Consider the following 512,500-nt stretch of genomic DNA (forward strand, 5'->3'; position numbering starts at 1 on the left):
CTTTGCACGTGCTGACCCCGCAGCTGAAGGGGCGGGGCCAGGGAGAAGCGAGACGCAAGCGTTTTTAGAACTGCACCGCGCACGTTTTTTGTATTTAACAAAAACAAATCCCATGTGTCCAGACAATCGTCAGCATAGGATTGTGTCAGATGCAATCTCTCTCTCTCAATTTTTTTATTTTTTTAATTCAGGAGAATATTTACCACGGAACAAACGGCACAGGTTTAGTTTTAAAACATGACTCTTCAGAACAAAAACAATTGGATTACAGGAACTTGGTTTATTACGAAAGAAAAAACATCTGTGTGTGTGTGTGTGTGTGTGTGTGTGTGTGCGCGCGCGCAATAGACAAGTCAATTTGATAGAATATTATGGAAAACTTGACATAAGGAAATGAAAACGAGTTGAAGTGTCAAATTAAAAGTACAAGTGTCGTGTTGCCACTGTAAAGTCTTTTATGGAGCCCAACAATTTTCCAAATAAACAGAGGATGTGTCCGCGGGAGCAGTGGCGTGTGGACCGGGCTTGCACTCTGAAAACCTTCAATGTTTGGCAGAGTTATGTGTGTGTAGATGGCCCACTTTAACTTAAATGTGTTAAATGATAAACTATTCTCCTACTGCTCATTTAATTAAGAAGAAATACGACATAATGTAAAATAAAAAAGGGAGGAAAATACGTAAAGAGAGGGAAAACTATAAAAATAAAACATTTTATTTTTAATTTGATGCATGACATTTACGGTAATGCTGTAATTATTGGATTATTTTCAGTTTAATTTATGCCAGATTTTTTGCTAAACAAATTATTGAATTGAAATAAATAAATACAAATTATTGAATTGAATTAAATAAATACAAATTATTGAATTGAATTAAATAAATACAAATTATTGAATTTAATTAAATAAATACAAATTATTGAATTGAATTTAATAAATAGCTTTGAATAAAATAGACTATCTCCAATTTTATATCTAAAATTGTTCGATCTTTAAATTACATCTTTATTTATAATGTAAAATAAGTTTGCTATAATTTTCTATTTATTACGGGTTTCATAGTGCGGGATGTTTTTAATTTATCCCATTTTATTCATGCCCCTACACTATAATTCTTATTCCTAACTATTAAATATATATTTGTTGTTGTTTTTGTATTTTGTTGATCTTTGGTTTCTTCCTTACAATTGATTTCTTTGTCAAATCGTCTGCGTCTCCTTGTGTATTTTTGTCAGGTTTACGCTTCTTTCTTTCTTTTTTAAATTGAAGAGTCCATTTACAATTAGAAAAGGAGGTTTTCAGAAGCCAAATCAAATGCAATAAAAAATATTATTCAATGAGAAAATTCATGAAATTGAATACAAAAGAACAAAACCGACACATTTTCCATACGGATGAATGTGTTTTTGCAAATTGCGTTTCTCGGAGACGTTTTGTTTCAACTCTTCTACCCCCTGTTACATCCCCATCTGTTTCTCTCTACTTCTTCTGTCTTGTTCATTTTATCTGTATATTAATGTGTTCTGTACGTGTTGTCCCCCCCTGTCTGTAAATACCCCCCCCCCCCCTTTTTTTTTTATTATGTTCAGCGTCTTTGGGTCACTGAAAAGCGCTATATAAATACAAGTTATTATTATTATTATTATTATTCAGGTTCGAAGGTCTTGCCGTTACTGCGCATTACTCACTGCGCATGCGTCACACGCGGTTGCGCTTCTCTTGACGTCACTGTTGTTTGCGCAGAGAAGGAGCGCAGCGCGGAGCTCCGGGCGGACGATGGCGGCGCGGACGACCCCAAAAAGAAGAAGCAGCGGCGGCAGAGGACGCACTTCACGAGCCAGCAGCTGCAGGAGCTCGAGGCCACGTTCCAGCGCAACCGTTACCCGGACATGAGCACGCGGGAGGAGATCGCGGTGTGGACCAACCTGACCGAGGCGCGAGTCCGGGTGAGACACAGAGAGAGACGCGTGTGGTCCTGGTTTGAGCCCAGTTTAGTTCTGATGTCGACTTGATTTGGTCACGTTTTAGACCTGGTTTTAGTCCTGGTTTTAGTCCTAGTTTAGTCCTAGTTTAGTCCTGGTTTAGTCCTGGTTTAGTCCTGGTTTAGTCCTGGTTTAGCCCTGGTTTAGTCCTGGTTTAGTCCTGGTTTTAGTCCTGGTTTAGCCCTGGTTTAGTCCTGGTTTAGTCCTGGTTTAGTCCTGGGTTAGTCCTGGTTTTACCCTGGTTTAGTCCTGGTTTAGTCCTGGTTTAGCCCTGGTTTAGTCCTGGTTTAATCCTGGTTTTACCCTGGTTTAGTCCTGGTTTAGTCCTGATTTTGCCCTGGTTTAGTCCTAGGTTTAGCCCTGGTTTTCTCTTGCTTTAGACCTGGTTTAGTCCTGTCTTGTTCTCGTTTTAAGTCCTGTTTAGTCCTGGTTTAGCCCTGTCTTGTTCTCACTTTTAGTCCTGGTTTAGTCCTGGTTTAGGCCTGGTTTAGTCCTGGTTTAGTCCTGGTTTAGCCCTGATTTAGTCCTGGTTTAGTCCTGGTTTAGTCCTGGGTTAGTCCTGGTTTAGTCCTGTTTTAGTCCTGTTTTAGTCCAGGTTTAATCCATTTTTAGTCCTGTTTTTGTCCAGGTTTAGTCCTGTTTTAGTCCAGGTTTAGTCCTGTTTTAGTCCAGGTTTAATCCATTTTTAGTCCTGTTTTAGTCCAGGTTTAGTCCTGTTTTAGTCCAGGTTTAGTCCTGTTTTAGTCCAGGTTTAGTCCTGGTTTAGTCCTGGTTTAGTCCTGTTTTAGTCCAGGTTTAGTCCTGGTTTAGTCCTGGTTTAATCCATTTTTAGTCCTGTTTTAGTCCTGGGTTAGTCCTGTTTTAGTCCTGGTTTAGTCCTGTTTTAGTCCTGTTTTAGTCCTGTTTTAGTAGTCCCGCTTGTATGTGCTTTAGTTTAAATCTTTGTTATTACAGCAGTGGCTCAATAGCTAAAAGTTATTCATGTCTTTTCACAGAATGGTGGGAAATTAGAACCGTCAATTTAAAACAAATATTATTTAATTTGAATGGAAACAAATCTTAAAAATGTCGCATAATATAGTAAGTATATAGTAAGTAAGTAAGCATCCCCAAAATAAAATACTGATTCAAGAAATACTTTTTGTCTAAATGCCTATTATTATTATTATTATTATTATAATTATTATTATTATTATTATTATTATTATTATTATTATTATTATTATTATTATTATTATTATTATTATTATTAATATTATTATTAATATTATTATTATTCATATTAATATATTTCAGAGTCAAAAGTTGTATTGCCATCGTCAGTGAAGAATAAAACGCGAAATAATAATATAAACTATAAGCCAAACGAAATGAAAGGCAAGTAAAAAACAAGGCGTTGCGATAAATAGACTTACAGACAAATGATATTCAGTTTAGAAAGAACAACAGACGTATAAAAAGAATAAGTAGCCCACTAAAAACGACGCGCAGTCACGGAAACGTCGCGCGAGAGCGATGCTGCAATTAAGTGCAATTTAACGAGTTAGAATCCGATCCGTCTCTCTTCCTAATTTTTTCTTTTTATAGCTCAATTACGCTATTTAAAACTTAATTTGCAATTTGTAGAATAAGGTAAACTTCTCCCACGTCTTGATGCAAAATAAACACGATTTTTAGGCCACGTTTCAGCGCGCGCGAGCGGAAAGGAAACATTGACACAACTTTGACGCGCGGTTTTATGAGCGCGGTACAAAAGGGATTTGACCCATCCCCGGTGTGTCTGGGGTCAAAATGAAACATGTGTCACAAATGTCATTATCCTCCTCTTTGCTGCTGCGACGGAGCGCGCGCCGACTGACGCACGAGACGCACTGGGAACGTGACGGAACCAAACATGTGACGTGACTGAGCAAGGACCGGGCCAGAACTGAACCAAAACCGAACCGGGTCAAAGATTTATACCAGAACTAATCCAGATTTGAGGACAAACCCAGGACTAAACCAGGACTAAACCAGGACCAAACCAGGACTAAACCAGGACCAAACCAGGACTAAACCAGGACTAAACCAGGACCAAACCAGGACTAAACCAGGACTAAACCAGGACTAAACTAGGATTTATGTTTATCGACAAATGGCTATAAGCCTTTTTCTAATTTTGATTCTGATTGGGGAACTAAACCAGGACTAAACCAGGACTAAACTAGGAATACACCAGGAATAAACCAATGGTGAAGAAAACATTAGGACAAAATGTTAACAGGACAAAACCCAAATTTAAACCAGGACAAATCTTAATCCCGATTTGAAGCCAAAATATAGCACCAAACCGTGAAAATGAACCAGGATTAATCACAATATTATGGTCTGAAACAGGACAAAAACAGCATCCAGGATTAATCAAGATTTTAGGAACACAAACTGGAACCAGGTCGAAACCAGGACTAAACTTGGATTAAACCAGGACTAAACTTGGACTAAACCAGGACTAAACTAGGACTAAACCAGGACCAAACCAGGACTGAACCAGGACCTTAACCCACATGTCGTTCTTGTGCACGGCCCTGCTCTGGTGGGGATGGTGGATTATTATAGATTTTAAGAATAAAACCGGACTAAGACAGGACTAGACCAGGACTAAACCAGGACTAAACCAGTACTAAACCAGGACTAGACCAGGACTAAACCAGGACTAGACCAGGACTAAACCAGGACTAAACCAGGACTAGACCAGGACTAAACCAGGACTAGACCAGAACTAAACCAGGACTAAACCAGGACTAGAGCAGGGTAAACCAGGACTAAACCAGGACTAGAGCAGGGTAAACCAGGACTAGACCAGGACTAAACCAGGACTAGACCAGGACTAAACCAGGACTAGACCAGGACTAAACCAGGACTAGACCAGAACTAAACCAGGACTAGACCAGGACTAAGCCAGGACTAAACCAGGACTAGACCAGGACTAAACCAGGACTAGAGCAGGCTAAACCAGGACTAGAGCAGGACTAAACCAGGACCATAGCCCACATGCGGCCCTGCTCTGGAGGGGACACCAGGGCTCGTGGATGTGTCGCGGGGTTCAGAGCAGACAATCGCGGCGGGTTTTGTCTTTCAGCAGCTGGCGCCTGCTCCGCTCCAGACGCGTCTCACGTTGCACGCGGCTCACGCGCGTTCAGAGCTCGGTAACTGAGCAGAGCAGTGTCTCTGTCGAAGAGGCTCAAACTAAATGTAAAGAAGATGTGTGTAGAATATCTCACTCGTCACACCGCGTGTTAGAACTACTGTTTTACTGGTCTCGTTTGTTCAATATTCCACAAAACAAATAAGCCTATTATGAATTAAAGTTTGTTTTTTCGCGGATAAATCCCTTTTTATTGTTCCCATTTTTTAAATAACAATCATAATAATTTAAAAAAACGAGGAGACTCTTAAGCAGTTTAGATTGTTGCCCAGATTCTGGGCCGAAGGCAATAATAACATGAAATGCTCCATGAGGCGTAATCTTGTCATTCACTCAAAAGGGTTTGGCAGCACTTTACTTTGGAACTAAAACATTTTTTTCTACATTAACATTACATCCACGTTCCTGATATGTTTAAATATGAAATGATTGCATTTGGGGTCCCGTGATGGTTCGTGTTTCGTGAGTTATTAAACAGCTATAAAGGCCCAAAAGGCGCGCGTAAAAGTGACGTATAAAACTATATGTAAACACTATGTCTCTGCTGCAGAGGTGTTATTTAGACATGTTTGAGCTCAAAGTTTCAGTAAATTAAGAGCCAGCACCAGTTTGTAATTAAAAGCTGTGTTTTAACTTGAAGTATATATGTGTTTGAATGTGACGTGCCTTTGCTAAGCGCGTGCGTGTGTCTCGTGCAGGTTTGGTTCAAGAACAGACGCGCCAAGTGGCGGAAGCGCGAGCGGAACCAGCAGATGGACCTGTGTAAGAACAGTTACCTGCCGCAGTTCGGGGGGCTCGTGCAGCCCTATGACGACATGTACCCCGCCTACACCTACAACAACTGGACCAACAAGGGCCTCGCGCCAGCGCCGCTCTCCACAAAGAACTTCCCCTTCTTCAACTCCATGAGCCCGCTGACGTCACAGTCCATGTTCTCCGCGTCGCCCAACACGATCTCCATGACAATGGCGTCCGGGATGGGACACTCTGGGGTGCCCTCCATGGCTGGGCCGGGACTCAACAACATCAGCAACCTGAACGGGATCGGCACCTCGGGCATCAACTCCGCCATGACGTCGTCCGCGTGCCCGTACGGGCCCCCGGGGTCTCCCTACAGCGTGTACCGGGACACGTGCAACTCGAGCCTGGCCACGCTCAGACTCAAGTCTAAACAGCACCCGCCGTTCAGCTACAGCGGCCTGCAGAGCCCGGGCACGAGCCTGGGCACGAGCCTCAACGCGTGCCAATACAACAGCTGACCGGGCGCGCGCTCCCACGCTCACACGGACACGCGCCACGCACACAAAACTGGATTAGTCACTTTCCAGCAAACAGAGACCGACGTGGAATATGCGGGTTTCACGCGTTTGCCGCCTGTGGATTTCTAACGAAGACGCGTCGTTCACAGCCACTGTGTGTCCATAGATCATGTAAATAAGGCAGAGGATTCTGACCAATCACAGACACGAGAGTCATGGTCACGTGGCAGTGGCGCGCGTCTCCTCTGTACATTTGTTTAGTGAGAGTGGGGGCTTTTGGGGGCTGCTGGAAAACTGATTCAAAAACGTTGCACATTCACCACAACCTCTTTAAATTAAACCGTCCAAGAGTCTCAATTAAAGTCACGTCACAGCTCTTTTTCCTCCTTTTCCCTTTTCAATAAAGATCAACACGCGCTCCTCCCCCGCAGCTCCGCGCGCGCGCACTGACATTGGGCCCGATGGGACGAGTGCTGTACATAAGCGCGCTTCTCCGTCGTTAGGGGGCGCTGTCTCTGTTTACCCCGCATGTTGAACCCTGTTTTGTACCTTGTTCATAGCTTTAACTGTATCCAGTCCATAAGGTGATTCTTGTGTGAATAGTAAATATGTTTGTTTGAATAAAGTCCCAGAAAGAAACCTTTATTTCACACGCGGTGCACCAGTGTTTTCTGTTCACCTCATTAAAGCCGCACTACGGAACTTTACAAAAGCCGCGCTACGGAACTTTACTAAAGCCGCGCTACGGAACTTTACAAAAGCCGCGCTACGGAACTTTACTAAAGCCGGACTACGGAACTTTACTAAAGCCGCACTACGGAACTTTACTAAAGCCGGACTACGGAACTTTACTAAAGCCGCGCTACGGAACTTTACAAAAGCCGCGCTACGGAACTTTACTAAAGCCGGACTACGGAACTTTACTAAAGCCGCACTACGGAACTTTACTAAAGCCGCACTACGGAACTTTACTAAAGCCGCACTACGGAACTTTACTAAAGCCGCGCTACGGAACCTTACTAAAGCCGCGCTACGGAACTTTACTAAAGCCGCACTACGGAACCTAACTAAAGCCGCGCTACGGAACTTTACTAAAGCCGCACTACGGAACCTTACTAAAGCCGCGCTACGGAACTTTACTAAAGCCGCACTACGGAACTTTACTAAAGCCGCACTACGGAACTTTACTAAAGCCGCACTACGGAACTTTACTAAAGCCGCGCTACGGAACTTTACTAAAGCCGCACTACGGAACTTTACTAAAGCCGCACTACGGAACTTTACTAAAGCCGTGACCTCTCTGGTGTATAATAACTAAACCATATTTATTTGTTTGTTTCATTAATATGTAATTTCCTCCCGACTGAGATAAGCCCTACATTACATTACATTACATCACCAAGTTACGGGTCAGGTCCGCGGAGAGCAGAGCTGGCGCGTAGTAAAGAACGAACGGCATGATTTTCCGAGACTGAATAAATCTTTTGGTCATTTAAATGCAGTGGAGTATTGTACTTTAGTTTAGTCGTACTTTAGTTGAGTATTTATGTCTACGTTCAATTTGAAATGTAATACTTATATTCCAGTACTTTTACAAAAAAATGTTTTAATTTGAATGAACGAGTCTTCACAGTTACACGACGAATGCAGGACAAGATGAAAATAAAGCAACAAAGTTATTGTTCATAACTGTTATTTAAAATGTAAAATACTCAATACTTCAATGCAGAGAATACTCCAGTACTTTCATTATAGTAATTGCCTGACTGAGCTGCTTTTACTGGTGTGGAGACGTATTAGAGCAGGTGCATCTCAAGTAAAAACAGAACTCTTAAACCACAATATGAATTATGATATTAACGGGGTGTTTCTATGCGGTCGAGGCTTTTTGTCATATTTAGAAGATTAAATGCAACATATTAAGCCCAGGAACTGGACTTCACGCTTGTAATTGTGATTAGATAGATAAAATAAAATAAAAGAATACAATATCAACCTAAAAACTAAGTTTTATTGATAACAAATCCCTGTCGTTAGAGACAGATTTAAATAATAAATGTACTGGTGATGCAGCTTTAAAGCGCCCCCTACAGGTCAAACAACTCTTTGAACTAAAATGGAGTTAAGACAAATATGTACATATTATTATATATACAAACATTTTGCAAAAAAACAAAAAAAAAATATCCCAGAATAGCTCATTGTTTAGGTGTATAATTGTACTTCCTGTTTGTAATTGATGACATCACACTAGGAAATTAGCTGGGCCAAAACATATCTATTGTCTTTTTTTTTGACAAATAAAAATATATACAAGCAACTTTATTTTGATGAATTAATGTTTAGAGTCAAAAAAGTTGTTTCTTTTGTGTAAATTCTGCATAAACTTTGACTGGAACGAGTGTCCCTGGTGTGATGTCACTTCCTGTCATTTTCTACAGATTTTTCCACGTCTTCTCCACAAACACCCGCTCGATTGTTGCGAAACTATAATTTACACGCACGACAAGCATAAACGTACCAAATAAAGTGAAAATCTGAAAATCGTAAAAACCTTTAAGTTACTCATAAATCTTCACATCGACTGCAGTGAAACTCTCGGTCGAAATCGTGACTCCCGAGACATAAAACGAGTCTAAAACGGGCCGTCCGCGTACCGCAGTTTGAGACGCACCGCTGCAGTGTACAAATATACGCTCCCGACCCATATTTAAATCTGTTCTAATAGTTACATCAATATTTATTCAAGCGTTTTCATCCTCCTCGATAAGCAATGGCTTTCACTCATCAGCATTCAACACACATTTACACACACAATTACACTCACACATATACATAACATACAGCATACTTTCATGTATTTATCCTCTATACTCGCTCCTCGCCTGCTCACTGCAGAAAGAGCGTCTTGTGAAGGGCGAAAACGCTGCAAAGTGACTTTTTTTCAGAAATGGTGATTATTTGTTTGATCCGCGCGTTCAAACGTCTCAAATCCAGGGCTCAGTCCAGACTCAATTCTGAGTTTAGGCCCATTTCTGTCTTTTTTTTGGACTCTTTTTGTGCCGTTTAGTCGTAGCCCAGGTTCATGGTTAAACTATGTACATTATTTTCATCTTAGGAAAGTCTTATGTAACGATCTCAAAGTCAGAGCCAGAAATAGTCCAAAAACCAACACCACACATTTAGACACATTTAGACACTTTAAGACACTTTTAGACATATTTAGACATATTTAGACACATTTAGACACATTTAGACACTTTAAGACACTTTTAGACATATTTAGACACATTTAGACACTTTTAGACACATTAAGACACTTTTAGACACTTTAAGACACATTTAGACACGTTTAGACAGAATAAAACCCAAAACTGAACCTGGACTTGACCAACAAGGACCAGAACTGAACCAAAGCAGGTCCACTTCAGGGCTGAAGTGAGTTAAATATAAGTGTGTGTGTTATTGGAGACTGACGTTATTAGCCATCGTTTTTGCAAGAGAATTACAGCAGAATAAACTAATACGATCAATTTGTGATTCATTTCGCCTCTAGCTTATTATTATTACTATTATAAGTAATTATTTTCATTTTATTTTTTTCAAACTGAAAGAAAAGAGTGAAGACATAAAAAAAAAACACAAGACAACAAAAGGAAAAAAAAGAAGTACCGGTATTTTGTTTTGTTTGTTTTCATCTCCCTCGATAAGTCAATTCTTTGATCAATAGTGTATTTTTTAACGTTTTGATTAAGATTCTAAGGGTTTAATTAGGGCACAGCAGAAAGGAGAAGTCAGTGAGTGAGACAGATTAATGGACAGTCATTTTTATGCTAATCATTTTGAGAGCCACGCCCCTTTTAGTGGACGAATCGGTGCACAGGGGGCGTGTCTTAAATCTACCAAGACTTTCTTTAAAGTTTTCTTTTCTTAAAACAGCCCTCCTGGAATCTTTGTCAGATATTTCACGCCCCCCCCCCCGACACCTCCCCCTCTCCTCCCCCTCTCCTCCCCCTCTCCTCCCCCGACTCCTCCCCCGACTCCTCCCCTTGCTCTTCCCCTCGCTCCTCAGACTCATATCTCGTCGAAGGCGTTGGCCGGAGATACGGGCTCTGGCAGGTGTCGCCGCGCAGATATTGCATCGATCTGGGCGTCGCCGTGATTAAAACGGCAGTAAAACCCGGTTATTGATTTGAATGCGTTTACCCGATGCTATTAGCACGTTCTCCAAATTAGCCAAACGACGGCCAGGTTAAAGGCAGCGTAAGCCACGTTTACAGCGCTCAGACGGTGAAACGTTCTCTGCGGAGGTTCCGATCGTCTCCATGGAGATAAGCTGAACAGATAGTGTGTGACATCTCGAGTATTCACAGCGATGAGATTCTTGAACACGTTTCACAACTTTGAAGGACTGAGCGGAGATTTGTTCAAGGATGCTGACCACAATTAGCATGCTAACAGTGCAAGGTAACAGTGCTAACAACAGAACTTAGCTTACAATACATATAATATACTATAGTTGTAAGAAAGCAACATTTATTTGACACTTTGCCAATGGGCCGCCAATATTTAGTGGTCGAGAGGCCTCATTGTAGTAAATAAAACGTTGGAGTACTGCACTTGAGGGTGACGTCTATATTTTGGAATTAATTCAATCGAAATCTTTCAACACAATAAAAAGAAAATGAGCAGTAAAAAAAAAAAAATCAACAAAAAAACAATTTGACAAACACGATTCCTTCTGCTTCGACTGAGCGTTCACGCCTCAACGTGATTGGGTCAAATCCACCCGTCGCTCAGAGTCCGACCAATAGGAGGCACGAGCGAGTCGGCGTTTGGCCAGCTCTGCGGACGGCGTTTTCGAAGTGTCGGCTCGCGCTCGGTTTCGTCGCGCCACTCGCCGTTCGTCGGAACGACTTAAAAGTGTGAAATCATCTGCAGTGTGAGAGTCTCGAGCGCAACGCCAAGAAGAACATTCCGGCGCTCGTTCAGCTTGTTTAAACGTCTCGGAAGAACCTCGCCTTTAAACAAATGTCCTCTTCAAACTTGGTCCTGGACAAGTCCCGACAGCAGCGCCGCGAGGAGCCAGATGCTTCGTCTGGGCGTGGACGACACACCGAGGAAAAGATCACACGAGGGTTAGACTGACAGAATACTGATGGTGTGAGAAATACTGTGAAAGTATCAGAGTATTCAGAGTATTCAGAGTACAGCCTGGACCGTGTACCGTAGCGCAGGTATTCGGCGTTCTGCGGGCGAGTGACTGTAGGTGGTGCAGATGAAGACTAAACAGATCTTCTCCTCACAGACACAGCAGCGGTGACGCAGTGAACGACACAGGTCAAAGTTCAGCCGTTTATCACACGTCAATATTTACACTGTCTTTTCTGTGGAACGTGAGGAGGATCGAGACCCGAGGGTCGATGATACTGTCAGTTATTCACAAGGTTAAAGAGGAGTTTGAGTTACTTATTGGTCTGTTTATTTAGTTTAAAGGTTGTGGATCAGGGACCGGCCTCCTGCTGGTGCCAGAGTCAGGACTAAACATGGACCGGCCTCCTGCTGGTGCCAGAGTCAGGACTAAACATGGACCGGCCTCCTGCTGGTGCCAGAGTCAGGACTAAACATGGACCGGCCTCCTGCTGGTGCCCAGAGCCTCTTTTCTTTGATTATGTTCAAATTTCGGCTTAAAACTGTTTAGCTCTGAAAATGTTTAATGTGAAGTTTTCTCTTTCAAAATAAAATGTATCATTCAAGTTGATAGTTGTTGGTGCTATGATTTGAATGCATTTCTTTTGTTCTGTAAAACACAAACTTCCCCTTGACCAAAGTAAAACTATTATATAAAAACACGAGAACCTGTCACTTGCACTTTAAAGGACAAATATAATGCATTATTTGTATTATTTTTGTCCTTTTAACATCCTCTCGAATCCCATGTCATTCAGTCTTTTCCCACGCTAAGAACTGACCTTGTGGCTCCACCTACTGGCTGCAGAGGGAATTACATAAGAGAGAGAGAACCAAATGCTAGCTTTCCCCATCGCTAGCTCTTACGGAGTTTGGCGAGGATTTATGGACTTAAAAACAGCGCAGAAGATCTCAGAGCCACGTCACAGGTGGGATATGACATCACACATCAGAGAAAGTCAGAACGGAGAGTTGTTGACGCTCGGAGGGAGAGGACTTTCAAACAAGAGTCATCAAACAAGCGTGAATGAAGCTAAACTCCTCTCCGGGTTTGTTTTCTATGAGTTAGAGCATGGATGAATGTGTCAAGGCACGGCGAAGACTAACCAGTTTCGTGATAGCTTATGTGCATAATAAAGTATAGCACACGGCTGATTAGCTCCGTAGCTTTGCACGAATCCTTCCGACTAGCAAATATTTCTCTCAAGTGCTTTTATTGCCTCTCCATAGATCTGACCTGCGCCTCGTCTCCACTGAACTAGCTCGCACACAAACTATAAAATTAAACATTAAACGGTACCGAAATCTCAAGTTCTTTTTATATTCCTATGAACCCTTTCCACGAGGGAGCGTCGCATCAGCAGAGAGTCATTTCGGTAATAACAAACCACAAACCACCCAAACAAAATGCCATATCTCCACACGTCGAAGATTCATATTCCTCATCGGAGACGGGCCACAAGCCGTGCGACCAATCCGAGGCCGGCCGCCGTCTGCCCAGCACAACCCGCCGGATTAGAGTGATTACATGTGTGCGTCCTATAATTACATGTGTGCGCGGCGTCGGCGTGACAGGCCCGGCACAGGGCGGTGATTTGGGGATTAAGTTTCCACACTTGGAGCGGGGACGCAGAAGTGAGCGGCGCACGGGCTAAACTTGACACAAAGGAGAGGAAGACGTGAACAGGCCGGAGAGTTTTTTTTTCTTTTTTTCGCCTCGCGGTATCACGAGCCGAGGCCTTGAAAAAGGGCAAAAAAATAACGTGCCATTCTCCGTTTCCGTCATGGTCAAAAACACCCGTGAACAGGCGCAAAGGCACAAAGCATCCTGGGAAGTCTATGTCAAGCCTTCAGGGGGCCCCAAGCACATCCACTTGTGCTTCTATTACCAACATCAAAACAGAAAGAGTAAGGTGAAAGAAACTAATTATAAGGTTTAAAATGGTGTAGACACAAGAACATCTGCATTTGGAGGTGGAATCCTCTCCCTAAACTTTTTGTTCTTGTTTTGAGATTAATTGTAATATTGGGGTGCAATGTGTAATGTAAGTGCAATGTAACGTGTCAGAACTTGTAATACAATTTTAGATCCTGTTGGGGGCCCTTGGTGGCTTTGGGGCCCTTTGCAGCTGCTTGGGCCGCACATAGGGCTGTGTTTACAAAGGAAGCTTAGTTCAGGAGCCAATTAAAGCTTTTGAAAAGTGATCGCATTTGCAGGGAAATGTGTGGCCTGTGTTGGACTTTAGACCAGTCAGAAGCAGAGAACCTAAAGATCTGAACCTAAAGAAGATCTGACCCTAAAGATCTGAACCTGCAGTTCTGAACCCGGATCCGGAGGATGTTCCCTGGTCGTGCTTTAGTTTGATTGAATTCAGTCAAACGCAGAGAGAAAACTCCATATTCAAACTGGATGATATTTGCCCTTTTTACCATATCATCGATGGGCGTCGAAATCCCCAATCTCGGCCGATATTCCGCTCGGGCCGAGTGCGTGAGGAGAAAATCGTGAAGCTTTAATTTTAACGCTTTTTAACACAAAATGTGATTACACTGCCCCCTCGTGGTTTAGCAGTGAAACAGGGCTGTGGATAAACGGGATCTTCTTACTATAATTACACACAACTTAAATGGCCACAAGCTGCTCTGGGTTCTCAAATATTGGTGCGCTTTGTTAGAAAAAAAGTCAATCTCAAATAAAAACACACGATCTGTGACTCAAACTTCGGCCCTTTTCGCTGCGAGTGCGTAAATAGCGCCCTAATGGACCTCGTCGCTAACATTAATGCTCCGGAAAACTGTTTGTGGCTTTTCATTTCGGAGATTTCTAATGAAAATACTATAGATAAATGCGTTATGCGACTAAATAATACACTACATAACTTTCCCGCGGTGACAATCACAAGTCAGATCTGGAGAGAAGACCCCGCTGAAGACTGAAAACCCCTGTAATTGAATAGACACAAGGTGATGTTCCAGAATGTTACATAGTGCACCTTTAAAATGAGAAAAGACATATCTGCAGACGTTCTTTGTGGATTCATATTTATTGCTGATCTCGAGCAGCTTCGTGGGAAAACTCTGAACATGATCAAATAACACACATTTATAAGACTCAGAGGATTGTCGGCGTAAACTTCGGGTTTTCTACCAAACCAGGACGATAAGTCAAATTTAAGAGCTGTTTTTTTTATTATTTTCCTCCAGAGACTTTGGACCTCTCTGAAGCTCTTTTGATGGTAAACTTCATCTGTTGGTCTCGCGTTGCAACTCCCGGTGTCCTCACGTCCTCCGTCGATGTCAAAAACGTCCCCGCAGAGCCAAACGATTACGCCGCCGCTGCTGCTGCTGGAACGCACTGATGTGAGGTCACTGCAATGCGGGTCGGGGTTCGGAGTCCGGCGACGAAAACCCAAAAAGAAGAGTGCGTGGCCCAGATTTGTTTGCTTCTCGGTTTCGATCACATTTACCATGTGCTGGCGCTGAAGTGTAGGTCCGGTGCGGGTTTCATCTTCTCCAGCGGCGGCAGGACACGGGGCGGTTGTACGGTACGAAGCGCCGTTCCAACGATCCGGATCCAACGATCCGATGAACACATTTGAATCTTGTTATCATGTTTAAACTGTCAAAAAAGTGCATCTGTTTAATTGTCGCGGCTCTTTTGACAGACTGATTCGGTTTTAAAACTCACACACTTTAGCACTTCACAAACTTCTATTTGACTAAAGTAAAACCACGATAAACATTCACTAAAGCTGCTATATTCCACCAAACTTACGTAAAAACATGAGAACTTGTCACCTGCATTTTAAAGGACAACAATTACGCATTATTTGTATCGTTATTGGTCTTTTAACGTGCTCTTGAGTGACTTTAGTTTAGCATCTTGTGTTTTACAACCACTTCCATGTCACTGAAGCTTTTCCCACGCTAGGAACTGACCCATTGGCACCATCTACTGGCTGCTGAGGGATTTACATGAGAGAGAAACACATGCTAGCTTTCCTCCGACATGCTAATGTAGCCGCACGGTTGTAACGACGGCAGAAATGTTCATAAGGAGTCTGGCGAGGACTTATGGACTTGAACACAGCGCAGACGGTCTCGGAGCTGCGTCACAGGTAGACTATGACATCACACATCGGGCAAATTCAGAACAACGTGTTATTGATGCTCAGACAGGATTGTGAATGAAGCTAAATGCGACTCCGGGTATGTTTTTGATGAGGGAACAATGCTAGAACGGGGTTAAATTTTGCATAGACTGAAACTGACCAGTTTTGTAAGAACTAATGTCCCCAAACCCAAAAATACTTTCCATGGGTGCAAAGTAGTCGACTAGACAAACGATTATTTATTTTCATCCTTTAAAAGCGTTCATCCATGTGGAGACGTCCATTAATTAAGTACATTCATGATGAAGTTGTTCCATTATTTTTTTAAATGTTAATTTAATAATGTGGCTTTCTTTGTAACAAATGGTCTGTTTATGTGTGTTTTAGAGTCTGTATGGTCCAGGGAACCGTCACGATAGTTTGATTTGTCAACATTGGTCTATATTTTACACTTGTCCTGATCTAGACTTGGTTAGGTCCTGTTCTAGTCCTTGTTTGGTCCCAATTTAATACCATATTGTGTGTGTGCAATTAGAACTGGGCACATTATGAAACACTGATAATGTTGTGAATTATATTATTGTTTGTAGGAAAGAAAAAATACTACAAAAAGCTGATTTTAATGAAAACTGAAACAAAATCTATGTTGTAAACTTCCAAATGAAAGAATAAAGCGGTAGTTTTGCACATTTGTATATCGTCTTTAAAGTAATTACAGTTGAATCTTATCAGGATCCTTCAAAATATTGATCTAATGTCAGCTAAATGCTGCAGAATCCAACCAATACAAGCACTCGTTACAGCCCTTCAAACTGCAAACAATGCCAGGTAATGGGAAATTCAGCTTTTTGGCGCCCCCTTAAGGCTGATGTTGCCGATGCATCCAAAACCGTGCAAACTAAAGCTGCGGCGCCACCGTCACGTGATTAAAAGCCACGCTGAGGTCTGACGGAGCGAAGAGGAGACGCTTCAGACGGACGGAAGCAAACGCCTTAATGGGAAAGTGTAATTTTGTCGATGAATTTGGCCATTTTGACGTCTCTCTTGGACAGGCCGCCGCAGTCGTGCGTCGTCAGCGTGATCTGCACCTGCGAAGCAAAAAGCACAGATTAGACTGAATGGGGGCCCGACTCTGCTGGGGACAAGATTCCAACTCCCGCCATGAGTCAGCGATATAAAACGTGGAGAGCTCCTGTAGTGGGCGGCAGTAGCTGAGATAATAGACAGTAATAGAGATATCGTTTTGAAATGATGGCGAAAAAACAGAATATTTGACTGAGCTTTGGTCCAATAGCACAATAAACAACTCTAAAGGTGTAAGATATATCAAAACAATGACTAATATTGCAATTTTTGTGGTGGAAAAATGTAAAATCTGTAGGATGGAGCACACCGTCTACAGTAAACGATTGAAAATGACGGCAAAATGAGCCGATTAACAATGAAAAGAGGAGAAATGTGTAGGGCGATCTTCCAAACGAGGGTGTAAAGCAGCATTTGTGTTATTTGTGGTTCATTTTATACACCTTTTGTGTGATGCTTGAACCTCAACGAGACATTTGGCGATTTTGATGTCCACACCTAAACTACTTGAATAAATACAATGAAAGCTGATTTTAAACGTTTTGTCACTCTAAATGTTTCTCTAACGGCCCGGGTCGACTGCACGGTCACTTTCCCGAACCGAAAACCTCTGAAAAGATCTGCACTTTTACGGCGACCAGAACCAGCCGGGAACCATCGCGAAAAGGGCCTGTTGTGTCATTTGTGCAGATTTTGGTTCTTGTTTACAGTATGGTTTCTCGGTAACAGCTGTAAAATGACCTCCAACTGTGTCCGCTGCTCATGTTCGACCAGGAAGTACAATAAACTTAACTCAAATGGTCAAACTGGGGGGAAAAAAGCTAAATTAAATCAGTCAAATATGATCACGTTCACTGTGTTTTGGCGAGATGTTCAGTTTAATCCATCTTTAAGTGAAAGAACTGATGCAGAAGCAAAAAAGCAAGAAAAATCTACTAATGTCACGATATTGAATCCAATTAAAAACGCACTTTCAGACTAAAATAATTACATTAGCACAGATTTTGAGAACGAAAAAGCTGTTAAATGTATTGATTGTGATAAAGAATTGTTGTCGATTTTGTTTTGTTTCATTTTTCTACCTATATATTGAGCTGGGGCTTGAACCTAGAACCTTGAGTCGGGATCGCAACACGAATGTGCAAAAACAAACCCCTCAAACCCTGTAGAAAGTACTTCATAGTCAAACAAGTGGCAAAGTAGAAAGCTCAGATACTCGCTCTTAAATGCAGTAAAGTTCAAAAGTACCCACGGTAAATACAGTGTTTTGATTTGTAGTACTTTGTTGCCCTCCACCGCTGCCGGTCCTCAGCTCTTCTCTCTCTCTCTTTTCCTCCAAAATCTCATCTCGAGTCGGTTCAAATCCCCGGCATTAGCACAAGTCCGCGGAGTTAGCGGGCGGCTAACGGTGGAATGTTGCCGCTAAATCCTTTTCTTATGAAGCCGGTGTTGGTCTGCGCCTCCTGGGCCGGCACCAAACGCTCGGCGCGGATCCCACACGGACACGGGCTGAACCGTAAGCCGCTGCTAATGTACAGATAATATTCCTCGGTGTATCGGGTTCATTTCTTGGCCGCGGCTTTAAAGCGCGGGGTTCAAAAGCCGGTTTCTACGCGAAGGAGATGGGGGAAAAAAACGACGACGAGATTCAAACGCAGGTCAGCGTGTATTCTCTCCGCAGATCTCACCTGTGACTTGGCCTTCTCGTCTCCATGGAGATAGGTGTGTGTTTAAAGTGTGTATGACAGGTTGCACCACTCATCTCATACGTCACACTAGTACGTTTTGTAGGTGAGGTGTGCCAAAATATAGAAATGTTGATATATCGCGATGCTAAATTTGGTGATACAGCATCCATATCGTGGGCTGCTGTATCGATATATCGCCATTAGTCAATTTTTGTATGATTTCCCGAATTATTTTGCGACGAATTATTTAACTTGTTTTTACACTTAACATTTGACATTTTGACTGTTTTGATGATTAAAATTGTCGTATTTCAGTTAGAGTTTGTGCAGGTCGCGGTTTAACAAAGAAAAACTTTGTTAAAATGTATTGGGTTCTTTAAAAAAACAGTGATATAACTTAAGAATATCATGGGCGATATATCGATTATTGTGAAGGACCCTGAGCCCCAGTTTTCGGTAGATTGATAATTCTACTTCCTGATTGGCCGGTCCTCAAGTCGTGTTGGGCATTCATTGTGTTTTTACGTTTGAATATGTGCGACACACTTAAATGTGCGTAAACAAAGCTCGATCCTCACAGTTTGCAATTGCTGCTCCGTCACTTCCTTGCTGCACACCCGGGTCAAAACTCCTCTAATGTCACACGCACGACTACATGGCGAGTAAAAACACACAAAAACACTGTTATTTAGTATTTATTTTGATGCTCTCGACATGTTTTAGATCTTTGCTCGACTTGCGGCCATTTACCCCGTGCATATTTTTCCATTTTTCCGCATAAACCGCAACTTGAATGGTGCAAAACGTCAACTTCATGTGGGGAAATGAGAAAATCGTAAAGAAAACTGTCACACGCACATTAAAACCCAGGCAAAAAGAAGCAAACCCGCCAGCAGAAAGTTACGCAGTGCATCTTTAACGGAGGCGGGAGCGACCGGGAGCGACTTGAGCACTTTTAGAGACACGTTTCGTTTACTCTCGGTGGAGCCGGGGCAGAGACGTCTGTTCCTAAAAGGCTTCCGTGCGATCGTCCCGCGCTGGCGTGGAACTCTCAGGAGCCGTTAGGATTGTTTGACTTACGGCTAATCTGACTCTATCCAGGGCTCGCGGAGGAGAGCGGATTACAAAGTGGCTCCCGGAGCGGAGAGCGCGCTGGCGACGCCGGGAGCTTTTACCTTGTTGTAAACATTGAACCACTCGGGGTGATGGTCCATCTTCTCGGCCTGGAGAGCCACGCGGGACATGAAGCCGAAAGCCTGAAACAGAGAAACGCCGGAGTTGAGACGGTGTGAGACGTTCAATCTTGTGTCAAGTGTTGTTTGGTTGAAAAGATTCCGCGGCACGCTTGCCTACTTACAGTGAATACCGTATTTTCCGGACTATAAGCCGCACCTTTTTTCATGGTTTTGGCCGGGGTGCGACTTATACCCCAGAGCAAAGTGATATTATTTGTTATTTTTACACTAGCAACCAGAAGAGGGCGCTCTAGTAATACTAACGGTAATACTAACGCTTTGGTAAACTTGTTAGCGTGTTCTTTATGCTATAGTTATCTGAATAACTCTTTAATATGTTACGTTAACATACCAGACACTTACCACAGTTCTGTCTTGTAGCTGAAGGTGTTAGTGTTAGCATACGTACACCTATTCACCATGTTCTCTAATCTGTTATTATTTTAAAATGCATTTCAAGATGAAATGTCTGTTCTTGGTCTTGGATTTTATCAAATACATTTCTCAAAAAATGCGACTTATACTCCAGTGCGACTTATATATGTTTTTTTCTTTTCTATTATGCATTTTCGGCTGGTGCAACTTAAAGTCCGGAAAATACGGAAATACCAAATCACACTTTATAGGGGAAAAAGTAGTATACAATGTGGCAGATATTTTTTGAATGATGATGGTTTTGTTTTGTGATTAGAATTTGACTCAGGAATCTACTACATACATTAAAATGAGGGAAATGTTGTTGTGACGGACGAGGAGTGGGAAAAGGTTTGTACGTCCCATGTTTGGAGGGAGTTCTCGTGCTCTGGGACTGTCTTGTTGCACGGAAATACTGGACTTGAAATACACAAATCACTGCAGATTGTTTTTGACATGGCCATGTATTTGGGCCTCAAAACTCCTGCCATGGACAATATAAATAGATACTTTTGGAACGTACTTCTAATGGCAGGGAAAAGGCCATCACAGAAAAAATGGATGACACAAACTGGTGTGTGGTATCGCTGCACATTTAGTTATTTTTTGTATTGCTGTGGTTGTTTTTTTTCTTGAACTTTTCATTTATTATTTTTACATTATATATTTTTTAAAAGTGAACACACAGAACAAGCCCATCGAGTGAAAACAAAAGTATAACAAAGTAAAAGTCCATTTTTAAATTTTGTGTCTAAAGTTAATTGAGCCCAGTACTTTTTGTTATTGACTTGCCGCTGCAGAAAGTGCACACTCAAAACAATCCATCAATTGTCACCGTTGTTGGAGTTTTACACCGGAGATACAAGGTTTTCAAGTTAAATATTGGTGTGAAGAACAACATCACAGTCACTAAACACGAGATCGTGATGAGACCGCCACAGCTTCAACCAGCATCTCCTTAAATAATGTGCACTTTGATATTTTAGCATAATTAAACATTTGTTAAGTTTCTTTACACATGATTCTGAGGAAGAAGCCATTCGGTTGCTCCTCCAAGTTCTGGGAGTAAAATTGCACGTTCTCCACTTTGCAGTGGTTTAATAGTGTAATTTACACGAGCACACAGCAGACGATTACGCAGACAACAGCTGTGTCATCATTCACAGCAGCTCGCGGTGTAAACGTGATACTACAACATTAGCATCAAGGCCAAAGCACAAGGATTCAGAGCGAGCACCAGTCTAACCACACAAGAAGCTCACTTTTTCATAAAGAATCAACTGTTCACTTAACAGGGCCGATTTGTGTCCTTTATCGGGCATTTTATATATTATATATTCATATAATATTTAAAAGACAATACAAATATTAGGCCTATATTTTTCAGAAGTATTTAAATCTAGATCGTTTGCTCGTATCAAACTGTCAAACCTGCTGGTCAGTGCCTGACCTCTGGAGCTAAGACCGGTCACTTCTGGGATGAGACAGTCTGCCCCAGATTATTATTTATTATTATAATTATGAATTATGAATGATTATTATTTATTATGAATAATAAGAAACTGTTCAATGGCAGAGTCAGGTCAACATTTATTTTTGAGGGTTTGTCAAATCCAGGATCAGAAGAATCTAATCCAGGACCAGGAGTTTCTCTAGGACTGATCCAGATCCAGGACTAGAAGTGAGTGAGGGCAACATCAGATCTTTTCAAGGAGAAAAATATGAACTTGAATATGTAAATAATTCCAAATGTTTCCAGACGGTGTAAGTGCTTCCACTACAGCCAAAAAGGGCATTACTCTGCACAGACACAGTTAAAGACACAAACACATTTATAGAGTTTTGCACAAGGCAACATTTTAGGAGCGGATATAAAGCATCTGTCCAATTATTAAATGTTTTATTGATCCAAAGACACAGTGTGCGGTCACCCAAAAGATGAACCTGAAATGCCACAACCAGGTCGACCTGAAGTGGACCAGATCTGAGCCAAGATGTTCAGGAGAACCTGAAGTTAGATGTTTTGTTGAAGAAGATGAAGAAAAGAAAAGAAAACAAGAAGAAGAAAAAGTTAAAATGATAGTTTTGAGAATTTGCAAAATTAGAAAATCTTATTCCCTTAAATAAGACAAGAATTTGCAGAGAAATCCTTCAAACAAAGTATAACGTGATATTTCTGCACGTGTGTGGTTCATTTCACACTTGAGCCTGAACCAGGACATTTACAGGCACATTCCTTATTGGGACAGTTAAAAAATGAATGTTGCTCGATAGATTACATAACAAAGACGTTTTATATTAACAGTTCTTTTGCAGCGTTTTGTGGGCCTGTAACAATGACCAAACATTACAAGCTCCGCGGCTTCAACGCATCGTTTTGTTGCAGCAGCTGATGAAAAGAAAACACATAATGAACTACATAGACCATGATCCTTTGCGCCATTTCAGTGCAGACAACATGAAGATATAACAGTTTTTAAGCACCTTCATATCTTGATTCTATGGACTATTCTAAGGTTTGTGCAATAACTCGTGCCATGGAGCGACTATCGTGATAATAACACCGTTCCACGACATCGATATCGTCTTACCTCGCGTCTCCTGTGTTTATTATCAACGTTGCACCTGATATTCTAGCGCATTCTCTTTCACTACATCTCCCGCGGCGACATGAGACCCTCGTTGCCGTCCGTCGGGGGGCCCGGCCTGGGGGGAGGGGGCAAACACCCGGCTCGACCGTCTCTCTCGCGCTGACGAAACGCAGACCTCGCACCGCGCTCTCAATTGGTGCCACACGGGTCAAGTTGCAGGAATCACCCAATTACTTGAACAGATCACGCGGCTGTTTTCCCCGATAACCAAATTGATCGCGGCGATGATCGGATTACGCGCCGCTCCCTCTCGGAAAGGGAAAAAAAAAAGAGAAAACGCGCAAAACTGGCGTCCTTTTTGTGCGTCGCCGCGGCGCAGAGGGTAAACAATGGCCCCCCAGTGGATGTAATGAGACGAGGGGGAAGCGTTTAGCGGCTTAATTGAGATTGCAGTGGGAAATTGCCTCTAAATAGTCCCACCTCGGTCTATGATTTGTCCCTTTTCCAGGTAATTTTGACAGGGCTGTGATTGGAGGCGATGGAATTTGAAGAGCGCGTGTTTATAAGTCATTTACAACTGAACCTTACGGAGCAGTTTCTGTTCAGTTTACTGACATAAATGTGAAGGGGGGAAAATGTGTCGCAGGTTTTTCATCATGTCATGTTTTCTTAATATGACTTAATATGACAAAATAAAGCGTGTTATTGTGTAAAAAATGCTAAAATTGCACATTTTTGGACGTATAAATTTGAAAAAGAAAAAAGCCAGATTTAACTTTCTTAATTTTGTTCAAATATTAGATCCAAGAAAATGTACAGGGAGACTTAGGCATTTGTATTTACCATTTATGAGTAAATTAACTGTAAATTGGCGTAAAAAAATTAAAAATAAAATTTCGTCTCATTTGTTTGTATTAAAACAAAATAAATTAAAATGATTAAAATAAAATCAGGCTTAAAATTAGACGGCAACAAATCCTCTCAATGCATTTCGAGAAAGCGAATGCAAGCGGATTAAAGGAAATTATAAAACACATTTAGGTGCAGACTGGACAACGTTGCCTTAAATCATATCAATGCAGAATATTGTTGACTAAAATGATTAAAATGTAAATGAAAGTTTTGAACCAGAAGTCAATGGAACCGTTTCTGTTATTCAGTTGTTTTCAAGCAATCAGTGACCTCACTTCCACAGTATATATACACGTTGTTTTTAGAATTGTTACTTTTATGTTGGCCAGCTTGATTTTAAAACTATACTCAATTACATACTATTAAAATTACAAAATGAATATTACATCCAGACTTATTCCAATGACTCATACTTAAAGAAGACATATTGTGCTTTTGTCTGTGATATACTTATTACTCTCGTGGACTTTGGACCACTGTGTATAAAGTGATATTTCTGCACGTTTGCGATTCATTCGACAGACATTTCACATTTGTCCAATAATTAAACCTCATTAAACCGTTTGAAGACACATTTCTGTTGGTTTGACATCATATCGTCTGGATATTGTCATCTGGAAACTTCCCCAAAAAAGTAATGCAATGATCATTTCTGTTAGTAACAGTTACACGCAAGTAACACAAAACTTGACGTAGAATGCGAGTAATCTCCCCATTCTTTGCGCGAGGGTTGGATATCGCAGATGTCCTAAAAACGTGCCGCTCTCTCACGTTCTGGTCCCCGAGGGGAGTAAGCGGAGTCCAACTGTCCCGGAGAAGTGCACTTGGCCGGGGCACGAAAACAAGAGCTGACCCCTGCCTTCAAACGGAGCCTGAAGTCAATGGGGTCAAGGGCAGCGGCGTCACTGCATTATGTAAAGAGACAAGTACAAGACGCGCTCCGACAGAAGGACATATTCTGCCTTTACTTAACCAGAATCATCCTCTTTTTCACTTTTTCATTTGTAATCCCTCATTCGTCAAGGAAAGGTTTAAAAAAGGTAGTCATCTAGTTCCTTCATAGAGCTGGGTTTCGATACAAATTTCAAGAATCAATTTGATTCCGATTTTTACGTTTCAAAATCGTTTTTTGCCGATTTTCTCAGATTCCATCCGATTCGATCCGATTTCGATCTGATTTCCGATTCGATCCGATTTCGATTCGGGGGTTAATGTTATTAAAAATTAAAAATGTATTTGAACCGTTTCCTTCACTTCGTGACTGTGTAGAGAAGCAACATATTAAAACTAGTATTATATCAATATTAAACAGCAAATCTTACAAGTATTGGTAGTTACTGATGGCTGGAAGACTGATGAAAAGGTTAAGGGTCAATCTACCTTCAAGAAAGATAATCCAGGAGTCCTGAATTATCTTTCTTGAAGGCAGATTGAAGTTCACTGAGGGAAATGTAGAAAATAATTTGAATTTAAAAATAAATAAATAAAAAAAATAAAAAAATCGATCTTTGGACGTACGAATCGATAATCGGTCATTAATATGCGAATGGATTAAAAATCTGAAAATCGATTTTTTCAACCCAGCGCTATTCCTTCAGACTGAAAACACCGTCCACGCGTTTTGGCAATACTTTATAAACGTGTTTGGGTCTGGAATCATAGCTACAGTTAGCATCTGAAGGAATGCGAACAGCGGACGCGTGCTAAATGCTACGACAATGCTAGCGCCTCCTGCTGTATTTTAATATCTACAGAACAATACTTTTAACACGTGTAAACTGCGACTGTATCCATATCCTGTCCCTCCAGTTTTAGATGGCCGTGATTGAGAGGCAGATTAACCAATCAGAGACACGCGTGGTCCGTTTGAGCGCGTCTAAACAAACATGGAGGCTTACGAGTAAAAAAGGGCAAAAAGTCACATATAGGACTGAGAAACTGTGTGGATTTTGTGCAGAAGTGATGCACGAAACACTTCTGTATCTGAGGTAAAAGAAGGAGACATTTTACGCGTTTGAGACACGTGTTATGGATTAGCCGCCAATGGATCATCACAAGTGAGGACGGTTGTTTGCTGCCCCCTAATGGTCTGGTTCCATACTCTTGTGTATTTGAACAGAAGGTGGGAGGGACTGGCCGGCCAGGCAATGTTTTTAGTCCCATGTGGTACCCAAACACAGGGAGAACACGCAAACTCCACACAGAGAAAGGCCTCACAACACCCGGAGTTGAACCCAGGACATTCTTGCTGTGAGGCTGAAGCTAATGCGCATGAAAGAAGAAATGATTATTGCAACTACATTTTCTATCCTTATTATTATTAGAGAAGTAACATTTTTTGCTTAAATTCAAAGGAGTTTATAGGTTGCTCAAAATAAATGTATTATTATAATTGTGGCTACTCGACTGCTAAAATAATAGTTGTTGTACTTTGATCCTTGTAATTGGTAACTGGACTATACAGACTCTAAAACACAGATGATACGGTAGCTCACTGGAATGGGCCGTCCAGTCTTTACAGTCTGCTTTCTCCTTAGTGCAGTCTCGATCAGACAAAACCATGGCCATGGTTCTCTCACATGGATGTGTGTGACCAGAGGACATTCCTCTGATCACTGCTTCTTAAGGTAACCCTAGAGTTTGTTTCTAATTTTAAGTACCATGGATTTGTACAAGACCAAGAGCTTTCTTTTTAAGGCTCACTTGCAAAAATTGCTTAGAAAATTGAAGATAAAACCTGAGTTTTTATTGTCATAACAAATCCCGCTTCACTTTTCAAGACCGCAAACATCTGGTATCTGCTAACTTTTTACCTTTGTTGGATTATGGTGATGTTCTCCATGTTAATGCAACAGTTAAACTTATTCAATCACTAAAGACTGTTCATAATTGTACATTAAGATTTGTACGGTCTGTATCAGGGCCGAGTGGCCGTCTTTGACTGCTCTGGTTTATGTCCTTGAGCAGAGGGTTGGAGGTCACTATCTGTGTCTTTGAGCAGAGGGCTGAAGGTCACTATCTGTGTCCTTGAGCAGAGAGCTGAAGGTCACTATCTGTGTCCTTGAGCAGAGAGCTGAAGGTCACTATCTGTGTCCTTGAGCAGAGGGCTGAAGGTCACTATCTGTGTCCTTGAGCAGAGGGCTGAAGGTCACTTATCTGTGTCCTTGTGCAGAGAGCTGAAGGTTACTATCTGTGTCCTTGTGCAGAGGGCTGAAGGTCACTATCTGTGTCCTTGAGCAGAGAGCTGAAGGTCACTATCTGTGTCCTCGTGCAGAGTGCTGAAGGTCACTATCTGTGTCCTTGTGCAGAGAGCTGAAGGTCGATATCTGTGTCCTTGAGCAGAGAGCTGAAGGTCACTATCTGTGTCCTTGTGTAGAGGGCTGAAGGTCACTATCTGTGTCCTTGAGCAGAGAGCTGAAGGTCACTATCTGTTTCCTTGAGCAGAGTGCTGAAGGTCACTATCTGTGTCCTTGTGCAGCGGGCTGAAGGTCACTATCTGTGTCCTTGGGCAGAGGGCTGAAGGTCACTATCTGTGTCCTTGTGCAGCGGGCTGAAGGTCACTATCTGTGTCCTTGTGCAGAGGGCTGAAGGTCACTATCTGTGTCCTTGAGCAGAGAGCTGAAGGTCACTATCTGTGTCCTTGAGCAGAGTGCTGAAGGTCACTATCTGTGTCCTTGTGCAGCGGGCTGAAGGTCACTATCTGTGTCCTTGGGCAGAGGGCTGAAGGTCACTATCTGTGTCCTTGTGCAGCGGGCTGAAGGTCACTATCTGTGTCCTTGGGCAGAAGGCTGAAGGTCACTATCTGTGTCCTTGTGCAGAGGGCTGAAGGTCACTATCTGTGTCCTCGTGCAGAGAGCTTAAGGTCACTATATGTGTCCTTGTGCAGAGAGCTGAAGGTCACTGTGTCCTCGTGCAGAGAGCTGAAGGTCACTATCTGAGTCCTTGAGCAGAGAGCTGAAGGTCACTATCTGTGTCTTCGTGCAGAGAGCTGAAGGTCACTATCTGTGTCCTCGTGCAGAGAGCTGAAGGTCACTGTGTCCTCGTGCAGAGAGCCGAAGGTATCTGTGTCCTCGTGCAGCGAGCTGAAGGTCACTATCTGTGTCCTTGTGCAGAGGGCTGACGGTCACTATCTGTGTCCTCGTGCAGAGAGCTGACGGTCACTATCTGTGTCCTCATGCAGAGAGCCGAAGGTCACTATCTGTGTCCTCATGCAGAGAGCTGAAGGTCACTATCTGTGTCCTTGTGCAGAGAATATAGCTACTGTTACTATTAAATGAAAACATGTTTTGGATGGTTTGTGTTTCGATGCAGATGTGAGACGCTACAGAAGTGATTAGAAGTGAAGAGCTGGTTAAAGAAATACACAGAGAAATACAGTAACGCTGAAATGACTATGACCACAACTCTATCTGGAACATCATTTCGATACAAGGAAAAGGGGAAAACCAGTAGAAAACATCTATGGTCCCACTTGAGCTGTCAGACTGGCTGTAATTGGAACTGATGTTACACAGATCTCCAATAATCAGAAACAGCCTCAGAGTCCCATACAGAACATGCGAGTGCATTTAGGGCGATTACTATGGAGCTAATCACTGGATACAGCCGTCTGTGTACAATGGATTTAAATTTAAGCCATAGTATCTTCGAAGAGTGGAAGGAAAGTACAGGAAAACTCTAGATACTTTTATTTCTTCTATCAGACCAGTGTTTGTCATACTGTGGCATGTTTTGACTAACTGTTTGCAGTCATCTTCAGAAGTGCCATGTGAAAACACTGGTCAGATGGGAAAAAAGCAACTAGAGATTTTTGTGATACAGGAAAACTCTAGGAAGAGGCAGGAAGACAAATGATTATTCATGCGTTTCGGCTTTAACAGTAGGTGATTTTTGAGGCTATAGCAGCAGTGTTAGAGTTTCATCACCCTGAAACTCATGGATTACCACTGACAGGTTTAACCCCAAAGATCATAAAGAATGCAGAGAACAAATTTGTCAGTCCTCACATTTGCCCTCCTGCACACATTCATAACTCACTTTGCAGTGTCCTTTTATGGTGAAATGGAGGTGTAAAGGGGGCGTGGCATGAGGTGGGAGGGTTTAATAAATCTGAATATTTTTTCACGTGCGTGAAATTTGGATTTTGTTGACACACTCTGTAATAAATAAGGCCCCTGACCTGTAATTTGACCAGGTGGCGTCACCCACTTGTTTCCATGGAGATGTGGAACATTCACACAAGAGGAAAACTAGAACATCTCCTAGGAAACCAGTTGGAGGACCCTTCATCTTTGAATGTGAAGCTGAAATGAAATTGTTGGTAAAAAAAACATTTAAATCGTGAGTCTCCTTTACTGTAGTCGTGTGTTATTAGGGACATTTTGAGCGTTTTAGCATCTAACGTTGTTCATGTTAATCAGAAACTGAACACAAATACATTGATTTATTATTTTCACACAAGACAGGATTCTTCAGGGAACAGAGTATTTACAGTGTTTTATTCTGAAATGTGGGGGCCCTACATCTTGATGCCGCAGTACTGAGTCATTACCGGCCCAATTCTAATCGGCCATTTTGGGGCAAAGTCCTTGAAAATGTTGTTTACCAACAGCTCATGGATTTCCTCTTGATAAACAACTCATTTGATGTTTTTCAGGGTTTTAGACCTCATCACAGCACTTTGGTGTTGTCATGGTGACAAATGACATCCGCCTGAACACTGACACGGGCAAAGCCTCAGTCTTAATTCTGTTAGAGTGCTGCTTTTGACACTGTCGATCATGGGGTCCTCTTACAGAGACTAGAGGACTGGGTGGGCAACACTGGCACTGCCCTAAACTGGTTAAGGTCCTATCTGGAAGACAGGAAGTACTTTGTGTCTCAGACCACATGTCCCCAACCTGTGGGGTGCCCCAAGGGTCAGTCCTGGGACCCCTTCTGTTCAACCTCTACATGCTGCCGTTAGGACACATTTTCACTGCGTATCAGCTGACCTATCACAATTATTAGATGGTGTGGAGGAGCCTGAAAACCATCTCGGGCTTCAAAATCCCCCCTGCCCAGACAGAGGGGGATCTACAGTGGGTGAATGATTTAAATGCTCACTTCTTGAGGTTTGATCGGTCACCCGCCCCTCCCCCTGCACAGCTGCATGCTCCCTCTTCCACAGCTGGACAATGCCCTGCATCTGTTCCTCTTCGCTTATCTGCCCCGGACCATCAGCTCCCCACTTCGCCTGGACTCACCCATCCCCCCAGCACACAGTCCCCCTGCCAACCACTGACTGTCACAGCAGCACAGGTGAGGAGTGAGCTGAAGAGGATTAAAGTGAGGAAGGCAGCAGGACCTGACGGCATCAGCCCCAGGCTCCTTAAGTCCTGCGCAGATGAACTGTGTGGAGTTGTGGAGCATGTCTTCAACATGAGCCTGAAGCTGAGGGTGGTACCACAGGTCTGGAAGATCTCCTGTCTGGTACCTGTGCCTAAGACACCGCGCCCCAAAGACCTCAACAGCTTCAGGCCAGTGGCTCTCACGTCCCACCTGATGAAGACACTGGAGCGGCTGGTCCTGGACCACCTCCGCTCCACCGTGAGCTCAGCCATGGACCCGCTGCAGTTTGCATATCGGTCTGGCATCGGAGTGGAGGACGCCGTCATCTCCCTGCTGCACCGCTCTCGCTCTCACCTGGAAAAGCCTGGCAGCTCTGTGAGGATTCTGTTCTTCGATCTTTCCAGCGCCTTCAACACCATCCAGCCGCTGCTCCTGAGGGACAAGCTGGAGACGGCTGGTGTGGAGTATGACCTGGCAGAGTGGATCCTGGACTACCTCACAGACCGACCCCAGTTTGTGAGAGCCCGGAACTGTGTGTCTGACACTCGGACCTGCAGTGTGGGGGCGCCCCAGGGCACTGTCCTCGCGCCCTTTCTCTTCACCCTTTACACTGCAGACTTCAGACATGACACGGACAGCTGTGTCCTGCAGAAGTTCTCTGACGACTCTGCCATCATCGGACTCATCACGGACGACGATGACGCGGAGTACAGAGGACTGGCGCAGGACTTTGTGGACTGGTGTCAGCGGAACCACCTCCTCATCAACGCGGGGAAGACCAAGGAGATGGTGGTGGATTTCCGCAGACACCACCCCACTGCCCCCTCACCAGTGAACATCCAGGGACGGGACATTGAGAGAGTGGACTCATACAAGTACCTGGGTGTTCATCTGAACCACAAACTGGACTGGACTCATAACACAGACGCACTGTACAGGAAGAGCCAGAGTCGGCTCTACCTCCTGAGGAGACTCAGGTCTTTTGGAGTGACAGGGCCACTCCTGAAGACCTTCTACGACTCTGTGGTGGCATCAGCCCTCCTGTACGGTGTGGCCTGCTGGAGCAGCAGCATCACAGAGAGGGAGAGGAAGAAGCTGGACAGAGTCATCAAGAAGTCCAGCTCCGTCCTGGGCTGTGCTCTGGACTCGGTGCAGGAGGTGGGGGACAGGAGGGTCCTGGCTAGATTCACATCTATGCTGGACCATGAGTGTCACCCCCTGCAGGACACTCTCTCCGCTCTGGAGAGCAGCTTCAGTGAGAGACTGATCCACCCTCGATGTGCGAAGGAAAGGTTCCGTAGGTCTTTCCTTCCTGCTGCTGTCAGACTTTATAACAAAAACTGTTAGTACTGAACACTCGCAATACTGACCTAACCATGTGCAATTCTGTCATATGTGCAATTGCTGTTGGAATTCATGTGCAATTCATGTGCAACCTATGTGCTATCGTGACACATATTCATGTGCAATTACTGTCGTGATCACATGCAATGGTATTTATGTATTTATTTATTTATTTGTCTATGGGAGTTTTTATTTATTTATAGGAGATCTTCTACTGAAAGTGTTTTTCAGACTTCCTATAAGTGATCTGTTCTTCTGTATCTATCTCTGTATCTACCTGCGTTGCACCAATGAAATTTCCCCATGTGGGACAATAAAGGAATATCTTATCTTATCTTATCTTATTATGCAGAGGAGTCAGATCTATATTTCACTCACGGCAGGTGAATATGGACCAGTGGATTCACTCTGTCACTGCATCCTCGGACATGTTAGTGCCATAAGAACCTTCTCAAACTCTAAGGACCTCAGAGACCGGCCTCCTGCTGGTGCCAGAGTCAGGACTAAACATGGACCGGCCTCCTGCTGGTGCCAGAGTCAGGACTAAACATGGACCGGCCTCCTGCTGGTGCCAGAGTCAGGACTAAACATGGACCGGCCTCCTGCTGGTGCCAGAGTCAGGACTAAACATGGACCGGTCTCCTGCTGGTGCCAGAGTCAGGACTAAACATGGACCGGCCACCTGCTGGTGCCCAGAGTCAGGACTAAACATGGACCGGCCTCCTGCTGGTGCCAGAGTCAGGACTAAACATGGACCGGTCTCCTGCTGGTGCCAGAGTCAGGACTAAACATGGACCGGCCTCCTGCTGGTGCCAGAGTCAGGACTAAACATGGACCGGCCTCCTGCTGGTGCCAGAGTCAGGACTAAACATGGACCGGCCTCCTGCTGGTGCCAGTCAGGACTAAACATGGACCGGCCTCCTGCTGGTGCCAGAGTCAGGACTAAACATGGACCGGCCTCCTGCTGGTGCCAGAGTCAGGACTAAACATGGACCGGCCACCTGCTGGTGCCAGAGTCAGGACTAAACATGGACCGGCCACCTGCTGGTGCCCAGAGTCAGGACAAAACATGGACCGGCCTCCTGCTGGTGCCAGAGTCAGGACTAAACATGGACCGGTCTCCTGCTGGTGCCAGAGTCAGGACTAAACATGGACCGGCCTCCTGCTGGTGCCAGAGTCAGGACTAAACATGGACCGGCCTCCTGCTGGTGCCAGAGTCAGGACTAAACATGGACCGGCCTCCTGCTGGTGCCAGTCAGGACTAAACATGGACCGGCCTCCTGCTGGTGCCAGAGTCAGGACTAAACATGGACCGGCCTCCTGCTGGTGCCAGAGTCAGGACTAAACATGGACCGGCCACCTGCTGGTGCCAGAGTCAGGACTAAACATGGACCGGCCTCCTGCTGGTGCCAGAGTCAGGACTAAACATGGGGAATCTGCTTTTCAGTTTTATGCAGCTAAAATCTGGAACAGTCTTCCTGAAGATGTGAGACAGGTTCTACTCTGACTATGACAGTTTTGTTTAGCTGTGCGTAGGATTTTATTTGCATTCTTCTCAGTTACATCTTTATCTGTAACTTTAATGGATTTCTTCCCTTGCCTCACCTACATGTGGAGAGTAAATGCGGTATAACACAAACGATCCAGTTTTGCCGTGCCATTTTTAGTTCATCCAGTGAATAAAAACCTTCTCCGTCACCGCCCGACCAACGTACGCGTCGGAAAAAACCAACAGGAAACCCAAGACGACTGAAGTGACTGGATGGCAGCTAAAATATGACGACCGCAGCATCTGAATACATCGGCCCCCGAAGATGTAACTCAAACCCAAAATCAAAACAAGTTGCCATATTTAAGCCCGTCTGTCGGCCTCCGTGCTCGTGGGACGGGAAACTAGACTCCAGACACATTTAAGGCTTGTATCAGTTTAAAGGGGACTTAGACGGGATGGCTTTGGATTGATGATTTGCGAAATACAGAAGATAGTTGTTAATGGGGCTCAGTTTAGACACGCAAATGAAAGAAAAAGAAGACCAGGGACAGCAAGTCTTGAAACCGGGGGGTGCTTTCGGGAGCGTGCAGTTTTTTCAGCTGGAGAAGTGAAGCTTGTTGGCCTTCTCTATTTGTAAAGCGTCATTGGCCACCTTGAACCGCCCTACAAGCGAAGGGAGCTCTCGTCGAGTTTGCAGTGGTACGATTGATGTCTCGCTCAAGCTTTTGCTGAATCGAGTTGAGGGGAAAAAAGAACAGCCATCTTTCCCAGGCACAGACGCCCAACGTTGCTCTTTAACGGTCGGTTTGGGCGCTTTGGCTTCGTCTCGTGCGCTGTAAATTGGCAGGTTTTTGTGCCAGATGCCCCGTCTGCAAACTCTACGTTCGTGCTGCAGGCTCAAGTGTGAGGCGTTACATTTTTTTCCTTTTCTTTTTTCAAATTCCCGCACCTGATTAGACCATTGGTCAAAGCTTAAAAGGTGTGAATGAGCAGCATTTACTGTCACCGTCCTTTGACTGTTTAAAACCCTTTAAGTCTCACCTTTAAGGCCTTTAAACCAGATCCAAGTCGACACGCTGCGAATTAGTTATATTGACTTGAATATTTGAGTATTGTCTATTCAATTATTATTTACATATTAGGCTTAGATTATTACACTCAAGTAGCATGTCTAATGTATGTACAATAATTAATGTGTATAATATATATATATATATATATATATATATATATATATATTTTTTTTTTTTTTACTTTTCTCCTTACCTAACGGAAAAATACTTGTTCAAACAATGTTAAAATTAATCCTTTTTTAATCATGATTGTATTTATTCTATATCTATGTATCTATATTTAATTAGCAGGAAAATTGTATGTATTTTTTCTTTTATATCAAAATTGAAGACATTGAACAACAAAAACAAAAAACAGGACAAGACCAGAGAGAAGAAATTAAAAGAAAAAAAAGAAAACATCTAAAGAAAAGAAGATTAAAGGTGCCATAACATGCTTTTTTTCACGTTTCGTAGTCTATCCTAAGTGTATAATTGATAATAATAAGGGTTGTGCAACACCCTTAACATAATAGTTAAGAAATATCACCCAGACCTTGGACCCCCTCACCAACCGGGAAATGCAAACGGCTTGGTTTGATATTCGCCCCCACCCTTGCGAAGAGCGATCTGGCTCCCCCGCCCAACCCGTGACGTAGTCTCAGAGCGCGTGTGTGCCCCGCCCACCCGTGACGTAGTGTGTTCCCCACAGCTGTGTGCTCCGCGATGCGCAGCTCCGCGCGACTGAGTGAGAAACGATAGAATATATATTTTTGATCTGAGATTATATATATAAAAAAAGTCTTATGTCCATCGCGCTCTTATTTCCTGGTTTTTCGGTATCGGATAGAACTTCTCTCCGTTTATTGTCCCGGTTGCTGCATCAACCTTCACCATTGTGAAAATAGTAATGAGTGCGATATCATTAATGAAGATTTGGGCCTCTTTGAGCCGTGTTTTGTCGTAAATCAAAGCAGAAAAACTCCGGGGCTTGTAGGGAGACAGCAGCGCGGAGCCGGGGGGAAGGGGGCGGGAGGTGGCAGGCGGGAGGGGGAGGCGGGTGGAGAGGGGGGATGATGACGCGTGCCTGTGGTTATGACGCGGTCTTGTAGACACCCCCCGTCAGTTTGGAGATTCGAGGAAAGGAGATAGTCTGTAATATAGCTAAACACTGCGGAAATCAATCAAAAAAACACTCTGGGTACATATATGAAGCACAAATAGCAATGTAAGAAGGTTAAAAGCTCTGAAAAGTTGATTTAGCATGTTATGGGACCTTTAAGGCGCAAAACATAAAAAATAAAACCTTCCCATTTCTTCCAAATTTGTCATTTTTTTCAAATTGAGTCCAAATTATGTACCATTATTATTACTTTGGTCAGAAACCAACCAATTAAGATGTTAAATTTAGTTTGTATGTTTTGATTAGATATTTCCAAATTGTATGCACAGATTTTATCCATGGATTTAGACTGAGACTTAAGTTTGGGATAAGATTCCATTTATCAAGGTCTTTCTTTATAGAGGAAAAAAGTGGTTATATATATAGTTTTTCTCTAAAATTGTTGATAAATCCTTATGGAGAACAAAACCTAAATAATTGAAGGATTCTGATTCTGCCATTTAACAAAACAAATCAAACAAGAGGGGGGACCAAGCAACGCCCTGCCTCACCCCTCTTTCCAGAGTCAATGGGGCTGTCAAGTCACGTCGTAAAGAGCCCCAATGTAAAGGAAATAATCTAAATAATTACTAAAAGGCTATATAAAATAATAGGATCATACAAAATGTAAATAAGTATGATATTAAACTTATCTCCATGGAGACAAGCTCTGTGCCATCAGGTCGTTACAGGTCAGATCTGTGGAGAGGCAAGTCTGCTCACACAGTAAGAATTCATGTTTTTGAGCTGCCACTTGTTAGTTTGACGTAAAGGAGCTAAAATAGTACAAACTAGACCTTTCCGGAACAGTTTTAGAATGATTGTGAGCATTATCAGAACTAGTAATAGACCACATGACATGAAGAAAGTAGGTCTACTATTATTATTTTATGATTTTTTTGCTAATTTGGCGCTTCACCTCCGTCTTGGCTCAGCGCTGTGGCGAGAGCAGCCATGTTGGAGGCGGGGCTTGTCTTTCCGCAGACGCACAGAAGGGGGATTAAGGCTCTTATGAAGCAGCTCCTTTTGGGTGCCACACCTCTGCACTTCCCTGCAGACACCGGGACAATGGGGAAATGGAGATCTGATGGGTTTAGTCTCACAAACGTCCCACTGGAGACACAGCAGGAGACACAGCAGGAGACACAGGACACCAGTGTGGATTAAACCCTGTCTGGCTCCAGTGAGGATGTCACAGTGTCAAATGTTGTGTCACCGTTATCTTTGTGAGCACAAACGTGACGAGCAATTGACTTTTCAATCATATTTTCTTTACCTCAAAGAGAATTTTGCAAGTAAATCAAAATTTGAATGGTCGCCATTAGCAACTGCGTGCTCTCCTCTGCAAACTACAAAACACAAAAGTGGCAACTAACAATTATTTTAGTAATATATGTATCAAGTAAGTTTGTAGACTGATTGATTGTTGTTGTTGTAAATAGTGAATATTTACAACAACAACAAAAAATTATTGATGACATTTTGAACTTGTTTATTATTTACATTTTGATCAAATAAAACTGTTGTATTTGTTATGATCTTTTGGCATGTGTTTTACAGTCTTTGGATTCCATTTCATGACAACAATTATCAAAATAATATCACTATTATGTTTATATACATACCTGAAAAATACCTTTTTTTAAAAAAAAATCAGCGTATATGCAGTGTTCAGCTAATCAAATTGAATGCTTTATAATGCATTTTTAATCCCTATTTAATGCTGCATTTCAAGATTTTTTATGACATTAACCAATCAAAACATTTAACGCTTTTAACACGTTAGAACAACGTTTTTTTTTTCATATTGGGCAAGAACTTGATCAACAACTTTACAAACTTCAAACCATGAAACTGTAAGTGTTTGAAGCTCTGATTGGCTCTAAGATATTATCTTATAATTTATATATATATATATATATATATATATATATATATATATATATATATATATATATATATATATATATATATATATATATATATATATATATATATATATATATATATATATATATATATATATATATATATATATATATATATATATATATATATATATATATATATATATATACACACACACACAACACACACACACATCAGGTTGTCGTGCATAACGATGCATCACTCTGTCCCAGGCAACGAGGCCTTCATCGGGCAAATGTGTGACTGAAGGTTAAACAGGAGAGGCTTTGGGACCATGATCAGAATACATCATAATAAGATTTCAAAGACCAAATTATGAAAAATCAGTAACACCAAATAATAATAATAATAAACGATACAGTGACATTCAATAATCACAGGTTGGAATAATCAATCAGTAATTGAGCGAATAATAATATTCGTCACTGATTTAAAGTCTACAGCTCCTCGTCAGGGCCTGGTCAGGACTTGAAGACAAGACCGCTGGAACCCCAGGTGCCACAAGGAGGCGCTAGAGGGAGTGTCGTTGTGTCCTTAGGCAAGACACTTCATCTACATTGAGAAGCGCTGTGAGTTGAAGGTGGAAAAGCGTCAGTCTGTACATTTTTATTCAAACTTATGTGCTATAGAGAACATTTCCCTGGAACAGATTTCTGAAATCCAGAGGAATGTCCACATTAAAAACAATCAGCAGGTCGTTATTAATCAGACCAATATTTATGAAGCGATGGACACGAGGACGATGCTGATGTAGCTGTGAATAACCAGCACATTCTTCACAATAATTGTAATCTTATAAAAAACCATGTCAGTCAACCATCACGATTATTCAGACTAATGGTGGCAACCTTATAAAAATACACTATAAAATCAGCCACGCTTATTGTTTGGACCTGTTCAGAAAGGTCTTGTTAGTTTCTTCTTTCCAAACTGAACCAAATGCTGACTGTAAAGTGCCATTTCCATTCTCTCGACTCAAACAGGCTTCAAAAAGAACGATGGAATAAAACATGAAACACAAAAACAGAGCTCGGGCATCAGATTTCAACGCACAAAGATCGCCGCCGCGGTCCACTGTAAGCCGCTCTTTAGCCTCGCTTTATCGAGTTTATCCCACAATTTGTCGCCGCGGCGCTCACGCATCTCCCTTTAGAATAACTGCGCCGTTGAGAGGTCGCAGCGAAGCGTCAACCAAATCTGAATTACATCTCGATATCCCCCCGGACGACGGCGGTCACTGTCGGAACATGCGTTGGGTTAAAGTGCGTTTCCAGGCCGCTTGCGTCACAGATTCCGCTCCGCGCAGCCGAACCGAAAACACATGTACATCCGTAAACAACATAAACTCGGCATGTAAACAATATCAAAGAGAGAACCAAAATGTAAAGGATTAAAAATATCCCGTACTTTCCATCTACTATATTTAAATAATAATAATAATACCAAGCACGCTCGCAGTAACGATGCATGTTTTTCCAAGATATATGTTGTAAAAAAGAATAAAAAGCACCTGTAAATGAATAAATGCCAACTAAAACGCTTCCTTGTTCAGTCTTGCCTGTTGTTGTACTGCCTCCTGCTGGTCAAAGTGACGTACTACGGGGATGTGTGACGAGATTAAAGTCAGAAAAAGACAGTCCACTTCAACCTCTGGAGAAAATACTTATAGTCTATCTTAGAAAATTTTGTTAAAAAGAAGCAGGATTGGGATTTAGGGCTGGGCAACTATCAATCAAACTATATTTTAGTGACGCATCAGAAATGTGCTAGACACGCGCGTTAATGTTTTGGTGGAGGTTCAAGTGTCGCTAAAAAGCTAATGAACTGTAAAATAACAAAATAACAAAAATAAGTAAAAACAAACAAACAAACAACAAAAAGTGCAAAAATCTGACTTTAATCCCATGTAACGCTGCAAGATTAAGTTCCTTACCGACACTTTTAAATACATAAACGCCTTTTCTCATCATCTTATCTTAAAATTGTTCCAACAGTGTTCAAGGCAAATCATTATTCAACCACTTCAAACCGTCCCAGCGAGAAGAACTCTCCGTCAAAAGCAGCAACGGTGAAACAGGTCGAGTTCGGCCGCCGCGAAGGGTCTCGTCCGCGGCTTCTCCTCCAGATGAAATATTTTAACCAATTTGATTTGTTTGCGAAAGGAATCGTTCTGATCGACCTCAATTACTGCCAACTGCGGGCCTGGCTCCGCTCAGGCAAAGTGGGCCCGACGTCTGGGACAAGGGGGCCCGACTTCAAAAGGGGGAGAAAAGAGAAGAAGGAGGGGGGGGGAAACGTGTAAAGAACGGACGAAAGCAGCGGCTAAAACGACTGGCGTTCAGATTAGAGGAAGTCCGTTAAGTGGGCCCCGAGATGCAGAGAACGTGCGCAAATCTGGCAACATTTACTTGTGCTACTTAACGCGTGGCCCCGCAGCTACATCTCTGACACAACGGAGCTTTTATCGTGGAACAATGCGACTATGAACACAAGTATGGAGAGGTAGCGCTCAACGGTCTCAATTAGCAAATCGCTAATTTGTTTCAGCGAATTTATTTAATCTGAAAACGACTAAATGTCTCGTCCTGGCTCAATAAAAGCTGTTAAACCCGTTATTTAGACCGCTACCAACACGTTCTGGGATTAGTTCACTTCATATTTGACAACATAATACTAGAACGCTGCTTGAGATATTACAATTATAAAATGTTATGAAAATTGTTAACACCTGAACATAATCTGACAATTATATATCATATTTAATATATTTGTTGGTACTTTACTCATAAAAAGGATCAGTTTTTCTAATTAGGTTTGGTGGGACAGACCCTGTGGTCAATATTTATCATAGTTTCAAGTAGCAAAAGTTCAATACAAGAAGAAGTAGTGAAGTAGTAGTGAAATACATTATAATCCCTCTGTGATGTCATCAATAAGCGACAGCCCTTCGAAAATAATGTCACACACATTTCATGCAGCATTCCACAAAACAAAAGGTGTTATCGGGTATTAACCTTTGTCGACTCATAACTGTTGTGTAAATCATATGAACTTTGGGCCTGGCTTACATTACGGTTGCTAGGTAACAGTGATGAAATGACCTCTAAGTGTACAGCCCCATTCACACAGAGTTCGCAGTAAATTGCCGTGTGCAGATCTCCAGAACCACAGAACTCTGACCCACATCCACACAGACCACAGGCCCAGAACATCTCCGTGACGTCACACACTTTGCTACTGCCATCTTGAGGATGAAAACTGCATGTTCACTGTGGGCTGCGGCAACAAAAAGTCTCAACACAACTTCAGTCACATCCCAAAAGACCCTGTTTGTCCAGAACTGTGTGACTGTGGTCAGGAGGGACCGGTGGACTCAGAGACCACTCCAAACTGAGGCTGAGCGGTTTCAAGTCGCTAACGCTAGTTACATATTATTGCGTGGCTATGCTAATAAACGCTAGCCTACTTGAAGACAGTTTTAACGAGCCTCATTTTCTAACTGTCCGGGTATTATATTTTAGGATCAAGTCCGTGCTCTTGAAAGCTTTTAGTGCGTGTCCGGTGCAGAGGGCGTGTCCAGTGCGGAGGGCGTGTCCGGTGCGGAGGGCGTGTCCAGTGCGGATAGCAGATGGAAATGTCCATAAAATGTTGTCTTTTAAGTATCAGCGACTCACCGCTGTAGAAGAGGATCAAATCCCTGAACTTGATTTTCAGTTTTTTGCTGTTTTTCATGACTCTCTGACAGCGAGAGGCCACAGTATGTGTGACGTCATCAACATGTGACCACAAATAAGTCACGTGCCGTTAACCCGTGGATAGAGTTTATGCAGGTGACGTCACATGATTAATAATTCTAGCATTCAGAGGCAGTTGACAAATGTCAGTGGTGAGTAATGACATTTTCTCCTGTAATGCAGAGTTCAGACCGGACGCTCTGGACGCTCTGGACACACCTCCACATAGACTTTGAACAAAAACTCAACACCTCAAAACACAACTAAAATGTGACAGAGCTGCTGCAAGCTGATAACAAATATAAAAGTCTACAACTCTGCTAAATATTTAATTTGTGCCTGACATGTAAAGGAAGAAAATCAAGTAAACAGTTGTAGAAAAGCAGATAAACAACGGAAACGTTGCAGCGACATCACATTCATCACCGACACGCACTTTGGGATCGAACGCAGTTGATCTGAACATGTTTGCAGGGGAAATCTATGTTTGTGGAGTAGATAAATGCGACCAAACATACAAGCTAGTCAGAGCAACAACAGAAAAAACCCGAAACAAGTGCTCGACAGACAAAAACGAGGCAACAAAAAAGCGCAACGAAACACATTTCATCAGTTGCGCTGCCCATAATTCTGCGGCTAATGTGTCTCGTACACGCAAAACGCCAGCGCACGGGTTCTTTTCTGACCTGGTTGAACGTCTTGAAGTGCAGTTCTTTGAAGATGGCGTCGCGGTCCTCCACTTGGACCCATCCCGCCGCTTGGAGCTCGGACAACAGCTGCTCGCGCTCCGAAGACGAGAGCCAGTGAGAGCCGGACGACTGCCAGGAAACAAACGGACACAACCGTCATTTCCTAATCCTTTATTTAAAGTCTACGTGACGGGTCGGACCGCACATTCCACTAAAACGCAGTGAACACGATTACATTTCAGATTTTAGTTAACATTTTTGCTTATTTGTCCTTAGTGTGACCATTTTTGTAAAGTTTATCATTGTACTTCCTGGTTGGACACGAGCAGCAGATATGAAATAGGCAGAGGTAATTCCGCAGCTGTTACCTAGCAACCAGACTGTAAACAAGAGCCGAAACCCATATAAATTCCAAAGTTATGATCTGACACACAATAATACCATACAACACCTTTATTTTGTTGAATGATGGTTTAAACTGTCAGAAAAGTGTGTCAGTGTAAACCGTCTGTTTTCAATGGCACGTCGCACATTGATGACATCACAGAGGGATTCAGCTCTACTTCCTGTCATTTTAAACTCTTGTTCTTCACACACAAACTGCGACTTAACAGAAGTAAAGCTATGTTAAATACAGGTTCTACACCACCAAACGAAGTCACAATTAGAAAAACAGGAGAACTTTCACGTGGACTTTAAACGGTTTAGTCGCACGGAGGTTCCAAAACGAGACCCAGATGCAGAGGGGAGCCAATTGTGAATGTTTTAATTTCCAAAAAACCTGCTGAATCGGCCCAAATGATCGTAAACACTTACTTTTGACTGAAAATTACAAAAGACATAACTCGACATCAGACATTTCAATGATTCAATTCATTTAAGTGTTCACTTTCTTGACCATCAGTCTGTGGTCGACCACTTTGTATCGATACGTGGACTAGGTGTGGGCTATATTGACAAAAATTAAAACGATATTCAGACTATATGATAATGATGAAAATAAATGCTTTATAACGTGTCTAAACCTCAACCGAGAGTGTTAGCTGAGGTTTGTTTGGCGGACAAATGTGACATGAATGACAAAAATGGAGAAATATCACCTTTTACCTTCATTTGAAACTTTATTGTTACTGCAGTGCAGTTACAGAAAAAAACAGACAAAATAATACCTAAATCTGATTATTCGTGTCTGTTTAAAAGCACAAAAGAAATCTGATCACCGAAAGTACAATGAATGTTTTTTTTGCCTATTTTTCATAATGACAACAATCAGAAAGAAATCAGATTACTCACGCCAGACGCAATTGTTTTCATCTCAACAATCTGATATATGTGAAAATGTTTGAACAGCAGCCAGACCAAATAACAAACTAATCTTCAATGCCATAAAAAAAACAACAACATACATTTAAATCAAAGATCTTTAGTTTTGGTGGAGACTATAAACGTATTCTTCTAGGTTGGCGTTTAAACATTACAGACAGGCTCACGCACATTAAAATAATAGGTTATTATCTAAAGTGCATGTCAGGTTTTCATGTTTTCGGCTTAAATGATGACTTAATGAGATGGCATAGTTCATCTGTTATATATTCATCGCCGTTTTACGTCATTTGAGTGGCAGTTTGTAGAGAAAAGTCCAAATGAGTTGGAAACGGCACCACTGTCTCATCAATTCACAAAAAAATCGCCCATCCAAACTGACAATTTACATTTAGCTAAATAAATCGACGTTATATTATTTATTTTCGTTTCGTGTGTCACACCACTTCCCACGTCCAAACAGGAAGTAGAACTATTAGGCTACAAAACGGGGCACGACTTTAGAAGTAAAATAATGTGCTTTAAATGCGTAGTTTGACCTGTCACGTGCACTTTAAGCTTCCTCGTTAAAGTTCCTATCGTTTAAACTGAAACGTGAATCATCTGTGGACATGACATTTTATCATTTTCCGTGTTATTTACGCTCAGTGTGTAGCATTTGCATTAGACGTGCGCGCGGAGCTACATGCTAACAGAGGCTAACGCTAGAGCCGTTCGGGGGTCTCTTACCATGGGCGCAGCAGCAGCAGAGTCACGCCGGGGAAGGAGCGCTGAGGCACGGCTGAGCGGCCACCAGCTGCCCGCCCGCAGGCTAAATATTAACCTCGACATAAACGAGGCTCTTTGCTCCGCGCCGACGCGACTCCTCCGGTGCTAAAGTCCCCGGTGGAGCCGCTTCTCCGGGCTGGGCAAAAGGGCGCACACGTGGGTCCCAGGGAGAAAACAGACCGAGGACAGGGGCGGTTCAAGCGGGAGTCTGGGGGTCCCACAGTGCAAGACAATTATGGAGCCCATAAAGAGCTTTAGTTTGAATTTGGTTTCATTTGAGTCAGGCATTTTAAGAGAACTCAGGCTTACTGAGAAGAGGTCAAAGGTGCACTACGTCAGGGCTTCCCAAACCTTTCAGGCCAGGACCCCAAAAATAACCATCCATCAGACTTGGGACCTCCACAGTAACATTAAATAGATTTCTGAAGTTGTGAACTATTTAAAATAAAAGTTAAATTAGGTTGATTTTGTAGTTTATTGTGATGTCTGAACTAATTTCACAAAAAATATACCATTTCAAATTTAAAACAGTTTAGCTGAGACCCCCCCGGCTCATGCTTCACGACCCCCTGGGGAAAACCACTGCACTGTGTAACCTGTCAGGTGCAGAGTGCGCCAACTGCTCGTAGGACTGGACATGGGTGAGATGATATAGAAAGTGTCGTATTTAAGAGGCAATAGAAAAATAGAAATCTGACTGTAGCCTGTAGATAAATCTAGTGAAACGCTGCCCAGTGTCGCTCGGTGGTCGAGTGGATGGCACATCGCGGCGCTGTGGGTTCGAGTCCGGTCCTCGGCGGTTTGCTGCAGTGTCCTTCCGCAGTCTCATCCCCAGTTCGTACTATACTGTACCGTCTAATCAAGTCTACGAGCCAAAACATCCTGAAAAGAGTGCAAAGTGATATTTTTGCACTTTAATTTTACAGCCCATTCGCTTTCTGTGCGACACTTGAACCTCGACCAAGACATTTAGACTCACGTTTTAGCCCATTTCCGACAATTGCAGCAGCATTAACGACATGGAGCTATTCATGTCGTCAGTATCGTCAGAGTGAACACTTAAAATGTGGAGGGAGTCCTCAAAATGTTGCATAAAACAGGAAGCTGAAACCCATGATTATAAATAAAAGGCCCACATCACGCAAAATCGACTTTTCAGAGCGTTTAACCTTCTTACAGAGCCATTGGTCCTTCCGTCTTTAGCTAAAGAACAGTCTCTCTCCTTCCCCTTGGATGAGCAGACAGACGTGGGGCTACTCACCGGGATGAGTCAGCCCGGTGAGCGCCAGCAAGAAGCACTCTGTACCTGTGACACGCCCCCCTTAGGGTAGACTACGAAACGGGGGGAAAAAAGCATCATATGGGATCTTTAAACTTGATCCTGCGTTTATTCAATCACAGCAAACATTGTCTGCCCATTCGTCTCTATGGAGATCGAGCAGGGCAACGACATTTTCAGGGAGACGAGCAGACGGCAGGGAAAAGGTTAGCGGTCACCATTAAAATAAATTATTTCAAAACGATTAAAAAAAACGTAAAGCGCTAAACGTAGAGCTCAGTCCTGGTGCTCGTGCTCTTGTCCCGGGATGATCCAGCGGATGCTGTCGGTCCTGAGCGCCGCGTACAGACCGAAGCCGGCGATGAAGAGGACGGAGAAGACCAGGAGCCAGTCCACTCCTCGCACGGGCACGCCGCTCAGGGGCCCCTGGAGGTCCACCTCGGTCACGTCTTTGTCCGGCCCCGCCTCGAAACCTGCCACGACACACGGTTACAGTCGTTCACTTGTATGGCATCGTCGTCTTTGTCAATTTTGTATTTTTGCTGATGAAAACAACATAAAAATTATGGACTTTTTTCCACGTTAACTAATAAAATCTAAAAATAGAAACTAGATTCAGTCTTTGGTAATAAATGATTGACATGATTGTGAAACATCAAATCAAAACAGTGCTGTATAGTTGAATAAATAAGTTTTTGGTTGAATTGGTGCATGCGCACTCCCCCGTGCGGACTGATACAACACACGCGTGCGTTTGTTTATGATCGCATCGCATCTCTCGTCTCCCGTAGATTTCCGTCTCTTCTGAGTCAGCTCGAACAGTCTTTCTCTGTCCTAATTTTGTCCCGTACACTCAGGGAACTATATTATGATAGATCAATGCGCTTAGACACAGGGAAACGTGCTGCTCATGGGGACGAGCTTCACGTGGCTGCAGGTGAGCGGTAGGTGCATTTTATGATTGATACGTGGCAGGACTAATCGGCAGTCCACGCCACGAGGAAATAAGACTCAGATTTGGGTCAAAAAAATCGTCCAAACTATTTTAAAGAATAAAGTCAAAAGTTTATTCAGATTTGGTGACAAAATTAACCAGATAAGAATATTATTAGCAGAATAGTTCATTATTCATATTTTGAGACCACACCGTGCGGAACAATTTAGGAAAAGTATTGAATTGCAACTTTTGTGTTTTAAATTGATCAGAGTTGAGATTTGGGATGTCACGATTATTAGTTCAATCGATAATCGTGATTTTTTAGGCCACAATATTATCATAACAACTAAAATATGACAAAAAGAAGCAAAATAAAGTATTTTTAATTTAATCTATGGTTAAAAAAAAGATCAGTCACAAACTTGAGGAACACGAGACAAGTTAGAATGAAAGCTTCCACTGTTGTTCAGTCACAGTCGCAATAATCATGAATAATAATAATAATTTTGCTCTAAAAAAATTCAAACATGTTCAGGGGCACAGACATTTAAGAGAAGATGGAAATATGAACTGCTTAAAGCGCCCCCTGCAGGTCGGACGACTCATTGGACTAAAATGCAGAAAAATGATTAAAATGTCATCACAGAATAGCACATTTGTTAGGTTTAAAATGTCACTTCCTGTTTGTAATTGATGACATCACACTAGGATTTTACCCAGTGCGCGCACGCGCGCAAACACGCACGCGCACAAACACGCACGCGCACACATGCACGCGCATGCGCACACGCACATGCACACACACACGGTGAACTGACCGGTCTGATTGGAGATGAAGGAGGCAAGCGTCTGCAGCGTTCTGTCCGTGTGGTTGAAGCGGGCCATGGGTTTGGCTCCTTGGAACAGGAGGATGTTTGGCACCGCCACCGTCCCGAACCTGGTGGAGAGGCTGAGGAGGAGGAAGAAGAAGAGAAGGAGGAAGGAGGAGGAAGAAGAGAAGGAGGAAGGAGGAGGAAGAAGAGGAAGAAGAAGGAAGGAGGAGGAAGAAGAGGAAGAAGAGGATGAGGAAGAAGGAGGAGAGCGGAGGAAGAAGAGGAGGAGGAAGTGGATGAAGAGAAAGAGGAGGAAGAAGAGGAAGAGGTGGAGAAAGAAGAGGAAGAAGAAGAAGAAAAAGGAACGTCAGGATTCATGAACTCGCTGCTTTTTACTCGTGTCAGTTCCGCTGGTAAATACCGTCTTTCGACCCTGTTTATTTGAATATTGCACCACTTTTAGAGTAAAATTCAATAATAATTCACATTTATTTAGGTTTGTGCAGAAGGAGAAGAAGCTTTTGTTTCATGTGCACAAGCTTTGTTCTTAAAGATGTTCAGCCTAAACCAGGGCAAACATCTGCATTTCTAAACTACGGGGCCGGGAACAATTAATCTGATCAGTTTTTCGAGCGTTGCCACGGCACCGACCTGCTGTGCTGAGAGGCGTCCAGCGCTAAGAAGTGCATGATGGGAAAGACCCTGGGCAGCGCGTTGAAGTGTGGTGCCAGCGAGGCGGAGAAGCGGCACCAGGCGGTGAAGAAGAGCACCACGGAGCACTCGGAGCCGTTAGCGTTCAGGAACTCCATCAGGTCCTGAGGGGGAGGGGCCAAAAAGAGGGTGTGAGAGGGCGGCGCACAAAACCACGACGAGGGTGTTCAGGTGTCGAGTAAAAACGGGTGCGGTTTTCAAAAACGTGTCCGAACCGCTGGACTCAAAGAGATATTCAATAAACAATGGACAAAATGCCATAGTGTGCACCAAAATAAATAAAATAAATAAAATAAATAAATAAAATAATTGAAATAATTGAAATGTAAGAAATAAATACAATAGAATAAATAAAATACAAAAAATACAAAATCAAATAATATAAAATATAAATAATGAAAATGTAATAAATTAATAAATACAATAAAAATACAAAATAATAATTAAACAAATAAAACATAAAAAATAATAATAATACAAATTAATAAATACAATAAAAATACTACATAATAATACATACAATAAATAAATAAAATTAAATCAATTAAAAACAGAGCTGGGCAGGACGATTGTCACTACTTTTAGTAATAGAATGATTGTTAACTGGTTTACACAAAGGTTCTAAAACATGAGCTGAGAAAAGAAGTTTTACGACTCAAATTGAGTCACAGAAACACTCTCTTGTTTTTCACCTAGTTGTGATAGTAGTTTAAGTATCAATTTATATCAGATTTTTGATCCTTTTGACAACCCTACTTCAGCTTCATCTGGTTCAAATGTAATGAAAATTATCACAACTAACCAATTCATTGAAAGAACAATCGCTAGACTAAACGATGATCAAAATGAGTTATTAAAGAGTTATAAAAAGTTATTTACAGCCATAATCGTAAACTTTATAATATTTAAACTATACAGTCCTAACAGCAGATGTGACCGACCTGGGAGCCGTTGAGGACGTGGACAGAGAACACGTCCAGCCCAGTGACGTTCCTTTTGTCACAGTTCACTTTAAACGTCTTCGCCGCCTCAGTCGTGTTGTTTTCTTCTGGAACGGCGGCGTCTGCCTGCACCAGCTCCAGAGAAATCTGCACGAATCCAATCAAAAAGGAAATATTAAAGAGAGTAGTTTAGACAATGACGTGGAAGAAGCTGTTGAGAGTTTCACATGACAATGAGGATTTTGAGGACCACGTAAATTATAGTAAAGGATTTACTAACGAAAATTTTAAATGATGTTGAATTAACAAGTGATTTACACGTACATTTATTCGATTTTAAATTTAATAAGAAAATGTTCAAATACTTTAAAAAAAGATTTGAACATTTTCTTATTAAATATTCAAATATTTAATAAGAAAATGTTCAAATATTTTAAAAAGAAAATTTGAAAATGTTCAGTTTTTTTTTTTTTTTAATCTTTGAACATTTTATAATTAAATATTCAAATATTGAATTATAAAATGTTCAAATATTTAATAAGAAAATCTTTTTATTCAATTGTGCATTAAAAAACAAATTTCACAATATATTAATTTATTCAGCAATTTGAAAAATGGTTTAATAAATACAAACAACTTCATTATCAATACTTAATGTATGGATGGGCAATACTGACAGGTTCAAGTCACACAAAACATAAATTAAATGTACTTTTCACCACACAAGTGCTTATTGAAAAGATTACACTGCAAATATCGGCACGGACCACTACAAATATATACAAATATACCTGTTGTGCTTCTTCAGCGTTGGCCTTCTCCGATGACTGTCCTCCTGAAACACATTGAGCCTCGTCGCACGGCGGAGAAAACCCCTGAGCTTGGGGATTCTGCCCATTCTTAGGAAACAGGGACAGGATTTCCGCCGGATCGATGGCCGCCTCCGATCCCATGACGGCGTCTGCGATCTCGGCCGTTTTGTACTGCATTTTGGGCAGAGAGTTCACGTCCTCCGACTCCACAAACTTTGGGACGTTCTCCAGGTCAGACTCCTCTGACAGGCCGAAGTCCAGGACGTCTTCATTCTCTGAAACGGTGGTCAGAACTGGTCAGCGTTCTTCTGACATCACGACCGTAAAAAACGCTTTATCACTGGAATATATTTGTAGTGTCTTCTCATATATGTGGCTCGTCTTCTCATATATTTGAATCGTCGTTAATAGTGACGAGGAAGCTTAGAGACATGTGTTTTTATTGTGCGGATTTTGTGATTTAGTTAAAAGATCCCGACATTAGACTTATGAATAATTACCTTAGTTTCAAAAAGGTTTAATTGTTCTGTGGCAAGTAAGACATTTTGTAATAAAATAGGACAAAGATTTTTCCCACACTGGAACATATGTTTGCATTAAACTGACCAATACTGATTAAAAGGTCTACAAACAAGTATTATAGTTGAAACCGCTGTACATTTTGTGTATTTGAAAACATTCTTATTAAAAGCTCACACAGCACCCAGTTTAGAAGGATATCAGTAAATAGAACACCTTCTGTATCAAGATAAACCATTCACGATGCATTCATTCAAAATGAAAAGTTAGAAAGATAATTGTCTGCTAAACTAAACTGCACTTCAATAATCAAAATAAGGTTTGTCACCAGAGAATTGTGTCTGTTGTGAGATGCTAACTTGTTAGCAGAGTTAGCTAACTTTATCAATTACCTTGAGCTGACGCCGATTTTAAAACTTCTGAATGATAAAGTAAAAATAATAAAGACGTCCAGACGTAGAGGATGTTTATAGGCGCCTTCATTTTCAGGTTAGAAGGGAAAAGACTAAATAACTCGCTCAATCACGGCATGTTGTTGTTGTGACTGACGGGAACCAAAGTTCGGGCGGAATGATTTCAGTGCAACACCAAAGTGACGTCTAAGCGGGGAAGTTCTTCTTCTTCTTGGTTTTGTTTTATGGCGAATGGCACTCAGCGTTTAGGTGCATTTCCGCTACCTACTGAATTGGAATATGAACCAATATGAACCTTTAATTCCCAACCCAAAAATAAATAAAACAACCAAAAAAATAAAAAAATAACAATAACTAAATTCTATTGATTAGGCTGATTCCTTCAAGAACCTAATTAATGTCCTGTGCTTGACCCATTTGAATATGTTTTGAATACTGACTTCCATTGGCCCCTGATTCCTCAACTCATTGATAATATTCTGCTTTTCTTCTGTACTTGTCACACTGAATGATGGCATGTGCTCGACTGACTCTTCTTCACCACAGTGATCACAACGCCCTGTGGGATGCTTGTTTATTAAATGTAGAGACTTGTTTAGCTGAGTGTGTCCTATTCTGATTCGAGTGATGGCCCTCTCTTCCTTGGTGCTCCCTCTAATTGTCCGCCCTGGTCCAACTGTTTTCTGAAGTGTGTACAGATGCCTCCCTTTGTTTGTCCTGTCCCAATGTGACAGCCACTCTGTCATAATAAAGGTTTTGACAATTGATTTGGCCTCTGACCTGCTCAGAGGCCATGAAAAGAATATCTGTTAAAAATGCCTGCTTTGCCAGTGTATCTGCTGTTTCATTTCCTTTAATACCCCTGAGCTGGGATCCACAAAAAAGAGACCCGGAAGCCTCTTCTATGAAGCCTGTGCCCGTTTTTGTAAATTTCTATGACTATATCTTGTCTACTCGAGGACCTGAAGATTGTATTGCCATTAATGAAGAACTTGAATCAGAACAAATTACCACCTCCATCACCTGAGAACTCTCCATCCACTGTAAGGATGCTAGAAGTGCCATCATCTCAACTGTGAAAACTGCCAGGTTATTTGTTGTTCTCCTCTGGACTGAAACATGTAAAGAAGCAACAACAAATACAAATGCTGTAGATCATATTATGGGGTCTTAAGAGTGGGGAAGTTTATCAGTGCACAGTTCATACATAAGACAATTCAAAGTGCTTCACACAACAGGGAAAAATGCATTAATATCACAAAGACATGACAGAAATCACAACAGTTTAAGACATGACAGAGAAGAGTGCAAAGAAGATCCTTTCAGTCATATGCACAGCTAAACAAAATTGTTTAGCTTAGATTTGAACATTGTTACAGTAGAACCGTCTCACATCTTCAGGAAGAACGTTCCAGATTTTAGCTGCATAAAACTGAAACACAGATTCCCCATGTTTAGTCCTGACTCTGGCACCAGCAGGAGGCCGGTCCATGTTTAGTCCTGACTCTGGCACCAGCAGGAGGCCGGTCCGTGTTTAGTCCTGACTCTGGCACCAGCAGGAGGCCGGTCCGTGTTTAGTCCTGACTCTGGCACCAGCAGGAGGCCGGTCCGTGTTTAGTCCTGACTCTGGCACCAGCAGGAGGCCGGTCCGTGTTTAGTCCTGACTCTGGCACCAGCAGGAGGCCGGTCCGTGTTTAGTCCTGACTCTGGCACCAGCAGGAAGCCGGTCCGTGTTTAGTCCTGACTCTGGCACCAGCAGGAGGCCGGTCCATGTTTAGTCCTGACTCTGGCATCAGCAGGAGGCCGGTCCGGGTTTAGTCCTGACTCTGGCACCAGCAGGAGGCCGGTCCCTGTTTAGTCCTGACTCTGGCACCAGCAGGAGGCCGGTCCGGGTTTAGTCCTGACTCTGGCACCAGCAGGAGGCCGGTCCGTGTTTAGTCCTGACTCTGGCACCAGCAGGAGGCCGGTCCATGTTTAGTCCTGACTCTGGCACCAGCAGGAGGCCGGTCCCTGTTTAGTCCTGACTCTGGCACCAGCAGGAGGCCGGTCCATGTTTAGTCCTGACTCTGGCACCAGCAGGAGGCCGGTCCATGTTTAGTCCTGACTCTGGCACCAGCAGGAGGCCGGTCCATGTTAAGTCCTGACTCTGGCACCAGCAGGAGGCCGGTCCATGTTTAGTCCAGACTATGGCACCAGCAGGAGGCCGGTCCATGTTTAGTCCTGACTCTGGCACCAGCAGGAGGCCGGTCCCTGTTTAGTCCTGACTCTGGCATCAGCAGGAGGCCGGTCCATGTTTAGTCTTGACTCTGGCACCAGCAGGAGGCCGGTCCCTGTTTAGTCCTGACTCTGGCATCAGCAAGATGCCGGTCCGGGTTTAGTCCTGACTCTGGCACCAGCAGGAGGCCGGTCCCTGTTTAGTCCTGACTCTGGCACCAGCAGGAGGCCGGTCCATGTTTAGTCCTGACTTTGGCACCAGCAGGATGCCGGTCCCTGTTTAGTCCTGACTCTGGCACCAACAGGAGGCCGGTTCATGTTTAGTCCTGACTCTGGCACCAGCAGGAGGCCGGTCCATGTTAAGTCCTGACTCTGGCACCAGCAGGAGGCCGGTCCATGTTTAGTCCAGACTCTGGCACCAGCAGGAGGCCGGTCCATGTTTAGTCCTGACTCTGGCACCAGCAGGAGGCCGGTCCCTGTTTAGTCCTGACTCTGGCATCAGCAGGAGGCCGGTCCGGGTTTAGTCCTGACTCTGGCACCAGCAGGAGGCCGGTCCCTGTTTAGTCCTGACTCTGGCATCAGCAGGAGGCCGGTCCGGGTTTAGTCCTGACTCTGGCACCAGCAGGAGGCCGGTCCGTGTTTAGTCCTGACTCTGGCACCAGCAGGAGGCCGGTCCATGTTTAGTCCTGACTCTGGCACCAGCAGGAGGCCGGTCCCTGTTTAGTCCAGACTCTGGCACCAGCAGGAGGCCGGTCCGGGTTTAGTCCTGACTCTGGCACCAGCAGGAGGCCGGTCCGTGTTTAGTCCTGACTCTGGCACCAGCAGGAGGCCGGTCCATGTTTAGTCCTGACTCTGGCACCAGCAGGAGGCCGGTCCCTGTTTAGTCCAGACTCTGGCACCAGCAGGAGGCCGGTCCATGTTTAGTCCAGACTCTGGCACCAGCAGGAGGCCGGTCCATGTTTAGTCCTGACTCTGGCAGCAGCAGGAGGCCGGTCCATGTTTAGTCCTGACTGGGCACCAGCAGGAGGCTGGTCCATGTTTAGTTCTGACTTTGGCACTAGCAGGAGGCCGTTACATGTTTAGTCCTGACTCTGGCACCAGCAGGAGGCCGGTCCATGTTAAGTCCTGACTCTGGTACCAGCAGGAGGCCGGTCCATGTTTAGTCCTGACTCTGGCACCAGCAGGAGGCCGGTCCATGTTTAGTCCTGACTCTGGCACCAGCAGGAGGCCGGTCCCTGTTTAGTCCTGACTCTGGCATCAGCAGGAGGCCGGTCCATGTTTAGTCTTGACTCTGGCACCAGCAGGAGGCCGGTCCCTGTTTAGTCCTGACTCTGGCATCAGCAAGATGCCGGTCCGGGTTTAGTCCTGACTCTGGCACCAGCAGGAGGCCGGTCCATGTTTAGTCCAGACTCTGGCACCAGCAGGAGGCCGGTCCATGTTTAGTCCTGACTCTGGCACCAGCAGGAGGCCGGTCCCTGTTTAGTCCTGACTCTGGCATCAGCAGGAGGCCGGTCCGGGTTTAGTCCTGACTCTGGCACCAGCAGGAGGCCGGTCCCTGTTTAGTCCTGACTCTGGCATCAGCAGGAGGCCGGTCCGGGTTTAGTCCTGACTCTGGCACCAGCAGGAGGCCGGTCCGTGTTTAGTCCTGACTCTGGCACCAGCAGGAGGCCGGTCCATGTTTAGTCCTGACTCTGGCACCAGCAGGAGGCCGGTCCTTGTTTAGTCCAGACTCTGGCACCAGCAGGAGGCCGGTCCGGGTTTAGTCCTGACTCTGGCACCAGCAGGAGGCCGGTCCGTGTTTAGTCCTGACTCTGGCACCAGCAGGAGGCCGGTCCATGTTTAGTCCTGACTCTGGCACCAGCAGGAGGCCGGTCCCTGTTTAGTCCAGACTCTGGCACCAGCAGGAGGCCGGTCCATGTTTAGTCCAGACTCTGGCACCAGCAGGAGGCCGGTCCATGTTTAGTCCTGACTCTGGCAGCAGCAGGAGGCCGGTCCATGTTTAGTCCTGACTGGGCACCAGCAGGAGGCTGGTCCATGTTTAGTCCAGACTATGGCACCAGCAGGAGGCCGGTCCCTGTTTAGTCCTGACTCTGGCACCAGCAGGAGGCCGGTCCCTGTTTAGTCCTGACTCTGGCATCAGCAAGATGCCGGTCCGGGTTTAGTCCTGACTCTGGCACCAGCAGGAGGCCGGTCCATGTTTAGTCCAGACTCTGGCACCAGCAGGAGGCCGGTCCATGTTTAGTCCTGACTCTGGCACCAGCAGGAGGCCGGTCCCTGTTTAGTCCTGACTCTGGCATCAGCAGGAGGCCGGTCCGGGTTTAGTCCTGACTCTGGCACCAGCAGGAGGCCGGTCCCTGTTTAGTCCTGACTCTGGCATCAGCAGGAGGCCGGTCCGGGTTTAGTCCTGACTCTGGCACCAGCAGGAGGCCGGTCCGTGTTTAGTCCTGACTCTGGCACCAGCAGGAGGCCGGTCCATGTTTAGTCCTGACTCTGGCACCAGCAGGAGGCCGGTCCCTGTTTAGTCCAGACTCTGGCACCAGCAGGAGGCCGGTCCGGGTTTAGTCCTGACTCTGGCACCAGCAGGAGGCCGGTCCGTGTTTAGTCCTGACTCTGGCACCAGCAGGAGGCCGGTCCATGTTTAGTCCTGACTCTGGCACCAGCAGGAGGCCGGTCCCTGTTTAGTCCAGACTCTGGCACCAGCAGGAGGCCGGTCCATGTTTAGTCCAGACTCTGGCACCAGCAGGAGGCCGGTCCATGTTTAGTCCTGACTGGGCACCAGCAGGAGGCTGGTCCATGTTTAGTTCTGACTTTGGCACTAGCAGGAGGCCGTTACATGTTTAGTCCTGACTCTGGCACCAGCAGGAGGCCGGTTTGTGTTTAGTCCTGACTCTGGCACCAGCAGGAGGCCGGTCCATGTTAAGTCCTGACTCTGGTACCAGCAGGAGGCCGGTCCATGTTTAGTCCTGACTCTGGCACCAGCAGGAGGCCGGTCCATGTTTAGTCCTGACTCTGGAACCAGCAAGAGGCCGGTCCATGTTTAGTCCTGACTCTGGTACCAGCAGGAGGCCTGTCCATGTTTAGTCCTGACTCTGGCACCAGCAGGAGGCCGGTCCATGTTTAGTCCTGACTCTGGCAGCAGCAGGAGGCCGGTCCATGCTTAGTCCTGACTGGGCACCAGCAGGAGGCTGGTCCATGTTCAGTTCTGACTTTGGCACTAGCAGGAGGCCGGTTCATGTTTAGTCCTGACTCTGGCACCAGCAGGAGGCCGGTTCATGTTTAGTCCTGACTCTGGCACCAGCAGGAGGCCGGTCCATGTTTAGTCCTGACTCTGGAACCAGCAAGAGGCCGGTCCATGTTTAGTCCTGACTCTGGTACCAGCAGGAGGCCTGTCCATGTTTAGTCCTGACTCTGGCAGCAGCAGGAGGCCGGTCCATGCTTAGTTCTGACTTTGGCATTAGCAGGAGGCCGTTACATGTTTAGTCCTGACTCTGGCACCAGCAGGAGGCCGGTTCATGTTTAGTCCTGACTCTGGCACCAGCAGGAGGCCGGTCCATGTTAAGTCCTGACTCTGGTACCAGCAGGAGGCCGGTCCATGTTTAGTCCTGACTCTGGCACCAGCAGGAGGCCGGTCCATGTTTAGTCCTGACTCTGGAACCAGCAAGAGGCCGGTCCATGTTTAGTCCTGACTCTGGTACCAGCAGGAGGCCTGTCCATGTTTAGTCCTGACTCTGGCAGCAGCAGGAGGCCGGTCCATGTTAAGTCCTGACTCTGGCACCAGCAGGAGGCCGGTTCATGTTTAGTCCTGACTCTGGCACCAGCAGGAGGCCGGTTCATGTTTAGTCCTGACTCTGGCACCAGCAGGAGGCCGGTCCATGTTAAGTCCTGACTCTGGTACCAGCAGGAGGCCGGTCCATGTTTAGTCCTGACTCTGGCACCAGCAGGAGACCGGTCCATGTTTCATATGGCACTAACATGTCTTTGGTGCTAGGCCATGGAGAGACTTGTCCACAAGCAGAGCTGCTTTAAAGTAATTTCTCTGAGAATAGAAACTTCCATCATTTAAAAAACGTTTATTCTGATGATTATTATTTACGATAATAACCCTAAAGTAAAATATAGTAATAATAAAGACTTGAGTATTTTATTCCAATCACTTTCATTCACAAATACAGACCAAATATCCAATATGGGTGCTGGGGCATGTAGTTCCTCACATGGCCTTGGGGTGTCACTGTGACGCCATTAGAAAACTCGGGTTTATATTATTACATTATATGTTTAGATTACATGGAAATAGCACGTTCTTATGACTAAGCTTTTATATTCAACCTGAATAAAGTCAAAATGAATGACGGGTCAAATACAGAGGACATATTTCCCAACTGGGACAAAAAACAAAAGGACTTCTTCAGAAACCCTGGGAAATGAATGAACCATCTCTGTGTCGGGTTCAAACAGAGCTAAAGAGAACAGACCGTTTTATCATTTTGTTGGATTAAATTAGGACAAAAAGACAATTAACAATTAACTTTATAATAATGGTGCCGTCTCCACTATCGAAGGATTTATCTTGTATAAATAGTACCGAAAAATGACATTTCACCTCGTCTCCATGGTGTTCTTCCTTTAACCGCAACATGACACAGTATGCATTAAAGTGAACCATGTTACACTTATTTATTCAGTTACAGTGAGTTTATTGCTCAAATACTTGCATCCTTAATGTGAGCCCGTCTCCATGGCGATAAACAAGTTGGATGCCAAGCTAGGAAAGAAAGTGAGGCGCTTTAGCACGGATGAGCTTCCTTCAGGTTTATTATGCAAATGTTTTGGTTGAATACAGAAGTTCAGAGCAGGTAAATACCATGTGGAGCTGTGTGAGAACACAAGGAACCATGTGTAAAACCAGAGATATGGGGCTTTTATTTTTAACCTTAAAAAAAAAAAAAAAGGGGAAAAAGAACATCCACAGTGTCATATTTTCTCTATTTTTGACATATTTTACATGTATTTTCATTTTACAAAAGTGCAAACAGTTCAGATCTAGTGCTTCGGGGGTCGACAGCAGCTTTTGGTGTCGAGTCCTTCTTTTCTGCGAGTTCGTTCATTTTCACGGACCTCGATATCGTTAAGAGCACATTTTCTCCATTATGAATCTGATGATTATGATCCACGACACGCGCACACACAAGGCTGTTTAATGCCCTCCATCCCAAAAGCCGCCGGGACAACTAAAGCTGACATTTAACTTTAAAATGCTGCTAAAGTTGTGCAAATTGTGACTGTTAAAAGTGCTGTCAGTGAAAAAAAAAACAAATACTCAAGGCATTTTTTCATAAAATAAGTTTGTGCCACACATTTTGGCAAAGTGTTTAGTTTAGAATAAATCATTAAGGCAATAATTAGGTTTTAAGTGAACTTTATGTGTTTTCAATCAGACTGAAGAAGGAAGAGCGTTTCAGTGGGTCCAGAGTGGTCCAGTCCCTGGTCCCCGGTCCAGGTCTCCGGTCCCCGGTCCAGGTCTCCGGTCCCCGGTCCAGGTCTCCGGTCCCCGGTCCAGGTCTCCGGTCCCCGGTCCAGGTCTCCGGTCCCCGGTCCAGGTCTCCGGTCCCAGTCCCAGTCCCAGGTCTCCAGTCCCAGTCCCAGGTCCCGGTCCCGGTCCCCGGTCCCCGGTCCCCGGTCCCAGGTCCCCGGTCCCCGGTCCCAGGTCCCAGGTCCCAGGTTCCCGGTTCCAGGTCCCAGTCCCGGTCCCCGGTCCCAGGTCCCAGGTCCCAGTCCCAGGTCAAGTCCCGTCCCCGGTCCAGTCCCAGTCCCCGGTCCAGTCCCAGTCCCAGTCCCCGGTCAAGTCCCAGTCCCCGGTCAAGTCCCAGTCCCCGGTCAAGTCCCCGGTCAAGTCCCAGTCCCCGGTCAAGTCCCAGACCCCGGTCAAGTCCCAGACCCCGGTCAAGCCCCCGGTTCAGCAGTATCAATGGAGGTCATTGTGAGTCTTCCATTCCTGGATTCATAAGCGGGAGAAATAGGCTGTGTTTACATTCTAAATATAATAAGGTTTGTTTCATGAGGATTGGTCAAGTAACAATAGATATTAACCATAAACACAGTAAAAAAAACCTGCATTTTGACAGTAAAAGACACGTTCTACCAGATGATCGGACCAGCCTGTTCAGCCTTTATATTGAGCCTTTGCAAGAGGAACTGGACACAGACACTTTGAGCTGAGCCCTTTCCGTCCCTCCTTCACTTCTTTGTGTTTTTAAGGAGTTTAGTTGGAGTTTTGTATGATAGCGGACGGGACTGTACAGGGATGGGTCACGCGTTACAGGAAGTAGTCGGGGGTCCGGCGCGTGACGTGCGGCTCTCCTCTGCGCGGCGCTGGGTCAAACTGTAAGCTATGGGAGAAAACAAACACAAAAAAGAATGAATATTCTACAGTTTTGTGGCGAGTGCAACTGTGAACGCAGCCTTCAAATGCAAGAAATCCTGGGAACTCGCTAAAAAGATAATTTCAAGGTGTTTTAAAGTTCAAATGTAACGAAGCAAAGGTGAGAAGAGACTTTTAGACGCGACAGTATCTTGAAATTACATTAAAAATGACCAGATAACCTGGTTCGGTCTTGGGGGTTCGGTCTTGGGGGTTCGGTCTTGGGGGTTCCGTCTTGGGGGTTCCGTCTTGGGGGTTCCGTCTTGGGGGTTCCGTCTTGGGGGTTCCGTCTTGGGGGTTCCGTCTTGGGGGTTCCGTCTTGGGGGTTCCGTCTTGGGGGTTCCGTCTTGGGGGTTCCGTCTTGGGGGTTCCGTCTTGGGGGTTCCGTCTTGGGGGTTCCGTCTTGGGGGTTCCGTCTTGGGGTTCCGTCTTGGGGTTCGGTCTTCGTTTGTTGCAATTTGAGCTGCATCGTGCATCTCAAAATTATCCCAAGAGATATCAGCTAATTTGGGTATTGCAAAAAACTCAAATCAACCATAATAACAGTGGTAAAGGCAAGACCTTAAGTTTAAATTATGATCAATATTGAAAACAGAACTTACATCTTTGTTTAAATCTTAACAGAATATAAACCGTGTGGAACTTACAAAGAGTATTTTAGAGTGTCGTCCAGCTCCATAATGGCCGCCTGGTTTCCGCAGCGATAGCAGTAATTTGGAGCACTAAATATGGTCACAACGTTTCTCTCATGGCACCAGTTGTAGCCCTGAGGAAGAGATGATTCACTGTAAATAAGCAGCGTCGTTATTCTCGTACAGATCACTGCGCTACCTGTGGGAAAAAGGTCAAACATCGGCATTTTGAGGGTTAAAACACAAATCCAGACATTGACAAACTATTCCAAACTATAAACCACAACACACAGATTTGCGATAACCCGTCTCCGTGGGCCGGCCTCACCTCCATGACGAGCTGATGGGCGCGGGACACCAGCGTGAGTCTGTTGGCGTGGTTAAACGTCTCGGAAATGTCCTGTCCGAAGGTGTAGCCCGCCCCTCGAGGTGAAATCCCCCAGCCCCCGCGATCGTCCGGGTCCGACCACAACAAGTCGCACATGGGGCCCTGAAGAGAGCGAGAGGGAGGGGCTTGAGCTTGTGACGCCGAAAGGGCCGGAGCGAGTGTTGTTTTTAAAAACGTTAAGAGTTACGTTTACCTCGTGCGGGACTTCCTGTAAACGGTCGAGAGCTCTGATGTGGTCTAAAGTGTCAATGGACGGGGACAGGCCTCCGTGGAGACAGAAAATCTACAGAAACACATGGGGAAAGTACACGTGAATATTCTGCCCAACATATCTAGAAGGTACTAGCCATGTGCCACAAACTCCAAAAACAGCAAATATAGAAGTGTATTTAAAACATATTCAAAGTAATTTTAAAAAGATGTACCAGATTTTTTTTATCTAGTGAAGTTTTGTTTTTTGCCTTGGGGCAGATGTATTGTAGACCAACTCTTGGGGTCAAAATGAGTAAGTAAACATTTATTCTCACGTAGCACTTTGTGAGCAGTTTGTTTGTTAGCTTTAGCGTGGAGGTAAACTCATTGCATTAGGAAAGTGTGGAATTAGTTTGTACACAGTCTAATCAAGTTCTTCAGGTTCTTTGCTTTAATGTGAACTCTGCGCCTAGTCCCCGGGAACTCTGCTGCGCCTAGTCCCCGGGAACTCTGCTGCGCCTAGTCCCCGGGAACTCTGCTGCGCCTAGTCCCCGGGAACTCTGCTGCGCCTAGCCCCCGGGAACTCTGCTGCGCCTAGTCCCCGGGAACTCTGCTGCGCCTAGCCCCCGGGAACTCTGCTGCGCCTAGTCCCCGGGAACTCTGCTGCGCCTAGCCCCCGGGAACTCTGCTGCGCCTAGTCCCCGGGAACTCTGCTGCGCCTAGCCCCCGGGAACTCTGCTGCGCCTAGTCCCCGGGAACTCTGCTGCGCCTAGTCTCCGGGAACTCTGCTGCGCCTAGTCTCCGGGAACTCTGCTGCGCCTAGCCCCCGGGAACTCTGCTGCGCCTAGTCCCCGGGAACTCCGCGTCTCCGGGAACTCGGTCCGGTCCTAATCCTGATTTAGTCCTGGTCAAATCCAGGTTTAGTTCAGGATTTAGTCCCGGTTTAAATCCCAATTTTGATGTGAAGTCCAAACCCAAGTACACTTTTTTTGGTCTAATTTGTTGCTATGGTAATGGGTGAATAGCGAGCCCCCCCTTTCCCGGCTCACCTGAGAGTCCACGAGGGCCGTGAGGGGCAGGTAGTCAAACAGGTCGGTGAAGTACTTCCACACATTAGCGTTTCCGTATTTCCTCAAACACTCGTCGTAAAAGCCGTAGACCTGCGTGATCTGCCGCGACTCGTGGTTCCCCCTGAGGATGGTGATGCGCTCGCGGTACCGGACCTGAACACGGCACAAACACATGAGACGCTCAAATACTCTGGTCTTCGTTGTGGTTACAGACATTTTCAGGTTAAATGTTGGGGAGAGGGAAATGGAAAACAAACATACGTAACTCTACTGTAATAATTAGAGCATCAGTGTAATCACTTATTTGTCCAGAAGGGGTCCAGAGTAGGAAAAACGCTTCAGAGGAAACTCTCTCTGTGGAAACCCCAAATGGGCGTTCAACAAAGCTAAAAGAGCCAAGAGCAGGACAAAGGGGAAACAGAACCAAGGAGGAATGAGGATTCTATCCCTTGTGTCTCTAGTATGAAAAACTACAGGATTTTCACACAGCATGGCACGTTTATCTTAAAGAAAAGACAAAACCTGGTTCATCCCAAGGACAAGATGCCAACACAGAAACAGAGCAATGTAAACTAGAACTATTCAATCCAATGCATTGAAGAAGGCTGGAAAGAGCATTACGGGTGAGAATAAAGAGCTACTGTACAAAAGACTGTATCAACACGAAGGCACTCAAACTCTGGACTGCAGTGGGTCGTGCAGCTTCATCTTAAAGCCACAAAGCACTAGTGTGAAGATGGTGACTGTGATGCCGAGCAGGAGAAAAGATGGTTTGAAAGGATGAGTTAAGGAGGCCATTTTGTGAAAAAAGAGGATTCTTCTTTCGACAGAAAAGGTGGATTAACATTTAAAGCAGTGAAACAAAACAACCAAATGCTAATCCAGGTTTAACAGGTGAATAAAAGGCAGTCAGAGTACAATAGGTTGGTGATGTCCCACAAAAGGTTTAACAGGTAAACAAAGGCAATGCAGTTTCAGGGTAAAACAAGCTCAAAGCGGTTGGTTAATGTGAGAAACATACTTTTTATTGAAATGGAACATACCTTTAGTGCTACGAGTAACGACACGGTCTCAACGGAGTAATAGCCCCGGTCCACGTAGTCGCCCATGAACAGGTAGTTTGTGTCTGGAGACTTGCCCCCGATTTTGAAGAGCTCCATGAGGTCGTGGAACTGTCCGTGCACGTCCCCACACACCGTGACCGGACACGACACATCCTGGACGTTAGACTCTTTGGTCAGGATCTCTTTAGCCTGAGAACACACAGAGGCAATCATCATCAGAAAGCAAAGTATTTCAAAACGACCACAGCGACGCAGTGTTGGCTACTTCTCTTCTTTACCCTTCAGGTTCTTCAGTGTAGAGGTATATCAAACATTTTGAAGATGTGCAACATTTGAATATAGAGTTCATTGTTTATAGTAAAAAAAATGCAACAAATAAGGGCATGAGGTGATATTTCTACTTTTCACAGTTGTCTGATGACTAAACCTCCACTAATACGAAACGTTTAAACATGTTTCTGTTGGACAGATACCAAATCGTTTAATGTGTCTAAAATATGATCTGGTTGAGTGAAAAGAGAACTGGAGCGCTGCAGTTTCCGTCAGAACTGAAATGAAAACCAAAGCAGCAGAGTTTTGTTTTGTTGTAATTTCTGGTGTAAAGAAAGATGGAAACGAGTCCCAGCGTCCTCAAGCGGGACTTATTTTAACGTGTCAATGAAACCACTTCAACTCTGTCTTTATAACGCCGTTAAAAACCTAAGAAGATAAAGAAGTTAGAATGTATGCGCTTGTACATAATACATTTTGGGCCAAAAGTTAATTGACTTGGATTTCAACATTATTGATATTGACAATGAATATGCTCATTTACCCCTATAGTTCATGGGCATTTTGAAAGTAAATAGTGGAAATAGATTCAATTAACATAGAAAAATGACTATGAATAAATTAAATGGATATTAAAAAGGGTCACGGTTATGTGTGCAATTCATGTGCAATTACTGTCGTGATGACATGCAATGGTATTTATTTATTTATCTTTATTATTTTTCCCCTCCATCCCTTGTTGGGTAATGGGAGGTTTTGTCTATGGGAGTTTTTGTTTATAGGAGATCTTCTACTGAGAGTGTTTTTCAAAATTCCTATAAGTGATCTGGTCTTTTCTTCTGTATCTACCTCTGTATCTTCCTGCGTTGCATCAATGAAATTTCCCCATGTGGGACAATAAAGGATTATCTTATCTTATTTTTCTTATTTTTCTGTTAACTGAATCTGTATTTCCACTAATTATTTTCAATCTGCCCATGAACTACAGAGGTATATGAGCATTTTAATTGCCAATATCATTATAAATAATGTTGAAATCCAAGTCATAGTATTATTTACGAATTAACTTTTGGCCCAAAATGTATTCATCTGTAAAATAGGCTGATATAAAGTTATTATTTGTTAACATAAAGCTGCCTCTTTAGCTTGTTTCTTCAATTTCCAGCGTAAGTTTTTAAAGTGCAGTGGCTGAAACATGTTGTCCACTTTTCCCCAGTTTGAAAGTTTTGGTGACCTCCATAATGTAAGGTGTTACCTAGCAACCATAACGCAAACAAGAGCAATTATCCATATAAATTGCACAATGGGTATGATTTCACAAATAACACAATTAATTTGTTGTAAATTACTGATCAAAAGTGTAAGCTGCTGTGAACTGTTGCTCCTCTTTTTTGATAGAAAGTCTCTTTTTGATGACATCACAGAGGGATTCTGTTTTAGAACTCTGCTCCGCTCTAGGGAATTTTCTACTTTTAAATTTTTCTCCACAAAACTACAACTTGACCGATGTGAAACCTTGAGCGACATTTACCACGGGGACAATGTCACCAAACTAAGTCCTAATGATAAAAACATGAAAGCCACGTGCACTTTAAGGACAAAGAGGGGGCGGTGCATGGGCGAGCGAGAGAGGACCATGGGCAAAAACCTTTAAAAAAGAAAGGAAAAAAGAAACGTTTTTATGTTTATTTTTAATCTGCTCTTTGACGCTAAACGATACACAGGATATTTAGCTGGTCAAAAGTCATGACACTTTTTTTACATCATAACTTACAAGTCTTATGATAACTGGCATAAGCTTTGTAAAGGTTTTTAAAGCAGTGGAGGTTCTGGAGTGAGCTCAGTGGTTCAGTAACACAAACGGTGACCCGCATCAGACCAAAGCATTTCACCCGCACACGCCACGCCCACTGAGCCAAAGCACGGAACTGTCCAGAACACTATGGAAACTGCTGTTTGAAAGGCTGCAATTATTTACAGTATTTATAGTATGTACAGTAACTACAGTATGTACAGTAAGTACATTAATCTCCTCCATAAAACTGCCACATGTCCCTTTGTTTACATATACTGCAAGTCATTGTATTTAATACAATAAATGGAATGCTGACATATTCACTCATTGATGATTATTATGATTATTGATGATTGTGTTGATTGATGATTGTGGTTATGATGTTATGATGATGGGAGTTATGATGAGTTGATTTAGAGTTGGCCAATTTTGTCTTTGGCCGTTGTGGTTATTATGGTTGATGTGGTCGCTGTGGTCATTGTGGTTGTCGCTGTGGTCATTGTGGTTGTTGCTGTGGTCATTGTGGTTGTCGCTGTGGTCATTGTGGTCGTCGACGACGACTGTCTATGCCCAGACAGTGGCTCCAGCTCCACTGTCTGTCTCATGTCCGCCTGTCAGTCTGAGGGAGTCGGATCTCTCCTTCACTGTGGAACTCCTCCAGGTTTATACTTTTTCCCAAAGAGGTTTTTGTAGTTTTTCCTGGCTGAGAAGGATGATCTAAGGGACATCGCCCTCGTCCATATGGACACTGTTTAATCAGTTTTTCACTGTCGCCCTCCGAGGCAACTGTTGTTGTAATCTTGGGCGTTAAAAAAATTAATTGAATTGTATGTGCTTTTTATCTCGGAAGGTCGGGATTTCGATGTCACCATGATAAAATCACTGAGTACGCTTTTTCCACAACTGTTACCTTGCAACCACACTGTAAACAAGGGCCAAAATACATACAAGATGATGATTTTACAAGTATCTGAGAACATTTTTAAATTATTAGTTTAAACCGTCAGACAATTCTTCTTATTCTTTGGTGTTTTATGGCGGTTGGTATCCAAGTGTTACATTACCGCCACCTACTGTAGTTGTACTTAGACTTTAGACTTTATTCTTTAGCAACGTCTTCTGTAGTTGTACGTCTTCTGCATTTGTACAACTTCAAAGTATGTGTCAGACAATCGTGTTGAGTTGTGCATAAACTGCTTCTGCACGTCTGATGGAATGTCGCTTATTGATGACATCACAGAGGGATCTGCTCCACTTCCTGTCAAGTTCAACTTTTATTTTCTTCAAATTTGCGTCTCAAACATCAACTTGACAGATGATGATCCACCATCAATGATCCATATTTATCGCAGGAACCATCATACCAAACGAAGTAATGATTAGAAAAACATGAGAACCTGTCGTATGCACTTTAAAATGTTTTTATTACAATATAAAAGTGCTGGGACAATATTAACATTTCAATCTTGATTTCGATACCCAGGAAAAGCCTTGATATTCTTTTTGCACAATAGGTTGTAATTTCAACAGAAAAGAAAACCAGCAAAAGACCACATGGAAACAAAGATTTAAAAAGTTTTAGTATCCGATTGTCAGCCGTCACCGTCATATGATCATTTGAATGCCATACTGTGGAACATTCCAGCTAGAACATTAATTAACAATCCCACGGAGATGGAGCAGGTGGCAGAAGAGTTACTTAGAGCACCTTTTAATTACGGCCAATCAAATTACAGTTATTCTGGCTCCGTTTGTGTCTCGTGTAGTCCAGCTCAAACTGAAACAGAAAGCTGACACAGAATGACTCCAGAGTTTTACATGTAACCAAATCCTGCGCCATAATATCCCAAAGCAGAGTCTCGTGGGAGTTCACCTCATGAAGAGCGTGCAGCCTCTGAGCTAAAATACACTCTAAAAACAACAGCGACGACGTTCTAAAAGCACTGTACTGGCTGTTTACGCATACGTGAAAACAGAACTGCTTCAATATAAAGCGCTTTTCATCAGTCCTTTCCGAACATGTTCACGACATCTTAAGGTTGAATGAACGATTTTTTGGGCCCAAATTTCCTCGTGGCTTGTCCCCATGAGAGCAGCACATTTCCACGTGTCTTAGCGCATTGATCTATCATAATATAGTTCCCTCAGTGTACGGGACAAATGAAGACGGAGAAAGACTGTTCGGGCTGACTCAGAAGAAGACGGAAATCTACGGGAGACGAGAGATGTGATGCGCTCCGTCGCGCTAATAAACAAACGCAGGTGTGTGTTGTATCAGTCCGCACGGGGGAGTGCGCATGCGCACTTAAGCCTGAGTTCTCAAATCGCCGAAAAATCGTCCATTCAACCTTTAAGTGTTTCCTGTGATGCGCAGGGTTGCCAGGCTTGAGCATCCAAACCTGCACAAGAACTGGAGCAGAAAAACTGCTCCCAAAATCAGCGTAACTTTCCGAATTAGCTGTATTTTCCACTGTCTTTGTGAAACTATCTCTGCTCTGGTGACGCAGAATAGAACAGAAGCCCCACAGAACAAGGATCGATTCGAATATGAAGACTTATCACTGAAATGCAGGACTTCCTTTACATTTTGACCCGCAGCAGCTCTTAAAAAGCCGCAGACCTGGCAACACCGGTGACGGGTTTATCACACAAAAGAAAACCAAAGGGTGAAAAAAAAAAAAAAGTGGCATGTCGTAAATGTACAAGTTGTCTAAAGAAAATGTGTTCAGAACAATCTTATGTTTTTTGTTGTATTTTCTTTTAAATTTCAATAAAGGAGCAGATATTTATGCGTTTTTTTTCTTCCCTCGGCCCATTATTGGTCATTTATGTTAGCGTAAATAACGCACAATTGAAACAGCACACTTCACCAGGTTACATGGGGACAATAAGGATATTCCAGAGAAGTTGGCGTCTATTGTTGGCCTTTTCTTACACTAAATAATTTAACACGACTAAATAACATAACATTAACATTTAAGTGCAGGGAGCAGACAAGCTTTTCTTTTAGTTTTTTTTTAGACGGATATGTGTGGATTTAAAAGGTAATCTCGCTCAGTAAAATGTGCTCCTACTGGTTTAAAAGCGTCATTACAATCACAACGGACCGTGCAATGCCATTATAGTCGGACTTATACTGAGGAGAGCCCTTTTGTGTTCATTATTAAGTGTTTTAACTCTGCTTTCTGATTAAACAATGTGAAAACAAAATGTAAACATAAAACAGCTGTTAATTGTTGTATTGTGAATAAATACACATTATTTTGACTTAGACAATTAAAAAAAAAATTGTATATTTAATTTTTTTTATAATAATAGAAATACAAGCTTTCAGTTGGCATACAGCAACATTTATTTGGTTGATAATGTATTTAATATTATAATATAATATTGAACAGAAATAATCATTTGACTAGTCGACTAATGAACCGACACCTTAACGTGGTGGAGGGGTTTGAGTGCCCGAATGATCCCGGGAGCTATGTTGTCGGGGGCTTCATGCCCCTGGTAGGGTCTCCCAAGGCAAACAGGTCCTAGGTGACGGGTCAGACAAAGATCGGTTCAGAAGCCCTCTATGATGACAACAAGAACAAGGCAGTTTACGTCGCCCGGATCGGCGTCACCGGGGCCCCATCCTGGAGCCAGGCCTGGGATGGGTGCTCCATGGCGAGCGCCTGGTGGCCGGGTCTTACCCCACGGGGCCCGGCCGGGCACAGCCCGAAAGAGCAACGTGGGGCCGCCCTCCCGTGGGCCCACTACCCGCAGGAGGATCCATAAGGGGCCGGTGCAGAGAGATCTGGGAGGCAGTCGACGGCAGGGGCCTCGGCGACCAGATCTCCAGACACAGAGACTAACTCTGTTAGTAACTCGGTTGAGCGATACCGACTAGATATAGTCGGCCTCACCTCCACGCACAGTTTGGGCTCTGGAACCCATCTCCTCGAGAGGGGCTGGACGCTCCACTTCTCTGGTGTTGCCCGCGGGGAGAGGCGGCGGGCTGGTGTGTGAGAGGGTCGCGTCCCTCCGCCTTTGGGTGGGGTGAGTTGGATCCGCTGGCGGAGGAGGAAGCCGGACAGACTTGGCAGACCCAAGCGCATTGTGAGGGTCTGTTGGGAACGTCTGGTGGAGCCCTCTGTCAGTAGGGTATTCAACTCGCACCTCCGGGAGAGCTTCTCCCATGTCCCGGGGGAGGCTGGGGACATTGAGTCCGAGTGGACCATGTTCTCCGCCTCCATTGTTGATGCGGCTGCTCGGAGCTGTGGTCGCAAGGTCTCCGGTGCCTGTCGTGGCGGCAACCCCCGAACCCGGTGGTGGACACCGGAAGTAAGGGATGCCGTCAGACTGAAGAAGGAGGCCTATCAGGCCACTCTGGCTTGTAGGTCTCCGGAGGTCATCGACGGGTATCGGCAGGCCAAGCGAGCCGCGGCTCGTGCTGTCGCAGAGGCAAAAACCCGGGCCTGGGAGGAGTTCGGGGAGGCCATGGAGGAGGACTATCGGTCGGCACCAAAGAAATTCTGGCAAACCGTCCGGCGCCTCAGGAGGGGGAAGCAGTGTCTCACCAACACCGTTTACGGTGCGGGTGGAGGCCTGCTGACCTCGACTGGGGATGTCGTCGGACGGTGGAAGGAATACTTTGAGGATCTCCTTAATCCCTCAGTCACGTCTTCCGAAGAGGAAGTAGAGACCGGGGACTCGGAGGCTGGCTCATCCATCACCCAAGCTGAAGTCACTGAGGTTGTTCGCAAACTCCTCGGTGGCAGGGCTCCGGGGGTGGATGAGATCCGCCCTGAGTACCTAAAGTATCTGGATGTTGTAGGACTGTCTTGGTTGACACGTCTCTGCAACATCGCGTGGCGTTCGGGGACCGTGCCTCTGGACTGGCAGACCGGGTGGTGGTCCCTCTGTTCAAGAAGGGGGACCGGAGGGTGTGTTCCAACTACAGAGGGATCAAACTCCTCAGCCTCCCGGGTAAGGTCTATTCCAAGGTACTGGAGAGGAGAATCCGACCGATAGTCGAACCTCGGATTCAGGAGGAGCAGAGTGGTTTTCGTCCCGGTCGTGGAACACTGGACCAGCTCTATACCCTCCATCGGGTGCTCGAGGCCTCATGGGAGTTTGCCCAACCAGTCCACATGTGCTTTGTGGATCTGGAGAAGGCTTTCGACCGTGTCCCTCGGGGTGTCCTTTGGGGGGTGCTCCGGGAGTACGGGGTCCGGGCCCTTTGCTCAGGGCTGTCCGGTCCCTGTATGACCGGAGCAGGAACTGTGTTCGCATTGCCGGCAGTAAGTCAGACCTGTTCCCAGTGCATGTTGGACTCCGCCAGGGCTGCCCTTTGTCACCGGTTCTTTTCATAATCTTTACGGACAGAATTTCTAGGCGCAGTCAGGGGTCGGAGGGTGTCCGGTTTGGGGACCTGGAGATCTCATCTCTGCTGTTTGCAGACGATGTTGTCCTGATGGCTCCATCAAACCCGGACCTGCAACATGCACTGGGACGGTTTGCAGCCGAGTGTGAAGCGGCTGGGATGAGAATCAGCACCTCCAAATCCGAGGCCATGGTTCTTGACCGGAAAAAGGTGGCTTGCCCTCTCCAGGTGGGTGGGGTGTCCTTGCCCCAAGTGGAGGAGTTCAAGTATCTCGGGGTCTTGTTCACGAGTGAGGGAAGGATGGAGCGTGAGATCGACAGGCGGATCGGTGCAGCGGCTGCAGTGATGCAGTCGCTGCATCGGACCGTTGTGGTAAAGAAGGAGCTGAGTCGAAAAGCAAAGCTCTCGATTTACCGGTCGGTCTACGTTCCTACCGTCACCTATGGTCATGAGCTTTGGGTAGTGACCGAAAGAACAAGATTGCGGATACAAGCGGTCGAAATGAGTTTCCTCCGCCGTGTGGCTGGGCGCTCCCTTAGAGATAAGGTGAGGAGCTCGGCCACACGAGGGGAGCTCGGAGTAGAGCCGCTGCTCCTCCACATCGAGAGGAGCCAGCCGAGGTGGCTCGGGCATCTGTTCCGGATGCCTCCTGGGCGCCTCCCTCGGGAGGTGTTTCAGGCATGTCCCACCGGGAAGAGGCCCCGGGGAAGACCCAGGACACGCTGGAGAGACTATGTCTCTCAGCTGGCCTGGGAACGCCTCGGGATCCCCCCGGAGGAGTTAGAGGAAGTGGCTGGGGAGAAGGAAGTCTGGGAGTCCCTGCTCAGACTGCTGCCCCCGCGACCCGGCCCCGGATAAAGCGGCAGAAGATGGATGGATGGATAGTAGACTAATAAAATAATCATAAGTTACGGCCCTAATCGTAGTATAATTTAATTTACTTATGATAAGTTAAGGTCTATATATTCTGCTGTTTTCTAACTATGACTTAAGTTTAGTGGTGTAGAACCTGTGGTACATATTTATCATGGTTTTACTTCCATTAAGTTGCAGTTTGTGAAGAGAATTTGAAAAATAACAGTTTAAAATGACAGGAAGTAGAGCTGAATCCCTCTGTGATGTCATCGATGTGCGACGTCACATTGAAAACAAAGAGACAGTTTAAACTGACACACCTTTCTGAGAGTTTAAATGATCATTCAACAAAATAAAGGTGTTTTATGGCATTTGACAAGGAAAAAGGGCAAACTGATGCGGCAAACGACACAAATGAAAGAGAAAATGTTAACGATTGAAAGAGTCATTTTAAAATCCATTGTACTTTGTCTCCCAAATACAACAGCTGCTCTACAACTCTCGTGCCAATAATCAGATCTAATGACTAGGTTATCGATTACTTTAATCATACGACGTTTACCGGCCGATTCGGCACATGCAGATTCCCTCGTCAAAACCCGTTGATTACTCACATTTCAATGATCGGAAAACTGTTCGAACATAAGTCACTCCACACAGGCTTCATCCACGTTCTACTCTTCATGTTTGAATGTCCTCCTCCTCCTCCTCCTCCTCCTCCTCCTCCTCCTCCTCCTCCTCCTCCTCCTCCTCCTCCTCCTCCTCCTCCTCCTCCTCCTCCTCCTCCTCCTCCTCCTCCTCCTCCTCCTCCTCCTCCTCCTCCTCCTCCTCCTCCTCCTCCTCCAATAAATATCTGTTTATGTATTGCACATTTGCTTTTTTGTAGACAAATTGGTTCTAAACAGAAAAAAATAATAAAAAACTATCACAAAAGGACTTAACACTAAACAGACACCAAAACAAGACTAAATTAGGATTAAAATTGTGCAGCTATAAAAGTACTTAAACTACGGTAAAAACATTTATTGTATTATTTTGTGTTGCATCGATCACCAAGACAAGTTCCTATTTTTGAATTTTGTTCACTGACAATGGCAATAAACCTATTCTGACTCTGACATTTGTTAGTTAATACCTTTAATTCGTATTATGCTCAAGATGAACATATTTCTGTTTGTTGAGGACAAACTGAAGTTGCATCTCAGGTCTCAGCAGCGCTCTTTAAAAACCCAGAGGAGCAGCGTGTTTGGGATCTGTAGAGGACGAGATGTGTCTGTGATGCAACTCAAAGGATTCAGGTCTATTTTTAACCAAAGGGGGCGCTGTGTGGGAGCAGAGGAACAACAACTGCAGTACACAACAGGGAAATACATTTAGTTACAGTTACATCATCAAATTGTTGATGTCTTGGAAAGCATATTTTGCCGTTTTTCCTCAAAAGTTGTCACTTAACTGTTCAATTTAAGTACGAGTATTATTTAAACTGCGAGATATTTCAAATAGTCAATAAACAGCTTCATTTGATTTAATTTTTAATAAGCCAAACCTCTGTCAGCAAAAGCATGAGTTCAGACTCGGATGTTTTGTGTTAAATGGTGATGATTAAAAGTCTGTATTGTTGATGTTCAAGAAATGAATGTGAAAAATCAAACATGCACAAAGCCTTATCATTTCAAGAGCAGCAGCTTACATTTTCAAATAACTTTATGCATTTGAGCAAAGATGCTTATAGCAGATTACAGCTAAAGCTCATTTCCATCTGCAGCGGAAGGGGAAAAGTGCATGATTTAGCCCTTCACCCAGAGTCCCCTTCCTGCAGCCCTTCACCCAGAGTCCCCTACCTGCAGCCCTTCACCCAGAGTCCCCTACCTGCAGCCCTTCACCCAGAGTCCCCTACCTGCAGCCCTTCACCCAGAGTCCCCTACCTGCAGCCCTTCACCCAGAGTCCCCTACCTGCAGCCCTTCACCCAGAGTCCCCTACCTGCAGCCCTTCACCCAGAGTCCCCTACCTGCAGCCCTTCAACCAGAGTCCCCTACCTGCAGCCCTTCACCCAGAGTCCCCTACCTGCAGCCCTTCACCCAGAGTCCCCTACCTGCAGCCCTTCACCCAGAGTCCCCTACCTGCAGCCCTTCACCCAGAGTCCCCTACCTGCAGCCCTTCACCCAGAGTCCCCTACCTGCAGCCCTTCACCCAGAGTCCCCTACCTGCAGCCCTTCACCCAGAGTCCCCTACCTGCAGCCCTTCACCCAGAGTCCCCTACCTGCAGCCCTTCACCCGGAGTCCCCTACACGCAGCTCTTCACCCGGAGTCCCCTACCTGCAGCCCTTCACCCGGAGTCCCCTACCTGCAGCCCTTCACCCGGAGTCCCCTACCTGCAGCCCTTCACCCAGAGTCCCCTACACGCAGCCCTTCACCCAGAGTCCCCTACCTGCAGCCCTTCACCCAGAGTCCCCTACACGCAGCCCTTCACCCAGAGTCCCCTACACGCAGCCCTTCACCCAGAGTCCCCTACCTGCAGCCCTTCACCCAGAGTCCCCTACACGCAGCCCTTCACCCAGAGTCCCCTACACGCAGCCCTTCACCCAGAGTCCCCTACCTGCAGCCCTTCACCCAGAGTCCCCTACCTGCAGCCCTTCACCCAGAGTCCCCTACCTGCAGCCCTTCACCCAGAGTCCCCTACCTGCAGCCCTTCACCCAGAGTCCCCTACACGCAGCCCTTCACCCAGAGTCCCCTACCTGCAGCCCTTCACCCAGAGTCCCCTACCTGCAGCCCTTCACCCAGAGTCCCCTACCTGCAGCCCTTCACCCAGAGTCCCCTACCTGCAGCCCTTCACCCAGAGTCCCCTACCTGCAGCCCTTCACCCAGAGTCCCCTACCTGCAGCCCTTCACCCAGAGTCCCCTACCTGCAGCCCTTCACCCAGAGTCCCCTACCTGCAGCCCTTCACCCAGAGTCCCCTACCTGCAGCCCTTCACCCAGAGTCCCCTACCTGCAGCCCTTCACCCAGAGTCCCCTACCTGCAGCCCTTCACCCAGAGTCCCCTACACGCAGCCCTTCACCCAGAGTCCCCTACACGCAGCCCTATAATATATATTTAATGCATCTAAAGCATTTTACTCTGGACTGCTGCAATGATTAATCAACTAATTGTGAGAAGATGACGTATAAAACAATCTGGACTAAACAGACTCTAAACACATACAAAAAGCCCTTTTAATAACAAATACCAAACAAGAATCAACTATTTCACAGGAAACTCCTAAAAGAATGATTACTGCTGACAACCTCTAAACCTGAACAAGAGGAAAACATCAACTATATTCTGTTAGTGACGGGGACTTTCCTGGTCAAAACAACTCAATTGAAATAAAACACACAGAAATGTATTTGAAATATTAACAACAAATGTGACTGAGCCCCAATAAATCCAGTTTTATAGCAATTTACAGCAATCTCTGCGGTTCAACGTTCAATCTTAATTCAGTTCTAATTCAACAACATTTCACAATAAAAGCGTATGTTTTTATTACTTTGAAAACCTCTACGCTTCATAAATAGATGAGTTAGGACAGAGTGGCAGGACTTTGGCGCGTGTTGATGTCTGTAAATTTACCACTTCTCTGCATCAAAATCATGATTATTGCAGATGTAAACGGGGAAAGGGAAAGCAACGTGCACCGTCTCAAATGAAATGAAATAAATAAGCAATGCACAGTGGAATCTACACTTAAGTCGCCATTTTAAGAGGGTCTGGGGAAGGGGGCGAGGAGGAATAATAATAATAATATAATATTTAATGAATAACCTACCTTTTCACAGAGTGTCTTGACTTGTCCCTCTGTCAGCTGTTTGCATTCGTTCAGCTGTTCAATCCACTGGTCTAATTCTTTACAGACCTTTTCGTCCATATTTCTGTCCTAACTGTGTGTTTTGTTGTCTTTTGAGACCTCCGTCTGCAGCGCTTTGAGGGTCGTGTCAGGTCTTCAGGCTGGTGCGTTAAAAAGACAAAAAAAGGGGAGAAGTAGTGGCTCGTTGCTTGTTGCTGTCCCCAGAGACACTTCTGTCTGTGTGGAACCGTCTCAAACCGGAGCGAGACAGGCGCGCGCGTGGAAGGCGCGCCCAAAGTGACACGTGCGTCGGGATGAAGTTAGACACATCCGCGCGGAACTTCAAAATAAAAGTCACACTCACACGTTTTCGCTGCCATATTAGTTACATCCGTGATTATATAGGCTTCTCTCCAAGGGGTAACAAAATACCATATTCATTAAATCATTGCTTAAAATTTTCAAACCAGAAACCGAAATTCATAGTATTTGAATCCCTTCTCTTATGTAAATTCCCTTAAAGGTGGTATGGACGATTTTTTTCAGCACATTTTGTATCATATTTCCTCGTGGATAAATCATTTGTCCTGCCACGTATCAATCATAAAACGCACCTATCGCTCACCTGCAGCCGCGTGCGGTTCGTACCCACGTTTCCGCGTGCCTAAGCGCATGGATCTATCATAATATAGTTCCCTCAGTGTACGGGGCAAAATGAAGACGGAGAAAGACAGTTCGAGCTGACGCAGAGTGGACAGAAATCTACGGGAGACGAGCGATGCGATGCGCTCCGTTGCGCTAATAAACAAACGCACGTGTGTGTTGTATCAGTCCGCACGGGAGAGTGCGCATGCGCACTTCCGCCTGCGTTCTCAAATCGCCGAAAAATCGTCCATACCGCCTTTAATTATTGCACTAAACTCAAAGCTGTGAAGACCAAAACTCTTTGTATTGAATTTGAACTGTCAACTGAAGAACATTTATTTTTGTATTTATTTTATACAATATATTTTGTAACTGCAATTGTATTATGCCTCTTGCAACGTTATTGTTTATATCATTGAACATTTTAATAAAAAAAATAAAAAAGACAAGCTAGTTCCGGTTGCCTTAAAACTGCGGAGCTCCACTTCCTGCTCCGTTCATTCCTTATGGGGAATCAGTCGAGTCGCGCTAAAACAAAACAATAATTAATCATTAAATTATTATTAAAGAGGAGAGTGAGTTCCAGATGATAATGACAGCAGCATGTTCAGACCTTTGCGTCGCATGTAAATACTTCACCTGGAGATGTCTCTATGTTTATAAAAGTAAGTGCTTTTGTCGCTAAGCTAATGCTAACATACAATACATGTAATCAATAATGTGAAAATAACAACTCAAACTAAACTAACCATTTTGCATTCTGTGTACTTTTATCAAGTTTGTCCGTTTTATATAAAAGTTAATGTATGTTAACCTACAAAAACATGTAGGTGACATATTTACATCGTTCATAAAAGTCTTGCTACCAGTGATTATCCATCTGGAACTCATTCTCTGCTGTCACATCTTTTTTGTTTTGATTGATTTGATCACGACTCGGCTAATTCCCACAGAGAATGAATGGAACGAGAAATTAAGACTTACACTTTTTACAGCAGCCGAAATGAGCCGGGCCAAACGTGGAAAGGTGCTTCAAATCAGTTGCCTGACCAGCCATTCCCAACATGTTTTGACGGACTACTTCGAACAGAATGTAGGCAGGGCAATCAAATCAGGGTAAAAGTATTGGTCACAAATATCCAAACAAGGTGCATACATCCTAATTGTCCACAGTATTGCACACAATTACTAACACGTGTACATTGTTAACAGTGCAGCAGAGCAGGAATAATGACAACAAAAATTAACTACGGCCAATGGAAAATAAGGATGCAAACTTGAGGTTTTCACACTAAAAATGTTCTATGAAAATCCTGAAGCACAACACACTTATGGACTGAAGCCACCACTAACCTCTATAGAGTCTATGACCACCACCAAACACACACACACACACACACACACAAACACACACACACACACACAAACACACACACACACACACACCCAGGGACACAAAGCTGGAATCAAACCAACAACCTTTGTGCTCGCTGGTCACACTCTAACCAATGAGCCACTGTATTTCAACATATGTAAACTATGTCACTTTTCTGGTCACTGTAGAGGTGATGTTATAGCTTTGCCTGGAAAGTTACACAGTATATCCAATCATCTATCTCCACAGAGACGAGCAGACCGAGTGACAGACCAGATCTGTGGAGAGGCGAGCACACTCACAGTAAGAATGGGTAATATATTTCTACACTGTAACTGAATGCACGATACTCCAGAGACGTAAAGACACCTTTAAATACCCTTTTACACTGAAGTGCGACTCCATTGCCGCTCACGTCCTGGCAGGCGCGTGTAGCTTAACCGCCACAGCTCCACAGACACAAATAACTGGAAACAGAAGACTGCGCCCTGCCATTGGTCCATCCCTGCGCGTTCGGCCGCTCCCATTGGCTCAGAAGACCTCAGGAAGCACGCTGTTAGTTTTATGGTTGGCAAACGATGTCACTGTTTTGACCTACATCCTGAACCGTGCTCCTCTGGTCTTTGCTGGGTGGAGGTTTTTATGGAGGAAGATAAAACCACACACTTGGTTCATTCACCTGCCGTTAAGGATAAGATCACTGCTGTGTTTGAGATGACGGTGAACGACCAGGACATCAAACAAAACACTAGACCTTTGTCTCAATTAATTTATCAAAGTGAACAAACAAGAACTCTTCAGGGGAATGTTCACAAAACGTTATAAATGCATTTATTATCTTAATTCAACTTGGTACATTGTGTTAATTCTGATGAAGAATTGGAACACACAAGCACATCCCAATGGAGGACCAGAAGATCTCATGTTTGGAAAGGATTCTGTTGGGAAAATGTGTCACTCACTGCATGTCAAAGTGTGCATTATTCGCAGGGAAACACACATTGTTGGTTGTGTAAGTGGCCCATCACTATCATATGTTCTGGGACTGTCCTGTTGTACATAAATACTCACAGGTACGCACTTTAGCAGCAGGTTTCTCATCTCTTATGTCTCCACAAAAGGAACATGGAAAACACGGTAAAACTAAAACTTGACAAAAGCTGTTTTGAGTTTTTGACACCTGAAATCAGAGTGAAATATTATTTTTCCTGATTATATGTGTATGGGTCTGAAGCAGGTAAACATCACATGCTCCTCATGATCCTCTGATGTAATGTCCCAACACTTCACCAGCCTTAAATAAACATAATTTTCACTGGCCCAGGTTCAACTGATCACATGTCTTTGTGTCCCTCAACAACAGGGTCACTTTGAAATGGAGGAAAATATTGCACTTTCACTGGTGTTGTCACTACGCTTAAGCTCTTAAATGCATTATTATATTCAAAGAATCAGACACATTAATTTGCTGAATCAGACACATTTATTGCTATTGTTAGTAATGTTAGTAACTGATGATGAGATCCTGGATAATTGATGAGGTGATCCTGGATAACTGATGATGAGATCCTGGATGACTGATGAGGTGATCCTGGATAACTGATAAGATGATCCTGGATAACTGATGATGAGATCATGGATAACTGATGATGAGATCCTAGATGACTGATGACGTGATCCTGGATGACTGATGATGTGATCCTGGATGACTGATGATGAGATCCTGGATAACTGATAAGGTGATCCTGGATAACTGATGACGTGATCCTGGATAACTGATAAGGTGATCCTAGATAACTGATGACGTGATCCTGGATAACTGATAAGGTGATCCTAGATAACTGATGACGTGATCCTGGATAACTGATGAATTGATCCTGGATAACTGATAAGGTGATCCTGGATAACTGATGACGTGATCCTGGATAACTGATGAAGTGATCCTGGATAACTGATGACGTGATCCTGGATAACTGATGACGTGATCCTGGATAACTGATGAAGTGATCCTGGATAACTGATAAGGTGATCCTGGATAACTGATGACGTGATCCTGGATAACTGATAAGGTGATCCTGGATAACTGATGACGTGATCCTGGATAACTGATGAAGTGATCCCGGATAACTGATGAGGTGATCCTGGATGACTGATGATGAGATCCTGGATGACTGATGATGAGATCCTGGATAACTGATGAAGTGATCCCGGATAACTGATGAGGTGATCCTGGATGACTGATGATGAGATCCTGGATGACTGATGATGAGATCCTGGATAACTGATGATGAGATCCTGGATAACTGATAAGGTGATCCTAGATAACTGATGAGGTGATCCTGGATAACTGATGATGAGATCCTGGATGACTGATGAGGTGATCCTGGATAACTGATGAAGTGATCCCGGATAACTGATGAGGTGATCCTGGATGACTGATGATGAGATCCTGGATAACTGATGAAGTGATCCCGGATAACTGATGAGGTGATCCTGGATGACTGATGATGAGATCCTGGATGACTGATGATGAGATCCTGGATGACTGATGATGAGATCCTGGATAACTGATAAGGTGATCCTAGATAACTGATGAGGTGATCCTGGATAACTGATGATGAGATCCTGGATGACTGATGAGGTGATCCTGGATAACTGATAAGGTGATCCTGGATGACTGATGAGGTGATCCCGGATAACTGATGATGAGATCCTGGATGACTGATGATGAGATCCTGGATAACTGATGAGGTGATCCTGGATGACTGATGATGAGATCCTGGATAACTGATGAAGTGATCCCGGATAACTGATGAGGTGATCCTGGATGACTGATGATGAGATCCTGGATGACTGATGATGAGATCCTGGATAACTGATAAGGTGATCCTAGATAACTGATGAGGTGATCCTGGATAACTGATGATGAGATCCTGGATGACTGATGAGGTGATCCTGGATAACTGATAAGGTGATCCTGGATGACTGATGAGGTGATCCCGGATAACTGATGATGAGATCCTGGATGACTGATGATGAGATCCTGGATAACTGATGATGAGATCCTGGATGACTGATGGGGTGATCCTGGATAAGTGATGAGGTGATCCGGATGACTGATGGGACTTTTTTGGGAGATGGTCATTTTCCTGCAGTCAGAAGAAGCACACTCCAAATGTATCCATTTACTGTTTCCATGGCCGGAGTTTTGAGGCCCTAATACGTCGTTCTGAAGTCCAGTGGGATGCCATAGCTTTTACAGACTGATTTCAGCTACATCTAGGTCATTCTGTCAACACTGGCTACGAGGCAAAGCTAAAGAGACAAATGCAGAACAACTGTCACCTGTTTCATGCTGTTCTGGGGCTTATGTTCTAAATGTTGTCATGAGTTGAGGCTGGACAATGGAGCTACGGCAGAGACACTGATGCTCGAGCTGTGAGCCAAGTTTAGATGTTCTTTTCTAACACTCTTCAAACTAATGAGGTTGTGTTCCTAGTGCTATTTTTAAAAGGGTTTACAACTTGCAACTCTCACTGTATCCATGCCTCAACTATTTCAACTATGGCGTTCAAAAACAAACTTTCTGTTTGACACTTAAGCACTTCATTTCAAAACTTTAAATAACATAATAAGTAGAAGTTAAAGTAGTGGTCCAAGAAATGACTCCACTAAGAGTAAATGAGAATTTTGGGAAACTATTACTCAAGTAAGAGTACGTGACATCTGATTTATTATTTGAAATTACTGTAATTTGCCACGGCCATAATTTTAAGTAAAAAACAACAAATGATGCACAATATTTGCTATTTTCAAAGGACAGAGACAAAATGGAGGAAAACAAAATCATATCTCAAGTAGTGGTGCAAGAAACACAAATGTTCACATCAAATATTCTGAAAAGTACAATTCCTTCCAGAAGTCACTGAAGTAACTGAGTAAATGTAACTGAGTACTACCCACCACTTGAACATAATAAGTCACGTGTTATTTTACCCCAAAGGTCTTACAAACTACATCCATGACAGTAAAAATCCACAGTGCTCTATAAACATGCATTATACATTATTCCATGCGTTCGCTGCCTCAGTTTGGACCAATCAGCAGCGTTCAGCAGAGTGTGGGGTATGGCACGCCCTCTGCTGGTGGGTAAGGGTCAGTTCAAAATGAGAAAATAAGAGTGCCAATTTTTGCAGTTATAGCTGAGATTTATATATTTTATAGTTCAGAGTCACAGTGCATATTTTAAACAGGTCCAGGGGCATTAATATTTGAGAGAAAACTGAAATAAATTTGAATAAAAGAATCCCATGTGTCCCCCCCACAGAAGGTAACAGATATGTTCATTAAATGGACATATGGGTGGTAAATATAGGCAGAAATAAATATCTCAGTGTGTTTAATAGTATTCAAATGATGATATCCAGGCAATATTATTGGCAATCCATCAGAAATGTGCTAAAGATTCTCACAGAGGTACTTTCACTCAAGTAAGTGAAATATGTTATTCAAGTAGGAGTAGGCTAAACACATATTACAGTGAATTTATAAAGCACTTCTTTCTAGATGCTCAAAGCACTTTACTGGATAATGTGGGTGAAGTGTCTCGCCTGTGTCCTTAGGCAAACTCTTTAAATAGCAATTGCCTCATTGTTAAAGCAACAAAACATATTCTACTGTGCACGATTTTGGAATTAAGTAACTCATCCTTATCAGTTATGTGGGATTTCATTCTCACGTTTATGAGTTATGCATATGCAGCAGTGGCTATTTTGTTTAGGCCAGATTTGTGTGAGATCGTGCACTGACATTCTTTTATTCCAAACATTCCCACTGAAAGGCAGAATCTTTATCTGCCGATGCCATTGTGGCTGGTTGGAGTGTTTACTTTATAGACAGTATTTGGCCATTTTATACATGAATAAATTGTTCACAAATGCTGCCTGAAAGGAGTCAGTTTGATTAACATCTCACGGAGCAGTTAACGCCGATATCAGAACTTTCCACAAACGTATAACTGACGTTCATCGGCGTAAGCACTAAAAGCTCAAAATCATTTACAAACCTAATTGATAAAGTGCAGCACTATTACCACACGGGAAGTTTCACACGCTCAGAAGCCACGTTTCCAAATATTATTTGGAGTCCATTATGTTTGACGTATGACGCTAATCATCAATTAGCATTTAAGCCTTTTAAACTCGCTGACATGAGGCCAAATGTGCATTTTAAAATGCAGCTCAAGTCATTAGACTATCTTACATTTTAGTTGTGTTTTGAGTTTTTACAGGAGAAAATGTCATTACAAATCAACAAATCTGAATGTCGAAGTGTTGAGATGCCCTCTGCATGACCTCTAGTGCACGGCAGGTTATGCTCTCATTACAATTAGATTATGCTGATCAGATTTATACGTTAATCCTCTTAATTTGTGTTTTTTTTTCCACTATCAGACGTCAAACCAAATTGCTTTTTGAAACTTTTTAAAGCACTTGTTTTCCCTTCAGTGCAGTGGAGAGTACAGTTTCCATGACAACAGAGATCTTTGGTCATTGTGCTGGGCCTATATTTAGAGCTGCTACCATATGGAGACGTATATTAAGATGTTTAGCAATGAGGCAGTACTCGACCTGACACGGCTGTCAAAAATCTTAAAGCCAACTTTCACTTATACTGGGCCCATGTGGGGGACAGTAACAAAGTACAAAAGTAAAAGTACTGCACTCATGTAACATTTTTAGGTGTATACTTTTTACACTACATTTGAGAGATGATACTTTCTATTCCACCACATGTTTTAACTGGACAGAACATTTTCTGGACAGGTTATTTTTAGCACATTTCTGTTGACATCTTGACTAAAGCGTTTAAGTTCTAGCCTCAGTTTTGAGCAAACAAAATATATCCATAACATTTTGTACAAAAATGAGGAAACTGAGTCTAATGGACCTTTGCAGCCCAAAGAGCACACGTCTTGATCAAAATCACCACATTTAACACTTTTAATAGTTTTCTAAATCTGTGTGAAATACTTAATTCTAATACATTCATTCTATTTTCCAGACTATAAATCGCACCTTTTTTCATAGTTTTGGCCGGGGTGCAACTTATACTCATATACTTATACTCTGCGACTTGTTGTGACATTATTTGTTATTTTCACACTTGCAACCGCATTTCATACTCCAGTGCGAGTCGACTTACATGTTTTTTTCTTCTCTATTATGCATTTTTTGGCTGGTGCGATTTATAGTCAGGAAAATACGGGTAGTACTTTTACTGTAATCCCTCATTCGTGAACCCTTATACTTATTTTTTGGGGATTGGCTCCACAAACTTGTCACAATAAAACGATGACACCACATCCTCAAGCTATTGGGACAAATTAAAACTTTTGCTTTTGTTTTTAACCAGTAATTACAGATGTTCGACCACCATAAACCAGGTCAACAAATCCAATCATTCTGAGCAGCTGAGATGTTGTGAACACAGTTTTACTCATGTTTCAAATGTTCTTGCCTCTGTCTTTCTGTGTTATATTGTATGTTTGTGTTGTGCTGTTGTGCAATACACTTGTACTGCAACTGGCAATGCACGTTTATGGCTAAATCTGGCATATCTACATGTGATTTTGTTAATTAATATGAACTGTCCCATTTCCATTTCTGTTGAAAATAACACAGAACATACAAACATGGAACACAGACTACGACAGAGAGAGTAAACAAGAAAGACAAAGGCAACAAAATAAATCCAGTTGCGTTAAGATACACATTGTCCAACAGAAATGTCGCATTTTTTGTTGTTGCATTTTTCTAATTTCAGTTTCTCCAGTCCTTGGTTGTGGGTTCAGTTTGTGTAATACATTTTTTCGTGATGGTTTTATTCCCTGCAGCCAGAAGTGTGTTCCCACGGTATCCATTTATTGTGACCATGACGGGAGTTTTGAGGCCCAAATATACATACTCCTGGAATCAAGTTGCACGCAGATGCTGAAAACTTTTTAAATCTCAGCCCAATTTTAGGAACAGCAGGACATGGTGTTACGCTCTGTCCAATTTCAAATAAATAAATAAATGTGCTGCTTGCATAATTCTCCTTTTTTGTGTGCATATTTTTCTGGCACGTTTCTCTGTACGACAGATTTAACTAAACATTTTGCCTATTTGTCCACAGTTTTTATGAAGTTAATAATTGTACTTCCTGGTTGGACATGAGAAGCAAATAATGACATAGGTAGAGGTAATTCCACAGCTGTTACCTAGCAACCAGACTGTGAACGAGAGCCAACATCCACATACATGACACAACAGTTGTTATTTGACAGACAATAATAGCATACAAAGCTTTTATTTTGCTGAATGATCGTTTAAAATGTCAGAAAAGTGTCAGTTAAGTGTAAACTGTCTCTGTGTTTTTAATGGTACGTCGCACGCTGATGACATCACAGAGGGATTCTGTTGTAGAACTCAGCACTACTTCCTGTAATGTTAAACTCTTATTTTTCTTCATAAACTGCGACTCAACAAAAATAAATCTATGATAAATATTTACCACAAGTTCTACACCACCAAACTAAGTCATAATTAGAAAAACAAGCTAACAGACTTAAATTTGAGGACTTCTCCCACAACTGTGCAGTCCAAATATCCACGTGAAAGAGTTAGAGCTCAGGATTAAACTAGTCGAAAAGTTTGGAACCTCAGAGCTCCTTAGTTTTGTTTGTTTGGGCTTTTGTTACCATAGCAACAAATCGCCAAGCCTCGAAATCCTGACCACGTCATGCTATATTTGTTTTTACTTCATTCTTTATTTTAGCTGCCTTTGTTTTGTGGTTCATTTGATTTACTTATATTGGATATGCTGTTGTTTTATGGCTATTGGATACGTTTATGCCTAAACAGAGACAGAATCTGCCACATTTACATTCTGCTTATTATTCCACAAAAATATCAAAGCTTTTAAACCACATTATTCCCTCAAAGCTCTGTAGAAAGCGGCGCGAGTGTCATAAAAGGGGTTGTACGTCCACTGCACCGACGTCACCACGAGCAGCTAAGCCCAGGTTGGCGAGGTGTTTCGGGGGAGAAGAGAAGCGCTGTGCCGCGGCGGTGGCGGAAGGGAAGGGAAGAACGGATCGAAAAACGCCAACAAAAACAGCGATTTGTGGGCGCTTCGGACACGCCTAAGTCCCTCTTTAGTTTCTTTAAATACAGCGCGCACCATGTCGACCCCGGCCAGACGTCGACTTATGCGGGATTTTAAAAGGTAAAACCGACGCATTTTGACATTCCTTCCGCGGATCTGTTTGTGTTTGTTAGCAGCGGTTAGCTTAGCATTAGCCTAGCACTAGCCTAGCCGCCGCTGCAGATGCCGCCCGCAAAACGCCTCGAATCCACCGCCGAACGCGCTTCAAATGTGAAATCACGCGTTTGTGTCGCACGCACGCCGCTTTGGCTCGTCTGCGGTGCGGATGTCACGGGGATTTGTGCGCGTTTTGTGTAGTGTTTGCGCTCGGGTTTGTGACAAAGGCTCGTCTCTGCGGCGCACTCCTGTTTTAAAGTGCACTTATCAGCCGCGTCCTTACAAACATGTTACGTTTCATGTGCATTCGAGGTGAAATTGCGGGACGGATTCCGTGTAATGTGCGGGTTTTTTGTTGCTATAAAACCCACCCTTGGGATACAGTGGATTCCATGACCTAAGCAGAAATGGCAGGCACACAAAAGATAACTGTGTGAAATCGTCACTCCTGCTCCTAATCTTCCATATTTAACTCGACACTGTTTGTTTCTATTGACATTCCACTGCATGCACACAGTTAGTTTGTTATTATTCCTTTTTAAACATGCTTTAACTGTGACTTGTTTATGTTGCTGTGATGTTTGGGCACACATGGTGACAGATGTTGCACAATCTTGTGAGTGTCTTGGGACTTGAGCCTCCTCATGTTTTGGTCCAGATTGTGTATGTTTTTCCCCTTCAAAGATGTCTGCTATGTCTCAAGAATCATGTGTTGTGTTCTCTTCATTTATTGTTGGAAAAAAAGAGTCCGTTGTCATCATCTCTACTGTGTTTTTAGAAAAGCAAAATGTTTCTAAAAAAAACAGTCTGGATGTCGACAACGGAATCTTTTTCTACATTGCAACAGTCCTGGACGAATGAGGGATGACGCCGACATGTGTCTTCATTTAGTTAATTTACTTTAGTTTGGCTGCTAACTGTTAAAACTGCCCCCATTTTGCTCTTGGACTGTGAAAGTTAATTGTATAATCTTACATACGCAGTCGAAAATGAAAGTATGTGAAAATTGACAATGTTCCGGACAGAGGTGAAGAATTTGGACAAACTTCCCATGGACCTGTGTCAGACACGAGAGGAAATGAGGAAGAGGGGTGGTTAACATGGCGAGCGGTCATTTATGTTTGATCCTGCTTTGGTTTTAAGTGTAAAAGTAGTTTGTGTCTGCATTTCTTCACATTATACTTTTGGTGTTTAGGCAGAAGTATGACCATGTGCCTCGCCGTTGCCATTTTTTGTGCAGCTCTCGCTCCTAAAAATGGAACGTTTTAGCCCAGACGCTCTTTCCACTCATTTTCATTTGCCGCTGGGCTCGGCTTTAGTGCATTTCCAAGCATAAAGCACACAGGAGGGGGGACCAAGCACAGCCCTGCCTCGCCCCTCTCCGTCAGGTGACCGTTGAGTTCAGTTCTTGACGTCTTGAATGTCTAGTCGTGGCTTTCCGCAAGATCGAAGCAGCCGCAACAGTCGAGCCTTTCAGAGTGATGAGAAATGAAGTCAAAAGGCTAAAGTCCGTAAAATGTAATGACTGGAAGCTGAAATCCATGAACCGACTTAAGCCATGGTAGAAGCAATTTGTGCACAGCAAAGAAGGTAAAAGTTATTCAGATCACAGAAGCTAAAGAGGATGAGTTTGGATTTGCACGTTAACAAAAACAAACGAATGCAAACGATTCTAGATGATTTGGACTGACCAGGCACAACTGAAAAACAGGAAAGTCGAGCTACAAATGAGTCCTCAGCTCTAGACGAGAGGAACTTTACTTAACATCTTGTGCTTGGTGGCAAAAAGCGGTGATGTCATTGTTCTACTTGATTTCATAATTTTGCAGACAGTCTACATAGCTCCAGGACAACAGTTGCCATGTCATCGGTTCGTTTAAGCTGGATACGGTGTCGGTAACTCTACTCGCCAGGCGCCAAGCGAGAACACAAATAATGCTGCTTTACTGGATCAGCAAATTTAGTTCATTTAAAACCTCAAAACTTACTAACTCAGTACAGTGTGGGATATTTAATTGCTTTCAAACAACTGTCAGAGCTAAATGTTCCATCTCCACGGAGTCTTATTCTGCATGTAACGGGCAAATCCTGTAGTTTAGACCTCAACAATCATGTTCAGTCATATTTCGGTCATAATTCGGTCTTCGGCAAATGTCATTGCCCCTGGAAATGTTTAAAATGTGAACTGAGTCTTGATTTTAAACAAAGAAAAAACACCAGATACAAACCAGGTCAAAAGTTGGACTAATACCAGGTCTGAACTAGGATTGAACCAGGTCTAAACTAGGGTTGAACCAGGTCTAAACTAGGGTTGAACCAGGTCTAAACTAGGGTTGAACCAGGTCTAAACTAGGGTTGAACCAGGTCTAAACTAGGGTTGAACCAGGTCTAAACTAGGGTTGAACCAGGTCTAAACTAGGGTTGAAACCAGGTCTAAACTAGGGTTGAACCAGGTCTAAACTAGGGTTGAACCAGGTCTAAACTAGGGTTGAACCAGGTCTAAACTAGGGTTGAACCAGGTCTAAACTAGGGTTGAAACCAGGTCTAAACTAGGGTTGAACCAGGTCTAAACTAGGATTGAACAAGGTCTAAACTAGGAAACATGATTTATGATTCACTCTAAATGAATGTACGACATGCTGTTACAATTGCACTGTGTTGTTGCTTTTGTTATTGTCAAACTATTTATTACACAATTTTGCTTGTGACGCACGTCCACGTGATAGTGTGACTTTGTTTTGGTTTTACTTGACTAATCAAAACTCAACTCTGAGCTTACACAATACATGTTTATTATGAGAATTGGACATGACTAAAACATCATAATAAAGCCCTATGTTCTAAACCAATGTCTATGTGAGATTTTAACGATGTTCCTTCATTATAAAGATATGAGTTTTTTTTTGTTGCACTTGTGAAATGTAAAGTGCCTCTTTCCTTTTTATAAAGAGAACTATAGTATTATCAGATGTTTTAAGATTTAGCACAGTAAGATTAATCTCAAATGAAACAAAATGACAACAAAATAAGTCCAGCCAATAAACTATTTTTGGACATTAAAAGATTTTATTTTTTGTCAATTTTTACAGTAAATTTTCATCCACGGAACACAAATTCTGGAGACATGCTTGAGAGGATCTCTTCAGAAGGCACAATAAAACTAAATACACTAATAATATACTGCGTTGTTGTAGATGTGTTTATCTCCTTCGATGGTGACAATGAGTCGAGAAGAATAGGCCGTAGCGAATATCGGTCCCGCGGCGCTTCATCATACTCTGCGCAATATTCGTAAAGATAAACTATAAAGTGCATGAAGTCATTAACTGCACAACGGAAACCGACGGGACGTTACAAAACTCTACAGTCGTTCACTAAGTCCGTGCGTAAGCGCGCACTGCCCTGTCTAGTCCGCACATCTCTGACGGGATGATCTACTTGCATCTAAAATCACAGACGCCCCTCCTTGGCGAAGAACTGCTCCTGGGCCACGGACTCCTCTTCCTTACTGGCGGCGTACTCCCGGGAGGTGGCGTTCTTGTTGTTGCTCATCTTGGTGACTATCCAGCGGACGAGCCCGTTGATTCCACCGGGCTGAGCGCCGCTATTTCCGGACTGTGCTGCCGTTGCGGACTCGCTGTCCTGACGAGCTACAGGGTTGGGCTGGTCGCGGCTTGCTTGAGCACGAAGTTTGGGTTGTTCTTTGTTGAGCAGTTTGTGGACACTGTCCCTACAGTAACGCGCTGCCTGCTCACACATCCTTTTGCTGCGGAGCGCTCATGCTGTATGTTGTTCATGCAAATTATTCAAATGTGCTAATTTCTTCCCTTTTTAAAAGTCTGCTTCTTCTTTATGACATCAACTAGAGGGAGATGTCTGATTCTCGAGCCTCTTTTGTGGGTTGAGAGGCGCTTTTGTAAACGAGGTTAATTGCACTGGGTCGGTCGGTCGGTCTGCTGTTCTGGGCTTAAGGAGGAATCCAAGTTCACGCCGTCTCCTGCACCTGGATCCACGTCAGGAGTGCGCTAAGCTCCATCTAAATCTGCTCCAACCTGCTCCACAAACTGGCTACTGATGCAAGATGAATGTCCAGATGATTCAGTTAATCAATAATTGTGTTTATGCAGGTCACAATTGAATCCCAATGACTAACAGCCACGACTATTTTAGAGGCTAAAATAAGTTTCATCTTTCAGAAGGTTCGATTCCCAAATACTGCTCACATAATAGAGGAATTGGTCATTGGTCATGGTGTCAATTTTGTGATGTTTAGGGCTGATTATTGAAATTCTTGGTTGGCCAAAGAAAGGCCTCGTGCAGTATTAGTGGGCCGTAATTAACTAAAAACGTGCCCTGCCGATTGATTAAGACAAAAAGTGAGTCGGAATATGACCCAAACTGCACTCTCAAGACCACGACTGCATGAGAGTTCATTCAAGAACAACTATTTACCCATAAATGAACGTAGAGCTGTTTGTATCAGGGCTGGGACGAGACTCAATTTCCATGAGACGCAACTCAAGAGTATGACATTTGTAGTAAATACATTTTTGCAAAGAGTTCCCAATTTTGGCCCTTTTTAATTTTTTTTTAAATATTTCTGCTGTAATTGTAGCACTGTTTTGTTTTTTTAAACTACAGCTTCCGCCAGTTTTATCTAATGGAGAAAAATAATTCTCACTGTTATTTCTTATGTAAATGGCAGAGTTAAACCCATGATCCACTTCCAAATCTTCAACTACAGTAACTCCACGTGTTCTCCTTTTTTGCTGTTAAATTTCATCAAAATGAAATAATTAACCAACTAAAAGAAATTGGTGGACTATCAAAGACACAAAGAACCTACCGTGGTTTGTGCGTTTTTGTTTAAAATCAAGCTTTCTAAACCGTGCACATTTCAAATACGCCCTGGCCTGAAGCATTGTTACAAGTCTAAGTGGAATTTGAACTTTTAAACGAACACAAGACTCCATGTGTTTCAGAACATGTTCATAAGTGTCTTGACCACAGGGTTTGTTTGATAAAGAATGGAGAGACATTTAGTTGTCCGCCTGGGCGCATCCATACAACCTAATCCTTCTTCCAGTTGTGAACTCCAGACAAAATAAGTGCTAAATGTTCTGTTGTCCTCAACTGGGACGTACGCATATTCCCATTCTTTGTCCGTCAAAATAAAATGACCCTCTCTTTATTTTTTATGTGATTTGGTATTGTGGCCCAAATTGTTAAAACATGTATATAATTTAGATATTATCCCCCTTGAATGTCTGGTTTATAAGCTTTAATACATATTTTAGTCAAAGGGCTATGGTGGTTGTTGCTTAGTTTAATTTCTTTGTTGCAATAGTTATTAAAGTCCTGTTTTTCCAAGTCAAAGGATTCTTTCAACATATCAAAGCTTTACATGTGATTTTCTTTTACAATCTGGTAGAAAACCTTTTTTTTTTGGTCTGTGCTGTCATGTGCAATACTTTGATCAAATGCCAATTTAAGATTTCAACATCTTTGTCTAGGTTAAATGTTTTTGATTAGTTCTTTCCGGGTCGTAAGCAAATGACAACCGTTTGTCATCTGCCAGTAAAGCCTGCACAGGAACCACCGGCACAACATTACTCTCAATATGTTTCCATTGAGCTTTGTATTCAGCAGTAGAGCAACGATCTGATTTGATCTGAAATGGTCATTTTTTTTAGACGAGACAAACCCTAACCTCCTTTTTTCTTTTCATAATTATAGCGTTTTGAATTGGATGCGAGTTTTTTTTGCCTTGCCACACAAGATTGAGGTTGATTTATTCCACTCTTCAAACTGCCGGTCAGGGATGGAAATTGGAAGAGTGAAAATGAATGTTTTGCCCAGATTTCTATCGCTTTTAAACTCATTTTGATTTGCTCCAAAGCTCAATTCATTAAAAACACAGGTTTGAAACTCACCCAGTAGCGTTATTATTTTAGAAAAGGCTGACACGTGAAATGATATAGAGCTGCTTTGTTGTGAAGGCAAATGGAGACACTAGAATCGATCATTTTTGCACCGTTTTTACCGTATTTCCCAGAATTCTGAGATTTTCGGTCGTCAGTTGGTGGGAGTATGAACGTGGCGGCGCTCCATCTCTACTCTGGCCGTGGCTCTAAACGATGCACTCGTGATGTCATTGTGTGAGCAAAGATCTGCTTTAAATAGAGTCCATTGTCTGAGTCACTGGGATCACTCTCGGGATGTTAATCTTGGCCTGTTTGCGTCTCGGATAAAGCTCCTGAAATAAACAGACTGAGCGCTGCAGGATAAAACTGTTTGGTATTAATTGCCATTTTCTGGGGTTGTCCTCCTCTTTCCTGTGTCTCCGTGGATATGTTATTGCTTAGAATGTCCCACAGTGTGACATTGGCCGAATCTATCCCCACGAGGTGTGTGTGTGTGTGTGTGTGTGTGTGTGTGTGTGTGTGTGTGTGTGTGTGTGTGTGTGTGTGTGTGTGTGTGTGTGTGTGTGTGTGTGTGTGTGTGTGTGTGTGTGTGTGTGTGTGTGTGTGTGTGTGTGTGTGTGTGTGTGTGTGTGTGTGTGTGTGTGTGTGTGTGTGTGTGTGTGTGTGTGTGTGTGTGTGTGTGTGTGTGTGTGTGTGTGTGTGTGTGTGTGTGTGTGTGTGTGTGTGTGTGTGTGTGTGTGTGTGTGTGTGTGTGTGTGTGTGTGTGTGTGTGTGTGTGTGTGTGTGTGTGTGTGTGTGTGTGTGTGTGTGTGTGTGTGTGTGTGTGTGTGTGTGTGTGTGTGTGTGTGTGTGTGTGTGTGTGTGTGTGTGTGTGTGTGTGTGTGTGTGTGTGTGTGTGTGTGTGTGTGTGTGTGTGTGTGTGTGTGTGTGTGTGTGTGTGTGTGTGTGTGTGTGTGTGTGTGTGTGTGTGTGTGTGTGTGTGTGTGTGTGTGTGTGTGTGTGTGTGTGTGTGTGTGTGTGTGTGTGTGTGTGTGTGTGTGTGTGTGTGTGTGTGTGTGTGTGTGTGTGTGTGTGTGTGTGTGTGTGTGTGTGTGTGTGTGTGTGTGTGTGTGTGTGTGTGTGTGTGTGTGTGTGTGTGTGTGTGTGTGTGTGTGTGTGTGTGTGTGTGTGTGTGTGTGTGTGTGTGTGTGTGTGTGTGTGTGTGTGTGTGTGTGTGTGTGTGTGTGTGTGTGTGTGTGTGTGTGTGTGTGTGTGTGTGTGTGTGTGTGTGTGTGTGTGTGTGTGTGTGTGTGTGTGTGTGTGTGTGTGTGTGTGTGTGTGTGTGTGTGTGTGTGTGTGTGTGTGTGTGTGTGTGTGTGTGTGTGTGTGTGTGTGTGTGTGTGTGTGTGTGTGTGTGTGTGTGTGTGTGTGTGAAAATAATTAGTGTCGCACCAGCAAAAAAAACCCATGAAATGCGGTTGCAAGTGTGAAAATAACAAATAATATCACTTAAGCCGCTCCAGAGTATAAGTTGCACCCTGACCAAAACTATGAAAAAAGGTGCGACTTATAGTCCAAGAAATGCATCTAAATGTAATGTTTTTATCTGGCTGTTTTTGACGATTATATAATCGTTAATTAACGGTATACAACACACTAAGAAAGACCGCTTTGCAATGACAGAAGTGAAATGTCCTTTTCACTAGTCTCAGGAGAAACGATGTAATAATAGTCAGATTCCTCTTGTGAAATTTACACGGAACAAAACATGAAACTTGTGCCTGAGCCGAGAGCACGAGAGAAATGTGCAGATATTTGTGTGGCAAAGAAACCGTTCACTTTCAGTTCCCTATTGTGTATTATTGTAGCATATTTGTGTAATCTTAGCCAAGGTAATTAAGAGGTTTCTCTGTAATATTTGCAGCAAGTTGATTGTAAAAGTATTCGTTTAGTGCGTCACACTGCCCTTTTTAACAGACCAGCACAGCCGGTAGTTTTGAGACGTTACTTTAGTTTTACAATGTCGTATTGGTTAAATTCACCAAAACATGTACATCGAGCCCAGCCGTCTCCGGTCCCTCCATGGGTCCCTCCATGGGTCCCCTCCATGGGTCTCTCCATGGGTCTCTCCATGGGTTCCTCCATGGGTTCCTCCATGAGTCCCTCTAGCTACAACCCTCTCCTGGAATATAAAATTGGGTTCATTCCAGGTGAGGGTTGTGTGTGTACATTGTTCATTCCAGGTTAGGGTTGTGTGTGTACATTGTTCATTCCAGGTTAGGGTTGTGTGTGTACATTGTTCATTCCAGGTGAGGGTTGTGTGTGTACATTGTTCATTCCAGGTTAGGGTTGTGTGTGTACATTGTTCATTCCAGGTGAGGGTTGTGTGTGTACATTGTTCATTCCAGGTGAGGGTTGTGTGTGTACATTGTTCATTCCAGGTTAGGGTTGTGTGTGTACATTGTTCATTCCAGGTGAGGGTTGTGTGTGCTGTGCTCCCAGCTCAAATGCAGGGGGTCTTAAGTCTGTCTAAACGGCTGTAGATCAGGTTCCTGTTGAGCCGTGTGTGTGACTGTGTGTTGCTGCGTGTTTGGACTCATAATCGTGCTGCAGACAGGAGTTTAATTCAGATCACTGCCTCCTGCTCCGTCCGTCACAGCTATCTACCCCGTCTTCATTTGTATGCACCATAGCTTCCTACCTCACTGTTTCTAAGCAGTGCGATGTAAAATGAGCCCATACGTGCTGGTGATATATTGTGATTATACAGGGGATGATATGAAATTTGTAATATCGTGATATATTTGCATGTCTGGGGGACTGAAAAACATGTTTGATTTTTGTTCTAAATAATAGATCAATTGGCTCCTGTTATGTATGCATCACTGAAATAAACCAACTTGATTTGACAGTTCTGTTGGAGTTTGGCTCGAGGTACAGGGGGCGGTGTGGTGACCAGACTCGCTCTTCGTAAAAAAATGTGTATTAGAAGTGTGTATTAGCTGCATTAGCTGCATTAGAAAACTGTATTGTGATACTAAATTGGTGATAAAGTCATCGACATCATTTAGTGTTTTGATGATTAAAAACGATCTTGTCAGCTCTCAAAAGCGAAGCAGGTCAAGGCCTGGTCAATGATTGGATCTGAGACCGCTCGAACACCTGTGTCTGTCGTCCTCCACGCCTGGCTCTGCTCATACGCTTGTACTTATACCTGTACTTGTACATCCTGCTAGAGCGCCCCTAGTGGCTGTTAGCCTCTAAAAATCTATAAATTAGCCGTATTGTTGTTTAGGGTAAGGGCCTTAGAGCTCAAAGCATGTTTTTTTTGCACTGTGATAATCAAAATAATACATTTTTAAATGCTGTTAAAATAGTGTCCATGTTGCAGAACATTGTAATATTATCGCCCCATGAGTCCTGCGTCATGTATCGTATCGTATCGTGAAGGACCAATCCTTTTCCACACTAAAACCTTTTCTCTCTCTCCTCAGACTTCAAGAAGACCCTCCGACCGGCGTGAGTGGAGCGCCGTCGGAGAACAACATCATGCTGTGGAATGCTGTTATTTTTGGGTGAGTCGCACGTCCCTCTCCCCGACATCGTGAGGCTGATCCTGCTTTACTAGTGCTGGAAAGTAATTCAAGGAACATCTTTAGGTATCTGTACTGTGCTGAGGTGGCTTTACGGCGGATACTTTTTACTTCTACTTCACTGCGCTTTTCAATTGGTTTATTTTTCCAGCCGAAAGGTTAAGAGTTCAAGCCCCAGCTTTGAGGGAACATGAATATGTAAACACTAAGTAATGATAAATAATAATATATTATTAGTATTATTATCATTATTATTAATACTAATAAATGTAGTGATTTTGATCATAATAATTAATGCTTTAACAGTTCTCAAAAGCTGTGTGAAATACATTTTACTCTTAAAGTACATTTTTAAACCTGTACTTCAAAACATATCTGAACTTGAATACTACATTGTATCCACTGATAAAGATAAATAACTCTTGTATTATAGAGGATTTAACCCAAAAAGTGAGATTCAAAGAGCAGTTTAATAGATTTAGGATTGAAAAGTTTTATAATTGAAGCATGATATTGGGGCTGCAGTACTGCATAACTCCACTAAGAAGATTCTCAGTCGACTAAAGACCTGCTCTGTGCAAAAGCTCTCAACTATTCTGTATCTAGTATCGCTCTGATTTGACCATGTATCTGGAACTCAAAGACCTCGAGGCCACAGGAGGGCACGCAATTACTAATATTAGTACAGAAAACGCCAGGAAAACACTGTATTTCTCTGTAAAAATGCAGGTTAAACTCCCGAATCTCAAGGTGACTCACTAAATGCCTCCTCCCCTCTGCTGTTTTTGAATACAAACGCTTTAAAATCCCCCCAGAATTATTCGCCGACATGAAAACGTTGGGCGCCATCGGCAGATTAATCGACTAAAGGTCTAAAACTAAAATATAAGTATAGTCCTATTCATAGGTTTTAACTTCCTGGTTTATGCAACATTTTGAAGACTTTTTTTCCCATTTGAAAGCTATAATAGTTAGTTTAAAATAGTTAATCTCGTGGATGGACAGATTCAGATGTGGATTGTCACTGTAGGACAAACACGATTTACAGGTTTAACTTAAATAAATGTGCTCTTCTTCTTCAGGCCTGTGGGGACACCGTTTGAAGACGGTAAGGAGTTCATTTTGTTAAACATTTGCTTTTTCTTTCCTCCACTTGCTCGTCTCCGCTTGGAATGTTCCACACTACGGCATTAAACTTCTCTATTGTGGTGGTTTAACTGCTGAAAAATCCCTTGCACTCTCCTCCATAGTGTGATAAATCCACATTGACATCATAAAATCACACTTTGTGGCCCTTTTGTATAATGACACTGGGCAAAGAGGACTGCTTAAAGATTAAATATAGGCAATAAGTGTAATTTATACTATACAAATGATAGATTGTGCCACCGTCTTCTCCCCGGAATATATGGAAAAACTCAATAAGTCGTAAAGATATGTGAATTATAGTGTTGTAAACATCTACTTCAGTATCATCCAGAATATCGACGTTAAAAGAAAAGTCTTTTGTTTGAGTCAAACCTGCGGCAAAGGCTATTTTTAATCTCTCTCTCGCTCTCGCTCTCGCTCTCTCTCTCGCTCTCGCTCTCGCTCTCGCTCTCGCTCTCGCTCTCGCTCTCTCCTCGTTGTGTTTTGTCTGTAGGAACATTTAAGCTGCTGATAGAGTTTTCAGAGGAGTATCCAAACAAGCCCCCCACGGTGCGGTTTGTGTCCCGAATGTTTCACCCAAACGGTAAGAGCAGGAGTCGAACCGGTCACCTCCCAGTTACAAGAGGTTTAACCCAACGAATATGAACCAATCTTTGAAACTGATAAACAAAAAAATTCGGTCTGGATTAATTTGGATTTAAAGGCAGCATAAACAGTTTGAATTAGAATAAATATTTGAAAGATGAAATAAGAGCCTACAGAACAGTGTAATTACATATTTATGGTGTCCTCAGTTTACGCAGACGGCAGTATATGTTTAGACATCCTTCAGAACCGCTGGAGCCCCACGTACGACGTCTCCTCCATACTCACCTCTATCCAGGTAGGACTCACTTCCATGTAGGACTTCCTTTCATGTAGGACTCACTCCTTGTTCAAGTCCAAGTCTTTGTCCATTTGGTCCATTCTAACTCTAGTGTCGCTCAGGACATTCAGGCTGACGCCCCAGAGTCTTAACGTTTTCCATTGTGACGTCCTTAGATCTTTAGAGACATGTTTAATCCTGTGAAGTCCACAAAGCCCGAGGACGTTCTTCTTGACAGTCTTTCTTGTCCCTCAGTCTCTTCTGGACGAGCCGAACCCCAACAGCCCGGCGAACAGCCAGGCGGCACAGCTGTACCAGGAGAACAAGCGCGAGTACGAGAAGCGGGTGACGGCCATCGTGGAGCAGAGCTGGGTCGACGTCTAAGACCCCCGACGACACCCACCCACCCCATGTTCTCATTTTTACCCCGACCAAACGCAAAGACGACCACTCCCATGACAACAGCTCCCATGACGACCACGCGCCGCAGAAAGGAACATCTCCACCGTTTAGACTCTCCATTCAAAACGCGGATCTCGATTTGAGTCGTGAGTTTGTTTTCAGACCAATATCGACGTAGTCGTTCTTGTTTTTGAAGGTTACGCTTCCGGAGCGTTCCTTTCTCGTCTCCGTGGAGATGTTACAGCTTTGCCCGGAACGTTCCGCAGCACGCCATGACGCGAGTGTCTCCGCGAGCTGCATGTTCCTGCTGCAGATGCTAGAGTCGATGCCAAACCGCGGGACGTTCCAGGCAAAGCGATGACATCACCCGGGAGACGATTGGGTGGCGGACCAGAAAAGTTCCACAGTGCACCTTTTATTACGCGTCTGCTCAGTAAGATTTTAACTTGTTTCGTTGATGTGAAATAATTCTGAATACAAAACCACCCAAATCAAGTTAATTTGATTGAATTTTAGGTTGTTTTTTTTCACGGTGAAAAATCAAGTGCCACCGAATCCACCAAACGTTAAAAGATAAATTAAAACAACTGGTCGTCGTTGAGGAAAGCTAGGGAGGGACCCCCCGAACCCCTACGTGTGATATTATTTGTCATTTAGATTACTTTTTTTTATTGCATGATGTGAATAAGTTATTGCTAACAAATTTGTAATATACCTTTTTAAGTTGTTTGGCTGGACTGAGGCTGGCGAGTTTTCCAATTTTAGTTTTTTTGTTTGTTTTTTTCCTTTTACGGTGTCAAAGCAACTGGGGACGTTTGAAAAGTGTAGAAGATAGAAAAAGCGCGTGTCCGTGAGCTCGTTAAAAGTTTCAAAAGGTGCAATGTCCAAATGAGAAATCAAAAATACGTGTCTCTGTTGCACATTCTTGAGGTCTAAACGAGGACTAAACAGCGAGAACCTAAACCTTAAACAGACTATTGATCTAAACTTGTATAACTTACACAGGTCATGGGGTCTAAACCAAGCCCAAAACTGGTCTGAACGAGAACCAGGTTTCACAAGGGCCCGAACGAGAACCAGGTTTCACAAGGGCCCGGACCAAGGCCATTGTTCACTGACCAGAGAATAAGTCAGGAAAAAGTTGGGACTAAACCAGGTTAAACGCTAAACAAGAACTAAAAAGGTCCAAACTGGGACTTAATGTTGATTAAATACATTATGTCTAAATTGGGTCTAAACTCTGGACTGAATCGGGACCTAAACCAGAAATGGTCTGAACCTGGACTCAATGGGACTAAACTATGAACAGGTTTGGTAAAGTGGACTTGGGCTAAACAAGGCTTTAGTCCTGGTTTATTTGGTGTGAAAGGTTCGGTCTCCACACAGACCTATAATATAACCTTTTGAGCTTCTCTAAAAAGCGCAGAGGGGAAAAAAGGCTATTTGTTCATTTAAAGCTCAAACGTCTTGATTGTGTTTTAAAGGATCGCTGCCATTGCTTCATGGAGCAAAAAAACATAACTTAAAACACATTTTGACCTCACAATTTTGCTTTCCGGTGAATAAATCTGGCAGAATAAATGATTGAGGCAAATTTTTTAGACGCAGAAATCTATCTAAAGTTGTCAATTTACCTGAGCGACACTTTTTTTTGTTTTTCTTCCAACCCCCGTTGCATGCGCACCTGTCTTTCCACCCCCCCTTTTTCTTTTAAAACTACAGATTTAAGCTACTAAAACGCAGACATATTAATCATGTCTTCATCTTGCCCTTTCTACAGATGAACACTCCCCATAAAGTCGTAAACGTTATATCTAAAAGAATAAACTCAGTGATTTCCAGAGCCATGTTGTGGTTTGTGACACTTCACCAGATCCAATAAGCAGAAGGGATGCGTTATAAACTTTTGTGAATGAGATGTATACTTATACCAATATGCTGTATAAACATAATAAACACATTTTTCAGACTTTGAACTGTCGACGCGTCCTGAATTATGACTTTCAAATGGACCAATGTGGGATTATCGGACATTTGACAAACAGTGGAAATATTTCAAATGCATGAAAAGTGGGCGAATGTTTACAACTGATCTTAGCCGTATAAACCCTTTAATTTTAACCGCTGTAGAGATTGTTGTGCAATGATAAAAAACGAGACGAATCAGACACAGAAGTAGACGTTGCATTTTAAATCAAAGGAATTCTGATTTAATCATGTAAAAATGGAAAAAAAATACAGGTCAATGTGTTTCTATTAAACATGCAAAGATAAGTGTTGTAGTAAAACAGTTTAGTTAAAAATGTAAAATGCACATTTAAGACTAATTGTCCGGACAAAATGTAAAACTCTGAGGCAGGAATAAAATCCGGTTCATTTTCATAACACGGTCCATATAAAACTGTTTCGCCATCATCACCGCCCCTGCAACGCAAAACAAAGAATAAAACATACAACAATTCAGAGTCAAAGCTGTATTTGCTGTAATATACATTTAGATTTAGTTCACATCTGGATAAAAGCCGCTTTCGGTCTAATGTAACAGCCAGCCAAAAAGCACTTTACAGAATATATTGAACTGAAATTAATCTTAAATAATAATTATCTTTTCGCCTCCAAAAAGTATATATTTTTTTGTTTTTAGCGATTAGATGAAAAACAACACCAAGATGAGTCATCGATGTGGAATATTTAAGCCTCTCCAGCTAAAATAATTACGCATTACAAAGAAAAAGAGACGATAAACATGGTTCATCTCCCGTACGACTTGTATGTCAATAAAATAACGTATAACCCGGACATAACGCGACGCAGCTCGAGATGAAAAAGCGACTCGCACCTGCTTCATGATCTCGTCTCTGGTCTTGAAGACGGGCGCGTCCTCCACCTCCACGCCCTCTGCCATTTCCTTCACTTGCTGCAGGAGCTCCTCGCTGTACCTGCCACACCCAAAAACACCTGATATTTCACATCGGGGTGCCATGTCACAACGGGTTCAGACGTTTTTTAGGTCCAAGTTTGGTATTTGGCTTTGCATTTTTAGTCTGGAAAAGATTTGAATTAAAAGGAGCCAAATGCAAGTCAATGCCATGAACTACTGTCGACTTATTCTTACAATTACATTTTGGTTCTCGGATCAGAAAGAGTCATGTGCATGTGTTTAAACCTGTGCTTCGTCTCCTCTGCAGCATAGTTACCGGTTTACTGTTACAAATATGTGCATCTCAAAGTAACGATTGTTGTGAGAAAAAACATCACAATTTACTGAAACTGTGACGAAACAACAGTGAAATCATTAATCTGTCGTTCCCGTGATTTAATGTTACTGTTCCTCAGGTTTGTGAGCGGCTTGATCAAACTGAACCTTCTGAAAGTTAAATATGACACAAACGGTCAGATTAAATAGGTTTTTACATTTAAGTCTATTTTTTGGGCGATAGATCGAGCTAAAAATACTTTATTTTGCTTCTACACTTGCTGAGCGAATAATCCTGACACCACCAGTCACTAGTTTAAGGGTTTACTTTATTAAAGTACTCATCTTGGAACCAGAGCAACTTGTTTTGGGGTTTGTTAGTTTATCCGAATGCTTGTTACCCCTGGCAACCCTCAGTGAGCCGGGACTACAGCTCCTTTAAGAAAGCCCAGCCCCTCCAGTTAGTTCTAATTTTACAATGATAGGGTCTATAACATTTTACCACAAATTATACTTTTTGTGAAGCTCATAGACAATTTTACGACAAATTAACCTGACATTTCTAACCTTGCAAAGTCAACGTTGCTACTTATTATTAGCATTAGCATTTGGATCGGAAGTACGCTACTTTATGAACGTGTGTTTTTGTCCAACTGGTTTCAAAACAAACCGACACTGATGCTAGTTTGCCAGTCTGTGTTTGTGAAAGTGTGGGAAGTGTGTGAAAGAGAAAAGGCTCCTGACCGACAGCCCATGAACACGTTGTTGGCCCAGACCATGGAGAGCGCCAGCAGGTGGTCGTGCTGCTCCGGTCCGAAGTCGCCCTTGTTCCGCAGGATGAACTCCCTCCGCGCCGTCCAGTGCTTGTCGCTCTCCCAGTAGCCGCGGAACGCCTCCACCTCCTCCGCCACGGCCCGGTTCTGCTGGATGAAGTCCTCCACGTCCCCCGCAGACATGTTCGCGGCGCCTCCGACTGAGCAGCGGAGCCAAAACAAAAGAGCTTCCGGTGTGGGGCGGAAGTGCGGGGGAAGGGGTTTATTACAGCGAAGTGCAGCGGCGGATGGGAGAACTACAGCCTGTGGGTGTTTCAAACCATCAGAGGCTTTAAAATAATATTACTCACTATGGTATATTGCACTAGAGAATTGTATGTGTATTCTGCTCCTCTTAATGTGAATGTGTTATTGTGTGCAATAGAGTGTCATTATTAGTGCTCCCCAATAGAGGGCGCACTTGCCTTGAGTATGTATGTTGTTACCAGTTCGCGAGCAAGTGATGCTCCGCATGTACCTGTGATAAAGTTGAGATTAAAACACACGACGGAAATTGAGATGTTGTTCTACTTTATTTCGGCCAAGATACAACATCTTTTTGGCGACGAGGATAAAGAACTTTGAACGGGTAAAGATTTTGTTTTTTGGTGAAAAAAAAGAAAGGGGAGAGAGAAACGCGAAAGAAAAAAAAAAGATGGAAGATGGCGACCATTGGCACTCTAGCAGCGTTTGATGCTAAAAATCAAAGCTGGGAAGAATACTGTGAAATAATGGAGCAGTTTTTTGAGGCCAACGAAATTGATAACGGAGACAAGCAGAGAGCAATTCTCCTCAGTGTGGTCGGCGCATCTACGTACAGTTTAATGCGGAATCTACTCAGCCCGGAGAAACCAAAAGATAAAACTTATCGGCAACTGGTGTTGTTGATGAAGAACCATTTCAACCCGAAACCAAGTGAAATCGTCCAAAGGTACAAGTTTGATTCCCGCAGTCGTAAGCCAAACGAGTCAGTGTTGGATTACGTTGGCGAGCTGCGGAGGCTGGCACAGGACTGTAATTACCGCGGTGAAGTTAGTTTCACGTTGGACGTTGGATATTCGCCTCCGCAACTAGAGCGGGAGCTTCCTCTGAGTGTGCCCCGCCTGCAGTAGCTCGACACAGGGAGCTGCGCGCTGAAGTGCCGCTTGGTGCGCCAGTTAGGGACAAACTCTAAAGTACCGTTTGTTTAAAAATGTGTTATTAAAAAATATCAAACGTATTTATATTTAAAAAAAAAAAAATATATATATATATAGAGCATGAATCCAAGTTGCTAATATTAGATGCAATAGTCCTTTTGGGCTGAAAAATTAACCCTTTGTTGATTTTTAAGGAATATTTTTCATCAAAAAACAAGGATTCTTTTCAATAGCTCCTAAGTCAGCAAACCTAGAAAGTCAAACCCAAGTGATTATAGTAGTTGTGGTCTCCAGGTATCACGCACACCTTTTACTTTTTCAAATTAACCCTTTGTAGATTTTTAAGGAATATTTTTTGTCAAAAAACAAGGATTCTTTTCAATAGCTCCTAAGTCAGCTGACCTAGAAAGTCAAACCCAAGTGATTAAAGTAGTTGTGGTCTCCAGGTATCACGCACACCTTTTACTTTTTCAAATTAACCCTTTGTAGATTTTTAAGGAATATTTTTCGTCAAAAATCAAGGATTCTCTTCAATAGCTCCTAAGTCAGCTGACCTAGAAAGTCAAACCCAAGTGATTATAGTAGTTGTGGTCTCCAGGTATCACGCACACCTTTTACTTTTTCAAATTAACCCTTTGTAGATTTTTAAGGAATATTTTTCGTCAAAAAACAAGGATTCTTTTCAATAGCTCCTAAGTTAGCAAACCTAGATAGTAAAAGCTAAGTGATTATAGTAGTTGTGGTCTCCAGGTATCACGCACACCTTTTACTTTTTCAAATTAACCCTTTGTAGATTTTTAAGGAATATTTTTCGTCAAAAAACAAGGATTCTTTTCAATAGCTCCTAAGTTAGCAAACCTAGATAGTAAAAGCTAAGTGATTATAGTAGTTGTGGTCTCCAGGTATCACGCACACCTTTTACTTTTTCAAATTAACCCTTTGTAGATTTTTAAGGAATATTTTTCGTCAAAAAACAAGGATTCTTTTCAATAGCTCCTAAGTTAGCAAACCTAGATAGTAAAAGCTAAGTGATTATAGTAGTTGTGGTCTCCAGGTATCACGCACACCTTTTACTTTTTCAAATTAACCCTTTGTAGATTTTTAAGGAATATTTTTCGTCAAAAAACAAGGATTATTTTCAATAGCTCCTAAGTTAGCAAACCTAGATAGTAAAAGCTAAGTGATTATAGTAGTTGTGGTCTCCAGGTATCACGCACACCTTTTACTTTTTCAAATTAACCCTTTGTAGATTTTTAAGGAATATTTTTCGTCAAAAAACAAGGATTCTTTTCAATAGCTCCAAAGTCAGCAAACCTAGAAAGTCAACCCCAAGTTATTATAGTAGTTTGAGTCTCCAGGTATCACGCACACCTTTTACTTTTTCAAATTAACCCTTTGTAGATTTTGAAGGAATATTTTTCGTCAAAAATCAAGGATTCGCTTCAATAGCTCCTAAGTTAGCTGACCTAGAAAGTCAAACCCAAGTGATTATAGTAGTTGTGGTCTCCAGGTATCACGCACACCTTTTACTTTTTCAATTTAACCCTTTATAGATTTTTAAGGATTATTTTTCGTCATAAATCAAGGATTCTCTTCAATAGCTCCTAAGTCAGCTGACCTAGAAAGTCAAACCCAAGTGATTATAGTAGTTGTGGTCTCCAGGTATCACGCACACCTTTTACTTTTTCAATTTAACCCTTTGTTGATTTTTAAGGAATATTTTTCGTCATAAAACAAGGATTCTTTTCAATAGCACCTAAGTTAGCAAACCTAGATAGTAAAAGCTAAGTGATTATAGTAGTTGTGGTCTCCAGGTATCACGCACACCTTTTACTTTTTCAATTTAACCCTTTGTTAATTTTAAAGGAATATTTTTAGTCAAAAAACAAGGATTCTTTTCAATAGCTCCTAAGTTAGCAAACCTAGATAGTAAAAGCTAAGTGATTATAGTAGTTGTGGTCTCCAGGTATCACGCACACCTTTTACTTTTTCAATTTAACCCTTTGTTAATTTTAAAGGAATATTTTTAGTCAAAAAACAAGGATTCTTTTCAATAGCTCCTAAGTTAGCAAACCTAGATAGTAAAAGCTAAGTGATTATAGTAGTTGTGGTCTCCAGGTATCACGCACACCTTTTACTTTTTCAAATTAACCCTTTGTAGATTTTTAAGGAATATTTTTCGTCAAAAAACAAGGATTCTTTTCAATAGCTCCAAAGTCAGCAAACCTAGAAAGTCAACCCCAAGTTATTATAGTAGTTTGAGTCTCCAGGTATCACGCACACCTTTTACTTTTTCAAATTAACCCTTTGTAGATTTTTAAGGAATATTTTTCGTCAAAAATCAAGGATTCTTTTCAATAGCTCCTAAGTCAGCTGACCTAGAAAGTCAAATCCAAGTGATTATAGTAGTTGTGGTCTCCAGGTATCACACACAGTTTACTTTTTCAATTCCAATCTGGGCGATATAACAGGCCTTTCATTGTTATTCAGCATAAAGGGCTTCTTGAGCCGCTCTTGGTCTGACCCGTCACCCAGGACCTCTTTGCCTTGGGTGACCTTACCGGGGGCCTCAAGCCCCTGACAATGTAGCTTCTCCATAGGTTCATTTGGGCTCAACCTCTCATAACCCTCTTTACTTTCTCCACTGCTCTTCTCCCTGTACACAAACTGCTGCTCCTTCTGCCGCTGCCATCTCTGCAAGACTTGTACGTCTTCAGGGCTCTTGGACGAGCAGGTCGGATCACCACCGACCCTTCTCACCCTGGACTATTTGAGTAGTCCTTAAGCAGGAGACCACTCCCCTCAGGCAGGAGGCTACGGTCCATCCGGACCAGAACCTCCCACCACAAGAAGTTTCTTTCCCTCTGTTGTTGGACTCATGGAACACTTCTTAAACACTGTCATTTTAACCATGATTTAATCAATCACTGCACTTGTAAAGTAAAGTCAACTTTAAATCTTGTGTACATAGTAAGTCTTTTTTTTTTTTTTATCTTATATTAAATTTAAATTGTTTTTCTTTCATGCATGGCCTATTTAATTTTATACATCCTGTTTGTATTATTGTTCTTGGTTGTATGTTGCATCAAAATCACCAAAAGAAGTTCCTGGCCTTTTAATTTGTCCATTTACAATGGCAATAAACCTTTTCTTATTCTGATTTCTGATTCTGATAATCCCTGAAAGTACATTAGAATAAAATTGCACTGGATGAAATATACATATTTATTAATGTGTTTGCAACAGGTAAGAAATAAATAAATAGAAAATATGTGTCCAGCAGAATAACAACATTCTGAAACAAAATGAGAAAGCCAAGTTTGTTGGTGTTGTGTGGTTGTCTCAGTTGCAGACAAGGCATTTCCATGCTTTTTCGTCTGCGTTGTTGATGTCAACTTCTGACATTCCAACGCATTCCCCGTGAAACCAACGGTCACAATCATCACATTGAATCTGTCATAATAAAATTAAATAAGAAACATTATTATGTGGTATTTTAGGAATGCAGTATGTTAATACATAATTACAACTAAATTAAATCACTCTTACCCAGCCTGCTGGTGGCTGACCAGGAAGTTTAGGTGTTTTTTTGTGTGCACACATCACACAATTAGATTCTGTTTGAAATACTACCAAAAAAGTAGTTTTAGTCTTATTAGTTTATTTACTGTACAAAAAATGTTTTTAACTTGCATACTACTGACCTGAACCCTGCAAGAGGTCAACAGCCATTGCCTTTCTCTCTTTGTACATACTACCTCTCGTAGTAGAGAACTCGATGTTGGGGATCGCCGGGAAAGCCTGCATTATCTGCTTTGCCATCTAAAAATACACATTTACAAACAAAGAAAATTACAATATGCGATGCAATAATAGTGAATCCTGTTAATTGATAATGTCAATAAGCCTCTTTCTTATTCTAATTCTGAAAGAGAAAATTCTGGACCCTAATATAAACCATATTTTTTAACCTCTATTTTTAACCATAGGGCCCAAAGTAGAGGCGTGAGCACCTTATTGAGGACAGCATGATCAGTTAAATACAATACAGATATGGGCACAGTCTGGTTACTTTGCAGACAACATCTCTGTTTCACTGTCAGCAGGTGAATGTGGGCCAGTGGATTCACTCTGTCACTGCATCCAACAGATCAGTGTGTGGACTGGCCTCCTGCTGGTGCAACAGATCAGTGTGTGGATGCAAAACAACTTTCTCTTGCTGAACTCAGACAAGACCTAAATCATCGTCTTTGGCCCAAAGAAACAAAGAGAAAGTGTTCACCTCCAGAGTCTCACTCTAAAACCTACAAACCTGGGGGCAATAATGGACTCAGACTTGAATTTTCAAAGCCATGTCAATTCAATCAGTAGCTTTTTAAAAAACATTGCCAAAATCAAAAGTATAGTGTCTAAACTTGGACAGACTTATCTGTGCGTTTGTCTCCAGTAGATTAGACTACTGTAACGGCCGCTCACTGGCCTCTCCAAACGAGCTGTAAAACAGCTGCAGTACATCCAGAACGCTGCTGCTCGGGTCCTGACTAGAACCAGGAAGTATGATCACATTAGTCCTGTTCTCAGGTCTCTGCACTGGCTCCTGTGGCTCAGAGAATAGACTTTAAAGCAGCTCTGCTTGTGTACAAGTCTCTCCATGGCCTAGCACCAAAGTACATCTCTGACATGTTAGTGCCATATGAACCATCTCGGACTCTGAGGACCTCAGGGACCGGCCTCCTGCTGGTTCCCAGAGTCAGGACAAAACATGGACCGGCCTCCTGCTGGTGCCAGAGTCAGGACTAAACATGGGGAATCTGCGTTTCCGTTTTATGCAGCTAAAATCTGGAACAGTCTTCCTGAAGATGTGAGACAGATTCTGCTCTGACAATGTTGAAAACCTAAGCTAAAAACAGTTTTATTTAGCTGTGTTTGACTGAAAGGATTTTTTCTTTGCACTCTTCTCTTTTATTTCTTAAACTGTCTTGTGTTTTCTGTCATTTCTTTGTGATTTTAATTCATTTTTCCTGTTGTGTGAACCACTTTGAATGGCATTGTGAATGAAATGTGCTCTACAAATAAACTTGCCTTCACTTACCGAAAAAGTAGGGGTTTGAGGTAATAAATGTTAAGAAACACTGCTCTATGATAAATGCACATTACAGAATTTTTTAGGTCTTTTTTAGATCTCTTTCTCACAGTCGACCCTGTCAAAACAAGTGCCCTTTATATCTCCCATGCCCCATATAATACATGATACCTTAGCCACTATTACACCACAGCTGAATCCATCCTTCTGCAAAGGGTGTTGTAGTGTCCCACCCTTCCAGTTAATGTTTCTCCACTCCCGTTTCTGGTGATGAAGGTGTCTCAGATTGAGATATACCCTGTGCACACATATTTTATTTAAAGTTTTACATTTCCCATGTAATATCAATCAACTTATGTACATACTTCAATTTCTCGGCTGCCTGACTTGAAGACTCCATCTCCAAAGCACTTTTGGCGGGGTCAATCAAATATACTGTCCCGTTTCCAGCATGAATGAACTGAAAGAACAAGGCATTATTCTGTTGTTGTATTGTAGTGCAGTATTGGGTGAACATTACACTTTTTGTCAAAAACAAACCAGTAGGTTCCAATGGTTGTCATTAACAAGCACAGGTGAAAGGATGGCATCATACTTGGTCAGTTTTACCTGCCAATAAAAAACACATTTATTTAGTCAAATTCTTCTCTCGCTCACTTCCTCCCTCTCGCTCTTTCTTCATAGCCGCGTTCTCTTCCCCTTTCCTCTCTTTCTTTCTCTCCATCTCTCCCTTCTGTTTCTCTCTCCCACCCCCCCTCTCTCTTCCTCCCTCCTCTCTTTTGAGGGTTTTCCTGGGCAGTGACAGTCTCAAAAACAACTGGGCTCAGTACATCTTGGACATGTTAGTGCCATGTGAACCATCTCGGACTCTGAGGATCTCAGACCGTCAAGGCTCAGGCAGTCAAAGATGTTCAGGGCCTTTCGAACAGGTGTTCACTGTTAAGGTACACTTCGGTCTCCCCGTAGTGATATCTGGGCATTTGACCCATCCTCTTGAGCTCGGCTTAGTCAGGACTACCTTCACTTGAAAAAATGTACATATTGTACATATTTTCTGTTGATTTGGGAAGATGGAGCATGAGAAGGAAACCCATCCATATACGGGCAGACACATGCAAACGGAAGGTGTAGTAACTCTGACAGGACTAGGAAAAAGGGGTGAGCTTCAGGTTGGGACAGGCCAAGATAGCGGTGGATCGGAACAAGGGGTGGAGGGTTCAGACAGAGCTAGATCAGTGTGAGGACCCTGTTTCTGAGGATGATCCAGGCTTAGCTCAGGGTTAAGTTTGGCTTTACTCAATGAACGGGGATGAGTCGATTTTTGGGAACCGCAGGGGTTTTGCTTCACTGTGGGAGGAGCAGTTGATTTTTTGACCTTTTTTTTTCAAAATAAAGGTGTGTCAAATATTGGTCACAATAATGGTCTTTTAAAAATCTCACTTAATATCTCTCTCTCTTTGCTGTTCCTCACTCTCGGTTACCGTCTCTCTGTATCTACAGGAGCTATGTGTAACATAAGAAAAACACACTTACAGTCGATAATAGATGTCTTTCCACCTGGCTTTGCTCCTTATACAGAATGACCATAGCTGTATAGTGGTCCATCAAAAAAAATTTTGTTCAGGACTTTTTCATGGTTGGCAGCATGATGTATGATACCTTCAATCACCTGAGAGGAAAAGGTTATTATTCATTAAACAAAGGCCTTTATTATTTTTTGGACTGCTTTCCTCAAATGTTGCGTCATAGCAAATGCAGTTCAATTTTATCCATGGCAGAGAATTTATCTCTGCTAAAATTATGCAGTGTATACAACCTGTAACATACAGTAGCACGTATAAAATGTAGGTATATTCCTGAAATAAATTGGTAAATTTCCACCAATTCAAAGGAAATCAGTAAACTTATGTTAAAATTGTGAATACTCACCTGTATGTGATTTGTGCATTGGAAATAATGTTGATTGCAAGATGATATTATATTATGATTCATGGAGACAGAACCTGATTTAAGTAAAAGGCAACTTAAGACTCAAACTACTATAATCACTTAGCATTTACTTTCTAGGTCAGCTGACTTAGGTGCTATTGAAAAGAATCCTTGTTTTTTGACGAAAAATATTCCTTAAAAATCTACAAAGAGTTAATTTGAAAAAGTAAAAGGTGTGCGTGATACCTGGAGACCACAACTACTATAATCACTTGGGTTTGACTTTCTAGGTTTGCTGACTTAGGAGCTATTGAAAAGAATCCTTGTTTTTTGACGAAAAATATTCCTTTAAAATCAACAAAGGGTTAAATTGAAAAAGTAAAAGGTGTGCGTGATACCTGGAGACCACATCTACTATAATCACTTAGCTTTTACTATCTAGGTTTGCTAACTTAGGAGCTATTGAAGCGAATCCTTGATTTTTGACGAAAAATATTCCTTAAAAATCTACAAAGGGTTAATTTGAAAAAGTAAAAGGTGTGCGTGATACCTGGAGACCACAACTACTATAATCACTTAGCTTTTACTATCTAGGTTTGCTAACTTAGGAGCTATTGAAAAGAATCCTTGTTTTATGACGAAAAATATTCCTTAAAAATCTACAAAGGGTTAATTTGAAAAAGTAAAAGGTGTGCGTGATACCTGGAGACTCAAACTACTATAATAACTTGGGGTTGACTTTCTAGGTTTGCTAACTTAGGAGCTATTGAAAAGAATCCTTGTTTTTTGACTAAAAATATTCCTTTAAAATTAACAAAGGGTTAAATTGAAAAAGTAAAAGGTGTGCGTGATACCTGGAGACCACAACTACTATAATCACTTAGCTTTTACTATCTAGGTTTGCTAACTTAGGAGCTATTGAAAAGAATCCTTGTTTTATGACGAAAAATATTCCTTAAAAATCAACAAAGGGTTAAATTGAAAAAGTAAAAGGTGTGCGTGATACCTGGAGACCACAACTACTATAATCACTTGGGTTTGACTTTCTAGGTCAGCTGACTTAGGAGCTATTGAAGCGAATCCTTGATTTTTGACGAAAAATATTCCTTAAAGATCTACAAAGGGTTAATTTGAAAAAGTAAAAGGTGTGCGTGATACCTGGAGACCACAACTACTATAATCACTTGGGTTTGAATTTCTAGGTTTGCTGACTTAGGAGCTATTGAAAAGAATCCTTGTTTTTTGACGAAAAATATTCCTTTAAAATCAACAAAGGGTTAATTTGAAAAAGTAAAAGGTGTGCATGATACCTGGAGACCACAACTACTATAATCACTAGCTTTTACTATGTAGGTTTGCTAACTTAGGAGCTATTGAAAAGAATCCTTGATTTTTGACGAAAAATATTCCTTAAAAATCTATAAAGGGTTAATTTGAAAAAGTAAAAGGTGTGCGTGATACCTGGAGACTCAAACTACTATAATAACTTGGGGTTGACTTTCTAGGTTTGCTGACTTTGGAGCTATTGAAAAGAATCCTTGTTTTTTGACGAAAAATATTCCTTAAAAATCTACAAAGGGTTAATTTGAAAAAGTAAAAGGTGTGCGTGATACCTGGAGACCACAACTACTATAATCACTTAGCTTTTACTATCTAGGTTTGCTAACTTAGGAGCTATTGAAAAGAATCCTTGTTTTTTGACGAAAAATATTCCTTAAAAATCTACAAAGGGTTAATTTGAAAAAGTAAAAGGTGTGCGTGATACCTGGAGACCACAACTACTATAATCACTTAGCTTTTACTATGTAGGTTTGCTAACTTAGGAGCTATTGAAAAGAATCCTTGATTTTTGACAAAAAATATTCCTTAAAAATCTATAAAGGGTTAATTTGAAAAAGTAAAAGGTGTGCGTGATACCTGGAGACCACAACTACTATAATCACTTAGCTTTTACTATGTAGGTTTGCTAACTTAGGAGCTATTGAAAAGAATACTTGATTTTTGACAAAAAATATTCCTTAAAAATCTACAAAGGGTTAATTTGAAAAAGTAAAAGGTGTGCGTGATACCTGGAGACTCAAACTACTATAATAACTTGGGGTTGACTTTCTAGGTTTGCTGACTTTGGAGCTATTGAAAAGAATCCTTGTTTTTTGACGAAAAATATTCCTTTAAAATCTACAAAGGGTTAATTTGAAAAAGTAAAAGGTGTGCGTGATACCTGGAGACCACAACTACTATAATCACTTGGGTTTGACTTTCTAGGTCAGCTGACTTAGGAGCTATTGAAGAGAATCCTTGATTTTTGACGAAAAATATTCCTTAAAAATCTATAAAGGGTTAAATTGAAAAAGTAAAAGGTGTGCGTGATACCTGGAGACCACATCTACTATAATCACTTAGCTTTTACTATCTAGGTTTGCTAACTTAGGAGCTATTGAAAAGAATCCTTGTTTTTTGACGAAAAATATTCCTTAAAAATCTACAAAGGGTTAATTTGAAAAAGTAAAAGGTGTGCGTGATACCTGGAGACCACAACTACTATAATCACTTAGCTTTTACTATGTAGGTTTGCTAACTTAGGAGCTATTGAAAAGAATCCTTGTTTTTTGACGAAAAATATTCCTTTAAAATTAACAAAGGGTTAAATTGAAAAAGTAAAAGGTGTGCGTGATACCCGGAGACTCAAACTACTATAATCATTTAACGTTTACTATCTAGGTTCGCTCATTTAGGAGCTATTGAAAAGAATCCTTGTTTTTTGACAAAAAATATTCTTTAAAAATCTACAAAGGGTTAATTTTTTAGCCCAAAAGGACTATGACATCTAGGATTAGCAACTTGGATTCATGCTCAATGTTTTTTTTTTTTTTTATAAATATGTTTATATTTTTTAAGATAACAAACGGTACTTTAGAGATTGTCCCTAACTGGCGCACCAAGCGGCACTTCAGCGCGCAGCTCCCTGTGTCGAGCTACTGCAGGCGGGGCACACTCAGAGGAAGCTCCCGCTCTAGTTGCGGAGGCGAATATCCAACGTCCAACGTGAAACTAACTTCACCGCGGTACTGTAATTACGGCGACACATTACAGCAAAAGTTGAGAGACAGGATCGTGTGTGGAATCAATGATGATCGCATTCAACGACGACTCCTGGCAGAAACGGACTTAACTTGTGAAAAAGCGTATTCTATTGCAGTTGCTTCGGAAACAGCAAATAAAAACGCATTGGACCTCCAGAATCCAAACGCAGTGACAAGGTGCTTCAAACTAAACAAGGGTTCGTACAGCAGTGGAGCGTTCAGGAGTGCTATCGTTGCAAAGGACAACACAACCCAGGTGAATGTAAGTTCAAACAAGAAAAATGTCATGCATGTGGAAAAGTGGGACATATTGCAAGAGCTTGTCGAACAAAAAGTAAACAACAGAAGGGACATGCTAAATTTAATGCTGGAAAAAAGGATCAGAGAAATTCAAGCTACCACTCACATAATGTTCAAGAGCAACCAGAGGATAGCAACACTGACAGCTCAGAAGACAGTCCTTTTGCATTACAGTGTATGAAGTTCAAACTGGGACGTATAAGTGAAATACATTTGAGGAAAGTTGAGCCGTACATTGTGAGCATGAAACTAAATGAAAAAAGAATTGGTTTTGAAATAGATACAGGCTGCAGTCTCACAGTTATGAATGAGAAGACATTTCAAACAACATGGGAAGATGGAGAAACTCCTCGCATCAAGCCAGTGCAAATAAAGTTGTAGACTTACACCGGAGACCCAGTGAAAGTGGTGGGAGCTGCTTATGTGAAAGTCAAATATAATCAGCAAAGAGCTAAACTACCGTTGGTTGTTGTTAAAGGAGATGGCCCCACACTGCTGGGCAGAGGCTGGCTTGAGGAAATTCAGTTGGACTGGAAAGAGGTGAAAGCGAAAAATAAGGCTCGTCAGGTACAGCACTTACACTTGGAGAAACAGATAACGCTACAAGGAATACTGTGTAAGAACGAAGAAGTGTTCAAAGAGGAACTTGGCACTTTAAAGGGCACTAAAGCCACAATTCATGTGAAAGAAAATGCTGTTCCGCGTTTCTTTCGTCCAAGATCGATTCCTTATGCAATGAGAGCAAAAGTGGATGAGGAAATTGACAGATTGTTAAGAGAGGAAATTATCACGCCTGTGAAATATGCTGAATGGGCCGTGCCTGTTGTACCCATCCTGAAACCAGAGGGAACTGTTAGGTTATGTGGAGACTACAAATTAACTGTAAACACTGTTTCCTCATTGGAGCAGTATCCAATACCCAGAGTGGATGATTTGTTCAATACACTAGCTAAAGGCACACAATTCACCAAACTAGATATGAGTCATGCTTATCAACAGATATTGATGGATGATGAGGCAAAGAAATACCTCACGGTGAACACACACAGAGGACTGTTCACTTATAACAGACTACCGTTTGGTGTGGCGTCAGCTCCAGCCATATTCCAAAGGACCATGGAGAGTCTCTTAAGTGGGATTCCTCTGGTCGTGGTTTATCTGGATGATATTTTGGTCAGTGGGGTGGACAAGGCTGATCACTTAAAGAATCTGGATATTGTGCTGACAAAGCTAAAAGAAGCTGGATTGCGCCTCAGAAGAAATAAGTGCACCTTTCTTCAGGATGAAGTGGAGTATTTGGGATACAGAGTGGATTCACAAGGATTACATCCAGTGTGTAAAAAAGTCAAAGCAATCCAAGATGCTCCAGCTCCTACAAATGTCACAGAGCTGAAATCGTTCCTGGGACTGTTAAATTACTACAACAAGTTCCTTCCCAACTTAGCAACAAGATTGGCTCTGTTACACGAACTGTTGAGACATGATGTTCGTTGGAAATGGAACAAAGAACAGGAACAAGCTTTTCGAAACTCTAAAGACTTGCTGAACACGTCGGATGTTCTGGTACACTACTCAGCTGATCGAGAGCTGATACTGTCGTGTGATGCTTCACCGTATGGAGTAGGAGCAGTGCTATCACACGTCATGGAAGATGGAAGTGAGAGACCGATTGGATTTGTCTCGCGCACTTTGCAACCTGCCGAGACAAGATACTCACAACTGGACAAAGAAGGACTGGCCGTGATATTTGGTGTGGAAAAATTTCATAAATACATATATGGACGGAACTTCACCATTTATACCGATCACAAGCCGCTGATTTATCTGTTCAGTGAAAAGAAGCCGATTCCCCAAATGGGATCTCCAAGAGTTCAAAGGTGGGCAGTTAAACTCAGTGCGTACATGTATAATATTGTGTACAAACCAGGAAAAACCATGCTAATGCCGACGCCCTGAGCAGATTGCCAGTTCCGGTCAAACTAAAGGAAGAGGAGAGGACTGAGCAAGTTCTGATGATGGACTTGTTAGATGAGACATTGGTCGATGCAAACCAAATAAAAAAGTGGACTTCCAAGGACGAAATACTAACTCACGTCCATGATTACATCCTAAAGGGTTGGCCTGCAGAAACAGAACCGGGTCTTAAACCTTTCCACCAGAGAAGAATGGAGCTCAGCGTAAAAGACGGCTGTGTTCTCTGGGGATCTCGAGTTGTTATTCCAACGAAAGGGAGAGAGTATATGCTCAAACTTCTACATCAAACTCACAGCGGAATGACAAAAATGAAAGGTCTGGCAAGATCATACATGTGGTGGCCAGGAATGGACCAGGATGTAGAAAAAACTGTTCAGGCATGTCATGAGTGTCAATCTCACCAAAAAGCACCAGCTCAAGCACCATTGCACCCGTGGGAATGGCCTGAGTCGCCATGGTCAAGGATTCATGTGGACTACGCGGGACCTTTCCTTGGAGAAATGTTTCTTGTGATTGTGGATGCTCATTCCAAGTGGTTGGACAATCATCCAACAAAGACTAGCACTTCACAAGTGACAATTGAGAAACTTAGACAAAGTTTTAGTGTTTTTGGTCTACCAAAAATGCTTGTGTCCGACAACGGGACCTGCTTCACAAGTGCGGAGTTTGAGACATTCATGAACCAAAATGGCATACGTCACGTGAGGTCTGCTCCCTTTCACCCGTCCTCAAATGGGCTCGCTGAGAGAGCGGTTCAAACCTTCAAAGTGGGGATGAAAAAGATGAATGAAGGAACAATACAAACCAGGCTTTCGAGATTCTTGTTTGGTTACAGAATTACACCTCACGCCACAACAGGTTTGTCACCTGCAGAGTTGATGATGTCACGCAGACTGAGATCCGCCCTGGATTTGGTTATGCCGGACATGAAAACAAAAGTTCAACAAAAACAACTGAAACAAAAAGAAACTCACGACAGCCACAGCAAATCGAGATGCTATTCATCTGGAGATGACGTTCTCATCAGGAATTATTCCTATGGACCAAAATGGATTCCTGGTGTGGTACAAGACTGTTCGGGACCTCTTTCTTATACCGTCAGTGTTGGAAGTGGTCAAGTGATGAAAAGGCATGTAGATCAGGTTAGATCTAGATTGTCCGATCCGGAGCTAACTGTTGAAAAAGAGCCTACCTTGCCGTTGTTTCCAAGTGTTACCCAAACTACTCTCGAGTCAGTGCAGACACAAAACAAATCCATGTTAGAACTGACTACTTCTAATCAAGAGAGTGTTGCAGAATTACCTCTTGCTCCAGACAGTCAGGTTGAGGCAGAAGTGAGACGCTCGACTAGAGAAAAACGTACACCTGTTCATCTTAAAGATTCTGTTCGCTAAAGTAAAAGAAAGTACAAATGTTGAGTTGTTTACAAATGTGTTTGCAGTGTTATGTTGTGACCGTTAATTATTTGAAATTACAGTTACGTGTTGTTCGCTTAAAGGTGGGGGAGATGTGGTATATTGCACTAGAGAATTGTATGTGTATTCTGCTCCTCTTAATGTGAATGTGTTATTGTGTGCAATAGAGTGTCATTATTAGTGCTCCCCAATAGAGGGCGCACTTGCCTTGAGTATGTATGTTGTTACCAGTTCGCGAGCAAGTGATGCTCTGCATGTACCTGTGATAAAGTTGAGATTAAAACACACGACGGAAATTGAGATGTTGTTCTACTTTATTTCGGCCAAGATACAACACTCACGTAAGAGTAAAGTTAAAGTACATTTCCATCGTCGGTATCCCTTTTTTCCCCCTGTCCTTATTATACAAATTGAGTCATATTTGCTCAACATTTCCAAAAGTTTAAACCAAAAAGCCATTTCTACTTATGAAAACTGTGTCTTTAAACATTTTTGATGTATAAAGTGTAACATGCACCTCCCCCCACCCCCGGCATTCCTTTAACTGTTTATTATTTGTTATAAATGGTTTGTCATAAACAATTTTGACAATTAAAAAAAAAAAAAACAACATAAATACTAAAAAAACTTTAAACTTACTTTAAAATAATATTACTCAAGTAAAAGTACAAAAGTATTTGGGGGAACTATTACTCAAGTAAGAGTAACTGTCTAGACGTAACATCGAATTCATTATTTAAAGTTAATGTAAGAATAATACTTTAAAAAGTAATGCAGATGTTTGTGATGTGTTTGTGATACCAAACCTCTTTATGGAAACACTGGCACAGCTGTATTTATAATGCTGTTGTTGTTGTCGTTGTTGTTGGTGGTGGTGGTGGTGGTGGTGGTGTTGTGTGTTTTATGGACTCCAAGTCTAGAAATAAATAAACGATGACGGTACAGCTAATCAGAGTTTTTACAGGCTCCCTGACAAATAAAGAATACATTAAACTACATTTTACATCATGATCTTAATTATTGCTCAAACCAATAGCTAAATTGTGCCATAGAAAAAAGTACAATTACTTCAATCTTTTATTTAATCAATTAAAGGTGTTTTATCGCTCAAAAACACTTTGAAAAACAAACACTCTTACTGTGAATGTACTTGCCTCTCCACAGATCTGACCTGTAACTCACCTGTCTGTAAAACCCTAAACAAAATTATAACAGTTGAGTGATATTAAAAAAACAACTTACATTTAGGAAGGAACAGTGCTCATCATAACCGCTGTGGCATTTCCAAGCCAGTTGGCGAGGGGCCCTTTTTAAGCCTGGGGCCCCCCACGTTACATAGTGCACCTTTAAAACACACCCAAATAATGATCAAGATTCAATCCGATTGCAGCCACTTTTCCATGGGTTTTGTTTTGTCTCGTGTTCTCTTCCTCCGAGGGCTCTAAAGCTCGCCTGGAGACCGGGTCATGATGTGGTCAATTCAGAGCTCCGTTTACCTGAGAACCACTGCATCCCGTTTGGCTTCGGCTCCAGAGGCACGAGGGGGATTTGAGGTTTAAATGTGATCAATGTTTTATAGACGGACACATTAAGCAGCATCGAGTGAAATATAGAAACTGGACTGTCTTCTTTATGTCACTGCGACAGGCTGAGGAGGCTGGTGCTTCTGCTGCTGCCCTGGAGATGAGGCAGAGGAGCGAGAGAGTCTAATCCAGCTTCATTTGTATGTATTCCACATTTTATAAACAAGACCATTTCCAAAGTGCTGCACATAATATAAAGCTCTAAAAGTCAGTGAAATTAAGTAAAAAATAATAATTTATTCAGGGTCAACATTTCCTCTTTTGTGAAGGATGTATCTGAAAACGGAGCTCACTCATTTAATTATTTAGGTTTTGTTTAGGACAGTGTAGCATTGGGGATGAGAATGGTGAAGGACATGCAGCAAACTGTTGCTGGAGTCAACATGACAATACCAAGTGGGCCGCTACAATCATGTTTAAAAGGTAAATTCTTAGTTTTCCTCCTAAAGTCTTATGTCCTGCTTAAGGCTCATTGGCTGTGAGTTTGTGCTACTTTCCCCAGACACAGCATCAACAATGACTCATGGAATAACTTACTGCCAACGACGCTCTGTGTGGAGGAAGAGAGGGAGAGGGAGAGAGAGAGGGAGAGAGAGAGGGAGAGGGGAAGGGAGAGAGAGAGGGGGAGAGGGAGAGAGAGAGAGAGGGGGAGAGGGAGAGAGGGAGAGGGAGAGAGAGAGGGAGAGAGAAAGAAAGAGAGGGAGAGAGAGAGGGAGAGGGGAAGGGAGAGAGAGAGAGAGAGAGAGGGAGAGAGAGAGGGAGAGGGAGAGACGGAGAGGGAGAGACGGAGAGGGAGAGAGAGAGGGGGAGAGAGGGAGAGAGAGAGGGAGAGAGAGAGAGGGAGAGAGAGAGGGAGAGGGGAAGGGAGAGAGAGAGGGGGAGAGGGAGAGAGAGAGAGAGGGGGAGAGGGAGAGACGGAGAGGGAGAGACGGAGAGGGAGAGAGAGAGGGGGAGAGAGGGAGAGAGAGAGGGAGAGAGAGAGAGGGAGAGAGAGAGGGAGAGGGGAAGGGAGAGAGAGAGGGGGAGAGGGAGAGAGAGAGAGAGGGGGAGAGGGAGAGGGAGAGAGGGAGAGAGAGAGGGAGAGAGAAAGAAAGAGAGGGAGAGAGAGAGGGAGAGGGGAAGGGAGAGAGAGAGAGAGAGAGGGAGAGAGAGAGGGAGAGGGGAAGGGAGAGAGAGAGGGGGAGAGGGAGAGAGAGGGGGAGAGGGAGAGAGAGAGAGGGGGAGAGGGAGAGGGAGAGAGGAAGAGAGGGAGAAAGAGGGGAGAGAGAGAGGGAGAGAGAGAGGGGGAGGGGGAGAGAGGGAGGAAGAGAGGGAGAGAGAGAGGGAGGGAGAGGGGAAGGGAGAGAGAGAGAGGGGGAGAGGGAGAGGGGGAGAGAGAGGGGGAAAGGGAGAGAGAGGGAGAGAGAGGGAGAGGGGGAGAGGGAGAGAGAGAGCGAGAGGGAGAGAGGGAGGAAGAGAGGGAGAAAGAGGGGCGAGAGAGAGGAGAGAGGGAGAGAGAGAGGGAGAGGGGGAGAGAGGGAGAGAGGGGGAGAGGGAGGGGGAGAGGGAGAGAGAGAGGGGGAGAGAGAGAGAGAGGGGGGAGGAGAGAGAGAGGAGAGAGAGGAGAGAGAGAAAGGAAGAGAGAGGGAGGAGAGAGAGGGGAGAGGGAGAGAGAGAGGAGAGAGAGGGAGGAGAAAGAGAGAGAGGAGAGAGAGGGAGAAAGAGGGAGGAAGAGAGAGAGGGAGAGAGAGGGCGGGAGAAGACAAAGGCTATAAAGTTAACTGCTGAGTCCATAAAGAGGTTTGTGTGAGCGTTGGACAGGAGCCAAAGCTCAGCCCAGTGAAGGAGAAGAGTGTCACATTCAGACTGAGAGAGGCAGGTCCTCACACTGTCCACCAGGGGGAGCAGCATCTCCATGGAGATAAGCAGGTAACGCCACCAGGGCAAGTTACAGGCCAGATCAATCTGGACACACTCAAAACTAACAGACATAATGCAGTGAAGCGTATGAATGTGTTGAAGACAGTAACGTGCTTTGGCGCTTAGACCCCGGCAGGAATGGCCAGCGAGGCATTAGAGGTGCGAATCCGGATATGAGACTCTTCCCCCCGGAGTCCAGAGACATCCCACTGCACTTCAGAACCATGTGTCTGGGCCTCTAAACTCCTGCCATGGCCACAATGAATGGATACCTTTGAGGACACGTTTGTTGCACCAAACAATCAAGGACTAGACCGAAAACAAAATAGAAACGCAAGAAACAGAAATCAAATTAATTTACAGTCCACCAAGTCCATGAAACATTCGTCTTATTTTCTGATGGAGTCGGTGCTTCAATCGGCGTCGGAACTTCGATCGCCGTCGGGGCTTCAATCGACGGCGTTGGAGCTTCGATTGGTGTCATTGGAGCTTCAATCGGCGTCGTTGGGGCTTCGATTGTCGTCGTTGGGGCTTTCGACTGTCGTCATTGGAGCTTTGATTGTCGTCATTGGAGCTTCGATTGTCGTCGGAGCTTCGATTGTCGTCGGAGCTTCGATCGGCGTCGAAGCTTCAATCGGCGTTGGGGCTTCGATCAATGTTGGAGTTTCAATAAGAAATCCAACTTTCCTGAAGTTAATTTTTTGCAACTCGTATGACAACAAAATTAAGCCAGAAAATTCAACTTGGCTCGGTCCATTTTTCTCATTTAAATATCCCGAATATGCAATGAATGAAAAATTGAATGAATGATGAAAGATGAAAGATGAAAAAGATTGTTCCTTTTAACGAAAGGTGATAGACATTTTGAACTCTTAGTTTAGTTTGTATGTTTCCATCAGCTCCTTCCAGGTCGTGAGCACAGATTTGACTGAATCACAATTTCCTCCATTTGTCATCTGCCAGTGAACAGGAACCACAGCCTGAAGTTTCAACGATTTGACTTAAGAATGGAATAGTGTGAGAAAAAGTCTGTGTTTTGTTTCATCAGCACCAGAACGCTGATGTTGGAAGTGCGTCTCGAGGGTCAGAGTGTCTCCCAAACCTTCTGTTGGTGTAAAAAGCACCTTGTGGCGTGAGAGACGGAGGACGGCAGTGGATTAGACCTCCATCACCACCTGCTCCGCTCCAAATCTTTAAATATAGATTTTAGTGACAGTGCAAAGGAGGTAATTTACTTTCCAACACATCAGCGTCAGCCAATCAATCAAGGAGCAGATATTATCAGAGCGGTGGAAAGAGAGAAGGGGGGAGAGAGGGAGGAGGAGAGCGAGAGGGGAGGGAGAGGAGAGAGAGGGGAGGGAGAGGAGAGAGAGGGGAGAGAGAGAGAGAGGGGAGAGAGAGAGAGAGGGAGGAGGAGAGAGAGGGGAGAGAGAAAGAAGGGAGGAGAGAGGGAGGAGGAGAGAGAGAGGGAGGAGGAGAGAGAGGGGAGAGGAGAGGGGAGAGGAGAGAGAGGGGAGGGAGAGGAGAGAGAGGGAGGAGGAGAGAGGGGAGAGGAGAGAGAGAGGGAGGAGGAGAGAGAGGAGAGGGGAGAGGAGAGAGAGGGGAGAGAGAGAGAAGGGAGGAGAGAGGAAGGAGGAGAGAGAGAGGGAGGAGGAGAGAGAGGAGAGGGGAGAGGAGAGAGAGGGGAGAGAGAGAGAAGGGAGGAGAGAGGGAGGAGGAGAGAGAGAGGGAGGAGGAGAGAGAGGAGAGGGGAGAGAGAGAGAGAAGGGAGGAGAGAGGGAGGAGGAGAGAGAGAGGGAGGAGGAGAGAGAGTGAGAGAGAGAAAGAGAGAAGGGGGGAGAGAGGGAGGAGGAGAGAGAGAGAGGGGAGAGGAGAGAGAGGGGAGAGGGGAGAGAGGGAGGAGGAGAGAGAGAGGGGAGAGGAGAGAGAGAGAGGGAGAGGAGAGAGAGAGGGAGGAGGAGAGAGAGAGGGAGGAGGAGAGAGAGAGGGAGAGGAGAGAGGGAGGAGGAGAGAGAGGGAGAGGAGAGAGGGAGGAGGAGAGAGGGAGAGGAGAGAGAGAGGGAGGAGGAGAGAGAGAGAGGGAGGAGGAGAGAGGAGGTTGTATTAGTTTAAGCAGCTGCAGTTTATGAATGAAACTGTCAAATCAAACAATAATGAGCAGCGTTTGTCTCAAAACTGAACTTTTCTGTGTTCGAAGTCCCATAATTCTTTTATTTATGTGTTCGACCCCTTCGGCCCAGACGTGACCCTTCAAGTTCAAGAATGCACCAGTTTTCTACCACTTAAGTGAGACTGATGCCTCAGAATACGAGAACACAGGACCACAGCTTGGCACCTCTGGTGCTCCACACAAGACCCTCTGGTGCCCCACACGAGACCCTCTGGTGCTCCACACGAGACACTCTGGTGCCCCACACAAGACCCTCTAGTGCCCCACACGAGACCCTCTGGTGCCCCACACGAGACCCTCTGGTACTCTGGTGCTCCACACGAGACACTCTGGTGCCCCACACGAGACCCTCTGGTGCCCCACACGAGACCCTCTGGTGCCCCACACGAGACCCTCTGGTGCTCCACACGAGACCCTCTGGTGCCCCACACGAGACCCTCTGGTGCCCCACACGAGACCCTCTGGTGCTCCACACGAGACCCTCTGGTGCCCCACACGAGACCCTCTGGTGCCCCACACGAGACCCTCTGATGCTCTGGTGCTCCTCACGAAACCCTCTGGTGCCCCACACGAGACCCTCTGGTGCTCCACAAGAGACCCTCTGGTGCTCCACACGAGTCACTCTGGTGCTCCACACGAGACCCTCTAGTGCCCCACACGAGACCCTCTGGTGCCCCACACGAGACTCTCTGGTGCTCCACACGAGACCCTCTGGTGCTCCACACGAGACCCTCTGGTGCCCCACACGAGACCCTCTAGTGCCCCACAAGAGACCCTCTGGTGCCCCACACGAGACCCTCTAGTGCCCCACACGAGACCCTCTGGTGCTCCTCACGAAACCCTCTGGTGCTCCACACGAGACCCTCTGGTGCCCCATACGAGACACTCTTGTGCTCCTCGCGAGACCCCTGGTGCTCCACATGAGACCCTCTGGTGCTCGTCACAAGATCCTCTGGTGCTCCTCGCGAGACCCTCTGGTGCCCCACACAAGACCCTCTGGTGCCCCACACGAGACCCTCAGGTGCTCCACACGAGACCCTCACGAGACCCTCTGGTGGTCCACACGAGACCCTCTGGTGCCCCACACGAGACCCTCTGGTGCCCCACACGAGACCCTCTGGTGCTCCTCACGAAACCCTCTTGTGCTTCTCACGAGACCCTCTTGTGCTCCTCGCGAGACCCCTGGTGCTCCACATGAGACCCTCTGGTGCTCGTCACAAGATCCTCTGGTGCTCCTCGCGAGACCCTCTGGTGCCCCACACGAGACCCTCACAAGACCCTCTGGTGCCCCACACGAGACCCTCAGGTGCTCCACACAAGACCCTCACGAGACCCTCTGGTGGTCCACACGAGACCCTCTGGTGCTCCACACGAGACCCTCTGGTGCTCCACACGAGACCCTCTGGTGCCCCACACGAGACCCTCTGGTGCTCCTCACGAAACCCTCTGGTGCTCCACACGAGACCCTCTGGTGCCCCATACGAGACACTCTTGTGCTCCTCGCGAGACCCCTGGTGCTCCCCATGAGACCCTCTGGTGCTCGTCACAAGATCCTTTGGTGCTCCTCGCGAGACCCTCTGGTGCCCCACACAAGACCCTCACAAGACCCTCTGGTGCCCCACACGAGACCCTCAGGTGCTCCACACGAGACCCTCACGAGATCCTCTGGTGCCCCACATGAGACCCTCTGGTGCTCCACACGAGACCCTCTGGTGCCCCATACGAGACACTCTGGTGCTCCTCACGAGACCCTCACGAGACCCTCTGGTGCCCCATACGAGACACTCTGGTGCTCCTCACGAGACCCTCACGAGACCCTCTGGTGCCCCATACGAGACACTCTGGTGCTCCTCACGAGACCCTCACGAGACCCTCTGGTGCCCCACATGAGACCCTCTGGTGCCCCACATGAGACCTTCTGGTGCTCCACACGAGACCCTCACGAGACCCTCTGCTGCTCCTCCGTTTGACACAGGTGACTTTAGGACATTCAGACTTAAGTTTTAGAGTAAAGACTTAAAGTGTTGTATCCAAACAGTAAAATCTGTTTGTTTGACGTGAGCTTTGAAATGTCCCGTCATCGTGTGAAAGCCGCTTTAAGCATGACACAGCTGCAGTTCCCTCCGCGGCCTCTGCGCGGCGCAGTGTCCCCGCTGTGCCTGAGTAGGAAGTGCAGCCTGCGGTACAGTGAGTGAATTGAAAGTACGCCATAGATATGGCGCCAAAAGAGTTTTCAAGCTGATGTCGAGCTCGTCTTTAGTGTGCACCGTGTAGTTTCCCCGCGGAGGCGAGAGTCCCGGAGCAGAGCCGGGCCCGGTGCGTCCTGAGCGGCGTGCGCGGAGCGAGGAGGCGCGAGGACCAGAGCAGCAGGACCAATGTTTGATTTCAGAAGGAGGGACGTTGCAAAACTCGCTCACGTTCTTTTCTGACTCATCTTTTGGGAATAAAGCATCCTTTTCTTTGCACTTTGGAGCCGCGTTGATGCGCTGCACCCGGGGCCCGGGAGAGCGCTCCGTTAGGGTATTTTCTAAATGCGACATGCTTTCCTCCGTGCGCGGGGTTGTGGGCTCCACGGCACCGTGAGGACCGCGGCGTGAGCGCCTGGTCCTGGACTTCTCTACCCGCGGACACTGCGGCTCAAACTCATTTGACGTGGATCTTATTCTCTTGGATTTGTTTTGAAGGTGACGCTGTCAGAGGCGCGCGAGGCGGTGCTGTCCTGTCACTGCGGGGACGCGCGCAACTACCGCTCACCTCAAAACTACATGTCCCCGGCCGCCAATGCGCTCCTAGTCCCCGGAGCACGTCTCTGCGCTCGGAACTGACCCACAACAAGGTAAAAACACAGAACCCACACCACACACACTCTACACCGGGGCTCTGAGCCGCGTGTCCGGGCAATGGGCGCGCGGCTCCGGGGGATACAGCGGTGCGTGTGCGGAGCTGCAGCGGGGCCACGGAGGACGCCAGGCGGGCAGCAGGAGCAGGAGCCCGGCTGAACTTGACCATGGCTGTGTTTACTGGGAATAAGAGGGCCACAACATGACCAAAAACAAGACCAGATCAGGGTCTAAACCAGGACTAAACCAGGTCTAAACCAGGACTAAAGCAGGACTAAAGCAGGACTAAAGCAGGTCTAAGGCCGGTCTAAAGCAGGTCTAAAGCAGGTCTAAAGCAGGACTAAAGCAGGTCTAAAGCAGGACTGAAGCAGGACTAAAACAGGACTAAAGCAGGTCTAAAGCAGGTCTAAAGCAGGACTAAAGCAGGTCTAAAGCAGGTCTAAAGCAGGACTAAAGCAGGACTAAAGTAGGACTAAAGCAGGACTAAAGCAGGTCTAAAGCAGGACTAAAGCAGGACTAAAGCAGGACTAAAGCAGGTCTAAAGCAGGACTAAAGCAGGTCTAAGGCAGGTCTAAAGCAGGTCTAAAACAGGACTAAAGCAGGACTAAAGCAGGACTAAAGCAGTTCTAAAGCAGGTCTAAAGCAGGTCTAAAGCAGGACTAAAGCTGGTCTAAAGCAGGACTAAAGCAGGTCTAAGGCAGGTCTAAAGCAGGTCTAAAGCAGGACTAAAGCAGGACTAAAGCAGGACTAAAGCAGGTCTAAGGCAGGTCTAAAGCAGGTCTAAAGCAGGACTAAAGCAGGACTAAAGCAGGTCTAAAGCAGGTCTAAAGCAGGTCTAAAGCAGGTCTAAAACAGGTCTAAAGCAGGACTAAAGCAGGACTAAACCAGGTCTAAACCAGGTCTAAACTCCAACACAGACCATGAACCAACACAAACAAATCTAGGGGCAGGGTAATCTGGACTAAACTATGTTTAAACTAAGACTAAATCAGAGGTAAACTAAAAAAGGTCAGCTAAAGAAGTTAGAACCCAAATAAACAGCAGAAGTGGGACTGATCAGGACTTGAGCAGAATCCGACTAAACCTGTGCCTGGTGCTGTGATGTGAGGTTCTGGTCCAGGGGGGCGTGTGCAGGAGCTGGAGCCAGGTCTGATTTTGTGCATGAAATGTTGAAATGTGTTTGAGAAAAAGAGAAGAAGGGATTGATATGAGGAAAAGAGGGAAAGGAAGGGAGAGAAAGAGAGTAGAGAGAAACTGGGGAAAAGAGAGGTAGAGAGAGAGGAAAAAAGAGAAAGATGGAGAGGGAGGAGAGAGAAAGGAAGAGGTTCAATGCATCATTCATTTATTTATTCAGTTTAAATGGATAAATATATCCATAAAAAATATAAATACATCCATATTTAAAATGTATAAATATATCCATATATAGAATATGTAAATATATCCATCAAATATATATATGAAATATGTAGATACATTCATACAAAAAATACAAATCCATCCATAGAATATAAATATAGCCATATACAATATAAAAATATAATATAATAATGCATATTAAAAATCCATCCACTGCCTGTCCAAAAAATTGACACAGGTCTTCTCCTGCTACAGTCTTTCAGTTGTGACATAGTATTTAAGCCCAACTGATGCAGTGAGTGGCCTCTCATTTCTGAAACAACCAAGTGGAAAGACAAATCCCGTGGTCATGGATTAGATGCCAGTCTGTATGAGAAGGGTCAAATCACTGTCATCGAGCAGAGAAAACATCTGAGGAGAAACAGAAAGATCTGAACCCCAGTGAGAAGCTCACGGCGTGTGACTTGTTTCTGTGGCATTTTATGTGTGGTATGTATAACTTGGCAAACTACATAATAATCTTTAATCTTACCAAGCTTGGGCTTCCTTTGAAACACGAGCGGGGGATTAGAGCACCATGGTGAAAAAGACCACATTGGTGCGCTGCAAACTCTGTAAGATACTTAATAGATAACACGTGGCTGTATAGTTTATGTTCGCCTAATGATCGTTTTTCAAAGTGCAACGACAACGTGGCTACTGTCCCTATCGTCTAATCTGATGGTTAATGCACATTTAGTCATATTATTTATTATTGCTTTGGTATAGTGTTGTTCTTCTCGCCCTTTAAAAGATCCCTGGGCCTGGAGGAATATGGCCTGCATTGGGGGACTTGAGGGTTTTATATTTCGCCGTCTACAAAATCTCCGGAATTATCGGGCCAGTAATTTTTTTCTTCGAATTGTCTCACTAATGGAAATGGAATAGCAATAAAGAGGATGCTTTATGTTCACGCGATCATCATAAACAGACTATATTATATACAAGACAAAACATGATGTGAAATGCTTAAGTGTGCTGTTTATTCCAGTAATCACATCCACAAAGTAAAGTCAAATAAAATGCAGTAAAGTGAAACAACAGGCCAGAGGTTGTGTCTGGTTCATTGGAGCTTTAGCCACGTCTCACAGAGCCACAGACGAGGAGTTACTAAACATCTTTTTGTGAATCAATCAGATCAACCTTATGAAGAAAGAGGATATTTCTACCATTCAGATTTTATTTACAGAGAAAACTTTTGTTATGTTGGAGTGACGAGCCGGGCCTTTGCATGGAAATTAACAGCAGCTGCAAATGAACCTGTCTGAGTCTGTGGGACTTATACAAAAATGAATAAAGAAGCAGTGGCTATATTTCGTTCTACTTCTGCTACAACACACAAACTATTATTTGTGTCCTCGCTGTTGTCTTTGCTGTAGTATTTACACGCTCGAGACCCCATGACGTCATGAGTCCATTACCGTGTTTAATCTGTACCCGGCGCATCTGAAGCTGTTAAAACTGAAGTCACCAGGGACTGAATAAAGGCTTTCAGTCATGACATCACCTTTTTATTCTGCTCAAAATGGACTTGTACTGCTACTATGCGACTACTATTACTGTTTTATTGTTACTACTAATACCATAATACTTCTACTGTGGCTGGGTGATATGGTGATACATAGAAAATACACTTTTTTGGGGCCAAAATCGCAATCTCATGACTCACTATTTGCTCTTGATTGCCGCTCTCCACACTTTTTCTCGCTCACACCTCCTGTTGGTCGCCCTTAGCAATGTTCTAAGGCCGACTCAACGAACTGCAACAAAGCGTGAACTCACAGAAAAATCACAATAACGATCTTTATTGACCCGGGCCTTGTTCTTGCAGCGCTTCACAACAGAAACAGAAAGACAACAATGCACAAGAAAGACAAAGGCAACATAAAGATGCTCACTGTACAAAAACTTCTACTGATTTATGGAGCCAGGCAGATTTAAACAACACGAATAACCTGCGATTCTAATATACTAATGAAATTAATTACTACCACTAGGGCTGCAGTGATTGATCGACCAATTGTGACTGGTCGACTGTAAAAGATAATCGCAGTTGCGTTTTGACAATCGTAACCGCTGTCGAGACTATACAGACCATAAAAGCATTACAGAGGAAGCGACATAATCAAAACCAAGTCACAATATATATAAAATAGAAATAAGTAACATACTTCATTGGCAAATATTCTCTAGAAGACTTCAGTCACCACATTTCACCTTTTACGCTCTTTGATTAAATGCTGTATTTCAAAAGCTTTAATGTACGAAAGAAATAAGTGTTTTACTAGTCCACTAATCGAAAAACAATACTACTACTACTACTACTACTACTATTATTATTCCTACTACCACTACTACCACTACCACTATATTACCATTACCATTACTATTACTATTACTATTACTACTATTACTACTATTACTACTATTACTATTACTACTATTACTACTATTACTACTATTACTACTATTACTACTACTACTACTATTACTACTACTACTACTACTACTACTATTATTACTATTATTACTATTACTACTATTACTACTATTACTACTATTACTACTATTACTACTATTACTACTATTACTATTACTACTATTACTACTATTACTACTATTACTACTATTACTACTATTACTACTATTACTATTACTACTATTACTACTATTACTACTATTACTACTATTACTACTATTACTACTATTACTACTATTACTACTACTACTACTACTAATTTATTTTTATTCCGATTCAGAGAGAGACTGATATATCTGTTAAATCTGTGGTGCTTTCCAGAAAGTGTGAACACTGTGAAAAGACGAGACCTGCACACGCCGTCTTATTCTAAATATTAAACATTTTTATCATCGCTTCACTTTGGGCTTTAGTTTTGGGTCTGAAAAAGATGTGACCTCCTTAAGCTGTGCCCGTGCCAGAGGGTTTGTGAGCGCGAGGAAAGGGTTTGGAAGGGTTTAAATGCCTATTCTCCTTCGACTGAAGACAAAGACCGATTAATCGACTAAATGGGGGCGTGGCGTGTCTCCACCCATCTGATCCAAACGTGACTGCAAAGGCCACGACTGCACAAGAGTTAGTGCAGAAAACTATTGACAGAGAAGAAAACTTGTGTGAGTTATAGAAACCCTTTTAATCAAAATAAAATAATTTGTCGACTAAAAATGAGGTACCCCAACTTTAAAGAAGATAAAAAGTGATTACTGCTCTTATAATTCCACAATGTCACATAGTCGGCACATACACAGTTACTTACATGCACATATATAATCACACATATATATATATATATATATATATATATATATACGCACATACTGGCTGCATAACAGTCATACACACCTATACACATGCACACACCTGACACTGTGAAAAACCTTAGACTACCATTCACATTCCATGCAGTAATCTACTTGTTTATTTGTGTTTTAATTAATTTATCTTTATTTAATTAATACATTTATTTTGTAGTCAATGAATTAGCTTAATTGATTTATTTGTTAATTCATTGATTTATGTTTAATTTGTTTTCTTGATCTTGATCTATTTATTGACATTAGTGTTTGTTAATTGCATCTTTAATTTACGTTACTTCAATTGTACCTGTTTTAACTTTGTTTTTACACTATTTAGATGTATTTTATCCGTATCTCTACAAAGGCTCTGGTCGTGTAAAATCATCGCTGTTGAAATGTTTTTTACTTTATTATTATGTAGAGCTGTGCCCTGTAGTGAATGTGAGTTAATAGTTATTATATTCACCTTATTGAGTTTATAGTTATTATTTTCACCTTATTGAGTTTATAGTCATTATATTCACCTTAAGGCGCCGCCGTGTATTGCATTAGTCAACATGGAGCTGCTGGTCTCCACAGACATTTTTTACAAAAATCAATCTACTTCACATAATATTTTGACGGCGAGACTTTCCCCTCATTCTCCACTCAAGTGAACGTAATTCCTGCTCAACCGGAAACCAGTAAAAATCAGGAAATCTGTTGCAGAAAGAGGCAGAAAATATCGACACAAATGAACGTATCGATATTTCTTTGGATCATCTTGATTGCAATATTTCGACATTTTCCACAAACTCTGACCTCTTTTTTTCCTCATTTTCCCTGCATTTTCCAAGTCCAGATAACAGATAAATTACTGCCGGGACGTGTGTTAACCCTGATATATCGACTCCATAATAAAATTGCGCATATCTTCAAAACGACATTCGCGAAATAGTACCTAAATTTCAATATGCATGAAAAAACCTGATACTGATCGATCTCTACTATTGCTACAGCACTATTATTACCCCGTCGCCTCCTGCTGCTCTGTAACCGGAGATGAGTCACTGTGTAAACCCCCCCACGGGTTCATGTCGATCATATCTGCTCCCGTAGCTCTATTAATCTGAACTGTACTCGCTCTTCCCTTCTCATCTGTCTCTTCCCCCATTCTCCTTGTTGGCTCAATCTCCTTCCCTCTCGCTCTCCCTCTCTTTCCTCCGTCTCTCCTCCAGCGTTGTTTTTTTTTTTTTTGCCCGGAGACAGCAGTTGTTTACAAAAGCTGAAATGGAGTGTGTCATCGGAAGGCGCTCTCTCAGACTCCTGATATCTCTGGGTCTGGACCAGGGCCAGTCCGAGCCTCGTAGGCCTCCGAAAACCTGGCGAGACGCGTCCGAAATCCAGACGCCGTCAAGATATTTTGGGTGGAATTCAGTTTTTATGGCTGCAAGAATCACGAGAATCAATATTGCAATTTACTGCATCTGCAAAGTTTTGTTTGTAATTTCCTGCTCACCCTGTAGTTTAAAGCCTCTACAAACGTGTTCTGAAGTACGTGGGATTCTTGTATTAATTCAGTTGCCTTTTCTCAGACGTTGATGAGTTTGAATGTGAAAAGAATCCTATGAAAGCATAAATCGCAATTCTGATCCAGCGCTATCGTGTCACACTTGTTATGTTCATATTTACCGAGCGGATCTTGAAGGAATGTGTTTACAAAGTGTTCCAGTACATGGCAGATTTGGCGCATCAGCTGCAAACGTGTCACATTGGTTTGAGCGGTTGTAGTTGTCGTGTTGAGTTATTCTCGATTATAAAAATGTTCTTTTGTGTTTTTATGCAGAAGAAGAATGAGCTCCTCACGTTGGGCTGCTAGATTCTCAGGCCGATATTTAGCTTGGGCTGAAAAAAACAGACTGAAGGAAATGCATGGAGCGTTTGTTCTTGAAGACTTTAGTGCAGCGTTAAAAGTGTTTAATGTACTGTATCAAATGTGGCCACTGCAGTGACACAGGGCTGTGGATGTAATCATTGCCGTGTGTAGAAATGTGTGTCTATATTCTTGTTCTTTTCTTATGTAGCGTGCCCTGTATTATAACTGAGCTCTAAATATTGGCCTCAAATTATGATCTGATTCAGAAACACCGCTATCGGCCATGAAAAAACCCGTCTCCTTCTTTTTGACATGCTTGGGTTCTTTAAGAGTTCTACAGACGATCAGTACATTCTACATGTGTGGGCCAGAGTTTGGACTCCGCCTTTGCACTATTTAAAAGTCATGCTTAAATATCTGCAGGAAATCAATACCGAAAGCCATTTTTATTTTGTTTTTGAAACCCTTCAAAAACATTTTAAATAATTGAAATTCCTTTTTTTTTTCAATATTCCCAAGCCATAATTTCATTAAAACAAATGTGCTCTTCAAGTTTTAGTCCAACTCTGTCAAAATGAAACAAACTGTCAAAACCAAGACAAAATCATGGCTAATTTAGACTGAAAAAACTGAAAATCATTAAACACACATACATATATGTGTATACTTGTACACTTCGCAACCCTAGCAGTGACTTTTCCATGGAGACCAGCAGAACCTGAAACGTTACATAGCACCTTTAAGACATCTCCACGCTTCGTGCGCCACACGTGTTTGTTTTGACAGTGAAGTCCCGTGTTTCTCTCCCATGTGCAGCCTGCGTGTGGCTCTGTGTGTGCCCACGCCGGCTCCCGATTGGTTGAAAAGGGGGGTAAGGACGACCATGTGACCATGCGATTAGCATTAGCGGCTACGTAGCAAGTGGAAGGGGGGGGAGTGGTGATGTCACACGCTCACAGTGGAACATTGTGTTTTTACTGAGGAAGTGCAGGGAAAACATGGGCACGAATCTGTGGGTTTCAGAATGATGAGAGGTTAGGACAGTTGCCATAGCGATTAACAACTTCAAACTAAATATTACATCTTTGGGGAATGGGGAAAGCTTTTGACATTTATAGACTCTTTTACGCCCTGGAGTTGCGTCTAATCAAACGCTTCTTCACGTTCAGAATGATGAAGCAAAGCCTCATGTTAAAGTAGATACTGGGACACGCCCGGGTCGGGATGGGGGTAATATCACACTTCTTTCACCACTCAGTATGCAATCTGAGACTTCTATCAATGGAACTCAGTGTATTTTTTGTCTTCTGGTTATGCTTAAGCCAGATTTTCTCTATTTTGTCCAAAGAAACAACAGTATATTCCCCTCTTTACTGTTGGCAGGGATCAAAGTGGTCACACTGGGACAACTGGGACATGTCTTGTGTAAAACTGGGACAAATCAATGGTTTTGGATACATCTGCTGGGACATGAGACACAGGGCTCAAAATTGGGTCTGTCCTGGGTAAATAGAATATAATTTACATTTGTCATGTCACTGCTTTTCTCACCAGTGACATGTACGAGCATGAGTTATGAGATATTATCTATTATCTAACTAAGATAAAACCCCAAAAGGTTTACACAGCTTTGACCTAGCCTGACACTTTCTTGATTATTCATAACTTGCATATTTTGCGGGCTAATGCTAACGGCTATCGGGAAAATACATGAGACTGGCTCATGAGCATCGAACGCTGCGTTTACTAATTCATGTCTATGGGAAAAAGTAGAGAAACCCTGTAGTTTTAGTATTACAGGTGTTATTACAGGTGCTATATTACTAGTGCTTTTACTGCTGCTATTACTAGTGCTATTACTGCTGCTATTACTGCTGCTATTACTAGTGCTATTACTGCTGCTATTACTAGTGCTATTACTGCTGCTATTACTAGTGCTATTACAGCTGCTATATTACTAGCGCTATTACTGCTGCTATTACTGCTGCTATTACTGGTGCTACTACAGGTGCTATTAAAGGTGTTATTACAGGTGCTATTAAAGGTGCTATTACAGGTGCTATTACAGGTGCTATTAAAGGTGTTATTACAGGTGTTATTACTGGTGCTACTACATGTGCTATTACAGGTGCTATTAAAGGTGTTATTACAGGTGCTACTACAGTTGTTATTACAGGTGTTATTACAGGTGCTATTGAAGGTGTTATTACAGGTGCTATTACAGGTGCTATTACAGGTGCTACTACAGGTGTTACTACAGGTGCTACTACAGGTGTTACTACAGGTGTTACTACAGGTGCTACTACAGGTGCTACTACAGGTGCTACTACAGGTGTTACTACAGGTGTTATTACAGGTGTTACTACAGGTGCTACTACAGGTGTTATTACAGGTGCTACTACAGGCGCTACTACAGGTGCTATTACAGGTGATATTAGTGTTACTACAGGTGTTACTACAGGTGCTACTGCAGGTGCTACTACAGGTGCTACTACAGGTGCTACTACAGGTGCTACTACAGGTGCTATTACAGGTGCTATTACAGGTGCTATTACTGGTGCTACTACAGGTGCTATTACTAGTGCTATTAATGCTACTGCTGCTACTACTACTACTACTGCTGCTATTAGTACTTCTGCTGTTACTGTTGCTAATACTGTTGCTGCTGCTGCTATTACATACATTAAACATACATTAGAATCACTGTAGAAGTGCATCAAATCCCTACATAATATAAAACCACAAGCAAATAAATGCCTAAATAGTTTAATTATTTCAAAATGATTTAATGAAAAAGTACACACAAATCCTACTTCTCAGCGCCTCGGTCCGGCCCTTTCGGAGTTGATGGGTTTGGATTTTCTGCTCTCCCAGCGTTCACTAGACTCTGTTGCTACTGTCAAACACCAACTTTAATTGGTCAAGCGTTTCGGGGACCGATTTTCACCTCCGTATCGCAAGTTGCGTTATTTCTTTGTCGTTTAACGTTAGTGGTGAAGCTCTGTGTGGCTTCCTTGTCGGCGAAAGGTGCTTTGCGGGCTCGCGTCGTAGCTTCCCGTGAGTTTACCGCAGTTGGGTTTGGCGCGCTTCCAGAAACGCCTCGGAGGCCGTTTCGGATCCGTCTGTCATCCGTCCATCACCGCTCCACCGCCGGGACCAGAAGCCACCGACACCCGAGAGGAACCGCGGCGTGTAGTGTGGAGCTTTTTAAGTGGTTGTTTTTTATAGTTGGGAAGATGGCAAAGCTTTCCCCTTCAAGGACAAATGTGAACGGATTTTAAAGCTGATTTCATGAACACAAACCAAACCGCCTCAACTCGGTGTCATTTACCACAAAAATGACCAGTTTCCTCCCTCAAAAGTCTGAACTCAAACCACACGTTTTACTGACTTCTCCATTTAAAAAAAGACCCAAACTTACCAGTCTGACTATTTTAAATGATTAAAATACAATCCATGCGCTTAGACACAGGAAACATGCTGCTCTCACGCGGCTGCAGGTGCGTTCTATGATTGACATGTGGCAGGACTAATGGACAGTCCACGCCACGAGCAAATGAGACTCAGATTTGGGCCAAAAAATCGTCCATTCCACCTTTAAGTACCTGGACACTGTAGTTCCAAAACTTACACTAAATAGTACCACAATTGTTGTTTTATTTTTATGTTGTTGTATGTTTTACTGTAAATGTCATTGTTTGTTTGAACTTTGTGTATCAGTTGTTTGTGAAAAGAGAGAAATACTTTTGTTTTCCTAATTCACCTCATTAAGTATTGAAATGTTCCAAAGTGCACACTGTTGCCGTGTGAACGCAAGCAAAGGGGACTGAGTGGTTCCTCTGTCTGAATGGGGACTGAGTGGTTCCTCTGTCTGAATGGGGACTGAGTGGTTTTTCTGCCTGAATGGGGACTGAGTGGTTCTGCCTGAATGGGGACTGAGTGGTTCTTCTGCCTGAATGGGGACTGAGTGGTTCTTCTGCCTGAATGGGGACTGAGTTGTTCCTCTAGCTAAATGGGGACTCAGTGGTTCTTCTGCCTGAATGGGGACTGAGTGGTTCTTCTGCCTGAATGGGGACTGAGTGGTTCCTCTAGCTGAATGGGGACTCAGTGGTTCCTCTAGCTGAATGGGGACTCAGTGGTTCTTCTGCCTGAATGGGGACTGAGTGGTTCTTCTGCCTGAATGGGGACTGAGTGGTTCTTCTGCCTGAATGGGGACTCAGTGGTTCTCTGCCTGAATGGGGACTGAGTTGTTCCTCTAGTTGAATGGGGACTCAGTGGTTCTTCTGCCTGAATGGGGACTGAGTGGTTCTTCTGCCTGAATGGGGACTCAGTGGTTCCTCTGAGGTCTTATAGTCAGTATCACCATGGTTACCTGTTGTTTAGACCTCTACACACTAGTGTTGCCACGATACTAAGGAAAATACTTGAATTTCGTTACAACAATGAGAGTGATTAAAATGCTCTTATTTAGTTTAAATAATGTAGTACTTTGTGTACTTTGTGTACTTGTTACTGCTGAAGATCACTATCACTCTCAAACTGTTCTGAAACTGCAAAATGTTTTTTATATTTACACTTTTTTCCCCCATACCAATTCGTTTCAAATGAGTTTCTACTTTCGATTTGTGTCTGATTTTCAAAAACCTTCCACAAACACGAGGTTCTTGTGTTCTGGTTTTACACTTTCTAAATACGTTCAGATGAATCACGACCACTCAAACTCTCGAGGAGCAGTGGCTTCTGGGAAATCGAGTTCAGTGATGTCAGGTTGACTCACTCTGTGTTTCCAGTCAAAGCGAAACGGAGAAGGAAGACTTCCACTAAACCCCTTAAGACACGCCCACCTCCACTAAATCCCTTTAAGACACGCCCACCTCCACCAAACTCCTTTAAGACACGCCCACCTCCACCATACCTCTTCAAGACACGCCCACCTCCACCAAACTCCTTTAAGACACGCCCACCTCCACCATACCTCTTCAAGACACGCCCACCTCCACCAAACTCCTTTAAGACACGCTCACCTCCACCATACCCCTTCAAAACACGCCCACCTCCACCAAACCCCCTTAGAACACAGCCATCGACAACCCTTTAAGACACGCCCACTGACAACCCCTTAAGACACGCCCACCTCCACTAAATCCCTTTAAGACACGCCCACCTCCACCAAACTCCTTTAAGACACGCCCACCTCCACCATACCTCTTCAAGACACGCCCACCTCCACCAAACTCCTTTAAGACACGCCCACCTCCACCATACCTCTTCAAGACACGCCCACCTCCACCAAACTCCTTTAAGACACGCTCACCTCCACCATACCCCTTCAAAACACGCCCACCTCCACCAAACCCCCTTAGAACACAGCCATCGACAACCCTTTAAGACACGCCCACTGACAACCCCTTAAGACACGCCCACTTCCACCTCGTCATGTTTTATCTGTTGATCGTCATGTTTTATCTGTTATTCGTCATGTTTTATCTGTTATTCGTCATGTTTTATCTGTTATTCGTCATGTTTTATCTGTTAATCGTTATGTTTTATCTGTTGATCGTCACGTTTTATCTGTTAATCGTCATGTTTTATCTGTTGATCTTCATGTTTTATCGGTTGATCGTCACGTTTTATCTGTTGATCGTCACGTTTTATCTGCGGCTGTCGGATCCTTTTTTCTTTCTTTCAATTTCACTGTTAACGTCTTCTTTCGGCACCTGTTCGCTCGAGCCGCCGCCCCGCCCTTCACAGTGTTTACCCATTCATCGGCGGGTTACCCTTTGAAGAGCAGGTAAATAGTTTATGCCCGACATCACAGGAACCTTCGCTCAAACGTGAATCCCCCCCTCACCTCTCTCTCCTCCTTTCTCCCCCATCACGCCCTCTTTCACAGCTTCCACTTGTCAGACGTCTCCTCACTAATTTCTGTTTTTTTTGCCTAGTTCCTCTACAGTGACACTGTCCAAAAATAGCGTTTGCGGTTTTGTGTGGGAGAAGAGAGAGAGAGAGGGAGAGAGAGGGAAGGGAGAGAGAGAGAGGGACAGACGGAGAGAGAGAGAGGGAAGGGAGAGAGAGAGGGAAGGGAGAGAGAGAGAGGGACAGACGGAGAGAGAGAGAGGGAAGGGAGAGAGAGAGGGAAGGGAGAGAGAGAGAGGGACAGACGGAGAGAGAGAGAGGGAAGGGAGAGAGAGAGGGAAGGGAGAGAGAGAGAGGGACAGACGGAGAGAGAGAGGGAAGGGAGAGAGAGAGGGAAGGGAGAGAGAGAGAGGGACAGACGGAGAGAGAGAGAGGGAAGGGAGAGAGAGAGGGACAGACGGAGAGAGAGAGGGACAGACGGAGAGAGAGAGGGAGAGAGAGGGAAGGGAGAGAGAGAGGGACAGACGGAGAGAGAGAGAGGGAAGGGAGAGAGAGAGGGACAGACGGAGAGAGAGAGGGAGAGAGGGAAGGGAGAGAGAGAGAGGGAAGGGAGAGGGAGAGAGGGAAGGGAGAGAGAGAGGGACAGACGGAGAGAGAGAGGGACAGACGGAGAGAGAGAGAGGGAAGGGAGAGAGAGAGGGACAGACGGAGAGAGAGAGGGAAGAGAGAGGGAAGGGAGAGAGAGAGAGGGACAGACGGAGAGAGAGAGGGACAGACGGAGAGAGAGAGGGAGAGAGAGGGAAGGGAGAGAGAGAGGGACAGACGGAGAGAGAGAGAGGGAAGGGAGAGAGAGAGGGACAGACGGAGAGAGAGAGGGAGAGAGGGAAGGGAGAGAGAGAGAGGGAAGGGAGAGAGAGAGAGGGAAGGGAGAGAGAGAGGGACAGACGGAGAGAGAGAGGGACAGACGGAGAGAGAGAGAGGGAAGGGAGAGAGAGAGGGACAGACGGAGAGAGAGAGGGACAGACGGAGAGAGAGAGGGAGAGAGAGGGAAGGGAGAGAGAGAGGGACAGACGGAGAGAGAGAGAGGGAAGGGAGAGAGAGAGGGACAGACGGAGAGAGAGAGGGAGAGAGGGAAGGGAGAGAGAGAGAGGGAAGGGAGAGAGAGAGAGGGAAGGGAGAGAGAGAGGGACAGACGGAGAGAGAGAGGGAAGAGAGAGAGAGAGGGACAGACAGAGAGAGAGAGAGGGAGAGAGGGAAGGGAGAGAGAGAGGGACAGACGGAGAGAGAGAGAGGGAAGGGAGAGAGAGAGGGACAGACGGAGAGAGAGAGGGAAGAGAGAGGGAAGGGAGAGAGAGAGAGGGACAGACGGAGAGAGAGAGGGAGAGAGAGAGAGGGACAGACAGAGAGAGAGAGAGAGAGAAAGAAGGAGCGAGAAAGAGAGAGTGACTTGTAGGTTTTCCTTTTCCGTTCTTAAAGGTGCGATGCTTTTTAACCTATAAAACGATGAACTGAAGACAAAGCAAAGCGCCTGGTTACGCCCGTGTAAACCTGTTCAATGCATAAAGTCTTCTTTAATGTTTGAGCCGTGGATGGTGAGTGAGGTTGATTTGGTCTTCTGATGGTTTATTTAATTATATCATGTGATGCGGGGGCCCCTGACGCACATGTTCACTCACTACATCACCATTCACAAGGGCCGGACCCAGGGCCGGACCCAGGGTCCAATACCCGGGCCAGGCCGACAACCGTGGGCTCCTCCCACCGTCCAAACACATGCGTGAGGGAAAATTGTCTTCTCTAAATTGGCCCTAGTGAATGATTGTGAGAGTGAATGTTTGTTAACCCTACGACGAGCGGGCCCCTGTCCAGGGCGACCCCCGCCTAAGGCCCAAAGTCACAGTCACATGAGCTGTAGAAAATGAATGAACACAGGTTAAGAAAAGACAGAAACGCTGTCAGAAACCGTCTGCAGCGCCGTGTTAATCTCAGGACGTCCCAGAACACGTGGTCGGCCTCCGGGAGCCACAGTTTCTCCAAATACCAGTATTTCCCTGTGAAAAGTCAGCACTTTGTCGTTGATAAATCCTGATACATTTTCCACCAGAATTCTCTCCAAACATGTGATTTTGAAGTGCTCCACAGAGACGTTCTCATTCTTCATCAGTTACAACCTTCATCCGACACTGTCCGTTCTAAACGATGAATGAGACCTCAAATATTCAGTCCAGTTTTCACATTTTCAACATGTCCAGGAGCATGGACATTTAAGAGAAGACCGTTGGTTTTATACAGACTAAGACAGTATAGTAAGCTTTTGCAGGGGAAATGATGTCATTTAAATAATTGCAGTATTTATAGTGGCCCAAAAACGTCCTCCAAAAGCAGTGTGTTTCAGAGTATTTTTGGAGCTGCGGCAGCTGCAGTTTCACCTGGAGTAAACAGAACCTGGTAAAGTGCTGAGGAGTGCACACCACCCGCTCCATTCATCAAATACACACTGTTGTAGCGCGTGCCTTTAATGCTAATGACTTTTACAGAATCATGATGTAAGTTTCAGTTTATTGTATCACAGCGTTTGTCCGGAATGTTCAAACAAGTCATTTTGTCTGAGTTTGTTTGTTTTATTCAGAACATTTAACGATTATGTAACGTGTAACGATTATTTGGTTGATCGTAAGAACTTTACAATAATCACAGCGAGAATCGGACTGTTTACGGCTATTTATGTCACAATATCACTCCTTATTCATTCAGAAAGTTTAACTGGACAATGTGAATGAGAGGATTTCTCTCTTTCACTTCTCAACCCTCCCGATTTAGTCGGGAGTCTCCCGAATTGGGGCTTGTCTCAGAGACTAAATCTCCCGATTTTAAGACATTTCAATCAAAAAATCAAAAATGTACCTTTTTCTACGCCGTTATCCATCATTTTGGTAGCGAATGCGAGCGGAGTGAACAGCTGACATGGGCGCCGCCATGTTTGTTGTGATTACACTAAGTGTTGGGCGTGTTTCCGTCCCAGAATCCAAATTGTGAAGTTAAAGTGCGCAGGTCGAATTTAATATGAAATCAACATCATGATGATGAACGACGTGAAACTAGTGGCGTCGACAATGACAAACCAACGAAAACACTGCATGGACTGTTCAGTACAGAAACATATTGAGGAGCGAAAAGAGGGACAGAAAGGCGTTCTGCAAGTCATGTGACTCGCATTTTAGTGTTTTCATTTGTTTTTATTAGTTTTTATCTCTTAATTCTGATGAAATTTGAAATCTCCCTCTTAGAGGTGCAATCTCTTGCTTTTTTATGTGTTATATCCCCCCTGGGATGATGGATAAGTTGCGAAGTATGCTCTTGTTTTGTCATGGCGTGAGAAACTGTGTGTGATTGTAATAAATTGTGTATAATCGTAACACAACACGATAATAATTGGGACACTTTTAGAAGCAAAATAACATAAAATATTTCACCCTGGAGAGACGCAGAGACGACGAAGAATGGACTGTTTAGCAATGAAGGAGAGATCTGAACTCTCACAGACGGACAGGCCGGACTGGGTGCATTGGATGAGCTGGGGAGCAGGTGGCCTTGATGTAGGTGGGTGGAGTTAGATCTTCCACGCTGAATTTACACAGGCTTCATTTGGGGAAGAGTCTGGAGGATCTGGATCTTCTCTCACTCTTGATAAATATATGATTGTATCTAGTCAAATACAAGAGTTCAAAGTTAGAGGAAGTGGAGCTGAGATCCAAAAACGTAATCCCGCTGTGATGTCATCAATAAGCAACTTTCCATCGAAAATACAGGGATAATTTGATAATTTTTTTAAAATGAAGGGTCATTATTTGCCAAATCATAACTATTGTGTAACTGATTGATTGATTTTACAGTCTGGTTGCTAGGTAACAGTTGTGGAATTACATCTACCTATGTCACATCTGCTGCTCATGTCCAACCAGGAAGTAACATTAAAATGGTAAAAATGTATAAAGAATAGGCATTTTTAACAGAAAAATCTTAAATACAAATACTTCATTTATTTATTAGTTTTGTATTGTATCATCCATGTTTCAATACTTTCAGTGTTTTGTAACTTATTGTTTGTTCACGTGGTTGTTTCTGATGTTTTGCAGTGCACTCCAATATTGGTTTTTAACCGCAAATGGCAAATAAACTTAACTTGGTGTAAACTCTGTGTGGTTGGACGGCACATTTGTTTCAGTTAAACGTTCAGTCCGACCATTTTAATTTGCACAATGTGTGACTCCAACGGAAGTGCCTGAACGCCATCGTGCCGCGCCGCCGTTCAGACCGACATTTGGAGAGGAAGGAGGCTGTGAGGATCCGTAGTAACGTTCATAGTAACACGTCCGCTGCCGACGCCAGTGAAAAGTCCAAATGAAAAAAGAATGTTTCTTTGTCGCGGCTTCACACGCGGTTTACACTTTCGGCGACTCAGTCACGCTTTCGACAAATGGAAACTAAATGTCAGCAGCACTTTCATATTGTAAAGTGTTTTATTATTGCAGTGTTTACCAACCGGCGGTACTGAGGGAGGTATGCGGGTACTTATTTTTAAAAGAAGAAATTTAGTAATCTAATTTTTAAAAGTTATTTGCTGTAAATGTGTCATCTTTAAAAATCTTTTGGAAGATTTTGGAATCACATTTATTACAAAAAATACTTTATGGTGACAATATCATAATAGTAATAGTAAACAGATTTATTTGCCTAGTACCTCCTAACTCGGGTAATTTCCGCCACAAACAACAACACATCCTGTTTTATTCTCTTTAAAAGCTATTACTGTATTTTGCGCACGAAAAAGCGCACCGGATTATTAAGCGCACCATCAGCTATCTGTGTACCATGTTTACTGGTCCATACATAAACCGCACCGGACGATAAAGCGCATAAGATGAACAAAACAGACGGATAAGTCAGAGTCAGTTGAGCTTTATGAAACGCGTTCAACTCATTCAGATCAACATTGTTCAACATCAAAACACACTCTGCTATCGCTAACAGACACGTTAGCATATCCAAATCAATTCTCAGTCAAGATCACTTGTAAACACGTAAAATACAAACACAGAACACACTCTGCTACCTCTAAAAGACACGTTAGCGTATTCACAACAACTCCCAGCCTTGTTCAGTTGCAACATGTAAAATACATCACAATACACTTTTTCAGTTCATTCCTCGTCATCAAATCCTTCAAATGCGCCGAAGTACATCCCGCACAGCTATGACCAGACGTCCCGATTTACCTGGGACAGCCCCGATTGTTTACGTCCCGTGTCCCGGTTTAATGTCTGCTGGGGCGCATAATGGTAAAAGCAGCCAAAACGCCGATAGTGCTCCGTGCTAAAATCTCTTTGGTCATGTGATCCCGCATCTCGGATCCACGCGGCAGTTCAGTGATGATTCCGGCCTTTTGATTCCCACAGTTGACTGATAGTTTAGCCCGTTAGCGCATTTCTAATAATATAAGAGTTCCAATGGTCTCTAGGCAGCAGCCATCTTGGGCCATCACCGGTAGGTGTCTGCGTTGTGCCTGACTGAAAATGTTGTTTACGTTTTGACAAAGTGTCACGTGTGCCGCGTGCAGGTAGACTACTATTCCCAGAATGCTTTGCAAATATGTTGTTGGGACTTCCGGTTCCGGAGTACTGTAACTCTAGTCGCGCATCGCGTCTCGTGTCCCAAATCTTCTTTATACACCATGTACCACACAAAATATCTTCACGGTCAGTAAGCACAACCAGAAATAAACCATATATTATGCGCATCGGACTATTAAGCGCACGGACGGCTTTTGAGGACGTTAAAGACTTTTACGTGCGCTTTAAAGTGCGGAAAATACGGTAGTTTAGCTGTTGGCGTTTCACTCATCTCTCTAATGTTAAAGGGGACGAATTACGCAAAATCCAAATTTTCGCGATTTTAGCCTCATTACGGCGGTGTTTCCTCGTCATTATCTTACTCGAACTGTGTATTTGCTCTGATTCATACATGTTTGAGTAATCCTGTGTTGTCCTGTAACAGAGTGCTCAGAAAACATCTGGTTTCGTCTTCCCCCTGTACCCGCCCACTCCCCCTGCATTAACTTGCGTTTATTGAAAAAATTATCAATCATGCAGACGCCGTGTCAGACGTGTGAAGTTCAGGGACGTTGTGTAGCCATTTTTCAACAATAAAATCAAGTTCATGAAAATCTACTGATTTCTACATTGAAATGAAACAATGAAGAGGCGGGTCTTATCAACCCATTTCTTAACAGGAAATCAACGGTCCCACTTTTATTTTCAAGCCTTTCTAGATACATTTTACGGTTTACAATGTGCAAAATGGAAAAAAAAAGTATGATGTACTTTATTACTAAGTACTATAAAATGAGCATAATACGTCTCCTTTAATACTCCTGGATGGGTTTAACACATGTATTCAAAAATCAGCGTAATTATCGATCAGAAACTCCATTTTCAAACACACATCCACCCATAAAAAGCACATGATCAGATACATAATAAATGGAAATAAGAATCCACAAAACAGGCACTGCCTCAGCGCAAACCCGACTCAAGCAGACTACGTAGTGTCTTTTTAACTGGTCACTTTGAGGTTTAGCTTAAAACCATGTCTACATTTTTAAAACACGCCTCATAAATCACTCCAAGTTTCCAATAATGTATTTCGGCACCCTCTGCTGTTGTGGGGATGAGCAATAAAAAAAAAGAATAAATTAAGCCCTTGGGGAACGTGAATGCTCTGTGGATAGAATTAAACAAAATACAATTTCGCATAATCATAAAACTCCACAGATCTGGCCTGTAACTTTACCTGCTTGTCTCCATGGAGATAGATAAGTGTAATGAAGCCTGCGTAAATTCAGCCTGGAAGACCTAACTCCACCCATCTACGTCAAGGCCACCATGGAAGGACCCCTCTCCCCAGCGCCATCATCGCACTCAAGCGGGCGTCCGCCTGTCCGTCTGTGAGAGTCAGATCCCTCACTTCACCATGGACTCTCCCAGGTTTCTGCGCTTATCCCAAAGAGGTTATGCAATTTTTCCCGGCCAAGAAGGAGGGTGAAAGGTCAGGGTGGCGTCTGTACCATGGCCCCCGCACCTGCTCCTCATCCCCAATCAACGCTCTCAAGTCACTCCATCAGCACCCAGGCGGTCGCATTTAAGCCCTCAGACAGATGGCTCAGCCGCTCAAACCGTACCGCGACCCACCACCTCCCCAGCTCCTCCTCTGCATTCCCCTCATCCTCTACCTTCTCTTCACATCTACCACCACCAGTCTCCAGGCTCCGGGGGGAGACATCTAATACAAATAGATCATGGAGTGCCCATGATTGCAACGTCTTCCGCCGGGGTCTGAGCGCCAAATAACTCACGAATAAAGCTTGCTAAACAGTCCATTCTCGTGGTCTCTTTGTCTCTCCTGAGTGAAATTCCATACTGTCGAACTTCACCAGAATCTTTAATGAAACTGCCACATATACTTCTGAAATGGAAGTAATTGCTTCTTTTTTCTACCTCTGTTTGACCCTCCCAGGCTCCCCTAGTTTCTGTACGAAATGTTGCGTTCGAATGTAATTGTTGGCGTTGAAGAGCCGACGCTTTCATGTTCATTCAGTGCGACTGTGTGCCTCTGTAAACAGTCGCCAAGCGAGGACGAGAGGTGAACGCGGCGTAACCACTGGAAACGCAAAGCTGAAAAGAAATCGAGTCACGCCGCTCGCTTCAAGGCAAATTTACACCAGAATAAACACGGCTTGAGTGACCATTTATTGTTATTTTCTCCCATTATCTCTGCTCCAACGACGTAAGAAGGTTATACAGGGCGTTGATTCAGTTCATCATAATAGCATCGAACTGGAACACTGTGTAACTTTTCCCTTGGAGCATTCAGGTCGCTCACGATAAAAACCAGGGCTGCAATGATTAATCGTCTAATCGTGACTAAGAAACGTAATCGTAGCCGTATTTTCATAATCGCAATCAATATCTGGGCTGAACAGATTCTAGAGCACAAACAAAAAGTGCTTTTTATAACAAAGACTGTGGCGTTATTAAATCAAAATGCCTGAATAGAATGAACAATTGGCTGTAATGCACTTTATTCATAAATGTGCTCTGAGTTCCATTCATCCTAATCCAAAGTCCTGTTGGACATTTGGAGAGGGTTTGTTGGTGGCGCTTTAGCATCTGACGTGAGGACGCAGTGTAAAAGTCTGGAGGCTGAGAGTTCTCACACTGTCAAGTTTCAGAAACGCTCCAGCCAATCAGACAGCAGAGCCAATAGTAACACTTAATCTAGTATTAGGGACAATTATTAGGGCCCGTCTAATGCTGCGTTTGACCGTCAGGGTCACTACGTCTCAGACCTTCTTGAGGCCAGATTTAGTCATGGTCAGTGGTCCAGATTTGATTGGATACAAATCTTTGTCTTATTTTGAAATATCAATACTGCACTTGCAGCAAGATAGTTGTGGTACTCAAAGAAACAAGATATTTTTGAACTGCTCCAGTTTGTGTGTTTGAACTCGATCCAATGAATGAACGCACATGACATTTGAGCAGAAATATTTTCCTCGAGAAGGAGCCAAGAGAAGAACTTTGTGTATTTGTGGAACAATATCTGTGCTTTTGTCTAAACTGGAGTCAACTCACTCCACCGTCGTGATGCTTCGCCCGCTTTTTTTGGATGTGTGATTAGTTGCAGCTTGAATAAAACGTGATATTCATAAAGGTGCTGTAGTCCTTAAACCCATGAAGTCAGATGATCCAATATGATGGATCATTCTGAAGTAGTCAAACATATTCTCGTGCGTTAGCTTTGACTTGTTGATCGTCTGCAGTGGCGCCCTCTGTCAGTCCGACGTCTTAGATCTGATCCTTTGTGATAAATGCTTCTCATGAGCCTGTTTTAAAGCGGCGTCTGATTTTCTCCTGGTTAATTTGATCCGTCCAAATTTCATGTTGATGGATGTAGCTCCAAACTTATGCTAATGATGAAAAATGTGCTGTGCTGCCGTTTGCCAAAGCCTCAGACGCACCCGAGTAAATACTGCACAGAAAAGCTTTGAACCATCAAAACTTAGGCCCAAAATGTGGCTTTGGACCGTGTCAAACTCACCACAAATAAACAAGTGCTTTTCATGTTTATTATTCTCCAGTTCTACCATTAAAACAAATTATTCCTGTGCATTGCTCAAAAATATGTCTTGTTATGTGTGTTTTTTGTTTTTAACTGCAAATTTGAAATGTGTATATATTTGTATACACAATGTGAAATGTGTATATATTTGTATATACAGTATATATTTGTACAATGTACACCCTTTGGAATTTAAATGGTATGTATTTATTTGGCTATATTTATGCCTGACATGATAACCCTAAAGCCACAGCATCCCAATCAACCGTTTTCTTTGATCCATTTATTTATAACTGAATTAAATGAAACAAATGATAGTATAATTTGTCATCATAGTTACTTTTAGTCTTTCTAAAGCTCAAATCTTATTGTACTACTACTACATAAAAATGACAACAAATTTCCCATGCCTATAAAGAAGATGTACAGACGATAAATACTGAGCCCCAAAATTATTGTTCTAATAATAACAGGGGTGCAAGACGGGGTTCAGACAGGGTTCAGACGGGTCCTAGATGGGGTCCTAAATGGGATCCGAGATGGGGTCGTAGACGGGGTCCTAGACGGGGTCCTAGATGGGGTTCAGACGGGTTCCTAGACGGGGTCCTAGATAGGGTCCTAGACGGGGTCCTAGATAGGGTCCCAGAGGGGGTCCTAGACAGGGTTCAGATGGGGTCCTAGATGGGGTTCAGATGGGGTCATAGATGGGGTCCTAGATCGGGTTCTAGATAGGGTTCGGACGGATTCCTAGACGTGGTCCTAGATAGGGTCTTAGAGGGGGTCCTAGATCGGGTTCAGATGGGGTCCTAGATGGGGTCCTTGATTGGGTTCTAGATAGGGTTCTAGATAGGGTTCAGATAGGGTTCTAGATAGGGTTTAGATTGGGTTCTAGACAGGGTTTAGACAGGGTTCAGATGAGGTTCGGATGGGGTTCGGATGAGGTTCGGATGAGGTTCAGATGGGGTTCGGATGAGGTTCGGATAAGGTTTGGATGAGGTTCGGATGGGGTTCGGATGGGGTTCGGATGGGGTTGAGATGGGGTTGAGATGGGGTTGAGATGGGGTTGAGATGGGGTTGAGATGGGGTTCAGATGAGGTTCAGATGAGGTTCAGATGGGGTTCAAATGAGGTTCGGATGAGGTTCGGATGGGGTTCGGATGGGGTTCGGATGGGGTTCGGATGGGGTTCAAATGAGGTTCGGATGAGGTTCGGATGGGGTTCGGATGTGGTTCGGATGGGATAATTTAACTCCTGGCTTGTGTCCTACCGAAGCTCATAGATTGAGATCAGCAGCTTTTCGGTAGTTTAAGGCGCACTATAGATTCTCTGGCGGTGGTGGCTTGTCTCCATGGAGATAGATTTGTGATCATATGCTGGATGTCATACTGTGGAAAAAGAATTGTCCAACATGGATTTTTAGAGCTGATTCCGATATTTGTCCTGCTGCTGTAAAACACCTATTGTTTTAATCCGAGCTGGAGCAAGTAAGAATTCTATGTAAGAATTCGGCCACCTACTTGTCTCCATGGAGATGGAAATGTAATACCAAACATTGGAACATTCTTCATGGAGGTTGATCAGTTTCACTCAGTTTTTATTTAATTTTTTTACGTTCGAGGCAAATAAAATAAAAACTAATTCAAGAAGAATAGCAAATGGCAAGACACGTCAACAGAAAAGTGACAAGTCAGATCACAGCAAGGGTGCATGTTCTTGGTTTATGGTTCATATCTCTGTAGTTAGTTTCTGTCACAATACATAAACACGACCATTAACCAAACCCCAAAGATGTAATTGTTGTCAGTTGAAAGCACTTTCAGACACAAGAATGATGTAAAATAAATATCATATTGGAGCAATGTAGTGTTTTCTTAAACCAAACGTTGTGTTCCTTTAGCCCGTAGCATTCCACAAGTTAGCGCCAAAGCCTTTTTAATGGGGAGAATTAGCCTCCAAACGTCAAAAACTATGAGAAAACGGGTTTTGGAGACTGAAAACCAGAAACCAAACGTTGGAGAAATAAAAAATGACAAATGAATATTCATAGTGAGTGCTTGGTTCGCAAATATAACAAACATATAAGCAACAGCAATGTATCTGCGCTGTCAACAAACCACACAATATCAGGTTTTGTTTGCTGCCTGATTAAAACAAATGGGCGTGAGTGTTTGCATAAGTACTACGTTATAAACACATCATTCTCTGAAGACTCTATTGCCCGTTCTTACGGCGGAACACTCCAGAAAAGCTGCATTGTGCCGCTTTTAACAGTGTATTGTCAAACGAGCACATTCTAACTTGCTGTTTTCCTCCCTCTCTCTCCCGTTTCCCTCCCCCGGCTCCTGTTTTTCCGTGACAGATGGAGAGCGAGAGGAAGAGGAGGAAATACTCGACGAGCAGTATAGACTCCGACACCACTGACAGTAAGTTTCTCTTCGCTGAGGGAAAGTGTCAAACGGCGCTGCACTCTCCGCTGCAGCGAGAGCTCATTAGCCCCGGTGTGAACCTAAAAAAACACACACACAAAAACTCACACACTTAGCGTTAGCGTTAGCGCCGGATACGTTTCAGGTGGAACTGTGAAGCCGGTTCGACACTGCAGAGGAACCCGGGGGGAGAGCGATAACTAGCGCTGCGCAATTCATTAATTCAAATCATCAACGATCAACTGGTGGCACTAAATAAAAGTCTGTCTTGTTTATGCTCAGCGATTACATCAAAATGAGATGATATTGGGAATGTCGTTTTGAGGATCAATTATAGTAAAGAAATCTGCAAAAAGAGCTTATTAAGCCTTCGGGGTCGACGCCCACGCCAACGCGTGTGAAAACATGGTCGGTAGCCTGTAGCATGAAAACCAAGCAACGTAGACGGCTGCCGTTGACGTCATACGGAAGTGGAGACCGGTAGCTTCGTCTGAGTGATTGTTTTATTTGAATCCACCCGATAAAACAAGTTATCATCATTTCAATTCCATTAAAAATGTGCGGAAAAATATGTGCTCTTTTCAATGCGCGTTACATTTCTTATAATAACTCTGTCGTCTTTTGTGATAAAACGAAACGGAAAAACTAACCCAGATGTTCAGAATGGAGGAACGTAAACATTAGTCACATGACAAATAGTCAAAGAGGAAGAACAAACGAGAGGAATCATGCTGTTTTTGAGTAGTTTTGGAGAGTTTTAGTATTTCAAGTATTTCATTGTCAGTAATATAGTTGTTGTGAAGCAAAATGAGGGGCACACTTCATGTTGATCAAGTTTAGACTTGGTTTAGACCTGGTTTAGTCCTGGTTTAGTCCTGGTTTAGTCCTGGTTTAGACCTGGTTTAGACCTGGTTTTGTCCTGGTTTAGTTCTGGTTTAATCCTGGTTTAGTCCTGCTTTAGTCCTGGTTTAGACCTGGTTTAGTTCTGGTTTAGTTCTGGTTTAGACCTGGTTTTGTCCTGGTTTAGTCCTGGTTTAGTCCTGGTTTAGACCTGGTTTAGACCTGCGTTAGTACTGGTTTAGTCCTGGTTTAGTCCTGGTTTAGACCTGGTTTAGACCTGCTTTAGTCCTGGTTTAGTCCTGGGTTAGTCCTGGTTTAGACCTGCTTTAGTCCTGGTTTAGTCCTGGTTTAGACCTGGTTTAGACCTGCTTTAGTCCTGGTTTAGTCCTGGTTTAGTCCTGGTTTACTTCTGGTTTAGACCTGGTTTTGTCCTGGTTTAGTCCTGGTTTAGTCCTGGTTTAGACCTGGTTTAGACCTGCGTTAGTACTGGTTTAGTCCTGGTTTAGTCCTGGTTTAGACCTGGTTTAGACCTGCTTTAGTCCTGGTTTAGACCTGGTTAAGACCTGCTTTAGTCCTGGTTTAGTCCTGGTTTAGTCCTGGTTTAGACCTGCTTTAATCCTGGTTTAATCCTGGGTTAGTCCTGGTTTAGACCTGGTTTAGTTCTGGTTTAGTCCTGGTTTAGACCTGGTTTAGTCCTGGTTTAGACCTGGTTTAGACCTGCTTTAGTCCTGGTTTAGTCCTGGTTTAGTCCTGGTTTACTTCTGGTTTAGACCTGGTTTTGTCCTGGTTTAGTCCTGGTTTAGTCCTGGTTTAGACCTGGTTTAGACCTGCGTTAGTACTGGTTTAGTCCTGGTTTAGTCCTGGTTTAGACCTGGTTTAGACCTGCTTTAGTCCTGGTTTAGTCCTGGGTTAGTCCTGGTTTAGACCTGCTTTAGTCCTGGTTTAGTCCTGGTTTAGTCCTGGTTTACTTCTGGTTTAGACCTGGTTTTGTCCTGGTTTAGTCCTGGTTTAGTCCTGGTTTAGACCTGGTTAAGACCTGCTTTAGTCCTGGTTTAGTCCTGGTTTAGTCCTGGTTTAGACCTGCTTTAATCCTGGTTTAATCCTGGGTTAGTCCTGGTTTAGACCTGGTTTAGTTCTGGTTTAGTCCTGGTTTAGACCTGGTTTAGACCTGGTTTAGACCTGATTCAGACCTGGTTTAGACCTGGTTTAGACCTAGTTTAGACCTAGTTTAGTCCTGGTTTAGACCTGGTTTAGACCTGGTTTAGACCTGGTTTAGACCTGGTTTAGTCCTGGTTTAGTCCTGGTTTAGATCTGGTTTAGACCTGTTTTAGACCTGGTTTAGACCTGGTTTAGACCTGGTTTAGACCTGGTTTAGTCCTGGTTTAGACCTGGTTTAGACCTGGTTTAGTCCTGGTTTAGTCCTGGTTTAGTCCTGGTTTAGATCTGGTTTAGACCTGTTTTAGACCTTGTTTAGACCTGGTTTAGACCAGGTCTAAAACAGGTCTAAAACAGGTCTAAACCAGGTCTAAACCAGACCAGTTGTTTATTGCTTGTACATATCACAAGAATACTTTTATATGTTCATATTTGCACCTTGTTGTTCAGTTTGAACCTTTTTAAATGCTTGGTTGAGCATGTTTGAAGGTTTTACAATGAAAAAAACATAATTTTTCTAGACGGACTTTGTGTTTTCTGTGTGTGTTTAGGTCCAGTATGTTGAAATAGTATGTCAAAGTGAAAAACTAACTAACTGATCATATAGGTGAGGTTGTGCTGAAAAAAAAGATACCCAACATTGGTCTGGTAAACATTTCTTAATGTAGTATATCAGGGCAAAATTGAAGGTACCCAAAAACGGCCAAAAAAGCTCCGGACCCCGAAGGGTTAAGAAGAATGCAAGAGAATATAAGAAATAAGAGTGTTGAACGCATTTTGAATTAGAATAGCAATCGTCTACATTATATCTCAAATGATTGAATGTCTTCATTTAAACTTACAATAGTCCTGTTTTAGACCAGGTTTAGACCTGGTTTGGACTTAGTTTGGACCTAGTTTAGACCTAATTTAGTCCTGTTTTAGTCCTGGTTTAGACCTGTTTTAGTCCTGTTTTAGACTTGTTTTAGACCTGCCTTAGACCTGCTTTAGTCCTGCTTTAGACCTGGTTTAGACCTAATTTAAACCTAGAATAGCCCTGTTTTAGACCTGTTTTAGTCCTGGTTTAGTCCTGGTTTAGTCCTGGTTTAGACCTAATTTAAACCTAGAATAGCCATGTTTTAGTCCTGTTTTAGACCTGTTTTAGACCTGCCTTAGACCTGCTTTAGTCCTGCTTTAGACCTGGTTTAGACCTAATTTAAACCTAGAATAGCCATGTTTTAGACCTGGTTTAGACCTGTTTTAGACTTGGTTTGGACCTAATGTAAACCTAGAATAGACCTGTTTTAGACCTGTTTTAGACCTGGTTTAGACCTGTTTGAGACTTTGTTGTACTCGTATGTCAGATATTCCTGTAGATGGTAATTGATGTGAAAAGTTTGTGCACCACTGGTTAAGAAAACTGATGGTCACTTTATCAACTAAATCCCACTTGTGTTTGTGCCTTTATTATTTGACAGTCAGTGGCATCTCAAGCTGAAGCTGTTATCTGGACTTTTTGTAAACTCTAACAAAGACAGTGGCATTATTAAATCTAAATGTCCAAAAAGAATGAACTATTTCTGTCAATCAATCAATAACACACTTAATTAGTAAATATTCTCTATCTAGAAGCCTTCAGTCACCATTTTCCATATTTATTTGATTATTTAATAAAAGTCTCAATGTACAACAGAAATAATCGTTTGACTTCTCAACTACTAAAATAATGGTTATTTGCAGCCAAAATGTGTGTTCAAATTTCATCTTGTAGGTGGCAAAAGGGTGTATTTGCATGGAATTTGGTGGGTAACTTCGGGCTATAAAATGACCTGTCAACAAACATTTTTGAATTAAGTTTTGAAATAGCTGTAATATTTTCTGATCCCTCGGGTGTTGAGTGCGGTGAGTAAAGTTATAAACCTGAGTTAAAGCGGATTAAATCAAGTCACGAGGTTAGAGAAGAAGCGTTGATGTCGGGAAAGTCATTTAGACTTTAGCCTGGAGCGCTAGTCTCTAGTTTAGCATCAGATTAGCATCAGATTAGCATAGCAGCTAATGGAAAATGGGTTTATTGTATATTACCTGGTATTGGTGCTTATTTTGTTTTCTGGTGCTGTAAACAAATTGACAATGATTCAATTAAATATATATATATATTTATGACATTAAGACAGGAGCCGGGTCTAATAATAATGCGTTGGCTTAATCACTTTTTTTCTGATGCTGACAGTTGGTTTATAATGTCACGCTTTATTCATGAACCAAAATGTGGATCCGATGAAGTCAATTCGATAACCTGGACGGTGTTGTTATGTCATTTTTAAGTTTGAGAGTGATTTTTTGCTTTGTTATTAGCTCGTTGTAGATGTTAGCGACGTTAGCATCACAGCACATTTATAACTGCAGAGGCTCAAAGGCAAAGCTGGAGCAGGTCCACAGACAGCAGAGAGCGACTAAATGTAAAATAACACAAGGACTATCGATATTTTGACTGATGTTAGATTTTTACAGGGCGTGGCCATGTTGGGTTGTCTAACTCGAATAAGCTTTCTGAAATGTTTTCAAGTAGGAACTGCGAGATGTGAGGCGGTTTCAGTGCGAGTTTATGATCAATCCGACCTCTGAGAACAACTGGAACACTGCAAAATAAAACAATAAAGGCAAATATAACCGCAAAAAATATAATAAAACATTTTTCTAATATTTTTCAGCCCAAATGTCCAAGTCTTCGACATGACTTTTACCTTCTTGTCTATGTTAATGTCATAACGTTGTTTCATCATCACAAACATGGAGTTGTATTCGGCTTCATCACTGTTGTCTTTAATCTTGTTTATGAGGTCGTATTCTCGGCTTCTTCTCTGAGCCTCACAAAAACGCTCGGCTTCAAATGTCTGGAGGTCTCATGTGCTGTTGAGTCCATAAATCTTCACTCGTTCTGAGCGTTTCTGCCTCAAATCACGTCAGGGCATCTATTGTTTATTTGTTTATGGTAATTCCCTCTCCTGCCAGTAGATGCTAACGACATTACCGATGCGGAAATGACTTAATGGTAATAATAATAATAATAATAATAATAACTTTTATTTATATAGCGCTTTTCAGTGACCCAAAGACGCTGACGCTAATGGTTGAAAGTTGTGTGGTTTTCAGTACAATACAAATATTGTTAGACAAACAAGAGTGTGTTTAAAGTCAAATGCAATACAAATAATGGATAATATGTGTATATATCACTCACAGGGCCGTGGGAAGGGGGGGTGCATTGGGTGCTGCAGAACCCTCTAGTGGTGACTGGCGTGAACTGCACAATCATACAATATTTTAAAAGTTGCCTAAATAATATAACTAAAGGTTTTAATCTTTAAAATATAATACTACCAATTCAATTTAAGTTACCTTTATCTTGTTTGTTTGGAAATTCTGTTTTGTTTCATCCTTTTGGTGTGATCAGCGCCGCAAGTGAGTAGGAACTAATGTGTGGCCTATGTGCGCAATTTTACCAACATTTCTTTGCGATTAAATCGCTTGGAGGGCGCCGCGTGCTTTGGTCCTTGGGCCTTTTATGTTTAACTTATCTTCTGTGAGTGTTAACAAAGTCAACAAAGCTTGTAAGTGTCTCCCGTCTGACTTAACTAGGGATGTCCCGATCCGATCACGTGAATCGGGCCTGATCACGTGGTTTCAGACTCGATCGAAATCGGACGTCACATCGCGCCACTGATCGGATATGAATTTTACTTTTATTAATTTGATCAGTGCTGTACATTTCAAGCTTATTATTAGTCTCTCACCTCCGTATGAGGTGATCGCGCCTCGGCGCATGAATGGATCGCAATTACGGCAGTAAACTTTAGTTTTGTTATGCGCCGTGCGATCCTGCCACAGCAGAGCGTATCACACAGATTAAGGAAAAATGCACAATAACTGTGGCATCAACAAGCAATGGATTGATGGAATTTTGCACAACAAATGCTGCTAATATGAAGAAAGCCATGGGTGAGACGACGTGTTTGGGCGAGGGCGTCATCACCATTCCGGAGCACAGACACGGGGAGCGGAGTGCAGAGTGCGGGCTGATAGTGCGGCGTGATAGACGGCGTGATAGACATCGTGGCGACCGCGAGGATCAGAGCACTCGCCCCTGGCTTACTCTCGACTCGAAGACATTCAGACGGATTTCATCAAGAAATGTTGGATTTGTGCAGTTTTAAAAATGTGTTATGAAAGTATCGGATCGGGACTCGGTATCGGCAGATACTCAAAATCAGATGACTCGGAATCGGATCGAGGCCAATAAAACCTGATCGGGACATCCCTAGACTTAACGCTTATAACATGTGTTAAGAGGAGAAGGCAGGAAATGCTTCTGTGCACCCAATGAACGATCGGGTGGATTTTTTCAAAACACACTCAGCTTTGCTCTGCCAGTCCTGATAAAGATAGACTATTGTGTCCAGGAGTTATTGAATCAAGCCTACTTCAACCAAGGTCGGCCCACATTGTACACGTGGGCCTATAATACCTCGTTCTAGGTCTTTATTCTCAGCAATCCCCAAACTTTGTTCCCACGCTTTGATCTCTCGCACGTATGACCTGTAATGATATTACGCAGCCGGAACATAGAGTCCATATGAGCGATGGGAGACATACTGGTTCCAGTTAATTACCATTAAATTGTGCATTAACGAGCGCGTAAAGGAGCAAAGTGACCACGCTGCTTAAGATGATATGTATGCTGCTGTTTCTCACACAGATACCTTGAGAAAAGTGCATTCTCTCTTTGATCGGGCGACGTTCACGCTGGAGCTCTCGAGGCTCGATTCAGATTTTATTTTCACCCCCAAATCCGCGAAGTTGGGATTTTGCACGCTGCCAATCAAACGTGACTCAAATCAGTTTCCATGTGTGAACGCAGCAGGACCGGAATTGTGCAACGTGGAGAGGAAACGGCACAGAACCCGGAGTCGTGCTCACGAGACGGACCGTAAAGAGGACGCGCCATTTGTCAATAAAGTCTTTATCGTCGGGCACATTTTACGATCGCAATTCAGTTCAAAACGTCACTTATTTTGCACTTGCTGTTATTGTCTGGCAGGTGTTTTTGTTGGTTTAATCCGTTTAATTACCGTATTTTTGGCGAGTTCAGACTGCAGTCGCTTTGCCAAAGATCAGATTCAAATCGGACTCGGCGCCACATGTAAAAGTGTCTTGGGAAAAACATCTGATCCACGTTCGGGCAAATAAAATAAATCCGATTCGACCTGCAGCGTGAACAAAGCTGGTGGTCTATTCTAAATACAAAAAAACGTTCAAAACCGACGGCAAAAAGAGCTCACGGAAAATGAACTGAAGAGGGCAGAACGTGATATTTCTGCACTTTTCTTTGCTTATTTTTTCTCGTGTCAGTCAGACAATTTGAGATCATTTGTTCCACAACAGAATACATCGGAATAAACAAGTGACGTCACGCTACGGCACAGTATTTTGCACGACGACGACGCGTACGGATTTATACATCATCGCCGTTCTGTTCTGTTCACTGATCCGCCCCTGTTTTTCCTTCAGGTCCGGTGACGTCGTGGCCCTGCTCCAAGACCACCGGCACCAGCAGCACATGGGTCCTACGGCCGCACAAGAAGCCCTCCGAGGTGAGTGTCCTTGACCAGCCGCAGGCGCAGATACGTAGACTTCTGCCGTCGGTTTGATGGTTTCGGTGCGTTTCCATCCGGTCCTCGTAGACGCAGTGTTTCTTTAAAAGTGTGATATCCTGTTTGGCCTTGAAAGCGTGATGAAGTCCAAGATGGTTGAGATTGTCGTAAGAAGGAACGTCCCGATGTCGAATGTTACTGTGACGATTATTGTGGGGAAAAAAACGACTCAATTATTGAGGCCAAACAACGGTGGAATCTTCCATTTTCTTTCATTCTCGAGGTCTGATGTGTGACTGTTCCTCAAGTTTGTGACCGGCATAATGACATTTAACTCTCTGAAAGACAAAATATAGTTAAATGTGACCAAAAACTGCCAGATAAAAAGCGTATTTACCTTAAGGGCTATTTTTTGGACGCGAGATTGAATTAGAAATACTTAATTTTGCTTCTAAAATGGTAACGATTATTCATTCTTGGTTCTCACGATTATATTCTGGTCTGAATATTCACGGTTATTGATAAACGTAATAATCGTGACATTCCTAATTGTAATTTCCTCACAGATGTCGAGATTCTTTAGATTCAAATCAAATCAAATCAAATCAATTTATTTTTGTAAGGCCCAAAATCACAACAACAGTTGCCTCTGAGGGCCACAGGGAGAAATGAATCAACAATGTCTGTGGTGGCGATGAAGTCAGACAATGTCTGTGGTGGCGAGGGACGATGTCCCAGGGTCCTCTGTCCTTAGACTCTCCTTCTCGGCCAGGAAAAACTACAAAAAAAAACCTCTTTGGGAAAAAAGCGTAGAAACCCGGAGGAGTTCCAGTGAAGGAGAGATCTGACTCTCACAGACGGACAGACGGACACGAGGAGACTGGAGCTGGACCCACTCTTCAGGCAGATGAGGGACCGACTGAGGCGAACTGGACCCACTCTTCAGGCAGATGAGGGACCGACTGAGGCGAACTGGACCCACTCCTCAGGCAGATGAGGGACCGACTGAGTCGAGCTGGACCCACTCTTCAGGCAGATGAGGGACCGACTGAGGCGAACTGGACCCACTCTTCAGGCAGATGAGGGACCGACTGAGGCGAACTGGACCCACTCTTCAGGCAGATGAGGGACCGTCTGAGTCGAGCTGGACCCACTCTTCAGGCAGATGAGGGACCGTCCACACAGGGCAGGGACCACTTCACCAGGAGAGGGACATCTGGGTCCACAGGTCCTTAGGAGTGAGAGAAAGAAAAAGAAGGCGGTGAACAGTTTGCAAGTGGAATTAAAAAATAAATATTGTTTGATAGCATAAGTAGTCAGAAGAAGAGGATAGTGCTCAAGCTGTCATACTTCCCCCAGCACAGTTACTCCTAGGGCAGCGCAGATTCATCAATAATTTACGAATATTTTGGTCAGGGCTGAAGCAAGTGAACTGATTATTTAGAAACGTAATCGTCAACTAATTTGGTGATGGAAAATAATAATTATCCTGATTATGCGCACACTTCAGGCCTTGCCATGTGCCATGAAAATAAGTCTTATTGCGCAAACAAAGCAAGAATAGCACCGGGATGACATTGGAAACATTTGTATTTTGTGTTTCTGTAATTATACTCCATCAAGATGTCTTATAGCAGCATTAATTAAACTCGATGTAATGGGTTTGACGCACATTTGACTAAAACGCAGTGAACACCATTATACTTCAGATTTGACTTAACATTTTGCCTGTTTGTCCCCAGTTTATAAAGTTTATCATTGTACTTCCTGGTTGGACATGAACAGAAAATATGACATAGGGCAGATATAATTCCACAGCTGTTACCTAGCAACCAGACCAAAACCCACACAAAACTCACATAAATGACACAACAGTTCTGATCTGACACACAATAATACCATATGACGCCTTTATTTTGCTGAATGATGGTTTAAACTGTCAGAAAAGTGTGTCATTGAAGTGTAAACTCTGTGCGACTGTGCGACACAGTGTCTCTGTGTCGCACACTGATGACATCACAGAGGGATTCAGCTCGACTTCCTGTCATTTTTAACTTTTATTTTTCAAATTCCCCTCACAAACTGAATCTGAACAGAAGTAAAACTATGATAAATATTTACCACAGGTGCCCTCCCACCAGACAAAGTAGAAAAAAAACGGAGAACATGTCATACGAACTTTAAGATTTATCTGAGTCAAATTTAGCAAAAAAAAATCGATTCATTGAATTGATCACTAGACTGAAAAAATAATATTCAGTTGAAGCCCTAATTCAGGCCACAATATAATCAAAAAGACTAAAACAAAATCATAATTGCGAGAATCTTCCTGGCATGATTACGTCATTTAAATTCACGTAATTTAAATTCAATCTATAGACCATAAGATGTGACGTGCTTTTTTATCCGGGCGTTCGTCTCATAAACTTTACTTTGTCATTCATGAAGTTCAATGTCCTAAAGCCGGTCACAAACCAGAAGAACGATGATCTAACAGAAGGATTAAGGATTTCACAGTTATAGTCACAGTTATTGTAGCGGCGAATCGTGAAAACGTTTCTTCTCACAATAATCTTATTCATATCGTGACATATTTCAGTCGCTATTGGTTGTATGCACTAACCTGCCCCCTGGTGGTTGCTAGGAACATTACACCCATAACGTCAGCACAGACTTGACTTTATTGAGAGTGTGTGTAGAATATATTCCACACACGCTCTCTAATGATATTTCTGCAGCGCACCCTATCTGTCATCAGGTGTAGTGTTCTGTGTCTAGTGTTCTAATCTTCTAGTGTTCTTGTGTTCGAGTGTTCGAGTGTTCTAGTGTTCTAATGTTCTAGTGTTCTTGTGTTCTTGTGTTCTTGTGTTCTTGTGTTCTTGTGTTCTAGTGTTCTAGTGTTCTAGTGTTCAAGTGTTCTAGTGTTCTAGTGTTCTAGTGTTCTTGTGTTCTTGTGTTCTTGTGTTCTTGTGTTCTTGTGTTCTTGTGTTCGAGTGTTCTAGTGTTCTAGTGTTCTAGTGTTCTTGTGTTCTTGTGTTCTTGTGTTCTTGTGTTCTTGTGTTCTAGTGCTCTTGAGTTCTTGTGTTCTCGAGTGTACGAGTGTACGAGTGTACGAGTGTTCTTGTGTTCTCGAGTGTTCGAGTGTTCGAGTGTTCTTGTGTTCTTGTGTTCTTGTGTTCTTGTGTTCTTGTGTTCTTGTGTTCTAGTGTTCTAGTGTTCTAGTGTTCTAGTGTTCTTGTGTTCTCGAGTGCTCGAGTGCTCGAGTGCTCGAGTGCTCGAGTGCTCGAGTGCTCGAGTGTTCTTGTGTTCTAGTGTTCTAGTGTTCTAGTGTTCTAGTGTTCTAGTGTTCTAGTGTTCTTGTGTTCTTGTGTTCTTGTGTTCTAGTGTTCTAGTGTTCTTGTGTTCTAGTGTTCTTGTGTTCTTGTGTTCTTGTGTTCTAGTGTTCTAGTGTTCTTGTGTTCTTGTGTTCTTGTGTTCTTGTGTTCTAGTGTTCTAGTGTTCTAGTGTTCTAGTGTTCTAGTGTTCTTGTGTTCTTGTGTTCTAGTGTTCTAGTGTTCTAGTGTTCTAGTGTTCTAGTGTTCTTGTGTTCTTGTGTTCTAGTGTTCTAGTGTTCTAGTGTTCTAGTGTTCTTGTGTTCTTGTGTTCTTGAGTGTTCTTGTGTTCTTGAGTGTTCTTGTGTTCTTGAGTGTTCTTGTGTTCTTGTGTTCTTGTGTTCTTGTGTTCTTGAGTGCTCTTGTGTTCTTGTGTTCTCGAGTGTACGAGTGTACGAGTGTACGAGTGTTCTTGTGTTCTCGAGTGTTCGAGTGTTCTTGTGTTCTTGTGTTCTTGTGTTCTTGTGTTCTAGTGTTCTAGTGTTCTAGTGTTCTAGTGTTCTTGTGTTCTTGTGTTCTTGTGTTCTTGAGTGCTCTTGTGTTCTTGTGTTCTCGAGTGTACGAGTGTACGAGTGTACGAGTGTACGAGTGTTCTTGTGTTCTCGAGTGTTCGAGTGTTCGAGTGTTCTAGTGTTCTTGTGTTCTTGTGTTCTTGTGTTCTTGTGTTCTCGAGTGCTCGAGTGCTCGAGTGCTCGAGTGCTCGAGTGTTCGAGTGTTCGAGTGTTCTTGTGTTCTAGTGTTCTAGTGTTCTAGTGTTCTAGTGTTCTTGTGTTCTTGTGTTCTTGTGTTCTAGTGTTCTAGTGTTCTAGTGTTCTAGTGTTCTAGTGTTCTTGTGTTCTTGTGTTCTTGTGTTCTAGTGTTCTAGTGTTCTAGTGTTCTAGTGTTCTAGTGTTCTTGTGTTCTTGTGTTCTAGTGTTCTAGTGTTCTAGTGTTCTAGTGTTCTTGTGTTCTTGTGTTCTTGTGTTCTTGTGTTCTTGTGTTCTAGTGTTCTAGTGTTCTTGTGTTCTTGTGTTCTTGTGTTCTTGTGTTCTAGTGTTCTTGTGTTCTTGTGTTCTTGTGTTCTTGTGTTCTAGTGTTCTAGTGTTCTAGTGTTCTTGTGTTCTTGTGTTCTTGTGTTCTAGTGTTCTAGTGTTCTAGTGTTCTTGTGTTCTAGTGTTCTAGTGTTCTAGTGTTCTAGTGTTCTAGTGTTCTAGTGTTCTTGTGTTCTTGTGTTCTTGTGTGTTCTTGAGTGTTCTTGAGTGTTCTTGAGTGTTCTTGTGTTCTTGAGTGTTCTTGTGTTCTTGAGTGTTCTTGAGTGTTCTTGTGTTCTTGTGTTCTTGAGTGCTCTTGTGTTCTTGTGTTCTCGAGTGTACGAGTGTACGAGTGTACGAGTGTTCTTGTGTTCTCGAGTGTTCGAGTGTTCTTGTGTTCTTGTGTTCTTGTGTTCTTGTGTTCTAGTGTTCTAGTGTTCTAGTGTTCTAGTGTTCTAGTGTTCTTGTGTTCTTGTGTTCTTGTGTTCTTGTGTTCTTGTGTTCTTGTGTTCTTGAGTGCTCTTGTGTTCTTGTGTTCTCGAGTGTACGAGTGTACGAGTGTACGAGTGTACGAGTGTACGAGTGTTCTTGTGTTCTCGAGTGTTCGAGTGTTCGAGTGTTCTAGTGTTCTTGTGTTCTTGTGTTCTTGTGTTCTTGTGTTCTAGTGTTCTAGTGTTCTAGTGTTCTAGTGTTCTAGTGTTCTAGTGTTCTTGTGTTCTTGTGTTCTTGTGTTCTCGAGTGCTCGAGTGCTCGAGTGCTCGAGTGCTCGAGTGTTCGAGTGTTCGAGTGTTCTAGTGTTCTAGTGTTCTAGTGTTCTAGTGTTCTAGTGTTCTTGTGTTCTTGTGTTCTTGTGTTCTTGTGTTCTAGTGTTCTAGTGTTCTAGTGTTCTAGTGTTCTAGTGTTCTTGTGTTCTTGTGTTCTAGTGTTCTAGTGTTCTAGTGTTCTAGTGTTCTTGTGTTCTAGTGTTCTAGTGTTCTAGTGTTCTAGTGTTCTTGTGTTCTAGTGTTCTAGTGTTCTAGTGTTCTTGTGTTCTTGTGTTCTTGTGTTCTTGTGTTCTTGTGTTCTTGTGTTCTAGTGTTCTAGTGTTCTAGTGTTCTTGTGTTCTTGTGTTCTTGTGTTCTAGTGTTCTAGTGTTCTAGTGTTCTAGTGTTCTAGTGTTCTAGTGTTCTTGTGTTCTAGTGTTCTAGTGTTCTAGTGTTCTAGTGTTCTAGTGTTCTAGTGTTCTTGTGTTCTTGTGTTCTTGTGTTCTTGTGTTCTTGTGTTCTTGTGTTCTTGTGTTCTTGAGTGTTCTTGAGTGTTCTTGAGTGTTCTTGTGTTCTTGAGTGTTCTTGTGTTCTTGAGTGTTCTTGTGTTCTTGAGTGTTCTTGAGTGTTCTTGTGTTCTTGTGTTCGAGTGTTCGAGTGTTCTTGAGTGTTCTTGTGTTCTTGAGTGTTCTTGAGTGTTCTTGTGTTCTTGAGTGTTCTTGTGTTCTTGAGTGTTCTTGTGTTCTTGAGTGTTCTTGTGTTCTTGAGTGTTCTTGTGTTCTTGAGTGTTCTTGAGTGTTCTTGTGTTCTTGAGTGTTCTTGTGTTCTTGAGTGTTCTTGAGTGTTCGAGTGGACTTGTAAGTTGTTGATTGACCGACTAATCATGACTACTTGATTATAAAAAATAGCAGTAGTTGTATTTTGATCGTTGTACTAGTTATTTGGACTCAACAGACTCTAAAACACACACGAAAAGACCTTTTATAACATGACTAAATCAGTTCATAAATAGTCTTTGTTTGGAAGCCTTCAGTCGTCATATTACCATATTTTATTTGGTTGAAAATGTACTTAAATGTGTCAATGTGCAACAGAAATAATCGGTCTGCGTTGTCCCAGTCAACCAACATTTTCATTATTCGATTAATGACACTTTTTATGGACGGCAGAGGAAACGAGAAGACACAAAGTGAGTTAGCTGGATTTGGACTTTTTTTGAGCAGGTTTTTTTTTATACTTTAATGGTGTTAGTGTTCGAACACTCTTCTTCACTTTTGTGTGTATTTTTGGTCAGATACATGGTCAGATTATAGCAGCTCTTGTTGCACTGAAACACAGAAACGTTGATGCGTTTCAGTCCAATATTATGGATTTATAAAGTTGGTCAATAAAACCAGGAACTTCTTATTTATAGCGCAGAAGAAGAGGAACTGAAATGATCCAAAAGGAAATTGCATAACATTTCAGTGGCTATTTTAAACCTTGGACAAACGTAACTATTAAAGTAGGCATTTAACTTTCGCTGTTGAGTTTCACGCTTTAACTTCCCTTTCCAAACTAAACGCTGCCGTCTGCGTCACCTCACAGCTGTGTCCAAGGCCCACTCGAAACGGGAAGGTACCAATTTAGATCCCACTTTAGTCCCGGTCCTCGGTCCCCAAGGCTCAACCACAAGGTCCAGAGGAGGACTGGAATCTGGCCTAATCCAGTTTGAAAACACGGCTCTAAATCCACAGAGGTCGGTGATCCTGCCCTGTCATCTCTGTTTTTAAACTACTTATACCAAAATAACTGAATTAACAAAGATGCCAGGGCTGAATTATGTAGGAAAAATATAGTATTAGAAATGTATTTGGAATTATTATTGGCCTCTGTTCAAAGTTCACTTTTAAACGTGTCTGTGAGAACTGACAAAAAGGCTGAAATAGGTCCGACAAAACTATGAAAATAATGATGTCCAGTTTAGCTATTGTTTTACACTGCCAAGTTTCAACTGAATCTACTGTAATCATCTTTGTTACCCTGACATCCCTGTACTGGGCCATAGAAATCGTCTTGTCACTGATGAGTATCTGATGAGCATCTGCCTGTACCGTTTCCTGACCATGGCCTCAGAATACTGGTAAATCCTGTTTAAAGAGGGATTCTCCTTAACTCCTCCTCCAAACTGTCTCATCTCCTGCTCATGTGCGTGTCTTCTGTGCAGTGGCCGTTTAGTCTCACCCAATGTGTGCGTCGCTCTTTACCACTTTCCTCACCGTGTCGGACTGAACACACAACATTGCTCTGTTCTCGCGTGGACACCTCGTCCTTAGACCCGCTCTGATTGGCTGCGCCCGGGTGGTCCGCCCCAGTTTCCCTTTCGCCGTCTGGGAAAAGCTCTTCTAAAGCTGCGCCTGAAAATGCACGCACTGTAGATGTTATCGACGCACCAAAGCGTCTGCAATGGTTAGATTATAACACCGACTTCCTCTTTTTGCATTGTGAAAATCGGGTACCGCAGCTTTGATAACGGTTATGAGATTGTTGCCACCGATGCAGATGATTATGTGTTTATTTATTTGATTACGTGTTGATGGACGGGCCTTGGATACAGCGATAAAATAAGAACAAGAACCCAATCGAGAGAATCATTTTTGTTCACCCCCGTCATAAGTTCGAGGCAGGAAAAGTACCAAACACGATATATTGAGGCTGTGGAGCTTTCGAAACTGAGATGACGGCGCGTTCGATGGCGTTTGGTGATTTCCAGCTCTTCGACTTGACACCTGCTGCTCTCAGAATGAGCTGGCGACCTCCAGGAACTCACAGATCTGAGAGTGACAGTTGGAGCGTGGGCCTGACGCTGTGGACGCAGTTTCGGGCTCAGTTTGTCTCTTTTTGATCACGAGTAATTCGCCTGATGATGATATTTCACTTCTTGAACGTTGTGAAAGCTCTGCTCGATGTCGGCGGGATCAAAGGTTCGAAAGGTTGTCGTAAGAAAGTCGGTCGATCCGCTGAAACGTCTGGAGTTTAGACACGTCATGCGTTATGATTAACTGGCTGTTAAATCATCCAAACAAAGGTGTAAAGTAATATTTCGGCGCTTTGCTGGTCAATTTGACAGTTCTTTATGTGACGTTTGAACCTCCACAAAGACGCGCACAGGCACATTTTTGCTCATTTCTGATGGATTGTAAAGATTGGGACTGCACGATATCGGAAAACGTTACAATATGCAATACGACCACGAGAAAATACAATGATTCTGTTCTTACTGAAATGAAAATCGACAGTCAAACGCTTGTCAAACTAAAAAAAACTAACTAAAACCCAGACTAATTCAAGGCTATTAAAAAAAAAAAAAACTTAAATAAAATCCGATGGAGGTTCTTGATTTTACTGCGATATATTTAGTTTGTTATAGTTTGTATCAACGCTTTTGAAATTATCCAAACATACAGAGATGGAAGGACTCGTTATTCTTGATGAGCAGCACAAATTTAATATTTTTTTAAATGATCAAAACGTGTACAATGCCATTCAAGGCATTTCAAGTTTAAAAGAAAATGGCACAAGCTCGGCAATATCCATCCATCCATCCATTTTCTGCCACTTTATCCGGGGCCGGGTCGCGGGGGCAGCAGTCTGAGCAAGGACTCCCATACTTCCCTCTCCCCAGACACTTCCTCTAACTCCTCCGGGGGGATCCCGAGGCGTTCCCAGGCCAGCCCAGCCTTCCCGGTGGGACATGCCTGAAACACCTCCCCAGGGAGGCGCCCAGGAGGCATCGGGAACAGATACCCAAGCCACCTCAGCTGGCTCCTCTCGACGTGGAGGAGCAGCGGCTCTACTCCGAGCTCCCCCCGTGTGGCCGAGCTCCTCACCTTATCTCTAAGGGAGCGCCCAGCCACACGGCGGAGGAAACTCATTTCGACCGCTTGTATCCGCGATCTTGTTCTTTGGGTCACTACCCAAAGCTCATGACCATAGGTGAGGGTAGGAACGGTAAATCGAGAGCTTTGCTTTTCGACTCAGCTCCTCCTTCACCACAACAGTCCGATGCAGCGACTGCATCACTGCAGCCGCTGCACCGATCCGCCTGTCCATCTCACGCTCCATCCTTCCCTCACTCGTGAACAAGACCCCGAGATACTTGAACTCCTCCACTTGGGGCAAGGACACCCCACCCACCTGGAGAGGGCAAGCCACCTTTTTCCGGCAATATTAAAAATCTAAAAGTGTTGGTTTTATTATAAGTGATTAAATCATTCCTGTTTCTGCTAAAGACAAACTTCAATGATTTAAAGCATTCGACTAAATATTTGAGCAAAAACGTGTGTAGTTTCTTTATGGAATTTCCCCATCACAATAATAAGATCGACTATTTCAGAAACGTTGCAGTCGACATTGTCCATGAAGTAAATAATATCTTTTGATGTGAAACTGCATATTTGAACGTTCGATATCCAGTTGTGGATTGATTGAAGTGCAAAGTTCTGGATCAAATTAAAGCGTCTGTTCACATTCTCCTTCAGGATAAATACCAGATATAATCTTTTACTTTGGGTGCAAAAGGATGTGATGAATATAAACATTCGGCTTCTTTCTGAAAGGCGTTTCAAGGTCCTGTGCTGGTGTTGAAGTTGGTAAGCGGCGCTATACTTCACTTGTTTGTGTTCTCGCTAATTGCTTTGACCTCTAAGTTCAATGTTGTTCCAGGTCCTGACCTTTGACCTTTGACTTGTTAAACATGCCTCAGCAGTTTGAAGGCTCAGTCTGAAATGAGAGCTGTTGTTTTAACTGAGCCCCGTAAAATGATCGTTTGTCAAGCCTCCGTGCGGCTGTCGGCATTTTGTTTAGTCGACTAAGGCCAAGAAGAAAAAGTTGTGTGTTTCCGGTCACCCAACCGACCTGAATTTCAAAATAATGAAAACCCGACCTTAAACATTTTATCGCATAAATTATTTACTGGCCGTACGTTTCGAGAATGTCAAATTGGGAGAGCGAATCCAAAAGCTGCAGGAAAAAAATCATCCGTGGGGATCGTAAGATATGAAAATCGCCGCACTTTTGATATGTTTCGTTTTACCTACGGGCGCTTCCATGTTTGCAGAAGCAACCTGCGCAGATGCTCATATTTGGCCGCCATGGCGGGGGCGATATTCACGCCCGGTGTTTCAGCGGTGAAGTTATTGTCCCGCTTTACTTGTGGGATATAATTATATAATCGTTTTATGAGCAAACATCTTTCACAAACGTGGTGTGAGTACAGCGCCAGATCAACTCGGGGAACTTGCAGCTGTTCAGAGCAGCGACCAAAAAGTGTGGTTTGTCGCCGTGAGCAAACCAGTAAGAACTCGTCACAGAGCGGGGTTAGCGTTGCCAGTGATAGCACGTGTGAACGCAGTGATTGGAAACATTTGTGGAAACTACAAAACCAAACAATCCCGTGTTCGCTCATTTCCTCATCGCAGCCAGATAGAAGCCCCGCCCCCGTCTCCCGCATCCGGCGAGTTAATCCAACCAGTGAGATAAACGTGGACACACCGCAACAGAGCGGTGATTACTAGATCACTATTTTATTCAATAACTGCATACCAATAAGGCCACTTCAATATGAAGCGCTCACTTCTGATAAAAGAAAACTGTCTGCAAAACTTGTGCAAGGATTTTAAAATATACAATTTTTTTTTTTTAAATATCCGACCTACCGGCCTGGATTTCCCCCCCCAATATAATCGGAAACAAAAATTTTTTTTATTTTTTTGGCCTAATTGTTTTATATTATAAGAGAAGTGGGAAGTGACGTAGAGTGAGTTATCTGAGATTTGAAGTGGATCATGAGTTTAAAGGGGCTGTACTTGATTTTCACTGGTTTGAAACGAGAAAACAAAACTGATAAAAAACATTTTTGCACGTAATAAAGCAAAATCTGTTTTGCTCCAGTGCATATATTGTAAAATAATCTATTTGGGTGAAAATGTGACCACAGCGCTTTCATTGAATCTATTATAGAGCGTTTTATTCGACAAGAATCAGGAAGTGCACCGTTAGCGTGCTAATGTTTTTTAGCTTTTAGGGCTGCAACGATTACTCGAGTAAAACGAATAATTAAATTACAAAAAAACCTTTGATTATTATTTTATTGCCTCGATGATACGTTTTATTTGCATATTTTTTTTAAAACCATGTAAATCTGTGGCGCACGGAACGACTTGTAACGCTTTCGTTTCACACGGAGCTTGTTCAGCTCAGACTAAAGCACAAAAGAGAAGAGAGCGGCGTGTTTTAACTTCACGAGCGTGACTGTGAAGCAGAGTTACAGAGTCCTATACTTTTATAAATAAATAGTTTGCATGTCCCATGTAGTCATGGTCTTGAGAGTGCAGTTTGGGTTAGATATTGCCCCTCTTTCGACCAACTTATCGATCATGTCATGTATTTAGTCGACTACAGCTCTAACCCAGAGACATTCAGAGACACCATCGACTGTAGCTCTGTCCGTCGCTCAAAGACGATCACTTTATGCTACTGCGACTTACGTCAAATCAACTGTTCCTCCACATACAAATATACAAATAGAATCTTTTTAGTGTTTAGTGTTACTAGATTCTTACAGAAGCACAACATTAGAAATCTCAGTTTAGTTTTGATCTAGTTGGTAGTTTTACGCGCTAATTATCATCAACCATAAATCGCCAAAAGCTTTAAACACTCAATGACTTTAAGTAGCTTTGGCCGATGAGTTGATTCTAGCACAAACGGCTAATGCTGTCAGCTAATGCTATCAGCTAATGCTGCCGACTAATGCTGCCGGCTAATGCTGTCGGCTAATGCTGTCGGCTAATGCTAATGAATAATGCTAACGGCTAATGCTAACAGCTACTGCTATAGGAAAAACAACATGGGACTGGCTCCAGAGTCCATTGATCATACCAGACTAAGTAATCTATAGCATGCGTTTCAAAACGCTGCATCTATGTGTTTATATGGCTCTATTGCCACAACTATAGTGTTAAAGCCGTGTCACCTGATTTTCAAACTGTGACCAGAGGAAGTAAGCATTAAAATCTACTGTATCTTAACCTAACAGTTCTAGTTTTCAGGCCCATCACAGCTTTAGAACGGCTTCTTCAGACTGAGAAGTGAGGCAGCTTGGATCACGCTCACAGCACAAAACATAACATAACATTGATCAAATTAAATGACACAATGAGAGTCGTAAGTCGTAGGTAATCGTGAATCATTGCGATATATCTTCTCACAGTATTCGTAAAACGTTTCTGGAGCAGTGCAGTTGACAGTGTCTCCGTCTTTGGGGCGGGTCTGGGGCGTGGTCCTAATGACACTGTGAGACTGGTCTGGGCTAAAACTGGACTCGAGACTCGGCACTCGCAGCCGCTTTTCTCTGAAGTGGTCAGGACGGGAGGACGGACTCGTTAAATATGGCCCTTTTTCGGCATTACGTCCTCTGTAGATGAACTGACGCTTTGTAGAAAAGGCATTTGGTAACGAAGACGACGGTTATTAAAAGGGAAACGGGGGTATGCCGTGCGTCTTCATATCCAAACCACAAACCGCTCAAAGGTGAAGATTTTAAGTAGAGGGAAGAAGAGATGGTTCGAAAAAGAGGAGCGAAGGAGGCTGTTTACGTGAAAAAAGAGAATTGCTGTTCTGTTTTTGACGCCGCCGCACCAGGCAATTTCAGAACTCCTGCCGTCGACACAGTAGATGGATACTTTTGAAACATTCTTCTGGCGGCAGAGAAGGGTCACATTTGGACTCAACCTGAACATTTGGCTAAATATGGACTCTCTGTGCCTTAACTTTCTTTTCTTTGGATGCCTCACCTGGTGGTTGCTGCCGTATAATCTGGCAACAACCTACATTTATGGTAAATTGCTTACTATATATATATATATATATATATATATATATATATATATATATATATATGTATATATATATACTCCGGAGCAACTTATATGTGATATTATTTATTATTTTCACACTTGCAACCTTATTTCATACTCCAGTGCAACTTATACATGTTTTTTTCTTCTCTATTATGAATTTTTTGGCTGGTGCGATTTAAACTCCGGTGCAACTTATACTCCGGAAAATACGGTAACTTTATTTTGTCTTTCAGAAAGTTCAATTATTTCTCAATATTTTTTCTCACAATAATCACAAACATTTTATTTTGTGACTTTCCCAGTCATAATAAGTCTCCTTTAAAGATGCTCTATGTTACACGACACATATTGCCCAAAATGTTCGTAGCGTGACATTAAACTTAAACTACCTTGCATATTCAAATACAGGTGTAATATATTCTAATTTTGCCAATGTTAACGTGTTACTGCCAATTTTCATAACACGTGTTGCTTATGTTTATCCCATTTGGCGGTTTATCTCCACTTTACGGAGCCTTGAGGTAAATCCCAGCATTAACTCCGGACCAGCTGTTTACCCCCGTTGCCGTGGAGACGCACAGTTGGCCCGACAGACCGCAATAAGCCTCTCCAGATGCGCGCAAATGTTTTAACACAAACATGCACATGTTCAGGTGATTCTCGAGACACTTTTAATGTGTTTGAACAAGGTGTGCGTTTGCCTTTTTCAGACGCGCGTTAATGACGCACTGTGGAACTTTCATACAGCGCGAGCGTACGGATGTAAATATATCACACCGAGGTCCTCCGTCTGACAGAAATGCACTGTTTTTAAAATGAAAACGGTGACAAAGCTTGATTTTATTCATGATTTTTATTTTCAGCCTAAATCAGCCTTAATTTTGTCTTTGTTTATGTCACAATGTTAAGTTTTTGTCACAATATTTATATCACAATAAAATTGATATAGCAAGGGGTAGACAATATATAAAAGTGTAGGTATTAAAAAGAAAATGCAACAAAATGAACTGATTGAGACTTAAAATTTAAAAAGTGATGTCGTAAACTTGAGGTGAGGTGATATTAAACTTGAGGTGATTTTCTATTCTCTGTGAGAGTTTGTTGTTTGAGTCATTTGGGGGAAATAGCTCCTTCCAAATGAGTTCCTTTAGTTCGCTCAGGCTCAGCATCGCACCACTTTGATGACTCCGGACACGGCGTTAGCGTGAACAGAACATCCCGGTTTCTCATAACCAGGACACAGTGTTTACACGCAAAAAGACAAAGCCAGGACGCTTAAAGCCGCCGTATCCGAGTTTTACGTGTAAATGGAATGAAAAAAACGAACTTTTTCATTTTAAACTCATCACAGCTCATTGTGTGTCGCTCACGTCCCTGATGCACATTCCCAGCATCCGAAATATCCACCGCAATATCCACCGTTCATGAGCGTTTTTCACCACTTTAGTTTAAAGCTAGCAAACATTAGGCACCTCGTACGATTCTGCTCCCAGGTGACGTGGTAGCGTGGTGAATACGAATCAAGCACTGGCATCGGGCAATTGCGGCCCGCGCCGAACAATCACAGGTTAAAAAGTGGGTCAGTGATGAGATCGAGAGGCGAAACCAGGAGCGATGTTTGTTCTCCCCCTCCCTCCATCCTCCGTCCCTCCATCCCTCCCTCCATCCATCCCTCCATCCTCCATCCCTCCATCCTCCATCCCTCCATCCATCCTTCCATCCCTCCCTCCATCCCTCCCTCCCTCCATCCTCCATCCATCCCTCCATCCCTCCCTCCCTCCATCCATCCCTCCATCCTCCATCCCTCCATCCTCCATCCCTCCATCCATCCTTCCATCCCTCCCTCCATCCCTCCCTCCCTCCATCCTCCATCCATCCCTCCATCCCTCCATCCATCCCTTCCTCCCTCCCTCCATCCCTCCATTCCTCCCTCCCTCCATCCCTCCATTCCTCCCTCCCTCCATCCATCCCTCCATTCCTCCCTCCCTCCATCCCTCCCTCCTACCCTCCCGCTGAGTCCACAGCGCTAAAGTCGTGCGTCTGCGGCGGAGTCGCGTGGCACAAACGGCAGACGGATCTGGTGGTGGTGGTGAGAAGGTGGGACGGGGGGTGACCTAGATTTGGGGAAAACGCATGAAGACGGAACCAAAACAAGTGCATGATTAATGCTGCTTCACACTTGAGCGTCTGCGGCGGAGCAGATTTCACCAAGAGGATTTGGCGACGCCCCCCAAATACAGAAATAACCTAAATGTGCACACACACCTGCCCACAACAGCGAGGTCAACCGTCCGGACTACACCAGGTACAAACCATGTGAGGTCAAGCGGAATTATAAAGGACGAGTGTAATTTTAGGGCTGGTGTGGAAAACGGTTTTGAAATCAGCGCGAAAAACGTCAGGTGAATAAGAAAAAAAATAATAATTTATCCTTTTAAAACTTCTTGTGTTGTTTACTAACATGAATGTAAGACAAAAATGTATTGTACGTTTTTTATAGTGCAATGTTTAAAGCTATAAATAAGGCGTTTTATGTGTAAAAACTGCCAAAATTGTAAAATCTTTATCCCGTGGAATCAATTATTAAACGGTACAAATGATGCATAACCTTTAGATGTCAACATATTTTTCTTCTTTTCCCGGCCACAAACGGCTGTTTGTTTGGCGTAAACCTATATGTTTTGTTTACAACAGTTATTAAACTACAAATTAAGTCAAAATTAGAAAACAATGAAATACTAAAAACCTGTGATACACTTTTTTAATCACAATCACATCAAAATCAATTTTGTAATTGAACAATTGTTAGCTGGGCTCTTCACTTCACTTTAGCTGCTTTTGATGTTAAAACGTGTTAAGATTATCGTCGGTTGCATTTAGAATTCAAACCTTTTAGAACTTGAATTAATCCGGATTAGAATGAGATCAAGTAAATCCTCTGCACGAGCCGTCGAGATCTTGTTCAGTCCAAGATTTAAAGTTTGGCGTTTTTAGGAAGCGTCTCATCTTCATGTCTCTGTAGCGGCGCATGTGCTAACGTTAGCTGACCAGCATCTTCTGTCATGGTGCATTAATCTGTCAGTAAATGGGATGAAATGTTTGTGTTCTCAAGAGTCCAAGCTTTAAAACGAGGTACAACATGCCCAGAGTTTGGTCGATAGCCAACATTGTGTTTTTGTGATCTTCTTTTTGGAGCTCGTGTTTTAAGATTAGCTCTCGCATTGCTTTTTTGTGAGATTTATTAGTCTCCTCGTGATCTGTGTGTTGTTAATTCGAAGGTTAGACGACTCCAGGACATTTTTAGATAATAATAATTTAACAGCTCTTAATAGATTAGCCTTGAACCCGCTGGTATAGCTTAGATGGCTCCAGGCTTCTCACTGATTCACGACCTTCTCAGATCAAATTTGACCTTAATCATGAACCGTTCCTTTTGTCTCGTGCAGATTTCTGAGTTTTTCTTTTGCCGACTGCAGGCCAAAAATCACATCTGCTGAAGCCATTTATTGGGATTCGTATTGAGAGGGGAACAAAGCTTAATTGCTCGACCTTTTGGAGTGGATTTCTGGCAATCATTGGCGCCCTTGGCTTCGAGTCCGGCTCGACGACGCGTCAAAAGGAACGGTTCTGTGTCTGGCTAATGAGGGGAAAAAAAGTATTCTCTGCTAATCGCTGCGGATGCGACGTTTGAACACGCCAACAGGAAGTCATTTTTAAATGCCGGTCGAGTGGGGTTCGTGTGGCATGTAACGCGCCACGATTGATTGATTCGATTAATGCTCAGTTTGATCTTCGCGCATTCGGCTTTGGCGAGCTTCAACTGCCGTCAATTGAATCGGTCTTAATTATGACATTTTTGCAGTATAATCACGACGACAGGTTAGCGCCATTGCAGCGTTTTAGCTGCTGCATTCCGATGACAAATATAAATAGTTAAACGGTTGTAGAAAACCAGATGAACAGGAACGACATCGCATTTAACACTGAATTTGGTTAATCCGAACATCTTTCTCTCCTTGATTAAGACTTCTGAATCCGCCGCGTGGTGAGGAAATGAACTGTTAGCCGTTAGCAAACAAGTTAGCTCATCTCTGCACAGCAACGATGGAGGAACTGCTTTCAGTTTCCATTTCGCCGCATAGAGTTCATAAGTCAATCAATACCGCTTCTGCTGCTCGTCTCCGTGGAGATGGACACGTTTAAAGCTACACTGAGGAACGTTCCAGGCAAACGCAACGGAAACGAGGCGAAACGACTAGCTAACCGTCCTTTAGGTACGCCGCAAACAAACAACACGCCCCGTCTTATTTGGTCCAAAACCTGTCGCCCAAACCTCCACAAACGTGTTCAGAAACGCACAGGATTCTTTGCACGGTTCACAGCAGTTTCGCTCAAACGTCGACGCTCCCGGACGAGTTTAAAGCGTCGCCCGTTGTGAACCGAATCCTTCTATTAAAGACGTAAAACGCAAATCTCAAAATTGCAATCAGATGAAAAAGAAAAACGCATTGAGCCCGGTTTTGTACAGTTCTCATTCTTTTTACACAAAGTGCCTCTTCTCGCGCTCGCCGCTAAACTCAGCCGCAAACGTTCGACGCTTTAATGAAAAAACGGTTCACGAGCGCCGCACATCCACCGATCAATGGGACTTAATTGTAAAGGGTCTAGACAACGTATCATTTCGTTAACAATACGCCATTAGACGCTCGAACGGTTTGCCTTTCGCAGACGTTCGAAAACGGTCGAAAAGGATGTGCATTTTCACCGCCGCGACTGGGACGGTTTGGCGCCGCGTTCGTGTGTGCGGCGGCGCGAGCCCATTGACTCCGGGGGTTTAAAAGGGTTTTTTCGGGGTCTGGGGGAGTCGCGACGCGGCGAGGGGAAGATTCTGCCAAATGTGCCATCCGAGAGGCAACAAAGGGGAGCCTTGCCTTAAGGGATGATTTAAATTACTCAGGTCACAATATTATCGTAACACAAAAAAACTATTGTGGGAATTTTCTACGCGACGATGACACGAGCGACTGCAGGTGAAAAGCGGGAAAAAAATTTAGATTACAATTTAAAACTTAAAGGCGGTATGGACGATTTTTCGGCGATTTGAGAACGCAGGCGGAAGTGCGCATGCGCACTCTCCCGTGCGGACCGATACAACACACACGTGCGTTTGTTTATTAGCGCAACAGAGCGCATCGCATCTCTCGTCTCCCGTAGATTTCTGTCCACTTCTGCGTCAGCTCGAACTGTCTTTCTCCGTCTTCATTTTGCCCCGTACACTGAGGGAACTATATTATGATAGATCCATGCGCTTAGGCACGCGGAAACGTGGGGACGAGCCTGACGCGGCTGCAGGTGAGCGATAGGTGCGTTTAATGATTGATACGTGGCAGGACAAATGATTTATCAACGCCACGAGGAAATATGATAAAAAAATTGCTGAAAAAAATTGTCCATACCACCTTCAAATTTTCTGAAGTTTACACACATAAATGCAAGAACACATTTTTAACATGTTTTTTTATCAATTTATCATTTTTTTGTTTAATTTATTATTATAAATTATTATTATTTTAACATTTACACATTTGCACTAAACAAGAGACATAGTGCAAAAAATAAAAACTACATTTAGACAGACTGACAATTTTCATAAGATTTACGCTCTTTGTTTTTTTAAAAATAGAGCAAAAACAAAAATGTGAAATAAAAAAATATTTTGGACCTCCAAATAAAAAAAAACAGGTAGAGCCAAGTTGGAAAGTCTTGCCTCATGCTGTTGCTTTATTACATATAAAAGGAGGATTTTGAATAGAGATCTTTTTTTTTGGCAGTGTGTTTATCTGGCTGTCTTTTGCTGCCTTTGTCTGTCATAAAATGAAAATTCACGTTAAAAAAATCAAAAATTTTTGGCATTAAGATTCAAATTTAAACTAGTCGACTATAAAAAAATTAACTAAAACCATTATCTGGACTAGACAGACTTCTAAAACACACACTTTTTCTACAGTTACTTTTAAACATAAAAATCCCCAAAAATAATAAACGATTTCTGATTTTTATACATTTATTTGCGAATACTCTCCATTTAGAAGAGCCGTGATTGGAGCCTGGCCCTTCAGCTCAGCCAATCGCAGACCATGGCCCACGCTACATGCGCTCGCGCTTAAATTAGCTCCCCTCCACTCCACATCTGCCATGACGCACGAGCGCTGACAGTTAGCCATGACACCAACGCCGCTCACCGCCAAGTGCCCTTCTCATCGCCAAGTGCAGTCGCCTTCTTTACCTCTCGTCACCAAGTGCAGTCGCCTTCTTTACCTCTCATCGCCAAGTGCTGTCGCCTTCTTTACCTCTCGTCGCCTTGTGCAGTCGCCTTCTTTACCTCTCGTTGCCTTGTGCAGTCGCCTTCTTTACCTCTCGTCGCCTAGTGCAGTCGCCTTCTTTACCTCTCGTCACCAAGTGCAGTCGCCTTCTTTACCTCTCATCGCCAAGTGCTGTCGCCTTCTTTACCTCTCGTCGCCCTGTGCAGTTGCGTTCTTTACCTCTCATTGCCAAGTGCAGTCGCCTTCTTTACCTCTCGTCGCCAAGTGCAGTCGCCTTCTTTACCTCTCATCGCCTTGTGCAGTCGCCTTCTTTACCTCTCGTCGCCAAGTGCTGTCGCCTTCTTTACCTCTCGTCACCAAGTGCAGTCGCCTTCTTTACCTCTCATCGCCAAGTGCTGTCGCCTTCTTTACCTCTCGTCGCCTTGTGCAGTCGCCTTCTTTACCTCTCGTCGCCTTGTGCAGTCGCCTTCTTTACCTCTCGTCGCCAAGTGCTGTCGCCTTCTTTACCTCTCGTCACCAAGTGCAGTCGCCTTCTTTACCTCTCTCGCCAAGTGCTGTCGCCTTCTTTACCTCTCGTTGCCTTGTGCAGTCGCCTTCTTTACCTCTCGTCGCCTTGTGCAGTCGCCTTCTTTACCTCTCGTCGCCAAGTGCTGTCGCCTTCTTTACCTGTCGTCTCCTTGTGCAGTCGCCTTCTTTACCTCTCGTCGCCTTGTGCAGTCGCCTTCTTTACCTCTCGTCGCCAAGTGCTGTCGCCTTCTTTACCTCTCGTCGCCTTGTGCAGTAGCCTTCTTTACCTCTCGTCTCCTAGTGCAGTCGCGTTCTTTACCTCTCGTCGCCAAGTGCTGTCGCCTTCTTTACCTCTCGTCACCAAGTGCAGTCGCCTTCTTTACCTCTCATCGCCAAGTGCTGTCGCCTTCTTTACCTCTCGTCGCCTTGTGCAGTCGCCTTGTTTACCTTTCGTCGCCTTGTGCAGTCGCCTTCTTTACCTCTCGTCGCCAAGTGCTGTCGCCTTCTTTACCTCTCGTCACCAAGTGCAGTCGCCTTCTTTACCTCTCGTCACCAAGTGCAGTCGCCTTCTTTACCTCTCGTCACCAAGTGCAGTCGCCTTCTTTACCTCTCGTCGCCTTCTTTACCTCTCGTCTCCTTGTGCAGTCGCCTTCTTTACCTCTCGTCGCCTTGTGCAGTCGCCTTCTTTACCTCTCGTCGCCTTGTGCAGTCGCCTTCTTTACCTCTCGTTTCCTAGTGCAGTCGCCTTCTTTACCTCTCGTCTCCTAGTGCAGTCGCCTTCTTTACCTCGTCTCCTAGTGCAGTCGCCTTCTTTACCTCTCGTCGCCTTGTGCAGTCGCCTTCTTTACCTCTCGTCGCCAAGTGCTGTCGCCTTCTTTACCTCTCGTCGCCAAGTGCAGTCGCCTTCTTTACCTCTCATCGCCAAGTGCTGTCGCCTTCTTTACCTCTCATCGCCAAGTGCAGTCGCCTTCTTTACCTCTCGTCGCCTTGTGCAGTCGCCTTCTTTATCTCTCGTCGCCTTGTGCAGTCGCCTTCTTTACCTCTCGTCGCCAAGTGCTGTCGCCTTCTTTACCTCTCATCGCCAAGTGCAGTCGCATTCTTTACCTCTCGTCGCCTTGTGCAGTCGCCTTCTTTACCTCTCGTCGCCAAGTGCTGTCGCCTTCTTTACCTCTCATCGCCAAGTGCAGTCGCCTTCTTTACCTCTCGTCGCCTTGTGCAGTCACCCTCTTCACCTCTCATCGCCAAGTGCAGTCGCCTTCTTTACCTCTCGTCGCCTTGTGCAGTCGCCTTCTTTACCTCTCGTCGCCAAGTGCTGTCGCCTTCTTTACCTCTCGTCGCCAAGTGCAGTCGCCTTCTTTACCTCTCGTCACCAAGTGCAGTCGCCTTCTTTACCTCTCATCGCCAAGTGCAGTCGCCTTCTTTACCTCTCGTCGCCAAGTGCTGTCGCCTTCTTTACCTCTTGTCACCAAGTGCAGTCGCCTTCTTTACCTCTCGTCGCCTTGTGCAGTCGCCTTCTTTACCTCTCGTCGCCTTGTGCAGTCGCCTTCTTTACCTCTCGTCGCCTTGTGCAGTCGCCTTCTTTACCTCTCGTCGCCAAGTGCTGTCGCCTTCTTTACCTCTCGTCTCCTTGTGCAGTCGCCTTCTTTACCTCTCGTCGCCTTGTGCAGTCGCCTTCTTTACCTCTCGTCGCCTTGTGCCGTCGCCTTCTTTACCTCTCGTTTCCTAGTGCAGTCGCCTTCTTTACCTCTCGTCTCCTAGTGCAGTCGCCTTCTTTACCTCGTCTCCTAGTGCAGTCGCCTTCTTTACCTCTCGTCGCCTAGTGCAGTCGCCTTCTTTACCTCTCGTCGCCAAGTGCAGTCGCCTTCTTTACCTCTCATCGCCAAGTGCAGTCGCCTTCTTTACCTCTCGTCGCCTTGTGCAGTCGCCTTCTTTACCTCTCGTCGCCAAGTGCTGTCGCCTTCTTTACCTCTCGTCACCAAGTGCAGTCGCATTCTTTACCTCTCGTCGCCTTGTGCAGTCGCCTTCTTTACCTCTCGTCGCCAAGTGCCGTCGCCTTCTTTACCTCTCATCGCCAAGTGCAGTCGCCTTCTTTACCTCTCGTCGCCTTGTGCAGTCACCCTCTTCACCTCTCATCGCCAAGTGCAGTCGCCTTCTTTACCTCTCGTCGCCTTGTGCAGTCGCCTTCTTTACCTCTCGTCGCCAAGTGCTGTCGCCTTCTTTACCTCTCGTCGCCTTGTGCAGTCGCCTTCTTTACCTCTCGTCGCCAAGTGCTGTCGCCTTCTTTACCTCTCATCGCCAAGTGCAGTCGCCTTCTTTACCTCTCGTCGCCTTGTGCAGTCACCCTCTTCACCTCTCATCGCCAAGTGCAGTCGCCTTCTTTACCTCTCGTCGCCTTGTGCAGTCGCCTTCTTTACCTCTCGTCGCCAAGTGCTGTCGCCTTCTTTACCTCTCGTCGCCTTGTGCAGTCGCCTTCTTTACCTCTCGTCGCCTTGTGCAGTCGCCTTCTTTACCTCTCGTTTCCTAGTGCAGTCGCCTTCTTTACCTCTCGTCTCCTAGTGCAGTCGCCTTATTTACCTCGTCTCCTAGTGCAGTCGCCTTCTTTACCTCTCGTCGCCTTGTGCAGTCGCCTTCTTTACCTCTCGTCGCCAAGTGCTGTCGCCTTCTTTACCTCTCGTCGCCTTGTGCAGTCGCCTTCTTTACCTCTCGTCGCCAAGTGCTGTCGCCTTCTTTACCTCTCGTCTCCTTGTGCAGTCGCCTTCTTTACCTCTCGTCGCCTTGTGCAGTCGCCTTCTTTACCTCTCGTCTCCTAGTTCTTTACCTCTCATCGCCAAGTGCAGTCGCCTTCTTTACCTCTCGTCGCCTTGTGCAGTCGCCTTCTTTACCTCTCGTCGCCAAGTGCTGTCGCCTTCTTTACCTCTCGTCACCAAGTGCAGTCGCCTTCTTTACCTCTCGTCGCCTTCTTTACCTCTCGTCTCCTTGTGCAGTCGCCTTCTTTACCTCTCGTCGCCTTGTGCAGTCGCCTTCTTTACCTCTCGTCGCCTTGTGCAGTCGCCTTCTTTACCTCTTGTTTCCTAGTGCAGTCGCCTTCTTTACCTCTCGTCTCCTAGTGCAGTCGCCTTCTTTACCTCGTCTCCTAGTGCAGTCGCCTTCTTTACCTCTCGTCGCCTTGTGCAGTCGCCTTCTTTACCTCTCGTCGCCTTGTGCAGTCGCCTTCTTTACCTCTCGTCGCCTTGTGCAGTCGCCTTCTTTACCTCTCGTCGCCAAGTGCTGTCGCCTTCTTTACCTCTCGTCGCCTTGTGCAGTCGCCTTCTTTACCTCTCGTCGCCAAGTGCTGTCGCCTTCTTTACCTCTCGTCTCCTTGTGCAGTCGCCTTCTTTACCTCTCGTCGCCTTGTGCAGTCGCCTTCTTTACCTCTCGTCTCCTAGTTCTTTACCTCTCATCGCCAAGTGCAGTCGCCTTCTTTACCTCTCGTCGCCTTGTGCAGTCGCCTTCTTTACCTCTCATCGCCAAGTGCTGTCGCCTTCTTTACCTCTCGTCACCAAGTGCAGTCGCCTTCTTTACCTCTCGTCGCCTTGTGCAGTCGCCTTCTTTATCTCTCGTCGCCTTGTGCAGTCGCCTTCTTTACCTCTCGTCGCCAAGTGCTGTCGCCTTCTTTACCTCTCATCGCCAAGTGCAGTCGCATTCTTTACCTCTCGTCGCCTTGTGCAGTCGCCTTCTTTACCTCTCGTCGCCAAGTGCTGTCGCCTTCTTTACCTCTCATCGCCAAGTGCAGTCGCCTTCTTTACCTCTCGTCACCAAGTGCAGTCGCCTTCTTTACCTCTCATCGCCAAGTGCAGTCGCCTTCTTTACCTCTCGTCGCCAAGTGCTGTCGCCTTCTTTACCTCTTGTCACCAAGTGCAGTCGCCTTCTTTACCTCTCGTCGCCTTGTGCAGTCGCCTTCTTTACCTCTCGTCGCCTTGTGCAGTCGCCTTCTTTACCTCTCGTCGCCTTGTGCAGTCGCCTTCTTTACCTCTCGTCGCCAAGTGCTGTCGCCTTCTTTACCTCTCGTCTCCTTGTGCAGTCGCCTTCTTTACCTCTCGTCGCCTTGTGCAGTCGCCTTCTTTACCTCTCGTCGCCTTGTGCAGTCGCCTTCTTCACCTCTCGTTTCCTAGTGCAGTCGCCTTCTTTACCTCTCGTCTCCTAGTGCAGTCGCCTTCTTTACCTCGTCTCCTAGTGCAGTCGCCTTCTTTACCTCTCGTCTCCTAGTGCAGTCGCCTTATTTACCTCGTCTCCTAGTGCAGTCGCCTTCTTTACCTCTCGTCGCCTTGTGCAGTCGCCTTCTTTACCTCTCGTCGCCAAGTGCTGTCGCCTTCTTTACCTCTCGTCGCCAAGTGCTGTCGCCTTCTTTACCTCTCATCGCCAAGTGCAGTCGCATTCTTTACCTCTCGTCGCCTTGTGCAGTCGCCTTCTTTACCTCTCGTCGCCAAGTGCTGTCGCCTTCTTTACCTCTCATCGCCAAGTGCAGTCGCCTTCTTTACCTCTCGTCACCAAGTGCAGTCGCCTTCTTTACCTCTCATCGCCAAGTGCAGTCGCCTTCTTTACCTCTCGTCGCCAAGTGCTGTCGCCTTCTTTACCTCTTGTCACCAAGTGCAGTCGCCTTCTTTACCTCTCGTCGCCTTGTGCAGTCGCCTTCTTTACCTCTCGTCGCCTTGTGCAGTCGCCTTCTTTACCTCTCGTCGCCTTGTGCAGTCGCCTTCTTTACCTCTCGTCGCCAAGTGCTGTCGCCTTCTTTACCTCTCGTCTCCTTGTGCAGTCGCCTTCTTTACCTCTCGTCGCCTTGTGCAGTCGCCTTCTTTACCTCTCGTCGCCTTGTGCAGTCGCCTTCTTCACCTCTCGTTTCCTAGTGCAGTCGCCTTCTTTACCTCTCGTCTCCTAGTGCAGTCGCCTTCTTTACCTCGTCTCCTAGTGCAGTCGCCTTCTTTACCTCTCGTCTCCTAGTGCAGTCGCCTTCTTTACCTCGTCTCCTAGTGCAGTCGCCTTCTTTACCTCTCGTCGCCTTGTGCAGTCGCCTTCTTTACCTCTCGTCGCCTTGTGCAGTCGCCTTCTTTACCTCTCGTCGCCAAGTGCTGTCGCCTTCTTTACCTCTCGTCTCCTTGTGCAGTCGCCTTCTTTACCTCTCGTCGCCTTGTGCAGTCGCCTTCTTTACCTCTCGTCGCCTTGTGCAGTCGCCTTCTTTACCTCTCGTTTCCTAGTGCAGTCGCCTTCTTTACCTCTCGTCTCCTAGTGCAGTCGCCTTCTTTACCTCGTCTCCTAGTGCAGTCGCCTTCTTTACCTCTCGTCGCCTAGTGCAGTCGCCTTCTTTACCTCTCGTCGCCAAGTGCAGTCGCCTTCTTTACCTCTCATCGCCAAGTGCAGTCGCCTTCTTTACCTCTCGTCGCCTTGTGCAGTCGCCTTCTTTACCTCTCGTCGCCAAGTGCTGTCGCCTTCTTTACCTCTCGTCACCAAGTGCAGTCGCCTTCTTTACCTCTCGTCGCCTTGTGCAGTCGCCTTCTTTATCTCTCGTCGCCTTGTGCAGTCGCCTTCTTTACCTCTCGTCGCCAAGTGCTGTCGCCTTCTTTACCTCTCATCGCCAAGTGCAGTCGCATTCTTTACCTCTCGTCGCCTTGTGCAGTCGCCTTCTTTACCTCTCGTCGCCAAGTGCTGTCGCCTTCTTTACCTCTCGTCGCCTTGTGCAGTCGCCTTCTTTACCTCTCGTCGCCTTGTGCAGTCGCCTTCTTTACCTCTCGTTTCCTAGTGCAGTCGCCTTCTTTACCTCTCGTCTCCTAGTGCAGTCGCCTTCTTTACCTCGTCTCCTAGTGCAGTCGCCTTCTTTACCTCTCGTCGCCTTGTGCAGTCGCCTTCTTTACCTCTCGTCGCCTTGTGCAGTCGCCTTCTTTACCTCTCGTCGCCTTGTGCAGTCGCCTTCTTTACCTCTCGTCGCCAAGTGCTGTCGCCTTCTTTACCTCTCGTCGCCTTGTGCAGTCGCCTTCTTTACCTCTCGTCGCCAAGTGCTGTCGCCTTCTTTACCTCTCGTCTCCTTGTGCAGTCTCCTTCTTTACCTCTCGTCGCCTTGTGCAGTCGCCTTCTTTACCTCTCGTCTCCTAGTTCTTTACCTCTCATCGCCAAGTGCAGTCGCCTTCTTTACCTCTCGTCGCCTTGTGCAGTCGCCTTCTTTACCTCTCGTCGCCAAGTGCTGTCGCCTTCTTTACCTCTCGTCACCAAGTGCAGTCGCCTTCTTTACCTCTCGTCGCCTTCTTTACCTCTCGTCTCCTTGTGCAGTCGCCTTCTTTACCTCTCGTCGCCTTGTGCAGTCGCCTTCTTTACCTCTCGTCGCCTTGTGCAGTCGCCTTCTTTACCTCTCGTTTCCTAGTGCAGTCGCCTTCTTTACCTCTCGTCTCCTAGTGCAGTCGCCTTCTTTACCTCGTCTCCTAGTGCAGTCGCCTTCTTTACCTCTCGTCGCCTTGTGCAGTCGCCTTCTTTACCTCTCGTCGCCTTGTGCAGTCGCCTTCTTTACCTCTCGTCGCCTTGTGCAGTCGCCTTCTTTACCTCTCGTCGCCAAGTGCTGTCGCCTTCTTTACCTCTCGTCGCCTTGTGCAGTCGCCTTCTTTACCTCTCGTCGCCAAGTGCTGTCGCCTTCTTTACCTCTCGTCTCCTTGTGCAGTCGCCTTCTTTACCTCTCGTCGCCTTGTGCAGTCGCCTTCTTTACCTCTCGTCTCCTAGTTCTTTACCTCTCATCGCCAAGTGCAGTCGCCTTCTTTACCTCTCGTCGCCTTGTGCAGTCGCCTTCTTTACCTCTCGTCGCCAAGTGCTGTCGCCTTCTTTACCTCTCGTCACCAAGTGCAGTCGCCTTCTTTACCTCTCGTCGCCTTGTGCAGTCGCCTTCTTTATCTCTCGTCGCCTTGTGCAGTCGCCTTCTTTACCTCTCGTCGCCAAGTGCTGTCGCCTTCTTTACCTCTCATCGCCAAGTGCAGTCGCATTCTTTACCTCTCGTCGCCTTGTGCAGTCGCCTTCTTTACCTCTCGTCGCCAAGTGCTGTCGCCTTCTTTACCTCTCATCGCCAAGTGCAGTCGCCTTCTTTACCTCTCGTCGCCTTGTGCAGTCACCCTCTTCACCTCTCATCGCCAAGTGCAGTCGCCTTCTTTACCTCTCGTCGCCTTGTGCAGTCGCCTTCTTTACCTCTCGTCGCCAAGTGCTGTCGCCTTCTTTACCTCTCGTCGCCAAGTGCAGTCGCCTTCTTTACCTCTCGTCGCCAAGTGCAGTCGCCTTCTTTACCTCTCATCGCCAAGTGCAGTCGCCTTCTTTACCTCTCGTCGCCAAGTGCTGTCGCCTTCTTTACCTCTTGTCACCAAGTGCAGTCGCCTTCTTTACCTCTCGTCGCCTTGTGCAGTCGCCTTCTTTACCTCTCGTCGCCTTGTGCAGTCGCCTTCTTTACCTCTCGTCGCCTTGTGCAGTCGCCTTCTTTACCTCTCGTCGCCAAGTGCTGTCGCCTTCTTTACCTCTCGTCTCCTTGTGCAGTCGCCTTCTTTACCTCTCGTCGCCTTGTGCAGTCGCCTTCTTTACCTCTCGTCGCCTTGTGCAGTCGCCTTCTTTACCTCTCGTTTCCTAGTGCAGTCGCCTTCTTTACCTCTCGTCTCCTAGTGCAGTCGCCTTCTTTACCTCGTCTCCTAGTGCAGTCGCCTTCTTTACCTCTCGTTGCCTAGTGCAGTCGCCTTCTTTACCTCGCGCAGAAATCACGTCATTATCCTGCAGAACCAACTTTCACCAGTTAAAATGTCGTTTCCTTATCAAAAAACTGATTTTGTTTCATTAGTGCGTTCATATTTACAGTCCGTCCCCCTTGTGGAAACGGTCAGTTCCTCCTTGTGACATCATCAGGTGGTGAGGCAGAAAGGGAGTCGCCTGGTTCTAGTTCTAGTTCTGAGTTGGCACCCAGTCAGTGCTGATTTAGTCCTGGTTAAGTCCATGTTGAGTCCTGGTTTAGTCCTGATTTATTCCTGAATCAGACCTAGTTTGGTTCTAGTTCAGTCTTGTTTTTAGTTAGTTATAGTTACTTAGTCAATAGGAAAAGGGAAAACATGCACGACATGTTTTTTCATGTTTAAGACAGTAAAAATCAGGTTAATCGCCTTTACTCTACTGCACCGTCCCACTTACCCAGACGGTCCGGGAAACGCTTACTTTTCTGCCAGTTTGATCGTAATTTAAATGCATGTGTTGTCAAGTATGACACTTGGTAATACAGGCACCGGTCCTTGCGCCCTCTGCTGTAAATGGTGGCATTGCATTGGCTGTGGAATTTGTATTGACTTTTTTTTTGTCCGTTTTAATTGTACGTGCATCATTCGACGTTATACAAAGTGAATTGTCGGGTCCAGTGTGTCAAAAGTAGATTACGAGCCTGAATAAACTCCTGAAGCTCATTAGATCATTATAAAAGCGCTAATCCCGTTTCCGCAGAGGGTTTTAATCCGCTCGCATCATCTCGACCTGAACCGCACACTTGTGTTTGTCTAAACTGCTGATTCAAATGAAGTGGCCTGATAAACATCTACAACCACATCAGCAGAATGCATCATGGGAAAGCACCGACGCATCAAAGACGCACGCAAAGTACAGGCCGCTGATGGAGGCGGAGTTTAGTGTTCCGCTCACCTCGGAAAGACCTGGTTTAAACCTGGTTTAGACCTGGTTTAAACCTGGTTTAGTCCTGGTTTAGTCCTCCTTTAGACCTGCTTTAAACCTGGTTTGGACCTGGTTTGGACCTGGTTTAGTCCTCCTTTAGACCTGCTTTAAACCTGGTTTGGACCTGGTTGAGTCTTGGTTTGACCTGGTTTAGACCAGTGAACTGTGGTGGAAAAGGCGGGTCTGGGTGCGATTGAACCAAACCAGGAAGTGGCCCACACTGAGGCCCCGCCCACTCCGAGCAGAGCTGCATCTTTGATCTGAAGCGTGTCTCGTCCACACGGAGCAGGTCCCAGAATGCACCACTGTCTTAAGATGACGACATCACAGCCCCAGCGTTGCATCAAATCTGCATAAAACACTGACATTTAACGGATGTTTGCTGCAGAATCCTGGCTCTTCCTCTGCACCACGAGGAATAAATAAATGAATACATAAATCCACCACATGAAGCTTTGTCGTGTGACGTTTGTCTCTTCTGTAGAGTTTACTTCCAGGCCTCACGTTCAGAATCTGCCACGTTTCTGTTCACATTTTTGCAACTTCTCTGCGTCGGCTCCACTTCATCTGGTATTCCAGTTTTGTCACAGCGCCACACACAGGCCGGTTAGATGTACTACACGCACATTTGATGTAGAGCTGGGTTGAAATAAGCGATTTTCCGATTTTTAATCGATTCGCATATTAATGACCGATTATCGATTCGTACGTCCAAAGATCGTTGTTTTTTTTGTTTTGTTTTTAAATTAAAATTCTTTTCTACATTTCCCTCAGTGAACTTCAATCTGCCTTCAAGAAAGATAATTCAGGACTCCTGGATTATCTTTCTTGAAGGTAGATTGACCCTTAACCTTTTCATCAGTCTTCCAGCCATCAGTAACTACCAATACTTGTAAGATTTGCGGTTTAATATTGATATAATACTAGTTTTAATATGTTGCTTCTCTACACAGTCATGAAGTGAAGGAAACGGTTCAAATACATTTTTCATTTTTAATAACATTAACCCCCGAATCGAATCGAAATCGGATGGGATCTGAGAAATCGGAAAAAAAAAACTATTTTGAAACGTAAAAATCGGAATTGAATCGATTCTTGAAATTTGAATTGAAACCCAGCTCTAATTTGATGAAAGTCTTCCGTGTTTAGGTGAGTCTTTTTTTGCCTCTGTGTGGATATGGCCTCATCAACACGCCCTGTGGAGACCGACAATATGACAAATGTGACAAACGGGAAAGAAAGCTTGAGCTGACTCAATTATGAGCGACAGATACGGGGAAAGTTACGCAGTGGACCTTTAAACTACACGTGAACTAAACTGAAATCAGTTCTTGTGATGAGGACTTTTTTCTTTTATTTATTCCATTTTGTCCACCATCTGATAAAGGTTGTAGTTAAAAATAAAACTGTAACCCACTTATTTCCAGTCAAATCAAACATTCTGGAAAAAAATAGGGTCAGTTTGTTCTTCAAAACCACAAATAATAATAAATACCAAAGAAATACAATAATAGGACTTTTGAATGGATTAAGTCCCTAAATACATTTGTGTGTGAAATCACCTTCAGATTAAAAAAAAAGAATGGTAAAAACCCAACAAAAGCTCAAACTAGTGTCTGTCCTCCCACACCAGCTTGACTCATTCATATAAGAAAACCTTGGCGTAATTTAAAATCTAGCGTTCTTCCGTGAAGAGCCGAGAGTTCACCAGCGACTTCAATTTGAAATGGGGCACGTTTTAGTCGGGCAACAATAGTCCATCTGCGAAAGTTGTGCAAATCTTTCAGCGCTGATTCGAGGTCAGTAAATGAATTTGTCGTCATTGAAATGTCAGCTCTACCGAATGTGTTGTTGTGTCCCGTTGCCGGGGACTTGCCGTTTCAATTTGCAAATCCAGATTCATCAAATTTGGAGATTTATCAAATTTAGACGAAGTTACTATTTCAGCTGATTCATGTTCAAACTGTTTCTGCCGTAAGAAAAACACCCGACAATCGATTCTGGAATAAAAGCAGAGTTTAGATACCAAATAAATGTGTTTTTGAATGTTTTTGAATGACAGCTCAAATCCCTTTTTCGTCCTTTGTTTTGTTTTTGCACATGAAATGCAGCTGTTTCCGCCCGTCGCTGATGGCGCCACTCTAACTTTATTATCTCCTTAAGGATCGCGTCGCTGCCGTGTTTGATTTGTCGCCGTCTTAACTTAAAAAACGAGGAAGCGCTCGCAACTAAATTGGGACTTACAGTTCATATTTCATCGTCGAACAGATTGATAATGATTTTCAAATTCCTGTTTATTCCTCGCAATAAAAAAAGGCTTGTTGTTTTTTGCAAAAGTACAATCAAAGTTATAATAAGCAGTAAAAAGCTTGCCCTTTAAAAAATGTGCAGTGTGATGGGATGAATTTGTGTTTGGACCAAAAAACCTGCTTTTGATGCGACTGAAACCCGTTTTCCCCCAAAACTGTACATAATGAATCTTAGATATAGTAATTAATTCAACTTATTTGACTCTCTACACGAAAAACTGACATAGTACGAATCACACAAATATGACATGGGAAATGTGTACGTTTTGTGTTTTTGATTAAAATACCTTTTCATCATTTAGGACGAATTCAGAAGGTTTCACTTCGGATTCATCTGTGTAAAATGATGTACAAAGCTCATATTCACAGGCATTTCACATTCTAAACATCAAGTCACTGTGTCCTTGTGCAGAGGGCTGAAGGTCACTATCTGTGTCCTTGGGCAGAGAGCTGAAGGTCACTATCTGTGTCCTTGTGCAGAGGGCTGAAGGTCACTATCTGTGTCCTTGTGCAGAGGGCTGAAGGTCACTATCTGTGTCCTTGGGCAGAGGGCTGAAGGTCACTATCTGTGTCCTTGTGCAGAGGGCTGAAGGTCACTATCTGTGTCCTTGTGCAGAGGGCTGAAGGTCACTATCTGTGTCCTTGTGCAGAGGGCTGAAGGTCACTATCTGTGTCCTTGTGCAGAGGGCTGAAGGTCACTATCTGTGTCCTTGTGCAGAGGGCTGAAGATCACTATCTGTGTCCTTGGGCAGAGAGCTGAAGGTCACTATCTGTGTCCTTGTGCAGAGGGCTGAAGGTCGCTATCTGTGTCCTTGGGCAGAGGGCTGAAGGTCACTATCTGTGTCCTTGTGCAGAGGGCTGAAGGTCACTAGCTGTGTCCTTGGGCAGAGGGCTGAAGGTCACTATCTGTGTCCTTGTGCAGAGGGCTGAAGGTCACTATTTGTGTCCTTGGGCAGAGAGCTGAAGGTCACTATCTGTGTCCTTGTGCAGAGGGCTGAAGGTCACTATCTGTGTCCTTGGGCAGAGAGCTGAAGGTCACTATCTGTGTCTTTGTGCAGAGGGCTGAAGGTCACTATCTGTGTCCTTGTGCAGAGGGCTGAAGGTCACTATCTGTGTCCTTGTGCAGAGGGCTGAAGGTCACTATCTGTGTCCTTGTGCAGAGGGCTGAAGGTCACTATCTGTGTCCTTGTGCAGAGAGCTGAAGGTCACTATCTGTGTCCTTGTGCAGAGGGCTGAAGGTCACTATCTGTGTCCTTGTGCAGAGGGCTGAAGGTCACTATCTGTGTCCTTGTGCAGAGGGCTGAAGGTCACTATCTGTGTCCTTGTGCAGAGAGCTGAAGGTCACTATCTGTGTCCTTGGGCAGAGAGCTGAAGGTCACTATCTGTGTCCTTGTGCAGAGGGCTGAAGGTCACTATCTGTGTCCTTGTGCAGAGGGCTGAAGGTCACTATCTGTGTCCTTGTGCAGAGGGCTGAAGGTCACTATCTGTGTCCTTGTGCAGAGAGCTGAAGGTCACTATCTGTGTCCTTGGGCAGAGAGCTGAAGGTCACTATCTGTGTCCTTGTGCAGAGGGCTGAAGGTCACTATCTGTGTCCTTGTGCAGAGGGCTGAAGGTCACTATCTGTGTCCTTGTGCAGAGGGCTGAAGGTCACTATCTGTGTCCTTGTGCAGAGAGCTGAAGGTCACTATCTGTGTCCTTGTGCAGAGGGCTGAAGGTCACTATCTGTGTCCTTGTGCAGAGGGCTGAAGGTCACTATCTGTGTCCTTGGGCAGAGGGCTGAAGGTCACTATCTGTGTCCTTGTGCAGAGAGCTGAAGGTCACTATCTGTGTCCTTGGGCAGAGAGCTGAAGGTCAGTATCTGTGTCCTTGTGCAGAGGGCTGAAGGTCACTATCTGTGTCCTTGTGCAGAGGGCTGAAGGTCACTATCTGTGTCCTTGTGCAGAGGGCTGAAGGTCACTATCTGTGTCCTTGTGCAGAGAGCTGAAGGTCACTATCTGTGTCCTTGGGCAGAGAGCTGAAGGTCACTATCTGTGTCCTTGTGCAGAGGGCTGAAGGTCACTATCTGTGTCCTTGTGCAGAGGGCTGAAGGTCACTATCTGTGTCCTTGTGCAGAGGGCTGAAGGTCACTATCTGTGTCCTTGTGCAGAGAGCTGAAGGTCACTATCTGTGTCCTTGTGCAGAGGGCTGAAGGTCACTATCTGTGTCCTTGTGCAGAGGGCTGAAGGTCACTATCTGTGTCCTTGGGCAGAGGGCTGAAGGTCACTATCTGTGTCCTTGTGCAGAGAGCTGAAGGTCACTATCTGTGTCCTTGTGCAGAGGGCTGAAGGTCACTATCTGTGTCCTTCTGCAGAGGGCTGAAGGTCACTATCTGTGTCCTCGTGCAGAGGGCTGAAGGTCACTATCTGTGTCCTTGTGCAGAGAGCTGAAGGTCACTATCTGTGTCCTCGTGCAGAGCCTAAGGTCACGAGCGTGTAAACCTTTATGCAAATTAAGGGTTCAAAATGCTTGAATATTTGGTGTTTCTTCGTCCTGTGACCTATGCAATACTTCAAAATTTGCATTCAAAAAGCATGAATCTTATGAACATTGTCAATGCTTCTAAATGCAGTTGTGCTTTGTATATTTTGTACTTGAACTCTGGTTTATTGTAGATGCGTCAATGGTTTTATTCTATATGCTGCCAATTTCTTTCTTTCTTTCTTGGAAAAGATCTCAGTGTGTTCATTTTATAATACATAAATAAACCATGATTAACCACCTGTGGTTATACACAATATGATACTTTCAATTGTATACAGTAATTGAAACATAATTATGACGGTAATTTGTTTCTTCTTGTCATATTCAATGTATTTATATCTACATTAAGATGATCCCTGCTCCATTGCTCGAAATAAATAAGTCATCTTCATTTTTAAAAATGTGCATAAAGAACAGAATGATCAAACCTTTTGTGAAAAACAGAATCTCATGAGATGCTTTTCCCTGAAGAAAATACATGTTTTTGTGATCTGATATTTGGTGATATTACCCACCTCTTGTACTGTGTGTACTGTGTGTACTGTGTGTACTGTGTGTACTGTGTGTACTGCGTGTACTGCGTGTACTGCGTGTACTGCGTGTACTGCGTGTACTGTGTGTACTGTGTGTACTGCGTGTACTGCGTGTACTGTGTGTACTGTGTAGTGTGTAGTGCCATGTGGAGGTGTGCGCAGACAGAGTGGATTAGAGAGCAGTGCGTCACCTTTGGCCCTTGTGTCCACCTTTCGCATCACCCGGAGGGACGCTGCATCCATCAGGGCTTTGACTTCTGTTAAAAAACTCCACCTCTTTCTCCATTTCTGTCTTTTCTCTTCTCATTTCTCCACTCTCTCCTTTTTTTCCTCACAACAGAACACACAACACAACAGAACACTCAACACAACACTCAACACAACAGAACACACCAAAGAACGCACAACACAACAGAACACACAACACAACAGAACACTCAACACAACAGAACACACCAAAGAACGCACAACACAACAGAACACACAACACAACAGAACACACCAAAGAACACACAACAGAACACACAACACAACAGAACACACAACACAACACTCAACACAACAGAACACACCAAAGAACGCACAACACAACAGAACACACCAAAGAACACACAACATAACACACAACACAACAGAACACACAACACAACACTCAACACAACAGAACACACCAAAGAACGCACAACACAACAGAACACACAACACAACAGAACACTCAACACAACAGAACACACCAAAGAACGCACAACACAACAGAACACACAACAGAACACATCAAAGAACACACAACAGAACACACAACACAACAGAACACACAACACAACAGAACACACCAAAGAACACACAACAGAACACACAACACAACAGAACACACAACTCAACAGAACACAACACAACAGAACACACAACAGAACACACAACTCAACAGAACACAACACAACAGAACACACAACACAAATTCTTCTGGTAATGAAAATGGTCTGAACTAGGTTTTGATTCGGCTAAAAAGTAGATTAATTTTATTCACATAAGTGTCACATGGGTGCGGCGGGTGCAGCGGGTGCAGCGGGTGCAGCGGGCGCGGCGGGTGTGGCGGTTGCAGCGGGTGCAGCGGTTGCGGCGGATGCGGCGGGTGTGGCGGTTGCAGCGGGTGCAGCGAATGTGGCGGTTGCGCCGGGTGCAGCGGATGTGGCGGTTGCGGCGGGTGCGGAGGATGTGGCGGTTGCGGCGGGTGCGGAGGATGTGGCGGTTGCAGCGGATGTGGCGGTTGCAGCGAGTGCAGTGGGTGCAGCGAGTGCGGCGGGTGTGGTGGTTGCAGCGGTTGCAGCGAGTGCGGCGGGTGCAGTGTACATATGATGGGGACAGTCGTTATTCCTGGTGCATCAGTGGAACTCAAAACATTCATAAGTGGACCTCTTCCAAACATCGACAGGAAGATGTCGCCTGCTTCAGCTGAACACATGGCTGTCCAAAGAGTGTGCACCTAGAGGACTGCACTCCTTGTCATCACCCCTGTCATCACCCCTGTCATCACCCCTGTCATCACCCCTGCCCCCAGTGCAGCCCTGGGTCCCCCCTACTACATCTACTCCCACTACAGAATCCTCACTCTCCATTTCATCTACACTTTCAGGCTCAACCATCATGAAAGTCTGATCAGGCATTAAGATGGTTCCACTCACTGGCAAGATGGAGTTCTGATGTCAACACTAAGGAAACTCTTCCAAAACTGACACACGCGTGTCAAGTCTCCTACTACACCAACGCAAAGTTCAATTCTTCTAACATTGGGAACTGTTGTGAACACTGAAGGGAAAAGTTTAGCAAACTGTGTTTTAGTTTTGCCAAGATTTTGGCACAGTTTGTTCCTGAATTCTCTCCTTCCATCTTCTCAAACCTTCAGGCCTTTCCACTGACTCCTGTGTGCGGCGCTCTGACACGGCCATGACTCAAAAGGCACATTAACCCGACAAGAGGAGCAGCATCTCCACGGCTCGCCCGCTAAACGCTGACCTCAGCAGACTCGCACACACGCCGACAGCCACGAGAAACATGGAACCAAATGAAAAGAGGCTGAATCCTCCTCTTCCTCCTCCTCCACTTCCTTGTCCTCCGCCTCCTCCTCGTCATCCTCTTCCTCCTCGTCCTCCCCCCCTCCTCGTCCTCCCCCTCATCCTCCTCGTCCTCCTCCTACTCTTCCTCCCCCTCGTCCTCTTCTTCCTCCTCCTCCTCCTCCAGCGCCGCAGCAGAAGGAGCAGTGGGAAGGGGACGAGGCAAGTTAATGGGGAAATGCTGGAGGAGGATCGACCGCTACAGCTCATAAAACACAAGTTAAAGAGGCACTATGTAACTTTTATGACGACCTGCTTGTCTGCGTGGGAATGGTGCCGCTTTACCTGATCTGTTTTCATAGTATGGCACGTAAAGGACACATAATCCACTTTTTCTGAAGCTTTTGACCCTGTTCTAACATTGTTCGCTCATCAAAAACATGCCTGGAGCTGTGTTTAGTCCATTCACACCTGTTTGAGGAGTCCTGTTTAGTCCTCGCATTAGTCCCCTTGCATCAAAAATTGAGCTCTGAGAATCTTGGTTGCCGTTTTCAAGTCCTGAAATCTTCTCCAGACTCGTTCTGAGCCGTCAAATCATGTTCATTACAACTGCAAGTTTACATTAGCACGTCGAGGGCAAGCTAGGTTTGCCTCTCTCCCCTTGGTCATTCCCTCTGCAGCCACTAGATGGCAGGCTTTCTCAATTGCTGCTGTGTGAAACTGATGATTTTTTCCAACAGGCTTGGATGAGTTGACAGTTTAGAGCTACATAAAAGTCTGCAATAGATGTTAAAGTGTTTCCTGGCCTTTAAAATCATGTCTTACGTGTGTGTTTATTACAAGACAAGACACTGCAGTTGATGGTTTGGCTGCTGCAGATGGGCAGCCTGTGATTGGCTGATGGTTTGGCTGCTGCAGATGGGCAGGCTGTGATTGGCTGATGGTTTGGCTGCTGCAGATGGGCAGGCTGTGATTGGCTGATGGTTTGGCTGCTGCAGATGGGCAGGCTGTGATGGGCTGATGGTTTGGCTGCTGCAGATGGGCAGGCTGTGATTGGCTGATGGTTTGGCTGCTGCAGATGGGCAGGCTGTGATTGGCTGATGGTTTGGCTGCTGCAGATGGGCAGGCTGTGATTGGCTGATGGTTTGGCTGCTGCAGATGGGCAGGCTGTGATTGACTGACAGAGACTGTCATGAAATACAGTTCATGGTTGAGTTTATGTTACAAAAATCAAAATATTTATTTTTGTCATTATGGCCCACTGTCTACGCAGATGGTCACAATCTGACATAAATTCATAATGTCTACTCTTTTCTAAATAAATAAAATATTCTGTGTGTGTGATTCAATTACACGAGATACTGTGACAAACTGAGACGCATTTATATATTCAGTGTTGGGAAGTAAGTAAACAAAAACACATATTCAGAATAGTAATTTTGAGTATTATTATATATTACTCTTTTATTTGGTGGTATTCAGGATAAAGTTTATTTCCTAAAATCTAATTAATACACTGTGTCACACAATTCAGCTTCAACTGCATGACATTTGAACAGAAAATAGAAAACACGGCTCTTTTGTTTGTCATATCCTTCTCTAATCATTGATGAATCATTTTAGGCTATAATACAATGAAAGTCATTGTGAAAGTATTCAGAAGTATTCAAAAGTTTCATACATTTTCAAAGTTCCTCCCAGCACTGGCTCTAGTCCAGTCGGGTTAAATGCAGTGGAAAATTGGGTGAAACACAAACTAAAGCGTCCGTTCTGTCGTCTGCAGGTTTTCCGTACGGACCTGATCACAGCCATGAAGCTCCCGGACTCGGCTCCTCTGGGTCTGGACGACTTCTATGTTCTGTCTGACCCCTGGAGGCAGGAGTGGGAGAAGGGCGTCCAAGTGCCGGCCAACGAGGAGGCCATCCCGTACTGCCAGCGCTGATACAAGTACTGCCAATACTCGTACTGCCAGCGCTGATACAAGTACTGCCAATACTCGTACTGCCAGCGCTGATACAAGTACTGCCAATACTCGTACTGCCAGCGCTGATACAAGTACTGCCAATACTCGTACTGCCAGCGCTGATACAAGTACTGCCAATACTCGTACTGCCAGCGCTGATACAAGTACTGCGAGAACTTGTACTGCCAGTGCTGATACACCTACTGCCAATACTCGTACTGCCAGCGCTGATACAACTACTGCAAATACTCGTACTGCCTGCGCTGATACAACTACTGCAAATACTCGTACTGCCAGCGCTGATACAACTACTGCAAATACTCGTACTGCCAGCGCTGATACAACTACTGCGAATACTTGTACTGCCAGCGCTGATACAACTACTGCAAATACTTGTACTGCCAGCGCTGATATAACTACTGCAAATACTTGTACTGCCAGCGCTGATATAACTACTGCAAATACTTGTACTGCCAGCGCTGATACACATACTGCAAATACTTGTACTGCCAGCGCTGATACACATACTGCAAATACTTGTACTGCCAGCGCTGATACGCCTACTGCAAATACTTGTACTGCCAGCGCTGATACAACTACTGCAAATACTTGTACTGCCAGCGCTGATACACATACTGCAAATACTTGTACTGCCAGCGCTGATACGCCTACTGCAAATACTCGTACTGCCAGGGCTGATACAACTACTGCAAATACTTGTACTGCCAGCGCTGATACAACTACTGCAAATACTTGTACTGCCAGCGCTGATAGTTGATATCCGCTCCAAATGTGTCTCTTTCCGTGTTTTTTTCTGCTGCTGTGTGACTAATTTACTGAACTGTGTTTTTTTCTGGTAATAATGGTTTTAAAAAAATGATTGTAATATTGTATTGCTCTTGTAAAAGGTGGTGTGAGGTAGAATAGAAAGCTGTCGTGTGGAGGAGAATTCTGCTTTTGCACCGAACATTATCTGAAAAAACAAAACAAAAATAAACTATGGTCAGGCCACATAATCTGACCACAAAACAAGAATGAATTAAATCTCCAGCTTGTTCACTCCATCCATGCCCTGTCCTTTCTGCAGCGGTTCACACATACCGCTCTTCGCTCTTCGCTCTTTGCTCTTTGCTCTTCGCTCTCCCTCGCGTCACGTTTCACCTCCTCTGACGCTGCGTTTGTGGAGTTTGTGTTGACAGCCTCAGACTTCCTCTCTCTCTGTGCCTGCCGTGGTCAGACACGAAGGAACTCTAGACCCGGGTGTGAACTGGAAAACATGTGCCCGCCTCGACCTTCTGTCCGGTGTTTAGGCCCGAGCTGCGTCAGGTTCATGCAAAGTGCAGCTCCAGCACGTTTCCCTTACAACTCTGTCCGCCGCGGAGGATCAGATGAGATTGACAAAGGATAACGTCTCATTTTTGGATTCTCCCGACCACAATAATCAGATAAGAGCTTTGCAGTCCACCAGAACCCTGCGAAAATGTGCCCGTAAATGTCTTGGTGATGTCCAGGCATCGCACAGAAAGTCATGGAATTATCAAGTTGACCTCAAAAGTGCAGGAACATCTCTTCAATCTCTTCTTTTAGTTTTTAGTCGTCTATTTTTGCGTCTAATCGTCTTATTTTAGACGATATATTATGTCATAAGAAGCTCAAGATTATGTCTTTGGGGCAGGTTTGCTACTGGGGTCTTGGCAGAACTGCACTGAGGGGAAAAGGAAAGTTTCCCCCTTTAACATTTCGAGAACTTCAAGAACTCGGCCTTTATTCTACTTTTTCTACTACGGCCTTTATTGCAAAAACGGTTAGAACTATTATGGCGCGTGGCAATGTGCCGCGGTCAACTCTTTTAAAATACAAATATGCTAATCAACATTTATACAAATATATAATACAAATTAAAAAATGGGCTATTCTGTGATAACATTTTTAATATTTTTTTGCAAAATTTCTAAACACTTTTATCTTAACTGCATTTTAATCCAGTGAGTCATCCGACCTGTAGGGGGCGCTTTAACACGGATCTCACGTTAAACGACAAACGGACCGGATTATTGCACGTTTCGCCGGTCGCGGTGCAGCTCCAGGTCACGTAACGGTTTATTTCAGAGCGGTATCGCCGCCGCGTCGCAGATCTGGCTCTACCGGCGTTTCCCTTCCACCGTCTGGCCTGCGATCGCTTTGACCGGCCCGAATGGAACTAATTAGCGGTTGCGTAACTTTGTGCTGCGTTTCAGGCAGTAAAAAAAAAAAAAAACTCTCTGACTCTGCTGCTCGGTGATGAAATCCAGCTTGGAAATAATGATAAACATTCACGGAACGCGAGCGGGGATCGGAGAGAAGATACGTTATTTATCGCCTCCTTTTGCCCCGTTGAAATCACAGGGACGTGCACGCATTTGAACCTGTTGTTTGGCTGAAAATACGGGCTATTAAAGTTGTCTTAAACTTGCAGAGACAAACGCTTTGACTCTGGCGTACGTGACTTTTGTGTGACTTACGGTTCACACTCCAAACGTGGTACTTTAAAGCGAATATCAGATTTATTTTTGAGCAGATTTGTCCGTCAGTCACACTTGTTGAACCCGCCCAGGAGCTTTTACTTTTGAGAGAAGAACTGCTGAACTAACGCCAGACTGACGTGTTCCAGAGCATGTTTGTAGAAGTCTAAACTACAGGGTTAAAGTGAGTCCTTTTCACACATGGAGACTCCCCCGTCTCCATGGTGCTTGACATGATCCTTCACTGTAGATCCTGATGCTTATTCTGCAGAGTTCTGCTCTTTTGACCCTCCAGACGGCCGAGTCTGAGGAGCTGAACATCATTCATCAGAGGACGCTTCTGACATGTGTGAACATGAAGTTATGATGCATGAATCAGGACGTGTCTCTTATTCTGTATAAACCTGTGACGCTTTGGCCCCTGGACCCGCCTACGGCCCAAAGTCACTGGGATAGGCCCCAGTCGCCCGAGATCTCAAACAAGTGGTAGAAGATTTATTAATTTAAATATAATATTTTTTTCAGCAGACACAAACTAATTCTGACTAATTCGGCTCGATTTTGCTCGTTTTGGTCTGAAAATGACATTTCCATGTCATTTTTTCTAATGAGGTAAATATGAAATGAGTTTTACACACGAGCCATAACAAATGCATGAATGCTGTAAAGTCTGTCTGTGATGAGTCAGCAGTGTTTTTGTGCAATGATTTTCAGCTCTGACTTTTTAATAACTGACAATAAGAATTGTGCCTCCTAAAGACGACATTTCTCCGTTTCTTGATTTGCTTTAATTATTTCAGACACTTTATTTCCAGGTGAACACGTGTTGAATTATGACACCAATATCGAAATAATCAATATTATATTGAATATTGTTAAATAAAAAACTTTATGTGAGAAGCAGTGCATTATGGGGGTTTGGTCACATAACACTGAAAGTGATGATGTCATTTCCAATCGTTTTAAAGGTGCATTATGTAATGTTCCACAGTATAGCATTAGATGTATAAACATCTTGCATTTTCTCAATTACAGCACATTTTTTATTGCTAGAAAATAGTTGGCCCTGCATCTGCTTGTCTCCATGGAGATCTGTTTAATGCCGCACTGTGGAACACTGTGGAACCTGTTTACAAGTCTGGACTCGGCTAAACTCTTGTAATGTGACGTTTGAGCGTCTGTTCTTCATCTTTGTCTTTTAAACGTTCTGGACGAGACTTCAAAACACGCTTTAACGTCACATCCATTGTTTGAGCGACGCAGCGCTCGCCGTCTGCGTCACGCCGACAAAGGCGCTCGCTTCTTCAACCTGGCGTTTCAATAGGCCCGCATCAAACCTCCTCGAAGTGTTGCAGTTTTCCCCCAGCTCCTGAATAAACATGACACTTAATGCTTTCTCCAGCTCTCAGACGCTATTCAAGCCTCAGTGACGGAGGGAAACCAGACGAGTTGGAGGTAAAACTGATTTGACAAAAGAACTGGGAGGAATTTAGATTTGCTTCAGCTGTTTTCTGATCCCAAAAGAGTCGTTTATAAGTACTTTTAGTCACACCATGTGCACAGTTTTATGGAAGGAAATATACAGTCAAGCAAAATTGATGTTGTGACGATGTGCAAGGTTAAGTATGAGTTTGTGCGTGTTTAAAAAGCAACAACCGCCAAAGAGCTGATTATGTCTGGATGAAAAACAAAAACGTCTATACCAAGATTATAGTTTTCAGTCATTTCTTTACTCATTCATTCAAGGAGCAATTTCTCTGCTTTTAAGTGTGAATACAGATAATAATAATAGTCTATATAAGAGATGACACTTTATTATTGCTTCCCATCTGGTGCACGCAGTTGAACGATGTCTTATTTTACAGCTAAGCAACAAAGTAGAACATGTATAAAGTAATAAAGTTTACGGGTGTCTGAACTTTCTGCTCAGAAGCAGCAGGAGCTGGACTTTTCCCTCTTTATCACGGTATGATTTAACAATGATTTGACACGCTGCTCATCCTAAATGGTCTGAGCCCTGTCAAACTGTGGGAAAACATGCCCTGCTGTTTATTTTATTTATTCTATTTTATTTATTTTCAATTTAATTTTATTTATTTTCAATTTAATTTTATTTATTTTCAATTTTATTTTATTTATTTTCAATTTTATTTTATTTTAAATTAATTGTGTTTGATTTGATTTAATTTTGTTGAATTTAATTTAATTTTGTTGAATTTAATTTAATTTTGTTTGTTGTTTTAAATGGTATCGTATTGTATTGTATTGTATATATATATATTTATTTTGTATTTATTTTTAGCTGCTCGTTCTGCTCCTGACCCCCGTGGGTTCTGCTCCTGACCCTTGATTGCCCCACGGGTGCTGCTCCTGACCCCCCATTGGCCCGTGGGTGCTGCTCCTGACCCTTGATTGCCCCACGGGTGCTGCTCCTGACCCCTGATTGCCCCACGGGTGCTGCCCCTGACCCCTGATTGCCCCACGGGTGCTGCCCCTGACCCCCGATTGGCCCCGTGACATTGAAAATCCATAAATGAAGTGATATTAATCAAGGTAACGAGCCGTTAAGTGACTGGTCTTAACGTTCTGGGGTTAAACTGACGCAGCGTTGAACTATGGACCGGCTCCTCGCAAATCCAGCACCACAAATCTCTCCTCTTATTAGCCGGAGTCAAAGGGGGCATCCAAACCGCCAGCGCGCTTTGAGAAATTGAGAGGCAATTTTCTTTTCCCCCTTAAGTATAGGCTTCGCGTCCAACCTGGAACATGAACCGCGATCACGCCGCGCGGGTCGTCAAATGTAATGCCGTGTTTGCGAGCGGATCATCTCTCGTCTGTCGAGCGGCCGCTTGACGTGAGCCGCGGTGAACCGTGTTATCCCTGTGGGCGCGGCCAAGTCACGAGTGCTTCTTGCGTTGTTAGCGTATTAGCATCTCGTCGAAAACATGCCTAAAGTCGTTAAAGCCAGTCTTGTCTTAGAAGTATAGACCGAGGTGATCTTTTCATTGCAGCTTAGGCTAATTTAAAGGGGATGTTGTTTTGTTTGTTTTTTCTGTAATAAAGTGAAATATGTTAGCGCTGTTAGCATGCTAGTTGTTGTTAGCTTTACCGTACTCATTGTGGTGAATTATTAGGTTGATTATCTGGACGCTGAAAACTGTTAAAAATGAACAAAACTTTCACATTTGAAGACGTTACAAATCTTGTCGAGCGCCTTTAAACTTTTCTATTTTACCGTTATTCAATTTTAGGCGTTTACAAGATTATATTGCTCCAAAAACGGGATTGTTCTCTCCACGGAGCTGACCTGTAACTTGGCCTGGTTGCGTCACCTGCTCGTCTCTGACTGCACTCCACAGACAGCTCTAAACACAGACAGCTCTAAACACAGACAGCTCTAAACACAGACAGCTCTAAACGGCTCTAAACACAGACAGCTCTAAACACAGACAGCTCTAAACACAGACGGCTCTAAACACAGACAGCTCTAAACGGCTCTAAACACGGACAGCTCTAAACACAGACAGCTCTAAACGGCTCTAAACACAGACAGCTCTAAACGGCTCTAAACACGGACAGCTCTAAACACAGACGGCTCTAAACACAGACAGCTCTAAACACAGACAGCTCTAAACGGCTCTAAACACAGACAGCTCTAAACACAGACGGCTCTAAACACAGACAGCTCTAAACACAGACGGCTCTAAACACAGACGGCTCTAAACACAGACAGCTCTAAACGGCTCTAAACACAGACAGCTCTAAACACAGACGGCTCTAAACACAGACAGCTCTAAACGGCTCTAAACACAGACAGCTCTAAACACAGACGGCTCTAAACACAGACAGCTCTAAACGGCTCTAAACACAGACAGCTCTAAACACAGACAGCTCTAAACACAGACGGCTCTAAACACAGACAGCTCTAAACGGCTCTAAACACGGACAGCTCTAAACACAGACAGCTCTAAACGGCTCTAAACACAGACAGCTCTAAACGGCTCTAAACACGGACAGCTCTAAACACAGACGGCTCTAAACACAGACAGCTCTAAACACAGACAGCTCTAAACGGCTCTAAACACAGACAGCTCTAAACACAGACGGCTCTAAACACAGACAGCTCTAAACGGCTCTAAACACGGACAGCTCTAAACACAGACAGCTCTAAACACAGACGGCTCTAAACACAGACGGCTCTAAACACAGACAGCTCTAAACGGCTCTAAACACAGACAGCTCTAAACACAGACGGCTCTAAACACAGACAGCTCTAAACGGCTCTAAACACAGACAGCTCTAAACACAGACGGCTCTAAACACAGACAGCTCTAAACGGCTCTAAACACAGACAGCTCTAAACACAGACGGCTCTAAACACAGACAGCTCTAAACAGCTCTAAACACGGACAGCTCTAAACACAGACAGCTCTAAACACAGACGGCTCTAAACACAGACAGCTCTAAACGGCTCTAAACACGGACAGCTCTAAACACGGACGGCTCTAAACACACTGCTCCTCGTGGACCTGCGTGATCGATCGGAGCGACACATTATCAATACGTTTAAGTGTCTTCTCTGTGTTCAAAGAGAGACTAAATACTTTATCGCCCTTTTAAAGTGACACACAAATCCACTACTGCCACTGCTACTTTGGATACTGCTACTTAGGGCTGTACACGGTCGGGAAGTTTCTAAGTTGAAGCATTTCCACGGGAATGATCAGGAGTTTATTCATCGACCTCTCAGGTGTTCAGGTGGTCTCAAACGCCCCCAAACCAATGAAGAAGATCACATCGGGAATCAGAGTCAGAACAGTTTATTGCCATTATCATTGAACACGGTTCGGCGTTAAGGTGCAACATAAAGCAATTAATAATAAAATAATTATAATATTAACAGACTCTTAAAACAAATCATAGTTTGTCAGAAGTCTAAACATGTTTTTGTATAGTTCACGTAATTAATGGAACCTCATTAATTGAGTGGGTTGTTGTGGTTATATTTCTCATTGAAACGTGTCACCATCAAATCACCTATAAAAGGTCAGTGACTGTCATTTTGCGGCAGAAAATAAGCAATTTATTATGACAGAACCTTTCAATAATGACCACTATGACCATTAATGAATATGGATGTCACTAAAGCTGCTTCTACTATAACCACTACTACTGTGTGTTTACACATGCGAGCTGGGTCAAGGCGAGTTCTGGCGTTGGTTCAAGGCGACTTAGCTCAAGACGACTTGGGTCAAGGCGACAAAACTATTGTGCCATAGCAATAGAAAATGTTATTTGTTTTAAGATTGAAGACATTTTGCCGCTCATCCAAGCAGCTTCTGCAGTTCACCTGACACTCAGAACAGTATTGGAGGTCTAAGGTACAATTTATCACCAATTTACGGCGCCATCCTCAGGCCTAAACCAAAACAATGACCCGGGCGTGACTAATTATGTAAAATATGACTCAAGTAACGTAGAGTAGATTCATAGACTTAACTAACGACAGATACTCCTGACCGTGTACTCGTTAGCTTCAGACAGATATAAAGCAGAGATTTACTAGAACCCAGTCAGAAGAACGGAAGAAGATACACTAACCATTACTTCTACTGTTATTACTAGTACTTTTATCTCTGCTGCTTCTGCTGCTACTATTTCTAAACACACTTCCACTAAAACTAATACTGATACTAATAAAATTCTACTACTTCTAAAGCTACTGCTACTAAATCTACTACTACTTCGACTACTTCTAAAGCTACTGCTACTAAATCTACCACTACTTCGACTACTTCTAAAGCTACTGCTACTAAATCTACCACTACTTCGACTACTTCTGAAGCTACTGCTACTAAATCTACTACTACTTCGACTACTTCTAAAGCTACTGCTACTAAATCTACTACTACTTCGACTACTTCTAAAGCTACTGCTACTAAATCTACTACTACTTCGACTACTTCTAAAGCTACTTCTATAACTATACGTTCACAGGTTAGTTTGGTAAATGTGTGGCTCAGGTGCCTCCCTTTTACAGAAACACTCACTCAGAAAACTATTACTACAACTGTTGGCTGACCAGTATCTTTGTGCCCCTGCCTGTGCCCCTGCCTGTGCCCCTGCCTGTGCCCTTGCCTGTGCCCCTGCCTGTGCCCTTGCCTGTGCCCCTGCCTGTGCCCCTGCCTGTGCCCCTGCCTGTGCCCTTGCCTGTGCCCCTGCCTGTGCCCTTGCCTGTGCCCCTGCCTGTGCCCCTGCCTGTGCCCCTGCCTGTGCCCTTGCCTGTGCCCCTTCCTGTGCCCTTGCCTGTGCCCCTGCCTGTGCCCCTGCCTGTGCCCCTGCCTGTGCCCGTGCCCCTGCCTGTGCCCGTGCCCCTGCCTGTGCCCGTGTCTGCCTGTGCCCCTGCCTGTGCCCTTGCCTGTGCCCCTGCCTGTGCCTGTGCCCCTGCCTGTGCCCGTGCCCCTGCCTGTGCCCGTGCCCCTGCCTGTGCCCGTGCCCCTGCCTGTGCCCGTGTCTGCCTGTGCCCCTGCCTGTGCGCCTGCCTGTGCCCCTGCCTGTGCCCTTGCCTGTGCCCATGCCCCTGCCTGTGCCCCTGCCTGTGCCTCTGCCTGTGCGCCTGCCTGTGCCTGTGCCTGTGCCCGTGCCCCTGCCTGTGCCTGTGCCCGTGCCCCTGCCTGTGCCTCTGCCTGTGCGCCTGCCTGTGCCCCTGCCTGTGCCCTTGCCTGTGCCCCTGCCTGTGCGCCTGCCTGTGCCTGTGCCTGTGCCCGTGCCCCTGCCTGTGCCTGTGCCTGTGCCCGTGCCCCTGCCTGTGCCTGTGCCTGTGCCTGTGCCCGTGCCCCTGCCTGTGCCTGTGTCTGCCTGGGTGGTTGACCTGTGGCCGTCTGGCAAAACAACCAGACGTCCTCAATTACACAATGGTCTAAAGTGGTTGAACAAAAATAAGAAAGTTAACATATTTTCTTCCCAAATCTGCAGAAATGTGGTCGGCTGCACTGAGCTACTGTTGACTTAAATAAGGTTAACAAGTTTAGACAAGCTTGCCACAAGTTCAGCCTGTAATGTATTCTGCTGTGGTCTGAATACACTAAACGTGTAATCTTGCACAGTATGAGTTCTATGCACATTTATCATCACTAATTTGATGTTTTGTGTTAGTATTTATTTCTTAACGCTCTGGTGCATGAACAGAAATCTGTTGTTATACGGACACTGCCGTAAACCCATAAAAAGAGTTACATTTAGACAGATTCTGAACGTATCCTGTGCTCTGCTGTTAAAGACATTTAACACAATTACATCTGGAGCAGTTACAGAGCCTTAAGCTGCAGACGGAGACACATCCAAGTGTTTGTCCTGTTTGTGTTCAGGCCATGACTCAGGTTCAGCTCCTTCTCCTTAAAATCCCAGTCTCAATGAGCTGCAGAGGCCGCACTAGCTCTGACTCATGATTGGTGCAGGAGCCGGGCTTTAGGTGACCTTAGCTCAGAGAGAGGACAAAGCACAGGTTTAAACACACTGAATTTCAGCTTTGAAACTGGCAACGCAAATGACTCACGTGAGGCTCACTCTGCTTTCTGATCGGGAAAACCAAACAAAAGTCCCTCATGTCCAATGTTTGTTTAACTAAGAATCAATTAGAACTACAATTACTATTAAGTTAAAGCTATATTTGATTTGAACATGTTGATCTTGTATCTGTATAAATATAAATTGTACATAGAGTTTTTTTAAATAAGTGGTAAAAAAGCAAAAGTAAAAGTAAAAGAAAAAGTTAAGTTATAAAGATATGTACAAGTAGACAAGAAAAAAGCTAAATGAATTGAATATATCTAAATCTATCAAGACTATTATACAAGAGGTGAGATACGGAGATGCAGTGGTGACTTTTCCATGACACAAGGTTATCGCCTACATAAAGGTGAGTTGTTGTATGAATCAAGTGCTGTATCATTCTGTAAAGCATCCTTGCCGTGAGGCGAGCCACCGTGCTGCCAAATTAACCACTCTGATGTAGATTCATGACTCTGCGAGCGCTCCCTCCTTGACCCCGAACACTCCGCTCAGCTGCCAGGCGATATAGGCTTACTCGGACTTGGACTCGGCAGGCGGATGACTCACTGGCTCGACCACAATGATGCCGGGGACCGCGCGCTCGGGGTTTGGCCCGGTTTGTTTGGCCGCTGGGGGAAAACGCAGCCGCCGCCAAGTCCACCATGTTTCAGCTTCACTGAGCGTTTCACAGTTTTGATCAAATTGACCTTTATCCACACAATCATGACGTTAATTAGTAAAACATGCACTTTGTGAACTCACAATAAAACGAATAGTAGCAATAATACAGTGACACTATTATGGTTGGCGTAAAAGTAGTGGCAGTAGAGATGTGTGACTCAGAATCAGAAAAAAGGTTTAGTCTTGGAATAGGCTCAAAATCAGAACTAGTGCAACCACCTAATAATTGTATCGAAAGTACTCCTATTTTTGGAAGAAAATTACATTCTATTGTCAAAATCTGCATTGGATATTAAGTTTTAGAATCAAAGTAGCTAATAGTGGTTGCATCCAACACTCTGGAAGTGACTGGACATTTTTGGATTTGTTTCCTGCTCTCTCTGGTCACATTAATAAATTATAATAAATAACTATATATTTATTATTTATAGAAATAATTGTTATTTTAATGAACTACAAATAGATAAATGATGCCCAATTGTAACGCGTTTCCCAATCAATATTACGGTGCCCCTAGTGCTTCACAAGCACATTACAATTACAAAGCCTATATCTATTTTTAAGTGGCACACAATGCAGCCAAAAAATGAAACCCATTTATCTGAATAGTGCATGATGAGTACTATATTGATTACTGGTATTGGAAACGTTTACTGTATTCGAAAGCAAAGAAATATACTTGGCAATGGCTTAAGAAGAGACGCAATTGGTAAATAAAACATATAAAAACATGAGACGCAATTGGTAAATAAAACAGAGACGCAATTGGAAAATAAAACATATAAAAATAAAACATATAAAAACATGCTTTTGTTGGTTTTAGTCAATCAGTAATGGCCAGAACAGTATCATTAAACCTTTACTTGGCTGGCGTCAAAAAACTGGAGGGTGAAACTCATGACTAGACCTTGATGCCGTAGAAGGTGCCCAAAAACGTCTTTAGGCCCCGGAGGGTTTAAGCTCTGTACTATTGCCCTGATATTGGACAAATCCTTTTACCTCGATTTTGGTCGGTAAAAACTCTACCTGTAACTGTACATTTGTGTCCGTTCCTCTGTCGTTCTCTCTCCTTCAGCCTGGAGCCTTGTGCTGACAGGTCCCATTGACTTTAACAACGTCGCGAGGGAATCTCCGCTGCTCTGTGCCCGTGGACGAGCCTCTGTTTTGGGTTTCTCGGTCCCCTCTGCTGCCCTCTGGTCCTGGACGCTCGGGGCATTATACAGGCCGAAAAAACACTTTACAAGGTTTTTTGTCTGCCTCGCTTTACTGCTAAAAAACAACTGCTGTTTCTAAATACACTCACAATCGCCCGACTTATTATTGTTCTCAAATTCTCGTCATTACGCCACTAGCTAAAGGCAAAAACATACTACAGGATAATTTGTCGTTTTTACTCGATGTCTCATTTTACCACCCAGTCGCAGTGAATCCAGGTTAAAGTGTTTAAAACGTGAGGAAAAACAACATAAGAAATGTAAAATAAAGCAGCAGTAGCCTCAGTTAAAAATAAATCTGTTCATTTCATGTGTTCCAACTCCTGCTGTGTTTATGATGTCCACAGCACAGGAGGCAAAATATTTTTTTTAAAAACACACTTCAGAATCAGCATCAGAAAAACTTTTATTGTCAGTGAAAAAAAAATTGCAAATCAGAAACTTGCCAAGATAAAAAATATACATCGGTCCAAAGTGACATCACACACTCATCCTGAGAACGAAAGCCGCGTTGACACTGTGGTGAGTTTAATCAAAAAGTATCAGAACAAATCATTTTGTCTCTTCTGTGACATCCCCAAAGACGTTTGTCCAGAACTGTGACTGTGTCAGGAGGGACCAGTGGACTTACAGAGATCACTCCAGACTGATGCTGAGCTGTTTGTTTCAGCTCGTTAGCAGCTAAAGCTAATGCTTGTTTACACATTATTGGGTGGTTATGCAAATAAACGTTAGCCTACTTGCAGACAGTTTTAATGAGACTAATTTCCAACTGTCCAGGTGTTATATTTTAGCATCAGACACAAAGTTAGCACACTCATTTGTACACAAATTCTATCATTTGTGAACTGACCCGAATACTTCTGCGCTTTAGGAGGTACAGTCCTGGAGATTGAGCACATTTCTTGGATCGGTGAAGCTGCTGCTTGTGTTAGCTACAGTAAACACAACACTATTTCCTGTGTTAGCTACAGTAAACACAGCACTATTTCCTGTGTTAGCTATAGTAAACACAACACTATTTGCTGTGTTAGCTACAGTAAACACAGCACTATTCCCTGTGTTAGCTATAGTAAACACAACACTATTTGCTGTGTTAGCTACAGTAAACACAGCACTATTCCCTGTGTTAGCTACAGTAAACACAGCACTATTTCCTGTGTTAGCTACAGTAAACACAGCACTATTCCCTGTGTTAGCTACAGTAAACACAACACTATTTGCTGTGTTAGCTACAGTAAACACAGCACTATTCCCTGTGTTAGCTACAGTAAACACAACACTATTTCCTGTGTTAGCTACAGTAAACACAACACTATTTCCTGTGTTAGCTACAGTAAACACAGCACTATTTCCTGTGTTAGCTATAGTAAACACAACACTATTTGCTGTGTTAGCTACAGTAAACACAGCACTATTCCCTGTGTTAGCTACAGTAAACACAGCACTATTTCCTGTGTTAGCTACAGTAAACACAACACTATTTCCTGTGTTAGCTACAGTAAACACAGCACTATTTCCTGTGTTAGCTACAGTAAACTCAACACTATTTCCTGTGTTAGCTACAGTAAACACAGCACTATTTCCTGTGTTAGCTACAGTAAACACAACACTATTTCCTGTGTTAGCTACAGTAAACACAGCACTATTCCCTGTGTTAGCTACAGTAAACACAGCACTATTCCCTGTGTTAGCTACAGTAAACACAACACTATTTCCTGTGTTAGCTACAGTAAACACAGCACTATTTCCTGTGTTAGCTACAGTAAACACAACACTATTTCCTGTGTTAGCTACAGTAAACACAACACTATTTCCTGTGTTAGCTACAGTAAACGCAGCACTATTCCCTGTGTTAGCTACAGTAAACGCAGCACTATTTCCTGTGTTAGCTACAGTAAACGCAACACTATTTCCTGTGTTAGCTACAGTAAACACAGCACTATTTCCTGTGTTAGCTACAGTAAACACAACACTATTTCCTGTGTTAGCGACAGTAAACACCACAATATTCCCTGTGTTAGCTACAATAAACCTGACACTTTTTCCTGTGTTAGCGACAGTAAACACCACAATATTCCCTGTGTTAGCTACAGTAAACCTGACACTTTTTCCTGTGTTAGCTACAGTAAACACGACACTATTTCCCGTGTTAGCTACAGTAAACCCATCATTTTTTTCTGTGTTATCTACAGTAAACACAACACTATTCCCTGTGTTAGCTACAGTAAACACAACACTATTCCCTGTGTTAGCTACAGTAAACACAACACTATTTCCTATGTTAGCTACAGTAAACACAGCACTATTCCCTGTGTTAGCTACAGTAAACCCAACACTTTTTCCTGTGTTAGCAACAGTAAACCTGACACTTTTTCCTGTGTTAGCTACAGTAAACATAACACTAGAGCTGGGTTTCGATTCAAATTTCAAGAATCGATTCGATTCCGATTTTTACGTTTCAAAATCGATTTTTTCCAATTTTCTTAGATTCCATCCGATTTTATCCGATTTCGATCTCATTTCCGATACGATCCGATTTCGATTCAATCCGGGGGTTAATGTTATTAAAAATGAAAAATGTATTTGAACCGTTTCCTTCACTTCATGACTGTGTAGAGAAGCAACATATTAAAACTAGTATTATATCAATATTAAACAGCAAATCTTACAAGTTACTGATGACTGGAAGACTGATGAAAAGGTTAAGGGTCAATCTACCTTCAAGAAAGATAATCCAGGAGTCCTGAATTATCTTTCTTGAAGGTAGATTGAAGTTCACTGAGGGAAATGTAGAAAATAATTTTAATTTAAAAAATAAATAAACAAATCGATCTTTGGACGTACGAATCGATAATCGGTCGATTAAAAATCGGAAAATCGATTTTTTCAACCCAGCTCTACACAACACTATTCCCTGTGTTAGCTACAGTAAACATGACACTATTTCCTGTGTTAGTTATAGTAAACACAACACTATTGCCTGTCATCTACCACCAGCTTTCTATGCAAAATATTTTTCTCATCCATCTTTTACGAAGAGACAATAGCATGGTTTTGACTTGTATCTGAACTAAGAGTGCAGTGAGAACACATCAGCATCTCAAACGGGAAACAGCTGATGCTAGGTGTGCTAGCTTTGTTTGTTTTAGTGCGCGGTCTCTTCTCTGTCGTTCCAAGTTTAAAGGGGATGTACCCAATTTTTTACTCGTATAAAGTTGAATGTTTTTAGTCCCAGCAAATTGGGAGAAAATGGGACCGCTCTGTTCTGTCTGCATCTAATTATAGAGCATGTAATTCTCCACAAAGCAGGGAGTGCGCTGTTAGCATGCTAATGGTGATTAGCTTTACCGTGACAGCAAAACTCGCACTAGTTTTTCAAATTTGTGAATCATCTGGATAATAGGAATGTGTTAAGTGAGCAATCATGTTAACTGCGGCATCGCTTTTAAATAATCAAGTCGTTTTTTAAGTTTTAAGACAGTACAGACTCTTTAAGGCTGAAAAATCCTGTAGCGTGTTCAGCGCCTTTCCTCTGTTTCACATTGCGCCCTCGGCTGGCAAAACAAATCTGGAGTGGCTTTTTAATTGTTTTTGTGTGTAATACTTTGACGAATTTGTCCGGTAAATAGCTTCAAAAAGGCTGAAAATGAGAATAATAGGACTCTTGGCAAATATGGTAGACTTTCTGTTTTGTGTAGCCTTTGTGCCCCGTGCCTTTGTCTGCAGAGGAGGAAATTTTTCATGCAAACGCTGCCAGACTTTTCCATCACCAAAAGCAGCATTATTTATGGTTAAAGTCGGGCTCGGGTTCCTCTCCAGGTTTGACTGATGGACTGTGCTCTCAAATCCGCTGACGTCTAGGTTTTCTTCTGTTTGGCTTTTTAAAGTTCTTAAGAAAACTTGGCTATTCGACTTAAATGTTAGAGGTTTGCACTTTCAGCAGACGACACTTTAAAACGTTGTTGTTTGTTGGGACTATGCAACGAACCTTAGCAGTGATAAACAATGTAGCGCAGTACAATTACGTTTATAACGCAGTGGAATGGAAGGAAAATGCCTTGGACTCGAGTGTTGACACTGTTACTCAATCCTTTTAAAACAGGTCAAATTGAAAAAAAGTATACCGTTAAGAAGATTTTAGGGCAATACTGACGAAATGAATAGTTTATATTGTTATGGATTCTTAATTCAGATTGCTGTCCATCAGGCGTGTGCTGAAATGTTACTGTCTTGATTTAGGTTCGTTGAAAAAGTGTTTGTAACTGAATACGTGCAAAAAATATATCCTTATTCTTTGGAATCTTTTACAGCTTAATGACAGTTTTGATATCATTAATTGCTAAAGCAAAATACTACATAATAATAAGATAAACCTCCCCACTACTTCAAAGAAAATACTTTTAGGTTTCATACCGTGAACATTAAGTCTTATTTTAAAGGTGCATTTTTCTGACATGATTTTCTATTTTCGGACCGGATAATTTGTTGTTTGCAAATGAAATGATGTCAGCTGAATATTTGCAGTTTGAGCGATTTACTAGTTGCGACGATTCAGATTTTGATATAAGATAGGATAAGATAAGATAAGATATTCCTTTATTGTCCCACATGGGGAAATTTCATTGGTGCAACGCAGGAAGATACAGAGGTAGATACAGAAGAAAAGAACAGATCATTTATAGGAAGTTTGAAAAACACTTTCAGTAGAAGATCTCCTATAAACAAAAACTCCCATAGACAAATAAATACATAAATACCATTGCATGTGATCACGACAGTAATTGCACATGAATATGTGTCACGACAGCACATAGATTGCACATGAATTTCACAGTAATTGCACATATGACGGAATTGCACACCAGTATTAGGTTAAGTCAGTATTGCGAGTGTTCAGGACTAACAGTGTTTGTTATAAAGTCTGACAGCAGCAGGAAGGAAAGACCTGCGAAACGTCTCCTTCACACAGCGAGGGTGGATCAGTCTCTCACTGAAGCTGCTCTCCAGAGCGGACAGAGTGTCCTGCAGGGGGTGAGATATATCGTGCTGTCTGGATCAAAACTGAATAAATCCATGATAAGTGATTAACTGCTGTCTTTAAAGGGCCTATGACAGGTTTTTCTTTTTACAAATGTTTCTTTTTGACTTTATTTGGTGTCTTTATACCTGTTTTACATATGAATTATAGTTTTACCCCGATTGAGCAGGTATTTGTGGAGAAAATCTGTAGAAAATGACAGGAAATGACATCAAACCAGGGACACTCGTTCCAGTCAAAGTTTATGCAGAATTTACAGTAAGAAACTACTTTTTTGACCCTCTAAACATTAATTGAACAAAATAAAGTTGCTTCATTTATTTTTATTTGTCAAATTAAAAAATGTGACAATAGATGAGTTTTGGTCCGGCTAATTTCCTAGTGTGATGTCATTAATTGCAAACAGTAAGTGACATTATAAACCTAAAAAAAAATGCTATTCTGTGATAACATTTGAATAATGTTTAGCCAAATTCAAAATATATTTATCTTAACTGCATTTTAGTTCAACGTGTCATCCAACTTGTAGGCGGCGCTTTAAGCTTCTTGTGGTTTAAATCCCTCATATTCCTAGATACACATATGACTTTGGTAGAATAATGTGCAAGTCGCCCAGAGACTCGGAGACTGCGGATGCCGAGGATCTTTGGGAGTAAACAAATGATGGATCCTGTGCGTGGATGAGTAGAGCTGCTCGTCTTGGGACGCGGCTACAAAACACACACACAAAAAGTGCTGCACAACTGTAAATATCTCTCTTTCCGCGCAGCCCTCGGTGGATGAGAGGTTTAATCAAGGCTCAGGTTCTAAAACGAGTGGGATTGTACCTCCAAGGATGTACAAATGCCTCTGTTAATGCGGAGGGGAATGTGAAACAAAGCAATTTTATCCACAGAAGTAAAAAAAGGATGAGGCTGTCCACAAAGAAAATGGAAACTTAAATAAATGTCTTGTCTGGAGAATATGTGCTATGCTAGAACTATGCTACCTCAATGGTACTGTACCTTTTCCCAAATCCACACATTTTGGTGATGTGAACTAGAGTCAAGGGGGTAACCTGAACTTGACTTGTTATTATCTGTTAGCATGTTAGCATTGGGTATTGCTGTTGGTAGTGTGTTATTTTGGACTTGTTTTTATTTGTTAGCATGTCAGTGTTGGGTGTTGCTGGTGGTAGTGGGTTGTTTTGGACTTGTTTTTATCTGTTAGCATGTTAGCGTTGCATATTGCTGTTGGTAGTGGCTTGTTTTGGACTTGTTTTTATCTGTTAGCATGTAAGCGTTGCGTATGGAGCAGGTGGTAGTGGGTTGTTTTGGACTTGTTTTTATCTGTTAGCAAGTTAGCATTGGGTATTGCTGTTGGTAGTGGGTTGTTTGGGACTTGTCTCTATCTGTTAGAGTGGGGTGTTGCTGGGTTGTTTTGGACTTGTTTTTATCTGTTAGCATGTTAGCGTTAGGGTATTGCTGTTGGTAGAGGGTTGTTTTGGACTTGTTTTTATCTGTTAGCATGTTAGTGTTGGGTATTGCTGTTGGTAGTGGCTTGTTTGGGACTTGTTTTTTTCTGTTAGAGTGGGGTGTTGCTGGTGGTAGTGGGTTATTTTGGACTTGTTTTTATCTGTTAGCATGTTAGCGTTGCGTATGGAGCAGGTGGTAGTGGGTTGTTTTGGACTTGTTTTTACCTGTAAGCAAGTTAGGATTGGGTATTGCTGTTGGTAGTGGCTTGTTTGGGACTTGTTTTTTTCTGTTAGAGTGGGGTGTTGCTGGTGGTAGTGGGTTATTTTGGACTTGTTTTTATCTGTTAGCAAGTTAGCATTGGGTATTGCTGTTGGTAGTGGCTTGTTTGGGACTTGTTTTTTTCTGTTAGAGTGGGGTGTTGCTGGTGGTAGTGGGTTGTTTGGGACTTGTCTCTCTCTGTGAGAGTGGGGTGTTGCTGGTGGTAGTGGGTTGTTTTGGAAGCGCGGTGGGCTTACTGGAAGTGCCTCAGACTGGGGTGGAATGCAGGAAGAGGGTGGGGGCATGGAGGGCTGCGGTTTGGGGGGAATGTGCGAGCATGGCTCCAGCTCCAAGCTTAGCACCACACACATGTGGAGTGTTGGCAAGTCTTGTTTCTGAAGTTATATTCTCTTTAATTTTCCCTATACATTTCGAAACATGTCTCAGATTAAAATATGTTCTTATCTGAATTGTGAGAAATGTAGGGCTGGGCAATATATCAATGTTTAAAATGTATTTATATAATTTTACGTAAGCTATAATATTTGACCACGTTGTGTTTGCATTTTAGCACGGTGCTGCTGCTTTAAAATAAACCGGCACAAGTAATACATAAATACAACTTTGAAAACATGACATTTAGATTTAGTTGTAATCAGGAACAAGCTACACATTATGGCGCCACCTGCTTGTCTTCATGGTGATAGATGAGTTTAATGCCATAACGGTCAGAAAAGTTACATAATGGACCTTTAATAAATGCATCCTAGTTAAACGGTTAAAGGAATGGGCTCGGTAGTCTTTACTGATTTCCAGATCACGATAATAAAATAGACAATATTCACTTTCAACACAAAATGTATTTATTTATTTATTTGATATGGACATAGCAAGTACATTGGCCAAACCAGATGAATTGTCAATACAAAATACATTATAAATTACCGTGTTTTCCAGACTATAAGTTGCACCTTTTTTCATAGTTTTAGCCAGGGTGGGACTTATACTTATATTTATACCCATATACTTATACTTATACTCCGGAGCAACTTATATGTGATATTATTTGTTATTTTCACACTTGCAACCGCATTTCATACGCCAGTGCAACTTATATATGTGTTTTTCTTCTCGATTATGAATTTTTTGGCTGGTGCGACTTATAGTCCGGAAATACGGTAGTAAAAGTACTACAATAATAACAACAACATTATTTTCACTCACAATTATCATGAGTCCAATGTGTGTATAACGGCATTTTCTCTGTTCCCATGTGGTCTTATGGCCCCGGATAACGCTCAACTCAAGATCATTCTAAAACTGTTCAGGAAAGATACACATTTTGTCAGTTTAATTATTTTCTGCTCAAATTAATATCTAGTTTTAATATCTTTTAGTATCGGTTAGTATCTGCTTTTCCATACTCTTCAAGCACTATGTGTCATGTCCTACAGCATAACCCACCCATAAGTATCTCATATAATTTAACAGCTAGAATATGGTCAAAGTTCATGTAGTTGGCGAGACGTTTACGGGCGGCTGGAAAACGCCTGTGTTTTTATTGGCACGTCTACTGTAGAAATAAACAATATCATTTATCAGAAGAAACATCAAGAATATAGAAGCAATCCCACCAGGGTGATTGGAAATCTCAAGAGGATCTTTTCCCCCCCCCGACATAAACTCTCCCCGCAGATTGAAATATGCCGTTTTAAACTAATGTGAGCTCAAATTCCCTGGAGGCACCCACTCAGCGCAGCGCCTTTTAAAATCCACAAACAGAAAGAAGAAACACCAGAGTTTACAAAGAAAATGCTGTGTTATCCTTTATTCCTCGTGGGAGTACACTAAGAGTCTCTAGTTAAGGCAGATTAATGCACTATTTTATGTAGTTCAGGCCATAAATCGCATTAAAGCAGCACAGAGAAGAGGTCATTAAGTGTCGTGTCATGGTTCACCTTGCTCTGCCCCCTGCTGGATTATTGTGTGTAGAAACATCACGATTTAACGATTATTCGCCATTATCGAGATCAAGCAGTCGCGATCGAGCTCTGACATGTCACTGTTCCTCGGGTTTGTGAGCTGCTTTACGAAAATGGAACTTTCTGAATGACAAAATAAAGGTAACTGTGACCAAAACAGATACATTTCTTCACACATACGGCTATTTTTGGGCTGTATATTTATCAAAAAATCCTTGCTTCTAAAATGGTCACGGTTATAATTTCTTGGTTCTCACGATCATATTGTGACCTGTATAATCACGACTATGGATTAACCAGATAACCTTGACATCCCTAATCACAAATTGTACCTTTGATACCTTGATTTGTGTAAGTTAATGCAGTGATTCATTAACATCTGGTACCAAGTTTTCCCTTTAGAAACGCAGTGGATCTATTGGTTCTAAGTGAAGGCTGTAAAGGACTAAACCAGGTTAAATCAGTTAAGAAAAAGGACAATTAGCATGCAAAACCGGCTTGTGTTAGATTATGGTTGGAGCACCAACACGTGTGGAGTGAATGAAAAATTATCATGAATAATTGAGAGGCCTGTTGTAAAAATAAAAAAGAAAGCTTCTCGATTTAGTTTTAATTGTTCTTTTTTGAGGCAAACCAAAAAGCAAATACGCAGATCGTCGCAAATGAGCGCATAATCGTGCGCCGGTATCCACTAACGTTGCAACAGTCGCCTCGGAGATAAACCATCTTCAGCCTCCGGTGCAAAACCTTGGCAAGGACTTTTTCTGTGTTTATGCTAATTGGAACTAATCCCCACGAATCGCTTTATGCTAACGATTTGCCAAAAGCGCTACACCTTCCCTGACTGCAATCGGCCGCTGGCATCTCAGCGTTACCTCGAGAAACGTTGATTTAGCACAAAAAATTAAATGAAAATGTAGAGGAAAAAGTGTGTGCTGGCAAAACGTCAAATTTTTCTTCTTCTTTTTCTTCATTTTTCATCATTTTCTTCTCCTTTTTCTTCCTCTTTTTTTTTCCTTTTTCCTCATTCTTTTTCTTTTCCTTCTTATTTCTTTTTTCTTCTTATTTCCCTTATATTTCTTTTTTCCTTCTTTTTCTTCTCCTTTTTCTTCTTCTTTTTGTTCTTTTTATGTTCATTCTTTTTCTTCTTATTTCTTCTTATATCACTTATTTTTCTTTCTTTTTTATTTTCTTCTTATTTCTTTCTTCTTCTTATTTCTCTTCTTTTTCTTTTTTCCTTCTTTTTTCTTCTTATTTTCCTTTTCGCCTTCTCTCCTTCTCCTTCTTTTTCCATTGCTTTGTCTGCAACGTTCCGCAGTATAACATTAAACATATCTATCACCATGGAGACGAGCCCACGTGACAGGTCAGATGTTTCACAAGGTTTTGTTGAGTAATAAAACCACCTGTGGCTGAAGGACGGTTTGCTGGATTAATGCCATGCTGTGGTGTATCTCCATGGAGACGAGCGGAAAAGTTACACAGTGCTGCATGAAATGTTGGGGAAGCCTGCTTTTTGTGTGTTTATGCTAACTGGAGCTAATCCCCACGAATCGCTTTATGCTAACGATTTGCCAAAAACGCTACACCTTCCCTGCAATCGGCCGCTGGCATCTCGGCGCCGCGTTACCTCGAGAAACGTTGATTTAGCACAAAAAATGAAATGAAAATGTAGAGGAAAAAGTGTGCGCTGGCAAAACATCACATTGCCGTCGGGGAGCTGGAGGGCGAAGCAGGAGGCGGAGGACTGGGGAGCGCCGCAGGAAGTAGGCCCGTTAAGAGCAGGCCCGCGGCGCGCTTTAGCAAACAAGGATCCGGCGCTGCGCGTGTCCGACTCGCTCGCTCAAGCTGTCCGGGCCGCGCGTTTCAACGGACCACAACTGGGAGCGCCCGGAAACGTGTTGACCTGGACGCCCCCTTGTGTTTGTTCGTCATACCGCGAGTGTCTGTGATGCACGGAGATGCTGCGGTCCAGACCAGGGTCAAGGGTCAAAGTGTCATTTAAGCAAAACCTTCTGCTTTAGCGCAAAAAAATGACAATATTCTATTAAAATGTATAAACTTGTATAAAACGTGGTGAGGAAAAATAAGAATTAACCGCCATTTATGACAACTGAGTATTTTGAAAATAAAATACTGCCCATTGTCGACAACTCTCCCCATTCTCCTCCCTCTCTCCCCATTCTCCCCCACTCCTCCCACTCCTCCCTCTCTCCCCATTCTCCTCCCTCTCTCCCCATTCTCCTCCCTCTCCCCATTCTCCTCTCTCTCCACTCTCCTCCCTCTCCTCTCTCTCTCCCCACTCTCTCTCCCCATTCTCCTCCCTCTCTCCCCATTCTCCTCCCACTCCTCCTTCTCCTCCCACTCCTACCTCTCCTCTCTGCTCTCTCCTCACCCGCCCCTCTCTCTCTCTCTCTCTCTCTCTCTCTCTCTCTCTCTCTCTCTCTCTCTCCATCTAATACATTTTATCTACTGCACGCCCAAAGTCATTTTAAATCTAAAGGTGAGTTTGACTTAAACTGCTCTATGTTTACCTGCGAGCCTGCTTATTGGTCATATTTTTCTTTATTGTGGTCACTCCCGGACACTGGACGTTGCTTCTCCGTCACGTTTACTCGGACGTAGGTGGTTCAGGTCGGGTTTTCCACAGACACGGTTGGTCCTCTGCTCTGGTTTTGGCAGGTTTTCTCTCGGATCCCGCCGTTTTTCCCGATACAAAGATGACACCTGTTTGCAAATATCTGCGGCTCTCCACATGTCGAAGGCTGAACCGTCGTCGTGTGGCTGTAATCTCTGAATGTTTGTTTAATCTGACGCCGTTCTCTGTCGGGGTGCGGCGTGGGAACGAAGGCGCCCGGCCAAAACAAACAACGAGCCTGCGGCCGGCGCCAACTTCTCTGCGTGTTCATATCTCTAATGCGCACAAATATCTCATAGAAGCAGGTTCATTCTCAAACAAAGAACGCTCCAAACTACACAACATTTTCCTGCCGCGTTTTACTCCGTTTGAAGTAACACAGATAAAAATGTAATTACCTCCGCTCTTCGTTCAGGGCTAACTTAAGGTGTTCTTCTATTTTTTTTTCTTCTTCTTCTTCTTTTTTTTTTTTTTCCTTCTTTCCCCCTTTTTCTTCTTAGTTTTCTTATTTTTTATTTCTTCTTCTTTTTTTCCTTATTTTTTGTTATCCCTCTTTTTCTTATTTTTTCTCTTTATTGTTATTCCTCTTCTTTTTTCTTTTTCTTGTTTTTCAAATTTTTCTTCAAATTTTTTCTTTATTTTTTATTTTTTTTCCTTGTCTTTCTTCCTCTTCTTTTTTTAATTTTCATTCTCTTTTTTTCTTATTTTTCTTCTCATTTTTTCCTTCTCATTTTTCTCATTAATCCTCTTTTTCTTTTTCCCTTCTTCTTTACCTTCTTCTCCTTATTTTTCCATTGCTTTGTCAGCAACGTTCCACAGTATAACATTAAACATATCCATCACCATGGAAACGAGCCCACGTGACAGGTCAGATGTTTCGCAAGGTTTTGTTGAGCAATAAAACCACCTGTGGCTGAAGGACAGTTCGCTGGATTAATGCCATGCTGTGGTGTATCTCCATGGAGACGAGCGGAAAAGTTACACAGTGCTGCATGAAATGTTGGGCACGCCTGCTCAAGACACTGCTCTGAAATAGAGATATGAGGGTAGGGTCACATTTTATGAGTCCTTTTGTAACATTGAGCAGGAGCAGGTCAGAATTCAACGGCACAATTCACTGTTTATTGCGCATTTGTTGACCTGGTTCATGGTTCATTTCTCCAGCGTCTTCTCCGTCAGCAGAAATAAACAAACGGAAAATAAGTCTTTCACAACAGCCTCAGAAAGCGGGGTCATCGCTCTACTCCAAATACGTGATTGTTGTCAGTTGAAAGGATCTTTAAGACGGGAGATTAGTCTCGCCGGTTTGTGTTGTCAATCGCTAACAAATAATTATGAGATTTCTTTTGTGGATTTCCATTTTCTTCTTCTTCTTCTTTGGTGTTTTGTGGCTGGATATTCCTTTCAAAAGCAATAATCGTCTGAGATTATGACATGATCAAATTCTAGAACGTGAACGCAAACTATTCGCGCGTCTGAAGTGACGTCACACACTCGTCGCTACTGCCATCTTGAGGATGAAAGACGCATGTTCACTGTGGGCTGTGACAACAAAAACTCTCAAAACAAAGGATTCTTTCTCTTCTGTCACGTCCCCAAAGACACGTTTGTCCAGAACTGTGTGACTGTGGTCTGGAGGGACCAGTGGACTCACAGACATCACTCCAGATTGTTTGTTTCAGGTCGTTAGCAGTTAATGCTAATGCTAGTCTACATATTATTGCGTGGCTATGCTAATACACGTTAGCCTACTTGCAGACATCTGTCCTTATTGGAACTATGCCACCGCAAATGTGTGCTGTGACCAAAGCTTTTTTGTCTGTGGCGACTTCTTCTTTTATTTTGAACAGTCGGTGTACAAATATTTTTGTTTGCTCAAAGCCAAGACTTGAACTCAAAAGCTTTTGGCAGAATGTTGCCATAAACTTGCCAAAACATTAAACCCCTCAAACCAAACAGACACATTACTTTTGACTTTACAGTGTTTTGTAGAAAGCGCAGAACATGGATCTCAAATGTTGTGAAGTCAAAGTAAAAAGTATCCAGATACCTTTCAAATGTATCATAAGTACACGCTTTTACCTGGGTACTTTGTTACTTTCCACCACTGGTTAAATGGCACTTAATAAGTCTGTATTATTTATGTTCTCGGGTTGAAAGAAAATAAATAATTCAAAATCAGACTTTTTCAGAATTGCGCAGAACCACATGGTAATATTGAAAAACACACTCATGTTTTGTGTTGACTTTTTAATGTCGAACGAACAGTGTTTTTTTTCATCAATGTGGCATCAAATTCACTATCAAAATCAAGGTTCAAGACTCCGGGCGACTCTCATGGGGCTCAGAAATGTTGTATAACCATTTTCAACAATAAATACTGTAAATATCTTCTTCATGTTACAGTGAAATGCTATAAGGAAGAGTGTAAAATAATCATCCGCATCTGTTTAGTACAAGAATGAGTCCTGTTTAAGTTGGATTCAAGCATCTCACTGGAGTAATTGGTTCATTGGACAGCGCAGGATGAGGCGTGTGCAAACTGAAGTAAAGAAATGTACAAATACAAGGTCTCGGAGCTTAAAGAAGAGCAGATTGTGGGATTAAACTGTGAGTTCACACACAGATGGAAACGTGTCGAGATTGAGCTTCATCCGAAGACTTTACTTCTTCTGCCGCATTCAAACCCAACATAACGCTTGTCCTCTTAATGTATGGAAAGTTTGTATTCCTCTCGACCTCCGCTTTAAGCTCCTGGATTTGAAGAGTCCGGCTTTAGGTTTGATTTCAGTCCAGCATGTGATTTAAATGTAAGAACTATGCATTGATTTAAAGGCAAAAATGTCAGAAATGTCAAAGAAAAGTCCTGTGATATGATAAACTAGACTTGAAGATGCACTTTTATTTGATTTATGCCAGGTTGTTGTGCACCGCTGCCCCAGATATAAGTTTATGGTGTTCCGCGCACGCTGTAGAATTAACATCAGTTTTACTTAGACGCGTAGACCATTACAAATGCCATGTCATAATGGTCAAAAATCGTACTTGTTGTGAACCATCTTTCTGCTAATACGACGTCCTCTGCATCGTAAACATCGCTTTGACTAATCCAGAATAGTCTTCTACTTGATGCTGTTTATGCTTCGCTCCTGGGACGTCATCTTCCACCAATTTGATCGAGATTAGCTGTCGTACTCGCTGTTGTTCTGCCATTTACCCATGTTATATGCCTGACGGCCTGAGAGTGTTTGGCTGACATACGGGACATTTGCTCATTCATATTCTGACGTCACGCCCGCAGAGCCCTATTGTAATGACCTTTCTGAACCAGCAGGGGCACATCACGCAGCGATTAACCTCAGCGGTATTCAACATGTGTTCAAAATGTTCTCGCTTTTCCTCACACATCCATCGTTTCCGTGGACGCGCGCTTGACCGTCACGATCTGGCGTCCAGCTGCAGTGAAGAACTAAAACGATGGACGTCTTCCCTCTCTCCCTCCTCTCTCTCCCCCTCTCTCCCCCTCTCTCCCCTCTGTTTCTGATGTTTCTCCTCACTCTCCCTCTCCCTCCCCTCTCTCTCTCCCCTCTCTCTCCCCTCTGTTTCTGATGTTTCTCCTCACTCTCCCTCTCTCTCCCTCTCTCTTCCCCCTCTTTCTCCCCTCTCCTCTCTCCCCCCTCTCAATCTTCTCTCTCTCCCCCTCTCTCTCCTTTCTCCCCTCTCTCCCTCCTCTCTTCCCTCTGTTTCTGATGTTTCTCCTCACTCTCCCTCTCTCTCCCCCCTATTTTTCCCCTCTTCTCTCTCCCCCCTCTCAGTCTTCTTTCTCTCCCCTCTCTCTCTCCTCTCTCCCCCCTCTTTCTCCTCTCTCCCCTCTCTCCCCCTCTCAGTCTTCACTCTCTCCCACCTCTTTCTCCACTCTCCTCTCTCCCCCCTCTCAGTCTTCTCTCTCTCCCCCTCTCTCCCCTCTCTCCCTCCTCTCTCCCCTCTGTTTCTGATGTTTCTCCTCACTCTCCCTCTCTCTCCCCCTCTCTCCCTCCTCTCTCCCTTCTTTCTCCCCTCTTCTCTCTCCCCCTCTCAGTCTTCTCTCTCTCCCCCTCTCTCCCCTCTCTTCCTCCTTTCTCCCCTCTGTCTCTGATGTTTCTCCTCACTTTCCCTCTCTCTCCCCCCTCTCTCTCCCCTCTCTCTCCCCTCTCTCCCCACTCTCCCCTCTCTCCCCTCTGTTTCTGATGTTCCTCCTCACTCTCCCTCTTCCTCTCCTCTCTCCCCCTCTCAGTATTCTCTCTCTCCCCCTCTCTCCCCTCTCTCCCTCCTCTCTCCCCTGTTTCTGATGTTTCTCCTCACTCCCTCTCTCTCTCCCCGTCTCCCTCTCTCGCCCCTCTCTCCCTCCTCTCTCCCCTCTGTTTCTGATGTTCCTCCTCACTCTCCTTCTTCCTCTCCTCTCTCCCCCTCTCAGTCTTCTCTCTCTCCCCCTCTCTCCCCTCTCTCTCCTCTCTCCATTCTCTCCCTCCTCTCTCCCCTCTGTTTCTGATGTTCCTCCTCACTCTCCCTCTTCCTCTCCTCTCTCCCCCCTCTCAGTCTTCTCTCTCTCCCCCTCTCTCCCCTCTCTCCCTCCTCTCTCCCCTCTGTTTCGGATGTTCCTCCTCACTCTCCCTCTTCCTCTCCTCTCTCCCCCCTCTCAGTCTTCTCTCTCTCCCCCCTCTCAGCACTCGTTGTGTAATCCTTATATAAAGGCGCATTAGTGCTTCCTGCTAAAAGAACATGAGGTTTTGGGTGATTCGCCTCGGTGACTTTTCCCTCACACAAACAAAACACCAAACGGCCTGTTTTTCCCTCAGGGCTCCATCGTTTTTGAAAAATCATGTTTTACTTTATGACAAATAATGGGGCTGAAATCTGAACTGTTCAGCTAATACTTTCAGAACATGTTTGTAATAGTCTAAACTGCAGTGCACTGAAATGAACGTTCTATCAAAGTAAGTAAGTAGTAAGTTGAGTAGTAAGTAAGTAGTGAGTTGAGTAGTTAGTAAGTAGTGAGTTGAGTAGTGAGTTGAGTAGTAAGTAGTGAGTTGAGTAGTAAGTAGTGAGTTGAGTAGTAAGTAGTGAGTTGAGTAGTAAGTAAGTAGTGAGTTGAGTCGTAAGTAAGTAGTGAGTTGAGTAGTAAGTAAGTAGTGAGTTGAGTAGTGAGTTGAGTAGTGAGTAAGTAGTGAGTTGAGTAGTTAGTAAGTAGTGAGTTGAGTAGTAAGTAGTGAGTTGAGTAGTAAGTAGTGAGTTGAGTAGTAAGTAGTGAGTTGAGTAGTAAGTAGTGAGTTGAGTAGTAAGTAGTGAGTTGAGTAGTAAGTAAGTAATGAGTTGAGTAGTAAGTAAGTAGTGAGTTGAGTAGTGAGTTGAGTAGTAAGTAGTGAGTTGAGTAGTAAGTAGTGAGTTGAGTAGTGAGTTGAGTAGTAAGTAGTGAGTTGAGTAGTAAGTAAGTAGTGAGTTGAGTAGTAAGTAAGTAGTGAGTTGAGTAGTAAGTAAGTAGTGAGTTGAGTAGTAAGTTTAGAGCATGTGATGAATCAAATTTAAATTATTGAGCGTCATAGTGGCCCCATCCAGTGGTTGTAAATAAAACGCTGCCGTCCATTAGCCTGTAGCATTCCTGGAGCTAGCTAGCGCTGATGCCTTTTCGACGGTGGCTGCCCACAAGTCCGAAGGTTTACTAGTCCAAAACTGTGAGCCCTCCTCACTGCTCGTGCGGCAGTTAGGGACCGTCTCTAAAGTACGTAAAGTGTTTATTTAAAAATGTATTATCAAGAAAAAAAAATCTTTAAAAATCTACAAAGGGTTACATTTATTAACCCAAAAGGACTATGGCACCTAAGATTAGCTACTTGGATTCATGCTCAATGTCGTTGTTTTTTTTAATATAAATATGTTTGATATTTTTTAGGATAAAATAAACACTTGTGGAATCGTAATTTAGAGACGATCCCTAACTGGTGCACCAAGTGGCCTTTCACCGCACCGTGCTAGCGAACCTTTGGACTAGCGAACCTTCAGACTAGCGAACCTTCGGACCAGCGAACCTTCGGACCAGCGAACCTTTGGACTAGCGAACCTTCGGACCAGCGAACCTTCGGACCAGCGAACCTTCGGACTAGCGAACCTTCGGACTCGAGGGGGTAACCCTTTTCAACAGGAGAGTTAGCATTAGCATCACAAACACCCCTGGACCGCAAATTTAGTAAACAGCAGAAGTGTAGAAGTGTTTTTTGTGTTACTGTTAGTGATACACGCCGAAATGAGCCTACACGCTAACGGCTGCATAATAAATGTATTACGGACACTAATGCGCTTACAACTAAGCGAAAACTGTTGTATGTTTTATTTCACCAAGCGCCACAAATCCCACAGTAATTAGTCGACTTCAGAAACTAGAGGAAGTGATGAACGTATAAACGGCAATCACGTGTCTTCTTTGCTGGCCCGTGAATGTGGTCGAATGTTCAGGTAGGTAAGAGGCTGCGTGCGCTGCCGTTCTACTTCTATGAATTCCGGCATAACTTTAGATTTAAAAACAGTTTATTACGTGGTCTTTAACTTTAACTGATGATTAATCTACCGAACCCTTCTACTCGTGATAATGTTTTTTAACTCTGCTCTGGTGTTTCTCTCGTGTGTTCCAGCCGGCGTCAGTCGCCAAAACAGCCCGGGCTTTTCCTTGTTTGTGAGGTTTGAATGCTAATGCTAATGCTAATGCTAATGCTAACGCTAACTCTCTTATCTTGTCTCTTATCTTGTGGATGAACTTTCCTTCTCAATTAAAAATTGACAATATGTAAAATAAAATAATTAAACATATATATTTACTTTGTATTGTAATCATAAAACCTCAGCGCTGATTTTGCTGAGGTTTGTTGAGTTTGTTGAGTTTGTATAATTTTTTTCAATTCATGAGCTTCAGCTTCCTGTTATATGCGATGTTTTGAGTTCGATTCTCCTTTAAAATTGTTAATCGCATTGGCAACAATCCTTATTTTTCTTTACTACTACTATTATTATTATTATTAATTATTCGGATGCTAATCAGGTCCTCGGGGAAGAGAAAGAGAGTGAGCCAGGGACAAAAGGGAGACTAATAGCCCATCAGAGGACTGATAGTAAACAAGAGGCTAGTTTGATAGAAAACAAAGAGGTGTAGTTTCGGTTGAAACAAACAACTTTTTCATCAGGAGGGCAAGCCCCGTGGGATAGGAAAAATATCTGAGTTCCCGGTCTAAATTCACAGATTGAGAATTACTTTTGGAGCCAAAACGAGTCCTGATGACTACAGCTGAATCTTTTTCTACTATTATTATTATTAATATTTATAGATATATTATAGATTTAGAACTTAGAAATAACAAAAACAACCAAACTAAAAACTTGCATGATAATAATAATAATAATGATAATAATAAACACACAAAAAACTGAATCAAAAAAGCAGGACCAGGAAGAACATAAGGTAAGGATATAAATCAAATTGAAATAAATCAGATTAAAATTTGTAAATAAGAGAGGAGAGGTATAAAAAACAGAAATAAATAAAAGAAGAAACATTAGAGTGTATAAAGTCCAAAATGATTGTCCCATCTTGTCCATTGGTATTGTTAAGAAGTTATGATATTAGTTAAGTCCTTAATCGTCGGAGCATTTTGACTCGTCCAGTTTGTGACGACAGTCCTCATTTTTCATCATTCTGAATCGAACGAATGTTACGACTTTAATTTTACTGATTTGGATATGGATACACTCTCAAACGCCCTGCACTTTGTCCACGTGTTGCCGTCCTTCCTCAGTTCCACGTCCGATTCCTGCTGCAAACCGAGCGCGGTGAGTCATTCTTATTACAGTGACGGGGAAATGACGCACCCTCGTCGCTCTTTTGTGCCTCGTCATTGAGTTCATTTATGATCGGACGCGTGAGTCACTTCCGCCATTGTGTTGGTTTTTAATGTAAGTTGAATGACAGGTTCACCGAGCGCTCTCCGGGCGACCAGAGAAACTGTTGTCCCGGAGTTAACACTGAGCTGGAGGACGGGACGTGATGTTTTGACCTGGTTTATCGTAAATGATTTGCTCCGGATTTTAAAGGGCAGAACAAACGGCACAAGCCGTCCAGAACAGAGCGTGAATATTGTTTGAAATTGTGGTTAAAAGTCTACTTGCACGGCGCTGATGACGGTTTGGTGTCAGGAAAGTCTCAGAACCTTATGCTGCTCTGTTAGAGACAAAGGGAAGATGTTTCTATTGGTAACGGGGCGGGATCAAGATAAGCCTTGAAAAGAACATGACCAGCGAGAGTAAATACAAACTTAACAGAGAATAAATAAAGAGGATGTCCAAATAAAATAAAATACATTCATTCATTGTATTTATTCATACAGGTAAAACCCCAATGAGAAGTTTTCTTTTTCACCCTTTTTCACCCTTGTTTATTTTGTGTTGTGTTAACACACAAAATAAACCCGGTTCCCGGTCTTGATTCGCAGATTGAGAATGACTCTTGGATGAGAGTCGAAACGTTTTGTTTTTGCAATGAGTCCAGATGAACTAAATCTTTTTCTACAACACAAAATAAAAAAACAAACAAACACAGGATACTAAAACACATATAAAATATTTAATCAAATTAACCTATACATAAAAACACATTTTCACATACACTGTGAGGTAAAATGTCATCCTTGACCAGTTCTTTAAAATCCTTAAAATGCATAAATTGATTTAATCTAAAAAGTCAGTCTTGTTGTTGTTGTTCCACAGGAGCAAAGTTGTTCCTGTCTCGGTGTTGACACAATGGGATTGTAAATGTCCTGAGACTTTAAGCGCTGAATACGTGAACTGATGTGCAATAAACATGATAAATAATCAGGCAAAATGCCAACTAGAGCTGACCTTTAGAGCTGGACCTTAGAGCTGACCCTTAGAGCTGACCCTTAGAGCTGGACCTTAGAGCTGACCCTTAGAGCTGACCCTTAGAGCTGGACCTTAGAGCTGACCCTTAGAGCTGACCCTTAGAGCTGGACCTTAGAGCTGACCCTTAGAGCTGACCCTTAGAGCTGGACCCTTAGAGCTGGACCTTAGAGCTGGACCTTAGAGCTGACCCTTAGAGCTGACCCTTAGAGCTGACCCTTAGAGCTGACCCTTAGAGCTGAACCTTAGAGCTGACCCTTAGAGCTGGACCTTAGAGCTGGACCTTAGAGCTGACCTTTAGAGCTGGACCTTAGAGCTGACCCTTAGAGCTGACCCTTAGAGCTGGACCTTAGAGCTGGACCTTAGAGCTGACCTTTAGAGCTGGACCTTAGAGCTGACCCTTAGAGCTGACCCTTAGAGCTGGACCTTAGAGCTGAACCTTAGAGCTGGACCTTAGAGCTGACCCTTAGAGCTGACCCTTAGAGCTGACCCTTAGAGCTGACCCTTAGAGCTGGACCTTAGAGCTGACCCTTAGAGCTGACCCTTAGAGCTGACCCTTAGAGCTGAACCTTAGAGCTGGACCTACACGTTTTATTTCTAAAGAAGTTTTTCATCGATCTAGATGCCCAAGTATTTGTAATAGAGTACTTGTAATAGAGTATTATAATAAATCTTATTACCATCAAGCGTACGAATAGATATATTTGAGTCTTTTGGAGAACAGCAGACATTTTGTTTTATTTGAATTCATTAATCATTTTAGATTAACACAGTTTTGACGGAGTGAAAATCCTCTTGAATATTCTGAATGACTTGTGCAGCAGGAGGCGCTCTAGCATACGAGTGGATGCTACTGTGTTTTAGATTAAGCCCAATTGAGTTTATATAAATTATAAATAACAGGGGTCCAAGGACAGAGCCTTGAGGAAAACCCTTATTAAGGTAAATACAATTCAGATTGAAAGCCATCTGCAAAAACTTAAGGCAAACAAACGTCAAATTGTCAAATTTGTCCATTTTCCGTACGTCAGTTATAATGTCGGTCCAGTTCTTGATCGTTGGAGCAGTTTGTGTCGTCCATTTCTTTTGTGACGGCCTTTTTGCCTCCTGCCCTAAGCTCCAGAGGTATCCATTCACTGTGTCCGTGGCAGGAGTTTTGACGTCAGGCCGATGGATGGACCTTAGAGCTGAACCTTAGACGCTGCAGATGGAAGTGGCTCAGCTGGACCGTTGAAGTGTGGCTCCATAGTTACTCCAATTGGGACTGGAGAAAAAAAAAAAACACATTGTGCACCTTTTTTACAAACAACGTCCGCCTCTGTTCCTCTGGCGCGTTTGTGTGTGCGAGTGAATCTTTCTTGTGCGTTTGTGTGCGCCAGCGAACGGGAGAGGAGGAAAAAAAGAGGGGATCACGGCGTTCAAAAGGACTGGAGGGTTTCTCAGCCTCAGTGACAGCGCGGTATGTGAAGAATGAGACTCGGACACGACGCACGCGGTGGCTCACTCCACCGTCGGAATGTCGGGGGGGAAATGTCTGGAATCCCCATCTCAAAGCGCTGGGGGCGGAGCAGATGTGTCGCTGCTGCTTCTGGAGCGCTTTTAGTCAAGTTTTTATCCCCGAAACTGAGATGGTACGACTTGTTTTTTTCTTCTTCAGAGGGACGTGGTTCGAATCCCGCTCGGACCAGGGCCAATATTTATATGCGTGGCACATTTTCACCAACACAAGCGCGCCAAACATCATGAATACTGTATTTTGTGAGAAGAAAAAAACAAGTGTGAAAATAACAAATAATATCACATATAAGTCGCTCCGGAGTATAAGTATATAAGTATAAATATAGCCGCAAGCGGCAATGATCGGCCCTCGCCACGCCGCCGCCACGCCGCAAGAGGAGGGGGCGCTAACGCGCCCCAATTGTCCTTTTATTACGCCTACTGCTGAATCTGTGACGCTGTCACATCTTCTCCCCTTTGTTTTACCATCAAAAAGCAATTTTATTTTGAATTCTTGGCAAAATGTGCGGCTTCGCCGCACAGACACCGTGACTCTTTGAATAAAAATGTGGATAACTTTTGATGGTCCACCCCTGAAGATGAGTCTCACCAAATTTCAGGTTAATAGGGCTGACGCCCTAAGAGGAGTTTGTGAAAGTCTAAAGTGTAAACATGTTCTGGCGATTTCCCCATTGGAATAACATGGGAGGTTTTGGTCATCGTTACGGCAAAGCCATAACAATTATGACATGGGTCTCATTGACTTTTTTGATGGGGATGCCAAAATTGAGTTGTGTGTCAAATTTCATATAATTTCGCAAAACTAAATATTTAACCTCCATATAAAATCTGTAGGGGGCGCTGTGGTGCCAAATTAATTTATTTCACTTCAAGTAGGTTTAGGGCAAAGAGTTTAACAACTTATTCTAATTTGACGCAATTCGGACTTTATCTGCGCAAACGGCAGAAATTTTAAATATGGGAGATTTCTGAAATTTTAGTTACAGTTTGCGGCTTCGCCGCACAGAGACCGTGAGAGGTATCAATGTAATTTGGATAACTTTTGATGTCCCACTCCTCAGTAGCATTTTCACCAAATTTCAGCTTTTTAGGGCCAACGCCCTGGGAGGAGTTCGTAAAAGTACGACGTTTGGAAAAACTCCGAAGTCATGTTTAGCCATTTTTGAAGCAATATGGCCGACATTTGGTTCGGGGGACGGCGTTGCCGTAATAATATTTTTTACTTCTCTTGTCACCATCTACCTCTGCGCCAAATTTGACGACCGCTTCGCGGTCGTCATCCCAATGTAAAGTGCTCGTTTAGTGCGAACTTTTGCACGGGCTTCGCCCGTTTACAACGGTAATGTTCCATTTTCCTACAACTAATTAGTATGCACGGGGCGTGCATGAGTGGAGGAGTGCGTTAGTGAGTGTTTGGAAGTGGGCGAGCGCTTCGCGCTCGATTTCGTGCGCACTACGTGCGCACTTTCGCAGCCGTGCTTCGCACGGCCTTACGAGATTAATAGGCCTCTCGCCAGCTTGTGGCGCTCGGGCCTAAATATAAGTATAAGTCGCACCCCGGGCAAAACTATGAAAAAAGGTGCGACTTATAGTTTGGAAAATACGGTAACCAAAAGTACGTAAGATGGCAGAAAATGGCATGCAATATAAAAATAAAATCCATAAAGGGTTTTTAATATAAAAATGAGTAAAAGTTAGTCTAAAATGAGACTAGCAATAATATTGTGAAAGTTGTTTTGCAATAGTAAGTTTATAGCTTATTGTGATAAACGCTACAAAACGAGCTGATCAAAAATGACAGATGAATAAAAAGTTTTGCTGTAAACTGAGGTTATTATTAAGTGATTTTCTTGCTCTTCTGCGATGACTTGTTTGTCTGACAATTAAACCGCAATTAATACGTTAGAGCTGGGCGATGGTGACAAAAACGAAAAGCTCAGTCTCAACCTTTTGGGGTGTGAGAATGTTGGAAATAAAGCGTCTAATATTTTCTCACGTAAACAAGACCTAAACCGCAAAATCTTTGCTACTACTCAAAAAGTTGCTGTGGGAGCTCGACAGTGCGTGAAAACGCCACGGCTGGAGGAACTCTGAAGGTTTCAAGTCGAGGATTTAAATAAAGAAATGACTTGATGCGGCTTAAGCAAGAAAAGGAAACTGTTGTTCAGCACCTGCTCTTAAAGGGTCCGTCCTCTGAACAGCTCCGGCGGCTCACGGACGAGGAGCGAAGACAACATTAAAGTGCCTATGACAGCTTTTTGCACATCCCCGTGCTCCGGGAGTACGGTGTCCGGGGCCCTTTGCTCAGGGCTGTCCGGTCCCTGTATGACCGGAGCAGGAGCTGTGTTCGCATTGCCGGCAGTAAGTCAGACCTGTTCCCAGTGCATGTTGGACTCCGTCTGGGCTGCCCTTTGTCACCGGTTCTGTTCATAATTTTTATGGACAGAATTTCTAGGCGCAGTCAGGGGTCGGAGGGTGTCCGGTTTGGGGACCACAGGATTCCATCTCGGACGATGTTGTCCTGATGGCTCCATCAAACCCGGACCTGCAACATGCACTGGGACGGTTTGCAGCCGAGTGTGAAGCGGCTGGGATGAGAATCAGCACCTCCAAATCCGAGGCCATGGTTCTCGACCGGAAAAAGGTGGCTTGCCCTCTCCAGGTGGGTGGGGTGTCCTTGCCCCAAGTGGAGGAGTTCAAGTATCTCGGGGTCTTGTTCACGAGTGAGGGAAGGATGGAGCGTGAGATCGACAGGCGGATCGGTGCAGCGGCTGCAGTGATGCAGTCGCTGCATCGGACTGTTGTGGTGAAGGAGGAGCTGAGTCGAAAAGCAAAGCTCTCGATTTACCGTTCCTACCCTCACCTATGGTCATGAGCTTTGGGTAGTGACCCAAAGAACAAGATCGCGGATACAAGCGGTCGAAATGAGTTTCCTCCGCCGTGTGGCTGGGCGCTCCCTTAGAGATAAGGTGAGGAGCTCGGCCACACGGGGGGAGCTCGGAGTAGAGCCGCTGCTCCTCCACGTCGAGAGGAGCAGCTGAGGTGGCTCGGGCATCTGTTCCGGATGCCTCCTGGGCGCCTCGCTGGGGAGGTGTTTCAGGCATGTCCCACCGGGAAGAGGCCCCTGGGAAGACCCAGGACACGCTGGAGGGACTATGTCTCTCGGCTGGCCTGGGAACGCCTCGGGATCCCCCCGGAGGAGTTGGAGGAAGTGTCTGGGGAGAAGGAAGTCTGGGAGTCCCTGCTCAGACTGCTGCCCCCGCGACCCGGCCCCGGATAAAGCGGCAGAAAATGGATGGATGGATGACAGCTTTTTAGGATTTTCTAATTTTAACTTTATTTATACCTGTCATTCGTATAAATAATAGTTTTACATCGATCGAGCAGGTATTTGTGGAGAGAATTCGAAAAATCTGTAGAAAAATGTGACATCACACTAGGGAGCTCATTCCATTCAAATCTTATGCAGAATTTGCACAAAATAAACTACTTTTTTGACCCTCTAAACATGAATTCAACAAAATACAATCGTTATATATATTTTTATATGTCAAATGAAAAAAAAAAAATCATTAGATGAGTTTTGTCCCGGTGTTTGCTGGGTATTTCCTAGTGTGATGTCATCAATTACAAACAGGAAGTGAAATTATACACCTAAAAAGTATAACATTTGTAAAAAAAAAATTGAACTAAAATGCAGTTAAGATAAATATATTTTTGAATTTTGCACAAAGAGTCGCTCGACCTGTAGGGGGCAGTTTAAGACGCTGTGGTGCAAAGTGTTAGTTGCTAATGAAGTCTTATAGTTCGGGTTCTGCACCTGAACGTTTTGTTTTATTCCGGCTAAGAATAAATCAAAAGGAGAAATAGATAAAAGCAAATATCTATAAAAGTCCCATTTCTTCCAGTCAAATGATTCTTTCAACATATCAACACTTTTAATTTGATTTTCTTTTACAATCTGGTGAACTAATGGATAGCACTTCGGTCCAATTACCGCTGTTGCAAAGCGCTGTTCACATAAAGTTTGGTCTGATTTGAATTTTTGAGATGTGCCTGGATAAAAGGTGCAATAACTTTATTACTTTATTTTCCCTATTTTCATCCTTCAGCTCAGACTTGTTTTAATCGTGAGTAAACGGCATGCCGCCGCGTACATCATTAGACACAAGGCTTCACTCATCGCGCTTCGTCTGCAGGTGGAGCCGCGCGCTTAATTAGCTGCAAGTCGTTAGCATTATCCCGCGACAGCTTTTGGGGCAATTAGCGAGTTACTAAATGACAAAAATGGAACAGAATCCTCGTTAAAGGTGGAAAAGATGCAAAATAAAACTGGCGTCAGAGCACACTTTTCAGACGTTCATCACGACACGTTGCATTTTCTCTCTCTCTCTGCGTTGCCTGACATGAGCCGGAGTCGTTTTGAAAAGACGTGGGCCGATTCAGACACTGGAGCTGTCAGTCCGGCCCACTTACGCAAACACTCACTTATTGCTTTGCCTGGAATGTTCCGCAGTGGCATTAAACGCATCCATCTTGCCTTAATTCAACTACAGCTGTTTTTATTTGCGAAACAACAACAACTCCAAGCGTTCTTGTTCTGAGCTAGATTTGGAATTTGTCCCGGTTGGGTCAATGCTGTCTCCATGGTGATAACACGATTAAGGCTGTACTGTGGAACATTTCAGGCAAAGCAATTACTGACTTCATTCCAACTTAATATGTCTAATACCTTTTTTATGCAGGCTCTTTGTTTGGAGGTTTTTTGTTTTTTACTTTTTACTATTATGAACAGTTTTTATGTTCACTGGCAACAAAGCTTTTTCTGATTCAGTTCTCGAATGAGTGCAATAAAGACAAACCCTGGCAGTGTTTGTGAAAGCCTGCGTGCTATTGGCTGGTGCTGTTCCATACGTTAGCTCAGTAGCGTGCGGTGACTTTTATGGACGGGCAAGAAGACTTGGGGTGTTTGTCTATATTTGTGGATAACATTTGAAAGTGGAAAAAAAGAGAAAAAAAATTAAATAGTCGGTGCTAGAACCTTGGTCTTTAGCGTCAAGGTCAAACGCCTCTCCGACTGAGCTAAACTACATTACCTGCTCAAACTGCTGGACGGGTTGAATTCATTACACAAACCAGCACCATACGTTTTAAAATAATGCCTGTATTTCTAACTAACGTCTAATCTTTACAAATGTGAGCTACGAACAAAGACTTGTCTCTAAAAGATAGGTTTTCCAGTCTGTTTGTTGAGACTTGGCGCAGCAGAAGTGAGGGGAAAATGGGCTCGTTTGGATATATTTCAGAACACTTTAGATATCGTTGCGACGCACTGTAATTGTAGATTTGACTGGTCAATCACTGCTTGCATTGACTGCCCTGACCGCGCGCCGCTGCGTTAGCTTAATGCATTATCAACGGGAGAGTTAGCGTTAGCCTCAAAACGTCACAAAACGCCACCAACTATGAAAAACCAGGACTGTACGGATAATCCCAAGACTAGTAATCGTTAGTTGAAACCCTAGGAGCTTTTTATTTTATTATTTTTATTGGTAGATCCAGGGATGGAACAACATTAACATTGATTATCGCGATGAAAAATGTAGACAATAATATATTTTGTTTAATTGTGATAATCCAGCAAAGGTAATATTGCCATTTTATCACCAGAATGTGCAGAAAAAAGATACTGCTGTTTTGACGTACTCTACAATAGTTAAAGTTACCAAATGTGATTTCAAATTCCCTGCGCACACATTTATTTCGCCGTCACCGTCCTCGTCCCTATTTCTCGCCGCGCTGGAATAATTGCTGCAAAGTTTCGTCCTAAAAATAGCCTTGGGTGTTTTCATCCGTTCCTCCGTCCCTTGCTCCTCGACAGACGGCGGCTTTGATCCAAGACACTCCATGAAATATTTATCGGACACGAAAGGCATACAGGGCAGCGCTGTTAAAACAACCCGGCGCACACACGGCCTCGGGCCCCGGGGAAACGTGCGCGTGCTCGGGCGTAGTGCGCGGGACGAGCCTCCGGGGGGAGCGTCTGGCCGGGTGGAGACTGTAACCTACACGTGCCGCTCGGTGTGACCGCGATGGTCATGTGAGAACGCACGGGGCGGCGAGTGAAAGGACAGCACTCGGTTGACAAAGCTGCTGCACTGTAAACAGGATTATAAATAACTTAGACGTGCACAATGCCACTTCGATGGTGGGGGGGCTGCCGCCTGCTCGTCTCCATGGAGATGTCAGTGCGTTCCAGGCGTCCTAGGGAGGTCGGGTTTTCGAAGTTGCGACTAGCGAATTCACACTGGAACCGCCTCACGTCTCGGAAACATGGAGCCACATTTCAGACGCAGAGTTAAGAGTTTACGGGAGTTTGAAAATCCAACATGGCTGCGACCTGCGTTTGGAGAAAGTTTGACTATTAAAATATTGGTAGCACTGTCCAAATGTCAAAGGTCTAACACAGACCTTAACCAGATCTAAACCAGGTTAAAACCAGAAATAGACCAGGACCAAACTAGATCTAAACTAGGACTTGACCAGGGTTGAATCACAACTAAACAGGGACTAAACCAGCACCAAACAGTACCAAACCAGAATTAAACTAAATCTAAACTAGGACTGAACCAGGACTTGATCAGTGCTAAAACTGGACTAAACAGGGACTAAACCAGGACTAAACTAGGTCTAAACTGCACTATATCTAAACTAAGATAAAAACCAGGTTCAAACCAGGACTAAACAGGACTAAACCTGGACTAAAATTTGACTGAATCTAGACTAAATCTAGACTAAACCTGGACTAAACCTGGACTAAATCTAGACTAAATCTAGACTAAACCTAGACTAAACCTAGACTAAACCTAGACTAAACTTAGACTAAACCTAAACTAAACCTAGACTAAACCTAGACTAAATCTAGACAAACAGGACTAAACCTGGACTAAGCTTTATTTATCCCTTCTTCACAGCCCTGTCATCACTGTACGTTTCTCTCTATGTTTCGTGAATATTCCGGTTTGCTTTGCCGTGATTGCGTGCTCTCGTCCGTGTGCTCTCTTGAATCCGGCGCCAGAGTCTCTCAAAGGCCACTGGACACTCGCTTTGGTCAATAATTATTTAGCTCCGTGTGTTTGTGCCGAGCGTCTGTCAATAAACGCAGAATGCCTTCTTCGAATATCAATTAAGAACAGATGGGTTTAAAAATCGAGGACTTCAGACGTTGCTTCATGGGTTTTTACACTGCAAATACCTTGTACTTTTAAAGTCTGTGGAACTGCAAGAACCCTGTGACTAAACCTGAAGTAAACCCGAAGTGAACCTGAAGTAAACCTGAAGTGATCCTTAAGTAAACCTGAAGTGAACCTGAAGTAAACCTGAAGTGAACCTTAAGTAAACCTGAAGTAAATCTGAAGTGAACCCGAAGTGAACCTGAAGTAAACCTGAAGTAAACCTGAAGTGAACCCGAAGTGAACCCGAAGTGAACCCGAAGTGAACCTGAAGTGAACACGAAGTAAACCCGAAGTAAACCTGAAGTGAACCCGAAGTGAACCCGAAGTGAACCCGAAGTGAACCCGAAGTGAACACGAAGTAAACACGAAGTGAACCTGAAGTGAACACGAAGTAAACACGAAGTGAACCTGAAGTAAACATGAAGTAAACCTGAAGTAAACCTGAAGTGAACCCGAAGTGAACCCGAAGTGAACCCGAAGTGAACCTGAAGTGAACACGAAGTAAACACGAAGTAAACCCGAAGTGAATCCGAAGTGAACCCGAAGTGAACCCGAAGTGAACCCGAAGTGAACCCGAAGTAAGTGAACCCGAAGTGAACCCGAAGTGAACCTGAAGTGAACCCGAAGTGAACCCGAAGTGAACCCGAAGTAAGTGAACCCGAAGTGAACCCGAAGTGAACCTGAAGTGAACACGAAGTGAACCCGAAGTGAACCCGAAGTGAACCTGAAGTAAACGGTTAATTTAGTAAACAGTAAAAATTGACAAAGAGAGGTTTTCTGTCTTTAAATGTTGTTCGGTGACAAAGAAATCCAAAAGTGTTCCGCGCCGCACTGCGTTTTGTTTCTTTGATTACTTTAAACACTTGATAAAGATTACCCACAATGCCAGAGCATGATTTTATTCCATCGTGTTTGTCTCAGTGTTTATGAATGTGTTAATGTATTTAATGTTTTATTTAATGCTTTATTGACATTTTAGCTTGATATTCTGTGTTTGTTCTCATAAAGAGTTTCTCCCATTTATGGGTTTCAGCTTCAATTATATTTGGTTTTAAATTGTTAATCGCTATAGCAACGGTCCTAATGTCTCATCATTCTGAAAACCATTGATAGAAGAATAAATAAATACAAATGAAGTCAGAATAAAGCTGAGGAAACAGGATTGCTGATGAGATGCTCCCCCTGCTGGTGATTATGTGTTGGTGCTTGCGTGTTTTTCTTATTTTCGTATTTTAAAATGTTTTAAATTGTGATTGTCTGCGTTCACTTTGCCCAGGGACTACGGATGAAAATTAGATTGTAGTTATCGCTAGTATATACTAAATAAATAAATAAATCTGATGAATTTGTCACATTTACGTCATATCTCTCTAAGTGTAATAACATGGTAATAACATTAAACTGAAGTAATCGGATACAGGCCTTTTTAAAATGTCTTCTGTGACACGTAACTGTAAATATTCGTCTTTGTCTCTCCGCAGGTTAATCACGGATCAAATCTCCTGCGGACTCTCCAGACCGGATCCAAACCCGGACCAGGACCAGGACCCAGACCATGACCTGGACCAGGACCCCAGGGGCACGAGCCCGCCTCCTCGGCCCAGACTCTACAGCTGTTATGACCTGGATGATCTGGACGTGGCCTGGTTGACCCTCGCCAACCATGAGTTCAAACAAATGGGTGAGTGGCATCAGAACGCGCCTCCGTCGACTTTAAAGGCGCACTGCGGAACTTTTCTGGTGACGGGTTGGCCAAATACTCCCTGAAATCTTACCTAAAGCCTCGGCACAGACTCGACGTGACTGCTCGATTGAGCCGCTTCAGCCGAGAAAGTTACACGTGCATCTTTGGAGCAGAACTTTAACTCTCGAAATATGTTTGTGCGACAGTTTTGAACCGTATATGAAGCACATGTGGTCTGTAAATAGGTAGAGACGTGTGGGGTGGAGATGGGGGGTAGGTGAAAACAGACATTTTATGAGCACTCGAGCCTCAGACAGAGTGAACAATAGAAGATCACTCAAACCGCCCTGAATCCCTCAAAACAGAACGCAGAGTGAGCTGATGATGAGGGCAAACCAGCGCCACACGTTTGCATCTCCTTAAAGATAAGATAAGATAAGATAAGATATTCCTTTATTGTCCCACATGGGGAAATTTCATTGGTGCAACGCAGGTAGATACAGAGATAGATACAGAAGAACAGATCACTTATAGGAAGTCTGAAAAACACTTTCAGTAGAAGATCTCCTATAAATAAATAAAAACTCCCATAGACAAATAAATAAATAAATACATAAATACCATTGCATGTGATCACGACAGTAATTGCACATGAATATGTGTCATGACAGCACATAGATTGCACATGAATTTCACATGAATTGCACATGAATTCCAACAGCAATTGCACATATGACAGAGTTGCACATCAGTATTAGGTTAGGTCAGTATTGCGAGTGTTCAGTACTAACAGTTTTTGTTATAAAGTCTGACAGCAGCAGGAAGGAAAGACCTACGGAACCTTTCCTTCGCACATCGAGGGTGGATCAGTCTCTCACTGAAGCTGCTCTCCAGAGCAGAGAGAGTGTCCTGCAGGGGGTGACACTCATGGTCCAGCATAGATGTGAATCTAGCCAGGACCCTCCTGTCCCCCACCTCCTGCACCGAGTCCAGAGCACAGCCCAGGACGGAGCTGGACTTCTTGATGACTCTGTCCAGCCTCTTCCTCTCCCTCTCTGAGATGCTGCTGCTCCAGCAGGCCACACCGTACAGGAGGGCTGATGCCACCACAGAGTCATAGAAGGTCTTCAGGAGTGGCCCTGTTACTCCAAAAGACCTGAGTCTCCTCAGGAGGTAGAGCCGACTCTGGCTCTTCCTGTACAGTGCGTCTGTGTTATGAGTCCAGTCCAGTTTGTGGTTCAGATGAACACCCAGGTACTTGTATGAGGCCACTCTCTCAATGTCCCGTCCCTGGATGTTCACTGGTGAGGGGGCAGTGGGGTGGCGTCTGCGGAAATCCACCACCATCTCCTTGGTCTTCCCCGCGTTGATGAGGAGGTGGTTCCGCTGACACCAGTCCACAAAGTTCTGCGCCAGTCCTCTGTACTCCGCGTCATCGTCGTCCGTGATGAGTCCGATGATGGCAGAGTCGTCAGAGAACTTCTGCAGGACACAGCTGTCCGTGTCATGTCTGAAGTCTGCAGTGTAAAGGGTGAAGAGAAAGGGCGCGAGGACAGTGCCCTGGGGCGCCCCCACACTGCAGGTCCGAGTTTCAGACACACAGTTCCGGGCTCTCACAAACTGGGGTCGGTCTGTGAGGTAGTCCAGGATCCACTCTGCCAGGTCATACTCCACACCAGCCGTCTCCAGCTTGTCCCTCAGGAGCAGCGGCTGGATGGTGTTGAAGGCACTGGAGAGATCGAAGAACAGGATCCTCACAGAGCTGCCAGACTTTTCCAGGTGAGAGAGAGAGCGGTGCAGCAGGGAGATGACGGCGTCCTCCACTCCGATGCCAGACCGATATGCAAACTGCAGCGGGTCCATGGCTGAGCTCACGGTGGAGCGGAGGTGGTCCAGGACTAGCCGCTCCAGTGTCTTCATCAGGTGGGACGTGAGAGCCACTGGCCTGAAGCCACAGTGCGTAACTTTTTGAGCAAAGCTGGACGGACGCTTCGAGTTTCAAAACGGTGTCCGGACCTTTGAACCCTTTTCTACGATGGGATTACGCCGACCAGCTGATGGCTTTATCGATGGCTCTATTGCGTTCAAATGCATAAACGACTGCGTCCTCACTGTTGGCGTGCATCTCCGCAAACCTGACTCATACTTGGTACATAAAACCTATCTATCTCTTGTTCCAAAGTATGGTTTTAACTTGATATTTCTGCGGACTTCCTCCCTGGAGTTCGCTGTTGTCAAAGTAAACGGTGAAGGGGATTAAGTGGAATATGAGGATGCATAGCGTTTCTTCCACACTTGAGATCTCGCTGAATAATAAACATGATTTTCTCTGTTTACCTAAAGCGGTGTGTTTGTTTCGTTTGCAAATCAACGCATTTTCCCGGCGGTCTATCTCTCTCTCGCTCTCGCTGAAGTCATTAGCAGGTGTTGTAGTCTGACCGTTACATAACCAAAGTATTACCTTCCCTAGCAAGATTAGACGCAATCATGTTGAAATAGCTTTTTGCTCAGCTTCAACGCTCTCCTTAAGTGCAATTTTAGCCGTTTAGTCGCTGCATTGTTCTCTGCAAATTACGAAAAAGTTTGCAACTTGTATTCAACTAGAAATATACAGCCGGTCCTCTCCCCCTGCTGGAGAACTGCTGCAGGTACAGTCGGTCCTCTCCCCCTGCTGGAGAACTGCTGCAGATGACGAACTTTCAGATGCGACACGGCGCTATTTAAACCCGACTGATGCAGAGAGCGGCCTCTCATCTCTGAAACGACTGTGTGGAAACACGAATGTCGTGGACATGGTTGAGATGTCAGTGTGATTGAGAATCATTGGCATCGAGCTGAGGAAACATCCAAAGAAGAAGCAGAAACTGATCTACTACAGATCTGAACCCGAGTGTTTGGGACGATCTGGAGAAGGCTTTGTGCAGTGGTCACTCTCCATCATCCATATAAGATCTGGATGAGGAATAATGACACACTGAAGATCTGTGTGAGGAACAATGACACGCTGAAGATCTGTGTGAGGAATAATGACACTGAAGATCTGTGTGAGGAATACTGACACTGAAGATCTGTGTGAGGAATAATGACACACTGAAGATCTGTGTGAGGAACAATGACACACTGAAGATCTGTGTGAGGAATAATGACACTGAAGATCTGTGTGAGGAACAATCATCAAATCAAATCAAATCAAATCAAATCAATTTATTTTTGTAAGGCCCAAAATCACAACAACAGTTGCCTCTGAGGGCCACAGGGAGAAATGAATCAACAATGTCTGTGGTGGCGATGGAGTCAGACAATGTCTGTGGTGGCGATGAAGTCAGACAATGTCTGTGGTGGCGAGGGACGATGTCCCAGGGTCCTCTGTCCTTAGACTCTCCTTCTCGGCCAGGAAAAACTACAAAAAAAAACTCTTTGGGAAAAAAGCGTAGAAACCTGGAGGAGTTCCAGTGAAGGAGAGATCCGACTCTCACAGACGGACAGACGGACACAAGGAGACTGGAGCTGGACCCACTCTTCAGGCAGATGAGGGACCGTCTGAGTCGAGCTGGACCCACTCTTCAGGCAGAAGAGGGACCGTCGGAGGCGAGCTGGACCCACTCTTCAGGCAGATGAGGGACCGTCCACACAGGGCAGGGACCACTTCACCAGGGGAGGGGCATCTGGGTCCACAGGTCCTCAGGAGTGAGAGAAAGAAAAGAAGGCGGTGAACAGTTTGCAAGTGGAATCAAAAAATAAATATTGTTTGATAGCATAAGTAGTCAGAAGAAGAAGAGGATAGTGCTCAAGCTGTCATACTTCCCCCAGCACAGTTACTCCTAGGGCAGCGTAGCTGAAGCTGTGGGTTTATCTTTCTGTTCCTAACTACTCTGACCATAAGCGATTTCGAAGAGGAACGTTTTAAGCCTGGACTTAAATGAAGAGACTGTGTCAGCATATTTAACATGGGTCGGGAGCTGATTCCATAACACAGGGGCTTGGTAGCTAAACCCTCTACCTCCTACAGTACTTTTAGAGACTCTTGGCACCACCAGAAGGCCAGCATTCTGAGAGCGAAGAGCTCTGTTTGGATGATATGATTCTATAGCATCTTTGAGGTAGGATGGGGCCATGTCATTTATGGCTTTGTAGGTCAAGAGTAGAATTTTGAATTTGATTCTGGGCTCGACGGGGAGCCAGTGAAGAGACTTCAGCACTGGCGTAATGTGCTCTCTTCTTTTTGTTCCTGTTAGTAATCTTGCTGCTGCATTTTGAACCAGTTGAAAGCTTTTTATGGAGCTTTTAGGACACGCTGCAAGCAGGGAGTTACAGTAGTCTAATCTAGTCGTTACAAATGCATGGATAAGTTTTTCGGCATCACTTTTAGGCAGGATTCTTCTGATTTTGGCGATGTTGCGCAAATGGAAATAGGCTGTTTTACAAGCTTGATTTATATGAGCTTTAAATGAGAGCTCCTGGTCAAATAAGACTCCAAGGTTTCTTACAGTAGAACTGGAGGCTACACTGACATTGTCCAGTGTGACTATCTGCTCAGATAGAGCGTCTCGTAGATGCTTAGGGCCAAGCACAATGACCTCGGTTTTTTCAGGGTTAAGAAGCAGGTAGTTTAGTGTCATCCAGGTTTTTATCTCCTTCACACAAGCACTAAGTCTGTCTACTTGATCGCTCTGATCAGGTTTCATTGATAAATACAGCTGAGTGTCGTCTGCATAGCAGTGGAAGTTAATGTCATGCTTTCTGATAATGTTGCCTAATGGCAGCATATAAAGAGTAAACAGAATTGGACCGAGTACCGAACCCTGTGGCACACCGTAAATTACTTTAGAGCTTGGTGAGGAGCTCTGGTTTACATTAACAAATTGGAACCTATCAGATAGATAGGATTTAAACCAGCTGAGGGCTGTTCCTCCAACACCTACATCACATTCTAACCTCTGCAGTAGAATGTTGTGGTCGATGGTGTCAAACGCTGCGCTGAGGTCCAACAGAACCAGGATTGAGACCAGTCCATCGTCAGCGGCTAATAACAAATCATTTGTGACTTTAACTAGTGCAGTTTCAGTGCTGTGGTGGGCTCTGAACCCTGACTGGAAAACTTCAAATAAGTTATTGTCCTGCAGGTGGCGACAAAGCTGTTTTACTACAACTTTTTCAAGGATTTTAGAGACGAAGGGAAGATTTGAAATAGGTCTGTAGTTTACCAATAGGTCGGGATCTAGATTAGGCTTTTTCAGAAGAGGTTTAATGACTGCATGTTTGAAGGACTGTGGAACATAGCCACTTTCGAGTGAAGTATTTATTATATTAAGAATAGAGTTTATAATTAGGGGAAGAATGTCTTTGAGGAGTCTGCTTGGAATGTCTAGGACACAAGTTGAGCTTTTAGAGGACATAATGGCTGAAGTTATCTCTGCTTGATCAACAGCTGTGAACCTTTCTAGGTTTACAGGTGGATTTATATGGGACGTTAGATTTACAGCTTGGGCTAGTTCAGGGCTAATAGCGGGGGTAATTTCATCTAATTTATCTCTGATTGTTTTTATTTTATTATTAAAAAATAGGAGGAAATCATCAGAGCTAAGTGTAGCTGGGATTGAGGGCTCTACTGCACTGTGACAGTTTGTTAGCCTAGCTACAGTGCTGAAAAGGAATTTAGTGTTACTTTTGTTGACTTCTATTAGATTTGAATAATATCTGGTTTGGTCCTTACGCAGAGCCTGCTTATAGGACAGCAGGCAACTTTTCCATGCTTTTAGGGATTCTTCGGTGTGAGAGCGACGAAATAATCCCTCTAACTTTCTAACTCTTTGTTTATGTGAACGCAGTTCTTGGTTGTACCATGGGGAGGCGCGCTTTGGCCTAATGACCTTCTGTTTTAACGGCGCGACAACGTCAAGAGCAGACTTCAGAGAATTCATGGTCAAGTCGACACATTGATCACTTAAACTGGGACTAAAACTGTTCTCAGCAGGATCACATGACATGTCACTGAATATTGGCTCTATTATTTCTTTGAATTTTGAGATAGATTTTTCAGATATTGTCCTTTTCATTATAACTTTATTTTGTGGGACTGGATGATCTTTAAGAATAAACTGAAAGGTAATTAGGAAATGATCTGACAATATAGGGTTTTGAGGGAGGACACTGAGGTCACTAATCTCTGTTCCATACGTTAGGACAAGATCCAGAGTGTTCTTGTGAGTGTGAGTCGGTTTATTTACATTCTGAGTGAAACCAATGCTGTCTAACAAGGCGCTGAAGGCATTACTGAGAGCGTCATCACTCATGTTCACGTGGATATTAAAGTCTCCAGCTATAACTATTTTATCCCAGGCTAACACTAAGTTTGATATAAAGTCAGAAAACTCTGTTAAAAACTCTGAATAGGGACCAGGAGGTCGGTAGATAACTATGAACAAAACTCCTTTTTGGTTTTTCATATTTGAACATGTGATTGACAGCATAAGGCTTTCAAATGAGTGAAATGCATTGTTAGTTTTAGGGCTCATGAGTAGGCTTGAGTGGGAGATCACTGCCACACCACCACCTCGGCCTGTGCTCCAGGCAGTCTGAAAGTTAACATGGCTGGGTGGGGTGGACTCATTTAGTCTGACGTAGTCGTCTTGTTGAAGCCACGTTTCAGTTAGAGCTAGAAGATCTATGTTATAGTCACTAATTAATTCATTAACTAAGAGCGATTTGGAGGAAATTGCTCTAATGTTTAGCAGTCCACATTTTACGTGTTTATTCATTTGTGTATTTGTGATTGTTATTTTCCTTAAATTATTTGGTCTGACGCCTGAAATATTTTTTCTGAGATGTGACTTTTTGGCATTATTTGTACGAGGGACACGAGGGACACGAGGGACACGAGGGACACACACAGTCTCTATCTGTCTTGAATCTGAACACTTCACATGTAACAGAACGGGCGAGAGTTCAGCGACAGAGGAGCGTCTTGAACTGCTGCTCTGCACCTGGGGCTCATCCCTAGATGGTCACTTAACACGACTAAGACTATCGGTCAAATTCCGAACTAATAGGGATGTACCCTCCGAAGTCGGATGGATGCCATCCCTGCGTATGAGCCCGGGCTTTCCCCAAAACGCACTCCAGTTATCAATAAAGACAACGTTGTTTTGAGGGCACCATCTGGATAACCAGTTGTTGAATGCTGAGAGACGGCTGTACAATTCAGCATTGATCCAATTGGGCAGGGGACCAGAAAATATTACAGTGTCCGACATCGACTTCGCTAGGTCACACACCGCGGCTACTTGAACTTTGAGCACCTCTGATTGTCTCCGCCGGGCGTCGTTACCGCCTGCGTGAACCACGACTCGCCGGAAACGGGTCCTACTCCGCTTTAAGATCCTAAGGTTTCCTTCGATGTCACCCATTCTGGCCCCCGGGTAACACCTAACGCTAGCAGCTGGCAGCTTCACGTCTCTAACAATAGAACTCCCGATTACAAGAGTTTCTCTCGTGTGTTCAGCGGGCGTGTGATCGCTGAGGGGAGAAAACCTATTATAGACGTGAAGCTCACGGCGCTCTGAGGTTCGGCGCTTAGCGCCTTGTCCCCTCCGAACTGTCACAAAATGGTCCCTATTCTGTTCCTGGTCTAGTCCCGGCTGCACGGGAGACGCTGAGGGGCTGAGCTCGGCCTTACTGCTAATGCTAATGCTACGCCCTGCAGCGCGGTCCGGTAGCCCTCGCGCTAAAACCGAACTATAACTGGACTTAAGCTCCTCTAAACAGCGGATCCGCGCTTCTAACTCCGTAACCCTGGCCTCCAAAACTACCACTACACTGCACTTCACGCACCTATCATCAGAGAAGGAGCCAGGGTTCTGACTCGACATATGACAGCTCAAACAGGTAAAGGTAGATCCAGCCATGACGCTAGCGGCTAGGCTACGCTAGGCTAGTTCAGGCTGGAGCTAGAGAGTGAGGAGGGCTTTTTAATCCACGAAATACTGAAAAGCGAGCGGCTTGAGGCTCCGGATTGTTTGCGGAGAAATCAAACGTTCACTTTCGTGTATATGATGCGTAAATAGTGTGTATAATTCGTGGATTAATCGGTAAAAGGCTCTAAGAACGAACAGCTCTGAAAACGCGACACACTCACCGGAAATGACGTCACCAAAGATGCTCAATGAAGATCTGTGTGAGGAATAATGACACACTGAAGATCTGTGTGAGGAATAATGACACTGAAGATCTGTGTGAGGAATAATGACACTGAAGATCTGTGTGAGGAATAATGACACACTGAAGATCTGTGTGAGGAATAATGACACACTGAATATCTGTGTGAGGAATAATGACACATTGAAGATCTGTGTGAGGAATAATAAGATAAGATAATCCATGACAGAATGAAGATCTGTGTGAGGAACAACGACACACTGAAGATCTGTGTGAGGAATAATGACACATTGAAGTTCTGTGTGAGGAATAATGATGCACTGTGTGATTCATGCTCTGACTTTCTCTGTTTTCACCGAACCCTCGATACACACCACTGTATTTTCTTAATCCGAGACACTCGTAGGATTCGGCAGTGCGATTTAAAATGTCCAAATGATAAAGTCACGATCCTCGGGTGTCGCAGATAATAATTATATGGCAGACAAAGGCAATATATATATTTTTTCGTCTGTTTGTAAAGTGGAATGGTTGTGAATGAAATTCACAGTTAAACACATTTCTAAAGTCGATCCTCTCTGCTGCGTTTGGAGAGGACAAGGTTTGTTTTCTCCCGTCTCATAAAGATGTGTTTTAGTGCCGAATGTGCCAGTGACATTTCCAGGCCAGGTGTAGCGCTGGAAAAACAGAAGAGATAAGCACACAGTCAATATTGTGCCTGTGTTTGGTTCTAAATGTCACCGCGGGTTAATAAGTAGCAACATTCTCCTCTGCTTCCTCCTTGGGCCGCGGCCAGCTCCGGCACAATGGATATTTAAAGGTCGTTGTCATGACCCGACTCCGACGCCTCAACAGCGAACTAACGAACGATCCAAAAGTAGCGCAAACTTACCGCGGAGTTCTCGGCGGTGCAGCGGTGCAGCGACGGCATCCCAGCCGCTTCACACTCGGCTGCAAACCGTCCCAGTGCATGTTGCAGGTCCGGGTTTGATGGAGCCATCAGGACAACATCGTCTGCAAACAGCAGAGATGAGATCCTGTGGTCCCCAAACCGGACACCCTCCGACCCCTGACTGCGCCTAGAAATTCTGTCCATAAAAATTATGAACAGAACCGGTGACAAAGGGCAGCCCTGGCGGAGTCCAACATGCACTGGGAACAGGTCTGACTTACTGCCGGCAATGCGAACACAGTTCCTGCTCCGGTCATACAGGGACCGGACAGCCCTGAGCAAAGGGCCCCGGACCCCGTACTCCCGGAGCACCCCCCAAAGGACACCCCGAGGGACACGGTCGAAAGCCTTCTCCAGATCCACAAAGCACATGTGGACTGGTTGGGCAAACTCCCATGAGCCCTCGAGCACCCGATGGAGGGTATAGAGCTGGTCCAGTGTTCCACGACCGGGACGAAAACCACTCTGCTCCTCCTGAATCCGAGGTTCGACTATCGGTCGGATTCTCCTCTCCAGTACCTTGGAATAGACCTTACCCGGGAGGCTGAGGAGTTTGATCCCTCTGTAGTTGGAACACACCCTCCGGTCCCCCTTCTTGAACAGAGGGACCACCATCCCGGTCTGCCAGTCCAGAGGCACGGTCCCCGACCGCCACGCGATGTTGCAGAGACGTGTCAACCAAGACAGTCCTACAACATCCAGATACTTTAGGTACTCAGGGCGGATCTCATCCACCCCCGGAGCCCTGCCACCGAGGAGTTTGCGAACAACCTCAGTGACTTCAGCTTGGGTGATGGATGAGCCAGCCTCCGAGTCCCCGGGTCCTCTTCGGAAGACGTGACTGAGGGATTAAGGAGATCCTCAAAGTATTCCTTCCACCGTTCGACGACATCCCCAGTCGAGGTCAGCAGGCCTCCACCCGCACCGTAAACAGTGTTGGTGAGACACTGCTTCCCCCTCCTGAGGCGCCGGACGGTTTGCCAGAATTTCTTTGGTGCCGACCGATAGTCCTCCTCCATGGCCTCCCCGAACTCCTCCCAGGCCTGGGTTTTTGCCTCTGCGACAGCACGAGCCGCGGCTCGCTTGGCCTGCCGATACCCGTCGATGACCTCCGGAGACCTACAAGCCAGAGTGGCCTGATAGGCCTCCTTCTTCAGTCTGACGGCATCCCTTACTTCCGGTGTCCACCACCGGGTTCGAGGGTTACCGCCACGACAGGCACCGGAGACCTTGCGACCACAACTCCGAGCAGCCGCATCAACAATGGAGGCGGAGAACATGGTCCACTCGGACTCAATGTCCCCAACCTCCCCCGGAACATGGGAGAAGCTCTCCCGGAGGTGCGAGTTGAATACCCTACTGACAGAGGGCTCCACTAGACGTTCCCAACAGACCCTCACAATGCGCTTGGGTCTGCCAAGTCTGTCCGGCTTCCTCCTCCGCCAGCGGATCCAACTCACCACCAGGTGGTGATCGGTTGACAACTCTGCCCCTCTCTTCACCCGAGTGTCCAAGACACGCGGCCGGAGGTCTGATGACACAACAACAAAGTCGATCATTGACCTCCGGCCTAGGGTGTCCTGGTGCCATGTGCACTGATGGACACCCTTGTGCTTGAACATGGTGTTTGTTATGGACAATCCGTGGCTAGCACAGAAGTCCAATAACTGAACACCGCTCGGGTTCAGATCGGGGAAGCCGTTCTTCCCGATCACCCCTCTCCAGGTGTCACTGTCATTGCCCACGTGGGCGTTGAAGTCCCCCAGTAGAACAACGGAGTCCCCGGTCGGTGCACTGTCCAGTACCCCTCCCAAGGACTCCAAGAAGGCCGGGTACTCTGCACTGCTGTTCGGCCCGTAGGCCGCCACAACAGTGAGAGACCTGTCCCCCACCCGAAGGCGGAGGGACGCGACCCTCTCGTTCACCGGGGTAAACTCCAACACGTGGCGGCTGAGCTGAGGGGCTATCAGCAAGCCCACACCAGCCCGCCGCCTCTCCCCGCGGGCAACACCAGAGAAGTGGAGCGTCCAGCCCCTCTCGAGGAGATGGGTTCCAGAGCCCAAACTGTGCGTGGAGGTGAGGCCGACTATATCTAGTCGGTATCGCTCAACCTCCCGCACAAGCTCAGGCTCTTTCCCCCCAGCGAGGTGACATTCCATGTCCCCAGAGTTAGTCTCTGTGTCTGGAGATCTGGTCGCCAAGGCCCCTGCCGTCGACTGCCGCCCAGATCTCTCTGCACCGGCCCCTTATGGATCCTCCTGCGGGTAGTGGGCCCACGGGAGGGCGGCCCCACGTCGCTCTTTCGGGCTGTGCCCGGCCGGGCCCCGTGGGGTAAGACCCGGCCACCAGGCGCTCGCCAAGGAGCACCCATCCCAGGCCTGGCTCCAGGATGGGGCCCCGGTGACGCCGATCCGGGCGACGTAAACTGCCTTGTTCGTGTTGTCATCATAGAGGGCTTCTGAACCGATCTTTGTCTGACCCGTCACCTAGGACCTGTTTGCCTTGGGAGACCCTACCAGGGGCATGAAGCCCCCGACAACATAGCTCCCGGGATCATTCGGGCACTTAAACCCCTCCACCACGTTAAGGTGTCGGTTCAAGGAGAGGTATTCTTACACTTGATGGTAATAAGGCGTCAGCGTCATAAGGCGCTGGTACAGCTGGCAGCCCGGTGTAAACGCTCTCTCTTCTTTCTCACACTTATTGTGCTTTATCTCCTATATTTTGTAAATATAGTTAGTATATTTTTTCTATTTTACTGTACGATAGGGACACGCGCTGGAATAGTTTTTTAATTCAACTGTTTTTGACTTTTTTCGGCTGGATTTGAGCGTTTTTCGTTGCGTTCGTTGTGTTGTTGTGACGTGAGCTAGCTCCGAGCGAGCCCACAAGCCCCCCCCGCGCCCTCCGGCCGCGCTAAAGTACGGCGTGTCGTCGGTACACGTTTATGTACACGTTTATATGAAAGAGGAACTTCACGAACGATCGGGACACGCACTGGAATCGCTTTAAATTAACTTGTTTTGACTTTATTCGGCTGGATTGAGTGTTTTCGTCGTGTCGTTGCGATGAGTCCCCCGGCTCCGGCCCCGCCCCCCGCCCGGCGCCGTACCGCGTTTACACAAAGGAGGAACTCATGAAACTGCGGAGAACAGTCGTCTTACCCGGAGATCGCCACGTTATCCCGGCGGACATGCTAAGGAAAACGCAACGAGGCAGACGGGCTGGACGTAAACTCGGAGAGAAGAGAGGGACAAACAGGAAGTCGGTTCCCGCCGTAGTCATGGGTAACGTGAGGTCCCTTCAAAATAAAATGACGGAAATAGTGAGCCTCATGCTGTCCCAGAGGATTTATAGGGACAGCAGCGTCTTGATTTTCACAGAGACCTGGTTAACAGCAGAAATGCCAGACTCTATTGTAGGTTTGGACAATTTTCATCTGCTGCGGGCGGACAGAACGAGAGAATGCTTGAAGAAAAGAGGTGGAGGTCTGGCGGTGTATGTGAACACGAGCTGGTCCAAACCCGAACACTGCACAGTGAGGGAGCAGCTATGTAACAAGGATATTGAACTATTGGCTATTGGCATGAGGCCATATTATCTGCCCCGGGAGTTCTCACATGTGATTTTGATCGCAGTCTATGTGGCCCCGTCTGCCAATGCTGAAGATGCTTGTGAAGCACTGCTCTCCTGCACTTGTAGGCTGCAAACACAGCATCCACAGGCTCTCTTCCTCATCTCTGGTGACTTTAACCACGCTTCTCCCTCTTCTGTTCTACCAACATACACCCAGTATGTTACCTGCCCCACCAGAAACAATAGAACATTGGACTTGTTTTTTGCCAACACCAAGGAGGCTTATTCTTCTTCCCCCCTCCCTCCCCTGGGCAGCTCGGACCACAACCTTGTACATCTGAGGCCTGTGTATGAACCCATCGTGCGCAGGCAGCCTGTGGTGTCCCGTGAGGTGAGGATGTGGTCTGCTGAGAGCGAGGAGGCTCTGAGGGACTGCTTCAGCACCACTGTCTGGACTGAGCTTTATGACCCACATGGGGAGGACATCAACACCATCACAGAGTGCATCACGGACTACATCAACTTCTGTTTTGAGAACATTGTTCCCTCCCGGACGGTGCGGTGTTTTCCAAACAACAAGCCATGGATTAACCGTGAACTGAAGGCTCTGTTGAAGGAGAAGAAGAGAGCCTTCAGGTCAGGGAACAAGGAGGAGCTGAGGACTGTGCAGAAGGAGCTGAGGAGGAAGATCAGGCAGGCTGAGGCCGGCTACAAGAGGAGGATGGAGGAGCAGCTGCAGCAAAAGAACATTCAGGGAGTGTGGAGGAGCCTGAAAACCATCTCGGGCTTCAAAATCCCCCCTGCCCAGACAGAGGGGGATCTACAGTGGGTGAATGATTTAAATGCTCACTTCTTGAGGTTTGATCGGTCACCCGCCCCTCCCCCTGCACAGCTGCATGCGCCCTCTTCCACAGCTGGACAATGCCCTGCATCTGCCCCGGACCATCAGCCCGGGTGGGACAATAAAGGAACATCTTATCTTATCTTATCTTATCTTATCTTATAAGTACTCTATTACAAGTATTCTATTACAAGTACTCTGTTACAAGTACTCTATTACAAATACTTGGACATCTGGATTGATGATAAACTCTTCTTCAACAAACACATACAAGAGCTGACAAATAATCTTAAAGCAGGATTGTCATTTTTCTTTAGAAATAAAATGTGTATATAACGTTAATCAAGGCTTTCTCTCAGTTCTGGATTATGGTGATATTATATATATATATATATATGCATTCAGCTCTAAGGTTCACCTCTAAGGTTTAGCTCTATGGTTCACCTCTATGGTTTACCTCTATGGTTCAGCTCTATGGTTCAGCTCTAAGGTTCAGCTCTAAGGTTCATTACAGGAGAAGGGCACAGAACTAATCACTGTCAATTACACTCTAAAGTAGGACGCAATCATTAAATGTGTGAAGAGAACAGCTCTGCATGTTTATTTATACGGCTCTCATTGGCATTTTACCTGATTATTTAACATATTTGCCGAACATCAGATCAAGTATTCATCGATTAAGATCACAGGACATTCTTATTTCAGAGTCACATTGAAATCAATACGAGGCGAATTTATAGAACAAAATCATTTTATGGCTTTTAACGATTTCAAAGCACTTATAAAAGACTATCCACTCTACCACTGCTCTTGTTTTTAATGTTTTTATTCCACGTTGTGTGCATTTTTATAAATGAGTTTTATTTAGTTTTGATTGTGTTATTGCCATTTTATCTAGAGATTATTTTCTCTTTGTTTAATGTGTTTTTATGTGTTTTGTATTCAACAGGGCACTCATAACCGTGTGTATTAAACCCATATTTGCTGCTCATATCCAACCAAGAAGTACAATTATAAACTTGACAAAAATGCTCAAACAAATGGGGACGAACGGGCAAAATGTTTTGTAAAATCTGAAATATAACTGTGTTCACTGCATTTTAGTGAAATGTGCAGTCATCAACCAGAAAAGTGATAAAAGGCACCGTTAAGAGCTCTGTAGATGGAGGAAAATATCAAACACGTGAATGAAACTATGATGCTGAGAAGAAAACGACAAAACAAAGTGAATTTTACATAACAGGCTCATTAATATTGGCTCTATAAAAACCAACCAATTGTCAACTCGGTGCTGCTAGTTTTATCCTCAAACATTTGGTCTAATCTCTGAAATCAGATTGTTCTTAATGAGAAAATAATGAGCCGTGTGTGTGTTTGGGTTCGTTCTGAAAATATTAGCGCTTCTGACCGTCGTCCAAAAGCTTTATTCAGATCGGGATAAAAGAACGCGTTTGAGCTAATCCTGTTTTTTATCAGCCGATACAAAGCCCCCGAGCAAGGACAAGCAAAAGATGAAGTCAGTTTAGTTGCCTTCTTTTTCTGGAAACAGTGAACTGAGATTTTGGCTTTTAAAAAATGCACTTATTTTGAGTTTGATAAAAATAAATGGCAGGAACAAATGGAAAGTGGACAAATTAAGTTCTACTTTATGAGATTTGTAACACGTCCAAAGATCTGACATTTTGCTTTTGTAATTTAAGTGACAAACAGCCAATATAAATAAAATGTAAATGTATGGATCGTTAAGATTTTAGGCCCATATTTTGTAGTTCATGATAAAACTTGTTGGTTGCAGGTTGGTGTCATTTAAGTTCAGGTTAATGTTATGGGTGAAAACAGGACTTTTCTGAGCACTTGTTGCCGGACAATACAGGATTAACTCAAACATACAGGAATCAATCGAAATACAACTTTGAGCAAGTTCATGTTGAGTGATCACTTTTGTTGCAAGGTTAAAAGAAATCAGAATTAATTTTCCATAATGTGTCCTCTTTACTAATGAAAACCAAAGCGTCTTTTTGTATGAATAAGCGTTGTGCCTTGCCCCTCTCAGCCTTACCCGCGCTGGACGAGCTGACCCTGGAGTGCGCGCTGCTGGAGCTGGAGTCCGTGTGTGAGCAGAAGATGCAGCAGGCCATCGAGGCGGAGGAGGGTCTGGGCATCGAGTACGACGAGGACGTGGTCTGTGACGTGTGCCGCTCTCCAGAGGGCGAGGACGGGAACGAGATGGTGTTCTGCGACAAGTGCAACGTCTGCGTGCACCAGGTAACAGCAGCGCCCCCTATACTGGCACAGAAGGCTTGTGATGACGTGCTTGTGTGTGCCCCTCTCTTAGGCGTGTTACAGTATACTGTTATTATATTTGTGTGTGAACCTCTCTTAGGCGTGTTACGGTATACTGTTATTATATTTGTGTGTGAACCTCTCTTAGGCGTGTTACGGTATACTGTTATTATATTTGTGTGTGAACCTCTCTTAGGCGTGTTACGGTATACTGTTATTATATTTGTGTGTGAACCTCTCTTAGGCATGTTACGGTATACTGTTGTTATATTTGTGTGTGCACCTCTCTTAGGCGTGTTACGGTATACTGATGTTATTTTTGTTTGTGCACTTCTCTTAGGCGCGTTACGGTATACTGTTGTTATTTTTGCGTGTGCACCTCTCTTAGGCGCGTTACGGTATACTGATGTTATTTTTGCGTGTGCACCTCTCTTAGGCGTGTTACGGTATACTGATGTTATATTTGCGTGTGCACCTCTCTTAGGCGTGTTACGGTATACTGTTGTTATATTTGTGTGTGCACCTCTCTTAGGCGTGTTACGGTATACTGATGTTATTTTTGTGTGTGCACTTCTCTTAGGCGCGTTACGGTATACTGTTGTTATTTTTGCGTGTGCACCTCTCTTAGGCGCGTTACGGTATACTGATGTTATTTTTGCGTGTGCACCTCTTAGGCGCGTTACGGTATACTGATGTTATTTTTGCGTGTGCACCTCTCTTAGGCGTGTTACGGTATACTGATGTTATATTTGCGTGTGCACCTCTCTTAGGCGTGTTACGGTATACTGATGTTATATTTGTGTGTGCACCTCTCTTAGGCATGTTACGGCATCCTGAAGGTTCCCCAGGGGAACTGGTTGTGTCGGACCTGTGCCTTGGGGGTTCAGCCCAAGTGTCTGCTCTGTCCCAAAAGGGGAGGAGCCCTGAAGCCCACGCGCAGTGGAACCAAGTGGGTCCACGTCAGCTGTGCCTTATGGATCCCCGAGGTCAGAGCACACATGTACACACAGTCACACACATGTACACACAGTCACACACGTGTACACACACACAGTCACACACATGTACACACACAGTCACACACATGTACACACACAGTCACACACATGTACACACACAGTCACACACATGTACACACAGTCACACACATGTACACACAGTCACACACGTGTACACACACACAGTCACACACATGTACACACACAGTCACACACATGTACACACACAGTCACACACATGTACACACACAGTCACACACATGTACACACAGTCACACACATGTACACACAGTCACACACTTGTACACACAGTCACACACGTGTACACACACACAGTCACACACATGTACACACACAGTCACACACATGTACACACACAGTCACACACATGTACACACACAGTCACCAGGCTGAGAAATAGATTTTCAAAGTTAGGGGCCCCCAAGCAATTTCAGGGGCCCACAAGTGTGCGCGGCATCGTGGCGTCATAAGAACAAGATAAATGTGTTGTTTTAAACCTGGTTGTTAGCATGTAAAACAATTTAAAGTACTTTTATCAGTTATTTGATATGAAGAGCACAAATACTGAATCATATAAATCAGAGATCATGATCTTTAAAACTGTTTAATTCAATATAATAATATTTCTTAGATACAAAATAAATACTGTTTACAGCATTTGACACAAGGAGATCTTGTGGAATATATGAACTCTCGTCCTACAAAATAAACTACAAACATATACATTGCACGGCCGGCCCCCTTCTATTTCAAACCGCGGGCTCGCCGGAGATTCAACTGCTTGCGGGCCCCGGGCCCCCGTCTATTTCGCAGCCTGGTCACACACATGTACACACAGTCACACACATGCACACACAGTGGCACACACAATGGCATACACGTGTACACACAGTGGCACACGTGTACACACAGTGGCACACACAGTGGCACACACAGTGGCATACACGTGTACACACAGTCACACACGTACACACAGTGGCACACACAGTGGCATAGACGTGTACACACAGTGGCACACGTGTACACACAGTGGCATACACGTGTACACACAGTGGCATACACGTGTACACACAGTGGCACACGCAGTGGCACACGTGTACACACAGTGGCACACAGTGGCACACAGTGGCACACGTGTACACACAGTGGCACACAGTGGCACACGTTTACACACAGTGGCATACACGTGTACACACAATGGCACACATGTACACACAGTGGCACACAGTGGCACACGTGTACACACAGTGGCACACGTGTACACACAGTGGCATACACGTGTACACACAATGGCACACACAGTGGCACACACAGTGGCACACGTGTACACACAGTGGCACACACAGTGGCACACGTGTACACACAGTGGCATACACGTGTACACACAGTGGCATACACGTGTACACACAGTGGCACACGTGTACACACAGTGGCACACACGTGTACACACAGTGGCACACACGTGTACACACAGTGGCACACGTGTACACACAGTGGCACACGTGTACACACAGTGGCACACGTGTACACACAGTGGCACACACGTGTACACACAGTGGCACACACGTGTACACACAGTGGCACACGTGTACACACAGTGGCACACACGTGTACACACAGTGGCACACGTGTACACACAGTGGCACACACGTGTACACACAGTGGCACACACGTGTACACACAGTGGCACACGTGTACACACAGTGGCACACACGTGTACACACAGTGGCACACACGTGTACACACAGTGGCACACACGTGTACACACAGTGGCACACACGTGTACACACAGTGGCACACGTGTACACACAGTGGCACACACGTGTACACACAGTGGCACACACGTGTACACACAGTGGCACACGTGTACACACAGTGGCACACACGTGTACACACAGTGGCACACGTGTACACACAGTGGCACACACGTGTACACACAGTGGCACACACGTGTACACACAGTGGCACACACGTGTACACACAGTGGCACACGTGTACACCACACAGTGTGGTGTATTAAAAGTGTGTTTAAAGTATTAAATGCAGTCGTGATCCAGATGTGAAATGGAGTTGTTCCTCTCGGGTTTTGGATGGATGTTTTGCTGCTGACCCCACGCTCGCTTCACCCCCAGGACACGTAAACCTGTTTGAAACCGCCACATGAACTGTTCCAAAGTGTCTAAATGACCCTTCATGTTCGTCTGAGAAGTGTCTCAATACCAATACCAAAACCTGAAGACAAAATGACCTTGAAGAACTCTCCTCTACACAACGCCTCGCAAACACTTCCAGAACTGAAGGTCGCGGCGACGAGCGGCCGGTAACGGACAATGGACCGACTGAACTACGATGATCCGAAAAGCTGTTAACCGAGACGACCGGCGATGGCATCCGACCCCACGCCCACACCCACGCCCACACCCACACCCCCGCCCACACCCCCGCCCACACCCACGCCCACACCCACACCCCCGCCCACACCCACGCCCACACCCCCGCCCACACCCCCGCCCACACCCCCGCCCACACCCACGCCCACACCCCCACCCACGCCCCCGCCCACACCCACGCCCACACCCCCGCCCACGCCCCCGCCCACGCCCACACCCACGCCCACACCCCCGCCCACACCCACGCCCACACCCTCGCCCACACCCACGCCCCCACCCACGTCCATCTCTCCTGCTTTTAGTCGAGTTCCGCTCCAATTATCCCTGTTAGCTTAAGAAAAAAACATCCATTTATACTAATATTTTCCTTTAGCATCGCACACCTGTCACTTTTTTTTACAGCTACTTTACCTGATTCCCCTTTAAAACGCTTGTGTCCTCGCTCCCTCGACTTGGAACGGTAAATTGGCTGCTATTTGTCAAGTGATTGGATATTTTCTGAAGACTCTGAATAGACTCAAAGCGAGCTCGCGTTTAGGTGAGGCGCGTAGTAAACTCCACTCATATCTGGTAGTCACAGATTTGTCGGTAATGGGAGATTTTGGCTTTCATTTCTAATTGCCTTCTGTCACCCTTGATTGGTCTGATTGTTTGGCTTTTGTTCGCTCTTGGCTCCGAGCGGCGGGAGAAAAGGATCGTTTGCATGTCTCTGGTTGAAAGCGGTGTTTTTCTGTGCCGGCTTATGTACAAATAAGAACGTGTATTAGCGTCGCGGTTTGGGGGATGGGGGAACGCCGCCTCAATCGTTTTGAACGTACGATATGCTTTCTGTTTCACTCAAAAGGTTTTCTGATTAAATGTGATGGGAAAAATGTCTAGTTTGTAAAATATCTGGTTTATCAGCGTGCTATTGCTTGGTTGGGCATTCTATAGGCCTGTCATTATTATTATTATTAGGCCCAACCGCCACAAGCTGGCGAGAGGCCTATTAATTCCGTAAGGCCGTGCAAGGCACGGCTGCGAAAGTGTGCACGAAATCGAGTGCGAAGCACTCGCCCACTTCCAAACACGCACTAACGCACTCCTTCACTCATGCACGCCCCGTGCATACTAATTAGTAGTAGGAAAATGGAACATTACCGTTGTAAACGGGCGAAGCCCGTGCAAAAGTGCGCACTAAACGATCACTTTACATGGGGATGACGACCATGTAAAGTGCTTGTTTGTGCTAAGTAGCTCACAAATATGTTCCCCATCTCTTGCATGTTCCGTGCATATAAGCATGTAAGGCAAAAATTGAACATTATTACTGTATAGAGGACCAAAAACACAAAGTGGGCGGAGCCCACTTAAAATTAACCCGTCAGTACCCACGACCCACACCATGAGGTAGGAAATTGCGAGCTTTCGCGATGCCAAAATGGAATTTTGTGCCAAATTTCATAAAATTTCGAAAAATTAAACATTTTGTAGGGGGCGCTGTCACTCCAAATAAATTTATTTCACTTAAAATTCAAATTTGACGCAATTCAGACTTTATCTGCGCAAACGGCAGCAAATTTTAAATTTGGGAAATTTCCTAAATTGTACCTACAGTTTGCAGCACAGAGACCGTGACAGGTATCAAAGTAATTTGGAAAACTTTTGATGTCCCACTCCCCAACACCATTTTTACCAAATTTCAGCTGTTTCGGGCAGTTCTTCCATATGACATATGGAAAAACTCCCGAGTCATGCTTAGCAAATTTTGATCCAATACGGCCAATATTTGTTTGGGCGGACGGCGTTGCTGTAATAATATTTTTACTTCTCTTGTCACCATCTATCTCTGCACCAAATGTCATGATTCTACAATCAGATTTTTTTTGGGCCATCTCTCAATTCATTTTTGGGACATTTGGGGGCGCTGTCGCGCCAATTTTTTAAATGATTGAAAAGGAAGATAGCCAGAATGTAGAGAGGCACGATTTTTAGAGGTGTGCACATTTTTTTGACTTTTCGTCAATGTTCACTGGGTGAAAAATAGGGGGGTTGGTCCTGAGTTGGTCATGGTGTGGGTCCCTGTTCACTGACGGGTACTTTCGTTAATTTTGTTAACGTTGTGTTTTTGGCCCTCTACACAGTAATAATGTAAAATGTTTGCATTACATGTTTATATGCACGGAACATGCAAGAGATGGGGAACGTATTTGTGAGCTACTTAGCGCAAACAAGCGCTTTATATGGGGATGACGACCACAAAGTGCACACTTTTGCACGGGCTTTGCCCGTTTACAACGGTAATGTTCCATTTTCCTACTACTTTAGAATGCACAGGGCGTGCATGAGTGGAGGAGTGCGTTAGTGATTAGATTTCGTGCGCACTTTCGCAGCCGTGCTTCGCACGGCCTTACAGAACTGATAGCCTAACTAGTTCTGTTTTTCTAATTTTAAGACAAAAAAAATCAGGTAAAAAATCCCCCAAATTCTTCCTCTAAGGACCAAACTCTGCTCCGACTATGGACATCTCGAATTAAGTCAACATTTGTGGATTTTCTTTTTGATATTTCTTCTATCCGAAAAACACCAAGTGATCGATGGGGAAAGCTGGTTCTTGTGAGGAAAAAATGAATAGTTTTTGGTTTTCATGAAGAGGAAGGAAGCCGGATATATCGCTTTGGTTGTGTGCGCACTGAGGGTCCATTCTGCCCGGCTGTTTGGCACCGATCAATGAGCCCGGGTTGGATTTGGTGACAAAACTGTCAATAGGCCGAGCACAATCGTATGTTATTACCAAAGGCTGCACATGTTCCTGCTTTGAAGATGAGAGTCTTACAAGCGCAGCTCTTGGCGTCGACAAGTGGAAAAGAAACAACAACAATAAACCCATTTTATCATTCAGTATCTGTGTAAAATTGGGAAGACTGAATGGAAAATCTGACATTTTTTAACATGCAAAGACCAAAGTTAATCCAGAGTTTTAGTGCTAAATAAAACAATCAGGGAATAATGGCCTCCAGATGTTGGCAGTTAAAAATACCGACGCTCGTGTGGTCCAAACAACAGTTTGCAAGCCGCAAATATTTTGTTTACAGCTAAATTAAACAGACAAAAGTGAAAACAATTGTGAAGACAAGTGGTTCAAGTTCTAGAGCAAGTCTTGAGCTACTTGTCCTTTTCAACACGGCTGCGCTAAACGCAACTGAATCAACGTTGCATTTATACTCTCAAACAGCAAATTACATGTATTTAGGTATTTGCATGATAGTGATTCTTGTATTAGCTCCGAACCTTAAGGTTTTTTTTAGAATGTGTGCTGATCTACTTCCTGTGTAGATTTAAGCTTTTAACACTGTTCTGACATTGTTCCTTCATCAAAAACATACCTGGAGTTTAGCTTCTCTCTCCGTGAGTCAAAAAACACTCCAAATATTCCAGTTTTGTGACATGTGCTGTTTTAAGTCCATAAATCATATGAAACACATTCTTTTAAGTTCTAAAACATGAGATGCCAAAGCTGAGGTGCTTCTAAGCGTGTTTAAAGGACAATATCAATACAAATACTGCATAATATTGGTTCTTTCAGTGCCCTTTGTGTATCGTACATGTGTTTTGTGTTTTGTGCAGGTGAGTATCGGGTGTCCAGAGAAAATGGAGCCGATCACAAAAGTGTCCCACATCCCGTCGAGTCGCTGGGCCCTGAGCTGCACCCTGTGCCGGGAGCACACGGGCACCTGCATTCAGGTAAATCCACGCCACGTGTGGGCAGAACATGCACATGTAAATCCAGAACACTTAGGCAGCAGTAGCTCAGTGGTAGAGTGCTCGTCTTCTGATTCAAAGGTCGGCGGTTCGACTTCCCGCTCGGTCAGAGCGGTCAGATCCACTGGCCCGCAGGTTGGTGGTGTGATCGCAGCTGTGAATCTCATGTGAATACTGCCGTTGTGTCCTTGGGCAAGACACTTAACCCACACATCTGGGGTGTGAATGGGTGACTGGTTCCTTGATGTAAAGCGGTAGAAAAGCGCTATATATATATATATATATATATATATATATATATATATATATATATATGTTTGAAGTCATATATGTGTAAATGTGACCATTTAACACATGTGCGAATACATCTAGAACATGTGCAGGTAAATCTAGATCATGTACAAGTAAATATAGAACATTTGTAGGTAAAGGTGAATCAAAATCTGGTTAAAACTACTGTGGCAATGCTGTGGTCCTACTGACCTGGTTTAGCCCTATGATAGACCGTAGTCTGAAAGCCAAAGCTTTTCTTTTGGTGGTACTTGGTGTAAAAATATAATGATGGTAGTTTTTTATTGTGACCGACACTAACTGAGCTCATCAGTAAAATTTACATAATGACTTTCACTTTGAGCCAAACCCAGCGTCTTTAGCCTCCTGCTGTTAAGTCATAAGGCGCTGGTACAGCTGGCAGCCCGGTGTAAACGCTCTCTCTTCTTTCTCACACTTATTGTGCTTTATCTCCTATATTTTGTAAATATAGTTAGTATATTTTTTCTATTTTACTGTACGATAGGGACACGCGCTGGAATAGTTTTTTAATTCAACTGTTTTTGACTTTTTTCGGCTGGATTTGAGCGTTTTTCGTTGCGTTCGTTGTGTTGTTGTGACGTGAGCTAGCTCCGAGCGAGCCCACCAGCCCCCCCCCCCCGCGCCCTCCGGCCGCGCTAAAGTACGGCGTGTCGTCGGTACACGTTTATATACACGTTTATATGAAAGAGGAACTTCACGAACGATCGGGACACGCACTGGAATCGCTTTAAATTAACTTGTTTTGACTTTATTCGGCTGGATTGAGTGTTTTCGTCGTGTCGTTGCGATGTGTCTTGGCTCTGAGTCCCCCGGCTCCGGCCCCGCCCCCCGCCCGGCGCCGTACCGCGTTTACACAAAGGAGAAACTCATGAAACTGCGGAGAACAGTCGTCTTACCCTGAGATCGTCACGTTATCCCGGCGGACAAGGAAAACGCAACGAGGCAGACGGGCTGGACGTAAACTCCGAGAGAAGAGAGGGACAAACAGGAAGTCGGTTCCCGCCGTAGTCATGGGTAACGTGAGGTCCCTTCAAAATAAAATGACGGAAATAGCGAGCCTCATGCGGTCCCAGAGGATTTATAGGGACAGCAGCGTCTTGATTTTCACAGAGACCTGGTTAACAGCAGAAATGCCAGACTCTATTGTAGGTTTGGACAATTTTCATCTGCTGCGGGCGGACAGAACGAGAGAATGCTTGAAGAAAAGAGGTGGAGGTCTGGCGGTGTATGTGAACACGAGCTGGTCCAAACCCGAACACTGCACAGTGAGGGAGCAGCTATGTAACAAGGATATTGAACTATTGGCTATTGGCATGAGGCCATATTATCTGCCCCGGGAGTTCTCACATGTGATTTTGATCGCAGTCTATGTGGCCCCGTCTGCCAATGCTGAAGATGCTTGTGAAGCACTGCTCTCCTGCACTTGTAGGCTGCAAACACAGCATCCACAGGCTCTCTTCCTCATCTCTGGTGACTTTAACCACGCTTCTCCCTCTTCTGTTCTACCAACATACACCCAGTATGTTACCTGCCCCACCAGAAACAATAGAACATTGGACTTGTTTTTTGCCAACACCAAGGAGGCTTATTCTTCTTCCCCCCTCCCTCCCCTGGGCAGCTCGGACCACAACCTTGTACATCTGAGGCCTGTGTATGAACCCATCGTGCGCAGGCAGCCTGTGGTGTCCCGTGAGGTGAGGATGTGGTCTGCTGAGAGCGAGGAGGCTCTGAGGGACTGCTTCAGCACCACTGTCTGGACTGAGCTTTATGACCCACATGGGGAGGACATCAACACCATCACAGAGTGCATCACGGACTACATCAACTTCTGTTTTGAGAACATTGTTCCCTCCCGGACGGTGCGGTGTTTTCCAAACAACAAGCCATGGATTAACCGTGAACTGAAGGCTCTGTTGAAGGAGAAGAAGAGAGCCTTCAGGTCAGGGAACAAGGAGGAGCTGAGGACTGTGCAGAAGGAGCTGAGGAGGAAGATCAGGCAGGCTGAGGCCGGCTACAAGAGGAGGATGGAGGAGCAGCTGCAGCAAAAGAACATTCAGGGAGTGTGGAGGAGCCTGAAAACCATCTCGGGCTTCAAAATCCCCCCTGCCCAGACAGAGGGGGATCTACAGTGGGTGAATGATTTAAATGCTCACTTCTTGAGGTTTGATCGGTCACCCGCCCCTCCCCCTGCACAGCTGCATGCTCCCTCTTCCACAGCTGGACAATGCCCTGCATCTGTTCCTCTTCGCTTATCTGCCCCGGACCATCAGCTCCCCACTTTGCCTGGACTCACCCATCTCTCCAGCACACGGTCCCCCTGCCAACCACTGACTGTCACAGCAGCACAGGTGAGGAGTGAGCTGAAGAGGATTAAAGTGAGGAAGGCAGCAGGACCTGATGGCATCAGCCCCAGGCTCCTTAAGTCCTGCGCAGATGAACTGTGTGGAGTTATGGAGCATGTCTTCAACATGAGCCTGAAGCTGAGGGTGGTACCACAGGTCTGGAAGACCTCCTGTCTGGTACCTGTGCCTAAGACACCGCGCGCCAAAGACCTCAACAGCTTCAGGCCAGTGGCTCTCACGTCCCACCTGATGAAGACACTGGAGCGGCTAGTCCTGGACCACCTCCGCTCCACCGTGAGCTCAGCCATGGACCCGCTGCAGTTTACATATCGGTCTGGCATCGGAGTGGAGGACGCCGTCATCTCCCTGCAGCACCGCTCTCTCTCTCACCTGGAAAAGCCTGGCAGCTCTGTGAGGATTCTGTTCTTCGATCTTTCCAGCGCCTTCAACACCATCCAGCCGCTGCTCCTGAGGGACAAGCTGGAGACGTCTGGTGTGGAGTATGACCTGGCAGAGTGGATCCTGGACTACCTCACAGACCGACCCCAGTTTGTGAGAGCCCGGAACTGTGTGTCTGACACTCGGACCTGCAGTGTGGGGGCGCCCCAGGGCACTGTCCTCGCGCCCTTTCTCCTCACCCTTTACACTGCAGACTTCAGACATGACACGGACAGCTGTGTCCTGCAGAAGTTCTCTGACGACTCTGCCATCATCGGACTCATCACGGACGACGATGACGCGGAGTACAGGGGACTGGACCAGGACTTTGTGGACTGGTGTCAGCGGAACCACCTCCTCATCAACGCGGGGAAGACCAAGGAGATGGTGGTGGATTTCCGCAGACGCCACCCCACTGCCCCCTCACCAGTGAACATCCAGGAACGGGACATTGAGAGAGTGGACTCATACAAGTACCTGGGTGTTCATCTGAACCACAAACTGGACTGGACTCATAACACAGACTGTACAGGAAGAGCCAGAGTCGGCTCTACCTCCTGAGGAGACTCAGGTCTTTTGGAGTGACAGGGCCACTCCTGAAGACCTTCTACGACTCTGTGGTGGCATCGGCCCTCCTGTACGGTGTGGCCTGCTGGAGCAGCAGCATCACAGAGAGGGAGAGGAGGAAGCTGGACAGAGTCATCAAGAAGTCCAGCTCCGTCCTGGGCTGTGCTCTGGACTCGGTGCAGGAGGTGGGGGACAGGAGGGTCCTGGCTAGATTCACATCTATGCTGGACCATGAGTGTCACCCCCTGCAGGACACTCTGTCCTCTCTGGAGAGCAGCTTCAGTGAGAGACTGATCCACCCTCGATGTGTGAAGGAAAGGTTCCGTAGGTCTTTCCTTCCTGCTGCTGTCAGACTTTATAACAAAAACTGTTAGTACTGAACACTCGCAATACTGAGCTAACCATGTGCAATTCTGTCATATGTGCAATTGCTGTTGGAATTCATGTGCAATTCATGTGCAATTACTATGAAATTCATGTGCAACCTATGTGCTGTCGTGACACATATTCATGTGCAATTACTGTCGTGATCACATGCAATGGTATTTATTTATTCATTTGTCTATGGGAGTTTTTATTTATTTATAGGAGATCTTCTACTGAAAGTGTTTTTCAGACTTCCTATAAGTGATCTGTTCTTCTGTATCTACCTCTGTATCTACCTGCGTTGCACCAATGAAATTTCACCATGTGGGACAATAAAGGAATATCTTATCTTATCTTATCTTATCTAAACCTCTGATCACATTTCTCCATAAACAAACACAGCGCTAACGTCGCTAACGCTAACACATTCCACTGCCGTTCTCACCACACCGTTGTTCCATTATAACCCTCCATCTGTTGGCTTTGAGCTGTAGATGTTCCGGTGCTGTTGATTCTGTAGATTAAGCTATGAAGGGCTTGGAGCGCCTCTGTAATGTGTTTTTCTCAGTGTAAACATTTCTTTAAGGGAAAAGCTGATATGGAGATCTTAAGATCTTTCTCTGCAGGAGGCCTGTCTGTGCGGCGCAGGCAGAGCCATCTTAACCTCCACTGACTACATAAAAGCCCTTCTATACATATTTTAGAATAATGAATATGAAATTATCAATAAAAGACTTGGTGAAATTTGTTATGGAATTTCAGAAGTACTATACACTATACATCTGATTAATCGTTTAATATTATTATGTCAGTTTTTTAAATGTAATTAAATATGCGTTTACATATACATTCTGGCAATAAATGTGAATCATTGAGTCATAGACTCAAACTAAAACTAAAAACTGTACATACCAATAAACAATTCATAGGCGACATTCAAATTCATGCATCACAAAAAAGTAAAAATCAAGTTTTAAAAAAACAATTATATTTTCCATGTAAAATGTTCACTTAGAGTTGTTTTTTATGTAAACAGTGCAATGATTACTAATAATACATTCAGTTCAGTAATATAGTGCACGGTGGTTAGCGCTCTTGCTTCTCAAGAAGGAGATCATGGGTTCGATTCCCGGACCAGACCAACATCACATGATCTCTCTGGGTGGAGTCTGCATGTTCTCCCCGTGTTACCGTGGGTTCTCTCCGGGTTCTCCGGCTCCTCCCACCTTCCAAAGACATTCATGTGTTAGGCAGAAATTGGTGACTCTAAATTGGCCCTAGTGAATAAATGTGAGCGTGAACTGTCTGTAATGTCTATGTCCCCGAAGTCACTTGGATAGGCTCCAGTCACCCACGACCCCGAAAGGGAACAAGCGGTTGAAAATGGATGGATGGATGGATGGATGATTTGGCAATCCAATTTTTAATCAATCATAAAAAACTAATTGGGCCATAATATTACAATATTTTTACTGTGGTGGCTTTATATGGCAGTATTAGATAGATAATAGATAATACACTGTAGTTTCATAGGGTTTGTGTTTGGTTTGTGTCGTAGCACACGCCTCCTTCCTCCACAAACCCCAGACATTGCTCTCGTTGGTCTGTCAAATATTGCACACTTGTCCCATTTCTCTCCTCCCCATTTTGATGTCTATGATGGTTTTCCTCCTTGTTGTCTTCTGACCTCCTCTGCACTGTCCCTGACTTTCCCACGACTCAAACTGTCTCATGGCCCCGTTTTGCCCCCTTTTCCCTCCTTTCAACATGATGCCTTATCACATTACCCTCAACAACAATGAACGGAAGGTGCATTGTTGTATTTTTCCAGAATAGGTGGCGAGGCACAGACTTACTAACTTGAAGCCCATCAGTGTTCTTTGATTTGTAGAATGTGTAGACCTACCATATTAACCATTTAAAAGCACACAGTCTCAGCTTTCCATTGCTGTTTACAACTTCCAAACATGACATACTGTGGCAGAGTTACATAAAAAACACAGTGAATATGCACATCGCTCCCTGGCCCCCAAGCCGGCCCTGAACCAGTGTCCAAGACCTATTCTACTGAAGTTCCACAACAGCGAGTCATAGCTACATCCAGACTTCTCGCCCTGGACCCGACACAACCAATCGAGCGCCACGTCTCTTTCTTCAACGACTACTCTGCGAGAGTGGTCAAGAAACTTTTGAGGAAGAGAGTGAAATCTCGCCTGAGAGAGAAGACGGTGGATTATGCTCTGCAACGATGAGGCTCAACGTGGATGGAAAAATGAAAATATTTACTACACCAGAAGAGGCTTCGGCATTTGCAGATACACTGCCTTACCCCTGAGAAATTTCACATTCCCCTCTTTTTCTCTTTGTTTCAATAAAAGGGTCCTGGACTTTACTGGGGACGTGAGTATTTGCCCAATGTGGGCCAGTTTGTTCCAACTTTAGTTTGTAAATGCCCAGGCGAAAATATTATATCAACCGTACCCGAGGGCCTTTTCTTTTTTTACCTACAAAATGATTTTCCCTCCACTCTCTAATCCCTTTTTGGATTGGTCTGTGGGCTCTTTACCTGGAGAAACGGTCTCTATGCCAGATGAACGGTTCTTCATCTGCCTGGAAGAACTGGTTCTCCTCCTGAAGAACTGGTTCTCTTTCTGAGTGGCTCCAGCTCCACTGTCCACGTCTGTCCTTCTGAGGGAGTCAGATCCTTCACTGTGGAACTCCTCCAGGTTTATACTTTTTCCTAAGGAGGTTTGGTAGGTTTTCCTGGTCAGGGGAGCTTGGGACATTTGTCTAAGGACACGGGATGCTGGGACATTGCCAAGTCCCTATGAACATTGTTTAATCTGTCCTCACTCGTGTCCTCCTGTCTCGTGGAAAATGCTGTTGTGATTTTGGGCGTCACAAAAATAAATTGAATTGAAGTAAATCTTTGTATATTTCTGGCATGTTCTATTGGTTCTTGTGTTTGTGTGTGATGTTCGACCAGAGATCTGTGTAACAAAAGCAAATTTACCAGAATGACTTCAACATGGTTAATACAATGGCATCTGAGGGAAAAAAACAAGAACAAAAGTTGCGCTGTGAACTAAACTGTGATTTAAAAAGAAAAAAAAAGAAAATGCTAATCCAATCACAAAGGCATAATTTCATACATTTCGTCCTCACAAAAGCGTCATGTGGCTGTACTTGGTCGGCTGTTCTTGCTCAGTTCAGAAGTGGGTTACATAAGTGTGATAACACCATGTACATTGAGTCCTCCTACACGGCTCTAAATAAAGGAGAGGGTTTCATCATAGTTTGCACACATGAGTCATTTTTCTTTCCATTATGTTTACTGTGGCACAACTTGAAGTGCATACGGCGGTTGAACTATACATTTCACTAAAGCACAGTGAACATGATTACATTTAAGATTTTACCAAAAATGTTACCTATTTGGCCTCAGTTTGACCATGTTTGTCAAGTTTATTGTTGTACTTCCTGGTTGGACATGGGCAGCAAATATGACAGTTACCTAGCAACCAGACTGTAAACAAGAGCCAAAATCCACATTCATTGCACAACAGTTATGATTTGACAAACAAAAATAGCGTATAACACCTTTATTTTGCTGAATGATGGTTTAAACTGTGACAAAAGTGTGTCAGTGTAAACTGTCTCTGTGTTTTGGCACGTCACACACTGATGACATCGCAGAGGGATTCAGCTCTACTTCCTGTCATTTTAAAGTCTTTATTTTCAAAATGTCTTCACAAACTGCAACTTAACAGATGTAAAATTATTATAGATATTTAGCACAGGTGCCCTCCCACCAAACTAAGTCATAATTTAAGCCGCTAGCGATGATGATGATAGCTCTCGCCTCCCACGCGACCGCCTTCCAGCGCGTCCGTGTTTTAATCGCAATCGCCCCGACACTGCATTCTCTCCGTCCGACCACAATCCAGGCTCCGAGTTCCTCCGCCTCCCTCCTATGGACACAGCACCAAATACAGCACGCCCAAAAACCTAGCACAAGTCTTACAGCGATGCTGCCTGTGTGTGTTTCACTCGTCACAGGGAGCTCCATCACTTTTCAAATTTCTTGTGGCTAGGCCGAAGTGGACGCATCTCATTTCTTATCTTTTTTGCCATAGGCGGCGCTATTGAGTCAAGTCGCAACGGACGTTTTTGCAAGCTAATAAGAAAGTGCTTGTGGAGCGATATCTGTAATGCACTTTTTTCATGGCGTCTTGAGGAGAATATAATCCATGAGTTTGAAACAAATCATACAATGTTGAGTTTTTCACACAATAGGTAGGCGGCGCTATAGAGTAAATTTCTTACATGGGTATTAATTATTTCCAATCAGATCATAAAAACTTATTAGTGAGTGAAATATGAGCTCCGTAGATCAATTCCATTAGGCGTGACTTGTCCTCGAAAAAACAGGAAACATAACCTTAAATATTCAAATATTGTTATTATTATGTATCAATGTCAGTACATTTACAACATTTCACACTAAATAAATCCATAAATTCTGCACCATAAATTATACAATGAATGTGCACATTCAGCAATCAACAGAACAACTAAATTAGCTTCATGAAAGTTTCTATAATTTGGCCAAATTCACAAATCCAAGTGGAAATCCAGTACAATTATATTATCGTTAAAGTACTAAATACACAAGTTAAAAAGTACATTTGTGCGCATATACATGAGCTCATTCCACCGGAGGCTAGCGCTAGTAGCATCTAGCTCCGGCAACAAATAAATAAATTAACTTACAGAGTCCCTCTTGTTTTGCAAGCTCACCGTTGTAAATTCACAATATTTCATCGGATGGTAGAGGAGCCTAAAGGTTGAGAGCATGTCAATAAAGATGACCGTAGTTTTAAGGGCAAAGATTAGATGTTAAACTGTTAAAAACGCATACCTGAGTAGCTGCTCCGAATTTGCCTAACTCACACACACACACACACACACACACACACACGGCTGGGGAGAGCTCCGAGAATCCTGCGCGAACTCTCGCAGAGTTCTATCAAATATCGCAATATTTCACGCTGAGGAAGTAACAGGAAGACAGATAGAGAAGAGAAACTACAAAAATGGAGGGGAACTACAAAAAAAACAAACACTCGGCCGCACGTGTGGTGGCAACAGATGAAAGAGGGTTTTGTTAGGACGGGCGTTCTCGCAACATTTTATTCGATGTCCCCATGTGGGACCTATGTCCCCATGTGTGACCTATGTCCCCATGTGGGACCTATGTCCCCATGTGGGACCTATGTCCCCATGTGGGACCTATGTCCCCATGTGGGACCTATGTCCCCATGTGTGACCTATGTCCCCATGTGGGACCTATGTCCCCATGTGGGACCTATATGTCCCCATGTGGGACCTATGTCCCCATGTGTGACCTATGTCCCCATGTGTGACCTATGTCCCCATGTGTGACCTATGTCCCCATGTGTGACCTATGTCCCCATGTGTGACCTATGTCCCCATGTGTGACTTATGTCCCCATGTGTGACCTATGTCCCCATGTGTGACCTATGTCCCCATGTGGGACCTATGTCCCCATGTGGGACCTATGTCTCCATGTGTGACCTATGTCCCCATGTGGGACCTATGTCCCCATGTGGGACCTATGTCCCCATGTGGGACCTATGTCCCCATGTGGGACTTTTCATCGATGTTCAGGGGGTCAAAAATGCCCGAGTTGTGGAAGAATGACCGAGAATAATAATAATAATGAAAAAACTGGTGAAAATAAGAGCTCTTGCTATTTCAGGGCTCGAGCTATTTAGAAAAACAGGAAAAAAAATGCACTTTAACACTCAACCCTAATTCCTAACCCTAACTTTAACTAGTTACTATGCTTGAATTACACTTAATAAACTATGTGTTCATCATGAAGTAAGTCTTTGTTCATGCTTTGTTAAAATGTAAAGTGCGCTTGTCCCAACAAGCTGCCGTCGGCCGGTGTTAAATGATTCAAAGAAGTAACGGTGATAACTCGTTTCCACCGCTCACTCACTCACAGTACAAGTACAAGCAAAGTACAACTCTCCTGTAGCGTCTCAAGGGGAGGTCACCTGTAACACACACGCCCATATCATCCTGCGCTACACTCTCTCTCTCTCTCTCTCGCTCTTCCTCTCGCTTGCTCTCCTCTCTCTCTCTCTCACCCTCCCTCCTCTCTCTCTCTTCCTCTCTCTCTCTCTCACCCTCCCTCTCTCTCTCTCTCTATCTTCCTCTCGCTTGCTCTCCTCTCCCTTCTCTCTCTCTTTCTCTCTCACCCTCCCTCTCTCTCTCTCTCTCTCTCTCTATCTTTCTCTCGCTTGCTCTCCTCTCCCTCCTTTCTTTCTCCCTCACCTCCCTCTCTCCTCTCTCTCTCTCTCTCTCTCTCTCTCTCTCTCCTCTCCCTCCTCTCTTCCTCTCTCACCTCCCTCTCTCTCTCTTCCTCTCGCTTGCTCTCCTCTCTCTCCTCTCTCTCTCCTCTCTTCCTCTCTCACCTCCCTCTCTCTCTCTCTCTCTCTCTCTCTCTCTTCCTCTCGCTTGCTCTCCTCTCTCTCCTCTCTCTCTCCTCTCTTCCTCTCTCACCTCCCTCTCTCTCTCTCTCTCTCTCTCTCTCTCTCTTCGTCTCGCTTGCTCTCCTCTCTCTCTCTTTCTCTCTCTCTCCTCTCTTCCTCTCTCACCTCCCTCTCTCTCTCTCTCTCTCTCTCTCTTCCTCTCGCTCTCTCCCCTCTCTCTCTCTGAATCTGGTGACAGTGTTTGTTGTGACTGCTCTGTCTGCTCGCTCCTCCGCTCGTCCATCTGAAACCCAATGGAGCAGAAACGACCCGTGTTTGGAACAAAATGTGTCTGAAGCTTGGAGTCTGTGGGTTTGTGCCGTGGATGTATTGGTTTGTGCTTCTCAGAGTAGTTTTCAGACCTCATACTTTTACTCCTAGTTAAGTAATACATTGTACAGTGTAGCAGTCGCTTACTAAAAGTGTTCCTCTAAGTAAATCTAAATACCTTTATGTTGACAATTATAATATTTGTGTTTCTTGCATTGCTCCTTCAAATATGTTTTAGTGAAACTAATGTTTTCATTATTTTCCTTCCAATCACATTAACCAAATACAAAAACAACAAAACAAAGCTGTAATAAAAAGTCTGGACGCTGAGAAGGCTTTTTATTCTGTTAGTTTGCCATATTTATTTAAAGTGCTAAACAAATTTCAAATCAACGATTAAATTATTTAAAATATTGGGGCTCTTAACGATGGTCTAACATCAAGAATTAAATAATATGGTCATCGGACAGGTCCACTGACAGGAAAGGGGGCTCAGGCAGGGCTGTGTCCCGGACGTTTTCTTTGGATTTCGTGTGCCTTGATTTTCTCTTCTTTCTTTTTTTTGCTTCATTATTTGCTGGATGTCTACTCTCTCGTCTTGTTTTCTTATTGGATTGTGTTTTTATATGTTGTTGGATAAAAAAGATGTCTAATTCAATTTATATTAGGTTAGCATTAGCACTGACGTATTCTGAAGCAGTTACATCATGAGTACTTTAAATAATTAAACTATCCACTTGTGACCGTTGCCTAATATTTAAATATTGATTATTTTTTCACGGCTCTGGACAAGCCTCCATAAGGCTTGAATTAAGGTGGAAGCAGTTTCCAGGGACATTTGAGTCAACCTGAAGCAGCGGTGTAGGGTTTTGCACAGAGCCTATACAATTTGAAAACTAAAATGTGTAGTAAATGTAATGATTGCTTCCTCTTATGTCTCGTCAGTGCTCCATGCCGTCCTGCATTGTGGCCTTCCATGTGACCTGCGCTTTCGACAACGGCCTGGAGATGAGGACCATCTTAGCCGAAAACGATGAAGTTCGCTTCAAGTCCTTCTGCCTAGGGCACAGCAGCACCCACGGGTCCGGGTTGGGACAGTCCAGCACCCATGTGTCTGTCATGGGACAAGCCAGCATCCATCAGTCTGTCATGGGAGACTCTAGCACCCAGGAGTCAAAACTAGGACAGTCCAGCACCCACAGGTTGCCTTTGGGACAGTCCAGCACCCATGGGTCGCCTTTGGGACAGTCCAGCACCCACGGGTCGTCATTGGGACAGTCCAGCACCCACGGGTCGCCTTTGGGACAGTCCACCAGCACCCACGGGTCGTCATTGGGACAATCCAGCACCCACGGGTCGCCTTTGGGACAGTCCAGCACCCACGGGTCACCTTTGGGACAGTCCACCAGCACCCACGGGTCGTCATTGGGACAGTCAAGCACCCAAGGGTCCCCTTCGGGACAGTCCACCATGATCCACGGGTCACCTTTGGGACAGTCCAGCACTCATGGGTCACCTTTGGGACAGTCTAGCACCAACGGGTCACCTTTGGGACAGTTCAGCACCCAAGGGTTGTCTTTAGGACAGTCCAGCCCCCACGGGTCGTCTTTGGGACAGCTCAGCACCCACGAGTCGTCTTTGGGACAGCTCAGCACCCACGGGTCATCTTTGGGACCGCTCAGCACCAACGGGTCGTCTTTGGGACAGTCCAGCACCAACACGCCCCCTGCTGTCAACAGGAAACATACCGTAAGACTTCTAATTACTGCCATGGCGTTATGACCTTATGACCACATGACTGGTCAACAATAAATAATTATTGAAAAAGTATTTGAACAAACGTAATCGTTATCTGGACTAAACAGACATTTAAAACACACGAAAAGGCGTTTTACAACAAAGGGTTATTAAAGTTATTACATTTTTAAAGTTATTTAAAAAAAACTGTTGACAAATAATAACTATTTCTGATTTCCTTTAATAAGACTTCATGAATATTCTCTATATCCACTTTATTCCTGAAGCCGCCTGAGCGCCGCCATCCAACGTAATCCGCCTTTTGTCGTTTTCAGGCCCAAGGAATCGCTGCGTTGTTGACTTGTTGGTCTCGTAAACATTGGACATTTTTTACAAATCAATCTCCTGAAAAAGAGATTCTGAATCCCACTGGTTAAAGAAAGGTCAATAGTCGCCACATTTCCTCCGTTATTTGGTTAATAGTGTTTTTAAAAAGCCTCACTGTGCAATATAAATAATCGTTTGACTAATGACTAATCGAAAAGGAATCGCTTCAATCAATAATCGCTTGTGACGGCCTACTCATGAGTCGCTCACAATTATTAGGTTAATCAATCATCGTGATAATTCAGGTCGCAATATAATCGTAAGGACCACAAAATATGAATCGTGACAATTTTAGAACCAAAATGAAGTATTTTTTGTTCCATCTAAAACAGACCTAAAATGCGAATAACTTTTTAATCTTGTTGTTTTCGTCACGTAAACTATATTTGTCGTGCATATTTCATAAAGCCGGTCACAAACTTGAGGAACAGTAACATGTCAGACCCTGGAAATTAAAGAAAGGTAAATATTTCACTGTTTGGTCCCAGTCTCGACAATCGTGAAATTGTGATGTTTATTCTCTCACAATAATCGAACCGCTAAAGTGCGATTATAATATAAATATAACATCTGCCCTTTTTTATCTCTATTTATTTAATGTAGATGGACGGACAGTTAGTCATACATCCAGTCATACAAATGTTTGTATAATAAGTGAATAAACTACATAAAATAAGTTTGAACGGGAATAGGACGACGTGAATCTGATTTGATCCTACCCCGTCTCTCCGTTAAAAGTAAAACTAATGCAATAATAATGATCCTGGGTCATAGTCCATCCACCCCTCAGGTATCTCATCGTTTCTTCTTCCCTCACAGACCTTTGCGTCGAACAGACTGAGCCCCCAGAGCAGCGCGCCGCCCCTCCACACCAGCGGGGGCAGCGGTGAGCCGGAGCAGAGGCTGATGGAGCGGGTGGACCGGGACCAGCTGGAGAGGGAGAAGGTGAGCCAGAGGAAGCAGAAGCTACAGGAGCTGGAGGACGAGTTCTACCGCCTGGTCGACCCCAAAGACGTGTCCCAAACCCTGGGCCTGCCCCTCACTCAGGTACGGCCCTGGTCTCTTAAAGGTGCAGTACGTAGCTTTTCTGACGGAGGACACGCCAACTCTTCGAGATCGTAAAGAGTTTGATAAGTTTAAAATAAAGGAAAATTAAACACATTGATATCATAATAAAGAGACAACTTCTGTTCATGTACTTTATTTTTTTGGGACTCAAACACAAAAATGGTTGTTACAAAGAAAATGTAGGCGTAAAATGTAATTCTCAGTCAGAGATTTTGTCTGTACGTATTTTGTCTGTACGTGTTTTAGGGACCAAACTGGACTAACCGTCGATGACGATGTAATACTCATTATGGCAAAACGTTACATATATAAATATAACTGTTTTAAGTCCCCGTCAAAGCTTAACGTTTTTTTACAACAAATGTTTTAAAATCTCTAAAACATTAAAAAATGCAACTGTGCTACCGACACTAAGTGAACATTACAAATCAAATGACGAGGATCCTTAAATATTCACTGATTTTCTTCTGATTATTATTTATTGCCTTCTATTATACGATTGTAATAATTGTTATTGTTATTATGAACAATCACACCCTAAAGGGCTTCGTCGTCTTTAGCTTCATGTCATTTTCGCACATTTAGGCTGCTATTTTGGGATAATTTGATTAGTACAGCGACGTTACCCATCACTTTCCATGGAATCCGGCGTTGCCCATCAAAAATGTCACATGACCCGCCCCAGAATGTCACGTTGACCGTCGGAAATAGATAAGATAATCCTTTATTGTTTCCCACACTTTAACACATAAACATCACCAACAACACAAGTGCGTTCAAATCAACAAAGTAAAGTCATTTCATAAACATTCATAGACCCTCAGTAAATGGTCCGGTATCGAACCCTCGCCTCCGCCCTTGATGAATCCACCCGCGAGATCTGTTTCTGTCTTGACGTTTCCGCTCGTTGTCCTCAGGTGGATTTTATCTACGAGTTCTGGAAGATGAAGAGAAAGACGAACTTCAACCGTCCGCTCGTGGCTTTGAAGCGGGACGAGGTGGATAATCTGGCCCAGCAGGAGCAGGACGTGTTGTACAGGCGACTGAAGCTGTTCACGCACCTGAGGCAGGACCTGGAGAGGGTGAGCGCCGCCTCCACTCGGCTGTTTGTGCTTTCTCGCCCTGTTGGTAACTGGAGTTCCTGTTTGCTGCTGTTTTATTGTTTCATGTCGTGAGGGAAGTGTTACTCGAGACACTTGAGACGGTCTGACGTCCTGGTTTAGTTCAGATTTAGCCCTTATTTAGTCCTTGTTAAGTTCTCAACCTCTTAGACCTCGTTTAGTCTTGGGTTCTTCTTAGACCTTTAGTTCTGGCTCAGTCCTGGTTTGGTTCTTTCTTAGACTAGATTTAGTCCTGACTCAGTCCTGGTTTACTTCTTTCTTAGACGTTGTTTAGTCCTGACTCAGTCCTGGTTTAGTTCTTTCTTAGACCATATTTAGTCCTGACTCAGTCCTGGTTTAGTTCTTTCTTAGACATTGTTTAGTCCTGACTCAGTCCTGGTTTACTTCTTTCTTAGACGTTGTTTAGTCCTGACTCAGTCCTGGTTTAGTTCTTTCTTAGACGTTGTTTAGTCCTGACTCAGTCCTGGTTTAGTTCTTTCTTAGACGTTGTTTAGTCCTGACTCAGTCCTGGTTTAGTTCTTTCTTAGACGTTGTTTAGTCCTGACTCAGTCCTGGTTTAGTTCTTTCTTCTACCATATTTAGTCCTGACTCAGTCCTGGTTTAGTTATTTCTTAGACCATATTTAGTCCTGGTTTAGAGTTGCTCTTTTTTTAGTGTCCTGCTTTTGTCCTGGTCTAGACCTAGTTCAGTTCTGTTTTGGACTTTATTGCCTCTGTCCTGCTTTAATCCTGGTTTTAGCCGCTGAATGCTAACTCTATGCAGATTTCTCCTTGCTGGCTGCAGTTAGCTTTCCCCGTGCCTTTAACCCGACTCGCGGCTCAAACAGGATTAAGCATCTCCTCAGCTCTGCTCCCAAAATCTCGCTCTGAACCCCACAGTCCGGTGCCATCCAAATAAGTTCCCTTTGCTTTTCCAAGGACAGAACTCACGGATGGTTCAAGAGCCAGACTTTAAAGGCGCACTGCGTAACTTTTCTGCTTGAGTGCTCGCTACAGAATTGTCATCAGAGAAATGCTGATTTTAGTGACAACCATTCCAAAGCTAATTTATTCAGAGCTTTACATGGTGAAAATGTGCACATTTACGTTTCGTGTTTTAGCTAGAAATCAGAATGAGCTCCACACTTTGAGTTGCCAGTTCTTACAACTAAAACCAGTTTGTAATAAAGATCAAAAGGGCTCTACGTGATAGAACGTGCTCTCTTGACAGATATGGAGCTTGTGCTATAGATATTACCTTTAAAGAGGAACTATGTAACTTTTCTAGTGCAGTATTTCCACCTGTATTTTTATTTAATTTATTATTTGTTATTATTATTATTTTTATTTTTTAATTGTATTTAATTTATTCTATTTTGTTTATTCTATTTATTTTATTTCAATAACTTTTCACTCATTGGTATAAACTACAACAACATTTTCATTGTGTTTGTTTTATGCTTATATTACGCACTTGCCTTATTTGTATTGAACTGATATGAGTCATTACTGATATTATTATTGATTTACTTTATTTAATCACGTAGAATGTTTTATGTAATTATTAGACATTACAAGGGGGACAGAGGCTCACTGAGAGGTACAAATCCTGCGTACATTATACTTATATTACCATGAAGCTGTCGCATATAGAATCCTTTGTTAAAGTCGGCCCGGGTCGATTCATTTGGCCGCATTTCTTCACGTTTAGCATAACATTTAGCATAACATTTAGCATTATATTTAGCATTACATTCAGCATTACATTTAGCATAACCTTTAGCATAACGTGTAGCATAGAGTGTAGCATAAAGTTTAGCTACATTTAACGCTGCATAAACAAACTGTTTCTCAATATCAGTGCCGCGGGCCGCTTCTGTTGATGTCGGCCGGTGTTTCCACGGTGACGTCCCGGCCATTCACAAAAAGACGTTTAGTAATTCCTTTTTATTTTATTCATTTTTGACATAAAACAACACAAACAACACAAAAATAACAACAGCAAAAATAATAGTACTTAAAGGCGCAATGAACGATTTTTCGGCGATTTGAGAACGCAGGCGGAAGTGCGCATGCGCACTCCCCCGTGCGGACTGATACAACACACACCTGCGTTTGTTTATTAGCACGATGGTCTCCTGTAGATTTCTGTCCACTTCTCCGTCTTCATTTTGCCCCGTACACTGAGGGAACTATATTATGATAGATCCATGCGCTTAGGCACGCGGAAACGTGGGGACGAACTGCACGCGGCTGCAGGTGAGCGGTAGGTGCGTTTTATGATTGATACGTGGCAGGACAAATGATTTATCCACACCACGAGGAAATATGATAAAAAAAATTTGCTGAAAAAAATCGTCCATTCCACCTTTAAATAATAAATAATATAATACGAATAAATAATAAAATAATAATACAAATAAATTAATTAATTAAAAAACGCTTGGGACCAGAGAGAACACAAGGTAAGATAAGATAAGATAAGATAATCCTTTATTGTCCCACATGGGGAAATTTCATTGGTGCAACGCAGGTAGATCCAGAGGTAGATACAGAAGAACAGATCACTTATAGGAAGTCTGAAAAACACTTTCAGTAGAAGATCTCCTATAAATAAATAAAAACTCCCATAGACAAATAAATAAATAAATACCATTGTATGTGATCCCGACAGTAATTGCACATGAATATGTGTCACGACAGCACATAGATTGCACATGAATTTCACAGTAATTGCACATACGACAGAATTGCACATCAGTATTAGGTTAGGTCAGTATTGCGACGGGATAACGTGACGCTCTCCGGGTAAGACGACTGTTCTCCGCAGTTTCATTAGTTCCTCCTTTGTGGAAACGCGGTACGGCGCCGGCCGGGGGGCGGGGCCGGAGCCGGGGGGCGGGGCCGGAGCCGGGGGGCGGGGCCGGAGCCGGGGGGCGGGGCCAGAGCCGGGGGACTCAGAGCCAAGACACATCGCAACGACACGACGAAAACACTCAATCCAGCCGAATAAAGTCAAAACAAGTTAATTTAAAGCGATTCCAGTGCGTGTCCCGATCGCTCGTGAAGTTCCTCTTTCATATAAACGTGTATATAAACGTGTACCGACGACACGCCGTACTTTAGCGCGGCCGGAGGGCGCGGGGGGGGCTGGTGGGCTCGCTCGGAGCTAGCTCACGTCACAACAACACAACGAACGCAACGAAAAAACGCAACGAAAAACGCTCAAATCCAGCCGAAAAAAGTAAAAAACAGTTGAATTAAAAAACGTGAAGGAATAAAATAATTCCAAGTTCTAATGAGACGTAGCTAAAGCTGGAGTGCCAGACAAATATTACAATAATAATAAAATGTAGAAAAAAGTCTCGCTCGTCTCCAGATCGGAGCAGGAGAACTTAGCTTAGAGGATCCCGGGACTCGAAGCTGGAACCTTCTCGCTGTGGGGCCTGCGTGCCAACTACGTCACGGCGGGCGATGTCGATTTCACAAGAATCAAGCGTGTCGTTATCGAGCTGTTCTGAAGGCGGATGGAGGATCATCGATTAGACGTCCACATTGATCTACTACTGGCTCTCGTTATCCGAGCGTTCACAGCTCTGACACGGACCCAGAGCACGGCAATGCTTGTGCGTGTTTTGTGGTGTCGCTATTTGAGAGCGGCGATTCAGAATAAACGTGGGCAGACGATGGCATGGAAATGGTCGAGGATTTTGCCAAACATCTACAAACGCGGAAGGGTCTGGAATCGTACCATGAACGTCAAAAAAAAGCTCTCCTGACTCGCGGCGGTTCCAACGCAACCGCTAATTTGTAACACGTATCACGAAAGCCTTCTCTCGGATATCTTTGTAACGTTCAGAACAAAATATATTTCAGACTATAAGTTGCACCAGCCAAAAAATGCATAATAGAGAAGAAAAAAACACATAAGGAGTATAAGTCGTTACAGACATTTCATCTTGAAATGCATTTTAAAATAATAACAGATGAGAGAACATGGTGAATAGGTGTACGTATGCTAACGCTAACACCTTCAGCTACATGAGGCACAGACAGAACTGTGGTAAGTGTCTGGTATGTTAACGTAACATATTAAGAGTTATTCAGATAACTATAGCATAAAGAACATGCTAACAAGTTTACCAAAGCATCAGTTTTACCACAAATCACTAAATCCATTGAATTCTTCTTCCTCTGTGTCACTTCTAAACAACTCCACAAACTCCAGAGGTAGAGGAAGTGCAGATTCTTCTTCTGCGTCACTTAGAGCGCCCTCTTGTGGTTGCCAGTGTGAAAATAACAACCATAAGTTGCATCCCGGCCAAACTATGAAGAAAGGTGCGACTTATAGTCCGGAAAATACGGTAGCTCAAATTACCTCAGAATTACTGCTTAGTGCGTTGCTTATTGACTGTTTTTTTTTTTTTTTTTCATTTTCGTTTGCTTTTTCGCTCGCAACCCGCCGTGTTTGATTGGACACGAACAGGATCGCGCCTTTCTCCGACTGGTTTACTCGCCTGTTAATCACGCCCCTTCAAAAATCGGTGGGACAAGGAAAGGATTCCAGACCAAACCGTCTTTGTAAAGTGTGGTCTTGGTTTTGTCTGGTAAGAAACATAGAAATATAAAATGTTCTAGTGGCTGGATTATACGAGCATTAGTGTTTTTTGCGCCGCTCTCTCTGATTTCATTCGCCCATTCTGGTGGTCTATCCTTTGAAAATACCAGATTTGGAGAGTTGTTTAGTCTTACAAATACTTTTTTTAATCGTACTTGAGTCATTTCTTGGACTAGATTCTACTTCTACTCAAGTAATATCATTTTGAAGTAGCAGCGCTCTTTCTTCAGACAATTTCTTGGCCTGAAATGAAACTCATTGAAATTCACCTGCGTTGCATCTTCACTCGCTCTTCCTTTTAATGCCAATTTAAAACCGCTTCATGTTTCCAATCTTAGCCTTGGTCCGAGCACAAACCCAGCGCACGTGTGTGAATGCATGTGCGCGTTAGCTTAGCGCGCTGCCTCTTCGGGCTAGCGCTGACGCGGATCCTGCGGCGCCCTCGTCCCTCTTTGAAGTCTTGCCAATGGAACCAGTTTTGCTCTGTGAAGGTCTCCTTTGCATCTTCTGCTCCGTCCGACCTTCTCCTCTGCATCTTTGGCTCTGTTTGACCTTCTCCTCTGCATCTTCTGCTCCGTCTGACCTTCTCCTCTGCTTCTTCTTTTCCATCTGACCTTTTCCTCTGCATCTTCTGCTCCGTCTGACCCTCTCCTCTGCTTCTTTGGCTCTGTTTGACCTTCTCCTCTGCTTCTTCTTTTCCATCTGACCTTCTCCTCTGCATCTTCTGCTCCGTCCGACCTTCTCCTCTGCATCTTCGGCTCTGTTTGACCTTCTCCTCTGCATCTTCTGCTCCGTCTGACCTTCTCCTCTGCTTCTTCTTTTCCATCTGACCTTCTCCTCTACATCTTCTGCTCCGTCTGACCTTCTCCGCTACATCTTCTGCTCCATCTGACCTTCTCCTCTACATCTTCTGCTCCGTCTGACCTTCTCCGCTACATCTTCTGCTCCATCTGACCTTCTCCTCTACATCTTCTGCTCCGTCTGACCTTCTCCTCTACATCTTCTGCTCCATCTGACCTTCTCCTCTACATCTTCTGCTCCGTCTGACCTTCTCCTCTACATCTTCTGCTCCGTCTGACCTTCTCCGCTACATCTTCTGCTCCGTTCCGACCCTCTCCTCTGCATACTCTAGACTCTCAACTTGTACGCAATATATTACATGTGCTGCCGCTCTTAAATTGTGGACTTGTTTTGTTCCAAAATGTTCAGACTGTTTCATAACTGTACAAAGGGATTATGGGTGTGGAGCTCTGACCTGCTGATCCCAATGTGCTGCCAAGTTTTATATGTACAAGGAAGAGAAAGGAGAGAAGAGCGAGAGGAGCGAGAGGAGGGAGAGGAGGAGGGAGAAGAGGGAGAAGATTGAGAAGATTGAGAGGAGGAGCGAGAGGAGCGAGAGGAGGAGGGAGAAGAGGAGCGAGAGGAGGGAGAGGAGGAGGGAGAAGAGGGAGAGGAGGAGGGAGAAGAGGGAGAAGAGGAGGGAGAAGAGGGAGAAGAGGAGGGAGAAGAGGGAGAAGAGGAGGGAGAAGAGGAGGGAGAAGAGGGAGAAGAGGAGGGAGAAGAGGAGGGAGAAGAGGGAGAAGAGGAGGGAGAAGAGGGAGAAGAGGGAGAAGAGGAGGGAGAAGAGGGAGAAGAGGGAGAAGAGGAGGGAGAAGAGGAGGGAGAAGAGGAGGGAGAAGAGGGAGAAGAAGAGGGAGAAGAGGGAGAAGAGGAGGGAGAAGAGGAGGGAGAAGAGGAAGGAGAAGAGGGAGAGAAGAGGGAGAGGAGGGAGAAGAGGGAGAGGAGGGAGGGAGAGGAGGGAGAAAAGTGAGAGGAGGGAGAGAAGGAGGGAGAAAAGTGAGAGGAGGGAGAGAAGGAGGGAGAAGAGGGAGAGGAGGGAGGGAGAGGAGGGAGAAGAGGCGACAGAGGTAGGAGAAGTAGACGGAGAGTGGAGAGAGAGATTTGGGACATGGAGAGAAGAAGGGAGGGATCAGGATTAAGGTGAGAACAGAACAGAACAGACCGTGCGATGGTTCAGTCTCTGACACAAGAAATCAACAGGAAGTGGTCATTCACACCTGGCTCTGGACTTCCTGCTTCAGACTAACCTCTAGAAAAACATGACTTTTAACTGTCAAAATGCAGCTGTTGGTCCTGGTTCGTGGTTAACATCTCTTGCCAAATTGTGGTTCTTGTGGCTCCACGTTCTTTCAACTTGGGGATTGAAAAAACGCCTTGAAAGTAAAATAATGGCCGTGAACTTTGTGCCAGTTTTCGTTCCATGCGGATGGGTTCAGTAATCGCAGAGAGATATTTACCACGAACCAGCTCAGACGTCTGCATTTTGATAGTTTGAAGGTAAATTCGACCATAGGAAACTGGCCTGACCTCCAGTTCGGTGTTAAATTATGGGCAGTTTGGCTGTGACCAAGCATTGAGTTCGGGCAACGACTTCTTTCGGTTTGACTTGACCTTGAGTTCCTTCCTTCTCTGCTTGGATGTACCGGGTCAGAAGGCGTCGGTGGAAAAAACGCCCTCGGGCGAAGCAGAGATTCTGACGAGATTCCCCCCCGATGCGCAGACACGAGCGCAGACGTCGTGCTCCTACAAATTGCTATTGTACTTATGTTAAGCCCAGCGGAGCCTTCACATCCGCGCTCGCTTTGCTCATGAATTTCTGAGGGATTCTTGGCAAAAGAAACAGTTTCCCTTTCGTGAGCGATGCTGGGAGTTTGCGTCTTTATTACCGCTGTCTGGTTTCTGATTCTCTGGGGGCTTGTGTGTCTTGGATCCAAAATTCCTAAACTGCGTGAGGAAAGGGGGGGGGGAAAACTTGACTAAATAAAAATTCTCCAGCCCGGCTCGTTTCATTCAGCTTTGAAGACGGTGAAACCAAAAAACGATAATGTCATGACAGTAACTTCTGCAGATTGCATTTTTTGAGATATCCAGTCTTACGATCCTCGAATGTTGAAGCCCATCGTTGTTTGTTAGCGATTGGCAACGCAAACCTTTCAACTGACTTGAATAATGGCGCCACTTTTTAACGCCGCGGCGTCTTAGCGTCTGTTCAGTCCAGAGAACGATCAAGACAGCAGTTAGTTTTCATTAACGACAAGTCACGATTATTCCATAAATCGTTACAGCCCTGTTGCTGTGGGCGTGCTAAAGTATTGAAATATTCTAATGCTAAGTGCTGCCGGGTGGTGGAGTGGTTAAGGCGCAGCACACGTGCCGGACTCCATGAGCAGCCGGCCGCAGTGAGTTCGACTCCCGGCTCTGACAATGTACTGCATGTCCTCCCCTGTCTCTCACCCCCATTTCACGCTAAAAGCTGTCCTATCTATTAAAGCATACGGGGCAAAAATCCTTTAAAAAAAGAAAAAGAAAAAAAACATTGTAATACTAAGTATTAATATTCCAAAATTAGGTTTGTCAGCGCCCACCAATGTACAAAAAATGTATTACGAGATGATTATGATGATGATATAAATACTATTGCAGCAACGCCCTCGACCCAACCAGATGTCAGCCATATTGGATAATATTGAGGCGCGTTAGCATTAGCGAGTCATTGTCCGCGCGCTGCTATATTTCGTAGTATGTTTGTGCAAATAACTGTTTAACAGAGAAATGCAGCTCTTTCTGACAGAGAAGAAACTGAACTTTCTGCCAGTTTTTGTTTCATGTGGATCGTTCCAGTGACAGTTAAATCGTGAACTCAGACCTATTTATTTTGCTCATTTTGCTCGGCTTAAATTCATTCCGCAGTTTGAATCACTGAAGAGAGACTTCGGGGGGAAACTAGGCCGGTCTTTTGAACGCTTTGACAGCTCCAGTCTCCAGGCGCTCGTGTTCATAATGTCAACTGTAACTCGGATTTTTGGTGGAATTGTTCTTCTTTTTTTCATACAGATAAAAAACGTCGGCTCACAATGACATGTTTTTAATAGGTTTTTGTTTTTAGCAATGAAATGACTTTAAAAGTGCCATAACATGCTTTTTTTCACGTTTCGTAGTCTATCCTAAGTGTATAATTGATAATAATAAGGGTTGTGCAACACCCTTAACATAATAGTTAAGAAATATCACCCAGACCTTGGACCCCCTCACCAACCCGGAAATGCAGACGGCTTGGTTTGATATTCGCCCCCACCCTTGCGAAGAGTGGTCTGGCTCCCCCGCCCAACCCGTGACGTAGTCTCAGAGCGCGTGTGTTCCCCGCCCACCCGTGACGTAGTGTTTGCCCCACAGCTGTGTGCTCCGCGATGCGCAGCTCCGCCCGACTGAGAAAGAGTCTACTTTGAGACTAAATAAATCTGGTGTTAATTCTACAGCGTGCACAGAACAGATATATACAGATATATATATATATATATATATATATATATATATATATATATATATATATATATATATATATATATATATATATATATATATATATATATATATATAATATAAGTCTTATGTCCATCGCGCTCTTATTTCCTGGTTTTTCGGTATCGGATAGAACTTCTCTCCGTTTATTGTCCCGGTTGCTGCATCAACCTTCACCATTGTGAAAATAGTAATGAGTGCGATATCATTAATGAAGATTTAGGCCTCTTTGAGCCGTGTTTCGTCGTAAATCGAAGCAGAAAAACTCCGGGGCTTGTATGGTGAGACACGGGTTAGCCTGGAGCAGCGCGGGGAAGGGGGCGGGAGGCGGCAGGCGGGAGGGGGAGGCGGGTGGAGAGGGGGGAGGGGGGATGATGACGCGTGCCTGTGGTTATGACGCGGTCTTGTAGACACCCCCCGTCAGTTTGGAGATTCGAGGAAAGGAGATAGACTGTAATATAGCTAAACACTGCGGGAATCAATCAAAAAACACTCTGGGTACATATATGAAGCACAAATAGCAATGTAAGAAGGTTAAAAGCTCTGAAAAGTCGATTTTGCATGTTATGGGCCCTTTAATTGAGTAAATGTAAGATAGATTTACACCGTAGACGTAACTTTGCTCGAGGCAGTTTTAATTTTTCAAAGTGTTTTTGCTGTCTTCTGTCCGCGACATGATTTTCAGATGTTGTAATTGTTTTGTTTTTTTAATTGTTATTAAGTTAAATTATTTCTATTGGACACTGAGACTTAAATAATAAATAATGTAAATTATTCCAAGTCTCACAAAACAACACTTATGACGGGATCAATTATACAAGTAATTAATTCATAAGAAACTGGCATAAGAAACTTTCTTTTGTAAACAAAATAGGGAATTTTTAAGAAACTTGTTAATTAGTTTATTTCTATAACCACAAGTATTTTTGTTTTTTTTAACACATTTTTAAACTTCACATTAGATTTAGAAAGTATTTTATATCTATAAAGCTCTATCTCTCTCTCTCTCTCCCCCTTCTCTCTTTCTCGCTCTCTTTCCCCCTCCCCCTCTCCCCCTCTCCTCCCTCGGCTCGGCTTGGCTTCAAACCCTCTCCTCCTCTCTCACTTTCTCTTCCCCCTATCTGTCTCTCTCTCCCTCCCTCTCTCCCTGTCTATCTTCCCCTCTCCCCCCTCTACCCTCGGCTCGGCTCCAAACCACCCTCTCCTCTCTCTCTCTCTCCTCCGCCCCTTCTCTCTCTCCCTCTCTCTCTTCCTCTCTCTCTCCTCTCTCGCTCTCTCCTCCCCCCTCTCCTCGGCTCAGCTCCAAACCCTCTCCTCCTCTCTCTCTCTCCTCCCCCCTCTCCCCCCCCCTCTCTCTCTCTCTCTCTCTCCTCCCTCTCTCTCTCTCCTCCCCCCTCTCCCCCTCTCTCTCTTTCTCCTCCTCCCTCTCCTCGGCTCAGCTCCAAACCCTCTCCTCCTCTCTCTCTCTCTCTCCCTCCTCCCCCCCTCTCTCTCTCTCTCTCTCTCTCTCTCTCTCTCCTCTCCCCCTGCCCTCTCTCTCTCTCCTCCCCCTGTCCTCTCTCTCTCTCTCTCCTCCCCCTCTCTCTCTCTCTCTCTCTCCTCCCCCTGTCCTCTCTCTCTCTCTCTCCTCCCCCTCTCTCTCTCGCTCTCTCCTCCCCCTCTCTCTCTCTCTCTCTCCTCCCCCTGTCCTCTCTCTCTCCTCCCCCCTCGCTCTCTCTCTCTCTCTCTCCTCCCCCTGTCCTCTCTCTCTCTCCTCCCCCTCTCCCCCTCTCCTCAACACAACGCTCCATTCATTTTCCGACTCACCGCGAGCTTCAGGCCAAGAAAAAGTCTGTATTTGCAGAAGTGAGCCAGAGTTCAGCAGCTTCTCAGAACGTGTCCTCGTCTGTTCATCCACCTGAACGTTCTAGTCTGTCCAAATGTCAAATACAGCGCGCGGTTTTAACAAATTATAAACCTACAAACAGTAAATATGCTGAATTAGCTCTGAATTGATATAATAAAGTTTGAAGATTTATCGTCTGTAAAAAAAATCTTTTGCTTAGTCTTTTATTGACCAACGTCTGTTTCATTGTTTGATTTTCTTACATTCTGTTGGTAAAATCAACACTTTTGTAAAACCCTGCTGTTAAGATAATTTGAAGTTGAATCGAAAAGAAAACTGTCAAAAAGCTGTTAAAAAGAGACAATTAAAACTGAAAAGAGCTGAAACTTTCGGAATGAAATGTGAAGAAAACATGTTATTTAAGTCTTAAAAACAGCCCAGAAAACCACAACTATTTGATAAACGTTATCGACGGAACGGCAATGGCAGAAAAGAATGTTTAAATGTAAAGTTCTTGATGCGCTAAAGTGACAGGTGACAAACGGCTTTAGGGTGATACATATGAGCAAAACCTCTTTCAGCGTGACAAAATGAAGCCAAATAAAGAACATTTTTATGCATTCTGTGGAAAACCGACTGAATTAAAAAGGCTTTTCATTATGTTTAGCTTTTACAGTTATATTGCGACCTAAATGATCACAATTATCTCTTATTATTTCTCCAAAATCCCATGAAAAACTCTTGAATGTAAGTTATGTTTATGTGATAAAACACCCGTAATTGAAATGCCATCGTTTAACACTGTGGTTCCAGACAAAGCGGTGACATGTCCGTGAACACAAGGGGGCGAACTCTCCTCCAGAGCAGCTCCAAGTCATAAAAAGCTGCATGTGTCCAAAAGAGCTCAAAAGAAACGTACAACTTCTTCTGTTTGTGTCGAGTTACTTGCGGTTTTCAGCCAAACGCCGATGATTCATGGCCAAAACGATCTCACTTTCGCTCATAAAAAGCCCCGGCCTCTGCAGCGGTCAGACTCACGAGAGCCTCTGGAGAACCCATCAGCGAGAGCTGAGCCAGGTCCAAGACCAGGTCCAAGTCCAGGTCCAGGGCCGCATCCCAGACCAGGTCCAGGGCCTCGTCCAAGACCAGGTCCAGGTCCGAGTCTAGGTCCAGGTCCATGTACGGGCCATGTGCAAGACCAGTTCTGGGCCACGTCCAAGACTAGGTCCGAGTCCAGGTCCATGTTCAGGTCCGAGTCCAGGTCCAAGTTCAGGTCCAGGTCCAGGTCCAAGTCCAGGTCCAAGTCCAGGTCCGACTTTTGGAAGTGCGCGTAGCTCTCTCGTGCTGTAAACAGAAGGTAAAACACGTTCACGTTGCTTAAAACACAGAATTGAATCACGACGCCATGTTTGTGATGAAACGTTTGTGATTCTGTTCAAGATGACGTTTATCTGGGCCTAATTGAGTAAAGACGCTCATATTCAGAGGCTTTCACAAAACGACATATCTGCTTGATATGATCTGAATAATTGCTTGATTGATCAATTAGCAAAGTAAAGCCCAGAAGCGTTTGTTTAGGGATTATTAGTGCAGTGAATTAAAGTGTTTTTGTTTTATACTTTTTCGCCCCGATTGAACTCAAAACTGTTTGTGTTTTTGTTTCTTCTCTAAAGTGAAATCAAATCTTTGTTCCTTTTGAACCAGATCGAGTAGCAAAACATCTCCTAGAACATCCGTGGATTGAGGATTATTCGGTTAATTGATCCTTGCAATTATCCCGGTCACTTTATATATTGTAAGTGCTAAAAACTAATAATCAAGACTATTTTCAACTCCAAAAAGTACTCCCAAATGTTTGTATCACAATGTAATGGATTTGAATTAAAGACGATTAAGGACGATTGATCTGCGGAATGGGACTTCTGGCAGCAGCAAAAGAGGCAGAAAAATAAATGAAAATTAATCAATGACAGAGACTGAGCCGACTGTCAGGTGCTGCACTCCATTCACTCAAAACAGACTTAAACACGGACAAACATTTCCTGGATTTTTCTTTGTGCTGCTCTTTTTCCTTTTTGAGTTAGAAAATCAGAATCAGAATAGGGTTTATTGCCATTTGTCATGAACAAAATTCACAGACAAAGGAACTTGTCTTGGTGATTCGGTGCAGCACAGACAACAAAACATTGAACACTGAATATTAAACGGCATGATATGTACATAATACAATATAAAGTTATGTAGTGCAATAGGAAGCTACAGTGTAGTGAGTGCAAGGTGCTTAGGCAGTGTTCATGAGTTCAATAGCAGAGGGAAAGAAACTGTTGTGACGTGAGGTTCTGGTCCGGATGGGCCTTAGCCTCCTGCCTGAGGGGAGTGGCCTCCTGCCTGAGGGGAGTGGCCTCCTGCCTTAGGGGAGTGGCCTCCTGCCTGAGGGGAGTGGCCTCCTGCCTGAGGGGAGTGGCTCAAATAGTCCCTGTCCAGGGTGAGAAGGGTCGGCTGTGATCTGACCTGCTCGTCCCAGAGCCCTGGAGTCGTACAGGTCCTGCAGAGATGGCCGATCACCTTCTCAACAGAGCGCACAATGCGCTGTAGTCTCTGTTTGTCCCTGGCTGTGGCTCCAGCGTACCACACAGTGATGGAGGAGGTGAGGATGGACTTGATGATGGCCGTGTAGAACTGCACCATCATCTCTGCTGTCAGCTTGGCTTTCCTCAGCTGCCGCAGGAGTACATCCTCTGCTGGACCTTCCCGGTGAGAGAGCTGATGGTGAGCTCCCATTTGAGGTCCCGGGTGATGGTGGTGCCAAGAAAGCGCAGGGAGTCCACAGTGGAGAATGGGGAGTCTGAGATGGTGAGGGGGGCTGGGGGGCTTTGACTTTCCTGAAGTCCACGATCATCTCCACTGTCTTCTGGGCATTGAACTCCAGGTTGTTACTGCTGCACCAGGACAACAGCATGTCCACCTCCTGTAGACAGACTCATCCCCGTCTGAGATGAGCCTGATGAGGGTGGTGTCGTCCGCAAACTTAATTAGTTTTACGGAGTCGTGGCTGGAGGTGCAGCAGTTTGTGTACAGGGAGAAGAGCAAGGGAGAAAGTACACAGCCCTGTGGAGTTCCTGTGCTGATGGTCCGAGTGTCTGAGACATTCTTCCCCACCGCCTCCGATCAATCAGGAAGTCAGTGATCCACCTGCAGGTGGAGTCAGACACGCTGAGCTGGTAGAGCTTGTCCTGGAGCAGAGCAGAGAAGATGGTGTTGAATGCAGAGCTGAAGTCCACAAACAGGATCCTGGCATAGGTTCCCGGGGAGTCCAGATGCTGCAAGAGGAAGTGGAGTGCCAGGTTGATAGCGACAGATGGGGGGGCTCTGGGCTTATAGTTTGTGAGAAGCCGGAGCCCACTCCACACAGAGGTTGTTGTTTGAGAACTGTTGCTTCAGATGCGTATTGTACGTATTGTAGCGCTCTCTATCACCGGCCCTGTGCGCTGCCTCCTTCTGCCGCCCCAACTGCCTCAGTTTGGGTGTGAACCAGGGTTTGTCATTGTTGAAAGTGACTTTGATGTGTGATGGTATAATGCTGTCCTCACAGAATCGAATGTATGACGTCACAGTGTCCGTGTACTCATCCAAGCTATCTGTGGCAGCTCTGAAAACCTCCCGGTCTGTAATGTCCAAGCACGCACGTAGATCCTCCACTGCCTCGTTGGTCCACCTCTTAGAAGTCCTCACTACACTAAAATGAAGGATTTCAAACCAATCAATGAATATCAATGAATGTCTCTGACCTTTTCCCATCGCCCGTTTCCCCCGTCCGTCCTCCTGACACTTAAGCCGCCAATAAAGTAAAAGCCGCGAGTATTAACGTCCGCGCTTCACTGTGTCGTTTGTTTGGAATGAAAAATACCATGGCCCCCTCGTGTTTCACAATCTCAATCAGTTTTCGAAACTGGTTCAATCGAATTTTAATTAATATATTTGAAATGTTAAAATGTATTTCTTCTCGTCTATCGTTGAAATAAAAAGGTGTCGTTGAACGCTTGCTCTCACTATTAAAGGTGGAGTTTCTGACCACGTAAAAAATAGTACTAATAATAATATAGAAATAAATAATAATAGTAAAAATGTGGTTTCTTTAGATTTATAGCCAAGGATTTCCCCCCCTCTTTTGTTTTTTTAATTTCTGTCCGGAAAAGATTGGACTAAAGACATCTCTGCTCAAGTTTTCCTTTTCTTTCGTTTTCTATTCTTTAAGTATTTCAATAGAAAATCGACAACACGTGTTTACGAACGGGCGGTGCGTGGGCCTCGACGTCACGGTAAGTAATTCAGGTTTAAGTGTTTCAGATGAAATTCACACAGCTTTTGAGGCGCTTCAACGTTCAACTCAACACGTGTCAGTAGAAGGATTGACTTTGTACGTTATAGTCGCTCATTACTTCTCCCCAAAAATGGCAATTGCGTTATTGAATGGTCAAAGTAACTATTTACCAGGTGAAATGACAAATAAATTAACAAATCTGTCTAAAAATACACTGCTTATTTCAGTAAAACATTTGCTCTTTTCTAACTTATTCAGCCTGCAAATCACCAGAAAGCACCACAACTAGGGATGCGTACCGCTACGACGGACCGGATCCGGACTTGTAAAAACGTTTCGGTTCAGGTCCAAAAAAAACGAAACTCCGGTGATTCGGTTCTGGACTCATTAAAAATCTACCACTCACATTCTATATCCTTTTACGTTCTAGAATATAAACCATCTTAAACCTTCCATAGATCGCGAAATTCGCGCTAGAAAAGACGTAAACACTGACATCGCTGTCAATGGCCCGGAGCATCAGCGACGCACGCGTCTTCCCCGCGGCAGAAGTTGAAGCCGGCGCAATGAGTTTAAAGACGCGAGAGACAGAACCTTCGGGAAGATCGCTGGCTTAATTGAATCGTTTGAAGCCGCCGCGTGCGTCGCCGCTTGTGCCGCTCCGTGAGTTAGTTTAAGACGCTTGTTAAAGGAGCCGGTTGTGCTTTGGTTTGGGTGTAAATATTGTAACTTCTCGCTCAGGTCAGTAATGCTGGTTTAGTGCTCACAAGTTGTCACTTTATTTCTTGAACAGAGTTGGTTACTGTTGGCCGTAACCATGGCGATGGAACAGGAACATCAAAAACCACCTCGTCTCCTGAGTCCGCTCTTAGCTCTGCCCCAGAGACCGCGCACGCGCACTAGAGACGAGGGTCGCTACAATATGAATAAAATAACTGTTATGTTGTGGTGTGATGTAGCATTTATTTAAGTGGTTTAATGTATAATGTACATATTTATACATCTAAGTAAATACTAAGTCAAAGTAATATTGTTTAAATGCCGGATTCATTAATTGGAGCTTATATTTTGTAATAGTATTTGTATTCTACAGTTGTTAAATATGGTCTTGTGTTTAATGCTGTTAATATGATGTATTGTGTGTAGTGTAAAATATTTTAATATTCTATTTTTGATACTGCTAAGTTGATTGATTTACAGTGGTTCTAGTTGACTGTTATGCTAGTTTTTGAAGGTTTTTACATGACTTTGATGCCAATGGATCTGCAAAATTAAAGAGTGGAAATGTATCTAAAGGCATTAAACTTCAAGTGTGGGGAACAGCCCAGTCAAACCAGTAATACACTTGACAAACATAGAATCAGCTGCTCCAATACCAATACTCAACTTGCTCTTGTTCGGGAGTTGTTCCTCTAGTAAAACACATGAATGTGTGTTAGCTAGCTAGCAGCTTGTGATTTGTAAGTTGTAACTTCTGTTAAAAAACAGTGAATAAACCAGACAAGTTGAGTTTATTTCAGTCTGCAGTTAAGCCTTGTGTTTGATAGTCGTCCTTGTTCAAGTGCCTTCAACTTAATTTAGCGTAGTAGCTTGTGTTATGCTGTTATAACATTATGCAAAAATGGCATGAGTTCAGCCGGACTCATTAGGTCCGGACCTGAACCTAAACCTCTGGATTCGAATCCGGACTTGAACCTGAACGTGGGTTTAGGTATGCATCCCTAACCACAACCAGCGTGAACCAGCGCATTTACGTTTTCACTCCCAATAACAATAAATAATACACAAAATCCACGTGTTTGTGGCGTATTTTCTCGCGTTTTGGCATTGCACAAAGCTGCTTGTAATGACGCCGCCTGACGCTGCTTCTGATTGGTCACATTTACCCTCAGGCTCTTTTTGTTTCTTTTTTTTATTTTGCCAATCACAGGCTCCAATTCCTCACAAACAATAAATAATAATAAAACTTAGCAGCTCACCCTAAAATAACAAGCTGTCTTACATTATACAGCATTTACATTTACAGTACAATTACTTAAAATAATGAATCACTACTGATGAAAATACTTCAGCACCGTTATTCCGTATGGCAGTTTTGAGTTGCATGAAATGAATAAAATTAGGAATTTATTTATTGGTATTTTTATAACTTCAATAGGAAGACGAAAACGACCCTGATGTGTACTTGCTTACGACAAATACACAAAATAGACCAAAATGAACAACATTTATTAGTAGAACTTCAGGATGGAACAATAAACAATAATAATGTTTATTGCTATAAAAAAGCTGTACAATAATCATTTGTGTGCAAAGATAATCGCCACTATAGCTCCAGATGGTGCTGAAAAAGCAAATTATCCGTGATGATCCTTATAAAATACTTATATTAGCACCATAACTGTCAGCAATGTTATTATATTGTGATATTATTGTTAATCGCAAGTACTTTGGACATGATCATTGTGACATTTCCTTGTTAGTGTAGTAGTTCCTTGTTTGTGTTTTTTGCCCATCGACCTGAGGGTCATTGGTTCGTGTCCCAGCTCTGACCAGTGTTGTATCCTTGGGCAGTAGTAGTAGTAGTAGTAGTAGTAGTAGTAGTCATGGCCGTTACCTTTTCCATGTACTTATGTTATGTTTATGTTATGTTTATGTTATGTTGATCCAAACCAAATTATTTAGATGTTAAGTTAAAGGCACAGTACTAGGCAAAAACGTTTGGATGGTTTTATTGCACTGAAAATCAGAAGTGTGCGGTGACGGCGTGTAACATAAAATCATCTTCTTTGCACTCTTCTCTTTTATGTCTTAAACTGTTTTGTGATTTCTGCCATGTCTTTGTGATTTTATTGCATTTTTGTTCTGTTGTGTGAAGCACTTTGAATTGCCTTGTGTATGAATTGTGCTTTACAAATAAAATTTGCCTGGCTTGCCTTGCCATAGACCCATAGCTTTGATGTTAGCATGTAGCATAGACCCATAGCTTTGATGTTAGCATGTAGCATAGACCAATAGCTTTGATATTAGCGTGTAGCATAGACCCATAGCTTTGATATTAGCGTGTAGCATAGACCCATAGCTTTGATGTTAGCGTGTAGCATAGACCCATAGCTGTGATGTTAGCATGTAGCATAGACCAATAGCTTTGATATTAGCGTATAGCATAGACCCATAGCTTTGATATTAGCGTGTAGCATAGACCCATAGCTTTGATGTTAGCGTGTAGCATAGACCCATAGCTGTGATGTTCGCGTGTAGCATAAACCCATAGCTTTGATGTTAGCGTGTAGCATAGACCCATAGCTTTGATGTTCGCATGTAGCATAGACCCATAGCTTTGATGTTAGCGTGTAGCATAGACCCATAGCTGTGATGTTCGCATGTAGCATAAACCCATAGCTTTGATGTTAGCGTGTAGCATAGACCCATAGCTTTGATGTTCGCATGTAGCATAGACCCATAGCTTTGATGTTAGCGTGTAGCATAAGATAAGATAAGATAAGATATTCCTTTATTGTCCCACATGGGGAAATTTCATTGGTGCAACGCAGGTAGATACAGAGGTAGATACAGAAGAACAGATCACTTATAGGAAGTCTGAAAAACACTTTCAGTAGAAGATCTCCTATAAATAAATAAAAAACTCCCATAGACAAATAAATACATAAATACCATTGCATGTGATCACGACAGTAATTGCACATGAATATGTGTCACGACAGCACATAGATTGCACATGAATTGCACATGAATTCCAACAGCAATTGCACATATGACAGAATTGCACATGGTTAGGTCAGTATTGCGAGTGTTCAGTACTAACAGTTTTTGTTATAAAGTCTGACAGCAGCAGGAAGGAAAGACCTACGGAACCTTTCCTTCGCACATCGAGGGTGGATCAGTCTCTCACTGAAGCTGCTCTCCAGAGCGGAGAGAGTGTCCTGCAGGGGGTGACACTCATGGTCCAGCATAGATGTGAATCTAGCCAGGACCCTCCTGTCCCCCACCTCCTGCACCGAGTCCAGAGCACAGCCCAGGACGGAGCTTTGTCCAGCTTCTTCCTCTCCCTCTCTGTGATGCTGCTGCTCCAGCAGGCCACATAGCTTTGATGTTAGCGTGTAGCATAGACCCATAGCTTTGATGTTAGCGTGTAGCATAGACCCATAGCTTTGATGTTAGCGTGTAGCATAGACCCATAGCTTTGATGTTAGCGTGTAGCATAGACCTATAGCTTTGATGTTATGCATGAAATTGAGTGCATACTGCATCGATATGGGCTCATGTGGTTTCCTGCCCGGAGGTGTGGCGGTGTGAAAGGTTTTGATGCACAGCAGGATGTATTTAAGCTGTACAATTTAAGTACATCTTTATTCTTCATGTAGCTGTACAAGCCGGAGCAAAGCTGGAGAAATGATCATGTTTGATGCTTCTACAAATAGATGGATATCAATGGAAGGTTATAATGAGTCATTTTTCCTCCAATTATCTATATGATCTATTTGTGCTCTTAGCATTTTGTAGAAGAAGAAACAGAGATGGGTTGAGTGTTTATCACCACTAACATGTCTTATTCATTAAACCATTTGACATTTCGACCAGAAGTGCGCGACAACCCGATTATTATCACCAATCAGAAAGCGGATAGATACTGTGCAAAAGTAAACCGTACCGGCCCTTTTGGGGGGTTTGAAGGGGGCCGTGAGAGGCACTAGCTCCCAAAGAGACAGAGAGAGCAAAAGAGAACGCAGAGAACAACAAAATGAATACAAAACAGAAAATAATCATTCCTCACCAAACCGCCGTATTGATATCTCTACGATATCTTTATTCGTTGAGCCGACAGACTTGGCAAAACAAAGCATGTTGGCATCAGTTGTTTCCTGTTTAAGGCACGACACTCGCGCAGTAGGTTCAAGACGGTGCAAATCCAACACGTTACGCGAAGAGACATGAAAACGTAGTGTAGAGACGTGAACTGAATGCAAAAAAGGTGCCAAGAAACCGGAAGTTGTTTCTTTCTAAATGTCTTTATGAGAATATTCAAGTATGATTTATATTTTATTTATAAAGAAAACATGTGTTATGTTTGGGTCCGCCATTAACAAAAGCCCAGAGGGTTTGTGGGACCAGAACCAGTGGAAACAAGGCTTTGCAGATCATCAAAAAGTACAAAACTGCATTTCTTTTTCTATGCTATTATACACTTACTGTCCTGCTTTAGGGTTGTCCTGCCTTAGGCTTTTTGGTTGATTGTAGTAATATATAATGCTTCAGAATGTGTTAATGTGACGGGCCTAAGAATGAGCTCCTCACTTTGGGTTGCCAGATCCAACGGCTAAAAAACAGTTTTTATGCTCTCCATGAAACAAAACGTCCTGATGCGTTTATGACAGATGACGGCTGTGTTTGCCTTTTAAAAGCTGTAATCGCGCACGTTACAGCCACATATAAATCGTTCCCGTCTAAATACCCGCCACAGTTTTATCCCGGCGTGACCTGCTCGCTCGTCGCGCGTAAACAGATGCACAGACGGATGCGCTGGAACGAGGCGCGTGCGACATCAGGCAGTCGCCCTCCAGCTCCTCAATCAGATGAAAAGCACTGTTTATGTGACGTTATCGAGCAGAAAATGAACTTTTATGAAGCGTTTTCCACTAGCCGAGCTCCAGATGGTCTGCTCATTCAGGTCGGTAATTTTTTTTATAGTGTAGAGATTCACCTTGTGTTTTCACAACGTTTTGCTCTGTAAAAAAATTATAATAATAATTTAGATAACATTGTGAATGTTGTTTTGAAGGTATGCAAGTTGAGGGATGATTAAAAATTAAAAAGTTACGTTGTAAACTTTTAATTAATGGTATAATAATGATGATGATGATTTGTAAAGCGCTTTTCTGAACAAGACACATTGTGGGATTGGATTAGTTGGCCAAGTGGAGTCATATAAATACAGAATAAAAGTGGTCATGAAACTGTGCCTTGGGGTGCCTTTAACAAGGGCAGTCTCTGAACCCAGACTGAAAGCAATTGAAAACACAATCAACATTCATAGAATCTACAAGTTGTGAAGCAATATCTTTTCCAGCTCCTTTGATATAAAACACAGTTCAGAAATTGGCCTTTAATTGTCAAAAACAAGTGGAACCAAGTTATGCTTTTTAAGGAGGGGCCAAGTTAAAGCAGTCAGGAAAATGTCCAGATGAGCATAAAAATATCTAATAGGCAGCTTCAAACTGTGGGAAATAATTCAAGCTCACATGAGGAGGTGCCGCTTTTAGAAATACATTCTTTAAGGTCTAGGAAAGAAAGGGGCTGAAAGTGCTTTTTTAACATATGAAGCTACTTGGTCCAGGATATGTTGACAACGGGTAAAGAATAAGTTTAAGCTTACGGCTGGGTCTCCATTATGTAAATCATTAAAGGTTTGTCAGATTAAGATTTTAATGTAATTTATTCCTACATGGACAATAATTATGTCTGCAGTGGGATACAGATCAACAATGGACGGGATGAAGATGATTAGATCTTGAATTTTAGCACCGGAGAAGGAGTTTGTTATGCAGTCGGGGAGGGCCGTCACCCAGAAAAATGTATTTGGCGGGGTCATTACATAGAGTACTCTTTAGGCCGGCTTTGTAGTCACCAGATGGCTGTGTTTGTTGACGTTGTTGTCCCTTTAATCTTACACGTTGTAATGGTTGTCACGCTGTCCATACGGTTGTTTGCACAGTAACTGTACGGCTCAGCGGGCTCCCCCTCGCCGAGCCCTTGAAGGGGCCCGTAACTGTTCAATAAACGGACACAATCATCATCCAGAGGGTCAAAAAAAGCAGGCAGAGGTTCTTTGTGGGTTTTGCTGACGACGGAAGCCCAGTGGTCGCGGGCGCCGTGTTCTGTGGCCAGAAGTTGTTGTAATCTGGCGTATCCAGGTTAACGCCAGCTTCTTGGAGACGAGAGACAATCTGGGTTTGTCGTTCCGAAAGGTCCCGTATTAGTGTTTGGTGCGATGAATATTCTGTAAGCAGGAAAGCTCGTCCGGAGTACCCATGTTGCTAGTGCACAACATCAGCGTCTCAATATTGGCGCCTCAAACTGGGGAACGCTTCACCCAGATCCTGCTCGGCCTGTCGGTGCTGCTGTCCCAGGAAACATGCGCTTTGTCTTCCAAGCATTTCACATTTGTCTGATAATTAAACCTCAACTAATTTACACTTAAGCGTTTAAAGACATGTTTTAGCACATTTCTGTTGGATTTACATATATCATTTGAATAATTGTCCTGAAACAAACTTAAATATGTGTAACGTTTCCCAACTCTAACGTTTGTTACAGTCAGACCTGTTTTTTGGTATTGTACCTTGACAGTTAAGGCTGCACTTTGCCTTCCTACTGGCAGCACCAGACTGTTAATCGGGACGAGGGGGGTACACGACCTCTCTCACACCTGGGAAACGGTTCTGAAGAAGTCGGACTTTTGTGTGTGAAGACTGCGCCAAAATCTGCCGTTTGTGTCTGAATTTCTCGTCATGCTACCATTGTATCGGCGAAAGCGCTTCTGCCTCGTGTTCTTTGAGAACCAAAGTCTCTGATGAAAATGCGGAGGATTGCGTGTCTTGCTTAATCCCGTGTTAGCGGCGCGAGCTTCACTCAAGACCGCTGAACCGCGCGCCTCATTCAAGAGTCTGAGACGGGTTAATCCTGTTTCTGGATCTGCGTTTCAAATGTGACCCAGGGAAATCTCCATCCAGACCTGCCTTTGAATGAACACTGTCCGTCGCAATGTGCTGCGTTTTTTAATGTCTGCTTCGATGTAAAACAGGTATAGCGTATAGAGGATGAGCCAATGGATGACGGAAGAAAATGAAGGCACTGGGAGAACATGCAAACTCTAACCACTCTGCCGCTGTGCTAATATGAAGCATAAACTACACTACGTCATATTCAAATACTTTAAAAGGATCGCCTAATACCATGTTACTCCCATTTCTGGCATTTCTCTGTTGAGGGACAAATAAACAATATTTACTGTTTATTTGGGCCTACACAGAGAGGGCCTATTGCAAAGCAGCCTTTCCAAAGTCTTTTTCTATCAATAACTATAACTATTCACTTAAGCATTTGTATCTAGTTTTGTTGCTGTTGATCTCATCATGAGCACGCACACTACAAACACATGATTCTCAATGTGTCACAAACATAAACGTATTATGCAAAACTCAGATACTAATCCATACTAAAACTTAGCACTCTTCTCTTTTCTGTCTTGAAACTGTTTTGTGATTTCTGTCATGTCTGTGTGATGTTAATGCGTCTTTTTTTCCTGTTTTGTGAAGCACTTTGAATTGCCTTGTGTACAAATTGTGCTCTACAAATAAACTTGCCTTGGCTAAAATAAGTATCAAAACTAGATACTCATTCAAGTAGACCTAAAACTCATAAACATAAGTAAAATATTTGGCCTTTCCAGAACAGTTTTAGAGCGATCTGGAGCTTTAGCCGGACCAGAACTCAAAGTACAGTGTAAACCTGGACCTAAATAAGAGCTTTTTTGAAAGGTTGTCGTCAGCGGTATCGGTATCAAGAGTCAAGTATTTTCCCGACAAAACACGACAAAGCCGCGACATTGTCCATCAGAAAAGCTACGCAGTGAAGCTTTGAATCATGAGGTCAAGAATCTCGTTATTGGAGAACCGTTCTGACGTTTAAAGCTCACGGTAGTATTTCTACAGTCACAATTATGGAGATGAGTCGTCCGCGTCGGAGCCGTCTTTCAACGCCTCCGTCACAAACCCGTCGAGAGCAGGTCCGGGCTCGGTCGTAAGGGTAATTTACAATCGGTCAATTTAATCAGCGGTTGATGCAAGTGTGAGTCTCGCGGCTGCTACTGGAAGTAAACCCCCCTCTGCAGACTTTATGTGTCCAGTCGTTCTTTTGGCTGATAAATGTTGCTGTTGTGACAGGAGACGATGAAGAGGAGAGAAAGAGGGGAAGGAGGAGGCAGAGGGATGAAGAAAGAGGGGAAGGAGGAGGCAGAGGGATGAAGAAAGAGGGGAAGGAGGACACAGAGGGATGAAGAAAGGGGGGAAGGAGGAGGCAGAGGGATGAAGGAAGAGGCAGAGGGATGAAGAAAGAGGGGAAGGAGGAGGCAGAGGGATGAAGAAAGAGGGGAAGGAGGAGGCAGAGGGATGAAGAAAGGGGGGAAGGAGGAGGCAGAGGGATGAAGGAAGAGGGGAAGGAGGAGGCAGAGGGATGAAGAAAGGGGTGGAAGGAGGAGGCAGAGGGATGAAGGAAGAGGGGAAGGAGAAAGCAGAGGGATGAAGAAAGAGGGGATTGAAGAGGCAGAGGGATGAAGAAAGAGGGGAAGGAGGAGGCAGAGGGATGAAGAAAGAGGGGATTGAAGAGGCAGAGGGATGAAGAAAGAGGGGAAGGAGGAGGCAGAGGGATGAAGAAAGAGGGGAAGGAGAAAGCAGAGGGATGAAGAAAGAGGGGATTGAAGAGGCAGAGGGATGAAGAAAGGGGGGAAGGAGGAGGCAGAGGGATGAAGGAAGAGGGGAAGGAGGAGGCAGAGGGATGAAGAAAGGGGGGAAGGAGGAGGCAGAGGGATGAAGGAAGAGGGGAAGGAGAAAGCAGAGGGATGAGGAAAGAGGGGATTGAAGAGGCAGAGGGATGAAGAAAGAGGGGAAGGAGGAGGCAGAGGGATGAAGAAAGAGGGGATTGAAGAGGCAGAGGGATGAAGAAAGAGGGGAAGGAGGAGGCAGAGGGATGAAGAAAGAGGGGAAGGAGAAAGCAGAGGGATGAAGAAAGAGGGGAAGGAGGAGGCAGAGGGATGAAGAAAGAGGGGAAGGAAGAGGCAGAGGGATGAAAGAGGGGAAGGAGGAGGCAGAGGGAGGAAGAAAGAGGGGAAGGAGGAAGCAGAGGGATGAAGGAAGAGGGTGAAGAAAGAGGGGAAGGAGGAGGCAGAGGGATGAAGGAAGAGGCAGAGGGATGAAGAAGGAGGAGGCAGAGGGATGAAGGAAGAGGGGAAAGAGGAGGCAGAGGGATGAAAGAGAGGAAGGAGGAGGCAGAGGGATGAAAGAGGGGAAGGGGGAGGCAGAGGGATGAAAGAGGGGAAGGAGGAGGCAGAGGGATGAAAGAGGGGAAGGAGGAGGCAGAGGGATGAAAGAGGGGAAGGAGGAGGCAGAGGGATGAAGAAGGAGGAGGCAGTCCAACTGCATGAATCCTCCCAAAAGAGTTTGACTGAATTACAGTCACAAAACAAGGCGATATTGACAAACAATAATATCTCAATATATATTTGGCGTATTAGTATAACAATGTTCAGATTATATTTTTTCAATCCAGCATAAATGTGTTAAAATATGTCTTTAAAATGAATCACTTGAGTGTAAAATATCACTGTATACCTTTATTTGAAAGTGTACAACTTGATCTAATTTCTATTTTGAATCATCTTTTTTCCTCTTCTTTTTTTATGTCGGTGTAATCCCTCATTCGTCCAGGCGTGTTCCATAGTAGAAAAAGCTTCAGTTGTAGTCATCTGGACTCAGTTTGAAAAAATAGACGTTTCGACTCTCATCCAAGAGTCATTGTCAATAACAGAATTTAGGTCGAGAACTCCGATATTAATACTGTTCTGTGGTAAGACCCACCCATTGGGAGGAGCCTTCCTGAAGTAGAAAGAGTTGTTTGTTTCAACAGAAACTCCCCCTTGTATCTACCAAGCTAGCCTATTCAGAATCTTAATGGGCTATTAGAAACCTCTTTGTCTTTGTGAGACCCTGGCTCAACCACCCTGAGTACCTGATTAGCATCTGAATGTCCTCTACCTTTCCAGGGGTTCAATAACCCATTATAAATAACAGGAAGATTAAACCTTAGCCCTCCATTTCTGTTTAAAGAAGGTCTTTCTTTTTTAACAAAAATAGCTTCCTTGACTCCTCTTTCAAACCATCTTTTCTCCCTGCTTAAAACCTTCACATCACCGTCTTCAAACGAGTGATTAGAGGCTTCAAGATGGAGATGCACGGCACTCTGAGGTCCTGAACTAGTATTTCTTCTGTGCTGATAAAGCCTCTTGTGTAGAGGCTGTTTCGTCTCACCTATGTAACGTTCTTTACAACTTTCTTCACTGCATTGGATCGAATAAACTACATTGCTCTGTTTTTGAGTCGGCAACTTGTCCTTTGGGTGAACCAGTTTTTGTCTTAAAGTGTTTCCTGGTTTAAAATAAACAGGGACTTCGTGTTGTCTAAAAATTCTCTGCAGTTTTTCCGACAGTCCAGACACATAAGGGATAGAGACACCCTTCCTTCTCTGTTCAGTTTCCCTTTTGTCCTGCTTCTTGGTTCTCTTCACTCTGTTGAGAGCCCAAGCGGGGTAACCACAGGCTGAGAGGGCATTTCGGACATGTTTTTCCTCTTTCTTCTTGCCCTCTGAGCTGGTGGGCACACCTTGAGCTCTGTGTTGTAAGGTTCTGATCACTCCCAGCTTGTGCTGTAGTGGGTGGTTGGAACCAAAGAGCAGATACTGGTCCGTGTGTGTAGGTTTCCTATATACTTCTATTTGGAGTTTCCCGTCCTCTCCTCTGATCGTGGAACAATCAAGAAAGGCCAAGCGATTCTCCTTAGCGTCTTCTCTTGTAAACCTAATATGTGGGTCCACAGCATTGATGTGATCAGAGAAGGTTTCCAGCTCTTGTTTCTTGATTGTTACAAAAGTATCATCGACATAGCGGAGCCACAGTTTTGGGGCTTTGCCTGAGAATGAGGACAGTGCCTTCTTCTCAAAGTGCTCCATGTACAGGTTGGCCACTATGGGAGAGACGGGCGAGCCCATGGCACAGCCATGAATCTGTCTGTAAAATTGTCCCCGGAATTGAAAGTAAGTGGTGTTCAGACAGATGTCCAACAGTTTACATATGTGTTCAGGTGTCAGTTTGGTCCTTTCCTGTAGGGTGGTGTCTTCCTGCAGTCTGATCCTCACTGCTGCTACTGCATCAGAGGTCGGGATGCAGGTGAACAGGGACACAACATCATATGAAACCATGAGGTCATCTGGGTCCAGTTGGAGATGTTTCACTTTATCCACAAAGTTGTGCGTGTTTTCCACATGATGTTCCGAATTCCCCACAAGCGGAGCCAATATAGTTGTTAAATGCTTGGCCACATTGTAAGTGATGGAATCTGTGCTGCACACTATGGGTCTGAGTGGAACCTCCTTTACTTTTGTAACAATCAAGAAACAAGAGCTGGAAACCTTCTCTGATCACATCAATGCTGTGGACCCACATATTAGGTTTACAAGAGAAGACGCTAAGGAGAACCGCTTGGCCTTTCTTGATTGTTCCACGATCAGAGGAGAGGACGGGAAACTCCAAATAGAAGTATATAGGAAACCTACACACACGGACCAGTATCTGCTCTTTGGTTCCAACCACCCACTACAGCACAAGCTGGGGGTGATCAGAACCTTACAACACAGAGCTCAAGGTGTGCCCACCAGCTCAGAGGGCAAGAAGAAAGAGGAAAAACATGTCCGAAATGCCCTCTCAGCCTGTGGTTACCCCGCTTGGGCTCTAAACAGAGTGAAGAGAACCAAGAAGCAGGACAAAAGGGAAACTGAACAGAGAAGGAAGGGTGTCTCTATCCCTTATGTGTCTGGACTGTCGGAAAAACTGCAGAGAATTTTTAGACAACACGAAGTCCCTGTTTATTTTAAACCAGGAAACACTTTAAGACAAAAACTGGTTCACCCAAAGGACAAGTTGCCGACTCAAAAACAGAGCAATGTAGTTTATTCGATCCAATGCAGTGAAGAAAGTTGTAAAGAACGTTACATAGGTGAGACGAAACAGCCTCTACACAAGAGGCTTTATCAGCACAGAAGAAATACTAGTTCAGGACCACAGAGCGCCGTGCATCTCCACCTTGAAGCCTCTAATCACTCGTTTGAAGACGGTGATGTGAAGGTTTTAAGCAGGGAGAAAAGATGGTTTGAAAGAGGAGTCAAGGAAGCTATTTTTGTTAAAAAAGAAAGACCTTCTTTAAACAGAAATGGAGGGCTAAGGTTTAATCTTCCTGTTATTTATAATGGGTTATTGAACCCCTGGAAAGGTAGAGGACATTCAGATGCTAATCAGGTACTCAGGGTGGTTGAGCCAGGGTCTCACAAAGACAAAGAGGTTTCTAATAGCCCATTAAGATTCTGAATAGGCTAGCTCGGTAGATACAAGGGGGGAGTTTCTGTTGAAACAAACAACTCTTTCTACTTCAGGAAGGCTCCTCCCAATGGGCGGGTCTTACCACAGAACAGCATTAATATCGGAGTTCTCGACCTAAATTCTGTTATTGACAATGACTCTTGGATGAGAGTCGAAACGTCTATTTTTTCAAACTGAGTCCAGATGACTACAACTGAAGCTTTTTCTACTCTTCTTTTTTTACAATACAATAAACCCAATATTACATGCTAACAACCCACTAGCATGCTAAACACCCATTAGCATGCTAACAACCCACTAGCATGCTAACAACGCACTAGCGCTACTTCCTATCTTTTTTACGATACAATAAACCCAATATTACATGCTAACAACCCACTATCATGCTAACAACCCACTAGCATGCTAACAACGCATTAGCATGCTAACAACGCACTAGCGCTACTTCCTATCTTTTTTACGATACAAAAAACCAAATATTACATGCTAACAACCCACTAGCATGCTAAACACCCATTAGCATGCTAACGACCCACTAGCATGCTAACAACGCACTAGCGCTACTTCCTATCTTTTTTACGATACAATAAACCCAATATTACATGCTAACAACCCACTATCATGCTAACAACCCACTAGCATGCTAACAACGCATTAGCATGCTAACAACGCACTAGCGCTACTTCCTATCTTTTTTACGATACAAAAAACCAAATATTACATGCTAACAACCCACTATCATGCTAACAACCCACTAGCAGGCTAACAACGCACTAGCATGCTAACAACGCACTAGCGCTACATCCTAAGACACAGCGGTCTTAACTTAACAGATGGTTTTACAGTGTATCTGTACTGGGGCAAAACTTCTATTTTACTTTACTACATGAAAAAAAGTTGTCAGTGAATTTGCAAACTATTAGGAACCAAACTTTGAGCTCAGAGAGTTGTGAAAACTCATCACTGTGAATATTTATGATGCTCAGAAGGCGTAAATGAGACACACGTGGGGCTGCTGTAAAAGTTTAAAATGAATATAAAAATCAGGTTCGGCGCCTTTAGGTTATACTTCAGGACAGACGTGGTAAAGTAGCCGTTGTACTAGGAGGTTGTACTCATGTAAGGGTAATGTCACTTTAATAATATTGAGTAAAAGTACAAAAGTAGTCGACAGAGAAGAAAATACTACTGAACTAAAAGTAACTTTCAGAGCATAACGTCTGATTTATAGCCTGCTTTAAAGTTAAAAAGTAAATATTGTATAATCCATTAAATCTGGCAACACAAATGTTCAAATCTGTCACTTGTAGATTTAGACACAGCGGGAAGCGAAACGTTGACTCAAATACGAATACTGTAACTTCAAAACTAAATATGACTCAAGTAGGGGTAAAAGGAGTATGCAGATGAAGTACAATGTCTTTAGAAGTAACTGAGTACTCCCCACCTCTGCTACTGGACAAACCAAGGCTAATATGTCCATAGTAAGTGAAATAATGCATTGTTTGTGTTCTGAATCTGTTGGTCGCTTTTATCCTTCAGACGTCTGTGTTTGTCCTCGCCGTCTGTTTGTCCATTTCAAGTAGAATCACAAGCTTCTAATCAGCCTCTGCACATTTTGTCCTGTCTATTTATAAACCTGCTCCAGCGCAGGGGACAAACGGCACGGGGCACAAACGAGGGACATACGGCACAGGGACAAACGGCACAGGGACAAACGAGGGACAAATGACACGGGGGACATACGGCATGGGGACAAACGAGGGACAAACGGCATGGGGGACATAGGGCACGGGGGACAAACGAGGGACAAACGGCAAGGGGGACAAACGAGGGACAAACGGCAAGGGGGACATATGGCATGGGGGACATATTGGCACGGGGGACATATGGCACGGGGGACAAACAGCACGGGGACAAACGAGGGACAAACGACACGGGGGACATACGGCACAGGGACAAACGAGGGACAAGCGGCACGGGGGACAAACGAGGGACAAACGGCACGGGGGACAAACGAGGGACAAACGGCAAGGGGGACATACGGCACGGGGGACATACGGCACAGGGGACATAATGGCACGGGGGACATAATGGCACGGGGGACATGGCACGGGGGACAAACGTACTGGATCACTGCAACTCTTGAGTATTTTTATTATTTTCAAGTGTATGAGTTTTTGTTTTGTGATAAAATGTGAATATATGATTATATTTCTGTGATGTATTTCATCTGCATAATAGTGATATTTTATCTGCATCATTAGTCTAAGAGAAGAACGGGTGGTGTGTGACAAACTGCATTTGTTTGTGAAGGTATCATAAAGATGGGCCAAAGAATGTTGCCCCAGGGGGGGTGCACCCCCCCTTGCAGGCTTTATCTCTACGGAAAAATACCAAGTGCCTTGATGTGAGGCTGACCAATGAGAAATGTGACCCGCCTATTCCAGAATATCTAATAAAGCCAACCAGCATGGGAAAAAACGGGGTGAGACGCAGGAGGATCACGCAGGCTGCGTACCACAGCTTGCGTGATCAGTCCCGGCGTTTTCTCCCAAGCTTGCCATACAAATGTCTGATATTTCTGTGTCGTTTCATATTCTAGGTTGAATTGTGTTCTCGATGTGTTACGGAATAGCATCGGTGTATGTCTGATTCCATGACATGTCTACACACAAGGCACGTTTATTTGTAGAGCACGATTCGCACACAATTCAAAGTGCTTCAAACGACAGGGAAAAAGTCACAAAGACTTTTGAAATCACAAAACGTTTTATTCATCCAATTTAACACTTTTTCTGACATGAATCATACATTTTGTCCGTGCTTATGATGCGCCAGATGAAAAAAACAGATCTATTGGCCCACACTGGCCCACACTGGCTCACACACTGGACCACACTGGCCCACACTGGACCATACTGGCCCACACTGGCCCACACTGGCTCACACACTGGACCACACTGGCCCACACTGGACCATACTGGCCCACACTGGCCCACACTCTAGACACTCTGTCCCATATTTATTTGACGTTGCCAGGGTGACAGGCGTCTCCGGGACGGGCACATCGCTTTTAGAGTGATTCTTTCCCATGTTTGACCGTCCCTAGACGTCAACGCGCTATCTGTATTTTAGTTTATGGATCCAGATTTGAAAAAAAAAAGAAAAGAAAAAATATATATATATATATATATATATATATATATATATATATATATATATATATATATATATATATATATATATATTTTCAAATATAAATAACTATTTGAATAATTTGCAGACTTGTGACCTTATAAGATGACTTAGTAAGTGACATTTTGTTTTTTCTGATTCTTAGTATTGAACTGTAACATAAGCAAATCAAACACACAATTGATCTAAAAAGGCTTAATTATAGAAACATGATACACTGATAAGCCCCACCTCTTTATAGTGAGGTGGGGGATAGGGGGTAGGTGAAAACAGGAATTTTCTGAGCACTACAGCCTCAAACATGAAGGAATCAAATACATTTGATTAAACAAATGATGTAGAAACACATTGGAAGAATATTTTTCACAATATTTATTAGCAGATATTTTGGACAGGAATTGGTGTAGGATTAGGTTTATGATTAGGAATGGTTTATTTGGTTAAGATTGGTCTTTGGAACATGGAATATTAGAATTATTTTCACTATTTAATTTCCTCAGCTGCAAACTGCAGGCTTATCGCTCACGATGTATTCCTCATAATTCATCCCTAAAACATATCCTCTTTAAATAAGGTAAAGAAGATGATTATTTCATGTAAAGCCAGACCGTTTCACTGTAGCTTCAGGACAGTTGGACTCATCACATGTGAACGCACACAGGCTGCAGGAAAGAGCCCAAAGCCACGGTGGGCACAGGCTGAATGAACTCTGACAGTGTTACTCCAGAAGCAGCTGTCAATCACCTCCTCCCTGAGCTGCTCACTCTGCTGCAGGAGCAAGATCGAGTTATGCTGCATCACTGAGCGCAGCTGGACATTGTGTTTGGCTTCTCGTGCCACTCAAAAGTCCTTCACGGGCCCATCGGGGCATGCGTGCCTCGCTTTGCAGACTTCTGAGCCACCTCCTCGCTCAAATGACCAGGGCCAGTTGGTAAAAGGAAATATCCATAACTTGTTCCATGATATTTATACCCTTTTTTCCAGACTATAAGTCGCACCTTTTTTCATAGTTTGGCCGGCGTGCGACTTTTACTCCAGAGTGACTTACATGTGATAATAATTATTCATTATTTTCACACTGGCAACCACAAGAGGGCGCTCTAGGCTCTAAGCGACGCAGAAGAAGAATCTGCACTTCCTCTTCCTCTGGAGTTTGTGGAGTTGTTTAGAAGTGACACAGAGGAAGAAGAATTCAATGGATTTAGTGATTTGGGGTAATACTGATGCTTTGGTAAACTTGTTAGCATGTTCTTTATGCTATAGTTATCTGAATAACTGTTAATATGTTACGTTAACATACCAGACACTTACCACAGTTCTGTCTGTGCCTCATGTAGCGTAAGGTGTTAGCGTTAGCATACGTACACCTATTCACCATGTTCTCTAATCTGTTATTATTCAAATAAATTTCCCCCAAAAAGGTGACTTATACTCCAGTGCGACTTATATATGTTTTTTTCTTCCCTATTATGCATTTTTAGCTTGTGCTACTTATAGTCCTGAAAATACGGTACCTCATTTCAAACTCAAATATCTAACAATGCAGTAAAATCATCTTCCACTCCTGGTATTGTGTTCATCTTTTGGTCTAACTTCCTGGTGACTTTTCCACATCTCTTGTCACTCCCACTTTGCTGTGTCTTTCTTCTGTCATTAACAGTCCGTGTCGTCCACATGCTAAAACACAAATATGTGTTTGCATTTCTGTAAGAGAACTCCCCTCGGCACGACGTGTCTGCCATGGGCCCAATTAATGTGTCGTCCTGCCGCTTCTGTTTGTCGTGTCGCTGAAACCGCCACGTTTTCTGCGTAAAAAACAAATGCAGCCGCACCTCATTTTAATATTTATTTTTCTCGCTGAAATATCCTTGGGATGTTTTCCATTGAATCCACGGACAACGGGACGAGGCAGAAAAACAAGCTTAAACGTGTTATTCAGTTGCTACTGCTTGTAGTGCCGCTAATCAGTTGCAAAAGGGGACAATTAAAGGTGCACTATGGAACTTTTCCGCCACCGTCTTGACAGGACAAGACTCTATGACGACGACAAGAGAAATCTGATCACCCAAAACACATTTATGTGTTTTTAGAGTATGCGTTGTACTTGGATGGTACTAAAATGGACAAAGTACATCGCATTTTTTATCAATTTCGCTTCAATTTGAGTCTTCTCCACATCATAGTTTGTGCAGGTTATTTTGCATAATGTTCCTTGTCGTCTCCAGAAATCAGATAATGCAAATAATGTAAACGTGGTCAGTGATGTCATGCACTTTACCTCGTATCAAATGTGCGTGTGAGAGTTCGTTGGCTGTGAGCCTGAAAACCCAGGGCGAGGAACAAATTCATTCATATGTTTCTCGTACGCAATTATCTCGAATTCTTAGAATAATCTTTTCGCGAGTTGTGCGTTTTGTCCTCGTTCTTTTTCTGAATCAAATGAACCTGTTCAACATTTTACATCATGATAAAAAGGTCACCCGTGGTAGAAAAAGAGTCATGTTTAAAGTGTTCTGTGTAAATAAATGCTCCTTTAGTTGCTTTAGTGCTGGTGCTTTAGTTGGTGTGTTGCCAGGTTCAAACAGGTTTTGAGCGCAGAAGATCAGACGAGGCCACAGCGCCACCAAAGGGTCGTTCAAGGGTGGAAAGTATTAAAGTGCAAAAGCAAACGATTTTTTCAGAATTAGAAAAAGAATTATTGCCATTTTTGGTGAACCTGAAACAACAAATATAATAGCAAACTATACACCAAATAATAATAAGCATGAATTTAAAAAGTGTGATGTTGTTGAAGATGATGTTGTTCTTGCTGTTGTTGTTGTTGATGAGGATGTTGTTGTTGTTGTTGTTGTTGTTGTTGATGAGGATGTTTTTCTTGCTGTTGTTGATTATGTTGTTCATGCTGTTGTTGATGATGATGTTGTTCTTGCTGTTGTTGTTGATGAGGATGTTGTTTTTGTTGTTGTTGATGTTGATGAAGATGTTTTTCTTGCTGTTGTTGATTATGTTGTTCATGCTGTTGTTGATGATGATGTTGTTCTTGCTGTTGTTGTTGATGAGGATGTTGTTGTTGTTGTTGTTGTTGATTAGGATGTTTTTCTTGCTGTTGTTGATTATGTTGTTCATGCTGCTGTTGTTGATGATGATTATGTTGGTCTTGCTGTTGTTGGTAATGAGGATGTTGTTGTTATTGAAGATGATGTTGTTTATGAGGGTGTTGTTCTTGCTGTTGTTGTTGATTATGTTGTTCTTGCTGTTGTTGTTGTTGTTGATGATGTTGCTCTTGCTGCTGCTGCTGCTGTTGTTGTTGTTGTTGTTGTTGTTGTTGATGATGATGTTGTTCTTGCTGTTGTTGTTGATTATGTTGTTCTTGCTGCTGCTGTTGTTGTTGATGATGAGGATGATGTTGTTCTTGCTGTTGTTGTTGATTATGTTGTTCTTGCTGCTGTTGTTGTTGTTGTTGTTGTTGTTGTTGATGATGAGGATGATGTTGTTCTTGCTGTTGTTGTTGATTATGTTGTTCTTGCTGCTGTTGTTGTTGTTGTTGATGATGAGGATTATGTTGTTCTTGCTGTTGTTGGTAATGAGGACGTTGTTGTTGTTGTTGTTGTTGTTGTTGTTGTTGTTGTTGTTGTTGTTGTTGTTGTTGAAGATTATGATGATGTTGTTGATGAGGATGTTGTTCTTGCTGTTGTTGTTGATTATGTTGTTCTTGCTGCTGCTGTTGTTGTTGATGATGAGGATGATGTTGTTCTTTGCTGTTGTTGTTGATTATGTTGTTCTTGCTGCTGTTGTTGTTGTTGATGATGAGGATGATGTTGTTCTTGCTGTTGTTGGTAATGAGGACGTTGTTGTTATTGTTGTTGTTGTTGTTTTGTTGTTGAAGATTATGATGATGTTGTTGATGAGGATGTTGGTCTAGCTGTTGTTGTTGATGATTTTCTTGTTGCTGTTGAATATGTTGTTGATTATGATGGTGTTGAAGATGATAGTATTGATGATTTTGTTGTAGCTGTTGAAGATGTTGTCGTTGATGTTGTTCTTGATGATTATGTAGTTGAAGATGGTGGTGGTGGTGTTGTTGATGATGAGGATGTTGTTGTTGTTGTTGTTTTGTTGCTGTTGATGTTGTTATTGTTGCTGGATCCAAACAATTGTAATGTATTTCATTGTGCCAGGCTCAAGGTTCCGGTGGATTTCAGGCTTTCCCTTTTGGACAGTTTTCTTGTAAACACCAGTTTGTTGAGACCTCAGCACATTATTGGAAACTCATGTTCAGTGTTTTGTGCACACACATTTTTGGTGAGCCACTGAAAATATGGAATAAACGGCCCCGTACACGGTCTGTATGTGATTATCAACTGTGATCAAGGAGTTGCTGTTCTAAGCATCTTAAAGGACATATATTATAAACAAACTGACTTTTTTGAGCCTTTAAACATGTTCTAAGGTTCACAGGTCAATCATTGTTTCACTCAGCAATTTATCTTGAATTTGTGTTGTTTGAAAGTATCACGACACACATCACCCGCAGGATACATCGCAATATTGATCTTTTGAGTGCTTTTGAACTAATTACAACTGTGTGTTTTATATTATCATGCCGCGGGAAGGATAGCTTTTGTTTTCTACCCTTTGCAATCGCTGAAACCAAATTTTGACGGGGTAACACCGGATTTATAGAAAGTAATGAGTACTTTTCAATACATTTTCAAGTTCTAAAACATGAAATGCCAAAGCAAATGTATTTGATCTTGTTTAAAGGTCGCTAACATTACAAATAATGCATAATGTGTGTCCTTTAAATCAAATCTGCCGTGCACATTATTATTATTTCTGTGACTCTACTTAATTTTATTTTATTTTTATTTTATTCTATTATCATAATTTCATTATTATCTGATTTTTTATTTTATTATCTATTTTATTTAATTTTATTCCCCCCCTCCATTCCCTATTAAGATAGGAGAGGAGTTTTGTTAATAAGAGTTTTTTTTTTTTTTTGTTCACAAGAGTTCTACTAAGAGTGTGTTTTTTGAAACTTCCTATAATCTGTCCTTTCCTCCTGTTCTACTGCGTTGTAACAACGAAATTTCCCCTTGTGTGGATATTAAAGGATTATCTTATTTTATCTTATCTCTTACTCTTTTCTGCCTGACTGTTTTGTCCACCTGATTTGCCTTCCTAACACATTTTCCCTCCCTCTGTTTTCCAGGTGCGTAACCTGTGCTACATGGTGACCCGGAGGGAGCGGATGAAGCACTCTCTGTGTGACCTTCAGGAGAAGATATTTGACCTTCAGATCCAGCTGCTGGAGGAGGAGCTGGCCTCAGGTAACGCTCGGCCTGTGCACGACCCAAACCCTGCTTTATGGTCGATATCTCTGAATGGACTCAAACATGTACAATAGTAAATCCCATGCATAATAAGAGCTAGTCCTTCCTTTTACTACAGACATTCACCAACTTCTGGCCGATCCTATCACAGCCGCTGACACATGTGGAAGGAGGATATTCAGAGGAAAGTACTTCTCCTCTGATTGTTCTCCTGACATCCAGAAACACATGTAGAACTTATGTCGCCTCAGATCTGCAGTTTAGCTCAATAAAGTGTTAAAGTCGAAGAGGCCGAAGCGCGCGCAGAGCGTTCACTTGCACGTAGACCAAACCTCATCAATTTGGATTAAACTGGGACAAAATCGTGGACTTGACCAGGACAAAACGAGGACTAAAACTGGACCAAACCAGGACTAAAACAGGACCAAACCAAATCCCACGTCTGCTCTAAACCGGACTCAAACCAGGACCCAGCAAAGGCGAGTGAGAACAGTCTTTTAGTGAATCAGCGTTGCCTTTGACGTTTGATTGAGGCGCCATTAACGTGAGCTCTGTATCGCATTAAAGTGTTTGTTATTTAGATTGCAACATATTTCAGAATGCGCAGTTAAAAGTACTTCTTTTGGTTCAATTCAGAGGAGGAAGGGCCAACAAAAATGTGTCCGAGTGCCACATTTTGGCAGAAACCCACGCTTTTTCTCAGTCCTCTGTTATTTCTTTTTTTTTTTGTAATCCGCCGTTCACCGCGAGTTCATATGACGGTGACAGTAAATTTGATGTGTTCACTTGTTTAAAGATGTTTCTGCCGTGTTTCAGTACATTTCGTCTTGTTTCGTGGCGAGGGAATGTTTATTTTCTCATTTAGACCTAAATTATTTGAACCTGTCAGATATTTTGCCTCAGCAATTCAATCTAACCTAAACTGTTCAAATTAAGATAAATATTCTGAATTCAGGTCCTTTTAGGCAAGACTAGATATTGAATTGTTGTTGTGCGTCTTTCTGATTGGTTAATCTGCCTGTCAATCACGCCCACCGCCATTTGGATCGGGTTCCGGGCGCTTTATGTCTTCACTGTAAAGTAAAAAACGTGTGGTCTCTGCTGGCCAGGCAAGAGTAAAACGGAATATTTAGTTTTAAGAGGAGATGTTGTTAGAATAATTGCGGGGTTTACGATCGACACATTGCATCTGTTTAAATTTGGATCGTGACGTAAAGCGCTACATCTGCCGCTCCTGATACTTTTCTACTGCAGTTTAGAGCGAGCGAGCGAGCCTGGGAGGGATTTGGACGGTGAAATGCGCTGGTCAAACGGTCGCCAACATCTTTTTGCGGCAGGTTTGCGTCTCTTGGTAAATAAATCACGGATTATCGTCTCGGGATGGGATCGGCTGCGTCGGGTTGTAATCCCGAGTGCTTTCACTGCACCAGCCTAAACACACCGAGAAAAGGTGCATTAAGAAACCATTTTAAAACTACAACTTCCCAATGTCCATGTAACTTCAAATAAAACATGAAAACTTCAGGAGTGAAACAAGGTAATCGATTACCGTATTTTCCGGACTATAAGTCGCACCTTTTTCCATAGTTTTGGCCAGGGTGCGACTTATACTTTACTATACTATTTATACTTATACTCCAGAGCAACTTACATGTGATATTTGTTATTTTCACACTTTTAACCGCATTTCATACTCCAGTGCAACTTATATATGTTTTTTTCTTTTCATGCATTTTTTTGGCTGGTGCGACTTATACTCCAGTGCGACTTATAGTCTGAAAAATATGGTAATTGCAACTAATTGTCAACTACTAACTAACCAGTTTTTCATGCCGTGTGCCAAAACGAGGACACGCATCAAACGTTAGTCTTTCTGAAGAAAAACTTATATTCTGAGTAAATATGCTCCATCTGGATGTCCTCACCGCGGCTTTATCGAGGGCAAATATGGAAAAGATCTCATGTTTACGAGCCGTTCACAATCTACATGACTAAAGTGATTGTTCGAAAGAAAAATCACCAGCGCGATCAGCAAAATAAAATGTTTAGGTGCGGCTCTAAAAAACGCGTTAGAGTTACATAGTTACAATATGTGGGTCCAGAAGTATAGCATTTTCTCTCTCGCTACGTTTACAGCAGGCCAGGAAAACCGGACATCTGGAAAATAGATGAAAATGCAAGAAAATAGATGAAAATGCAAGAAAATAGATGAAAATGCAAGAAAATAGATGAAAATGCAAGAAAACAGATGAAAATGCAAGAAAATAGATGAAAATGCAAGAAAATAGATGAAAATGCAAGAAAACAGATGAAAATGCAAGAAAATAGATGAAAATGCAAGGGGGGGGGGCAATAGAATGTTCCTGAATATGTTTCCGTAGTTGTTTGTTATTCGCGCTCTGGAGGCTGATCGTATCCCGGTTCCAGCTCTCCGTCAGTGCAGTTGAAGTGAAAGATGGTCCTGTCTTTTTAACGATGTGTTGAGTCCATAACCTCCTATCCATCTCCTCCTCCTCCTCCTCCTCCTCCTCCTCCTCCTCCTCCTCCTCCTCCTCCTCCTCCTCCTCCTCTTTTTTCTCTCGCTCTCCTCTCTCCAACTCTGCTCTGCCAAAACCACTCACGAAACCAACTCAAACTTTGCCTTTTGTGCTATTTTTATGTTATGTTTTTTATGTTATGTTTTCCCACGCGCGTTTTATCAAGTTTCTAAGAGTTTGGATTATTCCTCTGCAGTTTTTTTACACTATTTATTCAATATTTTTTGCACATTCCCATCTATTTTGGGTTTGTTCTCGTTCACAGCGACGGTGTAACATCCTTTCGATGCGCTGTAAGTCTGGCCGACCCGAAGTTCACTGACCAAGGCCACGAGATTACAGGAGATCACGTAATTCCACATATTTAAATGGGAAAAACTACCACCAAACCATGTATTCATCAGTGAAAAAGATGGATTAAACTCACAACTTGCTCCTTAGTCTGTGCATAACTCATTTGGTTCTGCTGTCGTGAATGTTAATCCTTTAAAATTCACCCAAATAGTTTGATCGACCAATAAAAATGCTTGGTCGAACTACAGCTCGGTGCAACGCTGTGCGTCGTTCTTCCTGCTTAGTCTTAGTTTAGACCTGTAATAATCCTTTTCTAGACCTGGTTTGGATCTGGTTAGACTCAGAAGGTCGCAGTTCATCCTCTGAAACATTCTGAATTCAAGTACACATCAGAATATTCCCTTTTTCCCGCGGTGATTCGTCTGTGGGGCTTCGGTCTCGCCCCGTCCCTAAACTGCACCCCCCCGTCTCCCTCCCCCGTCAGTCTGTCTGTCAAAACGCAGTCCCGGTCACGGTTTACCGCCTCCGCTGTGCGTCTTCCCCGCCGTTCAGCCAAAGCACTCGACCGCCGCCCCCTTTTCCCCCACGCGCCCAAAACCCAGAACGTGACCAGAAATTACATCAAGGCCCGACTCCGCCAGTGTCACGGAATATGGGTCTGTTTGAGAGGAAGAGTAGGGCACGATCGAGGGGAACCTGGCATAAGTGTCAAGTTATATTTCTGTACACGTGGCCTTCAGCTTAATGGTAATGGTATGATGGGTTTGTACGATTTTCAAATTTTGACTTTATTTGGTGTGTTTATACATAGTTCATTCATCGTATATAGTTTTACACCAATCGAGCATGTATTTGTGGAGAAATTGTTGAAAAATCTGTAGAAAATGACAGGAAGTAGCAGTTCCAGTCAAAATTTATGCAGAATTTACACAAAGAAACAACTTTTTTGATGCTCTAAATGTTAATTCTACAAAATAAAGTCCCTGTCATATATTTTTATTGTCAAATAAATTAAATGGTGAAATTAGATGAGTTTTCCTTGTGTGATGTCATCAATTACAAACAGGAAGTGAAATTATAAACCTGAACAGTATGCTATTCTGTGATGACATATTCATATTTTTTTGCAAAATTCTAAATATATTTATCTTAACTGCATTTTAGTTCATTTAGTCTTCCGACCTTTAGCGGGCGCTTTAAATCAATGCCTCGTCAGAGCGTCGTCTGACCTCTGAAGTAGGTTGGGGCTGCTTAGTGCTTGGATGGGTGCTGCTTAGTGCTTGGATGGGTGCTGCTTAGTGCTTGGATGGGTGCTGCTTAGTGCTTGGATGGGTGCTGCTTAGTGCTTGGATGGGTGCTGCTTAGTGCTTGGATGGGTGCTGCTGGGAAAACCTGGTGCCACGTGGGCATCGGTGGGTTTAAAGTCTGACTTCTAAAACCAGATGCAAGTAAAAACTAGTCACACAAACATCTTAATATTAAAATAACGTCCTGACATTTGAAGCTTTTTCTACCACCGTATTTTACAGACTATAATTCGCACTTTTTTCATAGTTTGGATTTATACTCCTGAGCGACTTATATGTGATATTATTAACACATTATTATATCATTTTGTTTGTTATTTTCACACTGGCAACCACAAGAGGGCGCTCTAGGCTCTAAGTGACGCAGAAGAAGAATCTGCACTTCCTCTGGAGTTTGTGGAGTTGTTTAGAAGTGACACAGAGGAAGAAGAATTCAATGGATTTAGTGATTTGGGGTAATACTGATGCTTTGGTAAACTTGTTAGCATGTTCTTTATGCTATAGTTATCTGAATAACTCTTAATATGTTACGTTAACATACCAGACACTTACCACAGTTCTGTCTGTGCGTCATGTAGCTGAAGGTGTTAGCGTTAGCATACGTACACCTATTCACCATGTTCGACTTATAGTCCGGAAAATATGGTATTTCTACTATTCTCCTGGACCAATGACTTGTTTCTAATAAATAAAGGACCAATTATTTCTAAACCTCCAGCTAACGCAGCCATACCTGCTCCTTTTGTGCTTGTCCTTCTAAACATAATTAATACATTTTTGGTTGTCTAATCCTTCATCGGCCGCTGAAATCGACTAAACATCCACATCTACAGTAGCTAAATAATGTCACACTGAGGCTCATTCTAAGATCTTTAAGCATCTTTAAATGAGCGATGTTGCCCTCCATGAGCGTGTTCCAAGTCCTGGCCCTGCACACGTGGCACAGCCCGGTCCCTCGGTGCCGCTGGACGATATTAAGCACAGCTCCTCTCCTTGGTGCGTGGTTTGCAAATGGATTAGCTGAAGTCTGCCTGGCAACAGTGGATTGGGCGCCTCACTCTCCCACTCGCAAAACACCAGCCAATTTGACCTGATTTCAGCGACGACGGCTGCGTGCACTTGTCCTGCTCCAGTCCTGATCTAGGCTGGGTTTGGTTTAACTCCAGGTTTAACTCCAGGTTTAACTCCAGGTTTAACTCCAGGTTTAGCTCCAGGTTTAACTCCAGGTTTAACTCCAGGTTTAACTCTAGGTTTAACTCTGGGTTTAGCTCCAGGTTTAACTCTAGGTTTAACTCTGGGTTTAGCTCCAGGTTTAACTCCAGGTTTAGCTCCAGGTTTAACTCCAGGTTTAACTCCAGGTTTAACTCTAGGTTTAACTCTGGGTTTAGCTCCAGGTTTAACTCTAGGTTTAACTCTAGGTTTAACTCTAGGTTTAACTCTGGGTTTAACTCTAGGTTTAGCTCCAGGTTTAACTCTAGGTTTAACTCTAGGTTTAACTCCAGGTTTAACTCCAGGTTTAGCTCCAGGTTTAGCTCCAGGTTTAACTCCGCGTTTAGCTCCGGGTTTAGCTCCGGGTTTAGCTCCAGGTTTAGCTCCAGGTTTAACTCTAGGTTTAACTCTAGGTTTAACTCCAGGTTTAACTCCAGGTTTAACTCTAGGTTTAACTCCAGGTTTAACTCTAGGTTTAACTCTAGGTTTAGCTCCAGGTTTAAGTCCGCGTTTAGCTCCGGGTTTAGCTCCGGGTTTAGCTCCAGGTTTAGCTCCAGGTTTAACTCTAGGTTTAGCTCCAGGTTCAGCTCCAGGTTTAACTCCAGGTTTAACTCTAGGTTTAGCTCCAGGTTTAACTCCAGGTTTAGCTCCAGGTTTAACTCCAGGTTTAGCTCCAGGTTTAACTCCAGGTTTAGCTCCGCGTTTAGCTCTGGGTTTAACTCCGGGTTTAGCTCCGGGTTTAACTCCAGGTTTAGCTCCGGGTTTAGCTCCGGGTTTAACTCCGGGTTTAGCTCCGGGTTTAACTCCGGGTTTAGCTCCGGGTTTAGCTCTGGGTTTAGCTCCGGGTTTAGCTCCGGGTTTAGCTCCGGGTTTAGCTCCGGGTTTAGCTCCGGGTTTAGCTCCAGGTTTAGCTCCAGATTTAGTTCCAGTTTTAGTCAAAAATGCACTTTAGATTATGTATACATCAATAATATCAACATTCTGAGGGTAGATTATTTTATTATAAATAATAAATACAAGTATTGTGTTTTTTTATTTCATGCATTTGTTCTGATTCATGACCGTCCCAGGAACATGACCCTTTAGAATTCATCTTTCTGTGAAGTAGTTTTACAACTGTCGAATTGCAGTGTGTGAGGCAGTTCAAAATAAAGCATAGAGCTGAGTTCTAAAAAGAAATCCTGCTATTATAGATCTCACCAAAATGGTCAAACTGGAGAAAAATAGGCAACAAAAAAATTGGTAAAATCTTAAATATTGTCGTGTTTACTGCGTTTTGGTGAAATGTGTCGTCTGAGCTGTCATTTGCAACTTCTGAGTTCTGACTGCTCTGGGTTTGTGATTTGCTTTATTATGTTATCGTTGTTGTTGTTGTTGTTGTTGTTGTTGTTGTTGTTGTTGGCACCAAAAGAAAGCTTATGTGCTAACTACAGCCAAAACATAATGGCATTAAAGCGCCATCACAAAATGTATCTGGCTATTCATTCAACTCAAGTGACGTCACACTCTCGTTGCTACTGCCATCTTCAGATCAAAAGTAGCATGTTCACTGTGGGCATTGCCAACAAAAAGTCTCAAAAAAGTCTCAAAACAAAGTATTCTTTCTCTTCTGTCACGTCCCCAAAGACACCGTTTGTCCTGAAATGTGTGACTGTGGTCACCAGTGGACTCACAGAGATCACTCCAGACTGAGCTGTTTGTGCCAGGGTGTTAGCAGACCTGTTACCACCCACCTGTCCGCCGGCGAGCATTTTCTATATCTCAAATATTCTCTTACATCATCACTTTTATTTCCGTTGTCAATACCAGCAAGCCATACATCATTTTAAAGCTTATTTTCTCAACAAAACGAATATGTCATTGATTTACATTGAATAATATGCCCCAAGAAGCAATTGCCAATAGTTTGTGAGAAAGTCTCAACTTTTACAAACGCATGTCCTACCTGTTTGCTGTTTATGACGGACGAAAAGGCTTTAATTCTGTACATCCTTGTACTCAGTCTGTCCGTAAGGAATCATTGAAAAACAATATCCACTTGTATTTTTCCTGAAGTTATCCGATTTCGAGATATTGTTAAGTAAACAAACTTTTCTTCGTTTCTCGCCGGACGAGAATGCGCTTGTCCGGCGCATTTCTCCGTCCATAACAAATGACCTGTTTGACCTATAAAATAATGTTGGATATCCTTCTTTTCTTCAGACTGTTACCTACAGAATGATACCATCCACGAATTTTTCTGTCCACGGGTTTGTTTGCTACAGCCTCCGCAAAAAAAAATGCGACGCACATGGATTAGTCTGTTTACATCTAAATAGCGCCGCGTGCGAATGACGTAGCTGAATTTGATTGACAGATTATTCTAGCCAATGAGAATAGCTTTAGAAAGAGGGGCGGGACAAAGGCCTTATTGACACAGAATCTTCTGTATTCTCGTGCGTAAGGCTCCGGGAAGGCTGTAAAGAGCCAGATTTCTCGGGAGGATTTTGCGCATAACGTTTTCTGATTTTATTAGCCTTTTGGACGTGCATTTTGTTAGATATATGTATTATTATACCAATACAAAAATAAAATAAAAATATTATAATTTATTTTATTTTTTTCAACCTCTATATGGGAAATTCATGGGTAAACTCATATTTACACATTTTCACATACATTGTTTTTAGCAGTTATAATAGGTATCAGTGGCCTACAAAACATCAAAATGTATGTTTTATGATCATAGAGGAGCTACATATGCACATATTTGGATCACTTGTTCCGAATATACTTTTTGATACAAAAAGGTCAACAGCACCAAAATGCCTGTTCCTAGAGATCTGAAACTTTACACAGTTGTTGTCAACAAGATAAACATTATGTACAGTGAACAGCATATGCACACAATGAAGTATGTCATGCTCAGGACCATTACAAATTGACAATATTCAGGCGAGACTAAAAAAGGATGTTTTGTTTATGTTTGGGCCTCTGTAGTGTAAGTTCTGAAGCCCTGGCAGTGTTCATGTGCACATCTGCAGAAACTAGAAGGCCTAAGCTTTCTAACGATGCATCACACTTGCATGTGGAACATAAGATCATCTTTTAATAAGCAATGCCATTTGGGTATGTCCAACCATTGTGCACAGGGCGAAAATAGGTGGATGGTAACAGGTTAATGCTAATGCTAGTTTACATATTATTGCATGCCTATGCTAATAAACACTAGCCTACTCGCAGACAGTTTTTTGTTATATTTTAGGATTGGATAGACACAAAGTCTGTGCTCTTGAAAGCTTTGAGGGCGTGTCAGGTGGTTAGGGCGTGTCTGATGCTTAGGGCGTGTCTGGTGCAGAGGGAGTGTCCGTGCGGAAGGGGGCATGTCCTGTGCAGAGGGCACAAGGACACTCAAGGTCTGGACAACAAAGTTGGCCTCTTTTTTTAACCCAGTAAATATAAAAGACTTGATAACATCTCATTTGTTTTGGCGACATGCAAAATTAGAGTAACTTGTCTGTGACTATAACCCATACAAAGAGTACATCAACATGAAAATAACTGCAAAATCATTTCATTGAAAGCATAACATTTTGCACTTAGTTTGACAGTCCATTCAGCTCTTGTTCTAGCGCATTTCTGTCGGCGCCGTCATCCAAAATCCAAAGAATATCCACTGAATCTTAATTTTGGTCAATATTGTCCAACACTACTCTTATTTATGTACCTTTAGCTCCCAGTTACAAATGAATGATTTTGAAACAAATGGTAAAAACACAGGGAAAACCTTCTTCCAAATCACTTTTCCGATTGTACATCACACGACAGTCGGAGATCAGAGGAGCACTTTTGTTAAATGGTGAAACCGTCGACTCTGTGTGTGTGTGTGCGTGTGCGTGAGCGTGTCTGTGTGTGTGTGTGTGTGTGTGTGTGTGCGCGCGTGTCTGTGTGTGTATGCGCGCGTGTGTGTGTGTGTGTGTGTGCGTGCGTGCGTGTGCGCGTGTGCGTGCATCTGTGTGCGCGTGCGTTGGAGATCAGAAGATAAAATGTTGCACACAAAAGAAAAGGCAACATTTGAGCAGCGTTTCCTCTGGGATTCCCTCTCAGATCCCCGGGGGGCGCTAAAGGCCTCCATAATCTCTTCTTCTGCCATAAAACAAATTAGAAAAACACAACAAGCCAACGTGTTAAGTTCTGGTGTTCATTCAGTTTCAGCTGTTTATTTCAGTACTGTTGTTATTTATTGGTTTCTTTTTCTAATATTTGGTTTGAATTTTGTTTTGTTTTTTTCTTACTGTGGCGTTTTATATTTTGTAAAAAATATATAATAATAAAACATAATGGACTTGAATGTCACTTTTTAAAGACGTTTTTCCTGCTTTTTCTATTGTGAAAAAAAATTAAATGATAAAAATACAACACTGCAAGAACCATAAAGCTACAAAACTATTATGTACAGTACAATACGTGGTTATTTATAGGAGATCTTCTACTGAAAGTGTTTTTCAGACTTCCTATAAGTGATCTGTTCTTCTGTATCTACCTCTGTATCTACCTGCGTTGCACCAATGAAATTTCCCCATGTGGGACAATAAAGGAATATCTTATCTTATCTTAAGAAGTACTCTATTTTGTTACTTAGGTAAAAGTAAATATATTATCACCTGTTTTCTTTCTTTATTTCCGTTATGTATCAATGTTGTTTAGTTCGTTTAAGTTTTTGAATGTGCTTTTGTGTGTGAATGTGAGGTGAAGGGTGGGGTATATTTTTATTTTTGTTTGCGACTGTGTTGTCATTTTTTGTAATATTTTCATTTGTCATGAATGAAAAAAAAAGCCTTTGAAATGTGTGTGTTAGCCTTTGAAATGTGTGCGTTAGCTTTTCAAACGTGTGCCTTAGCCTTTGAAATGTGTGCGTTAGCCTTTGAAACATGTGCGTTAGCCTATGAAATGTGTGCGTTAGCCTTTGAAATGCGTGCGTTAGCCTTTGAAATGCGTGCGTTAGCTTTTCAAACGTGTGCGTTAGCCTTTGAAATGCATGCGTTAGCCTTTGAAATGCATGCGTTAGCCTTTGAAATGCGTGCGTTAGCTTTTCAAACGTGTGCGTTAGCCTTTGAAATGCATGCGTTAGCCTTTGAAATGCGTGCGTTAGCTTTTCAAACGTGTGCGTTAGCCTTTGAAATCCGTGCGTTAGCCTTTGAAATGCATGCGGTAGCCTTTGAAACGTGTGCGTTAGCCTTTGAAACGTGTGCGTTAGCCTTTGAAACGTGTGCGTTAGCCTTTGAAAGTTGTGCGTTTAGCCTTTGAAATGTGTGCGTTAGCCTTTGAAATGCGTGCGCTAGCCTTTGAAATGTGTGCGTTAGCCTTTGAAACGTGTGCGTTAGCCTTTGAAATGTGTGCGTTAGCCTTTGAAATGCGCGCGTTAGCCTTTGAAATGTGTGCTTTAGCCTTTGAAACGTGTGCCTTTGAAATGTGTGCGTTAGCCTTTGAAATGCGTGCGTTAGCCTTTGAAATGTGTGCGTTAGCCTTTGAAACGTGTGCGTTAGCCTTTGAAATGCGTGCGTTAGCCTTTGAAATGCGTGCGTTAGCCTTTGAAATGTGTGCGTTAGCCTTTGAAACGTGTGCGTTAGCCTTTGAAACGTGCTGTTGCGCCGGTGTGGAGCGTCTGACTGGAGCTTTTGTTGTTGTGTGTCCGCAGAGAAAAGCCAGAAAGGAGAAAAGAAGAAGCCAAACAGGGCGAAGGAGAAGAGGAAGGAGCGTAAGAAGGAGAGGAGGAAGGAGCGAGGGAAGAGCAGTCCGGACAAGAAGAAGGAGCGATGGAAGAGCAGTCCGGACAAGAAGGAGCGGTGGAAGTCGGAGAACGGGCCGCTGCTCAAAGACATAGGTACACACTATGTACTATACTATACTATACTATACTATAAACACTGCAGTGATCACAGTGACACGCTTATGGAATCAAACTTTCTGAATGATCAATTTAGTTTTTTGAGTAAAAGCTGAGCAGAAAGGACTTAACTTATTTTAATTGAACTAAAAAAATACCTAATTTAGTTTTTTTTTAGTTTTTGAAAATTGGCACTTTTTTAAATACATTTTTTTGGTTTCTAATATATTTGATGTGCCAGTATTCATTCACGGTGGAATAAAAGATGCTTGTTCCATTACAGGCTTGTTGTGTCGATGCAGCCCACAGCTTGGCGTTCGCCCATTAAAAACTATATTCAAAGTAAACATTGAATTGAGATAAATAGTGATTTTGCCGGCGTTCCTTTCCTTCTCCCACCTGCTGCCCCATTTTAACAGACGATACACAACAATCTAAAGAAAGGTGTTAGCTAGCGCCCACGCAGCACAGCCGAGCGGGACGCGGCTCAAAGGCTCGTTAGTATTAAAGTTTATGTTCATTATGTGCACAGAGTAGAAGGCTTTCTACCGGCGACAGGCAAATGAGCCTGTGCTCGGGAAAGAAAGAGGAAACTCGTAATAATGATGGAGCCTTTGAGCCTGAATTACTCCAAAAGTGAATAAGCAACCTAATAAGTAATCTATAATATATGATGATGATGATAATAATAATAACTAGATAATGTGCAATGGCTGAAACCATTGCGAGTGTCTGCATTCTTGCGTAAAAGTACTACATGTGCGTAGTAAAGACTTTATTCTTGTTAGGCTTGAGCCATGGAATGGAATGTTCATTCCAAGGAATGCTCGAGTCTGTTCTAAGGTGCTTTGAACTCATGGGCTTTGAAACACAGAATAAAGTCTGAAGAATAAAGTCTAGCGCCAATGTAACACTTGGATACCAGCCGCCATAAAACTACAACAACAACATGTAGTTTAGTTGTGTAAAGAAGTGTAATGTGCAAAATTTGTGGAAAAGGTACTGCATTTGTGTGAAAGTACTGCATGTGTATAACACATGTGTGTCAGAGTACTACATGTGTTGTTGAAAATTTTCAATATTTGTTGAAAAATATTCAGCCTTCCCACGCGGCCACCTTCCTGCACGGCCATGTTTTCTGCTGCGTTTTGCGGCATACCAATGACGCTCAGTAATTTCCAGTCGATGATTGCGTAGTTTGCGACTCAAATAGTTGTCTGTCCTGATTTATTGCAAGATTGTGCTGAACGCAGACCTGAGCAGGGAGAAAGAGAGAGAGCCTCGATGACCCGGCTGCACCCCCTCCTCCCTGTACAGAGGGAGCTAATGCTTTAGCGTTAGTGTTAGCATTAGCGTTAGCATTAGCAATTTACTTTTGCAAATACTGAAAAATATTCTGGTAGGTAAAAATGTCAAAAGCAATAGCCCCCCCTAAGACGGTGAAAGTGATCGTAAAGAGGTATAACTTGTTGAAATCTGTGAAAGTGTTAAGGAGTGGAAACTGCTTTATGACATCATAAGCAGACACTCAATAATAATAATAATAGTAATAATAGAAATAAATAGATTATTAATTAGGCTGAGCAAAATAATGTTATAATAATATGTCTGCTTGCCGTAACCCGACCGACCCGGTATAAAACTAGCCGACTGAAAATATATCAGCATTTTGTAAAAAAAAACACCAAATTCTTTTATTTTCAAATATTTCGTGACTCACCGACCGTTCTTTCCTAAAGCGCTGTGTAGAATAATTTTACAGCGCTGGTTTACCTATCTTTCATCCCAAAGGACAAATAATGCATTGCGCATTGCATATGCCACTTCATTTTCGGTCCGACATATGCTTCTGTATCAAACAGACCATGCAGGAGGGAACCTATATTGTCTTTTACATGATTATTCGGCTCTGTCAGCGCCACTGGGCTGGCCACCGCTCATACCGTCACATGTCATGGTGTGGCTTCATTTAAATTTGACTTGCAATGCGCAAGTCAATTTGGGAGATGAACACACTCAGCAGCGTTATCACAACAAACATGGCGGCGCCCGTGTCCCCCGCATGTTCCCCCCGCTCGCCTTTGCTACTAAAATAAAGGATAACGGCGTACAAAAGGTCAATTGAAATATCTTAAAGTCAGGAGATTTAGTCTCGGGTTGATTGAGACGTTTTCCGTCATTGACTGTTGAAGCCTGACCCCTGGACTGTTGAAGCCTGACCCCTGGATTGTTGAAGCCTGACCCCTGGACTTTTGAAGCCTGACCCCTGGACTTTTGAAGCCTGACCCCTGGACTGTTGAAGCCTGACCCCTGAACTGTTGAAGCCTGACCCCTGGCGGTCACTCCGAGTCAAATAATGGCAAAATTTTGATATTTTTTTTTTCCTTCAAAGTTAAAAAAAATAAGAATTTGCCTACCGTCCGACCCACTTGAAAAATGTTGGGTCAGGTTACAGCAAACAGACAATTTATTTGTGGTAGCCTTATAATAATGATAAAAATAAAACATATAATGATAATAATGATATAATAGTAATAATAATAATAAATAAAATAATAATAATGGTAGTAATTATTAAAATAATGATAATAACAATGATGATGATGATGATGATGATGATGATGATGATGATGATGATAATAATAATAGATATAATTATAAATATGAATTCATTCATTTTCTACCGCTTGTTCCAGTTAGGGGTTCCGGGTGTTTTAATTATATTATTAGTATTATTATTATTATAAATTTTAAGACATTATTAATAATTATGATAACAGTAATAATAATATAATAATAATAATAATAATGATAATAGTAAATATAATCATATTAATACTGTGGAACGTTCCGTGGCTCACCCTTACATAGACACCTTTAACAAGTTGAAATAATCAAATGACAATGAGCATGAACTGAAATAACTCCACCGCATTTACATTTTTTGCAGTGTGCAGCCGGCGTAAACCATAATTACCGAGTCCTATTTTTGGACACAATTTGAAATCTTCACCAGGTCTCATTAAAATCAGCAGAACACTGCGCAGTGCTGCTAACGCTAACTTTTGCTCTGAATAATTCATACTAGTTACTCTCCTCATTTTAACAAGGAACTGAGATGTGCAAGGAACTTTCCATGTGCATTTTGGCTCTTTTACTTTGTCACTTGTGCCAGATTATTTTTTTTATTTCATTATTTGTGTGTTTTGGTTTTAATGGTGGTAAATACACCAATAGATAAACCTACACATCTTAAAGGTTAAAGGTGGACTATGTAACTTTTCTATTGAGCGCCAATGGAAGACTGGCTTGAATTCTGCATGAATCACTGATCCTGCTTTAGTTCTAGATTTGTCCTGCTTTAGTCCTGGTTTAGTCCTGGTTTAAACCTGCTTTAGTTCTAGATTTGTCCTGGTTTAGTCCTGGTTTAGTCCTGGTTTAGTCCTTGTTTAGTCCTGGTTTAGTCTTGGTTTAGTCCTGGTTTAGTCTTGTTTAATCTTGGTTTAGTCCTGCTTTAGTTCTAGATTTGTTCTGGTTTAGTCCTGGTTTAGTCCTGGTTTAGTCTTGGTTTAGTCCTGGTTTAGTCTTGGTTTAGTCCTGGTTTAGTCTTGGTTTATTCATGCTTTAGTCCTGCTTTAGTTCTAGATTTGTCCTTGTTTAGTCCTTGTTTAGTCCTTGTTTAGTCCTGGTTTAGTCTTGGTTTAGTCCTGGTTTAGTCTTGGTTTAGTCCTGCTTTAGTCCTGGTTTAGTCCTACTTTAGTCCTGCTTTAGTCCTGCTTTAGTCCTGGTTTAGTCTTAGTTTAGTCTTAGTTTAGCCCTGGTTTAGCCCTGGTTTAGCCCTGGTTTAGCCCTGCTTTAGTCCTGCTTTAGTCCTGGTCTTGACCCATTGCTCTGTATTCACAGTATTTCTCTATTGTAAAACTGCAGTTATTACAGCTGTAATCTCCACATTCGTCTGCGCCGCTGCTTCGTGTACTTTTCTTGTTTGTGTGTTTGTTTGTCTCGAGTGGTTGTTGACTTGCAGTGGCCACTTCTCCGTCCCTCCCTCTTTTCTTTTTTCTGCTGTTTCCAGGGAGACATTTTGGCTCTGTTTAACAATCCTGCCACTGTTTAGAACCAATACACCTACTCTCTCTCTCTCTCTCTCTCTCTCTCTCTCTCTCTCTCTCTCTCTCTCTCTCTCTCTCTCTCTCTCTCCCTCTCTCTCCCCCTCACTCTCTCGCTCTATCTCTCTCTCTTTCGCTCTCTCTCTCTCCCCCTCTCTCTCTTTCCCTCCCCCTTCTCTCTCTTTCCACACTCGCTCCTTCTCTCCCCCTGTCTCTCACTCTCCTTCTCTCCCCCCTCTCTCTCTCTCTCTCCCTCTCGCTCTCTCTCGCGCTCCTTCTCTCCCCCTCTCTCTCTCCCTCTCCCTCTCTCTCCCCATCTCTCTCTTTCCACACTCGCTCCTTCTCTCCCCCCTCTCTCTTTCTCCCTCCCTCTCTCTCTCTCTCTCTCTCCCTCCCCCCCTCACTCTCTCTCCCCCTCTCTCTCTTTCCCTCCCCCTTCTCTCTCTTTCCACACTCGCTCCTTCTCTCCCTCCTCTCTTTCGTGCTCTTTCTATCCCCCTCTCCACATCACTCCCCTCATCCATTCTCTCTTTTATGTTCTCACAATCTTTCTCTTTCCTCTTTCTGTCTCCATCCTTTTGTTTTACAGCCCTCCCTCTTTTTTCTTTCTTTCTTTCTTTACTCTCTCTCTCTCTCCCTGTCCACTTTCTTTCTTTCTCACCCCTTTCCTCTGTCTGTTTCTCTCCTCTCACACAGAGTCTCTCACAGTGAGAAGAGGAACTCATTCATTTATTTGATTTATTTATACAGGGAAAACACAATGAGAAAAGTTCTCTTTTTCACCTGTTAAAACACAACATAAAATAAACCACAAACAAACACAGGACACGAAAACAAAAATAAATATTCAAGAAAATTAATCTATACATAAAAACACATTTACACATAAAATATGAGATCAAAGGTCGTTCTTGATTAGTTCTTTAAAATCATTAAAAGGCATAAAATGATTTAATTTCAAAAGTCTCTGTGTTTTGTTCCACAGTCTTTGTGTCCTGAGACTTCACATGCTGAATACTTAAACTGATGTGCAATACACTTGATAAATAATCAGATAAAAGGCAAACTAGAGCCTGAAACACAAACAAGAACTCAAGTTGGAGTAAAAGTAACTACCCTCTTAGAAAAGTTACTCAAATAAAAGTAGTTGAGTAAAAGTAACAACCCTCCGAGACTACTTTGATGCCGTTTTCAGTTATAGGTTATCACGACCCTGTTTGGCCACGCCCCTTTTTAATTACAGGTGCACTTTGACCCAAGCTACACTCAAAAAACTAAAACAGTGCTTTTTCTACCAAAAAGTACTTAAACTGTGAGATTTATATGTAAGTTAGAATACTACAGTTTGATATTGCTTTCATGTTGTCATCATAACCATTTCATGATATGGCATTACAGGTCAGATCTGTGTAGAAGCGCTCACAGTTAGATTGAATATACATAAAGCACCTTCTTCACCCTCTGTGAAGTTTATCATTATACTTCCTGGTTAGACATGAGCAGCAAATGTGACATAGGGAGAAGTAATTCCACAACTGTTACCTAGTAACCAGACTGTAAACAAGAGTCAAAATCCACATAAATGACACAACCGTTCTGATCTGACACACAATAATACCATATGACACCTTTATTTTGTTTAAACTGTCTGAAAAGTGTGTCAGTTAAGTATAAACTGTCTCTGTGTTTTCAACGGCACGTCGCATAGTGATGACATCACAGATGGATTCAGTTTTAGAACGCGGCTCTACTTCCTGTCGTTTTATTTTTTCAAAATGTCTTCACAAAGTGCAACTGAACAGGTGTAAATCTATGATAAGTATTTACATGCATAATATTAGCATTCTTGGGTGCAGAGTAACACATTTTAAACAATCATATTGAACTAATTCAAGCAACACAACAACAATAACCCCCCTTTTATAAAGCAAAAAAATGGTTCAATTCAGAATTCAGAATCAGAGCTTTTATTTATTAAAATTAGCTCAAATAAGTACGAGTTTTACGGTTGAACTGAAATGTTTATGATGGGAGGAGTTTACAGCAGGACGAGAAAACATGAGCTGCTGCCAAAATAAAGTAAAAAAACTGACTGACTGTTCTACACTGTACACACAGTAAATATGTTTTAGTATTTGAACACTAAGTTGATATGATTGTTCTGACGAACAGAGTTTGACTAGAAAATTACCCACGTGACAGGTTTTTACGAGTTCCTAATTTTGACTTGATTTGGTGTATTTATCCATTTTTTTTCCATCCATCCATCCATAAATTACTTAAAATTAGCTTAAAATTACAGGTTTTGACAGGAAACATTAGTTTCTCACTCTCTCGTCCTCTTGAGACTATCTCAATGTGGTCAACAAACATGAGTGACAGGTGACATTATTTGGAGAGTTCATAACTTCTACTGATAAACAATGTCAAAGGATGTTCAGGGACTAGAGGTGAGCAGGGTCTATCAAGCTACTATCGTTTTATCAACGCGTAAAATTTTATGTGAAGCCAAAGATTTTTTTTTGTCTTTTGGGGGGGAGGGGGTCCAGAGAGAGACGAAAAATATTTCCTCTTTTAAGCTTCAACCTATTTTGAGATATTAACAAAATAAAGGTGCCCTCATGTACTTTTTGCCTGCCACATAAAAACAATTGTGTTTTGTGTCAGATGAGTTTTTTCCCCAGTGTGATGTCATCGATAACAAACAGGAAGTACAATTATAAACCTGAAAAAATTTGCTATACTTTAGTAAAATGTGTATAATTTTTGCAAAATTCAAAATACATTTATCTTTACTACAAGTTAGTTCAGTGAGTTGTCCGACGTGTCAGGGGCACTTTAAGTTTTTCTGCTTTAGCTCCGCCTCTTCCTTTTCGCCTTGTCAAACCGGTCGTGATGTAGCAGTTTTCATGCCTGCGTATTTCTCTCCATCTTTGCAGAAGCTCGACTCATTTGTTTCCTCCTCCTCTCTCACCTCATGCGCTTTCCCTTTTATCTCACCTCTCTCTCTCTCTCTCTTTCCCGTCTTTTTCGCTCCTCTCTTTCCATCCTCCCATCTGTCCGTTCCACCCCTCTTATCATTCTCTCCCTCCACTCCTTCTCGCTTCAACAGTTTTCCCTTCGTCACCTGCCCCCTCCTCTCTCTCTCTCTCTCTCTCTCTCTCTCTCTCTCTCTCTCTCTCTCTCTCTCTCTCTCACACCTCCGTCTTCCCTCCCTCTCCTCTGTTTGTTCCTGCTGCGTCATGAAAACGATGTGAGCGTGTGCGTATCTCTTGTACATCCGTGTGTGTGTGTTGTGTGTGTTTGTGTGTGTGATTGTTAAATGCTTCCAAACAGCACCTCCTGCCGTTCCCCTCTGAAAATCGTTACAGAAATATTTTCATTGCTGCAAATGCTACGATAGAAATTGGCAAAAATAAAAATATGAAATCAACAAAAGGTTTTCAACAATTGAGATGTGACGAAATGCAGAACATTTTTAACTTAATTGTTGGTCAGTGATTTGCAATTACAGTTGTTTTATAGCAACAACAATTCATTGTCATTATTATTCTTTATTTGTATTTGTATTTTTTTAGATAATTTTTATTCTGTTTTTATTTTGTTTTTATATTTTTACTGTTTTTATTTTATTTTGTTTATATTTCATTTTTATTGAAATAGCAATAATGAGAAGACATTTAAGAGTTTGGAAGTTGTGTCATTTTTTTTTTTTAATTAAATTTTATTTTTAAAACGACAACAACAAAACAATTAACATAACTATACAGTTGCAAAAACTAAAACACACAAAATGACAAAAAAAATTAAGTAACATTGATACATCATATATAAAAATAAAATAAACCGAAAACAACACCAGTATTTCAATGCGTTTTAGTAGGCCATATATTTCTTTCCAAAGTTATTTTATTTATTTATGATAAGGCTGCCCCAAATAAATTGTCTGTTTGCTGTAACCCGACCCACCATTTTTCAAGTGGGCAGGTAGGTAGGTAAATTATTATTTTGTTTTAACTTTGAAGGCAAAAAAAAGATCAAAAAATTAATTGTATGTTTGGTGTAACCCTAACAAAATGTTTCAAGTGGGTAGATAGGAAGGTAAATTATTTTTTTTTACTTTAAAGCATAAAAAAATCCAAATTTGTATATAGAATTTAATGATAATTTGCCTATGAAATTAAGTTAATATTATCATTTATCAAAAGAGATGCTACCGTAAATGTACAAAACAAAACTTACCACAGAACAGTATAAATATTGGAGTTCTCGACCTAAATTCTTTTATTGACAATGACTCTTGGATGAGAGTCGAAACGTCTATTTTTTCTAACTAAGTCCAGATGACTACAACTGAAGCTTTTTCTACTATAAAACAAAAAAATGAATAAGTCCAGCCAATAAACTATTTTTGTACAGGACAAATGATTTTATTTTTTGGCCATTTTCATGTCGTAGAATCGTCGACGTCTTGGTCATCATATATGACAAATTCTGCATATTTCAGCCACTGTCAAATTCCGTTTTTTCTATTCTGCCAGTGACACGCAGTGACCGCCAAGGGTCAGGCTTCAACAGACAATGACTTGAACGTTCTCCGCTCGTGTTAAGTTTCATTTTCATTTCTTTTTCGGCTTCGTAATATTTTTAGTGAGTTCCAGTCATACAAAATTATTCAACACGGCGCTTTTTTGAAAAAACGATCGGTGAGTCGGCGAACTATAAGAAAAATAAAAGAATTTGGCATCATTTTGACAAAATGCTGATATATTTTTTTCAGTCGGCTATAATTTTGACGGCTCGGTCGGGTTACGGCAAACAGACATATTATTTTGCTCTGCCTAACATGTATTATTATTTATTATTATTATTTATTCATTTTTTTAATTTATTATTTAGAAATGACGTTTTTACAAATAAATTTATTTTTTTATATATTTTATATACAATGTTATCCATTGTTTTATACAATACAATCGTATTTTGTCCATCACAATTGTTTTTATTTTAATTTGATTTAGTTTATGGTATTGTTGTTTATTATAACATTTCAATTTTAATTATTGCCATAATTATTTATAATAGTGTATTTATATATTGCTACCCTTTTACTTATTTCATAGCAGATGCCTGCATTCCATGTACAATGTTAATTTTGTTCCAACCGTTTTAGAATGTCCCATCTCTTTTTATGCTTTTTCAACCATAACACGCTTCCAAAGTTAAATATCTACTAATATATTTTTTTATAAATAAACAGTCTCATTGGGTAACAATGAGATGATTAAATTATCCAAGTCTTTACCATTTTTAAACTCTCCCAACAGAATAAATGCAAAATCTAAATTAAGTACCAAACCAATCTCAAAACACATTTTCTCAACTTGCAACCAAAATAAAGCCACAATATGGCAGTGCCAGAACAAATGTGTAGTGGACTCTATTTCCAAACAACAAAAACAGCATTCATCGGCCTCTGACATATTCCATCATTTTAACATTTTCCGTGTAGGAAGGAAAGTATATAATATATAAGTTTGATCTGTTTTTATACATTTTGCCGCGCCCTCTTTCTAGTCGACCAATCAATTGTCAGAAATTTAGATAATATTGTGAATGTGTTTTTTAAAGTATATTGTTTATATTGAAAAATCTTACAAAAAGCTGATTGAAAACAAAAATGATAAAAGTTATGTTTCAAATAAAAGTATGTAGTGTTTGTATTTGTCGGATACTTAAAAATTCCGTTGGACTGACATAACGGCAGGCAACGAGCGGCAAACGTGACGAGCGAAACTACGCCGGCTCGATGGAGGGATGGGGATTGGCCGCACCAGAGTCACATGACCGCCGAGCCCAGTTTGAAGCCTTTTTTGTCCCGCTGTGTTCCAGGCCTGCCGCGCTCGTTCCCGCTGCAGAGTTCCCTCTTCGACAGCTGGTTGGCTCAGTCCGTCCAGATCACCGCCGACCACATGCTCGGGCACTGGGCTCTGGGACAGCGGCGGGACAAGAGCGCCGCCCTGCTGTCGGACCAGGTAAAAAAAGAAACGGACCGCCTACGCGACACGTCGGGCGCGCCGCAGGAGGCTCCGTCGTCGCCCGGTTTGGGACACTTTTCATTCCTTTATCTCTTTAAACAGTCTTCATCGCGCGCTCCGTCGCCGCGGGCCAGTCGCGCTCAGCTTAAATATAAACACAGACTTTATTCGTAGAGAAAATGTTTTTTTTTAGCTTGTTTTTAAACCTTTATTTAACCGGTTGAGAACCCACTGAGATCGAGACCTCTTTTTCAAGGGCAAAGAGAAAAATATGACACCGCACTTCCACATCTCCTACATCTTTTATGAACTTTGAGCATTTGCCAGTTAGCAACTCCAGCGCTAATGCTAACAAAAAACGGTGCCAAATCAGGCAATGACGGGCTTCAATCAAAGAGTCTTTTTTATCCACGGGTTTCAGAACGATGACAAATTAGGACCGTTGTCGTCGCGATTAGCAATTTAACACATTTTGTTTCTTTTGAATGGGGGAAAAGTCCTCAAAATGTTGCATAAAACAGGAAGCTGAACCCCATGAAAAGAAGTTATGATTCTGCAGTTCCTCCCCCCACAGTATTAGCAAAGTACGAGTCTTTCAAGATACCCAAAGTACTCAATTCATTCAGTCACACTTCTGTAGCCGCAGCTGCCCTGGGTTTCCTGACACGAACATGGCTGACAATCTGCGGCAGCGGATTCCTCTGTTCCCAGTCTGTAAAGCCAAGTGTCCACTGCACGAATATGAAAAATTACTTATCGTCATCTAAATCCACTTTATTTTATCGTAAGTGCTCAATTTGATTTTACTTGCTCTAAAACAATAAAACCTGTCAAATCTAAATCATAAAACAGCAAAACACGTTTAGATAAATTTAAAAATAGATGTGTTGTGGCTCAAGAACGTGGGTCGGGGACAAATAATTAAACCTAGAACCGCCGTACGACCAAAGATAAGCTGTAACCGATAACAAGCTTGTCTGACTCTTCGACGCAGAGTAAGCCCCGCCCCTCGCTGCGTCCATTGCTGTCAAACGTGGGGCCGACAGTAAACACATAGTGACAGAAGAAGAGCTCAGCCATAGCTATTCCAAGTGCAAAAACACCACTAGCATGTAGCGCTAGCCTCAAGTAGCCAATGACAATGATGGGAATCAGTGGCGTAAAAACAAATTGACAGAAACAACGTGGACACCAGGCTTAATATGACAAGTTGGACGACTTATTTGACTAAAACAACAGTTAAAGCAGAACTAAGTAACATTTTGACCTTGTTAAAGTCTTTGTAAGTCGTGGGATGGTAAGATATGTATTTTTGGGGCGTTTGCAGAGTCTGTCATCGCCCCCTGCTGGCTCTGAGTGGAAAACCAGCTTGACAAACCCTGGCACCTTATTTAATATTTGGCAATGTTTTATGATTTATTTGAGATTATACCGTCTTATTTCAATTCTTATTTCAACAGCTTTTGCGTCCGAGAGCTGCAGGCGGCGCTGTATGGCCAAAGTTACTTAGTTCTGCTTTTAAGATAATTACGTAGAAGATTTTGCAGGGGGGAAACTGTTGTTTTTTGTAAATAATGACATCAAACTAGGAAATCCTGTTACTGTTACCTAGCAACCATGTTGTAGACTGGACCAAAACTCTTCTAATGTCCCAGAAATGATTACTTGACAAATTAAAAATTTTGTTGTCAAGTCTCACAGATCTTTACATGCACAAAACTATGATATATATTTATAACAGGTATTATCCCACCAAATAAAGACAAAATTACAAACTCATAGATGGCGAGTTTTCCTTCCTGGACTCCATTTATTATACGTTTTTTAAATACATAAGCTTGGATCATTCCAGTGGCCCAAAAATCTCTGTGACCCTTGGTTCATTTAATAATAATAATAATAATAATAATAATGGGTTTTATTTTTATTGCACTCTTAATATGTTACTGGCAATTAAAATCACACACAAACTCAACATTGGAATAAAATTCTCAGCATTTCTGGTTCAGTAGTGTTGTTAGTTTAGTTTTACTCATTGGTTTATTCGGTTGTTTAGACCTGATTTTAGTACAAATCGTGCACTTCTCGTTTTGATTTTGAACAAAAACTGAAGCGTATTTGACAGGAACGTGCCGCAGTTGTGTTGATTGACAACGTGTCTCAGCGGGACTCAGAAGCTCATTGTTGTCATGGGAACAAAACAGGAAGCAGGAAACTTTCCACTCGAGCGTTTGTAAAGTAAGCGGATGCGAGAAAGGAACGGGTTCTGTCGAAAAATGCGATAATTACACGAAACGACCTGAGAGTTTGTTGAGTTTTCAGTCGAGATGCTGCTGTACTGATATCGCAGAGAATATATATATTTACCTTTTGCAAAGTTTTTTAGTGACTACGATACAATTTTGTTGCTTGTTTAGACAAAAGGAAACTTGTTTGTGCTGATACTTTGATTCAGTGGTGGAAGAAGTACTCAGTTTTGTTAAGTACAGATACAGAAGCAAAAAAATACTCAAGTAAAAGTACAAGTTGTGCTTACAAAAAACGACTTCATTAAAATGTACCGCATTAAATGTGACTATTTCATTCCATTTATTTTTTACAGGTCTTTGGTCAACGTTCATTCAAATCAATTCCTTAATTTTCTTAATCTTTTATTTGCTCAAAGTCGAGACTTGAACTCAAAACCTTGCAGATTGTCTCCATGAATGTGCTAAAAATAACTCCTCCAACCAAATACTTTTTACTGTTCAGATCAGTTTTAAAACATGTAGCGCAGTCGAAAGTACAGACATGTGTTCTTAAATGCACTTAAGTAAAGTGATCTAAAAATGCTATGTAAGTACTGCATCTGTACTTCTACTTAAGTAACTTCAAATCAAATCAAATCAATTTATTTTTGTAAGGCCCAAAATCACAACAACAGTTGCCTCTGAGGGCCACAGGGAGAAATGAATCAACAATGTCTGTGGTGGCGAGGGACGATGTCCCAGGGTCCTCTGTCCTTAGACTCTCCTTCTCGGCCAGGAAAAACTACAAAAAAAAACCTCTTTGGGAAAAAAAACTTAGAAACCTGGAGGAGTTCCAGTGAAGGAGAGATCCGACTCTCACAGACGGACAGACGGACACAAGGAGACTGGAGCTGGACCCACTCTTCAGGCAGAAGAGGGACCGTCTGAGTCGAGCTGGACCCACTCTTCAGGCAGATGAGGGACCGTCTGAGTCGAGCTGGACCCACTCTTCAGGCAGATGAGGGACCGTCTGAGTCGAGCTGGACCCACTCTTCAGGCAGAAGAGGGACCGTCGGAGGCGAGCTGGACCCACTCTTCAGGCAGACGAGGGACCGTCAGAGGCGAGCTGGACCCACTCTTCAGGCAGATGAGGGACCGACTGAGGCGAACTGGAGCCACTCTTCAGGCAGATGAGGGACCGTCCACACAGGGCAGGGACCACTTCACCAGGGGAGGGGCATCTGGGTCCACAGGTCCTCAGGAGTGAGAGAAAGAAAAGAAGGCGGTGAACAGTTTGCAAGTGGAATCAAAAAATAAATATTGTTTGATAGCATAAGTAGTCAGAAGAAGAAGAGGATAGTGCTCAAGCTGTCATACTTCCCCCAGCATAGTTACTCCTAGGGCAGCGTAGCTGAAGCTGTGGGTTTATATTTCTGTTCCTAACTACTCTGACCATAAGCGATTTCGAAGAGGAACGTTTTAAGCCTGGACTTAAATGAAGAGACTGTGTCAGCATATTTAACATGGGTCGGGAGCTGATTCCATAACACAGGAGCTTGGTAGCTAAACGCTCTCCCTCCTACAGTACTTTTAGAGACTCTTGGCACCACCAGAAGGCCAGCATTCTGAGAGCGAAGAGCTCTGTTTGGATGATATGGTTCTATAGCATCTTTGAGGTAGGATGGGGCCATGTCATTTATGGCTTTGTAGGTCAAGAGTAGAATTTTGAATTTGATTCTAGACTCGACGGGGAGCCAGTGAAGAGACTTCAGCACTGGTGTAATGTGCTCTCTTCTTTTTGTTCCTGTTAGTAATCTTGCTGCTGCATTTTGAACCAGTTGAAAGCTTTTTATGGAGCTTTTAGGACACGCTGCAAGCAGGGAGTTACAGTAGTCTAATCTAGTCGTTACAAATGCATGGATAAGTTTTTCAGCATCACTTTTAGGCAGGATTCTTCTGATTTTGGCTCTTGTTGCGCAAATGGAAATAGGCTGTTTTACAAGCTTGATTTATATGAGCTTTAAATGAGAGCTCCTGGTCAAATAAGACTCCAAGGTTTCTTACAGTAGAACTGGAGGCTACACTGACATTGTCCAGTGTGACTATCTGCTCAGATAGAGCGTCTCGTAGATGCTTAGGGCCAAGCACAATGACCTCGGTTTTTTCAGGGTTAAGAAGCAGGTAGTTTAGTGTCATCCAGGTTTTTATCTCCTTCACACAAGCACTAAGTCTGTCTACTTGATCGCTCTGATCAGGTTTCATTGATAAATACAGCTGAGTGTCATCTGCATAGCAGTGGAAGTTAATGCCATGCTTTCTAATAATGTTGCCTAATGGTAGCATATAAAGAGTAAACAGAATTGGACCGAGTACCGAACCCTGTGGCACACCGTAAATTACTTTAGAGCTTGGTGAGGAGCTCTGGTTTACATTAACAAATTGGAACCTATCAGATAGATAGGATTTAAACCAGCTGAGGGCTGTTCCTCCAACACCTACATCACATTCTAACCTCTGCAGTAGAATGTTGTGGTCGATGGTGTCAAACGCTGCGCTCAGGTCCAACAGAACCAGGACTGAGACCAGTCCATCGTCAGCGGCTAATAACAAATCATTTGTGACTTTAACTAGTGCAGTTTCAGTGCTGTGGTGGGCTCTGAACCCTGACTGGAAAACTTCAAATAAGTTATTGTCCTGCAGGTGGCGACAGAGCTGTTTTACTACAACTTTTTCAAGGATTTTAGAGACGAAGGGAAGATTTGAAATAGGTCTGTAGTTTACCAATAGGTCGGGGTCTAGATTAGGCTTTTTCAGAAGAGGTTTAATGACTGCATGTTTGAAGGACTGTGGAACATAGCCACTTTCGAGTGAAGTATTTATTATATTAAGAATAGGGTCTATAATTAGGGGAAGAATGTCTTTGAGGAGTCTGCTTGGAATGGGGTCTAGGACACAAGTTGAGCTTTTAGAGGACATAATGGCTGAAGTTATCTCTGCTTGATCAACAGCTGTGAACCTTTCTAGGTTTACAGGTGGATTTATATGGGACGTTAGATTTACAGCTTGGGCTAGTTCAGGGCTAATAGCGGGGGTAATTTCATCTAATTTATCTCTGATTGTTTTTATTTTATTATTAAAAAATAGGAGGAAATCATCAGAGCTAAGTGTAGCTGGGATTGAGGGCTCTACTGCGCTGTGACAGTTTGTTAGCCTAGCTACAGTGCTGAAAAGGAATTTAGTGTTACTTTTGTTGACTTCTATTAGATTTGAATAATATCTGGTTTGGGCCTTACGCAGAGCCTGCTTATAGGACAGCAGGCAACTTTTCCATGCTTTTAGGGATTCTTCGGTGTGAGAGCGACGAAATAATCCCTCTAACTTTCTAACTTTTTGTTTATGTGAACGCAGTTCTTGGTTGTACCATGGGGAGGCGCGCTTTGGCCTAATGACCTTCTGTTTTAACGGCGCGACAACGTCAAGAGCAGACTTCAGAGAATTCATGGTCAAGTCGACACATTGATCACTTAAACTGGGACTAAAGCTGTTCTCAGCAGGATCACATGACATGTCACTGAATATTGGCTCTATTATTTCTTTGAATTTTGAGATAGATTTTTCAGATATTGTCCTTTTCATTATAACTTTATTTTGTGGGACTGGATGATCTTTAAGAATAAACTGAAAGGTAATTAGGAAATGATCTGACAATATAGGGTTTTGAGGGAGGACACTGAGGTCACTAATCTCTGTTCCATACGTTAGGACAAGATCCAGAGTGTTCTTGTGAGTGTGAGTCGGTTTATTTACATTCTGAGTGAAACCAATGCTGTCTAACAAGGCGCTGAAGGCATTACTGAGAGCGTCATCACTCATGTTCACGTGGATATTAAAGTCTCCAACTATAACTATTTTATCCCAGGCTAACACTAAGTTTGATATAAAGTCAGAAAACTCTGTTAAAAACTCTGAATAGGGACCAGGAGGTCGGTAGATAACTATGAACAAAACTCCTTTTTGGTTTTTCATATTTGGACATGTGATTGACAGCATAAGGCTTTCAAATGAGTGAAATGCATTGTTAGTTTTAGGGCTCATGAGTAGGCTTGAGTGGGAGATCACTGCCACACCACCACCTCGGCCTGTGCTCCTGGCAGTCTGAAAGTTAACATGGGTGGGTGGGGTGGACTCATTTAGTCTGACGTAGTCGTCTTGTTGAAGCCACGTTTCAGTTAGAGCTAGAAGATCTATGTTATAGTCACTAATTAATTCATTAACTAAGAGCGATTTGGAGGAAATTGCTCTAATGTTTAGCAGTCCACATTTTACGTGTTTATTCATTTGTGTATTTGTGTCATTTGTGATTGTTATTTTCCTTAAGTTATTTGGTCTGACGCCTGAAATATTTTTTCTGAGATGTGACTTTTTGGCATTATTTGTACGAGGGACACGAGGGACACACACAGTCTCTATCTGTCTTGAATCTGAACACTTCACATGTAACAGAACGGGCGAGAGTTCGGCGACAGAGGAGCGTCTTGAACTGCTGCTCTGCACCTGGGGCTCATCCCTAGATGGTCACTTAACACGACTAAGACTATCGGTCAAATTCCGAACTAATAGGGATGTACCCTCCGAAGTCGGATGGATGCCATCCCTGCGTATGAGCCCGGGCTTTCCCCAAAACACACTCCAGTTATCAATAAAGACAACGTTGTTTTGAGGGCACCATCTGGATAACCAGTTGTTGAATGCTGAGAGACGGCTGTACAATTCAGCATTGATCCGATTGGGCAGGGGACCAGAAAATATTACAGTGTCCGACATCGACTTCGCTAGGTCACACACCGCGGCTACTTGAACTTTGAGCACCTCTGATTGTCTCCGCCGGGCGTCGTTACCGCCTGCGTGAACCACGACTCGCCGGAAACGGGTCCTACTCCGCTTTAAGATCCTAAGGTTTCCTTCGATGTCACCCATTCTGGCCCCCGGGTAACACCTAACGCTAGCAGCTGGCAGCTTCACGTCTCTAACAATAGAACTCCCGATTACAAGAGTTTCTCTCGTGTGTTCAGCGGGCGTGTGATCGCTGAGGGGAGAAAACCTATTATAGACGTGAAGCTCACGGCGCTCTGAGGTTCGGCGTTTAGCGCCTTGTCCCCTCCGAACTGTCACAAAATGGTCCCTATTCTGTTCCTGGTCTAGTCCCGGCTGCACGGGAGACGCTGAGGGGCTGAGCTCGGCCTTACTGCTAATGCTAATGCTACGCCCTGCAGCGCGGTCCGGTAGCCCTCGCGCTAAAACCGAACTATAACTGGACTTAAGCTCCTCTAAACAGCGGATCCGCGCTTCTAACTCCGTAACCCTGGCCTCCAAAACTACCACTACACTGCACTTCACGCACCTATCATCAGAGAAGGAGCCAGGGTTCTGACTCGACATATGACAGCTCAAACAGGTAAAGGTAGATCCAGCCATGACGCTAGCGGCTAGGCTACGCTAGGCTAGTTCAGGCTGGAGCTAGAAAGTGAGGAGGGCTTTTTAATCCACGAAATACTGAAAAGCGAGCGGCTTGAGGCTCCGGATTGTTTGCGGAGAAATCAAACGTTCACTTTCGTGTATATGATGCGTAAATAGTGTGTATAATTCGTGGATTAATCGGTAAAAGGCTCTAAGAACGAACAGCTCTGAAAACGCGACACACTCACCGGAAATGACGTCACTTCTCTCCTGTCACCAGTGGAAACCTGTGGCTGAGTTCTGCTCTTGTGTCTGCAGCTGCTGTCGGGCGAGGAGAGCCTTCTGAACCTCATGATGGAGAGTTCCGCCTGGAAAACGCCCCAGATCGGACGAAAACACAGAGGTTCCCATCACCACCACCACAAACTCGGCCCCCGATCGCTCTCCTCGCCGTCCCACGCGCCGCTTTCCTCCACCGGGACGGGCCCCTCCGCGGCGCCGCCTTCCTCGCTCTGGTCCAAGTCCAAGCCCAAGTCCTCCTCTAGGTCCTTCGCCCATCATCCCCACAAGTCGCGCAGTCTGGACCCTTCCCCGCAGCCTCCCGTCTCCAAAATGGATTCCTGCCACATTTCCGAAGACTGCGACGCGCCGTGGGACAGCGTCCACTCGGGTTTCTCGTCCTCGTCCAGTCCGATCCGGATGCGTCTGTCCCGTCAGGGGAGATCCAAACCGCGGAACCACCACGACAGCAACAACAACAACCCGAGCACGGACTCCGCCAAGTTGGCCAAAGACTCTCCGGTTCTGGACGACGCCGACGGATACTACCTGGAGGAAGAGCAGAGCGACGCAGAGGCGCGGCCCGGAGCTCGCAAACTCCGCCTTCTGCATTTGACGAGCGAGGAGATGCTGCGGCGAAGTGTGCTTGCCTCGTAACGAAACGCGCGCAAGAAAACCTACGGAAATAATCCTCGGGAGCTGAGCTGTCACTGGTTTGGTTGTCTGCTCCTCATGACGCTTTCCTCAACCAAAACCTTTGCAGAAATACAACAACAACGACAACAACAACAACAACCACCACAAAAAGCTTTGTTTTGGGGGAATATTTTGAATGTAGCCCATCAACAGCTACTGCAATGTAGTTCAGTTCAAGTCATAGGAAACAGACATTACATTTAGTTTAGTTGTTTACCAATCTTTATATGTCAAAATAATACTTTTGGGGCATTATTCTTCTAGTTATAATCACTCAAACTGGTTTCAGGGCATCAAATCTTGGTCTTTTTATCCAAATTGTGTTCCTTTTTTTGAGACGCCATCTTGGAAAGCACAACACGCTGCAGGTTTCAAAGCTTGAAGCCTTTGTGTGCGTGTATATATATATATATATATATATATATATATATATATATATATATATATATATATATATATATATATATATATATATGTGAGTATTGAGTACACACATTATGTGTGTACTCAATTAAGGTTGGGTCCAATGCTCGGTTGATTTACTTAGCAGAATAATTGCAAGTTTAAATGTAAAGAAAACTCATGTGGAGGGGTCCCATGTCGAGACCCCGACACTTATGCCACAAAACCAAGACGTTTTGACACCGTGTAACATAAATAATCCTTCAAATATACAACTACTGCTTCTGCTGGTTCCATCTGTATCATTGTAAAACCGAATTCTCATAGAAACTGTGCCTTCTTGTTCGCCCCGTGCCCCATTCCTCCCAAAACAAAGTGAAAACCTTCAATCAAACCAAACCAACAATCAATCGATCGATCAATCATTTCGTAAAAAGTCAATCAGTCGTCGTTCAATCGGACCGGACACAATCGCCTCTGGACTGGCCCTGGTCACCTTAAAGAACTGTTTTTAGTGCCTGAAATATCTGAAATGAGGAAGTTCCTGCAGTTTCCCTTGGACGTGGTCAAGCGTCGTCTTTGGGTTCTGCTGCTACGAACTGATTGCTGAAGAGTTCAGTGCGACGGACGCACCAGAGTTTAAGATCGACGGCCATTTTGGAGCATTTTAACCGCTAACAATTCAAACTAAAAGTCGGTAGCACAGATAAATTGGCCGTGCACACTGCGAAAACGCCTTAGTAAAGTTAAAATTGCTTGAATTAAGTTGTATTTATCTTGACGTCGTGTGCCATTTGAAGGTGTGCTTGTACTTAAAGGTCCCATATTGTGCTGTATATTTGGTTTTGTTGCTTTTGGCTCCTCTCTAGCGCCCCCCTCTGTTCTGGGTGCAGTCCGACTCCACCCGCCGTGCTTAAAGTGCCTATGACAGGATTATCATTTCAGATTTTACGAAACGTTTTGCCCGTTTGTCCCCAGTTTCAGCATTTTTGCAATAGTTGTACTTCCTGGTTGGACATGAGCAGCAAATGTGACACGGGTAAAGGTAATTCCACAGCTGTTACCAAGCAACCAGACTGTAAACATGAGCCAAAACCATTTAAATGACACACAACTTATAATTTGACAAACAATAATACCATATAACACCTTTATTTTGCTGAATGATGATTTAAACTGTCAGAAAAGTGTGTCAGTGTAAACTGGCTCTGTGTTTTCAATGGCACGTCGCACACTGATGACATCACAGAGGGATTCAGCTCTACTTCCTGTCATTTCTTCACAAACTAACTTAACAGATGTAAAACTATGTCATAATGAGAAAACCTGAGAACCTGCCATGTAGACTTTAAATATAAGACTTGTAAATCTTGCGTAATCCGCCTGGGCGGACACTTCCTGGAGGGGGTGGAGCTTCTCTTTGGGTGCGGTCGTTGTTTCGCTGAAAAACCCCGCCCTCGTTTCGAATGATTAAATCCACTAAATGCACAGATGAACGGAAAAAAACTACTGTGTTGGAGTGTTGTGAGGTACTTTAACACTAATAGAAAGCTCACAATAGTCAATTTTGCATTATGGGACATTTAAGAATAAGAAAAACTCGTCAAAATGGACTCAAATCAAGATAAAAGTCATAATTCTACCAATTTTAATGTTTTATACTAGAGTTGAGCCTGATTTAGCTGACTAGACTTTTATTTGACTCATCGTCGGTAATTAACGTTGCAGGGTTTTTACTTTATTTAGAGTTCTCCTGACTCTATTTTGTTTTTACGTCAAAATTTTACACCAGTATTTTATGAACCAGATATTCTTTTGTATGAACATTATCGTGAAGTCCGATTTGTTTGTTTAGAGAGCGGTTAAATTAATCCCACACCGACCTGGCCGCCCGCCGTAGTCTAGACTCTGGTGCGTCTTGTCTGCTTCACTGTCACGGCAAACAAGCAAAATCTACTTCAGTTACTCTCACTTCAAAATGAGCAGTTGTAGTTACTTATTTATTGTTTCATGGTTTTGCTGACTTGTTTGAGTATATTTAAACAAAAAACTACTGGAATCGGAATCGAAAAACACGCGATTGCCGTTGTCTACGCCCTGAAAACGTAGTCGAAATTGAAACAAAATGAAAGGATTTGTCAGAAATTCTTGAACGTGTCGCACTCTTCGCACCATTTTATTGGGCCAAGCGTGTTTAAAGTTCCACAATGTGATGAGTTTTTTCACATTTCAACCAAAATGTCTAAATTATCTTTTTCTTCTGACAAAGCTTTTCGTTGGAATTGTTTAATCGAGTTTTAAAAGCAAATGCAGCATAAACTAAAGTCAAAACTTCGCTTCAGATCGATATTTTGAGTTATTTTAACTCCTGCAGATATTGTTCGTTTGCCGTGTTTTTCCTCCCATGAACGACGTAATAACAATGTAATAATCCACTCGAGAGGCCTGCGCTTTCCGTTGTTTGTACTTTGTTTCTGTTTTTTTTAATGATTTTGTGTCGATGTATTTTGTACTTAAAGCAGTCCATGGAGAAACTCAGGGCAAACTTTTAACGAGAGAGGAAAAAGGAACAAATACATTTAAAAAAAATTAAAATTTAATTTAAAAAGCTTAATAAATGTTTCAAAGTGAGAGACATGAGGGTCAGAAGCCTTTACGAGAAAAAACAATCTTAATTTCAGAGTCTACTACTGGGTCAGTCACGTGACCGTCAGCACTGGGGTCAAAGGTCATAGTTGAATATTTATTTAAGTTCAAATTGGCCTTTTTTTTTTTTTTTTTTTTAAGTTGGATAATGTTGTTGAAATGAGTCTGGAAAAATAGACAGAAGTCAAACCAAATGGACTTGAAGCCTGTGTTTGCTGTAAATGAGTTTGAATAAATGGAATATTAAGTTCACTTTTTATAGTCATTGAATTCTTAAATAATCTCTGGACTTTTGAACATTTAATTCAGTATTATTAAGTAAAATACATTAAAGCAAATTTATCTGTCGCCACCAAATTCCATCAGGTTCCACCACAGAAAACTGATCCGTCCAGCTCAATGTCAAACTAAAGGGACGAGCAACAACGAGAATTCACCATCAAAGACACGTTATAATTACACACAGACAGAGCACGTGATTAGATCCTAATGCCGGGTTTCCACTGTGAGAGATTTCTGATTGCGGGGAAAATCTTGAGTCCCGGTTCAAAATCGGGGCTTGAGACGAAACTTGGGACCGACGTACGATCAAAGACGAGCTGCGATTTATATCTTACATGTCTAGAGTGACCAGAGTTTCAGAAATAAAAACTGGGACACACCCAAAGAATCAACACTATATCCCCTTCTTTACTGATGGCGGGGATCAAAGTGGTCCAAAAACATGCCCTGCGTAAAACTGGGACATGACCTGTGTAATAAACTGGGACATGACCTGTGTAAAACTGGGACATGACCTGTGTAATAAACTGGGACATGACCTGTGTAAAACTGGGACATGACCTGTGTAAAACTGGGACATGACCTGTGTAAAACTGGGACATGACCTGTGTAATAAACTGGGACATGACCTGTGTAAAACTGGGACATGACCTGTGTAATAAACTGGGACATGACCTGTGTAAAACTGGGACATGACCTGTGTAATAAACTGGGACATGACCTGTGTAAAACTGGGACATGACCTGTGTAAAACTGGGACATGACCTGTGTAAAACTGGGACAAGACCTGTGTAAAACTGGGACATGACCTGTGTAAAACTGGGACATGACCTGTGTAATAAACTGGGACATGACCTGTGTAAAACTGGGACATGACCTGTGTAATAAACTGGGACATGACCTGTGTAAAACTGGGACATGACCTGTGTAATAAACTGGGACATGACCTGTGTAAAACTGGGACATGACCTGTGTAAAACTGGGACATGACCTGTGTAATAAACTGGGACATGACCTGTGTAAAACTGGGACATGACCTGTGTAATAAACTGGGACATGACCTGTGTAAAACTGGGACATGACCTGTGTAAAACTGGGACATGACCTGTGTAAAACTGGGACAAGACCTGTGTAAAACTGGGACATGACCTGTGTAAAACTGGGACATGACCTGTGTAATAAACTGGGACATGACCTGTGTAAAACTGGGACATGACCTGTGTAATAAACTGGGACATGACCTGTGTAAAACTGGGACATGACCTGTGTAATAAACTGGGACATGACCTGTGTAAAACTGGGACATGACCTGTGTAATAAACTGGGACATGACCTGTGTAAAACTGGGACATGACCTGTGTAAAACTGGGACATGACCTGTGTAAAACTGGGACAAGACCTGTGTAAAACTGGGACATGACCTGTGTAAAACTGGGACATGACCTGTGTAATAAACTGGGACATGACCTGTGTAAAACTGGGACATGACCTGTGTAAAACTGGGACATGACCTGTGTAAAACTGGGACAAGACCTGTGTAAAACTGGGACATGACCTGTGTAAAACTGGGACATGACCTGTGTAATAAACTGGGACATGACCTGTGTAAAACTGGGACATGACCTGTGTAATAAACTGGGACATGACCTGTGTAAAACTGGGACATGACCTGTGTAATAAACTGGGACATGACCTGTGTAAAACTGGGACATGACCTGTGTAAAACTGGGACATGACCTGTGTAATAAACTGGGACATGACCTGTGTAAAACTGGGACATGACCTGTGTAAAACTGGGACATGACCTGTGTAAAACTGGGACATGACCTGTGTAAAACTGGGACATGACCTGTGTAAAACTGGGACATGACCTGTGTAAAACTGGGACATGACCTGTGTAAAACTGGGACAAGACCTGTGTAAAACTGGGACATGACCTGTGTAAAACTGGGACAAGACCTGTGTAAAACTGGGACATGACCTGTGTAAAACTGGGACATGACCTGTGTAAAACTGGGACATGACCTGTGTAAAACTGGGACAAGACCTGTGTAAAACTGGGACATGACCTGTGTAAAACTGGGACATGACCTGTGTAATAAACTGGGACATGACCTGTGTAAAACTGGGACAAGACCTGTGTAAAACTGGGACATGACCTGTGTAAAACTGGGACAAGACCTGTGTAATAAACTGGGACATGACCTGTGTAAAACTGGGACATGACCTGTGTAATAAACTGGGACATGACCTGTGTAAAACTGGGACATGACCTGTGTAATAAACTGGGACATGACCTGTGTAAAACTGGGACATGACCTGTGTAAAACTGGGACATGACCTGTGTAATAAACTGGGACATGACCTGTGTAAAACTGGGACATGACCTGTGTAATAAACTGGGACATGACCTGTGTAAAACTGGGACATGACCTGTGTAAAACTGGGACATGACCTGTGTAAAACTGGGACAAGACCTGTGTAAAACTGGGACATGACCTGTGTAAAACTGGGACATGACCTGTGTAATAAACTGGGACATGACCTGTGTAAAACTGGGACATGACCTGTGTAATAAACTGGGACATGACCTGTGTAAAACTGGGACATGACCTGTGTAATAAACTGGGACATGACCTGTGTAAAACTGGGACATGACCTGTGTAATAAACTGGGACATGACCTGTGTAAAACTGGGACATGACCTGTGTAAAACTGGGACATGACCTGTGTAAAACTGGGACAAGACCTGTGTAAAACTGGGACATGACCTGTGTAAAACTGGGACATGACCTGTGTAATAAACTGGGACATGACCTGTGTAAAACTGGGACATGACCTGTGTAAAACTGGGACATGACCTGTGTAAAACTGGGACAAGACCTGTGTAAAACTGGGACATGACCTGTGTAAAACTGGGACATGACCTGTGTAATAAACTGGGACATGACCTGTGTAAAACTGGGACATGACCTGTGTAATAAACTGGGACATGACCTGTGTAAAACTGGGACATGACCTGTGTAATAAACTGGGACATGACCTGTGTAAAACTGGGACATGACCTGTGTAAAACTGGGACATGACCTGTGTAATAAACTGGGACATGACCTGTGTAAAACTGGGACATGACCTGTGTAAAACTGGGACATGACCTGTGTAAAACTGGGACATGACCTGTGTAAAACTGGGACATGACCTGTGTAAAACTGGGACATGACCTGTGTAAAACTGGGACATGACCTGTGTAAAACTGGGACAAGACCTGTGTAAAACTGGGACATGACCTGTGTAAAACTGGGACAAGACCTGTGTAAAACTGGGACATGACCTGTGTAAAACTGGGACATGACCTGTGTAAAACTGGGACATGACCTGTGTAAAACTGGGACAAGACCTGTGTAAAACTGGGACATGACCTGTGTAAAACTGGGACAAGACCTGTGTAAAACTGGGACATGACCTGTGTAAAACTGGGACAAGACCTGTGTAAAACTGGGACATGACCTGTGTAAAACTGGGACAAGACCTGTGTAATAAACTGGGACATGACCTGTGTAAAACTGGGACATGACCTGTGTAATAAACTGGGACATGACCTGTGTAAAACTGGGACATGTCTGGGACATGGCAAATCAGTGGTTTTGGATACATCTCCTGGGACACAGGGCTCAAAACGGGGACCGTCCCAGGTAAATGGGGACGTCTGGTCGCCATAGAACTTTCTGATCTTGTCTAGTCGCAGAGTAAGCCCTCTTCTCACCGCGTCCACGATCGATCTCTGTCACCAACAGTGAACGCGAGCAGACCCCAAAGTAAAAGGACTTTATCACCCCAAAAACGCAGCTAATCGGCTAAACTCTGGTGCGAATGTGTACGACTTAAAATCCCTCCCGTCTTGTGGTGGACATCCGTCCGAATCTTATTAAGAGAAAATAAAAAATACAATTGTGCAGTGGAAACCAGGCTCAAGAGCTGCTTTGTGACTTTACTGCAGTGATGAGGCCAAAAGGTCAGCTACAGCGTCAACGAAAAATAAAAACAATCCGTTACTGTAAGTTTTGAGGTCCGATTATTCCACCACAAAACTCCTAAAATGGCTTTAAATCGTGTTCTTTTAGTCCTGTCTGTTTCTCTAAACTCACTTTTTAGCCGTGTGTAAGTGAAACCTAAAATGGCATGTATCCTCAGTACTTTTGACCCTGATGCCTGACGGCGCACGCTACTCTCTTCATTTTCTGGATAAAATGGCGGAGACTCTCGACCACCAAAGAACAGAAATGCAGCATTTATTCACTGTTCAAACACACTTCATCTGACGAACAAAGTGAGGAACAAACAGCCTTTTGATATCGTCACTTCAACAAAGAATATCCGCTTGAATTGAGCTCATTTTAGAATTTACATCTACGCTTTAGATGTTTTCGCGCTTGAGTTTAATACCAACAAGCTTGAAATAAGAAATAATGTACAAAATGAGTCTCCACTGGTAGATAATTTAGCTGGAAAAACAAAGGTACACTGGAAAAACATCTAAAATAACATAATAAGTTAAAAAGTGCTTGAAATAAGTAGTATTTATCTTAGATTAGATTTTCTTTCTGGGTTAAATTCTACTGCACTAGAAAAAAGAACAAACCGTCCTTTGTTGATATTGACAAATCTTATTTTTAAAAAGTCAAAATACACTAAAATCAAGATAAATACAACTTAATTTGATCATTTTTTAACATTTAAGCTATAGATTTTTCCAGTATATCTAGACCTATAAGAATTGAAGACGGTTGCTATAGCGATTAACAATTTAAAACAAAAATATTACATATTTTGAATTAAATTGCTTGTTCTGTGGACAATCTTAGTTTAAAGTAGTGAAAATATATTCAAAAATAAATACTACGGTACTTATTCCAAGCACTTATTTCCTGATTATTGTATTTTAGATTTTTACAGTGCGGTTTAAATGCCTCAATTTGAAGTACAATTGGCAGATGATTTGGCCTGAAATCCGAGGCAATATTTTAAGTTTGTTGTTGTTTTTATATAAAACAAGACACAGAGAAGCAATAAAACAAAAGTCTTATGACATAATTTGTCTGGTAAATATAACTTTTTCAGGTTTTGATGCAGAAAATGTTTAAAGAATCCGAAATATAAAATCATTTAGAGAGTAAAATCACTATAATGTAAATCCAATATGTTCATAAATCTGTGTAGATAAAGGTAGATGCTTTGATTTATGCTTTTTTTGCTGTGATGTCTTGAAAAGGCTGTTGTTTGTACATTAAATAGTCTCTAGAAACAAAGTTCAATCCAAATGCTGCTCTCTCTCTCCACACACTGAGGTCGAATACAGGGTTGTACATGAAACAAGAGAAATAGTTTTGTATAAAAGTGACGGGCTCGGTCGAGGTTCCAGAAAATGCAGGAAAAGTTTTCAAAAACCAGCAACGTCTCCACAACTCAAACAACGTCCAGAAAAACTGTGGTCGCCAAAGGAACAAACCCCCGTTTTGAGAAGGTCGAGAGGATTGAAATGTGGAAATGGTGTTTAAAATCCCGTGGATTTTTGTCCGTTCAGTGTGTTGAATCTGACATCAAAACTGTCCAATCTGCTCCAAATTTGTCTCCTAATCCCACAGACCTAAAGATTGGAGCGTAAATCAGAAGACAGAGCTCCCCCTGCAGCTCTGTCGTGAAAATACACTGTCAGAGAACAGACTCATCAGTGTTTTTCCTTCTTTCTTCATGGAATAAGTCTTATTACAAAAAGACAAGGGTTTCTCAGGAGAGTTGTCTTCATTTAGATGTCAGCAAACGGCAGGGGGCGACAATGTACTCTTCAAATGCCCCAAAAAGACATATTTAAAGTAGCACTTTCACAAACCAAACGTTCTAATCTTGTACTGACAAATATTTTGATGGAACAAACAGAAAGATTTGTTGATATCTCATTCTAAGGCTGATTTATTGAAATTTAAAATCTTAAGAAATGAGGCAAAAGTAGAATTAGTTTAAACTCAAACCTGTGCATCTATCTATATCTTAATATCTATTAATGGAAATAAAATAATACAACACACAAAAATAATCTGTACCCTGAATTAAGTAGTTTTTTTTGTCTTGCAGCAACAGTGGCATAATCTGTAAAGCATTAACCCAATGACCTGAAGGTTGGCGGTTTGATTCCCTCTTCCACCAGCGCTTACTGCAGTTGTGTCACTGGGCAAGAACGTACAGCCTTAATGTAAAGAGAAATGCTATAGATTAGAACCATTTACCACCAATGTCGACCTGGCCAACTTTAGTCCGGATTTGGACCTTTTCTAATTTAAAAAGGTTTAACTTTTTCATTCATTTTCATTTAAATTTTTTATTCATTTTCCGTCCTCTTGACCTCCCCAATATGGCGCCTGATCTGCATCGTAATCGCGGTATAATCCTCCTTGACAACCACAGTTTCTCGCTCTCCTCTTGAGAACGGACCAACACGCGACAAAACAAAATCAACCGTTCGCGAGAATTTGGCGCCATCCAAATTCTCGTCGTCGTTTCTTTTCCGGAGGATTGACTTCTAAAAGGCTCAGGTAGAGAAATGTACTTATATCTTTGTGCGGAGATAGCGTTTGAATGAGTTTAGGTGTCATAGACCAGGGCCGCACATGCCTGGCCTTCACTCGAAAATGAAAAGTTGACGATATTTTAACACGTAAAGTCACTTCCAGTCATTTCCAACTTCAAATTATGAACATAATTAGATGGAAAAAAGGTGACATAATTCATTTAAATACGGTCGACATTTCATTTTTGTGTGTTCATAGTAGCAACACTCTGCTGTACGTGTTCAAATGCAGCTTCAGTGAATAAACTGGTTATTCTTTATACTCTTATATATCAACAGTGTGGCTTCAACGCCCTTTCCTCTTCTTCCACTTCGTAAACGATGTAGAGATTGGTTTCTTTTGTCAATAATCGATAAAATATGTGTTTTTGAAGGAGCTGGATTGAGGGAGCTGGTGGTGCAGAGGGTTGGAAACGGGAAATGACGCTTACAGTACGTTTCATCGTGAATTTGGGCTCCCACGTTTGCCTCAACCATGCTAACCGTTAGCCTGGCTTTATTTTCATTATTTAAACAGCCAGAAACGGTTCCAACTGTAATTTGTCCGTTGTAGCCTCAGTTTGTCACTCATTTCAAGTTAATTAGAGGTTGCAAATAAAGTTTTGTGACATTTATATTTAGATAAAGACAGGTAAAATCTAGTTCCTAGTCGTCGTCGCCGAGAATTTTGCAGTTGAGCTTGATGTTTCTCTGCATTGATCTGTTTGCTCAGGTTTAACAGCCGTTCAGTACTTCTTCACAAACTTAAGGCTGATTTTTAACTCAAAATAAACATGTTTGAAGAGTCAAATAAATCGCGTGGACGTAGTAAGAAACCAGCGTTTGTTTGATCGAGTGTTGACGCAAATTCAGCACTGACTCAAACTACAAATATACCAAATTTACCCTGTTTTAAGATTGAAAAACACAATTTCCCCGATTTGCGACGTCATATTCTTCCTGTTTGGTGATTCCGAGATCTTCTGCGCTGTTTTCAAGTCTATAGATTGTCACCAGACTCGTCCTGAGCATTTCTCCCTCCAAATTCGGACCATTAAAACTGCGCGGCTACATTAGCATGTTGGAGGCAAGCTAGCGTTCCTTTATCTCACGCATGTAATTCTCTCTGCAGCCAATAGATGGAGCCTTAAGTCATTTCCTAGAGTGGGAAAGGCCAGAATCACATGAAATCTGTCAAGGTTTTTTTGTTCTAAAAATGACATGCCAAAGTAAAGTCACTCAAGAGCATGTTCAAAGGCGAATAACAATACAAATAATGCAGAATATTTGTCATTTAATTGATTGTTAATGGCATATCGTTCATAAATTTACAAGCAATACTGTTCCGTAGACTCGCTGTAGTATTTGGAAGCCCCCCGTCGACGCTCTGTGCTTCCACTCTCAAGTATCGGTCGTTATTTTTGACCTGCAGTTCCTCGGATCGCCACCAGTCTCTCTCCGAGTCCAGCTCCTCCTTCTCGTCCACAGTAACTCTGTACAGAACGCTCGGCTCCTGCTCAGTTTCCGCTCGACCGGTTCATTTGCGCCTTTGGGACGAACCTTTGCAGACGTTTTATTTTGCTTCCGTCGCGAATCGCAAACCAAAAAAAAAACAATACAAAAACAATACAAAAACACATTTTAGCACCGCTCTGTGTGAACTGGAGTTTTAGTTGGTCAAACGCTGCAGTTACGGGATATCGATGCGGTCGGAATGAAATGTATGGGCTTACAGTGTTTGTTTTTGTTAAGAAAATTAAATAAAGTTGTTTGAAAAAAAAATCGCTACCACTTATTTTTTGGTGATTTTGAGTGATTTTATTCAAACTTTGGCCCATATTCATGAGAGTAAAAGATGAACTGTGCAGATTAAGGAAAAGAGAGAGATAGAAAGAGGGGACGAAAGAGGAGAGAGAGAAAAGGGCCAGAGAGACAGAGGAAGGTAAGGAGAGAGGGAGGAGATTGATGTATCTACAGTATATGGAGAGAGAGAGCGGAAGGACATTCACACATTATTGTTTTTGTTGTTCTAAAATGACAATAACAACAAAGTGCTTGTGATGATAAAGTGTTTTTTGTTTGTTCAAGACATTTAAGTTCAGTTTAACGTTCAGAGTTGAGTTTAACTGACGTTGGGACGAAAGAAGAGCTAAAGAGAGAATTCTGTGCGGACACTGCCTCCTGGTGGTCACACAGTGCACTGCGGACAGTCTTTAGCTATTTATTTACATATTTTAACCATTGTCAAACGTTTGCCCTCGCGTGCATTTCCCTGGAAACACGTGTGAAACGCCTGAGTCAAAGTTTGTCTTTTTGAACAGAACAAACCCGCTCTGATTAAATATCGGACAGGCATATTTTATACATATATAAGGTGAATATTGATATAAGAGTAAATAATTCATGCAGAGGCCCACAATAAAAGTCGCGTTGTTTATTTATGAGTCTTGAACTTGACGCTCGAAGGTCTTTCTGACTTCACGCTTTTGTCTTTGTGACGGAGACGACGTTGGACTTTGTGCCCGTTTCTGTTTCATGAGAGACGCTCCGGCAATTTGAGATTTTAACCACGAAACCGAATCCACAAATCTGAGCGTGCTTCAGCGCTCTCGCATTAGCCAGATGCCCTACCTCATTCTGCAAGACTGTCAATCAAACGCTCCGTATTAAGAGAAGGGGATGAGGGAAGGGGACGAGGGAAGGGGACGAGGGAAGGAGACGAGGGAAGGAGACGAAGGAAGGGGACGAGGAAAGGAGACGAGGGAAGGGGATAAGGGAAGGAGACGAGGGAAGGGAACTAGCGAAGGAGACGACAGAGGAATGGTGAGTGAATATTTAGGAGGCAGACATAAGATGAAATAATAATGGAGATGCAGGAGGAAGATATTCTCACTTTAAATAAACAAACAAATAAAAAAGAAAGACGTTAATGTGAAACGTTCTAAAAATCTTCAGATTGTTTTCTTCCACTCCTTAATAGTTAATGTTGTAGTAGTAGTAGTAGTAGTAGTAGTAGTAGTAGTAGTAGTAGCAGTGGTAAATGTTGCAGTTGTAGTAGTAGTAGTAAATGTTGCAGTAGTAGTACACATACGTCCCTTTCTATATTCAATCCCTTTACCACATCCTTTCATCTTTGACTCCTCAGATGTATATTTGATCGTGTATAAATATTCATCTTCATGAATTATAAATGCTCCTGTAGTTTTATATTCATACATATTTACACATGTAGTAACTGTTACTACAGATGCATGTCCCGCAGTGTTTAAAGACTCCTGAAGGACACGGCTTCTGCAACCGTCTAAAAATAACCCTCACCCAAGTGTGCAGTGATGTGTGTACTTTTGTGTAGTAGTGGTACTGATTCACTTTATGGTTACAGAACATGAGAGGCAGTGAGGCTAAAGTACAGGGAAAATACTAATATAAAGTCATGTAAAATGGCCTAATTTTAATGCTGTTTTCCGTGTTAATATTTGTTTAATTTTGTTTAAAGGTGCACTATGTAACCTTTTGAAGGGTCTTTATGGAGAGTTCAGGAGGTGAAGGCGGCTGAAAGCGGCTGAAGCTGAAGGCGGCTGAAGGCGGCTGAAGGCGGCTGAAGGCGGCTGAAGGCGGCTGAAGGCGGCTGAAGGCGGCTGTTAAAAGTCCCCCGGGAAAGAACTACACATCCCACAATGCAAAAGGGTTCATTGTAGTTCCTTAAGGCCTGTATGCCGTGTGCTTTTCCATTACTGTTTTTGCCATCACTGTGTGAGGAGCAGAGCCCAGGTTCGCTGTCTTTTATCCTGCCCTTTTTCCTGCCTTTTTATCTTGCCCTTTTATCCAACCTTATCCTGTGTGTATAGGTACCGTGTGCGTCCATATGATGTGAGTATTGTTTGTAACCATGCATGCATATTAAAGTTCTATAAGTTAGAGCGCAGATGCTTGTTTGCGTGCCTGTTAAAGTGATAGCGCGCAGCTCTGCTCCACCTGTTACTACCTACAAATAGTTCTTCAATTCTACACATGCATGTCCATAATCCAATCCTCTGCCCTGTATGTTTCCTGGTAAATAGTCCCTTATGTATATTTGTGCAGTTTACTTTGTATAAAGTTAAGCTTCACCTGTAACCACTTATAAGCTATGGCTCCCTCTGGTGGTCATTTACTGTAACTACACTATGGCTCCCTCTGGTGGTCATTTAGTGCAATTACACTATGGCTCCCTCTGGTGGTCGCCGAGTGTAACTGCATCAGGGCTCCCTCTGGTGGTCGCCGAGTGTAACTATATGCCTTTATCCATATTCAATGCTGTTTGTGACTGTTCCTGACACTGTTTTTATTGTTTTTCTTTCAGATAACCACACACACACACACCCACACCCACGCACCTTTCCTCTCAACCCATCTGTATATAGACCTCCTCCTCCCAATGTTTGATCCCCTCAATAAATGTTCAAAGTGTGAACTGGAGTTGTCTGTTCCTTCTGACCGAGGAAGACTCAGCTGAAGATTTATCAATAATCAGTGCATACCGGACGCACATAGTATCGCACAAGTGGTCCTTCGAGCCGGATAATCTTTGGCTGAGTCAACGAGATGACAACTCCACAGAATCCAGATGAGGCGCCTCAGGAGAAGAGTCCAGAGCGTAGTCACCGTCCACGCAGGAGCAGGAAGCTTCCAGGACATCTGGCAGACTACAAACATGGCTTATCTGATCCAGAGGACTTGTCTGACAGCATTTCAGTAGAATCAGACAAGGAGGAGAGGTCTAGATGGGAGAAGATGGAGAATGCTTGGGACAAAGTGCTGACAACCATGAAAGAGATGCAAGTTACCATGACGGAAACCAGCAGTGCATTAACCAAGCGCGTGGAAAACCTAGAGCGTGACTGTACGTCAAGTAGCCCTTTTCCTCAGCGCAGTGATGTGCCTGCACCAGTCAGAGTTTCTTCTCTTCCGCCTACAGCTGAACCAGCATCAACCTCAAGGCAGGACACCGAAACACATGTGAACCTGTTGCTTAGGCCAGTGCAACCTGCTGCAGTAAATACAAGCTTTATTGTCCAGCTTGCTCCGCACCCGAGAGTTATTCCAATGGTTCGGCCTGCTCCACTACCTGCTCCCCCATCTAGAGCCAATCATGCTATTCATCCTGAGCAACAACCTGCCGTTCGAGTAGCCCAATCAATGCAGCTCGAAAGAATGGAGCCAAGTCGGGACCAACTCCTGTACAGCCCGAGTTTGCAACATCTGCCTCCTCTACACAACTCTAACCAGGTTAACTCTGCACAGCCTCATGCGCCTACAGATGTCAGTAGGCACTACTCTACACCCTTGTATCAGCCGTCACGGGTGGCAGGAGTACAGCAGCCTATTGCCCTTAACCAACAATATGTTGCTCCACCCACTGATATAGCCAATGCCTATCATCCTCCTACCGCAGATGTAACCCCGCCAAACTTGATGGAAATGATAGTAGCTTCATCATATGGCATCCCTAAACCTAAGCTGGCGACTTTCAGGTCAGGCAGAGAGAGTGACTTTGCATTGCTGAAGAAGGGGCTAGACAGTCTACTTGGCCCACATACTCATCTCACAGAGGAGTATAAATTCCACATCCTGCTAGACCATTTAGAGCATCCGTGTGCTGCACAGGTGGCCCGGCGCTACATTCATGACCGCACTCCCTACACTAGTGCTATGAGGGCGCTGGAACAGAGGTACGGACAACCAAGGCAGTTAGTCCAGAGTGAGTTGAGTGCCATACTTAATTGCCCTCCTATTAGGGCCGGTGACACTCAGGCCTTCGAAGATGTCTCACTAGCAGTATCCTGCTTGGTCGGTCTCCTCAGCTCTATAGATGATGTTGCAGCCAGTGAGCTTCAGTGTGGTTCACATGTCGACAGACTACTCACCAAGCTCCCTCCAAGCTACAGGGACAGTTTCATCGAGTACTGCATCACACGTGGTATCATCCGCACTGGTAGCAGCCGCACATACAACATGTATGACATCTCGGAATGGCTGGAACGGAAATCACAGGTTTTGCAGCTGTCAAGACCCACCTCTCAACCTCAGCTGGCAGACAAGCCACGCCAAGAGAGAAGCAACCCAAGAGGCACTACAGGGCCCAAGTCACAGAGTAAGTCTACCTCCATTTATTATGGCTCAGACCCTGTTCAAACACAACCAAAGCCAGAGCCCAGGGCACAAGCTTCTCCTTCCGTCCCTTCTAAGCAGAGGCAGAAGTTTAAGCCATATTGCCCTTACTGTGAAGGCACAGAGCACTACCTTAACGGCTGTGAAGACTTCAGGAAGCTAGACCTTAAAGCTGTAGCCTCTTGGGTAAAAGAGAAATCCAAATGTTGGCGCTGTGGCCGTAAACACTCTCCTGATCAGTGTACCCTGAAGAAACCGTGCAGCAGTTGCGGAGATCAGCACTTGTCAGTGCTACATGACCTAGTTGAAGCTAAGAAACGCGACCCTAACATTCTAACTGTGAGCACCAGCAGGATCTTCATGGGTCCTCTCGGACACTCAGGGCGTGTTATGCTCAAGGTCGTTCCCGTTCAGCTACACCATGACAGCAAGTCCCTGGACACATTTGCTCTTCTGGACGACGACTCAGAGAAAACTATCATACTTCCAGCGGCAGTCAAATTCCTAGGTTTAGAACAGGCAGAGGAGACCCTTTCATTGAGGGCTATCCGTCATGATGTGATCCAGGTACAGGGAGCCTATGTCTCATTTCAGCTCTCACCAAAGTTCAAGCCGAAAACCCGCTACAAGATAACGCAGGCCTTCACCGATACACAATTGAGTCTAGCTGAACAGTCATGCCAAGTAGAGCTCTTAAAGGAGAAGTACCACCACCTACAGCGGGTACAGCTTGAGGGTTTCACACAGGTGCAGCCTTTGGTGTTAATTGGCTCTGACAATGCTCACCTCATCACTCCTGTCCGTCCAGTCCTGCGTGGGCCAGCCTATGGGCCCGTGGCCATCTGCACCAAGCTCGGGTGGACCATCCAGGGTCCAAGCAGCAGTCTGCCTACACAGCAGGGGGAGGTGCACTGCCTGAACATATCGTGCCTTTCTCCTGCAGAAGCCCTACAGCAAAATGTACAGCGTCTGTGGCAACTAGACGCTCCCCTCTACAGACCAGAGAAGGAGGTTACACGCTCTAAAGAGGATGTAGAAGCCATAGATATGTTAGAGGCCAAGACCATCAGAGTTCCTGAAGAAGGGATAGAGAGATATGCCACTCCCCTGCTTAGGAGGAAAGATTTCCCACAGCTCAAAGTCTCTCCGGAAGTAGTCAAAGGCCTCCTGAGATCCACAGAACGTAAGCTAGCTAGGAACCCTGATCTAGCGCTCACTTACAACAAGGAGATCAAAAGGTTAGTAGACACAGGCTATGTTGTAAAGCTGACTCCAGACCAGATAGATAACTCTACTGAATCTTGGTATGTACCACACCACATAGTAAATCACAACAACAAGTCTAGGGTTGTCTTTAACTGTTCCTTTGAGTTCCAGGGGACCGTCCTCAACCACTACCTCCTGCCAGGACCTCCACTGGGCCCCACGCTGCTCGGCGTGCTCCTCCGCTTCCGACAGTTTCCTGTGGCTGTTAGCGGAGACATAAAAGCCATGTTTTACCAGGTCCGGTTGCTGCCAGAGGACCGCCCCCTCCTGCGGTTCCTGTGGAGAGATGGTGAAACAGAGCGGCCCCCAGACGTTTATGAGTGGAGAGTCCTGCCATTCGGGACTACGTGTAGCCCCTGCTGTGCTATCTTTGCACTACAGCGCCATGTGAGGGCGCACAAAGACACCCACCAGGACATCTATGACGCAGTGCACAAAGCCTTTTATGTAGACAACTGTTTGCGGTCCCTTTCCAATCCACAAGAAGCCAAGGCTCTCATAGACAAAATGAGAGATCTTCTCCTCCAAGGTGGATTTGAAATACGCCAATGGGCCAGTAACATCCCCGAAGTGGTTGCTCATCTACCCAGCACAGCCAGGTCAGACAGCTGTGAGTTGTGGCTAAACTTCAAATGTCTTGATCCTCAGGAATCAACATTGGGCCTCAGCTGGCATTGCCCAACCGACGTCCTGGGATACAAGTACCGCCCAGTGACCTACAAAACCTCCACACTGCGTAATGTGTACAAAGTCCTGGCCAGTCAGTATGACCCACTGGGTTATATCTGCCCATACACCACAAGAGCAAAGTTATTGTGCAGGCCCTTTGGAGCACAGAGAGAGGATGGGATGAGCCCATAGAAGGCACGCTGCTCCAGTCCTGGCTGGAATGGGAGGGAGAGCTTTCACACCTTCAGCACATTGCCATTCCTCGCTGTTATGCTCCTCCTCAACAAAGCAACGGTGTGACATATGAGGCCCACATCTTCTGTGATGCCTCTGAGAGGGCTTATGGGGCTGTAGCCTATCTCAGAGTGAAGAACGAGCAAGTGCACATCTCCACCTCATTTGTCATGGCCCGGTCCAGAGTCGCGCCCCGCAAGCAAGTGTCAATGCCCTGACTGGAGCTGTGTGCTGCGCTCACCGGAGCCCAACTCGCAAAGGTGCTCCAAACCGAAATCACAATCCCACTGCTGTCTGTCTACCTGTGGACAGATTCCACCACAGTGCTGCAATGGATCCAGTCCAGCTCCTGCCGCTACAAGGTATTCGTCGGGGCTCGAATCTGCGAGAACCACGAGCTGACCTCCCCAAAGCAGTGGCATTATGTGAACTCTGGAAATAACCCTGCTGATGACCTCACAAGAGACTGTCTCCAGCCGCTGGTCGGACGGGCCACACTTTCTGACTCGAACACCGGACCTGTGGCCACAGACCCCGACAGAGCTCACAGACTGTGGCAGTGAGGAGCTCAAGAAAGCAGCATTTTGTGGCCATACCGCTGCACTTCCAAGTCTCCCAGATCCAGCACAGTATGCAACGCTGGACAACCTGGTCCTGGCCACTCACCAGTCCTGGCATGGGGCGGCCACACCCTGCACTGCAGCCGAGCGTCTCGAGGCACAGACACAGCTGCTTCGCTCTGCACAAACAGACAAGGCTAAAGCCGGCTGAAGCTGGTTGAAGGCGGCTGAAGGTGGCCGAAGCTGGTTGAAGGCGGCCGAAGCTGGTTGAAGGCGGCCGAAGGCGGCTGAAGCTGGTTGAAGGCGGCTGAAGCTGGTTTAAGGCGGCTGAAGGTGGCTGAAGGCGGCTGAAGGCAGCTGAAGCTGGTTGAAGGCGGCTGAAGCTGGTTGAAGGCGGCCGAAGCTGGTTGAAGGCGGCCGAAGGCGGCTGAAGCTGGTTGAAGGCGGCTGAAGCTGGTTGAAGGCGGCTGAAGCTGGTTGAAGGCGGCTGAAGCTGGTTGAAGGCGGCTGAAGCTGAAGGCGGCTGAAGCTGAAGGCGGCTGAAGCTGAAGGCGGCTGAAGCTGGTTGAAGGCGGCCGAAGCTGGTTGAAGGCGGCTGAAGCTGGTTGAAGGCGGCTGAAGGCGGCTGAAGCTGGTTGAAGGCGGCTGAAGCTGGTTTAAGGCGGCTGAAGGGGGCTGAAGGCGGCTGAAGGCAGCTGAAGCTGTTTGAAGGCGGCTGAAGCTGGTTGAAGGCGGCCGAAGCTGGTTGAAGGCGGCTGAAGGCGGCTGAAGCTGGTTGAAGGCGGCTGAAGCTGAAGGCGGCTGAAGCTGGTTGAAGGCGGCTGAAGCTGAAGGCGGCTGAAGCTGAAGGCGGCTGAAGCTGAAGGCGGCTGAAGCTGGTTGAAGGTGGCCGAAGCTGGTTGAAGGCGGCTGAAGCTGGTTGAAGGCGGCTGAAGGCGGCTGAAGCTGGTTGAAGGCGGCTGAAGCTGGTTTAAGACGGCTGAAGGATGCTGAAGGCGGCTGAAGGCAGCTGAAGCTGTTTGAAGGCGGCTGAAGCTGGTTGAAGGCGGCCGAAGCTGGTTGAAGGCGGCTGAAGGCGGCTGAAGCTGGTTGAAGGCGGCTGAAGCTGAAGGCGGCTGAAGCTGGTTGAAGGCGGCCGAAGCTGGTTGAAGGCGGCTGAAAGCGGCTGAAGCTGGTTGAAGGCGGCTGAAGCTGGTTGAAGGCGGCTGAAGGCGGCTGAGGGCGGCTGAAGGCGGCTGAAGCTGAAGGCGGCTGAAGGCGGCTGAAGGCGGCTGAAGGCGGCTGAAGGCGGCTGAAGGCGGCTGAAGCTGAAGGCGGCTGAAGGTGGCTGAAGCTGAAGGCGGCTGAAGGCGGCTGAAGGCGGCTGAAGGTGGCTGAAGCTGAAGGCGGCTGAAGGCGGCTGAAGGCGGCTGAAGGTGGCTGAAGGCGGCTGAAGCTGAAGGCGGCTGAAGCTGGTTGAAGGCGGCTGAAGCTGGTTGAAGGCGGCTGAAGCTGGCTGAAGGCTGCTGAAGCTGGCTGAAGCTGAAGGCGGCTGAAGCTGGCTGAAGGCGGCTGAAGCTGGCTGAAGCTGAAGGCGGCTGAAGGCGGCTGAAGCTGGCTGAAGCTGAAGGCGGCTGAAGGCGGCTGAAGGCGGCTGAAGGCGGCTGAAGGCGGCTGACGCTGGCTGAAGGTGGCTGACGCTGGCTGAAGGCGGCTGAAGGCGGCTGACGCTGGCTGAAGGTGGCTGACGCTGGCTGAAGGCGGCTGAAGCTGGCTGAAGCTGGCTGAAGCTGAAGGCGGCTGAAGGCGGCTGAAGGCGGCTGAAGGCGGCTGACGCTGGCTGAAGGCGGCTGAAGCTGGTTGAAGGCGGCTGAAGGCGGCTGAAGCTGAAGGCGGCTGAAGCTGGTTGAAGGCGGCTGAAGCTGGTTGAAGGCGGCTGAAGGCGTCAGAAGGCTGCTGAAGGCGACTGAAGCTGGTTGAAGGCGGCTGAAGCTGGTTGAAGGCGGCTGAAGCTGGTTGAAGGCGGCTGAAGGCGGCTGAAGGCGGCTGAAGCTGAAGGCGGCTGAAGGCGGCTGAAGGCGGCTGAAGCTGAAGGCGGCTGAAGGCGGCTGAAGCTGAAGGCGGCTGAAGGCGGCTGAAGGTGGCTGAAGCTGAAGGCGGCTGAAGGCGGCTGAAGCAACAATGCAGAGAGTCGTGAGGGCGGAGGTTTAAATGTCGTTATCTGATTTCTGGAGTTCTCAAATTATAATCGGAATTCCACGGTAAAAGACGCAAAAAAAAATAAAAACTCCAAGAAAGACAAAATGTTACAGATCGACAGAGGTACTTTCAAAACTCATTGTACTCATTGTTCATTGTTCCAAATCCAACAGTTATTCTGAAAAGGACAGTCGGGTTATCTGATTGTTCTGGTAATCTGATTTATTCTGCCACCGATTTACACCAAAATTCCAAACGTTTAATCTTGTCGTATTGGGATCGACTTCACAAACGTTGCGACAATTTTTCTGTTTACTTTTCAATATTTTAACACGAAGAATAAACAGAATGTAAGAAGTAGCACAGGACATTTACAGAAACAACTGAAAAACAAACTGTGGTTTAAAGTTAAATCCGTCCAGTTCCATCTGTGATTTCCATTTTCCGTACGTCCATTAAAACGTCCCGTCCAGTTTGTGCCTTTGCGATGGCTCCAAATGTATCCATTTACTGTGTCCGCGGCAGGAGTTCTACGGTAAAAGGTTCTTTCAACAGACAACAATTGCTTCTGAATCAATGACACGAACGATGTAGTCAAATAAATAGTACACGTTTCATTTCCTTTGCCTGCGAAAAGGACCAAGCCCCTCCCCCCAAAGATAACCAACATCAACTCAGGAAGTGAAAGCTCATGTCAAAAGGCCAGAGGTTTTTATAATATTTAAATCGCTCTAGTGTCTAATGTAGGAGAGACGGACCATTTGGACACTGAAAAAAACGCGTTTTAAATTGGACGTTTTGAGCCAAATAACTCCACATGTCGCTCAGACGAGGAGCCGTGTCGACGTGCCTGGAAAGTGTCACGATTGTTCCTGCAACAGCCGAATCCAGAATGACTTTAGGACTGCGGCCCGGACAGCAAACGCCAAGAGCGGCCGGTTTCGAGACACATTAAAGTTGGACCCTTTTTCCATTTGCATCAAACTTACGCCCGAGTCCTCTTCATCGACTTCAGCTCGGCCCTCAGCACAGTCCTTGGTGGAAAAGTCCTCCTAACGCACAAATAAGTCTGCTGATGGTGCGACGCTGCTTGGTCTCATCTCAAACGGCGATGAGTCTTTTTTTTACAGGAAGGAGGAAGTGGACCGGCTCGAAAAGGTGACGCAGAATGACCACGCCCTCGTCATCGGCGTGGATGGAAACAAAAGGAATGGCGTTCGAGTTCAGAAAGGCTGGGGAAGATCACCGCACGGACATCTGCGCACAGTGGACGGGTCAACGGCGCTACGTTCCTGAGAGTTCAGCAGACGACCACAAACACCGAAAGGGTCCTGGGCCGCTCCGGAGGCTCAAGAAGGCTGGACTCCTCTCGCCTCGCCGCAAAAACGAAAGCAGGGTTTTGTCAAATGTTTTGGCGGCTGCAAGCTCAAGAGGTTTGCCAAAACTGAAGGTAAGATTGTAGGATCGAGTCGCACTGCCCGGTCTGTTGTCGCCTGAATCGGACATTAGAATTTGACCAGGCGTAAGTGTGAATCAGTGGGTCACAATCGACCAGATAAATAAAGGTTAAATACATTTTGAACATTTTATCCACATATTTATTGTTGCGTTTCCTCTGCTTGCACAGCTTTTCCTTCCTAAATACAACGTGAAATGAAGTGATTTCATCCGAGCTCATTTACCTTTGTGCCCTTGAGATATGATCCGTAAGCCAGGACAGAACATCCAAGACAAATTGTACCATGTTGTGAGTAGAAATATGTTCACTAATATTCCAAAACATGTCTGCAAAACAGTTTTTCTGCCGACTAATCTTGGTAGCTGCTGAGTGTTTTTGTCCCTAACATAGAAATGGTGCATTTACCAAACAGAGGAGGCAATAGATGAAAAAAACTCTTTAGTGAACAGGAAAAAATGTAAACCTCTTCTGCAGTTCACTAAATGCATTAAAAGTATGTTTTAAGTTTACATAGGAGGCATTTTGTGTGTAAAAAATTAGCATTAAATTCTCAAAAATGGTATAGTCAGATTTAAATGTCCTGCTTCATTATATTGACATTCAATTCAATAAATTTACTGATGGGATTTTGGAAGTCTTTGAGTAGCTCTGCCTGAAAATGTGTGTAAAATAACAAATTTCAGGTATTTTCTTTATCTAAAACCTACATAAATCAGGCTTACAAGTAGATACATATCATTTTAAAAACGTCTGTATGATCTGTCTAAAACTTAATGTGCAAGATTTAAGGGCTGATATTTATGCCTGTGTGAATACATCTTTAGGGGCAGATGGGACCGTTTTGTTGTCGTGTCATTAGAAACTTAAACGGACAGATGAGTGAGTGTGCAGTTTCTCACCTCAGGACTCCGGGAAAAGGAGGGAGGAGTTGCTTGGAAGTCCCGCCTTTGAGTTTGAATCGCCGAGAGGAAAGAAACGACACCAGTTACATCCACGGAGAGTCACGGCTCTGCACGGCTCAGGTGAGAACCAAAACACACACAAAGACAGGGAAAACAAACAGGAGAATGTGCTGTTTTACATGTACAAGTGGGTTTATGCGTGAGATCTGTGGAAAGTGCAGGTAAAAGAGCACTATGTCACTTTTCAGATGTTTTTGCTTTGCCTGTCGAGCGTTTGTTTCATTCAGAAAAACATTCTTACTTACTTAAATTATACCTCCTTTGAGTAGTTTTTCTTTTTTGTGTCTAAAACTATCACAATTTCAGCATTATTACATTTTTTGTCCTTCAAATTAAATTCAAATTAATAATTAATTAATTCAAATCAATTAATTAATTCAAATCAAAAGAAAAAGGGGCGGCAGATATGATTAGTTTTAAACTTACTTTCTGCTCTTTTTCAAACTCAACATCATTTTATATTCATCTTAAAGTTTTTTTTTTTTTTTTTTAAGTTGTTACATCCAAACCCCTTACTTAAGTTGTACTATCCCCAAATACTTTTACATTTACTTGAGTAATTTCTTAGACCACAACTTTGTACTTCTACTTCAGTTATTTTTGACTTCAAGTTCCAGAGGGTGAATTTAAAGTAAGTTAGTGCAGTGAAGACGGCACAATCGAGACCAAGACTGAGACTAGACCGAGATCGAGACAAGATTGAGATCGAGACAAGATTGAGACAAGATCGAGACAAGACCGAGATTGAGACAAGACCGAGATTGAGACAAGACCGAGATCGAGACAAGACCGAGATCGAAACAAGACCGAGATCGAAACAAGACCGAGATCGAAACAAGACCGAGATCGAAACAAGGCCGAGATCGAGACAAGATCAGGACAAGACCGAGATTGAAACAAGATCGAGACAGAACCGAGATCGAGACAAGACCGAGATCGAGACAAGATCAGGACAAGATCGAGACAAGACCGAGATCGAGACAAGACCGAGATTGAGACAAGACCGAGATCGAAACAAGATCAGGACAAGATTGAGACAAGACCGAGATCGAGACAAGACCGAGATCGAGACAAGATCAGGACAAGATCGAGACAAGACCGAGATCGAGACAAGACCGAGATCGAGACAAGACCGAGATCGAGACAAGACCGAGATCGAGACAAGACCGAGATCGAGACAAGATCAGGACAAGACCGAGATTGAAACAAGATCGAGACAGGAGCGAGATCGAGACAAGATCGAGACAAGACCGAGATCGAGACAAGACCGAGATCGAGACAAGACCGAGATCGAGACAAGATCAGGACAAGACCGAGACAAGACCGAGATCGAGACAAGACCGAGATCGAGATAAGATCAGGACAAGACCGAGATCGAGACAAGACTGTTTTTAGTGTTTACACCTTTTTAGCGCCGGTGCTCAAAATGATAAGATGCAAATATTTCTCAGTCAAAGGCCTCAAAAAAGAGCAGATTCAAGCTTTAAATGCAGTGTAACCTCTTAAATGGCAACGCAAAGTGACGTTTCTGCAGTTCATTTTACAGTCCGTTCACTTTAATGCGATGCTTCTACCTCAACAGACACAGTTTAGCACATGTTTTTATGCATTACCTTGATATAATATGGACATTGTTATTTGCTACACCTTTAGTCGTTGAGCATTTGCAAACCTGATCCCTTTCGACACGTTTTAATGACGTAAAACTGCATTGAGACTTTGTTATTTCGCTCTAAACTAGTACGTCCCGTCTCTATTGTTCACTAGTGTCAGCTCCATTCATAAAAACACCGCCAGTTCGGGTTTTGTTTGCTCCGAGCCATTTGTACATCTACACAAGACACAGCAAACACCTCAGCATTGAAACTGTACCGAACGGATCCAATGTCTGTCCACAGAAACCAGTAAGTAAATACAAAAAGTACAATTGAGGGAAAATGTGATTGCCAATGTTCTAAAGCTCGATTGTCGTTATTCAGATGGAGAGCAGGGTCTAGTGTATCTATTATAAGTCTATGGGAGATCGAATGTTTTTTGGAAGAAATATCCAAACTTCTGACGCACTTAACTTGAACCTTATCGTTATCTGTTGAGTATTGGAACCACAAACCTGCGACAGAACTCTTCACGGCTCGAAGCGCGTTCAACTGCCAACCATCACGACTTTGCGCCACTTTCTGAGGCTGTTGTGACGAAAGTATTTCTGTTTTGTTCATTTGTGCCGACAGAGAAAACGTGCCAGTTTCTGTTTCATGAGGACGGGCCCGGTAATTACACAGATATGAACCATAAATCAGGTCAAACTAAGTACAATCTGTCTCCAGCACAACATGAAACTAGGGATGATCGAATATTGCATCTTGTTCATACTCGTTCAGGGCAAAGGTTTTGAGACATTTTGAATCGATTCCGTGACATGTTTAAAATTATTTGTCTTATCTTGAAATCCAACACTTTACGAGACCAGTCGGACAAAACAAGATGTTCACAGAGTTTTGCAAAGTAATCTTGTGTTTTTGCTGAAGCATTTTGAACTGCTCAAAGCGACAGAACGTTCGGTTCATGTTCAGAAACTGTCGAGTGTTTGGCTTCGTTCACTCTTTGTGAGCTCTTTTTTAATATGTGGTGATTCTTTTATGGGAATGGGCAATGTGTTACAATGTTTTTGTTCAAATGGATCATGTTCATGGAATATGCCCAAATACCGTAAGCAGAACTGTAGACTGCACGTTTTAGAAAATCATGAGGTCTTGATGTGAGATCGACCTTATATTAAAGTGCAAATGACTCATGTTTTTCTAATTATGACTTAGTTTGGTGGGATAGAATCCGTGGAAAATATTTATTATAGTTTTACATCAGTCAAGTGACAGTTTGTGAAGAAAAGAATGACAAACAAAAGTTGAAAATCCCTTTGTGATGTCATCAATGAGCGACCTTCCATCCAAATTACAGGGAAAATTTACGCACAAGACACAATTTTCTAACAGTTCAAACAATCAATGACATGTGTTTCATATTTTTCATATGAAAAGTTTTGTATCTCAATGTAAATTATTCAATGAAATGTGTTTATCGATTTATTTTCTTTCCAGTTCATATCCCCAAAACCATGATGGGTCCGTTTCCCCCTGAAGTCGTGTCCGGAGACCTCGCCTCCTCCGCTTGGACCTGTCCCAGCTGCGCTCACACAAACTCAGCCAAATCCAACCCCCAACCCGACCCCGGTCCCGGTCCACACCCGGTCCAATCGCAGCCCACAGTGGGAGCACCGGACCGGGCTTCAGGTGGAGCAGAGCAGGGGGGCAAAGGCAGTGCACAGACCCAGGCGGAGCAGTTCTCGCGCGGGGAAAAGGCGCAGCGCTGCGGGGTGTGCGGTCACCTGCTTCTGGCGCTGGTTCTGGTGGTCCTGTCGCCCATCATCGCGTTGGGGGTTTGCGTGGCAGACGTAGTGACCGGAGAATGCTGCAGAGGCCACGACGATAAATCTGAAGAGGACTCGGAGATAGACTACTAGACTTTATGAAGTGAACTTTGCTGATTTTACGCATCGGTTCATGCCAGACAAGTGACCTGGTTGCCGCCGGCAGCCATCTTGGTTCTGGTCACTAATGTCAACAAATGTAAATGCCAGTTAATGGCTCAAATATCTGAACAGTTTCAATCTTTTCTGACATTTATACAACAAATCACATTGGAGAAAAGTGCATTAAAACTCAAACGTTGGCTTCACTGCGGAGAGTTAGGTAGAAATACTTATCATTGGTAATTAGCTCAAAATGCTAATAGCGCCACTCTAAATATTAATGAAAGGTTCTCCCGTTTTGCCAATTAGGACGACTTAGTTTGGTGGTCTAACATGCAGTAAATATTTATTTATTATAGTTTTGTATCCGTGAAGTTGCAGGTTGTGAAGAAAAATAAATGTGATGTGATGTCATCAATGTGCGACGCGCCATTGAAACCACAGACAGTTTAGCACATTCAGCAAAATAAAGGCGTTGTATGGTATTATCGTGTGCCAAATCGTAACTGTTGTGTAATTGATATGGGGTTTGGCTCTTGTTTACAGTCTGGTTGCTAGGTTACAGCTGTGGGAATTACCTCTACCTATGTCATATCTGCTGCTCGTGTCCAACCAGGAAGTACAATTATAACTGGGGACAAAAAGGCAAAATGTTTTTTTTGTATGTATTTATTTTCACGCCGGATGTCTCTCCCGTCCACATGATCGTAACTGGACGGGAAATGTTGGTGAAGTGTTTTGCTCAAGGATGACAGCAGGACATGTTTTTACACTCCGGAAAGATGAAGAGATTCAGGGCATTTCACAGTAAACACATCGGTTTGGCTCAAACACTAAATAAAAACGGCAAAATAAAAAGAGAATAATACGTTTGTCTTTAGTGTGCATTTATTCATTTAGTGGTTTCATTCATATAATTTGGTAGTTTAATTTAAACAGAAAATACACATTCAAAAAAGGTCAAGGTTTGTCATCGAGAGCACGATATTATTTTGACTGAATTTTTTATTGATTTTTAACACGGTGGAGCTTTAAATGTGACACTAAACTTACCTTTGTGGCCGCGGCGTTGTGATTGTACTCGGACCAAAGATCATTAATAAAACAAGAACAAATACAACATTCAAATGTATTTTTTTCTTTTTTACAGTACTTATTGTATAACCTTTCAGCAAATTAAGAACGCGCCCTCTAGTGGCAGATACACCACTACTACGCCTCATCTATTTTAAGTCCATTTTATTTGCGCTGCTTCAGTGTTTGAGAAGTAAATAAACGCAGCGAAACTCAGAATACACATTTTGAGTGTTTTGTACCCTTTCATTAGTGATATTCAGTATAATCAAACTGACATTGATGCGTTTGATCGTGTGATTTAGGCTTCACAGCACACAGTACAAGTGAGGACAGAAAACACACTCTTAGGTCTCGTTTTATACACTGTAACGTAATGCAACTCGATATATTCAGTATGCTCTGACGGGGCCGTGATACAGTGAAATACATTTTAATGCACATTTCACACTTGATCACCTTCTGATCGTATATTTACCATTACACTTCATTGTTTTATGTAGACATTTCTGTGTTATTTCGTCGTGTAAATATCTAATGTACTTTCCGTACATTAGATATTTACTCCTTATTCCGTACTTCAATTGCAGGAAACCGCTTACGTTTTCTAATTATGACTTTGTTTGGTGGGACAGAAGCTAGTAAATAAGTGAGTAATAATGACATTTTCTCCTGTAAGTACTATGTGAAAGTAGAATCTAATTACACACTTGGAAGTCTACAACTCGTTTAAAAGAGGAAAATCAGGTAAACTGTTTTTTTGTTTTTAGAAAACCAGATAAACAACAGGAATGCCACAGCGACATCACATTAATACAATAAGTCTTGTGTCGGTGTTAAATTTGATGACCAACACACGACTTATCGGGTATTACCATTAGTCAAATCTCAACTATTGTGTCGTTTCTATAGATTTGGCCATTGCTTACGCTGTGGTTGCTAGGTAACAGTTGTGGACATAGTAGAAACATCACCAAAATTGTCCCACTGGGGAAAAATAGACAACGTTTTTGGTATAATCTTAAAAATAATTATGTATCAGTGAAATGTGTACTCTCCAACTATTTAAAAACATTACTTACCGTATTTTCCGGACTATACGTTTTTCATAGTTTTGGCCAGGGTGCGACTTATACTTATATTTATACTAATATACTGATACTCCAGAGCGACTTAAATGTGTTATTTGTTATTTTCCCACTTGCAACCGCATTTCATACTCCAGTGCGACATGTTTTTTTCTTCTCTATTATGCTCTACCATTTTTTTGCTGGTGCGACTTATAGTCCGGAAAATACGGTAAACAGAAAACATGGTCAATATCTGAACCTTTTTTTTACTAGTTAAATGTATATATTATGTTATTATATAGTATGTTTCTGTGTGTCTGTGTCTGTGTGTGTCAGAGTTTAATCCCAAGTGACTGGAGGAGAAAATCGAAAACTCGTATTTTTCTGAAAATGTTTAAAAGCCTTTATTCAAATATAGTGGATGTTTAAACACGATTAAACTTTATGTGCGCCAAAATACATCTTTACACTGCGGGGAAACAAAACGGCATCTGAATGAAGGCTTTTGTCACCGCTTCACTGCAAAGGAAAACGAGTCGTGACAACTCAAAATACCTCTCGTTTTGAGCTTTTTTTTTTTAACGTCACGGTTTGTACAATTTTGACTTCCGTTTTTCTAAATTCGGGAGCAAAAGCGGAAAATTCTCACCCGAAGGACAGAATCTACCGTAAAGGTCACACGCGATGCAGCTTTAAAAACGGACAAAACGCTTCGCCAGCTCATTAAAACGACCCGAAACACAAAATGAGACTTCAGATCACTTTAACTGATATGGATTCCATTTCTTTTCCGCAGTGTTCAACCCGGGCAACACTCGTAATAGACTTTTAAACGCACTAATAATAATAATCATATTTTTGTTGTTTTATTATTATTCTACTCCAAATTAACTCTCAAAGCCTGTTATTCATTCCAAACATTTATTACATTTGTTTATGATTCAAAAGAACAGCATAGTCCCGCGGCCTTTCTGTCGCTCTAATAACACATGATGGGAATGAACTCCATGTCGTTTTTCGGGACGAGAAATCCGTTGCGAATCATCCGCTTTTTCCAAAAAACGGCGATTAATTTTGGCATGTCTTTCTCGCTCCGTTTAACTGGAAAGAGTGTAAAAAATAAGAAGGCATGCATATAGTTTGTGTAGTAATGCACGTATAGATTCGAAAAAGGAAAACCGTTTTGGAAATGCAAAAATCCGTGTACGATGTCGGGTACACTTCATGAATGTACGGCGCCCCCTTTAGGAGGACTCAATATTTTGGCCCGTTTTTTTCTATTTTTAATACAGGGCCTGCAAAATATGTCCAGAAAGCAATATTAATATAGACATTGACTCATTGAACACACGTATTTTTGTTGTAATTTTGCCGTTTCGATAAATATGTGATACTTAAATGTGCGCAAAAAAACAATTTAAAACATCACTTTTTGGACACATTTCGAAGCTCGTTCATACTTGGTCACTAAATCCACCCTGTTTGAACTACTCCCTCCTTCATTGTACTGCATCGAGTCGTTTTTCCGGGTTAAATATCCACTTTCCCGTCGCTTAAACTACGGCAAATTAATCCTACTATTGAAATCCCCCGCTCGGATTATCACCCATCCGCCCCACAAAAAAAAAAAAAAAACATACTTTCTGCCCTTTTCGGACGCCACAAACAAAAAAGGAAAAACAAAACCCCACAGATGATTAAAATGAAGTTCCAACACGTCGTACGAGTGTCGTTTTACGTGGCTGTGTTGAGTTTTTTATTGAAATATTGGAAAAAAATAAAGAAAGTGTATGAATGCATGTGCTGGTTACAACTATATTTCGTAGGTGGGGAGATAAGATTGTTGTGAATTAAACCCATAATTTTATACATAAATTTACAGCGATATATAGCGTAATCTACACTGGACAAATGGCAGAAGAGGCGGAAAGACAGACACTAGAAAGATTAGAAAAGTCGGACTTGTTTTTTTTTTTGTCGTCGTTTTGCGGTTTTGCGGCGTCGCCCTCTTGGAGAAAAAAGAAAAAACCAAGAGAGAAGATTTACATGAAGTGCAAAATGTCCAACCGTTTGAAGTCTATGGGGGGGGGGGGAGAGAACGGCAGATGCTTATGGCTGTAGTGGCGGCGTTTTGGTGAATGTGTAGCGCTCGGGTGCGGCTCCCCCTGGTGGTTGGGTGGGGGAGGTGGGTCGGTCTCGGCGGTGGTCCTGGACGTCGCTGTTGTTGGTGGTTTGTTTAGTCGATGTATTGGGAGAGCCAGCGGAAGCCCTCGCCGTAGCCCTGCCGCTTCAGCACACTGCACATGAACACCTCCAGGGGGCGCGTGTTCAGGTCCTTCAGAGGAATGGTCCCCTGGAGAAAGAAGAGGGACGTAAGTAAACGCCAGGCGGAGCTTGACGTACGGTAAAGGCGCATATAGAGTTAAAACATGTTTCAGCTTTAAACTTTAAACACAAAAACCCTCAAACACGTGATCAATCTTCTACTGACACAACTTAAAGTGCACTATGTAACTTTTCTGGTGGAGGGGCCATTACCTGTTCGTCTCCCTGGGAATGCATCTTGTATTTATTCAATTACAGGCATTTTGAAGGCTAAACTACATCTAAAATATTTACTGCGAGGTGCTCCTGTAATTTCAGCTGAATGCACCTGCGATTTTATTTCTATAGCGATGGATGATTAATGCCCTACTGAGGAACATCCACGTTTCCACGGAGACCCTCCACAAAAAAAGTTACATAATTAATCTCCAAGTCTGTCAGTTTTGCAGTTCTGTTACAGTTTTCAGTCACGTTAGAATGAGGAAGAACATTATAACACATACATATAACAGTACAACACACAAGCAGTATAACACATAAACATTACCGTATTTTCTGGATTATAAATGGCACCTTTTTTCATAATTTTGGCCGGGGTGCGATTTATATTCTGGAGCGACTTATATGTGATATTATTTGTTATTTTCACACCGGCAACCGCAAGAGGGCGCTCTAGGTTCTAAGCAACGCAGAAGAAGAATCTGCACTTCCTCTGGAGTTTGTGGAGTTGTTTAGAAGTGACACAGAGGAAGAAGAATTCAATGGATTTAGTGATTTGGGGTAATACTGATGCTTTGGTAAACTTGTTAGCATGTTCTTTATGCTATAGTTATTTGAATAACTCTTAATATGTTACGTTAACATACCAGACACTTACCACAGTTCTGTCTGTGCGTCATGTCTGTGTTAGCGTTAGCATACGTACACCTATTCACCATGTTCTCTCATCTGTTATTATTTTAAATTGCATTTCAAGATGAAATGTCTGTTCTTGGTCTTGAACTTTATCAAATAAATTTCCCCAAAAGATGTGACTTATACTCACTTATACAGTGCGACTTGTATATGTTTTTTCTTCTCTATTATGCATTTTTTGGCTGGTGTGATTTATACCGTATTTTCTGGACTATAAATTGCACTGGATTATAACACATAAAGCCCTGTGTGGACTTCAGTGTGGCGTGCCGGTCAGTACCTTTCCCGTGGTCTGTCCGTAAAGGCCAAAACTCTCCCTCAGCCGCTCCTCGCTGATGGCGTCCGACCGGTCGATCTTATTCCCCAGGATCAGGATAGGCACGTTTCCAATGGTCTCGTCTGTCATCAACGCCTGGAACAAAACACATTCACCATTAGAGAGGAAACTAAATATTAACTCTGATGATGAATTCACGCTGAGGAACAATGACGTGATGTAGTTTTGAGAGGCTACATTAAACTGCAATGTGGAAATAATCAGGATTTGACATAAAATAATATAAACATTTGATCAGAGCCACAAGCTCTCCACACAAAAGATATTAAAAATGTCATGTTGCACTAAAGTGCAACAATAATCTGCTTTTAAAGTTCTTACATAATAAACAATATATAATAACATAACATTTTCACCAATTGTGAGTCGTTTTGGTATGAAACTATTACATTTAACACTAAAATCCAGCTAAAATGTTGCGTTTCCACAGAACATGCAGTCATCATTTTAGAGGTAGAACTTAAACCAAGTGCATTTTTGATCAGGTATAGAAAACATTTCTTTTAGATTTCCAACTGTTCCAGGAGCTTTTGAAAAGTCTAAACTGCTAAACCTAATAATAAATAGATATTGAGCCCGATGAGGGTGGTGTCGTCCGCAAACTTGATCAGTTTTATGGCGTCGTGGCTGGAGGTGCAGCAGTTTGTGTACAGGGAGAAGAGCAGGGGAGAAAGTACACAGCCCTGTGGAGTTCCTGTGCCGATAGTTCGCTCGTCTGAGACATTCTTCCCCAGCCGCACGCACTGCCTCCGATCCATCAGGAAGTCAGTGATCCACCTGCAGGTGGAGTCAGGCACAAACAGGATCCTGGCATAGGTTCCCAGGGAATCCAGATGCTGCAAGATGAAGTGGAGTGCCAGGTTGATTGCGTCGTCCACAAACTTGTTAGTCCTGTAGGCGAACTGCAGGGCGTCCAGCAAGTGGGAGATGATGGACTTGAGGTGGGGGAGGACCAGGCATTCAAATGACTTAATGACTACAGACCTGTGGCGCTGACGTCTGTAGTCATGAAGTCCACTGATCCGGGGCTTCTTGGCGACAGGGACGATGATGGACGACTTGAAGCAGGCTGGGAGGGACATGGTATGACTCTAGGGAGGTGTTAAAAATGTCAGTGAAGACATGGGCCAGCTCGCCTGCACTGTGCCTTAAGGTGGCCGGGCCGGGCCATCTGGTCCAGCAACTTTTCGGGGGTTGGATTTCTGAAATAGTCTGCTCACATCCTGTTCCTGGACTGTGAGAGTGGTGGGGGGACCGGGGTTGGGTTGGGTTGGGTTGTCGTCTGCGGAAAGGGGGGCTCTGGGCTTGTAATTGGTGAGAAGCCGGAGCCCACTCCACACAGAGGCGGGGTTGTTGTTGGGGAACTGCTGCTTCAGACGCGTATTGTACGGAGATCTAAACTACAGGACTAAGCAGCTGAGTAGCAAGAATCGGTTTCTGGCACAGTAGTTTTATCTGAAACCGTTATAGTTACAGCAGTTCTCCCAAGCTTAAAGGTGCAATGGACGATTTTTCGGCGATTTGAGAACGCAGGCGGTAGTGCACATGCACACTCCCCCGTGCGGACTGATACAACACACACGTGTGTTTGTTTATTAGCGCGATGGATCGCATCGCATCTCTCGTCTCCCGTAGATTTCAGTCCACTTCTGAGTCAGCTCGAACAGTCTTTCTCCGTCTTCATTTTGCCCCGTACACTGAGGGAACTATATTATGATAGATCAATGCGCTTAGACACGCGGAAATGTGGGACGATCCGCATGCGGCTGCAGGTGAGCGGTAGGTGCGTTTTATGATTGATACGTGGCAGGAATAATCGGCAGTCCACGCCACGAGGAAATGAGACTCAAATTTATGCCCAAAAAATCGTCCATTCAACCTTTAAAAGGACAAACATTAGGATTCTCAGAGCCACGTCACAAATCGAGAAAACGTCACAGTTCGAGGAAATTCAGAGTGTTTTTGATGCTCAAACGACCGTATTTTCCGGACTACAAGTTGCACCGGAGTATATGTCGCACCAGTCAAAAAAATGCATAATAGAGAAGAAAAAAACATATAAGTTGCACTGGAGTATGAAATGCAGTTGCAAGTGTGAAAATAACAAATAAATATAGCCGCAAGCGGCAATGATTGGCCCTCGCCACGACGCCGCAAGAGGAGGGGGCGCTAACGCGCCCCAATTGTCCTTTTATTACATCTACTGCTGAATCTGTGACGCTGTCACATCTTCTCCCCTTTGTTTTACCATCAAAAAGCAATTTTATTTTGAATTCTTGGCAAAAGAATCTTTGGGTCACTGAAAAGCGCTAAATAAATAAAGGTTATTATTATTATTAAAATGTGCGGCTTTGCCGCACAGACACCGTGACTCTTAGAATAAAAATGTGGATAACTTTTGATGGTCCACCCCTGAAGATGAGTCTCACCAGATTTCAGGTTAATATGTCTAACGCCCTAAGAGGAGTTCATGAAAGTCTAAAGTGTAAACATGTTCAGGCGATTTCTCCATTGGAATAACATGGAAGGTTTCGGTCATCGTTACGGCAAAGCCATAACAATTATGACATGGGTCTCATTGACTTTTTTGATGGGGATGCCAAAATTGAGTTGTGTCAAATTTCATATAATTTCGCAAAACTAAATATTTAACCTCCATATAAAATCTGTAGGGGGCGCTGTGGCTCCAAATTAATTTATTTCACTTTAAGCAGGTTTAGGGCAAAGAGTTTAACAACTGATTCTAATTTGACGCAATTCGGACTTTATCTGCGCAAACGGCAGAAATGTTAAATTTGGGAGATTTCTGAAATTCTTGCTACAGTTTGCGGCTTCGCCGCACAGAGACCGTGAGAGGTATCAATGTAATTTGGATAACTTTTGATGTCCCACTCCTCAGTAGCATTTTCACCAAATTTCAGCTTTTTAGGGCCACCGCCCTGGGAGGAGTTCGTAAAAGTACGACGTTTGGAAAAACTCCGAAGTCATGTTTAGCCATTTTTGAAGCAATATGGCCGACATTTGGTTGGGCGGACGGCGTTGCCGTAATAATATTTTTTACTTCTCTTGTCACCATCTACCTCTGCGCCAAATTTCATGATTCTACGATCAGATTTTTTTTGGGTCATTTCCCATCTCTCAATGCATTTTTGGTACATTTGGGGGCGCTGACGCGCCAATTTTTTATTTTTAGAAAAAGGAAATAGCCAGAATGTAGAGAGGCACGATTTTTAGAGGTGTGCTAATTTTTGTGACTTTTCGTCAATGTTCACTGGGTGAAAAATAGGGGGGTTGGTCCCGAGAAGAAGAAGAAGAAAGAAAGAATAATATTCCGATGCGAAAACAATGTTTCCCATTTTTCAAATATCATGAACTATACATTTTCGGAAAGCGCTCGCGCTTTCCTACCTCATGGTGTGGGTCCCTGGTCACTGACGGGTACTTTCGTTAATTTTGAGTGGGCGCCGCCCACTTTGTGTTTTTGGCCCTCTATACAGTAATAATGTTCAATTTTTGCATTACATGCTTATATGCACGGAACATGCAAGATATGGGGAATGTATTCGTGAGCTACTTAGCGCAAATGAGTGCTTTATAAAGCACGCCAATTTAAAGCGCTCGTTTAGTGCGTACTTTTGCACGGCCTTACGAGAGTAATAGGCCTCTCGCCAGCTTGTGGCGCTCGGGCCTAATAATCACATATAAGTCACTCCGGAGTATAAGTATATAAGTATAAATATAAGGCTACCCTAAATAAATTGTCTGTTTGCTGTAACGCGAGTCAACATTTTTCAAGTGGGTCGGACGGTAGGCAAATTCTTATTTTTTTTTACTTTGAAGGCAAAAAAAAAGATAAAAATTTTGCCATTTTTTGAGTCGGAGTGACCACCAGGGGTCAGGCTTCAACAGTCAATGACGGAAAACGTCTCTCTCAACCTGATCGGGAGACTAAATCACGATTTTAAGACATTTCAATCGACCTTTTGTACGCCGCTATCCTTTATTTTGGTAGCGAAGGCGAGCAGGGGGAACATGCGGGGTACACGGGCGCCGCCATGTTTGTTGTGATGACGCTACTGGGCGTGTGTCAATCCCAGAATGCATTGTGTAAAACACCCTGACAGAGCCTGGCATGTCCTATGGACACTAGAGTGGCGCCGACAGAGACAAACCAACTTGTTTAAGGCAATTTGTCGTCATTAACTCGCGGTCTGTTTCGTTACAGATGCATGTGGGGGAGTGACTATGCAGACGCAGATGCGTTGCGCAGTGCGTTATCTTTTCTATAAGGATGAAAAATAGGATAACAAGCGTGATAAAAAATATTCAACACGGCAGTTTAGGGAAGTCCAGTCGGTGAGACGGCGAAATAATTGAAAAATAAAAGAATGACGTTTTTTCAACAAAATGCTGATAAAAACATTTCAGTCGGCTAGTTTCACACTGGGTCGGTCGGGTTACGGCAAACAGACATATTATTTTGCTCAGCCTAAGTATAAGTCGCACCCTGGCCAAAACTATGAAAAACAGTGCGACTTATAGTCCGGAAAATACGGTAGTGTGAATGAAGCTAAATTCTAGTCTAGCTGTTCTTTTATGAAGGAACAATATTTGAACAGGGTTAAGATCTCAACAAAGTCAATTTTACAAAATATGTGTCCTTTTTAATTTTTTTAAATTTTGTTTCTTAATTTTCCTGGTGCAGGAACCGTCTTAAGAAACATAAACACAAAATCAATATACTTATTTCTAGGGATGTTCCGATCCGATCACGTGATCGGAAATTGGGGCCCGATCACGTCGTTTCAGACTTGATTGAAATCAGATGTTGCGTCCCCGTTCAGTGATCGGATATACATTTTACTCTTATTAGTGTTACCAGCCTGACTGGCCCTTTAAGAGAGAGGGGGGCATTGTGGGTAGCCCGGAAGCGTGTTGGTGTTTTACGTTGTGTTTTCGGAGCGCTCGTGTGACGGTCCATAGGCTCTCTGTCTAGATCATGTAACTTAAAAGGTGGTATGGACGATTTTTTTCAGCAATTTTTTTATCATATTTCCTTGTGGAGTGGATAAATCATTTGTCCTGCCACGTATCAATCATAAAACGCACCTACCGCTCACCTGCAGCCGCGTCAGGCTCGTCCCCACGTTTTCCGTTGCCGTTGCCTAAGCGCATGGATCTATCATAATATAGTTCCCTCAGTGTACGGGGCAAAATGAAGACGGAGAAAGACAGTTCGAGCTGACGCAGAAGTGGACAGAAATCTACGGGAGACGAGCAATGCGCTCCGTTGCGCTAATAAACAAAACGCACGTGTGTGTTGTATCGGTCCGCAGGCATGCGCACTTCCGCCTGCGTTCTCAAATCGCCGAAAAATCGTCCATACCGCCTTTAATAAAATTGTGTTGCAAACGAGTCATATGCCTGTTCAGCCTCTGCCTGATTACTGCGTAGAGGAAGAATGTAACAATAGTTTGATCAGCGCGATACATTTCAAGCTTATTATTAGACATGAAAACCGAAGTCTCTCACCTCCGTATAATGCATGAATGGATCACAACATTTTACACTTTGCTTATTTGTTTACATGCCTGCTGGGTATTTTAAGTTGATCTGGTATTTTAAGTTGATCTGGTATTTTTATTTAATTCAAATTTTGCATTATTATTTCTTATTCAAGCTACCTCAAAGAAAAGTGTTAAAAAATAAAGTAAAAATTGGGGGCAACCTGTTTATGTTGCATTTGTGCACTTTTTTATTGTGTTACGAAAGTATCGGATCGGGACTTTGTATCGGCAGATACTCAAAATCAGATGACTCGGAATCGGATCGAGGCCAAAAAAACCTGATCGTAACATCCCTACTTATTTCCCACCGTCTCTCTCGTAGCCTTTAACCGCGACTGTTCAGCCCCTTAACCTTTTTTTTTTTTATAAAAATGCTTTTCCTTTCTTTTTCCTTTTGGTCGGCACTATATTCACATAATCTTTTTATCTTATATTTTGATCTTAATTTATTGCAAAATTTAGCTTACCTACACTGATAAAGGGTCTGGGTTTACAGGTTAATAATTTGGGTGCGTGTGTGCATGTGCGAGTGTGTGTGCATGTGTGAGTGTGTGTGCATGTGCGAGTGTGAGTGTGTGTGCATGTGCGAGTGTGTGCGTGTGCATGTGCGAGTGTATGTGCGAGTGTGTGTGTGCATGTGCGAGTGTGTGTGTGTGCGCATGTGCGAGTGTGTGTGCGAGTGTATGTGTGTGTATGTGCGAGTGTATGTGCGAGTGTGTGTGTGTGCGCATGTGCGAGTGTGAGTGTATGTGTGTGTATGTGCGAGTGTATGTGTGTGTGCCAGTGTGTGCGAGTGTGTGTGTGTGTGTGTGTGTGCATGTGCAAGTGCGTGTGCAAGTGCGTGTGCAAGTGCGTGTGCAAGTGCGTGTGCAAGTGCGTGCATGCGTGTGTGTGCATGTGTCGTGTGTTGCATGTTCCTTACGTCGAGTTCTGCTTTGGACTCCTCCAGCCGTGGGAGGTCCGCACAGTCCACGAGGAACACGATGCCGTTGATGGCCGGGAGGTAGTTTTTCCACACTCTGCGAGCTGCACATGTACAAACAAGACGTTATTGCTCTGCCTTTGACCAGTAAAACATATGAAGTATAAATGGAAATGGAGTTGATATGGTGAAGGCAGTTTTGATCTAATATATAATTTATAGTAAGAAAATAAAACTTTCAAACAACTGCATTTTTTAGATACATTTTACAGACATTTTACATTTGTCTGATAATTAAACCTCAACTACTACGTTTAAAGACATCGTTTTATCGACATCGTCCAGCTCTAACACCTAATAACATTATAAACTCTCAATCATTCAATCTAAAGATCCTCTGACTCACTGAACTAAAATGCATTTAAGATCAACATATTTAGAATTTTTCTAAAAAATAAGATAAAATTAGATTTGAAAAAAAAATAAATAAATAAATAAATCACAGAATTTTTAGGTTTATAATTTCACTTCCTGGTTGTAGTTGATGACATCACACTAGGAAATTATCCAACCAACACTGGGGGAAAAAATGATTTAACATTATTGTTCAGAGTCAGAAAAGTTGTTTCTTTGTGTAAATTCTGCATAAACTTTGACTGAAACGAGTGTCCCTGGTGTGATGTCACTTCCTGTCATTTTCAACAGATTTTTCAAAGTGTTCTCCACAAATACCTGCTCGATTGGTGTAAAAAAAAATATTTATATGCACAACAGGTAAAAATGCACCAAATAGAGTCAACATTACAACATCATAGGCACTATAATAAACAAATCATCGATGCAACATTCTTTTTTGTTGGCATCTGACCTTGTGCGTGTCCTCCAAGGTCGAATGTGGTGAAGGTCATGCCAGCGATCGTCAGCTCTTCAGAGGCTGAGGAGACACAGGTTTCACATTTTACAACGCGTCACTTAAGGACAAATACTGTGCATAGTTTGTATAGATATTGGCCTTTAAACATGCTCTAGTGCCTTTACTTTGGGGAAATTAAAAAAAAGTCACTAAGGCGTTTCCCACTCCAAGAACTGACCCTTCGGCTCCACCTACTAGCTACTCGCGGCACTTTTGAGTTGCTTCTGCAGTTCCAAGTTTTCTTTATAATATAGCAAGTGTATTTTCCGATCATCACAGCACCGTATTTGATAAAACCGTTAAAACCGTGTTTCATCTGATTAAGGCCATTTAGGTTTAAAACAAGCAGTAAATATGCGTAAAACCTTTATACTAATACTCCCCCTTTTGGACCCGCACCCACAGTTTGAGAACCACTGCTGTAATCAAGTCTTTCCCTTGTACTTCACTGATATTTTAGTGCCCAAACACTTTATTATACATTAATAAAACTGGAGTTGCACAGAAGGCCGCACACTTACAGTGCATCGTTTTTACTACTTCTTGCCTGATTTTCAAACTGTGAAAGGACGACGCATTTAAATCTGTCCGAACTGTTTCTAGAGCTCACGAATCCTTTGACACATCATTCATATTTACATGCATGACTTTTTAGGCATGTGCACATCTTTAAAACGGCTTTTTAGACGTTCGTTTGGATAAAGAGTAAACAAAGACAAACCACCCAAAAACAGCTGCCAAAACAAAAGCGCTACAAATATATGACAAAAATAATGTAAAATCACTGCTATGAGGTGAGTGTAGATTAAAAGGAATATATATTATCAGTTCAGCCGTTTTGAACAGGAAGGCATTGGATTTGTTTGCATTATTAAGCCGTTTAGGTCAATGTTGCAGTTAACAATGAACAAAAAGTAAAATAATGATCCATTTATGTTATAGTTTAATAATAAGTTTCTGAAAAAAAAAGTCTAATACGTCTCTTTTAAAGTCTAATACTACCCACCGCTTTAATACATTTTGTTTCCCCCCATTAAGTATTGTGCAAAAGCAGCACGTGGCGACAAATCAGACTGCCGCGCGCTGTCTGCATCTGATGATAAATCGTTCAACCGTGTCCGCCCCAGATTCACTTCTCCATCTGAAGAATCCATTTGTAAAAACAGATACAAAGTGTTAAAAAGTCATCAAAGGCTTGCACTCACTGGGATGTAAGGTGGGCACGTGCTGTCCCAGTCTGTCGTCTTTGAGCATGTGCAATAGTGTCGTTTTACCGGCATTGTCCAGGCCCAGAAATACTAACTTCCCCGACTTCTTATACAGTCCTGGAACGGAGAATAGGGATTGAAAAAGAAAAGAAAGAAAGAAAGAAAGAAAGAGGGAAACATCGTTATTTTTCATTGTCAGTTACGTAAAGAAAAGGATTGGTCAGACTTTCATTGAATTAATTAGAACTTTTGTGCGGACACAGTTCAATTAAAAAAAAAGCTTGTCATCAGTTTAAATAATGAATTAATTATGTGTTTTCACATACAAATACAATACGATACAAAACAACACCAATAACCTTAACGTCTTGTCGTCTTTACTTGATTACAGTCCTAATAATATGGAGTATGATTGCAATCTATCAAAAATGTGCCAAAACCTCCCTAAATGTGCCTAGATGCCTTTTGAATGGTTGAAGAATGGCATAAAACATGATAGAATAGTAAAATGAACCTAAAAAAGTACAGAAAAATCACATTATTCTCATTATTTTAAATAATACATGGCAAGTTGTTATATTTTTCATATGTAACTGCTCATTTTGCAGGTTTTAAATAGTTATATTATTGTTATTATTGTGATAGTTTATTTTTCTGACAAATATCCCACTGTTAAAGTGCCCCCTACAGGTCGGACGACTCATTGAACTAAATTGCAGTTAAGATTAATATGTAAACATGTTATCCAAGAATAGCAATTTTTTTTAGGTTTAAGATTTCACTTCCTGTTTGTAATCGATGACATCACACTAGGAAATTACCCAGCAAACATTGGGCCAAAACTTATCCAATGTCACAATTTTTCTTATTTGACAAATATAAAAATATGTGAGAGTGACTTTATTTTGTTGACCCTAACCCTTAAAAAAAAGTTGTTTCTTTATGTAAATTCTGCATAAACTTTGACTGGAATGAGTGTGATGTCACTTCCTGTCATTTTCTACAGCTTTAAAACAAAATTCTTCACAAATACCTGCTTGATTGATACAACAGGTATAAACAAACTAAATAAAGCAAACATTAGAACGTTGTAAAAACCTGTCATAGGCCCTTTAATCATAATAGTTGTGATATTTAACGTGTTCATCAATGCAGGTGAAGCCTCGTCTTGCACACATGTAGTTAAGTATATAACTTTATTCAACCACTGTTACTTAATCATTTTAGTTTAGCGGTTCATATTTCAAACGCTCTTGAACTTCTGACCCTTTTGGCCAAACGTGTTGACGATTCCTGGATCGTAAACGCCCCACGTGGACAAACAAGCTTCAGGCGACGCCCGTTTCCCTCTCTTTCAACCCAGCGCTCGTCTCCGTTAGCAACACATGTTTATGCACTATACAGCGGCCCGAAAGTGTGACTCGCCTGGACCTGTTGGGAGACACCGGTCTGACGGGAGGAACAGGAGCGGCCGCTTCACCGGGGCAAGAACTAACTGTTCAAACTGTGCTCTGAACTCTGAACTCACACTGGCAACGGCACGTGAGGATGCCCTGCGCGGCACCGGCACGCGAGGATGCCCTGCGCGGCACCGGCATGCCCTGCGCGGCACCGGCACGCGAGGATGCCCTGCGCGGCACCGGCACGCGAGGATGGCGAGGATGCCCTGCGTGGGTGGCACGGCACGCCCTGCGTGGGTGGCACGGCATGCCCTGCGTGGGTGGCACGGCACGCGAGGATGCCCTGCGTGGGTGGCACGGCACGCGAGGATGTCCTGCACGGCACCGGCACGTGAGGATGCCCTGCGTGGGTGGCACGGCACGTGAGGATGTCCTGCGCGGCACCGGCACGTGAGGGTGTCATGGGCCCTGGTACATCGGCACGTGAGGATGTCATGGGTCCTGGTCCATCGGCACGTGAGGATGTCATGGGCCCTGGTCCATCGGCACGTGAGGATGTCATGGGCCCTGGTCCATTGGCACGTGAGGATGTCATGGGCCCTGGTCCATTGGCACGTGAGGATGTCATGGGCCCTGGTCCATCGGCATGTGAGGATGTTATGGGCCCTGGTCCATCGGCATGTGAGGATGTTATGGGCCCTGGTCCATCGGCACGTGAGGATGTCATGGGCCCTGGTCCATCGGCACGTGAGGATGTTATGGGCCCTGGTCCATCGGCACGTGAGGATGTTATGGGCCCTGGTCCATCGGCACGTGAGGATGTCATGGGCCCTGGTCCATCAGCACGTGAGGATGTTATGGGCCCTGGTCCATCGGCATGTGAGGATGTTATGGGCCCTGGTCCATCGGCATGTGAGGATGTTATGGGCCCTGGTCCATCGGCATGTGAGGATGTTATGGGCCCTGGTCCATCGGCATGTGAGGATGTTATGGGCCCTGGTCCATCGGCATGTGAGGATGTTATGGGCCCTGGTCCATCGGCATGTGAGGATGTCATGGGCCCTGGTCCATCAGCACGTGAGGATGTTATGGGCCCTGGTCCATCGGCATGTGAGGATGTTATGGGCCCTGGTCCATCGACATGTGAGGATGTTATGGGCCCTGGTCCATCGGCATGTGAGGATGTTATGGGCCCTGGTCCATCGGCATGTGAGGATGTTATGGGCCCTGGTCCATCGGCATGTGAGGATGTTATGGGCCCTGGTCCATATACAATAAGCTGGAACAATATTATGTATCGATTTGCGTACGTTTTCTTTGCAATAGTGGGACAATTTTAGATTTTTTTGTAGCATAACATTTGAGCTGCAGAGGGTCAAATAAGAAACTTTTGTGACTAATTATAGATTACAGGACTATATTATAGGACTTTTAATCCTTTTTTGAATTAATATTTGGTTTATTGCTGTGCTAATACTACCAATAACGATGTATTCTTATTCCTCTGCTCTGGGCCCCACCAAACACTCACTGCACAATTGTAGAAAGCACAGAGAGCACACTTGTTTTTGTCTGTTAAGCGTTAAAAGACTTAAAGGAATATTATTTTGAGTCTCATTTTACCTGCGTTGCACCAATGAAATTTCCCCATGTGGGACAATAAAGGAATATCTTATCTTATCTTATTTCCTTGTGGCGTGGACAGCAGAGTAAGTTCTCCCACATGTCAATCATTCCCAGCGTGCTACTGCACACCTGCAGCCTTGTTCCCAGGATAGCAGCGCGTTGTGCATTCTAATGTTTTGCATTTACAATTACATTTACATTCTCTTCACATTATAAATCAGATCCAGGTCCAGACAGACACTTTGTACTTCCACCTGAGTACTAATATTTTGAAGTGAGTTTACCCCACCTCTGGTCCTTTCAGGGGGGCTGTAGGGGTCTGAGGTACTCGCAAGCTGTTATTTTACTCACCTAAAAACTGTAGTACACTATTGAAACCGCTATAAATCCAGTCGAAGATGAAGGACATATCCGGAGCTGGTGAGTCCTGCGGGAAACAGACAGAGTTAGCAACACTACGACGACGACGACAAAGAAGACGAAAAAGGAGAAGGAGAACAACAACAACAAAAAAGCAAAGGTAAAACTCTAGTGCACCACCTGCTCGTCTCCACGGAGATCTTATTGCTTTGCCTAGAATGTTCCACAGTACTCAATATAAAAATGTTGCCCCTCTTCTTAAAAAAAATATAATAATAATTTAAAAGGAATGATAATAAGAACAAAAAACAAGAAAAGTGTTGCTCATCATTTAAAAAAATAATAATAATATTAATAAAAAATAAGAAAATAAATATATATATATATATATTAAAAATGCTGCCCTTCTATCAAAAAAATAATGAAAATAATAATAATAGTAATTAAAAAGTAATAATAATAATAATAATAATAATAATAATCTTCAAGACAGCAGTTTCGTTAAACTGGATTCCTGCTTTCCTTAGTTTCCACCTCTGGCCCACATGACGTAACCGTGACGCAACAGCGGCCAAAGAGCAGTGAGCCAAAGAGCGCTCATGTCCCGAGCCGTGGCAGAGTGGTTAGCCTGTGCAGGTCAAATCCCAGCCTGTGTGGGGACCTTTTTTGGGGTCTGCAGCCGATGTCACCCAAACATAACAAATGATTTCTTAAATAACCCTTAATCATACGTGAGGTATTACGTCACTTTTTGCACATCATATCATAATATAACAAGCTATCGTCAGTGGATATATGGCGGTTTATCACTGGATCACGTCTCTATCACGCTCATGTCTGCTTTTCTTCTATCTCCATTTTTTTCTGTGTTAGTTATTAAAGTTATTAAATAAAGTAAATAAACCCGAGTGTGCCTTCTTTCTTGTTCTAGACCCCGGTGGGAGGTCGACCCCAGTGTTTCCCATAGAACTATATGGCAGAACAAGCGATTTTAAACTAACTTAGGCTTGTAAACATCTTATTGCCTAGATTTAATTAAATACATTTTGAGGCAGTACAATTGTATACAAACGTACATTTCTGTCATACTACATTATTGTACAGGATGTTTTTGGTGGAAACATGGAGCACATGGAGCGAAACACCATAGTCTCCTCTATCCATGGGGAAAAGGAGCGTTTAGGACCCTCCAACAGCTCGGCCCCCTTCACTTACACTTACTGAACACTCACTTACACTTACCGAACACTCACTTACACTTACCGAACACTCACTTACACTTACCGAACACTCACTTACACTTACCGAACACTCACTTACACTTACCGAACACTCACTTACACTTACCGAACACTCACTTACACTTACCGAACACTCACTTACACTTACCGAACACTCACTTACACTTACCGAACACTCACTTACACTTACCGAACACTCACTTACACTTACCGAACACTCACTTACACTTACCGAACACTCACTTACACTTACCGAACACTCACTTACACTTACCGAACACTCACTTACACTTACCGAACACTCACTTACACTTACCGAACACTCACTTATACTTACCGAACACTCACTTACACTTACCGAACACTCACTCACACTTACTGAAAACTCACTTACTGAACACTCACTTCTGAACACTCACTTACACTTAGTAACCGTGCTGCGTAACCTTCAGAGTAAAGTGCATAATTTTACATTTGCTTACATTGTGCAAGAGATTTACAGCAGGCTGAGAAATAGATTTTCAAAGGGGGCCAGGGAGGCCCCCCAGCAATTTCAGGGGCCCACAAGCGCGCGCGGCATCGCGGCGTCATAAGAACAAGATAAATGTGTTGTTTTAAACCTCGTTATTAGCACGTAAAACAATTTAAAGTACTTTTATCTTTTATTTGATATGAAGGAAGAGCACAAATGCTGAATTCCTATAAACCAGAGATCATGATCTTTCAATACTGTTTAATTCAATATAATAATGTTTCTTAGATACAAAATAAATACTGTATAGAGCATTTGACACAAGGAAATCTTGTGGAATATATAAAATCACAGCCTACAAAATAAACTACCAACATATATACATTGCCCCGATGCCAACAAGTCCAAAGGGGGATTGCGGACTGAGTAGAGATTGACGCCCGCCAACCTAGGGGCAAAATTAGAGCGGGCATTTCCGAGTACAACCGAACGCAGCGGCCAATCAGATGCCCGCTTTCATCGAAATTAGATCACGGACACCGCTCGGCCAATGAGAAGCGAGAAGACTGCGAAGTGGGCATGTCTGTCAAAACGAAACTTAAGCGAAGAAAATGCCCCAAATATGGCCAAATTACTAGTTAACTCTTGATTTTTTTCGAGGAATTTAGATACAGGGCACGGCGGGCCCCCTCCTAATTCAAAATGTGCCACGGACAAAAACACAAAACACATGGACTAAACCAGGACTAAACGACAACTGAATCTGGTCTAATCACAGGACTGAACTTGGACTAAACGAGGACTAAGTTCAATTTATCTCCCGTGCATTTGTTTAATTGCCGGTGTTTTTATTGCAACAGCTTTTTACAGCGGGTGGGTTCGCCTCTTCACGGATCTGACCTGTGACAGTGGTGTCCACGTTAGAAATGTCCCGATTATTGTGAGAAAACGCGTCACGATTTAATGATTGTTCACGATTATTGTCATTCCCGTGGTCCGACTTGTTATATTTCCTCATGTTTTGTGAGTGGTTTTACAAGATTAAACTTTCTGAAAGACAAAATACAGTTAAATGTGACAAAAACAGCCAGAGAAACTCAAGTTCTTTACATTTAGGTCTATTTTTTTGGGCTGTACATTGAACAGCAAATACTTTTTCTTCAGAAATTGTCAAAAGTATTATTATTTGATAGTTACGATTACCTTGGCATCCCTAGTCCCCTGCTTGTATCCATGGAAACAAATAAGTTTGACGTGGAATCACAAAAAATCCCTGGCAAGTCATAACATCTCCATGGAGACAAGCAGGTGGCTCCGTCATCAGTGTGCCTTTTACAGCAAAACATATACACAGATGGAAATATTCATACAATACAAATATTTAATTAAAATTATGAAAGGTTGTTGCCATTTGGTTTCAGTTAAAGTGTGAAGCATGCGTTTGAGTCTGTATTGTCGAGGCAACAAAACAATTGAGTTAGTTATCAATTATTTCAATAAACTAGGAGTCATAAGTCCTAGCTAAAATTAATCGAATTAGAACAAATTGACAAGTTCTTGTTTTACTTCTCAAACTTACAAGATTATATCTTGAACAGGGCTAGAAAAGTGATGAAACAAGCATTTAAACGATGAATTCATGTTTAATTATCAGATAAATGTAAAGGGCAAAGGGAATCACAAAAGTGCAGAAACTTTATTCTTAGTTTTACTAAAAACGATTAACTCAATATTCAAATTTCTTCAAAACAACATTCAGGATATTATCTACATTTCCACACATCGCCAACCTCTAAACTCACTTTTTCCACATTGCATTACATTACAGCCATATTCCTATTTTTAAAGTATTTTTAAAAAAATGATATGTACAATAAAAACAGGAAACAAAAATAAATAATACAATTCTAAATAAAGAAATAAAAATAAAGCAAAGTAAGTCCCACAGTCAAGTCCCATATAGTCCAAAGTTTATCGAATTTGTCCATTTCCAAATTTAATCCAAATGTCATTTTCCCCCTCATTACATTTACCATATTTTCCGGAGTATAAGTCGCACCAGCCAAAAAATGCATAATAGAGAAGAAAAAAACATACAAGTTGCACTGGAGAATGAAATGCAGTTGCAAGTGTGAAAATAACAAATAATCTCACATATAAGTCGCTACAGAGTATAAGTATATAAGTATAAATATAAGTATAAGTCGCACCTCGGCCAAAACTATGAAAAAAGATATTTAAAAAAAATACGATACCTTTTCCCTGCCTTATTACAACACGGATTCAAATGATCACACGCCTCTAAATCCTACAAATAAAACCCTGTGCATTGAAAGAAGGCCGCCCGAGTTCTTTGCAAATGTAAAGTTTATACATTTATCGCAGCGCGCTCCTGGCACGGCGTTTGCCCGAGAGCGTTCGTCACCGTTCAACACGACTCCAGAGAGACTCGAAAGACAAAACGTCGCTCATGGCCGACAAAAGCTTTTTCACCCAGACGTCACGGAGGATTTACGTTTGAACGGATCTTTTGTCGAATCGGACACCAACGTACGACAAAAGAAAATACAAAAAAATAAGCTTTACTTTATCAAAACTGACCAATGAAGGAAAACTGGGCAAAATTTGTGGCTGAACTGTAACGATGATGTCAACTACATTTTAAGTGGTCTCACCTGTCGTTTATGCATTTCAAGTCTTTTTTTTTTTGTCCCGTCAACCAGTTTGATCTGAGTTTAGTCTTGATCTACTGCTAGTGTGGTACTTAAATCTTTATTTTCAATCAGTTTAGTCCTGATTACGTCCTTGCATGTGTAGAAAAGCCCAACCAGGGACAGGGGTTGAAAACTAGCGCTGGCTATAAACTCTTGTGTAACTATGTACGACTGCATTGTCCCTACCAAATAAATCAATAAATAAAAAAAACTTACTAAAATATGACCTGCTAAACTAAAAGACTGTTGTTTGGTCAGATATTTGCGAGTAATTTGTTATATTGCAGCCCTGACTAAAAGAAAAAGGTTCAAACTACATTCTAAACACAAACATTTGTTTTGGATGGCTGAAAAGAACAAATAACTGAACATTAATTAAATGAAAGCTTGTTTGTATAAAAAAAAAACATAATCTAATATGTACCTCTAATACAAAACAATTACGCTATGATTTTAAATAATTAGTCGGTGTAACATTAGCCTAAGTTCAATACGTTTTAGTAAAGGTAATACAACAATGAACTGGTAAAGGACAATAAAATCCAGTTTTTCATGATCACTTGGTGCAAATTGAGTCTCAAATGACTAAACTGAAAGGCAGTTTATAGTTTTTTCTAAATGATAAACACAGTATAACAGAGAGGCAGCACAATATACCACAATCTAATCAAAATTTTAGTTGCTGCAATTACCAAATCACAAAGGCTGCAATTACTGTACTTTTCAGGCGATACAGCCACACCTGTCAATAAGCCGCAAGGGCCCATATTCTACACATAAACGTGGTAGTGATGCGCCTTTATGAACCGGGGTTCTCGCGGTGCGCCCGCGGTCTGAGGGACTAATTAGACAAATAGTTCAGTGAATACGAGTCTGATTGTAATAAAACACAGCATTTTGAAGCTTAACAAACAGAAAACACATCACAGCTGTCACAACTGTCCTCTGCTGTCCCCCTCTGTCCACTCTGTCCCTACTGTCGGCTCTGTCCTTGATTACTCTGTGTGAGCTGATTTATCCATGTCTGTGTCTTCACATCTGGTTCATCTGCTCCTGAGCTTGTGCTTATTGACTAAGTGTTAAGTTGTAACATGAGACATTTACACAAATATATGGTCCATGGTAGTGATGCAGGGGTCTCAGAAAGTCTCATTTCAATGTGGCTCTAAACTGCAGATTGCCGTATATCGTAGGTCCGCGCTCCATGTGTGTCTTTGCATTTTGCCGAGTCTAGATTCACTTCCTCATTAGACTAATTTCTCTGTGAAGATGAGTCTGATTGTAATAAAACACACAGCATTTTGAAGCTTAAAATACAGTGACCACTGTCCATTGATGTATTCTTCTACAGTGTGTCAAATGCTTAAGCTTACTGCTAGAGTGCCCCCCCCCGTTAGCCAGTAAAATGATATAATTTTATACTTTTAACTTAACCGCACCATTGTATGGGCCGCAGGGTTCAAAGCAGGGGGGAAAGTAGCGGCTTAAAGTCTGAAAAGTACAGTATTTAGATAACAAAATGTCCTCCACAAAGAACAAATGATCTTGTCATTTTTTTTAGAAACAGTCTTGTTGAATCTGTAGTTTATTTCTCGACAAACATGTTCTGAAAAGACCAAAATGCATGTGAACCTTTTATTTGTTTATCAGCTCAAATGTCTGCCTTTTCTCAAATGTGAATGTTCAGAGTTGAGCAGTGAAGTCGAGTCTGAACAGAATCCTACTTTTTCAAATCTACTACTAAATTGCATTAGATTAAATTCCTAGGTGTTTCAGAAATTTGACATTTCCATCTGAAGAAGTCTTTCCTGAGATGGACCACTATTTTTAATCAACCAGAGAGTCATTATTAGATACAGTTCAGACTTTAGATTTGCTGTAGTGGGAAGTAAAAAACAACAACTATCAACTAACGCTTATTTTTGTAGTCAACTAGTCACTGATTTCTGCATTTTAACCAAATAAAAGGTTGAAATATTGCCACCGAAGGGGCCTAGACAGAGAAATGGTTTATTCTCTTTGACATTTTCATTATGCAATTATCTTTGTCATAAAATGTTTTTGGCATGTGTTTTAGAGTTTAGAACCATTATTAAAATACAACTACTTTAACAATGAGTAATAATATTCCAAAAAACATATTTAGAAAGAGGAAGAGTTTACACTTCTGTTCTATGAGTTTTAAAACGTAAAATGGCTGTGCTGACTTATTGACCTATTAAATTGTATTGTCAAGTGTATTACAATACAATTTATAAGAACTACTTGTGATGGTCAGTTCTTCTGTACTGTAATGTCATGAACTCTCAAGAGCAGTGTCAAAACGCTATATTTGCGTTAGCCGTATCGCAATCTTAATGTCACCGGTTTCTTAAATATTGTCAGGATATCACGGGACGACATAGTTTAGCTTAACTGTAGAATCTGGATGGAGTGAACGCGATCGCGGTGTAGTTTTCTGTAATAATTAAGTGAAGATGGCTAACAGGTTGCTCAGAAGAAGCCTCGGCTACGTGTCATATTCTCCAGCAGCGGCGTAGCACCGAGCGGCTAACGTTAGCAAGAAACCAAATATTAGCCGACAAAACCTCCAAAAAGCTCCGGCAAACGACACAGCAAGTCGTGTCCGGTGTGTATACCACATGATCAATAAGACGCACACAATCGGCCCTTAAAACAACTTTGTGGCGTGAAATGAGATCAGATGTCATCGTTGTGTTAGCATTAGCAGCCGGGCTAATATGCTAACCGACGTGCCCGATCCGTCACCCATCCCGTTCTCTCGCTGGTTTTTCAAGCTGTATTCAGTAACTTACCCGTTTTTCAGACGTAGATCGGTGGTGTGAGAGTGCTAGCTCGTATATTCATGTAAAGACAGGCTCCTCGAGTGATGCCAGGTCCCCTTTTCGTGGATTTTGCGTGTTATGTTACAGAGCCACGATACTGCAATGGCTGAAGACTAACAACTCTGCCCCAAAAAAACTCCAGCCCTGCGGCTTCCTGTTTGTTTCACACTCATTAGTCCGACTGAGAACGCTTCTGACACACACCAACTTTTAATGACAATGTCCAGATTGTCTTTTTTCATTCAACCACTGCATATTGTAACACGCAACCACCAAACAGACTTTTTTTTTTACCAGAGAGCATTATAGTTATTGACTTTTTTTTTTCAAACGACGAAAAAAAAAAATCTCGTAATAACGGAAAGGTATCTCGTAATTATGAGTAAAGTATCTCGTAATTATGAGATTTATTTATTTTTGGCTATCCACTAATTCTTTTCCGCTAACGTTATGTGCTAATGTCCATTTTTTAAGGAAAGCCTTGACATGCTAGACTTGTTTGTTTACATCCATGTGCTTTAGTCCAATAAGATGGTAATAATGGGGTAATCGGGTAACAGGTCATATTTTTTCCTCATAATTACGAGATTTTATTTTGTAATTACAAGATAATTTAAACAAAATTGTGAATTCAATGGCAATGAATAGTAAAAGGTAAAAAACTACGGATTTGAGCTTCTGAAAATCAATGTGGTAGTGGCAATAATCAGTTGTCTTTATGTTGTGTTTGTGTTTTCTTTAATGTGCATACAAATACAATAGGGATCAACTGTAACTTGAAAATCTATGTGTGGGATGAATAATAATTCTTATTGAATTCCTTTTGTCATCTTCTTATAAGATATAAACAAACATGGTATAATTCATGGTATTATTCATTGTTGAATGTTGCGCCTTAATGACAAAGCAAGTTTCTAGTTTTTTATCTTGTTCATTGGCAATGGCAATAAACCGCTTTCTGATTCTGGGTATAAGCATGCACCTTATGCACTTTGGAGTTCATAACCTGCATGTGCATGGGTACCAGTCTGATTTCCTCTACATTTGTTCATTGAATTGTGGCAGAGGCAGAGAATTCACACAATAAGTGCATTATGAAAGATAAATTGTATCATCTGAAATGTTTTACATGTTATCCTTACCATAAGAAAAATATCACATGTAAATTAAATGAACATCATGGCTAATGTGTAGTGTAATGTGTGTAAAGGTATTCTAAATACATAAAATGCAAAAACACTATTCAGCTTACCCTTTAGATATCAAAGTAAAACATACATGTTCCTAATCAAAGCTCTTCTTATTCTTGTTTTACATGTTTTCCTTACCAATAGATTATATTTAGATGTGAATGAAGTGAAACATCAAAGCTCATGTGTAGAAAAGTTGTTGTTCAAGCATTATTTAACTACGTAAGATTTAAATTCCGAAATAAACCCTATATAATCCTCATCAAACTGTCTTGTTTCCCGTACAGTGCAATATGTGGAGTACTGGAGGAAATGCCACGTGTACAGACTGCGCATGCCCGGCTGTTTTACGCTGATTCTGGGTGATCCCGACTTCCGCCGCTAATTCCGGTGAAAGAGGCGAATCTTCTCACTCACCCGAGCCCCCGAACAGGCCCGAGAACCCCCCCCGGACACGGCTCTACGGGCTCCACGGCCTTTCAGGAGCGGCCATGGCCCAGTGATCCGCTCTTTACCCACGTTTCCACTGTGAACCGCACCGCGTTGACGGCGAAAATCAGCGCGCCGCGGCTACAGTTTTGACGTAGGGGGCTAAGTGCTATTAGCATCGGAGGGCTAGCTGAAGACGCGGCTAGCTTTACCTCTTCCACTACATCTTGGGGTTTCTATTTAAAGATGTCAACGGCGGGCTTCAACTCTCAGAATGGGACAGGAGCGGGGCAGCCCTACGCCAACGGTGAGTAGAAACGCGCATAAAGCCAACACGACACAACAATAATGTATCGGTGAAGCTGTAAACTTGGCTAGCATTAGCAGCAACACTTCATGTATGTCGTTGCTAATTGTGGGCTAACTGGCTCTCGAGCTCACTTGACGCTGCGAGTTTAGCCGGCTGTCAACTGTGGCCGGGTTAATTACAGCTAATCTGTGCGGGAAAGTTATTGACTTAAATTGTCAGGAGCAGTGAAAGGGCAGTAAAAGTATCGATGCTACGCAAATTAAAGCTAAAGTTCACCAATTTGGTAAGCCAACAGGTTGAGCGTCCGGTGGATTAAGAGGATAAACATGATCACTTTCAGGTGAGGCCCACAACTTTTGAGTTAGCTTTTCATTGGGCATTTAATTTAGTAAAATTAGACTAGATTCACACTTGTTTAAGTTTCATAACATTGAATCAAAGTACAAACTTGTGAGGTAAACTTTAGTTCATGTATTCAGTGTTTCTCATCCATTCTGGGGAGATTTTGATGGCACAATTCACAATAATTTTACCTCATAGAGTATAAATGTCAAATTTTGCCTTTTTAGTTTTATTTAATCTTCAAGCAATCCTTTTAAAACTTTTTTTTTAAACGGGCAACTAAGTGTAATATTCTGATGCCAATATATTGTGTCAAGGTTGTTTTTCAGCTTAAAGAGATAGTTTTAATGGTTCATGTGCAATTACTGTGAAATTCATGTGCAATCTATGTGCTGTCGTGACACATATTCATGTGCAATTACTGTTGTGACCACATGCAATGGTATTTATGTATTTATTTATTTATTTGTCTATGGGGTTTTTTATTTATAGGAGATCTTCTACTGAAAGTGTTTTTCAGACTTCCTATAAGTGATCTGTTCTTCTGTATCTACCTCTGTATCTTCCTGCATTGCACCAATGAAATTTCCCCATGTGGGACAATAAAGGAATATCTTATCTTATCTTTCAATGGTTTTATGGTAAATTTCCCATGTTTGGTTTTCCAAAAGCAACTGCCAGTTCCACATTAACGATATACAGAATAATATACAGAAGAATTGACAATATCGTGAAGGCATCTTTGAAGAAATTAACGTTTTAATATCGGAGTGTTTCCTGTTAATAGAGGAGACTGTGGTGGCCCCCCATAGTGTAAAAACGAGCCGAACGCAACATTGGCTAAGCTAATGATACTCTGTAGTATCGTCTTAAACATTCAGAAATAACTAATCAGTGCGGTACGTACAGAGGCAATAAGTGACATCTATTCTCATAAATTGTGGCTTGTTGGTTTCATTGTAGTCTCTGTACAGAATGGGGAAAAAAACAAACTAATTTTAAACTTGCAAACAAAGGTAAACTGCTCTCTTGTTGGTAAATTTGCAGTTTCTCCCCGTTCGTCTTCCTATTAAACCTAAACTAATACTTTAAATTAAATGTGAAGTTTTAGCATTTCGGTTGGGTCGCTAAAATACCCGGGAATTATCTTTTTCGGGATCGAGATATGCATTTCTGTCAGTGTTGCCCGTCTTTATTCCAATCTGCATAGTTTTAGTAACTTGAACACAATGGATTAGACCCAAACATTCACCTTTTCGACGCTATCGACACGCGAGATCGGTAAACTACACGTGCTGTACTTTTAGCTCGGGGCGTTTGGCTCCGATTGCGTTCCCATGACAGTTTATTATTAGAAGTGCGCCCAATCCCGGGGTGTAAATGCGTCGTCACTAGTCTCAATACCTCTGAGTAATCACGGCCTTTCGTGTTGTGCAACGGTCGAAGCACAGCAGGTCTGAGGTTGACCCGTTTCTGCTGCTCGCGTCGTCGCTCATTCCCCCCCATGCATGTGGCGTTCGGGTCGGATCCCGGCAGCACGAGACGAAAGAAACTTATCTTAGAACACAGACTCGGGAAGAACGTGATCTTTGCGACGACTAAAACAAAGTCAAAGATGAGGAAATGCCCGCGGGGGATTGTGTCGTCGTGGGATCTCGAGGGTGTTTCGCAACGCGTCGCCCAAGAGAAAACCTAATTAATAGGGTGCACAAACAAACAAAGAGACGTGTCCTTTGGTGGTGGCGCAAACTGACAATTGTTTTTTCTAACTTTCAGCGTGTTGTCAGTCTAAACAATGTGCTCAGACTGGTCTTCTAGTAAGTTTATTATTATTGTTATATATCAATGATTGTACAAACTAATATTTTTCCTTCTCGTGACATTATTTTGAACTCCATTTTTTTTTTTAATGCAAGCACAACCTAACATTTTTAGTTTTTTATGGTCATTGACAAATAAATTAAACTCTGTAAACTACTCGCTTTTACACTTCTTCTGACCTACATTTCAAGCAGTTAGACAACCTGTAGCAATTTTTGTCACCTATAAACTGCACCCTGGACACGGTTGAAGGCTTATTGTTGTTGGTACTTTCCCGTGTGGAATTTAACCAATAAAATGCAGACAATGATAAAATAATGAGCGTTTTGGCAATTATAGTGTCCACGTTCTTTCTAGATTTGAGTCTTTTTATGTCTTTAAAGTTCAAAATAAGCCTTCTTGCTCTTTCAAAACTTCTTTATTCTACCCAAATACACGATTAACATGCTGAAACGACTCGATCACGAACACTTCAAGCTTTCAGTAATGGCCAACAAATGTTTTTTTCTTTAATGCATGGCCTTTTTTATTTCATATAGGTTGTCTAATATCGCACCAAATCACCAAAGCAAGTTCCTATGTTTGTGAATCTGTTCATTGGCAATGGCAATAAACCTTTTCTGACATCCAGTTCTTTGGCCCTTTACATTTCTGATCTTTTGACACTTTCTTTGGTCTAAAATGCCCCGAGGAAACCCAGTGGTGACCGAGCCAGGGCCATGTGAATGTCTTTTCACTGTAAAAGAATAGGCGCGTTGTCTTGTTTATGAAGGAATTCAGTTTGAGATTGCAACGATGTGATTTTGTCAGAAATTCTCCTGTTACATTATGGCATAAAGGGCGTGAAGTCTCAAGGGTGAAGTCTCAAGGGTGAAGTCTCAAGGGTGAAGTCTCAAGGGTGAAGTCTCAAGGGTGAAGTCTCAAGGGTGAAGTCTCAAGGGTGAAGTCTCAAGGGTGAAGTCTCAAGGGTGAAGTCTCAAGGGTGAAGTCTCAAGGGTGAAGTCTCAAGGGTGAAGTCTCAAGGGTGAAGTCTCAAGGGTGAAGTCTCAAGGGTGAAGTCTCAAGGGTGAAGTCTCAAGGGTGAAGTCTCAAGGGTGAAGTCTCAAGGGTGAAGTCTCAAGGGTGAAGTCTCAAGGGTGAAGTCTCACGAATCCGGAATAAAGTCTCCGGAATAAAGTCTCCGGAATAAAGTCTCCGGAATAAAGTCTCCGGAATAAAGTCTCCGGAATAAAGTCTCCGGAATAAAGTCTCCGGAATAAAGTCTCCGGAATAAAGTCTCCGGAATAAAGCCTAGAGAATAAAGTCTCCGGAATAAAGCCTAGAGAATAAAGCCTAGAGAGTCTAAAGTGTAACTGCAGTAGGTGGCGGTAATGTAATACTTTGACACCAACCGCCATAAAACACCAAAGAAGAAAAAGAACCTAATCATCATATTCACAGTTAGACAAATAAGTGATTTTCAAATATCTGTTCATGGTTCTGAAGTGACGTCCCACGCTTGTTGCTACTGCCATCTTGAGGTGAGTGCCGCATGCTCACTGTGGGATGAGCCGACAAAAGGTCTCAGAAGAAAGGATTCCTCTTCAGTAACAAAGAGCCCGTTTGTCCAGAAATGTGTGACTGTGGTCAGGAGGGACCAGTGAACTTGCATAAATCACTCCAGACCTTTTGTTTCAGGTCAATGGCTGCTGGCTAATGCTAGTTTACATATAATTGTGTGGCTATGCTAATAAACGTTAGGCTTCTTGGAGACAGTTTTAACGAGCCTCATGTCCATAAAAGTTTGTTGTGTCAAGTTGTCTTTGCTTGTGTCAGTGACTCGCTTACAGTAAGTAAATAAGGACCAAAACTACAGATATCACAATATTACATTTTAGTGCTACAATTATTGTGAGAAGAAACGTCACAATTCAAATATTATTCACGATTATTGAATTTTCTTTCTGACGAATCACTGTGCCATTATTCTGTGACCAGCTTTATGAAGCGCAAAAGTCTTTGTGACATAAACAGCCACATAAAAATCACTATGCGTTTAGGTGTACATTTTGGGGTCCCGATTGACTAGAAATGACGCTTATAGAATAGTCATGATTATTGGTTTTTAGTTCTTACGATTATATTGTGACCTGAATAATCACGATTATCGATTAACCGATTAATCTTGACACCACTAACCCAAAGCCCATCAGTCATGTGACAACAAATAAGTCACGTGACTGAAGCCCACAAATAACACATTTCACATTACGCAGAGATGTATCATGCCACAAACCTGCCCTTTATTGTCTTTACATAAATGAGCAAGTAAAAGCAAAATATTTGGCAAAAAATAGAAATTCTTTTAATTTTCACTTTTCAAATAGCCAAAGAAAAATGCACTGATTGACTAAATATTTTTACCGACATTGCCAACTGTAAAACCCGCACATTCGTCATCTCTCGGTCCACGTCTTGTATCTTGTTAGTCTTGTCTGTCTTTGCTCATTGAGGAGTTTCTTTAATCCCTCTTACTCGTCGGCCTTATCTGGCTTTGCGAGCGTGCTGCGTGTAAGTGGATTGAACACAGTGTCGTGTCGTGACGTAACGCGTGGAGCCGCAGACGCCCCAGAGATGCTCGCCGTTTAAAACCCTTCAGCTTGTGGCGTTTAGCTTCGTCTGTTTGCAAAGTTTGTTGTCAAACGCTGTTCTGGATTTGCACGCTGCTCACAGGCTACACTGTTGATGATTGGATTTAGTTCGAAGTGGGGACGTGATGATATGACGTCGTCTGCTCGTACTAAACGGCTGGTCTAAACGGCTCAAATTTGTGTTAAAAATAGTCTGTTTGCTTCAGAGGAAAGGGTCGTTTCGAGAGGAAAGCAGAGTGCAGATTAAAGACTTCAAATTGACGGGGTTTTACGCAACATGTAGGGGACCATTTTCTACAAACTGATCCACGACCGATCCGCTAAAAAGTGCAAATCGGGCCGATGCGCTGGTCTATCTTTTTTTTCAGTCCAATGCTAATGCTGATGCTCATTTCTCCTCGTAGTTTAATCTTGTTTCTTTTCTCTTCAGGTCCCTCTCAGAACCTCCAGCCGCTGTCCGGGGTGAACTACAACATGGCCCCGCATCAGACCTACAACCCGCTGCAGGCCAAAGCGCCCCTTGCTCCTGGACTGTACCCCCAGAACACCCCGTACCAAAGCCAGCCCGGTCCTCCTTCCTCTTACCAGCCGCTTATGCCCCACCTGCCGCTGGGAGGAGGCTCTTTGCCCCACACGCCTCCCCTCTCTGCCAGCCCCGTGCCCAGAATGCCCCCCGCTCAGGGCACGCCTCCGCCCCCCGTCTCCTCCAGTGGGTTCTACGCCAGCCCGCACCAGGCCTGGCAGTACAACGCTGCACCTACAAACCCACCCGGGGCCATGACACCGCCCCGCGGACCGCCAGGGACCAATCACATGCCTCAGCCTATGGCCCCGCCCACCTCAGCAGCCCACAGCACCGCACCTCCGTCTAATACTGCCACCCGACAACCAGGACTGGGACCAGGACTGCCCCCAGGACTGGGTCAAGGACCAGGACTGCCCCCGGGACATGGACTTCGACCGGGACTGCCCCCGGGACTGGGTCAAGGACCTGGACTACGACCAGGACTGCCCCCGGGACCTGGACTGGGTCCAGGACCTGGACTGGGTCCAGGACTGGGTCCAGGACCAGGACTGCCCCCGGGACCTGGACTGGGTCCAGGACCAGGACTGCCCCCGGGACCTGGACTGGGTCCAGGACCAGGACTGCCCCCGGGACCAGGACTGGGTCCAGGACAGGGACTGCCCCCGGGACAGAGGCTGCCCTCTCCACACGCTTACAGCCAGCCAGGTAAAACAATGTAAAAAGCATCGTCAGAATACACATTTCCACCTGTTGTCCTGAGGCATGAAATACATTTACAAAACATTGCAAAATATCACTTAAAACCAATGGGTGCTGCCCGGTGGTCGAGTGGTTAGGCACATGTTTGCCAGGCTCCATGTGCAGCCGGCCGCAGTGTTGGGAGTTTGATTTCTGACTCTTAGACTAGTGCATGTCCTCCCTCCTCTCGTCCCCCATTTCATTCTCATCCGTCCTGGCCAATAAAGCTTACGGGCCAAAAATCCCTTAAAAAAATAAACCAATCAGTGTAATCCCTCTTTCGACCAGGAGTGTTGTTGAAACCGTAAAAAAACAGAGTCATGCTTTTATGCACTTTTTGAGGCGTTATTTAAAAGTGGAGAGTGATTTACATTATATAATTGTCAGAGGAAGTCTGGATAGTTCAGTCTGTACAAATTACTTTATTTCAGTTTAATTAATCATTGAGCCCGACTATCAGGCCTTTGCTTAGACCTGGTGTAGTCGAGTTATTGTGTGTTTTTGACCTGGTTTAGATCTAGCTTCTACACGGTCTATACTGTGAGTCGACCCTTTTATTTCCGTTCTAGACCAGGGTTAAGTCTAGATTAGACCTGGTTTAGCTGTGGCTTCTTCACTGTCCTCTTGCTCACATGTCAGTAGATTAGAAGTTTCTGTATCAGCCCTGATACGTTGGCACTGCACTTTGCCCTCTGGTCACACACCACTCACTACGTTTGGACAAAGTTCAGCTTTTATTTAAATCTGATCAGGTCTGAGGTTTATCTGCTGCAGTGACGGGGCATTTTACACCGCAATGAAGCCAGTTTTCATGTGTTCCAAACGTGGCAGTGATTAGTAACTTGTGTAGCCACAGCTGCCCTGAAGAAGAGGCTGAACCACCACTGCCAAACACACACTAACACACACCGACATTATACATGGACAAGTGTCTTGGCCAAGGACACAAAGACATTATGCCCTGGCCAGAACTGTGATCAATCTGCTGATCTCTGGTTGTTTTGAGATGATTTTGGACTTCATTTATCTCCAGAGGACGCTGTGTTTTAAAATTGGAACACTGCGTTTATCGTCTAAACTTCACGTCTAATCAGCCACTATGGGACAAGATCTTGTGCGACATGATTTTGTGAGATAAAATTGCCACAAGGATTGTCGCTTATTTAAATGTTTCTGTGCGTTTACATTTGGCACAAATGAAAAAAAAGTTTAACACCAATTTGAGCTCAGGAGAGTTCCATTTCTATCAGTGGAAACGTCACGATTTCAAAACGGTTCACGACCTTTGTGAATCCGCTCTGACACTTTCCGTTTATTTGTCCCGGTGTAGCTCCTCCTCCTGCCGCTTCCCCCATGGTCCCTCACACATACCAGCCCAGCAGACCCCCGTACGGAGCCGCGCCCACGGGACCCCCACCACCTATGGGGCACCCTCCCACAGGACCCCCACCACCCATGGGGCACCCTCCCACGGGACCCCCTCCAATGGGACACCCGTCATCAGGAGCCCATCCCTCAATGAAACCCACTCCTCCTCCCCCCATGGGCAGCGCCATACCTCCACCTCCTCAGCCCGACGGTAGGACTCTCATAGTGTTTGTTAAAGTTTTCATGTTCTAACATTAACTTTGTTTTGGTTAATATGAGTGTGTAAAGGCATTGTCAAAAGTCTGAGTTTCCCTCTCAGGCAAAAGGATGAAAATTACAGTCTGTTTTCTTCTTTTATAAAGGACAGATATTATGCAGAATTGAGCTTTTTCCCTCATCAAAACACACCTTAGTTTGATGAATCCTGGTTAGAAAGTCCTCTCCCCCCGAGTGTCGAAAACCAGCTTGAAATGCGCTGAAACGTTTTCTTTAACTGTGCTGCCAAAAGACCACGCCAAAACGTCAGGACGAAACGGCAGAAATCCAAATATGATTTTGTTTCTTGTTTTCTTTTTAGTTCTAAAACATGAGATGCCAAACTAAAGATGGTGAAGAGCATGTGTAATAATAACAAATAATGCATAATATTTGTCCTTTAACATGAGATCTAAGTAAAAATAATAATGTACGATTAGTATTTGTCAAATTGCAGTTTTCTCAGGTTTGCTCAGTCATATGATTAAAATTCCTTTTCATCTGAGTTCAGCAAGCACAGAGACCTCAAAGTTGTACGTAGACACTTGCGCACTCTCTAGTGGTACAATTATGTATTGCAAGTATGGATAGAAAATAAGGCAAACAAACTGGAAAAAAGTTAAAATCTTTCATTGTCTTACAGACTTTGTTCTGGGTCTTTACTTGGTTGTTATAATTGTTTAATATCTTGCTGATCTTCTTGCCTCTTAAACTAGCGACTTTATCCCGTTCTAACGCTGTGGTCTTGTGTCCTGTCCGTGCAGCTCAGTGGGACGGGGTCAACCACTCCGCCCCTCCCTCTGAATCTGAGGAAGGGGATGTGGAGTGCCCAGGTCTGACCTCTCTGGATCTGTGTCCATGTTTCAGCCTCATACTGCCCCCTCCTGCCCCCAATCAGGGATGCACTGTCCCCCAGGGAGCAGAAGTACATTAGCCTACGCCGCCCACAGATTATAGTGGCCCCACAGTGAGGTTTATGGTGATGTAGAAACAGTTGCGTTGTAGTTTTAGAGACACCAGTGTCAATTTGGTGCAGTAATTAGGGACTAAAACCAGGAATAATAAACCAGGGATTAGAACCAGGGACTAAACTTGGTCACGAGCACGTAAACTGATCAAATAAGCGCCGGACCAGGTTTAAGGCCAAGCTCGGTCTGATTTATTTTAAAACTGAACTTTTGTTACACTTCCTGGCTGAAACAACGTACAAAGCTACGTCAACGTACAAACTCTGTCAAAATAAAAGCTTAACAAAGACAAAACCAAAACAACTAGGAAAATCATGAATAAAACTGGGCGTCAATGCAATAATACAGTATTTAGTTTGTTGCAGTATTGATCGTCGTGTCAGCTTGTATTGCGATATCGATACGTTTGCGATATATTGCACTGCCCTATTCCAGACAGTTTTTTGCGTCACTAAAGCGTGAAACGTAGATCAAAGTAGTTGTATCTAAGATTGTGTCACGGATGAATAGACCATGCGCGGTGCTTATTTTAAACTGCAAAGCGTTATTCATCGCTTTTTGCATTTGCATCATTTCCAGACTGGCTTTACAGCGGTGAAACACTACACTTCGCAGCTCTCACTCGGTGCATCCCTGATACGCAATTCTCTATACGTGATTTTAGTTCAATGTATCTATTTATTCATCGCCATGTTTTTTCCCCCTGTAGCTCGTCGCCACACGTGTGTAGAGGACGACACGTCTCATTTTCCTCAGAAGGTTTATTTGGCAAAAATGGCAATTGGTCAAATGGAGTCTAATTCTGTATAAAATCTGCTAAATGTTGTACTTTAGACTTCTACAAACATGTTCAGAAAGTGTATATATTCATATTTCAGTCTTCATAGTAAAGCTCCTTCACGTGTTTAAAATGTGCACCGTGAACTCAATCTGTCCTCATTTTAATTGCAGTATCTGTCTGGCAGTTGGATATTTTTGTAGTATTTTAAGTCCCAAGTACACAATTGGTGTGTATTTTTTATAGATTTTAAACCTGGATTGATGCAAATGATAATGCCTTTCAAAATGTCAGCCTTTTTTTAAAATTTGCCAAATAAACTTTTAATTGTGTAATGTCCAGGGATGTCCAGACACCACTGTCAATATTAAATAATAGTCAGGCTGCTGTATCTCACTACACCAGGGCTATTCAACCTAAGTTTCCACTGTAACAACATTTTGGGTCGCACAAAAGATCCCCAGCACTGTTTTACAACAATGCTTTAACAACATTTCTTTGCAAACTTTCTCATCCAGGACTGAACCAGAATTAAAGGTGCCATAACATGCTTTTTTTCACGTTTCGTAGTCTATCCTAAGTGTATAATTGATAATGAGGGTTGTGCAACACCCTTAACATAATAGTTAAGAAATATCACCCATACCTTGGACCCCCTCACCAACCCGGAAATGCAAACGGCAGGCGGGAGGGGGGTGGTGGAGAGGGGGGATCGTGACACGTGCTTGCCCTTATGACGCGGTCTTGCCCCACCCCCCGTCAGTTTGGAGATTCGCGGAAAGGAGATAGTCTGTAATATAGCTAAAAACTGCGGGAATCAATCAAAAAACACTCTGGGTACATATATGAAGCACAAATAGCAATGTAAGAAGGTTAAAAGCTCTGAAAAGTTGATTTTGCATGTTATGGGACCTTTAAACTAAGACTAGACTAGAACCAGGACTGACTCAAACTCAAAACAGGTCTAAAGCGGAGTTAAACAAGGACTAAACTAAGACAAACCAGGTCTAAACTAGTGCTAACCCACAATTAAACCAGTAAGAAGATTATTTTAAAAAGTACATTTGGGAAATTGTTTGTGGGCTGGATTAAATCACTTGGACGGCCTGGATTTGGCCCCTGGGCCTTATGTTAAATAGCCCTGCACTAAACTATACAAGTTTAAGGTTCTATCCCAGGTTTCCATTCTGCAGTTGTCCTTTAGCCAGACATTTGGCCCACTTGGCCAGTATAACGTATTGAAGCTGTGGTGTCAAACCGTGAAAGGAGGAAGTGGATAGTTAAAACTTCTCAGTTGCTCTCACAAACCATTTGACGCATCACTAGTTTTTCCGTGCAGCAGTTTTCAATCTTCAGAACAGCTTTTTCAGACTGAAGTGAAGCCGAGTGAACCGCTCTGACATCTACAACACGCGTGCATCATAAAACGTCGTAACGTAACGTAGCGACGCATCAGACTCTTTATTGGACACAGATCTAGAACTTTATCGATCACTGCACTTCACACTCGTCTTTGTGTCCAAGTCAAATGTCTCGACCGGTAGCATATTTCTTTTGCTTTATTATAACAATATTCAGACAACATTTAATCAGGAACGTGCTAAAGTGTCATGCGAAATGAACCACAAAAGTGCAGAAATGTCACTTTGGACTTTTTGTTTCCTTGTGTATTTCTAGTAAATATCATGTGAAACAAAGGAATCTGATCTAGTTTTACCTCCTTCAGACAGATGTAAAGCAGTGACTCACTCGCTCTGTCAGATTAACTGAAGGTGCTGATTGGATGAGTGTTAGGGCCTCTAGTGTCAGGGCAATTTGAGGAGGGTAACGGCCATCAGGACAAAAGTCTGCTGTCTTTTATACCGGGTTTGTGATCAATAATGGTACCACAGCTTTAGTGCGTCACTAAATCGTCTTTCTTTGATAGTTTCTATTGGTGTCTGGAAATCCCTTTGTGCAGCTTCGTATTGTTCAACATCCTGTTTCACCATCAGCTTCTTTCATTTTGCCATCGTCTGTGTAAACTCACATCATTTGAACCTTTAAGTCTGTTGTAGTTTCCCAGTAACAAAGCCCTGGAGGAAATTATCATCACTAAATGTATTCAAATATTTGCTTGAACAGGAACGATGGCTGGAAATGGCCCCCAGGCTCTCAACAGCTACAATCATGTGGAAAACAAAACGGGTAACTTTTTTTTCATTAGCAATTGGTTAATTTAGCATGTATGGTTGGCTTTGTTGTCTTTAAATAATTGTCCCTGTGGTGCAATCATTTAAATACCCATTTTGTTTTTCTCCACTTACGATCAGATTTAAATCAAGATTTGGTCCAAAGTACACGTTTCAAAGGCATTAACCGTTCAGAACGTTTTTGTCAACGTCTAATTTACAGGGGAAACAGATTTGTTCGTGGGTTGCACAGTTAAATGCTAATCTAGCTCACGCTAAATTAATTCTCAAATTTGTTTCACATACTCGTGGTTACTGGTTACGTGGACCAATCACAACGCAGCATTGTTGAACAAACCTAAACAAACGTACTTTGGCCTGTTTATTATCAAAATGCAATTCTGATTATTTGCAGCCCAATTCTTGCATGGTTTGGCACTTTTACCTAGAGTAAAATGTCTAAATTTGTTCCATTCATCCACATGCGCGTTATTTCGGGCTTTGTTCAGGTCTCAGCTCTTCACCTGTGCTCCTCCCTCCTGCAGGTGGCGCTCCTCAGCCCGGCCCTCCAGGACAAAACTTGGGGCACTACCCGTCTCTCCCGCCCGGGTACCAGAGCTCTCCGCCGGGTCAGACCGCTCAGCCTTATGCCCTCAAACCGCAGCCGTACCAGCAGGTCAGACGCACCACAGCGCCCTCAGTGGGTCAAACGGGAATCTCTAATATATAGAAATCTTGTCCACATAAAGCGTTCGTCTGACATACTCACAGTAGGAAGAGAAGCAGAACAACTTTATTTATGTAGAAGCGAAAGGATGGCTTCTGAAAACTCCACAGAAGTAAAATTTAAATAGAATGTGACTCGTTAAAGTCGCAACTTATGGTTACCGTATTTTCCGGAGTATAGGTCGCGCCAGCCAAAAAAATGCGTATGAAATGTGGTTGCAAGTGTGAAAATAACATGCTTATATACTTGTACTCCGGACTGACTTGCATATGGTATTATTTAAGTCGCACCCATGGCAAAACTACGAAAAAAGGTGCGACTTATGGACCGGAAAATACGGTATTATAGTAGTCGACGAGTCAAACGACCATTTCTATTGTGCATTAGAACTGAAATATTGTCAACCAAATAAAGGCTGGAATATAATGGGTGAAGGCTTTTAAAAGAAGAATATTTACAAATGAGATCCGAAATTGTTTATTCTTTTTTGACATCGTGATTTAACAACATCTTTGTAATAAAATGTCTTTTTGCATGTGTCTTTAAGTTTGTATAGTCCAGTTAACGATTTATAAGAAACATGTCTATTACTCGTTGCGGCCCTAGTACTCGAGTACACGTTCTCCCCGCCTCTGGTACTAATACTTCAGTGTTTACCTCTCTCCGTCTTGCAGCCCGGCCCGGCCCAGCTCAGTCCTTCCCTTGCAGCCTTGAGCCTTCAGTCCGGGACCCCCGAGGCCCTGAGGGTGGTGAACCTGCTCCAGGAGAGGAACCTCCTGCCGCCTGGACCCCTCACACCCCCCACGCCGTGTCTGACCCAGGACCTGCAGCGGGTCAACTGTCACCCAGAGTGAGCCCCCCCCCGTTTATTGCCACCGCGAGCCCACAGTGGCGACGTCCTTAATTCACTTTCCACTTTCACGTTGTCTCTTAGATCACCGTCGCCCCCGTATGTGACCGGCTTTAAGACCCCTCTAACTCTCAGAATGATGAAATAATGTTAAAGGTGCACTGTGTAACTTTTCTGGCGGAGGCTCCGTCGCCCGCTCGTCTCAAATGTTCCGCAGTGTAGCGAGTAGGGCTGTAAGATATTGGACTAAACTGAACCATTAACTACAAACTATCCCGTCTTTTTCCACACAAAAGCTGCTGCCATTGCACTTTAGATCCGTACAAACATAATACAGGCATTATTTGTTCGTTTGTCAGTTCTATTTCAGGCTTTTTGTGTACCTGATTTGTCTACGCTCTGATAAAAACACTAAAGCTCATGGGAAGGTGAAATATGCAAAGCTCACTGATTTCCAGTCAAATCGATTGTTCTGGAATTGAGAATCGAGGTCAGTTTGTCCTCCATAAACAAACTAAATTGCCCGCAAATCAAAAATGACGAATTAATATGCCCTAAATTCTGCATTCTGTTTTCAAGATTTTACACTTTGTTACAATCAGACCGTCCTCTAACACCAGCCTCGCTCTTATCATATTACCGCATTTTCCGGACTATAAGTCGCACCGGACTATAAGTCGCACCAGCCAAAAAATGCATAATAGAAAAGAAAAAAACATAAGTCGCACTGGAGAATGAAATGTGCTTGCAAGTGTGAAAATAACAAATATCACATAAGTCGCACCACGGCCAAAACTATGAAAAAAGGTGCGACTTATAGTCCGGAAAATACGGTATATTTACCAAGGAAAATCAAGGCAGCGTTTGAAATCTGCTTTTTCCATGTATAATTGAGTAAATCAGACAATAGAAGCCAATTGTTTGTACGGCAACGTGTTCAGAAACGGCTTCAGTTTGAATTGGGAGAAAATGTAGTCGAGCGTTTGAAAATAATTTAAAATATGAACTTTGAACAGAATCCTACAATTAAAAAACGGCAATCCGATATTCTTGCCCAAATCGTCAGTTGCGCAGCCCCAGCATAGCATTAAATTGCCACGGAGACAAAGCAGTTGGCGCCACCGGGTCGAGTTACCGGTGAGATCTGTGGAGAGGCGGCTCTGCTCACAGTAAGAGTGCATGTTTTCTGAGGTGGTTTCTTCACCACAAATGCATCTGATTGTTTAATGTCGTGCTGTTAAAGGGTTTCCAGGAGACTCCCCCCAAACATTGCCATGGAGACGAGCATCGACATGGAAAAGTTACATAGTGCACCTTTTTTAATGCGACATAAACATCCAGATTATGCAAACGCGCGTCACACATCTGATTAAAATTACTTCTATCATCTTGACAAACTAGTGTTGAGCGATATTGACTAAAATATATTCATTTATCAATATTGTTTTTAGTTATGTCAATCGAACAGAAATGTGTTTATTACAGAGGTTTAATGATCAAACACATGTGAAATGTCTTTGAAATTAATCACAAGTTCACGCCCTCAATTTAAAGTTTAGAATGTATAAATAAAAAAAAATATGTTATCAGATCTTTTTGTTTCACTTTTTACTTCAAACGTTATACTCGATATTCCATTTTTAAACAGCATTCACATATCATCTGAACCGTGATACACTGCCCACCTCCTCAATATTCTTTTCAAACCGCTCGACTATTCAACTGTGGAATACTTTTACTTCTTTGTCTTTCGTCTATGTTTGTCCTGAAGTCTGAGGTCGTTGCTTTTCAGAGTTTTTCGTTCTACGCTGACGAGCATCCCCCAGACGCAGTCCCTGCTCAACAAGGCCAAGCTTCCTCTGGGCCTCCTGCTGCACCCCTTCAAAGACCTCCTGGTACGTGCATAGGTGCCCCGCCCGCGCGCAAAGGTGCCCCGCCCCCGCGCAAAGGTGCCCCGCCCGCGCGCAAAGGTGCCCCGCCCGCGTGCAAAGGTGCCCCGCCCGCGCGCAAAGGTGCCCCGCCCGCGCGCAAAGGTGCCCCGCCCACAAAGCACAAAGGTGCCCCGCCCACAAAGCACAAAGGTGCCCCGCCCACAAAGCACAAAGGTGCCCCGCCCACAAAGCACAAAGGTGCCCCGCCCACAAAGCACAAAGGTGCCCCGCCCACAAAGCACAAAGGTGCCCCGCCCACAAAGCACAAAGGTGCCCCGCCCACAAAGCACAAAGGTGCCCCGCCCACAAAGCACAAAGGTGCCCCGCCCACAAAGCACAAAGGTGCCCCGCGCGCCTCCTGCTGGTGCCAGAGTCGGGACTAAACATGGACGTCTAAAGTTTAGTTGTGTTTGTGACTGAAAGGGTTCTTTTATGTCTATCCATTTTGTGATTTTGATTTCCTGGCTGTCGCCGTGGAGATGTTATTGCTTTGGCTGGAGCAGACGCAAGATATTTGCAAGATAGATTTGTTTATTGTCAGGCTGAGCAAAATATGTCTGTTTGCCGTAACCCGACCGACCCGGTATGAAACTAGCCGACTGAAATACAATTTTCAGCATTTTGTTGAAAAAACTGCAAAATCTTTTATTTTTATTTATTATTTATTTTGCCGACTCTGCGACCTATCTTCCCTAAACTGCCGTGTCGAATATTTTTATCACGCTGCTAAACCTATCGTCACGTTATCCCGTCACGTTATCCCGGCGGACATCCTAAGATTTTTATAAGAGATTTTCTACTGAGTGTTTTTCAAACTTCCTATAAGTTATCTGTTTTTTTCTTCTGTATCTACCTCTGTATCTACCTGCGTTGCATCAATGAAATTTCCCCATGTGGGACGATAAAGGATTATCTTATCTCATCTTTCATCCCAAATTACTGATGTCACACTGCGCAACGCATATGCGTCTTCATATTCAGTCCTCCACATCCGTCTGTAACGAAACAGAACGCGCGTGAAGGACGTTAAATGGCCTTTGACAAGTTGGCCAGCCTCTGTCGGCGCCACTCAAGTGTCCATAGTAGATGCCAGGCTCTATCAGGGTGTCTTACGCAATGCACTCTGGGATTGAAACACGCTCAGCAGCATCATCACAATAATAAACAATAAACATGGCGGTGCCCGTGTCCCCCGCATGTTCCCCCCGTCTCCTCATCAGGTTGATGGAGACGTTTTCCATCATTGACTGTTGAAGCCTGACCCCTGGCGGTCACTCAGTCAAAAAATTGCAACATTTGGATCTTTTTGTTTTGCCTTCAAAGTAAAAAAAAATAAGAATTTGCCTACCGTCAGACCCATTTGAAAAATGTTGGCTCAGGTTACAGCAAACAGACAATTTATTTGGGGTAGCCTCATGGTGAAACATATCTGGCCATGCAATAGTAACATATCCATTGAGACCAGCAGGTGGAGTATGTGTCCTTTTAAAGAACAAAAATCACAAACTGGAACTTTGCTTGGCGATAAATTGAAAATGGACATTGAACATAAATACACAAATTGGACAGTGTGAAACTAACTCGATAAATGGTTGTTTTTTCCGTGATTGTGCAGCAGCTTCCTGTAGTGACGTCGAGTTCGATTGTGCGGTGCCGCTCGTGTCGGACGTACATCAACCCTTTTGTGTCGTTCCTGGACCAGAGACGGTGGAAGTGCAACCTGTGCTACCGGGTCAATGAAGGTGAGGAGAGACACGGTGCTGTGGACGCGCCACAGCGCTTTGGACATGTCACGGCGCCAGGAGGGCCTTAGATTATTGATTTCTACAATATAAATAAAATAAAGTATTATTTTTTTATAATGTACCGCCGACAATGCAAAATAGCTTCAAATTAAATATAAAAAGTGGTATTAAGTCAAAAGATAAGAGCCCGTGAAGCAATTTTTCGTCAAAATCCTGCGCCAGTCTGTCCCTGCACGCGGCTTCGGGAGAGCATGTGAAGACGCGCGCGCCTGTCTGTCTGCTGTGCGCTGCCCCAACTCCTTTATATCGCAAAAACACATTTTAAACCCGTTTACCACATTTTCTCCAGCGTGTTTTGCCGTGACTAAGGCTGCACACTTAGAAGTGTCAGTTCTACCAACGCAAAACACACTAAATCTATTGTTACATGCTCCTGCGCGCCGCGTCTTCCCCCCCAACCCCTCCTCCCGTTGTGCCTTTTGGGAAAACTAGATTGCATTTTCTGATTTTATCAGCATATTGCATTTTATATGCATTTTGTTAGAAATATTTATTTATTATACCAATTCAAAAATAAAACAAAATATCTTTTTTATATCTATATGGGAAATTCACAGGTAAACTCATATTTACATGTTTCCTTTAAAGGAGACGTACTAGGCGACGTCTGCGATTTAAAGGAGACGTACTGGGCGACGTGTGTGCTTTAAAGGAGACGTTCTGGGCCTTTTTCCAGTCACTTTGTGTTGAGCTGTCGCATGAGTAGGTTGTCATTTCAGTTTGCTCATTGTAAACGACAACATTGATCCAAATCAACATTGCGGAACTGATAAGCCCCGCCTCTTCATAGTGATGAGCCCCGCCTCTTCGAAGTGACATTTTCTCATAACAAGCAATAGATGCGTGTTTACGTGTTTTTATTCTTAAAAAGGGACATTTTAGAACTCCACGCGTCACTCCGAGTCTTAATTTGTCTAATAATCCCAGCTAAGTGCAGAGATAGGGGGTTGGTGAAAACGGAGCTTTTCTGAGCACTCCAGCCTCAGTTGCAGGACAAAACTGGATTAGCTCAAACATGAAGGAATCAATCGAAATGCAACTTTGAGCTTTTGACCTCGTTACAGTGTTAACAGTGTTTCCTTCATCATCATCTTACTCAGAGTTGAATATGTCCCTTTTAAGCTCCCGTCCGGCCGATATTCAGGCTTGTGACTTGGGAATATTGGCAAAGATGAATATAATATGAAAGATGAAATGTGTTGAAATATGTCTTAAAACGCATTAGAGGTTTAATTATCAGACAAATGTGAAATGTCTGTGAAATTAATATCACATTATAAACTTGAAGTTTACAACGTAACTTAAAAAACTTTTATTTTTAATCAAATATTTTTCTAGATTTCCTTTTTTACTATTACCGATAGCTTCAAAACAACATTCAGGATATTGTCGAGATGTGACGATAGTTTCACGACTTGTTCTATAAATGAACTCTGGACAAATATTTTTTGCGGCTCAATATTTATCGTGATTCTTCGCGCTTGTTTTGTATTTTTTTTTATTCAACTGCTTATTTTGCATACAAGATACACGTGATATTCAAAAATGACTCGACTAAAAATACCGAAACAACAATTGCAGTGTCCTTTCTCAAAGCAGGTTTATGGTGGTAATGCGGAGTTACTCTTTCTAGTCGGTGTATTTCCTCTTTCGTCCAGGAGTGTTCCATTGTAGAAAAAGAGTAATTCTCAATCTGTGGATCAAGTCTGAGAACTTTGAGAATATTTATCCTACTCTGAGTACCGTAAACCCTTCTCACTGGGCGGAGCCTCCTGTCCTGAGGACCTGTGGACCCAGATGCCCCTCCCCTGGTGAAGTGGTCCCTGCCCTGTGTGGACGGTCCCTCATCTGCCTGAGGAGTGGGTCCAGCTCGCCCCCGACGGTCCCTCATCTGCCTGAAGAGTGGGTCCAGCTCGACTCCGACGGTCCCTCATCTGCCTGAAGAGTGGGTCCCGCTCGCCTCCGACGGTCCCTCATCTGCCTGAAGAGTGGGTCCAGCTCGCCTCCGACGGTCCCTCATCTGCCTGAAGAGTGGGTCCAGTTCGCCTCAGTCGGTCCCTCATCTGAAGAGTGGGTCCAGCTCAACTCAGACGGTCCCTCTTCTGCCTGAAGAGTGGGTCCAGCTCGCCTCAGTCGGTCCCTCTTCTGCCTGAAGAGTGGGTCCAGTTCGCCTCAGTCGGTCCCTCATCTGCCTGAAGAGTAGGTCCAGCTCCAGTCTCCTCGTGTCCGTCTGTCCGTCTGTGAGAGTCGGATCTCTCCTTCACTGGAACTCCTCCAGGTTTCTACGCTTTTTTCCCAAAGAGGTTTTTTTTGTAGTTTTTCCTGGCCGAGAAGGAGAGTCTAAGGACAGAGGACCCTGGGACATCGTCCCTCGCCACCACAGACATTGTCTGACTCCCTCGCCACCACAGACATTGTCTGACTCCCTCGCCACCACAGACATTGTCTGACTCCATCGCCACCACAGACATTGTTGATTCATTTCTCCCTGTGGCCCTCAGAGGCAACTGTTGTTGTGATTTTGGGCCTTACAAAAATAAATTGATTTGATTTGATTTGTTCATTGAGCGTCAGTGTTCTCACAGATGCCGCGCTCATCTCCGGTTGAGTCATTTTGCAACGCATGATTTGTGTTTTTGGCTGAGGGCTTTGCGTTAAATATGTGTGACATGAAAAGGCAGAACGTACAACGAAACCCTTGAAGCCGGTGGCAAAACCGTAGCAGCGACACCTGTTCAATAAACGCGTGATAGGTTTGCACTTGTATAACTCAAAGACTAGATCTGGGTTTTGATTCAAATTTCAAGAATCGATTCGATTCCGATTTTTACGTTTCAAAATTGATTTTTTTTCCCCGATTATCTCAGATTCCATCCGATTCGATCTGATTTCCGATTCGATTCGATCCGGGGGTTAATGTTATTAAAAATGAAAAATGTATTTGAACCGTTTCCTTCACTTCATGACTGTGTAGAGAAGCAACATATTAAAACTAGTATTATATCAATATTAAACCACATATCTTACAAGTTACTGATGGCTGGAAGACTGATGAAAAGGTTAAGGGTCAATCTACCTTCAAGAAAGATAATTCAGGACAATAAATGGAGGTGGTCATTGAGGTGACTACATCTGCAACAGTGGATTCCTACTGGGACACTAACAGTGCATTATTGTTATGCTTGAAAATAATTAAGAATTCACCCAAAAGCGGTTGCTACAAAAGCATTTTTATTTTAAAACTGCTCACACACTGCCAGTACTGAAACTGGAAGTATAAAATGTATACGTTGAGCATTTAAAAAAAAAAAGTAATTAAAAATTTAAAAGAAATTAAATCGATCTTTGGACGTACGAATTGATAATCGGTCATTAATATGCAAATCGATTAAAAATCGGAAAATCTATTTTTTTCAACCCAGCTCTATCAAAGACTGATCTAACAGTTCAGGAATCTCAATCATCAATACGTTTTATTTAGAGCTTTTTACAACAACACATGGAACAACGCGCTTTACAGGGCGCAGGGACATCTGAAATACTCTCAATACTCCGATATAAGAAGTGATAAAACACAAAACGCAGTGAAACAGTCATATAAACAGAGGAGTATGCATTTAAAAACACAATGCTGAAGGCAGAACACAAGGCGGAACGTCTGTAACTAGGTCATATTATATCATCTCAAAACATCCTCTTTCTGCTGGTTTTATGTATAAAACCTGTTGGCCCCGTAATTCAGACCTCTACAAACTAAAACACGCGGGTCTCTTTCAAAAAACCTCAGAGCGTGCGAAAACGGTCGTCGTCAGTGGCAACCGTTGATTCCTCACGGTCATATCCTGGTGCATTTCAGTCCCGGAGGAGTTCATGTACAACCCGGTGAGCAGAGCGTACGGCGAGCCCCACATGAGGCCGGAGGTCCAGAACGCCACCATCGAGTTCATCGCGCCGTCGGAATACATGGTACGACGCCGCGACACTGCCACCTGTAGTTATAAGTAATGCTAATTTTGCCTTTTCCGCCAGCAGCTGAGACCGCCGCAGCCGGCCGTGTACCTGTTCGTCCTGGACGTCTCTCACAACGCGGTGGAGACTGGGTACCTGCACGTCTTCTGCCAGTCGCTGCTCGACAACTTAAACTCGTACGTATGCAGAAGACGAAACGACAAAACGGATTGTATTCATTGTTTTGCAGAGGAAATTGAAACGGCCGGCGTGTTTGTGGTTCGGTAGGAAGCGGCTCGAGTCCAAAGGTTCAGTATACTTTGGGTGTACGCTGGGGTTGTACGTGATTAATGGCTATAGTGTGTGTTTTTATAAGGCTCTCGTTGGTGTTTTTTGCCTGATTATTTAACAAGATCACGTATTGTCCGATTGAGATGACATTCTTATTTTACAGTCCAAACAGAGTCAACACAGAGTTAAAGGGGGAAAGCCTTCAGCAACTTTGCTCCCAAAATACAGAGAAAACGCTGGTTAAAGATTACCCACATTGCCGGTGCTCTCGTTTTGCACGATTTTACCCTTTATTTTGTCCGTTGTATGGATTGTTTTATTGGTATTTTATCTGGATATCCTGTGTTTGTTTGGTTTAAAGCGCCCCCTACAGGTCGGATGACTTGCTGAACTAAAATGCAGTCAAGATGAATATATATTTCGAATTTTGCCCCAAGTTATCCCGGAAAAGCTTATTTTTTAGGTTTATAATTTCACTTCCTGTTGTTAAATAAAATAAGACAAAAAATGTTTTGGAGGAAAACGCTGCAGTGAACTGGACCTTGTTTACATCCGTCGTGGAAGTGTCAAGTGCGTGGAGCCTCATTGGAATGCAAAACGCGGTTACCATAGCAACATTGTGGTTACAGCGGCAGCCCCGAGTCTCCTCTACTTTTAAAATTTACTGTGATGGATGCAATTGATTGTGCAGCCGCAATCGTTAAAACGTAATGTCCGCTCACGTTGAAGTCTCCGACGCTTAACTTCCTCACGCTTGTGCGCAGACTTCCCGGGGACTCTAGGACCAAAGTGGGCTTCATCACGTTCGACAGCACCATCCACTTCTACAACCTCCAGGAGGGCCTTTCCCAGCCGCAGATGCTCATCGTGTCCGACATCGAAGGTGCGGCCGCTGCAGATACTTCTGACCGCGCCTTTTAACGGATGACTGTTATAACTGCTGTAAACTTGTATTCCTCAGATATATTTTTACCAACACCGGACAGCCTTCTAGTGAACCTTAACGAGAGTAAAGAGGTAAGAAGGCTTTTATTTAATACCTTTTCACTACTGGACGGCCACACAACTCTTTTGTAGCCGCTGTAGTAAACCAATAGATGTCTGCGGTCATACGGGTGTCTAGCGCTACGGCCACATCCCCTTTTGGGTGAGGAATTAAACGAGCAATTAAAATATTCACCAACTTCTCGTCCATGGCTGCTGTGTCGCCAACATTGAGGTTTTGTTGCATTTTGGAGCAAAACAATAGAATTTTAACAATTTCCCGCCCATCTCTTTTGGGTTTGTTTTCACCCAAAAGGGGCGGGGACGTTCTAGTGGCACAGGAAGTGACCGGAGACTTCTATGTTCGTGAAGAAAATATTTTTGACTTTTTACATAAACTATATACTCTATTAAAATTTAGCAAATCTTCAAAACATCAGTCACGATATTCTCCAAATGCCGCTTTATTGCCCGGCTCTGTTACCGAACGTACGCTTTAGCCCCCGTTAAGTCTGCACAGAACTTGACCTTGTTTTGGCTCCTTTGCGTCGACAGCTGGTGCAGGACCTGCTGAAGAGTCTTCCCACTCTGTTCGAGAAGACCATGGAGACCCAGTCGGCTCTGGGCTCGGCGCTGCAAGCCGCGTTCAAGCTGCTGTCGCCCACCGGAGGCCGACTGTCAGTGTTCCAGACCCAGCTCCCGAACCTCGGGGCCGGAGCGCTGCAGTCCAGAGAAGACCCCAACCAGAGAGCCGCCACCAAGGTTCGACGAGTACGAGTGTCACTGAAAACACTGACTACAGACTAAATACTGTGGTGGGAAGATGAGCTTCAAGGTGGTATTCACACTGTGGTGGTTTTTCTCTATTGTGCCAGCTGGTGGTCTAAAAAGGTACTGCTTCTTATGCAGACGCAGGCCAGAGCAGTGGTTCTGAGCTGAGGTCGAGGGGATTTCAAGATATCATAAAGTATTTCTGTATTTAATCAATTATGTGATGTTAAACTGTATGTTTTAGTGAGATGGGGCAAAATAATTATTTTTCACATAAACGACATTAAACCTCATTCCACTTTGTCAATTTCATCTTCATTGGAGATCGTAAGTTTGTTTTTGGGTCCCAACCGGAATGTATTATTTATTTATTTTATGGGACTACAACTCCTCTAATATTTAGAACAAAATCAACTACAATTACAGAGCGGCTTTCTTTTTTCTTCAATTTCTTCTTTCTTCTTCTTGTTTTTGAAGCGTGTAGTATTTGGCCCCCTGATGTGCCAAATAAAATAAAGCCATAAAATGTCTCACATCCACATTCTGAAATCATATCTCTTGATGGAAATTAAGTATTGTTAGTGTTGACTCTTGTTTGTGTATTTACTGATCTGAAGTGTGTTCTTCTCCAGGACGTGCAGCACTTGTCTCCAGCCACAGACTTTTATAAGAAACTGGCCCTGGACTGTTCGGGGCAGCAGGTGGCAGTGGACCTGTTCCTGCTCAGCGCTCAGTACTGCGACCTTGCCTCGCTCGGTAAGCCTGACCTCTGGACGCTGACCTCTGGACGCTGACCTCTGGACGCTGACCTCTGGACGCTGACCCCTGGACGCTGACCCCTGGACGCTGACCCCTGGACGCTGACCCCTGGACGCTGACCCCTGGACGCTGACCCCTGAACCCTAAACACTTAACCATAATCACCTCCTCCTCCGTCCCCAGGCTGCATCTCGAGGTACTCGGCGGGCTCCGTGTACTATTACCCCTCGTACCATCAGCAGCACAACGCCGCGCAGGTCGAACGCTTCCAGAAGGATCTGAAGAGATACTTGACCCGAAAGATCGGCTTCGAGGCCGTCATGAGGATACGCTGCACCAAAGGTCAGTGGGACGTCTCCGTGGTCCTACTCTTGCCCCACTGTCACCGTGCCTTTGGTCACGTGATCACGACCCACCAATGAGCTGCTGTTTTAGTATGTGTTACGCGTGCGCGATGGTCACACGCGCAAGCTTGACGGACGAATGTTTTACAGTTTTTAGATTTATCTTGAGTTTTATCATAACTATTATAAGACCAGAAAGTGACAAAGAATGCACTATTGTATTGTGTCCATGGCAGGAGTTTTGAGGCCCAAATACAAAGGAAGTGTCCGAAGTCTGTAGCGCCTTGTTAATTTCAGTCCCAGAACCCGTGATAGTGGCGTTCCTCCTGGCGCCACAGGCCCTCCTGGCGCCACAGTCGTCCCTCCTGGCGCCACAGTCGTCCCTCCTGGCGCCACAGTCGTCCCTCCTGGCGCCACAGTCGTCTCGTCTCCTGGCGCCACAGGCCCTCCTGGCGCCACAGGCCCTCCTGGCGCCACAGTCGTCCCTCCTGGCGCCACAGTCGTCCCTCCTGGCGCCACAGTCGTCCCTCCTGGCGCCACAGTCGTCCCTCCTGGCGCCACAGTCGTCCCTCCTGGCGCCACAGTCGTCCCTCCTGGCGCCACAGTCGTCCCTCCTGGCGCCACAGTCGTCTCGTCTCCTGGCGCCACAGTCGTCTCGTCTCCTGGCGCCACAGTCGTCTCGTCTCCTGGCGCCACAGTCGTCTCGTCTCCTGGCGCCACAGTCCCTCCTGGTTCTACAGTTCCTCCTGGTTCTACAGTTCCTCCTGGCGCCACAGTCCCTCCTGGTACTACAGTTCCTCAAACGTTTTTCTCTCTCTCCCCTCAGGATTGTCTATCCACACCTTCCACGGAAACTTCTTTGTGCGCTCCACGGACCTACTCTCGCTCCCGAACGTGAACCCCGACGCGGGCTTCGCCGTCCAGATGTCCATTGACGAGAACCTGGACGACCTGCAGGTGGTGTCCTTCCAGGCGGCGCTGCTCTACACCTCCAGCAAAGGTCTCACTCACACGCGGCAGCAGTTTCCTACAAGACTTGTGGAATCAAAGTGCTCATACTTGCAGAAAAGTTGAAAAATCTGTAGAAAATGACAGGAAGTGACATCACAACAGAGACGCACATTTTCAAGTTCATGCATGATTTACACAAAAGAAATAACTTTTTTGACCCTCTAAAAATTCAACTAAATAAAGGTGCCCTCCAATATTTTTATTTATCAAAAAAAATAAGGTGACATTAGATGAGTTTTTGCCCATTGTGATGTCATCAATTACAAACGGGAAGTGAAATTACAAACCTGAAACATGAGCTATTCTGGGATCAAATGTGTACAGTATAATTATCTTAAGTGCATTTTAGTTGAATGAGTGGTCCAGCCTGACACTTTAAAGCTGATATTTCTTGTGGCAGGAGAGCGAAGGATCCGGGTCCACACCCTGTGCCTGCCGGTGGTCAACTCTCTGTCGGATATTTTTGCTGGAGCTGATGTTCAGGCCATCACCGGACTCTTGGCCTGTATGGGTGAGTAAAGCTGTCCGTAAAGTGCTTTCTGCTGTGAACTACTGCTGCCACTCCACATGTCACTCCTTAAAACACATACAAGTACCGTATTTTCCAGGGTATAAGTGGCACCAGCCAAAAATGCATAATGGAGAAGAAGGAAACGTATATAAGTCGCACTGTAGTATAAGTAAACATTTTTGGGAGAAATGTATTTGATAAAATCCAAGAACAGACATTTCATCTTGAAATGCAATTTAAAATAGGGAGTGCCACGGCGCGCGGCCGAAACTGCCATGTTATTTTTGTGCCGGCCGCGCGCCACGGCTCCAAAAACTGCGCCGCTATTTGACCACGTTTTAGCGCCGTTTTAGACCGCGCCGGGCTAAGGTTAGGGTTAGGGTTAAGGTTAGGGTTAGCCATGAGGCTATAACGGGCTATAAGAGAAATGCCGCGGTCCCTGAAACAGCGCGGCCATTTGACCGCGCCGCGGCTCTCCAGCCACGGCCTTTAAAATAATAACCGATTAGAGAACATGGTGAATAGGTGTAGCTGAAGGTGTTACGTTAGCATACGTACATGACGCACTGTAGTAAGTGTCTCGTATGTTAACGTAACATATTAAGAGTTATTCAGATAACTATAGCATAAAGAACAGGCTAACAAGTTTACCAAAGCATCAGTATTACCACAAATCACTAAATCCATTGAATTCTTCTTTCTCTGTGTCACTTCTAAACAACTCTACAAACTCCAGAGGTAGAGGAAGTGCTGATTCTTCTTCTGGCTTGCTCAGAGCCTTGAGCGCCCTCTTGTGGTTTTCAGTGTGAAAATAATGAATGATTTCACATATAAGTCGCACCCCGGCCAAACTATCAAAAATGCTAATGCATACTAATACGTTTAAAGACATGTTTTAACATATCTGAATATAGTTTATTTTCCTAGTACTGGTACTTTTAAACACTGCCTAGTCCAGTCCGTACTTGTCGTCTTACCGCGTATCTCTCTCTCTCTAGCCGTGGACCGCTCGGTGACGGCCAGCCTGAGCGACGCCCGGGACGCTTTGACGAACGCCGCCATAGACTCTCTGACGTGTTACAGACAGTCTGTCCTGACCATCCAGCAGCCCGGCCTCTTATCGCCCGCCTGCTTACGACTGTTCCCGCTCTACATCCTCGCGTTGCACAAACAGGTAACGCTCCGGTCGCCGCGTAGACACGCCGTGACCTCAGAAGTATAAGATTCTGTCGGGCGTTTCTGTTCACTCAAGTTATTCTTGTTCCCTCTTTTCCGCGTTCCGCAGCATAGTCGCAGTCAACTCGAAATAGTTTAATCATTTTCCATTTTAATTTTTGAGTGACATTTTGTAACGGACGCTCGGCCTTGGTGTTTCGCAGAAAGCCTTCCGAGTCGGAACGAGCACCCGACTGGACGAGCGCGTGTTCGCCATGTGTCAGCTCAAGTACCAGCCGCTGATCTACGCCATGTTGATGATCCACCCTGCGCTTTACCGAGTGGACGATCTGACGGACGAGGTGAGATGCTACAAATGCGAAATGAGACTTTAACAAACGTTTTCTTCATCAAAAACATACCTGGAGTCGTTTTTAAATTTGCTTCATCCACAAAAAAAGTCTGAGGTCTCTGGGTCCTCTCGCTCTAAACCTCAGAAACTGCTGTTATAATTTTCTCTCTGAAACCGTTTCACAGTAGCTCCACGTGCATCGCTCACTGTCCTAATGCATTCTGAGTATCCTAAATATCTACAGCGATGACTTTATAAGCACTTTTTATGAGTCCTGGGTAAAGCTAACAAACATTAGCATGCTAACAGCGCACTTCCTGCTTCTCAGAGAATAAAACGCAGTATAATTAGATGCAGAGAAAGCGCTGTGGTCTCATTTTCACACAAATAGATGCTTTTACAATATATATGCACTGGAGCAAAACAGATTTTACTTTATTACATGGGAAAAAAATTAGGTAAATTAACTACTTCTGTTTTTCATGGCGTCTCCCATAAACCATCTTTGGACTCAAATGTTAATTATAAATACATGGATATCACGGGATGCTTTTAATTTTTTGTCATGTTTCATTCCCACTGCTGCCAACAGAGAGCGCGCTAACCAGAGCTGCAGTGTTTATAAATAACTTCTCCGCAGAGGAAATTAAACTTGTATAACTGTCATTCACTGTCTATTTAAGATTAGTTAAAGTGCCTCTGACAGGTTTTTACGATTTTCAAATTTTAGCTTTATTTGGTGCGTTTTACACCGATCGAGCAGGTATTTGTGGAGAAAAAGATGTAGAAAATGACAGGAAGTGACATCACACCAGGGACACTCATTCCAGTCAAAGTTTATGCAGAATTTGGCCAAATAAACAACTTTTTTAACTCTTTAAACATTAATACAACAAAATAAAGTCACTCTCATATTTTACTTTGTCAAATAATTTTTCCCAGTGTTTGCTAGTGTGATGTCATCAATTACAAACAGGAAGTGAAAGTATATAAACCTAAAAAGATTGCTCTTCTAGGTTAAAATGTTGAGATAAATATATTTAGAATTTTGCAAAAGATTATTAACTGCATTTTGGCAGATGAGTTGTCCGACCTGTAACTCGTGTGTTTTACTACGTCCAGGGTGCGTTGAACATAAACGACTGGACGGTCCCTCAGCCTCGGGTCCTGCAGCTGTCTGTGGAGAAGCTGAGTCGAGAGGGCGCTTTCCTCATGGACGCCGGCATGGTACGAGAGCGCACACACACACACACACACACACAGACACACAGACACACAGACACACAGACACACAGACACACAGACACACAGACACACAGACACACAGACACACAGACACACACACACACACACACACAGACACACACACACACACACACAGACACACACGACCCTCACTGGGTCCCGTCGCCACTTCTCCGACTTAACTCTTCTCCGCGTTCTGTTCGCGCAGGTGCTGTACCTGTGGATCGGGCGAAACTGCAGCCCCGCCTTCCTCTCGCAAGTCCTGGGCGTGCCGAGCTACGCCGCCGTGCCTGAGAACCTGGTAACCACGCGGCGCCACAGTCCGCTCCCCTTCGCCCCAAGGCTCGCTTCAGACGGCGAGCGCTGACTTTGTGTTGTTGTCTCCGCAGTATCTTCTACCGGAGCTGGACACGGCGGAGTCCCAAAGAGTGCGGGCGTTCGTGGGGTGGCTAAAGGACCAGAGACCCTTTGCTCCCACGCTGCACATTCTAAGGTCGGAAGCAAAGGCAAACAAACACAAACAAACAAGCAAACATCTGACGTTGTAGAATAGACATAAACTTAAGCTAGTTCAGCACGTTTACTACAGTGCACGTCAAGATTCAGTCCAGTTCACAAAGGTCAGTCTTTATTTATGTAATATTTATATGAACAAAACAAAAAAGAACACGACTAATTCAGTGCCGTTTGAACTCTAACTCTGAGTTTATAAAAGTATTCTGAACACTCTAATGTCCCCCTACATCAGTATTCTGAATATGTATGTGTTATTTTTTTTATTAAAAATATAAAACGCAAGATACAGAAACAGAGAGAACACATTAAAAAAACGGAACACATTAAAAAAACATAACACATAAAAAACAGGATACATGTAAAATAATTAATCTGGAAAAGGACAAATCTGACAGAAGAAAAAGAAGTCCATGTGTTCCGTTAAGTCCATATGTGATTTTTATTTTATTTTTTAATCTTCCCACTTTCCGTATGTCAGGGACTGCGTCAGCCCAGATCATCGGCTCAGTTTCTGTGTGACTTTTATTCATGGCCGCGGCGCGGTCAAATTGCTGCGTAGTTTCAGGGACCGCGGCTTTTCCCTTATAGCCCGTTATAGCCTCATGGCTAACCCTAACCTTAAAGGTGGAATGGACGATTTTTTTCAGCAAATTTTTTATCATATTTCCTCGTGGCGTGGATAAATCATTAGTCCTGCCACGTATCAATCATAAAACGCACCTACCGCTAACCTGCAGCCGCGTGCGGTTCGTCCCCACGTTTCCGCATGCCTAAGCGCATGGATCTATCATAATATAGTTCCCTCAGTGTACGGGGCAAAATGAAGACGGAGAAAGACAGTTCGAGCTGACGCAGAAGTGGACAGAAATCTACGGGAGACGAGAGATGCGATGCACGCCGTTGCGCTAATAAACAAACGCACGTGTGTGTTGTATCAGTCCGTACGGGGGAGTGCGCATGCGCACTTCCACCTGCGTTCTCAAATTGCCGAAAAATCGTCCATACCGCCTTTAACCCGGCGCGGTCTAAAACGGCGCTAAAACGCGGTCAAATAGCGGCGCAGTTTCAGGAGCCGCGGCGCGCGGCCGGCACAAAAATAACATGGCAGTTTCGGCCGCGGCACTGCAGACACTCCCTTTATTCATAATTTTCACAGCAAAGTCGGTCATTGCTCTGGTTCTAGACTTTATTTACGTTTTGCCGCCGCCTGGTGTTGACTAGCTCCTTTGTTTTCCCAGGGACGAGAGCCAGCTGAAGACCAGCTTTTTGCAGAACATGATCGAGGACCGAACGGAGTCTGCCTTGTCCTACTACGAGTTCCTGCTCCATCTGCAGCAGCAAATTTCCAAATAAACGTCGCCACGGGGCCCCTCTCCGCCTCCTCTCTCTGTGTGTGCGGGCGTGTGTGTCTGTCTGTAAAAACATTCTTTCTAATCTCCGCGGGACAAACACGCAAACTCCAATCCGAACTTTTCAAACTGACCAGTCGGGGAGAGAGAGACGTCGTCGTGGAGCTTCTGCTGGCGCTTTTTGCACCCGGCGGACGAATCGAAAACGCGCAACGAATCAATGTTTTTTTTGTTTTTCCACTCACGGAACAATGACCCGCCCCCCCGCGCAACAAGAGACACCGCGGAGAGACCGGCGCGCGCTTCCCCCCGTTTCAAATCGCATTCTCTCCACAGCGACAAACGCTTCAAAAACGGGGACGAAAGAAGTGTAAACGCGCGCCCGGCGGGTGTTTTGTTTGCGGCATTGTTAGGACGAGGCGTTTTAAGCTTCTGAAATGCGCAAAACTCCGCCGGGCCGCGAGGGAACCGAAGCAATACTCGATGAGCAAGTCGCAACGAGCGCGTGCAAGGTTTTTTTTTTTTTCTCTCCACCGGTCGAATCGTGTCGGAGCTCGAAAGGCTAAAGCGGGACCACGACGAGGCTAGAAGGAAACGTCTACAAAGTTATCAAAATGAACACTAACGCAAAATAATACCTTTTTGTAGTTCCGACGTGCGGAGAAAGTACTCCAGCCGCGTCATTGTCACGTTTTTGCGAGAAGAGTCCAAACGTAGCGGTAAAAATTAACAGTTAAAATTAACTTACGACTATTTGAATCCGATAATTAGCGACTACGACGAGGTTGGGCAATTGTGCGGATTGGAACAGCCCTGTTTCTGAGTGAAGACCTGTTTTTTGTTCCATTTTTCAGACTGTTCTAGAAGATTCACGTCTATACAATATAATGTGTTTGTATGAGGTGCCACTCTGGTGATCAGGCGCGTAAACGAGTCCAAACTTAAGCTGGAAATAAAGTGATCAGAAACGTCCATTTTAAAATGATTAAGTCCGTTTTCCCATTTTTTATGTTGTTTACCAATGCATTTGCACCAAAACGATCATGTGAAGTAGATGGACAAATGACCGAGTGAAAATTTGATAAAAAGGTTTCCGTGTGGCGTTTTGCTTGTTCTCTCTGTGTCAGGTCCGGTCAAAACCTTTTCTTGTTTCTTTAGGAAAATTTAACTAACTTAATTGGTCAAACTGATCACAGATTACATTTTTATTGGCCTGGCTACGGCATTTGCATGTTCTCCCAGTGTCTGGTCTGGTTTCCTGGCTACGGCGTTTGCATGTTCTCCCAGTGTCAGGCCTGTTTCCTCTGCTTTCGACGAGCCATACAAGATAAAAAAAATATATTTGAAAATTTAAGACATAATTGGTGAAAAACTGCTCACAAATAACATTTTTATTGGCTTGGCTACGGCGTCTGCATGTTCTCCCCTTCTCAGGTCAAGGCCTAGTTTCTTCTGCTTTCGCCGAGCAAAACGGGGTCAAAATCTTGTCTAGTTTTTTTGAAGATTGAACAAAAACTGTTGTCCTGGCTACGTAAAAATGTATCCGAGTACTTTGGCCGATCGTTGTCATGTTTCGACTCAAAAGCGTTTTATTTATTATTAAACCGATGCTAGTACCTCACACAAATACATTTCACATCATATACAGAAGTGTGATTACTTTTAGTTTGTTATATTATAGTAATTATATTTGTGTGTCGACGAAATTAGTTCATTTTTGTTGAAACCATGGTGGCGAGTCAAAAGGACCTCGTCGTTGCCTTGAATGTGTCGACAAAGTTTTGGAAAGAGCAAAAAAAAACCTGGAAAATGTCTTGTTTTTTTCCCTCTTTTCACTGCAAAATTGAAAGTCTACGTGCGTTAAAATTAGGTAATTTTTGGACAATATTGCAAAACGTGTTTCATGTTCTACTTTTGGGGTTTAGGTTTATTTTAACCCAAATGTCTTCCAATTCAGATTGAAATAATCAAAAAAAGCATAAAGGAAATATGAAATTTATCATTTAAACATTTTTGTCCTCACTATCAAAAAGAAGTTACACAATGCACATAAAATGTTAAATTCAAGTCATTTTAACTTGTAGATATTTTTTGCAGCGTCGACTTTCAGAAATTATAGTTTTGTTTCTTTTTGCTGATTGTTTAATTTATGACTCACGATCAGATTAAATGCTCTAATTGCCTTGTACGGGAACTCACATTTTATTATGATTAAACCTCTGTCTCTATATAAGAAATATTTTAATATAATAGGATATGGGTAGTCTTTAACACAGACGTGACAAAGCCATTGTGATCTTTTAAACATGCTTATTGATACTTGTACATTGAACAGTCTGCGTTATATAAAGCTTAAGATGCTGATGATTTTAGTATAAACTAAAGGTGAAATGAAGCAAAAATAAAATGTTTGGGACTTTTTACCTTGAGTGTTTTGAGTCGATGTCTCATTTATATGGGTCAAACGCCAAAAACGCACAATTTGAACGCTTTGAACAGCCCATCTTCTGAATTAACTTATTTAGCCTTTTTTTTTGTCATAACCTGCTAATGCTGAGGACTTAATTTATTTTAATTGAGTGTCCCGCAGACACTGTCTGTTCTTGTATTTTAGGATTGGAGGATTTTGACGCGTTTCAACTCTTTAACACTTTTACAGATTTCAACACGTTATACCTCTTTACGATCGCTTTCACTGTCTTGGGGGGGTTATTGCTTTTGACATTTTTACATACCGTACTTTTTTTCAGTATTTGCAAAAGTAAATTGCTAATGCTAAGCATTAGCGTCTCTACAGGGAGGACGGGGTGCAGCCGGGTCACCAAGGCTCTCTTTCCCTTTCTCCCTGCTCAGGTCTGCGTTCAGCACGATCTTGCAAATTGTCAGGACAAACGACTATTTCAGTCGAAAACTACGCAATCATCAACTGTAAATTACTGAGCGTCGTTGGTATGCCGCAAAACGCAGTAGAAAACATTGACGGGCAGGAAGGCTGAATATTTTTCAACAAATATTGAACATTTTCAACAATGCAATACTTTCACTCAAATGCAGTACTTTTTCCACAAATTATGCACATTACACTTCTTTACACAACTAAATTACATGTTTTTGGTGTTTTATGGCAGCTGGTATCCAAGCGTTACATTGCCGCCAGACTTTATTCTTCAGACTTTATTCTTGAGACGTATTCTTTAGAAGTTCTTCTTCCATTACTTTGGTGTTTCAAAGCCCATGAGTTCAAAGCACTTCTGATTCTGAGAACATCCTCCTCTTCCTCATCCTCGGCACATTCTTCAACACACCCCAACTCAATAACTACCAAAACTACTTCAGCTTAAACAAACTAGTACTGGAGCTAAAGAGACTTTAAAGATTAAAGTCTAAAGAATATTCTTGTATTACGCTGATCGCGTCTATATCCCCATGTGTGACTTTCATCGATGTTCAGGGGGTCAAAAATGCCTGAGTATGAACATGAAGAGGAGGAATAATAGGAATAAGAAACCAGGGGAAGAACAACAGACTCGAGCATTCTATGGAATGAACATTACATTCCATGGCTCAAGCCTAACAAGAATAAAGTCTTTACTACACACATGTAGTACTTTTGCGCAAGAATGCAGACACTCGCAATGGTTTCAGCCATTGCACATTATTTTATTTATTAAACTTTGCCATCTAAAGAAAAGGTGACACAAATGGCTCGGCCTCAGTTTGTGTTGAATGTTTGAATATTTAAGTAAATATTTAAACATTAATTTAAAATAAATTATCTATTTTGGTTGAAAAAGCGCAAACTCCATTACTAAAATATGAATATATTTATCTACTGATGGTGATTGTTTTGCATTCTTTGTTCTCCTCGGGAATGATAAATTATTTTATCTTTTAAAAGTCAATGACTGACAATTTTTCCTGAGCAAAACTAAATTCTTACTTAACTAAAGATTTTAAACATTGGTCAAACTGGGATAACCCTGATCCGACCTGGTTTTCTGCTTATTTAGGTTACTCTTTTGTCTTTTCAATTCAATTCAATTTATTTTTGTAATGCCCCAAATCACAACAACGGTTGCCTCTGAGGGCCACAGTGAAAAACGAATTAAGCAACGTCTGTGGTGGCGGGAGACGATGTTCCAGAGTCCTCTGTCCTTAGACCCTCCTTCTCGGCCAGGAAAAACTACAAAAAACCTCCTTGGGGGGAAAGGGAAAAGGTAGAAACCTGGAGAAGTTCCACAGTGAAGGAGAGATCTGACTCTCACAGACGGACGCGAGGGAGACAGTGGAGCTGGAGCCTTTTCACTCTGGTCTTGTTCTGTTTAATTTGTTAGATAAAAAAAATCTCTTACTGCATAATGATTTCTAAAATATAACTGATTTAAGATGACATGTTTATGTTTATCAGAATACACCATTTGTCTTTATTAATGGTATATTAAAACAATGCTGCACAAATCAGATCTGTCGTAGTTACAGATTAAAATCGGCTCAATTTAATTCGATTTTTTCTTTGAACACAAAGAGCTTCAGACAGGGCAGTGCCTCCCGTTCGCTCACCATAAAAAAACTATCCACACAGAGAATTTAACTACTTTAAGAGACACTATTTTTATAAGACCCCCTTTTCAGTTTATTATTATTACAGACTTTACCCAGGTTTTTGTTGCAAATCATTTAATGTTATTTAATTTCCCGAACATTTACAAAAGCACAATTTGTCAAAAATAATACATTACGCAGTCGATATTATTTATAGAAGATCTTTATTATTGAAACATGTCAGAGATCTGAAGTCTAACTGTTGTTTCTAGTTTAATGTATTATTTATATATATATATATATATATATATATATATATATATATATATATATATATATATATATATATATATATATATATATATATATATATATATATATATATATATATATATATATATATATATATATATATATATATATATTTTTTTTTTTTTTTTTTTTTTTTTTATCATTACATTTATGCTTTGTCACTGCAGCGGTTCGCCTACGTCATCACTGCGCGCCTCCGTCGCTTCTGCTCGTTCATCTTGTGTTTTCAGCCTTTTGTTTTTCCTTCTTTCTCTCGAGCTCCGTGACGACACCAGACCCGGCGGCCTCGTGCTTTTTCACACCGGTGTTCAGCGCTGCTCGGAGCCGCCATGGAGTCCGAGGACGCAGTGGGGGAGAGGCCCACGACCGCCGCGGAGCCCGAGGCAAAGCCGCCCGGAGCTCAGTCCGCGGCGCAGCGCAGAGCCGAGATCCGCCGCAGGAAACTGCTCCAGAACTCCGAGGAGAGGATGCACCGGATCGTGGGCAAAGCCAAAACTGAGCCCGACAGCGGTACGAGGCCCTTTAAACATGTTATTCTGGCTAAATGTGGTTAAACATTTGGACAGAAGAGGCTGAGAACACAAAAGGTCAAAGGCAGGATCATTCTGGAGCTTTAGCCAGTGAAAACACATGAGAATGAGTATCCACCTGTTGTATGATATATATACCCCTTAAAATATCTACTTTGGTCTGACGAGGTCTAAAGGATAAACTACAACTCGACTTGTTGCAGAAGCTTCAGCTGCAGACACATGTTCAGCTCCTTCAGAATCCTCACTGAGCTGCAGAGGCCGCACTAGCTCTGACCTGGGCTCAGAGAGAGGTCAAAGCACAGGTTTAAAAACTGGACGTAGTCATAGAAACTGGCACAAATGCAAACACACCGTGGGCCGCACATGAGCTGCTTCCATCTGTCCCATCAGAGCCAGTTCCACCCGCAAGCGGCAATGAAGGGCCTGGTCAAATAAGATAAGATAAGATAATCCTTTATTGTCCCACATGGGGAAATTTCATTGGTGCAACGCAGGTAGATACAGAGGTAAATACATACAATGTCTTAAAGACAGACAATATGTATTTAGATTTAGTGATAAATTATATTACTAGTGTGATCAATTTGTTTTATTAATTGACAACACTGTTTATAACGACAGTTTCACCACATCAAACGTTTACAACTGTTTGTATTCATCTATTTTTTACTTTAGACTTGATTTGGTTAAAATACTGTCTACAAACTAAGAACTCTTCTTTCATCTTTCGCTCTTCCAGTTTCCTCTCTTCGTTTAGAGCCGCGCTTCCACCTGGACTTGGACGGCTCTCAGTCCTGGACGCCCCCCGTCTCCAGTATAACGCACAGCCCCTCCCCCAGCGCGGCGTCCGACTGCAGCAAACCTCTAGAGGGCGCCGTGGAGGAAGACCCGGGCGAGGTGAGGCAGATGCCCAGAGGCGAGGAGCGCAGCGCGTCCCCCAGGAGAGGCCTGCAGAAGTACCTGTCCCGCTTCGACGAGGCCATGAACCTGCGCGGGCAACTGGCCAACGAGAAGCCGGCGCAGGACGCGGGGGCGGAGCCCGAAGAGTTCGACGCGTTCAGGGTCTTCCGGCTCATCGGCAGCATCCTCCTCGCGCTGTTTGTCCGAGCGTTCGTCTGCAAATATCTGGTGAGTCGCGGCAAACGGAAGCTTTCGTCTGCTTTTCTCCGCTTCGTTCATCCAGTTCTCACCCGTTTGTTTTCAGTCCATCTTTGCCCCCTTTCTGACCCTGGAGCTGGCCTACATGGGGCTGTCCAAGTACTTCCCAAAGGTGAGTCCTTCAGTTGGAAACTATTCATTTCAAAATCATCTTAAAAATCCTGTCTTGAGCTTTTAGAGCTTCTTCCAAATATGAGAAACTAGCATGAATCGACCTGTAAAAGGGCAGGTCTGTTACTTATCTCAGCACGCTGCAGGGAGGATGTTTCCTGTGGTCCAAAACTCCCACAATCCCTCTTTAAGAACTGCAAACGTCGTGGGCCTCGATTAGAGCTGGGTGTTGCCAAGTACCTGATATGACCATGATATACCAATCCCGATACACAGAACTTGATACGATACACGTCCTGATTCATGATATCCCTAAAAACCGGTGTTAAAAGTTGACTAACATTATGTGTTGATCAAGTAGAACAACAAAATGCATTTGAATCTCATGTTTACACCGTCTTCAGTATCGGAATACAACTGTCCCACGATGAAGTCACATGTTCAGCTCCTCAGACTCCGCCTTGTTTCAGCCGTCTGTAGGTTCAGAATTGAAACTGCAATTTCGAATGACTTTACGTTGTTTTTAGCACGATACGAGTCTCTGTATCGATACATGTATTGCCAAGAAGTTTGTCACGATACATCACGATATCGATATATTGAGGACAGCCCTAGCCTTGATATACATTTACAAATATTGTTATTGATGTCTGTGAATATTCCTTTATAGCGAGACGATTATTATATATTGGTATTGTATGAAAACCCATGTGAGAAGTTGGGAACATTGCTAAACGTATCGGTCCGTTAGCGCTCGAACCCTGTGGAAGAACCTTTTTTTCGTCGCGCTCATGACGCTCATGGCGATGTCCTGCTTGCTTCCTCAGGTGGAGAAGAAGGCTCAGACCACCGTGCTGACCACGGCCCTGCTCCTGTCCGGGATCCCGGCTGAGGTCATAAATCGCTCCATGGAGACGTACCGGCGCATGGGGGACGTGTTCGCCGACCTGTGCACGTACTTCTTCACCTTCATCCTCTCGCACGAAGTCCTGCTGCTGTACGGCTCCGAAACGCCATAACGACGACTACAGACTCTGCAGACGAGTGTTTCCGACGCGGTAACTCAGACCGTAGAATGTAATTTTCGACGCAGAATAATAGTCGTTTCTTAAATATCGCTCTCCGGGTTGATAGATTAACTTATTGGACCCATGTTTGTTGGTTTATTTGAGCATGTGCCCCGTTTTTATCATTCGTTTTGGTCCAATGACTTATGACTCGCCGGCGTTGACGCGTGTTCAAATGAGCGCCTGGTTTCGATGTGAGTTTCAGTATTTGCGTATGAATTAATTCATTTTTTTCACTGCTTCGTCGTAATTTAAAGGTCTAATTCAATCGATAGGACTACTGCAACTTACCGCCGATCCAAAGCAAGTCTGAAGTGGAAGCAAACTGGGTTCAAAATGAGTGTAAACCACAAGAAACGTGACGGGAAACACAATCCAATCACAGCCGCTTATTACGGTGTCGGGATATTTGTTCCTTTTATTTTTGATGCGTCGTGTTAAGATAAATGCAGTAAAATGCCTTAACGAACGACTCAAAACAAGAGTTAGAAAATCATGACGCCAAAAAAAAAAAAAAAACGGAAATTTTCCACTGACTCAAATGTTGAAAAAAAATGTATAAAAACGGAGCCCGACATGGAACAGATTTAACAAACGATTGATTTTATTTTCAATTTGTTTTTATTGATTGGATGAACCTTAAAAAACGCCAGACTTTCTTCGTTAAAACCGTTCGACCCTTTTTCTCGCTCGCACGCAACAGAAACGTTTGCTTTGACCGTGAAGCGCTGTGTAACGTCTACGATTGGAGATTAAAGGTGCACTGTGTAACTTTTCCGGGGGCTTTATCGCTGTGCGTGGAACGTTTCGCATCAGCAGTGATTTAAACGTGCCCCTCTCACAGTAAATCCGTGGGTTTCAGAACGGTGAGAAATCAAGACCGTTGGCATAGCGACTAACAATTCAGCACAAAATATGATCTCGTACAGCGGGAGATTTTAGATCACACGTCACGTCAAATATATTTCCGTTTCTCGTTTGGTTCTCGGTTGCAGTGGTCATTGTGTTTTTGTGTTGATTACAAACAAATAACTTAAAAGCCATACTGTGGAACATCTACAGCTAATTAAAAAATAATCTCAAACTTGCACACAAAGATACTTAAATTAAAAAAATTATTTCATGTTAAAAGCAGATTAAAAATGTAAAACAACATCTTGAATGGTCGAACTATAATTTTTTACACGTTAACACTGCAAAACAGGATTATGATCAAAGGTTGATTTGTTTTACAGTTGTTTTTTTGTTTTTCACAGTGAAAACGCTAATGTTACGAATCAGATAAAAGCATTTAGCCTTTGCGCACATAAACGGCAGTATCACTAACACATGTACAAATGTATATTGTTATTGTAATTGAGTGGATTTCTTTTTTACCTCATTTACTCGACTCTTTCTTTTGACGTTAATTTATTACTGTGAATATTTCTGTACAAACTTGAATTGTTTGCATATGTTTGTATTGCGTGTGCATATTGAGCAGTGATGAACATGTATGTATGTATGTATGAAAATAAATGTTCTAAAAAAGAAAAACACTTTGACTTTATTGATTTATTTTTAATTAAGATTATTTTATTTTTCAACTTCATGAGGAACATTTGAGCAACAATATATACAAACATGAAAAAAACAATGATAACTAGGCCAGAGAGAGAATGACATAAATTTAACAATCTCACAAATCATTAAAAACTAAAGCACAACTGAACCCAAACGGATGTCCCACTTTGTCTGTCAAATTTGTCCATTTTCAAATTGAGTCCAAATGGGACTTTTTTTTTCCTTCCATTTTTCGAATGTCCGTTATAATTTCAGTCCAGTCCTTGATCGTCTGTGTGTTTTGTCTTTCATTTTTGAGTGCCTTTTTCACTGCTGCCAGGAGGAGGCTCCAGAGATGATTGTGCCCATGACAGGAGCCCTGAGGCCCAAATACAGCGTCCTGAGGCCCAAATACAGCGTCCTGAGGCCCAAATACAGCGTCCTGAGGCCCAAATACAGCGTCCTGAGGCCCAAATACAGCGTCCTGAGGCCCAAATACAGCGTCCTGAGGCCCAAATACAGGGCCCTGAGGCCCAAATACAGCGTCTTGAGGCCCAAATACAGGGCCCTGAGGCCCAAATACAGGGTCTTGAGGCCCAAATACAGAGCTCTGAAATCCATTGGGATGGTGATGTCATAAATTGTAAGGCTTTGTTGATCTCGGTCCAAAACCTGTGAACAGGACAATACCAAAACACATGATGGTGGTTTGCCTCCTGCTGCCACATCCTCTCCAACAGTCTGCATTTCCCTGTGAGTAATGTGCACTTTGACATGAGCTTATAAAGAAACCAGACACACTTTTCCAACTTAATTCCCTCCAAACATATGATCCTGTGGTTCTCCAGTGAGATGTACATATACTTTCCCACTTTTCATCATCCAGAACAAAGTGACCCTCTCTTTCCCATTGACCCTTAATGTAATCAGTAGAGTGACTGCTCAGATTGTTATTACATTTGTAAAATTTAGATATTAATCCCATTGAAAGATCCAATTTATATGATTGATGAATGTTTCAGTCAAAGTGCTGATGGTCACCATGTCTTTTCATTTTTTGGTTGTATTAACTCCTTACTGATAAAAGACCCTTATACCTTCTGTTGTCCAGACTTTAAATCTTGAGTCTGTGCTGTTAGGTGTGAAATTTTTATCGTAAGCCAACCAGATTTTAAAATCTTTGTTTAGTTTGTGTGTTTGGATTAGGTCTTTCTATGTTTTAAGAACAGACCTCACCCGAGGGTTCTCCACCTCCTCCAAATGACTCAAGTGTCTGTCATCTGTCTTGCCAGTAAAGCCTGCACAGGAACCCCCGGCACAACATTACTCTCAATACTTTTCCATTGAGCTAAATATTCTGGGTCATACCAAGGCTCTGATTTGAGCTGAAATAAAATAATTTTCCAGACAAGGTAAACCAGCCTCCTTTTTCTTTTGATAATTGTAAAGTTTTGAATCAGATACAGGGTTTTTTCCCTTGCCATGTAAATCTTGAGATTGTTTCATTCCACTCCTCAAACAGTCGGTTTGAGATGGAAACCGGAAGACTCTGGACCCTGTGTAAAACATTCCTTCTTATAGTTTCAATCCTTTGACTTTGATTTAAATAGGGGATACGGGTGCAGTTTTCAAGTCTCGATGGAGCATCACACCCAAATATCTAAGATATTCCGTTAGCCACCAGAATGAAAACATTTAAATTTGTTGTACATTAACTTTGTATCCAGGCATTGGACATTCTCCAGGCTTTGGAGAAAATGCATCACATTAGGTATTGAAATTTCTGGTTTGGTCAAATACAATAGCAGCGAGATACTTTATGTTCCGTTCCATCGACTGTAACACCGTGTTTGTTTTTAATTGTAAATAAATTGGGCCAATGGTTCCAAATACAAAGCAAACAGGAGGGGAGACCAGGCACAGCCCTGCCAGACCCCCTTTTTCCAGAGTCAGTTGATTTGTTCATTGACCATTGATTTTAATTCTTGATGTTGGACCATCGTAAAGAGCCCCAATATGTTTTATAATGAAATAGTTGATTTGAAATTTGTTTAACACTTTAAATAAATATGGCTAACTCACAGAATAAAAAGCATTCTCATCATCCTAACTAATTATTACGGCTTTGTTTTGTTGTTTTTGTATTTGATTCTTAATCCACAATGATCATTCTGATCATTGTGGATTAAGTTTAGGAATATTTGTTCCATTTTTTTTTACATAATTGAGGTGTGTATACAATAGTCCACATTCAGAATAGAAATAGGTCTATATGAGGCACACTCGAGTTGGTCTTTCCCTTCTTTAGGTATCAGGGATTTAATGGCCTCTTTCCAGCTTTCCAGCAGTTAAAAGTTGCCAAAAGGAAAGGAGTGAGTCTTTTAAAGCTTTGTACCACTCTGAGGTGAACCCATCGCTCTCCGGAGATTTATTACTCTTTAATCACTTGATTTGATGTATTTCCAAAACTGTAATTTCAGCACCTAATTTTTTTATCATGTTCTGGCAACAGGCAAATTGAGGATGTCCAGAAAGAAATGTATATCATCTTCTTTATAATTTGGAATTTTAGAAAAAAAGTTTATAGAAGGATTCAAATGTTTGGTCTTGTTTGGTTAAGATTATATCATTTTGCCTGTCCTGGGTCATTCATTTTTTTCTTTTTGGCATGGTTTTCCTCCATCAATTTCTTTTTTTCTTGCAAATCTTTTAGCTTTTTCTTCTTTTGTTTCCTTTTTTGGAGGCTATGACTATAATTTGTCCTCTCAAGACTGCTTTGGAAGCATCCCAAAGGATGGGCGGAGACACTTCCCCAGTATCATTTGCCTCCTGATAAGTCTATATGTTGTCCTTTTTTCCTTAAAGGGTCGTTAAGCAGGCTAGCATTGAACCTCCAGTGTTTTTTCGTCTTTTCTCCAATTCTGCAGAATTGTAGATAGGAGCATGATCATCTATTGTGCCTATATCTGCTTCAGTGATTTTAGATCTGTCTTTATTGAGAACAAAAAAGTAATCTATTCTGCAATACAGTGTATGTGGATTTGAAAAATGTGTATATTGGCGTGCCCTAGGGTTAATTTCCCTCAACATGTCAATCAAACCTATAGTCTTCAATGAAATACAGAACTTTATTGTTCCTCCAGTGTCTCTTGAGCTTGAAACGTCTGATGTAGGCTGAATTCGAAGATTCCAATCGCCGCCACAGATTAGGGTTCCCTCAGAATGGTTCACAATCGGGTCCATGACATCAGCATAGAAAGTTGTATCGCCCCCTGGTGGTGCGTACACATTCAAAAGAGTGAAAACCTTTCCATTAATGTTCCCTATAACCAGTGCATATCCGCATAAAATAAGTGATTATTGTTTACTTCTGATCAGTCACACCTGGCATGAGGCCGCGCCCATGCTTTCACGCCACTTTCGTAGACTTCCGTCACTCTCACTCCCATTTAGCGCCTTTAGCCTATTTTCTATTTCTGCCCAATCAAGCTCTTTTGTTCCAAAGAATCTTCCTTAGCAATGATCCTGATCCTTTCAGTTCTGCTTTGAGTCTGAGCAGCACAGTTTATAACATCCACCATAAAGAGTACAAAATCCTCTCCTCTCTATCCACGACCAAGGTATTCTCATTAATTTTGGAACTTCCAGCCATGGAACCTTCACACTTCTTGGGGGCAACACTGGCTTCCCCCACTTTGCTCTGGCTGTGAGCAGCGCTGGCTTCTTCACTGTACTTACTTTCACCTCTTTATTTGACACTTTCTTGACTGCATCCGCATAGGAAATACCTTGCGAGTCCTTAATTTTCTGCACCTCAGCAGCTCTTTTGCTAAACCTACATCCCCCGTAGGCAGAGCTATGTTCTTCCCCACAGTTACAGAACTTCAGTTTTGCTCCTTCGTCACAGTTCCCATACTCGTGATCTCCTGCACATTTACCACATCTTTGCTTCCCTCTATAGACGACTTTATTCTTTAGACATTATTCTTCCCACTCGGTATCAAAAGAATATTCTGTGGAAGTGACGATGATGTCACAAAGCAAAAGTGACAAAGATGTCACAACGCAAAAGTGATGACATCACAAGACTTCTGTTTCAAACGTTCACTTTAGAACACTATGCTTTCTCAAACCCATCGCACAAAGACATTTCTCTGCGAAAAGGAAGGAAGCCCTTCTTTCCAAGCCGTATTGTACGCTTTCTCCACATCAAAGAAGTCAAAGCACTGGAAGAACAACTTTTAGGACTACGACAAAGTCGTTTACCGCCATAAAACAACAACAACAACAACAACAACAACAACAACAACAACAACACATCAAAGAATACTGCATTAACTTTTTCTCTGTTAGTCTTGGCTATTTGTATTTCAGATTCTAGGCCCATGAAGTCAAAGCGCGTTAGAACATCCTCTTGCTCCTCAACCTCGGCTCAGATAAGTAAGAAGAAGAAGAAGAAGAAGAGCTAGTCTCCGGTCTGGAGAGACGGGAGATGGCGGAGGAGAGTGGATCGGTGGTCGAAGACGTTCTGGACGTCGTGGAGGAGCAGCCTTTTCTGGCTGCATGTGCCCGGAAACGTAAAAAGTCCCTTAGCTCGTCCGAGGGTTCTGGGAATGAGCAGCAGGATGAGGCTGAAGCAATTGATATCCGGAGTGAGAGCAGAGACTGTAAGGTGATCATAAAGCTTGCACAGGATAGTGCGTCCTTTAAGGAGTGGAATTCAGTGGCATTGTCAAAGAGCCTAACTGTAGCTGTGGGAGTGATCAAGAGTGCGAGTGTCCTTAGAGATGGCTCGCTGCTGGTCGTGTGCAAGGACGCGGCTCGGCAACGGAAGGCGATTGGAACTAAACGTCTGGGTGGAAAGGACATTCTTGTGTCTGATGCTGAAAGAAACACGGTCAGAGGAGTTATCCTAGGTGTCCCTACGGCGATGTCTGTGGATGAAGTTAAGGAGAATTTGACTGGAGCTACGGTGGAGGACGCTAGGCGGTTGAAGGTGACCCGGTCTGGGGTAAGATGTGACAGCTTGTCGGTAATGGTAACACTTGAAGGGAGGTGCCTGCCTAGTAAGGTGTTCATTGGGTACATGTGCTATAGCGTCAGGCCATATGTTCCGCCGCCCCTGCGTTGCTTTAAGTGCCAGCGCTTTGGGCATATTGCAGCGGTCTGTAGAGGGAGGCAAAGATGTGGTAAATGTGCAGGAGATCACGAGTATGGGAAGTGTGACGTGGGAGCAAAACTGAAGTGCTGTAACTGTGGGGAAGAACATAGCTCTGCCTACGGGGGATGCAGGTTTAGCAAAAGAGCTGCTGAGGTGCAGAAAATAAAGGTCTCTCAAGGTATATCCTATGCAGATGCAGTCAAGAAAGTTTCAAGTAACGAGTTTAGAGTAAATACAGAGAGAGGAGCCAGCGCTGCTCCCAGCCATTGCGAAATGAGAAAGGCCAGCGTGGCTCCCAAGAAGTGTGAAGGTTTCAAGAGTGGAGGTCCCAAGTGTGCAGGTTCCAGAATTAATGAGAATACCCTGGTTGTGGATAGAGAGGATTTTGTACTCTTTATGGTGGATGTTGTAAACTGTGCTGCTCAGACTCAAAGCAGAACTGAAAGGATCAGGATCATTGCTAAAGCTGCAGGGAGATTCCTTGGAACAAAGGAGCTTGATTGGGCAGATATAGAAAACAGGCTAAAGGCGCTAAATGGGAGTCGGAGTGATGGGGGTCTGCTTTTGGGGAGTCAGAGTGATCAGAGTGACGAGATGGGGGTGGGGGTGGTCTCCTGTCCTCGTCCAGTCTCGTAGACGCACGGCTACCAAGCAGCGACATCAGTGGAAATATTAAAGCCTATAGAATGAAGCCTAAAGAATAAAGCTGTACGGTGGAAGCACCAAACGTCAAAGAAGGAGAGGAAGATGAAGAAGAGTCTCCCTGGAATAAAGCCGGTCGGTCTCTGAAACAACAACAACTATTCTAGTCACAAAGACATATCATGACCTCATGGGCTTTGTAACACCAAAGCAATGGAAGGAGTTCTTTTACGGACTACGACAGTCTGAGGACTACGAGAAGTCTGAGGAATAAAGTCTGGCGGTAATGCAACACTCGGATGTCAACCGCCATAAAACAACAACAACAACAACAACAACAACAACAACATATTCTTATCATAATACAGAATCCATGGTATTTCAACCCTTGTGGAAGCCACTTTGGTGAGTGGAAGCAAATTCTGACTTTCCAAGAAGTAATTCAACCGCTCGATAACCCTGCGCTCCATGGTTTTCCCTAGTTGCGACGTCAAGGCAATCGGTTTTCCTGGTTTCAGAATCGGTACTAAAATAGAATGTTTCCATGCTAACGGAATACATCCTGTATCCCAGATGAGATTAAGTCTTAAAATTAAGGGAGTGTCTACAGAGCCGCGGCGCGCGGCCCGGGATTGCCATGTTATTTTGTGCCGCGGCTCCTGAAACTGCGGGGCTATTTGGCCGCGCCGTTTTAGACCGCGCCGGGTTAGGGTTAAGGTTAGGGTCAGGGTCAGGGTCAGGGTTAGGGTTATGGTTATGGTTATGGTTATGGTTATGGTTAGGGTTAAGGTTAGGGTTAGGGTTAGGATTAGCCATGAGGCTATGTGGCACTGCCGCGGCTCCTGAAACTGCTGGGCCATTTGACCGTGCCTTGGCTCTGCAGCCACGGCCTAAAATTTAGCCTCATGGCTAACCCTAACTCTAACCTTGACCCTAACCCTAACCCTGACTCTGACCCTGACCCTGACCCTAACCCGGTGTGGTCTAACCCGGCGCGGTCAAATAGCCCAGCAGTTTCAGGAGCCGCGGCCCGGAATAGCCTAGCAGTTTCGGCCGCGCGCCACAGCTCTGTAGTCACTCCCTAAAATTAAACCAAGTATGTTATCAGTTAAATGAGAGAGCATATCATAGCACATGTCATCTTTACCTGGAGTCATCTTTACCTTAGACATTTCTGAACTCAAATAGACTGAACGGGAGGTCAAGATCATCTTAAGTTGAAGGCTGGGGTTTAGTCAATTCAACATTCTGTGCCAGAATATTATCTCTGCATTGCTTTGCCGCCGATAAAAGATTGTCACAGTGAAAACCATTTCACTGTTTCAGCTTTAAAAGTTGATTTTGATACTATGTCTTCTTTTAAACTAAACTTCTCTCTTCATCCTGTTTAGGTCCGTCTGGCTTTCATAGACTCGCCGTTCTTCACTGACCTTATCATCAGTAATGAGCTTGTCAGGCAAAATCCCACTTACACAACGCACCTGATCAGAACCATGGAGGTAATGCTGGATGTCCAAACACTGCCCCGGGGCGTCCTCATGGCTGTGGGTGGCAGGAACATGAAAGGTACCACAAACGCCATTGAAATCTATGACAACCGCACCAAACACTGGGTCTTAATGGACAAAAAGGACGAGACTCCACGAGCTTTTCACGGGGCGGCCGTCCTTAACAAGTGTATGTACATCCTCGGGGGATTTGACGGTTTGAAGCAGTTACGCTCCATGCAAAAGTACGACCCGGTCAGTCACACCTGGCATCAGGCCGCGCCCATGATTTCACGCCGATCTTTGGTGAGCGTGGCGGTGATGGGGGGCTTTATCTACGCCATGGGGGGCTGTGCCTGGACCGAGTTTCTGAACACAACTGAAAGATATGATCCAGAGACAAACCAATGGACAATGATCGCTTGCATGAAGGAACAGAGGAGCGAAGCGAGCAGTGCCACTCTGAAGGGAAAGGTATAAAGTACATGCCATACATACCATACATACCATACACACATACATACATACAATACATACCATACATACCATACATACCATACACACATACACACATACATACATACATACCATACACACATACACACATACATACATACATACCATACATACCATACACACATACACACATCTATACATGTAAAGTTTTAACTCGTAAGTGTGTATAAACAAGTTTAGGGCTGAGAATCAATACATGACTCATGATGCAATCATTTTATTATATTTACTTTAACAATTATATAATCTTCTTCTTCTTTGGTGTTTAATGGCGGGTGGTATCCATGGTGTTACATTATGGCCACCCGCTGTAGTTGTGATTCTTTGAGTTACTTCCGTTGTTGTCGTTGCTTTCAATGGTGACCGGCATCCAGAGACCAGTGACGCCCTTACCTCCATTTCATTACTCTGATTACTCTGAATCTCCAAAAGTAGACTTCCTTCACTCAGACTGCTTTGAGTTTGAGCAGCACAGTTTATAACATTCACCATAAAGAGTACAAAATCCTCTCTATCCACAACCAGGATATTCTCATTAATTCTGGAACCTCCACACTTGGAACTTTCACACTTGGAACTTTCACCTTGAGAGTGCCTTGAGAGTCTTTAATTTTCTGCACCTCAGCAGCTCTTTTGCTAACCCTGCAACCCCTGTAGGCAGAACTATGCTCCTCCCCACAGTTACAGCACTTCAGTTTTGCTCCTTGGTCACATTTCCCATACTCGTGATCTCCTGCACATTTACCACATCTTTGCTTCCCTCTGCAGACCGGTGCTATATGTCCAAAGCGCTGGCACTTGAAGCAACGCAGGGGCGGCCGGACATATGGCCTTACGCCATAGCTCACGTATCCAAAACACTTTACTAGGCAGGCATTTCCCTTCAAATGTTAAGATAAGATAAGATAAGATAAGATAATCCTTTAATATCCACACAAGGGGAAATTTCGTTGTTACAACGCAGTAGAACAGGAGGAAAGGACAGATTATAGGAAGTTTAAAAAAACACACACTCTTAATAGAACTCTTGGGAAACAAAATAAAATAGATAAATAAAAATAAAAAGATAAAGATAAGATAATAATAATAAAATGATGATAATAGAATAAAATAAAATAAAGTAAAAAATAGCTAGCACCGGCAGGCTGTCACATCTTTCTCCAAACCGAGTCGTCTTCAACTGCCTAGCATCCACTACCTTAGCTCAAGTTAAATGATCCTTTACTTCATCCACAGTCACCATCATAAGGACGCCTGTGAGAACTCCTCTGATTGTGTTTCTTTCAGCGTCCGAAACAAGAATGTTCTTTCCGTCCAGACTTTTACTCCCAATCGCTTTCCTTTGCTGAGCCACCTCTTTGCACCCAACCAGCAGCGAGCCATCCCTAAGGACACTCGCATCCTTGACCTCTCCCACAGCCTTATTTACACTCATCGTCAATGCCAACGGACTCCACTCCTTAAAGGACGCATTATCCGGTGCAAGCTTTATGGTATCTATTATGGTATATAAGTGTTACATTACCGCCACCTACTGTAGTTAGACTTTAGACTTTATTCTTTAGACTTCACTCTTCAGACTTCACTCTTCAGACTTCACTCTTCAGACTTCACTCTTTAGACTTCATTCTTTAGACTTCATTCTTTAGACTTCATTCTTAGACTTCACTCTTGAGATTTTATTACTTCTCGAGTCAGTGCCAGAGAATAACCAACTCAAAGAAATAGGACAGATCCCGACAGATCCCGAATAAACAACAACACCGAGTAATACCAAAAGTATATACAAGAATCAGTCAAAAATATCTACAAAAATAACATTGAATGACGAAAATCGTCCTGTGGACCTGCCAAAAAACCAGAAGCTTCTATAATAATTGAAAATAAAGAACTACAAGTACTAATAGTGGCTGCATTCATGTTACTATTACTACTACTATATTGCTGTCATTCAATAATTTAAATAAGAGTTTTCATTGTAACTATGGTTCTATGAATCCCAGATGACCACCAGAGTCGCTGTTTAAAGCACTGCTTCTCGCGGCAACTGCATCAATACCATTTTAGTGTTGTCGCAACAAAGTTCCATCAAATGTACCAAAAACAGGCAATACATCAATACAGAATCCCGCAATATCAATACAGCATGAACAAATAAAGTATTACGATGGATTTATTTTAGAATTTTGGAAATCTCCCAAAAAGTGAAAAATAAGATTGGCAACAGCAGAATGTTTCATAATCATGGGGCTGAACTCAACTTTGAGGGTTAAATCACCTTAAAAACAATAGATATCCTCAGCAACTAATAGGGCCCATGTCATGCAAAACTGACTTTTCAAAGCTGTTAACCTTCTTACAGTGCTATTGGTGCCTCATATCGTGCCTCTCAGCAGCTTCACAGAGAGGGAGAGGAGGAAGCTGGACAAAGTCATCAAGAAGTCCAGCTCCGTCCTGGGCTGTGCTCTGGACTCGGTGCAGGAGGTGGGGGACAGGAGGGTCCTGGCTAGATTCACATCTATGCTGGACCATGAGTCTCACCCCCTGCAGGACACTCTGTCCTCTCTGGAGAGCAGCTTCAGTGAGAGACTGATCCACCCTCGCTGTGTGAAGGAGAGGTATCGCAGGTCTTTCCTTCCTGCTGCTGTCAGACTGTAAAACAAACACTGATAGTCCTGAACACTCGCAATACTGACTTGACCATGTGCAATTCCGTCATATTCATGTGCAATTACTGTCGTGATTCATGTGCAATTCATGTGCAATTACTGTCGTGATCACATGCAATGGTATTTATTTATTTATTTTATCTTTATTATTTTTCCCCTCCATCCCTTGTGGGGAAATGGGAGGTTTTGTCTATAGGAGTTTTTGTTTATAAGAGATCTTCTATTGAGAGCGTTTTTCAAACTTCCTATAAGTTTACCTCTGTATCTACTGCGTTGCAACAATTAAATTTCCCCATGTGTGGACAATAAAGGATTATCTTATCTTATCTTATGTGTGCCCAAAGTGGTTTTCTGATTGATTACTGCTGTCTTAGCTAGAGAACAGTCTCTATCCTTCCCCTCGGATGAGCAGATGAACGAGGGCTACCCGAGCGTAACTCACCCCGTAGCGCGCTGTTTCAGCCCATCCTCCTGGAAGCACTCTGTACCTGTAACACGCCCCCCTCCCATCCACCTTCATGTCTATCTAGGACTCTATTGTATCTCAACGTGACTAAAGTATGACAAACCCTGTACACGGCTGTCTTTTCACTGCAGATCTACATTTGTGGGGGCTTCAATGGGGCCCAGTATCTGAAAACAGCTGAGAGCTATGACCCTCAGACCAACCAGTGGACCCTGATGCCCGCGATGTCCCGCGCACGTGTCGCTGTTGGCGTCGTCGCATACGCAGGGGAGATTTGTGCTGTGAGTTTACATGGACTATTGACTTATATTTTGACGTGATTCTTTGTTAGCATGATCATCAAGCAAATTCTTATGTCTTTCATTGACAGACTTTCTCATTCTCCTGCAGGTCGGTGGCTACGATCGGGATGATTTCCTGAACACGTTGGAGGCTTATAACCCTGAGACTCGTCGTTGGCGCGTTCTACCGCCCATGATGAACCCGCGCTGTAACTTTGGGATTGGTGTGCTGGACAATGAGCTATATGTGGTCGGAGGCTTTACCGGCCTCGACACCATCAGTGGCGCAGAGAGTTTTGACATTAGGACGGGTGTTTGGTCGACCATTGATGACATGGAAGTGCCCCGCTCTGGTCTGAGCGCCTGCATTGTGTACGACTGTCCAAATGTGTCCAACTGCTCAGCCCCAGAAGCAGCTTCTGCAGCGGCCGGCGATGAGTTGACCTCAAATTAACTCAAATACACTTTAGAAAATGTTGATTTTCATCAAAGTGTTGTTAATGTCATGTGTTTTGTAGTTTGTTATTTTTTTTATAAAATATAAACGAGAAGTTCTCTGGTTTGATTTCTAATTAAATGTGCCTTATCCTTAACATTAAATACCCCTGAGTGGTGGCTCTGCTTTACCCTTTACTTTACTGCTTCTCACTTATTCTCAGGAAGCATTGCTGAGAAAAAGACAAATATTGTATCAATTTACTTTGGTAATTCATCCATTTGTAGCATGCATACTATTTTGCCTTTAGAAAACCCTTATTTTGTGATATACTGACAATTGGCTGATTTCCTCCTATCTAAACACTTATTTTTTATTATTTTAATCTACAGTGTTTATTCAACATTTCCAAAAAGGAGAATGTGCTGGTAGTACACAAAAATTACTATATTAATTACTATATTGCCTTATCGTTCAATATTTATCATATCACTAGGCTATTAAACTTTAATTTAGCTATTTATCTATTGCCGCTCATGTTTTGTTTTTAATTACTTTGAACATTTAAAATATTTTAAAATTATCGGGACTGTCCTGCTTCAGCCTTCAGCCTTTTCAGTGACATAAAATACTTTCTTTATTATTGTTTATTGCGATACTATATGTATCTATAATGTATATCGCACTTCAAAATTATGATTATTAGGCCCGAGCGCCACAAGCTGGCGAGAGGCCTATTAATCTCGTAAGGCCGTGCAAAGCACGGCTGCGAAAGTGCGCACGTAATGGGCACTTTACATGGAAAAGCGGTCGTCATCCCCATATAAAGCACTCATTTGCGCTAAGTAGCTCACGAATACGTTCCCCATCTCTTGCATGTTCCGTGCATATAAGCATGCAATGCAAAAATTGAACATTATTACTGTATAGAGGGCCAAAAACACAAAGTGGGCGGAGCCCACTCAAAATTAACGAAAGTACCCGTCAGTGACCAGGGACCCACACCATGAGGTAGGAAAGGACCTGTGGACCCAGATGCCCCTCTCCTGGTGAAGTGGTCCCTGCCCCGTGTGGACGGTTCATCTGCCTGAAGAGTGGGTCCAGCTCCAGTCTCCCTCGCATCCGTCTGTCCGTCTGTGAGAGTCGGATCTCTCCTTCACTGGAACTCCTCCAGGTTTCTACTTTTTCCCAAGGAGGTTTTTTGTAGTTTTTCCTGGCCGAGAAGGAGAGTCTAAGGACAGAGGACTCTGGGACATCGTCCCTCGCCACCACAGACATTGTTGATTCCTTTCTCACTGTGGCCCTCAGAGGCAACTGTTGTTGTGATTTTGGGCCTTACAAAAATAAATTGAATTGAACACTATAGGTTTTTGGTATCTATATTTTTCAGTTTACAATAAAAGAATAATCAACGTAAAATAGGCAGTTGCATTAAAACCAATGAATTATGTGGTTTGAATGTGGTTTATAGTTCCATGTGAACTATAAACCATAAAGAAAAATCCAATTTCCTTATTTTGGAGAATTACTTAGATTTGCGTTTAGAAGCTTTGACTTTGACCAGCCACAGTTCAATAACTTCATCATGAGCATTTGAAAGTGTAAACTACTACGGCAACGCAAGCCTCAATGTAATATTTAGTATTATTTACCCTCTATAAACCTGTGACTTTATTGTTCAAGTTACATTCATTCAAATGTTAGTGTTTTGTTGAGTCTAACGAGATAAAACTGGGGTAGATTTATCAGAAATTAGGGAGCCACTGCTGATGAATATGAAGTTATTAAAGAGTCCGAAAACTGTTTTGGCTATAATGTTTCACAAAATGGAATAAATCTTGTGTGTGGTTAATGTGAATTCTTTCATACAGACGGAAGTTAAAATTAATGAAATCCTAAACTGTCATCATTGTAGCCTGTTTATGTACAACTGTTTGTAACTCTGTTTGTTAAAATGTTAGAAATAAAACAGGAGCAAAACATTGTGTGTAATTTTCTTGTTGTATCCAAACGAGTCTCCAAAGCGCACAGCGCGGCACATTGTGACCACTGGACAAACTGCTTATTTAAATGCAAATTATTAGAATCTGTTTGTGACACTGGAGCGTGCTGGACCTTTATGTGGAGCGCGCTGGATCTGCGGGCTCACAGTTTCGGACTTGTGAACCTTCGGACTTGTGAACCTTTGGACTTGTGAACCTTTGGACTTGTGAACCTTCGGACTTGTGAACCTTCAGACTTGTGAACCTTCAGACTTGTGAACCTTTGGACTAGTGAATCTTCAGACTTGTGAACCTTTGGACTAGTGAATCTTCGGACTTGTGAACCTTCAGACTTGTGAACCTTTGGACTAGTGAATCTTCGGACTTGTGAACCTTCAGACTTGTGAACCTTTGGACTAGTGAATCTTCGGACTTGTAAACCTTCAGACTTGTGAACCTTTGGACTAGTGAACCTTCGGACTTGTGAACCTTCGGACTTGTGAACCTTCAGACTTGTGAACCTTCGGACTAGTGAACCTTCGGACTTGTGAGAACCTTCGAACTAGTGAACCTTCGGACTTGTGAACCTTCGGACTTGTGAACCTTCGGACTTGTGAACCTTCGGACTAGTGAACCTTCGGACTTGTGAACCTTCAGACTTGTGAACCTTCGGACTAGTGAACCTTCGGACTAGTGAACCTTCGGACTTGTGAACCTTCGGACTAGTGAACCTTCGGACTTGTGAACCTTCGGACTTGTGAACCTTCGGACTTGTGAACCTTCGGACTAGTGAACCTTCGGACTAGTGAACCTTCAGACTTGTGAACCTTCGGACTTGTGAACCTTCGGACTTGTGAACCTTCGGACTAGTGAACCTTCGGACTAGTGAACCTTCGGACTTGTGAACCTTCGGACTTGTGAACCTTCGGACTTGTGAACCTTCGGACTAGTGAACCTTCGGACTAGTGAACCTTCGGACTTGTGAACCTTCGGACTTGTGAACCTTCGGACTAGTGAACCTTCGGACTTGTGAACCTTCAGACTTGTGAACCTTCGGACTAGTGAACCTTCAGACTTGTGAACCTTCAGACTTGTGAACCTTCAGACTAGTGAACCTTCAGACTTGTGAACCTTCAGACTAGTGAACCTTCAGACTTGTGAACCTTCAGACTTGTGGGCAGCCACCGCAGGCGCAGTGCCTTTCTGGGGATCCTGACTTAGCAAACACCGGAGCGCAACTTACAAACTAATGTGAGCTACAAACTCAGGAGCGCGACTTACAAACTAATGTGACTTACAAACTCAGGAGCGCGACTTACAAACTCAGGAGTGCGACTTACAAACTAATGCGACTTACAAACTCAGGAGCATGAGATTGAGAAAAAGCCCTTATTTTACAAATATGCACAATGCCACTTTGTGGGCTCAGTACAAAGCATAATTCTACTGCATGACATAATTTGGAGGTCATGAAGAGCCCCTCTCTGTTTTATAGTTCACAATCTTCACTTACCTCTATGATCAGTATTATTTTGTCTTATGTTAGCTTATTTTTATTTTTTAATTTTAATTTTATTTCTGTTCTTTTCTTCTGTATCTACTTGCATTGCAACATCGAAATTTCCCTACTGTGTGGACAAATAAAGGTATTTCTTATCTTATCTTTATCTTATCTTATCTTCACCATTCTGATTCTTCTTCTTCACTGTAGTTAGACTTTAGACTTTATTCTCCAGACTTTACCCCTTCACCCCTTCCTCTTGCCCCCTTGATGTGTACATCAAAAGATGACCTATATCTATTAAAGCTACTATTTATGAGGATAAACGTTAGTAAAAAGTATATAAATTACAGTTATGTTGCACGTCACAACAATAGTGTGACTGTTGGACCTCCCTCCGCCGGGGGCGCACTCATGGGCGCACTGCGCTAAAACAAAACACAAACAGGTGTCGCAGGTTAGTGACGTCGCGCTTCGTAGAGAAACCAACGCGGCGCTGCGACGTTTTGTTGTTTTTATCTCATAAAAGCTTAATTTTATCATCTTGAGGATGGGTCGTGAATCGAGGTATGGGGCACACGTGTTTACACATATAATTTGACTTATTTGCACATTTATTCTCATGTTTTAACTATTTTAATCAATATAGCTAGCATTAGCTTGTTACCCAACTCGCTCAATCCTTATGAAGTCGATCGTGCTCAAAACTTTCTAAAGCTTCACACTATTGTTTGGCTCATTCAGTCATTTTACATCGTTACTTCGTTTTTAATTATTAGTGGGATTTAATGCATATACACGTGGGACAAACCAGGACAGTACAACATTTTACTAACGCACTAACTTAAGAAGTAATCACTGAATAAAGAAATGCACATTGCCTTTTTACGTTTGAGCTTATGTTGCCCGTTTTGTGGCTTGATGCACGTTTGTGATGCATCTTTAACGGTCCGTGGGAATGTATTTGCTCATATTTGTTTGTAAGAGACGCTAAATCTAAATACACACGCGGCTAACTTGACACGGACTCAAAGTTACAACTCTGCATAAAGTGGCACCTGAGATGAGGTTTTATTATCTTTTTGGCACAGCTCTGCTGTTTATAGGCGATATGTTTTATTGTTATTATAAATATGATTTATTTAAAACACATTGTTTTGACCTGTAGGCTTTAATAAACAGGACAGTGACACGGGAAATGGGGGTGAAACAGAGAAATCATTCAGCAACTGATCTGAACGGGAATTGATCTCAAGACGCTGAGGCCGGCCACAGTCTGGCATATTTTCTGCTGCTTTTACCACTCAACTACCAAATCTCAGTGGGATTTTTTGGTTAGATAGTTTAAAAAAAAAAAAGTAAGCTCATTTGCAAACCATCGTTCTTTCTCAGGCATTACAGAAAGCGCTCTGGATCACGGGGTCGATCCGGGAGCCGCTCAAAGAGCCGCTCGCCGGATAAAAGGTCCAAAAAGGAGGAGCGAGACAGAGGCCGGAGAGAGCGGACGCGCAGCAGAGAACGCAGAAGGTCCCGCTCCAGGGACAGGAAACGACCCAGGTCAGTGTCCAGTCCAGGCTCTCAACAGATACATTATGTGTGAGTGGAAATCATTGGAGTGTAACTGTGACGATGCTTTGTGTGCACAGACGGTCAAGGAGCAGAGACAGACGCAGGTCCAAGAGCCGAGAGCGAAGGAGCCGCGGCAAAAGGTCCCGCTCAGGAAGCAAGGGCCGGAAAACCGACGAGAAGTGAGGCCCCGACAAACGCACGACATTCGGTTTTGATGTAGTTTAAACACTTTGAACTCACCTCTGCTTTCTGTTCATTTACTCGAGGAGTAAGGAGAAAGACGGCCCAGACTCTGCGGCCGAAAAGAAAAAAGTCAAAGAGGAGAAAGAAGATGAGAAAGTCGTGGATGTAAGTTGTACTTTTCAGATTTATGAAACGTTGTGAAAGTCGGGCATTGCACAGTATCAAAATATCCATAATGTCAATGTGAAAAATGACAATATGGATCATATTTTCTGTAAGAATTATCAGTTAAAGGCTGTTACCGTATTTTCCAGACTATAAGTCGCACCCTTTTTCATAGTTTTGGCCGGGTCCGACTTATACTTATATTTATACTTTTATACTTGTACTCCGAAACGACTTATATGTGATATTATTTGTTATTTTCACACTTGCAACCGCATGTCATACACCAGTGCGACTTGTATATGTTTTTTTTTCTTCTCTATTATGCATTTTTTTGGTTGGTGCGACTTGTACTCCCGAAAATATGGTAATAGGCGATTAATAACAATAACAGAAACCTGCTGCTGTACACGGTTTAAATGAAGCCAATTATACACATTACAATCGTTTTTTACTGTCGTCACTGTTCCGGGACAATTCGCTGAACTAAAGGAATCCACTAAAAGTGTCAATACAAATGTGAGTTTTCTCTTTGTTGTGCTTTTCGCAGCAAGATTTTGACCAGAACAAGCTTGAGGAGGAGATGAGGAAAAGGAAGGAGCGCGTGGAGAAGTGGAGGGAAGAACAGCGGAAGAAAGCCATCGAGAACATCGGAGAAATCAAGAAGGAGCTGGAGGAGATGAAGCAGGGCAAGAAGTGGAGCCTGGAAGACGACGACGGTGAGGAGCGCAACGCCTTCTCTCACAGCCACTGTTCCCTCTAAGCGGCGCGCCTGCGCAATTGCGCACTCCTTGCACATTGTGCGCGCGCAAGAAAATCTATGGAGCGCAGAAAATAAAATTCACCACAAACGGCCATCGGGGGCAATCTAGCAGCAAGCGTTTGACACACTGTAGAAGATTAGTGGACAGTAGAAGCACTGTCCAGGGGACACATCGTGTTCTCTATATTTTTTTGTTTCAAAACGCTATGTGTTTTATTACAATCAGAATCATATTCACGGAGAAATGAGTCTAATTAGTCCAGCAGCGGACCGCAGGCGTGTTCAAAACAAAGACGAGCGCAAATGTTCTTAACGCACCTAAGCAGGAATATGAAACCTTTATGCTTTTGTAGACGGGAACAAGATCGCTGATTAAGGCGCAATGGACGATTTTTCGGCAATTTGAGAACTCAGGCTTAAGTGCGCATGCGCACTCCCCCGTGCGGACTGATACAACACACACGTGCGTTTGTTTATTAGCGCAACGGATTGCATCGCATCTCTCGTCTCCCGTAGATTTCCGTCTTCTTATGAGTCATCTCGAACTGTCTTTCTCCGTCCTAATTTTGTCCCGTACACTGAGGGAACTATATTATGATAGATCAATGCGCTTAGAGACGCGGAACCGTGCTGCTCTCAGGGGACGAGCCACACGCGGCTGCAGGTGAGCGGTAGGTGCGTTTTATGATTGATACGTGGCAGGAATAATTGGCAGTCCACGCCACGAGGAAATAAGACTAAAATTTGGGCCAAAAAAAAACTTTAATAATTTGATTTCTGTGCGCGGCAATATGGCAATTGCTTAATCTCAATTTTGTATTTTACAGTTGAACGCCTTATTTCATTGAAGACGAAGCTGAAAATGACAGTTTCATTCCTCTGATTTAAATGTTTTTAAGACTTATAAATCAGAACTTTTCCTTTTTTTAATTATTGTTATTATTAACTGAGAAAAACAAAACACAAGACCAAAAAAAAAACAGATTGGTTCATAAAAAAAAAAAGTATTATAATACCTAAATATTTTACATATTTTAAAATAAAATGGGGAAGTTTTTGTTTTTTGTTTTGACAGATGCAGAATGGGAACTTGTGTTTACTTCTCAATGGAGGACCACAAAAATCACATGTTTGGAAAGAATTCTGTAGGAAAAATATATCCCAGTATTTGTCAGAGTGCAGTACCATGTGTTTTGGGATGGATCTTTCTTTTGTCCTTGAATATTGCATCAGCGGCCTGAAGTATTTGTCCAAATGGCTCGCGACCGCGGTTTTACAACATGTAGAACTCCACTAAGAACGACGCCGACGCAGCCCGCGCGGCAAAAACACTTGCTCACAATATCTGTTTTCCAGACGACGACGACGACAACTCCGCCCCGATGGAAGCTGACGACGACGAGGAGGCGGGCGGCGACGGAAAGGACGTCAAAGACAAGGATGCCCAGGAGGAGTTGAAGGAGGAAGGCGACGAGGCCAAGGAGCCGCCGATGGAGCAGGAGGCCGAGGAGGACGACGTTGACCCGCTGGACGCGTACATGGAGGAGGTCAAGCAAGAGGTCAAGAAGTTCAACATGGGCGGTGTCAACGACAAGGTGCGAACTCTCGGCGAATCGTCGGGCGAAATTACGACAACGAGTGCATTAACGTTCATTCACGTTTTGTGCGATTGACTGAACTCGTTGAAAGATTGCCGAGCTAAAAATTGACCCGTATTTTTTGACAGCTTAATTTGTTTTGCTTATTAATGCATATATAATCTATGCTTGATACGTTACTCTACATTCGTATTTCCAGGCGAAGGGAGCCATGACGGTGACCAAAGTGGTGACCGTGACAAAGACGAAAAAAGGCCCGAATGTTCACAAGAAAAAGGGAGAGCTGATGGAGAACGACCAGGACGCCATGGAGGTGAGACGGAATCAACCGGAAGAAAACTGGAAACGTTAGCGATCCGAAACTCGCGTACAAAGAAACGTACATAATCTCGAATTTTTTTTGTATTCGAAACGGCATCGATCAAAATGTGTAACTATTCTTTTTTCTCCAGATCATCTTATTTCCACCTATTAAGAACAAATAAATGCACCAATCAAGCAATTAATCCTAATGTATTTTCCGGAGTATAAGTCGCACCAGCCAAGAAATGCATAACAGAGAAGAAAAAAAACATATACAAGTTGCACTGGAGTATGAAATGCAGTTGCATTGTGAAAATAACAAATAACATCACATGTAAGTATAAGTCGCACCCTGGCCAAAGCGATGAAAAAAGTTACGATTTATAGTCCGGAAAACACGGTCTATATAGCGCCTTCTAAATGGTAAAAAGGGATTGGCACAAGCAAAAACAAGGTGAATACGTGTGTTTCTAGAAGCGTTTTGAAGAGTTTTTGCTCCGTGATTGATCGTAGACAGGTCGGGAGTGAATTACAGAGCTCGGGATCAGAAAGAGTTTAACCAAAACCAAGCGGTGAATGACTGAATAATGTACAAACCTATGAAACAATTGGTTTTGTAGCGCGCACATCGATCAGCGGGACAAACGCAGAGGCTCGTCCAAAGCCCCTAAATCCTCGTTTTTGCGTTGGTTTGTGCAGTACTCGTCAGAGGAGGAGGAGGTGGACCTGGCAACCGCTCTCACCGGGTTTCAGACCAAACAGAGGAAGGTCCTGGAGCCGGTCGACCACGGCAAAATAGTGTACGAGCCGTATCGCAGGAACTTCTACGTGGAGGTGCCCGAACTGGCCAAGATGAGCACTGAAGGTTTGAATGCTTTGGTTTTGGGGGAGAACTTCTGCTCACAGATGATTGTAGAGATGCACAGATTCAGCGTTTCCAGCTCCGATATTGATCCTGGCCTCTTGCTTAGTTTGATTAAGTTGCTTTTGGAGGTTGCTTTTCATGGTGTGGACAATATGTCACAATGCCAAATGTTAGTGTCACGATTATTTTGGGGAAAAACTTCACGATTTGACGATTATTCACGATTATTGTGGCCGTGACCAAACAACAGTGACATCTTTTAATATTCTGTCATGACACATTACTATTCCTCAAGTTTGTGACCGGCTTTACCAACTTGAACTTTCTGAAAGACAAAATAAATAGATATTCTATTATATATCATCATATTTAATGCAAATCATGGCGGCAGCTAAAGTGAGTATAGTTAAAATGCAGACTGTTCTAAGGCAACCCGTAATAGCATTTCAGTTTCATAAGCTTCCTGGCAATGTGACGGTAAATATGGTATGATTAAGTGATTTCCTTGCCACAGACTGTAAACCTCTTGTGTCTGTATCTGTGTCTGTGCAGACGTGATGGCGTACCGTTCAGAGCTGGAGGGCATCATAGTCAAAGGGAAAGCTTGTCCCAAACCCATACGGACCTGGGTCCAGTGCGGCGTCTCCATGAAGATCCTCAGTGCTCTCAAGAAGTAAGAGGGACACGTCTGAACTAATGTGCTGTTTTATATTTGAAGGACAGAGACTCCACTGTAAAAATGCAGAGGAAAAATGGAAGGAATCAAAAGACACATCATGAGCAATTGTATTTGGCTTAATTCATGTTAATTTCATTAATCCTGTTTACGAGGTCGTCTTTTCTTAACTCTCAAAAACCAGTTTGTTACAATTTTCCCGATTGTTGCGAAACAGAACACGAACCGTAGTCCGATGCACAGTTTCTAAGTCCATAAACCATCACCAGACATGTTCTGGGGCCAATTTGCACTCTCATCAAACACGTGGTGCCGTTAGCATTGCAGTCACGCTGCCCAAGGGCTTCATTTATACATTTTGTCATTGTTCATTCCCACAGTTAATGGCAGAGGGCGCGTCAACGCCTGTACACATTAAAATGCTAATGCCAATGTGAGCAAAAACAAAAATTAAAGCCGTAAACCTTTTTAAAAACGTAATGCAACCTACAATGTCGACTAATTTGATTTAAATAATTGTTCACCCCCAGAAGCATGACATGGGTTTGAGATAAGGAGATATTCTTAGTGGGCATCCGAACTCTTTGCGAAGTCGACAATTCAAACTGCTTTTTTTTTTTTTAGGACTATATAGCCTTTATTTACACGTGTTTGCTGCGTGCACTACCTGCTTTTTAAACTCTTCTCCTCTTCTTTTTTCAGGCACAGCTACGAGAAGCCCACGCCGATCCAGGCCCAGGCCATCCCCGCCATCATGTCGGGCCGTGACCTCATCGGCATCGCCAAGACGGGAAGTGGCAAGACCATCGCCTTCCTGCTGCCCATGTTCAGACACATCATGGACCAGCGCCCTCTAGAGGAGGCCGAGGGGCCCATTTGTAAGTACTGGCCGCCGCTCAGCCCTTTGTTTCTGTCCAGTTAGCGTTCTCATTTTGGACGCAGTACGTTTTTAATATTTGGAGGTTAAAGGAGACTTATCGTGTTCTAATCTACGACAGCCGTAGAGTGTCATTGTATTTCTGACGTCTTAAATTTCAAAGTTGATCCAAACCCGCTCACTCCCGGGCGTGTGTCGTTTGGGAATTTGGGACCGTCAAATAGGGATGTCACAATGTCAAATGTTAGTGTTACGAATTAACGATTCTCCACGACTGTTGAGACTGTGACCAAACAACTGTGAAATCTTTAATTTTCTTGAATTTCCCGTGGTCTGACATGTCACTGTTTCCCAAGTCTGTGAGCGGCTTTACAAAAATAACTTTCTGAAAGACAAAATAAACTCAATGTGACAAAAACATCCGGATAAAAAAAAGTACGTTACATTTAGTTGGGCTTTTCTTGTGTTCTCTGGACTGAATTGCAAAGACAACATGTTGCGTCTAAAATGGGCACGCGTCTCATTTTTGGTTCCGTAGCGGTGATCATGACGCCGACCCGAGAGCTAGCGCTGCAGATCACCAAAGAGTGCAAGAAGTTCTCCAAAAATCTGGGTCTGCGAGTGGTCTGCGTCTACGGGGGAACCGGCATCAGCGAGCAGGTACCGGTTTAATAAAACATCAACAGTTTCTTTAACGTGTTGTAGATCATTTGGAGCTTACAGTAGGAGCTTTTTAGCAGACTCGACTTCAATATCCATGTTTTGGTGCTCGTGGAGGCAATTATTTTTCTCCCCAGAGCACAATACTCAAATCCAAGAAAAATGGCAGACAAATGATCACAGTTAAAAGCATATTTCTGTCAGGCGATTTAATCTGTGGGTGCATGGTGGCAAAGGCGGTTAGCGCTCTTGCCGATCATGTGATCATGGGTTCGATTACCGGACCAGACCAACATCACATGATCTCTCTGGGTGGAGTCTGCATGTTCTCCCCGTGTTACCGTGGGTTCTCTCCGGGTTCTCCGGCTTCTTCCCACCGCCCAAAGATATGCATGTGTTCGGCAAAATTGGTGACTCTAAATTGGCTCTAGCGAATGAATGTGAGAGTGAATGGCTGTCTGTAAAGTCTATGTCTCTGTGTTGACCCTGCAACGAGTTGGCCACTGTCCAGGATGTACCCCGCCTAAGGCCCAAAGTCACTGGGATAGCAGGCTGCGAAATAGACAGGGGCCCGGGGCCCGCAAGCAGTTGAATCTCCGGCGAGCCCGCGGTTTGAAATAGAAGGGGGCCCGCCGTGCCCCTTCTCGAAAAAAATCAAGATTTAACTAGTAATTTGGCCATATTCGGGGCATTTTCATCGCTTAAGTTTCGTTTTGACAGACATGCCCACTTCGCACGTCTTCTCGCTTCTCATTGGCCGAGCGGTCTCCATGATGTAATATCGATGAAAGCGGGCATCTGATTGGCCGCTGCGTTCGTGTTGCGTTCACGTGTCCTCGGAAATGCTCGGTCTAATTTTCGGTGCAATGTATATGTTAGTAGTTTATTTTGTAGGACGAGAGTTCATATATTCCACAAGATCTCCTTGTGTCAAATGCTGTAAACAGTATTTATTTTGAATCTAAGAAATATTATTATATTGAATTAAACAGTTTTAAAGATCATGATCTCTGGTTTATATGATTCAGTATTTGTGCTCTTCATATCAAATAACAGATAAAAGTACTTTAAATTGTTTTACATGCTAATAACACATTTATCTTGTTCTTATGACGCCGCGCGCTTGTGGGCCCCTGAAATTGCTTGGGGGCCCCTAACTTTGAAAATCTATTTCTCAGCCTGGATAGGCTCCAGTCACCCACGACCCCGAAAGGGAACAAGCGGTAGAAAATGGATGGATGGATTTAATCCCCGTCTGGGTGCTACCATTCCACGTAATCCTAGAGCCGCCGACCTCCAGAGAAGATCAGTTCTACACGGACTAAAAAGCCATCATCAGGTCCAGAGAATCTGCGCTTCGTTGACTTGTCGGTCGCACAAAATTTTGGTCATTTCGAACACATATCAACCCGGTTCATTGCACGTTTTAGCTGCAAGACTTTTCCCTCAAACCGACGGGAGTTCCCCGCTGGACCGGAAGTGCCATTGCGACGGCGGTGCTGATCCAGGGGGAAAAGAGAGGGAAAAGTGGGCGTGGCGGTCGAGCGGTGACGTCACACATCAGTTTCCCAGTCTTACTTGGGAATTTGGGAAACATTTTTGACCAGGCAATTTCCCCGGTCAATCGCCAGGACTAAAGCAGGGACACAAATGCAGACACGTGTTCCATAGCTAGACTGATTTAAAGTACAGAAAGAGTAGCAATTATAATCAAAAACCTGCCCAGAATGTCCAGGTTCGGTCTGAGGAGTACCAAGTGACCACTACGATCAGTATCTAGTTTCGATCATCGTTTTAGCATCAGTTGGCAGATTTCAGAGACCTTGAACAACCAAGAACGGACACAGAAAGTGTCATCGCTTTCTAAAACCAGTTTCAGTTCGTCCACCCGCAAACACGGTCTTGTCCTTTTTTCTCATTCTTGCGCTCTGTCCCAGATCGCTGAGCTGAAGAGAGGCGCCGAGATCATCGTGTGCACTCCGGGGAGAATGATCGACATGCTGGGAGCCAACAGCGGTGAGCAGCGCCACGTCCAGCCCTGCCTCTGTAGCATGTTCAATCGCTGAAATGCCCTGAAACACATAAATGCATGAATGTCATGATGACGAGAGCGTTCCGAGCTCGCACCTCTGACTAAACTGTGGCATTGTTTGACAAAGCGACAGACGTTTCTGGAGCTGGGGGTGGAGGACGGTAGGTCGGAGCGGCCCAGAGTCTGCAGACACGACCGCCACAGGAGAAAAGGGAGAATGGGAGAAAGCCATATATGTTTTTATCTGCTTTCATCACACACACATGTCCTTTGAGTAGAAGTCAAATCAGTTTTTAGGGCCTTAGTTTGTGGAGTAAAGAGTTGGAGAGTTGCAGCAGAGCCTTTTTTAGATCACTCTGCTTTAGGGCTGCAGCTAACTACAAACAAATGATCTACAAACAAATGATCTCTTCTGAGGATGAATTGGTTTATTGTCGGGCTGAAGTTTAATCGCAACTATTCGTTTATTGAGATAATCGCCGACCAGTTTAGCGTTATCTTTGTACTTCAGCCGTGCGCTGAAGTGCAGGTTTTGGGCTCCGAAAAAGCAAGAATCACATCAAAATGAGACGGGGAAAACCTTAACATTTGTTGTTTCTGATGAAAAACCCATTTGGTCTGCAAGTGCACTCGATCAAGATGTCCTCGAGCTGCGTTACTTCAGCTTTATCTGGCTCAACATTTCTATATTTTGCGGCGTAAACAACTGTTTGATTAATCGGAAGCAAAATAATTGTTTCAGCCTTAGTTTATTACATTTTTAAGTAATTTATAGTTGGACAGTGAAAGGCAGATAATTATACTCTGTTTCATTTTAATTATAATTTAACTGACTCTTGAACCTCTGGATAGACCTTAAATTTATCAACGTGTCATTTTTCTTTATAAAGGGGCACTGTGTAACATTTGTGGTGGGGGATCCTACTCCTGCTGGTCTCCATGGAAATATTCCTGTCCATGGAATGTTCCACAATGTAGTATTAAACAAAGAATCTTGCATTTATTCCATTAGAAAAAAGTTATTGCTAAAAAAACTTAAAGGTTGAATGGATGATTTTTTTTGGCCCAAATCTGAGTCTTATTTCCTCGTGGCGTGGACTGCGGATTAGTCCTGCCACGTATCAATCATAAAACGCACCTACCGCTCACCTGCAGCCGCGTGCGGTTCGTCCCTATGTTTCCGCGTGTCTAGGCACATTGATCTATCATAATATAGTTCCCTCAGTGTACGGGACAAAATGAAGACAGAGAAAGACAGTTCGAGCTGACTCAGAAGAGACGGAGATCTACGGGAGACGAGCGATGCGATGCGATCCGTCGCGATCATATACAAACGCACGTGTGTGTTGTATCAGTCCGCACGGGGGAGTGCGCATGCGCACTTCCGCCTGCGTTCTCAAATCGCCGAAACATCGTCCATTGCGCCTTTAAACCATGTATTTTAACATGCTCTCACAGATTAGACTCGTAACGTTGTTTCACACGTTAATTATCTGAACTGAAACACAAAAAGGTTTACACTCTCAACAATAACGTTTAACAAAACTTTGACATCTCAGAAATGTGCTCGTTCCAACACAAACCCTCTTGATTATTCATAACGTGTGTTGTTTTTTTTACTGGCTAATGCCAATGGCTTGCTGCTAATGCTAATGGATAATGCTAACGACTATAGGAAAAATATATGGGACAGGCTCCGGAGTCCCTCAAATCTTCTCAGACTAGCCGAGCTGCATAGTGATCGATAGCATGAGCATCAAACGCTGCGCTGACTTAATTTATGTGTCTGCGAGTGGCACCTCCTGCTGGTCCACTTGGAGATATTTAATGCCATACCGTGGAATATTCCAGGCAATAACAAGCAGGTGACAAAGGAAGAAAGTTAACGATGGGATTATTGGCTTGTTCATTCGGTGGTCTATACCTCAGAAGGCGACGTTTCAGTTGCTAAAACGGTCGACGATTATTTCAAATATGGTGATAAATGTTTCTGATTGGTTGTAGCAGCCCTTGGTTCTCTGGGTTTCAGCTGTAGTTAGCGAGGGCAGGGTGTTCCTTCCACACATGCGCGGTAATCTCTAATATGTTTGCCTTTTGTAGGTGGCCGGGGTTTAGGCTTCAGCTGGCTCCGCCTTTGTTTTGTTTGAGGCTCTTTTGACTTTTCAGGTCCCACTGTCCCTGCGATGGTACGCACCCAAACCTAAAGACACGCGCACCCAGACCCAAAGACACGCGCGCCCAGACCCAAAGACGCGCGCGCCCAGACCCAAAGACGCGCGCGCCCAGACCCAAAGACGCGCGCGCCCAGACCCAAAGACGCGCGCGCCCAGACCCAAAGACGCGCGCGCCCAGACCCAAAGACGCGCGCGCCCAGACCCAAAGACGCGCGCGCCCAGACCCAAAGACGCGCGCGCCCAGACCCAAAGACGCGCGCGCCCAGACCCAAAGACGCGCGCGCCCAGACCCAAAGACACGCGCGCCCAGACCCAAAGACACGCGCGCCCAGACCCAAAGACACGCGCGCCCAGACCCAAAGACACGCGCGCCCAGACCCAAAGACACGCGCGCCCAGACCCAAAGACACGCGCGCCCAGACCCAAAGACACGCGCGCCCAGACCCAAAGACACGCGCGCCCAGACCCAAAGACACGCGCGCCCAGACCCAAAGACACGCGCGCCCAGACCCAAAGACACGCGCGCCCAGACCCAAAGACACGCGCGCCCAGACCCAAAGACACGCGCGCCCAGACCCAAAGACACGCGCGCCCAGACCCAAAGACACGCGCGCCCAGACCCAAAGACACGCGCGCCCAGACCCAAAGACACGCGCGCCCAGACCCAAAGACACGCGCGCCCAGACCCAAAGACACGCGCGCCCAGACCCAAAGACACGCGCGCCCAGACCCAAAGACACGCGCGCCCAGACCCAAAGACACGCGCGCCCAGACCCAAAGACACGCGCGCCCAGACCCAAAGACACGCGCGCCCAGACCCACAGGCCGGCGGCGCGCGCGCCCAGACCCACAGGCCGGCGGCGCGCGCGCCCAGACCCACAGGCCGGCGGCGCGCGCGCCCAGACCCACAGGCCGGCGGCGCGCGCGCCCAGACCCACAGGCCGGCGGCGCGCGCGCCCAGACCCACAGGCCCACAGACGGCCGCCCGCCCGCCCAGGCCCACAGACGGCCGCCCGCCCGCCCAGGCCCACAGACGGCCGCCCGCCCGCCCAGGCCCACAGACGGCCGCCCGCCCGCCCAGGCCCACAGACGGCCGCCCGCCCGCCCAGGCCCACAGACGGCCGCCCGCCCGCCCAGGCCCACAGACGGCCGCCCGCCCAGGCCCACAGACGGCCGCCCGCCCGCCCAGGCCCACAGACGGCCGCCCGCCCGCCCAGGCCCACAGACGGCCGCCCGCCCGCCCAGGCCCACAGACGGCCGCCCGCCCGCCCAGGCCCACAGACGGCCGCCCGCCCGCCCAGACCCACGGCCGCGCACTCAAATGTAACGGCCACAATAAAATGGTGGCCACTTTTCAACACAGTTGTAAAGTTGTTTAAATGTAGTCATTGTGTACAGTAAATTTTGTGTTTTATATTAAGATGTGAAATGACGTTGGGGTTTTTGTGCTGATTTCCGCTCTCTGCCGCTGTTGTTTGGTGCCAGGTCGTGTCACAAACCTTCGCAGATCCACTTATGTCGTCTTGGATGAAGCAGACAGGATGTTCGACATGGGATTTGAACCACAGGTGAGAAGGTTTTTTTAAAAACATATTCATGTTGCATCCTCGTCTGTGCATGTTTGAGTAAATCTACATTTAGTCCATGTTCTCAAAATGCTTGCTCCATATCCAATATGCACAAATTGCGCCCTACATGATGTACTACCCTCTCCTGGTGAGTGGTGGTACTGCGCCCTCAGTCTGTTTGGTAAATAATTGGGGTTTAAAATGTGGATAAGCTTTAGGTTGAAATTGGTGCTGGACATGATAACTTGGGTCAGGCGCACAGACCCAGGAGACATGGAGAAACGGCTGCAAAAGATTTCAAACCTGAGAGTGACGGCAAATGCATTGTTAAATATGCATGCAGAGAATTAGCGATCGATCAGTGGACCAGGACTGCGACTGGACCAGGACTGCGAATGCGACTGGACAAGGACTGGATCAGTGGACCTGGACTGGACCAGGACTGGACCAGGACTGGATCAGGACTGGATCAGGACTGGATCAGTGGACCAGGACTGGATCAGTGGACCAGGATTGGATCAGTGGACCAGGACTGGATCAGTGGACCAGGACTGGACCAGGACTGGACCAGGACTGGATCAGTGGACCAGGACTGGATCAGTGGACCAGGACTGGACCAGGACTGGATCAGTGGACCAGGACTGGATCAGTGGACCAGGACTGGACCAGGACTGGATCAGTGGACCAGGACTGGACCAGGACTGGACCAGGACTGGATCAGTGGACCAGGACTGGACCAGGACTGGATCAGTGGACCAGGACTGGACCAGGACTGGATCAGTGGACCAGGACTGGACCAGGACTGGATCAGTGGACCAGGACTGGACCAGGACTGGACCAGGACTGGACCAGGACTGGACCAGGACTGGATCAGTGGACCAGGACTGGACCAGGACTGGACCAGTGGACCAGGACTGGACCAGTGGACCAGGACTGGATCAGTGGACCCAGGACTGGACCAGAGACTTTTGATTTGATAAATATGTTCACCTTCACAAAAGGTTAAAGAACATTGCAATTCTAAAAATATCTAACATGGACATGAGCAAAAATAACACTGAGCCCATTGGTATTATTTGAACTTTAGATTACATTTTAAAAATCATATTCAAGTCAAAATAGCATAACACAGGGTAAACGCTACAACATATTTAGGCCTAAAAGGTCAAATAAAGAGCTTTTTCCTCTTCCCCTCGCTCTCCATCTCTGCAGGTGATGCGTATCGTGGATAACGTCCGTCCAGACCGACAGACCGTCATGTTTTCGGCCACTTTCCCCCGAGCCATGGAGGCTTTGGCCCGGAGGATCCTGTCCAAGCCCATCGAGGTGCAGGTGGGCGGGCGCAGCGTGGTGTGCTCCGACGTCGAACAGCACGTGGTAATTACGCTTACTGTTATTATCACTGCACAGTCTACGTGAAGGTCACTCCTGACTTCACGCAATTGTCTCCCGTAGCTGGTGATTGAGGAGGAGAAGAAGTTCCTGAAGTTGTTGGAGATCTTGGGCCATTATCAGGAGAAGGGCGCGGTCATTATCTTCGTGGACAAGCAGGAGCATGCCGACGCACTGCTCAAAGACCTGATGAAGGCCTCGTACCCGTGCCTGTCCCTGCACGGCGGTACGCACAACAGCAACGCACACACTTCGATGTTCAGTGTGCACATTTCAGACACATTCAGGAGCACGTACATGTTTGCAGAGGTTTAAAGTGCAGAGTTGGCAGCTTTTGCACAGAAAAAGGCAGAAAATATACTTAAGCAACTAACTTTTTACAGTTAACGTTTATTTTCAAACCTAAAGACACACACCCAAACCTAAACACTTTTAATAGAGTTAAAGGCGAGTTAATTTTTTGCCGATTTGAGAACTCAAGCGGAAGTGCGCATGCGCACTCGCCCGTGCGGATGCAGAGAAAAGCCTCGCGGCTAGACGTGCGTTTGTTTATTAGCGCGACGGATCACATCGCATCTCTCGTCTCCGAAGATTTCCGTCTCTTCTGAGTCACTCAAACAGTATTTCTCTGTCTTCATTTTGTCCCATACACTGAAGGAACTATATTATGATGGATCCATGCGCTTAGACACAGGGAAATGTGCTGCTCTCATGGGGTGAGCCGACGAGGCTGCAGGTGAGCGGTAGGTGCGTTCTATGATTGATATGTGGCAGGACGAATCGGCAGTCCACGAGGAAATGAGACTCGGATTTGGCGCCAAAAAATTGTCCATTACACCGTTAATGTTAATTTTGGTCGACTAGTCAAACGGTTGTGTTTTTGTACTGAAAGACTTCTTTAGTTACCAAATAAAAGTCCAAATATGATGGCTAGAGGTGTCTAGATTGAGAATATTTACTAAGAAAAGGTCGTAGCAGTATTTTAATATTTTTTGACATTTTGAATTGCACCGTTTTGTTATAAATGTGTGGAGCAATAATTGCAATAAGATGAGATGACTCCGTATTTATTCTGTCGCGTTTTGTTTGTGCGGTTTCAGGGATCGACCAGTACGACCGGGACAGCATCATAAATGATTTCAAAACGGGCGTGTGCCGGCTGATGGTGGCAACGTCAGTCGCGGCGCGCGGCCTGGACGTGAAGCACCTCATTCTGGTGGTCAACTACGGCTGCCCGAACCACTACGAGGACTACGTGCACCGAGCGGGCCGGACGGGGCGAGCCGGGAACAAGGTCTGAACCGAGGAGAGCCCAAACCTTTACTTTAATATTGGCAATATCCGTCCAAATGCTAACTGAGTTCAGACTTGTGTGGATGTGGGCTGCTTATCAACATTTAGATGATATTGAGGAAAAATTGCTACAAAAAGAACTGATTTTAAAAAATGAAAATGAAAAAATTGAGGTTGTAATTTCAGAAAATGTTTATTGTCAATGAACAAAAATAATTCACAAACTAGGAAGGCTGCTACATAAAATAATCATAGTAAATATATATATATATATATATATATATATATATATATATATATATAAATTAAAGAAATTTGGCATGAATAGATCTAAATTAGATAAAAAATGGACTTATACTAAATACTGACTAAATGCATGCAATGCAATTTCCAGTTTAGTCAAATAAATTGAAAAAATAAGGGTAGAAGGTGGCATTTCTCTAAATTTATGATTAATTTTACAGAACTTAGACATGTATATAATGATAGACCTCAACTAACAAGTTTAAACGCATGTTTAAACACATTTCTGTCTGAATATCATTATCGGGACTCCAAAAAACAGATTCATTTTTGTCAATAGTTCAGCCATAGACAAGGATGTCCTGTTTGATGCAACATCTCTACATCTGTACCAGTCGTCAAAAAAAATATCTTTTTATCTCTGGACATGTGGTAGATATGGTCTCAAAGAATAACAATTGTATAACGAGCTGCAATAAATTGGATTAAGATGAATTTAAATTAAACTGGTTAAAGTTTTCGCATTTGTAAATCTTCCCGTCAAGTTTTTTTTGTTTCTCCGTGAGTTGCCTGAAAATCTTTTAAGGGCAAATAAATATAGAAAAGTATAAAGCTGCAATTCAGCAGCGCAAACAAACAAAAGGCCATTTTTTTGTAGAGCACGATTTGTTTAGTTCAAAACAAGAAACGACGCCTTCAAATCCCAATAAATACATAAAAAAAGATTTACTTTCAAAGGGGAAACGCATGACTCACCATTCGGTTAAAGGGTGACGTGGGGCTTGCTTTTTGTCACTTGTATCTTGTATTTGTCGTTTTAACGTTCTCGTGTGGTAAACCGCAGGGCTACGCGTACACCTTCATCACGGAGGAGCAGGCGCGCTACGCCGGTGACATCATCAAGGGCCTGGAGCTGTCGGGCTCCACCATCCCTCCTGAACTCGAGCAGCTCTGGGCCTCGTTCAAGGACCAGCAGAAAGCCGTGCGTATTTACTCTTTTTGGTCTTTCATTCTCATTCCACTTCCACCGAAACGCAACACAACCAGAGAAACACAATCACGGCACATTTAAATTTGAAATCAAAGTCCAGTTTTGTCCGAAGTCTGTCAAATTTGGGCTATTGTCAAATTAAGTCTCAGTTGATGTCAGTCCAGTCCTTGATCGTTGGTTTGTGTCAGCCATTTCTTTGTGATGGCCTCTTTTCCCTGCTGCCACGCTATCCATCTATTGTGTCCATGGCAGGAGTTCTGAGCCCCCAATACATGTGCTAAAAGTTTAGATGGTATTGTCAAAAACAGTCTGCAATCTATTCATTTCTGTCCCAATATTTTCGATCAACCGGACAGTCCCAACACGCATGATAGTGGTTTTCCTCCTGCCTAACACGGTTTCTCGGAGAAACCGTGTTTGAGAAACTTTCTCCAACAGCATTTCCCTGTGAATAATGGACAGTTTGACATTTGAAAAAGCAGGACACATTCTTGCAACAGAATTCCTTCCAAACATGTGACTTTGTGGTCCTCCATTGAGATGTGCATTGATTTTTCCATTCTTCATCCGTCAAATGAATGAAAAAACAAAATTACCCTCTCTTTCCCATTTAAGTTTAATCTGTTTTATAGAGTGGGCTTCATCAGTTCTACCATCCCGTCATCACAATGCTCATACGTCCAGAGGCAAAAATGAAGTCGACCATAAAACATTTTGATAACTTATTGACGTCGGATCCAAATGCCAAAGGTTTTACGTCTTTATAGCGACAAAATAACCAACTATTTTGGATTTTTGTGGTCGAAATGTCAGTGCAAAGAATGAAGGAAACAAAACCACCCCCACAAAAAGTATAATTTGTGATAACGTATGTCATTTATCTGCAGACAAAATGAAAAACTATTGATGGGTCAGTGTTTCTGTGAGTATTTTGTCCTGTAAGACCTAAAAATCACAACTTTGCCTTCATCACAAATGCTAAATGTCGATCATCATCTCCTATTGAGTAAACAAATAACGTAAACTACAACAGTAAATGTGTTTAAACCAGGCTCTGATATCGCTCACATGTGTCTGAGTGGTTTTATTTGACATAAATCCCAGTTTCTCCATTGAAATCACATCACGTTCCACTATATACCAACTTTATATGGTCTATGTCTTTACACTTGAATATCGTCTCGATAGTTTTTCCGTCATTTGTGTCATTTATTTTAGATGCTTTAACAGTTTTTTGTTTTCGGTTTGTCGTCGTCGCAGGAAGGGAAGTCCATCAAAAGCAGCAGCGGCTTCTCGGGAAAAGGGTTTAAGTTCGACGAGACGGAGCACGCTTTGGCCAACGAGAGGAAGAAGCTGCAGAAGGCGGCGCTCGGGCTGCAGGACTCTGACGACGAGGACGGAGCGCTCGACGTGAGTGTTGTTTCATATCATGGCGCCAAAGTAACTTTTATGGGCAAAATAAGAGACGAGGAAGAAGGAGCCAATGTTGTGTTCAGAATAAGCGAATGCGATGCAATAAGCAAAAAGCGATGAAATTTCTCTCAAATTTGATGCATTTGTCAGAAAGTGTTTTTGATTCGCAGCTTTTGCGATACAAAAATGTGTGTTCATATAAACAAAGCGCCTAAAAGTACTGATCACTCGTCAATTGATCGTCAACGGCATGACACATTTAGGACGCTGTGTTGACTTGACGAGTCCCGCTGCTGTCTCAGATCGCGCGTCTGAGAGTGGGAGGAGCCACGTGCAGTAAAGTTAGCGTCAGATTCACAGACACGGACTTCCGAGGTCAATAGCTCCTAAACGCAAAAAGGCAAAAGTTGTAAATAAGGCCATCTGACTTGGTAATTAATTTGTTCAACAAGTTTTATTTTGAAAAAATGTAAGTGTTTAAAAGTTAATTTGTTATGGGGTTTTTAAAAACAAAAATATTTACAAATACATTTTAAAGAAATAATCTTGTTACATCAATGGAAAATACTGATTGTCATTTTGTGTTTTGCTATGCTATAAAAAAATCATCAGATTGTTTAGCAGCACTGCTGTACAAGAGAAAATCCCTCATCTGAGCCCTGCAATGTGGATGTACCGTATTTTCTGGACTATAAGTCGCACCGGAGTATAAAACGAAGCCAAAAAATGCATAATAGAGAAGGAAAAAACATAAGTTGCACTGGAGTATGAAATGCGGTTGCAAGTGTGAAAATAACAAATAATTTCACATAAGTCGCGCTGGAGTATAAGTATACAAGTATAAATACAAGTATAAGTTGCACCCCGGCCAAAACTATAAAAAACGGTGCAACTTATAGTCCGGAAAATACGGTAAATATTTTGGCAGACAGTACTGTGCATGAATGATTGGAAAAAAGGGGAACATGTGATGCTAAATGTACCTTTTTGAGCTTCTAACCCTGTTCTTCATGCATCAAAAACGCACCTGTAGCTACGTTCAGCGTCATTCACATTAGTTTTATGATTTTTCTCCCTCCTCTCTCCGTCTAAAACACGCCATTCTGAATTTCCCTGATGTGTGACAGCAAAGGTTGTAGGTCTGTAGTCGGCTAAAAGGGGGTGCGGCCAAAGCTATCAAAACTACCACCTCACAGATGTTCAATTTATTTTTAGATTAAACAGTGCTCATAGGAAATGATAATGTCTCTCCTTCTCTGTGAGGAAAAACTACAAAAAACCTGTGGGGAAAAGTAGAAACCTTGGGCAGAACCACAGTGAAGGAGAGATCTTACTCGCACGCATGGACAGGCTGCAGACGGTCCAGGACTGACGGATAGACGAGCAAACAGTGTATTTATGTTAGAGGCGTATATAAATTAGATTAAACTCGTCACTCCAAAATCTTCAGCTAACTCACTCCTTATCTTCTCCTTTTTGCTGTTGTCCCGTAGAAATCCTTATTATCTAACTAAAACAATTACTAGAACGATCGATTAATCGACTAAACAACTAAAGGATTACAGCCCTTATAGGGTGAACTTGTTTTAAAAAAAAACAAAAAAAACATTTTTTTTAATTATTATTTTTATTTTCATTAATAATAATGTTTTTAAGTCCATAAATCATCACCAGAATCAGCTGAGGAATGTTGGTGTTTGTTTATCATCTATTTGCAATTCCCTCTGTGGCCAGTAGATGGAGTCTAAAGTCAGTTCTTTGTATGGGAAACGCCAGAATGACAGAAAATTATTTTAGTTTGTTCTAAAACATGAGATGCCAAAGTAAAGGTACAAGAGCAGGGTTTTAAAGGCCAATAACAATACAAATGCCTAAAACAAAAAAATAAATTGTCAATTTAGTCACTTGTAGATCTTCTAGATTCAAATATGTTTCTTTTTTGTTTGTTTATGCTCTGGTTTGAGATTGAAAAGTCGCCGAATATCTTTACTTTTAATCATAGTTTTATTTGCCAAAAAGTTAGATAATTTTAGTCATTTTATATTTAGTTTTTATTTTACCATATGTTTTACTTTGACATATGAATAATTTAGTCAACGAAATGAACACTGCACTACACATTTTGAAGAAGTAGTGCATTAATCTTCTCTTTGTTGTCTGTTATATAAATATATTTGTTCAGATTGAGGAGCAGATCGAGAGCATGTTTAACTCTAAGAAGCGCGTGAAGGACTTGGCGGCTCCAGGCTCGTCCCTCGCAGGATCAGGAGCCGTGACCAGCTCCGCAGCCTCCTCCGGGGGCTCGGGAGGAGCAGGAGGGCCCACGTCCGCCGGGAACATCCAGAAACTGGAGATGGCCAAACGTCTGGCGCTTAAGATCAATGCACAGAAGAACCTGGGAGCCGAGGCGCAGGTGAGAAACAACGGGTCAAATGTAACAATGCAGTTACTGAAATAAATAAGAATTGAGTGAGAATGATCTGAACGATACACAGAATCTTAAACATGCGACATACCGAGCTTTATCACACAAGAAATGTGTACTTTTCCACTTTTCACAGAAATGTGAAAAAGATTAGTATTCTTGCTCTTTTGGTGAGTTCTCAGACTTATAAGTCTGGTCAGGCTCCGCTGTGATTGGACCTGAACCACCAGTGGTGCGAGACCGGACCAATCACAGAGCAGCACTGTGGTTTTGCCTTAAGCCAAAGATGAAGCGCCCAAATGAACCAAAACAAACATGGCGGCGCCGAGAGATGTTTTTTGACCTATTTTAACCGAAATTACTGTTCAAAAATGGGGGGAAACTCCTTACTACTATGTTATTACTATGTTATTACATATGTTATTACCTATGTTATTTTGTTATAGATGTTATTAAATGTTATTTCATATGTTAAATGTTATTACATATGTTATTTAATGTTATTACATATGTTATTACATGTTACACAGTGACTGTAAAATAGTTTTTTTTTTCAAAATATTCAGATTTTAAATTGTTTTCAATAATCTAACGTAATCTAATAATCTACAGCATCTGTGGATTAAAATGATCTGTAATCAGATTATATAATCCGTAATCTGATTATACTGTCGTGGCCTTTTCTAACAGTTTTTATTTACCTCCTCAGGACGTGATGCAGCAAGCCACAAACGCCATCCTCCGCGGAGGCACCATCATGACGCCCTCGGTGTCGGCCAAAACCATCGCGGAGCAGCTCGCCGAAAAGATCAACGCCAAACTGAACTACACTCCAGTGGAGAAGATCGAGGAGGAGAAACAGGGCACGGAGCAGACGGAGACGGTGAAGAGGTACGAGGAGGAACTCGAGATCAACGACTTCCCTCAGGTGAGACAACACTCTTATTATTGTATATTATATACTTGAATACACTTTATTCACATAATTATGTCCATAAACTTTATCAAATCAAACTGTCTGCATTACAAATCTTTGTTTAGCCACATGTGCAAATAATTTACTTTTTACAACATCTCCCAAGACCAAAATGCCATAATATGAATGTCCCTCAGAAGAATGGAGTGATACTGTTGCTGAGCCAAACCCTGATTATTCTGCTGTAATGATGGCTTCAATATTATCGTTTATCATAGTATTTGTTAGCAAGATGCAGCTCTTCAAAATGTGTTATAGTCACTGTTGTGTCTGGTATCACCTTGGGGGGTTTATCATCACTACTTTGTACTTGAGTGACATTGTTTTGAAGTACATTTTGGCTGTGTTAGTAACGTGTTTTGAAGTACATTTTGGCTGTGTTTGTAAAGTGTTTTGAAGTACATTTTGGCTGTGTTTGTAACGTGTTTTGAAGTACATTTTGGCTGTGTTAGTAACGTGTTTTGAAGTACATTTTGGCTGTTAGTAACGATCTGGTGGCTCCACAGACGGCGCGCTGGAAGGTGACGTCGAAGGAGGCGCTGCAGAGGATCGGCGAGTATTCTGAGGCCGCCATCACCATCAGAGGCACTTACTTCCCGCCTGGAAAAGACCCGAAGGAGGGAGAGCGCAAGATCTACCTGGCCATCGAGAGTACGTCCTGCTCCTGCTCACAGCACAATCGCTCACTGTCATTTAGACCAATTTATGCGTCGCAACCCAACAGAGTTATTCAAATCAAAATGAGACAGAAGAAAATATATATTTAGTCGTTGTTAATTGAGACATTCCATCATATGTATAAATATGCCTCAGTTATATGTTACTGATTTCAACAGGCCTAAAACCCGGTAAAGCTAACAAACATTAGCATGCTAACGGCACTTCCTGTATCTCTGAGAATAAAACGCTCTATAATCAGACAGCACACCGAGGTCTGTTTTTCACCCTCAACATGTTTGTACTGGGGCAAAACACATTTTACATGAAATAAATCGGGTACAGTCCTCGTAAATATTTTCTTTTTAATTATTGTGTTCTGATTCTAGAATTGATGCAAACACCCTGAAAATGTAATTATTTTCTATTTGGAATTTCAGTTGCTGAATTTATTTATTTATTTATTTACATTATGATTATACTATTTTTGTTGTTATTGTATTGTTTTCGTTCTTTGTTAAAACAAAGGGGGGAGAAAAAATCACCTTTTTGAATATTTAATGCATATTTTCCATGCCCTCAAATCTAACGGTCTAAATTTCCTTGTAAAATTTAGCAAAGCGATGCATTCGCCATTGATCTTCAATCTTAACTATTATTATTTTTTTCACTGCAAATTTTACACTTGCAAAACTCAGCGGCTGAAAATATTTTTGGCTGTTAAAAATAAATGCATTTAAACCTCAAAATCTGACAAAAACAAATGATCTTCCATTTAATTGCTGATTAATCAACGACTAAAGTAATTGTTGCAGCCCTGACGTCGTGTGCTTGGTTTTGTGAGAAGGATTCTGTTCAAAGTTCACGTTTCAAACACACTCCACATAAACTCGCTCTTACAATTTGAGATATGACTGAAATAGGAACTGCAAAAACTAAAGCGAGAATCCCACGTGTTTCAGAACATGTTTGTCGAGCTACAATTGGCAGCTTTTAGGCAGAATGGAACTGGATTATTTACGGGGAAAATGATGTGACCTAAAAGACTGCAGCTGGAGCTCTTTTACTCATTGTGACTTAATTTAACCACCGAGTTTGTCGAACTTGTGTCTTTAAAGTGTTTCCTTCTCGTTTTCAGGTGCAAATGAACTGGCCGTGCAGAAAGCCAAGACTGAAATCACAAGGTTAATCAAAGAAGAGCTCATCAGACTAGTAAGTACTTCCACTGCACTCCTTTTACAACAAAACACAAAATAATATCAGGATAGAATATGGAGTATATCGGCTATAATAATAGTTATAAAACCTCAAAAAGCACTGTGTAATATTCAAAACAAAGAAGAACATTAACGAAAGAAGTAAAGGTTTTTGCGTTCAATTTAGCATTTCGTTCACTTTTCAACCATTTAAATGACAAAGATTGAAATTGAAACAAATAATCGTAATCGTATTTTTGCAATTATAGTCTCTTGGAATCGCAACTTTCTATTGGTCAATAATGTTTATTTCAGATCGGCTGCAGGTAAAATGTATATTGTTAAGATGCAGATTTTTGTTGTAATACAAGAACGTCGACTAACCAATAGAAATCACCAGAGTAAATCTCGGGTGCCCCATTTTCACTCTACAAAACCACAAGTAGGACTTTAAATGTGTCACTCTCACAAATTCTTGGACACATTGTTAATATCATCATAAATTTATTTTCTGACTGCGTGCAGCGGTCTCATTTTTGCTTTTAAAATATACTCATTTACAAAAAAGAACTCTGGTGCCCCATTTTTTAAGATTTGTTTATTTCATGGCAAAATACAATGTTTTCCAAGGGAGAATCTGGCTCTTTCCCTCCGTCAGAGAAAGAAAGACATAATCAAATTCTAGACTGAACACGAGCTGTCTGCGCACACGTCTTTTTGAACAAACTCATGTCAAAATGGGACGATTATGTGATACAATACATACATTATTGTCTTTATCAAAGTGAAATGTTACTTTGTGATTTTTACTTCCACTTGAGATAGATTTGTAGACCTAAAATCCAAATATCCGTTATTGTATCGGACCATCCCTAATGATCATTATCTTGACTCTGAAACGCAAACAAAAAGAACTAAGACGGTGGCTCTATTAAATCAAGATGTCAAAAGAATTACAGAAAAGATTATTTTTTATCAAAAATACACTTATTTGTAAATAAACCCTTCCATGTCATTTAAACTTGTATTTGGTGTTGAAAAAGTCTCCGTGTACAACAGAAATCCAAACCATTGTTATTTGCAGCACAAAAATGACAGTCATAAACATGTACAGTACTTATTGTCAGTACAGTTGCAGCTACATACTACACACGTACAATATATTACAATATGCTGAACATTGGATGCTAAATTCTCTTGCATCTCACCATTTTCTTTCTATTTTCTCCGCAGCAAAACTCGTACCAGCCGACCAGCAAAGGACGTTACAAAGTGTTGTAAAGGAGGATTTTCAGTGCGTTTCGTGGTGATTTACACGTTTTTATTGACCCCTGATCCGGCATAAATCTCCCATTTCCTCTGTATATTATTTTGTTGTGGTTTTTCGTCCCGGGCCTCGTGCTTAGGACAAACGTGTCAATAAACCTGATTGTTTTATAATAAACTGGGTGCGACGATGTTCTTCCGCTTGGATCTGGTTTTCGTTGTGCGTTTACTCGACGGCCGCACGACTTTGGAAGAGATTGCGATACTGCTCTGATATCGAGACTATTGCGATGTCGGAATATACTTTTTGACACAATAGTTTGAGATGTGCACACTTTAATTTACGGGTCAGACATGGACAAAACCAAGATCAAATTAAGACTAATTTTGGAATATGAAAAATAATGAATGCAATTTTTATTTTTTTTAAGATCGTTTAAAAAATGAAGACAAAACAAATCAAAGAACAATACACAGAGTGGGAACACACAAATTACATAAAACATCCCAACAATCCTATACACTTTGTTAGAATTTTTCAATTTAAGTGTGTTTTCATTTAATATTTTTTGTACGCAAAAAATAAACCAGAGCACATTTAAACCACAACAAACCTCGCATTTTGTTCACATTCTGTCAAATTAGTTCATTTTCAAATTGAGTCCAAACGTAATTTTTTTCCCCATTTTGCAAACGTCCATGATAACGTCCAGTCCTTGACCATCGGTGCAGTTTGTGTCATACATTTTTTTTCCTGCCGCCAAGGACTTTGTTCCAGAGGGATCCATCGTTTGTGTCCGTGGCAGAAGTTCTAAGGCCCAGATCTGAAATTGAGTGGGACAATGATGTAAGATAAGATAAGATATTCCTTTATTGTCCCACATGGGGAAATGATGTCAAAAACTGATTGTTCTCAGTCCTGTATGTTTGAGCGACTGGACGGTCCCAGAACGCGTGACGGTCCCAGAACGCGTGACGGTCCCAGAACGCGTGACGGTCCCAGAACGCGTGACGGTCCCAGAACACGTGATTGCGGTCCGCCCCCTGGTGTCAGTTTTTCCGTGTGAATAATGGGCACTTTGACACGGTGTTGTGAAAAAAACTACATGTTTTTCTAACCGTGTCATGTACATACGGTATATGTTCCCCATTCTTCATCTGTAAAGGCAAAATCACCCTCTTGTTCCCATTTGTATGAAATATTGTCCGTAGAATGTCTGTCCAGATTATTAATACGTTTATAACACGTTTTAGATATTATTCCCATTGAAAGTTCTGATTTATAAGCTTTAATAAAGACATTTCAGTCAAAGGGTTACAATGGTCGTCGTTTAATTTCTTAGTGGTAAAAACTCCTTATTTGCAAATACAAGTGCGGTTTCTCCAAGTCAAAGGATCCAACATATTTAACAATCGGGTAATTTAAAAACTTTGGTTCTTATGTTTTTGCCATTTAGATCTTCACTGTTTTGTGTTTTGTTCTATGAAGGTTTTGGTTTATTTTTGTAAAAAAAAACTTAATGTAAAAAAACAAAACACTACATTTCTGTCGGAAGGAGAGCCGTGTTATCTCTATATATTTAGATTATTGCGATATCGATTATAGCCCAGAGAAGTCTGATCATCTGATGACACCTGTCGATTCATTCATGGGTTTATAGAGTAACTGGTACATTGTGAAGATTAAGTACAATTCATTAAAAAAAAAAGAAATTAACATTTTCCCTTTCATTCTTGTCGTTGCCACATTAGTTTCAATTCATTTTCATTGTCAAAATTGTGAACAAAGAAATCGGATGATCAGATTTTTGGTCTGAAGTGGCTGTGGTTCCGTGTTGAAGTGATGTGTGAACCGCAAACAACATTGGATTTCTCTCAGATTTTGCAATTTGTACGTCATATAAATAATCTCAAAGCTCCAGAAATCGGATAATGATCAGCTTTTTGGTGTGCCAAGGGACAACAATGTAACAGCAAATGTTAAAGATTTAAAAATGTATTGTGCTTTGTCTTCCTAATACAAACGTTTACTCTAAAAATCCACAAAATTGTGTTTTTTGTTGTTGTAATACACCAAAAAATAGATTTAATTATTGTTTCCCCCTCTCTAATAGTTATCTAATTACTGTCCACGTTCATTTGATTTATTTTTTTAAAAATCTCGCTAAACAGTTTCCACAAAACGAGCCTTTTTTCTATTCCATATATTACTGTTCATGCGTGCAGCCATTTGCATTCATTTCCAAATCTGTTGTGTCCCGTTTGCGACCGTTTTTAAATTATTAAGCAGCTTTTCACTTATTTATCAGTGCAGCGCGTGAAGATGCCCGAATAACGCGCCTTTGCGTCATTTTACGACTCCAAACGAAACACGCGAATAAAACGTGGCGCTCGCGCTTCGACTCTCCGCTGCGCCTTTCATCACCGCGCGGGGTTTTTGCGGATAAAGAATGAAACGCAAAGGGAGGATTTTAAAAAAGAAAGAAAGACGTTCCATCCCGGTGGGACCGCACTGCGCATGCCCAGACCGCTTTCTCTCGTCTTATTAATTTTTAATGGAAAATGGCTGCGTTTCTTATCCAAACCTCTGGAGCCTGCTGATAAACCCGGCCGTGCCCGCGCCGCCTCCGCCCGGTCATGCGCGCGTTTCGGGGGAAATAAAAAATAAATAAAAACACGCGCAAAAAACGTGTCATTTGGGAAGTTTTACGCATCGGCGGAAGAGCGGGGCCATGGATGGACCCGCAGCCTGAGACGAAGCACCGTTTTTTCCTCCTTAACCCGTTCCACCGCCGCCGAACACACTCGAGGTACAGTAACGGCTCCCGCGCGCGCGCGCCCCGGGAAACGCGCCCGACACTAACGGCGCTTTGTGTCGGTTCGATCGCCCCCGGGGGTTCTGACAGCGGAGACAGACGCCGAGCCCATAAACGCGCGTCGCCATAACCGCGTTTTAACCCTTTAATGGACGGGGCCGGAGCGTCGGTTGTTGGACGAGCTTTTGTCGTCTGCGGCCGCAAAATGCAAGTTGTGCGTGTTTTCTGGACGTGCGTGTGATGCGCGTTTAGGTGTGGAAAGTGTCCAGAATAAAGACACAGTCCACTTGCATCCTCTTCATTTCTTCTTTCTTTTCCTTTCTTTTTTTTTTTTTTTTTTGTTGGTGCCATTTAAAGAGACCAGCAGCGACTGCAATAAGCCAAACACGACGTGCTATTAATGTGTTACGAGTTGCATTTTAGAAGACAAAGCTTATGCATAATGTATGTATCCCAAATAAAGCTATGCCAACTGTTACTACACTGCTATAACGTTCTGATTTATTTTTAAAGGAGACGTATGTTTCCCTCTCTGCATGTATTTAATATTAATCTACATTCTGCGCGGATCAATATTGTGAATGTTTTTCATGGCAAACAACAATATAGATCTAAAAAGGCTCAACGACAGAGACCGGGATCGTTGACGTCCCGCTCAAAATCCCGGAATTGAGCCTCTTCTTTTTCGCATTTACTTGTTTCTGTTGCGGAGCGATTGCTACAAGACGGTTTGAATAAGGTTAAGGTACGTTTTATTAAATGTACAGGTCTCCAACGCAGACGATACGGTTTAGTTTATGTAATGAGACGGCACAAAATACAGACGAGATGCTTCGGGCCGGGTCGTGGCAAAAGTGCACGTTCCCACCTGTCGTGCCCGGGCAGGTTCAAGAGAAAAGACCCGATCGGTAACTTCTGCCTCCGGTTCTCTCGGCAGCCAAAGAACCGATTGAAATACACGTGACGGAACACTGCCGACCGTTAAAAGTTCCCTGAAAGTAAATATTTCCCCTTTAAAGTGCAGCGGGAAACCAAATGCATCGCTGCGCCTTGCTCAAGGACACATCGTAATCATGTGGGCGGGGTTTAAACTCGTGGAGCATTCGTAAAATGGACAAAATGGGACTCTCGTGGACCTTGTCTGTGCCTTAAGCATCTTTTCTTAAGCCCTTATTTTTTGATTATTTCTTGAATGTCTCATCTGTCTTTTATCCAGCCCTGTCTTTTCTTGTCTTTTTCTTTTTCTTTTGTTATTTTGAATTTATTTATTTGTTTTATTTTTGTTATTTTATTGTATTAAATGTATTAATTATATTTTATTTATTGTATTTATTTTATTTATTTATTTTTATTTTGTTTATTATATTTAACTTATCATAGTTATTTATTTATTTTGTTTATTTATTTTGTTTTATTGTCTTTGTGGATTGTGTTTGTCTTGAATCACAAACAAACACACTGACCCTCTGGTTGATGGGCAAATACCTCGCCACTGCTCCGCTGTTTCTCTTTCCATGGAGATGGCCACGCTGGGCAAAGCAATAGCATCTCCATGGAAACAAGCAAGGGGCGTTCCCTTGGGGCTCTTGATATATTTAGGCTCTTGATATATGTATATTTTATTCATCATTTTGGGTTTTTGATTAAATTAGTTTTTTCCTTTTGAAAAACAAGTAAATGGCTTTGGTTCTTGAGTTCATGATCAGGGACATGGACATCAGCGTTTTATCTCAGACTTTTATTCTGATTCTCTGCAGCTGATCGATGGTTTCATCCAGTGACATTCCACGCCTGGTTCATGTCGAAACAGTTCAGTTTCATTTATATATATATACAGTTTATTTCTATATAATAGTTACCCTGACATGACATATTCAGTTCTATAGTAAAATGGCCTCAGGTATTTGTTTTAAATACAAGTAAAGAATTAGATTAGTTCATCTCGTTATATAACACAACTAATCTTTACATAACAAGACCATTCTTAATTTATGCCTTATTTGACCCTATTGACGTTGCTTTTATTATTATTATTCATTGTTTTATGTTGCACCTTAACAACGAGACAAGTTCCTATATTTGCAAACTGTTCAACGACAATGGTTCTAGTTCTGGTTCTAGTTCTGGTTCTGGTTCTGTTTCTGGTTCTGGTTCAACCTTTTCTTGCTTTTGGACAAATACATGTTGACTCTCTGAAATGACATGTTGTGTGTTGTTGTTGTTGTTGTTGTTGTAACACTTTGTTTCCTCTCAGACAAAGATGATGCGTCAGGTGACCACCGCAGACTTCTGCATGAACAGCCGGCCCTCGTGTCTCGCCGAGGACCACCCGGCGTCCCACTTCGACCTGTGCACCCAGGCCAGCAAGTTCTACCCGCCTCCGCCGCCCACGTCTCTGCAGATGACCCTGGCTCCCATGGGCCTGTCCACCCAGAGCCCGCACAAGACCCTGGTGTGCCCCCGGCAGGAGCTGCTCATGCCCAACCCACTCAACCCCGGCAAGCTCACCGCCATCAAGACCAGCGAGCAGGCGCCGGACGACCCCAAGAAGAAGAACAAATCCACGGGCAAGTCGGGCCGTCGCGGGAGGCCACTGGGCACCACCAAGCTGGCGGGTTACAGGACGAGCACGGGCCGACCGCTGGGCACCACCAGAGCCGCGGGGTTCAAGACCAGCCCGGGGCGACCGCTGGGAACCACGCGAGCCGCCGGGTACAAAGTGAGCCCGGGGAGACCGCCGGGCAGCATCAAGGGCCTGTCGCGGCTCAACAAACTGTCGGCCTACAGCACGTCCTGCAGCGGCGCCGCCTTCCCGTACCCGCTGCCGCTGCCGGGGCACAAGGAGCTGCTCTGCGAGATGCCGGGCCACAAGGAGCTCATCTGTGACGTGTCGCCGCATAAAGAGCTCCTGTGCGACGTCCCGCAGCATAAAGAGCTCCTGTGCAACGTCCCGCAGCATAAAGAGCTCCTGTGCGACGTCCCGCAGCATAAAGAGCTCCTGTGCGACCTGCCGCCTCATAAAGATGTGCTGTGCGAGTCGTCCTGTAAAGAGAAGGCGCCCGCGGAGTGACCCGGGCGACGGACAGGTGAACTTTTTACAAACTCTGGACATTTTCTTAACTCGCCGTCCGTATGCCTGCACCTGTATATACGGTTTATTTACAGCGCTACTGATGAAGACGCATCGCATACAGAGACCTCAATCATGGACAGTAAAAATAATGGAGCGAGCGAACTAGCGCGAAAAACAATCGCAGTTAAATTTGTTTGTTGGTTTTCATAGCTCGGAAGCCGGACTCGAGCGCTGGAGATTCAGGACGACTGTGCACACAATAATAAAGCATCCGTCAGGTGAACTGTAGATCGTAGTGGTGCAGATGTAGGTTGTACACGTGACATTCGTCTACGACAGGAGCGTCCACGACGAGCCGCATCCGTTATTCTTACTGTCCGAGGTCCGCGTCGCCGTCCTGTGTTTCTAAGATAAAATGATATACGTGTTCAAAAGGGGCTTTGACCGACGCCGTAAAAACGTGTCAAATGTAGCATTTTCCACAGCTGAACCACGGACTGATCTCGACACCGTAACCGTGTCGCACACTCGTCGCGCCGCCCGCCCTGACACTGTAGCACTTGTTTGCCCCGTTTATTTCCCCCGCAAACCTGTTTCATTTGCATTTTTGGGGATAGTGCCTTGCTCAGTGGCACTTAAATATACTGTAAATGTAAATACATACGACACGCGGCTTCGTAGACAGAACACGTCGCACTTATTGTCTCCCGTAAACGACACGTCGCTTTTTCGAGCTGTCTCCCGCGTCTCGCCGTTCGACTTCGGCGTCTCGCTCATGGACACGAAAGCCTCAGATTCTCTCCATGTCTCGAAACGTAACCTTCTGTCGCTCGAAACGTAAACCCGCGTGAGACTTTTTAACTTATTTAACTTCTGAAATTCTTGTTGGTTTCCGATCATTGTTTCGTTTGCTCAAAGGTGCGCTGCGTAACTCTTCCGCTGCGAACGATCAGTCGGCTCAAGGGCAACGGTGGCGGCAAACTGGCTATTTTCCCGCCAAAACGCTCGACTAAAATGAGCCCGTTTCAAACTGAAGCCGTTCTTGAACTGGTCGGAGCACAAACAAGTGGCTGGACTCTTTGTGAAGCTGAGACTCTGTCGTTTTGTCGTCCCGATGTTTGATTTACTCTAATTCTTAAGTGTGAACGAGCTCTGCACAAAAGAACGTCAGATTTTAAATGTCTACCCAGGTTTTCTTTGTTAAAGATATGAATGAGTGAAGCTGGTGTTGGAGGTCTGACTGACACGAGCTTTTGTTGAGTTTTGATCATTCCTCTTTCAAAACTGAAGCCAATTTGACTAAAAATTACATTTAGGGACATGTAACAAAAGTCGAGGTGTAATCCATATTATTATATTGAATTTTTTTTTTTTAATTTTTGTATGATTGTGGTTTTGGAGAAGAAATTACCTTAATTCTTTCTTCTCGACTGGAAATAAGCGGGTAACAGCTTTCTTTTGATGCAAACATGTCCAGCAGCTATTTCCTTCTGTCAAACGGTGGAAAAAAAGTCCATCGTCCCACCAGTGGCCCGTCCCGTGGCCCATGCAGTGGGTCATGCAGTGGCCCACCCCGTGGCCCGTTCCGTGGCCCGTCCTGTGGCCCATCCCGTGGCCCATTCCCATGATTCACTCCCAAATCTTCAGCTAATTTGCTCATTCTCATTCCCGCTTTTTTCCAGCGGTGGAAGAAGGAAATGTAAAAGTATCACATTTAAAAACTCCTCGACCACAGTAAAAGTTTTGAAGTACCGGTTTAAAAATATAATTTAAGAGTAAAAAGGATTTCACACAGATTCTTCTTCCTGCTCATCTGTTGGTAGAAATTCCAACCATTTTCCTGTGAATCTATTATTATTTATTATGTGTTTGCGTTTGAGACTCAAACTCAAAACCTTTCGGCCGGACGTCGCGTGAACGTGCTAAAAACAACAGCTCAAGCCAAATGAAAAGGACATTTACTTTGACTTTTGTTTTGACCAGTTATTGTCAGTCGCAGCGGAAATGGAATAATAACAAGGAAGTACCTCAGAAATGATGTATTCAAATGTTGTAGGAAACATCCACATTTATTTATAGTCATAGAACTGGGACAATATAAGGACAATTTTAACTTTACTTTCTCCCTCTCTTTGTGTTAATGCGCATATATACATTGAAAATAATCAAGTTGAAAAGAAGAGACTAAAATTGACTCAAAGTTCACGAAAATAAAATACTTGCCCCTTGATCGACCATAACACCTTTGACTGAAGGTCGACAGCCCAAAATGTTACACAGTTTGGCATTAAACATGTCTTTTTATTCAATTACAGGTGTTTTTATTTATTGCTTTCAAAAAATATGATTTAAAAAAAAAAAAATCTCCATAAACATACTTTTAATAGTTTTACATTTTTTATGGCACAAAAATAAAAGCACACCAGAAATACAAAATAGAAAATAAAATATCAAGTTCAAATCCAAAGTAAAATTTGTTGTAAATATGTTAAATTATTTCTTCAGTCCTTTACAGTTCGGTCGTCCAGTTCATTGTTATTTAATTTTTTTTTATTGCGAAATGGAAACGTTTGATGCCCAACTGTGCAACGCTGTCGGCAAAAAGTAACATCTCCATGGCGACCACCGGTGAATTTACGCAGTGCACCTTTACATTTTACTAATGATTTTGTGCAATAATATGTTTGTGTCGTTCTGTGGTCACTTTGTACACTTTTTAATCTTGTTGTATTTCGAAAGATATTTTTGCCCAAAGTCTTCAATCACTTATTTTTGTTTTATTTGTTTGACGCGACGACAAAACCATCGCTCACGTCTTTTTACCAAAGAACCGCTTCTGCGTCGAAATCAAAGAAAATCTAAATAATTTCATACAGAAAAACGACGACGTGTTTGAGATCGAGAATAAGAAAAGCTTTGCTCTTTGTCGGGCCGTCCATTTTGTCTTTAAAGTTGCAGTGAATTAAACCTTTCTGGTTTTGGAGTCCGCCACCTGCTCGACTGGACGTGATGTTGAATGTTCCACAGTACGGCATTTAAAGTACAGGGTGAAAAGTAAAAGTATCGCACGCAGATTTTGAGAACTGTTCAAGCGTTAAACGGTGTGATTTTTATACAGAAAAACACACGATCTGCTTTTCGGTCCAGCTCAAACTATTATTGGAGCAGAAAGTACGGATACTCTTAACTGTAGTGAAGTAAAAGTATGGAGTAGCCGCTGTTTATATTCGGAGTGCATTAAACTATTTCACTCAGATGTAAATGAACGTGATAATATAAAAAAATCACTAAAAAAACTGCTTTTTTCTCCCGAGTTTGACCGAGTTACTTCCTGGTTGGACGTGGGCTGCGGATGTGACAGTTATGCTGCGTTCGCGAGGACCTCGGGAACTCTGGGGCCTCGGGAACTCTGGGAAATGTTTCTCTGAGTTGGAAAATGCACATGACGCTGGCACTAGTCGGGAACCCGCTTCTAAAGCTGCTGCCCGAACATTTGCGCTCTTTGACTTGACGTTACAACATTTAGGCGTTTACTGTCGCACAGAAGAGCAACAGATCTGTACAAAATGACCCTAACAGTAGTGTTTAATTAAGATGTAACGGTACCAGCTGAAGCAAAAGTTATCGGGTTGGAAGAGTAGGATGTTTTCCGGGGTGCGTACCGATGTTCCCCGGAACCTATGTTCCCCGGGACCTATGTTCCCCCTTACTACGCTAATACTAGCATAGGCGACTGGTTCAGGTTCCACAGCCCCAAAAGTTGTGCATATATGTGTAGTTTTACAGCATAAAATAAAGCAGCATAAAACCCAAACCCGGGTCTCGGGAACATAGGGCTGACCCTGTTTTCCAAAACAAATAACGAGCTAACGTTTAGCTTTGGTAAATGCTGACAACAACAAAAATGGTTCTGGTTTTCTCTAGTAAACGCAGCTAAAGAGCGACTGCGACTTTGTTATTGGTCACATCCAAAACAAGTCGGAACCTGGACTTCTCATTTCAGAATCTCGAGGACAGCATGAACGTAGCATACTGTCACCTAGCAACCAACTGTCAACGAGAGCCAAAATCCAGATAAATTACACAATATGATTTGACAAAAAGTACTGTTGTTGTTGTTGTTGTTGTTTTATGGCAGTTGGCATCCGAGTGTTGCATTACCGCCAGACTAAATTCCTTAGACTTTGTCGTAGTCCTAAAAGTTCTCCTTCCAGTGCTTTGACAAAGCCCAAGAGGTCATGAGACGTCTCAGACTCTGTCGTTGTCCGTAAAAGTACTCCTTCCTTTGCTTTGGTGTTACAAAGCCCATGAGGTCATGATATGTCTTTGTGACTTGTCATAGAATAGTTGTTGTTGTTTCAGGGTCCGACCGGCTTTATTCCAGGGAGACTCTTCTTCATCTTCCTCTCCTTCTTTGACGTTCGGTGCTTCCACCGTACAGCTTTATTCTTTAGGCTTCATTCTATAGGCTTTAATATGTCCACTGATGTCGCTGCTTGGTAGCCGTGCGTCTACGAGACTGGACGAGGACAGGAGACCACCCCCACCCCCATCTCGTCACTCTGATCACTCTGACTCCCCAAAAGTAGACCCCCATCACTCCGACTCACACTCTTACACTTTAGCCTGTTTTCTATATCTGCCCAATCAAGCTCTTTTGTTCCAAGGAATCTCCCTGCAGCTTTAGCAATGATCCTGATCCTTTCAGTTCTGCTTTGAGTCTGAGCAGCACAGTTTACAACATCCACCATAAAGAGTATAAAATCCTCTCTATCCACAACCAGGGTATTCTCATTAATTCTGGAACCTGCACACTTGGGACCTCCACTCTTGAAACCTTCACACTTCTTGGGAGCCACGCTGGCTTCCCTCACTTCGCTCTGGCTGGGAGCAGCGCTGGCTCCTCTCTCTGTATTTACTCTAAACTCGTTACCTGAAACTTTCTTGACTGCATCCGCATAGGAAATACCTTGAGAGATCATCCATTATCCACTATCCATCTATTATTGATTCTTTAAAATTGCGTTTTTGGATAGAACGTCGCTTGTTGATGACATCACAGAGGGATCCTGAACCGCTCACGTGCTCTTTAAGGCCTGAACCTTTGTTACTGCTCCGTTTGATTAAAGCTGCTCGTCTCCGTGGAGATGGAGACGTTTGATGCCGTACGGTGGAACATTCTAAGCAGAGCAAGGACATCTCCATGGTAACACATGCCAGAAAAGTCACACAGTGCGGCTTTAATCCGATTGGCCAAGAGAATTCATCACAGCAAAAGGCAGCGCTATCTTCAAGTAAGAGTAACGTTACTTAAAGATAATATTAATTGATTTTGTGGATGGTTATTACGACTGGGATGGCTTTGAAGTTGTAATTTACTTTCTTTTATCATTTGTAAGTGTTTTAAAACAATACTTTATTATCTTTAATTTGGCTAAAACTTGATTGTCGGTTTGTACAACGAATGGATTTATTCAAACGTTCTAATTATATCATCCACAGAATATTTAATGTATTCTTGTCAGTCTCAGGGTTCACACTTGTCCTGGTCTCGTCCAAGTTTAGTTCCAGGTTTAGTTCCAGGTTCAGTCCGATTTGAGCCCGAGGTTTGTGCGAACGCAGCCTCAGTGTGGAATCAAATCTATATTCGTCATTTCAGCACGAAAAAGTACAAAGAAATGGAAAAAGGCGACTCGATTCAGTCCTGGTTTAGACCTGGGTCAGTCCTGATTTAGTCCTCTCTTCTTCTTTAGACCTGGGTCAGTCCCGGTTTAGACCTCATTACAGACCTGTTGTAATTCAGATTTAGACCTGGTTCAGTCTTGGTCCAGTCCTGGTTTAGTCCCCATTCTTAAGACCTGATTAAGCCCTTGTTTAGTCCATATTTGTTGCTTAAAATGGTTTAATTGCGGTAAATTCGAGCTCATTTCCACTTAAACCGAACACACCACCGAACAAAGCCACCGTCTCGTTTATTTATTCCTCGTTTCTTCTTTGTGTCTCCGAACGGTGTTTCAGCCGCTGACATCGAGCGCGGAGACGTCAACGCGACACTGTACAACCTGCATGATTGTTGTGGAATGTTCAAATGTTGTGTAATAAACATAAACGTTACTCACAAACTCTGTCTGACGTTTCATATGCACGTTTTAGAGGACGCTGATAAGACGCTGGGATAAATACGCTTTTACCAGATGATTGTGAAATTTAGTGAAGCCCAATTGTGGAAAACAAAAATCTGAACTGATCTTTTTTTTTTACGAGTCTGCGCACTTTGTAATTGACTCCAGCAACTTAATTGTCTGAGAGACTGAAAATGAACTAAAACGTGAGTCCGACTCGTTCCAGAACATGTTCATGGACGTCAGAACAAAACAAGTACGACAAGATTCCTTCTGTTTAAAAAAAAAAGGGTCTTTTGTTTTGGTTCTTTGCAGAGGGCATTCTTTTATCGATACATAATTGTGTCCCCTCCAAAACAATATGATGCATTTCTACGGTTACCATGGCGACACTAGGGAAAGAGCATAAGTGGTCTGAACACAGCACGGTTCACGGTTCTGTTTAAGGCAGGAAAATGGTGTGATTTCAATGTAAATTCAGTTCAAAATTCAGTTCAGTTTGTGTTTGTAACCGACAAAATCAAAGGTCGACAGTGAAATGGAGATGAAACATGTCACTTCACTTCTCACCAGGCTCAAAGTTCTTTATGTCAGATTGTGTCACAACAAAACTCAGATTGAAGTCCACTTTGAGACTGAGCAGTGCTTTTTTTAAAATTATATTCATATATTTCATTCTTCTCAGTATAATAAAAACATTACAATAATTTAAACATGAAACTAGCTTTTCAAGTGAAATTGGCTGATGTTTGAGCCGTATTATTCCATTTGGTCATATATTCTGTATAAAATTTGAAAATGTAATACAAAAATGCATTTTTTGTCAAGATTTGACTAAAGAAATTAACCAAAATATAAATGTTCCCAAGTTTGAGTCCCTCACCATAAAGATTATAAGCACTATTATCACACCAAAAGAAATTACATTCATACATTCATATGAAACAGATTCATTGTGTATTGTAAAAAATGTACATCAGTAACAATTTTCTGTTGAAACAAACAACTCTTTCCACTTCAGGAAGGCTCCTCCCAATGGGCTGGACTTTCCACAGAATAGTACAAATATCAGAGTTCTCGACCTAAATTCTTTTATTGACAATGACTCTTGGATGAGAGTCGAAACGTCTATTTTTGCAAACTGAGTCCAGATGACTACAACTGAAGCTTTTTCTACTATGGAACACGCCTGGACGAATGAGGGATTACACCGACATCAGTAACAATTATTAATATTGTTCCCATAAAAGATGATCTATAAATCAAAAAAATAATTTTAAAATTAAAAAAAATGACAGAGGAACTAACCCAGATTTAATCCCAGCTACATTTGATACAGAGGAATTATTTTATTTGTTGTTATCTGTCTCAAAATGCTGGTGCATTTGTCATCCTGGAGCTAAAAACTTATGTTTATTTGGAGATGTTACTTTATTTTGGAGCTGTTACCCCAAAATCGATGTCATGATTATTAATTAAGTTCTGCAGCTTTTTCCATTTAGAACATGTAAAAGTTTCAGAAAGTTCCAGTTCTCTCTATCACAAAGATCCTTTTCTTTTCTGTCCTCACTTTCTTCTGGAATGTTCCACAGTATGGCATTAAACTGATCTCTTTGAAAAGCATGCATTGTTTGTGAGCTGCAGCGTCATTTCTCCACAGATCTAACTTGTAACTTGACCTGGTGGAGCCATACAACATTCCAGGTGAAGCAATAACATTTCTATTTGGGCTGAAACAACTAAAAAAACTTGAATTCATTCATCTTGTCTATCCTGGGTTCAGAATGATGAGACATTGAGGCCACTGGCAAAGCAACTAAACATTAATATATATGTATATTTTGAATTGGAAAAAGTCCTACAAATGTTGCATTTAATCAGGAATCTGAAACCTGAAACTCCACAAACCTGCCATGTGTTTGATGTAATAAACAATGGTTAAGAGCAGCCCTAATCTCCATGGAGACAAGCAGGTGGAAGTAAAGTGCATCTTTATCTATTCAGTTTAACTCTAATCCGTGCAGAACTGTGTTTATAAGATAAGACATTCCGTTATTGTCCACTCATGGGGACATTTCGTTAATTTCGTTATATGAGCTCCGTGTTTAACGTGTTCAAATAAAGACTAAACTAACATATTTTATTGTATTTTCGTTTGCATGTCACACTAAACGTCACCCCTGATGGTCATAAATAATAACTTGTATTAAATAAATCATTCTATTGGATACAGAACGTGATCGCGCATTTGGACGGCACAAAAACTCAACGGCTCGACAGCGCCCCCTGCCGTCCCACGGAAACTGCCGAAGCCGCAGGCTCGGCTCTTCCCGGAGACTGTCCGGACCGAGCTCACATCGTTGCTGTTTTCAGGCCCCGCTGTGCTCAAACAGAGGCGTTTTTCCCTCTGGATACGACCGTACACACTCACGGTACGGACATTTACACCGGCAGCAGCACCGACGACCCGTTTAACACCTTCACCGGACGTTTACGTGCCGTTTTTGGACAGGTTTATTGTGCGTTTTGGCCTCGCGGACAACGTAAACGCCGTTAGCATTCATTGTGCAGAGTAACGCTAGCGAACGCCGCGTTTTGCTGTGTTTTTGCATTAACATCTCAATTATTCAGTGACTTAAGTCGCTTTGGTATTTGACGTGACTCTTTCTGTGACCAAACGCGTAGAACTATGAACTATCTGAGTGGCTCTAACGCGTGTTTTTACCTGCTTAGCTTAGCACTCGTTAGCTTCGCGTTAGCTTAGCTTTGAAGTTGTTCAGTGACGATGAAGCCGCTTTTCTATTATGAACCTTTTCACAGAAGACACGAACTAATTAACCGCGATAGAGTTTAATGTGATGCTGACCGAGACGTGACGACACATTTCCAGAAAACCAGGTTAATTTAGATGAGCTAAAGGTGTGTTAATTACATTCAAACCATAAATATCATAATAGTCCGATTTCTGGAGGTGTTAGAATATAGCAGTGTCATGTAGGTTTAACACACTGAAAATTATGCAAACAATAGAGATGTAAAGGGAAGAGTCCTATTGAATTAATTGTTCTTTGTCTTTAATGTTGTACTTACTATAAATCCATTGACTGGCACGTGACAGTGTTTTTGAATATCAGATTTCTCTCGTGTCATGCCAAAAATATGATCTAATTATGGGGTAACTATTTGATGACTATTTGGCCGTGTAGCAGTTAAATGCACACACCGACTTAACGCTCACTTTATTAATAGTTACAAACTAATGTCTGACGTCTTTAAACGTTTCCTTTGTCTTTTTTTCCCTCAGATAATGCCCACGATTAAGCTGCAGAGCTCCGATGGGGAGATTTTTGAGGTGGACGTGGAGATAGCCAAACAGTCCGTCACGATCAAAACTATGTTGGAAGGTGAGACGACAGTATAAAGACCTCTGACTTTAATGCAGAGCAACATTAAAACGTTTTGTTTCTGATCAGATTTGGGGATGGACGACGAAGGCGACGACGACCCGGTTCCTCTCCCGAACGTCAACGCGGCCATCCTGAAGAAGGTCGCTCACACGTGTCACCCGCACGACTTTGTGTTGCTTTTACCACCGCTGTCCTCCGCGATGTGACAGGACCAGAGGTTTAGTCCTCTGTGTCCTTTAAAGAAAGACGACACAGTAACATAAAACACTGCTGCAGTATTGGTTCCGGTGGCAGATACAAACAAGTGCATCAACTTCCCAAATGATCAATATTTAACCATGTTTTTGTTTGTCTGCACAACACGTCTCAAACATGTGGCTATTGCATGACACTAAATGTATTGCATTAAGCGTGACGTGTCGCATCTCAAATGACAAAATAAGTTTGCGGCGTGTTTAAGTCAGGTCAGCTCAGACGTGATCTTTGTGCGTTACATTTTGAAATGCTGTGTGTTTTATTACAATCTCGTATTCACTGAGACATGAGTCTAATTAGAGGCAGCGCTGCGAGACCCCGGTTCAGCAGACGCATCACTACCGTGGCGTGTGGTGTTTTAAAAAATATGTTTTAATTTATTTTTAACTGAATAGTGTAGAAAACAGTCCTGTTGGTGTGTGTAATCCTGATGTGGTCCTGGTGTTGCAGGTGATCCAGTGGTGCACCCATCACAAAGACGACCCCCCTCCCCCCGAGGACGACGAGAACAAGGAGAAAAGGACGGACGACATTCCCGTGTGGGACCAGGAGTTCCTCAAAGTGGACCAGGGCACGCTGTTCGAGCTCATTCTGGTGAGAAGCAAACACGTAGCTCCAGAGTCTGTTCACTGCTCTGAATATTTAAAGGAATAATGGAGGATTTGAGAACTCGAGCGACTGTTAGTCCCTTTTTTTTTTTTTTAAAGGGAGTGTCTACAGAGCCGGGGCGCGCGGCCGAAACAGCCGCGGCCCCCGAAACTGCTGGTCTATTTGATCGCACCGGGTTAGGGTTAGGTCTTAGGGTTAGCCATAGCCATAGCCATGGCCATGAGGCTATTTGACCGCGCAGCGGGTCTGCAGCCACCGCCTTTTTTAAAATCCGAATGCGCACACTCGCCGCCATGGAAACGTGCTCCTATCCTGGGAACGAAGCTGCTGGTGTGCAGTAGCACGCAGGGAATGACATGTGGGAGAACTACTCGGCTGTCCACGCCACGAGGAAATGAGACTCGGATTGCTCCTTTAAGTCAGGAGCGTCCAAATGAGCAGAGGGCCACAAACGACCCCACAATGACGTGAACCATTTGAAATGTTGCATTTGACATAGTTTCGATGCCTCCTTAATATTAGGTTAGTATAAAGTCAAAATGTTGGAATTTTTCCAATTTTACAGTAAAAAGTATCACTTTTTGTTGTTTGGACCAACTCATTTGGCCCCCGGGCCACACTTGACATGTCTGATGTGAGGGAACTGAGGGAAATAGCCACTGCAGTTCATTCATGCAGACGGAGACATTTGTGCCTTTATCATTTTAATTCAGAGTTAAATTAACACTACCTGTAAATGTTCTCGACCTCGAAGACTTCAGTCACACGTCTCAATCTTTTTCGCTGAGAAGTCACCCACTAAAGTTGCTGCTTTACCAAAACAAAATGGCGTTCCCAGCTTTGATGACATCACCGTTGAGCCTTTTTGTGCCTCCGCCCACTTAAAGGCGGTATGGACGATTTTTCGGCGATTTGAGAACGCAGGCGGAAGTGCGCATGCGCACTCCCCCGTGCGGACTGATACAACACACACGTGCGTTTGTTTATTAGCGCAACGGAGCGCATCGCTCGTCTCCCGTAGATTTCTGTCCACTTCTGCGTCAGCTCGAACTGTCTTTCTCCGTCTTCATTTTGTCCCGTACACTGAGGGAACTATATTATGATAGATCCATGCGCTTAGGCACGCGGAAACGTGGGGACGAGCCGCACGCAGCTGCAGGTGAGCGATAGGTGCGTTTTATGATTGATACGTGGCAGGACAAATGATTTATCCACGCCACGAGGAAATATGATAAAAAATTTGCTGGAAAAAATCGTCCATTCCACCTTTTTAAGTCTTCCCCAGACCTTAAGAATGTATAGTTTTTCCAGTACGGCGTGTCCAGTGAGGGCTGATGCTGGAGGTTACGGTCGCCACCACAGAAAACGCTTCAGCTTTCAGCCCGCTCCATGACATTTAACTCTTCATGTTTGTAGCGGTTTGTTCATACTAAGTCCACTCTTAACACGGATTGCTCTGCTTCTACTTGACTTTTCGTGCGTTCTGTCCGTTTTCAGGCGGCGAACTACCTGGACATCAAGGGTCTTCTGGACGTGACGTGTAAAACTGTGGCCAACATGATCAAAGGCAAAACCCCAGAGGAAATCAGGAAGACGTTTAACATCAAGAACGACTTCACGGAGGAGGAAGAGGCCCAGGTCGGGACATGTGACCAACTATATACCTTTTGTTTTTAAGACCCAATCATTGCCTTAATGTGAACCAATCAAATCAGGCATATTTTTACCCAAGTTTACTCGAAACAGGAAGTGTGTTGCGAGGGTTTTACACGCAAACAAACGCACTTTTAATGAGGGAATGTATGTATGTATGTAATGAGCATTTTGTGAAGTGAGAACCACAAAGGAGCGCTAATTATTCAATTTTTACTCATTAGATTGATAGAAAATACTAATCTGATCCTCTGAGGACGAGGGAATTGGATAAGATCAGAACTCGACATATCGCTCCCCCTAAAAACCATCCAAGCTGCAAACTGGCGATTAGAAACGACCGGTATTTGAGATCGATCTAAATTCAATAAATTGCAAATCTGGAAATGGTGAAAGAAGTTCAGTTACTTTTAAAACGAGTCGTGATTGATTTATAGAAGGGCAGCAACAGCAGACTTAATTTCTAAAACTCTTTTTCTGGAAGCTACTATATTTTATTTATTTAGTTATTAATACAACAAAAAAATAGATGACTAAAATGTCAATCATGAGTTACGGCCATATTTTAGGTGTAAAAATGAGTGTGATTAATCTGACCCGACCTTGTTTTCACACTTTACCGTTCGTATATATTTGTCTCACGTTTCTTTTGCGTTTCAGGTACGCAAAGAGAACCAGTGGTGTGAAGAGAAGTAGCCGCGCCCGTCGTTGTCGTCCCCCCCGCCGCCCTCCCACACGCTTCACAGAACGTCCCCGACACGTCAAACCGACTCGCACAAACTGGCTGCACTGGCGTTGTTCATACTTGTTAATATCGACATTTAGTATATTTAGAACCACTCTACCCACAATGCTCCTCTTCTCCTCCCCCCCTTCCCCCTGGCCCCTCCCCTTTTCCCTGATTCGAAAGCATGACCGTTTTTAACCTGCGTGATGTAATTAATTTAAATAAAGCTTTGTGTTTCCGCGCGCCCTGTGTTGGCGCGCTGGCGAAGCGAGCGACCGTCACACGTTCTCCTTTCGCGACCGTCGTGGTTCTTTCTTTTTTACTTTTTATTCTAAGTCATTGATTTTGAAACTGAACAGCTGCAAGGTTTTGACTTATAGTTCTGTAAATGCTTTCGACATGTGTAGAGCGTAGAGCGGTTGAAGAATTGGAAAACGGGAAATTTTTGATTAAAGGAGACGCATTATGCTAATCTACGTTTAAATGTGCACCACGTAACTTTTCTCGGATCCCGGGATGTTTGTGGCTTTGCCCGGAATGTTCCGCAGTACGGTGTTGCTAATTGGTGCATCTGCGTTGGATTTGTTCAATTGCGTGACTTTTTATCGCTCAAATACCTTTACCAAACAGTTCAGAGTTCTTACTTTGGGGCGGGCTCGCTTCTCCGCGGATGTGACCTGTTCATGCCATACTGTGGAACATGTCAGCAGGTAACAAACTCCATGAGAAAAGTTCCATTGAGGACCTTTAATTTAGCCGCGCTGCTAGTTTGATGATTTAGCACGCTTCACTTCCCGATGTGGCCAGTAGAGGGCTTTAAACGCTTTACTAATTGAAAGCGATGGATAAAATGCTATAAAAGTACAAGTTTTCCCACATTAAGTTTCAAATCATATAATTTCAATCCGGACATATCAATGGTAGTTATACTTTCCCGGCTGAAGCCTAATGTGTCTCCTTTTATTGGAACGGATGCTTCATTTGCTCACGTCTGGACTCGATGCTTGTTTTCGAAGCGAGAGCGACTTGTGGTCGTCTTGGGGTTGTCAAACATTTAAGGAGTGAATAAAATGTACAACATTTTAAGCGTTGGTGTTTTTTCTTGATGAAAAGGCAAAATGTAAGACTTAAAGGCGCAATGGATGATTTTTTGGTGATTTGAGAGAACGCATGCGCACTCCCCCGTGCGGACTGATACAACACACACCTGCATTTGTTTATCAGCGCGACAGATCACATCGCATCTCTCGTCTCCTGTAGATTTCCGTCTCATGAGTCAGCTCGAACAGTCTGTCTTCATTTTGTCCCCGTACACTGAGGGAACTATATTATGCACTATTGAACTATTATATATGCGCTTGGACACAGGGAAACGTGCTGCTCTCGGGGGACGAACCACACGCGAGGTGTTTTATGATTGATACGTGGCAGGACTAATGGGCAGTTCACGCCACGAGGAAATAAGACTCAGAATTGGGTAAAAAAAATCGTTCAACCTTTAATTTGTAAATGAATGTTCAAAATCAATGCATCCTTAAGCTAAAGTCCAGACAAAGGTCCTGGCCCAAGATCTGCATCAAATTTACTGTAATATAAAAATATTGTTTTGGCAGTATTTTTTCTGGGCAGTTTTTATCATACATAGGTTTAGTAAACAGATAAAAAGTTCCTAAAAGATTGATTCTTGAATGAAAACGGAGACAAAACTAGGACCGAGGCTAATCTAAAATAAGGAAATTATGGATAAAAACCTGCCTTTTCCCAACGTTTTTATTTAAAAAACGTATGAACAAGAATGACGACGGTGACAAATATTAAAACACTTTATTACATGTAACAAAACAATACGTCATGGATTTCAATGAATCTAAAATACAAAAAGACAAACAAATTTTTTTCAAAAGAGAAATTACGTTTTTACATCCGAGCGATCCACTAGTACTCCCTCTAGTGGACAACGGCAGAATTATTGATCATTTTTAACAAACAAAAACCTTTCAGTCCAATGTAGTTTGACCATGCACAGATCCAGAACTATTAAGACAACACACAAAATGTATTGCTTTGAGAGACGTGACATATTTTTTAATTTTTTTTTTTTTAAATAACTTTTAAAAAAAACATTTTACATAAAAAACATACAAAAGTTATAATATTTGGGAACTTTACAACACGTGAGCTTCGTAATAGCACTCATTTGGTCTTTACACAGCTGCAGAACGTCAGAAAAACAAAACAGCAATAATAATAACGAAAAATAATAAGTCGCACGTACCTGCCAATAACATTTCTCCACCAGAAAGGTTACACAGTGCACCTTTAAAAACAACATATGATTGTAACCATTGATCATACAGAGAACTAGCAATGCCAAAACAATATAAATGAATCCATCAATTAAATTCAATTAAAATTCCGACACATTTTCTGTGGAAAACTTTTGTTTTATAAATGGAAATTTGCTCGTTCATTTAAAGTAAATTTCTGTGTTTTCACTATTTATTTGTTTCACCACGATTTGTCTTGGCAAATTTGGTGGATTTCTATATTTTTTCATATTGTTTTGGCAGTTTTCATCCTCCGTAGCTTTAGTAAACATAAAAAGTGCCTAAAAGAGAGAACTTTGATTCATGATACCTGCACAAATATTTAGTAAAAATGTAGTCGCTGGTTGTTGTTGGCTGGTTTGGTTTTGAAGCTGGTGAGACGAGAGGCAAAGGAGTGAAGCCGGCCAATCGGATTTGAAAGATCCTCCTGAAAACGCTTCAAGATCCTCCTGAAAACGCTTTGAGTCAGAAAAGTCGGCGGCCATTTTGTTTTCCAATGTTGACGACTCGACTCGTCACTTTTACAGATTACACTGACAGAAAAGTAAATCCTTTAAAGTGTAACAATGCTCCAAATATTGTGTGCATATTTTATTTGAATTTACTTGATTCATACAAATTAAATGTAGATTTTCCTGAGACAAATTTTTCACAAGAGGCTTCTGGGTTTCAAAACACGAGGTGAGTTTGGCTCGGGACAAACCTTCCCTCTCGTTACACTTGTAAAATGACTAATAAAAGCGCATAACGTTACACTTTAAATGCGTACAAAGACTTAAACGCTGCTCTTTACATTGATCACATTTCACTCGATGTAATCCCTGGTTTGTCCAGTCGTGGCCCATGGCAGAAAATGTGTGAACGATAACGACACGGTTTAAGAAAATCAAGATGTTTCAGATGATTGACATGAACGGTTTGAACAGCAGCGTTTATCTCTTTCCTGAACTCTGATTGGTCCTGCCCAAAGGGAGGAGCTACAACTGAAACACGTTTAGAGCCAGTTTCCCTCCCACAGCTTGGGTCATTAAGGCCTGTTGAGGTCTGGCTGCCTCCGCCTCAGAGCTCAGGACATAGAGCAGATGAAGCCATTTATCAGAGTTTTTTTTTTTTTTTTTTTGCAATATTTTACTGAAACGCCACCAAACGTGACTAGCACCAGCCGGTCTTGTAACGAGAGAACGTAAACGTGGATGAACAGAACAGTCTTCACCAGCGTCACTCCTTTACCGACGTTAAGAGAAAAAAAATAATGAAATAAAACCGTGAATAAGTCCCGTTCCGCTCGTCTTCCTCTTCAGCGGGCGTCGGCCAGCACTTTGAGCGAAAGTCCCGCCGCCCTGGTCGACGACAGCCTGTTCTGACACGGTTGCTGCGGTGACGAGCGCGCGAGCGAGCGGGCGTGCACGAGGCGGGGCGGGGCGGAGGGGGGCGAGCGGCCGGGCGACGCCAGCTTCACGAGGCGTTGGTGGTGGGCGTGGTCGCTGCGAGAGGGGGCCGGCGCCAGTGCGGAGTCTGTGGCTCTCAGGGGCGGGGGAAGCGTCCGGGGAGCGGGAGAGCGGCCGGGCAACAGGGGCTGCGTTGATGCCGCGGGGGCGTTCGGACGAGTTTGGCAGCGGTCGCGGGACGGGGACAAGGCCGGCGGCGGCGGAGGAGGCGGAGAATCGACGGTGGCGAGCGTGGGGGGAAGCGTCTGAGGAGAGGGGGAGTCTATGGCGCTCATATCTGAAGAATCGGGGCTAGCGCAGGTGTCGCGGCGCTGCAGGTATCGAATGCACTTCTTCTTCCTCCTAAACGGGTCAGAGAGAGTGTTCTGTAAATACATAAAGCGCCGTGGAGACGAGTCAGACACGACAATGAGCAAAAAGACATGAACATGAAATGAACAGAATGAGTGACAGTTTGATCTCTCAGGAAACAAGCGTTCCCCTGGAAACCGTCTGTAGATTTATTTGGGACATTGTAACTCCAGACGCTTCTCGATTTTCTCACAGACGTAAAGATTGGCTTCTACAAACGCACAATGTTACAACCTTTTACTGGACGAGCTTTTGAGGAATCGCGCTGAAGGATTTGTTGGGATCTAATTCCAAGCCTGATTTATAAAAGTTTTAACTCCAAAAAAATGAAGTGAGGAGATTTGAATTTTTACGCCAATTTTCAGTGAGATCTGACTCAAAATGAATGAAGAAATCCAAAATCTCCTCCGTGAATTTGCTGGCTCTTTAAGTAAACTACAGAATAAGTTTCTAAATAAACTTTCTTTCCTCTTCATCCACAGAGCAGCAGACGTTCACACATAAACTCTGCCTGACGAGCACTAGGGGGCGCACTATCCACTAACACAGTATTAAGGGCTCCTGACACAAGGTCACACGTCTTCTCTGGGTTCTGGACAACGGCGTCTGAGATGTTCCTCAGAACGTGGAGAACGTGGAGTTCTGTCTCAGGGCGACACAGAGATAAGAATTAGCTCTGAAACAACACGATTCTGTTGATGAAAATGTATTTATTTAACCTTTATTTGACCTATTGGGAAGTTAAAGCTGCACTCTGTAACTTTTCTGGTTGTTTCCAGGGAAATGTTATTGCTTTGCAGGAATGTTCCACAGAATGTATCTATCTCCATGGAGACAAGCAGGCGAAGAGATGATTTATTATTACTATTGTTGTATTATTATTATTGTATTATTATTATTATTATTGTATTATTATTATTATTGTATTATTATGATTATTATTGTATTATTATTTATTTTTAGATTTATTAATTATTGTTTATTTTATTGCTCCTTTAATGTCACATAAATGAATCTGAGCTCATGTTTTGGCATGACTTTTATCTTCTTTTATGACCAAAGCGTCTCGTTGAGAACAGAAACATTCTCTTTACACATTATTATGTTATTCATCACTTTTTTGTCGGTTAAAGGTGCATTCTGTAACTTTTATAGTTATACTATACTTTATAGACAGAATATTCCGCACTGTTGCATCAAGCCTGCCCATCTCCATGGCAACGAGGAGGTGACACTAAGTTAACAGTGTGTTTCTGAGCAATACAGTCACTTGTGATTGAATAAATGTTTAATGCCACAACAGGAAGTCACGCTGTTTACTTGTTTACAAGAAGTTTGTTTGTTCAGGGTGAAACAAAAAAGTAAATGACAAATGGACTCGAGATAAACAAAATGATGACAGGAGCAGACGGGAGAATGACAGGAGCAGACGGGAGCATGACAGGAGCAGACGGGGGGAGACGGGAGCAGACGGGAGCATGGCGGGAGCAGACGGGAGCATGACAGGAGCAGACGGGAGCATGACAGGAGCAGACGGGAGCATGGCGGGAGCAGACGGGGGGAGACGGGAGCAGACGGGAGGAGACGGGGGGAGACAGGAGCAGACGGGAGCGTGGCGGGAGCAGACGGGGGGAGACGGGAGCAGACGGGAGGAGACGGGAGCATGACAGGAGCAGACGGGAGCATGACAGGAGCAGACGGGGGGAGACGGGAGCAGACGAGAGCATGACAGGAGCAGACGGGAGCATGGCGGGAGCAGACAGGAGCATGACAGGAGCAGACGGGAGGAAACGGGGTCAGACGGGAGCATGACGGGAGCAGACGGGAGCATGACAGGAGCAGACGGGGGGAGACGGGAGCATGACAGGAGCATGACAGGAGCAGACGAGGGGAGACGGGGGCAGACGGGAGCAGACGGGGGCAGAAGGGAGCATGACAGGAGCAGACGGGGGCAGACAGGAGCAGAAAGGACCCACCTGCAGGGCCCGCACCAGTCTGTTTGCTGGTTCAGCCCAAACCGAGCGCGGCATTTCTTTGGAGAGCCAGGGTCTGAACGAGAGAGAAAGAGAAAGAGAGGGAGAAAGAGAGAGAGCAAGAGGCAAAGAGAGGGAAAAAGAGAGGGAGAGAGAAGGAAAGAGAGAGAGGGAAGAGGGAGCATTCACAAAACAGGAGCAAAGACCAGAAATAAGTGTATAAGTATAGTATAAGTATAGTATAAGTATAGTATAAGTATAGTATAAGTATAGTATAAGTATAGTATAGTATAATAGTATTATAAAGACGTTCAGAGCAGAAAGACTTTGACCGCTGAAGACACAGGCAGCGCCACAAAGAGTTAAAACGAGGAAAAGTACAGTTAGTTTAGTAAAAGTACATAGTATAGTACACAAACTACTGTCAACTATTGCAGGCCTATTCTATTTATAAGTTATACTGTCCCAAATGCTCCAAAATATTCTTAAGGGTGTACATTTACTACAGTGATTGTGTTTTGATTTAAATACTATATTCAACTCACATTTTTTTAAATTGTAACAAATAAATAAAAGTAAATAAACCCAAACGAGACAATTACAGGAGGATTTTTAGTGCACTTTCTCCACCAACTTGACTGGTACATTCTCTGGTGGAGGATCTGGCTCCTGCTTGTTTCCATGGAGATGGTCCTACTTTGGCTCAAATTCAAAATTAATGCTGGAGTGTCGGGTCCAGAGGGATGCTATGATTGGTCTTTCAAAGTTATGAAGTTATGGGTAAAGGGTAAGGTTAAGAAAGAGTTGGGGTGACGGGTAAGATTAGGAAAGGGTCAGGATAAAGGGTAAGATTAGGAAAGGGTCAGGATAAAGGGTAAGATTAGGAAAGGGTCAGGATAAACGGTAAGATTAGGAAAGGGTCAGGATAAAGGGTAAGATTAGGAAAGGGTCAGGATAAAGGGTAAGATTAGGAAAGGGTCAGGATAAAGGGTAAGATTAGGAAAGGGTTAGGATAAAAGGTAAGATTAGGAAAGGGTCAGGATAAAGGGTAAGATTAGGAAAGGGTCAGGATAAAGGGTAAGATTAGGAAAGGGTTAGGATAAAAGGTAAGATTAGGAAAGGGTCAGGATAAAGGGTAAGATTAGGAAAGGGTCAGGATAAAGGGTAAGATTAGGAAAGGGTCAGGATAAAGGGTAAGATTAGGAAAGGGTCAGGATAAAGGGTAAGATTAGGAAAGGGTTAGGATAAAAGGTAAGATTAGGAAAGGGTCAGGATAAAGGGTAAGATTAGGAAAGGGTCAGGATAAAGGGTAAGATTAGGAAAGGGTCAGGATAAAGGGTAAGATTAGGAAAGGGTCAGGATAAAGGGTAAGATTAGGAAAGGGTCAGGATAAAAGGTAAGATTAGGAAAGGGTCAGGATAAAGGGTAAGATTAGGAAAGGGTTAGGGTAAAGGGTAAAGGATGAGATTAGGAAAAGGGTAAAGGGTATAGGGTAAAGGGTAAAGGGTAAAGGGTAAAGGGTAAAGGGTAAAGGGTATAGGTTAGGAAAATTGGTTTGGCATGACATTTTTCTACCCAACAGTAGATATTGTAATGCTGACTTTTCCCCGTAAAGTTCAGCGAATCTGAATCTCTCTTTTTTTAAATATAACTTTGGGTAAATGGAAAACGGAGTGGGCGTTTGGTTTGACGCAAGACGCTTCCTGCACGAGCGGAGTCGCGACGCCGACGCGACATTCACCGGAACAAACCTGGTATTTGCACTCACAAAGGGCAGTTTGCATTTGCAGACACTCATCATAATCATGCTTCTGTTGTTTTACCTGCGCCCGAGTCCTGCGTCTTCTCCCTTTTCCTCCTCTTCTTTTTGCCCTGAAACAAAATGCACAGTTATGAAGAGTCCAGAACGGGCAAAAGAACCTGCAAACGCCGAGTGTCCTTGTTGTTGATCGTCTCTTTGCGTTTCGACAACATCGTCTTCAGCGCCAAAACAACAGGCATCTTTCACTTCCAAACATATTGTACCTGCGTTAAATCCTTGGACAGCGTTATGTCAGTCAAACAGAAATGTGTTCAAATGTGTCTTATAAACGTTTGAGGTTTAATTGTCAGAGAAATGTGAAATGTCCGTCAGATTAATCACAAAAGTGCAGAAATATCACTTAATATCTTTATTTCTAAGCTTGCGACTTCTTTTCACGTTTTCTTCTTAATCAGCTCTTTTTGTAGCATTTTCTTTTGAAACGATCGGTACTCAATATAAAACATTTGCATATCCTCAGAACATGTACAGTTCGGGTAAAGGGAAGGAAAGGGTTTGGGTGGAGGGTAATTTGTGCTTTCTTTTATTTTTTATATATATCATTTGTGGATTAACAGATATTTCCGTTGACCTAAGTTCAAGTATTGAAAATCAGAAACTTTTAAAGCGAGTATCAAACGAGGCACAAACTGATACTAAAATAATCACATAAAACGGGACAAAATTAGACCTTTAGCAGCTTCAGAACGACCGCGAGCGTAATCAGATAACGGTTTAGCCTAAAACACATACTTTGAAGTCGTACAACTACAATAAGTGGCAAAAACACCAAAGAAGAAGAAGAAGAAGAAGAAGAAGAAGAAGAAGAAGAAGCAGAAGAAGAAGTTAGACGTACAACTCCAGTAGGTGGCGGTAAATGCACCTTTTCAATTGGCTGCTATTGCCATTAAAAGCAACAGAAGAAGAAGAATAACAACAGCAACAACAACAACAGTCTAAGGAATAAAGTCTGGCGGTAATGCAACACTCGGATGCCAACCGCCATAAAACAACAACAACAACAACAAGAACCACATAAAAAATAACTATTACTTTGTGTTGAAAATGAGACTCTTTTTTATCATCTTTGTGGTTTCGAAGTCGGTATCGAGCCCATTCGTTAGTATCGAAAGGCGAGTTTGAATAAATAAATCGAACAAGGGTTCTATTTGTATTGTTAGGTATTCATTATTGTGTTGTTGTTGTTGACAGAAGTGACAGAGCGGAAGATATCGAAGGAAGTGGTTTAGTTAAGCACAGTTCTGCGCGTCTCTGCAGACTGCACGTGCGGTTAGAGCGGCTTCTCCGCGTTTGTGAAGGTGAATCCGGCGTAGTTTGGGTTTGTGCGCTGGAGGGCGATGGCGGAATACTGTGTGGAATCTTAAATGTAAAAGATATCAGTGTGAAACGTCGCCTGTGGTTTACTCACGTAAGTCTAAGAAAAAATGTATTGCAAGTGTTTCATTGTGCATTGTTTTCATTTGGAACGAAGGCATTTTATGTGTAAAAACTGAAAAAATTTCGCATATTTGAGAGATTCATATCGGAAAATGTTATAATTTAATAATAGTTACAAAATAATTTACAGAGGGGATTTTGGATTTCTTATTTGTTTTTTGAGTGAACCTGATCTGACTGAAAATCGCTACACTTGAAATAATAACAAAACAGCAAATCTTATTTCAACAAAGTCAAAATATAGTCAAATCAAGATAAGTAGGACTTAACCCGATTATTGTTTATTTAAATCTCAGTGTGATGCAGTGTTAGTGAGGCGGCCATGCTTTAGCTTCTGTTAGTTTATTTATGATTTATGTTTATAGTTTTTATGCCTCTGTGATACACCCAGCACAACATGCATCATTCAGCCGCCAAAACTGGGCCAAACTTGGACCTGACTCAAACCAAACTTGGGCCAAACTTGGTCCAAACTCGGTCTAAACTCGGGCCAAACTTGGTCCAAACTCAGTCTAAACTCGGGCTAAAGTTGGCCCAAACTTGGTCCAAACTCAGTCTAAACTCGGGCTAAAGTCGGCCCAAACTTGGTCCAAACTCGGGCCAAACTCAGTCTAAACTCGGGCCAAACTCGGGCCAAACTCAGTCTAAACTCGGGCCAAACTCGGGCCAAACTCAGTCTAAACTCTGGCCAAACTTGGTCCAAACTGTCTAAACTTGGCCCAAACTTGGCCCAACTCGGTCCAAACTCAGTCTAAACTCTGGCCAAACTTGGTCCAAACTGTCTAAACTTGGCCCAAACTTCTTCGGTCCAAACTCAGTCTAACCTCGGGCCAAAGTTGGCCCAAACTCGGCCCTGACCGTAGCTAAATAGGAGCCAAAGCCAGGGCCAGAAGGTGCATGCATTTGTAGAAAATCCCCATAATCCCTTTGGGCCATGCAGTGTGTGCAGCACAGAGACATAAGGAGAAGTGCCTACCCCATCCGCCCATCTACCGCCCTCGCTACGGCCTGCCTCCTGCACACAAAACACATCACAACTGATCCTCACAACTCAAGAATACTTTTATCACGTTACAAATCTGACTCATCACTTACAATAAGAAACACAGTGTGATAAAATCTAGTCATGCGCTCGAAATCTAAATAAAGCCAGAAGATATTATGTCAAATGTCTGTTGCGTGTATTTAAATGTATTAGTTGAGGTTAAATCATCAGAATAATTGTGAAATGTCAGAACTATCACCTCATTCAAACCTTTACAACATAACCTTTCTCATTTTATTTTCTTTTTGTAGCTTTTTTGTGTGTGATTCTAACGCAGTAAACAAGATACTGAATATTGACATTTTGCATATGTTCAAAACAACATTTATGACATGATGTAAAGGTGGGTGTGGCCCACCTCCGGCCCAGATACTTATGATGTAGTTGCTTACGTAGTTGTCCCGTGCGGACCAGGTCGGGTACAGCTGCATGTGGAGCTGTCTCTCTTTTCGGGCCAGTTCATAATATTTGGCCTGCTCTTCTCTGGTCAGCGCGTGCCACTGGAAACCATGGAAACACATTTAAACACGGCATTAAATATGATCATTCATTCGTTCATTTTCTAACACATTATAAAATCCCATTCTGAAATTAAGACTGCATATTTCATGACTTTTGTTGAGACTTCGAGATCATTTTGACCGTTATCACAGGAAATCTGGATTTTACAAGAGCTGAACATAATATTTAGTTTTAGACAAAAGATTTGGTGACGATGAATTATAATCACTTGGGCTTGATGTTTTATCCCTGATGTCTGCTCTTTTTAATACGTCCGTGTGCGTAATTTGTGTGGCGTAAGTATAAGCAGCGATGGTTGGTTGCTAGGTGACGGAGCGGCTAGGCCTGTCCCATTTCGGCATGGCCTTTGTGGTCCAGCTTCCGTGGGCCGGGCCCTTGGGAGCATGCAGACCTAAGTGGAGCAGGACTACCCTTCGTCCGAGGATCTGGTTGATGGCGGCGCTCTCCTTCAGCGTGCACTCGGCGATGACTTTGGCCCTCATTTCCTTCATGTACAACATAAACGCGTTCAGAGGCTTCTTAATCACAGGCTTTTTGGGCTCTTTTTCCCGCTTCACCTCCATCTGCGGCTTCCTGTTCACACAGCAAGCAGCAAATCAGACAATGTTTCAAAAAAAAGGAACAAAATCAAGCAAATATTTGTTTTTAAAAGACTAAAGACTTGATTGTATTTCTTCAGCAATGATTCATGAACTAAACCAGGTCCAAACCAGGACTAAACTGGTCTAAACAGGTCTAAATCAGGACTAAACTGGTCTAAACAGGTGTAAACAGGACTAAACAGGTCTAAACCAGGACTAAAACAGGACTAAAACAGGTCTAAACAGGTCTAGACCAGGTCTAAACCAAGTCTAAACAGGCCTAAACAGATCTAACCAGGTCTAACCAGGTCTTAACAGGTCAAAACCAGCTCTAAACAGGTCTAAACGGGTCTAAACAGGTCTAAACAAGCCTAAACAAGTCCAAACGGGTCAAAGCCAGGTCTAAACGGGTCTAAACAGGTCTAAACCAGGTCTAACCAAGTCTAAACCAGGTTTAAACAGGTCTAAACAGGACTAACCTGGACTAAACCAGGTTTAAACAGATCTAAACAGGACTAATCTGGACTAAACCAGGTTTAAATAGGTCTAAACAGGTCTAAACAGGACTAACCAGGACTAAACCAGGTCTAAACAGGTCTAAACAGGTCTGGTGTCCTACAGCGTGTGACTCACGAGTACATGGCACGCTCGTAGTGGTCGTGCTCCTGTTTGCCTGTAGGGGGCACTATAGCGGGGTGTGGGATGCCTGTGGGGTGCATGCCTGAGGGCCCGAGCATCAGCGAGTGAGGAAACCTGAAGAAACCACAGAAAAGTCAAATAAATACAAATGTCAAATGTTTTTGTCAAACGTTAGGGACAACGAGCAGAGAAGCATTAAGCAAAGCACAAAAGCAGAAGCGTTTTGTTATTTACACAATATTCAACCTTTTAAGATAAGATAAGATAAGATAAGATAAGATAAGATAAGATATTCCTTTATTGTCCCACATGGGGAAATTTCATTGGTGCAACGCAGGTAGATACAGAGTTTTCACAATAGATCTTGCATTGCTATAAAATATATAATATAAATAATATATATATATCATGTTTTAGTCTAGACTTTGCTGACCCCAAAATGAAGACGCCACAACTGTCAAACGTCTTGTGTTTCATTAAATTGATATGATAAATTGATAAAATGATGAAATAATAAAATTATGACATGTATATGACATGATAATAACTTATGGAACTCAATAGTTTTGTAAGTAAATTTCCCATAAACGTTTTGAACAAAGTCACACATAAGTTAAAAAGCACGGCAGAGGCTGAGCAGCTCTTTAATAATGTCCATAACATGAATGTTTTCAGTCCAAAAACACATTTTAAATTCTGCTGCAAGATTAAAAATAACACTATGATTTATAAACTAAACAAAACTGTACAGTTTTTTAGTAATGAGTTAGTTACCACAAACAGCAGTTGATTGGCAAGATTAGAAACTAATAAATATTCTTTTTTGTGTGTTTGTTTGTTTAGTTCTATTCATCAGGGACTGTGCACATAAAAACTTTGAACACGTTGATGTCAAAATGGAATATTTTTAGGAAACATTTTTGGGACATTTCTTTTCAAAGCCTCAAAGTTGAAGAGAATAATTCCAAAAGCACTTTCTGTCCACAATCTAGATCTAATACGGATGATACAAAGTGCATAAAATAAATGCATCACCAGCTCCTCCTGTAACTATAAACCTGTTGAGTTGCAGGCTATCACCAGCAGATGGCGCCATACTCACACAGATTTAACACAGAGCAGTTCTCAAACTACACAATACAGTAGAAATATACATGTAAAACTATTTGAAACTATCTAAGTTCAAGCTATGAGGAACAAACATCATTTAAATGAATCTAGACGTGTCTCCATGGTTACTTAAAGTAACTTTGACATCATGTTTAAAAGCACACGACGACAGCGGCAAAGCAACATCAACATCACAACATCTTCAGCATTTCAAACACATAAAGCAGAGCACGGAAAAGAGATTCTGGTGGTTTTGTCTTTATTGTCTTCACTCGTGCAGTTTACTAGATATTTACATTGTTTGTGAAGTAAACAAATGAAGTTCTGAGTGAAGTTGAGACTGAAGCTGAGACTGAAGCTGACGCTGAGACTGAAGCTAAGACTGAAGCTGAGACTGAAGCTGACGCTGAGACTGAAGCTAAGACTGAAGCTGAGACTGAAGCTGAGCCTGAGACTGAAGCTGAGACTGAAGCTGACGCTGAGACTGAAGCTAAGACTGAAGCTGAGACTGAAGCTGACGCTGAGACTGAAGCTAAGACTGAAGCTGAGACTGAAGCTGAGACTGAGACTGAAGCTGAGACTGAGGCTGAAGCTGAGACTGAAGCTGAGGCTGAGCCTGAGACTGAAGCTGAGACTGAAGCTGACGCTGAGACTGAAGCTAAGACTGAAGCTGAGACTGAAGCTGAGACTGAAGCTGACGCTGAGACTGAAGCTAAGACTGAAGCTGAGACTGAAGCTGAGACTGAAGCTGACGCTGAGACTGAAGCTAAGACTGAAGCTGAGACTGAAGCTGACGCTGAGACTGAAGCTAAGACTGAAGCTGAGACTGAAGCTGAGACTGAAGCTGAGACTGAAGCTGACGCTGAGACTGAAGCTAAGACTGAAGCTGAGACTGAAGCTGAGACTGAGACTGAAGCTGGGACTGAAGCTGAGGCTGAAGCTGAGGCTGAGACTGAAGCTGAGACTGAAGCTGAGGCTGAGACTGAAGCTGAGACTGAAGCTGAGGCTGAGACTGAAGCTGAGACTGAAGCTGAGACTGAGACTGAAGCTGAGGCTGAAGCTGAGGCTGAGACTGAAGCTGAGACTGAAGCTGAGGCTGAGACTGAAGCTGAGACTGAAGCTGAGACTGAAGCTGAGGCTGAGCCTGAGACTGAAGCTGAGACTGAAGCTGACGCTGAGACTGAAGCTAAGACTGAAGCTGAGACTGAAGCTGAGACTGAAGCTGACGCTGAGACTGAAGCTAAGACTGAAGCTGAGACTGAAGCTGAGACTGAAGCTGACGCTGAGACTGAAGCTAAGACTGAAGCTGAGACTGAAGCTGACGCTGAGACTGAAGCTAAGACTGAAGCTGAGACTGAAGCTGAGACTGAAGCTGAGACTGAAGCTGACGCTGAGACTGAAGCTAAGACTGAAGCTGAGACTGAAGCTGAGACTGAGACTGAAGCTGGGACTGAAGCTGAGGCTGAAGCTGAGGCTGAGACTGAAGCTGAGACTGAAGCTGAGACTGAAGCTGAGGCTGAAGCTGAGGCTGAGACTGAAGCTGAGACTGAAGCTGAGGCTGAGACTGAAGCTGAGACTGAAGCTGAGGCTGAGACTGAAGCTGAGACTGAAGCTGAGACTGAGACTGAAGCTGAGGCTGAAGCTGAGGCTGAGACTGAAGCTGAGACTGAAGCTGAGGCTGAGACTGAAGCTGAGACTGAAGCTGAGACTGAGACTGAAGCTGAGGCTGAGACTGAAGCTGAGGCTGAGACTGAAGCTGAGACTGAAGCTGAGACTGAAGCTGAGGCTGAGACTGAAGCTGAGACTGAAGCTGAGACTGAGACTGAAGCTGAGGCTGAGACTGAAGCTGAGGCTGAGACTGAAGCTGAGACTGAAGCTGAGACTGAAGCTGAGACTGAGACTGAAGCTGAGGCTGAGACTGAAGCTGAGACTGAAGCTGAGGCTGAGACTGAAGCTGAGACTGAGACTGAAGCTGGGACTGAAGCTGAGACTGAAGCTGAGACTGAAGCTGAGGCTGAGACTGAAGCTGAGACTGAAGCTGAGACTGAGACTGAGACTGAAGCTGAGACTGAAGCTGAGACTGAAGCTGAGACTGAAGCTGAGGCTGAGACTGAAGCTGAGACTGAAGCTGAGACTGAGACTGAAGCTGAGACTGAAGCTGAGACTGAAGCTGAGACTGAGACTGAAGCTGAGACTGAAGCTGAGACTGAGACTGAAGCTGGGACTGAGACTGAAGCTGAGACTGAGACTGAAGCTGAGACTGAAGCTGAGACTGAAGCTGAGACTGAGACTGAAGCTGAGACTGAAGCTGAGACTGAAGCTGAGACTGAAGCTGAGACTGAAGCTGAGACTGAGGCTGAAGCTGAGACTGAAGCTGAGACTGAAGCTGAGACTGAGACTGAAGCTGAGACTGAAGCTGAGACTGAGACTGAAGCTGAGACTGAAGCTGAGACTGAGACTGAAGCTGAGACTGAAGCTGAGACTGAAGCTGAAACTGAGACTGAAGCTGAGACTGAGACTGAAGCTGAGACTGAGGCTGAAGCTGAGACTGAAGCTGAGACTGAAGCTGAGGCTGAAGCTGAGGCTGAAGCTGAAGCTGGGGTCCGTGAGGTCCAGGTTTAGTCCAGGTCTGATGCCAAATTTGGTCCAAGGTTATGTCCAGATTTAGTCCTGGTTTAGTCCCTTGTTTCGTCTCGGCTGAGTCCCGTTCGAGTCCCGGTGGAGTCCCGGTGGAGTCCCGGTGGAGTCCCGGTCAAGTGCAAGTCAAGTGCAAGTCAAGTGCGGGTGGAGTCCCGGTGGAGTCCCGGTCAAATGCAAGTCAAGTGCGGGTGGAGTCCCGGTGGAGTCCCGGTCAAGTGCAAGTCAAGTGCGGGTGGAGTCCCGGTGGAGTCCCGGTCAAGTGCAGGTGGAGTCCCGGTCAAGTCCCGGTGGAGTCCCGGTCAAGTGCAGGTGGAGTCCCGGTCAAGTCCCGGTGGAGTCCCGGTCAAGTGCAGGTGGAGTCCCGGTCAAGTGCAGGTGGAGTCCCGGTGGAGTACAGGTTGAGTCCCGGTGGAGACCCGGTCAAGTGCAGGTGGAGTCCCGGTGGAGTCCAGGTCGAGTGCAGGTCAAGTGCAGGTGGAGTCCCGGTGGAGTCCCGGTCAAGTCCCGGTGGAGTCCCGGTCAAGTCCCGGTGGAGCCCCGGTGGAGTCCCGGTCAAGTCCCGGTGGAGTCCCGGTCAAGTGCAGGTGGAGTCCCGGTCAAGTGCAGGTGGAGTCCCGGTGGAGTCCCGGTGGAGTACAGGTTGAGTCCCGGTGGAGACCCGGTCAAGTGCAGGTGGAGTCCCGGTGGAGTCCAGGTCAAGTCCCGGTGGAGCCCCGGTGGAGTCCCGGTCGAGTCCCGGTGGAGTCCCGGTCAAGTCCCGGTGGAGTCCCGGTCAAGTCCCGGTGGAGCCCCGGTGGAGTCCCGGTCAAGTCCCGGTGGAGTCCCGGTGGAGTCCGGGTCAAGTCCCGGTGGAGTCCCGGTGGAGTCCAGGTCGAGTGCAGGTGGAGTCCCGGTGGAGTCCCGGTCAAGTGCAAGTCAAGTGCAAGTCAAGTGCGGGTGGAGTCCCGGTGGAGTCCCGGTCAAGTGCAAGTCAAGTGCGGGTGGAGTCCCGGTGGAGTCCCGGTCAAGTGCAGGTGGAGTCCCGGTCAAGTCCCGGTGGAGTCCCGGTCAAGTGCAGGTGGAGTCCCGGTCAAGTCCCGGTGGAGTCCCGGTCAAGTGCAGGTGGAGTCCCGGTCAAGTGCAGGTGGAGTCCCGGTGGAGTACAGGTTGAGTCCCGGTGGAGACCCGGTCAAGTGCAGGTGGAGTCCCGGTGGAGTCCAGGTCGAGTGCAGGTCAAGTGCAGGTGGAGTCCCGGTCAAGTCCCGGTGGAGTCCCGGTCAAGTCCCGGTGGAGCCCCGGTGGAGTCCCGGTCAAGTCCCGGTGGAGTCCCGGTCAAGTGCAGGTGGAGTCCCGGTCAAGTGCAGGTGGAGTCCCGGTGGAGTCCCGGTGGAGTACAGGTTGAGTCCCGGTGGAGACCCGGTCAAGTGCAGGTGGAGTCCCGGTGGAGTCCAGGTCGAGTGCAGGTCAAGTGCAGGTGGAGTCCTGGTGGAGTCCCGGTCAAGTCCCGGTGGAGTCCCGGTCAAGTCCCGGTGGAGCCCCGGTGGAGTCTCGGTCAAGTCCCGGTGGAGTCCGGGTCGAGTGCAGGTCAAGTGCAGGTGGAGTCCCGGTGGAGTCCCGGTGGAGTCCGGGTCAAGTCCCGGTGGAGTCCCGGTGGTCCCGAGTTACCTGGAGTAGGAGGAGCTGGGGTGGGTGGAGGAGGAGAAGGCTTGTCTAAACCCACAGGACGAGAGCGCGGGAAACACCGTCTGACTTTGCCTGACACGTTTACAAACGGCACAATCACATTTCAGTTTTTCACTCTTTTCTTTCACAGTTTCTCTTTCCTTTTCTGTCTTTTACACATTAGTTTGTATTTTCCAAGTCAAAACCTGTAGAAATCTGAACAATCAAGAACTAAATCAGATCATTAACATTTGATCAACATTATTACAGTTTACGTGACATTTCAATGATCCGAGAACTCCAGAAAACAGAAAATGATCTTTTTGTTAGTGTGCAGTAGAAAATGACTTGGAATTATTGGGTATTTGTACTTTATAATACACTTGTTTCATTAAGGAGATTAAAAGTGTGGCTATTATTTGTTCTCAAATGTCTGTTAATTGTGTAAATGTTTTATGATATGGTTAAATAAAGGTTAGTAAAGGTTAATAAAACAAATAAAGTAGATAAAATAAATAAAACAAATAAACAAACAACATATAAAATAAAATAAATAAAATAAATAAAATAAATAAAATAAATAAAATAAATAAAATAAATAAAATAAATAAAATAAATAAAATAAATAAAATAAATAAAATAAATAAAATAAATAAAATAAAAATAAAGAATAAAATAAAAATAAAGTGTTACCAATAATTCATCTTGATTTAAGTGGATGTAACTGAAATGTTCTACCAATGGAGCAAGACTTTACGTAAGAAAAAATTCTCGTTACAACTTAAAATAAGGAAAAATAGTTTGTTGTTTAAATTAAGAAAACATTCCACTTGTCACTATGTCACGTTTATTGTGAGGAAAAAACACCACGATATAACGATTATTCACCATTACTGAGAGTGAAATCTTGTCAATTCCTAACTTTACGAATGAAAAAATAAAGTTAATTAGACAAAAATAGATAAAAAGTAGATAAATAAAAAGGACTTTAAATTTAGATACATGTGTGGACAATGGATTTCAGTGAAAAGTATTATATTTTAGCTCTTAGATCGTCTGAATATACTCCAGCCCTGATCTTAAACAATAAAAACACAGATTAATGAGTAATGTAATTGATTAGTTTAATGCCATACAGTGGAACATCTCCATGGAGACAAGCCGACAGTGGCGCCTCCTTCAGGAAAGTTACATAGTGCATCTTTAGTATTCGTACAGGGTTTTAACGATATTTTATGTTTTATTTGTTCGAGTGGAACGAAGCTGCCGACTCCGCTCCACCTTATGATGTCATGAGGTGGCGCCATCAAGTCCTCCTCCGCGTTTGCAAAGTCGATACAAATCCTCGTTCACAAATCAGTGCTTTTAGCCTCATTTAAACTGCACCGCATCGGTTCCGCACTTTCAACAGTTTTACGCAAATGATACATTGTTTTTTAAGTTGCAAAATGTGAAAAAACAAAGCAGAGGTTCCGAAAATGATTCGTGAATGACGCCGTACGAAGAGCGAGTTGCGCGGCGCCGCTTTTAGGCCGATTCCCTAAAAGTACGAGCGTCACGTCGGGCGACCTCCACCGAAAACAACAAACGGCGCTCTGTTCTGTTCTGTTCCTTGGCACAAAAAACGTTCTTCTTTCGTCGCTTATTAAATCTTCCAAAACTCCTTCCAACTCGCGCCAGGACCTTC

At 43.4% G+C, this 512,500-nt stretch overlaps 15 protein-coding genes across 19 annotated transcripts in view; 9 read left to right on the top strand and 6 right to left on the bottom strand.

The window, feature by feature from the left end:
• pitx1 (paired-like homeodomain 1) overlaps positions 1-7,076 on the top strand; it is a 19,171-nt gene extending 12,095 nt beyond the window's left edge. For both annotated transcript variants that reach the window (XM_072446030.1, XM_072446029.1), the window contains exons 2-3: positions 1,745-1,947; positions 5,866-7,076. In XM_072446030.1, the coding sequence (XP_072302131.1) occupies positions 1,745-1,947; positions 5,866-6,426 (764 nt within the window). In that variant the 3' untranslated portion in view covers positions 6,427-7,076. The remainder of the gene's footprint in view (positions 1-1,744; positions 1,948-5,865) is intronic.
• Positions 7,077-14,701: 7,625 nt separating this feature from the next.
• Positions 14,702-43,636, bottom strand: LOC140360697 (pterin-4-alpha-carbinolamine dehydratase 2-like). Of its 2 annotated transcripts, XM_072446025.1 has the most exons (4): positions 43,436-43,626; positions 41,381-41,512; positions 19,675-19,755; positions 14,729-16,816 (listed from the first exon to the last, which is right to left on the bottom strand). In XM_072446025.1, exons 1-4 carry the CDS (start codon positions 43,535-43,537, stop codon positions 16,721-16,723), a joined length of 411 nt encoding a protein of 136 aa, XP_072302126.1. In that variant the 5' UTR covers positions 43,538-43,626; the 3' UTR covers positions 14,729-16,720. The 2 variants fall into 2 exon arrangements, with proteins under 2 accessions (XP_072302127.1, XP_072302126.1); XM_072446026.1 differs by lacking the exon at positions 41,381-41,512 and having other exon boundaries at positions 14,702-16,816; positions 43,436-43,636.
• A 1,274-nt stretch (positions 43,637-44,910) lies between these two features.
• Positions 44,911-50,068, bottom strand: txndc15 (thioredoxin domain containing 15). The gene is made up of 6 exons (XM_072446028.1): positions 49,878-50,068; positions 48,946-49,241; positions 48,155-48,301; positions 47,154-47,317; positions 46,509-46,639; positions 44,911-45,226 (listed from the first exon to the last, which is right to left on the bottom strand). The coding sequence occupies exons 1-6, from the start codon at positions 49,966-49,968 to the stop codon at positions 45,030-45,032; spliced, it is 1,026 nt and encodes a 341-aa protein (XP_072302129.1). The 5' UTR covers positions 49,969-50,068; the 3' UTR covers positions 44,911-45,029.
• A 6,919-nt stretch (positions 50,069-56,987) lies between these two features.
• On the bottom strand, positions 56,988-74,244 carry ppp2cab (protein phosphatase 2 catalytic subunit alpha b). Its single transcript, XM_072446031.1, has 7 exons — positions 73,974-74,244; positions 61,859-62,068; positions 60,795-60,968; positions 59,747-59,836; positions 59,494-59,655; positions 59,181-59,299; positions 56,988-58,501 (listed from the first exon to the last, which is right to left on the bottom strand). Exons 1-7 carry the CDS (start codon positions 74,070-74,072, stop codon positions 58,429-58,431), a joined length of 927 nt encoding a protein of 308 aa, XP_072302132.1. The 5' UTR covers positions 74,073-74,244; the 3' UTR covers positions 56,988-58,428.
• Positions 74,245-84,022: 9,778 nt separating this feature from the next.
• On the top strand, positions 84,023-98,203 carry ube2b (ubiquitin-conjugating enzyme E2B (RAD6 homolog)). Its single transcript, XM_072446032.1, has 6 exons — positions 84,023-84,279; positions 93,713-93,793; positions 94,894-94,919; positions 95,454-95,543; positions 95,755-95,843; positions 96,081-98,203. Exons 1-6 carry the CDS (start codon positions 84,236-84,238, stop codon positions 96,207-96,209), a joined length of 459 nt encoding a protein of 152 aa, XP_072302133.1. The 5' UTR covers positions 84,023-84,235; the 3' UTR covers positions 96,210-98,203.
• A 439-nt stretch (positions 98,204-98,642) lies between these two features.
• cdkn2aipnl (CDKN2A interacting protein N-terminal like) lies at positions 98,643-100,438 on the bottom strand. The gene is made up of 3 exons (XM_072445654.1): positions 100,168-100,438; positions 99,028-99,166; positions 98,643-98,651 (listed from the first exon to the last, which is right to left on the bottom strand). The coding sequence occupies exons 1-3, from the start codon at positions 100,377-100,379 to the stop codon at positions 98,643-98,645; spliced, it is 360 nt and encodes a 119-aa protein (XP_072301755.1). The 5' UTR covers positions 100,380-100,438.
• Positions 100,439-122,927: 22,489 nt separating this feature from the next.
• Positions 122,928-341,290, top strand: jade2 (jade family PHD finger 2). Its single transcript, XM_072445655.1, has 16 exons — positions 122,928-123,646; positions 147,610-147,673; positions 155,219-155,301; positions 193,053-193,195; positions 201,774-202,595; positions 235,721-235,920; positions 251,500-251,711; positions 252,548-252,715; positions 258,745-258,861; positions 270,683-271,486; positions 272,681-272,908; positions 273,847-274,011; positions 310,787-310,904; positions 321,932-322,117; positions 332,119-332,261; positions 340,268-341,290. Exons 2-16 carry the CDS (start codon positions 147,610-147,612, stop codon positions 340,883-340,885), a joined length of 4,071 nt encoding a protein of 1,356 aa, XP_072301756.1. The 5' UTR covers positions 122,928-123,646; the 3' UTR covers positions 340,886-341,290.
• Positions 341,291-371,986: 30,696 nt separating this feature from the next.
• Positions 371,987-393,013, bottom strand: sar1b (secretion associated, Ras related GTPase 1B). The gene is made up of 7 exons (XM_072446033.1): positions 392,820-393,013; positions 385,568-385,643; positions 382,188-382,307; positions 380,938-381,003; positions 380,070-380,173; positions 373,524-373,655; positions 371,987-372,356 (listed from the first exon to the last, which is right to left on the bottom strand). The coding sequence occupies exons 2-7, from the start codon at positions 385,623-385,625 to the stop codon at positions 372,240-372,242; spliced, it is 597 nt and encodes a 198-aa protein (XP_072302134.1). The 5' UTR covers positions 385,626-385,643; positions 392,820-393,013; the 3' UTR covers positions 371,987-372,239.
• Positions 393,014-394,406: 1,393 nt separating this feature from the next.
• sec24a (SEC24 homolog A, COPII coat complex component) lies at positions 394,407-427,350 on the top strand. 2 transcript variants are annotated; one of them, XM_072446034.1, is made up of 24 exons: positions 394,407-394,775; positions 400,002-400,802; positions 402,166-402,414; positions 403,223-403,291; positions 406,329-406,391; positions 406,921-407,051; positions 407,777-407,952; positions 409,745-409,847; positions 411,499-411,625; positions 415,545-415,654; positions 415,721-415,833; positions 416,692-416,810; positions 416,889-416,944; positions 417,467-417,673; positions 418,315-418,438; positions 418,625-418,783; positions 419,612-419,785; positions 420,197-420,307; positions 421,306-421,481; positions 421,687-421,824; positions 422,937-423,041; positions 423,268-423,360; positions 423,449-423,552; positions 424,814-427,350. In XM_072446034.1, the coding sequence occupies exons 1-24, from the start codon at positions 394,715-394,717 to the stop codon at positions 424,926-424,928; spliced, it is 3,684 nt and encodes a 1,227-aa protein (XP_072302135.1). In that variant the 5' UTR covers positions 394,407-394,714; the 3' UTR covers positions 424,929-427,350. The 2 variants fall into 2 exon arrangements, with proteins under 2 accessions (XP_072302135.1, XP_072302136.1); XM_072446035.1 differs by lacking the exon at positions 403,223-403,291 and having other exon boundaries at positions 394,408-394,775.
• Positions 427,351-429,977: 2,627 nt separating this feature from the next.
• camlg (calcium modulating ligand) lies at positions 429,978-434,125 on the top strand. Its single transcript, XM_072446036.1, has 4 exons — positions 429,978-430,288; positions 431,051-431,439; positions 431,516-431,581; positions 432,408-434,125. The coding sequence occupies exons 1-4, from the start codon at positions 430,108-430,110 to the stop codon at positions 432,597-432,599; spliced, it is 828 nt and encodes a 275-aa protein (XP_072302137.1). The 5' UTR covers positions 429,978-430,107; the 3' UTR covers positions 432,600-434,125.
• A 6,335-nt stretch (positions 434,126-440,460) lies between these two features.
• Positions 440,461-445,865, top strand: LOC140360451 (uncharacterized). The gene is made up of 4 exons (XM_072445656.1): positions 440,461-440,487; positions 441,384-441,953; positions 445,262-445,411; positions 445,521-445,865. The coding sequence occupies exons 1-4, from the start codon at positions 440,461-440,463 to the stop codon at positions 445,863-445,865; spliced, it is 1,092 nt and encodes a 363-aa protein (XP_072301757.1).
• A 3,907-nt stretch (positions 445,866-449,772) lies between these two features.
• On the top strand, positions 449,773-474,692 carry ddx46 (DEAD (Asp-Glu-Ala-Asp) box polypeptide 46). The gene is made up of 23 exons (XM_072446038.1): positions 449,773-449,897; positions 450,723-450,887; positions 450,977-451,078; positions 451,169-451,247; positions 451,798-451,966; positions 453,367-453,605; positions 453,808-453,921; positions 454,611-454,776; positions 455,329-455,449; positions 456,155-456,330; positions 456,868-456,989; positions 458,927-459,005; positions 462,681-462,763; positions 463,976-464,140; positions 464,219-464,381; positions 465,256-465,449; positions 466,536-466,673; positions 467,943-468,092; positions 470,278-470,508; positions 471,230-471,448; positions 472,003-472,147; positions 473,292-473,365; positions 474,583-474,692. The coding sequence occupies exons 1-23, from the start codon at positions 449,881-449,883 to the stop codon at positions 474,628-474,630; spliced, it is 3,159 nt and encodes a 1,052-aa protein (XP_072302139.1). The 5' UTR covers positions 449,773-449,880; the 3' UTR covers positions 474,631-474,692.
• A 4,972-nt stretch (positions 474,693-479,664) lies between these two features.
• On the top strand, positions 479,665-480,681 carry cunh5orf24 (chromosome unknown C5orf24 homolog). The gene has a single exon (XM_072445541.1). The coding sequence runs from the start codon at positions 479,692-479,694 to the stop codon at positions 480,499-480,501; it is 810 nt and encodes a 269-aa protein (XP_072301642.1). The 5' UTR covers positions 479,665-479,691; the 3' UTR covers positions 480,502-480,681.
• Positions 480,682-488,899: 8,218 nt separating this feature from the next.
• skp1 (S-phase kinase-associated protein 1) lies at positions 488,900-494,355 on the top strand. Its single transcript, XM_072446037.1, has 6 exons — positions 488,900-489,058; positions 489,931-490,030; positions 490,100-490,173; positions 490,739-490,882; positions 492,395-492,535; positions 493,211-494,355. Exons 2-6 carry the CDS (start codon positions 489,934-489,936, stop codon positions 493,244-493,246), a joined length of 492 nt encoding a protein of 163 aa, XP_072302138.1. The 5' UTR covers positions 488,900-489,058; positions 489,931-489,933; the 3' UTR covers positions 493,247-494,355.
• Positions 494,356-495,395: 1,040 nt separating this feature from the next.
• tcf7 (transcription factor 7) overlaps positions 495,396-512,500 on the bottom strand; it is an 88,660-nt gene continuing 71,555 nt past the window's right edge. The window contains exons 4-10 of one of the 2 annotated variants that reach the window (XM_072446040.1): positions 505,417-505,536; positions 504,613-504,775; positions 504,073-504,180; positions 503,612-503,650; positions 501,200-501,248; positions 499,380-499,452; positions 495,396-497,394 (exon numbers count right to left, since the gene is read on the bottom strand). In XM_072446040.1, coding sequence (XP_072302141.1) covers positions 496,902-497,394; positions 499,380-499,452; positions 501,200-501,248; positions 503,612-503,650; positions 504,073-504,180; positions 504,613-504,775; positions 505,417-505,536 — 1,045 coding nt within the window. In that variant the 3' untranslated portion in view covers positions 495,396-496,901. The remainder of the gene's footprint in view (positions 497,395-499,379; positions 499,453-501,199; positions 501,249-503,611; positions 503,651-504,072; positions 504,181-504,612; positions 504,776-505,416; positions 505,537-512,500) is intronic. The other variant, XM_072446041.1, reaches the window with a different exon arrangement.

This window comes from Eucyclogobius newberryi, unplaced genomic scaffold (genome assembly GCF_026437365.1).
Source record: "Eucyclogobius newberryi isolate DKJ021-1_F unplaced genomic scaffold, fEucNew1.0.hap1 SCAF_15, whole genome shotgun sequence".
NCBI lineage: Eukaryota > Metazoa > Chordata > Actinopteri > Gobiiformes > Gobiidae > Eucyclogobius > Eucyclogobius newberryi.

Coding starts and splice junctions, on each gene's coding strand:
- LOC140360697 (XM_072446025.1), bottom strand. CDS start 43,537: ATGTCGAGGTTAATATTTAGCCTGCGGGCGGGCAGCTGGTGGCCGCTC. Junction 41,513..43,435: donor CTGCTGCTGCTGCGCCCATG/GTAAGAGACCCC, acceptor GTTTCCTGGCAG/TCGTCCGGCTCTCACTGGCT. Junction 16,817..19,674: donor GGTTCAATGTTTACAACAAG/GTAAAAGCTCCC, acceptor TTTGCTTCGCAG/GTGCAGATCACGCTGACGAC.
- txndc15 (XM_072446028.1), bottom strand. CDS start 49,968: ATGAAGGCGCCTATAAACATCCTCTACGTCTGGACGTCTTTATTATTT. Junction 47,318..48,154: donor ACGTCCTCAACGGCTCCCAG/GTCGGTCACATC, acceptor CCTCCCCCTCAG/GACCTGATGGAGTTCCTGAA. Junction 45,227..46,508: donor CTTCATCTCCAATCAGACCG/GTCAGTTCACCG, acceptor GTGTCGTGGCAG/GTTTCGAGGCGGGGCCGGAC.
- ppp2cab (XM_072446031.1), bottom strand. CDS start 74,072: ATGGACGAAAAGGTCTGTAAAGAATTAGACCAGTGGATTGAACAGCTG. Junction 60,969..61,858: donor CGTTACTCGTAGCACTAAAG/GTATGTTCCATT, acceptor TGCCGTGTTCAG/GTCCGGTACCGCGAGCGCAT. Junction 59,656..59,746: donor TACAGGAAGTCCCGCACGAG/GTAAACGTAACT, acceptor CGCTCTCTTCAG/GGCCCCATGTGCGACTTGTT.
- ube2b (XM_072446032.1), top strand. CDS start 84,236: ATGTCGACCCCGGCCAGACGTCGACTTATGCGGGATTTTAAAAG. Junction 84,280..93,712: donor CTTATGCGGGATTTTAAAAG/GTAAAACCGACG, acceptor CTCTCTCCTCAG/ACTTCAAGAAGACCCTCCGA. Junction 95,844..96,080: donor CCATACTCACCTCTATCCAG/GTAGGACTCACT, acceptor CTTGTCCCTCAG/TCTCTTCTGGACGAGCCGAA.
- cdkn2aipnl (XM_072445654.1), bottom strand. CDS start 100,379: ATGTCTGCGGGGGACGTGGAGGACTTCATCCAGCAGAACCGGGCCGTG. Junction 99,167..100,167: donor AACGTGTTCATGGGCTGTCG/GTCAGGAGCCTT, acceptor TGGGTGTGGCAG/GTACAGCGAGGAGCTCCTGC.
- jade2 (XM_072445655.1), top strand. CDS start 147,610: ATGGAGAGCGAGAGGAAGAGGAGGAAATACTCGACGAGCAGTATAGAC. Junction 251,712..252,547: donor GCAACGTCTGCGTGCACCAG/GTAACAGCAGCG, acceptor CACCTCTCTTAG/GCATGTTACGGCATCCTGAA. Junction 258,862..270,682: donor ACACGGGCACCTGCATTCAG/GTAAATCCACGC, acceptor ATGTCTCGTCAG/TGCTCCATGCCGTCCTGCAT.
- sar1b (XM_072446033.1), bottom strand. CDS start 385,625: ATGTCCTTCATCTTCGACTGGATTTATAGCGGTTTCAATAGTGTACTA. Junction 373,656..380,069: donor AGTCCAAAGCAGAACTCGAC/GTAAGGAACATG, acceptor GTTTTGTTCCAG/GCGTTGATGACAGACGAGAC. Junction 372,357..373,523: donor ACGGACAGACCACGGGAAAG/GTACTGACCGGC, acceptor TTCTTTCTCCAG/GGGACCATTCCTCTGAAGGA.
- sec24a (XM_072446034.1), top strand. CDS start 394,715: ATGTCAACGGCGGGCTTCAACTCTCAGAATGGGACAGGAGCGGGGCAG. Junction 407,953..409,744: donor CGGGTCAACTGTCACCCAGA/GTGAGCCCCCCC, acceptor GTTGCTTTTCAG/AGTTTTTCGTTCTACGCTGA. Junction 415,834..416,691: donor CTGCTCGACAACTTAAACTC/GTACGTATGCAG, acceptor GCTTGTGCGCAG/ACTTCCCGGGGACTCTAGGA.
- camlg (XM_072446036.1), top strand. CDS start 430,108: ATGGAGTCCGAGGACGCAGTGGGGGAGAGGCCCACGACCGCCGCGGAG. Junction 430,289..431,050: donor CAAAACTGAGCCCGACAGCG/GTACGAGGCCCT, acceptor TCGCTCTTCCAG/TTTCCTCTCTTCGTTTAGAG. Junction 431,582..432,407: donor TGTCCAAGTACTTCCCAAAG/GTGAGTCCTTCA, acceptor TTGCTTCCTCAG/GTGGAGAAGAAGGCTCAGAC.
- LOC140360451 (XM_072445656.1), top strand. CDS start 440,461: ATGGTTTTCCCTAGTTGCGACGTCAAG. Junction 440,488..441,383: donor TCCCTAGTTGCGACGTCAAG/GCAATCGGTTTT, acceptor CATCCTGTTTAG/GTCCGTCTGGCTTTCATAGA. Junction 445,412..445,520: donor ACGCAGGGGAGATTTGTGCT/GTGAGTTTACAT, acceptor ATTCTCCTGCAG/GTCGGTGGCTACGATCGGGA.
- ddx46 (XM_072446038.1), top strand. Junction 451,967..453,366: donor GAGCCTGGAAGACGACGACG/GTGAGGAGCGCA, acceptor TCTGTTTTCCAG/ACGACGACGACGACAACTCC. Junction 453,922..454,610: donor ACGACCAGGACGCCATGGAG/GTGAGACGGAAT, acceptor TGGTTTGTGCAG/TACTCGTCAGAGGAGGAGGA.
- cunh5orf24 (XM_072445541.1), top strand. CDS start 479,692: ATGATGCGTCAGGTGACCACCGCAGACTTCTGCATGAACAGCCGGCCC.
- skp1 (XM_072446037.1), top strand. CDS start 489,934: ATGCCCACGATTAAGCTGCAGAGCTCCGATGGGGAGATTTTTGAGGTG. Junction 490,883..492,394: donor CGCTGTTCGAGCTCATTCTG/GTGAGAAGCAAA, acceptor GTCCGTTTTCAG/GCGGCGAACTACCTGGACAT. Junction 492,536..493,210: donor CGGAGGAGGAAGAGGCCCAG/GTCGGGACATGT, acceptor TTTGCGTTTCAG/GTACGCAAAGAGAACCAGTG.